General features: G+C 39.9%; 6 protein-coding genes, 1 long non-coding RNA gene, 1 other non-coding gene and 2 pseudogenes across 18 annotated transcripts in view; 6 read left to right on the top strand and 4 right to left on the bottom strand.

Annotated features, from left to right (window-relative positions):
• Positions 1–720: 720 nt before the first annotated feature.
• HECTD3 (HECT domain E3 ubiquitin protein ligase 3) lies at positions 721–10,016 on the bottom strand. 2 transcript variants are annotated; one of them, XM_008516021.2, is made up of 21 exons: positions 9,065–10,016; positions 8,726–8,886; positions 8,368–8,460; positions 8,153–8,288; positions 7,750–7,865; positions 7,551–7,664; positions 7,325–7,407; positions 6,731–6,896; positions 6,424–6,505; positions 5,592–5,774; positions 5,387–5,439; positions 5,142–5,206; positions 4,882–4,985; positions 4,495–4,614; positions 4,290–4,379; positions 3,078–3,284; positions 2,673–2,802; positions 2,504–2,578; positions 2,300–2,381; positions 2,095–2,166; positions 721–1,929 (listed from the first exon to the last, which is right to left on the bottom strand). In XM_008516021.2, the coding sequence occupies exons 1-21, from the start codon at positions 9,584–9,586 to the stop codon at positions 1,845–1,847; spliced, it is 2,739 nt and encodes a 912-aa protein (XP_008514243.2). In that variant the 5' UTR covers positions 9,587–10,016; the 3' UTR covers positions 721–1,844. The 2 variants fall into 2 exon arrangements, with proteins under 2 accessions (XP_008514243.2, XP_070465906.1); XM_070609805.1 differs by having other exon boundaries at positions 721–1,594; positions 9,065–9,601.
• UROD (uroporphyrinogen decarboxylase) lies at positions 9,127–14,898 on the top strand. 2 transcript variants are annotated; one of them, XM_070609806.1, is made up of 11 exons: positions 9,127–9,538; positions 11,190–11,589; positions 12,229–12,341; positions 12,462–12,541; positions 12,618–12,680; positions 12,896–13,093; positions 13,216–13,377; positions 13,753–13,890; positions 14,053–14,153; positions 14,235–14,301; positions 14,660–14,898. In XM_070609806.1, the coding sequence occupies exons 2-11, from the start codon at positions 11,570–11,572 to the stop codon at positions 14,819–14,821; spliced, it is 1,104 nt and encodes a 367-aa protein (XP_070465907.1). In that variant the 5' UTR covers positions 9,127–9,538; positions 11,190–11,569; the 3' UTR covers positions 14,822–14,898. The 2 variants fall into 2 exon arrangements, with proteins under 2 accessions (XP_070465907.1, XP_070465908.1); XM_070609807.1 differs by lacking the exons at positions 9,127–9,538; positions 13,753–13,890.
• Positions 14,899–15,727: 829 nt separating this feature from the next.
• On the bottom strand, positions 15,728–247,389 carry ZSWIM5 (zinc finger SWIM-type containing 5). Of its 2 annotated transcripts, XM_070609804.1 has the most exons (16): positions 187,525–187,564; positions 184,890–184,925; positions 167,450–167,498; positions 79,433–79,789; positions 65,083–65,231; positions 63,064–63,214; positions 52,407–52,586; positions 46,800–46,976; positions 44,091–44,237; positions 43,440–43,577; positions 41,839–42,099; positions 41,491–41,626; positions 40,490–40,647; positions 19,998–20,161; positions 19,437–19,518; positions 15,728–18,697 (listed from the first exon to the last, which is right to left on the bottom strand). In XM_070609804.1, the coding sequence occupies exons 4-16, from the start codon at positions 79,734–79,736 to the stop codon at positions 17,835–17,837; spliced, it is 2,910 nt and encodes a 969-aa protein (XP_070465905.1). In that variant the 5' UTR covers positions 79,737–79,789; positions 167,450–167,498; positions 184,890–184,925; positions 187,525–187,564; the 3' UTR covers positions 15,728–17,834. The 2 variants fall into 2 exon arrangements, with proteins under 2 accessions (XP_070465905.1, XP_070465904.1); XM_070609803.1 differs by lacking the exons at positions 167,450–167,498; positions 184,890–184,925; positions 187,525–187,564 and adding an exon at positions 246,659–247,389.
• On the bottom strand, positions 78,487–78,593 carry LOC139082110 (U6 spliceosomal RNA). Its single transcript, XR_011537840.1, has one exon. It is a non-coding gene; the product is annotated as a U6 spliceosomal RNA (small nuclear RNA).
• A 95-nt stretch (positions 247,390–247,484) lies between the features above and the next one.
• On the top strand, positions 247,485–252,104 carry LOC139081909 (uncharacterized). Its single transcript, XR_011537391.1, has 2 exons — positions 247,485–250,029; positions 250,586–252,104. It is a non-coding gene; the product is annotated as an uncharacterized lncRNA (long non-coding RNA).
• Positions 252,105–295,576: 43,472 nt separating this feature from the next.
• On the top strand, positions 295,577–299,255 carry LOC103563378 (small ribosomal subunit protein uS8-like; annotated as a pseudogene).
• Positions 299,256–339,809: 40,554 nt separating this feature from the next.
• On the top strand, positions 339,810–343,824 carry HPDL (4-hydroxyphenylpyruvate dioxygenase like). Its single transcript, XM_070609802.1, has one exon. It carries the CDS (start codon positions 342,409–342,411, stop codon positions 343,522–343,524), a length of 1,116 nt encoding a protein of 371 aa, XP_070465903.1. The 5' UTR covers positions 339,810–342,408; the 3' UTR covers positions 343,525–343,824.
• A 510-nt stretch (positions 343,825–344,334) lies between these two features.
• Positions 344,335–448,645, bottom strand: part of TESK2 (testis associated actin remodelling kinase 2) — a 163,381-nt gene continuing 59,070 nt past the window's right edge. The window contains exons 3-20 of one of the 7 annotated variants that reach the window (XM_070609796.1): positions 430,768–430,889; positions 401,055–401,103; positions 377,423–377,569; positions 348,437–348,557; positions 347,730–347,878; positions 347,601–347,640; positions 347,405–347,478; positions 347,225–347,266; positions 347,071–347,142; positions 346,880–346,993; positions 346,697–346,794; positions 346,470–346,614; positions 346,326–346,389; positions 345,968–346,159; positions 345,727–345,863; positions 345,489–345,641; positions 345,253–345,294; positions 344,335–344,518 (exon numbers count right to left, since the gene is read on the bottom strand). In XM_070609796.1, the coding sequence (XP_070465897.1) occupies positions 344,396–344,518; positions 345,253–345,294; positions 345,489–345,641; positions 345,727–345,863; positions 345,968–346,159; positions 346,326–346,389; positions 346,470–346,614; positions 346,697–346,794; positions 346,880–346,993; positions 347,071–347,142; positions 347,225–347,266; positions 347,405–347,478; positions 347,601–347,640; positions 347,730–347,878; positions 348,437–348,557; positions 377,423–377,569; positions 401,055–401,103; positions 430,768–430,889 (1,884 nt within the window). In that variant the 3' untranslated portion in view covers positions 344,335–344,395. Of the gene's footprint in view, positions 344,519–345,252; positions 345,295–345,488; positions 345,642–345,726; positions 345,864–345,967; positions 346,160–346,325; positions 346,390–346,469; positions 346,615–346,696; positions 346,827–346,879; positions 346,994–347,070; positions 347,143–347,224; positions 347,267–347,404; positions 347,479–347,600; positions 347,641–347,729; positions 347,879–348,436; positions 348,558–360,457; positions 360,819–364,194; positions 365,847–366,154; positions 366,273–366,985; positions 367,073–367,292; positions 367,377–367,633; positions 367,719–367,943; positions 368,027–377,422; positions 377,570–401,054; positions 401,104–430,767; positions 430,890–448,645 lie in introns of those variants that run through there. The other 6 variants (XM_008538718.2, XM_070609799.1, XM_070609800.1 and 3 more) reach the window with 6 other exon arrangements.
• On the top strand, positions 360,737–364,285 carry TOE1 (target of EGR1, exonuclease). 2 transcript variants are annotated; one of them, XM_008538717.2, is made up of 8 exons: positions 360,737–360,868; positions 361,628–361,770; positions 361,858–361,898; positions 362,092–362,146; positions 362,264–362,422; positions 362,689–362,948; positions 363,146–363,305; positions 363,377–364,285. In XM_008538717.2, exons 1-8 carry the CDS (start codon positions 360,817–360,819, stop codon positions 363,992–363,994), a joined length of 1,488 nt encoding a protein of 495 aa, XP_008536939.1. In that variant the 5' UTR covers positions 360,737–360,816; the 3' UTR covers positions 363,995–364,285. The 2 variants fall into 2 exon arrangements, with proteins under 2 accessions (XP_008536939.1, XP_008536937.1); XM_008538715.2 differs by having other exon boundaries at positions 362,050–362,146.
• On the top strand, positions 428,904–429,485 carry LOC103563374 (ganglioside GM2 activator pseudogene; annotated as a pseudogene).

Below are 448,645 nucleotides of genomic sequence, written 5' to 3'. Positions count from 1 at the left end.
CTGTGGACCACCCAAGGCGCGGGGATTGGGGAGCTGCGAGCGGCTGCCCAGGAGGCTCAGCTGGGGTGGTTGGACTCAGTTAGGGGGAGCTGGGCCTCGGGGCGTGCACGGACGCGGGAGAGGCTCAGCGCCGCCGCCAGGGGCTTCCCAGCCAGGGCAGCGCCAGGGCGCGCCCTAGAGGACGGCGCGAGGAAGAGACGGGAGAGCGCGCCCCCGCGCACGCCCCTTCACTGGGGACAGTGCTCGAGGGTGACTGCCCCTTGTCGGGGGAGTATACCTGCACGAGGTCTCTCACCGGGTACCTCTCGTCAAACACTGCCTGCACCTTAGCTGTGAGGCAGCTCGAGACGGCGTGGGGAGTGGGTGGAAATGCGGTGCCTACTCTTCTGTCAAAATCCTGACCTGGCTGCTTTGTCAGCCATCTGATAGGCTTTGTCCTCTGTGATGTTCAATTCTTCTGCCTATTTGGTTCCTGAAGGTGAAATCCTATCTTCCAAATCACCACACCCATCCCAGAGGATGCCAGGTCAGCCTTTTTTCCTTCTTCTTCCGGGTAGTGGGGTCCTTATTTCTCTCCAGCTCCAGATTTAATGTTTGCCACTGAGAGGGCCTACCACTCCCACTTGACACACATCTCCCTGGCTCTCAGCAGGGCCCTGAAGTCCTGGAAGAGCCTGCTCCAACATCCCTCAGGAGCCCAATAAACACATTCTGAAGGAGTGAATTCATCCATTTATTCAACTTTCCCATGCGCAAGACCTTTGATGGAGTGTCATGGAGGTCCTTAAAGGAGGGAGTGCTGGGGCAGGGACATGCATAAGGCCTAGGAGCAGTTTTATTTATTTATTTATTTGCTGAGGAACATTCACCGTGAGCTAACATCTGTGCCAGTCTTCCTCTATGTTGTACGTGGGTCGCTGACGCAGCATGGCTGCTGGCGAGTGGTATAGGTCCATGCCCAGAAACCGGCCTGGGCTGCCAAAGCGGAGCATGCCAAACTTAACTACTACGCCACTGGGCCAGCCCACTAGGAGCAGTTTTAAAGTCTAAGCTTTAGTTTAGAGTTGGAGGACAGAAGTGGCCTTAACCTGTGCACAGTCTTGGGGGTGAGACAGCAGATGGGGAATCAGGCTGGAGGTGATGCACAAGTGATGAAGATGCTGTGGTGGCAGTGGTAGTAAAGATTTAATGTTGCATAGATGTAGGTTCTGAGCTAGGGAAGGTGGTGGCACTTTGTCACTTGAGACTCAATTGGAAGAAGGACAGAGCTCACACCTTGAGTATGGAGGGAGAGGGGGAAAAGACCAGCATGTGAAGAAGGGGGTACTCAGCTGTTGCTTCATTCTTGGGGCAGGTGACCAAGGAGGATGACTATCACTTCCTATCCATCCTTGGCACCTTGTTTGGGGAGGAGCATCACCACCCACCAAAGTTTTTAGTTTTGAGTCCAGGCAGAAGCCAGAGAAAAACAAGGAGAAAAAAAGGAGGAGCCAAAACCTGAAGCAAAGTCCATGGGGTGGGCAGCTGGAAGACCCCCTTCAAGGAGCTCTGGGCTGGCAGCTTGTGCTGGGCTTGTGGAAGATTCTCTCAGTAACTGGGGAAACAAGCCCAAGCACGTGTAGGGCTTGTGGGGCTGGGTCACCAGTGTCAACCCACCGCTCCCACTCCAACCGCACACTGGGGCGGTGCACGCTGGCTTTTTCTGAGCGAGTCAGCTCACGCCAAGAGTGGAGCGCAGACCCCAACCGGTCCAAAGAAGGTGTCTTTGCCCTGGGCAAGTCCAAGTGGGACCTGTTTAGGCACAGTCCTGCCAGCCTGGCCCGTGGCTGCCCCCTGGCGCCAACTCACTCCTCCCAAGGGCTCATGTCGGTGTCGATGGCCACGCAGTTGTATGCTGCATAGCGGAGCTTCTCCTCACACACCTTGGCGCTGTGGGTGCAAGGGCTTGGTCAGCGCCAGGTGCAGAGGTCCCTTCACCACTAGCAGGGGCGATGGCACTCAGTTTGTGCACTTCACTACTGGAAGTCCTCCTCCATTCTAGGATGCTACCCCTTCCCCCACTCCCCAGTCCTAGGCCCGAGCTTAGGAACCCACCTGGCATAGTGCGGTAGGAAGAGGGTGCTGGAGCAGGTGGAAGACTCAGGCAGCGCGTCTGTGGTCTCGTAGCTGGGGGCGTGGAGGGGCCACAGATCAGGAAGAATTGTAGGGGCACAGGGTAGGGGTCTGACAAATGAGTGTGTGTGTGTGGGGAGGGCAGAAGGCTGGCCACAGCCCCTTCGGACCTCCCCTCCACACCCACCCCAGCTTGTCCGGGTAGACGAAGATCCGTGCCGGCAGACGGCTGCGGCCCGTGACAAAGCGCAGGAAGCGGCTCCGGTCCTCTGGATGGAGAAGAAAATCAGTGTCCACACTGATGGGGGGGAGGTTCTGCAACTTCCACCCTGCCCCTTTATCCCACAAGAGGACTCCAAGCCCAGGCATTACTCTGCCCTCTTCCACTGACCATTGGTGAAGTTGTTCAGCGCCTCCCAGAAATACTGCACGCGTGTGTCAGATGGCTCGAAGTCCTCAAACCGGGCTGGTGGGGATAAGGCCAGAATTCACTCTTAGGTCCCAACCTACCCAGTCCATAAGCCCCATGCCTGCACTGCACTGCCCTGCTCCACACTCACTGAGCTTGCGCAGAGCGTCCACAGTGACCTCTGGATCCCCGCACACCTTCTTCTCCAACTCTTGCCAGGTCAGCAAGTCCAGCACAGCCTGCGGCACCACCTTCAGCAGACCTGCCTGCATAGCTGCCACCTGGGGAGGGGGGAAAACGCCTGGCTGGGGAAGAGGGCACAACTCCCACCTCAGCGTGTGGTGGGGACACTTGGCCTCCACTCATGGAGATAATGGGGGACACGGTCTTTGCTTGGCACTGGGGGTATCTGCACCCCACTGATCAGCATGAATATGGGGCAGAGGAATGGTGGGGGCCAGAGTTCTTGGGAGTGGGTACTGGTGGCCTATCAGGCTGGGCTCTGGTTACTAGGAGCTGTCTAAAGCTCTCCATTCTACTGGCTTCTGGGTAGTACCTGCTCCTTGCTCTCCTCTAGCCGTGCTTTCTGCACCAGTTGGATGAAACGGGAACGGTCCTCATATCCTACCACGATGCCTGCCCCCCCGGGGATCAGCTCCACCACCTGCTGGTCACTCAGTACAGTGGTGAATGTTAGCTCCTTCCCAAATTTGAACTCAAACGTCTCCTTGTCCATTCCTTCCATCACTTCCAGGAGCTTCACCTGGGGGTTGGAGAGAGGCGGGGAGGTCAACTTTTCATTGTGGAGACAGTCCTTGTTTTTCCTCAAGATGCTCACAGGGAGGTAGGAGAGATAGCCACACAAGGCAGTCCCCATGCAGGCGATGAGGGCAGTGAGGGGGTCAGTAACAGGGGCTGTGAAAGCATCAAGATAACACCTAAGCAGCCTTGGAGGCCAGAGAAGGCGGCTTGGAGGAAATGACCTCTAAGCTGAGACCCAGATGATGGCTGGGACTTGGCTGGGCCACAAGGAAGTCAGCAGAGAGAACATCTTGGAAAAAGGTACAAAAAGCAAAAGACCTGAGGAATCTGTTTGGCTGGAGCTTGAACGTGAACCAACTGGCCTTGGTTCACATCCTGTATGTACATACAGGAGCCATGCGAGGCCTTTCCAGTTTCCGCATTTTATCCTAAGCCCAGGGCAGAGTGGTTGAAGGGTTTAAATGAGGAGAGTGAGATAAATTACTCTGGCTGCTGGATCAGATGGGTAAGAATGGAGACAGGGACACCAGCTTTTGCAGTCAGTCAGAAAGGAAAGTGGCCTGAACCAGGGGGATAGTAGTTAGATGGGAGAAGTGGACAGATTCCAGAGGGAGATGTAATAGAATATGGGAGGTGAGGGAAAAAGGAGTGAAGACTCCCTGAGGGTCTTGGCATGGGGAGGGGTGGGTGGTGGTACCATTCTGAGACAGTGCGCCCTAGAGAGCAGTAGACTGGGAAGATGAAGGATGTCCTGAGCCTGAGGTGCCATCTTGGGGCAGATGTTCAGCAGGCAGATGTATACATGGCCCTAGGTCTGGAAGAGAGGCTGGGGCTGGAGGTAAGGATTTAGGGGTCACCAGAACAGAGGCACTAGTTGAAGCCATGGAAGTAGACGGCATTGGAGAAGGAGTGTGTGTGTGTGGTAAGAGAAGGTTCAGGACAGCCTTGGGAAGCAGCACCCTTCAGGGGCTGGGCAGAAGAAACAGTGGCTCCAGGCCCTACTCACTAGCACCGAGTCCACAGCTGGGAAGTCCTTACTCCAGCTCACTTCCTCACCAGAGAGCTGCTTCCAGACGAAACCAGGCAGAGCCAGGACCTGCGGGATAAAGACTCACTACTGTCTTCTCGCCCTGAGCTGCCCAGGTTTGGCTGGCCCATCTTCCTTCCAGGGGCCAGGGCTTATCTGATGGAGTGTAGGTTAGGTTACTCACCAGGAACTCCTTACCCCGAAGGGCAGCCCCCATCAGCTGTCCGATCCACTCATACTTGGCAAAGTCTCGGCAGGAGGGGTTGGGCACATACATGTCCCGGGCCTCACCGGTGCCATTGCCCTGCCCCCAAGACAGAGCTGTCAGCATGGCCTGGGATGGACCCTATTTTGTTACCCCAGACTCCCCAAAGACTTCCCTGAACACTTTCCACTGGGGGCCCTGAATGATCCCTCTAAGTGTACACTGGCTCCTACCTCCCTGTCCGCCCAGAGGCTGCCCTGGGCAATTCAGTCCCTCCTCTGCCCGCTCTCTAGGTCAGCCTGGTACCTGGGAGGTTTACAGAGACAGAATAGCAGAAACAACTTGGGAGGTAGGCATGGAGATTACCTGGTTGGCTGTGCGCACAAAGAAGGGCAGAGGCAGAGGGGTGTCGGCCGAGCTAGGGCACAGCTCTTCTGACATGTCTGCCAGGCTATCCCGGAAACCACCCCCTAAAATGACAGATGCCCTCAGCTGGGGCACTCAAGAGCCCCAGCCCCCATAATAGAGTAGTAAGCAGGTCCCCTATCTTGTTTAGCTGGTGACCCCAGAAGCCTCTACCACTCTAAATAGGGCAGAACCTTTGTTAAGCTCCCTCAGGGCCTCACCTTGGTCAATGATGCCTTCTGCAATGAATTTACACTCCCACCACTGGTCGTAGCGCATGGGCCACCTGTAAGTAGTGGGGGATCTCTGTTATCCTGCTGGGCCAGGGCTCAGACGATTCACCAGCCCAGACACCAGCCAGGAGTAGGGGCTACAGAGGGGTAATGGTGAGGGGTGCCAGAGGCAGTGTGTGAATGTAGATGTGTACACGTGTGCCCTGAGCAAGTCCCTCACCCTAATGCCATACCTGTAGTCCAGGGGCTTTTCATACTTGTCAGAGGGCTTGAGGCCTTCATAAACCTGGGGGCAGGGAAAAGGGAAGGGAGTTGTAGGAAAGGCTGTGTCAAGACCTGGCCCTACTCTTGCCCAAAGACCTTACTCAGGTCCCTCTTGGCCTAGCCCCCTAGGCCCCTTACTGACCCTCCCTTAGTCCAACCCCAGGTGGTCCAGACCTGGGTGAAGACTGCGTTCTTGCAGGCAGGGTCCCTTAAGGGGCAGGCGCGGTGTTCCATGGCAAGGCGCCGGTTGATGTACAGGCGTGGCATGAAGCTGGGCTTGCTGCTCTCTGAGTCTCGCAGGCACTGGGCCACCAGGCCCGGTCTCTGGCGCGACAGGAGCAGTAACTGCTTCACTTGCTGGTGAGGAGAAGTGGTCAGAGCAGAACCAGACGGCAGTCAGCTTCTGTCCAGGCGCTGGAAACTTTCTCTAAGCCTGGACTCAATCCACCACTCCAGTCCAAGCCTTAGTCCATCCCCATCCTTGCTTCTAGTCCCTCCCTTGGTCCAGCCACCAGGGGGAGCTTTCTAAAACAAAACATCTAACTTTGTCCTTACCTTATTTAAAACTTTTCCAGTGGTTACACTGACCTGGGACAAAGTCCCTGTTTCATAGCCTGGCCCAGAGCACCCTCTGCAAGCAGGGCCTGTTTCCTGCCCACCCCTTCCCAGCCTCACCCCCATGTTATACTCACATCTACCTGCACACTTCTCTCAAGTAATCTTGGGCTGCTAGTAACTCCCAATATGCACTTTTTATGCAAGCTGCCGTGTCCGTGCTGTCACCTCTCCTCCCCCAGCTCTTGTGTATCTCACACATTATCTGGGGAATAGCACCCCAAACACTAAATTTTGATTATTTATGTCTGGCTTTCTTCCTGTGTTCCCAGAGCCCAGCAAAGGTCCAGGCCTAGAGTAGGTTTTAAGAACTCTGCTGAAGAGTAAATGACTACATGAGCAGAAAGGGGGAGCCTACTGCCAAGAGCAGCAGTGGGTGGGCCTGGCTCACCTTAATCTCACTGAAGGTGCCCAGCGTGTGGTCCCAGGCAGGTACCAGGCGGTGCAAGACGCTGTCTAGGATCTTTATGAATCTGGGGTGGGTGGGTAAAGATAACTGCAGCTAAAGAGTTTGGCATGGATGTAAGACCCCCTCACTCCCGAACACACAAGGACAGGAGAGGGCAGGGCCCAGGGCCTGCTCTGACCCTTGAAGTGGAACAGCTTACAGTATAAGACCTTGGGGACTCCTCCACACAGACAGACAAGACTCAGGGTGGGGGAAAGGAAGGGCCTGGCAGGCCCAGGACCACAGCCACCTCTGCAGGAGAACAGCTCTGCGGTACAGCACTTCTGGGTCAGTGCCTTCCAGGCGTGGATATCGCACCAGACTGGTTGGCTGGAACAGGTCTGCATTCAACCCTAGTTCCCGCTGTCTAGATGACTTGATCTTGACCCCTCGAAGACGCACATCAATCCCGTCATCTTGGGGAAGAAGTCAGAGTGAGACCATTTGCTGCACCTCAGACTTGAGAATGGCTCCTCAGTGCTCGGCCTTTTGTCACCCTTAGCCCCGAGAAACTTGGGACATTTAGGATCCCCTTCTACTCAACTAATTCTGATTATTATATTCTTTGCTGGTTCCTCTGTTCACCATTATAATGTGGGGATTCCTGAGGGTCCCAACTCAGTTCCTCTTCATGGTGAGCCCAACCACTTCTACGGCTATAAGGCAGGCCTATACGCAGCACCTGCTATCCAGATCAGGGCCCAAAACCTGAAATCCTGGAGTCACTTCAGCTATCACCTTCACCCCAACTCCAAGCCCATCTCCTCCTCTCCACACCCACCGCCAGCTAGCCCCCACCCACCCACTGGAGCTCCCTTTCCCTCCTTAGAGCTGTAAGCCCCACCTCGGCACTCGACGATGCGGATCTCGATGATAGGGAGGTGGACAGTCATGTCCTCCAGGACACAGACATCCCCGATCAGGCTCCTGAGGAGATGGATGTGAGGCACTTTGGATACCCCTTGCCTTCAGGGATCGCTGGGGTCTAACCTAACTTTATATTTTCAAGCTGGGCCAGGCCCCATTGCTAGGATCATGCCCCACCTCCCAACACAGGTCAGCTCGCTCACTCGTCAATGCTCACGTCACTCAGTTTCTTCAGGTTGTCTCCTTCACCCCCGTAGACCACCACCCGCTTAGGCATAAAGTTGTCATCTGTGGTATCCACTGTGAGTAGCAGCTTCCTAGGGGGTCAGAGCACACACATGAGTCTCTGTACACTCACAGGCATGTGGCTCACCTGCCCTGTCCTACTCGGAGCCCACTCACTTGACAATGGTGCCCTTTTTCATGGTAAGCCGTACCCAGTGCTGGCACTGGGACCCATCGCTCTCCCAGTAGGTGTCTGCGTTGCTGTCTGTCAGGCAGGACACATTGAACTCCTCCTGGAGAGGGGCGAGGAAGTAGAGGCAGTGTTTACCCCTACTCCCTGCACTGGGGGTGTGCTTTGGGCCAGGGAGCACAAGAGAGAAAGCACAGTGGAACTGGGTTAAAAGCACAGCTGGTATGGGTGGAGGCGTTCAGGGGTTCCTATAGGACTTCCAAGATGGGGGGCTAAACTGAGCCTGGCTGTGGGGATTCAGGTTTGGCTCTGGCCTAGAGGTGAGGGTTCTGGATCTAGCAAGATGTGTGACTACATCTTGCTTAGGGTGAGAGGAGTCCCAGCACCCACCGTGTAGGAGGAAACGTCTATGCTCTCCACATACTGCTTCACGCTGCCCAGGTTCTCATCCTCCTTGCCCAGGTGGTCGTACAAGAAGTGGATCAGGTCCTCGTCACATTCATAGGTCCACGTCGGGGGCACATAGCTAAGTAACCCCAAGTCCCTAATTAGGTCGGGCCCAGACCTGGAGTTCCTTCCTCCCCATCCCATCCCTGCTCACTCACAGTAGCCTTTGTACAGCTTCCGTATATGCCTCGGCTGGCTGAGGCCTCGATCCGAGGCGATGCGAGTATGTCAGGTCCACCACCTGTTCCCATCTGCAAGCACAGAGTGGGGGTGGCATGGGGTGACATCCGCGGGGGCAGGACACCCCCCTCCAGGCCCTGGAGCCTTCTCCAGAGCTCTATCGCCTCCAAACTACACCCCCAAAAGTCCCACCCGAGCAGCCGTCAGGTCCGGCCCCTTCCGGCTCTTAACCCTGCCTTCGCTCCTTATCCCACTTTCCGGGCGTGCTAGACTAGTTTCCAACCCCTCCGGGGCCTGGCCGGTTGACAGCAAGCCCCGCCCCTCCAAGTGCAGGACCTGAGCACCGGCCGGTAGTCCACGCCGAACAGCTGCTGCTGCCGCTGGAGGTGGTCGGGAGTGTCGATGGGGACGAGGCGGGCCCCGCCCTCTGCTGGGCGGCACACGAGCAGCCAGCCTTCGTCCAGCCCGCAGTCGCCCAGGTGTTCGGCCAGCTGCTCCTGCCGGGACGCACCAGATGGGGACAGCCGTCAGGGAACTGCCCAGGGCCCGCCCTGCCCAGCCCAAGGCAAAGGGCACCGAATGCCATGCCAGCTCAATATGAGGGAGGGGAGGGGGATAGCCAGGGGCTTCCCTGGTCCCGAGGGTCTTTTGTGGGGCCCGCAGGACACGGCGCACCTTGGTCAGCTTCACCCAGAGCCCGTGGCCGTTGCACAGCTCCTCGCCCGTGGTGCGCACGCAGGCGCCGCGCCGGAGCTCGATGCTGTCCCGGGCGGCGCGGAGGGGCCCGGAGCCGGTACCGGCGGCCGCGCCCGCGGCGCCCACACGCAGCCCCAGGCCCTCCGCCTCCCACACCGGCAGCAGCACACGCGACGGTCCCGCTGGGTCCTTGTAAAGCTTGTAGAGCACCTCGCGCGGCACGAAAGCCAGCGCCGCTGGCAGCGGCCGCCCGGCGCGGAGGTTTCGCGCTGCCTCCGCCAGGAAGCGCACGCGGCCCAGCAGCTGCCGCGGAGACTCTAGCGCCACGCCCGGGCTGGCCATAGCGAAGCGGCGGAAGGAAGCCCAGGGGCGATCCAGACCCTGGAGCAGAGGCCGCGAAGGCAGACCGAGCTTCCCACCGCGCTCAGCCCCGCCTTTCGGCCCGCCTTCGCCGTAAGTTCCAGAATAAGAGCACCCCACATTCCAGCCGTATTGCTCCATGTACTCGGATATTCAACCATATTACCTAGCTCGTGCCTCCTACCCAGGCAACAAGATCTAAGTTCAGTACATAGTTTCTACCTGATCGATCTCCCCTCTCCATCCTCACTTCTACTACCATTTTATCCCCACTGCTACTACCCTCATTCAAGCCACCATCCTATCTTGCTTAGATCATTGTAACAGCCATTTTTCTGGTCCTCCGGCCTCCTCTTTTGCCTCCCCGCCCTCAATGAGCCCTACTACAACCAGAGGAATCTTTAAAAAATCTGCTAGACATCCTCTCTGGCTCCCCAGTCTAGGGGGAGTGTGAGTAAAATGTTTGGGAGAATAACCCCCTCCCCAGCCTTGTCACAGACAGGAGTCTTGAGTCATTCAGGCTTGATCTTGGTGGTTACTCCTAATCCCAGGACACTGGTGATCAATATCCAGTGTCTCCCTGAAATTCTAAACTAGATGAGAGGAAAGGCCGACGGCTGAGGTGGGAAGGGAGGAGACAAAAAAAGATGGACAGCAGCTGTTGGTGAAGTACAACCGTGGAAGAAAAGAAAACTTTGTCCCCACATCCCCTTCACTAAAGAAAAACCAAAACAGTTTTATTGAGATATAATTCATATACTGTACAATTCACCTCTTTAAGGTGTACAATTCAATAGATTTTGGTATATTTCATTATTAGTTTTTAAAAAATTGTGATAAAATATAAGTAAATTTTCCATTTTAACCATTTTTTAAAAATGTACAAATATCTTTCCAAAACTTTTTCATTCCCCCAACAGAAACTCTGTACCCAGTAAGCAATAACTCTTCACTGCCCCCTCTCCCTGGTAAACTCTGATCTACTTTCTGCCTCTATGAATCTGCTTATTATAAGTATTTCATATAAATGGAACCATACAGTATTTGTCCTTTTGTGTTTGTCTTATTTCACTCAGCAGAATGTTACAACAACTTGTAGCATATATCAGAACTTAATTTCTTTTCATGGCTGAATAATATTCTATTGTATACGCATACTACATTTTGTTTACCCACTCATCTCTTGATGGACGCTTGGGTGGAAACTTTGTTTTGATATAGTTTTCAACAATTGAATTTATCAAGAAAGATATCCTAAACGAGCCCATGAAATTTTGACAGTTGTCCATTTTTTCTCCCTAGGAAGTTGGGAACACAGTGCCTCTCCTCCCTTGTCTCCAAGCTTTTCGTATGCTATCACACTACTACAGGATAAAGTGAACAAGTGCACCTCACAGGGGCCTACATGACCTGGGCTCTGTAGACATCTCCAGCCTCTTTAATTCCACCAGATTGATCACTTGGTTCCCGTAATAGCCATTTGCTCTGTTGCATCTTCTCTTTGCAGATGCTGTTCCCTCCGCTTGGAACACCCCCACTGCTTTCCCCAATTAAGCTAGGAACCCTTGCTAGTTGCTTCTAGGTTTTTCTCCTTAAAACATTTACCACTGTGATTGCTGATTTCTGTTTTCCCCTCAGTCTCTAGCTCCTTAAGGGGAGGGGCTGACTTGCTCACCGCTGTAACCTCCATACCTACTATAGTGCCCGGTTCTTAGTAGTTAAGATAAATATTTAATGATTTCAGTTCCCTGTACAGCTTGGTTCCATAATCCAGTGGATACCTGGAAAGTGGGAGTGAAAGTGAGACTTGGGCTGAACCTTCAGGGATTCCCAGGCCATCAGAGGAGAGCAAATTCCTCATGCTACGATAAGGTGTAGTTACGGCGAAGTTCTTTTTTGGGGTATTTGTTGCCGCGTCGCTACAGCGCACTTTACGGTGAAGAGAGGTGGGGTCCTACTGGCAGCAACCAGGGCAGCCCGGGAACTGTCACTAGGGTCTAATCATGTGACTTTCAACATGGCGACGGCCTTGACTCACTCCAGGAAGGGGCGGAGCCTGGGCAAGGGGCAGGCTCAGATTCAGATTACAGTGGGGACCGTTCTCGCAGTTACAGACTGCTTATCATGGAGGCGAACGGGTTGGGGTGAGTTCTCTGCACCACGCGGTATGGCCAGCGGGGTTTCTGACTTGTGTCTTCCAACTCAGGAATCTGTCCCTATATCCCCGTCCCCCCGCCTAGAGAGCTCCCAACCCGAACCCCAGTCGTTGGAATCCCGAATTCTCCAACCATGGATTCCTGAGGGACTGCCTCGCTGGACTGCATCCCCCCGTCGTTTACGGGATGCCCCCTAGACTTTCTAATCCTCACCTAGGAGCCCTATTTCGGGACTGTCAACTCTGATTCCTCTTTGGCTATCCTCCAGCCTGGGGATCTCCCAGCCCGGGAACCAGTCTACTGGTAACCCTGTACCTGAGATTTCCTGGTCCAAAGACCTCCAAACTATCCTTACTGGGCTTTCGTCTCCCCTCCCCTCAGCCCCCTCCAGTGGCTTTGAGCTTGGGGAGGCTGGGACTAGGTAGGGTAGAGGCCTCAGTGTGGCCCCTTCTAGTCTCGTGCACCACCTGATAGGCAGAGAGGAGGCAGAATGGGCGGGAAGCCACGGCTTGAGAGCTGGCCTGGAGAAGGCAGATAGTGGTCCCGGATCCGCCTTAAGAACCTGCACCTTCCCCAACCCCCAGCCTAGCTTACTGACACCCACCCCCACCCCCTCCTGATCTCCAGACCCCAGGGTTTTCCGGAGCTGAAGAATGACACATTCCTCCGAGCAGCCTGGGGAGAAGACACAGACTATACTCCCGTTTGGTGCATGCGGCAGGCAGGCCGCTACTTGCCAGGTCAGGATCAGGGCCTGGGGGATTAGGTAAAATTCTGGAGGGTGAAAAGTTTTTGAGGGGTAGGGGAAAGCTCTAGAAGCTCCTCAAGGCTGAGCCCTGCCTTTCCTCTTCTGTCTGTAGAGTTTAGGGAAACTCGGGCTGCCCAGGACTTTTTCAGCACCTGTCGCTCCCCAGAGGCCTGCTGTGAACTGACTCTGCAGGTGAGAGATCCACAAAAGAGGGAGGGATTTATGCCCTCAGCTTGCCACTTACTAACCTGTCTTCTATTCCCTGCAGCCGTTACATCGCTTCCCTCTGGATGCTGCCATCATCTTCTCCGATATTCTTGTTGTACCCCAGGTACCCAAACCTTTTTCTGGACTGGGTAAAAAAGGGAAGAGACAGTCAAGACTCAAGATAAGCACTTATCTTCACTGGACAGAAGGAAAAACAGGCTGGAAGAGATGGAGTTTGGCTGAGTTTTACTCTCCTTTTCCTCCTTCCTACTGTGGGCTGAACAGACCCTGTCCTCCTGGAGTTCAGGTTGGAAATCCAGATGTTTTCTCCCCCTCCAGGCACTGGGCATGGAGGTGACCATGGTGCCTGGCAAAGGGCCCAGCTTCCCAGAGCCATTGAGAGAAGAGTGCGACTTAGAGCGCCTCAAGCATCCAGCAACAGTGGCCTCTGAGCTGGGCTATGTGTTCCAGGCCATCACCCTCACTCGACAACGGCTGGCTGGGCGTGTGCCACTGATCGGCTTTGCTGGTGCCCCGGTAATGGAACAGGGCAGGGACTTGGGCATGGAGAAATCACTCTGGCTGGTCTGGTATAGACAAAGGAAGAAAGTGTCAGTCTGGCTTTTACACTTGTGACATTCTCTTTGTATCCTTTGCAGTGGACTCTAATGACATACATGGTTGAGGGTGGCAGCTCAAGCACCATGGCTCAGGCCAAGCGCTGGCTTTACCAGAGACCACAGGCCAGTCACCGGCTGCTTCGCATCCTCACTGATGCTCTGGTCCCATATCTGGTGGGACAAGTGGCTGCTGGTGCCCAGGTGAGTCCTGAGGGAGAGACAAGTAGGCTGGGGTTTAATCTGTAAGGGCCAGAAGCAACAGAGTTCCCTACACCTGAGAAAGTAGCTGTCTTAATGTCAGGCACAAAAGAAGTTTGGCCTGAAGTGATCTGGTTGGAGCAGCTAAGCCCACCCTCGTACTGGCAGGGGGGCTTAATGCTCAATGTATTCAAAGACCAAAGCTGGCACTGGGATCTGGAGAATGCAAAAGTTTTTGACTGGAATTGGGTTTAGAGGCTTAGGCAGTATCAGGGGTTGAAGTCATGTGGGGAAAATTGAGGCACGTTCTCTGTGTGGGGCCTGAGATACTTCCTTTCTGTGTGTTATGTATTTCTCTGCACTACCCCCTAACCGTAGGCACTGCAGCTCTTTGAGTCTCACGCAGGGCATCTTGGCCCACAGCTCTTCAGTAAGTTTGCACTGCCTTACATCCGTGATGTGGCAAAGCAAGTGAAGGCCCAGCTGCAAGAGGCAGGCCTGGCACCAGTGCCCATGGTAAGGATGGGGATGGAGTGAGTGAAAGTGGGCCTGTGGAACTTGCAGGATAAGTCCTGCATGGAGTGAAGTGACCATAGGAGGGCAGCAGAGGTGCAGTTGATAGCTTAGTGGCCAATAACAAGGCCCTCTGTAGCCTCAGAGTTCTGCCCTTTCCCCTAGATCATCTTTGCAAAGGATGGACATTTTGCCCTGGAGGAGCTGGCCAAGGCTGGCTATGAGGTGGTTGGGCTTGACTGGACAGTGGCTCCAAAGAAAGCCCGGTAAGTAATGGAGGGTGAGGTGGAAGGGGTACAGCTGCCATATGTACAGTCATCAGAATGTGGCACTAACTCTGCTTCCAGGGAGCGTGTGGGGAAGACGGTGACCTTGCAGGGCAACCTGGACCCCTGTGCCCTTTATGCATCTGAGGTAACAACCAGGGTTCCTGTGTCCTAGGTGTGTCTGAGCTTGTGCACTCCCATGGCTGTGGATATGGTTGCGTGTATTATTATGTGTATGTTTTATTATGTCTGTTTGTCCCTTCCCTCTACTCCATGCACATTATGTGAGCTCTAGGAAGGCAGGAATTTCTTTTTATTGTTGTTGTTCATTTGTGTTTTCTTAGTGCCTGGCTCATACTAGGCATTCAATAAATTTGTTTGAATTAATGACTGAATGAACAACACTGAGTAGAAGCATGCCTGCATGTACCTGTGCCACTATTATGTGTAGAGAGCACAGAGACTTGCTGGCACCGCCTGTAGCCAGTGCCCTGTTGGTCCCCCAGGAGGAAATTGGGAGGCTGGTGAAGCAGATGCTGGATGACTTTGGACCACAGCGCTACATTGCCAACCTGGGCCATGGACTTTACCCTGACATGGACCCCAAACATGTGGGTGCCTTTGTGGATGCTGTTCACAAACACTCACGTCTGCTTCGACAGAAATGAGCATACACCTTTTCCCTCAAGTACCACTAACACAGATGTTTGGTTGTTTCAGGAGAATAAAAGTTCCAGAGATGGAATCTGGTATGTGGTTTTGTTTGTGAAAGATCTGTGCCCTTATCTTCAGTTCCTTCATAGCCTCTATTCCTTCCTTGGGGCCTCTTTCTGCATCCTTCCCACAAGTCACTGGAGCTCAGCTATCAGTGAATATGCACTGTAGGATTTAATGTCAGGGTCCTCACCACCTCCTTGCTCTCAGATTTCTAAGCCCCAGAGCTACCTGGGGTTGGGTAGAGCTTCCTAGCAGCTGGAGCTGTGACATTTGCAGAGGTTTCCATAGCATACGAGGCCAAAGTGACAGCGCTTTGTGTCTGGGGAGGGAGGGGGAGGGAGGGGAGGATAGATTAGAGAGGGGCACAGAAATGGCTGGAATACTTCAGAGGCTTATTGAAGAAAATGGAGTCTAGGTGCACAGGGAGAAGTTGAGAGGCCTTCAGCTGTGATGCCAAAAGATGGGGAGGATATAAAAACTCAGAGCTAGGTTGCTTAGGATTAGAGCCTTAGACTGGCCTCACCCTTAGACTGGCTTCACCAAGACGCGAAGGCCTCTGAAGCCCAAAGGCCCTATATACTCAGGGTTGCTCTGCATTCTTTTCTGAGCATACCCTCCAGTTTTTTCAGGATCTTGGTGTTTCTGCCCCTCATGGTGGTACCTACTTCCTGGGACAAGGCTTTGAGGTGCCTGTGAACTCTGGAGAGGGGTCTGGTGTGGCAGGAAATCCCTCATTTGTCATTTCACATCTCCTTAGACCACTGGGAATCCACTATGCTACAGGCCCAACCAGCTCCCTGTCCCAGCCAGGGCAATGCAGAAGAGAGAGAAGGGCCCCATTTATTGAGAGAACACAATTTCTGATTTTAGAAAAACGATCTTTTCTGTGATCCATGATTTATTCATAGAAAAGCACTGTGAGTTCACATACTTGCTAAAAAATGGCAATCGTGATCCAGAAATGGAAGTGGCTTCTTCTTCTTTTTTTTTTTTTTTACCAACCTATTGGGCTGAGAGGTTGTCGGGGCCCGTGGCTGGACAGTAAGACTTCAGTAGCCACAAACAGCAAATACAACGTATTGGTTAGTATGGAACAACAACAAAAAAAGTGACACAAACAGTTTGTCAAAGAAAGGAAAATAAAATAGAGAGGTCCTTAGTTCACACTCTAGTTAACCACCCCTTCCCTATCACACCCCACCCCCTACTCAGGAACTAAAACATGAAACAGTAAACACCAAGACACTGGCATCCAAATGACTCTTCTGAATGCCCTTGCTACCTCCTATAACAATTCCAGGCTGAGCATAGGGGTCAGGAGGGTAGCAGGAACATGATATACTGTGGAGGTCAGCCAGGGCTAAGACAGGTTGCCCACTAGGTCTAGAACCTAGTCAGAAAGGGAAAGGCCAAATGCATTCCAGCCCCAGCCTCCAAATCAGTGACCAATGGGACTGTGACAAAAGCAGGCAGAGGAAGCTTGAGGTAGAAAGGCAGGAGAAGAAAGCGAGTACAGGGCGATAAGAGAACTGTGAAGCTGAAGGAGCCACTCTTAGGGTAGAGGGAGACTAGTGCTTAGAAGCTTGTCTGGTGAGAGAATGGTAAATAGAGGAGGCACAGAGATGGGGAACATATTTAGCTGGTGAGAGAGACTGAGAGGAATGGGGAAGAGAGATCTGGCAGAAAGAGAAGGAGCACATTCGTGCAGATCCTCAAACGGGAATTCACAGATACACCTACATGTTGAAATATACACACTTGCACATATAAAGACAGATCAGCGGAGAACAAGCATACACACAGATACAAACATGTTTATACACATGCACTCGTGTGTGCTCAGATACACACAAACTAGACATGCATCGACAAACATGAACACACACACACACACAGAGATATGTATTCTTTTATGTTCACAAATGTGTATACCCTCACAGAGAAACCCACAGTCCAGCACACAGACTTGTGTTCACACAGACACAGACCTGACATGGATACACATAAATATATATGTGCACATCCAGGCAGGCACAGATATATCTAAGCATACAGACATATGTACTTAGCCATTCAGATATATACACACACATACATAATTAGAGATGAAACCAGACACTCTCTAACACAAAGGTGCCCAGAGTAGATGAATATTATGAGCTCAGTGGCCTCCCAGACCTTCACTTTCTCCCTGCACTTGCTTCTCAGGAGCTCAGGAGGCTCCTAAACAGGCTGCATGAGACAGGAGCAAGAGCTTCAGTGTCCTCCTGGCTTTGTGAGGCACAAGTCCAGACCTGGCCCTGCCCCTCACTCACCACTGGGCTACAGATGCCCTGTCTGCAGGCTGGGGTTTCTGCATAGACTAGACTTGGGATTTATTCTAACTGGCCATTTTTCTCCCTGCCACCCCCACTCTTCCACTGCCAATGGCATATATTCTGCAAGGGAAACCTGAGAAATGGTTGGGAGTCTCCTCAGAAAACAAGCCTATCTTCCCACCCACAGCTACATCAAGTACCCATCAAATTAGAACCAGAATTATAAATAGTTACAATTTTACAATGTAATTGTCAACACATATACTATAGTATTTACAGTACCATAAATGCTTCTGTTTCTCTGGTTAAGCAATCCCTGAGACGGAACAGTGTTCTGTGTTTGCCAAGGGAGAGAGGGCCAATGCCCAGGACACGCAGAATACAGGGGCATGAGGTGGCACGTTGTGGGGTTTCTGATCAATTTGCAGGGCCCAGCTCCTCCAGGAACAGTGGGCTGTTGTGAGAACTTGTCAAGGCAGGCATATTGGCTAGAGGTGGACATTCCCCATGCTTAGCCCTGTGGTCCTTTGGCTTCAGCCACAGGTGCTCAGAGTCCTCTCAGGGTGGACAAATGTTTCGGTGTCCTTGGCCTGACCTGACGGCACCTGGGAGCCCAGGCTGCCCTGGCAGTGAACTGTCTGCTTCCTCAGCCAAAGCGCTCTCGCACCAGCAGCATCAGCTTCTTCTTGCCTTTGTAGATTTGTTTGAGGTTGTCGATGAATTGGGCAAACTGCAGGTGGCCATCCTGGGGTAGCAGGAAGGTCTCCCGAGCCTTGCTCAGAAACTCAATGAACTCTCCATAGTGGCGAGGGCTGATGTGTGTCAGGCGTGAGTGTGTAGTGTTGATATAGGCATTGATGGTGGCATCCAGCAGCTGGCGCAGTGGAGCTTTGTCAGTGGACATGAGCTTTCCAGAGCTGCGGCGGCCTGGGATGCCAGCCAGGCCAGGTGCAGTCACTGTGCAGCGCCGCAGGATGTCCGAAAGCACTGTGGCACAGTGCACGCTCTTCACCACCAGGGGAATGAGGGCTGCCAGCTCATTCTTGCCCAGAGAGTGGCTGAGGGCACACGCCCAGAGCACATCATTGATGGCTGGGTGGGTATCCTGGTTGTAGGCCAAATTGAGATGGCTCATGGCCAGTGAGGCCAGCTTGAAGGCACGTAGCGGGTAGCCACGGAGCTCCATGTAGCGGGCGATGGTGAATAGCTGTGAATGGGTCATGCCACCAGCAGCAGCATCAATGGCGATCTGGTAGGCTGCCTCGAAGGCGATATGGTCTTTCTCACAGAGTGTAAGAGCTGACAGGGCACAGCTCTGTGGATCCTTCATAGCACACTGCAGGGCCAGTGTGCGAGCACAGCTAGCCAGCTCCTCCCGCTGTGGATAGTCAAGACTGAGGCGCAGGATAGTGGTGTGGGATACGGCTGTGGCAGCCACAATGCTTGTAGCCTCGGTGGGGGTGAAGAGTGTGTACCAGCTCTGCAAGATGCTCACCAGGGCCCGCACACCTGTCAGGGAGAGCCTCAGCTCAGCCGTGGCCATCTGGGTCCTCATCCAGGTCTGCCCAGATTACTATTTGGGGTCAGAACTTGGCCTGCAGAGATGAGTTCTCCCTCCTCCTCATCAGCCTTGAGATGATCTGAGGCAAACCAGGGCAAGGGGAGCATCCCGGATGGCCAAAGCCCATGTGGGGTTTCTTCCCATCCCTTCCATCCCCAGGTCAGAGGGTTGAAGGTCTCTGCAGGTGCTCTTAGCCCCTCACAAGGATGGAGCAGCAGAGCCTGTGGTTTGCCTGCCCCAAGGCAGGGTCGCAGATCTGCCTGGGGGTTCTAGCAGAAGTGGGGCCTTTCAGGGTAGAGTCTTGTGCTGGGGCTTTGGGCTCTAGATGGGGTCCTGAGCCTCCAAGTTGTGTGGGGTTTCTCAGAAGCATGGATAGGGACGGGGACCTAACCACTGGGCCAACTACTTCCCAAGGGTACACTTGAGTACTGGTGGCTGAAAATTCATTCCCTCAGACAGGTCTCTGATCAGAGGGTCAAAGTGCTGCTGACATCAGGGTGTGGTCCAAGCAGTGAGGGGAGAGCTTGGGCTGGCTGAACAGAGGTCTTCTTCTCCTACCAGCAGCCCCATCCTTTCCTAGGCCATCAGTAATAGGAAGATGAGAGCTCTAAGGATTCATTGTCCTGTCCCAAGAGTAGGGCCTAGGAACTGTTTTCCCCTGGGGGTAGAGGGAGGTGGAAGACTCACCCACTTCTGTAGCACATGTCACCAACCACCGCACCATCTCCCGGCGCCTCCAGTTAAGGGTTGATAAAGTCATCCTCATCACCTGGGCAAAAAAAGGGCAATACCAGCAGGCTAAGCATAACTGTTATAACCTCCCCCTCTCCTCTTCCACTTGCTATTAATTTATGCAACAAGTATTTATTGGTGCTTTAAACAGCCATCTTTCCCCTGATAAGTACAGATAAGTTTAATTTCTGCCCCACCCCTCCCACTAATCAGATAGAAGGCTTTTCTGATGACTTGTAATGAATAAAGTCCTTATTACTACACCTTGCTTGACTTGGAGGAATAGGAGTGGGGTGGGGAGAAGATGGGGACCCTATGGAGCCTAAAGTTATAATGCTTATCTTCAAAACAGAGCCTAATTTATAGAGTTCTTACCTTGTGTTTAGCCTAGAGATTGTGTTCTGAGGACACAGAAAGAACTAGACTTGGCCCATGCCCATTCCCCCCGGGATCTGATCTTCTACCAGTTGTCACTAGGCCAGAAGCCTAAAGTGGGGATGGCTCATTCCTCCATACCTGTAACCCCAGCTCTAGTGCCACGTTGAGCAGGGTGCTGTCAGTAGTACTGTCTGTGGGAGTAGCAATCTTGAATGCATCTTGGGCCAGTTTGAAGATGAGGGAGGAAGAATGGATGTGCTTCTGTATTGCTTCCAGGATTGTTCGGAGCCTCAGAGTATCCCCTACAGGTGCCGAGAAAAGGGGTAGGGACAGGATCTTCTTTAAAGGTTCCCTGAACAGTCAGCTGATGACAACAGGTACCGGTTGAACTGGCTATCAATGCTGTGAATGCTTCTGAATGCTACCATCCCCTCTTGGTGGTCAAGCTCTGTCTCCACTGAACCCACTAGAGGCTCTTTCCTTCTCCTGGCACCCACATGAATTCACTTCTCTCCACCTTTTCATCTGCCTCTGCTCCTCTCATCCTCTTTTCCTTCAGGCTCCTCAGATGCAAGAAATAATTTTCTTGAACACCTGAATTTTGAGAGCTTTATTCAGGAGACAGGAAGCCAAAAAAGTATGCCAGTCCCACAGTTTACCTCTCACTACATCTCCTTGGAGCAAAAAGGAGCTGGACCACCATGTCCTATTTAGCAGGCAATGATTCTATCCAAAGTTACCAGTGCACAGAGTTAAGGAATACATTTGCAGGAAGGCCATGTAGACCATATGAAGTGAAGGTCACTGTACAAACGTAGTATAGTGTGTGAAAGATTGGTATATCTTAGGAAGGGGTAAAATGTGAAATAAAGATAGAACAAAAAGTAGGTCTTATGTTTTACAAAGAGGTGTAGTGGTTAAGAGTATATAGGATTTGGAGTAAAATACGTTGGGAACTGAACCTAGTTCAGCCATTTACCAGCTCAGTTACTTCATCTGTAAAATGGATATAATAACCTTTTAGGGTTGCTGTGAGAATTATAAACAACTTGTGTATACTTAATATTCTCTGATTTTACTTTTATTAAAAAAAAGATAAGTAGCAGTGCGTGTATAGTATATGTGCCTGCACATATACGAACAGAAAATCTCCAGGGATATTTATAACAATGTTTTAGCAGTAGTTATCTTTGGGTGTCAGGATTATGGGAGAAATTACCCTTTTTCTTCTATTGCCTTTAAAAACAATTTTTAAAATTAATAGCCTTTATGTTTTCAAAGCAGTTTTACGTTTACAAAAAGTTGAGCAGACAGAACAGAGAGTTCCCATATTCCTGCTTTCCCCCCTTCCAGTTTCCCCTATTAACATCTTACATTAGTGTGGTACATTTGATGAATCAACACTGATACATTATTATTAACTAATATCCACAGTTTATGTCGGTTTTGACAAATGTCTAGTATCATGGATCCACCATTACTGTATCATTCAGAATCAATTCATTGCTCTAAAAACCTCCTGTGTTCCACCTATTCTTCCCTCTCCTCATTCCCCCTGAGGAGACTATTGATTTTTTTACTGTCTCGATAGTTTTGCCTTTTCCACAATGTCACAGATTCAGAATCACAGTATGTTACCTTTTCAGACTGGCTTCCTTCACTACACAACATACATTTAAGGTTCCTCCAGGTCTTTTTGTGGCTTGATAGCTCATTTCTTTTTATTGGTAAATAATGTTCCATTGTATGGATATAGCTCAGTTTGTTTACCCATTCATCTACTGAAGGACATCTTCTTGGTTGCTTCTAGTTTTTGGTAATTACAAATAAAGCTGCTATAAACATTTGTGTGCAAGTTTTTGTGTGGACATAGTTTTCAACTCATTTGGGTAAATACCTAAGAGCATGATTGCTGGATCATATGGTAAACTATGTTTAACTTTGTAAAAAACTGCCAAACTATCTTCCAAACTGGCCGGACCTTTTGCATTTCCACTAGCAATGAATGAGAGTTCCTGCTGCTCCACATCCTTGCCAGTGTTTGACGTTGTCAGTGTTTTCAATTTTAACCATTCTAATAGGTATGTAGTGGTATCTCACTTTTGTTTTAATTTGCACTTCCCTAATGACATATCATGCTGAGGATCTTTTTATACGCCTATTTGCCATCTGTATATCTTCTCTGGTGAGGCATCAGTTTAGGTCTTTTGCCCATTTTAAAACTCAGTTGTTTGTTTTCTTATTGTTGAGTTTTGTGTGTGTGGAAGATTGGCCCTGAGCTAACATCTGTTGTCGATCTTCCTCTTTTTGTTTGAGGAAGATTGTCGCTGGGCTAACATCTGTGCCAATCTTTCTCCTTTTTATGTGGGATGGCACCACAACGTGGCTTGATGAGTGGTGCTAGGTCCACACCTGGGATCCAAAGCTGCAAACCCCAGGCCACTGAAGCGGAGTACATGAACTTAACCACTACGCCACAGGGCAGCCCCTCTTATTGTTGTCTTAACAGTGTTTTTCACAGAGCATAAGTTTTAAATTTTTAATGAAATCCTACTTATCAGTTTTTTCTTTCATGGATTGTTTTTGGTGTTGTATTGAAAAAGTTATTGCCAAATCCAAGGTCACCTAAATTTTCCATGTTATCTTCTAGAAGTTTCATAGTTTTGCATTTTACTTTTATGTCTATGATTTTGAGTTAATTTTTGTGAAAGGTGTAAGGTCAGTGTCTATGTTCATTTTTTTGCATGTAGATGTCTAGTAGTTCCAGTACCATTTGTTGAAAAGACTATCCTTTGCTCCTTTGTCAAAGATCAGTTGACAATATTTGTGGGGGTCTATTTCTGAGCTCTCTATTCTGTTCCATTGATCTATTTATCTATCCTTTTCCAATACCACACTGTCTTGATTACTGTAGATTCATATTAAGTCATGGAATCAGGTAAGGTGTTCCCCAACTTTGTTCTTCTTCAGTATTGTGTTGGCTATTATAGGTCTTTTGGTCTTCCACATAAACTTTAGAAGAGTTTGTTAACATCCACAAAATAACTTGCTGGGATTTTGGTTGCGATTGTATTGAATCTGTAGATCGAGTTGGGAAGAACTGACAAAATAATAATATTGAGTCTTCCTATCTATGGAATATCTATTTCAATCTTCTTTGATTTCTTTCCTCAAAGTTTTATAGTTTTCCTCATGTAGATCTGTACATATTTCCTAGATTTATTCCTGAGTACTTTTTTTGGGGTGCTAATATAAAACTGATATTGTGGTTTTAATTTCAAATTTCAACTGTTCATTGCTGGTATATAGAAAAGCAATTGACTTTTATATATTAACCTTGTATTATGCAACCTTGCTATAATCACTTGTTAGTTCCAGTTTTTTTCTGTTGTTGATTCTTTGGAATTTTCTACATAGACAATCATGTCATTTGCAAATAAAGAGTTTTATTTCTTCCTTTCCAATCTGTATACCTTTTATTCCTTTTCTTCTCTTATTGCATTAACTAGGACTTCTAGTAGGATGTTGAATGGTAATGGTGAGAGGGGACATCTTGTCCTATTTCTGATCTTCAGGGAAAAGCATCTACTTTCTCTCCATTAAATAGAATGGTAACTGTAGGTTCCTTGTAGATGTTCTTTATAAAGTTGAGTCAGTTCTCCTCTATTCCTAGTTTCCTGAGAGGGCTTTTTTTTTTAAAAATCACAAATAGGTGTTGGATCTTCTCAAGTGTTTTTCCTGCATCTATTGATATAACCATATGATCTTTCTTCATTAGCCTGTGAATGTGATGGATTACATTAATTGATTTTCAAGTGCTGAACCAGCCTTGCATATCTGGAATAAGTCTCACTTGGTTGTGGTATAAATTCTTTTTATACTTTCTTGGATTCAATTTGCTAATATTTTGTTGAAGAATTTATGCATTTATGTTCATGATATTGGTTTGTAGTTTTCCCTTCTTGTATTGTCTTTATCTGGTTTTGGCATTAGAGTAATGCTGGCCTCATAGGATGAGTTAGGGAGTGTTCTCTATTTTCTGGAAAAAATTGTAGAGAATTGGTATCGTTTTTTCCTTAGATATTAGATAGAACTCAATAGTGAAATCATTTGGGTCAAGTGCTTTCTGTTTGGAAAATTACTGATTCAATTTCCTTAATAGATATAGGCCTATTCAGATTATTTATTTCTCTGCGAATTTTGGTAGATTGCATTTTTCAAGGAACTGGTCCATCTCATCACCAAAGATATCAAATTTGTGGGCATACAGTTCTTCATAATATTCTTTCATTATCTTTTTAATGTCCAGATCAGTAATAGTGGCCTCTCTTTCATTTATGATATTAGTAATTTATGTCTTCTTTTTTTTTGGGTTAGCCTGGCTAGAGGTTTATTTATTTATTTATTTTTTCTTTCTTTCTTTTGAGGAAGATTAGCCCTGAGCTCACATCTGCTGCCAATCCTCCTCTTTTTGCCGAGGAAGACTGGCCCTGAGCTAACATCCGTGCCTATCTTCCTCTACTTTATATGTGGGATACCTACCACAGCATGGCTTGCCAAGTGGTTCTATGTCCACACCTGGGATCCGAACGAGCAAACCGTGGGCCACCGAAGGGGAATGTGCGTACTTAACTGCTGCACCACCGGGCCAGCCCCTAGAGGTTTATTAATTTTATTGATCTTTTCAAATAACTAGCTTTTGCTTTCATTGATTTCCTCTTATGTTTTCCTATTTTCAATTTCATTGGTTTTTGGTCTAATTTTTATTCTCTTTTCTTCTGCTAACTTTAGGTCTACACTGCTCTTTCTCTAGTTTTCTAAGGTAGAATCTTAGGTTATTGATTTTATTTTATCCCCCCCACACACTTTATTAAGATATAACTGACATATAATATTAAGTTTAGGGGCTGGTCCCCTGGCCGAGTGGTTAAGTTCACACGCTCTGCTTCGGCGGCCCAGGGTTTTGCCGGTTCGGATCCTGGGCAAAGACATGGCACAGCTCATCAGGTCACACTGAGGCAGCGTCCCGCATGCCACAACCAGAAGGACCCACAACCAAAATATACAGCTATGTACTGGGAGGATTTGGGGATAAAAATCAGAAAAAAAAATTTTGGCAACACTTGTTAGCTCAGGTGCCAATCTTTAACAAAATAAAATATTAAGTTTAAGGTGTACAATGTGATTTGATATATGTATTGCAAATTATGATGACAACAGCACCAGTTAATGCATCCATCACCTCACATAGTTTCCTTTTTTTGTGTGTAGTGAGAACATTTAAGATCTACTCTCTTAGCCAATTTCAAGTATACAGTATTATTAACTATAGTCACCATGCTGTACATTAGATCCACAGAACGTATTTATCTTATAACTGAAAATTTGTACCCTTGACCAACATCTCCCTTCCCCCCACCCTCCCAGCCCCTGGCAACCACCAATCTACTCTGTTTCTATGAGTTTGGCTTTTTTTAGATTCTAAATATAAGCAAGATAATACAGTATCTGTCTTTCTCCGTCTGACTTATTTCACTTAGCATAATGCCCTCAAGGTTCATCCATGTTATCACAAATGACTGAATTTCCTTATTTTTTATGGTTGAATAATATTCTACTGTGTGTGCATGTGTATGTATGTATATGTATATACACTTTCTTTATCCATTCATCCGCTGATGGACACTTTGGTTGTTTCCAAATCTTGGCTATTGTGATTAATGCTGCAATGCAATGAACATGGGGGTGCAGATACTTCTTTGAGATAGTGATTTCATTTCCTTCAGATAAATATCCAGAAGTGGGATTGCTGGACCATATATGGTAGTTCTATTTTTAATTTTTTGAGGAACCTCCATACTGTTTTCCATAGTGGCTGTACCAATTTATATTACCACCAACAATGCACAAGGGTTCATTTTTCTCCACATCCTCACTAGCATTTGTTATCTCTTGTCTTTGTGAGAATAGCCATTCTAACAGATATTAAGTGACAGATTATTGATTTTATATCTTGCCTCTTTTCTAACATATGCATTTAGTGCTATAAATTTCCCTCCAAGCACTGCTTTTGCTGTGTCCCACACATTTTGATCAGTTTTATTTTAACTTTCATTTCACTCAAAATATTTAAAAATTTCTCTTGAGACTTCACCTCTGACTCGTGTTACTTAGAAGTGTGTTGTTTAAATTCCACATATTTTGGGATTTTCCAGTTATCCTTCTGTTATTAACTTCGTTTAATTCCACTGTGGTCTGAGAGCATACTTTGTATGATTTCTATTCTTTTAATTTTTTGAGATGTGTTTTATGGTCCAGAATGTGGTCTATCTTGGTGAATGTTCCATACAAGCTTGAGAAGAATGTGTATTCTGTTGTTGTTCGATGAAGTATTCTATAAATGTTAATCAGATCCAGTTAATTGATGGTACTGTTCAGTTCAAGTATATCCTTGCTGGTTTTCTGCCTGCTGGATCTGTCAATTACGGATAGAGGTGTACCGAATTCTCCAACTACAATAGTGGATTTGACCATTTCTCTTTGTAGTTCTATCAATTTTTGCCTCACATATTTTGATGCTCTGATGTTAGACACATGCATTACGGATTATTATGTCTTCTTGAAGAAGTGACCCCTTTATCACTAAGTAATGCCCCTCTTCATCCCTGATAATTTTTCATGTATTGAAATCTGCTTTGTCTGAAATTAAAATAGGTACTTCAGCTTTCTTTTGATTTGTGTTAACATGGTATATCTTTCTCCATGCTTTACTTTGTTGTTCTTGAAGAAATCTGACTGTGGTTAAAAAACAATTTTAAAAATGAAAACAAGAAACTGGCTAAACTAGTATGCATGCTTTTCTGGGAAAGCATCTTTTCCAGATTCTTCCTGCTTTCAGTGCAGCTAATTTGAGTCTACAGGGTATGGAAAGTGAGAGCCAGAGTGTTGACAACACCTTCTATGTGTGTGTGTGTTTTAAAACCCCTGGCCTCTGTTTTTAGTACCAAATATTTGGAAAGATAAAGCATGTAAGCTCAGTCACACAAGAGGTAAATATCTGCCTAAAGGTATTGGGATAAAAATGAAGCTGCGTACTGTTCAGTCTTTGTAGTTAGGGTCTATCTATCTACCTAATTAATTGTGGTAAAAATATATATAAAATAAAACGCTATTTTAACCTTTTTTAAGTGCATAGTTGAGTGGCACTAATCACACTGATAATGTTGTGTAAATATCACCACTATCTATTTCCAAAACTTTTTCATCACCCCAAACAGAAAGCAATAACTCTCCATTGCCTCTCCCCTCAGCCCCTGGTAACTTCTAATCTACTTTCTGTCTTTATTAATCTGGCTATTCTAGATATTTCATGTAAGTGGAATCATACAATATTTATCCTTTTGCGTTTGGATTCTTTCACTGGGCATAATGTCTTCAAGGTTCTCCCATGTTGTAGCACGTATTAGAATATCATTTCTTTTTACGACTTAATTATATCCCATCATATGCATATACCACATTTTGTTTGTTCACTCATATGCTGAGGGACACAGGTTGTTTCCAACTTTTGGCTATTGTGAATAATGCCACAAAGAACAGTGGCATATAAAGTATCTTTTTGAGTACCTGTTTTCAGTTATTTGGGGTATATATCTAGGAATGGAATTGCTGGGTTACATAGTAATTCTATTTAAATTTTTCAGGAACTATCAAATTATTTTTCATGGCAGGTGCACCACTTTACATTCCCACAAGCAATGTACAAGGGTTCCAATTTCTCTACATCCTCACCAACACCTGTTATTAATTTTGCTTGTTTTTCTGTAACAGCCATCCTAATAGGTATGAATGATATCTCTTTGTGGTTTGGATTTGCATTCCCCTAATGACTAATGATGTTGAACATCTTTTCATGTGCTTACTAGCCGTATCTTTTTTGGAGTATTGTCTCTTCAAGTCTTTTGCTCATTTTAAAATTGAGTTGTTTGTCTTTTTGTTGTTGAGTTGTAGTTTTTTAATAAATTTGTATATTGAGCTCTTATCAGACAAATGATTTACAAACATTTTCTCCCATCCTGTAGGTTCTCTTTTCACTTTCTTGATAACGTCCTTTGATGAACAAAAGTTTTTAATTTTGATGAGGTCCAATTTTTTTTCTTTTGTTGCTCATGCTTTTGGTGTTCTATCGCTTATAAAGTTTATGGCTTTAGTTCTTTATTTAGGTCATTGATCCCCTCCCTTTACTTTTAATCTATCTGTGCCTTTATATTTAAAGTGGGTTTCTTGTAGACAACATATAGTTAAGTCTTTTTTTCTGTCAGTCTCTGTCTTTTAACTGGTGTATTTAGATCATTTGCATTTAAAGTAATTATTGATATAGCTGGACTAATATCTACCATATTTGTAACTGTTTTCTATTCATTGCACTTACTCTTTGTTTCTTTCTTTTAAAAAACTCAATTTTCTCTTCTCACTTAGCATATCAATTATATTTCTTTTAAATATTATTTTAGTGTTTGTCCTAGAGTTGAAGTATACATTTACAACTAATTTAAGTTCATTTTCAACAACTATATGACTTCAGAAAGTACCTTATAATAGTATTCTCACTTCTTCCCTTTCATCTGTAACATCTTGCTGTCAGTCATTTCATTATTTTTAAGCTATAATCACCAATACATTGCTATTATTTTGAACAAGCAGTTATCTATCAGTTCAATTAAGAATTAAAAGGAGCCCAAGAGTTTTCTTTTGCCTTTATTTATTCCTTCTCTAACACTCTTCCTTTCTTTAGGTGGATCTGAGTTTCAGATCCATATCATTTAGCTCTTCTCTGAAGAACTTGAAAGGCAGGTATACTGATAATAAATACTCTCATTTTTTGTCTGAGAAAGCATTTCCCCTTTACTTTTGAAGGATAATTTATTTGGATCCTGAATTTAGGTTGGTGATTTTTTTCTTGCAACACTTTAAATATTTCATTTCACTCTCCTTTGCTTGCATGGTTTGTGAAATGAAGTTGATATAATTCTTATTCTTGTTTCTCTATAGCTAAGGTGGTTTTGTTCTCTGGCTTCCCTTCAAGATTTTCTCTTGGTCTTTGGTATTCTGCAGCTTTTTTTTTTTTTTTTTTTTTTTAAAGATTTTATGTTTTTTTTTTCTCCCAAAGCCCCCCGGTACATAGTTGTGTATTTTTAGTTGTGGGTCCTTCTGGTTGTGGCATGTGGGACGCTGCCTCAGCATGGCTTGATGAGTGGTGCCATGTCCATGCCCAGGATTCGAAGTGGCAAAACCCTGGGCCACTGAAGCGGAGCGTGCAAACTTCCCCACTCGGCCACTGGGCTGGCCCTGGTTTTCTGCAGTTTTAATAGGATGTGCCTAGGAGAAAATTTCTTGGTATTCACCGTGTTTGGTGTTCTCTGAGCTTCCTGGATCTGTGTTCTGGTGTATGTCACTAATTTTGGAAATTTCTCATTTCTCAGCCATTGTTACTTGAAATATTCTTCTACTCCTTTCTTCTGCTTCTGGTATTGGAGAATACATTGCATATGTTATATATCTTTTGTAATTGTCCCACAGTACTCAGATATTCTGTTCTGGATTTTCTCCTCCTACACCTTTTTTTCCTTTTCCATTTCAACTTGAGAAGTTTCTTTCAATATTTATAATTTAAAATTTGGAAATATTCACATGGTTCAATATTGAAAAGATACAAAAGATAAATAATGAGAAGTATATTCTCCTCCTCACCTCTGAATGTCATTCACTCAATTCTAACCCAAAATGCAACCAATATTTTCAGTTTTTGCATTACCTTCCAGGATATTCTATGCATAATATGGAAATAAATTATCTATTTAATCTCCTTTTACCACTACCCACAGTGGTAACATAGTATACACAGATTTGCAGGTCATTTTTTTTTACATATCAGTATATCTTGGAGATTATTCCACACCAGTACATAAAGAGGTTCTTTTCTTTTAAATGGCTGCATAGTATTCCATTTATGGATGTATAGGTCTGCAACTCCTTATTCAAAACTCTTGGGTTTAAGAATTTTAAAATTTACGTAAACATAATTTGTGCATATATTATATATAGTATTCACAGGGGCCCTGGGGCAGCAGACCATAGTTAAACACGTTATTCTTTGTGTGGTGAATGTATGAATATTCACACTAGGTGGAATAAACAGCAAAATTACTAATGTAGTTTAATGATATAGTAGTAAACTGATAAATTAAATAGTGTGATATCAACAATAAATACTTGATACTCATTATTTCTAAGGAAAATATTCAACAAAACCTCAAACCAAGCTAAATATCTATAGGTATGCATGCAATAAATATTTGCTCCATCTGGTGTCTTGAGGATCTTGGACAAAAGGCTGCATTAGCATTACTATTATTGTCACCAAAGATTAGAGTTAGATATTTAGTGATGGGCCAGGAATGGGATTCTTTAATGATGAAACACCACTACAATAGATGGCCTTTAAAAAGGCGTAGTTCTAGGGTAGTGTGTCTCAATAATATGGATTTCTGTATATCTAAGCAGTCTCTTCAATTAAGTAAGCAGCCATAATCTCTTTTTCATTGATAAATGCATGTTATTCAAGACTGAGTAATTGCTCATACATTTCCCCCATATTGTCTTTGGAGATTTTTTTTTTCCATCTGTGTTACATCTCCTCATTGTCAATAAACACTGTCAATCCAAATGCTTATTTGGGTTAACACCATTTTAGCAATTTTTCTGTCTTGCAAGGAATGTACAACAGGTGTATAACTTAGAATATGCAGTATTTTTCTGCTATCAGCTTGCTCTAATGCCACACTTCTAAAACCTTAGTGAGCATAAAAATCTTCTGGAGAATTTGTTAAAACATAGATTCTTGGGCTACACCAACAGGGATTCTGGTTCAGTAGGTCTGGGAATTTGGATTTCTAACAAGCTTCCAAGCTTGTCCCCTGACCACCCTTTGAGTAGCAAGGCTCTAACTTATTTATTTAGACTTTTAGCCAATAAACTTTTAGTGTAAGTAATGAGACTATGTATCTTCTCATTAGTGACACAAAATTCTTCAAAGTCTTTACTGACAGGTTTTCTTTCAAATATTGTAAGCCACAGTCTCTGTCACATATTTAGCAATCATTCCAAGCATCAGCAACTGTGTACATGGCATCAAGGTATACCTGATTAAGTTTCTGCAATAACTCTTTATTTTTTAATTTTTATTATTATTTTTTTTTGAGGAAGATTAGCCCTGAGCTAACATCTGCTGCCAATCCTTCTCTTTTTGCTGGGGAAGACTGGCCTTGAGCTAACATCCATGCCCATCTTCCTCTACTTTATATGTGGGACGCCTACCACAGCATGGCTTGCCAAGTGGTGCCATGTCCGCACCCAGGATCTGAACCGGCAAACCCCGGGCCGCCAAAGTGGAACGTGCACACTTAACCGCTGCACCACCGGGCCAGCCCCTGCAATAACTCTTTTAGGAAGGCTTGGAAGTTACCTACTGCAAGTATAGAGTATGAAAATAAAAAAATAAATACTTATATTTGCTTTTCTTTGGGAGTAAGATTTCTTGGTCACAAGTTCAGGAGGGACATGTGTGGAACGTGTTCCAGGAAATATAATCATACAGTTTTCTTCCATTCCAGCTTGTGTGCAATGAGTTCATGTCATGGGTACAGATTACTGAGTCAGTCAGAAAATCTCTCTTTGGGGCCAGCCCCATGGCATAATGGTTAAGTTTGGCGCACTCTGCTTTGGTGGCCTGGGTTCACAGGTTTGGATCCCAGGTGCAGACCTACACTGCTTGTCAGTCATGCTGTGGCAGTGACCCAGGTGAATCTACCTCAGCAAAAAAAGAAAAAATCTCTTTGATTACCCATGCTTTTTTGTTTACATACTAACAAATAAACTATGAACAACTTTTGAAACATCTTGGATGTTGGCTTTTTCTAGCTTTACCTGTCTGCTTCATTGGCATATCCCAGAACTTTCAACCTCTCCTTAAGGGTCCTTAAAACCTCTTGTTTGCTCATGAATCATTCTTAATTTTTTTTTTTCTGAGCAAGATTAGCTCTGAGCTAACATCTGTGACAATCTTCCTCCACTTTATATGTTGGTTGCTGCCACAGCATGGCTGACAAGTGGTGTAGGTCTGCACCCAGGATCTGATCCTGTGAACCTGGGCTGCCGAAGTGGAGCATGCCAAACTTAACCACTATGCCACGGGGCTGGCCCCTGTTAATTTTTTTTTTTTTTTAAAAGAATACACGCCAATAAACCAAAGTGACCTCAATAAAAAGAAAATAAATAAAAAAAAATTTAAAAAAAAGAATACAGGCCAGAACAGAGCTATTTCATCAGCACTGTATACCTGTTTGGGACTAAGGTTTTCATTAAAAATTATCTTAACAAATGTGTCAATATAATTTTCATCTACTTCATGATAAGCAGAAGCTTTTTCATCAGAGGTGTCCAGATATTTTATACCATGATGCTTCTTAAATTTCTGCAGTCAATCTTCTGATATTCTATACTCATTTTAAATGTTCAGTTCTTCATGGCATATTCTAGCTTGTTTCATGATCAATAAACTAATCAGTGGCATATTCACATTGCTTCATTGTTGAATCCATTCAATCATGGTCATGTCAACATCTTCATTTTCTTCCCTCTGAAAAATTTTCTGTTCTTCATTAGTTCTGGTCAGTGTTGTCCCTGTAAAACTTCAATACTTTGTCTTTCTATTATTTAAACTCATACGTGGTGTTAATTCCCACACCTTATTCTTTAGTAAGATGCCTCATAGACACACCTGATCAAGCTTCTGCACTAACTCTATTTTCTGCGTTCCTGATAATGACAGATGCTTCCTTTTCTTCTCACACTTACCCACAGGAGTATCTTCAATTCTCTGCACATTTTTATAAGGCAATTAAACTCAAACCGACAAAATAACAACAACATAAACAAAAAAGGCAACACAATATTAGTGAACAGCAGAGATGTCTGTGATTGGCAAGAACGTTGAGAAACAGCTGTCTCGTGTCAGTTGAAGCGTTGCCATCAACTTACAAAAAAGTTTGGATTTTCAAAGCTATTCAGATTTTGGAATTCCATATAAGAGATTTTTGGACCTAAAGTAATGTGTTTAATCAGCCTCCTATTGATGGATGTTTCAAATATTTTGCAATTACAAATAATGTTGGAGTGAGTAACCTTGTACAAACATCATTTCACATCTGTACAGATAACTTTAAGGTAAAATCCTGGAAGTGAAATTGCTGGATCAAAGGATATCTGCGTTGTAATTTTGATCGATATGCCAAATTGCCCTCCACAAAGGATTACCAAACTATACTCCCATTCCACATCTTTGCAAACACAATGTTTTATCAAAATGTTTTATTTTGAAATAATTTCGAACTTATAGAAAAGTTTCAAGGATAGTACAGAGAGATCTTTTCTTACCCCTGAACCATTCCAAAGTAAGTAACTGACCTGATACCCTATCACTCCTGAATACTGTAGTCTGTATTTCTGGCAAACAAGGATACTCTTCTACATACCCACAACATGACCATCAAAATCAGGAAATTAATACTGATATATATTAATACCTTCTACTACTAACCTCACTCAAGTTTCACTGATTGTCCCAATAACATACTTCATAGCAAAAAGATTTTATATAAGATGACATGTAGCATTTAGTTTGTTATGTCTCTTTAGTCTTCATCAATTTGGAGAAATTCCTTTGTCTTTCCTTGACATTCGTGACCTTGACTCTTCTGCAGATTAGCTTATTTATTTTGTAGTATGTCATTCAGTCTGGGTATGCCTGATGTTTCCTCATGACTAGCTGCACGTTTGCGTTTTTGGCTATAACATCACAGACGTGATGCTGACTTCTTATTGCTTCCCATCAGGTAATATATGATTTTGACCTGACTCATTACTGATGGTATTAACGTGATCACTTGATTAAAGTGATGCCTACTAGGTTTCTCTACTGTAAAGTTACACATTTTTCCTTTGTGATTGACAAGTATTTTATGGGGAGATACTTTAAGACTATGTAAATATCCCTCATCAAATGTTCACCCACTAGTTTTAGTATCCATTGATGTTTCTAGGCTGAATTAAGTATTATACAGTTGCCAAACGGAATATTCTCATTTCATCATTCCTTCTACAATCATTATTTGGCATTCTACTCTACTAATTTATTTATTCCTATCAGTACAAAATTCATGGATACCTATTTTATTCAATTGGTTGTAATCAGCGGCTATCATTTATCTGTATATGTATTTACAGCTTTATTGAGGTGTGACATACAATAATCAGCATTTATTTAAAATGTATAATTTGATAAATTTTGACAAATGTATACAAGCAAGAAACCATCACCACAAACAAGATAATGAACATATCCATCACCCTCAAAGTTTCTTTGTGACCCTTGGTAATCCCTTCTTCCCTTCCATCCTAGCCTGCCCCAGCTCCTATTCCCAGGAAGCTGCTTATCTTCTGTCACTATTGTTTGCATTTTCTAGAGTTTTATATAAATGGAATAATACAATATGTACTGTTTTTCCTTTAGCCTGACTTCTTTCACTTAGCACATTTTGAGATTCATCCATGTCGTAGTGTGTATCAATAGTTTATTCCTTTTCATTACAGAGTAGTATTCCGTTAGACGGTTATATCTGTTTATTTATCCATTCACCTACTGATGGATATATAGATTGTTTCCAGTTTTTGGTTATTAAAAACAAAGCTGCTATGAACATTCATGTCCATGTCTTCGTATGGATATATGCTTTCCTTTCTTTTAGGTAATATCTAGGAGTGGAATGCCTGGATCATATGTGTAGGTGTCTATTTAACTTTTTAAGAAACTGTCGAATGCTTTCCCAAAGTGATTGTGCCACTTACATTCCTACCTGCAGTATGACAGTTCCATTTGCTCTACATCCTTGCCAGTCCTTACTACGATCAGTTCTTTGTTTTTAAAATTTTAGCCATTCTCTTACTGTGGTTTTAATTTGCATTTCCCTAAGGACTACAGACACTGAGCATCTTTTCATGTGCTTATTTTCCATCAGAATATCTTCTTTAGTGGAGTATTCTTCAGATCTTTGCCCATTTTAAAAAATGGGTTGTTCATATTCTTAAGTTTTAGTATTTCTTTACATATTCTGGATGCAAGTCCTTTATGAAATATGTGATTTGCAAATATTTCTCCCAGTCTGTACCTTGTCTTTTCATTCTCAGTAGTGACTTGCACAGGGCAGTAGTTCTTAATTTTGATAAGTCCAATTATGAATTTTTCTCTTATGGATTTTAGTGTTATATCTAACAAATCCTTGCCTAACTAAAAATAAAAATGATTTTGTCCTATGTTTTCATCTGAAAGTTTTTTTTTAGCTTTTACATTTAGGTCCTTGATCCATCATAAGTTAATTTTGGTATATGTTGTGCCATTTGTTGAAAGAGTATCCTTTTTCTCAACTGCACTGGCTTTACCTCTTTATTGAAATAAACTGACCACCAATATGTGGGTCTATTTTTGGACTTTATTCTTTTTCATTGATCTATCTGTCTCTCTTTACACCAATAGCCCTGTATTGATTACTATAGCTTTAATATATCTTGAAATCAAGGTAGTGTAGTATTAATTCTCCCATTTTATTTTCTTTCTGCAAAGTTGTTTTTGGCTACCCTAGGTCCTTTGCATTTCTTTACAAGTTTTAGAATCAGATTATCAGTTTCTACCCAAAAAAGCCTGTTGAGACTTTGATTGAGATTGTACTGAATCTATACATCAATTTGTAGCGAATCAGCATCTTAACAATATTGAGTCTTCCTATCCATGAGTGCAGTATGTCTTTCTATTTATTTTGTTCTTCTTTAATTTCTCTCAGCAATGTTTTATAATTTTCATTGTATAGGTCTTGCATATCTTTTGTCAAGTTTTTCTCAAGTATTTCATATTTTCTTGATGCTATTATAATGGCAATTTTAAAAACTTCAATTTCTGATTGTTCATTGATGGTAGATAGAAATATCTTTTTTTTTTTTTTAATTTTATTTTTCCTTTTTCTCCCCAAAGCCCCCTGGTACATAGTTGTGTATTTTTAGTGGTGGATCCTTCTAGTTGTGGCATGTGGGATGCCGCCTCAGCATGGTCTGATGAGCGGTGCCATGTCCGCACCCAGGATTTGAAACGGCGAAACCCTGGGCCGCTAAAGTGGAGCACGCGAACTTAACCACTTGGCCACAGGGCCGGCCCCTAGAAATATTTTTAATTTTTGTATATTGACCTTGTATCCTGGAATCTTGCTAAACTCGTTATTAGTTCCAACAGCTTTTTATAGATTCCGTAGTATTTTCTACATAGGTGATCATGTCATCAGTCTTGCTTCTACCCTTCTAATCCGGATATATTTTAGTTCTTTTTATTGCATTATTACATTGGCTAAAGCCACCAGCATGATGTTGAATAGAATGTTGCCTTGTTCCCGATGTTAGGAAGAAAACATTCAATCTTTTACCATTAAGTATAAGGGGAGCTCTATCATAGATGCCCTTTATCATGTTGAGGAAGTTCCTTTCTATTTCCAGTTTGTCGAGAGTTTTTATTAGGAATAAATGTTGGATTTTATCAAATGCTTTTTCCACATTACTGAGATGATTATATGGGTTTTCTTTTTTACTCTACTAGTATGGTGAAATATAGTGATTGATTTTTGAATGTTAAACCAACCCTGCATTCTTGGGATAAACCCTAAGTGGTCATGATGTTTTATCCTTTTTTATATATTATTGGATTCAATCTGCTAAAATTTTTATTAAGAATTTTTGCTTCTATGATCATGAGATACACTAGTCTCTAGTGTTCTTCTCTTATAATGATTTTTGTCTAGTTTTAGTATCAGGGTAATTTGGTGTCAGGGTAGCTGGCTTCATAGATTGAGTTGGGAAATATTTCCTTTTCTCCAATTTTCTGCAAGAGTTTGTATAGAATTGTTATGTTTTCCTTAAATGTTTGGTAGAATTTACCAGTGATGCCATCCAGGCCTGATTTTCTTCATGGAAAGGTTTTCAACTACAAATTCAATTTCTTTGAAATTCCTTTCTATGTATTCTTTTCTTTTTACTGTGGTAAAATATACATAACATAAAAGTTACCATTTTAACCATTTAAGGGTACAATTTGGTGACACTAAGTACATTCACAATGTTGTGCAAAATCACACTATCCATTTTCAGAACTTTCCCATCATCCCAAATAGAAACACCATACCCATTAAATCATAACTCATTTCTCAAGCCTCTTTGTTCTACTTTGTCTTTATGAATTTCTTCTCTGTTCTACTTTCTGCCTCTATGAATTTATGATATTAACTGTGGCCATTTTATTAAAGTGATGTCTGCCCAGTTTCTCAACTCTATGGTGGAATTATACTTTTTTCCTTTATGATTGCTAGGTATTTTATGGAGAGAAACTTTCGGACTATGTAACTATCTCATTCTTTATCAAATGTTCACCCATTGCCTTAGTATCCATTGATGTTTCTTCGCTGTGGCTATTCTAGGTACCTCATATAAAAATGGAATCAGACAATATTTGTCTTTTGGTCTGGCTTATTTCACCGAGCATAATATTTTCAAGGTTCATCCATGTTGTAGCATGTATCAGAATTTCATTCCTTTTTATGGCTAAATAATATTCCATTGCATGTGTATACCACATTTTGTTTATCCATTCATCTGCTGATGAACACGAGTTATTTCCAACTTTTGGCTACTGTGAATAATGCTGCTATGAACACTGATGTACAAGTATCTGAGTCCACATTTTGAATTCTTTTGGGTATATACCTAGCTCATTTCTATTTATTCTTGAGTGAGCTTTGGTAGTTTGTGTCTTTCAAAGAATCAGTCCTATTCATTTATGCTGTTGAATTTATTGGCATAAAGTTGATCATAATATTCCCTTATTATCATTTTAATGTCTTTAGAATTAGTTGTGAGGTCACTTTTCTCATTCTTTATATTGATAATTTTTGTCTCTTTTCTTGTTCAGTCTGGCCAGAGATTTCAATTTTATTTTTTCAAAGAACCAGCTTTTGGTTTCATAGATTTTCTCTACTGTTTTTCTATATTCTATTTCATTGATTTCTGCTCTGATCTTTATTATATCTTTTCTTTTCCTTGCTTTGCTTCATTTACTCTTCTTTTTTCTGGTTTCTTAAGGTAGAAGCTGAGATCACTGATTTGAAACCTTTCTTCTTTTCAAATATAGACATTTAGTGCTAAAAATTTCCTTCTAAGTAACTCTTTAGCTCCATTCCACAAATTCTGATATGTTATGCTTTCATTTTCATGCAGTGTAAAACATTTCTTAATTTTATCATGCTTTTTTTCTTTGTCCAGTGAGTTATACGGGAGTATGTGGTTTAATTTCCAAAAATTTGCTGGATTTTCCAGATATCTTTTTATTATTGATTTCTAATTCAATTGTGGTTGTCCAAAAAAAGTTTATTATTTTATTTTATTTTAAGATTGGCACCTGAGCTAACAACTGTTGCCAATCTTTTTTTCCTGCTTTTTCTCCCCAAATCCCCTAAGTATATAGTTGTATATTTTAGTTGTGGGTCCTTCTAGTTGTGGCATGTGGGATGCCACCTCAATGTGGCCTGACAAGCGGTGCCATGTCTGCGCCCAGGATCTGAACCAGCGAAACCCTGGGCCGCTGAAGCGGAGCAGGCAAACTTAACCACTCAGCAATGGGGCTGGCCCCTCATCTTTGTTTTTGAAAGATAGTTTCACTGGTATAGAGTTCTAGGTTGACAGTTTTTTAAAAAAGTACTTCAAAGATTTTTCTCCACTGTCTTCTGACTTACACTGCTTCTAATGAGAAATTTATTTTCATACTTATCTTTTGTCCTTTGTGTGTCATGTGTCTTTTGTTCTCTAGTTGTACTTAAGTAAGATTTTCTCTTTGATCACTCATTTTAAGCAATTTGATTATGATGTACCTTGGTATAGTTTTCTTCATGTTTCTTGTGCTTGAGGTTAGTTGAGCATCTCGGATCTGAAGTCATCCTTATCCTGCTCAGAATGTGATACTCCATGCTAGGCCCCTACCATCACCACTCCCCACATGGATGTCTATCACCAAGTTTATTGAGTTTTGCCAGTAAGATTGGTGAAAAATGTTATCTCAGGGTAATTTTAATTTGTGTTTCTCAAATGAGCTCAGGCATTTTAATTATTTAAAAGTAATTTGTATCTTCTTTTCTGTAAACTATCACATCCTTTGTTCAATTTTTATATTGGCTTATTGATTTTTTTGAAGAAGAAGATGATTAGCCCTGAGCTAACACCCTCCGCCAATCATCCTCTTTTTGCTGAGGAAGACTGGCCCTGAGCTAACATCCATGCCCATCTTCCTCTGCTTTATCTGTGGGATGCCTGCTACAGCATGGCTTGATAAGCTGTGTGTAGGTCTGCTCCCAGGATCTGAACCAGCGAACCCCAGGCCACTGAAGTAGAGCACGTGAACTTAACCACTACGCCACCAGGCCGGCTCTATTGATCATTTTTATATTGATTTATCTGTATCTTTTATCTTTTTTACAATGAGCATGAATTTTTAGCAATAAGAAGATACAACATAAGATTTTTTTTCAAAGATTGATTTTTTTTAAGATTGGCCCTGAACTAACATCTGTTGCCAATGTTTTTTTTTCCTTCTTCTCCCCAAAGCTCCCCAGTACATAGTTGTACATATTCTAGTTGTAGTTCCTTCTAGTTCTGTTATGTGGGACGCCACCTCAACATGGCTTGATGAGTGGTTTTAGGTCTGCACTCAGGATCCAAACTGGCAAAACCTGAGCCACCGAAGTGGAGTGCATGAACTTAACCACTCAGCCAGGGCCCCTAAAGTTATTTTTAATTAAAAAATGCTTCAAAAAATCCACGTAGTTTACTGGTATCAGAAAAATACTCACAGTCCATGGTAGCTAGTATTTTAGTATAGCTTCTTGGGGCTTATTTTTACTTTTCTTTGTGGTGAAACCTACTTGGTTAACACAGAGTACAGGAGCTTTTTTTAAAAGCCTGAGAGTCACTCTGGGCTGCCTATATTTTGACCAGGGGTGCTGGAAAAATCACAAACTCTCACATCTGTAAAGAGATTTGCAGCCCCATCTTAGTTATCGCTTCATTGTATCTTTCAATGGCCCTGGAAGGTTGATAGATCATTGACAATGATTCTCATTTTATAGATTTTGAACCTGAGGCTTAGAAAGGTGAAGTGACTTTATCATGTGCAAGATTAGATTTAGAAGTTACCTTAACAATGATTTCATTCTATATACTCAGGATCCTACAAGTAGTAAATAGGGCAAAACTCTGGCTTAGACTCAAGTGCTTATTCTAAGCAACAATCAAACTGAGGATCCCTATCCCTCTAAGTGTCAAGGGAGGATAAACAGCTTCTCTTCTTCAGAGACAACAGGCCAAGCCTTTGACAGGCCATGACCGGGCAGGCAAAGTGGGAGTGCTGAAGCCTAAGGTCTAGCTATGCTCACCTTTGGCAGCAGTTAGCATGGTGGAAGCCAGTTCACACTGCTGTGATTCCAAGTGTCCAAGCGTGAACCAGCGAGGATAACGGCTGGGCACCACAGACACCATATGGTGAGGGTGGGAAGTGTCGCCTGCAGAAGTTGAGTTTTCTAGAACAGGTAACCTAGAAGACCCAGGGAGAGTTATCAGCCACCATCCAGACTCTTGCCATTCTGAGCTACCTTTGAGAAGCTTGTTCTTTGCTGGGGAGGAACTGGACAGGAAAGGGTTAATTAAGAGGTTTGAAAGTTTTAAACCTAGGGTACTGTACTCTATGAGGTGAGTGCCTGGGCACTTGCAGAAATCAGGCTGAATAGTCCTTTCTGCAAATGGATTTGAAAGGCAGTTCAAGAGCGATAAGACTATTTTTAAAATATGCCAAGGAAGCCTCAGCAGTCCTTTTCTGGTTGAGCTGAGGAGTGCTCTCAGCCTTATGGTCTAACTAAAATTCTTCTTCTGTATGGGCTGATACATCCTAGAGGTCCACCTGCCTGAACCAAGGATCCTTTTCTAGTTTGGAAACAAGATGCCCCAAGCTCATTGTTCTCAGGTCTTAGTATACAAAGACTTATTTCTACTTCCCCAGATGTATCTGGTGACCTGTGCCTGGGAACCATGACTCATTTGGGTATGGAAGGGCTCAAACCCCTTCTCAGCCTACAAAACTGGCCCCAGAACAGGGAGACTCAGGTTTCGGGTGCTCCATATCTATTAAAAACTCCTCAAGGGCTTCCTCAGGCAACCTGCCAAGAATACAGCCAAGGAGCCAAGTGGGTCACCAGCAAGGCATCCCAGATAGGAATCCTAGATCCTATGAAAATGTCTGAGCTGTTTTAAGGCAGGCTTGGTGGCAGGCCCAACAGAATAGACAAAGAGGGAAAGAGAAGAAAGTGAGATAAAAAAAGAAAAAGAGCATCAGAGACTTTTGCTTTGGTGGAGGCAATCAGGCTGGGAAAGGGCTACCTACCTTATGGCACGTAAGGCTAATTTATAGGACAGGTCTGGATCATGAGGCAGTAGAGCTGAGAACAAATACTTGGCAAAGGTATGCATGGGAACACTCTCTCGGTGGATGACTTCTCCCAGACCGCTGAAGGGGCCTCCTGCAGGAACAAGATAGGCCAGCCAGTTACTTATCTGTATGCTGCTGTTTGCCAACCTAGACTTGACTCCTAGGATTCCACACATGTTTGCCAGTCATGGGAACATTCACTAGTTTAATGTCAAAAATGTTGCTGTACCTGTGCTCTGTTAGAGAGGGGAACCTGGGGTCATAGGCCAAAGACACTGTAACAACAGTCCCTTCTCTACTTACCTTCCAGTAGTAAGATGCACTGTTTCTGCAGTGTTTGCACTAGCTCATCATCCAGCTGCAGCTCCTGGAGTCGACTCAGGAGTTGCTCCTCATTACGGCACACCTTGTCTTGTGCGTAGAGGCCTTCAGGCATCACCCTCTGTTGACCCATCCCCATCAGAGCAACTTCCAGGGCCAATGACAGATAGGACTCACTGCTGTTTGGGCAGCCTGCAGCCACGGGCACATGCTGGTACACAGGAGGTCTGCTTTCATTCATATCTGAGGGCAATAAGGTACCAGATTCCTTAGGTCAGGCCCTGTAGATTCTTATGCTCCTCTCTCCCTCCCACTTTAGGATACAGCTTGGTCAATAGTTACCACAGGTTCTGAAGCTGAGTCAGAACCCCAGAGCAGTAAGGAAAATGTACTGAAAAAAAGTTACACAGAGCCACAAAGATTCCTAGCTCCTTCCTAATATAAGAACTGGATAGGCCAGTTGGGAAAATACACAATCTTATACTAATCTTTTGCTAGCATATTATATAATACCATAATTATCTGTTTTTATCTCTTTCACTAGTGGGTGAGCACTCTGAAGGGAAGAGACTTTATCTTACTGCCCTAAGTATCTCTAGGGCCTGGTATATGGAAGGAGCTAAGTGTATGTCATTGGTGAATAAATCCTAAGTGCAACCGCAGGTTTTCTATATGTGTCACTGTGCAGATGAAACAGACCAAAGATGATGACTGCCTTTGCAGGGGGTCAGAGGGAAAATAGGGCAGCTCTAGCTTGGATTGGGGCCACCCCTTGGATCTCTACCCAGACAAATCCAAATCCATCTAGTTCAACTATTACTTTTGTAACACCTGCAATTTCTATGTTATTATTTTATATGCTCCACCTTTGTGTTAAAAATTTCAGGAAGAGAGTGCAGGTTTAAAAGAGTCTTGGGAGGTACTGCACTAAGTGCTGGGGTCACAAGGATAAGTAAGTCATAATTTCTGCTTTCAAGGAGCTGACAGTCTAGTAAGAGATACTCACTTGTAAACAAATTGTAATGCACTGTGCTAAATACTATAACAGATGTATGTATACAATACAGTGATGGCATAAAGGAGAGAAAATTCTGTCTGAAGTCCTTGCTACTTTGAGACTCTATTAAATTACTTCCCTTCTATTTCTTATTTGTAAAATAGGTACAAAACCACCACGAGGGATAAAGTTCAGAGGAAACATGAGAGTATTACACAACAGCAAGGGATACACACCTACTTGATGGAAGTTCTTTCCTACTTCCAGACTGCTCTGAGGACTTGGCTTCTGACTCCAGAAATCCCTCTAGCCTTTCTTATTCCCTTTGAATCACACTCTTTAGACATTCATGGTAGAGAAGTGGGAGGAGCAAAGGAAGGCTGGCAAGGTAAAATAGGAGAGTAGGACCGGGCCAGTCTACAGGGTGGGAAAGGAAGGTGGGAAAGAAAGGACGCTCAAGGAAACTTCTCAGGGGAGGTCCAGTTTGGATAAGAGAAAGAAGGCTCCAGGAGGGTAGAACAGAGTCTGGTAGTGGGGAGAGGGCTACCAAGGGCAGTTCTGGCTTGCCTCAGGCTGACCCCTATACCTGACACTTCCAGATAGCCATCATCATTTAGGCGGCAGGCCTCAGTCAAAGTGAGAAATAGGCAGCCAATGGGATCCAGGGGGTGGCCCACCCAGCCTTCCAGGTTTGTAATGGTTGTAGTTCCTCTTTGCAATAGTTCTGGAAACAAGCAGATCAAAGTTTTAGAGAATGATAGAGATACACTGTTCTTGTCCCTGTCTAGTTTCCTTATCAGTCTGTTTTAGGCTTTGACCCTGAGACTCAAGGTAAAACTTCCCTCATTGTGTTGCCTTGGGTTGATAAGACCAATCAGAAGCTCATCAGTCAGCTGTAAGGTCATGTGGTATGCACTTAGGCTACCTGACGGCAGCATACATATGTAAATACAGCTTTACAGTTTAAAAAGGGTCTTCTCATACCAGATCTTGGTAGGCCTTCCAAATGCCCTGTGAGGGAGGCAGGCTGGCTTTATTATTCCCATTTTATAGATAAGAAAAGTGAGATTCAAAGAGGTAAAGTGAAGCATTCCACACAGCAGGTGGAATGACCTGAAATCTCCTAGCCCCTGCCACATCATGAAACTTAATGAAAATTAAGTACTAGGCCTTATACTCCCTAAGGATCCTTATCAGTCTCTGCGTAAGGAGTTAAGATGGTTCCTGATCACTATACCTTTCTTCTGATGCTTGTAGATTTCCAGCTGCCGTTGCTGCTGCAACCTCAGAGTATTGATAATGGCCACTGTGAGTCTGAGGGCCTCTTTTGGATAACCATGGGAACGCAAGGCATCAACCCGAGCACAGGCTGTAGGCACATGCTCTACCAGATGAGAGGAAAATATTTTGGTTGAGTTACATTTTCAAATCAGGAAAATATATGCTTGACAAATGGAGTTTGTGTTAAGCACACTTCCTCAAATTCAACCTGACATCTACTGTGTACAGGAACGGTGTTTTATCTTTTAAGGATATAAAGCTGACTAAGTCACAGGACGTACCTTTAAGGAGCTACCTTGCAGCCTCAGTGTAGTGGCATGGTGCAGAAAGGGACACATAACTAGAACCATAAAATGTTGTACCTCTTTGTGAACATGTACTATGGGAACCCAGTGGAGGTAGCAATTAACTGCCTACAGGGAAAGGCTTCATTCATTTATTAATCCTACATTTAAGAACCTATTATATACCACGTAGTATGCTGGACAAAGATGAATAAGAAATGGTCACTTCCCTCAAAGATCACAAAGGATACATAAACAGATCATTATAAAACAGTTAAAAAGAAATGACATGATAGAAATATATATACAGAGAGAAAGTAATATCTCAGCTGTGTTTTATAGGACAAGCAAGATTTTAAATAGGTAGACAAACAGGGAAAGGCATTCCTGGCCAAGGGAACATATAAGCAAAGGCATACAAGTAAAAGCATTAAAAATATTCTATATAGTATCTAGGAGTAAGGCAAATAGTTCTGTGTACAGTTAGGTTATGTGGTTAGAGATAGCCTGGAAAGGTAAAGTCTTGAATGTAAAGAGCTTTTCTTTCTTTCTTTTTCTTCTTCTTCTTTCTTTTTGCTGAGGAAGATTCACCCTGAGCTAACATCTGTGCCAATCTTCCTCTATTTTGTATGAGGGTTGCTGCCACATAATGACTGCCGATGAGTGATGTAGGTCTGTGCCTGGGAACTGAACCTGGGCCGCCAAAGCAGACTGCTGAACTTAACCACCAGGCCTCGGGGCTGGTCCCTGGAATGTAAAGAGCTTTGAATGCCATCTTAAGCAGTTCAGATTTACTTTAGGGATAATGCAGGACTACTAACGGCTTAAAATGGGCAAATAATATAATGAGATTTATGGTTTATTTTGTGATTTCTTGTAAAGATAACATTAAAACTTATAGAAGTAATTGCAGAAAATTTGAAATACAGATGAGCAAAACATAAAATAAAAATCAGAGGTAACTATATTTCCAGTTTCATGTATATATATCAAGACTTTTATATTCAATTTTAATAAAAATGAGATATTATAATTATTGCTTTATAACTGTTTTTTTCCCACTTAATAACACATTGTAAATATTTTTCCATGTTATTAAATATACTTCTATAACATTAAAAATGAACATAACATTCCACTGAAAATATGTACTATCCATTGAGTCACCCAATCCCCTATTGTTGGATATTTAGATTGTTTCCAATTTTTCTCATCTATCCATTATTTATATCCATGCTCTAATAAACCATCTAGCTTTATGCATATTCTTAATTATAGCTCAGGATAAATTCCTAGATGTAGAATTCCTGGATCAAAAGATATGAATATATTTTAAAGGCTTTTGATAAGTAGTGTTGAAATACCCTTCAGAAAGGCTGTAAGCATTTGCATTCCTACCAGAAGTATATGAGATTACCTATTTCCATGCAACCTCTCTCACACCAAAAACTAATTATCTTTATTTTTAAAATCCCTGACCATTTGACAATCAAAAAATGGTCACTCAGTGTTGTTTTGATTTGCATCTTTATTACTGAGGTATATACTTTTCACATGCTTGTTAGATTGATGTTTTAAGAAGTATTGGATCAGAGAAGAGGAAAGATGATCAAAGGGAACTTTAGGTAGCAACAGGGAGTTTGGCAACGGCTTTCAAGAGAGAGACAGGAACATATCCAGATTCAGCAAGATCTTGTGAAAGACAAGACAAGACATGGAGTGAGGAATGAAGGTAGAGAATTGGGAGAAGATAATAAAAATGTATGTCCTTGTTGTAAGACTCAGAAAATGAATATTTTAGAAAAGTGTCTATTTTGAAATGGGCATCCTGTGATAAAGTCATGAATAGATTGACAGAAGGCCAGAGGAAGGTTTAAACTCACAGTGGAATAGCTCTATTCTGTTATGATGAAGGAAGGAAGTGAAAGTGGGAAGCAGGAAAGGAAGTTAGCTTGGTGACAAAGATAGGGCCCTAGCTACAGGTAATTTAAATTTCAAACATAGTGCATTTTTAGCAAAACATAATTTCAGGATAGATTATAATACTGCTCAGTGACTGTTGACTAAGAGAACCTATGAACTGATACCGAATAGTTTTGTTAGTACTCTTTGAGATTTATTAACTCCTTTCCCCTCCCAAAACTTAGAAACAGAACACAAATTCCTCTATTTGAGGTTATTGTACCTCAGTTGAGTATATACACAAATGACTCAGCCTTCCCATAAATACCCTGAGGCCCAGTCAAGGCCCTAAAAGATCTGTATGAAGACTGCCCAAACTGTAGTTGTGTTGCTGGTACCTATGCAGATGGCTCATTTAGACCTGGCATGTGGTGAGATTGGGCTCTGAAATTCTTAGAGTAGGAGACAGGTACACTTACCAAGCCATAGTGGCTGGCCTTGGGAATTAAAGAGCAGTCTCTCGCTTTCTCGCTGGCAGGCAGGAGCTATATATATATCGCTGCTAATTATTCGCTGTAAGTGGCTGTCCTGCCAATGCAATTCACGGCCCTCGATGGCTCTAGTGAAGACTGTTCGTCTTGGTCTGGATAAGGAGTCTGGGGAAAGAAAGAAATGCAGCAGTTCAATAATGGGTTATCTGAAGCTCTAACTTCTGAGTCTTTAGGGTGAGAGGATGGGCAGAAGAACAGTATATGGTTATGATACCGACCCTGATATCAGTTTCCCCACATTAAACCCAGCATATATGGGCTTAAAACCAAAACACTCATTCCCTGCTTACTCTCTGGCTTCCTGGCTCCAGAATCCACTATCCTCCATGGAGACAGACACCATCAAGGACAAGCACCTGGACTATCTCCTCCCGCAAAGAGATATGGGCTGGTGGGAAAGCTGCTGACCAGCAAGGTCACGGGCTCCCTCCTCTCTGCCAGTGTCTCAAGGCCAAAGACAGGCTGGTGGGAAAGCTCCAACCAGCAAGGCCATATGTTCCCCTTCCCCTACCTAAAACCCCAAATAAAAACCCTTCCTTTTAGCTTTTCGGGGAGTTTGGGATTTGAGCATTAGCTGCCCTCTCTCCTTGCTCAGCGCTGTGCAAAAATAAAATTCCTACTTTCTTCCACCACACCTGGTGTCAGAAATTGGCTTGCTGCGCAATGGGTGAGTGAACTCACTTTACGTTCGGTAACAGTTATTGAGAGCAGGCACTCTGCCGTCTATCTAGGTGTTTGCTGTGTTGTCTCTTTATTGGATAGCTCTTAGTGTGTCTGTGCCCTCTATGGGAAGAACCTTTCTACATAGATCTATGGGTGCCTTTCTACTTCTACAGAAGACCAGTTTCTCCCAGAACCTAGAGCCACATGAAAGAGAGGAGGGACAGCGGTGTTCAGCTGCTCAATTATGAGGATACAAACTGCTTCTATAGAAGTCAGAGGAAGAGAGAAGCAGCCAGGTAATTTCCCTGGCCAATCCATAACCTGTCTCTTTATAGCATGACTCTTATACACCTAAGGACTTCCATGAAATTGATATTAAAGGATGAAAGAGAACTGAAGCCCTATGTATTCTGGTACCTGTATCACACTGATATCTGCAGGCTTACAGCCTTGTTCTCCAGTAAGAAAAACTGATACTGACAAAAGACTAACTTGTTTTCTCTCTAGATTCTTACCATGTCATCTCTCTTCAGGAAAACAGCTGCAGGGAAACCAAAACAGCAGAATAAGTAGGCTCAATTCTTAAGGGTGGTGTATAGGAAGACCAAATGGAAGATACACTGTAATAAATTCATGGAAATGACACTTAAGGAAATTAAGACAAAACATGAAGGATCATTTAACTGTCTCTATGCCAGATTAAGGGCAGCTGAAACTATCTGGGGATCAAGACTGAAGTACTATACAGGTGTCTCCAGAGATGCCCAAATGAGGTGTGCATGTACTGAGCCTGTGCAAAAACACTGGGAGGAAAAGTCAGAGGATTCAGACTGAACATGAAAGAAATGAACACATTCATCCTCTAAGCAAAAGTCCTTGGAATCTGGTCGTCTCTTCAAAATTTGATATATTCCACAGAATATGGGCTCAGAGGATTAAATTAGAAGAGCACTGACAATATTTACTGAAATTGCTTCTCCTTCAAGTTGTCTTTCAGTAGAAGCACAATAACCTTTCTACCGGCTGCAGTCTAAGCCCCTCTCCTGCTGAACTGAGACTCCCCCATGGGTCTGCTCAGCCCACAGTGGGGATTAGGCTCCCATTATGTTTTGCAATTCATTAAGTCAGCAAATAATGAGTGCCTACTACATGGCAGGTACGGTTCTAGGTGCTGAGGATATACAAAGTCCCTGCCTTCACGGACCTTTACATTCAAATAGGGAGAGATAGTTGAATAAAAATATATTGTAACAGATATATCAGATGGTTATGAGTGCTATGGAAAAGCCTACAGCAGAGTTAGGGAGAAAGGCAAACTGGTGTTGGGTGGGGGTTACTGTTTTATATAGAATGGTCTCTAATAATGTAACAACTGAACCGAGACCTGAAGGAACTGAAGAGTAAGCCTTAGACATAACTAAGGGAAGACAATTCTAGGCAGAAGGAATAGCAAGTGCTAAGATCCTGAGGTGGGAACACATTTGAGTGTTTGAGGGCAGTGAGGAGGTCAGTGTACTTAGAATGGAATTAGCAAGCAGGAAAATCATAGGAGATGCATCAGAGAGACACTAAGAAGCCAGAGCATGGGGAGCTTTGTAGGTTAGGAATGAAAGATGAGAAGCCACTGGAGGCTTTTGAGCTGCAGAAGGTGTATGATGTGACTTGCATTTTAAAAGTGTAACTGGCAGCAGTACTGAGAGCAGACTACAAGGTGGAAGGGCAGAAGCAGGAGGAGCAGTTAGGGGGCCACTGCAATAATTTGTGAAAGACGATGGTAACCTAGCCAGAGTAATAAGCAGTGGCGGTGGGATGGGAGTAAATGGATTCTGCATATATTCTGAAGGTAACGGCAATAGAATTTGCTCACAGATTAGGTCTGGGGTGAGAGAGAAAGAGAAGAATCAAGAATGACTCCAAGGTTTTTAAGACAGACTCACGATATATGGAGATAGGAAAGACTACAGGAGTAGCAGGCTTGGGTGGGGCTTGAGGGGTAAGAACCCCTACTGAGATGACTATTAATATCTAAGTGGAGATTTTGAAAAGACAGTTGAACACACAAGTCTGGAGTTGAGAGGAAAAGTCTAGGTAAGAGATATAAATTTGTTAATATATAGATAATTATTAAAACAGTGCAATCACCAAGGGAGTAAGTCTAGAAAAAGAAGTGGTTTGATGACTGAACTCTGGGCACTTGAGTATATTAGGTTGGGAAGTAGGGAGGAGACAGTAAAGGAGACTGAGAAGGGGAAGCCAATGAAGTAAGAGGAGAAACAAGAGTAGCGTTTTAGAAATAAGATGAAAAAGGTGTTTCAAGGAGAGAGTGATCAATTGTCACAAATACTGCTGATAGGTTAAGTAAGATTATGACTGATAATCAACCATCAGATTTAGCAATGGTGAGCATTAGTGACCAATCCAAGAGCTATTTCCATAGTGGAGGGATGAAAGCCTTACTGGAGTGAGTTCAAGGGAGAATAAGAGCAGAAGTAGAGATGGTAAACATATACTATTCTTTTAAATTATTTTTCTTAATTCCACTTATTTCTAATACCTCAGCGAAATAGGGTGGTAGCTAGAGAAGCATGCAGGGTCAACAAGAGTGTTTTTTGTTTTGTATTGTTTTGTTCTAGGATGAGAGATAAAACAATGTGCTTGCATACTCATAGGAATAATCCACAAAAATCTGTAATGCAAGAGAGAGAGGAGATAAGTCCTGGAGTGATGTCCTGGATAAAAGAGAAGGAAGAGGATCTCAAGAATAAGTAGAGGGTTTGGACTTAGATAGAAGCACAAACTAAAACAGGAGAAGAGGCAGAGTAGATGGGCACAAACAGAAGGAGACGTTCTGATTGCTTCTATATTCTCAGTGAAAAGGAAGCAAAGCTATCAACTGAAAGTGAGGAAGGAGAGAAAGTACAGAAAGTTGTAGGAAAAGATGGTATGAAATAGTAATTTAGAAAAGTGAAAGAAGGCATAGACTAGGGAAATGTAGTGGATGTCTGGACAGTACTACAGACCCACTTGAGATCAGTGGTCATAAACTTAAAATAAGACCAGTTATCATGGTTGTGTTTCTTTCCACCATGTTTAGCTGTGCAAGTGTGAGCACTGAGTACTTAGAGAGTTAGACTGGACTCTGAAGGTTAGGGTTTTATTCTATGAGTGTAACAAAGAGAAAGATGGGATTGAGTGTGTATGCAAGGGAGTGATCATAATGACTCACGAAGAATCTAACCTGGATAAGGAGGAAAATGAGAATGAAAAAGCGGAAGGATCAAAATTTCTAGTGGGTCGAAGAATTACTGGAATTGGGATACTGGAGAAAATAAGCTAGTTTAAGACTGGTGAAGGTAATTAGAGCCGCTTGAAATTGAGATTGTGAAGAAGGTGTAGTTATTGGTAATGACAAGGTTTAGGGTATGATCTTGGGATTGCATAGCTAGTTATGGTGGAAGACGAGACAATTAAAAGAGAGGAGGTCAAAGAACTGAGAGGCTAGAATATTGGAAGGATCATCTATGTGGCTACTGACTTCATCAAGAATTATGACAGAATAGTGACAGAGAGTAGTGTTAGTGGGCCAACAGTCAAAAATCTTCAAGGAATGAGGGAGACTGAGCCAGAGGTCAACAAATGACCAAAACCAGGAGGGTAGCAGAGAGTACATTTTGACAGCATAAACTTAAAAGCTAGGGGGGTATTTTAGGAAGGAGGGGTGGACAATGATGTAGAAATGACAATGAAGAATAAGCAGGATGCCTACTGCCCCATCAGGCCCACAGGTAAAGAGATGTGAGAGATAAACCAGCCACAACTTGAGAAGACTGCAGAGGAGGCAACATCCACAAATGAGAACGAGTAACAATGAGTAACCAATATCTTATGACAAGGAAGAAACTGCCAGACTAGTGGCATGTGTTTACATGCACTTGACTCCCTCTATGCCAATCCAAAATCAGTACTAAAAGGATGGCTTCTTGTGTTGTGGAGGTTAGATGAGTGCAATAAAGGGAAGCTTAAAGAAGTGGCAAAACTATAGCCTTTTCACCTCTTGTTACCTTAAATACACTGATAATCAATTATGGTTTAGCAGATGAAGACCAAGCAAGAACAATAATTTAAGTGATTGCCTTCTTGAGATTAAAAATATCAGTAGGTTTATCACTTAAAATAAAAGGGAATACACATAAAATCAATGTCTGATAAAATCTCCTACTAATAAAGGTTCCCAATGGCTAAAGAGCAATCAGTTACCAACAGCAAATAGCTTGAGTCAGATGAACTAAAAGTTTTGTAAATGCTGATGCTCAGTGAAATCTGTGGGCCAGTGGGCTCAAAAGGCAGAGGGTTCAGTATCACTGTACTGGATTTTTCTTAAAATGAGGCAAGAGTCCTAGCAATAACTTGGGAGCATGACCCCTCCTAGCTATGTGTTCTATAAAAATGTGAGGAAAACAGAAAAAAGTAAGAAAGGAAATTGTCAGGACATTTTTTAAAGCTGTTTTTTGCAGGCCTTCTGCAAAAACGTAGGTCTTCTGAGTTAAAACCTACCCCAACTGAGGCCAAGATCCATTAGTCATGAAGAACATGAAAGGCAAAGAGAATTCATGCAGAGGGCTCTAGGAATTTACGCTAGGCACTGTAAGGACACTCTAGATGGGGGAAAGGACAGCATCCTCAATGTCGAAGATAAGCACTTACCCTTATTTAAGGTCTGGCATTTCAAGACAAACAAAAGGACAGGCTTTTATTATTTAGGATGACAATTCTGACAGCTAAAACGTTGTCCAGCCACCTTTGTTCCAGGGCTTTATCCTCTGACCTTTTGGAGTTCCAGGCACAGAGACTCTAAAAGGATATCTGGCTCACCTGGGTTGTGATTGGCATTCTGGGGAAGCGCGTTGGTGATGTTGGGCAGCTCATGCCCATAGTTCCCATCCTCCAGGGGACAGACATCCAGGTCACTCCACTTCTGCAGTTTCTGCAGCCAACAGGATTTTTCCTCCAGTTTGCAATGTGGATTTAAAATGATGCACACCCATAAGGCCCCTGGAAAATAAAGCAACCCATATTCTTGACGTCCCTTCTTGATGTATGCATTAGTCTCAATTTTTCAGTTTACTCTTTTCTTCCATTTTTAGTTGGCAGGAAAAGTTTCCAAAACATCAGCTTTTCTCAATATAAAAAACCAGATCTGCTAAAGTTTTCAGAACTGGTTTATCTTTCCTTCTCAAGGCTTCCTTAAAGCAGAGGGACCATCTTGATACCTGGATGTGTACCTCCAATGATGAACAAGACAGATTTGGGCTTGAATTCTGAGCTCAAATCTGCAGCCCAACAACATTCACTGAGAGCTTTCTATGTTCAAGGTCCTGTACTGGAGAATAAGACACTGTTTCTATCCTTGAGGAACAGTCTAGTGAGGGAGACAGATAAACACGTCATTTGAATATAAGTGTTAAGATATGTTCAGGGTACAGTAGCAGCACAGAGGGAGGGCATTTCATGCAAGGATCAGGGTCAGAAGGGAGGCGCTTAGAAAGGTTTGAATTTTTGGTTAGTTGATCTTAGACTTTCTGAGCTTCAAATCTCTCAACTATAAAACTGAGATCATAAAAACAAGTACTTTGTAGGGATACTGTGAGAATTAAATAACGTTTGTAAAAGGCCTAGTATATTAGTTGGCACAGAGCAGAATTTTAGTATTTCCTTTTTCCAGGGAAAAGGTTTATTTGGATTTGGATTTTGATACTGTTGATCAACTGTGATGCTTAAAACTATCACATTCTTGGATCTTCTCTGTCACTCTAGCAGAGTATCAGATAGTCCATATAATAAATGAGTACTGTTTCTTTGACCACATCACCCTTCTTTTCAAGAAAATCTGCTTCTTCTTTTCAAGGTTGGCTATGTGGCTGTGCCAGACATATTCACAGTCTCAAATTAGCAATAAGCCTGGCTGCAGAGTGTCTGAAGTTAAACATCCTTTGGGATGGAGCTACATCTATGGATGGAGGTAAATTCAGACACTATTTCAAGGTCCCTCAAAGTCAAATGGGAGGCTGGCCTGGTGGCATAGTGGTTAAGTTTGTGCACTCTGCTTCAGTGGCATGGGGTTCACAGGTTTGGATCCTGGGTGTGGACCTAGCACCGCTCATCAAGTCATGCTGTGGTGGTGTCCCACATAAAATAGAGGCAGATTGGTACAGATGTTAGTCCCGCAACAATCTTCCTCAAGCAAAAAGAGGAGGATTGGCAACAGATGTTAGCTCAGGGTCAATCTTCCTCATACACATATACACACATATACAAAAAGTCAAACAAGAATGTTTTAAAAGGTCATTTTAGCCTCAATTTTAGATACTAACTGAAGACGATGAAAATTCATTTCTTTTGGCTCAATTCAATTTAAAAAATCTACCATGAAAAAGAAACTATACTATGTAATATAATAGTAGTATATAATGATGGCTTTCAAGGGGATTATAATTAAGTTACCCAAATAATAATTATAACAAAGCATGGCAAATGCTATTATAGACATATATAAAGTCCTATGAGAATATATATCATTGAGCAATTAATTCTACACATGGGGTCAGGAAAAGTTATAGAAAGGAAATGACATCTGAGTTTGACCTTGAAGAATAAACATGAGTTAATTCTGGGTAAAGATGGCTAACTAAACACATACATTTATCACCACTATCTCCTGAAACCTCACTAAAGTGAAAGTAAAGGGATAAAAACAGGTATAAACTCACATAGACACAGAGAATGGGAAAGATGAAAGAGAATGGCCACAAAATTTTGGAATCTGGAAAGCATGTGGATGAGTTATAACTGATTTAGCAGAACAAAGTTGAAACCTCCATCAGCAGTTAGGAAAGCCCGGAGGCAGACTGATTCATACTGCAGAACCCCACTAAATGTGGGGCTGAAAAGAGAATTAGTTACAAGTTTGTCAGAGGTCTTAGGCTCCCAGGTTTCCATCTCTATTCAAGGTAGCTGAGTGCCTGCTTCTTCACTCTCCTGGAAGAAGACCAGAGTTTTACTCACTGGAAAGGGTTATTCAGAGAGGCTCTGGACTGGGAATACTACACACAACTGAGGGTGGGGTTTCTGAATAAATGGACACCACCTCCGCCCCTTCCAGCCCCAATCCAACTCTCTTTCCCCACTTGGTTCTGAGAAGACTGTGACAGGCTTATAACCCAGAGATAAGAGATTGGAGGATTCATCTCTGGGGAACTAGAGCCCAAGGGGGAAAGACACTGCAGATACTGATAGTTGGGGTTCTTCAATGAAAAAGCCCAGCCGGATCATCCTCAGTTAAGCTGACTGGTTGACAAGGCCACACATACACACAGAGCTTCCTTCTAACTTTCAAGTATCTTACTCTTAAATAGGAGAGGCCAGCTAAGGAACACTAGACATATTAGAAAAGAATCTTAACAGAAAGGATAGATAACAAAGCAAGCAAACAAACGAAAAAACTTGGAGGAAATACAAACAAGGCAGAGAACAGACAAAATTTTTAAAAACTCTGTAACTGATATCCTCAAAGTGAGAAGATATTACATCTATTAAACAAGTGCTGGATGCACTAATAACAAAAAAGGGCTCTTGGAAATTAAAAATATGATGACAAAAAATACGTTAAAAATTAGTAAGACAAAGTTGAGAAAAGTTTCCAGAGATAAAAGACCAAAAAAAAAAAAAAAGAGAGAGAGAGAGAGAGAAAAGATACGGAAACAAGGAGAGAGAAAAAAAAAAAATTAGACGACCAATCTCCATTCAATATGTTCAGTCATACTTAATAATCTATCAATTTTATCTTCTTAGAGATATCCCTTCTGGGATCTTCTATTTTCTTATCCCTGATCTAGACTGTTTGTCCTCTAAGCCTGCTGAATAGTAACCTAGAAGCTAATATCCAAATAACAAGAGCAGTTCCAGACAAAGAGAGAAAATAGGGATGAGGAAATGAAAAAAAATTTTTTAAGAAAATGTCTCAAACTAAAAGACATAAATTTCCCATTTGAGAAGGTCTACTGAGTATTAAGTAAATCAGATTTTTTATAAATTTAAAAGACCAACAGCAAGTGATATCATTGTGAAATTTCAGATTAATGGGGACAAAGAGAAAATATATGGTTCCACAGGGAAAAAACAAGATATTCTCTTGAACCAGAATCATTTGTTACTTCACAACAGCAACCGGAAACTAGTGGACAATGGAGAAATGTCTTCAAAATTCTAAGGGAAAAGGACAAAATTTTCCTAGAATTCTACACCCAACCAAAGTATCAATCAAAAGTAAGGGTGAAATACACACATTCAGCAATGTAAAATTTATCCTGGACTGCGGAAAATTCATTTCCCATGTACCCTATCTTAGGAAGCTACTGCAAGATGTACTCCACCAAAGTGAGAGAGAAATCTCAAAGAGAGTAGGAAGTTGGATTCAGAAAACAGGGGGTCCAACACAAGAAAAAAGAAAATGGAAGTCCTAGAATGACAGTGAAGAGCAGTATCTGCATGGTTACTGTGCAGCAAGTTTAGAGAGCAAACAATCTAAATCAGTGATAGGAAAACAGAGGTTTCCAGAAGGGATATCTCTAAGAAGACAGTACAATTGATAGATTATTTGATGTAACCAAACATATTGAATGAAGACTTTACATTTCTGGCGGACAATTTGAGGGTTAAATTAATGATAATGACAGGAAAATGTGCAACCTCCCTAAAAGCCAAACAACAAACAAATTAATTAATTGGATTAAGTAATTAAGTAATTAAAGTGATTAATTCTTGAAGGGAAAAAAAGTTGTATAAGAATGTAAATGTATATTAGTATTCTTCATGATTGTGCTACAAATAATGCAGTCATGTGTCACTTAACAATGGGGTATGTGCTGAGAAATGTATCATTAGGTGATTTCGTTGTTGTACAATCATAGAGTATACTTACACAAATCTAGATGTTAAAGTCTACTACACGCTTAGGCTCTATGGTACTAATCTTCTGGGACCACTGTCATATATGCAGCCCATTATTGATCAAAACGTCATTATGTGGTGCATGACTGTATTTATATACTCATAATAATGTAAACATTTAATATTGATTTAACCCCAAATCACAATATCACTATTTTGGGAGAATGAGGGAAAGTTAATTGTATGAGCACATGTATGTATCAGGTGCTAAAGATTCAATGAGAATGAGATCTCTCATGAGATCCCTTGTCCCTTCTGCCATGTGAGGTCACAGAGAAAAGGTGGCTGTCTATGAACCAGGAAGTGGGTCCTCACCTGACACCAAATTTGCTGGTCACTTGATCTTGGACTGTCCAGCCTCCAGAAATATAAGAAATAAATTTCTGTTGTTTATAAGTCACCTAGTCTATAGTACTCTGTCATAGCCCAGCCCAATAGTCCAAACAGACTAGGAGAAATTTGTACCAAGAAGTGGGGTGCTATTCAGATAAATACCTAGAAATGTGGAAGCAGCTTTGGAAATGGGTAAAGGGTAGAGGGTGGAACAGTTTTGAGTTGCACGCTAGAAAAAGACTATGCTGCGGTGAACAGACCTTTAAAGATGATTCTGGTGAAGTCCCAGAAAAGAAGACAGCTGTCTCAATCTCCTTAGAGAACACCCGAGTAATCCTAAACAAAATGTTGGTAGAAATATGGACAGTAAAGGCCATTCTGATGAGGTCTCAGATGGAAATGAGGAATATGTTATTGGAAACTGGAGGAAAGATGATCCTTATTATAAAGTGGCAAAGAACTTGGCTGAATTGTGTTCATGTCCTAGTGTTTTGTAGAAGGTAGAACTTGCAAGTGATGAAATTAGCTGAGGAAATATCTAAGCAAAGCATTCAAAGAGCATCCTGGTTCCTGTTGACTGCTGATAGTAAAATGTGAGAAGAGAGAAATGATTTAAAAATGGAACTGTTAATCATAAAGGAAGCCGAACTTAAAGATTTGGAACATTCTCAAGCTATCCACATTGAAAAGAATGAGAAAGCCTGTTTGGAAAGAACACTAAGAGTGTGACACTTAGAGAAGTAAATCCTCATCTTTCATTGTAGGAAAACAAAACATACTATCTAGAATTAAAAAAATCAAGAAAGGACAGTTATTTAGAAATGTGGAGGTATATTAGAAAAAGCAGATAAAAGAATTAAAAATTGCTCTTTCTGAGAAGTGGGAATTGGCAATGTGAAGGAATAGGGCAAGGAAATGCTGTTTTTTATTATAAAGTTTATTTATTATAAAGAACTATTTGACATTTTAACCTGTATACAAGTATTACTTCATTTAAAAAGAAGAACAAGAGATAAGTAGGAGTTCTTTGGGCAGAGAGATGGAGGGAGGGTGTACACCCAAACAGGGGAAAGGACATAAGCTAAGGCAAAGATGCTCTCAGGCGTCATTTTGGTCCGTTTGGATATTTAGTCTATTAGATGTTTTTTCCTTTTGGTGGAAAATTTTTGTAATCCAGGATGTTAGCTTTCAGTCCTTCAGGGGGAGTTCCTACCATATGAACACCAGGTGGCAAGAAATCCTTAATATGCAGGTACAGGAGGTAAAAAACCTGGAACATTGCCACAGTAAGAAAGATGAACAGATATTCAAAGCATAAAAGAATTCCTTTCTCCACTGTCCGGATTTAATAATTCTAAAGGCCTGTATAAACTTCATGGAAAAAATTATTTCTTCACATTGTAGTTCTTCCCTATGGTATCTGTATTACACTGATGGTTCTTCTAAAATTAATGCGCAGAGGGCTGGGGGCCCACCCCCCAACAAACAAAAAGATATGAAAATCTCATCATTTAGGATGAGAGGAAAGGAGTGCTAACAACAGAATTCTGAGGAAACATCAACATCTAAGTGATGAGCAGAGGAGAAGGAGAAACAAGCAAAAGAGAAAGAAAGAAGAGAGATGGAAGAACCGGCAGAAATTGGTGACACACAAACCAATTACAACGTTTCATGTGGCAGAATGTCAATATTAGTAACAAACATTTACTTTACAGTTTAAGAAGTGCTTTTCATTGATAGAGCAGTAAAATATTTTCACATTTGATCTTCAAAAGTAGAATGAGAACCAAAAAGAGGCCATTAGATTTGGCAACCAGATGGACTCTAGTGACCATATAGATGGCAAAATCAATAGGATAATAGGAACAGAAAACAGACTGGGTGAACTGAGAGAGGCTTAAGAAGTAAAAAAACAGGGCGCTAACTCTAGTCGTTAAGCAGTTCCTATTTCCCAGGCATTTAGATATTAAAAAGGGGATTCCTAGAAAGTGAGTATATATACTTTCACCTATAAATTAAAAATGAATTTTGTCTTATTAATTAAGTCCTTATGAATTTGTTTCAAAAACACTCAGAGACCATTACATCTCTAGGAAAGAGCCAAAGCAAAAAATCCTGCAGTTGTCTGCATATAATAGCACTATGGGACTGTGTTACCAGTATCCAAAAGCATATTTTCCAGCAACTTAAAAAAAGTGTCAAAAACTCTAATCAAAAGTAGCTATTAAGGAAGTTAAAAATTTACATAATTATTGTATGTTAAGTATAATAATAAAAAGATAGCTGTAATTTCTTTCTTTTTATGGGCTAGGCATTATATTAAGCACTTTATATACATTATCTCACTCATTCCTCCAACTCTGAGGGTCAGTAGGTCTTGGATTGGGTGTAGGGAAGGTAGAAACAGGGGGCACCAAGGATGATTCTCAGATTTTCTTCTTGCATAACATCTGCTGCTGTGTATTGAGATGGGGACAACAAGGAGAAAATCAGGCTTTGGCAGGAAAATTAGGAGTTTTGTGATGGTTATGTTAGTTTGACATGTTTTTTAGAAGTGGTGGGAAGCTGGACACTAAGTCTAGAGCTCAGGAGCAAGGTCAGGGCTACACACATAAATTTGTGACTTACCTGCATCTGGATGGTATTTAAAGCCATGGGACCGAATATGATCACTTAAGTAGAGAATGTAGAAAGGCAAGTGGGTGCTGTGGAGTACTCAATATTTAGAAGGGCTAAGGAAAGGCAGAGGAGCCTGCAAAGCAAACTGAGAGAAAGTAGCCAGGAATGTAGGAGGAAAACCAGGAGGGTATGGGGTTATGGAAGCCAAGAGAATAAGTTTCAAGAATGGTATGACCAATTTTACTGAAAATTGCTAAGAGGTCAAGTAAGATAACAACTGAGAAGTGACCATTGTGTCTAGCAATATGGAAGGCACTGATGATTTTAACAAGAGCTACTTCAGTAGAGGGGCAGCAATGAGCAAGGAGGCTCAACTGTAGTGGGTTCAAGAGAGAATGGAGGTGAGGAAATGGAAAGAGTGGCTGCAGACAAGTTTTTCCAATAGTGTTGCTTTAAAGGGAAGAAGAGAAATGGGGTGACAACTAAAGGAGGATGGGAACATCAAAGGCACTTTTCTTTTTTTTAGATTAAAGATATTAGAGCGTATTTGTATGCTGATGGAACTGATCCAGTAGAGAGGGAGAAATTAATGATGCCAGAGAAAAGAAATAACTGCAGGAGCAAAATTCTTGAGAAAAGGAGATGGCATAGGACCCAGAGCAAATATGTAAGAATTGGCCTTTGATGGGAGCAGAGATACTTTATAGATTTTTAACAGAAAAGAAAGCAAAGAATGTGTGTATAGACATGGGGAGATGAGAAAACTTCATGTCTGATTGCTTCTATTCTCTTTGGTTCAGGGATAGAAAGTAGTGAGCCCACTCCTCTAAATTCCTGCAAACCGTGCCTAGGCCCTCCCCTGGTAAGCAACTCGTGACCTGCAAGGAGCCCTCATGGTAGTCAGGGGAAGCACGAATGCACTGTGCTATAGTACCTGTCCCAATAAGGCTTCTCTTAGTGCAGTGGTTCTCAAAATGTGGTCTCTGGAACAGCGACATCAGCATCCTCTGAGAATTTGTTAGAAATGCAAATTATCAGGCCCCACTCCAACCTACTGAATCAGAAACTCTGAGGATAGGGCCCAGCAATCTGTTTGAACAAGTATTCCAGGTGATTTTGAGAGGTTTGAGAACTACTGTCTTTGCAGAATGCTGACAGTTTCTTGGAAGATTGATATAGCAATTTCTTAAGATATGAAAATGTCAGAAGCAAGAACTTTCATGATGAACCCAACTATATAACAGGAGATTTAAAAGCACTGGGAGCCAGCTCTGCTTACTTCTTCTCACCTACCTTTGCCCCAAAGTCCAAGCCCAATTCCATAACTGTCACAGAAATTACTCCAAGAGCTTCAGGCCTCAGATAAAATTGACTCTCTGAGAAAGGCTAATTTCAAATTCTTAAGAAATATGCCCTTTGGGGGGAAAAATACATAAGACAGAATTGAGGGAGATGTTGCAGAAGGATGTTTGATTTGGAGTCAGATTGTGGTTCTAGTGTTAGAGCCACCACTTACTAATGTATGACCTTGAACAAAATACTTAACTTTTCTGAGCTCAGTTTTCTCATCTAACAATATGGAGATGCCGATGTCTTACCCTGGAAGGGAGTCCATGCCTACAATCCCTTCTGAGGAAAGAGTCTAGAAGAAGTTTCCAAGTTGCCATGCATTGTGTCATGTGACTCTAGTCACAACTGGTTGGAGCAGTAGCTTTAGACTAATAGTGCAACATTCCTGTACTTCAGAAAGTATGACTGTGCCACGGCAGAGACAGTTTTCTATAATTCTTTACTTTATTCTGTACCCAGAAGTAACCAGAGCTCTCTGATTCTTTGCAATAAACACACAATTACCTCATAGGGTTGTTATGAGAATTAAACGAAGCAATGTGAACACAATCTTTAACACAGAGACTGGCACATAACATTCAATAATGTAGTTATTCATTATTAATGAGAGCTCCAAAGCCACTAGTGCTGTAGGTGATATCAAAAAGCCTCAACACCCAAATCAAAACCCCACACTTAGCAGCCCCAAAGTAACTAAGTACAGTCCCAGAGTCATCAAGCCTCATTCCCCAAAGGTTTTCAGCCCTATGACTATAAAATATATGCTGCAGGGGCATCAGTCCAGAAGAACTCACTGCAATCCCAGCTGCAGTTTTGCTCGTGCGATTTTGTACAAGAGGAAAGTCTGGTGTTGCTCTTTGGGGTGGAGGCAGTATGGAGGAGCTGTGTTAGAGCCTTTAGAATATGCCATGGAGAACCTTTTCAGTATAACCCAAAAGTGAGGCCGTGATTGGATGGTGAGCTCAGGGTATGTAAGATTTTGAAAACAGGAAAAGGAGTTGAGTATTAGCATTGCAAAACTGGCCCTGGAGCAGGGGAATGATAAAGAGAAATGACAACCAAAGAAGATGACCTTGATGAGGAGAATCCAGAACAGAGAGGCCATTCAAGAGGCCACAGGTCTAATTTAATCTACAAATCCCAAGACCCTCAACCAGACCATTGGTGATGGGAAATAAAAAATGGGAATGGGGGACTGGGCCGGTGGTGCAGTGGTTAAGTACACATGCTCCACTTTGGCAGCCCAGGGTTCATGAGTTCAGATCCCAGGTGCGAACCTACACACTGTTCATCAAGCCATGCTGTGGCAGCATCCCACATACAAAATAGAGGGAGACTGGCATGGATGTTAGCTCAGGGACAATCTTCATCAAGCAAAAAAGGTGAAGATTGGCAATGGATGTTAGGTCAAGGCCAATCTTCCTCATCAAAAAAAAAAAAAAAAAAAGTGGGAGTGGACATTAATTGCATTTTGAAGGTTGAGAAATCAAATGAAGTTGGTGACTAGATGTAGGGAATGAAAGAAAAATGAGTGCTTGACAATAAATTTGGTAGAGCAAAGAATAATGGTACCAATGCCCCAGTCAGGGAAACAGTTTTTAGTAGAAGGCCTGAATTCATTTTTTAATTTCTCAAGCTTGAGGTGATCAGGAGATTTTCCAATGGAAATGGTCAAAGGGAAGCTGGAACTGGAACTGGAACTCAGATAATTGGAAAGAAGATGAGGCTGAGATCATCATAGAGGTAACCTCTAAAACCATGATATTTAAAAATAAGTTCTCAAGGGAGTATAGAGAAAGAAGAATAGAAGCCCAAGGCCCAAGTCTTGGAAACTGCCCTATGTCTAAGAGGTATGTCTAGGAGTGATAAAGAAGAGCAGACCCAGGGAAAATGAGAAGAGTGAAGCTGATAAGTATTTGGCAAGCCAGGCTAGAGCCATGGAACAGAAGCCAAGGGAAGAGGTTTTCTCTCAGTAAAGTCTTCTATATGGTAACATCTGGAACAGAATGCTGATGTCAGTAGCAAAGCACAGTGCTGTGGAAGCAACACAAGTGAGTTCAGAATTATTCTGGGTGGCCTCTGTAGAGTCTAAATCTTCTACCAGTTGGACTAGAGCTCACTTAGCAAGATCCATGTAATGACTGATGGCAAGTGTTCACTAAGACTGTTGCCAGAGGGCAAGCTGGTAGGACAGAGCACTTCTCTGAGATATAGGACTTACCTAGCTCATCCCAGAGCTGCCTGCACTTATCTGTCATGCTTGTCCCTTGCTGCCTCCAGAGTGTGAGTCGTGGGTCGGCCATAAACTGCTCAGTTATTAGCGTCAGCATCCTGGCTCCATTGGAATCTCTCATCCGCAGCATCTCTCGAACCTGACACATAAGGAGGGGAAAGGGGGTTGGTGACTGCATGTCATAAAAAAGTAGGAGAGGGGCTGGGCTCATGGCTGAGTGGTTAAGGTTGCGCGCTTCGCTGCAGGCGGCCCAGTGTTTCGTCTGTTCGAATCCCGGGTGCGGACATGGCACTGCTCATCAAACCACACTGAGGCGGCGTCCCATATGCCACAACTAGAAGGACCCACAACGAAGAATATACAACTATGTACCGGGGGGCTTTGGGGAGAAAAAGGAAAAAAATAAAATCTTAAAAAAAAAAAAAGTAGGAGGAGAGGAATGGGAAGAGGGGCAGGATAATATGAAGTATCTAAGCACAACACATCCAAAGAGCCAGAAAGAAGGCCTCATATTCTGTAAACAAGTTCTCTGCATGTATTAAGAAAGCCTGCTGTGCACAACGACATACCATTTCACAACCACTAGGATGGCTAGAATCAAAAAGTCAGATAGGGCCAGCCCTAGTGGTCTAGTGGTTAAGTTTGGCACACTCCACTTGGGGAGCCTGGGTTAATTTCCCAGATGCAGATCTATACCACTTGTCTGTAAGTGGCCATGCTGTGGTGGCCACTCACATATGAAAAGAGGAAGATCAGCAACAGATGTTAGGTCAGGGCAAATCTTCCTCAGCAAAAAAAAAAAAAAATAAATAAATAAATAAAAAATTCAGATAACAACAAATGTTGACGAGGATATAGAGAAATCAGAACCCTAATACACTGTTAGTGGGAATGTAAAATGATGTAGTCATTTTGGAAATCAGTCTAGCACTTCCTCAAATGATTAAACATAGAGTTACCATATAACCTATCAATTCTACTCCTAGAGAGAAATGAAACATATGCGCACAACAGAAACTTGTACAAGAATGTTTATAGCAGTTTTATTTATAATAGCCAGAAGGTGGAAAAATCCAAATGTCCATCATCAGACAAACGGATAAACAAAATGTGGGGTATCCATACAATGGAATATTATTCAGTCATAAAAAGGAATGAAATACTGATCCATGCTACAACATGGATGGCCCTGGAAAATATTAAGCTAAGTGAAAGAAACCAGTCACAAAAGACTACCTACTATATGATTCCATTCCTATGAAAGTCCAGAATAGGGAAATGTATACAGACAGAAGGTAGATTAGTGGTTGCTTAGGGCTGGAGGAGAGGGACATGGGGGATAGGCTAGTGATAGGTAAAGGGTATGGAGTTTCTTTTTAAGGTGATGAAAATGTTCTAAAGTTGACTGTGGTGATGGCTGCACATACCTGTGAATATACTAAAAACCACTGAATTGTACACTTTAAATGGGTGAAGTATATGGTATGAGAATTATGTCTCACTAAAGGTGTTAAGGAGCAAGAAAGAAAGAAGAAAAGAAGGAAGGGAAGGGGAGGAAGGAAGACGAGGAAAGAAAGAAGGGAGGAAAGAGAGTAAAGAAAGAAAGAAGGAGAGGGAGGGAGGGAAGAAGGAAGGAAGGAAGCAAGGAAGAAAGCAAGCAAGCAAGCCAGCCTGCTGTGAGAGCCCCCAGTTCCAAAATGCTAAGTCTCTTCAAGGCCTCATCAGGCAGCCTTGGGGTCAAAGCAGAGGGAAGGCAGCTTCATTACTAAAACACTCAGCAATGCTAACTCATTCGGAGAGTGAAACAGAAGGAAAAGGACTACCAGGGTGAGGTAGTAGGGCTCCCTGGATGCAATCTGCTCAGGTCTGCTCTCATGAGCCCCTCCCACTAGTTTTCAAGCATTCAGTATAGCTAGGTCAAGTGAGCTAGCTACAATGCATGAAGCCAGAAGCGTGGTGAGCCCAGTTTACTAAAGAAAGTAAAAAAAATACCTTTTCATACCTTACCTTGGCAAACATTGAATTGAGCTGCTTTCCAGAACCATAGTAACCACCCTGGGAGAGAAAGAGCTTCACTTGTTCTTTCACCTGTTCTTCATCCAAATGCCAACAGTTCTCATCATCAATGCTGGCTCCAGCTGTGGGGTCAGGGGCACCTGGAAAGGAATGGGAATGGTGAAATGAATCCTATTTCATATGCTACACATTCAACAAGAGGGGCATTCTGTGAGTATACTCAAAAATAGATGGGTATTCTGCCTTAATCTGGGCTTTGTCAACTGGGCGGTCCCACATAAACATAAGAGATCTAATGCTAGTTTCATGTTCACTTAAGTCTCAGTTATATCCTACTCCAAGGTCTACAAATACCATCCTAGGGGAAAAAAGCCCAGACGGAAATACACAAATATGAAAACAGTGATGTATTTTTTTTCCTAGGAAGCTGACATTATTTTTTATTCTTTTTGACTTTCTATGAATAAGCCTCAAAGTACACACATTATTTTAAAATAAAAAATGCTTTCTTACAAAATAAAAAATTCTGTTTTTAAAGTTCACTATAAAATCATAGCTTTTCAAGTGGAATCAACAGCTCTAAATTTCTAGACACTTTCCCCCTAAAGAACAGGGAGAGTTGCATACAGGGTGATATGATTTTATAAATGTATACTCAAAATATCTCTCATATCTGGGCTCACCTCAACACCACCACTTAAAAAAGTTTTAGTTATTTATGCAGCCCTCTCCTGTAGCAGCCTGTTAGCTCCTTGCTCACAGTTGAATCCACAGTTGAATCACCTATAGCACAGTGCTGGTAATATGACAGGCACCTAGGAAATATGTGTGGAATGAAAACTGAATCTCACCTTCTCAAAGACAGAGTCCTGTGATAAGTTTTTAGAAACCTTCCTCCAAGTGACAAAAGACCGTAAGTCAACACCCTATAGGTGTGGTCATGCAACAGGTTACAAATTCATGTCATGTTTAATCAGTCAGTCTACCCTTCTTGTCTCCCTATATCAAAGCCCTGCTTAAATAAAATCCAGGTCTACACAGAAAAGCTGCTCTTCTGCTAAGCTTTTTTCGTACATCTTATTCTCCAGGGAATCAGGAGGGCTCACACATTCATTTACTCTACAAATACTAATTAACACATAAGATCTTACAGTTTATGGTATTTGCTACTTTTCTTCAAATGTATTATTCTAAACACAGTTCTGATCATATCACTCCCTGCTCAGAAGTCGTTAGTGATGCACTAGTCTTACTAAATTGTCCAAATGCCTTAGCTTGGCATGCAAGTCCCTCCATGCTCAGCCCCTATCCTTCATTTCTAGCCTTGCCTTCTCTATACTTATGCTACGTTTCAGCTAGCAACTTAGTGTTCCCAGAAGTCAACCACATTTCCTTATGACTTTACTTATGCTCTTCCTTTTACTTCCCTCCCTCTCCCTGCAACCTGTTCCTTGGCCAAAAAACAATACTTCTCATTGTCAGTATTACCTCAGCTTTAGAGTCAGGGCTGCAGTGAGAAACGGAAACTATAAAATAAGTATACGGAGAGGCTAACACTGCCAAGGTTCATTCACTGCTTAGTCCACCTGTAGGAGGGGCTCTTTTTTGCCCCCTTAGTGAATTGGCCGTATATCCCATTGCCACCTGTCAAAAGTATGTCCATCTTACACATATGTGCACATAAAGTGCTTCTTAGCACTTTATTATTACTTCTCTTGAAGACCTGTTGCATTTTTGTTTTACATTGGAACTGTGCATTTCTCATATATTCCCTAGTAAATTAAAGTTTTTTAGAGTAGGGATTCATTTTTGTACCTCACAGTGCCTGGTTCATTACAGTACTGAATTAGTATTTATATAATGAACAAATATAAGTCTCATTGGCCATCTAAATTTAAGCTCCAGGTGGGAAAATAATATATTCTGCACTTCTTTTCTATCCCCAAAGTGGCAAAGCAAAACAAATATACTCCTTATTCTTAAATATTTGTTATTAACAACCATTTATTGAGTGCTTCCTACATGGCAGAGTCTAAACACTTTTTATACATATTCCACTAGAATGCATGCTCCTGAGGGCATAAATCGTTTGTTTGCTGATATATCTGCAATGGGTGTAACAGTGCCTGGCACATAGTAGGTGCTCAATGAATATTTGTTGAGTAAATTCCAATGAACTCATAACAACTCTATGAGGTGGTATTACTATGCTAATTTTAAAATAAAAAAACTAAAGCTTATACAGGTAAATAAGGTAACAGATGGAAAGTGTATGAGCCAGGATCTATATGTTGGTCTCTCTCCAAAGTCTGTGTTCTTCACTATAAGGACATACTTTGGTCTCAAGCCTCATATTGTTGTGATTCATCAGCTGGTTTCAGGCCCCTGAATGTAAGTTGGATGGTGTGTCCGAAGATAGTCAAATCCTTTCTTGACCTATTCTTCTACACAGAATATAGGATTAGTTAGAATAATGCATTTTCTCCATATTGAGGACAATAGAGTTCTCACCAGTATAGTGATTCTCAAATGTTTAAATATAGAGAATAAATCACTTGGGGTCTGTGTTAAAAATGCAGATTACTGAGTCCCACCTCTAATGATTCTAGTTTTCAGTAGCTCCATAGAGACAGAACTGAGATAAATGAGATAAACTGGGTATAAACCAAGGAATGGGCCTTGGAGTATCTTGTTGCTGAGGATGGAGATGAGGAAAGAACGGCAATGGTGCTACAAAAGCAAGAGGCAGAGACGGTTCGAATACAATTCTGACCCTTGGGTGGTTCAATTAGGATATGAAAAAGCAGGAGCAGGACCCAGTCTCCCAGGGGAGCTGGCCTTAATCAACTGGCAGGAAGTGTGTAGTGAGATCACCTCTAAGGATTTGAAGGGGTATAGAGAAAACTGGAGAATCTTTTTGGCCCAAGTGGAGGTAGTGGCAGCAGCTATGGAAGAAATAAGGCATAGTTTATAAACACCTAGTATGTAGACTATAAAACACTGCTGGAATAGGGCTAGGATAAGGCAAAGCCTTGAGAGTTACCAACAGTGACATTTCATGTAAAACTTCAAAAGGGTTTGTTTATTTGATAGGAAAGGAAGGAAGGTAAACTGTGTAAATGTTTGCAGGTCTACAATGAACCCAGGAGACAAGAAACTGAGCTGCCAAAATGGGTGGCTGCAGAAAAGAAGGGAGTTAAGTCAATATGTGAGGCATCCAGGTAACAAATTTTAAGGACTTGGTGTGACTGCTGAAGGAATCAGAGTTATCTGGGAGAGCACGAATTGGCAAGAGGCCCAAAGAGGATTTTCTAAGACATTTTCATTTATTCAACCAATACTTTCTGAGCATCTACTATGTGCCAGGACCTGTGCCAATACTGGATGTACAGTGGTAAACAAGGCAGATATAGTCCCTGTCCTTGTGGAGCTGATAGGCCAGTTGGGGAAAGGGGTATTAAGCAAATAATCACACGTGTACATATCTGGGTGGAAAGAAAGACGGATCAAAGAAGTTTTCCCTGAGAAAGTGACATTTAAGTGAACACCTGAGGAATGAACAGGAGTTAGGGCTGGCAGAGAGTGGAGGAAATACTGTGTCTATTTTTTGTTCAAAAAAACATGAAGTCATAAGTTATTGTGGTAATTAAATACATCTATAATAAGGGGGAGAGGATAGGAAAAATATTCCAAAGAAAGGGACTATCATGTGAAAACATAAGCAAAAGTCAGCTCATGCAAGGTTTTGTAGGCCACATGAAATTTGGATTTCATCCTGAGAGCAATAAGAGGCCACTGAAGGATTTTAAACAAGAAGAGATATGACAAAATCTGGAGTTATAGAAAAGTTACTTTGGATGGCTGTGTGGAGAATGGAATTGAAGGGAGCAATAGTGGATATGGAAAGATCAGTTAGAAGGCTACAGGACCAACCTAGGTGGGAGATTATAGTGGTTTGATTTAGGGTGATGGCAGTATCAATAGAGAGAAGTGGAAAATGATGAAATATACTTGGGAGGTAAAATTAACAGGTCTTGCAAATGTGAATTACATGAAAAAAGTGTTAGGGATAACTGCAAGGTTTCTATCATGATCTAGTGGCTAGATAGTGATGCTATTTATTGAGCAAGTTTGGGTAAGCAGATAAATTTACATTTGGAGATGTTGAACTTGGGATGTCTCTGTGATACAGAATAGTCACTTGGATATAGGAGGAATAAACCTGTGAATCACAGTTCATAGATGGCATTTAAAGTCAAAGACGTAGTTGAGATTATCTACATTGATCATGTAGAATAATAAGGGAAACTTAAGATTAATCCATAAGAAATGTCAACATTAAAGGTCAGATAGTAAGAGGAGGGTACAGCACTTAGGAATGAATGAACAAGAACAGAGATAATTTTAACGAGATAAACTAGGCCTGAAGTTCACAACCAGCCTCTCCAGCTGTCCACCTCACTAACTCCTAGGCAAAATCTTAAAAGAAAAATCCTTTGGATAAAAAAAAAACATAAAAATGTCCCTATATATGGTTAGAATATTTTAGTCTTTTCATAAAAAGAGATGAGTATGAAACTAATTCCCCTTAGTAGTGGTAAAGTGGACCCAGTCAATGTAAATGACACTTTAATGTTATAGTGTGAAATTTTCCAAAGGACTATAAGAGAAATGGTAACAAGTGAAGATAAAATAGAAAGGATGTTTTATAAATAATAATGAAACAAACCATCACATGGGTTGAGGCTCCAAGTCAGAACTGAGGCTGTAACCAGGAGACCTGTCCAGAGGAAACTATTAAGTCTGTGGAACCAATTTTTCTTTCATTCTTAAACATCCTTTTTTAAATTATAAAAATAATAACATGTTTATTGTGGAAAATATACTAAAGCATAAAGAAAATAAAAACCCACCTATAATGCCACCAGCCGTAGATTACCATTATTAATATTACAGTGTATTTTCTTCCAGTCCTTTTGCCCTATGCATATATGTATGTGTGTACACATATGTGCACATCCACTCACTGCTTTTTAAATTAAATTAAAATTGAAATATAAATTATGAAAAGTGCATAAATCTTAAGTGGATAGCTTGATGAATTATCACATAGTGATTATAACAATGTAACTACCACCAAAGTCAAGAAATAGAATACTACCAGCATCCCAGAAGCCCCTTTGCAAACACTATCTCCTTTCCCCTTCCCTCAAATTAACCACTATCCTGACTTCCAGCACCAGGGATTTGTTTTTGAACTTTACATAAAAGGAATCTTACAAGATTTATTCTTTTGCATCTGGCTTCTTTCATTCAACATCATAAGATTCATCCAAATTTTTGTGTTTAGCAATACTTTATTTTCATTGATGTATAGTATTCCATTATATGAATGTATCAATTTATTTAACCATTCTACTGTTGATGGACATTTGAACTATTTCTATTTCAGGCTATTACAAATTATGTTACTCATTTCCATTGGGTAGACATCTAGAAGAATTTCTGGGTCATGGGGTATGCATATGTTCAACTTTAGTTAGATGATGCCAAACAGTTTCCCAAAGTGACTGTAACAATTTATACTCCCACCTGCAATATATTAGTCCCAGTTGCTCAATATCCTCACCAACACTTGATACCGATAGTTTAAAAAATTTAGCCATTCTGGTGGATATGCAGTAGTATCTCACTGTGGTTTTAATTTGCATTTCCCTGATTACTAATTAGTTAAAGTACCTTTTAATATATTTATTAGCCATTTGGATATCCTTTTATCAAGTGCCTTTTTGTGTCTCTTGTCCATTTTACTATTTGTAGGGGTTCTTTGTATATTTAGGCTATAAACCCTTTGTCAGTTATAGGTATTAAAATATCTCCTCCCACTACTTTCTGCCTTTTTCATCTCTTAATAGTGCCTTTTGATAAACAGAAGTTTAACATTTTTAATGAAGTCCAATTTATCAATCTTTTCCTACTTCAGAAATTTCTTCCTACCTCAAGGACATGAAGATATTTTCTCATTTATCTCCTTTATGCTTTATTATTTCACTTTTTCCATTTATAACTATAACCGATCTCCAATTGATTTTTCTGTATGGTATGAGGTAGGAATCAAGTTGTTCCCCCTACCCCACATGAATATCTAATTGATCCAGCACCATTTATTGACAAGATTCTTCTTTTCCCATTGCTGGGCATTTAGTGGCATCCTTTCACTTTGGAAACTCACGTTTTTGTTCTAGGAAATTTTCTTCAATTACTCCATTGATGAATTCCTTACCTCTGTTTTCTATTTCTGGAACCCCCATTATTCAAACATTGGAATTCCAAGACTCATTCTCTTAATTATGAACATCGTTTTTTCTCCTATTTTTCTTCTTTTTGTCTCTTTGCTCTACTCTATAGGAACTTTTCTTACCTTTATTTTCTACCACTTAGTTTTATAATTTTTTTGCCAGTATATTGGTAATATTCTTTAGTTCTTTCTGATCTGTGAATTTGTTTTCATAGCATGGAGTTTTTATTTCATGGTTGCAATATCTTCTTTTTCCTATGATGATATTATTAATAATTTTTCAAAGTTTTCTTCTCTCTGCATAATCTCTATTTCCCCCAATTGCCCTTCTATGTTTGTTAGTTCTGGTCTGTATCTTCCACAATATTCAATACTGTTGACCATTTGCTTCTTAAATCAATTCTATACTGACTTCGACAATAACTTGCTAGCTTTTTCTCATTTCTCATTCTACTTTGCTAATTCCTACACTGGCTCCTGTTTCATCACCTGTATATGCATGGCTATCTTCATTCAACAAACCTTCATTATTTTCCAGGTATCATGCTTGGTGATGGACATTCATAAATTTCTAATACATGGTTCCTGACCTGACTCCTCAAGTTATGTTACTTTTCTTTTGGTATCTAATCTCTCTTCATGGATAATCAGCAACTGAAGCCCTGCCAGGATGCTGTATGCCAGAGAATCTCAAGGTATAGAGTTACTGGAGCAAATCACAAACAGAGCATGGAGCAGTGGTAGACAGAGAGTTGGAAAGATAGTCCCAATTTTATCACCAATCCAAAGAGGATAAGGCGAAGTCTAGTTAAAACTACACATTGGGACTAATAAAAGAAAAGGTTTCAGGGAAGTAAGGAGCAGAATAATGCCTGGATCCATTCCTGGGATTAACAGAAGGTAGCTAGCAGTTTTAGAAATCTTATTCCTGCTTTTAAGTTTGTTTTGGTGAGGAGTAGGGTTTGAGAGAGAGGAGAAGGAAGATGTTCTAAGTGTTTAAAGATTTAGCAAGAAGAAAGAAACATGACTTCAAATATCATCTCAATGCTAGTAACTCTAAAATTCTGACTTCTGTCCTCAGTTCTAGATCAGTATATCCAAATGCCTATCAGAAATCTTTACCTAAATGTCCTACAAGCACATCAAACTTAAATTGAATTCATCTTCCTCCTAAATTCATTCCTTCTCTTATGTTCCCTAAGTGAATGACAACATTATCATCAAATCCATCAATGCAATCCTAGCTAGGCATTCTGGAATTGTTTTCTCTCATCTTCCTCTTCTTCACTTCCCACTCATCCTACACACCTGGATGTTGAATCCAGTCCGTGTTACTTCTAAGATATCTCCATTTCCACCCACCCCCTCCTATTTTCAGTATCACTGCCATATCAGCATGGTTATTAGAAACAGATTAGGAAAGGCCTTGTGGAATATTAGGGAACCTGGGGTAGAAAGCTAATATTAGTGTGGGATAAACACAGGTACAGAAGTATTAGCTCCTGGGGAAGGTTGAGAATCCTATCTTAAGTACAATGTGGCAATTTAAGCCTAATTTCAGACAAATAATAAGATCCTGAGATGGGAGGTGTAACAAGGGATAAAGGTTGCTTCAGCACAGCGGTAAAGAGGGAAGAGAGCTGTTTTGGTGACAGTAGTGGTGAACAAGACAGATATAATACAGGTCCTCAACCAAGGTGCTCAGTTCAAGAAAAGGCAAGAGAGCTTGGTAATAGGCAAAAATTCTGAGAAAGAGCTAGTGGGAATGCGGTATGAAAGCAGGCCACAGCCCAGCTGTTGGGGTAGAGCTGTATTTCTCTCTGGTGCTACAGACCTGGGGATGGGGCAGAACTCAGCTCCGTTAAAGCTCTAGATTTGAGGAGGCCAGAGAAGTAGAAAAGCCTCCCTGTGTGGGGTAAGAAGAGATATATAAAGCTACTCTTTAACAGTATCACTCAAATAGAGCTCAGTTACTATGTAAACACAACGACTTTGAGTATAAAGCAACAGAAGATTATTTCTGCTAGCTGGCAAGAGTTCCTGGAGGCCTGTCTGTCTTACTATCCTTCCTTCTGAGGAGTGGTGAGATTGTGTGTAGGAACTGATTAGTTCTATTGGACGACGGGGAAAGGCAGGTCCTTTGGCACATGGACTACAGTATTATACAGGCCATCTACCTGGTCTCACTGCCTCTTTTATTACAGTAGTACCAAAATTATCTGAGAAAAATGGAGAGAAAGTATAGAGAAGCATAAAAAACTTGAGTTCTGGGGCCGGCCTGGTGGAGTGGTGGTTAAGTTTGCGTGCTCTGCTTCAGCAGCCCAGGATTTACAGGTTCGGATCCTGGACGCGGGCCTAGCAGTGCTCATCAAACCATGCTGTGATGACATCCCACATAAAACAGAGGAAGACTGGCACAGATATTAGCTCAGAGACAATCTTCCTGAAGCAAAAAGAGGAGGGCCAATCTTCCTCACACACACACACACACACACAAACAAAACTTGAGTTCTGAAGTCAGGTGAGCCTGAGTTATAAATAATTTCCTTATTTATAAAATGGAAATGGTTATAATACCTACCTCACAAAGTAGTTCTGAAAACTAAATGAACTATATATGTTAATATATTAAAGTCCCTTGCATGATGCCTGGAACATAGTAGGACCTAACAAACAAAATGAAAAAATGGCTCATACATCTCCTCTTCTCAAAATTCTTCAATAGTTTCTTGGAATTAACTCTCTACAACCTGGCTTCATTACAAAAGCAAGCATTTATTTCAGATTTTGATGTCTTTTCTAAGATTATAAACTATTCGAAGGCAGGAACCATGTCAGTTTTTTTTTTAAGGGTAAGTTTATTTATTTATTTTAGGTGTTTTTTGTTTTTTTGGTGAGGAGGATTGGCCCTGAGCTAACATCTGTTGCCAATCTTTCTTTTTTTAAAATTGGGGTCATAAAAGTTTATAACATTGTGAAATTTCATTTGTACATCATTATTTGTCAGTCACCATAAGAATGTGCCCCTTCATCCCTTGTGCCTACTCTCTAACCCCCTTCCCTGGTAACCAATAAACTGTTCTCTTTGTCCGTGTGCTTATCTTCCATATCTGAGTGAAATCATATGGTTCTGTCTTTCCCTGTCTGGCTTATTTCGCTTAACATAATACCCTCAAGGTCCATCTACGTTGTTGCAAATGGGACAATTTTGTCTTTTTTTATGCCTGAGTAGTATCCCATTGTATATATATACACCAGATCTTCTTTATCCAGTCATCAGTCGATGGGCACTTGGGTTGTTTCCATGTCTTGGCTATTGTGAATAATGATGCAATGAAGGTATGCATGCAATGAATGAGGTTGCTTTGTATTGTTGGCTTCAAGTTCTTCGGGTAAATATCCAGTAGTGGGATGGCTGGGTCATATGGTATTTCTATTTTTAATTTTTTTGAGAAATCTCCATACTGTTTCCCATAGTGGCTGCACCAGTTTGCATTCCCACCAGCAGTGTATGAGGGTTCCCTTTTCTCCACATCCTCTCCAACATTTATTTTTTGTCTTGGTGATTATAGCTACTCTAACAGGTATGAGGGCATATCTAAGTGTAGTTTTGATTTGCATTTCCCTGATGATGAGTGATGTTGAACATCTTCCCATGTGCCTATTGGCCACCTGTATATCTTCTTTGGAAAAATGTCTTGATTTCCTCTGCTCACTTTGATCAGGTTGTTTGTTTTTTTGTATTCAGTTGTGTGACTTCTTCATACATTTTGGAGATTAACCCCTTGTCAGATACATGATTTGCAAATATTTTCTCTCAGTTGGTGGGTTGTCTTTTTGTTTTGATCCTGGTTTCTTTTGCCTTGCAGAAGCTCTTTAGTCTGATGAAGTCCCACTTGTTTATTTTTCCTTTTGATGCCCTTGTCCAAGTGGACATGGTATTCAAAAAGATCCTTTTAGGACTGATGTCAAAGAGTGTACTGCCTATATTTTCTTTTAGAAGTTTTATGGTTTCAGGGCTTACCTTCAAGTCTTTGTCCATTTTGAGTCTTTTTTTGTGTATGGAAAAAGAAAATGATCTACTTTCATTCTTTTGCATATTGCTGTCCAGTTTTCCCAACACCATTTATTGAAGAGGCTTTCCTTTCTCCATTGTATGTTCTTGGCTCTTCTGTTGAAGATTAGGTGTCTGTAGATGTGTGGTTTTGTTTCTGGGCTTTCAATTCTGTTCCATTGACTTGTGTGTCTGTTTTTGTACCAGTATCATGGTGTTTTGGTTACTAGAGCTTTGTAGTATATTTTGAAGTCAGGGATTGTGATGCCTCCAGCTTTTTTCTTATTTCTCAGTATTGCTTTGGCTATATGAGGTCTTTTGTTGTCCCATATGAATTTTAAGATTCTTCATTCTATTTCCATGAAGCATGTCTTTGGGATTCTGATTGAGATTGCATTGAATCTGTAGATTGCTTTAGGTAGTATGGACATTTTAACTATATTCCAATCCATGTGCATGGAATATCTTTCCATTTCTTTGTGTCATTATTGATTTCTTTCAGTAATGTCTTACAGTTTTTACTGTGTATGTCTTTCACCTCCTTCGTTAAATTTATTCCTAGATATTTTATTCTCTTTGTTGCAATTGTAAACGGGACCGTGTTCTTGAGTTCTTTTTCAGTTAGTTCATCATTCAAGTATAGACATGCCACTGAGTTTTGTAAGTTGACTTTGCACCCTACAATTTTGCTATAGTTGTTGATTATTTTTAATAGTTTTCCAATGGATTTTTTAGGGTTTCCTATATATAAAATCATGTCATTTGCAAACAGCAAGAGTTTCACTTCTTCCTTGCCTATTTGGATTCCCGTATTTCTTTTTCTTGCCTAATTGCTCTGGCCAAAACATCCAGTAATATGCCAAATAAGAGTGGAGAAAGTGGGCACCCTTGTCTTGTTCCTGTTCTCAGCAGGATGGCTTTCAGTTTTTCCCCACTGAGTATGATGTTGGCTGTGGGTGTGTCATATATGGCCTTTATTATGCTGAGGTATTTTCCTTCTATACCCATTTTATTGAGAATTTTTATCATGAATGAAGGTTGGATCTTTTCAAGTGCTTTCTCTGTGTCTATTGAGATGATTGTGTGATTTTTATTCCTCATTTTGTTGATGTGGTGTATCACATTGATTGATTGGCTGATGTCAAACCACCCCTGTGGCCCTGGTATGAATGCCATTTGATCATGGTGTATGATCTTTTTGATGTATTGCTGTATTCAGTTTGCCAATATTTTGTTGAGGATTTTCTCATCTATGTTCGTCAGCGATATTGGCCTGTAATTTTCCTTCTTTGTGTTGTCCTTGTCTGGCTTTTAGATCAGGGTGATGCAGGCCTTGTAGAATGTATTAGGAAGTGTTTTGTCTTCCTCAATTTTTTGGAATAGTTTGAAGATAGGTAATAAATCCTCTTTGAATGTTTGGTAGAATTCTCCAGAGAAGACATCGGGTCCTGGACTTTTATTTTTTGGGAGGTTTTTGATTATTGTTTCACTCTCTTTACTTGTGATTGGTCTACTCAGACTCTCTATTTCTTCTTGATTCAGTTTTGGGAGGCTGTAGGAGTCTAAGAATTCATCCATTTCTTCTAGATGGTCCAATTTGTTGGCATCTAGTTTTTCATAGTATTCTTTTATAATCTTTTGTATTTCTGTGGTATCCATTGTAATTTCTCCTCTTTCATTTCTAATTTTATTTATTTGAGCCATCTTTCTTTTTTTCTTAGTGAGTCTGGCTGAGGGTTTGTCAATTTTGTTTATCTTCTCAAAGAACCAGCTGTTTGTTGCATTGATCCCTTCTACTGTCTTTTTTGTTTCAATTTCATTTATTTCTGCTCTCATTTTTATTATTTCCCTCCTTCTGCTGAGTTTGGGCTTTGTTTCTTCTTTTTCTAATTCTGTTAGGTGTAATTTAAGATTGCTTATTTGAGATTTTTCTTGTTTATTGATGTGGGCCTGTATTGCTATAAATTTTCCTCTTAAGACTGCCTTTGCTGCATCCCATATGAGTTGGTATGGTGTGTTTTCATTTTCATTTGTCTCCAGATATTTTTTGATTTCTCCTTTAATTTCTTCAATGACCCATTGGTTGTTCAGCAGCATGTTGTTTAGTCTCCACATCTTTGTCCCTTTCCCAGCTTTTTTCTTGTAGTTGACTTCTAGTTTCATAGCATTATGGTCAGAAAAGATGCTAGAAATGATTTCAATCTTCTTAAGTTTATTGGGGCTTAGCTTTTTTCCTAGTATATGGTCTATCCTTGAGAATGTTCCATACACAGATGAGAAGAATGTGTATTATGCTGTTTTTGGATGGAGTGTTCTATATAGATCTACAAAGTCCACCTGATCTAGTTTTTTGTTTAATTCCACTATTTCCTTGTTGACTTTTTGTCTAGAAGATGTATCCATTGATGTTAAGTGGGGAGTTGAGGTCCCCTACTATTATTGTGTTGTTGTTAATATCTCCTTTTAGGTTTGTTAATACTTGCTTTATGTACTTTGGTGCTCCTGTGTTGGGTGCATAAATATTTATAATTGTTATGTCTTCTTGGTGGAGTGTCCCTTTGATCCTTATATACTGCCCCTGTTTGTCTCTGTTTACCTGTTTTATCTTGAAGTCTACTTTGTCTGACATAACTATGGCAACACCTACTTTCTTTCATTTGCCATTAGCTTGGAGTACCATCTTCCATCCCTTCACTCTAAGCCTGTGTTTGTCTTTGGAGCTGAGATGTGTTTCCTGGAGGCAGCATATTGGTGGGTCTTGTTTTTTAATCCATCTGCCAGTCTGTGTCTTCTGATAGGAGAATTCAATCCATTTACATTTAGAGTGATTATTGACATACGAGGGCTTAATGCTGCCATCTTATCACTCATTTTCCAGTTCTCCTGCATTTCCTTTGTTTCTTGTCCCATGTTTTTTGGACTACCAATTAGGTTAGGTAGTTTTCTATGATGGTTTTCTTAGTTTTCTCCTTATTTATCACTTATGTCTCTATTCTAGTTATTTGTTTAGTGATTACCATTAGGGTTGTATAAAAAATCCTGTAAAAATATGGAATGCTTCATGAATTTGTGTGTCATCCTTGCACGGGGGCCATGCTAATCTTCTCTGTATCGTTCCAATTTTAGTATATGTGCTGCCAAAACGAGCACAGGAACCATGTCTGTTTTATTTTATTTATTTATCTAGAGGAAGATTAGACTTGAGCTCCCATCCACTGCTAATCTTCCTCTTTTTCCCTGAGGAAGATTGGCCCTGAACTAACATCTGTGCCCATCTTCCTCTATTTTATATGTGGGATACCTGCCACAGCATGGCTTGATAAGTGGTGTGTAGGTCCATGCCCAGGATCCAAACTGGTGAACCCTGGGCTGCCAAAGCACAGCACATGAACTTAACCACTACTCCACCAGGCTGGCCCTGAACTATGTCTGTTTTATGCCCTCAACAATCAGCACTATTGCTTGCTCACAGTAGATACTCAATATATACTTGACTTGTTGAATGAATGAGTGAACATAGTATCTTTCTGCATCCACACACCCTCCCATTACATAGCTGATAAGCACAATGCTAACAAATGCTCTTTAGAATAACCCTGATGCTACGTAGGACCCTGAAATGTTACAGGAATTCTCCTATCCATCTCATTTCTTGATTGACACAAATTATTTTATACTTACTCTCACTTCTTAATATTCCAGGCTCCCAGGGACAGGGATTGTATGGACAAATAAAGTCCATAAACTAGATCAATATATAAGTTTAACATTCTCTGTCCTTTTTTGCCAAAACCTTTGTGAAGTAGACAGTGGACTGCTTTAAGAACAAAGAGTTCAATAGACAGTTGTTTGGATAGAATGAACTGATTAAGGTTAAGTGATTACAACTGCAAAAATATCCCAACCTCTAAACATGCAAAAATACATAAATAAATAAACATGCAATAAAGCCACAAAGATTTTTAGCAACAAAAATGTTGTACGATTACCGTTCACTTGGTTGATTTCTGAGTTGGAGGACAGAATCTCGTCTGCCAGTTTCTGTGCAGTAGGAAGAACTTCAGTGTGGTGTGCCGTGATTAAATATTGAATAAACTTTTGTAGCTGGTCCCTATTCATCTGGAAAAGGGTTTCTGAGATAGGAAGACGTAATTTGACTTGGTCTGGTTTACGGATCCTGTAGAGTGAGAGCGCTACCACATGAGCACAGTAGAATATGTCTTTGTTCCCACAGCCACACGTCACTGAAGTGATTTTGCATCGATCAAAACTGATTGCAACTTTGTAAGTCATTGCTGGTTCAGAAGTAGTAGCCGGCTCAGTTACTGTGCCACTGAGATGGAAGCCTAGGGAAACAAAGAAAGTGTCTTTAGAGATTCTGTAGTAAGAAACTTGAAGGTTTTCAAATATTCTGCATTTCAATTAATCAATTCAGAAACTATTGGCTGAGTATCTCCTATATATGTGGTAGGCTCTGCCACAGACACAAAGCTCAGTGAAACTCAGGTATTGCTTTTAAGGAACACACAATCTAGAAAAAGAGTCCTTATTCTGGAATCCATGAACCTCCTGAACTAATAAGAAAACCTTTTGTTTGTACATATGTTCATTTTTCTGGGGGGATAGTTCATAGCTTTCATCAGTCTCAAAAAGGTTAATAAGGAACCCCAAATAAGTTATGAACCTGTATAGTAGATTCAGAGATCTTTGTGGACAGAGACAAGTCTACATCAGTACAATCTGGAGTAAGGTGAATGCTATAAATGAAAGAGAAACCGAAAGAACTCCACAAGGAAGGACACCAGGAAGAACAAGGAAGATAAAGACAACATTCCTAAAACATACAATTCCAGAGTGTGACCATGTGGAATACTTAAAAGGTAAGAAACCTCATTCGACATGGAAAGTAGAGCTTGCTGCAGTGAGACTGGGCAGTGTTACACCTCTACTCACTAGCACACAGCACCAATAATTTTGAAATGTAGAGAGAATACATTAAGTTACAACTAAATCGAAAAAAGTCACATCAATAGCAAATTGATTCTATAATACTGTTTATTCTTTACTCTAAATATGATTCTTCTCCTTTGACAAAAATGTGTATTCAGCAAATCATTCAGTCATTCAACAAAAGTTTAATGAGACCTTAAGGATCAGACTGCTAGGCGTAGGAATACTAACAAAAAGGAGAGGAATATCAAATATTTGTAAAGCACCTATCATGTAGCAGAACTGTGTTGGTTCCTTTAGTAATTTACTGCAACAACCTTATGCAGTTGGTATTATTTTCCTTATTTTAAAGGTGTGTAAACTGAGGCTCAGAAAGGGTCAGTAATTTGCTTGCTAGCACCTCAGCTAGCAAGTGATAGACCTGGAATTTGGAACCAGATCTGACTGACTCCAAAGTTTCGTTTCTTTTTCTTTCTTTCTTTCTTTTTTTGATGAGGAAGATTGGCCCTGAACTAACATCTGTTGCCAATCTTTCTCTTTTTGCTTGAGAAAGATTGTCCCCAAGCTAACATCTGTGCCTATCCTCCTTCTATTCTGTATGTGGGATGCCACCACAGCATGGCTTGATGAATGGTATATAGGCTCACACTTGGGATCTGAATCTGTGAACCTCAGGCTGCCAAAGGGGAGTAGGCAAACTTAACCACTACGCCACCAGGCTGGCCCCTTTCTTCTATTTACACTACACTACCTCTAAAAGATGCCTTGACAAAGTCCCTATTGTCAAAAATCACAGACACATAAATAAATGATTACAATATGATGTGCCAAATGGTATAGTACAGACAGGAACAAAGGTAAGGCTAATTTCAGAGACTTTCCTACTTAACTGCAATGTGTACACTGTGAATAGGAAAGCAATTTTAAATAATTTTATACTTGTTGGAGAAATATTTATCAAATAATAAAAGGTGCATATATAAGTTTCAGAGCTACCATTGTGACCTGGTAGAATTAAAAAATGCAGAGAAGAAACTTTCCAAAGTTCAAGTTTCAGATAACTGTAGTTAATTAAAATAAGAATAAGACCCAGGGGCTGGGCCGGTGGCGCAGCAGTTAAGTGCACATGTTGCGTTTCAGCCGCCTGGGGTTCGCCGGTTTGGATCCCAGACGCGAACATGGCACTGCTTGGCAAGCCATGCTGTGGTAGGTGTCCCACATATAAAGTAGAGGAAGATGGGCATGGATGTTAGCTCAGGGCCAGTCTTCCTCAGCAAAAAGGAGGATTGGCAGCAGTTAGCTCAGGGCTAATCTTCCTCAAAAAAAAAAAGAATAAGACCCAAATTTACAAGCATACTCATAAAATCTGGCAAAATTAACACCAATATAGGGAGATTTAGGTCCAATTTAAAGAAAGGTGCAGATTACTGAAAAGTTAAGATTAGTTTCCAGAGCAAGAAAAAGATCAAAATTAATTTGTTATCTTCACAGCCTCCAGGTATACTTTTTAAACTTCACATGGGCCTTTTCTCAGTTAAACTTAGCTGCAGATTTAAAAATATTTGTCATTTGTTTAAAGCAAAGTAAAAAAGTTACATTCAAATATGATTAAGTATGGGTAAAACTGCCTTCACTTTAGAACTACGGAAGAGAACTGCAGGGTTGAGAAACAGCTCCTCTCCAGATTTATATCCACCAGACACCGCCAGAAGAGTAACTAGCAGAGAGCACATTACCTTATAAATTAGGCAGCCAGGATCTGCTATTTACTATGTAGTCTCAGGTGACTCACTTCACAACTCTGAGCCTCAGCTTCCTCTTCAGTAAAGTGGGGATAATAACACTTGTTCTGCTTCTCTCTCAAAAGTACTTTGTACAACTGTAAAATCTCCTACATGCTCTTATGCAATTTTTGTTAATGGGCCTCCATGTCAAAGAAACCAGAAACAACTTCCCCAGTGGCCAAGTTTCACAGTGGTTGAAAACCAGGTGCTAAGAAGGTACATTCTTAATTTCCCTTAGGCCACTCAGGAGTATTTGGTACATTCTTGAGAAATAACTTAAGTCCTGATAAAAAGAGACCTCATAGAAGGGCTACTTTAAAATTTCAAATAAGATAGTGATGTCAATGTGGGAAAAGCTTAGGCTCCAAGCCTCTGAATCTAAAAGGTGAGTATAAACATTTCTACTTGATCAGTTCAATGCTTTGGGGTACTTGGCCTGCAACACATCTCTGAACCCAATTCTCTCATTCCTCTCCTGCTTGAAAATGAATAAGAATATCAGTTAGATATGGGATAGAAACAATGGGTATCTTATTAAGCCGTAAGCCCCATGAGAGCAGGGCTGTCTCTGTGTATGGTTTATCACTATAAAAAACCAAAATCACTCTGGCTGTAATATGAAAAAAAGAACTATACCTCAGCTTCCATATTTTTAAGATGAGAGGCTGGTCTAGAAGACCTCCAAGGCTCATTTTAGCATAGACATATTATGATTTTCTAGTGACTATCACTGAATCTATTATTTTTCCTAGAACCAGCGTACTTTTGGGATTTAAAGAGTGCATAATAACAGCTAACCTTTATGAGTACCTCCTATGTGTCAGGCTCTGTTCTAAGTGCTTTACAAGCATTAACTCATTAAATTTTCACAATTCTTACAAAGTTGATAGTAGGTATACTGGTAAGTTTTATGTGTCAATTTGACTAGGCTAGAGAAGCCAGTTATTCAATTAAACACTAATCTAAGGTGTTTGCTGTGGAGGTATTTTGTAGATGCCGCTAACATCTACAATCAGTTGACTTTAACTAAGGAAATTATCCTCAGTAATGTGCGTGGCTCTCATCCAATCAGTTGAAAGGCCTTACGAGCAAAACTGAGGTTTCTCTGAGAAAGGAATTCTGCCTCAAGACTGCAGCATGAGATCCTGCCCAAGAATCTCCAGCCTGCTGGCCCACTCTACAGATTTCAGACTTGTCAACTCCCATAATTGTGTAGGCCAACTCCTTGAAAGAAATTATATATATATGCATATATATGTGCATATATATATATATATATAGCCTACTGATTCTGTTTCTCTGGAAAACTCTGATTATTATTATAATTCCCATTTTATGTATGAGGAAATGTAGGCACAGTAGAAGTTAAGTAACTTGCTCCAGGTCGTTCTGCTACTAATTGGCAAAGTCAAGGTTCACACCCAGGCAGTTTGGCTCAAAAGCCCACACTCTTAATTATTTTACTATACTGCCTCTGTATAACACTGTGTTGTATGGCAGTCAATACCACATTTAACTTTATAAACTATAAAAGAATATAACTAGACACATTATTAGAAAATAACTTTAAGGTTTACTGAAATTCTAAAATTCCAGTTTTTATAGCGTTGGCAATGGTCTGAACCCTCTAGGTTAATCTGGAATTAAAGACCAAACGTCGAGTATCAGTTTAGATTCCAGCTGTCTCCATAGTAGGTCAATACTAAAACTTTCTGCAAAATATTTTTCAAAAGCCATTTAGACATGGCTCCCTAGAGGCTTCGGTTAAGGCCCATGATGCTCTTGGGAACATGTTCATTCGAGCTCAGTAAATCTTTGGGCTCCATTAGCTGTAGTAACACCGGTATAGCTCAGGCCTAGGCCCATATGAAAGGCAGAAGGCTCTGAGTGGCTCTGTGGAAGTTTCCTTGCTAGTTCTTTTTTCCTTTCATATCTCTTGGAATGTAAACTGAAAGTCAGTTTCAAATACTTGTACTTCTTGTCTATTGTAACCTAGTAACATTTTTTTAACATTTAATTACTCCTGAGAATAAAGCTACATAGAATAGGTTCAATGCAGTGTTTCTTTCCCATTGCAAACCTAACTGCCATAAACATTTAAAAAACCTGCTGATTTAAGCAAATATGTAGAAGCCTAATTTTTAAAAATCTCTATTGAATCCAGCATGTATTTATGAAATACCCACTGTATGCTCTGACTTTTTACTTTTTAACCTTTTAGTTGGACATTTTCAAAGTAGTAGAGAGTGTAGTATCATCAGCCCCCATCTATCCATCACTCAGCTTCAACAATTATCAACACAAAGATAAACTTGTTTGAATCTTTACCCTTTCCCAAGTCCTTCCCTGTCCTCCCCAATGGATTATATTGAAGTAAATCCTAGAAATATCATTTTATTGGTAAATACATCTGTATACATTTCTAAAAGAATTTAAAATTAATAATAATTCCTTAATGTCAAATATCTAGTGTTTAGATTTCCACAACTGACTTCAAAAACAAGACATTTGTTCAAATCAGGATACAAACAAGGTCCAGACATTACATTTTGTTGATATGTCCTTTTTTTTCCCCCTTTGGTGAGGAAGACTGGCCCTGAGCCAACGTCTGTCGCCAATCTTCCTCTTTTTGCTTGTGGAAGATTGTCACTGAGCTAACATCTGTGCCAGTCTTCCTCTATTTTGCATGTGGGATGTCCTCACAGCATGGCTTGATGAGCAATGTGTAGGTCCCTGCCTGGACCGCTAAAGCCGAGCACACAATCTTAACCTCTTTGTCACCAGGCTGGCCCCTGTTGACATGTCTTTTAAGCTACAAGTTCCCTCTCCTTTCTTTCTCCCCCAATTATTCACTAAAAATAATAGTTAGCTCTAGAGAGATTTGACGAGATTCAGGTTTTTTGGTAAAATTACTTCACAGGTTGTGCTGCATACTTTCTAATACATCACATCAGAAGACATAATGCCTGATGGTCTTTCTTTTTTGTGCTGTTAGGATTGATCAGTGGGTTCAGGTGGTGTGAGCCTGATCCATCCATTATAAACTTCCTGTAACTTTTCACCTAATAGTTTTTAGTGGTCATTCATGATCATTGCCTCAATCTATTATTTCATTAGGGTGGCTTTATTTTTTTTCTTAAATTTTGACACTCTCACCCTCTTTGACTCTTAACACCCTCATCTGTAAAGTAAGGAAAAAAAACATGTAAAGTGGCCAGCTCAGTGCCTGGAACATGGTGGGCTTTCAACAAAAAAAAGTGACAGAAACAACCACAAAACTGCTTAGAACTCATCAGAAAAACAACTACTTTACAGACAAAGTTTTCCTGAACATCATCTTTGTGATGAACTTTCATTCACATTTTCCTAAAATACAAAAAGAAAACTCATACAGTGTGAAATCATCCTGCTTATCAAATACTCAAATGCCCAAGAACTATAGGCTTTTAAAACAGTCTCTTTTATTAGTTGTAGGTCTTGAAATGATTAAGATGATGGATGGACTTGTGGGAGAGGGAGTAGGCAGGCATACAGGGAAGCAACATATGTTTGCTTTACTAGGGGCTCCAGCAGGCCATAAAGGTCAAACACCCATATTTCCTTCCTTTATACAGCATGTCTTTCTGGTGCAAAATAGTCAGGAATGGTGAATCTGGTGGAGATCTGACTTTTTGAAGAAAATAGTCAATCAAGCAGCTGCTCCCCTTGTGGCCCTATCACTTGATACACAAGGGGAAAAAAAAAACAAACTCAAGTGCTTTACCACTGAGCAAGACCTGCAAAATGAACCAAATGCTTTCAAGGAGTTCCTATTTAGTTTTGCAAGCATTGCACCACCACCCCCAACCCACCCCTAAATCACAAAGCAAACTCTGCCCTGAGAAAAAAAGAGATACTTCATCTCAAGTTTCTGTTCTGTGGCTGAGACAACTTCCCTACCTGGCCTCTACACTGTCCAGAAATTTAAGAATACAATTGTACCACAGCCTCTTCTTCATTACATATCACAAGGGCTCTGCAATCCTCAGCTTCCAGGAAAATCACTGGTCTTCTATAAACACCTGCTATGGGTAAGCCCCTGCCAGCATGTTATCCCATAAGTGTGCCATGTTTTCCTTGCCTTCAATATGCTTCAAGTACCATTTAGGAGCGGGGCAAGATTAAAAAAATGTGCAGAAACGGCCTCATTGGCTCATAACAACCCAGTTCTTTAAAGGTGGTCCTTGCTAGAGCTTGCCACGCTTAAATGTGCAGCAAGGGCTCTGAGAACTTCATGACTGGCAAGAAATTGTTAAAAATCCATGAGTGGCTCATGGCATAAAAGAGTTCTTCTTCTCCTGCCTTCTAAACTGAATGGTGGCATAAGAGGAAATGGAAATGACTGAAATTGTTTACCTAACAATTTTATCTTCCAGCATCAAGGCTGGGCAATCCAGGGTGTGGGCTGGACCCAACCTTGAACTAAACAGAAAGTACCAAGGACCAGTTTTCCATTTGTGCAAAATATAAATAAAATTTCTCTTCCCCAAATAAGGAAATCATATATTCTTCATGGCTTAGTTCAAATACCACCTCTATATGAAACTCTAGCTGATGCCTCAGTTGCTGAACTGAATCATATTAAATTATGAAGCTTTAACATTTGTGCCTATGGAGCTTACAGTCTAGTTCACAAGAGAGATTTTACCCAGAGTCAAATAACAAAGGACCTACGAGTAATCATTTCACAGATGAGCAACAGGCTCAGAGGAGTTATGCAATTTGCCCCAACTTTATTGCATGATTATAGTCATGATAATAGAAATTAAAATTACCATAAGTTCACATTCTGAAACATCTTAGGCTTTCAAAACTAGGAAAAACAAATTTGTAAAGAGTTTCCTTCAAATTAATATAATTCCTGAACACAGCCAAATTGCTTCTTTTGATCTAAAAAGAAAGTAACTTTTAATCATTAATATTTTTTGAGCACTTACCATGTGCTAGACACTAAGTCCTTTTAAAAGTTGTATCATTTAATCCTCACCACAAGATTATGTGTTTAGTACTATTATATCCGATTTTTTGTATGTGACAAAACTAAGGCTTAGAGAAATTAACTTGCCTAAGTTTACACAGCCAGTAAGTGGCAGAGCTAGGATTTGAACCTAGGCAGTCTGGCTTCAGAGTCTAAGCTCCTAACAACCACATTTTATTTCTATTATAATGTTTCCCAAACACCCATCTCATTTTCCTAGCTTAGGAAAATTAGAGTGATGTTTGGTATTGCTGCTTAAAAAATTTTTTTTCAATTAGGACATTGCTAAATCATACTAACTCAACTTTCATCCTTTGTTTACACACAGTCAATGAGTATGAGTATCCTCAAATGATAATTACCAAACTGATACAAAAATGGAATTGTAAAAGGGACAAATGGCAGAGAATATGCAACACGTAGTCTCCATGGTCAGATTCAATTTGGTAACCAAAAAGTTATAGCACGTGTCTTTCCCTTAGAGACTACAAGGAATTCAAAGAACCAAAACACAAAAAGATGTTAATCTTTCTCTCTTTTTAAAAAGTATCTTAAATCAAAGTTAATTCATTCATTCAATTAAACATTATTTAACATATACTATGTGTTAGGTCCCAAGGATACATCCATGAACAGACCAAACGATCCTCGACTTTATGGTATTTATATTCCAGCTGGGGAGACAGCTTTTAAACAACTAAGTCCACAGGTAATTATTTAATTCTAATTGCAATAAGCGCTATGAAGGAGAAGTACAGAATGATAGGATAATATATAATATGGAAGACCTGACCTGGTTTAGGGAAGGGAGGTAAGGGATGAGCTCCTTGAGGAAATAACATTTTGACCAGAATTTTATAGACTAAATAAGAATTAATTAGGTGAAAGGATGGGGAATGGCAGAGTAGTGGTAAAGACTCTAGGTAGAAAATAAAGAGCATATGCAGAGGTGCTGAGGCAGGAGAAAAAAACCTATACAGAGGTGCTAAGGCTGAGAGGAATGTGGAATGTTCAAAGAACAGAAAGACCAGCAACTGGAAAGCCACTACGAAGGGGAAAGTGACATGCAATGAGGCTGGAGAAGCAGGAGGAGCCATGGCTCTGGGATTCATCCTAGCTCCTCCCCCTGCTCCATATCCAAGAGGCTACTAAATCTTGTGAAGTTTGCCTCCCAACTATCCATTCTAGCTCCTCCCCTATAACTCCCCTAACATTGCCTCAGCTCAAGATAATAATAATCTCCTGTCTGGATTAATTAATCTTCCTGCCTCCAAGTCTTATTCCTTCTACCTATCTTCCATGACATGAGCAGAATGATGTTTCTAAAAAACAAACAAAATCATGTCATTCCTAATAAACTGTGATCTATTCATCTTATACTCTTGGTACCTAACTCAGAGTCTGGCATAGAATAAACATTTATAAAAATGTTTGCTTAAAGTGAATTGTTTAAAATCTTTTAAATGGTTCCTCACTGACTACAGGATAAAATTCAAACTTCTTATGATGTAGCATCTTTCTATCTCTTCAGGTTTGCTTCCCATCTCTTTTCAATACACTAAACTACTTGCAGATTCTTGACTATGCTATATTTTCTTAGCCTTTATGCCTTTATATATGAAGTTCCCCATACCAGGTGCGATCTTCTCATCTCCTTCTCATCTTAAACTCTCCATTCAAATGATACCTACTCTGGGAAGTATTCCCTGATCATTTTGGAGACTAAATGCTTCTTCTTGAGCTATCAATTTTCGTCCGTCATATCTCCCTCACAGCACTTGACATCAGTGTAATTAATAGTTTTGTATTTACCTTTTCCCTTTACATTGCGAACTCCTTGAAAGCAGGAGTTATGTCTTTTTTCATCTGTGTATTTTCATCTCAGGCACACTGTGAGGGCTTAACAAATGTTTGTTTATGGATGAATGAATAAATGAACCTTAAACTGAAGCTTTAATTTATCCATTCACATTCACAATTCATAGAGAATTACGGAAGTTTACAAAATTCCTGGTGTTATGATTAAAATAAAATCAGCCAATAATTAAACAATTATACAGTGATGGTGAGCACAGTAACAATAATTTGTACACAAGCTAATAACAGTGAATCACCAAGATTATTTTCCATAGTCATATTTATGCCTCAAATGGAGAGCTGCTAGGCTTCTGCCAATTTTCATCCCACTTTAAAAAATACAAAATATGAGTTTTATTAGCTAACAATTACTGGATACTTACTATGTGTCAGACAGTTTTCTAAGTACTTTCCATGTATTAACTAAGTAAATCCTCACAACAACCCTAAAATATAGGTTTGTTTATTATTCCCCTTTTTCAAATGAGGAAACTGAGGCCCAGAGAGGTAAAGGAAATTGTTTAAGATCACACAGCTTGTAAAAGGTAGAGTCAGAATTTGAACACAGGTAGTCTGGCTCCAGAGCCGTCATTTTTAACTACTACGATATACTGAACATGATTATGCAGTTTATTTTATTTTATTTTAAAGATTTTATTTTTTTCCTTTTTCTCCCCAAAGCCCCCCGGTACACAGCTGTATATTCTTAGTTGTGGGTCCTTCTAGTTGTGGCATGTGGGATGCCGCCTCAGTGTGGTTTGATGAGCAGTGCCATGTCCGTGCCCAGGATTCGAACTGACGAAATACGGGGCCGCCTGCAGCAGAGCGTGCGAACTTAACCACTCAGCCACGGTGCCAGCCCCGACTACGCAGTTTAAATTATGTATATGAAACTTATAAAAGTAATTAGCAAGTGCAATTCCACAAAGACCCACTAATGACAAGTCAGTAAACTGATGTTCGCCTGGTTTCCTGGGCACTGTTCAAGGCAACTGAAACTGACAAGCCCTGTGATGCTCTCACAGTTGGAATGAAGATGGGCTCATAAACTCATCTGTACAAGACAATGTCTCAGCACAGTGAGTGAATCATTTGCTGAGAGTTCCAAAGGAAAGCACTTCTCAGTACAGCCTTCTGACACCATTCAGTCTTTTGTGTTTCTGAGTGCAAGAAAGGCTCTAGCAAAGCTTGGGTAATTAAAACCACTTTGCTCACTGCTCTTTTGATTCACCAGACCCCTGAGCAGGTGCTAATGCATGAAGATGAATGCAGTTTCAGCCAATAGCGGGGAAAAGGAAAGCTGTGGTTTACAAAAAGAATAATTTTTCTTATAGTCAGTTTAAGCGTGTGTGTGTCTACATAGATATATAAACTAAGATATATAAACTAAGTAAATCCTTTGAATAAGAACAATTTCCTCTTGAATAAATTTGGTTTTGATGAAACTGCATAGTGTAAATTAGTCCTCATTTAATTCCTGTCTCCTGGAAGGCCACAGCAGTGTATCAGCAGCCACTTTCTCCTTTCTGTCACCTAACAAAATAGTAGCCACACTAAGGCTTAAAACAGTGAGAGTGACACCCTCAAAATAACTAGTTTCCTTTCCAGAAAGCCTTATTCAAAAGCTGGACAACAACTGCCTAAACAGGAGCACTGGAATGGCTTTGTGGATTCATACAAAGATATAAAGAGCTCAGGAATCATCAGGGTGCTTGAGTTCCAATTCCAGTATCCCTCAATTTCTCTTTGCCTCAGTTTCTTAATTATGCAAAAAGACATAATAATACTTAAATGTCCCTCATTTAATTTGTAAAGAACACATTTCCTAGAGATATCATTCAACAGCAATCCCAACTGGCCAGGGCCAGCGTCTACATAAGTTCACAAGAAGCAGATGGCACCCACACACTGGGTGACAGTGCAAGAGACTGCAAAGTGAGGAGCGGTATTATTATTTGGGAATACAAATGATGCTGCCCCATTACCCTGAGAGCTACTTGGTTTGTTTGTATTAGAGAGGTCACCCTAAGCTTCCCGGAGCAGCTGAGTAAGCTGGAGGGCCCTTCTTGTGGCCATCTGCTCCCCTCCCAGACTCCTCTGGCAAATCAAGAGGTTTTCCTTGCATTAACCTCTGAAGAGCAGCCACAGGCCCTTCTCAGAACCAGCTTCAGCAGGCAGTGGTCTCCGCTTTCCATCTGTGCCAGCAACCACAGTTTAAAAACAATGAGGCTTCCTAAGCCCAGGCATTCACTTACAGAGATATCCTTACATTACCTAGTTTTCTAGTACTCTTTAACTTGGATCTCTATAAGGGGATTAGGTGTATATCTCAAAAGACTGAGTTATTTTTCTTTTGTTATTTTAGAAACATTTTATGTAGAAAAAACAAAGTGGGAAGAATTTATCAGGAAAATTCATTAAAAAATATAACATGCATAAAACATAATCACTTTAAAAAATAGTAATTTCATTTCCCCCCCAACCACTCTGTAGAGTATAATACTTATAGAAAAAGTTGTCCTGAATACTGATGGATAACCAGTCTACTCCAAACCACAGATCAGATGCCTGCTCCTCAGTTCACAGATTTGAGCATAGATGAAAAAAAAATACCACACTCCTTAAGGAGTTCTCTGCAGAAACAGTGTGCACATATACAAGGTATACATGTTGCCAAAATGCATGTTATAGGCTAATAACTACCACCTGGATTACTGATTTGAACAGAGAAAAGGGCATCATATAATTGTAAAGTTATTTCAAAAATCACTCTACTCCATTCTGTAGCCTATATCAGTGGGAGAAAATGAAAACTAAACTGCTTTTCAAAAGGAAAAGGATACACATAGCTATTTTTGATCAAACACAATATTGAGTGATCAAATGTTTATTTTTGAGAGTCTTTAAAATAGTATTCAAATTTATTTGAATTATCCAGCTATCCTTTTCCAAGAGGAAAATGACTTCCTGGCTACTTCTCCAAGACTGTGTACAGTGAATCAAATCATGAGAATATATTGAAATTACACTTAAATGAGTTAGTATATATAGCTCTTAGAATAGTGTCTGGCATACCATAAGTACTCAAAAAATGCTGTTATTAGGTCAGTGTTCCTACTATAATTGTAGCTAGCTCCCTTATTCCAATATCTAAAGATCCCCTCATTTTAAGCACAGCCTAACCTCAGATGAGCTCAAGAAAAATGCCTAAGCATAAATATCATATGAACTGTAATCAAATTCTTATAGCAATCAAAAGACTAATTTTGAGGCGATCTTAATCTTCATCTTTTCTAAACTCCATGACATTTTATTTCCAACATGGCCTTTTTAATATGGAAATGAATGCATATCCCACATAACATTCTTTATTTAAAGGTTTCATACACTACTAAGAACGCCATTCCTAACATTTACAGCATTTTGGTCAAGGCCTCAAATTATCCTCGAGCTTTATTCTTTTGTTCCATCTTGCAACTTGATCTGTGTGGGGCAGCAAGAATGTCAAAACAAATTTAATTAGGACAATGCTTTTCATTTTGTTTAGAAACTGGAGCAAAACCATTTTTCCACATTCTACAGTAAGCTGATTCCATACAAACACCAATCAAATAGAAGACATTCTCATTAAGTCTTCACTCAGGGTTCTAAATGCATTCACATCATCCATTGGATCCAAGGAGCAGTTCTTCATAGGAAAAATCTCTAGTGTCAGCAACTCTTCTGAATCCAAATTACATTCTTACTGTACAATCTCATCAATTGGCCAGCATCTCCTGTGCACACTGTTCTTATATGGCTTTTGACTTCTTTGCTGCTCTAACCCCAAAGGCAGGGAACAAAATTGCTAAATAGAATGTTCTTCCTCATGTATACTGCTTCTTTAGAAAGATTTCCTGAATACCTTTAGAATATCTAAATTGTGAATTATGCATTTATGGGTTCTCATGCTCTGTGATATAAGTTATTTTTCTCTTCTTTAAGCTGAGTTTAAATTTGTTTATAAAACAGTCATGATCTGAGCTAAAGCTCAGTTTACTCTGGCCTGGTCTGAGAATTACAGCAGACTAGAACTCAGAAGGGACAGACATCAAGGAAAAGAAAAGCTTTCTTCTGTGAATCATAAGAAGCAAACTCGCTTACTGAGGAGTTGTGGGAGAAATAAAAAAGCTAGATGAAGCTTTCTCCCATGTAATCAAGGTCTAGATCCAAGAGTTCCTCTCCGGTTCATGTAGGGACTCTCAAGACCAAGAACGCTAGTGAAGAAGAGGGCTGTAGAATGCTTTTGCAGGCACGGAAGTGCAGTCTTGGAAGGTGAATGGAAATACTCTTACCTGAGAGGTACCTACAAGATAAAAATCTAGAAGGTCCGTATAGACAAAGAACAAAAGAAGTTTCTTTGGCTCAAAGGTCTACGACCACACAGTGGAATCCCAGTCTCTGCACCAAAACATTATGCCACGTAAAATATTTGATTTTTTTCCCATGCAAAATTGGATGGAAGAAGTAAAATTATCAGGCTATTATCTAGGGAAATAGTGCTAAAATTTAATGATCATTTGAGAGAACAAATGCTGAAAGGGATAAACCTCAGATCAGCAGGGTTACCATATTCTTGATGGTGGCCACAGTGAGCTCTTTTTCTTATTTTTTGTACTATGATAGAAGAAAAAATTGATTTTCAACATCAGGATGAATATAATATTCTAAGTAATAAAATAATTGAATCATTCATTCATCAAACATAATTTAAGCCCTTATTGTGTGCTGGGTATTAGGCTGGGTACTTAGGATACAAAGATAAGAAGGAATAGTGTCTAGTGGGAGAGACAAACAACTAAACATTTATATTTATAATTGAGGGAGTAAATGTTATGACAAAAATCAGCAAGTGGTATTATAGGAGCACAGAGCAGGAACACTTAGCCCAGGCTGAGAGTCTGGGGTTTGGGAAAGACTTCCAGGCAGTAATGACATTTGAGCTAAATCTTGAAATGTGAGTAGGAGGTGGACAGGAGACTAATCTACATTATTAGACATGCAACATGAGAAGTGCTATAGAGTGAGATGGAAACACAGAAGTGAAACATTGTTTGACATGCAGTATGAGGATGTTACAGAACAAGATGGAAAGACAGAGGTGAACCAACCAATCCGGACTGAAGCCTGGAAAGTGTCTCCAGAAGTGGGGAAAGGAGGCAGGAAGTCACATGCAGAAGCAAAGTAGCAATGTGGGAAGGCCTTGCAGCAAGAGGTACAGTACAGTATGAGATGCAGTATACCAGAGAGATTGCATTAGTTTCCTATTGCTGCTGTAATAAATTACCACAAACTTGGTGGCTTAAAACAACACAAATCTATCTGACAGTTCTGGAAGTCAGAAGTCCAAAATAGGTCTCATTGGGCTAAAATCAGTGTTAGCCAGGCTATATTCCTTTTGGAGTAGGTTCTAGTGGAAAATCCATTTCCTTGCCTTTTCCAACTTCACCTGTATTCCTTGGCTCATGGCCCCTTCCTCCATCTTCAGCATTAGTAATGGCCATATCTCCACCGTTAGCAATCTGATACTGAATCTCCTGCCTCCCTCTTTCACTTATAAGGACCCTTGTGGTTGCACTGGGACCACTTGAATAATCCAGGATAATAACTCCCCATCTCAAGGTCAGCTGATTAGTAAATTTAATTCTCTCTGCAACCTTATCTCCTCCTTGCCTTGTAACACAGACACAGGTTCCAGTGATTAGGATGTGGACATCTCTGGAGAGTATTATTCTGCCTGACACAATGGTTGAGAGTGCACATACTGGAGTCATACTGCCTTGGTTCATGTTCTAGCATCTTCATTAATAGCTGAGTGACCTTTAGAAAGTTACACAACTTATCTTTACCTCAGTTTCCTTATCTGTAAAATGAGCTGATAACAGTAAGTACCTCATTTTGTTGTAGTGAGGAATAAATGGGTTAATATGTGTGTGGGTAAAGGGATAACAAAACTTTCTCTTTCTTCATGAGTCTTTGACCTTTGATTATGTTTTTAGCTACATTCCCCTGAAAACCTGATAAAGGTAGAATGTCAATTACGTTCCTATGCAATATTATGGTTAAAAATGACACCTGAACAGTAAGTACTGGAAGAATGACAAATACTTAGCTGTTGGGCAAATCTTTGGGCTCCCCTGAGTGTGGTGACTCTTGGAACTTGACACGACCCTTACAGGGACCCTGGACATTATGTCTATGGAACTGCTATAAGAGATACTGACTCGGGTAGGACATGGGCCTTTTAAGGAAGGGCAACTCCTAGACCTGTCCAATGTGAATCTCCTTTCTTTATACCTGAGCATCACCTAGGGGAATGTGGGCAAAGAGTAGCTTCTGGACGGCTGTGTAGGCAGCTCTATGAACCGCTACAAGCTCTCACTGAAGAAGAATGCTTGATGCTGTCTTGTTGGCAAGCTTCAGTTCCTGTCCTATATACTTTGTTTTCTTTTTTTATTGTGTTAAAATACACATATAAAATTTACCATCTTAGCCATTTTTAGTGTGCAGTTCAGTGGTATTAAATACATTCACATTGTTGTGCAGCCATCACCACCCTCCATCCCCTGTAATTCGTTTCACCTTGTAAAACTGAAACTCTGTACCTACTAAACAATAACTCCCCACTCTTCCCACCCCCTAGCCCCTGGCAACCACCATTCTACTTTCCAGCTCTATGATTTTAACTACTCTAAGTACCTCATAAAAGTGGAATCAAACTGTATTTGTCTTCTTGTGAACAGCTTATTTCACTCAGCATAATGTCCTCAAGGTTCATCCATGTTGTAGCATACTGCAGAAATTCCTTCTTTTTTAAGACTGAATAATATTCTATTGAATGTATATACCACATTTTACTTATCCATCCATCTATCAATGGACACTTGGGTTGCTTGTATATTTTAGCTATTGTGAATAATGCTGCTGTGAACATGGGTGTACAAATACCTCTTTGAGACTCCACTTTCAATTCTTTTGGGTATATACCCAGAAGTGGAATTGCTGGGTCATATGATAATTCTCTTTTTAATTTTTTGAGGAACTTCTGTCTGTTTTCCACAGTGGCTGTACCATTTTACATTCCCACCAACAGTACACAAGGGTTCCAATTTCTCCACATCCTTGTCCACAGGTTATTTTCTGTTTTTACGATAATAGCCATCCTATTGGGTGTGAGGTGGTATCTCACGATAGTTTTTTATCTTTAATTATTTTATTGAGGTCATATTGCTTACAACATTGTGTAAACTTCAGGTGTACCTCACTACATTTCAGTTTCTGTATACACTGTATCATGTTCACCACCAAAAGTCCCATCTTTATCTGTCACCATACATATGTGCCCCTTTACCCCTTTCATCCTCCCAACCCCCCTTCTCCTCAGATAACCACTAATCTGTTCTCCTTATCTATGTGTTTCTTTGTTTATCGTCTACATATGAGTGAAATCATACAGTATTTGTCTCATTGACTTATTTCACTTAGCATAATACCCTCAAAGTCCATCCGTGTTGTCGCAAAGGGCACGATTTTGTATTATTTTTATGGCTGAGTGGTATTCCATCATATATATATATATATATATATACACACCACATCTTCTTTATCCATTCATCTATTGATGGGTAGTTGGGTTGCTTCCATGTCTTGGCCATTGTGAATAATGCTGTGATGAACATTGGGGTGTATATATCTTCTTGAGTTATTGATTTCATGGTCTTTGGGTAAATAACCAGTAGTGGAATAGCTGGATCATACAGTATTTCTATTTTTAATTTTTTGAGAAATTTCCATACTGTTTCCCATAGTGGCTGCACCACTCTGCATTCTCACCAGCACTGAATGAGGGTTCCCTTTTCTCCACATCCTCTCGAACATTTGTTATTTCTTGTCTTGTTAATTATAGCCATTCTGACGGGGGTGAGGTGATATCTCATTGCAGTTTGGATTTGCATTTCCCTAATGACTAGTGATGTTGAACACCTTTTCATGTGCCTGTTGCCCATCTGCTTATCTTCCCTGGAAAAATGTCTGTTCGTATCCTCTACCTATTTTTTTTTTAAAAGATTTTATTTTTTTCCTTTTTCTCCCCAAAGCCCCCCGGTACATAGTTGTATATTCTTTGTTGTGGGTCCTTCTAGTTGTGGCATGTGGGATGCTGCCTCAGCGTGGTTTGATGAGCAGTGCCATGTCTGCGCCCAGGATCCGAACCAATGAAACACTGGGCCGCCTGCAGCAGAGCGTGCGAACTTAACCACTCGGCCACGGGGCCAGCCCCTCCTCTACCCATTTTTTGATTGGGTTATTCATTTTTTTGTTGTTGAGTTGTATGAGTTCTTTACATATCTTGGAAAGGAACTCCTTGTTGGACATATGATTTGCAAATATTTTCTCCCAGTTGGTGGGTTGTCTTTTCATTTTATTCCTGATTTCCTTTGCCTTACAGAAGCTCTTCAGTCTGATGGAGTCCCATTTGTTTATTTTTTCTTTTGTTTTCTTGCCTGAGTAGACATGGTATTTGAAAAGATGCTGCTAAGATGGATGTCAAAGAATGTACTGCCTATGTTTTCTTATAGGAGTTCTATACTTTCAGGTCTTACCATCAAGTCTTCAATCCATTTTGAGTTAATTTTTGTGTATGGTGAAAGATAATGGTCTACTTTCATTCTTTTGCATGTGGCTGTCCAGTTTCCCTACATGATTTACTGAAGAGACTTTCTTTTCTCCATTGTATGTCCTTAGCTCCTATGTCAAAGATTAGCTGTCCATAGATGTGTGGTTTTATTTCTGGGCTTTCAATTCTGTTCCATTGATGTGTGTGTCTGTTTTTGTACCAGTACCATGCTGTTTTGATTACTACAGCTTTATAGTATATTTTGAAGTCAAGGATTGTGATGCCTCCAGCTTTGTTCTTTATTCTCAGGATTGCTTTCACTATTTGGGGCCTTTTGATGCCCTATATGAATTTTAGGATACTTTGTTCTATTTCCATGAAGAATGTCTTTGGGATTCTGATTGGGACTGTACTGAATCTGTAGACTACTTTAAATAATATAGACATGTTAACAAGGTTTATTCTTCCAATCCATGTGCACCGAATATCTTTCCATTTCTTTATGTCATCATCGATTTCTTTCAATAATGTCTTATGGTTTTCATTGTATAGGTCTTTCACCTCCTTGGTTAACTTTATTCCTAGATATTTTCTTCCTTTTGTTGCGACTGTAAATGGGATTGTATTCTTGAGTTCTCTGTTAGTTCGTATTATGATAAAGAAATGCAACTGATTTTTGTAAGTTGACTTTCAACCCTACTACACTGCTGTAGTTGTTGATTATTTCTAATAGTTTTCTGATGGATTCGTTAGAGGGTTCTATATACAAAATCATGTCACCTGCAAACAGCAACAGCTTCACTTCTTCACTGCCAATTTATGTCTTTGTCTTGCCTAATTGATCTGGCCAAAACATCCAGTAGTACGTGGAATAAGAGTGGGTAGAGTGGGCACCCCTGTCTTGTTCCTGTTCTCAGCGGGATGGCTTTCAGTTTTCCCCCTGTTGAGTATGCTGTTGGCTGTGGGTGTGTCATATATGGCCTTTCTTATGTTGAGGTACTTTCCTTCTATACCCATTTTATTGAGAGTTTTAATCATAAATGGATGTTGGATCTTGTCAAATGCTTTCTCTTCATCTATTGAGATGATCATGTGGTTTTTATTGCTCATTTTGTTGATGTAGTGTATCACATTGATTGATCTGCAGATGTTGAACCACCCCTGTGTCCCTGGTATGAATCCCACTTGATCATGGCGTGATTCTTTTAATGTATTGTTGTATTTAGTTTGCCAATATTTTGTTGAGGATTTTTGCATCTATGCTCATCAGTGATATTGGCCCATAATTTTGCTTTGTGTTGTCCTTGTCTGCCTTTGGGGTCAGGGTGATAGTGGCCTCAGAGAATGTCTTAGGAAGTGTTCCATCTTCTTCCATTTTTTGGAATAGTTTGAGAAGGACAGGTAATAAATCTTCTTTGAATGTTTGGTAGAATTCTCCAGAGAAGACATCTGGTCCTGGACTTTTATTTTTGGGAGGCTTTTGATTACTGTTTCAATCTCTTTACTTGTGATTGGTCTATTCAGATTCTCTGTTTCTTCTTGATTTAGTTTTGGGAGGTTGTAGGAGTCTAAGAATTTATCCATTTCTTCTAGATGGTCCAATTTGTTGGTATCTAGTTTTTCATAGTATTCTCTTATAATCTTTTGTATTTCTGAGGTATCTCTTGTAATTTATCTTCTTTCATTTCCAATTTTATTTATTTGAGCCTTTTCTCTTTTTTCTTAGTGAGTCTGGCTAAGGGTTTGTCAATTTTGTTTATCTTCTCAAAGAACCAGCTCTTAGCTTCATTGATCCTTTCTACTGGTTTTTTTTTTTGTTTCAATTTCATTTATTTCTGCTCTCATTTTTATGATTTCCCTCTTTCTGTTGACTTTGGCTTTGTTCGTTCTTCTTTTCTAGTTCTGTTAGGTGTAGTTTAAGATTGCTTGATATTTTTCTTGTCTGTTAAGGTGGGCCTGTATTGCTGTGAATTTCTCTCTTAGGATCACTTTTGCTGCATCCTATATGAGTTGTATGGTGCATTTTCATTTGTCTCTAGATATTTTTTAATTTCTCCTTTAATTTCTTCAACGATCTATTGGTTATTCAGTAGCATGTTGTTTACTCTCCACATACTGGTACTTTCCCATATTTCTTCTTGTAGTTGATTTCTAGTTTCATGCATTACGGTTGGAAAATATGCTGGATGATTTCAATCTTCTTAAATTTATTGAGGCTTGCCTTGCTTCCCAACCTATGGTCTTTTTTTCTGAGGAAGATTAGCCCTGAGCTAACTACTGCCAATCGTCTTCTTTTTGCTGAGGAAGACTGGCCCTGAGCTAACATCCGTGCCCATCTTCCTCTACTTTATATGTGGGACGCCTACCACAGCATGGCTTTTGCCAAGCGGTGCCATATCTGCACCCGGGATCTGAAGTGGTGAACCCTGGGCCGCCGAGAAGTGGAATGTGTGAACTTAACTGCTGCGCCAGTGGGCCGGCCCCTGGTCTATCTTTGAGAATGTTCCATATGCACTTGAGAAGAATGTGTGTATTCTGCTGCTTTTTGGACGGAGTGTTCCATATATAAAGTCTCTCTGGTCTAGTTTTTTGGTTAATTCCACTACTACTTTGTTGATTTTCTGTCTGGATGATCTATCCCCGATGTAAGCAGGGTGTTGAGGTCTCCTATTATTATTGTGTTGCTGTTAATTTCTCCTTTTAGGTCTGTTAATAGTTGCTTTATGAACTGTGGTGCTCCTGTATTAGGTGCATATAAATTGAGAAGTGTTATCTCCTCTTGGTGAAGAGTCCCTTTATCTTTACATAGTGCCCCTCTTTGTCTCTCATTGCCTTTTTTTATCTTGAAGTCTACCATGTCTGGTATAAGTACGGCAACACCTGCTTTCTTTTGTTTGCCATTACCTTGGAGTATCGTCTTCCATCCCTTCACTGTGAGCCTGTGTTAGTCTTTAGTGCTGAAATTGTTTCCTGGAGGCAGCATATTTTGGCGTCTTGTTTTTTAATTCATCCAGCCCTTTGTGTCTCTTGATTGGATAATTCATTTACATTTAGAGTGATTACTGACATATGACGGCTTAATATTGCTATTTTATCATTTGTTTTCTGGTTGTTCTATTTCCCTTGTTTCTCATCCTGTATATTTCTGACTGCTAATTCAGTGTGGTGGTTCTCTATGACGGCTTTCTGAGTTTTCTCTTTCTTTATCATTTGTGTCTCTGTTCTGATTTTTCTTTAGTGGTTACCATGAGGTAAGTATAAAAGATCTCATAGATGAGATAGTTTTCTGATTGCCTCTTATTTCCTTAGTCTAAGTAGGTTCCATCCCTTTCCTCTTCCCTGTCTAAGTTATTGTTGTCATAACGTATTCCATTTTGTGTTGCAAGTTTGTGGTTAAAATGAAGTGATTACAGTTATTTTTTATGTTTTCCTTTCCTTTATCTTTAATGTTATAATTAATAGTGTTTGCTAACCTGTTCTGATAGCTGTAATTTTCCAATTTTGTCTGTCTATTTATCTCCTTGTTCAAGACTTTGTAAACCTTTTCTTTTTTTTTTTTCCCCAGGTATGAGGACATTCTTGATTGTTTCTTGTGTGTGTGTGTGGGGGGGGGGGGCGTCTTGTGGTGATGAACTCTCTCAGCTTTTGTTTATCTGGGAAAGTTTTTATTTCTCCATCATATCTGAAGGATGTTTTTGCCGGATAGAGTATTCTTGGCTGGAAATTTTTGTCTTTCAGAATTTTGAATATATCATTCCATTCTCTCCTAGACAGGGAGGTTTCTGCTGGGAAATCTGCTGAAAGCCTGATAGGGCATCCTTTGTAGGTTATTTTCGTCTGCATTGCTGCTCTTAATATTTTTCTTTGTCATTTACTTTTGCCAGTTTTACTAATATGTGCCTCAGAGAAGGTCTTTTTACATTGATGTAATTAGGAGTTCTACTAGCTTCACTTACTTGTAATTCCAGGTCCTTCCCAAGGTTTGGGAAGTTCTCAGCTATTGTTTCTTTGAACAAGCGCTCTGCTCCTTTCTCCCTCTCTTCTTCCTCTGGAATACCTATAATCCTTATGTTGCATTTCCTAACTGTGTCAGACAGTTCTCAGAGAATTTCTTCATTTCTTTTTAGTCTTGGTTCTCTCTCTTCCGCCATCTGAAGCATTTCTATATTTCTGTCCTCTAAATTGCTAATTCTGTCCCTCCATAATATCAGCTCTGCTATTTAAGGACTCCAGATTTTTCTTGATCTCATTCATTGTGTTTTTCATCTCCAACATTTCTGATTGTTTCTTTGTTTACAGTTTCATTCTCTTTCATGAAGAATTCCCTGTGTTCATTAATTTTATTCCTGGTTTAATTGAACTGTCTTTCTGAGTTTTCTTGTAACTCATTGACTTTTTTTTATGATAGCTATTTTGAATTTTCTGTCATTTAGATTGTAAATTTCTGTGACTTCAGGATTCATTTCTAGGTACTTGTCATTTTCCTTCTGGTCTGGAGTGTTAATATACCTCTTCACACCATTTGATGGGGTAGATTTGTGCTGTCATGTAGTGCTGGTATCTGGTCGCAGATTCCATCTGCTGCCACTAGGTCTTGGGGAGGAGCTGTGTGTTCTGAGCCCAACACAACCCCTGTCAGCTGTGCCATCCTTTGGAAGCTGTGCTGACAGGGCCCATTTGCATTTGCCTGCTGGCTGCCGCTGCTATACACACACAGGTGAACAGGCACTCTGGTGGGGGGAGGGGGGTCCCTTGCTCTGGGTGACCGGATGAAGTGGTGCAACAGGTGGAGGGAATGGCACTTTCTTTTTGTGCACAAGCCTGAGGGCGCCCTAACTCTGCACTTGCTGTCTGCCCTCCTGGGCTGCTCAGCGTGGTGAAGATGCCCCTCCAACTGCTTAGCTTCCTCTGTGTGGAGCATTCCCATGAGCTGGCAGGCAACTCCGAGAGCAAAGGCATTCCTGTAGAGGGCTGCCCTTTCCCCTCCTCTCCTCTCAGAGCCGCGTATGGTCCTGTGCCTTAGACTGCAGCCATTTGGGGAAGGAGAGGAGATCCCCATACCTTCTTCCACTGCCTCCTGGGAGGTCCAGCACCTCCAAGTTCAGATGTATCACTGCATGGATCTCTTAGACGTCTGTTGTGTTGTGTGAATGTCCTATGTTGGCTTACAAGTGTCCTTTTCGTTGTCTCTTAGGGGGAAGAGTTTAAGGGAAGAGCTTACTCTGCCATGATGCTGACATTACTCTTTGTGGGTTGGCTTTCAACTTTGTGGATAGTGTCTATTGATGTATGAAAAATTTTAATTTTCATGAAATCCAATTTCCTTTTTTATCTGTACCTTTGGTGTTATATCCAAGAAATCACTGCCAAATCCAATGTTGTGGAACTTTTGTCCTATGCTTTCTTCTAGGAGTTTTACTGTTTTAGATCTTACATTTAGGTCCTTGATCCACTTTGAGTTAATTTTTTTTTCTTCTCCCCAAAGCCCCCCAGTACAGTTGTATATTCTAATTGTGAGTGCCTCTGGTTGTGTTATGTGCGATGCCACCTCAGCATGGCTTGATGAGTGGTGCCATGTCTGCACCCAGGATTCAAACCAATGAAACCCTGGGCCACTGAAGTGGAGCACGTAAATTTAACCACTCGACCATGGGGCCGGCCCCTCGAGTTAATTTTGTATGTGATGTAAGGTAAGGGTCCGGCTTCATTCCTTTGTATGTGGATATCCAGTTTTCCTAGTACCAACTATTAAAAAAACTGTCCTCTCTCCATTGAATGGTCTTTGCACGCTTGTCAAAAATCATTTGACCATATATGCCACAGTTTATTTCTGGGCTCTCTATCCTATTCCATTGGTCTATATGTCTATCTTTACCCGAGTACCACACTATTTTGGTTACTGTAGCTTTGTAGTAAGTTTTGAAATGTCCCATATACTATTGAGTATACTGATGTCAAGTGTGGCCTACTTTTTCAGTCTTGTGAGTCTGAAAGTTTAACTGAACCTAAGAAGACACCCCTCCCTGGTGGGTAGGGCAAAGTGTTAAGCTCTTAGTAAGGTGCTGTTACATGGTACATGCTATATTAAGTGTAAGCTATTACTATTATATATAAATTGCTTTGAATAATGACTGGCACAATCCTAAAATTTGTTGACAAAATATTGCTATTAGTAGTAGTATTACCACCACCTGTACTACTAATACTACTATAATGGTGCCCTATGCACGGGACTGCAAGTTGTCCTGTATGGCTGAAGGGTAGAGTGTAAAGAAGAGAATGGCAGAGATGTGCCCAAAGAGGTAGGGAGGGATGAGATTATAAAAGAAGCAGGTAAAGAGTTTTGATTCCTTTCTGAAAAAAGGAAGACCTATTAAAAGATTATTTTGAATAAGGTACTATCACGATGTTTTAGAAAGATCATTCTGGTAGGAATGTGGAGAATAGACTGAGAGAGGCTAGAACAGAAGTGGAGAGATTAGTTAAGAGGCTGTTAAAATTATTTATAGGAGAAAAATAATGGTGAGAACCAGGATAGTTCTAAGTAATTTCAATGATTACTTTCTTTTTCTTTTTTTCTTTTTTTTTAATTAAGATTATGATAGATTACAACCTTGTGAGATTTCAGTTGTACATTATTGTCAGTCATGTTGTGGGTACACCACTTCACCCTTTGTGCCCTCCCCCCTCAATGATTACTTTTTGCTGGTAACACCCAAAAGGATATCTCTAAAAATCATCTAGGCTCCAGACGTATATTTTCAATTACTTGCTGGACATTTCCTAAGGAAGTCACTTAAACTTTACAAGTCCCAAACTGAACTCACCATCTTTCCCCTAAAAATCATGCTTTTCCTGATTTCCTGGACACTGTTAAAGGAAAAACCCTGGTCATTCAGTGCTGAACCGTGGTCTGATGTTCTACAACTTGTTGTTTCCTTGCCTCCCACACACAAAGTGTACAAGTTCTCCAAAAATGGTTTTATAATCTATTCATTCACTCAGCCAAGCAAGGAAAAAAATCAAATAACATCCTTTTGAACAATGTGCTAAAGCGGAACGGTGAAGATATATAAATAAGATATAATCCTTGAGTATATTACAATCTAAAGACAGAGAGACATGTAAACAGATAGTTATGATACATGGTAAAAAGCTCCTATGATAGAACTGAGTAAAAATTAAAGAAAAATAACAAAAGGAATGGCAAAAATACAATTTGCATGCTATTTCCTTTTTCATTCTTACCATCACCACCTTAGTTCAGGCTCTCCTTACTGCTTCCTAGAATACTACCTTCAATGGTCTCTAAGCTAGTGTCTTTTCTCCAAACTAACCAACACTCAGGCACAAGTAGAAGTGGCTATGGTATAACAGAGAGTACACTACACTTTAAATCAAAAGCTATGTGTTTAAGTCTGAGTCCTGCCACTCACTAGGCTGGATTATCCTAGGCAAGCCCTAATCAGAGAGCTACTCCTTCCATCACACCATCCTCATCTTTAATGATACTAATCTATTTACCTCACTGGGTTACAATGAGACTTAAATAAAGTGAAAGGGTAACATGGAGTACATCTGGTTAAAAATAAGCTGCACCGAAGCAACATCCTAGAAGGAGCAGAACTCCAGACACCAAAATCTCAACCACAAGAATCAAAGGCTTCAACCCACCTTAGGTATATACCTATATCAATACCTGGAGGAATAGTTTAAATAAAGATTTTATGAGGAAAACTTAAAAATTAGAATATTAAATATAGAAAATTAAATGCCCAGATAAAACCTCTTGGTTTAGAATAACTAATGATAAAAGTCAATCTATAAACATGATAAAAACTGTTAGCAAACAGGAAGACAGGGAACTTCCTTAATCTGAAAAATGGTATCAATAAAAACTTACAGCAAACATCAAACTAAATGCTGAAAGTTTGTTGTTGCTGTTTTTGATTATTTTTTAAAGATAACTGAACAAGAAAAGAATGCTACTATAATCATTTTTATTTGACTTTGTGTTGGAGGTCCAGATCAGGTCAGAAAGACAAGGAAAAGAAGAGGTATAAGGATTAGAAAGAAAATAAAATTAAACTCTCATTATTTGTAGAGGATACAATTGTGAAGGTGGAAAATCCAAAAGAATCTACAGAAAAATTATTAAAATTAGTGAATTTAGCAAGGTTGCTGGATAACAATTTAATAAACAAAAATCAGGGGTATTTTGATAGGCCAGTAGTTAGAAAATGCAAATTAAAAATGAACCATTTACAACAGCACAAAAGTTTCAAATATTTAGAAATAAATCTAACTAAAGATATATGTGAACCTGACAGAAAAACTATAAAAACATTATTGAGAAAGCAATAACCATTAACGAACTGATAAACTAGACTTCATCATATTTTCTGCTCTTCAAGTCATGAAGAAAATGAATAGGCAAGACACAGGCTAGGAGAAAATATCTGACAAACATATCTGCTAAAGGACTTGCATCCAGAATATATAAAGAACTTCTACAACACAATAAAAAAAAGCCTACACAACCCAATTTTTTTAAATAGGCAAAATATTTGAACAGATACTTCACAAAGAAAGATATACAAATGATTAATGAACACATGAAAAAGTGCTGAAAGTCATTAGTCATTATAGAAACGTAAACTAAATCCATAATGAGATACCACTACACACCTACTAAAATGGCTAAAATTAAAAAGACTGACACCTCTAAATGTTGGCCAAGAAGGAGCAACCAGAACTTTCACATACTGCTAGTGGGAATATACAAAAACAAACTGATGAATTCCAAAATGATATAATCACTTACATATCTGTACACTTTGACCCTACAATTCTACTTATAGGTATTTAGCCAAGAGAAATGAAAAAAATGTCCATGAAGTAGTCACAAAAGCAAAAAATTTGAAAAAACTCCAACATTATTCAAAGAAGAATGGACAAATTGTGGCATATTCATACAATCAAATACTACTCGGCATTAAAAAGGAATGAACTACCAATACACATAATAACATAATGAATCTCACAAATATAATGCCCAACACAAACAGATATATGCTTTATAATCCCATTTATATGACGTTCTAGAACAGGAAAAGTAATCTAAGGTGAAAAATATTAAAACAGTGTTTGCTTCTTGGCAGGTAAGGGGATTGACAAGAAGCCAGGTGAGAGAAATTTCTGGAGACATGAAAATGTTTTTTATCATGGTAACTGTGGATTACACTACAGTATTACTACATTTAACAATATGGATGAATCTCATAAACATAATGTTTATGAGTAAAATAAGTCAGAGTAAATGTTTATGAGTAAAATAAGTTGAGTAAAATAAGTCAGATAAAAACTATACTGCATGATCACATTTATATAAATTTTTTTTAAAACATGCAAATTTAAATTATAGTATTTAAGGATATATAGTTAAGTGGAACAATAAAGAAAAGCAAGAAATTGATTACCATTAAATCAGAGTAGTGGTTATATTTGTGTGGAGGGCGGAGATAATGATTGGGAGGCAGCATGAGAGAGACTTAAAGGGTGCTGGCAATATTCTATTTCTTGTTCTGCAAGTGGTTAAAGGGGTGTTTGCTTTATAATAAAACACTGAGCTATAAAAAATAAACCATGCTAAAATACCATGCTTTAACTAAACAGAGGATAGCAGCTAATTTTTCCAAGTTTCCCTATAGTAATTTCATTTTCAATTTGTAAAATCACAAAATATTATTTGTTTACAAGAAGACTAGTGTGTATATATAAATGTATAATAAATAATAAGTATATAATATAAGCATAAATAATAATAGAAACTCAGGAAAAGTTAACTTTAAAAATAATATGAAGACCATCTTGAAGATAGGAAGAAAAGGTAGTTTAGGACTCTTTTTGTTGAAAGCAACAAACATTCAACTCAAACTACTTAAACAAAAAGGGAATGTCTTAGCTCGTTTAACCAGGAAGTTCAAATGAGTGACTCCAATTTTAGGCATGGCTGGATGCAGTGATTCAAACGATGTTGAGAAAATCTGTCTTGGCTCTGCTTTCATGATGGCAAAGATAGTTCACTCCTACCAACATAAAAACATGATGTAATTTTTCCCATCTTTAAAAACAAAAATCACCTCCTATTGACTCCACTTTCCCTGCTATCCACCATCCCATTTTTTTGCTCCCTTTGGAGCAAGACTAGAGTTGCTTATAGTCTCCAATTCTTTTCCTCCCATTCTTTCTGAATCCATTCCAATCAGGTGTCCCTACCTCTCCGGTGAAAATGATTCCATCTAAGTCACCAATGACCTCCATATGCTGCTAAATTCAATGGGAATTTCTCAGTCCTTTTCTTACTTTTGACACAATTAACAACGCCCTCATCTTTGATACACTTTCTTCATTGACTTCCAGGACACCACGCTGCCTTGGTTTTCCTTTTATCTTATTGGATTCCCCTTTTTAGTTTCCTCTGCTGGTTCCTCCTCTTCTCCCCAACTCTTAAGTTAGAATGTCCCAGGACTCAGTCCTTGGTTCTTTTCTCTAGTTATATTTACTCCCTTGGTTATTTTAATTAGTGCCTTTGCTTTAAATAAGATCTATATACCAATGACTCAAATTTATATCTCAGATAAAGACGTCTCTCCCAAACTCCAGACTCACACACCCAACTCCCTACTTGGAGGTCTACATAAACACTTGGAGGTCTTAATAAATATTTCAAATTTAACAAGTCCAAAACCTGTTTCACTTTTAGCCTTCTCCATCTCAACTGATGGCAAACTTCACCCTTCCAATCGCTCCAGCCAAAAACCTTGGAGTCATCCTTGACTCCACATGCTATATCCAATCCATCAGTAAATCATACTTGTTCTACTTATAAAATATTTGCAAAATCTGACTGTTTCTCAACATTTCCACTACTTCTACTCTGATCCACGCCTGGATTATTTCACTAGCCTTCTAACAGTTCTACCTGCTCTAGCTTTCTACTCCTCCTTCAAATCTATTCTCCACATAGCGGTCAGAGTGACTCTTTAAAAATCTGTGACATCCTGATTTAATCCAGTTCAGCCAGAGCAGGCAACCAGCCCTAGGGACTGGTCCCACCTAACAGCAAGCCCTCAGGCTACTTTTCAGCCTGCACTGACTGGGTGCCTTGATCCTCTACAGGCAGGCAAGGGTATCTGCCTCTGTGGGGCAGGGCCTGTGTGAGGACCAGATGAACTGTGGGGGGCACTGGGGGAGTGGAGGGGGCCTATGCAGTGTGGCGTTGGGGTACGCTCCGGGGGCTGAGAAGTGTGCATGGACCAGGACTGTGTTGACAGTGTATGTGGTCCTGTGGGGGGTGAGGCTCATCAGTGGCAGAAGACTTGTGCTTCACAAATAGCCATAAAAAGGATCAACTCCACCTTCCAAAGCCTGAAACAACTGAGTGCCCTCATGCCAAGGGCTAGCCTCACTCTGCTGCACTCCTAAGAGAACTGACAATAGCCTTGTTGGCCTGAGGCCTATCACAACTGTACACCCCTGAGCCTAGCAACCAGCTACACTGGGTACCAACCCAATTAAGAGACAGCTGCAATAAGAGTGTGCTGATAGACTTTATAGCCAACAGTGCCGAGGCTCCCCAAACCGGATTTACAAACAGCTGGCCAGGGAAGGAAAGATCAGACTCCCTGGGTACCTGCAGTGGGAGCAACCCTGCCACAGCAGAAGGACACAAGTAGCCCACAAAGGGGTGACTCCTGGTTCTTATGGACTGGTGACAAGAGGGAAGCACACTGCTGGGCCTCATAAGGCATCTCATACATAAGGCCACTTCTCCAAGATCAGGAGACATAGCCAACTCACCTAATACAAAGAAAATAGCACAGAGAAAGAGGCATAATGAGGCGGCAAAGGAACAGTACAAAACCCCAGAAAAAGAACTAAGTGAAACAGAAACTAGCGACCTACTCAACAAAGACTTCAAACAAAATATCATGAGGATGCTCACAGATATGCAGAGAAGAATGATGAACACAGTGAGCACATCAGCAAAGAACTGGCAGATATTAAAAACAACCAATCAGAAATGAAGAATACAATACTCAAAATGAGAAATTCACTAGAGGGACTCAATAGCAGAGGAGAGGAAGAAGAACGGATCAGCGAGTTAGAAGAAAGACTAGAGGAAATCACCCAAGCAGAACAGAAAAGAGAAAAAAGAATTAGACAGAATGAGAACAGTGTAAGGGAACTCTGGGACAATATCAAGCATGCTAACATTCGGATTATAGGGGTCCCAGAAGGAGAAGAGAGAGACAAAGGGGCAGAAAATTTATTTGTCGAAATAATAAGGAAAATTTTCCTAACCTGAGGAAGGAAACAGACATCCAAGTTCAGGAAGCACAGAGAGCTCCAAACAAGAGAAGCCCAAAGAGGCCCACACCAAGACATATTATAATCAAAGTGTCCAAAATTAAAGACAAAGAGAAACTCCTAAAAGCAGCAAGAGAAAGGCCACAAGTGACATATAAAGGGAAGCCCATCAGGCTATCAGCGGACTTCTCAGTCCAGACCCTACAGGCGAGAAGAGAATGGCACGACATATTTAAAGTGCTAAAAGGAAAAAACCTACAGCCAAGAATACTCTATCCATCAAGGCTGTCATTCAGAATGGAAGGAGAGATAAAGAGCTTCCCAGGTAAGCAAAAATTAAAGGAGTTTATCACCAAGAAACCAGTTCTGCAAGAAATGCTGAAGGGACTTATTTAAGTGGGAAAGCAATGACCACAAAGAGCGATAAAAAAAAAAAAATTATCAAAAAACCCCAAAACAACAACAACAAGAAAACAGGCAATAAAATCACTCATAAGGTAAAAACATAGTAAAAGCATCAGATGAACTACCTGTGAAGATAATATGAAGGTTAAAAGACAAATGTACTAAAATCACCTATTTCAATGATAAAAGGGTAATGGATAGATACACACTAAATAAAAGACTATATGTGATGTGAAAAACATATAATGTGGGAGGAGGGGAGTGAAAAAGTAGAGCTTTTAGAAAGAGTTCAAGCTAAAGAGTCTATCTACTCAATATAGACTGCTTTATGCATAGTATATTAAATAGGATCCTCATTGTAACCATAAATCAGAAACCTATAAGAAGCAGGAAAAAAAGTAAGACAAAAGAAATCAAACTTATTACTAAAGATAGCCATCAAACCACAAGGGAAGAGAGCAAGAGAAAAAGAAAGGAACAGAGAAGAACTACTAAAACACGCACAAAAAAGAAAAAGTGACAAAATGGCAATAAATACGTATTTATCAACAGCTACTTTAAATGTCAATGGACTAAATGCTCCAATCAAATCCCACAGGGTGGTCAGTTGGATAAAAAAACAAGACCCATATATATGCTGCATACAAGAGACACAATTCAGACCTACAGACACTCACAAACTGAAAGTGAAAGGATGGGAAAAGATATACCATGCAAATAGCAAAGAAAAGAAAGCGGGGGTAGCAATACTTGTATCAGACAAAATAGACTTTAAAACAAAAACTGTAATAAGAGACAAAGATGGGCACTACATAATGATAAAGGGAAAAATCCAACAAGAAAACATAACACTTGTAAATATCTATGCACCCAACATGGGAGCACCAAAATATATACAGCAATTATTAACAGACATAAGAGGAGAAATAGACAGTAACACAATAATAGTAGGGGACTTTAACATTCCACTTACACCAATAGATAGATCATCCAAACAGAAGATCAGTCAGGAAACACTGGCCTTAAAGGACACATTAGACCAGATGGACTTAGTAGATATATACAGAACATTCCATCCAAAAACCACAGAATACAGATTCTTTTCAAATGCCCATGGAACATTCTCCAGGATTGATCACATATTAGACCACAAAACAAGTCTCAATAAATTTAAGAAGATCAAAATAATACCATGCATCTTTTCTGACCACAAGGGTATGAAACTGGAAATAAACTACAGAAAGAGAACCAGAAAAGCCACAAAAATGTGGAGATTGAACAAAATGCTACCAAACAACGATTGGATCAATGGAGAAATCAAAGAAGAAATAAAAAAATTCCTGGAGACAAATGAAAATTAAAACACGACATGCCAAAATCTGTGGGATACAGGAAAAGCGGTTCTAAGAAGGAGGTTTATAGCAATTCAGGCCTACCTCAACAAAGAAGAAAAATCCCAAATGGACAATCTAAAAGTGCACATTAAGGTACTGGGAAAAGAACAGCAAACAAAGCCCCAAATCAGCAGAATGAAGGAAATAATAAAAATCAGAGCAGAAATAAATGAAATAGAGACTAAAAAAACAATAGAAAAAAATTAATGAAACCAAGGGCTTGTTCTTCGAAAACATAAACAAAATTGACAAACCCTTAGCTAGACTCACCAAGAAAAAAAGAGACAAGGCTCAAATAAATAAAATCAGAAATTAAAGAGGAGAGATTACAACGGACACCTCAGAAATACAAAAGATAATAAGAAAATACTATAAAAAGCTATGCGCCAACAAATTGGATAATCTAGAAGAAATGGATAAATTCTTAGAAACATACAACCTTCCAAAACTGGACCAAGACGACGTAGAAAATTTGAACAGACCGATAACCAGTAAGGAGATCAAAACAGCAATCAAAAACCTCCCCAAAAATAAAAGTTCAGGACCAGAAGGCTTCCCTGGTGAATTCTACCAAACATTCAAATACGACTTAATACCTATCCTTCTCAAACTCTTCCAAAAAATTGAAGAGGAGGGGAAGCTTCATAACTCCTTCTACAAAGCCAACATCATCCTGATAGCAAAACCAGATAAGGACAACACAAAAAAAGAAAATTACTGGCCAATATCACTGATGAACATCGATGCAAAAATCCTCAACAAAATACTAGTAAATTGAATACAACAATACATTAAAAAGATCATACATCATGATCAAGTGGGTTTCATTCCAGGGATGTAGGGATGGTTCAACATCCACAAATCTATCAATGTGATACACCCCATTAACAAAATGAAGAATAAAAATCACATGATCATCTCAATAGATGCAGAGAAAGCATTTGAGAAGATACAGCATCCATTTATGATAAAAACTCTAAATAAAATGTGTATAGAAGGAAAATACTTCAACATAATAAACACCATATATGACAAACCCACAGCAAATATCATTCTCAATGGAGAAAAACTGAAAGCTATCCCTCTAAGAACAGGAACCAGACAAGGATGCCCACTGTCACCACTCTTATTTAACATAGTATTGGAAGTCCTAGCCAGAGCAATCAGGCAAGAAAAAGAAATAAAAGGGATCCACATTGGATAAGAAGAAGTGAAACTGTCACTCTTTGCAGACGACATGATTTTATATCTAGAAAACCCTAAAGAGTCCACTAAAAAACTTTCAGAAACAATAAAGCGATACAGTCAAGTTACGGGATACAAAATCAACATACAAAAATCAGCTGCATTTCTATACACTAACAACGAAGTAGCAGAAAGAGAAATTAAGAATACAATCCCACTTACAATTGCAACAAAAAGAATAAAATACCTAGGAATAAACTTAACCAAAGAGGTGAAAGATTTGTACACTGAAAACTGTAAAACACTGTTGAAAGAAATTGAAGAAGACACAAAGAAATGGAAAGATATTCCGTGCTCTTGGATTGGAAGAATTAACATTGTTAAAATGTCCATACTTCCTAAAGCAATCTATAGATTCAACACAATCCCTATCAAAGTTCCAACAACATTTTTTACAGAAATAGAACAAAGAATCCTAAAATTTATATGGAACAACAGAAGACCCTGAATAGCCAAAGGATTTCTGAGAAAAAAGAACAAAGCTGGAGGTATCACACTCCCTGATTTCAAATTATACTACAAAGCCATTGTAACCAAAACAGCATGGTACTGGCACAAAAACAGACACACAGATCAATGGAACAGAATTGAGAGCCCAGAAGTAAACCCACACGTTTATGGACAGCTAATATTTGACAAGGGAGCCAAGAGCATACGATGGAGAAAGGAAAGTTTCTTCAATAAATGGTGCTGGGAAAACTGGACAGCCACATGCAAAAGAATGACAGTAGACCATTCCCTTACACCATGCACAAAAACCAACTCAAAACGGATTAAAGACTTGAATGTAAGATCCAAAACCATGAGACTTCTAGAAGAAAACATAGGCAGTATGCTCTATGACATCGGTCTGAGCAGCATATTTTCAAGTCCCATGTCTGACCGGGCAAGGGAAACAAAAGAAAAAATGAACAAATGGGACCACATCAAACTAAAAAGCTTCTGCACAGCAAAGGAAACCATCAACAAAACAAAAAGACAACCTAACAACTGGGAGAAGATATTTGCAAACCATTTATCAGCTAAGGGGTTAATATCCAAAATATACAAAGAACTCATACAGCTCAACAACAAAAAAACCAACAATCCAATTAGAAAATGGGCAAAAGATCTGAACAGAGATTTCTCCAAAGAAGATATACAGATGACCAACAGGCATATGAAAAGATGTTCAACATCATTAGCTATCAGGGAAATGCAAATCAAAACTACAATGAGATATCACCTCACTCCAGTCAGAATGGCTATAATTAACAAGACAGGAAACAACAAATGTTGGAGAGGGTGTGGAGAGAAGGGAAACCTTGTTCACTGCTGGTGGCAGGGCAAACTGGTGCAAGCACTATGGAAAGCAGTATGGAGTAGCCTCAGAAAATTAAGGATAGATCTACCATATGATCCAGCTATTCCACTGCTGGGTATTTATCCAAAGAACTTGAAAACACAAAGGCATAAAGATACTTGCACCCCTATGTTCACTGCAGCATTATACACAATAGCCAAGACATGGAAGCAACCTAGGTGCCCATCAAGGGACGAATGGATAAAGAAGATATGGTATTTATACACGATGGACTACTACTCAGCCATAAGAAATGACGAAATTCAGCCATTTGTGACAACATGGATGGACCTTGAGGGTATTATGCTGAGTGAAATAAGTCAGAGGGAGAAAGTCAGATACCATATGATCTCGATCATAAGTAGACGATAAAAACAACGACAAAAAAAACACATAGCAATGGAGATTGGACTGGTGGTTACCATTGGGGAAGGGGGGAGGGGGGAGGGCAAAAGGGGTGATTAGGCTCACATGTGAGGGGATGCACTATAATTAGTGTTCGGGTGGTGAACATGATGTAATGTACACAGAATTCGAAATATGTACATCTGAAAAAAAAGTATGAATGAATATCTAAAATAAAACAGGCAACCTGTTAAAAAAAGAAACAAAAAAACAAAAACAAAAAGAAAAAACAAAAATCTGTGACATCCTGACACTCCTCTATTCAGAAACTTCCAATGGTTTTCTGTTTCATTCAAAGCTGAGATTCTTACAATGGCCTACATAGGGTCTCTGTGATCTGGCTACCACTTAATTCTCTGACCTATTTTCTTACTACTTTGCCCCTTAGAGTCCTCGCTGCTCTTCAAACATACTAGGCCCAGTCTTACCATAAAGTCTTTGTTCTAGCTTCTCCCTCCAAATATCTGCTTGGTTAACACCCTTCCATCCTTTAAGTCTCCTCAAATGTTACTTTACTACTGAAATGTTACGACGTCTATCCAGATCACCTCATCAAATACTGAAATTGTCCCATCTCCCCACTGCCATCCCAGCACTCGGAATTCCTTCAAACCATACTCTACCATTCCTTTTTTCCCTACAGCATTTCCTAACCAACTATGTAATTTATTTGCTTATTATCTTGTCTCATTGTCTCCCCCTGCTACAATGTAAGCCACCACAAGAGCAGGGATCTTTGCTTTATTGGTTAATGTATCTCATGTGCCTAGAATGCTTTGCATTCAGTAAATATTTGTTAAATGTGGAATGAATGACCATTGGCTACTTTAGGCTTGTGGAATCCTAATGACTACCAGCACCAGCCAAAAGCACATGAATTTGATTGAATCCTGAATCAGTCACCTAGCTAACAGGTGTGGTATTCAATCAGTCGGGCCTCTCATGTACCCTCATGTGGAATAAGAAGAGAAGTGGTCAACCCTATCCAAATCACCTAGAATGATTTCCTCACAAGAACGAAGGATGGCATTACCAAAAGAAAAGGTAAGGGAAAGCATGCCGGGCGGGCGAAAAAACATACCTGGAGGGAAGTATAGTGTAGTAGCAGTTAAGGGTGGTTAAGGGACAGACTCTGGAATCAGGAAGCCTAAATTGTATTCTTTGCTACTTGCTAGCTGTTGGACCCTGAACAAATTACTTATGCTTCTGTGCCTCAGTTTCTCCATCTATAAAATAGGGATAAAATTAATAACTACCTCATAGAGTTGAAGTATTAGTTTTAATGCATATAGAAACAGAAGAGGGCCTGGCATACAGGAAGCATTATAGAAATGTTAGCCATTGTTATTACTGTTGCTGTTGTTATTATTATTATTAATCAGGACAAAGTAATCCTCATCATAGCAATTGTATCATAGCACTTGAGGCTTGATGAGACACAATGACAAAGTATTAGAACTGCAGGGTAGCTTGCTTAATTAATCATCTTACCAGGGTGACTTGCTTAATCATCTGCACATCCACTAAATGCATACTCTGTGCCTGGCACTTGGCCAGTTCCAGCTTTTAAAGAGGACACAGTCTACTGTGGAAAGACATTTAGCAAATAAAAGCAATCAAGTTTTATGGGTGCTATTTTAGTTCCATTCTTCCTATAATCTCTCATCTTTCTATTCTAAGAACCCAATTTAGATACTAAGCTCTTAGAAATCAGAGACGTTTTCTGCATTATATCATTATTAAGCATTCTCTAAATGTTTAATAATCATCTTAATTCTAGGTCTAGTGGCATCTCTTGACCCTGAGCTTCACTGTCATAGTACAATAAAGTATCTCAAGTTTCTGCGGCAGCAGATGACTAGTTGGCATATTCAGTTTTTGGCTTATGATCAATTGCGACACAGACTGTTCTTATTCAAGCTGTCTCCTACATAACCTGTGAACTTTCCCACGATCAACTCTAGAGTACAAGAAGATGATTGGGAGTCCTGAAGTTGTATGAAGACCAAAGATGAACCTGATAATATTTCACTCGGACACTCATGCATCACTATATCACTATTTGAAATGTCAGACTGAATGAATTAAATATTTGGTTGCCTTTTATTTGACTACCTTGAAAGCTAAAAAGTTCCCTGTCATTGGAGATATCAAAGAAAATATGACTACCTATTTTATTCATTTCAATTATTCATTTGCATGCAAGATCCTATGCTAGGTGTTAACAATATATTGATGAGTAAGGTATAATCTCTGGCATTGATCTCAATGTCTAGTAGTTGAAGGGGATATAGGAAGCTTAGATTATTGTAAAGGAGACTTGTGAATCAGATGATAAGGTTCATTTTTTCACTCATTCATTCATTTCAGTTACATTATTGACCTACTCTGTGCCAGCACTGTGGGAATGTAGTAGTAAAGAAAATACCAACAATTCCTACTCTTATGGAACTTAAAATTTAGTAGCAGCAGTGACGCTGATGGAGTTGATCTCCAGGATTTCTTGATGACCTCCAGGATTTCTTCTAAATACGGGGGTTTTTAATCCCCCTACAAATCAAGGTGTGATATATGACAGTCAAGCTGGAGACTAAACTGATGGCTACTACACACACAACTATAGGTTGGGAAGAGGTTAGGAGGTATAGAGGAAAAGAAAGAGAGGAGAAAAGGCAAGGCAGAAATAAAAGAAGGGAACTAACACAATAAGTACTTGCACTGTTATTTTTCTCTTATCTTACAAATGAAAAAACTGAGGTTTGCAAAGTAATATTAAAGAACCTTCCTGGAGTCACACAGTAAGTGGCAGAGCCAGAATGTGAACTTAAGTCCAGCACTGTTTCCTCTTCATCTTGTACACACAGAAGAAAAAATTTAAAGGAAAAAGAAGGACATTAGGGAAAGCAGGCTAGAGAGCACTCTGGATGATGGATGGCTACTCAGAAGTAGAATAAAACTCAAGCCCTTGCTATAGAACTGGTATGCTGTACTTCAACCATACTCTACCCTGGATCCTAATTAATGCAGCTCTGTTCTTGTTCAGCCAGGCTTAATCTACCTTAAGACCAGCCCCAATTTAGCTTCATCATATCTATGATCAAAATTTACTATACTTTCTCCACATTCAGCCAACAGTTCCTTCGAATAGAATAAAAATAAAAAATATCAGAATACTTAATTTAAGAAAATACGAAGACTACATCCAAGTCCCCAAAATAGGCTGTTTTGCTGAAAACCACTACTCAAATTGAGTTTCAAGAATGTGGTGCTTGTTAAAATGCATACTGCTAGACCTCAATCCTAGATACAGTGGTTGAAAATCTCTTGGCCTGGCAGTCAGAGAAAGACGAACTCTATATGACTCCACTCATAGGTGGAAATTAGTATACTGATAAGGAGATCTGATCGGTGGTTACCAGGGAAAAGGGGGGGTGGGGGGAGGGGACAGAGGGGGAAGTGGTGTACCCACAACATGACTAACAAAAATGTACAACTGAAATCTCACAAGGTTGTAATCTATCATAACATTAATAAAAAAAAAAAAAATCTCTTGGCCTGGGGCCTATAATCTGCATTTTAAATAAGCCTATCAGGTGATTCTGATATAAACTAAAATATGCCAACCACTGAAACTCTAAAGGAAAGATTATAAAACCATGCTATCATCTGATCTATCCAGTATTTTCCCAGGAGGCCACATATCTTAGTGGGACAACACATTCTTATAAGAGGGAAAATGGAGCACTTGATCAGGTAAAAAAAATTAGTAAGAGCTCCCTTACACTGAGTGACCTTTATGAGTGAGATACTAATTATATCTTATTCCTACAACAACCACACAATAATTAGTGTCATCCTTCATATGATTATCTTGAGGTTCAGAGAAGTTAAGTGACTTTCCCAAGTTCACGTAATTGATAAGTAGGAGAGCTTGGATCAAACACAAGGCCACCTTTCAAAATTCTGCACAGGCATCTTTTCTTCCAGAAAGTCCATCGTTTCCCCACTACAACCCTGTGCCTCTAACCAAGTGTACAATAGATGTGGTGGAGTGAACAACAAAAAGACAGAAGGATAGCGGGTAATGGCCAGAAGGCCTGATTATTAAAACTTTAAGATTTCAGAGGAAGACTTTTTTAAGATATGGACATGGAAGTGGGTAGCTGAAGTGGAATGAATTAGAGACAAAAGTAGCTGATGTCTAAGATATCAAAGAAGACCAAATATACGATAGTGATGACTATCATGGTAGGCAAAATAAAGCCCCCCCGCCCATGTCCATTTCCTCATCCCTGGAACCTGCAAATATGCCTTACATGGCATAAGGAACTCTACAAATGTGATTAAGATAAGGACCTGGAAGTGGGGAGATTATACAGATGGGCCCAGCATAACCATAAGAATTCTTAAAAGTAAGGAGTGAAGCAGAAGAGGACAGGGAGGGAGATGTGACTATGCAAGAAAAGTCAGAGAGATGCAACACTGCTGTTTCCAAAGATGAAATCACGGAGCTGTGAGCCAAGGAATACTGGCAGCCTCTACAAGCTGGAGCCAAGGAATGCGAGCAGCCTCTGCAAGCTGGAAAAGGCAAGGAAAAAGACTCTGCCCTAATGCCTTCAGAAAGGAATGCAGCCCTCCTGACACACTGATTTTGGCCAACGAGAACTGTGTTGGGCTTATGACCCATTGAACTGTGAGATAATAAATTTGTGTTGTTTTAAGTTTGTGGTATTAAGTTTGTGGTAATTTGTTACAGCAGCAATAGAAAACTAATACGAATATTAAAAGACATTAATCAGCAAGCAGTATAGGGGAAAGGTATGATGCTAGGCAAGGTATGAGTCCCAGAGAAAGGTTTTACTAAAGGTAGAAGAAATTGTCTAGAAGGTACAATAAGGAAGTGGGAGGATGCCAACTCTTATCTTCCTGCACCTTGTAATCAATCTTGGAAGAATAAACAGCCTTTGCCCACCAAGGGTTACTGTTCTTGAAAAGAATCTGATGTGGGTTGGAAGAGCAGAGGACGTACAGTCAGGGGAATAACTGAAGGCATTAAAAGTGAACAGCATAGTGAGATTAGTTGGTCTACCTCTGATTCTCTGCTCATGCAGCGTGAGAGGCCTGATGACACCAGGAGCCAGTAGCCTGCACACTGACTTGCTTCAGAGGAAGGAATTTTTATAGGGATTAGCCTCTGAAGTAATCACTTAACCAAAAGGCAGCCTAATGTGATATGCAAAGGGTCTTGTATTTTGAACTGAACATACGTCTGAGTTTTAGTTCTGCTTCTGCAACTATAACAATATGGTGCTGACCTAGCCAGTTACCAGTCAGTTACCTCACCTCATCTCTTTCTTTTTTTCAATCCTATTTTATAAACTGGCTTAGTTTTTGCTGAAAGATAGAGTCCAGTCTATAGCTTAGTATTTCAGTCTGTATAGATTTATTTCACTTTAACACATTTTAATAATATTTTAAACAAGCTATTCTCTTTTCCTACCCCAAAGAAATAGTGATTCACAAAACCATTTAAAGATAGAAAACATGCTACATCCTCTGCAAATGTTTCCATATTTAAGAACATGCTCCTGACTCACTAATTAGTCTTCAGCATGCTCTATTAAAAATACAGAACTTCTAAGGGGCTGGCCCCGTGGCCGAGTGGTTGAGTTCGTGCGCTCCGCTGCAGGCGGCCCAGTGTTTCGTTGGTTCGAATCCTGGGCGCGGACGTGGCACTGCTCATCGAACCACGCTGAGGCGGCGTCCCGCATGCCACGACTAGAAGGACCCACAACGAAGAATATACAACTATGTACCGGGTGGCTTTGGGGAGAAAAAAGAAAAAACTAAAATCTTTAAAAAAAAAATACAAAACTACGTATCTTCTGTTTCCACTCAAATTATAACACATATAAGGTGCACTGACTAAACATTCAATCGAGTATTAAACTCCTCCCTTCTAGTTCTCTGACAGACTACAGTCACCATGAAAACTGATTACTTCCACAAACAGAAGGAAACTAGCTTATTTGACTTTAATGCTACAAGTTCACTTTTGAAAAATGAACTTGATATAAAAACCATATCTCTAGTATGACTGGTTTGAACTTAAAATATGATAGACCTATGGTTCCTTTTTCTATAAAATAAGACAAATACTATTTGACAAAGAAAAGGTTTGCTCAAGGAATAGGACTTACATAGATAAGACCAGCTATCAATTAATTACAAATTTTTCCCACAAAGGACTGTTTTTTCTATGTTGGGTGATTTTCGTATTACTAAATATTTGATTTAGTACACTCTTAAAGTGATTTATTTTATTCATTTCCTAAAAATATGTTGGTACACCTTGCAATATATTTTTTCAAGGGTTTCAACATTTTAATTGAGGGAGATTGTCTGAATTCACTTTATTATTAATCTGAAATGATTTTTCAAATATCATGAGTAAAATTCAGGATATCTGACTTCTTGTCCTAGTTTTGCCACTAATTAACTGAATGATCTCAGAAAAGTCACAATTATGTTCCCTCATCAGTGAGAAAGGTCACGACTAAGTTTCAGGATAGTCTATTTAATTTTCTCTCTTTATATTTTCAACTCTGTGGTGGAGGAAAGAGAATTATGCCAACAGGTGGATCCTGGCCAACTATCACTTTTCACTAATCTTTGATTAATTAAAGAACTGTGACTCACCCAGAATTAGTAGGTCAATAAGTATTCACTTAGTAGTTACTACTTTCTCCAAAGTTGTCAAGTTCCACGGGATGTGCTTCAAGAGGTGCCAAGGGAGGTGCAGGAGAGGTCCCTGATTCCACCAGAGCTGATTTTTACATACTGTGGTTCCATATAAAAGGCTATCTTTACAGTTCACTCTTGATGTACCTTCTATGGGTTTTGACAAATGTATAATGACATGTTTCCACTTACGGTATCATACAGAGTAGTTTCACTCTCTTAAAAATCCTCTGTATTCTGCCTATTCATTCCTCCCTTCCCCTAACTCCTGGTCATTTTATTGTCTCCATAAATTTGTCTTTTCCAGAATGTCATACACTTGGAACCATATAATATGTAGCCTTTTCAGATTGGCTTCTTTCACTTAAAATACGCATTCAAGGTTCTTCCATGTATTTTCATGGCTTGGCAGCTCATTTCTTTTTAGCACTAAGTAATATTCCATTGTCTGGTTGTACCACAGTTTATTTATCCATTCATCTGCTGAAGGACATCTTGGTCACTTCCAAGTTTTGGCAGTTATGAATAAAGTTGCTGTAACCACTTGCAAGCCAGTTTTTGTGTGGACATAAAGTTTTCAACTCATTTGAGTAAACACCAAGGAGAGTAACTGCTGGATTGTATGGTAAGACAGTTTAGTTTTATAAGAGACTACCACACTGTCGTCCAAAGTGGCTGGACCATTTTGTATTCCTACCAGCAATGAGTAAGAGTCCCTGTTGCTCCACAACCTCACCAGCATTTGGTATTGTTACCATTTTGGATTTTGGCCATTCTGATAGGTGTGTAGTGGTATCTCACTGTTGGTTTAATTTGCAATTTCCTAATGACATACGATGTTGAGCCTCTGTACATCTTCTTTGGTGAGGTGTCTATTCAGTTCTTTTCCCCATCTTTTAATTGGGTTGTTCATTTTATTATTATCGAGTTTCAAGAGTTCTTTGTATTTTCTGGATAACAGTCCTTAATAAGATATGTTTTGCAAATATTTTCTTCCAGTCTGTGGCTTGTCTTCTCATTCTTTTGATTGCGTCTTTTGCAGAGCAGAAGTTTTTAATTTTAATGAAGTATAACTTATCAATTCTTTCTTTCATGGGTTGTGCCTTTGGTGTGATATCTAAAAAGTCATCATCATACTTGAGGTCACCTAGGTTTTCTCCTATGTTATCTTCTAGGAGTTTTATAGTTTTGAGTTTTACATTTAGGTCTATGATCCATTTTGAGTTAATTTTTGTGAAGGATGTAATATCTGTCTTAAATTCACTCTTTAATTTTTTTTTTTGCATGTGGATGGTAAGCTGTTCCAGCATCATTTGTTGAAAAGACTATCTTTGTTCCAGTGGACTGCCTTTGCTGCTTTGTCAAAACTCAGTTGACTACATTTGTGTGGGTCTATTTCTAGGCTCTCTATGTTGCTACATTGATCTGTCTATTCTTTCACCAATATATACTGTCTTGATATTGTAGCTTTATAAGAAGTGAGGCAGTTGAGTAGTGTCAGTCTTCTGACTTCGTTCTTTCTCATTATCATGTTGACTATTCTAAGTCTTTTGCTTTTCCATATAAACTTTAGAAAGAGTTTGTAAATATCCACAAAATAACTTGCTGAGACTTTGATTAGGATTGTGTTGGATCAACAGATCAAGTTGTAAAGAACTGACATCTTGACAATGTTGATTCTTCCTATCCATGAACATGGATTATCCCTCCACTTATTTAGTTCTTCTCTAATTTCTTCTGTTAGAATTTTGTAGTTTTCCTCATAAAGATCTTGTACATATTTTACTAGATTTAAATCTAAGTATTTCATTTTTGGGGGTGATAATGGAAATACCATGTTTTTAATTCCAACTCCACTTGTTCATTGCTGGTATACAGGACAGTGAGTAACTTTGTATCCTGCAACCACACTGTAACTGCATATTAAAGGAGTTTTTAAAAATCAATTCTTTCAGATTTTCTAAATAGATGATCATGTCATCTGCGAGCAAAGACAGTTTTATTTCTTCCTTCTCAATCAGTGTACCTTTTATTTCCTATTCTTGTCTTATATTAGCTAGGACTTCCAGTGTGATTTTGAAAAGGAGTTATTTAACTTTTCAAGAAACTGCCAAACTGTTTTCCAAACTGGTTGTACTATTTTATATTCTTTTTTTTTTTTTTTTTTTTTTAAAGATTTTATTTTTTCCTTTTTCTCCCCAAGCCCCCCCGGTACATAGTTGTATATTCTTCGTTGTGGGTCCTTCTAGTTGTGGCATGTGGGACGCTGCCTCAGCGTGGTCTGATGAGCAGTGTCATGTCCGCGCCCAGGATCCGAACCAACGAAACACTGGGCCGCCTGCAGCGGAGCGCGCGAACTTAACCACTCGGCCACGGGGCCAGCCCCCTATTTTATATTCTTATCAGCAACATATGAGTCTCAGTTCCTCCATGTCCTTGCCAACAATTGGTATGGTTAGTCTTTTTAATTTTAGTCATTCTAATAAGTGCGCAGTGATATCTAATTGTGATTATAATTTTTATTTCTCTAATAACTTACAAAGTTGAGCATCTTTTGATATGCATATTTGCAATTCATGTCACTTCACTGGTGAAGTGTCTGTTAAAAATGTTGCCTATTTTGGGGGCCGGCCCCATGGCCAAGTGGTTAAGTTTGTGTGCTCTGCTTTGGTGGCCCAGGGTTTTGCCAGTTTGAATCATGGGTGCAGACATGGCACCATTCGTCAAGCTATGCTGAGGCAGCATCCCACATGGCACAATTAGAAGGACCCACAACTAAAAATACACAACTATGTACCCACGGGCTTTGGGATAAAAAGGAAAGGTAAAAAAAAGGTCTTTAAAAAAAATTTGCCTATTTTATAATTGGGTTGTTTGTTTTCTCATTAGTGAGTTTGAGAGCTCTTTCTATTTTCTGGATACAAGTCTTTGATTAGGTATGTGATTTGCAAATATTTTCCCCCAGTCTATGGATTATTTTCATTCTCTTTACCAAGTCTTTCAAAGAGCACAAGTTTTAAATTTTGATAAAGTCCAATTTATCAATATGTCCTTTTACAGATCATGATTTTAGTGTTGTATTGAAGAAATTTTTGCCTAACTCAAGGTCAAAATATTTTTCCTGAGAATGACATCAGTCAGCATCATGGCAGCATAATACATCCCTCCTTTTTGCCCCCTCTTTTAATAACTAAAAATTGGCATCCAACCACAAACAAGGGTACCCCTGAGAGCTGTGGGATCCGACAACATATGCTAAGGGACTGAGAAGGAATCTCACCCACCTGTGCATTGGGTAACAGGCAGACAAACTTCAGCAGGGCTCAGAACTAGCAGGAGCCAGTGAAATCTCCTGGCTGTGGTCCAGAAAATACTGGAGAGTGCTAACTTGGGCTGTCATCCGCAGAGAAGAGAACTTTTGTAGAGCCTAGCTGTCCTGAGAGGAGATTCTAGCACTCCACTGGAGCGAAAACAACAAGAAAAAGAATTTGGATGCACTGGAGAAAGTAAGTGAACCTGGCCAGTGCTGTCCCTCCTCCAAGAAGACATAGCAGGGGAAAGGCAGAATGGTGAGTGAGTGCCTGGCTACCTTAGCTGTGTGGATGATGATGGAGAAACTCATTTCTCTTCAGCAGTACTCAGGATATTGAGGTGGAACCTCCATGTCTGGGGGTAGGAAGGAGATTGACAAAGAGGCAGATAAGAATATCAAAGGGCATTAAAGGGACGTAGTTCCTGCTGACTGTGTTCAGCTCACCTATGAGCTTCTGGGAGAACTTCGCCTGATAATCCCCTCACCTGGCCTATGGGCACCTCCAACACCTAAGTGCTAGACCCACAACTCCCCAACTCTGCAGCTAGCAACTTTTGCACACTCCCAAGTGTGGCAGTGAGAGTGAGCTCCAGTAAATGGAGTGCACTCAGAAAATCAGATCGGGTCTGTGGGCAAGAGAAACCACAAACTTGAGCTGTAGCACCACCTGCTAGAAAAAAAAAGAGTTTTCAGCAATTGGCCTGCTGAGTTGTGAGAACCAGAGATAACATAAAAGCTAAACAATTCTGCCACAAGAAGGAGCAAGAAGTGTGGAGCTGGTGTATCCATACAAGGTTGGAGAAAGCTCCAGATGTAACAGGACCAACAAATAGTATATCCCACCTGAAAGCAACTAGTAAAGATCTGAGGAAATGCCTGCTATTTGAAATAAGAAAAGAGTAACACAAAACTCCAAGGAACATGAAGAATGGAGGAAATATGTCATCACCAACAAGAACAACAATCTTCCAATAATAAAAGTCAAAGACATGGAATTTTGCAATCTAGCTGAGAGGGAATTCAAAATAGCTGTTTTGAGGAAACTCAATGAGCTACAAAAAAACACAGAAGGATAATTCAGTGAAATCAGGAAAAAACATATGAACAAAATGAAAAATTTAACAAAGAGAAAGAAATCATAAAAAAGAAACAAACAGAAATTCTGTAGTTGAGGGATTCAATGAATGAAATGAAAAAATGCAATAGAGAGCATCTACAGAAGAACAAACCAGAAGAAGATACAATATGTGATCTGGAGGATAGAACTTTGAAATAACTCAGTTAGAGGAGAACAAAGGAAAAGAGCAAAGTAAGCTATGTGATCTTTGTGACACCAACAGACATACAATTATCAGAATAATTGGAGTACCAAAAGGAAAAGAGAGGGAGAAGACGGCAGATGTTTATTTAAAAAAATAATAGCTGAGAACTTCCCAAACCTGAGGAGAAATTTGGAAATCTAGGTTCACAAAGCTAACAGATCACCTCATTGCCTCAATGCAAAAACAACCTTCTCCAAGATATACTATAATGAAACTGTCAAAAACCAAAGACAAAGGGAGAATCCTAAAAGCAACAAGGAAACCCCATTAGGCTATCAAAAGATTTCTCAGCAGAAACCTTGAAGGCCAGGAGAGAGTGGAGTGATATACTCAAAGTATTGAAAGAAAAAAAATGACCAGCCAAGAATATTCTATGAGGCAAAGTTATCCTTCAGATATGAAGGAGAGAGAGCCTTTCCCAGACAAACGAAAACTGAGGGACTTCATCACCACTAGATCTGCCTTGCAAGAAATGCTGAAAGGAGTTCTTCAAGCTGAAATGAAAAGATACTAATTAGTAACATGAAAACATACAAAAATGGGGCCGGCCCAGTGGCTCAGCAGTTGAGTGTGAATGTTCCACTTTGGCAGCCCGGGGTTCGCTGGTTCAGATTCTGGGCGCAGACATGGCACTGCTTGGCAAGCCATGCTGTGGTAGGCATCCCACATATAAGGTAGAGGAAGATGGGCACGGATGTTAGCTCAGGGCCAGTCTTCCTCAGCAAAACGATGAGGATTGGCAGCAGATGTTAGCTCAGGGCTAATCTTCCTCAAAAAAAAAAAAAAACCATACAAAAATATACAAACACTGGTAAAGGTAAATATACAGTCAGATTTAGAAAACTAATTCCGTAAGGATGTGTGTTAACCACTTTAGTATAAAGTTTAAAGAAGGGGTTGGCCCGGTGGCACAGTGGTTAAGTGAGCATGTTCCGCTTCGGCAGCCCAGGGTTCGCCGGTTCGAATCCCGGGTGCGAACACGGCACTGCTTGGCAAGCCATGTTGTGGTAGGCGTCCCACATATAAAAAAATAGAGGAAGATAGACACAGATGTTAGCTCAGGGCCAGTCTTCCTCAGCAAAAAGAGGAGGATTGGCAGATGTTAGCTCAGGGTTAGTCTTCCTCAAAAAAATAAAAATAAAAAATAAAGTTTAAAGAAAAAGAGTATTAAAAATAACTATAGGTACTATAATTTATTAATGAATACAAAATATAAAAAGAAGTATATTGTGATACCAAAAATGTAAAAGGATGGAGTATAACGATGGAGCTTTTATATGTGATTGAAGTTAAGTTGCTATAAGCTTACAATGGATGTTATGTTTACTGTAAGCCTCATGGTAACCACAAAGCAAAAACCTGGAGTAGAGTCACAAAAGATTAAAAAAGGGGAATCAGAGCATACCACCACACAAAATCACCAATTTACAAATGTAGGCAGAAACAGAGGAAAAAAGAAACAATGAGACTATAAAACAGCCAGAGAGTAATTACTAAGCTGGTATTATGAAGTCCTTACATATCAATAATTATTATAAATATAATTGAATTCATCAATCAAAAGGCACAGAGAGGCTGGATGAATTAAAAAACAAGACCCAACTTATGCTACCTACAAGAGACTCACTTCAGTTATAAGGACATATATAGGCTCAAAGCAAAGGGATGTAAAAAGATATTCCAGGCAAGTGGAAACCAAAAGAAAGCAGGGATAGCTATACTTATATCAGACAAAATAGACTTTAAACCAAAAATGGTAACACAAGACAAAGAAGGTCACTATATAAGGATAAAGGGATCAATTCAAGAAGATATGACAATCATAAATACATACACATTCAACATTAGAGAACCTAAATATATTAAGCAAATACTAAGAGGTCTGAAGGGAGAAATAGACAACAAGAGAATAATACTAGAGGACTTCAGTACCCTATTTTCAGCAATGAATAGATCTTCTGGACAGAAAATCAACAGAGAAACATTGGACTCGAACAATACTTTAGATCAAATGGACCTAATAGGCATTCATAGAACATTCTACCCTAAAGCAGCAGAATACACATTCTTAAGTGCATATAGAACATTCTCCAGGATAGATCATACAATAGGGCACAAAACAAATTCTTCCTAGTACATTTAAGAAGATTGAAATCATAGCAAGTATTGTTTGTGACCACAATGGTATGAAACTAGAAATCAACAAGAGGAAAGCTAGAAAATTTACAAGTATGTGGAAACTAAACAACATACTCCTGAACCAACCAATCAAAGAGCAAGCGAAAGAGAAATCCAAAATTACCTTGAAACAAATGAAAATGGAAACACATACCAAATTCTCTGGGATGCTGCAAAAGCAGTTCTTAGAGGGAAGTTTATAGTGATAAATGAAATATATATAGTGATATATAGTGAATATAGTGATACTATGAAAATAGAAAGATCTCAGGGGCCAGCAACATGGCCGAGTGGTTAAGTTCATGCACTTTGCTTCGGTGGTCCAGGGTTTCACCACTTCGGATCCTGGGCACAGACCTAGCACCACTCATCAAGCCATGCTGAGGCAGCGTCCCACATAGTGAAACTAGAAGGACCTACAACTAGAATATACAACTATGCACTGGGGGGCTTGGATAGAAGAAGAAGAAGAAGAAAAAATTGGCAACAGATGTTAGCTAAGGGCCAATCTTTAAAAGAAAAAGAAAGAAAACAAGAAAGTGAAAGTTGAGCTGAGATTCAAAGGATGAATGCATATTTTAAAAAGATCTCAAATAAAGAACCTAACTTTACACCTCAAGGAACTAGAAAAAGAACAAACTAAGCCCAAAGTTAGCAGAGGAAAGGAAATAACAAAGATTAGAGTGAAAATAAATGAAGTAGAGGCCAAAAAAACAATAGAAAAGGTCAATAAAACTAAGAGCTGGTTTTATGAAAAGAAACAAAATTGACAAAGCTTTAGCTAGACTAACTAAGAAAATAAGAGAGAAGAGTCAAATAAATAAAATCAGAAATGAAAGAGGAGACATTATAATCCATATCACAGAAATACATAGGATCATAACATACTACTAGGAATGATTATCCATTGGTGTAAGTGGAGTGTTACAGTTCCCTGCTATTATTGTGTTTCTGTCTATTTCTCCTTTTATGTCTGTTAATAAATGTTTTCTATATTTAGGTGCTCCTATGTTGGGTGCGTAGGTATTTACAAGTGCTATATCCTCTTGTTGAACTCTTCCCTTTATCATTATGTAGTGTCCTTCTTTGTGTCTTGTTACAGTCCATATAATCCATATCACAGAAATACATAGGATCATAACATACTACTAGGAATGATTATATGCCAACAAATTGGGTAATCTAGAAGAAATGGATAAATTCCTAGAAACATTCAACCTACGAAGACTGAATCATGAAGAAATAGAAAATCTGAACAGACCAATTATAAGTAAGAAGATTGAATGAGTAATCAAAAACCTCCCAACACAGAAAAGCCCAGGAAAGATGGCTTCATTGGTTAATTCTACCAAATATTTAAAGAATTAACGTCAATCCTTCTCAAACTCTTCCAAAAAATAAAGAGGAAGGAACACTCCCAAACTCACTTTACAAGCCCAGCATTACCCTGATACCAAACCGAGAAAAGACACTACAAGAAAAGAAAACTATAAAGACAAAAGTACTAAAATGACCTATTTAAATGAAAGAGGATAACTGACAGACAGACACAAAATAAGAGATTAGATACAATTTCAAAAACATAAAATGTGGGAGAAGGGGAGTAAAAGAGTAGAGCCTTTAGAAAGGGGTCAAACTAAAGAGACTATCAACTCAATATAGATTGCTATGTATGTAGAATATCATATAGGAACCTCATGGTAATCACAAACCAGAAACCTGTAATAAATAAACAAATAAGTAAGAGAAAGGAAATCAAACATATCACTAAAGAAAGCCATCCAACCACAAGGGAAGAGAGTAAGAGAAGAAGAAAGGAACAGAGAAGAACTACTAAGACACCCAGAAAAAAATTAACAAAATGGCAATAAATATATATTTATCAATATCTACTTTAAATGTCAATAGACTAAATGCTCCAATCAAAAGGCATAGGGTGCCTGACTGGATAAAAAAACAAGACCCATATATATGCTGCATACAAGAGACACAATTCAGACCTAAAGACACTCACAAACTGAAAGTGAAAGGATGGGAAAAGATACTCTATGCAAATAGCAAAGAAAAGAGAGGAGTAGCAATACTTATATCAGACAAAATAGACTTTAAAACAAAAACTGTAACAAGACACAAAGAAGGGCACTACATAATGATAAAGGGAAGAATTCAACAAGAGGATATAACACTTGTAAATACCTACGCACCCAACATAGGAGCACCTAAATATAGAAAACATTTATTAACAGACATAAAAGGAGAAATAGACAGAAACACAATAATAGCAGGGGACTGTAACACTCCACTTACACTAATGGATAGATCATCCAAACAGAAGAAACACTGGCCTTAAATGACACATTAGACTAGATGGACTTAGTAAATATATATAGAACATTCATTCCATCCCCAAACTGTAGAATATACATTCTTGTCAAATGCACTTGGAACATTCTCCAGGATTGATCACATATTAGGCTACAAAACAAGTCTCAATAAATTTAAGACAACCAAAATAATACCAAGCATCTTTTCTGACCACAAAGGTATGAAACTAGAAATCAACTACAGGAAGAAAATCAGAAAAGCCACAAAAATGTGGAGATTAAACAAAACACTACCGGACAACGACTGGGTCAATCAAGAAATCAAAGGAGAAATAAAAAAATACCTGGAGACAAATGAAAATGAAAATATGACATGCCAAAATCTATGGGATACAGCAAAAGCGGTTCTAAGAGGGAGGTTTATAGCAATTCAGGCCTACCTCAACAAACAAGAACAATCCCAAATAAACAATCTAACAGTGTACCTAAAGGAACTGGAAAAAGAAGAAACAAAGCCTAAAATCAGCAAAAGGAAGGAAATAATAAACATCACAGCAGAAATAAAATAGAGACAAAAAGAAAAAAAAATCAATGAAACCAGGAGTGGGTTCTTTTAAAAGATGAAGAAAATTGACAAACCTTAGGTAAACTCACCAAGAAAAAAAGAGAGAAGGCTCAAATAAATAAAATCAGAAATGAAAAAGGAGAAATTACAATGGACACCTGAGAAATACAAAAGATTATGAGAGAATATTATGAAAAGCTATACACCAACAAATTGAATAATCTAGAAAAAATGGATAAATTCTTAGAATCATACAACCTCCCAAAACTGAATCAAGAAGTCGAGAATTTGAACAGACCAATCACTAGTAAGGAGATAGAAACAGTAATCAAAAACCTCCCCCAAAATAAAAATCCAGGACCAGACGCCTTCCCTGGTGAATTCTACCAAACATTCAAAGAAGATTTAATACCTATCATTCTCAAACTCTTCCAAAAAATTGAAGAGGAGGGGAAACTTCCTAACTCATTCTATGAAGCAAATATTATCCTGATACCAAAACCAGACAAGGACAACACAAAAAAAGAAAATTACAGGCCAATATCACTGATGAACATTGATGCAAAAATCTTCAGCAAAATACTAGCAAATCGAATACAACAATACATTAAAAAGATCATACACCATGATCAAATGAGATTTATTCCAGGGATGCAGGGATGGCTCAACATCCGCAAATCAATCAACGTGATACAACACATTAACAAAATGAAGAATAAAAATCACATGATCATCTCAATAGATGCAGAAAAAGCATTTGACAAAATACAGCATGCATTTACAACGAAAACTCTAAATAAAATGGGTATAGAAGGAAAGTACTTCAACATAATAAAGGCCATATATGACAAACCCACAGCTAATATCATTCTCAGTGGAAAAAAACTGAAAGCTCTCCCTCTAAGAACAGGAACCAGACATGGATACCCACTTTCACCACTCTTATTTAACATAGTATTGGAAATCCTAGCCAGAGCAGTCAGGCAAGGAAAAGAAATAAAAGGGATATAAATTGGAAAGGAAGAAGTGAAACTGCCACTACTTGCAGATGACATGATTTTATACAGAGAAAACTCTAAAGAATTCACCATGGGGCCGGCCCCGTGGCCAGGTAGTTAAGTTCGCGCACTCCATTTCGGCAGCCCAGGGTTTCACTGGTTCAGATGCTAGGTGTGGACATGGCACTGCTCATCAAGCCATGCTGAAGTGGCATCCCACATGCCACAACTAGAAGGATCCACAAATAAAAATACATAACTATGTACTGGGGGGCTTTGGGGAGAAATAGGAAAAATAAAATCTTTAAAAAAAACAAAAAGAATCCACCAAAAAGCTTTTAGAAATAATAAATGAATATGGTAAAGTTGCAGGATACAAAAATCAACATACAAAAATCAGTTGCATTTCTACACACTAATAACGAAGTAGAAGAAAGAGAAATTAAGAATATAATCCCATTTACAATTGCAACAAAAAGAATAAAATACCTAGGAATAAATTTAACCAAAGAGGCCAAAGACCTGTACACTGAAAAGTATAAAACATTGTTGAAGAAATTGAAGACGACACAAAGAAATGGAAACATATTCCATGCTCTTGGGTTGGAAGAATTAACATAGTTAAAATGTCCATACTTCCTAAAGCAATCTACAGATTCAATGCAATCCCTATCAAAATTCCAGTGACATTTTTCAGAGAAATAGAACAAAGAATCCTAACATTTATATGGAACAACAAAAGACCCCGAATAGCCAAAGGAATCCTGAGAAAAAAGAACAAAGCTGGAGGTATCACATTCCCTGATTTCAAAATATAGTACAAAGCTACAGTAACCAAAACAGCATGGTACTGCCACAAAAACAGACACACAGATCAACGGAACAGAATCGAGAGCCCAGAAATAAACCTACACATATATGGACAGCTAATTTTTGACAAGGGAGCCAAGAACATACAATGGAGAAAGGAGAGACTCTTCAATAAATGGTGTTAGGAAAAGTGGACAGCCACATGTAAAAGAATGAAGGTAGACCATCATCTTACGCACACACAAAAATTAAGTTAAAATGTATTGAACATTTCAGTGTTTAAGACCTGAAATCATGAAACTTCTAAAAGAAAACACAGGCACTATGCTCTTTGACATCAGTCTTAGCAGCATAGTTTTCAAGTATCATGTCTGACCAGGCAAGGAAAACAACAGAAAAAGTAAATAAATGGGACTACATCAAACTAAAAAGCTTCTGCACAGCAAAGGAAACCATCAACAAGATGAAAAGACAACCTAACACCTGGGAGAAGATATTTGCAAATCATATATCTGATAAGGGGTTAATGTCCAAAATATATAAAGAACTCATACAACTCAACAACAAAAAAACTAACAACACGATTTAAAAATGGGCAAAAAATCTCAACAGACATTTTTCCAAAGAAGATATACAGATGGCCAATAGGCACATGAAAACATGTTCAACATCACTAATTATCAGGGAAACGCAAATTAAAACTACGATGAGATATCACCTCACAACCATCAGAACGGCTATAATTAACAAGACAGGAAATAATTGTTGGAGAGGATGTGGAGAAAAGGAAACTCTCATACACCGCTGGCAGGAGTGCAAACTGGTGCAGCCACTATGGAAAACAGTATGGAGATTCCCCAATAAATTATGAATAGAACTACCATTTGATCCAGCTATTCTACTGCTGGGTATTTATCCAAAGAACATGAAAACAAGAATGTGTAAACATACATGAAGTCCTATGTTCAGTGGAGCATTATTCACAATAGCCAAGACCTGGAAGCAACTTAGGTGCCCATCAAGGGATGAATGGATTAAGATGTGGTATATGAACATAATGGAATACTATTAAGTCATAAAAAATGATATAAAAAATGATATTTGTGACAACATGGATAGACCTGAAGGATATTACACTAAGTGAATAAGTCAGAGGGAGAAAGTCAAATACCATATGATCTCATTCAATAATAGAAGATAAAAACAATAACAATCACATAGAGACAGAGATTTGATTGGTTACCAGAGGGGGAAAGGGGAGGAAGGCAGGCAAAAAGGGCAATTAGGCACATGAGTATGGTGATGGATTGCAATTAGTCTTTGGGTGATGAACACGCTGAGGTAACCCACACCGAAATTGAAATGTAATGATGTACACCTGAAATTTATATAATGTTATAACCAATGTTACAACAATAAAAAAAAGATAAGTGAAATGTAATAAATTAATTCAATGAAATAGTATCCTGCAGTTAAAAGGAATCAAAATGGACTTACCACAAAAGCATAACGTTAACCGAAAAAAGATGTGCTGGACAAGAAGTACAGCAATGTAACATTAATGTAAGTTATTAAACACACATAAAATAACAAACAATTTTAGTCACAGATTTCAATACTCTTTTTTCAATAACTGATAGAACAAGAAGGCATAGTGCTGCCCTATTTTCAACTGATGGCTGGTAAAATGTTGTACACAGCATGTTGGTACTCCACATCTTCTCTTTTTGTAGCCAAATACACTAATCCTGTATCATTCTGTTCAATGAAGTTCGGTATTCTACAGTAGTGAGTTTTACTGCTTCCACGACTTATAAACTGGAAATAAGGAACTAGTTTCAATTCCTCAGATTTTTCGTCAAGAGAGCATAGGAGATTTTAATGAGCACCCAGCACTTGAGCTATCAGTATGGTAATCAGTTTTTTACACAGAGAAATATCCCAAAGAGCTATCTCCTTTTTCCTCCTTACTCTTAAATGCTTCATTAATAACCCAGGTAGAGTCTGACAGCAGACTCTAATGAAAAAAGCAAACAAAACAAATTCACTTTCAGCTCTACTGACAAAGCTTCTCTCCAGTAATGCTAAACTGCAGAAGGAACAAACATCTCCTATGAGGCTGGAGTACAACTCAAGAAACTGAGTTATGGTAGAAAACCCCTGGAAAAAGTTTAACCTCTGAAAACGATAAGCAGTGTCCTTGGGTAATTTAAATAAATACACACATACATACTTGGTTCCAGCTTTGACTATCTAGGACTATATTTTAAAAAAAAAGGATGACACTATTCATTGTGGTCAGCAAGGGTATACTGCTTGGCAACATAAGGAATTTCAAGGGATAAATTAGAAATTTAGGGGGCCGGCTCTGTGGCCGAGTGGTTAAGTTCGTGCGCTCTGCTGCGGTGGCCCAGGGTTCGGATCCTGGGCACGGAAATGGCACCGCTCGTCAGGCCACGTTGAGGCAGCGGCCCACATCCCACAACTAGAATGACATGCAACTAAGATATACAACCGTGTACAGGGGGGGTTTGGGGAGATAAAGCAGGGGAAAAAAAAAGGAAGATTGGCAACAGTTGTTAGCCCAGGTGCCAATCTTTGGGAAAAAAAAAGAAGACTGGCAACAGTTGTCAGCCCAGGTGCCAATCTTTAAAAAAAAAAAAAAGAAAGAAATTTAGGATGCTATGTTACATTTGCTCCTCACTCGGGTTCATACTCCTCTTTGATAGGAGAGTTCAAAGAACATGTACAAAACACAAAAGAACTTTATTCTGAGGAACTATATTTAGTGTAGCTAGACTGTTTACAATTAAATAAGCCAAAGATAACACATTTAATCAAAATATTTGAATCACTGATGAAATTCAAATCATTTTATTACATAGTATTTGGAGATCCACAGCAGGGATCTCTGTCTATGCAGGAGCAGGCTGTGTTTTATTTGCATGAGGGCCACAGGAAGCTCAGAAGACAGAAAAATGATTGGATTTTCATAAGTTTGATCACTAATTCTCATAACTAAGACCCCAATCAGAAGGAGCATGATATAAAAGAATGTGCACGGGGTAGGAGGGTGAAGGTGGTGCAATAATTGAAGTGAGAAATGTAACAAGTGTTTGCACCCAATCTCTGGTTGAGAAAGTCTGTTTCAATTGCCAGAAAAGATCCTCAGCAGATATTTCAGAATATGGTAGAGGGATCAAATCCTATAAAACTTTCCCTGGTTACATAGTTGTCCACTTAAATTCACCTTACAAAAGTATGTTAGGGATCCCATCCTCAAGCATCTCCTACACTAGTTTAAACCAACAGGGGTGAGTTGCATGAGTGCAAACTGGGACAGAGATTGGTTGTTGTAACCGAAGTGGCCTTGTTTAACTTCAGCAAAGATGGCAGAAAATCTTTAGTTGCTTTTATAAAATAAAGTGGTAGGTCAATCTAAACCAATTTGTTTGAAAAAGCAGGGTGAACTATTTAGGACAGACTCTTTGAGTACTGTATCTAAGAATAGGCCAGTGGCTTCGGTAGGAGTCTAGGTGGAAGGTAGAGGAGGGTAACATTCAACCACTGGTTGAAGTAGCATCACCAGAAATGACAAGAAATAGGCAGATGTCTGCAATGGAATTTGAGGCAATGCCACCTATAAAAACAAGTATTTCAAAATGTCTGAGATCACTACAAATGTATTTTAAGGGATGGTTCAGCTCACCAGCTTACCCAACTATATAGTATAGGGTAGGAAGACAATTTCTCTACACTCTAGGTCCTTCTGGCTGGTCTAGGAATTAAATTGGCATGAGATAGAATAACAGGAGAAAATCAAAGTTTTCATAACATGTATCCAAGGGAGAAACCCAGGAAAACTGGGTAACACCCCAGAATGGCCAAAACCACCACCTTAAATACCATTTTCAGCTAAAGACAAAGGAGGATGTTGGGGGTAGTGGTTTAGGACTTCAAAAGGGAGGGAGGCAATTTACATGGAGATGAAAATGCACACATTTGTTAAATAAGCGTTTGCTGGGCCAGCTATAGACAATGTTATCTTGCAGTATTAGTTCCTTCCTGGAACAGGCCTTCTATCTTAAATTTTTTCAGGCAGTTACGGGGAAGGTCAAAGCTTCTTTTAGAGTCTTTTGTTCTTAAAAATAATCAAGCCAAAGAGACACATTTTGAGGTGGCCAATTCTGATCCCACACAATAGTCTCCTAGCATAATAATAATTCATTTGCCTTCACAAACTATGGAACTGAGTTTATATCAAGCATTTTATGTAAATGAGAAGGTGTAGTGTGCTCTACAGTGGACTCCTAGCTATCATCAATTTGTAACTTGCAAATATATGTTGCTTGGCAAAGAAACACTAGTAAGCTATTTGTTCAAATACTCAGGCTGCTATTCCCCTTTGCCTGCAACATTTGTGGCATTAGGTCTCTCCAAATTCTTATTGTAAATCTATAATCATAGGTTTATCTGTTTTAAAGTTTTTAATCAATACCCCTCTCAAGATATTCACATTTGAAGATTTTTTTATACTAAAGGCTTTAAAGTGCAACTAACCCCACAGATATTGCCAGAGCAATCATTAAGAAATAAATTTCAGACCAAGATTATTTTATTCCTCAAAAACAGTAAGCAAAATGATTACATTGCTAAATGTAACAGTAATCTGTAGATGACAAACACAGAAATGAGCATATACTTAAATCTGTCACTTACTTTGATACTAAGATCCTAATTCAGTACTAAGAAAAATTAAAAACTCAGGCAAAATCTTATTGCTTTTCTTGAATGAATTAATTAATCACTTATCAAATATTTACTGAGCACTACCATGTGCTAGGCACTATTTTAGGTACTGAGGATGTAGTAGTAAATAAAACAAATAGGGTCCTGCCCTCAGGAAGCTCATATTATGATAGAGAGGGACAGGCAATAAATGAATAGACAAATGAAATAATTTCCTCCTGTAATAAGTGCTATAAAAGAAATACAAACCGTGTGTTGTATATTCAGGGATATACAGAGTGGAGGAGAGCAGAGTGACCACTTTAGATAGTTGAAGAACAGCCTAAGGAGATGACATTTTAACTGAAACTGGAAGAAAAGTAGCCAAGAGGTTCAACAGAAAGCCACTCAAGAATATTAAACAAGGCAATGACATGATTCTTTAGCATCTATTATGATTGGGGAATATCTTAATCTGGAGTTAAGACCATTTTTTCCACCCATTTTTTTCTCTAAATTCATAGTCCTCCTCCTTAAGTCACTCTACTTTCTCACCAGCACCCTAAACCCTAAATTTCTTATTCCAAATCTTCCTTATAACATTCATTGGGTCACAGTCTCTAACTGAGAAATAACTATATAATCCACCCCTTATGCTCCTGTATTTTAGCACAGAAGCTAAGCACTCAGGCCCATCCCTTCAGTCACTGTACTTTACTCTTTTCTGAGCACTAAAATTCAATTTCAAAAATTCTTTCTTTAAAGATATCTAAAGTGACTGTGCAGCCTCTTTTCAAGTGCTATTATCTTGGGGAGGGTGGTGAGGATAGCCACGTGGTTGAGTTTCCTCAGGCCTTGGAAGTATGCTGAAGAAATATCACCAATTTGTCCTAATATAAATTCATGGTTTCCAATCTCAGTTAGCTCTCCGCTTTTCTTTCATTTACCTTGAAATTCCTCCTTCGCCAATTCTCTTCGACAGCGGTCTCAAATCTTGTTACACTAACCTATAAATTACCCAAGAGTAGGAGCTGTATCTTATTATTATTATTCACCTTCGTATCCCCATCCCTAGTGCAGTTTGGTAGTGATCACTCAGAACCTCAAAACCTCTAATCTTCTTATTTTCAGCTGATAATCTCACCTCCTATTTCCCAGAGAAATTAGAAGCTAATAGTCATTTCTCACTTCTCTAGGCATAAAATTATCTTTATCACATCCACCGGTTTCTATTCATCTCAGCTCTCCTTTGCATGACCATCCTTTCATTTCACCCAACTGATACAACCCCAGCTCTAGATGGATCTAATTGCCTGCCCTTTCTAAGCCCAATCAGAGTTGCTGAATATTGCTGTCAACAATAACATAACTGTGCAAACTGGCACTGAAATATTAATTATAGCTATCAATCTCAAATAGACCCTGATTTCTGCCCGCACATCATTCTATGTTTTCCATATCCAGCTCTCTATCCTACTCCACGAGGACTATTTCAAACACTCTCTACTGTCCTCAAATCTGCAACCCCTCCAAGTCCCATCTCACTTGTACAAATGACATTACCTCACACTTCACAAAGAAACACAAGTCACGAGCTTTCTGCTTCTAAACTTATAAATTTTTCTCCATCCTCAGCCCTCCTTTTCCTTTTTCTTTTTGTTCAAACAGATGTTTCTCTTCCTAGCTAAGGCCAAGCCTTTCACTTCTGATCTGAATCCTATCACCTTTCACCTTAACTCCTTGGATTATTTCCTCTCCTATAGTCAGCTTTCCCTGTTCACTGGCTGCTTCTCAACAGGCTCCTGTGGAGGCTCTTATTCCTCTGCCTATACCTTCACTATTCCTCAGGATTCTGTCCTAAGTCATCTCCACTTATCCTCTCTCTCATAATCCCATGGCTTCATTTACCACGTATCTAGTCCAAACCCATGTCATCAAATTCATCATCATTTGGATTTTCCATAGAGACTTAAACTTACTATGTCTACAAAAACTGAGATCTTCTTTACCCCCAAACTTGTTTATCCATTCAAGTGTTTATAGGTAGGAATCATCTTTATGCCTCTCTTTTCCTTATTTCCATTATCCAATCAGTCACCAAGTCAAATCTCTCTCAAATCTGGCCTCTTTTCTCCATTCTCATTGCCAAAAACCTAGTCCAGGCAGTCATCATTTCTTGCTTGGATTATTGCATGACCCTTCTCTTAATTAGTCTCCTTGCCTCTGGTCTTGCTTCCCTCTATTCTACCAACCTCACTTTCTAAAAGGAAAACCTAAAACAGCCTCTTGCTCAAAGTCTCTTTCCCTCAAATCCATTCTCCACAAAGGCACCCAAGTGATTTACTTAAAACACAAATGTTACCTTTCACCCTCTAGCTTAAAACTCTGAAACATTCCCTACCACCTTCAGAGTAAAATACAAATTCAAGGGACCCGTAATCAAGGACCCTCACTTGCTCTTCAGTCTTTGCATCTTCATTTCTTACTGCTCACTTTAATGTCCCAACAATACCTAACTACTTTCAGTTCCCACATATAACCCATGTTGCTTCTTGTCCTTATGTCTCTGTTCATGCTTTCCCTTTTGCCTAGAATATTCTTTCTCCTTTCTCCACCTTGCTATTTCCTATTCTTTTTCTTTAAGATTCAAATTGGTGTCACCTCTTCCTGGAAGCTTTCCTTGATGTTTACTCCCTCCTCTCACCTACCCGGTGCTCCAAAGATAGCTTGTGCATCTCTAGCTCTACATTTCACATTACTTTAAAATTATCTTGATTGTTTCTATCCTCTCAAATAGACTATGAGCTACTCAACAGCAGGAACTATATTTCATTTATCTTCGTATCTCCAGTGCTTAACACAGTGGCTATTGTATACTAGAAATTCAATAAATGTTACTTTAATGAATAAATAAAGTTTCTTAAAACAGTACTGTGTGTGATGTTAACAATTCCTCACCTCCAATTTACTTTTCAGTCAACTGTAATCTAGTATCTAGTCATCCCACTTCATTGTATTGCGAAAGTCACAAACAATATCTCTTTCTAAACAAAAATGTTATTTTAACAATCCGTACCTTTCTCAATCTGTCTGTGGCATTTGGCACTGTTATCAACTCCTGTTCTTTGCCACTTCTCTTGTTCCTAAACTCCCATGAAACCATTTTCACCTAGTTCTGCTTCTTCATCTCTGACTCTTTTTCTTTTCCTTTGTTTTTCCCCTGGCACCATCATCCTCTATTCACCCTTTAAATACTGGCATTTCTTCAAATTTTGTCCTTGGCAAATTTTTATCTTCTTACTCTACTTCCTCTCTCTAGGTAACCTTAACTAACCCCCATACATGCTGATAACTCAATATAACAGACCTCTTAACTGAGCAACAGAACAATATAGGTAACTATCAAATGGGCTTCTCCTCCTAAATATCCCTTAGGCATTGCACCACACCCATTCTCATCTTCCTTACATCTGAACTTGTTATTACCCTAATAATAGGATGAACTGTATAAAACTTTTAACCTACACAACTGGCAAGTTCATACAGTGTGACATAATAATTTTTACTTTAGTTGGTAACACCACCATTCACTTAGAAACCTGGTAGTCATCCTAATCTCCTTTCTCTCCTTCATCTCAACATCTAACTGGTTACCAAGTCTCCTGATTCTAGCTTCTAAAGTACAGAAGTTCTCAAATCTGTCCTGTCCTTTCCATTCCCATCACTAATACCTTGGTTCAGATTCTCATCCTTTTTTCTGTGAACTATTTCAAGAGCCTCCTATGTGGTCTCCAAGCCCTTAGTCCAGGAATGTGAAAAACATGAAAACTATGTCACCACTCTCCCCTCTTGGTCCAAACATGGCTTCATAATCCGTCTCAACCTAGCACTCCTGGCAGCCCCTGTCATTTTTTGAGAGTTGACACATGAGTTGAAATATCATCTACTTCCGGTCTTTTGCACTAAGATCAAGATGATTATCATGTAACCTCTTTGTTTAAAACCCTTCTGTGGCTCCTCATAGCCATAAGATCAAGCCCAAGCTCACCAGCATGGAATATGGGTCATGACCTGATCCCCACTCACTTCTCTGGCTTTTTTTCCCCCATTGCTCCACATAAGAAGAAAATTGATCTGCTTAGGGTTTCCTCCAAATACATAATGTATTTCATAACCCTCAGGCTTCGTATAAGATATTTCCTCTAACAAGAAGCTTCTACTCCCTCAAAATCTGCTATCCTCTATTAATTCTCCTAAATTCAATTTAGATATCAGCTACTCTCACTTTAGTACTATGTGTGTGTATATGTGTTTTCTTCTTCTTTTTTTAATGTTGAGCATCTGTTCTCGTGTTTATTCATCTGTTTCCTTTTACATTTTTTTTTTGATTGGCACCTGAGCTAACAACTGTTGCCAATCTTTTTTTTCCTGCTTATTCTCCCCAAATCCCTCCAGTACACAGTTGTATATTTTAGTTGTGGGTCCTTCTAGTTGTGGCATGTGGGATGCCACCTCAGCATGGCCTGATGAGCAGTGCCATGTCTGCACCCAGGATCTGAACCAGCGAAACCCTGGGCTGCCAAAGCAGAGTGCATGAACTTAACCACTCAGCCATGGGGCCAGCCCCCTGTATATGAGTTTTGTATGTTACATATGTATATATATACATACACACACACACACACACACACACACATCCATTAAAATCATTGTACTGTAAAGTTTTTTTTGAGTAACAGCAGAGATAACACTTTATTCATCTCTGTATACCCAATCACTGATACAGAACCTGCCCAAAGAAGGTGCTCAGTAAATGTTTATGGACTGAATAAAGGAATAAATGTCAATCACTTCATTGAAAAGGTAAGATTTCAACTGAGTCTTGAAGAAGAGAGAAAGGACATGGGTTGGTAGAAAGTAAGCAGTTAAAAAGGGGGTACAGGAACATTAAGAAAGGATATCAAGCTAAGAACTGGCATCAAGTGTGTGAAAAAGCAGTACTGTAATTCTGCCTAGGGGTGAGGTCGAATGAAGATTGTAGAAAACATCATAAAATAGTTTGTTTTGAGTGGGGCTTTGGGAGGTGATTTTAATTTTATGAGGCACATCAAGTCTTTCTCCTAAATGTTTCTTAATACACCCTCCTGTTACACCCTACTGCTACTAAAGAAGCACAGCTGGTCTTTCTCTCCAATTTATCTCCTAGAGTTTCCATAGAGATTTTTATAAAATACCAATTTGATCACGTTACTTCTCTACTTAAAATTCTTCAATGGGGGCCGGCTCCGTGGCCGAGTGGTTAAGTTCGGGCGCTCTGCTGTGGCGGCCCAGGGTTCAGATCCTGGGCACGGACTTGGCACTGCTCATCAGGCCATGTTGAAGCCGCGTCCCACATCCCACAACTAGAAGGACCTGCAACTAAGATATACAACTATGTACCGGGGCGGGGAGGGGGGCGGTTGGGAAAATAAAGCAGAAAAAAAAAAGGAAGATTGGCAACCGTTGTTAGCCCAGGTGCCAATCTTTAAAAAAATTCTTCAATGGCTTCCCACTGCCAATCTTCAACTCTTCCATCAAAGAAACTTTCAGGTGTGTGAAAGAATGAACCAAAACTCATTGCAGCATAAAACTTTTTGATATTTCAAATTTTATTTTAAAATTAATAGGAATATATTGAATTGCACACTTTAAATGGGAGAACTTTATGTATATAAATTATATCTCAAAGATGTTAAAAATAATAGGAATAATGTACTATATATCTATGTTTTTTAAAAATTAGGTATTAAATTTTTTTACCTGCTAACTTACTAAACATTTTTCTTGCAAATAGTCAAGTAAAACTGATGAAAGCTGTGCCTTGTTTACGCTGTAGCTTTGCATATCCTTCTCATATGCAATACCCAGAGGATTAATACCCTAGAAGTTGAGAAGCAAAGGCTTAGAGGATAAACCCAAATTCCTTACCATGAAAAGAGAAGGCCTTCAGTTCATCATATATTTACTGAATATATACTATGTGCCAAGCACTGTGCTGAGGTATAAAGATGACCAGACATTTCAACTCTTGAGCAGCTCACATCCTTGTCCATCAAGATGTGGCCTCAACCCTTAGTTCTCACTTCCCAGCACTGTCCCATCACCCCCGACTACTCTAACCTCCAGTTATACTTAACTATTTACCATTCCCCTCAAACCCTATGTGCTTTGCAGACATTGCTCTGTGACACTTCCCTGGCGCCTGAGGCAATTATCACTTCTCTGTGTTTCCAACGAACTTTTTCAAAAAGCATTTATCCCATATTTCTTTATGCATCTATCGTCTCCATCAGGAGGCAACCTCAATAACCTGGAATAACCAAGTTTGTATTCCAGGCATCTGGAATGTAGCAATACTCAATAAAGTGTGTGTTGAATTGACAGATAAATGGATAAATGATTGAAAGAAGCACTGAATTGAGAAATGCTTAGTATATACAAGTCACTGAACAGAAGTTTATTAAATGAACTAAGGTTGAACTTCACTAAAGTATATCATCTATTCAAAAGTATTCCTACCCTAAGTATTCCTAAGAAAGGCCTTCTTCATTCCCTTGGTATATTTCACAAAATTCAGCCTTCTTATTATTCTCAAACGCAAAAGCACTTCTATATTTATTCTTGGTTGTGTGACCCTCTTTATTTCCGTTTTGAGTAACATATGTAAAAGTTATTTATAAAATTATAAAGGGCTACCTAAAATGCAAAGAGCTACAATAGTATTTATGTGTACAAATTCCTTTTAAAGCTGACTTACTTGAACCACACAGGCTTGTACACAAGGGTTCCCTTTTGCCCACATCCTCACCAACACCTGTTATTTCTTGTCTTTTTGAAAAGATTCTTCATCAGAGGCTCATTTGCATCATAGAACCTCCTTTCCATTGTCTTGAGCCTTTCGAGTCTGTCACTATAACATCATTTTTTTCTTTTCTATGGTAAGAAAGCATCGTATCTTCCAACTAACCAGACAATCTACAAAACTGCCTCACAACAATATTATTTGTCCTTCTCCTTACCATACGTTTACCCTCAGATTAATCAATTTTCATCATAGTGGGTATTTTTTTTTTATTTTTTTAAAGATTTTTTTTTTATTTTTTCCTTTTTCTCCCCAAAGCCCCCCGGTACATAGTTGTGTATTCTTCGTTGTGGGTTCTTCTAGTTGTGGCATGTGGGACGCTGCCTCAGCGTGGTCTGATGAGCAGTGCCATGTCCGCGCCCAGGATTCGAACTAATGAAACACTGGGCCGCCTGCAGGGGAGCGCGCGAACTCAACCACTCGGCCACGGGGCCAGCCCCCATAGTGGGTATTTTTATATATAGCAGCCCCCTGGTTCCTTCTTTCTTACGTTTCTCTTAAACAAGATCTACTCCTTCACAGACGTATTCTGATCATGAATACAATAGTCAATATCTATTGAGTGCTTATTATAGTGCCAAGCAATTTGTACATATTATCTCATTTAATCCTCATGGCAAGATTGGGAGGAAGGCATTATTATTCTTAGATATGCTGTACTTTATAGATGAGGAAACAGATTTAGAGAGTTAAGGTACTTGCTTGAAGTTACACAAAGCTTTTATTTCTTCTTTTTTTTTTAAAGATTGGCACCTGAACTAACATCTGCTGCCAACCTTCTTTTTTTCTTCTTCTTCTCCTCAAAGCCCCCAGTACACAGTTGTAGGTCCCTCTGGTTGTGCTATGTGGGACACCGCCTCAGCATAGCTTGATGAGCGGTGCCATGCCTGCACCCAGGATCTGAACCAGCAAAACCCTGGGCCGACAAAGGGGAGCGTGTGAACTTAACCACTCGGCCACAGGGCCGGTCCTCATTTTTTATTAAGGTATAATTGACATATAACATTTATTAGTTTCAGTTGTACAACATGATTTGATATTTGTATATACTATGAAATGATCACCACAATAAGTCTAGTTAACATTTGTCACCATACATAGTTACAAACTTTTTTCTCATGATGAGAACTTTTCAGATCTACTCTTAGCAACTTTCAAATATACAATACAGTACTATTTACTGTAGTCACCATGGTGTACATTACTTTCTCATGACTTATTTATCTTATAACTGGAAGTTTGTACCTTTTGACTCCCTTCACCCATTTCATTCACCCCTCACCCCCTGTCTCTGGCAACCACCAATCTGTTCTCTGTATCTATGAGCTCGTTTTTCTCTCTCTGTTTTTAGATCCTACAGATGAGTGAAATCATATGGTATTTGTCTTTCACTTCACTCAGCATAATGCCCTCAAAGTCCACCCATGTTGTCGCAAATGGCAGGACTTCCTTATTTTTTTTCCTGGCTGAATAATATTCCATCGTATATATATAGGCCACATCAATTTTATCCACTCATTCATCAATGGATAGTTAAGTTGTTTCCACATCTCGGCTATTGTGAATAATGCTGCAATGAACAAGGGGGATGGTGCATAAATCCTTTCAAGTTAGTGTTTTCATTTTCTTTGGCTAGATATCCCGAAGTGAAATTGCTGGATCATATGGTAGTTCTATTTTTTAATTTTTTGAGGAATGTCCATACTGTTTTTCATAGTGCCCGCACCAATTTACATTCCTACCAATTGTGCACAAGAGTCCCCTTTTCTCCACATCCTCGCCAGCACTTGTCATTTCTTGTCTTTTCGATAATAGCCAATCTAACAGGTGGAAGTGATATCCCACTGTGGTTTTGATTTGCATTTCCCTGATGACTAGTGGTAGTGAGCACCTTTTCATGTATGTACTTGCTGGCCATCTGTATGTCTTCTTTGGAAAAATGTCTATGCAGATCCATTTTTTAATCTAAGTGTTTTTTTGAGTTGTATGACTTCTTTATATACTTTGGATATTAACTCCTTATCAGATATATGATTTGCAAATATTCTCTCCCATTTCGTAGTTTGTCTTTTCATTTTGTTGATTCTTTCATTTGCTGTCCAGAAGCTTTTTAGTTTGATGTAGACTGACTTGTTTATTTTTGTTTTTGTTGCCTTTGCTTTTGGTATCAAATCCAAAAAATCATCACCAAGACCAACGTCGAGGAGCTTACCACCTATGTTTTCTTCTAGTTTTATGGTTTTAGGTCTTGTGTGTTCAAGTCTTTAATCCATTTCGAGTTAATTTTTATATATGGTGTAAGATTGTGATGCAAGTGGTCAAGTTAAGAAAGGATAGTTATCTTATGAGCATCCTTCTGCTCCTCCTACATACAGATTAGCTCATTTCTATTTTTGCATCTTTGATCATACTAAAATAATCTTTGTCTTCCTCTGTCAATCCAAATTCTATTCATCCCCCTTGACCAGTTCAAATGCCATTAAAACCAAGGTATCTTCCTTGATGATATCAAATTATACTAATTTCTTTTGCTAACTTGTTTTGCATTTATTATCTGTATTACATTCTACTTATTAACTGTACTTAATAGTTTTGTAAATAATATCAGTATATGAGGCTGATGCCCAGAGAGACAGTAGTATCACAAAGTGTTAAAGAAAACAGACTTTGGAATTAGACCTGCATTCAAATGTTTGGTCTGTCACTTACAGCCAACTTGTGTGACAAGTTGTATCACACAAAACTTGTGTGTTTTGAGAAAGCTGCTTGAATTTTCTGCACCTTAGCTTCTTCATCTGTAAAATGGTAATAATAATGCACATTTCATATGGTTGTTTGAAGAGTATATAGGAAAACCTATGTAAAACAATTAGACTAGTGCTTAGCATATAGTAAGCACTCAATGACAAATTATAATAGTTATAACTTATATAGGAGCCACTTGTAACTTCTGTTTTTGGGAAGATGGAATAAATGTACTTTCCCCTATTTTTCCCATGAAGTACAACAGAAAACCCTGGATGTTATATATAAAACAAACACAAAAAGACTCTAAAAGGTGAAGAACAGGAGGCAGACTGCTAGTGACACTGGGATCCAAGGAATGACATGGTGGTGAGTTCATATATCCTAGACTTAGAGCTGAAGAAGCCAGCAATTCAGAAATGCCAATGGATACCAACAAAAAGAGACTGCTCTCTCTGGCCAAAGGATCAGGAAAAGGGCAGCCTAGTAAAACAAAACATGTTTAGACAATAAACTGCTCCACTCCAGACAAATACCACAGAGAAAACTGTGACCCTACCTGCTCCAATGCCAGCAAAGGCTGAGTGGGGAGCCTTCTACACCCATCAGGCTGTAACAAGGTGTTTCCCCCCTGTGTCTTCCTCCCCCTGCTGGGGTGGTATCAGATGAAGCATAAGGAGAGTCAGGACTTTCACCACAATCCAATGTAATGAGACCACTACTCCTCCACCTCTGTTGTTAGCAGAGGCCATGCAGGGAACGGTAATAAGGCACTCTGAATCTTCTAAGCCACCATGGTATCAGTGGAGGCCAAATGGGGAACCTGGACTTCTACTTCCATCTGGCAGTAACGAGGCAGCTCCTTTTCTACCACCACCACAACAGTGTCAAAGGAGGTCAGCTGAAATAGAAGGCTTAAATAAAATCAAGTCTTGTAACATAATATCCCAAATATCCAGGTTTCAACTGAAAATTACTCATCATACCAAGAACCAGGAAAATCTTAACTTGAATGAAAAAATGACAATCAATAGACACCAACACCAAAATGACAGAGATATTAAAATCATCTGACACTCTTAAAGGAGCCAACATAAAAATACTTCAATAAGTAATTATAAACACCCTTGAAGTCAATTTAAAAAATAGAAACTCTCAGCAAAGAAATAGAAGATATAAAGAACAACTGAGTGGAAACTTTAGAACTAGAAAATATAATAGCAAATTAAAAAGTCAATTAATGGACTCAACAGCAGAATGGAGGGGACAGAGAAAATAATCAGTGAACATGAAAACACAATAGCAGAAATTAACCAATCTGAAAAACAGAAAATAAAACAAAACCCCAATACACTAAACAGTCTCAGGGAACTATTGGACTGTAACAAAAGATCTTACATCACTGAAACCCCATGAAGAGACAAGAGAGGGCAGGGCTTGAAGAAATAGTATCTGAAAACTTCCCAAAGTTGGCAAAAGACATAAACCTACAGATTCAAGAAGCTGAGCAATCTCCAAACAATATTATACCCAAAGAAATCCACATCAAGATACATCAGAGTCAACTTTCTGGGAAAAAAAAAAAAGAGCAGTAAGACAAACAATACCTTATCTACCTTAGTGTTTATCTGTATCTGTAGATAAACAATATCTGCATTGAAAACAATTCAAATGACAGCAGATTTCTCATCCAAAACCATGGAGGTCAGAAGGAAGTGTCATGACATTTTCATATGGCTGAAAGGAAACAAGCGTGAATACAGAATTCTATATACAGAAAGAATATCCTTCAGAGATGAAAGGGAAATCAAAACATTCTCAGATTAAGCAAAACTAAGAGAATCTGTTGCTAGCAGACCTACTCTAAAAGAATACATAAAGGAAGTTCTCTAAACAGAAAGGAAATAATAAAAGAAGGAAGCTTGGAACTCCAAGAAGAAAGAAGGCAGCCAGCAAAAATAGTGGTAAACGAGAAAGACTTTCCTTCTTTTGTTGAGTTTTCTAAACTATGTTTGATGTTTGAAGAAAAAATTATAACACTGTCTGATGTGCTTCTAAATGTATGTAGTGGAAATATTTAAGACAAATATGATATAAACAGGAAAGGTAAGAGATGTAAAGAGAAGTAAGGTTTCTACACTTCACTCGGAATGATAAAATGTCAACAACAGTAGACTTTGATAAGTTATGTATATATCAAACACAACCTAGAATAATTACTATAACAAGCTATACAAAGATATACACTCAAAAACACTATAAATAAAAATCGAACTCTAAAAAATATTCAAGTAACCCTCAGAAAAAGAAAGAAAGGCAAAGAAAACAGAGAAATGGAAAACAGTGAGAACAGAAAGCAAAAAATAAAACGAAAGAATTAAATGATAACATACCAATAATTATATTAAATGTAAACAGTCTAAACATACCAACTGAAAGACAGAGACAGGTAAAATAGATTTTTTAAAAGCATGACCCAAGTATATCCTGTGTAGAAGGAACTCATGTACAATACAACAATATAAGTAGATTGACTGTAAAAGGATGGGAAAAGATACATCATGTAAACATTAATCAACAGAAAGCAAGAGAAGCTATATTAATATAAGATAAAGTAGACTTCAGAGCAAAGAAAATTACCAGAAGCAGAGAGGGATATTACCTAATGATAAAGGGATAAATCCATCCATAAGACATAGTAATCCTAAATTTGTATGAACCAAACAACCTGCTGCAAAATATGTGAGGCAAAACCTGACTGAACAGAAAGAACAAACAGACAAATCCACAATTACAGGCAATACCCTTCTCTCAGGAACTGATAGAACAACTAGTCAGAACATCAACAAGGATCCAGAAGAACTCAACAACACCATCAACCAACAAAGTTTAACTGACATTTATAAAATACTCCACACAAAAAAAGCATAATAAGCATTTTTGTCAAGTGCCCATGAAGCATATACCAAAATAGACCATTTCTAGGCTATAAAGCAAACTTCGACAAATTTAAAGGAACTGAAATTATACAGAGTGTGTTCTCTGACTACAATAAAATCAAATTAGAAATCAATAACAGAAAGATAACAGGAAAATCACCAAATACTTGGAAACTAAACAGCAGACTTCTAAATAAACCATGAGTCAAAAAGGAAATCTCAAGGGAAATTTAAAAATACATCAACTGAATAAAAATGAAAATACAACGTATAAAAATCTGTAGAATACTGCTAAAGCAACACTAAAAGGAAAATTTATGGCTTGAAATGTTTACTTTTTATAAAAAAGAGGAAAAGTCTCAAATTAATAACAAGCTCCCACATCAAGAATCTAGAAGTAGAGCAAAATAAACCCAAAGCAAGCAGAAGGAAGGAAATAATAAAGATAAAAGCAGAAATCAATGAAACTGGAATCAGAAAAACAATAGAGAAAAATAAATGAAACAAAAAGCTGGTTCATCGTAAAGATCAATAAAATTGATAAATCTCTAGCACAACTGACAAAGAAAAAATAGAGAAAACACGATACCAATATGAGAAATGAAACAGGGGTTATCACTACAGACCTTGCAAACATCAAAAGGATAATATGAGCAACTCTACACACACGAATTTGACATGCATGAAATAAACCAATTCCTCAAAAAATACAAACTACCACAATTCATCCAATATGAAATAGATAACTGAAATAGTCCTAAAACTGTTAAGGAAATGGGATTTGTAATTTTAAAACCCCCAAAGAGCAATATTTATGCCCAGGTGGTTTTACTGAAGAATTCTATCAAATGTTTAAAAATAAATTAACACCAATTCTACATAATCTCTTATAGAAAATGTATGAGAAGGGAACACCTCAAATCATTTTATTAAGCTGGTATTATCCTGATACCAAAACCAAAGACAGTACCAAAAAAGGAAACTAAAGACCAATATCCCTCATAAATATGACACAAAAATCCTTAACAAAACATGAGCACATAGAATTTGGCAATATATAAGAATTATACAGCATGATCAAATAGAGCTCATTCCAGGGATGCAAAGCTGACTCAATATTTGAAAATGACTCAATATTTGAAAATCAATGTAATCCACCATATTAACAGGCTAGAAAAAAATCATACAATTGTATCAACTGATGTAGAAAACTCATTTGACAAAATTTAAAACACATTCATGTAAAAAACTCTCAGAAAAAGTAAGAATAGAGGGGAAATTTCTCACTGTAATAAAGAGCATCTACAAAAAAACCTACAGCTAACATTATATTTAGTGGTGACAGACTGAATTTTTTTCCCTAACACAGAGAACAAGGCAACAAGGCAAAATGTTGGCTCTCACCACTCTTACTCTACAAAGTAATGGTGAATAAGTGAGTTCAGTGACAGCACATGGCACATGATAAATATGCAAAAATCAACTGTATTTCTGTATACTAATAATGAACAATTAGAAACCAAAATTAGAAATATACTACTACCTATAATCACTAAAAAAAAGAGAAAGAAATACTTGGGTATAAATCTAATAAAATATGTGCAGGACTAGTATGCTGAAAACTACAAAATATTGATAAAAGAAAACACAGAAGATCTAAATAAATGGAGAGAGATTCCATGTTCATGGACTGGAAGACTCAACATAGTGGAGCTGACATAGAATTGACATAGAATGACACAGAATGTCAATTCTCCCCAAATGCAGTTAATGCAATTCCTATCAAAATCCCATTAAGACTTTCTGTGGATATAGACGAGAGTATTCCAAACTTTATATGTAAAGGCAAAGGAACTAGACTAGCTAAAACAATTTTTTTTTTAAAGTATGCTTTTTGGTGAGTGAGACTGGCCCTGAGCTAACATCTGTTGCCAATCTTCCTCTTTTTTTTCCCTCAACAAAGCCCCAGTACACAGTAGTATATCCTAGTTGCAGGTCATTCTAGTTCTTCTATGTGAGATGCCATCACAGCATGGCTTGATGAGTGGTGTGTAGGTTTGCGCCCAGGATTTGAACTGGCGGACCCCAGGCAGAATGGACCAGGAGAACTTAACCACTCGGCTACAGGGCCAGCCCCTGAAACAATTTTTTAAAAGAAGAATAAAACGGGAAGAAACAGTCTACCCTACTTTAAGACTTGTTACATAGCTACAGTAATCAAGACTGTGTAGTACTATAGGGATAGACATGCAGATCAATGAAACAGAATAGAAAACCCAGAAATAGACCCACACAAATACACTCAACTGGTATTTATTTGTTTGTTTTAAAGTTCATAGTTTACATTAGGGTTCACTTTTGGGTTATATAGGTCTATGAGTTTGACAAATGTATAATGACATGTATCTACCATTATAACATCATAAAGAGTAGTTTCACTGCCTTAAATATCTCCTGTGCTCCAATAATTCACCATTCCCCTCCACCATCACTCCCCAAGCCCCTGCGAACCACTAACTTTGTTTACTGTCTCTATAGTTTTGCCTTTTCCGGAATGTCATATACTTGGAATCATACAGTTTATAGCCTTTCCAGACTGGCCCTTTCACTTAACAACAGGCATTTAAGGTTCCTCCATGTCTTTTCATGGTTCAATAGCTCATTTCAATTTTATGCTGAATAACATTCCATTGTATGGATGTACCACAATTTATTTATCCATTTACCTTTTGAAGGACATCTTCTTTGCTTCCAAAATTTGGCAATTATGAAAAAAAAATTGCTGTAAACTTTCCTGTGCTAATTTTTATGTAGACTAAGTTTTCAATTAATTTGAGTAAATACCTAGGAGCACAACTGCTGGATTGTATGGTAAAAACATGTTTTGCTTTGTAAAAGAACTTCGAGACTGTCTTCCAAAGTGGTTGAAAGTGCATTCCTACCAGCAATGAATGACAATTCCCTGTTGCTCCACATCCTCGTCAGCATTTGGTGTTGTCAGTGTTTTGCATCTTAGCCCTTCTAATAGATGTGTAGTGGTATCTCATTGTTATTTTAATTTTCAATTTCCTAATAGCATATGATTTGAGCATCTTTTCATATGCTTATTTACCAGCTGTATGTCTTCTTTGATGAAGTGTCTGTTCAGATCTTTTGCCCATTTTTTAATTGGGTTGTTTGTTTCCTTACCGTTGACTTTTAAGAGTTCTTCATATTTTTTGGATAACAGTCCTTTATCAGATACATCTTTTGAAAATATTTTCTCCAAGTCTGTGGCATGTCTTTTCATAGTCTTAATTGTCTTTCACAGAAGATTTTAATTTAAGGAAGTCCATCTTATCAATCTTTTTCTTTCACAGATTGTACTTTTGGTGTTATATCTAATAACTCATTGCCAAACCTAAGGTCACTTAGATTTTCTCCTAGGTAACTTCTAGAAGTTTTACAGTTTTGCATTTTACATTTAGCTCTATGATCCATTTTGAGTTAATTTTTGTGAAAGGTGTAAGGTCATTGCCTATATCCATTTCTTCCATGTAGATGTCCAGTTTTTCCAGCACCAATTGTTGAAAAGACTATCCTTCCTCCCTTGAATCACCTTTGCTGCTTTGTCAAAGATCAGTTGAGTATATTTGTGAGTCTATTTTGGAGCTCTCTATTCTGTTCCATTGATCCGTTTGTCTATTCTTTTGCCAATTCCAAATTATCTTGATTATTGTAGCTTTATAGTATATCTTAAAGTCAGGTAGCGTCAGTCCTCTGACTTTGTTCTTCTTCAAGAAGATTTTGAATCTTTTGCCTTTTCACATAAACTTAGAATTAGTTTGTCAATATCCACAAAGTAACTTGCTGGGATTTTGACTGGGATTGTACTGAATCTAGAACAAGTTGGGAAGAATTAATATCTTAACAATGAGTCTTCTTATCCACAAACATGAAATAGTTCTCAATTTATTTAGTTCTTCTTTGATTTCCTTCATGAGAGTTTTGTAATTTTCCTCATATAGATCTTGTATATATTTTGATAGATTTATGCCTACAACTTTCTTTCTCTTTTTGTTCTAATGCAAAGTGATTTGTTTTTTTATTTCAAATCCAATTGTTCATTGCCAGTCCAGAGGAAAGCAGCTGACTTTTGTATATTAACCTTGTTTCCTTCAATTTTGCTATAATCTGAACTTATTTTTTACAAAGATGCAAAAGCAATTCAATGGAGGAAACAAAGTCTTTTTAATAAATGATACAATTGGATATCCATAGGCAAATAATGATAAAACACTTCAATTTAAATCTCACACTTTAATCAAAAATTAACTCAAAATGGATCATGGACTTAAATACAAAATGTAAAACTTTTTTAGAAAAAAAGAAAATCTTCAGGATTGAGAACTAGGCAAAGAGTCCTTAGCACAATCCATAAAAGGAAAAATTGTAAATTGGACTTAATCAAAATTATAAATTCTTGCTGTCTGAAAGAACTTGTTAATAGGATGAAAAGAAGAGCCACAGACTAGGAGAAAATATTTACAAACCACATAGCCAACAAAGAACTAGTATTTAGAATATATAAAGAACTCTTAAAACAACCATAAAAAAAAAATCCAATTTGCAAATGGGCAAAAGACATGAAGAGTTATTTCACCAAAAAAGATACACAGATGGAAAATAAGCACATGAAAAGATGTTCAACATCATATGCCATCAGGGAAATGCAAAGTAAAACTACAATGAGATATCACTGTATACCTATCAGACAGGATAAAATAAAAAATAGCAACACCACCAAATGCTGGTGAGAATGTGGAGAAATTGGATCACCCATACGTTGATGGTGGGAATATAAAATGGTACAGCACTCTAGAAAACAGTTTGGCTGTTTCTTTAAAAACTAAACATTTGACTACTTTATTATCCAGCAATTGTACTCCTGGGAATTTATTCCAGGGAAATGAAAGTTATACTCACACAAAAACCTGTACACAAACGTTCAAAGGAGCCTTATTCATAATAGCTAAAAACTGGAAATAATTCAGATGTCCTTCCATGGGTGAATAGTTTAGTATGTACATCCACGCCATGGAATACTACTCAACAATAATTCAAAAAATTATGATATATGCAACAACTTGGATGAATTGCCAGAGTTATGCTGAGTGAAAAGAGACAATCACAAAAAGTTACATATTATGTTATTCCATTTATATAGCATTCTTGAAATAACAAAATTATAGGAATAGAGAAGATCAGTGGTTGCCAAGGGTTAAAAGGATGTTGGTGGGGGCAGGGATATGGGAAGAAGTGGATGTGGCTAAACAAGGACAATATGTGGAATCCTTGTGGTAATGGAAATGTTCTGAATTGTGATTGCAACAATGTCAATATCCTGGTTGTAATACTGTACCATAGTTTAGCAAGGTGTTACTAATGGGGGAAATTAGGTAAAGGGCACATGGCGTCTCTTTGTATCATTTCTTACAAGTGCATGTGAATTTACAATTATCTCAGAATAAAAAGTTTCATTACAAACTTACATAATGTTTATAAAGATGAGTAACATATATTTCTGACCTTGGTGAGTTGATAAGCTCACAGACTAGTAGGGAAGACAAATATTCAAATAAAAAATAACAATTCATTATGATGATAATAATAATAGCTAACAACTACATAGCATTTACTATGTACCAGACACTGTCATAAGCTCTTTACATATATTAACTCATTTTATCCACACAACGACCCTATGAGGTAGGTATTATTATTATTTTATGGATGAACAAACTGAAGTACAGAGATGTTTGGTGACTTGGACAAGGTCACACAAGTTGTAGCTAACTAGTGCTATAAAAGTTATATACAATGTATGGAGAGAACACAGAGACTGGAGTGACTAGCCATATCCAAAGGGACAAGGTTTAACACCAAAAGTTTCACAGAAGAACTGAATCTTGATGAATATTAAGGAGTTCAACTGGAATTCTAAACAAATGGATCAACATAGGCAAATTTCAGTGATGTGAGGTAGGAAGATGCCACTAAGGAGTAGTCATTTAGGTTCTCTGGCTCTCAGTTTCTCTCTCATAAAATAAGTAGTTTGGACTATGTTATCACTAAAGTCCCTTATAGCTCATACAGTCTATGATTCTATGCTGACAGTGTAGAAAGTTAAACAAATTACTGGGGCCCTGTTAGTACAATCCTTGTCTCTATGCAATACTAGAATAATTTATGGCAAATGTGTCACTGTGTCCAAGAAACAAGGGTATAATTATTGTCAATTATAAATGAAATACCAGTGTGACACACATTTAAAAGGCTGTGGAAGTAGCTGGGGAAACCACACCACCATTTACAATATTATTTCTATGGGAAAATAACTTTCAAACTAAATATGGCACATAAAGCAATTGTTTAAAGATTGCGCATGCTCTGTTCAAATGTATTCTAAAATGTCTGTTCAGAAGAAAAGAAAGAGACGGATCCTTTAAAAAAATTAGAATCAGGCTTGAAAGGAGCTGTGGGTCTTACAGAAAAGTTAATGAAGAATCTTTTGTGTATGATGCCAATTAGCTTTTATAACAGTTCTAGCCTTCAAAGGACAGGAAGCGGCAGAGAAGAATTCAAGAGAGAATTTCCATCCAGGCTGGAAAAAGCAGCAGAGGGTAATCCTTAGAAAACAGTGCATATGTAAGCAGAATAATTTCCTTTCTTTTTGGTTTAGATTAGAAAAAAGCAGGATACTGAAAGATGCTGGGAGGCAAGCAAACCTGACCTAGGGCTGCAGAATAGAAGCAGCCTCTAGGGGGACCCAGTAGTAGAAGAGCAACTAAGAGCAGAACCTTCTCTTAGCTTTTCATCCCTATACATGAGAAAAAAAAGTTAGAATTCTTGTAAAGCCAACATTAAATCACAACAGTGGAAGTTTTCTTATGACAAAGTACACAGCATGTTGAGGTGTTTTATTCAATTGTGCTCTGAATTGTGTTTTATACTGAAGCCCCAGATTGTATACTGACTGTTTCAAGATAGTTACTTATATTTATAGTTTAGGACACTTTTCTAAACTTGAAATCCTTATATTCAACTGCCTACTTGATGTGGCCACTTAGATGCCTCACAGGCACATCATACTTAACATACCTGTACTACTGATCTCAACCTGTGCCTTCTCCTTCCCCTACCTACTCCTACTCCTGGCACAGCTTCCCTCCAAATCTGCTCTTCCTCCAATCTTCTCCATCCAAGAAATGGCACCACCATTCACCAAAGTTCCCAACCCAGAAATCTAGGAGTCATCTTTGACTTCTCCTTCTCTCAGATCTTTCACATACAATCTATTATCACATCACAGTTCTACTCCCAAAATACTGCTTCCATTTTCTCCATTGCCATTAGTAGTCCCTGATAATCTATTGCTTAGATTACTGCAAGAGCCTCCTAACTGATTTTCCCACTCCCACTCTTGCTATAGTCTACACTGATCCATTTTCTACTTAGCAGCCAGACTGATCTTAAAATGTAAAGTAAATTAGATCATGTTGGCAATCTATGGAAAGGGAAAAAATATCTGTAAGTCATATATCTGATAAGGGGGTTAATATCCAGAATATATAAGGGACTTCTACAACTCAACAACAACAAAAAACAAATGACTCTATTAAAATATAAGCAAAGTACTTGAATAGACAATTCTCCAAAGATATACAAATAGCCAATAAGCATATAAAAAGATGCTCAACGTCACTAATCATAAGAGAAATGAAAATCAAAACCACAGTGAGATATCACCTCACACTCATTAGAGGAACCATTGTCAAAAGAACAGAAAATAACAGTGTTAGTGAGAACACAGAGAAATTGGAACTCTTGTGCACTGTTGTTGAGAATGTAAAGTGGCACAACCATTAAGGAAAACAATGTGGAGATTCCTCAAAAACTTAAAAATAGAATTACCGTATTATCCAGCAATTCCACTTTTAGGTATATATCCAAAAGAATTCAAAGCAGGATCCTGAAGGGATATTTGCACACTCATGTTCACTGCAGCATCATTCACAATAGCCAAGAGGTGGAAGCAACCCAAATGTTCAGTGAAAAATGAATGGATAAAGAAAATGTGCTATATACAACAATGGAATATTACACAGTCTTAAAAAGGAAGGAAATTCTGACACAAGCTACAACATGGATGAATCTCGAGGATATTATGCTAAGTGAAATAAGCCACTCACAGGAGGACAAATACTGTATGATACCATTCATATGAAGTATCTGTAAGTCAAAATCATAGAAATGGAAAGTAGAAAGGTGTTTCTCAAAGGATGGGAGAAAGAAGGAAGGGGTGTTAATGTTTACTGTGTATAGTTTCAGTTTTGCAAGATGAAAAAGTTCTAGAGATCTGTTGCACAACGTCAACATATTTAATTAACACTACTAAACTGTACATTTAAAAGCAGTTAATATGGTAAAATTAATGTTATGGTTTTTCCTACTATAAAAAAATTAAACCATGTCACTGATATTTTCTAAAGGTTTAGTCTTATAGGAAGAATTGACTGAAATATCTGTCAAATCTTAAGATTTAGTTATCTAGGTTTATGGGATGCCTTAACAGATTGAAGTGTGTAATTTATAGTCCCCATTTATACTATGACATGACTCAATTACTTCTGAAAAACTGTCTTTTGTCTTCAAAGAGATGCATGTCTACTAAGATTTAAGATTAGTTAATTTAATAATCCTGATTTAATAATCCTGAAAAGTGAAAAGAAAAAACTATAAACCACTTTTTCCTTTAACTTTTAATCTTCTATCATCACAACAACCAATTCTTACCGCGCCCTCTCCTTGGATATATGTGCTCCCCCCATTCATCTACATTTTTCATGATTTTATAGTTGTCTAGCTGTCCAACTTGGAGGAACTTCCCATTGTCTTAGTAGCACTTTCTTATTAAACAGGGAAATTTTCTTAAAAATACATAACATTATTTAGAAAACCTTGAAACTGCAGTTCACAAAGGGGTATGAAAAATTAATACTTCCTTCTAGTAATCTTCATTAATCTTAAATTAATAATTTATTTCACATATTAAATGATACATTGAATTCATACTACATGCAATCCAATTTATTATGGTTGCAAATTTTATAGAGAAAATAAAAGCAATGAGAAAATATTTTTTAAGTGAAACGCTAATGCAAAGGGTCAACATGTGAAAAGAAAGATCTACTGCACCAAAAAGTAACCTACTGGAAGTACTCAAAAAAACCTGCAATGATGGGTTATGTCAAAAGGACACAGGAACCAATTGAAAAAGCTTCCAATGGCCAAACTGGAACAATATAAGCAAGAAAATCAAGTAGTATTGGATTACAATCCAAAATATAGAATAAATATTGATTAGTCCATACTGATATAAATAAATGATCGGATAACTAAGTGGGGGAGAATAGATAGTCTTCCTTGCAGAAGGATTCCAAATAATTTATATACTCAACCCACAAAAAGGTGGAACATAACTCCCCACTCCTTAAGCGTGGACTGCGCATAGTAACTTCATTCCAAAGAGTTAGTATGGAAAGCTTCTTTACAGTGGAGAAACCTGACAAACACCATCTCAGCCCAGTGATCAAAGTTAATTAATATCATGTTGATAGTATGTACCCTTGATATGACGTGGTGAGAATGGTGCTTTACTTCTATGGTCTTCCTCCCAAAACCCATAATCCCAGTCTGATCATAAGAAAAACATCAGACAAAACCCAACTGAGAGACATTTTATAAACTATCTGACCAATACTCATCAAAACTGTCAAGGTCATCAAAAACAGGGAAAGTCCAAGAAACTGTCACAGTTCAGGGAGCCTAAGGATACAAGATAATTAAATGTAATGTGGCATCCTGAATGGGATTCTGGAACAGAAAAAGGAAATTAGGTAAAAATTAAGGAAATCTGAAAAAAGTATGTACTTTAGTTCATAATAATGTATCAGTATTGGTTCATTAATTATGACAAATGTATCATACAAATGTAAGATGTTAGTAATAAAGGAAACTGGGTGTGGGGTATATGGGAACTCTCTATACTATCTATAATTTTTCTATAAATCTAAAACTACTCTAAAATAAAAGTTTCTCTTTTTAACCTGCCTGGTTTTAGTTTCTAATTGTTCCTGGAAAAAAAAAATGAATTTACTTGCAATAGAAATATATACCAGCAAACTAAATTAGGTCCGACTATTTTCCAACAATTTAATAAATCACATTCAGTCTATATGTGTAAGTAATCCTTGATTATGCCAACATTTGGAAGACAAACATATACTTCACAAGAAGGTATTATGGGTCTACACAGCCATGCCTTAGATGAATAATATAGAGAGAAGTTTAGTTAGAGTACTTCTTTAAATGCTCTACTGGGATCTCACATCTATAGTAAAGTTGAAACATTCTGTAACAGAAATTCATAAGTAAGCGTTAGCAACTTTAAAGATCCACTTTTAATAAGTTTGAAACTAGCCATGTTTTTAGGAGAGAACATTTTAAGAGATAAAAGTATTAACAAAAGGCAAAATAGATAATCTAGGTACTATAAGTTGTGGCATTGAAGTGGGCGAATCTTCCTGTCTATGACATTAGTGCTATTTTGAGTTTCTCCCTTGATAGGAAGATACTATCAAATAGGTTTATGTGAAACTTCTAGGCAGATGAGAGGTGACTAAGAGAAACCTTTTTAACAATACCTTCAGCTAAAGTAGGACACAGAGAGGGGCTGAAAAGATAAATCAAAATTCCATTATTGGCAATATATAAAAACAGAGCTACTGCATTATTCATGACTGCCTGAGTCCACTCTATTCTTAAGTCAGAACAATATGGCATTGATATTTTCTAACTAGAAAAATGAAGGACATATAAAGAATATCACTGATGTCTTCCTTTAGTAACCTGAAAGTCCAATACCCTCCTTCTATAATAAAAACAATCATTCTTGGCTGGAATGAACATTAAAGTAGCAAATACTGAAAACCACTGGTAATTTTTAAAATCTAATTTTAGTCATTAGTTTAAATATTCTTACTTATGAAATTTCTCAACACAGCTGCTAACCAGAAAAACTGCTATGTAATTTGATTTTCCGCTGATTTCTTTTCCTGCCCAACTTCTTCCAGAGTTGTGAAATAAGCAAAGGGTAAAGAACAGAAGGGAGGTGAAAGGAAGTTAGAAACAAGTTACCTGGATAATACATACACTGAATGATCATTCCATGAATGCATAATTAAGAACTGACTGTGATATATGCTGTCTTTATACTAAAACAGTATCCTCATTACTCTCATTTTTTAATGGATATCTTTTGAGCCAATAATTACTAACTTCTGATATACTAACTTTTTTTGCTAATTTCTGTTGCATTCAGTGCACTACATTTACTTAAAACTAAAAGTTAAAACTTGCCTCACTAGCCTATGATTAAAAATCCCAGGTGGAAACAACTGATTGGCCAAGACTAAGTCACATCCTTTATCCCAGCTGCCAGGAGCTAGAAGGTGGAATTTGAGAGACTGGTATGATTCGGATGACAGAGAAGAAAGGTGAGGAGATTTCTAGCACGAGACTGTGAGAGAATAAAGCAGGAATGAGGATAGTGCATCTTCAGCAAAAAAGGGAAACCAATCTTTCATAATAATTATAATAGTTCTTTTCTGCTCTAACTCCAAAATACATCCCAAATCTGACTTCCCCTTGATCAACATTACTATGATCCCAGTCCAAGCCACAAAAATCAGAAAACAGTCCTGGTTTAATACGCCCTTTACCACAGCCTACACAACCTTTTATGATCATAGAATACTAATATATTTGTGGTTTACCTTTACTCTTAGGGTATAGCTCTTCAGGTTAAAAGCCTGGAGTGTTTAGCAGAGCTTCTCCTCCTTGGCATACCTCCAATTTTTGTCCTTATAGTCCTATGAGACTGCTGAAAGCTCTATTCAGCTTCTCAGCCTCTTGGCCACTAACTTTAGAAAACAGCAATCACCTTGACTGGCTCCAAAAGTTGGGCTCACCTCCCTTGGCTTCTCTCTTCCAGTATATCTTAGCCCCACAAATTCTTATTGCTTTACTACTTTCTGATCCCTTCAAACAGATTTCTAAAAAGTATTTTGTCCTATGTGGGGCTTACTTTTTAGTGAGAAAAGAAAGACAATAAGAATAATAAATCAGTAAATTTCAGTATTTACTGCATAGAAGGTGATAAGTGCTATGGAAAGAAAAAAAAAAAAGAGCAAGGTTGGGGATTAAAAAAATTGGAAGTTAAGCTATAATTTTAAATATGATGGACAGCGTAGGCCTGCCTCATTGAGAAGATAACAATCAAGCAAAGCCTTGAAGAGGGTGAGGGAGTTAGCTGTGTGGACATCTGGGACAAAAATTTTACAAGCAAAGGGAATAGACAATTTATTATAAAGACCCAAAGACAGAAATACGCATGGCATGTTCAAAGAATAGCAAGGTCGTCATTGTGGTTCGGGCAGAATGAGCTGATGCGGCAGTAGTAAGAGAGAAGTCATAGAGGTAATGAGGGGAAGGGGGTGACAGATTAGGTAAGGCCATGTAAATCATTGCATGGGATTTGGCACAGAAAATACTTGGAGTGAAATGAGGAGCCTTTGCAGGGACTTAGGCAGAAGAGTGACATGACATAATCATTCTGGCTGTTGTGTTGTAAATAGACTGTAGTGAGGAAAGGGTAGAGACAGTTATATGGCTACTGTAATAATTCAGATGAGAGATCATGCTGGCTTGGACTAGAGTGGCAATAGTGGAAATAATGAGACACAGTTACTCCAATATTAGCGTTTATTTTATCCCAATCTCATTTCCAGGAAACTCTCGGAACATATACCTCCACAAATATAAAATATGTACAAGGTTATTATTTCAGCATTAATTGTAATAGCAAAAGAATGGAAACATCCCAAATGTCCGGGAATAAGCGTGGTACATTTTTTCAAAATTCCTCCCATGTTTCTTTACAATGTGACTGTGCAACTCTTCCCATCAAGGAGCAGAGTCTTATTTCCTTCCCCTTTGGATCTGGGAAGGCTTGTGACTTGCTTTCACCAACCAAATGCAGCAGAAGTGACATTGGGCCAGTTTTAGGGCTGGCCTTAAGAAGAATTATAGCTTCCACTTTTGCTCTCTTGGAAAGCTGCTCTGACACAGTCATGTAAGGAAGTCAGTAGCCTACTGGAGGATGACAGTCCACATGGAAGAGAATCACAGCAGCCCATATTTAGCCAGCACTAATTTTCAGACACTTGAGTGGAGCCATCTTGGATCTTCCAGCCTAGTAGACGCTCTAAGTGAATTCAGGTGCATGGGTGATTCCAGGTGAAACTAGCAGGGGAATCACCAAGCCAACCCACAGAAACATAAGAAATAATTCTTGTTAAGCCATTGTCAATCCGTTAACTTTTGAAGTAGTTTATTATGCAGCAAAGGGTAACAAACAATAGGAGACTGGTGGGATAAACTATTATGATATAGCCATAGAATGGAATACAATGTAACCATAAAGAAGAATGAGAACTATCATTCCTGACTGACATGGAGCAACTTACTGCTTTTATATTTTATAGCCAAGTGAAAAAAACAAAGAACATAGCGTTTACAGTGTTTAAGTACCATAATACTTACATGTACACTACGTATAAGAAAGAAGGGGAGCTTTAAAAAAAACTGGAAGAATAAACCAGAAATTAATAAAAATGGCTACCTAGTGATACGTTAGTATTGGGCTAGGAGGTATGGTGTAGAGGGGAAAGAGATGTAAGTTAATTGTCTGAGTATACACTTTTATAAAATTTTCGCTTTTGAACAATGTAAATGTTTTACATATTCAAAAATAAAATTCAATTGAAAAGGAAAGAAAACAAACACCAAAACTTAAAACAAAAAACTTATCTACATATCAAATATGTAACATAACAAGTAACTTTTAAACATGAATTCCTATTTATCTTTAGTAGGATATAACCTGAGGAAAAAAAAAACTGCATCGAAACCTTTACTCTTGAACCACACAATAAGTTTTATTGTTGGAAGTAATATTGGTTTTGAAACATAAATACCATTTTATGTGTACTGTAGATAAAGTAAGCAAGAAAAGATATTAATGTTATTAAGAATCAAGTTTTTCTGTGCAAGAGAAAAAGATAAATATAAAATTAGGAAAGTTAAGGGAAAAACCCTGTAATATTAAATATGATTTACAAATATCAATATAAATTCATTATTTAAAAACCTATTTCCTAGCTCACTGAAAAGCCCTAGAAAAAATGATGTCACAGTGGCAACGTGCACATACAGCACCTAGATCTTTGTTTCTAAAAACATTTCTCAGTAAAAGTGACCAGTGCTCCCTGATGAATTCCAGGTCTAGAGGGGAAAGATGTCAATTTTTTCTGAGTCATCTTACAGTGCCTAAAATCAAAGAAGCACTCAAAGACAAATGTACGTTAAAAGAACACAAGAGCCAGCTGGAAAGGACTTCTACTAGCCAAATAAAGGACAACTGAGTACCAAAAAGGAATATGACTATAACTGATTGTGAAATATTATTTCAAAACCTACAAATCCATAGATATACCCAAAAAAGAGAGAGAGAGAGAAGGAGAAAAGAAAAAATTCACTTGCCACCATTGGAGGTAACTACCACATGACGTACCTAGCTAACTTTTTAATTAAAGGGGAAAAATTTAGCATTGACATTGCTTTTTAGTAGGAACTATCCAATCTTATCAGGAAACACTCTCTTTGCAAAGGAATGCCAGCTGATAAATGTAGAACTAATGTCAGAATTATAAAAGTATCTATTCTACAACCCATAATGAAATAATTGATTAAGGCAAAGATCATTAATGAAAGCTAAAACCATGTGGTGAGGAGCTGTTGAAAAGTGGATATTTACATGATGCCAACATATCATCCCATTATTTCTTGCTAACTGCAAAGAGAAAAATAGAAATCTACAGCTGAGACATATGGTGATCACCACCTTAATCAAGTGACCACACTTAGTATCTACAGTAATGGGATAATCTAACATCATGTACCTTTGATATAACACAATATAAAATACATAGCATTAACTTATGAATTATTCTTGACAAAAACATTTAACCTGGATGCAAGCAAGTCTTTAGACAGGAAAGAAATGTCAACATAGAATTCTATATCCAGTAAAAAATGTCAGGGATTATGGAAAGATAAAGAAAACCAAGAAATTTCATAATCATAAGATCTGTTCTTGCTAACAGAAGTTCTTTAGAAAGAAGGGCAATAATACCAGAAGAAAACATGGAACATCAGGAAAAAAAAATTAACAGAGCCTAAGTGAGTTGTGGAATGACTTCAAGCAGCAACTTAAGTACCTAAAGAAGAATGAGAGGGGATACAGAAAAAATATATGATGAAATGATAGCCAATATTTTTCCAAATCTGCTGATCCAAGAAGCTCAATGAAACTCAAACACAAGAAATATGAAGAAAACTACACTAAGGTACAACATAATTAAAAATGGTTAAAAACAGTGATAAAGAGAAAATCTTGACAGGATTCTAGAAGCACCAGCAATCTGTCTCCCCCTAAGACAACAACTGTACTAGCAGATTCTGTCTGATAAAACTATTTTAGAACTCTTGAGTCTACTGAAGGTTTACTACTTCCAGGGGAGGGATTGGACAGGTAAACTTCAGTTAATTTCAGTCAATTTTAGGTCTCAGCACAGTAGTGGCTGCCCATCCCCCAAGCCCAGGCACAGAAAAAGCAGCTCTACAAAGTTCCTGGAGGAGCTTGCACACGGCTTGCGGGAGCCAGGGTGGGCAAAAAAGGCCCTGTGCTCCAAATTTCAAGGATCTCTGCTCTGATCAGTGATTGCTGCTTGTGATCACAGAAGTGCAGACAAAGAGAAGGGTGGCCATTGTTGCTGCACCTCCCCCAGATTGTTGCAAGCCCCTCCCCCTCCAGCTGAAGTGACTCTCATGGGTACCCTTTTGTCTTCCATTCATTTTTCTCTTTTTCCCCTTTTGAGAGCTAGGCATTAAAGACTAGGACATTCAAAAGCAACTACATATATGGGGGAAATTAGAAAGAGATCACACATGCCAAAGGAACAGCATAGGCTCAGAAAAGACCTAAGAAAATCTTACATTTACACCTCAGACGGATCCTTGGCACAAAGACAGCCTACAACAATCAAAAAAACAAAAACAATATAAAAAACAGCAAACTCTGGGAAAGGAGAATCTGATTTCCAGAATTACCACATTATTTGAGCCAAATGTCCAGTTTTCAATAAAAATCACAAGACATACAAAAAATACAGGAAAGTATGGACCATTCAAAGGAAAAAAAAATCAACAGAAACTGTCCTTAAAAACAGCATGATGACAGATCTACTACTCAAAGACTTTAAAATTACTGTCTTAAAGATGCTCAAAGAAATAAAGGAAGATGTGGAGATAGTCAAGAAAACAATGTATAAACAAAAGAGAAATAACAGTTAAGAGATAGAAAACCTAAGAAAAACAGAAAGAAATTTTGGAGCTGAAAAGTACAACAACTGAAAAGAAAATTCAAGAGAGGGATTCAAAGGCAGATTGAGTAGAGAGAATGAATCAATGAACTTGAAGATAGGACAACGAAAATTATCAAGTATTGAAAAAAGTGAAACAGCCTAAGGGTCCTATGGGACACTAACAAGCAGAAGAACATATAAATTGTGGGAGTCCCAGAAGAAGAGAGAGAGAAAGGGGCAGACAGAATATTGCAGAAATAACGGCTGAAAACTCCCCAAATTTGATGAGCAACATGAATACAAACATCCAAGAAGCTCAACTAACTCCAAGTAAGATGAACTCAAAGAGACCCACACCAATACACATGATAATCAAACTTTTGAAAGTCAAAGATAAAAAATCTTGAAAGCAGCAAGAGAGAAGTGACTTACCTACAAGGGATCCTCAATAAGATTATCAGCATATTTCTCATCAGAAACTCTGGAAGCAAAAAGGCAGTGGGTCAATATATTCAAAATGCTAAGAGAAAAAAAACCTGTCAATCAAGATCCTATTTCCAGCAAAACTGTCCTTCAATAGCAAGGGAGAAATTAAGACATTCTCAGATAAACAAAAGCTGACAAATTTGTTACCACTAGACCTTCCCTGAAAGAAATGCTCAAGGGAGTCCTGTAGCATGAAATGAAAGGACACTAGACAATAATTCAAAGCCATATGAAGATGTAAAGATCTGAATAAAAGTAAATAGATAGGCAATTATAAAAGCTAACACTGTCGTAACAATGGTTTCCAACTCCACTTTTTATTTTATACATGATTTAAGAGACTAATATATATTTTTAAATTATTAGCCTAAAAGCTAATAGTATAACTTTGCTTTGTATCTCCACATATTGTTTTCTACATAATTTTAAAGACTAATGCATTTAAAAGAATTATCAGTTTATGCTTTGGGGCACACAATGTATAAACACGTAATTCTGTGACATGAGCAACCAAAAGAAGTGGGAACCAGAGCCAGCGCTGGTGGTCTACTGGTTAAGATTCAGAACTTTCACTTTCACAGCCCAGGTTCACTTCTTGGTCATGGAACCACACCATCTGTCAGTTGTCATACTGTGGTGGTGGCTCACATAGAGAACTAAACTAACAACTAGGATACACAACCATGCACTGAAGCTCAAAAAAAAAAAAAAAAAAAAAGAGAAAAAGAAGTGCAGACAGAGCTGTAAAGCAGCAGAGTTTTTGTATGTTATTGAAGTTATGCCAGTATAAATTCAAGTTAGGGTGTTATAACTTTAGGATGCTAAATGTAATCACTACGGTAACCACAAAGAAAAGTTCTATAGAATATACGCAAAAGGAAATGAGAAAGGAATTTAAACATTTCAACACAAAAAATCAACTAAACAAAAGAGAAAACAGTAAGGTACAAAATGATGGATAAAAGAGCTTTAAGAAGAGAGAAAACAAATTAAAAAGTGAGAGAAATAAATCACTTCTTATGAGTAATTACGTTAAATGTAAATGGATTAAACTCTCCAACCAAAAGACAGAGGTTGGCAGAATGGATAAAAACAGATGAAACAATTAGATGCTGTCTACAAGAGACACACTTTAGATTTAAAGACACAAATAGATTAAAAGTGAAAGGATGGAAAAAGATACTCCATACAAATAGTATAGCCATTCCTGCACTCTTTTGGTTGCTAATATCAGACAAAACAGGCTTTAAATCAAACAAGGTAACAGAAGACAAACAAGGACATTATATATTCATAAAATGTTCAGTACAGAAAGATATAACAATTATAAACATTAACTCACCTAATAATAGGCCAGTAAAATACATGGAGCAGAAACTGACAGAATTGAAGGGAGAAACAGACAGTGCTACAATAAGAGTTGGAGATTTCAATACCCCACTCTCAATAATGGTTAGACCAGTAAGACAGAAGAAAAGCAAGGAAACAGAGGACTTAATAGACAAACTAGCTTTACCAGACATATACAGAACACTAGACCCAACAACAATAGCATACATATTCTTCTCAAGCACACGTGGGACATTTTCCAGGACAGATTGCATATTAGGTCACAATTTAAATCTCAACAGATTTTAAAAGATAGATATCATACAAAGTATCTTCTCTGATCACAATGGGATGAAGTTAGAAATTAATAACATAAATAAAACTGGAAAATTCACAAAACTGTAGAAATTAAATAACATACTCTTCAACAATCAATGGAACAAAGAAGAAATCACAAGAGTAATTACAAAATACTTAGAAATGAAAGAAAATGAAAACACAGCATACCAAAACTTATGGCACACAGCAAAAGCAGTTAAAGGGGAAATTTATACCTATGAATGCTTACATTAACAAGTAAGAAAGATCTCAAATCAACAACCTAACTTTACAACTTAAGGAGCTAGAAAAAGAAGAATGAACTAAACCCAAAGCCATCAGAGGAAATAAATAATAAAGATTAGAACAGCAACAAACAAAACAGAGAACAGAAAAACCATAGAGAAAAATCAATGAAACCAAAAGACGATTCCTTGAAAGGATCAACAAAATTGACAAACTTTTAGCCAACTGAACGAAGAAAAAAAAGAGGAAGAATCAAATTACTAAAACCAGAAACAAAGGTAAGGACATTACTACTCATTCTACAGAAATAAAAAGGATGGTAAGAGAGTATTATGAATAACCATGTCAAAAAATTGGATATCTTAAATAAAATGGACAAATTCCTAGAAACACAAAGCCTACCAAGATTAAATCACAAAGAAATAGACTATCTGAATACACCTATAGCTAGTAAGGAGATTGAATCAGTAATCAAAAATCTTCTGACAAATGAAAGCCCTGGACCTAATGGCTTTACTGGGGAATTCTAAAAAAAAAAACATTAAAAAAAGAATTAATACTAATTCTTCTCAAACTTTTCCCCAAAAAACTGAAGGGAACATTTCCTAACTCATTATATTAGATCAGCATTACCCTGATTCCAAAGCCAGACAAAAACACTACAAGAAAAGAAAACTACAGACAAGTACCCCTTAATGAACACTGATGCAAAAATTCTCAACAAAATACTAGCAAACCAAATTCAGCAGCATACTAAAAAGATTAAACACCATCACCAAATGGGATTTATTCCTGGAATTCAAGGATGGTTCAACATAGAAAAATTGATCAATATAATGGACCAAATTAACAGACTAAAGAGGAAAAAACACACATGATCATCTCAATTGATGCAGAAAAGGCATTTAACAAAATTCAGCACCCCTTCATGATAAAAACAGTAAACAAGCTAGGAATAGAAGGAAACTACCTTAACATCATAAAAGTCAGAAAACTAAAGGCCAACATCTCTGATGAACACAGATGTAAAAATCCTCAACAAAATATTAGCAAACGGAATTCAACAACACATTAAAAGAATGATACACATGATCAAGTGAGATTTATTCCAGGGATGCAAGCATGGTTTAACATCTGAAATCAATCAATGTGATACACCACACATTAATAAAATGAAAGACGAAAATAATTTCAACAGATGCAAGAAAAGCATTTGCCAAAATTCAACATCCATTCATGACAAAAACTCTCAATAAAGTGGATAGTAAGGGAACATACCTCAACATAATAAAGGCCAAATGTGATGACTACAACTAACATCTTTCTCAACAGTGAAAAACTTAAAGCTTTTCCTATAAGATCAAGAACAAGACTCTTATGACTCTTACTCAACATAGTACTGGAAATCCTAGCCAGAGCAATTAGGCTAGAAAAAGAAATAAAAAGACAATCAAATTGGAAAGGAGTACAAATGTCTCTATTTGCAGATGACAGGATATTATATATATGAAACCCTAAAGACCCCACCAAAAAACTGTTAGAACTAATAAGCAAATTTAGTAAAGTCGTAGGATACAAAATCGAATTATAAAAATCAGTTCAGTTTCTACACACTAATAAAGAACTACCAGAAAGAGAAATTAATAAAACAATCCTATTTACAACTGCACCAAAAAGAATAAAATACCTAGTAGTAAATTTAACCAAGGAGGTGAAAGACCTGTACAATGAAAACTGTAAGACACTGATGAAAGCAACTAAAGAAGACACATATAAAGGGAAAGATATCCCAAGTCCAAGTATTGGAAGAATTAATACTATTAAAATGTCCATACCACCTAAAGCAATCTACAGATTCAATGAAATACCCATCAAAATTCCAATGGCATTTTTCACAGAAATAAAACAAACAATCCTAAAATTTGTATGGAACCACAAAAGACCTGAATAGCCAAAACAATCCTGAGAAAGAACAAAGCTGGAGGCATCACACTTCCTGATTTCAAACCATATTACAAAGCTATAGAAATCAAAGGAACTGAACAGAGAGCCCCAAAATAAATTCACATACATATGGCCGATTAATTTATGACAAAGCAGCCAAGAATATACAATGGAGAAAGGACAGTCTCTTCAATAAATGGTGCTGGGAAAACTGGACAGCCACATGCAAAAGAATGAAACTGGACCACTATCTTACACCATACAAAAAAACTAACTCCAAATGGACTGAAGATTTGAATGTAAGACCTGAAGCCATAAAACCCCTAGAAGAAAACATAGGGGAAAGATCCTAAACATTGGAAATTATTTTTTGGATTTGACACCAAAAACAAAGGCAACAAAAGCAAAATAAACAAGTTGGGACTACAAGAAACTTGAAAAGCTTCTATACTGCAAAGGAAACCATCAAGAAAATGAAAAGGCACTCTACACAATGGGAGAAAATATTTGCAAATCATATAATGGATACAGCATTAATATCCAAAATATATAAAGAACTCATACAACTCAATAGCAAAAAAATAAATAATCTGACTAAAAAATGGGCAAAGAATCTGAATAGACATTTTTCCAAAGAAGACATACAAATGGCTAAAAGTTACATAAAAGGTGCTCAACATCATTAATCATCATGGAAACGTAAATCAAAACCACAGCGACATATCACCTCCACCTGTTATAGCGGCTATCATCAAAAAGACAAGAAATAAGTGTTGGCAAGGACGTGGACAAAAGGGAACTCTTGTGCACCATTGCTTGGAATATAAATTGGTGCAGCCACTATGGAAAACAATATGGAGGTTCCTCAAAATATTAAAAACAGAACTACAATATGAACATCCACATCCAGCAATTCCACTTCCGGGTATATATCCAAAGGAAATGAAATCACTATGTCGAAGAGATATCTCCCATGTTCATTGCAGTATTATTCATAAGACCTAGGACATGGAAAAAACTTAAACGTCCAACAATGAATGGATATGCAAGATGCTAAGTGAAATATGTCAGACAGAGAAAGACAAATACTGTACGATCTCATTTATCTAAAAAAACCCAAACTCACAGATACAGAGAACAGACTGGCAGTTGTCAGAGGTGGAGGGGTGGGGGGATGGGTGAAATGGATGAAGGTAGTTAAGGGTAAAAACTTCCAGTTATAAGATAAATAAGTCTTGGGGATGTAATTTACGGCATGGTGACCACAGTTAACAATATTGTATTGTATATTTGAAAGTTGCTAAAAGAGTAAATCTTAAAAGTTCTCAAGAAAAAGAATCGTAACTGTGTAGTAACGGATGTTAACCAAACTTATGTAGTGATCGTTTGGTAATATATACCTATTTCAAATCATTGTGTTTTACATCAAAAAATAATACAATATTATATGTCAACTATATCTCAGATAAAATGAGTTATAGACAGCAAAAAACAACTACTACATATGATCTAGCAATTACACTTCTCTAGGCGATACTTGTCTAGTTAGGTTCATAGCAACATTATTCACAAAAGCTAAAACATGGAAGCAACTCAAGTGCATGTCAACTGATAAATTGATAAGCAAAATTTGGTATACACATCCTGTGGAATATTATTTAGCCTTAAAAAAGAAGGAAAGTCTTCAATATGCTACAATATGGATGAACCTTGAGGACATTATGCTAAGTAAAATAAGCCAGTCACAAAAAGACAAACATTGTATGATTTCAGTTATATGAGGTACTTAGAGTAGTTAAAATCATAGAGACAGAAAGTAGAATTGTGGTTGCCAGGGGCTAGGGAGAGGGATAGAATGGGAGCTTTGTTCAATGGGTAGAGAGTTTCAGCTTTACAAGCTGAAAATATTTATAGACATGTATGGTGGTGATGGGTGCACAACATTATAAATATATTTAATACCACTGAACTGTATACTTAAAAGCAGTTAAGATGGTAAATTTTATGTTATATGTATTCTACCACAATAAAAATTTTTTAATTAAAAAAAAGAAAGGAGAAATTAAGAGAGTCACAGGTGAAAACAGAATTCAATGCCAGCAAATCTGGCCTACAAGACATAGTAAAGGAAGTCCTTCAGACTGAAGTAAAAGGACACTAGACATTAATTCGAATGAACACAAAGAAAAACAGCATCAATAAAGGTAACTATGTAGGTAAATATAAAACAGTATAAATGGATTTTTGCTTGTATCTTGTATTGTTAAGATGGCAATACTACTCAAACTCATCTCCATATTCATCACAATCTCTATCAAAAGCCTACCTGTTTTTTTGGAGAAATTGACAAACTCATCCTAAAATTCACATAGAAATGAAAAGCACCCCCGATAGCCAAAACAATCTTGAAAAGAACATAATTAGAGAACACACACTTCTCAATTTCAAAATTTACTATATAGCTACAGTAATCAAGACAGTGTGACACTGGCATAAAGATAGGCATATATATATAAATGCAATAGAGTTGACAGTATAGAAATAAACCCTTACATTTATGGTAAATTGACTTTCAACAAGGGTGCCAAGACCATTCAATGTGGAAAAAATAGTCTTTTCTACAAGTGGTACTGGGAAAGCTGGATATCCACATGAAAGAACGAAGTTGAATTATGCCCTCATACTATATACAAAAATTAACTCAAAATTGACCATAGACTAAAACGCAAAAGCTAAAACTATAACACTCTTAAAGGAAAACATAGGAGTAAGTCTCTGCAACCTAGAGTTAGGCAATAGTTTCTCAGGCATGACAACAAGAACAAAAGCAACAAGAACAAAAATAGGTAAATGGACTTCATCAAAACTAAAACCTTTTTGGCTTCAAAGGATACCAATAAGCAAGTGAAAAGACAACATACAGAATGGGAGAATTTTCTGTAAATCATATATCTTGTACCCAGAATATAAGAAAAACACTTACAGCATAACAATAAAAAGACCACTCAATGTTAAAAATGGGCCAAAGATCTGAATACACATTTCTCAAAAATAAAAAAGATATACAAATAAGCACATGAAAAGATGCTCAATATCACTGGTCATTGGGAAAATGCAGTCAAAATCACAATAAGGTACCACTTCACACCAACTAGGATGACTAAAATTAAAAGACAGCCAGTAAAAAGTGTTGACAAGGATATGGAAAAATTGGAACTTCATACAGTGCTGATGGAAATGTAAAATGGGACAGCCACTTTTGAAAATAGGCCGTTTCTGAAGATGTTAAACACAGAGTTATTACATTGACCTAGCAATTCCACTCTTAGGTATCGACCCAAGAGAAATGAAAACACATGTCCACACAAAAACTTATATACAAGTGTTCATAACACGATTATTCATAAGAGTCAAGAAATGACCAAATCATTTGGGATGCAGCAAAAGCAGTCCTAAGAGGGAAATTCATCGCAATACAGGCTCACCTCACTAAACAAGAAAAAGCTCACGTAAGCAACCTCAAACGACACCTAACAGAACTAGAAAAAGAAGAACAAACAAAGCCCAGAGTCAGTAGAAGGAGGGAAATAATAAAAATAAGAGCAGAAATAAACGATATTGAAACAAAAAAGACAATAGAAAGGATCAATGAAACAAAGAGTTGGTTCTTCGAAAGAATTAACAAAATTGACAAACCCCTAGCCAGACTCACCAAGAAAAGAAGAGAGAAATCGCAAATTAATAAAATCAGGAATGACAGAGGAGAAATCACAACAGATACCAATGAAATACAAGAGATCATAAGAGAATACTATGAAAAACTATATGCCAACAAACTGAACAACCTGGAAGAAATGGACAAATTCCTAGACTCCTACAATCTCCCCAAACTGAATCAGGAAGAAATGGAGAATCTGAATAGACCAATCACAAGTAAGGAAATAGAAACGGTAATCAAAAACCTCCCCAAAAACAAGAGTCCAGGACCAGACGGCTTCTCTGGAGAATTCTACCAAACATTCAAAGAAGACTTAATACCTATTCTCCTCAAACTGTTCCAGAAAATTGAGAAAGATGGAGAACTCCCTAACACATTCTATGAAGCCAACATCACTCTGATCCCCAAACCTGACAAGGACAACACAAAGGAGAACTACAGGCCGATATCACTGATGAACATAGATGCAAAAATCCTCAACAAAATTTTGGCAAACTGATTACAGCAATACATCAAAAAGATTATACACCATGATCAAGTGGGATTTATACCAGGGACACAGGGATGGTTCAACATCCGCAAGTCAATCAACGTGATACACTACATCAACAAAATGAAAAACAAAAACCACATGATCATCTCAATAGATGCAGAGAAAGCATTCGACAAGATCCAACACCCATTTATGATAAAAACCCTCAGTAAAATGGGTATAGAAGGAAAGTACCCCAACATAATAAAGGCCATATATGATAGACCCACAGCCAACATCATACTCAATGGACAAAAGCTGAAAGCCATCCCTCTGAGGACAGGAACAAGACAAGGGTGCCCACTTTCACCACTCCTATTCAACATAGTACTGGAGGTGCTGGCCAGAGCAATTCGGCAGGAAAAAGAAATAAAAGGAATCCAAATAGGTAACGAAGAAGTAAAACTCTCGTTGTTTGCAGACGACATGATCTTATACATAGAAAACCCCAAAGAATCCACAGAAAAACTATTAGAAATAATCAACAACTACAGCAAAGTAGCAGGGTATAAAATTAACGTGCATAAATCAGTAGCATTTCTATACACTAACAATAAACTAACAGAAAAAGAACTCAAGAACTCTATCCCATTCACAATCACAACGAAAAGAATAAAATACCTTGGGATAAACTTAACCAAGGAAGTGAAGGATCTATACAATGAAAACTACAAGACTTTCTTGAAAGAAATAGGCGATGACATAAAGAAATGGAAAAACATTCCTTGCACATGGATTGGAAGAATAAACATAGTTAAAATGTCCATACTACCTAAAGCAATATACAGATTCAATGCTATCCCAATCAGAATCCCAAGAACATTCTTCACAGAAATTGAACAAACAATCCTAAAATTCATATGGGGGAACAAAAGACCGCGAATTGCTAAAGCAATCCTGAGCAAGAAAAACAAAGCCGGCGGAATCACAGTCCCCGATTTCAAAACATACTACAAAGCTACAGTGATCAAAACAGCATGGTACTGGTACAAAAACAGGTCCACAGATCAATGGAACAGAATTGAAAGCCCAGAGATAAAACCACACATCTATGGACAGCTAATCTTCGACAAAGGAGCAGAGGGCCTACAATGGAGAAAAGAAAGTCTCTTCAACAAATGGTGCTGGGAAAACTGGACAGCCACATGCAAAAGATTGAAAATTGACCATTCTTTTTCACCACACACCAAAATAAACTCAAAATGGATCAAAGACCTAAAGATTAGGCCTGAGACAATAAGTCTTTTGGAAGAGAATATAGGCAGTACACTCTTTGACATCAGTTTCAAAAGAATCTTTTCGGACACTGTAACTCCTCAGTTGAGGGAAACAATAGAAAGAATAAACAAATGGGACTTCATCAGACTAAAGAGCTTCTTCAAGGCAAGGGAAAACAGGATTGAAACAAAAAAACAGCTCACTAATTGGGAAAAAATATTTACAAGCCACTTATCCGACAAAGGGTTAATCTCCATAATATACAAAGAACTCACACGGCTTAACAACAAAAAAACAAACAACCTGATCAAAAAATGGGCAGAGGACATGAACAGACATTTCTCAAAAGAAGATATGAATATGGCCAATAGACACATGAAAAGATGTTCATCATCGCTAATCATCAGGGAAATGCAAATCAAAACTACACTAAGATATCACCTTACCCCCGTTAGATTGGCAAAAACATCCAAAACCAAGAACGACAAATGTTGGAGAGGTTGTGGAGAAAGAGGAACCCTCATACACTGTTGGTGGGAATGCAAACTGGTACAGCCGCTATGGAAAACAGTATGGAGATTTCTCAAAAAGTTAAAAATAGAAATACCCTATGACCCAGCCATCCCATTACTGGGTATCTATCCTAAGAACCTGATATCAGATATCTCAAGAGTCCGTTGCACCCCTATGTTCATCGCAGCATTATTTACAATAGCCAAGACGTGGAACCAGCCTACATGCCCAGAAACCGATGATTGGATAAAGAAGATGTGGTATATATACACAATGGAATACTACTCAGCCATAAAAAAAGACGAAATTGGCCCATTCACAACAACGTGGATGGACCTCGAGGGCATTATGTTAAGCGAAATAAGTCAGTCAGAGAAAGACGAACTCTATATGACTCCACTCATAGGTGGAAATTAGTATATTGAGAAGGAGATCTGATCGGTGGTTACCAGGGAAAAGGGGGGGTGGGGGGAGGGTACGGAGGGGGAAGTGGTGTACCCACAACATGACTAACAAAAATGTACAACTGAAATCTCACAAGGTTGTAATCTATCATAACATTAATAAAAAAAAAAAAAAAAAAGGAATGAGGTAATGCTACAAAACGAATTAACCTTGAAAACGTTGTGCCAACTGAAAGAAGTCACAAAAGACTACATACTGTATCATTCCATATACAAGACATGTTTAGAAAGACAAATCCATAGGGAGATTAGTGGTTGCCTAGCAGGGAGTATTGGGAGTAACTGCTAATGGGCACAAAGTTTCTTTTTTGGGTGTTAAAAATGTTCTAAAATTAGTGGTGATGGTTGCACATTTTTGTAAATATACTAAGAATCACCAAATTATACACTTTAAAAAGGTGAATTTTATGGTATTTGAATTATCTCAATAAAGCTGTTATTTCTAATAAAAAGAGAGCAAAAGAATTGTAACAAGAGCAGACAAAAAAAGAAATATTATATACAGAGGAACTACAAAAATAATGACAGTGGATTTCTTGACAGAAATAACACATGCCAGAAGAGAATGGAGAAACATCTTTAGAGTAGTGAAAGATGAACAACAGGAGTCAACTCAGAATTCTATACCCAACAAAAATATCTTTCAAAAATGAAAGTGAAGTACTTTCTGACTTACAAAAGCTGAAAGAATTCATCAGCAGCAGAAATTTTAAATGAAGTCCTTCAGGTAGAAAGAAAATTATACCAGATGGAAATATGCATTTACATACAAAAAAACAAAGAACACTGGAAACTATAACAATGTAGCTAAATTTAAAAGACTTCATTTTTAATTTAAATCTCCTGAAAATATAACTGCTCAAAGAAAAACAGTTAACAACGTATTGTAAGGTTTATACCATGCATAAAAGTAAAATGTATGAAAACAATAGCACAAAGGCTGGTGGGGGAAAATGGAAGTGTACTGTGGTTAGGGTCTAATACTATAAGCAAAGTCATATAATATTACTTCAAAGGAGATCCTGTTAAATTAAAGGTATAACCAGATGTTGGCAAACCACAGCTTGCAGGTCAAATCTGGTCTGCCACCTGTTTTGGTAAATAAAGTTTTATTGGAAAACACCAACAGTCATTCATTTACATACTGTCTCTGACTGCTTTTGTGCAACAACAGCAGAGTCAAACAGCTGTGAGAAAGACATCACGGTTTGCCAAATCTAAAATATTTACTATCTGGACCTTTATAGAAAAAGTTTGCTGATCCCTGGTATATACTATACACTTTCAAACAAGCACAAAAAGAGTTATAGATAATGTGCCCAAAAACTGAGATAAAATGGAATTATAAAAGATACTTGAGCCAAAAAAGAAAGGAGCAAAATAAGAAAAAGAGTACAAAATACAGATGAGATGGTTAGACAACAAATAGTATTTGGCAGATTTAATCACAACCATATCAATAAATGGTCTAAATATCCCAATAGCAAGGCATAGATTATTAGGTTGGACAAAAAAGCAAGACCCAACCATATGCTGCCTACAATAAATGCACTAAATAAATAAAGACATATATAGGTTAAAACAAAATGATCGGGGTTCTAGAACTGGATGAGACAGAGTAAGCACACTTCACTCTCTCTCTCTTACTGAATGCAGCTTTAAAAACTGGACAGAATGCATGGAATGCTTATTTGAGGACTCTGAAAAGTCATTATTAGCAGGCTGACTGGGGAAGACGAGAATTCAAAGTTATCCTTTTCCCCCCTCTATAGGATACAGTATTCTATAGCCTGAATTCAACATATCAAAAAACCTACCAGTGAGTACTGGGGTACACATAGAGAGAGCTCCAAGAGAAGCCCTCCTGTTCTGGCATGAAGACTGAGAAAGCAAACTCCCTAATGCTCAGAGAGACGTGAAAATCTCCCACTTTTTCTCTTTCTTTTCTCCATTCTCTCACACCCCAACCCCCAGGCAATCCTACAATGATAGCACTGAAGGCAACAGCAGCAGCACCAGGGGTAATGGGAATCATCAGAAGCCAGAAATCTAAAGAGCAGGACCTTCCTCTCTATTTGGTGAAGCTGTGGTTCTAAAAGGGTGAGACCAACTCCCATTGTTTTTCTCCTTTCTCTGTTCTTTCACACTTCTTGGACCTGGATGTGGAAGTGTAGAGCAGAAAGGGCTAATTAACACTCCATTTTTATGCCTGGAGAATACAGAAGGGGAGCCCTAGAGAACCAGAAAATACTAAGAAGAACAGAGAGATGGAAGAACTCAGAAGAGCAACCCCATAAAGTTGTTTATGAACTCATGGGCTCAGCCCAAGCTAAAAATATGTGGACCTGATTCCATTCAGCATACCAAAGACTTTGAGAAGTGAACTAACAAATAGACCACTGCCCAAGTCCCAAGCTGGTCACCAAGTGGCAAATAGACTGACTTTAATAACAGAACTGACAGTGGAATCAGGGTCAGGTGATTCCATAGAATCCCAGTTGGAACTTGAGGACTAAACCTAACTAGGTTAGGCTATCAACATTCCCCATAAGACCTAAACAAGATCCAGCTAACTGTAAGAAACTCACTTCAAATATAATGATAGAAGATTAAAAGTAAAAAATGGAAAATATATATACTATGAAACAGTAATCAAAATAAAGCTGGAATGGCTATAGTAAAATGAGACAAAGGAGACTGGACAAAAAAAACACCACAGATAATGAAGAATATTATGTAATGATGAAAGGGTCAATTCACCAAGAAAACAACAATACTAAATGTGTATTCACCTAACAACAGTGCTTCAAAATACACAAAGTGTAAAATGAAGAGATATTCACACATTCACAATTATAACTGGAGTCTTCCACGCTCTTCTACCAATAATAAATAAAACTTCATTGTTAGTACCTCCGAGTAGATTCCAATTCCAAGGGAAACTGTACAGCACAGCAGAACACTGCAGGCCTTTCTGCACCATCCTCTCACTTTCCTGTGATACATCAGACAGTGTTCTGCTGCTCTTCGCAGGGTTTTCATGCTATTTCATAGGTTTTCCAATTTTTTCACCAGTGGATGGCCAGGTCCTTCTTCATAGACTGTCTTAGTTTGGAAGTTCCACTGAAACCTGTCTACCATGGGTGACCCTGCTGGTACTTGAAATACTGGTCGCATAGCTTTCAGCATCACAGTAACATGCAGCTGCCACAGTATGACAATTGACAAACAGGTGGTGGGGTTCCCTAACCAGGAATGAACCCTGGGACGCTGCAGTGAGAATGCTGAATCTTAACCACTAGATCACCAGGTCTGGCTAGTAAATAGAACTAGTAGAGAGAAAATCACAAAGATATAAACAACTGAACAACACCATCAACCAACTAGATGTAATGGGGATTTACAACACCCAACAACAGCAAAATACACATTCTTTTCAAATGCACATGGAACATTCACAAAGATAATTCACATCCAGAGTCAAAAAATAAACCTTAACAAGTTTAAAAGAATTGAAATTATACAAAGTATGTTTTCAGATCATGATGAAATTAAATTAGAAATCAATAACAGAAAGATAATAGGAAAATCTCCAAACTGTTGGAGAGTTTGAAAAGAGAAAAACAATAGAGAAAAATCAATGAAGCCAAAAGCTGGTTCTCTGGAAGATGAATAAAAAGGATAAACTTTTACCAAGACTGACAAAGAAAAAACAGAGAAGACACAAATTACCAATTTCAGGAATGAAAGAAGGGCTATCACCACAGACCATGCAGACCTTGAAAGGATAATAAAGACGGATTAGGAATAATTCTACATACACAGATCCAGCAAATTTGATTAAATGAATGAGTTTTTAAAAACTCAAACTACCAAAACTCTCCAAAGATTAAATAGGTAATCTGAATAGTCCTATATTAAAGAAATGGAACATGTAGTTAAAAACCTTCTGGGGGCCAGCCCAGTGGCATAGTGGTTAAGTTTGTGCACTCTGCTTCAGTGAAGTGGATTTGCAGGTTCAGATCCCAGGCGTGGACCCACTGCTAATCAAGCAATGCTGTGGCAGCATCCCACATACAAAACAGAAGGAGATTGGCATGGATGTTAGCTCAGGGAACAATCTGTTGAATCTTAACCACTAGATCACCAGGTCTGGCTAGCATCAGTTAAGTTCATGCTCTCCACTTCGGCCGCTCAGGGCTATTGGTTGGGATCCACAGAACAGACCAACACACCGCTCATCAAGATATGCTGTGGCAGCATCCCACATACAAAATAGAGGAAGATGGGCATGGATGTTAGCTCAGGGACAATCTTCCTCACCAAAAAAAAAAAAAAAAAAGGTTAAAATGTACATTTTATTTCATGTGTATTTTACCATAATAAAAGAAAAAACCTTTAATGAAAAACATTTGGTGGCCCTATGGATGAGTTTCTCCTCACCTGTTTTTCAGCTTTTAGGTATTTTTTAAAAATTTTAAGTGGGTGAAATGAGCCTTACCAAACGTTTGGAAAGGACTTGTCTTGCCCTTCCTACCACCCTGGGCTCTCTGTTGCTGCAACAAGTAACAGGGTTTCCAGTGAGGGGCAGATGTGCTCACTTGCATGCTGGGCTTGAAGCATTGCTGTTGTCATTCTTCAGTGGTGTCTTCCCCAAGACCTAATCTTCCCCAAGCTCATTCTGCTTGAGGAAGATTGGCAACAGATGTTAGCTCAGGGACAATCTTCCTCACTTAAAAAAAAAAAGTCTTCTAGGCCAGCCCTGGTAGCCTGGTGGTTAAGTCTGGAGTGCTCTGCTTTGGCGGCCTGGGTTTGGTTCCCGTGTATGAATCTACACTACTCGTCTGTCAGTGGCCATGCTGTGGCAGCGGCTCACATAAAAAGAAAAAAAAGAGGAAGACTGGCAATGGATGTTAGCTCAGGATAAATCTTCCTCAGCAAAAAAAAAAAAACCTTCTGAAAAATGAATCTCCAAGGACAGATGGTTTCACAAGCAAATTCTTCCAAATATTTAAAGAACAAATAACACCAATTTTATACAATTTCTTCCAGAAAATAGAGGAGGAAGGAACACTTCCAAACTCATTTTACGGCCAGCACTGCCTTGGTACTAGAACTAGACAAAATCAGAGGAAAGAAGGAGAGAAGAAAGGAAGGGAGGGAAGAAGGAAGGAAAAGAAGAGGAAGAGAGGAAAGAAGGGAGGAAAAAAAGGAGGGAGTAAGGGAAGACTAATATCCCTCATGCACATAGACACAAATTCTCATCAAAACATCAGCATACGGAATCCAGAATAAGAATACACCACAACAAAATGGGTTTTATCTTGAGAATGCTAGGCTCGTTCAATATTTGAAAATCAATCCCTGTAATCCACCATATTAACAGTCTAGATTTAAAGAAATATGAGCATACCAACTGACACAGAAAAAAGCATTTGACAGAACACAACATCCATTCATAATTTAAAATAAAATAAAATAAAATAAACTCTTAGCAATCTAGGAATAGAAGGAAATTTCCTCAATCTGATAAATGGTATTATCTACAAAAATCCTCCAGCTAACATCATACTAAAGGACGAAAGATTCAATACCTTCCTCCTAAGATCTAGAACAAGGCAAGAATGTATACTCTAACCACTCCTATTCAGTGTCATACTAGAAGTCTTAGCTGGCGCAACATGGCAAGAAAAAGCGACAAAAAGCATCCAGATTGGAAAAGGAGAAATAAAACTATCACCATTCAAAGATGACATGATTGTCTACAAACAAACTCGCAAGGAATTTACAAGAAAACCTCCTAGAACTAATAAGTGCTTTTAGCAAGGACTTGGATAGGTCAACACACAAAAATCAATCATATTTTTTCATACTAGCAATGTACAAATAGAAACTGAAATTTTAAAAAAATAAGCAATTATAACAACTTCAAAAAAGTAAAATATGTAGCTATACATCTAACAAAACATGTACAGGATCTATATGCTAAAAACTACAAAAAAGTGATGAAAGAAATCCAGAAAAACCTAAATAAATAGAGATACCTACTGTGTTCACGGATTGAAGACATAGTAAAGATTTCAGTTTTCCCAAAACTGACATACAGGTTTAATACAATACCAATCAAAATCTCAGCAGAATTTTTTTTTAACATAGACAAGCTGATTCTAAAAGGAACTGGAATAGCTAAAACAATTCTGAAAGACAAGAATAAAGTTAGAAGAATCACACTAACTGATTTTAAGACTTACTATAAAGCTACAGTAATCAAGAGAGTGCGGTAATGGGGAAAGGGACAAACGTAAATCAATGAAACAGAATAGAGAGTCTAGAAATAGATCCATACAGATATAGACAATTGATTTTTCACAAAGATGCAAAAGCAATTCAATGGAGAAAGGATGATCTTTTCAACATATAGGGTTAGACACCACCTATATGCACAAAAAAGGAACCTTGACCTAAACCTCACATTTTGTACAAAAATTAACTCAAATGGATTACAGACTGAATGTAAAATGTAAAGTATAAAATGTTTAGAATAAAATATAGCAGAAAATCTCTGTGACCTATGATTAGGCAAAGAGTTTTAGATATGTCACCAAAAGCACAATCCACAAAAGAAGAAACTGCTAAGTTGGACTTCATTAATATTAAAAACCTTTGCTCTAACAGAGACACTGTTCAAAGGTTGGAAAAACAAGCCACAGACTGGGAGAAATATTTGCAAAACACATTTCCAACAAAGAACTTGATCTAGAATACATAATGAACTCTCAAAATTCAAAACAAGAAAACAAACTACCCAATTTAAAACTAGGCAAATTATTTGGACACCTCTCCAAAGAATATACAAACAGCAAAGTAAGCACTCAAAAAAACGTTCAACAGCATTAGCCCTTAGGGAAATACAAATGAAAACCATGATGAGATACCAGCACATACTTATAAGAATGGATAAAATAAAAAATACTGACAATACCAAGTGCTGGTGAGGATGCCAAACAACTGGGGCTTTCATGCATTGCTGGTGAGAGTGCAAAATGGTACAGGCACTCTGGAAAAGCATTTGGCAGTTTCTTATAAAGTTAAACATATACTTACCATATTACCCAGCAATCCCACTCCAGGGATTTCTCCCTAGAGAAATGAAAATTTATGTCACATTAAAACCTGGTTCTCAATGTTTATAGTAGCTCTGTTCACAATTGCTGAAAGCAAACCAAATGTCCTTTAATAGGTGCATGGATAAACAATTTGTGGTACATCCATACAAAAGATACTACTCAGCAATAAGAAGAAACAAACAATAGATATACATAACAATTTAGAGGAATATTAAAGGCATCGTGGTGAGTAAAAGAAACCAGTCTAGAAAGGTTACATACTGTATAATTCCATTTATATTACATTCTCAAAAGGACAAAACTAGAGTGATGGAGAAAAGTAGTGATTTCCAGGTGACAAAGGTATGACTTTAAAGGGATGACATGAGGGAGATTTTTAGGGTGATAGAATTGTTCTGTATCCTGATTATGGTATTGGTTTATACAAATCTATACACGTGTTAAAATTCATAGAACTATACATCAAAAGAAAAAATGGACATTTTTTTTACTGTGATTTTTTTTTAAATATCCTTTTTTAAGTTAAGAGAAAAAAGAGAAGAGGAAGAAAGAGCAAGAGACTGAGAAGGAGGTACCAATGAGGTAGGAGAAAAACTAAGAGAGTGTAGTATCCTGGAAACCTTGTGAAGAAAACGAATCAAGGAGGAGGGAGTGATCAACTGTATCAAATGCTACCGATAGTTAAGTTAGACAAGGACTGAGAAATGACAATTGGCAATGTAGAGGTCATTGGTGACTTTGATGACAACAGCTTTGGAATAGTATCATCAACATGGCTGAAATGGGTTTAAGAGAAATGAGAGGAGAGAAATTGGCGTTAACAAGTATGGAAACATTTTGAAGTTTTGCTACAGAGGATAGTAAAGAAACAGAAGAGCTGACAGAAGTTAGTTAAGATTTTTTTAAGAGGCAAGAAATAAAAGTATAAAGTGAAAAAAGTATAAAGTAAAAAAAGTAAAAAAGGATTCAACTCTATTGGCCAGCTCTATGATAAATCCACATACTTTCCTATGAACATGAGATACAGCACAAAAGTAACTCCCTGTTTTCTCTGCCCACTCCTCATCCACCACATGACCATCAGTTCCACACCACCAACATTTCTGGATTAAGTATGAATCTAGCTGAGTTCTTCTGAGTTTTCACTGATGTAAAATATAGACCTTTTATTATAAATGTTATTTTAACATTTATTATAAATGCTCTATGGTTTCCTCATATGCCAATGTGCACAAATGACAAGCTCTGGATAACAAATGCTGTCATCTTTAATGAAAAAGGATAACACGATCAACTTCAAAAAGGGCTAAATATTACATCTAAAAACCTAAATTTCGGAAGTGTCAAATCCTAATTCAAAACATGGCTAAACTTCTGTGTAGACACCAGTTTAGATGAAATGGCATATTAATTCAAGAAACAATTTTCCTATAAAAACCCCCTCCAATTACCACCAAAAAATATATATATGTATATATGTGTTGCAACTTGCCAGCTTCACACTAGTAAATGTACAATTACCATCATAGAAAAGGTTTCTGCTTTGCAGAATTCTACTGTGCATTCAAATACAGTTCTAAGAAAGGCCTCTAATCTGTTCCATTGTTAGTCAAGAGGTTTATACATGCAGAAAAAAAGAAAAGAAAATCAGTTAGATGTATATAATATGGGGAAAAAAATGGAGACAGAAGAAATCATCTCAACCAGTCTCACTTTTTCTCCTTTCCAAAAATCCCTTCTTCTTATTACCCCCTTTTCTCATTCTTCCCTCCCAAAAGAAAAAAAAAATCCAGGATCTTTGCCAAACCCCACAAAAACCCTTAGGCCTCTCTCAAGCATGCAAATGTAATTTTCTACCCAGACAACACACTCCCTTTTTAATGAACTCCAAAAACAATCTGTGAATACCCACAGAAGAGAAAAGAGGAAAATTGCAATGAAAGAAAATACAAACAGAGAGATGTGGGGGAGGGTCAAGATGGATATGGCAAGTCCAGGGTTTAAATAGACATAAAAGATAATGAAGGTGAAGGGACTGCAATCAAACAAAATGGTCTGCAGGCTGTCATTTCATACAAATTAGTCAGAGAAATATATGAATATTCACTTGAATAAAAATCATTCATTATAGGAGTGGTCCTTCAAGTAAAAGGATCTCTGTCAAGGCCCAACATGGCTGTCATTCTTTGTTCCATTTTGTAATTTAAAAACAAAAACAAAAAAAATTATGTACAGATGAAAAAGAGAAAAAAATAATTTTACATATGCACCCACCTCTAAAACAGTCAAGAGCAGGAGCAAGTTTCTTCATGATATAACCAAATACTATGTCAAAATTAGATATTCAAAGAATGTTAATAAACGACAAGAGACACTTCAGTCAGTCACATGATTCAGGATCCCTCCAGATGCACATTATGATTCAGATTTGAACAGTAAACAGAGTAGGCCACAGGGTAGGGTGGGAGGACTTAAAGAAAAACCTAATGTAGGAAAGGTCGTCAAAATGAAAACTGTCTTCTTGCTTCACAATTTGAAGAGAAGTTTTACTGAAAAAGAAATAGCTTTAAACTAATTTAGACTGAAATAATTACAACATTTTACAATCTCACCTCTTATTGATGAATAGAATTCTTCTCCCTGCTCAAGGATCAAATTGGTTGGGCTCTGCACTTGTCTGGCACCATGCTGTGGGCTATTTTCTTTAATATATAACCAATCAAAGATGTATTCAGGCTTTTGTGAGATCCAAAGCTTTGATAACTGCATATCCTGGAGCATCATGAAGTTTCTCTAAAAGGAGCAGACAAAGCTATATACAGTGATAGCCTCTCTTGGATAGCTAATGTTCAGTGGCCCCTTGTTTCTCAAAGGTAGACACTGAACCCTTTTATGATACACCAAATGGACACTTTTCTTATAATATTTATGGCACTTGTCCTATAATATTTATACTACTTTTCTCTCCCTTCAATTTGTATCAACACACCACTAGATCACAGCTGCTTAGGGGAGTGACAAAAGGAAACAAAGTCTTCAAAATACGCAATTGTTAACAAACACAATTATCTATAAGTATTAACTGAAAACTAATACTACTTTGTCAGGCTTAATGATAAATGTCATCAACTGAATATACAATTTAGCATAAACCTTTATGGGGTAACTATGCTCCTATAAGACATACATAAACACTATACCATTGTTAAATTTATGATTTATAGGTGAAAGCAATTTTATATATTGGTGCACAAGTTACATAGCAATATCTATATAATTAAGAGACTGAACATATAGCCATTTAAAACCTTCCTAACAAAGTGCATTAAGGTGATCAAGTTAAATCAAGGATTTAAGAATGAAAGAACACACATAATATTATGTGAGTTAAATCTTGCTTTGATTTATTTATAACAGATGCATCACCCAGGCATCCACATGGGAGTACAGAACACAAACAGAGCTAAATATTTGTTTATTTTGAAAAATGACAAGCGTCTTTGCAATAAATCTATTTCAAGCTTATCATATTCTTTACAAAACAATATTTCATTCATTTTTCCCTATAAATCATGTTAAAACACAAAGTAATGACATAATAGCTTTTAGACTACCACAGAAAAGCTGCTATAAAGATGATATACAAATGGCCAACAAGCTCATGAAAAATGTTTAACATCATCGATCATTAAGAAAAGGTAAATCAAAACCACAGTGAGATACCACTTGACATCTACTACGATGGCTACAGTCAAAACAACAGAAAAATAACCGTGTTGACAAGGATGTGGAGAAATAGGAACCCTTGTACATTGCTGGTAGGGATGTAAAATGGTGCAGCCACTGTAGAGAAAATTTGGCAGTTCCTTAAAAAGTCAAACACAGAAATACCGTATGACCCCACAATTCTACTCCTAGGTATACACCCAAGAGAAAACATATGTCAACTCAGAAACTTGTCACAAATATTTATAGCAGCATTATTCAGAACTGCCAAAAAGTGGAAACAACCCAATGTTCACCAACTGATGAATGGATAAACAAACTGTGGTATATCCACACAATGGAATATTATTCAACCATTAAAAGGTACAATGCTACAACTTGGATGAACCTTGAAAACATTAAGAGAAAGAAGTCAGACACAAAAGGTCACATGTCGTATGATTCCATTTGCATAAAATATCCAGAATAAGCAAATCTATAGAGACAGAAAGCAGATTAGAGGTTTCCAGGGGAAGGGAGTGATAACTTAATGGGTACACGGTATTCTTCCAGAGTGATGAAAAAATTTTGAAACAAGAGAAAGGTGATGGTTGCGCAACACTGTGAGTGCATCAAATGCTACTAAATTGTACACTTTAAAATGTTAACTGTATTGTAGGAATAAAAGAAAAGGAAAAGCTTCTATATTTTTAAAAATTAGGACTTAGTATATAAATGCTGCATGTTCTGAGAAGAAAAAGAAAGTGGAAAGTAAAATAAGACCATTAATTATAGTAAAGGTAATAGTGAGACTCAAAGTATACCATTTAAAATCAATAAACCACAAAGTAAAAAGTTAAAAAAAGATGATTGTGGGCATGATAAAAGGTATAAACATAATTACTAGAACAAAAAAAACAGACCTTTCCATATGCCAAAAGAAATCTTAAGAGAGTAACAAAATCATAGGAAAAAACTCCTAGGAAATATAAAACAGTGGTAATTAAAACATAAAATAGTAATACAACAGAGTTGACACCAAACATGTCAGTCACATCAATAAATGGAAATGGGCTTAATTTACTTATTGAAAGAGAAAGATTTTCCACTGGCTCATAAGAAAATCTAAATCTATGCTGTATATAAGAGACTCACCTAAAACACAGAGATTTAGAAATACTAAAAATAAAGGAAGAAGCAAAGATATAATAGGCAAATGGAAACAATAAGAAAGCAATCCTGATATCAGACAAAGTAGAATTGGGCCAAATCATTAAATGAAACAAAGAAGGATATTTTATAATGCTAAAGGCCAAAATTAAAAATGAAAATATAACAGCTCTCTTTATATGCAACAAAAAAGACAAAACCCACCCATATAAAGCAGAAACACCAGGAGAGAAAATAAGAAATTGATAGAAACCACTACTAGTAGAAAGCTTTAACATACCACTTTTAGTAAAAGACAGGTGAAGTAGACAAAAAATAAGAATGGATATAGAAAAATCTAACAATATAATCAATAAGATCTTATGGAGACAGATAATAGACATAAATAAAACACTACACTCTACTAATAGAGACTATACCTTCTTCTCAAGTGCACATGGAATGTTCACGAAAACTGATCAGAAAACATAAGTAAATTCCATAAAGTAGTAATATTAAAACAACACACTCTGATTATAAAACAAAATTAAAGAAACAAAAAGACCCTTTCACCTAAAAATGAAAAACGTCTTCTGTTAACTCTTGAATGAAAGGGAAAATAGAAACAGAAATCACAGGATTCCTGAAAAATAGTAACAAAAACCCTACATATCAGAATCTATGGGATCCATTTAAAGCAGTGATCAAAGGAAAAAATTCATAGCATTAAACACCCATATCCATAAAAATAAAATAATGAAAACTAATGAAATTCCCATCTCAAAAAGCTGGAAAAAGAACAAAAAGTAAACAGAAAAAAAACACAGCAAGCAAGTAATAAAGATGAAAGCAGAAATTAATGAGGTAGAGAAAAGAAATTAGTTGAAGCAATTAATAAATTAAAATCTTGGCTTTTTGAAAAAAGTCAAAAAATAGACAATAAAAGAGAAAAGTCCACTTACAACTGCAACAAAACAGAAAAAATACTCAGAATAAACTTAAGAGATGTTCAAGTCTGTATGAAGAAACCCGTAAAACACTCTGGAGGAAAAGTGCTTGTTCAAAGATGTACCTTGTTCTCAGAGATTTTAATGCTCCCTAAATTAATATAATTTAATGCAACTTAAATAAAACGCCAACAAGTATTTTTTTCTGGAGCTAGACAAGTGGATATAAAAGTTCATATGGAAAAACAGACATAAGAGAATAGCTAAGAAAACACTGAAAAGGGAAAGCTATGAGGAGGAATTACCACCAAATATAAAACACGCGAAGCCTTTAAAAGTAAAACAGCATAGTACTGGCACGTGAGGACACAGAAAGACCAATGGAATAAAACAGCGAGTCCAGAAATTGACTCAATTTGGACATATATGATAAAACCGGTATTTCAAATTAGTAGGGAAAAGACTGACTTTTTAATAGATGGTGTTGGGATAACCGGAAAAAAGATTTTTATCTTTTTAGATCCACTCTTCATACCATATACTAGAAACTTCAAATGGATCAGAGATTTAAATACAAAAGAGTGAAACTATATAAGTATCAGAAGAAAACATGGGTAGTTTTCGCTATAACCTGGATGTAAAGAGAAGCTTTTAACTATAACTCAAAGTCCAGATACATAAAAGAAACGATTGTTAAATTTGACAACCTAAAAATGGAAAAACATTTTTTACATGGGCCCAAACACCATAAAGTCAAAAGACAAATGACAACTTGCTAAAAGACTTGTAAAAATCAAGATGGAAGACAACAAAATCTGAAAGACCTTTTAAAAATTGAGAGAAAAGAAAAAAAAAAACTTCCTAAAATTTGAAGCAAAAAAATCCTCACAAGTTGTGGGGCTGGCCCTGTGGCCGAGTGGTTACGTTTGTGTGCTCCACTGCAGGCGGCCCAGTGTTTCATACGTTCGAATCCTGGGCGTGGACATGGCACTGCTCACCAAACCACACTGAGGCAGCGCCCCACATGCCACAAATAGAAGGACCCACAACGAAGAATATACAACTATGTACCAGGGGGCTTTGGGGAGAAAAAGGAAAAAAATAAAATCTTAAAAAAAACAAAATCCTCACAAGTCCTTTAAAATATTTTAATAAAAATTTTAAATATTTTAAATATTGAGAAAAATGGGGAAAAGACATGAACAATTTACAAAGAAAGATATAAAAATGCATTCAATTTTTAAATGATCTGTAAACATAAGAAAAGATGTTTAACTTCACTCATAATAAGAAAAACACAAATTAAAAATATTCCGACCATTTCTCACCCATTAGACTGGCAAAAATTAAAAAGTATGACATCTCATTTTCTTGGTGAATCCATGTAGAAATAGGCACACATAAATTGCTGCTGGGAATGCAAACTGGTACAACCCTTTTGGAGAATCTGGCAGTATCCAACAAAGCTACACATGCAGTTTTACCCTTTGACCCAGCAATCCCACTTATAAAGAATTTATTCTGTAATAATATCTACATAATCATGCACAAGGTTATTTATTGCAGCCAAATAATGGAAACTACCTAAATACACAAACATAGGAGATTGACTGAATAAACTTTAGTACCATAATACATTAAGGTACTGTGCAGCTGTTTTTTAAAAAAAAATCTCTATTAACTGATACAGAGTGACCTCCAGGATATATTTTTAACTGAAAAAAAAGCAAATTTCAAAAGAATATATAAAGTATTATATTTTTTGTTTAAGAAAGAACTGGGAAATAAAAATACATAAATGTATCAGCTTATTTTTGCAAAAAGAAATAGAGAAAGAATAAACCAGAAACCAGTGAAACTCGTTATCTACAATGGTAGAGAGATGGGGTGGAAGGGATAGAGGAGACAGTACACTCTCTTTGAGAGAATCATTTCATATACATTTTTGTGTATGTTTGTTTTGTTTTAAGGAAGACTAGCCCTGAGCTAACATCTGCTGCCAATCCTCCTCTTTTTGCTGAGGAAGACTGGCCCTGAGCTAACATCCGTACCCATCTTCCTCTACTTTATATGTGGGACGCCTGCCACAGCATGGCTTGATAAGCAGTGGCCCCCATTTTGGATACTTTTGACTACACAAACATGTTAATAATCTTCTACATACTCAAAAAATAAAATTAAATCAACAAAGACAGGGGGTGGGAACTATAAAATTGAATGCAAACAAGAACAAACAACTCCAAAAGTGTTTCAAAGGGATAACATAACCACATCTTGGAAAGTTCCCTCATGCCACTTTCCAGTCAATCTCCACCCTCCCACCTGGTTCACTGACAACCACTATTCTGATTAATTGATTGATTCATTCATTCATTCATTTATTTTGGCCATAGGTTAGCTTTGCCTGTTTTAGAACTTATTATGAATGGAACCATATTGTATGTATTCCTTTCAGTAAAGCTTCTTTTACTTAGCATAATGTTTTTGACATTCACCCATGTTGTTTTATGTATCAGTAGTTTGTTTCTTTTATTGCTAAGTAGTAGTCCATTGTATGAATACACCATAGTTTTAATTATTCTCTCTGATATTTCCAGTTTTGTGCTATTATGAATAAAGCTGCTATTAACATTTGTACACAAGGTTTTTGTGAACATGTTTTCATTTTTCTTGGTAAATATCTGGGAGTGCTGGGTCATAACGAGGTGTATATGTAGTTTTATAAAAATCCTCCAGACCTTTTTCCAAAGTGGTTTGTACCATTTCCAACAACAACGTATGAAAGGAGAGGTCTAGTTGCTCCACATTCTCACATTTGTTGTTGTCATCGCTGTACTGTTTTTACAGCTTTGCTAAACATTTGAAATTATTTCAAAATAAATAGTTAAAATAGCATTTATTTGTATTCACTTTCTGACAATTCCATCCTAATAGACATGAAATAGGTACTACTACCATTCTTGTTTTGCAGCAACTTACCCAAGGTCACACAGAAAACTGTTGGTATTATCCACTGATTGGTCTCTCTACTTGATCCATTGAAAAATTTGATACTGACCTACAATTTTGCATTCTACCAGAAGTCAGAGCAATTAGGCTGGTTGTCTTCAGCAACCATGTGAATAAGCAAATTGAAAACCTGCCTCTAAATTCTTTAACTTTCGTATTTCCAGTGGTCTTATCGTACACCTCATTTCAGCTACATTCTCCTTTGGCCACACTTTAGATTTTATAATCACCCCAAACTGCTCTACCTCTGAAATCACTAAGTCACATACCCCGCTCTCTTCTAACTCCTTTCCTTCTTGGGCATTTCACTCAATTATCTCATTATAGTTGTTCTTCCACCTCACTTGGATTTCCAGTCCACTAACTACTCTATTTATTTTCTCTACCTATTCACTCCTCTCCTAGGTGCCTGGTACATGGTAATCACATAACAAATAATGATAAGTGAAATTATCCTTATCATCCAGCTTACATTCCTTGGTACATTATTTTAATTACTCTCGTCAATATCTTAAAACCTGTTACTCAACTCTCTTTATTTGACAACTAGCTGGTAAAACCTTAATCCTAGAACTATCCACCTTCTCTATACCTGCACCCAGACTGACAGATGCTGTTGAATAAAAATCACACAATTGGGTTGACTGATGCTAGTGAAAATTCAGATTCACCAATTTTATTTGGGCCCACAACCCTGTCAGGCATTATCATGTTTTCATCAGCTTGCTCTCCCATTCTCAACATCAAACCTCTTCCTTTTTCTTCAAAACTCCATTTGCAGTCTACATCTGGATATCTCACAGACATTTCAAATTTAACATGTTGAAGACTGAACTCAACATCTTTCCCACCCAACACTGTCCTCAACCATCCACACACATTCCTTCTCCTTCTCCAGCCCACTTATCTTGGTAATGGCACTACCATAAGGCCAAAAATCTGGCAGTTATCCTTACATCCAACTGTTGCCTTACCAGCAATCCTCTCAATATCTAATCAATCACCAAGACATGTTGACTACTTTCTATGTATGTCTAGAATCTAAGCACGTTTTTCATGGGTTCCACTAGCCTAGATCCACATTATTTTCTAACAGCTATAGTTTTTCAAACCCACTCTCTCTGCCTCCACTCTTACCCTAATTCTCATTCTTTCTCCAAGCTGCAGAGTTAAGCTTTCTAACTGGCTTAAGATTCTTATAAGACTCTCATAAGACTCTTCGACCTGACCCTAGCCAAACTCTCTAACTTTACTAAATTTCTTTCAGTTTCAAATGTGTCACTCTCTCACCTCTAGGACTTCACATACACTATTCTACTTGAGATACTTTCCTTATACCTCTTAATCTGGCTAACACTCAAACTTCAGGTCTCAAATTAAACATCACTTACTCTAGGCACTATGCTATTTCCCAGAATGTTAAAAGCCTGCTGTCATTTTTTTCCACCATATACTATCCCTGCACTCAAGGAATTTACAATCTAACATAAATGAACACAACATAGAATGGTATTTACAATATATAAGAAGGAGTACAAGAAAGGAGTCCTTTTTTTTTCTGCCTGAGACACTCATAGAGGAAGTGACATCTGAATACAGTCTTAAACGATGAGGAAAGGTTTGGCAGAATGAGGAGGATACTATTCCTCCCCACCAAAACACACAGATACACACAGAGGGGAAGGTGTGAGAGGATAGTGTCCCAAAAGATATATGAACATGGGCATGTGAAAGGAATAAGAAGGCTTGAAAGAGGGGAGGAAAGGAAGGAGGTCAGGGACAAGTAATCCTGTATTATAGCGGCATAAAGCAGAAGCCTGTGAGAGAGTCTATTCAGTATTTCCCAAAGGTAGTCTGCAGCCCATTTGCTTTAGAATCACCAGACATTTGTGAAAATATGCTGATTTCTAGGCCTCGTATCAGATCTAATCAAACAGATCTCTGAAGTTGGGGGTCCAGTAATATGTAATCTTAGTAACTCCCCAAGAGATCTCATGTACATCAAAGTTTGAGAACTGGTAGTGATAAATTTTTTTAATGAGAGAAACTAACCTTTGTCCTAAAAATGGTCACTTAAGTAGTTTAATTTTTTATGTAAATATAAAGAAAGTAAGAAGATTGGTTTAGTGATTATAGTTTAGCAAAATACTTTGAAACTCAAGAATAGATACCACACTCTAGATACCTCCATCCCTGGTTACCAGCGAGGATTAACTGGCTTAAACCAAGATTTTTCTTGGGAGGAACACAGCCTTTTGCATTTGGAGGGCAGAAAAGAAAAATTGCTTAATTCTTGAGAGGTTCCCCTAAAGAGACATCAATTGTGGGTTCTGCAACAAGAGGATACCCAACCTCAGCTGGGCATAACTCCTCTGTGCCAGCAGGGCCTTATAAAAGAATGAATTGTGTTGTATGCCTGAAGGGTTTGGGAACTAAAAGTGCACAAAGAGGGACACCCTGGATCAAGTGGAGCTCTGAGAGAGTAAACTTGTCCGTGGAATCATCCTCATTTGAAAAGACCTTACCAGCCTTTGCCAAAAGCTCGGCCAGTGAAATTTTGCTGTGGGGGGACCAGCAGCACCAGACAATGGAGGTAAGTATTTGACACCTGTACCAACTGGCAACAGGGAACAACAGTAATAGCAGACTGAGAGTCACCAAGATTCCTCCCTGCTTAGAAATGGAAATAAGATACACCTGTTCGGAATGAACAAACCCTTTGAAGCTTTCAGACAACACAGGGGAAAGGGAAATGCCTGTATTTCAAACATTACAAGGGAAAGGGTGACACTGATCTTTCTGCTAAATACAGCATACAGGGACTTGGGTTGGTTTTCATTTAAATTGGAGAAATAAGAGATGGACTACATTTTCACTTTGAATTTGTGAAGCAGATCATACCAGTTGCATAATGAACGTAAAACATTTAGCACAGAGTCTGTGGTGGTGATTATTTTAGAGAGAGAGAAAAGCAAAGGTGGTTACAAGGTTTGTAGTCTGAATATTGGGGAGAACGATCACAAGCAAGGAAATTAAGGGAAACATCTGAGTTTGTGGGAAACATTTGGCTTTACGCATGCTAAGTTTGGGGTAGAAGAAAGGCATTTGCTTAAAATACACATCCTACCATTTCTGCTAATTGAAATCTTACCCTTTCTCTAGCAGGTTTCCCCTTCCAGCTCCCTTCCTGCCCCCATATGCTTTGCAATTATTCTCCCCTTCTTTGATCCTTTAGCACATTTACATTTCTATTATTACTCTTATTACATTTTGTTTTATATATAATTATTTTTCTACATGTCTTGTCAACTAGATTGTAAATTTCTTGAGCACATGGAGAGATTAAACCCAGGTAGATTGTTTTTTTGTTTCCCACAGGATCTTGCCAGTGGCTAGTACTTTATAAATCTATCAGCAGCAATCAAGGGAAACACCTAGAGCTCTATTTGCTCTAGATAAAGTCACCTAAACTTCCACATCACCATTTGCAGGATAAACAGAAGGAACTCAGATTCTGTGTGATCCCAGCAAGACTCCAGATCCTCTCCTGCTCAAGACTCACAGCTTCACTAATTGCCTTGAGAATTTTAGGACTAATCTCATAATACCTTTTATGCCCTGCTACTCCAAACAGTCCAGAGCTCCTAGGTCATCCTCTATGCCCAGATTCTAATCCCTCTATGTCTCTATGGGCAATGAGATAAATTCTCTGCATGCCCCAGCACTACTTATTCCCCTCCTCTCCTTTATTTTTCTCCAGAGCATTTACCACCATCTGAATATTTAATTGTCTGTGTCCCGGCTCATAAACATAGGTTCCATGAGTGCAGAGACTTTTTTGTCTGTTTTGTTCACTGCTGTACCTGGAACAGTAACTGGTTCATGGTAGGGTTCAATGGATATTTGTGGAATAAATAAATGGGAACATATTTTATTTGTCAATTCAGTCAACAAATATTTGAGCGCCTATAATATAATCCTAGGACACATTAGTGAACAAGAAAGGCATGGTCTCTATCCTCATGGAGCTTATAACCTAGGGGAAAAGATGACATTAAACAAATATTACATAATTATGTATAATTATGATAAATTCTCTGAAGGAAAATGCAAGATACATAATAGGGAGACCTAATCTAGTGGGATAGGGAGGGGGGCCTCCAAGCTAGATCCTGAGGAAATATATTTAAGCAGATACTAAAGAACAAGTAGGAATGAGATGAGCAAAGAAGAGTAAAAGAAGATTCTGGACATAAAGAATGTGCCAAGACCCTAAAAAGGAACATAGTTGTTTGTTCAGCAGCTTTACTGAGAAAAAATTGACATGCAATAACTTGTACCTATTTAAAGTGTAAAATTGGTTTCATTTTGACATATGTCATTTGACATACTAACAGGAAACCATCATCACAATCAAGATAATGAACATAATCATCTCCATCTTGGCACATAATCTGTATTTATTCAACTAATATTTATTGGTACATACCACATGTCAGGCCCTGAGTATATGTTGGTATATGATCCCTGCCCTTTTGGTACTTAAAGTTCAATAGGAGTCTAGTTCAAGAAAGCTAAAGAAAGCAAGCGTAAGAATGCCTAGGGAGAGAGGTGGGGCCATAACTTACAGGGCCTTGCAGACCATCTTTCTTTCTTTATACAAAGAGCAATGGGAAGTGAGCAGGCAGGGACTCAAGCTATGCTGGGCTTGAACAGGAAGCCATTAGAAGGTTTTAAGTAGAGCAGTGACATGATCACATTTGTCCTTTCAGAAAGAACATGGTGACAGAAAGGTGAAGAATAGATAAGAGAAAGTCAAGAGTAGCTTCTGGGGGAACCAGTTAGGCAAGTGCAATAATCCTGGCAAGAGATGATGGTAATTTGGCCAAGGGTAGTGGCAGCAGAGAGGGATAAATTTCAGACTGACTCAAGAGATTTTTAGGAAGCAGAACCATCAGGACTTAGTGGTGCATTAGATATGATGGGTAAGGAAAATGGAGGAGTCAAGGATGATTCTCAGTTTTCTGGCTGAACAATTAATTGTAATGATGTCATTACAAGACAGAGGACTCTGGAGGAGAAGGACTTTGGTAGAAAAGATGAGTTTAGTCTTGCACATAGTGAGTTTGATGATCTAAAGAGATATGTAAGTGGATATATCCAGAAGGCAGTTAATTATACCAAAATTGGGTAGAGTAGGAACAGACTGCAAAGGTAACTGAGAAACAGCAATTAGGCAAAGAAAAGAAATAAAAGGCATATTAATTGGAAGGGAAGAAGTAAAACTACTATCTCTATTCACAGATGGCGGGAGCTTATACATAGAAAATCCTAAGGAAGCTATAGAAAAACTATTAGAGAGAATAAGTTCAGCAAGGTTACAAGAGCAATACAAAAAAACCAATCATATTTACATGAACTTGCAACGAACAAACCAAAAATGAAATTAAAAAAACAAGCAAGACACAGAAACTTACCATTACCCCAGAAAGTTTTCTTTCTTACCAGTCAATCCCGTCCAGAGGCAACCATGGTTCTAATTTTTTTTTTTTACCATTTATTAGTTTTGTCAGGACTGGCCCTGTAGCCAAGTGGTTAAGTTCATGTGCTCCATCTCTGTGACCCTTGGTTCGCCAGTTCGGATCCTTGGCGTGGACCTACACACACTCATCAAGCCATGCTGTGGAAGCATCCCACATAGAAGAACTAGAATGACCTACAACTACGAGATACAACTATGTACTGGGGCTTTGGGGAGAAGAAAAAAAAAAAAGAGGAAGAACAGCAACACAGGTTAGCTCAGGGCCAATCTTCCTCAAAAAAACCAAACATTTATTAGTTTTGCCTATTCGAGAACTTCCTATAATAAAATGAAACAATATGTACTCTTTTGAGTGAGGCTTTTTTCACTCAGCATAACATTTCTGAGATGTATTCATGTTGCTGCATGCATCAGCAGTTTGCTTTTTATTTGTTTATTTATTTATTTATTTATTTTTGCTGAGGAAGATTCACCCTGAGATAACATCTGTTGCCAATCTTCCTCCTTTTTTTGGCCTGAGGAATATTAGCCCTGAGCTAACATCTGTGCCAGTCTTCCTCTATTTTGTAGGTATGTGGGTCACCACCACAGTATGGTTGATGAGGGGTACAGGTAGACGCCCAGAATCCAAACCCATGAACCTGGGCCACCAAAGCAGAGCACACAGAACTTAACCACTACACCACAGGGCTAGCCCCAGTTTGCTCCTTCTTACTGCTGAGTAGTTGCTCATTGTATGAATATAACTATTTAGCCATTCTCCTGTTCATGTACAACTAGGCTGTTTCCAGTTTGGGGCTATTATGACTAAAGCTGCTATAAACATTCCTGGACCAGGTTTTTCGTTGACATTGTTGAAATGTGCTTTCATTTATCTTGAGTAAATACTTGAGTAGAATTTCTGGATCGTAGGGTAGGCATATGTGTAGACCTTTTCCCAAAGAGGTTGTATCATTTTATACTCCCAATAACAATGTATAAGACTTCTGATTGCTCCATATCCTTGCCAAAATTATCCTCCATATCCTTGGCTTTTTAACTTTAGCCCTTCTGCTGGGAAGGTAGCAGCATCTCACTGTGGTTTTAATTTACACTTCCCTGATGACTAATGATGTTGACTGAGTGCTTTTTTAATGTGTTTATTAGCCATTTGTATATAATTTTGTGTATGTGTTTACATCTTTTGCCCATATTATACTGGGTTGCTTGTCTTGCTATTATTGAGTTGCAAGAGTTCTTTATATATCTTAGACACCAATCTTTTGTCAAACATATGTTTGGCAAATATTATCCCCCAAGGGACAAGTATTTATTGACTGAATTGCTTTAAGTTTTTAAGTAATGTTACAGAACTTCTCTCCTTGAAATCAAATAGACTTGGATTTAAAGCCTGGCTCTACTCATAACTAGCTGAGGAAATCTGAGTGAGGTATTTAACTTTTGGGGTATTTTTTCGCATCTGTAAAATAGAGATAATACTTACCCTTATAGGGTTGCTGTGATGATTTAGACAACAAATTTCATCATATCTGGCATATAACAGGCTTTCATTAAACGTTAGTTCTGTTCTTTTCTGATTTTAGTTCCATAATAACATGGCAGTTGCTGCTTAAATAGCTGAACAGCAATTCTTAAACAAAACTCTATAAAAATTTGAATTTTCACAATGGTAAAAATCATTGCAGTAGCGGAGACCATAAAGAATTAGGGTTCCTAGGAAGAGCGTAATGTATCTTTCTTTTATTCTAGTTCTGTAACGTATTCAAAATAAAGCTGAATCTAAAAGTAGTCAAATCAAATGAAACTCATCTAGAGGTGAAAGAGAGAAAAAGGTGGGAAATTCAACTTGTGTTGTGCTAACAGTCATCTGCTACAGCACATGGAAAATTTAAATGACATTCTATTGTAAATACAATTGTACTGAATCCTGCCTATACCAGAGTTACTTGTATTTCATCTTTTATACAAGTTCACATAAAAAATAGGTTCAACCCAAACGGGATTGAAACAAAAAAACAAACCACTAACTGGGAAGAAATATTTGCAAGTCATACATCTGACAAAGGCTTAACATCCATAATATATAAAGAACTCACACAACTCAACAACAAAAAATCAAACAACCCAACATGAACAGACATTTCTCCAAAGAAGATATATGGATGGCCAATAGGCACATGAAAAGATGTTCATCATCACTGATCATCAGGGAAATGCAAATCAAAACTACACTAAGATATCACCTTTCACCCATTAGAATGACAAAAATATCTAAAACTAATAGTAAGAAATGTTAGAGAGGTTGTGGAGAAAAAGGAACCCTCATACACTGCTGGTAAGAATGCAAACAGGTGCAGCCACTATGGAAAACAGTATGGAGATTCCTCAAAAAATTAAAAATAGAACTACCATATGACCCAGCTACCTCACTACTGGGTATCTATCCAAGGAGCTTGAAGTCAGCAATTCCAAAAGTCCTATGCACCCCAATGTTCACTGCAGCATTATTTACAATAGCCAAGACGTGGAAGCAACTTAAGTGCCCATCAACAGATGATTGGATACAGAAGCTGTGGTATATATAAACAATGGAATACTACTCAGCCTTAAAAAAGAACAAAATCATCCCATTTGCAACAACATGGATGGACCTTGAGGGAATTATGTTAAGTGAAATAAGCCAGATAGAGAAAGACAATCTCTGTATGACTCCACTCATATGAGGAATTTAAAAATGTAGACAAAGAGAACAGATTAGCAGCTACCAGGGGAAAGCTGGGGTGGGGGGTGGGCACAAAGGGTGAAGGGGTGCACCTACAACATGACTGACAAACAATAATGTACACTGAAATTTCACAAGATTGCAACCTATCATTAACTCAATAAAAATCAATTAAAAAAAAATAGGTTCAACCCAAAAGCATTTTTAGGGAATAACTTCACATGTTAATAATACTTTAAGTACAAGTTATACTAATAACTTACTATATATAAGTTAGTGTAAGTTATAGTAATTACTGTAAGAGTTTTATACAGTACAAAGCTTGCTTTATTGTTTTCTGTTCCTATATTTATTTGTTGCTATAAAAAATTTCAGGTTCTGGATCCAAATTCTGGACAGTTGACTAGTCAAGTTAGTTAACTCTTCTAAATCTCATCTCTTTCATTTGTAAAAAGGGATAATAATATTATCTATCTTATATCATTGCTATGAGGATTAAATGAGATAAGCCTACAAAGCCCTTAGCATAGAATACTTTTAGCATATATAGTAAGTAATCAAATATTAGTTATTTATTATTGTTGCTATTAAAGTATGTTAGCCAAGTTTTTTTTTAAATTTCTGTGACTAGTATGGGCTTTATATTTTCCAATTTGGGGAGGTAATTGAGATATGATTATGATTCATTTGTCAAAATGACTGGAAAACAATGACAGATTATATACCTTGCATTCTCAGATCTCAGCTTAAATGTCAATTTCTTGGAGTGATCTACTCTCCCAAACAGGACCTTCATTTAAGTTTTAATTTCTAATATGGTAAATATTGACAGATACGACCCACATAAACAAATGGTCTTTGGGAGTCTTCAGTACTTTTTAACAATGTAAAAGGGTCCTGAGACCAAAATGTTTGAAACTGATATAATGAATTGATTAAAAAATGTGTATTCTTTTTCTTTTTTAAGATTTTATTTTTCCTTTTTCTCCCCAAAGCCCCCCAGTACACAGTTGTATATTTTTAGTTGTGGGTCCTTCTAGTTGTGGCATGTGGGATGCCGCCTCAGCGTGGCTTGATGAGTGGTGCCATGTCTGCACCCAGGATCTGAACCGGCAAAACCCTGGGTCACTGCAGCGGAGCGCACAAACATAACCACTCGGCCACGGGGCCGGCCCCCTGAAAAATGTGTATTCTCTTGGTTCAAGGTACAGTATGGTCTTCCAAGCTTCTGGGTGATTTATTTTCCCTTTTCTGGCTAGATTCAATTTGAGTAGTAACTAAGAATTGTATACACTCACTTTTCCATATTGTAGCTATACTTACAGTAAGGTTGCAAAAGCCAATTACAACTTCAGGGTGTTTTGTTTGTTTTTTACTATGAACTAGAATTGCATCAACTCAATGCAGTATGCACTGGTTACCTTGTGCCTATAAGAACTTAAAATAGACAAGTAAATTTTTATGGTAATATGATTACTAATAAATATAGCTTGCTTGCAAGACATAAATCTTTCCAAACAGTAAATCCACAGTGGTCTGTGAAAGTGAAACTATTGGTAAGTACTGCACTGAAATTACCTCTTCAATTCATCCCCCACTCCTACTTCCAGTCCTTATGCCACTGCCTTAGGTTAGCCACTCCTCTTCTATCACTTTTTTTATTACTACAATAGCCAGTCTACGTTCATTCTTAATTCTCATCAATCCAATCTCCACACTGAGCCAAGAATGATCCATCTCAAAATCAAATCTGGCCATGTCACTACCCTTGTTATTAAAAAGTTTATATGGCCTCCCAGCTATCTATAGCAGAGGCCATAAACTGATAGCCTACGGGTTGAATAAAGAATTAAGATGGAGGGTGCCCCACCACAGGTGTTTTTAAATTAGTTTTGAAAATAGGAAGATCTCACATTAAAAATATGGATATTTGGCTTCACTTTTAAAAAATCAGAAAATCTGGCAACACTGGGCCAAATTTTCCACATAACAAAACGCAGCTAGAGCAGAAAGAGAACACCCAGGTACGAGACGGCATGTGTGATTTGCGATTTCCAGTTTACCACAGTCCTTACCCAGTCCAACTGACTAATTTACCTTACCTGCCTGGCTGCCCATAAACAACAGAACTTGTACTACCTGTTTTATAGGATAAAGCCCACACCTCTTAGAAAGACAGACCCTTGATAATCTGTGTTCAAGCTAAATTTCTACTCTCAACTACCATCTGTCTCTTATGCTTTCCCTTCACACACATGTTCATCATTTCTCAAACACACCACGTTCTTTTACACTTGCAAACTGTACATCTAGTCCGTTCTGTTTGGATGTGTCCTTCCCACATTCATTTCCCCAGCCCTCGAGCATCTGAAGAATTCCTACCCCTCCTTCAAAATTCAACCATACAAGAAGGTGCGGAAACACACAATCTCATATAAATGAAATAATGCTTGTAAACATTTAGCACAGAGCCTGGCATATAGTAACCTCTCATTAAACGTCCTTACCACAATTCTAAGAAGTAGGTATTATGACCCCATATTAGAGACAAGGATGTTGTTGCCTACAGAAGGTAAGTAACTTAATCAAGACCAAGGAGCTAGTAAGTGACACAGCTGGAATTTGAACCTTAATCTCTCTAATTCTAAGCCCCATGCCATTATCACCAGGCTATATTGTTTCTTTTTATTTGACTCAAATGACACAGACCTGCCAGATTAACTTTCCTAATATATTTCATCGTGTCACTATTCTAATCAGGTACCTCCAACAGTGACCTAGCATCAACATCATTCTACCTTTATATCTCTAACTGCCTATCACAGTTCAGCCCACAACACAAGCTTAATATATAGTCTCAACTAATTCAACTCTTTTATTGAACAAATGAATAAATGAATGAGAAAACTTTTTTTTTAAGATTTTATTTTTCCTTTTTCTCCCCAAAGCCACCCGGTAATAGCTGTACATCTTTAGTTGTGGGTCCTTCTAGTTGCGGCATGTGGCATGCTGCCTCAGCATGGCTTGATGAGAGGTGCAATGTCCGCGCCCAGGATGTGAACCGGCGAAACCCTGGGCCACGGAAGTGGAGTGCACAAACTTAACCACTTGGCCACTGGGCCAGCCCCAAGAGAAAACTTCTATTGTCTTTATAATTTGTATTAGATGGTAGGATCTGAATACTTTCTTTAGCATTTCCCATATCACCAATCTTAACGCATAGCGTGCACTGGGAAAAAAAAAAAAAACGCTTAAAAAACCTATAAAAGGGGTCAGCCCAGTGGCATAGTAGTTAAGTTCGTACAATCTGACTCAGTGGCCCAGGTTTCGCTGGTTTGCATCCCGGGCACAGACATGGCACTGCTCGTCAGGCCATGCTGACGTGGCATCCCACACAGCACAGCCAGAAGGATCTACAACTAGAATACACAACTGTGTGCTGGGGGGATTTTGGGGAGAAGAAGGGAAAAAAAATGAAGACGACTGGCAACAGTTGTTAGCTCAGGTGCCAATCTTTAAGGGAAAAAAAGTAATTACATTTATCTCACAATACAGGAGTCATTTTTTTAAAATCATATTTTTCACATCTACTTTAGATGGAATTTCTGAAAAAAGACATATTTAACAGTGCAGAACTAAGAAATTTTAACACAGGATTTATTCAAACAATTAACTGTTTTATCAGTTACTGAAAAACTCTGCCAACAGAACAACTACTCCATGTGGGCTTCCAGAATGGCCCATCTTCCTCCATATACATTTTCAATTCCCTAAAAATCAAGCTTTCTAAAAAAATTAATAAAATGCCAAATACTCTCCTCTACCATCTTTTCAACAATCTCTAAGACTGTATCACAGCAACTCAGATTCAAAAAGTTAATTTTAGGGGGCGCCCCTTGCCCCTATGGCCGAGTAGTTAAGTTAGCGCACTCTGCTTCAGCGGCCCAGGGTTTCACTGGTTCAGATCCTGGGCGTGAACATGGCAACACTCATCAGGCCATGTTAAGGCGGCGTCCCACATAGCACAACCAGAGGGACAATGACTAGACTATACAACTATGTACTGGGGGGCTTTGGGGAGAAGAAGAAAACAAAAAAAAAGATTGGCAACAGATGTTAGCTCAGGTGCCAATCTTTTTTTTTTTTTTTTTTAAAGATTTTTTTTTTTATTTTTTCCTTTTTCTCCCCAAATCCCCCCGGTACATAGTTGTGTATTCTTCGTTGTGGGTTCTTCTAGTTGTGGCATATGGGACGCTGCCTCAGCGTGGTCTGAACAGCAGTGTCATGTCCGCGCCCAGGATTCGAACTAACGAAACACTGGGCCGCCTGCAGCGGAGCGCGCGAACTTAACCACTCGGCCACGGGGCCAGCCCCTCAGGTGCCAATCTTTAAAAAAAATTTTTTTAATTAATTTTATATTAAAAAAAATTAGTATATGGTATTTCTTTGTTCACAGGTCAGAAAAGTAAATTGAGGGGCCGGCCCAGTGGCACAGCAGTTAAGTTCGCACGTTGCACTTTGGCGGCCTGGGGTTCACCAGTTCCAATCCTGGGTAGGGACCTATGCACCGCTTGTCAAGCCATGCTGCGGCAGGTGTCCCACACCTAAAGTAAAGGAAGATGGGCACAGACGTTAGCTCAGGGCCAGGCTTCCTTAGCAAAAAGAGGAGGATTGGTGGCAGATGTTAGCTCAAGGCTAATCTTGCTCAAAAAAAAAAAAAGAAAGAAAAACAAGAAAAGTGAATTGAATTTGAACTGTCTACAATGGGACGTATCTGACAAAGATTAATTTAAATCAGATACTGTCTCTAAAACCAAAGTCCATTAAATAGTTTCAGAGCCTACCAACTGTGGGAAAGCCTCTCTTGCTGCAGCACTGCTGACTGTTACACTTCTAAAAATACCAGTCTATTTTTATACGATAGAAGGTTTTCTTATTATATTTCATTATCCCATAAGAATCACAAAAGCACAAAAGTATAATTATAAAGAAATAAAGCATGATCTAAAGGGCTTTGTGAGAATAAACATTAACCAATACTATCAAGAAAGATGTGGAGAGAATACTGTATGGAACATTGTATCACTGTAACCAATTTTTGTTAATTATGAACAATTCAACAAATACACTTTAGAAGAAATTTAATCAACTAGCCAGCAAATTATTTTAGCGAAATTTTTACACAATTAATTTGGAATTACAATTGTTTCCCTTACATAAAAAAGGTAAAAAATATCTGAGATTTATGAGGCTATTCAAGTAACAGTTTACCTTTTTCACTCACCTGCTGCTTTAAAGAATCATAAACTTCATTATATAAATTTTTCAGCCTAAAAATTCTTTCTAAAATTTCCCCAAATCCATAATATCCAAAATGCAGAGGGAAATCTTTCATATTATAAGAATGCTAGTAGTGTGAACTCAGATGTAATATTCAAAATAAAAGAAAGATAATCCACTCAATGCTGGAGCCAAAATGTAACCCACACATTTGTGAAACCGAACAAACAGGATTCTGTTTGGGGGTGACCCTACACTTTGTTTTGATCATATTTGTTGAGTAAATATTGACAGTTGTACTTCCCTCTCAAAAAACTTAATCTGCCCCAAAAAGGCAATAAAATACCAACTTCAGTTTTAATAAACAGCATATATGTTGACTAAAAGCAACACTGTAATAACTAAAGAATCCAGTGCCAAATTAGTACTACAACTATACTCTTAGTGGAGTGAGCTGAAATGAAGAAAATATGTCCTTAAAAAAATGAAATATTTTACTATGCAGAAAACTTTAAAAAATGCTAATTTACAGTTTTGCAGCAAATTTACTACACATCATCCTAGAAAAGTCACTACTAATATCAATACACTACTTTATACTTTAACAAGCACTTTTGATATATTACCTCCTACAGCTGAACTCTGGGGGAAAATATCCTCCCATAAAAGGAGCTGCAAAGATTGCTGCACACCTTTTCTCCCATAGCATGCCGTTACAATCTTCCCAGGACCTCGAGGATCACAGGGGTCAGAGCAATTAGCAAATGAACCACATATTTAGACTACAACCATCATACAAATCATTCTCAAAATGAGTTTTATAAACTACTCTTCAGTAAAATTACCAAATGTTCTGCCTCTTTTCTTTCTTTGTTAAAACCTACTGCTTTCCAACAAATTCCATAACATAAGGAAAACTGAGAATATCTAAATTGCTATGGGTAAATGATAAAGGCAAATAAAGATAAGGTGAATAAAATCAATAGTATATTCCCCATTTATGAAGTCACCTGTTTGGTTTTTCTATCCATACTGCAAAGTGAATTATTTCCTTGTGTTAAAATTATAACTATCATCAGTTTAAACCATTTCGTACTACTGGAGAAAAAGTTAATCTTATATGAGTAAATAATAGGTCCATGATATATGAATTTAATATATCGGGCTCAATAACAGAGTTATTGTTCTAATACAGCACCAGCTAGATCATTTTTTTTAAAACTCTGTGCATTAAACATGTTATATAATGTAAAAGGCAAGAATGGGTGTTATTAAAGGCAATGAGGATTTTGACACAATATAAACAAAATCTGTGTCTGAATTTTCTTATTTATGAACAGGAAAGGAAACATAATTTCAGTATATAATGTCTTCATTTAACTGATTTTTTTTTTTTTACTTTTCTCAATCATTCTTTTGGACTACGCATAATTAAATATAGCATAATTATTAAGGTCTTAGACACAGGCACCAGATTGTCTAGGTCCTAACCTCAGCTCTCCCACTTAACTAGCTATGTGAACTTAGGCATGTTTCTTATGTGGCCATCATTTCTTCATCTGTAAAATTGGGAGAGTAACAGTACACACTTCAAAACACTGCTGTAAAAATAAGTTAAAACATGTTAAATACTTAGCCCAGTGCTGGCACATAGTAAATGCTCACTATGAATTAGCTATCAATAAGACTGTTGTTGCCATTGTTATGTAAAAGAGTGACGTTACATTAAATGCCAATATTTACCAAGCTTCAAAAATTAGAAGACTGTACATTTACACAACCAAGAAAGACAATTTTTTTAAAAAACTCAAATCTTTAGCTTGTAATCTGAATAAGAAATAATCAAGTATCATTTAAAATGAATGATGAGTTATACATGTTTGTACTTTTGATAATTTAACATTTAAAAGGAACATGAAATAAAACTAAAACACTAAAAAATGATCCTTTTTCAAATAGCTTTAGAGATTTGAAATGTAAGATAAAAAACAAAAATATTCTCTTAAGCAGCTCAAAGTAAATAGGTAATAGGGAAGCACTCACTTTTAAATAAAGTTCATACTTATTATTTTTAATTTTGAAACAATCTCAAACTTACAGAAAAGTTGCAAGTATAGTCCAAAGAATTTTTTTTGGAGGAGGGAATATTTTCTAATTTTTTTCCAAATTCTTTTTTCATGTTTTTTTTTAAATTTCTTTTTTTTATTGCAGTAACACTGGTTTCTAACATTATATAACTTTCAGGTGTACATCGTAATATATTTCAAATTCTGTGTAGATTACATCATGTTCACCACCCAAAGACTAACTACAATCCATCCCCATATATGTGCCTAATCGACACTTTTGCCCTCCTCCCTCTCTGCTTCCCCTCTGGTAACCACCAATCCAGTCTCTGTTGCTAGATGTTTGTTTGTCATTGTTTTTATCTTCTACTTATGAGTGAGGTCATATGGTATTTGATTTTTTCCCTTTGACTTATTTCACTTAGCATAACACCCTCAAGGTCCATCACATTTGTTCTCACAAATGGCTGGACAAATTTGTGACACATTTGTTGTCACAAATGGCCAGATTTCATCATTTCTTATGGCTGAATAGTATTCCATTGTGTATATATACCACATCTTCTTTATCCATTTGTCCCTTGATGGACACCTAGGTTGCTTCCAAGTCTTGGCTACTGTGAATAATGCTGCAATGAACATAGGAGTGCATGTATCTTTATGCATTTGTGTTTTCAAGTTCTTTGGATAAACACCCAGCAGTAGAACAGCTGGATCATAGAGTAGATCTATTCTTAATTTTCTGAGGAAGCTCCATACTGTTTTCCATAGTGGCTGCACCAGTGTGCAGTCCCACCAGCAGTGTGCAACAGTTCCCTCCTCTCTACAACCTCTCCAATACCTATTGCTTCCAGTGTTGTTAATTATAGCCATTCTGACGGGAGTGAGGTTTTTTCCAGCTTTATTAAAGTATGATTGACAAATAAAAGCTGTATATATTTAGGTTGAATAATGTGATTTTTTAAAGTTGTACAATGTGATGATTTAATATACATATAGATTGTAAAATGCTTACCACAATCAAGTTAATTAACATATCCATGACCTCACAGTTACTCTGTGTGTGCTTGTGCGTGTGTGTGTGTGTGTGTGGTGAGAACACTTAAGATCTCTCTTAGCAAATTTCAAGAATACAATACAGTATTATTAACCATGATCACTATGCTGTACATTAGATTCTTAAAACTTATAACTGAACGTTTATACCCTTTGACCAGCATGTCCCCTTTTCCCCTCTGCCCAGCCTCCGGCAACCACCATTCATTCCACTCTCTGGTTCTGAGTCTAACTTTTTTATTTTCCCAAATAATTTTTTAAGGGCCATCTGAAAATAAGTTGCTAGGCTCCAACACTCCCTTTTAGGCTGCTGCCACTTGGTACTGCTACTTTCTCTCCTTCCCTATCTCATTTCCTTTTCTCTCTTGCTTCCCCCCAAATTTGGACTGAATTTTTCAGGACGGGAAGGCAGAACAGAGAAAGGTAAATGGTTGAGGGTTCAGGGATTTGAGAGAAGAGGAAAGAGGAAGAGCAAGTATCATTTTATGGTATCTTACAATTAGCTATTTTGCTGTACTACAATTCCTTATGTTTCCAAAACCTATCCAGAAAATAAAAAATAAACAGTACAGAAAAATAATGGGAAAGAAGAAAAGAATAAGATACTGAAAAAGAAGAAAATCATTTTCTTAAATATATTGAATCTTTGTTCTTACTTATTTTATGCTTCCAACAATTAAGAGCTGTCACAGATTATAACAAGGCTATGAACTACGGCCAATCCCTTTTTCTCATCTTGTAATTGAAAAAACCATACTATACATACAGGCATTTGAAGGTACTTAAGTCTGGAGGCTATGCAGAGTAGCCACAGCAATAGAGCAATTCCTATAATCCTACAATCCCTGCCACCCAAACTGTGAAATCAATAATGGTTAAAATTAGAGAGGGATATGCAAAATATACCTTCAGTAACAAAACATTTCTCAGTTCTGACTCTTGTGAAATGAGAAATGTGAGCCAGAAGGTATCCTCCTTGCCCCTCTATAAAGCAATTCAGGAAGACTGAGCAATCAGTTGCCACTTAATAGCAAACAGTAACCAGCTCTATAACACTTCCTTATATTATCTCTCCCTCCTTCCCTTCTCATTCCCTTTTTTCTCACTCTTGCTCCCCTAGGATTGCATTCCCTAATAACATAATAGCACATTAAAAAACATTTCCAAGTTCAATGAAAAGCAGGAAATCTCCCTTAGTTCAACACATTCTATGACACAAACAACAGTGAGTTTTGTGACTTGCAAAAAATAGAACCACAGGTTCCAGATTGGAAAGGAAGAAGAAAAATCATCTCTCTTGACAGAATTAATAAATGAATTCAACAAGGATAGAAGTACTAGATCAATATACAAAAATGAATTGTATTTAAATATACTAGCAATGAACAATATGAAAATGAAATCAAGAAAACAATTCTATTCATAATACCATGAAAAAGAATAAAATACCTAGGAGGAAATTCAAGCAAAGAAGCACAGGATGTACACTTGGAAAACTACAAAACATTGTTGAAAGAAATTAAGGAGGACTCAAATAAATGGGAAAACATTCCACGTTTATGAATCAGAAGACTAGATCTTGTTAAAATGGTATGCTAGACAGAATAATGCCACCTCTCAACTATGTCCATGTCCTAATCTCCACAAGGCAAAAGGAACTTTGCAGATGTGATTGAGTTAAGGTTCTTGAGATGTGGAGATTATCTGGGTTATATGAATGGGCCCAATGTAATCACAAGGTCCTTGTAAGAGGCAGACAACAGTCTTAAAGTCAGAGTGAGGAAATCTGACAATGAAAGCAGAGGTTAGAGTGATATGCTATGAAAATGGAGGAAAGAGCCATGAGCCAAGGAATACAGGTGGCTTCTAGAAGCTGGAAAAAGGCATAACAGATATTTTTCCCCTAGAGCCTCCAGATGAACACAGCTCTGCCAACAACTTGATTTTGGTCCAGAAAGACCTAGTTCAGACTTCTGACCTCCAGAACTGTAAGATATTAAATTTGTGTTGTTTTAAGCCACTGTTTGTGGTATTTGTTACAGCAGCAATAGGCAACTAATACAAATGACAATATTCATTTGTAAAAATTGATCTAGAGATTCAATGCAATCTCTATCAAAATCTCAGCTGGCTTTTTTGCAAAATTTGACAAGCTGATCCTAAAACTCATATGGAAACTCAAAGGAACCAGAATAGCCAAAATAACCTTGAAAAAGAATAATAACAGTAACCAAAACAGCATGATACTGGCATAAAAACAGACACACAGATCCATGGAACTGAAACAAGCATCCAGAAGTAAATCCATGCATATATGATCAACTAATGTTTGACAAGGGAGCCAAGACTACTCAATGGGGAAAGGACAGTTTCCTTCAATAAATGGTGTTGGGAAAACTGGATATCCACATGCAAAAGAAAAACTGGACCCCTATCTTACACCACTCACAAAAATTAACTCAAAATGGATTAAAGACTTAAACGTAAAACCTGAAACCATAAAACTTCTAGAAGAAATACAGGTAAAAATTTTCTTGACATGGATCTTGGCAATGGTTTTTTGGATATGACACCAAAAGCACAAGCAATAAAAGCAAAAACAAACAAGTGGGACTACATCAAACTAAAAGGCTTTTGCACAGCAAAAGAAATAATCAACAAAATGAAAAGGTAACCTATGAAATGGGAGAAAACACTTGCAAACCATATATTGGATAAAGAGTTAACATCCAAAATGTATAAGGAACTCATACAACTCAATAGCAAAAAAACAAACAATCCAATTAAAAAATGGGCAGAGGACTTGCACATTTTCCAAAGAAGAAATATAAATGGTCAACAAGTACATACATGAAAAGGTGCTCAACATCATCAGGGAAAGGCAAATCAAAACCGAAATGAGAAGGAGAATCCCGGTGCACTTGTTGGTAGGAAGGCAAATTGCTACAACCACTATGGAAACACTATGAATGCTCCTCAAAATACTAAAAATTGAACTATCATATTATCCAGCAATCCTACCTCTAGGTATATATCTAACGGAATGAAATCACTATATTGAAGAAATATCTGTACTCCATGTTCACTGAAGCACTATTTATAATAACCAAGACATGTAGACAACCTAAACATCTATCGAGAGATGAATGGATAAAGATAATATGGTGTGTGTGTATACACACAATGGAATATCATTCAGCCATAAAAAGGAAGGAAATCCTGCCAGTTGTGACAACATGGATGGACCCTGAGGGCATTATGCTAAGTTAAGTAAGTCAGACATTTATTGAATGATCTCACTTATATGTGGAATCTAAAAAATGTGAACTTCGGAGCAGCCCAGTGGCATAGTGGTTAGGTTTATGTGCTCTGCTTCAGTGGCCTGGGATTCCCAGGTTCGGATTCTGGGCACAGACCTACACACCACTCATCAAGCTATGCTGTGGTGGCATCCCACATAGAAGATAGAGGAAAACTGGCACAGATGTTAGCTCAGGGATAATCTTCCTCAAGCAGAAAGAGAAAGATTGGCAACAGATGTTAGCTTGGGGCCAATCTTCCTAACCAAAACAAAAACATTGAACTCATAGAAACAGAGAATACAACAGTGGCTGCCAAGGGCTGAGGGGTAGGAGAAATATTAATCAATGGGTATAGACTTTCAGTTATAAGATGAATAAGTCCAGGAATCTAATGAACAGTATGATGACTATAGTCAACAATACCGTACTGTTTACTTGAAAGTTGCTATGAGAGTAGAGCTTTAATGTTTTTACCATAACAACAAGAAAGGGGTAATTATATGAGGTGAAGGATATGTTAACTAACCTAACCTTATTGTGGTAAACACTTTGCAACATATACGTGTATCAGATCATCACACTGTACACCTTAAATGTTCACAGTGTTATATGTTAATTCTCTCAATAAAACTGGAAAAAGAAAAAGAAAAAGAACAAAGCTGGAAATTTTCACATCAGAGCACCTGCATGTGCATGTGTGACCTGCAAAGCAGCTGCGAGAGCAGGCAAACACAGACGACCCCTATCAGCACAATTTCTAGCAGATGCAGCAGGCTCAGAAAACACAGATCTTACCCACCTCCAGTGATGGCAGGTGGAATCCGTGACCTGATAATACCACTATGAGCCCGCAAATGATCACTTCATCAAACACCATGAAGAACTACATTAACACTCCATAGCAGAAGAAAGTGACAAGTCTCCAGAAACCAATTCTCAAGTCACAGAAACTTACAATCTAAATGACAGAGAATTCAAAATAGTTGTCACAAAGAAACTCAATGAGTTACAAGAAAACTCAGAAAGACAGTTCAATGAACTCAAAAATAAAATTAATGAGCAGGACAAATTCTTCACGAAAGAGACTGAAACTCTAAAAATCACCAAACAGGAATTCTGGAGATTAAGAACACAACGAATAAGATAAAAAACAATCTAGAAACCTTAAAAAACAGAGCTGATGTTATGGAGGCCAGAACTAGTAATTTAGAGGACAGAAATATAGAAATGCTTCAGGTGGAGGAGGAGAGAGAACTAAGACTTAAAAAAAATGAAAAAATTCTTTGAGAAATATCCAAATCAATTAGGAAATGCAACACAAGGAATATAGGTAGTCAAGAGGGAGAAGAGTGGGAGAAAGGAGTAGAGAGCTTGTTCAAAGAAATAATAGCTGAGAACTTCCCAAACCTGGGGAAAGAACTGGACTTAGAAGTACATGAAGCTAATATAACTCCTAATTACATCAATGCAAAAAGACCTTCACCAAGACATATAATAGTAAAACTGGCAAAGGTCCATGACAAAGAAAAAATACTAAGGGCAGAAAGGCAGAAGAGAATAATCTACAAAGGAACCCTTATCAGGCTTTCAGCAGATTTCTCAGCAGAAACCTTACAGGCTAGAAGAGAATGGAATGATATATTCAAAATTTAGAAAGACAAAACTTTCCAGCCAAGAATACTCTATCTAGTGAAACTATCCTTCAGATATGATAGAGAAATAAAAACTTCCCAGATAAACAAAAGCTGAGACAGTTCATTGCCACAAGACCTCCCTCACCAGAAATGCTCATGGATGCCCTAATACCTGAAATAAAAAGGCAAAGGTTTATAGAAAGCCTTGAGCAAGGAGATAGGCAAAATCAAAAACTGAGCTCTCTATAAGATTAGCAAACACTAACTTATAACATAAAAGATAAGGGGAGGAAAGCATCAAAAATAACTATAAAAGAAAATCTCTTCAACAAATGGTGCTGGGAAAACTGGACAGCCACATGTAAAAGAATGAAAATTGACCATTCTTTTTCACCATTCACAAAAATAAACTCAAAATGGATTAAAGACCTAAAGATTAGACCTGAAACCATAAGGCTTCTAGAAGAAAATATAGGCACTACACTCTTTGACATCAGTATCAAAACGATCTTTTCGGACACCATGTCTTCTCAGACAAGGGAAACAATAGAAAGAATAAACAAATAGGACTTCATCAGACTAAAAAGCTTCTTCAAGGCAAGGGAAAACAGGATTGAAACAAAAAAACAACCCACTAATTGGGAAAAAATATTTACAAGTTATATATCTGACAAAGGGTTAATCTCCGACAAATGGTTAGTCTCCATAATATATAAAGAACTCATACAACTCAACAAAAAAAAAATCAAACAACCCGATCAAAAAATGGGCAGGAGACATGAACAGACATTTCTCCAAAGAAGATATATGGATGGCCAATAGACACGTGAAAAGATGCTCATCATCACTAATCACCAGGGAAATGCAAATCAAAACTACACTAAGATATCACCTTACAGCCCTTAGAATGGCAAAAATAACCAAAACAAAAAGTGACAAATGTTGGAGAGATTGTGGAGAAAAAGGAAATCTCATACACTGCTGGTGGGAAAGCAAACTGGTGCAGCCACTACGGAAAACAGTATGGAGATTTCTCTAAAAATTAAAAATAGAAATATCATATGACCCAGCCATCCCACTACTGGGTATCTATCCAAAAAACTTGAAATCAGCAATTCCAAAGCCCCATGCACCCCTATATTAATTGCAGCATTATTTACAATAGCCAAGATGTAAAGGCAACCTAAGTGCCCATCAACTGATGACTGGATAAAGAAGATATGGTATATATATACACACACACAATGGAATAGTACTCAGCCATAAAAAAGGATAAAATCGTCCCATTCACAACAACATGGATGGACCTTGAGGGTATCATGTTAAGTGAAATAAGCCAGACAGAGAAAGATGAACTCTGTATGACTCCAATCATAGGTGGAAGTTAAATGTGTAGACAAAAAGAACTAATTGATGGTTACCAGGGGAGGGGGGTTGGGGGGGTGGGCACAAAGGGTGAATTGGTGCACCTACAACATGACTGACAATAATGTGCAACTGAAATTTCACAAGGTTGTAAACTATCAAAATCTTAATAAAAAGTAAAAAGACATAATTAGAAACACTTCCTTTTAATCACAAACTCACAAAACAAAACAAAATAATTTGTGACAATAACTTAGATGTGGAAAAGGAAAGGCATGGAACCTGCTTAGGCTAATGGAGAGAAGAGGTTATCAAAAAGCGGACTATCCTCGGGCCAGCCCCAGTGGCCTAGTGGTTCAGTTAAGTGTGCGCTTCTTTGGCAGCCTGGGTTTGGTTCCTGAGTGCAGACATATACCTGTTAGTGGCCATGCTGTGGAGGCAACCCACATACAAAATAGAGGAAGACTGGCAACAGATTTAGCTCAGGGCAAATCTTCCTCAGCAAAAAATGAAGAAAGGAAGGAAGGAAAAAAAGAAGGAAGGAGGGAGGAAGGAAGGAAGAAAATGGACTATCTCATCTATGAGATCTTTTATATAAACCTCATGGTAACCACTAAACAAAAAATCAGAGCAGAGACACAAATCAAAAATAAGGAGAAAACTGAGAAAACCACCAAACTGAAATGGCAGTCAGAAATATAAGGGAAGAGAAAGTAGAGAAATATAGAACAACTGTAAAACAAGAGATAAAATGGCAATATTAAGCCCTCATATATCAATAATCACTCTAAATGTAAATGGACTGAATTCTCCAATCAAAAGACACAGAGTGTCTGGATGGATTAAAATACAAGACCCAAGAATATGTTGCCTCCAGGAAACACATCTTGGCTCTAAAGACAAACACAGGCTCAGAGTAAAGGATGGAAGACAATACTCCAATCAAATGGCAAGCAAAAGAAAGCGAATGTTGCCATACTTGTATCAGACACAGCAGCCTTCAAGACAAAAAAGGCAGTGAGGGACAAAGAGGGGAACTATATAATGAAAAGAGACATTCCACCAAGAGGACGTAACACTTATGAATATATATGCACCTAACACAGGAGCAGCAAAGTATATAAAGCAGCTACTAACAAACATAAAGGGAGAAATTAACAGCAACACAACAGGAGACCTCAACACCCCACTTATATCATGGATAGGTCATCCAAACAGAAAGTCAACAAGGAAATAGTGGACTTGAATGAAAAACTAGACCAGATGGACTTAATAGACATATACAGAACATTCCATCCAAAAAAAGCAGAATACACATTCTTTTCAAGTGCAGATAGAACATTCTCAAAGACAGACCATATGTTGGGAAACAAGGCAAGCCTCAATAAATTTAAGAAGAATGAAATCATGTCAAGCATCTTTTCTGACCACAATGATATGAAACTAGAAATCAACAATAAGAAAAAAGATGGGAAGATCTCATCAAGATGGCAGTGTGAGCAGACATGGAACTCGTCTCCTCCCATGAACACAACCAGGTTACAACAATTTTTGGAAGAATTACCCTGGATTGAAAACTGAAAACTGGATAAGACGAACCCCCACGACAAGGGTCAGTCCTGACAAAGGCACAAGAGGTAGTAATTACTGCTGGAGAGGAAAAAAGCCACCTTTGGGGGAGCAGAGCTTCTCAGCTGGCCAGGCGGGAGCCACCCTAAAGTAGGCAGCCCTCCCTGGAGGAGTGAGGTCTGCAGCGGGGGTGATACTGCTATAAGCAACCTTAGGACTCAGCCCAACTGAGACAGGGGTCTTACTGTCTGGCTTTGCGGGCTATTGACTGCAGCGCAGACACCCCCAGAAAAGTTATCAGCTGAAAGCTGAAAAGAGCCGGGTCTTAAAGGGCCCATGCACAAACTCACTCATTGCAGCAACCTAAAATCACCAGAGAGAAGGCTGACAGTCCTTTGGTGAAACGAGACTTACCTGGTGGGCTCTGGTGGCATCTTGGTGAGAGGAGGGGCCTCTCCGGAGACTGAGACATTGATGGAGGCCATTGTTCTGAGCTGGTCCAGGCGTACTGATACGACACTGGTGGGGGCCATTGAGGTTCATCCCTTGGGCTGTTAGCCCAGGGGTCTGCCACGCCCTCTAGAGCACAGATTTAATCCAGTTCAGCCAGGGCAGGCAACCAGCCCTAGGGACTGGTCCCACCTAACAGCAAGCCCTCAGGCTACTTTTCAGCCTGCATTGACTAGGTGCCTTGATCCTCTACAGGCAGGGAAGGGTGTCTGCCTCTGTGTGGCAGGACCTGTGTGAGGACCAGGTGAACCGTGGGGGCACTGGTGGAGAGGTGGGGGCCTACGCAGTGTGGCATCGGGGTACGCTCCAGGGGGTTGAGAAGGGTGCATGAACCAGGACTGTGTTGACAGCGTATGTGGTCCTGTGGGGGGTGAGGCTTAGCAGCAGCAGAAGGCTTGTGCTTCACAAATAGCCATAAAAAGGATCAGCCCCACCTTCCAAAGCCTGAAACAATTGAGTGCCCCCATGCCAAGGGCTAACCCCACTCAGCTGCACTCCTAAGAGAACTGCCAACAGCCTTGTTGGCCTGAGGCCTATCATAACTGTACACCCCTTTTATGCCCCTGAGCCTAGCAACCAGCTACACTGGGTACCAGGCCAATTAAGAGGAAAACTGCAATAAGAGAGTGCTGATAAACTTTGTAGCCAACAGTGCTGAGGCTCCCCAAACTGGACTTACAAACAGCTGGCCAGAGAAGGAAAGATTAGACTCCCTGGGTACCTCCAGTGGGAGCAACCGTACCACAGCAGAAAAACACAAGTAGCCCACAAAGGGGTCACTCCTGGTTATTATAGTATGGTGACGAGAGGGAGCACACTGCTGGGCCTCATAAGGCATCTCATACATAAGGCCACTTCTCCAAGATCAGGAGACTTAGTCAACTCACCTACTACAAAGAAAATAGCAGAGAAAGAGGCATAATGAGGAGGCAAAGGAATACTTTGCAAGCAAGAGAACAATACAAAACCTCAGAAAAAGGACTAAGTGAAACAGAAACTAGCAACCTACTTGACAAAGAGTTCAAACAAAATATCATGAGGATGCTCACAGATATGCAGAGAAAAATGGATGAACACAGTGAGTACATCAGCAAAGAACTGAAGATATAAAAAAAAAACAATCAGAAATGAAGAATACAATACTCAAAATGAGAAATTCACTAGAGGGACTCAATAGCAGAGTAGAGGAAGCAGAAGAACGGATCAGCGAGCTAGATGAAAGACTAGAGGAAATCACCCAAGCAGAACAGAAAAGAGAAAAAAGAATTAGACAGAATGAGAACACTGTAAGGGAACTCTAGGACAACATCAAGCATGCTAACATTCGGATTATAGGGGTCCCAGAAGGAGAAGAAAGAGAGAAAGGGGCAGAAAATTTATTTGTCGAAATAGTAGAGGAAAATTTTCCTAACCAGAGGAAGGAAACAGACATCCAAGTTCAGGAAGCACAGAGAGCTCCAAACAAGAGAAGCCCAAAGAGGCCCACACCAAGACATATTATAATCAAAATGTCCAAAATTAAAGACAAAGAGAGAATCCTAAAAGCAGCAAGAAAAAGGGAAAGGCCACAAGTAACATACAAAGGGAAGCTCATCAGGCTATCAGCGGACTTCTCAGTCCAGACCCTACAGGTGAGAAGAGAATGGCACGACATATTTAAAGTGCTAAAAGGAAAAAACCTACAGCCAAGAATACTCTATCATCAAGGCTGTCATTCAGAATGGAAGGAGAGATAAAGAGCTTCCCAGATAAGCAAAAATTAAAGGAGTTTACCATCAAGAAACCAGTTCTGCAAGAAATGCTGAAGGGACTTATTTAAGTGGGAAAGCAATAACCACAAATAGATATAAAAAAAATTATCAAACAAAAACCAAAACAACAACAAAAAAAACAGGCAATAAAATCACTTGTAAGGTAAAAATATAGTAAAGGCAGCAGATCAACTACCTGTGAAGATAATATGAAAGTTAAAAGATAAACATACTAAAATCACCTATTTCAATGATAAGAGGGTAATGAATAGACACCCACTAAATAAGAGACTACATATGATGTGAAAAACACATACTGTGGGAGGAGGGGAGTGAAAAAGTAGAGCTTTTAGAAAGAGTTCAAGCTAAAGAGTCTATCTACTCAATATAGACTGCTTTGTGCATAGTATATTAAATAGGATCCTCATTGTAACCACAAATCAGAAATCTATAACAAGCAGGAAAAAAAGTAAGACAAAAGAAATCAAACTTATTACTAAAGATAGCCATCAAACCACAAGGGAAGAGAGCAAGAGAAAAAGAAAGGAACAGAGAAGAACTACTAGAACACGCACAAAAAAGAAAATGTGACAAAATGGCAATAAATACGTATTTATCAATAGCTACTTTAAATGTCAATGGACTAAAATGCTCCAATCAAATCCCACAGGGTGGTCAATGGGATAAAAAAACAAGACCCATGTATATGCTGCATACAAGAGACACACTTCAGACCTACAGACACTCACAAACTGAAAGAGAAAGGATGGAAAAAGATATTCCATGCAAATGTCAAAGAAAAGAAGGCGGGGGTAGCAATACTTATATCAGACAAAATAGACTTTAAAACAAAAACTGTAATAAGAGACAAAGATGGGCACTACATAATGATAAAGGGAACAATCCAACAAGAAAATATAACACTTGTAAATATCTATGCACCCAACATAGGAGCACCTAAATATATAAAGCAATTATTAACAGACATAAGAGGAGAAATAGACAGTAACACAATAATAGTAGGGGACTTTAACATTCCACTTACACCAATAGATAGATCATCCAAACACATGCTCAATAAGGAAACACTGGCCTTAAAGGACACATTAGACCAGATAGACTTAGTAGATATATACAGAACATTCCATCCAAAAACCACAGAATACACATTCTTTTCAAATGCCCATGGAACATTCTCCAGGATTGATCACATATTAGACCACAAAACAAGTCTCAGTAAATTTAAGAAGATCAGAATAATACCATGCATCTTTTCTGACCACAAAGGTATGAAACGGGAAATCAGCTACAGAAAGAAAACCAGAAAAGCCACAAAAATGTGGAGATTGAACAAAATGCTACTGAACAACGATTGGATCAATGGAGAAATCAAAGAAGAAATAAAAAAATTCCTGGAGACAAATGGAAACGAAAACACAACATGCCAAAATCTGTGGGATACAGCAAAAGCAGTTCTAGGGGGAAGTTTATAGCAATTCAGGCCTACCTCAACAAAGAAGAAAAATCCCAAATAGACAAGCTAAAAGCGCCTGTAAAGGTACAGAAAAAGAACAACAAACAAAGCCCAAAATCAGCAGAAGGAAGGAAACAATAAAAATTAGAGCAGAAATAAATGAAATAGAGACTAAAAAAAAAATAGAAAAAAATTAATGAAAGCAAGAGCTGGTTCTTCAAAAAGATAAAATTGACAAACCCTTAGCTAGACTCACCAAGAAAAAAAGAGACAAGGCTCAAATAAAATCAGAAATTAAAGAGGAGAGATTACAACGGACACCTCAGAAATACAAAAGATAATAAGAGAATACTATGAAAAGCTATGCGCCAACAAATTGGATAATCTAGAAGAAATGGATAAATTCTTAGAAACTTACGACCTTCCAAAACTGGACCAAGAAAATGTACAAAATTTGAGCAGACTGATCACCACTAAGGAGATCGAAACAGCAATCAAAAACCTCCCAAAAAATAAAACTCCAGGACCAGATGGCTTCCCTGGTGGATTCTACCAAACATTCAAAGATGACTTAATATCTATCCTTCTGAAACTCTTCCAAAAAATTGAAGAGGAGGGGAGGCTTCCTAACTCCTTTTATGAAGCCAACATCATCCTGATACCAAAACCAGATAAGGACAACACAAAAAAAGAAAATTACAGGCCAATATCACTGATGAACATCGATGCAAAAATCCTCAACAAAATACTAGTAAATTGAATACAACAATACATTAAAAAGATCATACATCATGATCAGGTGGGTTTCATTCCAAAGATGCAGGGATCTATTCACATCCACAAATCTATTAACGTGATATACCACATTAACAAAATGAAGAATAAAAATCACATGATCATCTCAATAGATGCAGAGAAAGCATTTGACAAGATACAGCATCCATTTATGATAAAAACTCTAAATAAAATGTGTATAGAAGGAAAATACCTCAACATAATAAAGGCCATATATGACAAACCCACAGCAAATATTATTCTCAATGGAGAAAAACTGAAAGCTATCCCTCTAAGAACAGGAACCAGACAAGGATGCCCACTGTCACCATTCTTATTTAACATAGTATTGCAAGTCCTAGCCAGAGCAATCAGGCAAGAAAAAGAAATAAAAGGGATCCACATTGGAAAAGAAGAAGTGAAACTGTCACTCTTTGCAGACGACATGATTTTATATCTAGAAAACCCTAAAGAGTCCACTAAAAAACTTTTAGAAACCATAAAGGGATACAGTCAAGTTACGGTATACAAAATCAATGTACAAAAATCAGTTGCGTTTCTATACACTAACAACGAAGTAGCCAGAAAGACAAATTAAGAATACAATCCCATTTACAATTGCAACAAAAAGAATAAAATACCTAGGAATAAATCTAACCAAAGAGGTGAAAGATCAGTACACCGAAAACTATAAAACACTGTTGAAAGAAACTGAAGACACAAAGAAATGGAAAGATATTCCGTGCTCTTGGATTGGAAGAATTAACATCGTTAAAATGTCCATACTTCCTAAAGCAATCTATAGATTCAACGCAATCCCTATCAAAGTTCCAACAACATTTTTTACAGAATTAGAACAAAGAATTCTAAAATTTATATGGAACAACAAAAGACCCCGAATAGTCAAAGGATTCCTGAGAAAAAAGAACAAAGCTGGAGGTATCACACTCCCTGATTTCAAATTATACTACAAAGCCATTGTAACCAAAACAGCATGGTACTGGCACAAAAACAGACACACAGATCAATGGAACAGAATTGAGAGCCCAGAAGTAAACCCACACGTTTATGGACAGCTAATATTCGACAAGGGAGCCAAGAGCATATGATGGAGAAAGGAGAGTCTCTTCAATAAATGGTGCTGGGAAAACTGGACAGCCACATGCAAAAGAATGAAAGTAGACCATTCCCTTACACCATGCACAAAAATCAACTCAAAACGGATTAAAGACTTGAATGTAAGACCCGAAACCATGAGACATCTAGAAGAAAACATAGGCAGAAAACATGCTCAGTATGCTCTTTGACATCGGTCTGAGCAGCATATTTTCAAGCCCCATGTCTGACCGGGCAAGGGAAACAAAAGATAAAATGAACAAATGGGACTACATCAAACTAAAAAGCTTCTGCACAGCAAAGGAAACCATCAACAAAACGAAAAGACAACCTAACAATTGGGAGAAGATATTTGCAAACCATAAATCAGATAAGGGGTTAATATCCAAAATATACAAAGAACTCATACAGCTCAACAACAAAAAAACCAACAATCCAATTAGAAAATGGGCAAAAGATCTGAACAGAGATTTCTCCAAAGAAGATATACAGATGGCCAACAGGCACATGAAAAGATGCTCAACATCATTAGCTATCAGCGAAATGCAAATCAAAGCTACAATGAGGTATCGCCTCACTCCAGTCAGAATGGCTATAATTAACAAGACAGGAAACAACAAATGTTGGAGAGGATATAGAAACAAGGGAACCCTTGTTCACTGCTGGTGGGAGTGCAAACTGGTGCAAGCACTATGGAAAGCAGATGGAGTTTCCTCGGAAAATTAAGGATAGATCTACCATATGATTGAGCTATTCCACTGCTGGGTATTTATCCAAAGAACTTGAAAACACAAAGGCATAAAGATACTTGCACCCCTATGTTCACTGCAGCATTATACACAATAGCCAAGACATGGAAGCAACCTAGGTGCCCATCAAGGGACGAATGGATAAAGAAGATGTGGTATTTATACACGATGGACTACTACTCAGACATAAGAAATGACGAAATTCAGCCATTTGTGACAACATGGATGGACCTTGAGGGTATTATGCTGAGTGAAATAAGTCAGAGGGAGAAAGTCAGATACCATATGATCTCAATCATAAGTAGAAGATAAAAACAACGACAAAAAAACACATAGCATTGGAGATTGGACTGGTGTTTACCATAGGGGAAGAGGGGAGGGGGAAGGGCAAAAGGGGTGATTAGGCTCACATGTGAGGGGATGGACTATGATTAGGTTTTGGGTGGTGAACATGATGTTAATGTACACAGAATTTGAAATATGATGTACATCTGAAAATAATAAAGAAAAAAAAAAAAGATGGGAAAGTCACAAAAATGTGGAGACTAAACACCATGCTACTGAACAACCATGGGATCAATGAAGAAATCAAAGGAGAAATCAAAAAATACCTGGACACAAATGAAAACAAAAATACAACATACCAACTCTTATGGGATGCACCAAAGTGGTTCTTAGAAGGAAATTTATAGCAATACAAGCCCACCTCAACAAACTTCAAAAATCTCAAATAAGTAATCTTAAACTACACCTAACAAAACTGGAAAAAGAACAAACAAAGCCCAAAGTCAACAGAAGGAGGGAAATAATAAAAACTAGAGCAGAAATAAATGAAATAGAGAGCAAAACACAGTAGAAGGATCAATGAAACTAAGAGCTAGTTCTTTGAGAAGATAAACAAAATTGACAAACCCTTAGCCAGACTCACTAAGAAAAAAAGAAAGAAGGCTCATAAATAAAATTAGAAATGAAAGAGGAGAAATTACAATGGATGCCAAAGAAATACACAGGGTTATAAGACAATACTATGAAAAACTATATGCCAACAAATTGGATAACCTAGAAGAAATGGACAAATTCTTTGAGTCATACAACCTCCCAAAACTGAATCAAGAAGAAATAGAGAATCTGAATAGACCAATCACAAGTAAAGAGATTGAAACAGTAATCAAAAACCTCCCAAAAAATAAGAGTCCAGGACCAGATAGCTTCTCTGGAGAATTCTACCAAACACTCAAAGATGATTTAGTACCTATCCTTCTCAAACTATTCCCCAAAAAAGTTGAAGAAGACAGAACACTTCCTAACACATTCTATGAGGCCAACATCACCCTGATACCAAAACCAGGCAAGGGCAATACAAAGAAGGAAAATTACAGGCCAATATCACTGATGAAAATAGATGAGAAAATCCTCAACAAAAGATTGGCAAACCAAATACAGCAATACATTAAAAGGATCGTATACCATGATCAAGTGTGATTTATACAAGGAACACAGGGATGGTTCAACATCCACAAATCAAGCACTGTGATACACCCACGTTAACAAAATGAGGAATACAAATCACATGACCATCTCAATAGATGCAGAGAAAACATTTGACAAGATCAAACTTCCATTTATGATTAAAACTCTCAATAAAATGGGTATAGAAGGAATGTACTTCAACATAACAAAGGCCATAGATGACAAACCCACAGTCAACATCATACTCAACAGGGAAAAACTGAAAGCCATCTCTCTCAAAACAGGAACAACACAAGGGTGCCCATTCTTGCCGCTCTTATTCAACATAGTACTAGAGGTTTTGGTCAAAGCAATTAGGCAGGAAAAAGAAATGAAAGGTCTCCAAAGTGGAAAGGGAGAAGTGAAACTCATGCTGTTTGCAGAGGACATAATCCTATATATAGAAAACCCTAAGGAATCCACCAGAAAACTATTAGAAATAATCAACAACTACAGCAAAGTTCTGGGGTACAAAACCAATTTACAAAAATCAATTGCAGGCCAGCCCAGTGGTGTGGTGGTTAAGCTCACGCACTCCACTTCAGCAGCCCAGGGCTCGCAGGTTCAGATCCCAGGCATGGACCTCAAGCAAAAGGCAGAAGACTGGCAACAAATGTTAGCTCAAGGCCAATCTTCCTCACACACACACACACACACAAAAATCAGTTGCATTTCTATACACTAATAACCAACTACAGAAAGAGAAGCCAAGAATTCAATCCCATTTACAATCACAACAAAAAGAATAAAAGATATAGGAACAAATTGAACCAAGGAGGTGAAAGACCTATACAATGAAAACTATAAGACATTATTGAAAGAAATCAAAGACGACATAAATAGAAAGATATTCCATGCTCCTGGATTGGAAAAATAAACATAGTTAAAATGTCCATACTACCTAAAGCAATCTACAGATTCAATGCAATCCCAATCAGAATCCCAATGATATTCTTCATGCAAATACAACAAGGAATCCTAAAATTTACAGGGAACAACAAAAGACCCCAAAGAGCCAAAGCAATCCTGAGAAAAAAGAACAAAGCTGGAGGCATCACAATCCCTGACTTCAAAATATATTACAAAGCTACTGTACTCAAAACAGGATGGTACTGGCACAGAAACAGATCCACAGTTTAATGGAACAGAAGTGAAAGCCCAGAAATAAAACCATATATCTATGGACAGCTAATCTTCAACAAAGGAGCCAAGAATATACAACAGAGAAAGGAAAGTCTCTTCAATAAATCGTGTTGGGAAAACCGGACAGCCACAAGCAAAAAAACGAAAGTATACCATTATCTTTCACCATATACAAAAATTAACTTGAATGTAACATGTAAAACCATAAAGCTCCTAGAAGAAAATACAGGCAGTACATTCTTTGATATCCGTCTTGGCAGCATCTTTTCAAATACCATGTCTACTCAGGCATGGGAAATAAAAGAAAAAATAAACAAATGAGACTACATCAGACTAAAAAGCTTCTGCAAGGCAAAGGAAACTAGGAACAAAATGAAAAGACAACAACTAGGAGAAAATATGTGCAAATCATATATCCGACAAGGGGTTAATTTCCAAAATATATAAAGAACTCATACAACTCAACAATAATAAAGCAAACAACCGAATCAAAAACTGGGCAGAGGATATGAACAGACATTTTTCCAAAGAAGACATACAGACAGCCAACATGCCCATGAAAAGGCATTCAACATCACTAATCATTAGAGAAATGCAAATCAAAACTATAATAAGATATCACCTTACAGCTATTAGAATGGCTATAATTACCAACACAAAAAATAATAAATGTTGGAGAGGATATGGAGAAAAGGGGACCCTCATACACTGCTGGCAGGAATGCAAACTGGGTGCAGCTACTATGGAAAACAGTATGGAGATTTCTCAAAAAATTAAAAATAGAAATACCATACAATCCAGCTATGCCACTACTGGGTATTTATCCAAAGCACTTGAAATCAATAACTCAAAGAGACTTATGCACCCCTATGTTCATGGCAGCATTATTCACAATAGCCAAGATGTAGAAGCAACCCAAGTGCCCACTAACTGATAAAGAAGATGTGGTGTGTGTGTCTATATATATATATATATATATAAGACACACACAATAGAATACTACTCAGCCATAAAAAAAGACAAAATCGTCCTATTTGCAACAACATGGATGGACCTTGAGAGTATTATGTTAAGTGAAATAAGCCAGACAGAGAAAAACAAACATTGCATGATTTTACTCATATATGGAAGATAAACAAACACATGGATAAAGAGAACAGATTAGTGCTTACCAGAGGGGAAGGGAGTAGGAGGCTGGGCAAAAGGGGTAAAGGGGAACATATATATGGTGACAGATAAAAATTAGGCTATTGGAGGTGAGAATGATGCAGTCTATACAGAAACTGATAAATAATAATGTACACTGAAATTACACAATGTTATAAACCCTTATGACCTAAAGAAAATAACTGAAAAGAGTTATCCTACAACCCAACAATTCTATTCCGAAAAGGAATGAAACCATATGTCCATGCAAAAGCTTGTACATAAATGTTCACCGCAGCACTATTCATAACTGAAAGGGAAATAACTCAAAAGTCCAACAACCAATGAATAGATAAAGAAAATGTAGTATATCTATACAATGGAATGTTATTCAGCCATAAAAAGGAATGAGGTACTGACACATGATACAACACAGATGAATCTTGAAAACGTTATGCTAGGTCAAAGAAGTCAGTCACAAAAGACTGCGTATTATATGATGCCATTTATATGAAATGTCCAGAATAGGAATAGAGTCAGAAAGTAGTAGTTCCTTAGGGCCAGGGAGATGGGAGGCTTGGGCAGCGATATTAAAGGGCATAGGGTTTCTCTTGAGATGATAAAAATGGTCTAAAATTGACTGTGGTGATGACTGCCCATATCTGTGAATATACTAAAGACCACTTAATTGTACACTTTAAATGAGTGAATTGTGTGGTATGTGAATTGTATCTAACTAAAAGCGTTAAGAAAAAGAAAGCAAGCAAGCAAGCCTGCTGTGAGAGCCCCCAGTTCCAAAATATTAAGTCTCTTCAGGGACACTGCTGATACTTTCATCTTCAAGGCCTCATCAGACAGCCTTGGACTCAACACAGAGAGAGGGTAACTTCCTTACTAAAACCTCCCAACAACGCTAACTTGTCTTGATGGTTTGCTAAATGACATATTTATCACATGGCTATATAACTGCAGTAACTATTTCTCAATTTTTCAATTCTAATCTCTAAGTGAATAGGTAATGGGGAGTAGGTGCTAGAAAACCATTCACTACTAAAAGTTCCAAATAAAACTACACTAAAATGCTATGGGGCCGGCCCCGTGGCCGAGTGGTTAAGGTCGCGCGCTCCATTTCGGTGGCCCAGGGTTTCACTGGTTCGGATCCCGGGCACAGACATGGCACCACTCATCAGGCCACACTGAGGCAGCGTCCCACATGCCACAACTAGAAGGACCCAAAACTGAAATATACAACTATGTACTGGGGGGACTTCGGGAGAAAAAGCAAAAGAAAAAAAAAGATTGGCAACAGTTGTTAGTTCAGGTGCCAATCTTTAAAAAAAAACCTTTTTAATTAAAAAAAAATTACACTAAAATGCTAGAAATAAAAACAAAATTTTGGTTGAGTGACTTCTTTTGTTACTAATTATGCTGATGACATATTAATAATATTTGCAAGGGACAACACAAGAGATGACAATCTACAAACCTCTACAATTAGCCCCCCCAATAATGTATCAAAGAAACACTAATAAAGCAGATTCAACAATGTTATATTTGATCTTTAAAACCTACATAACAGACTTGATTTTAATATCACATAGTGTGTCCCTTAGCAACAGATGGTGTTTATGAAATAAAGTAGATTCATCAACACAAAGAAAAGTAACATCAGGGAATAGATGACTTTCGACATCCAGGTTATCACTGGGGCATCTCTAGGTACTCCCTTGCCTGATGTTGACAGTAAATGAACAAGTACAGTGGCCAAGGCCTAAAAAGGGCATGGTAACTAGACTCAGATTCTTCAGTCATGACAGTCACCCCATCTGGTGGTGACTAAGCCATCTAGACAAGCAGAGGTTCTGGCCAAGAATCTAGAATGGAGATTAGAGGAGGGAAACAGTGAGTATCAGTTGTGATCTGGAGATCAGCTGTAGTGGCAGAGGTTGTAATTCGCCCACTAATCTTACTCTTGTAAATTCCCCAGTAAAAGCTATCCTCCTCAACAAACTGCCCTCAACCACTATCATGAGTTCAGTTCTCTGAGAGCAGACACTCAGATGGAGTTTGGGATGCAAGACACCTATTAGAAATCAACACCTGTGAAGGAAAGGCAGCAGAAGCAGGACTGAGCAGAGAAACAAATCAAACTGCAATGCAGGCATGACAACCAGTTACAGCTCTCTGGAGCAAGTATTGCCTGTCAAAGACTTCCATGATAGGCTGAAACAGCTGGACCTTTATACCCCCACCTTGCTCAGCCATTTGCAAGCTGCCCCTCGAAGACTGTGACCTCAGGTGAAGCAGCTCCATGTAGCTGAGGCAGACCCTGAACCATCCAACAGTTGGAAGCCATCCACTGAAAGCACTTCCTGCAGCTGGGAAGGGGAACTGTGTGTTCATCTGTATCTCTACCACAGAAAGAAACTGCCCCACCCAAGGCTATGCCCCCAGCCCTTCAGGTCAGCCCACAAGTAATTCCAGACAACTCTGAAGTGTTATCCTAGGTCCAGAGTTTCCAAAAGGATTGACTAAAGTCTCTGTTGCAATTGCATCAGTTCCATCTCTCTGCCCTCCTAATCCTGCTTCCTTCACTCCATTACAAGTGTTGTTCCTCAGTAAACCTTCTGCAAGCAAATCTCCATCTCAGAGTCTATTTCCCAGGGAACATAACCTAAAAAACCCAATTCCATAGGAAGATTCAATAAAGAAGTAGCTATGACCTAGTCTGTTCAGTAACCTCATAGGATATTATTTTATTTCAGCTAGTGCAAATCATTAAAACAGCCGTCTATGGTACAGTGATGTCAGGCCATCATTCTATTGAAACAAAAAAAGCAACTTATTCAGCAGCATTTAGATAAGCAGCAGAACAGGATGAATATATCAGAGATACCAAAACTGAAATATTTAACTAGTAGAAGTAGCAAACAGTAGAGCTGTGCTAACATCTAAGAAAATACAGTAAATATTCTATTCATAACCTGAAAATAGGTAGAATAAAAAAGCTTAATGAATCACATTCCCCCACGTTATATACATCAAGGCTCATAGGTAATAGAGAAATTAATTGCAGAATTTTTATCAAATGAAGCAGATTCATCCGCATAAATTAGTGGTTCCTGAATTTATTTGAGTCATGGATCCCTTTGAGTATTACATGAAAGTTATGGGGGCCGGCCTGGTGGCACAGTGGTTAAGTTCACACGTTCTGCTTCGGCAGCCCAGGGTTCACTGGTTAGGATCCCATGTGCGGACCTATGCATGGCTTGTCAAGCCATGCTGTGGCAAGGCATCCTGCGTATAAAGTAGAGCAAGATGGGCATGGATGTTAGCTCAGGGCCAATCTTCCCAGCAAAAAAGAGTATTGGCGGCAGATGTTAGCTCAGGGTTAATCTTCCCCCAAATAAGTAAATAAATAAATGAAAGTTATGGATTGCCTTCTCTGAAAAAAATGTCCATACGCATTCGTAAAATATGAAAATAATTTCAAGAGTTCACGGATCCCTGAAAGCCATTTACAGATGCCAGGTTAAGAACCCTTGACATAAATCAGGTTGATAATGGTAAGAGGACATCTCTCTAACTCATGTTAATTTAAAAGGCAAAAAATGCCCACCAAAAAATGCAGAATAAACCACACTGTATGTAGCTTATTTTAATTACATTACTATACAAGAAATACGTAAATAGGTTCTCACCATAAAATAATTCAAAGAACACAGAATAAACTAAATTTTCTCTTGATTCCTACCCATTCCCCTTTCTCTTCACAGAGATTGTTTGATGTAAATCCTTTCAGATTTTTTTCAATGCTTTTCCAAAAACTTATGTACCCGTTAAAACATAGAGAATTATTTTGGATAAACTAGGTTAAGAACAAGCATTTAAAAATAACAAAGGATAGATACCACAAATTTTCCTAATATCAGCAAACTGTAGTGTTACTGAGCTTAATGACTTTTTCATATAACTCTTTCCTGAATCTAGTCTATCCATTTAATTCAATTTGACCCCCAAATTTCAAATCTGGTTTGGAACAAGCTAGTGTATAAATCAATTAATAATCAATTCAACCAACATCTACTAAGCACAGTCTATGTAAATCACTGTGGTAAGTGCTACAGAGCAGTGGTTCCCAAACATTTAAATCTGGAGAGTTTGTCAAAAATACAGATTCCGAGCCCCATTCCAATCTCAGTTAACCAGAATTTCCGAGAAGGAAGTCCCAGAATCTGTATTTTACCAAAACTCTTCAAGTGACTTGAGCAAAGTGTAAAGCAGCCAGAGCTGGGAACCACTGTCATGAAAGTCATAGAAACGAACAAGACTGAGAACTCTGTCTTTTTTCTCAATTCATTTCCACAAAGACCTCTTAAAAGTCCATTATGAAAGCTAATAGGTATTGTGCTGGATGCTGAATATATTGTAGGATACAGTTCTTGCCCTGAAAACACTTAGAGACTGAAAGGGAAGACAATACCTGTAACAAACAGTTATAACATAAGCTGAAAGTAGAAAGCGCTGTCTGTCGCCTCACTAAAATGTACGTCCCATGAAAGCAGTAACTTTGTGTTATTCGCTGCCACATCTCCAGTGGCTAGACCAGAGCCTAGCACATAATAGGTGCTCAACAAACAACTGCCAAATAATGCACAGGACTGAAGTAGAAAGAAAGTTTAATTTCAACTAAGTAGATAAGGAAACGGCACTTTTAAGAACAGATGCCTAGACTGTTAAGAGGCAAGAAGGGGGAAAAAATAGAACTAATATTCACAGTACTCCTACAATGTATAAGAAATTCCAAATTGACTTTAAATACATTATCTCATTTAATGATCATACAAATATTCTGAGATAGTACTGTGTCTCCATTTTACAGATGAAGAAACAGAGGCACAGAGAAGTTAAGTAACTTGTCATCCAAGTTTACACAGCTAGAAAGTGGCAGAACTAGGATTTGAACCTAGGTCTCCAAAAATAAGGTTAGCAATTTAGACCTCATTCCCTAAGAAACAGAATGTCTTTGAAAGTTTTCTTTTTCTTTTTTTCTATTTAGGATATTTGCTCTTTCAATAAAGCTTTATTGTGATATAATTGATATATCATTAAATTCATCCTTTTAAAGTGTACAATTCAGTGGTATTTAGTATACTCACAGATTTGTGCAACCATCATCACTATCTAATTTTAGAACATTTTCATCACCCCAAAAGGAAACCCCATACACATTAGTAATTATTTTCCTTACCCCCAGCCCCTGGACACTACTAATCTACTTTCTGTCTCTAGGATTTGCTTATTCTGGACATTTCATATAAATGGAATCATCTAACATGTGGCCTTTTTTTAAACTTTTTTGATTGTCATAAAATATACAGAAGATTTACCATTTAACCAGTTTAAATGTATAGTCAGTGGCACTAAGTACATTCACACTGTTATGCAACCATCACCACTATTTGCCTATTCTAGGCAGTTCATATAAGTGGAATCATATAATTTTTGCCCTTTTTTGCCTGGTTTATTTGACTTAGCATAATATTTTCAATGTTCATCCATGTTGTAGCATGTATCAGGATTTCGTTCCTTTTTAAGGCTGAATAATATGCCATTGTATGAACATATCAGATTTTGTTTATCCATTCATCTGTCAATAGACACTTGGGTTGCTTCCACCTTTGGGCTGTTGTGACTAATGTTGCTATAAACATGGGTGTACAAATACCTGTTCAAATTCCTGCTTTCAATTCTTCTGGTTACATACCCAGAAGTGGAATTACTGGATCATATGGTACTTTTATGTTTAATTTTTTTAGGAAATGCCATATCATTTTCCACAGGAGCTGCACTATTTTACATTCTCACTAGTGATGCACAAGGGTTCCAATTTCTCCATATCCTCACTCACACTTGTTATTTTCTGGTTTTTTGATAATAGCCACCCTAAGGGGTATGAATTGCTGTCCCACTGTGGTTCTGACTTGCATTTCCCTAATGATCAGTGATATCGAGCACCGTTCCATGTGCTTATTGGCTATTTGCATATCTTCTTTGTAGAAGTGTTTATTCAAATCCTTTGCCCATTTTTTAATTGGGTTGTTTCTTTTTTGTTGTTGAGTCATAGGAGTTCTTTATATATTCTGGACATTAATTCCTTATCAGACATGTTGATTTTGAGTGGCTACATGGGTATCCTTTTAAAAATATGTAGCAGGCAAATATACATGATGATCTTGAATTCCAGAGGAAGAAACAACAACGTAGAATTAACAGTCATATTATTTGCACAGTGACGTTTATAAAGTGCTTTCACATATATTAGCTTATTTAGAATCTCACAAAAATCCTGACGCTTTTGAAACTCTCGCTGTTCACAGACAATGTGATCTTATATATAGAAAACCCTAAAGAATCCATTGGAAAACTATTAGAAATAATTAATAACTACAGTAAAGTTGCAGGGTACAAAATCAACTTACAAAAATCAGTCGCATTTTTATACACTAATAACATACTTAGAGAACTCAAGAATACAATTCCATTTACAATTGCAACAAAAAGAATAAAATATCTAGGAATAAATTTAACCAAGGAGGTGAAGGACTGATACAATGAAAACTATAAGACATTATTGAAAGAAATAGATGATGACATAAAGAAACAGAAGGAGATTCCATGCACATGGATTGGAAAAATAAATATAGTTAAAACGTCCATACGACCCAAAGCAATCTACAGATTCAATGCGATCTCAATCAGAATCCCAATGACATTCTTCACAGAAATAAACAAAGAATCATAAAATTCATATGGGGCAACCAAAAACCCTGAATTGCTAAAGCAATATTGGTAAGAAAAAGAACAAAGCTGGAGGCATCACAATCCCTGACTTCAAAATGTACCACAAAGCTATAGTAATCAAAACAGCATGGTACAGGTACAAAAACAGGCACACAGATCAATGGAACAGAAGTGAAAGCCCAGAAATAAAACCACACATCTACGGGCAGCTAATCTTGAACAAACGTGCCAAGAACATACAGTGGAGAAAAGATAGTCTCTTCAATAAATGGTGCTGGGAAATCTGGACAAACACCTGCAAAAGAATGAAAGCAGACCATTATCTCACGCCATACACAAAAATAAACTCAAAATGAATCAAACACTTGAAGGTAAGTCCTTCAAATCATAAAACTCCTGGAAGATAATACAGGTAGTATATTCTTGTCATTGAACTTAAAAGGATCTTTTCAAATACCTTGTCTTCTCAGACAAAGGAAACAAAAGAAAAAATAAACAAGTGGGACTTGATCAGACTGAAGAGCTTCTGCAAGGCAAAAGAAACTAGGATCAAAACAAAAAGACAACCTACCAATTGGGAGAAAATATTTGGAAATCATATATCCAACAAGGGATTAATCTCCATAATATATAAAAAACTCACACAACTTAACAACAAAAAAACAAACAGCCCGAACAAAAAATGGGCAGAGGATATGAACAGACATCCAAAGAAGATATACAGATGGCCAATAAGTACATGAAAAGATGTTCAACATCACTAATCATCAGGGAAATGCAAATCAAAACCACACTAAGATATCACCTAACACCCGTTAAGATGGCTATAATCACTAAGACTAAAAATAACAAACATTGGAGAGGGTGTGGAGAAAAGGGAACCCTCATACACTGCTGGTGGGAACGCAAACTGGTGCAGCCACTATGGAAAACAGTATGGAGACTCCTCAAAAAACTAAAAATAGAAACACCATATGACCCAGCTATCCCACTACTGGGTATCTACCTAAACAACTTGAAATCAACAATCCAAAATAATATATGTACCCCTATGTTCATTGCAGCACTATTCACAACAGCCAAGACATGCAAACAATCCAAATGCCCACTGATCAATAACTGGATAAAGGAGATGTGGTGCATATATATATACAATGGAATACTACTCAGCTATAAAAAAAGACAAAATCGTCCCATTTGCAAAAACGTGGATGGACCTGAAGGGTATTATGCTAAGCGAAATAAGCCAGACTGAGAAAGGCAAACACCATATGATTTCACTCACATGTCGAATATAAACAAACACATGGACAAAAAGCAGTTCAGTGCTTACCAGGGGAAGGGAGGTGGGGGGTGGGCACAGGGGGTAAAGTGGAGCACTTACGTGGTGACGGACAAGAACTACTGTACAAGTGAAATTTCACAATGATGCAAACTATTATGAACTCAATTAAAAAAATGCAAGTAGAAAGTTCCTAGCATCTGGAAAAAAAAAAAATCCTGACATTTTTACAGATGAGAAAACTAAGGCAGATCTCCTAACTTCAAATCCCAAGATTAAGATTATTTGGAAGTGCTTCAGGGCTTCAAAGAGAAGCAGCAGCTAGCCAAGCTGATAAGAGTTCTGGGCCCACCACAAACCCCAAAACAGCTCCAATTTTTCTGTTGCAAAAACTGGAATACCATCTAAGATTTCATTTCAAAATGAACAGAGTTGCTTTAAAAAAATTTTAAACCACTATATTATAAGATGCTATCTTATGTTCATAAAACAGTAATTGAAGCTATAGAAATAAATAAGATTGCTAAATTGGAAAGTTTGGGGCAAGAACGTACATTCTACTTTTGCTGGGTAAGAGAATAAAGAAGGAAGGTAGAAAGAAAACCAGAATGGTGAAGTAAAGCAAAAATCTAAGAAGAAGCATTTCAAGAGGAAGGTGCAGCAGACTACAGAAAATTCTATACAGAGGTCATAAAGGATGAGGACTGGAAAAAGGATACTGTCTTTGGTAACCATGAGGTCACTGGCGACCTTTAAGAGATCAATTTTAATACAGTGAGTGAAAGCCCAAGTCAGATTGAAAAGCCTCTAGAGGTAGGGAGAACGTTGAAAAAGGAAACAAACACAGAACACTCTCAATAATTTTGGTATAATAACAGTGAATATTTACATAGCACATAAGAGTGCTAGGCCTTGTTCCAAATACTTTACATATTAATTAATTTATCTTCAAAACAATCGTTGGTACCATCATTCTGTCCATTTACAGTTGAGGAAACTGAGACATAGTGAGGAGCCAGAATTCTGAGGCTACTAGCTGCACAGTCCCTGCATATACGTGATAATGTACAATATAATCATATTATATAATATATATTACCATATTATATAATATATGTGACAATGTATATTGTAGATCTATGCAAATTTATATAATAGTAAACAGTACAATAATATTGAGCGAAAGAAAAGATTAGCAAGATTATTTTTTCAAAATAGGGAACCATAACATGGGGAAGGATTTTATGTCACTTATATCAACGTACATTGGTGATGCTTTCCAGTCATGTCAGTTTATCAGGTGTTGATAGATTTAAGCAAAATAAAAACAGGCTGACTTTTCCTGAATGTACTATGCTAAAGGTTTCCATTCAATAAAACCAGGAATGAACAGGGAAAAAAATGTAACTATCTCCAAGCCTTGCAAAGACATAGTACATTTTCCTGTTGCTTACAGACCACAAGACAATGAATGAATGGACCAAAATCTATTCCACTGATTAGCTCTATCATATATTTGTACCTAAAAGAAGCAACAATTTTTTTAACAAAGGATTATATAAAGATAAGCTATTCTAAAGACAGAAATCTGTAAAATTTATTCTGAGAAAAAAGGATGAATATCTGGTAATATGTTTGTCATTTTCCTGCCTGATTCAATGCTACCCCTTTGAATCAACTATGCACTAGAGTATTACAGAGCATAGAAATGTCAATACAGAAGGAATTTCATTGGGGCCGGCCTGGTGGCGCAGTGGTTAAGTTTGCATGTTCCGCTCCGGCAGCCCGGGGTTTGCCGGTTTGGATCCTGGGTGCAGACATGGCACTGCTTGGCAAGCCATGCTGTGGCAGGCATCCCACATATAAAGTAGAAGATGGGCACGTATGTTAGCTCAGGGCCAGTCTTCCTCAGCAAAAAGAGGAGGATTGGCGGCAGATGTTAGCTCAGGGCTAATCTTCCTAAAAAAAAAAAAAAAGGAGGAGGAATTTCATGAAGGGTTAATCTAACTTGTAAACAATAGCGTTTTCGATCTTTATGGTAATATTAGACATAACTTTAATGTTTCTTATAATTGGAATTATATTAAAATAGAGCATTATATCCAGTTTCCCCATTTCTCCAGTTAATCACTTCCTCCAATAGTAACTTTGCCTCCATTGTAACTACCTCTATTATTACAAAACATTGTGTTAAATGCTATTTTATGAGTATCATATACTAAGCTGTGTACTCCTTAAATATAGGAATTATGTTCTATTTTGCATAGAACATTAAAAAATGTTAAATATAAGTCTTATAAATGAAGGAGTAAACAAACAAAATTATACACTGGCATTACAATTAGACAAATGTCTTTTGATGGTGACAATGACAAAGAATTTATACGCTTTTGCATAAGACCTTTCCAAAACACAGATACATATTCTTTAAGTGGTAAGAGAACAATTTTCTTTGAGATCCATTAACAAACCTAAAGATATGTAAAACAGAATAGATTGAACTAGAAAAAAGTTGACACGGCCCACAGCATTTGTGTAATAAATATTACACGTTTTGATTGCCTATAGTAAGTTAAAAACACTGATAACATTAATAGAGACCATCATTTTTCTAGAGCAGTGTTTTTTAACCTTATTTGCACATAAAACTACCTAGGAGCTTTCTTAAAATTCTGAAGTTCAGTCCTCATTCTCAACAGATTCTGATTTAATTAATTTGGGGTGAGTCCTGGGCACTGTCTTTTAAAAAAAATCTCCCCAGGTAATTTTAATGTGAAACCAAGACTGGAACCCACTCTTCTCTCCTTTAAAATCAAATTTGTGAAGTATAATTTACATTCAATGAGATTTACCAATTTTAAGCACACAATTCAGTAAGTTTTAACAAATGAATAGCTATGCAACCACGACCATAATCATAACATAGAACATTTTCATTACCCAAAAAAGTCTCCTCACATCCCACCTCCCTCTCCCCTAGCAATCACTGATCTACTTTCACTATAGCTTTGGGCTTTCTAAGATCTCATACACGTGGAATTCTATTTTATGTACTCTTTTTGGTCTGGCTTCTTTAATTCAGCACAACGTTTCTGAGGTTTATCCATGTTGCTAGGCTATCAGTAGTTCTTCTTTACTGCTAAATAGTACTCCATTGTACAGATATACAACAATTTCTTTATTCACTCATGTGATAGACACTTGGGTTGTTTCCAGTTTAGAGCTATTCTGAATAAAGCTGTTCTGAATATTGAAGTACAAGTCTATACGAACATATGTTTTCATTTCTCTAAAGTAAATACCTAGGATGGGGTTGCTGAATCTTATGATTAAGTGTATGATTAACTTTATAAGAAACTGGTTCCCAAAGTGGCTGTATCATTTTGCATTCCCACCAGCAATGTAAGAATTCTAATTGCTCCACATCCTTGCAACCACTTGGTATTTTCAGTCTTTTATTTTTAGCCATTCTAGTGGGTGTGGAATAGTTTCTCCTTGGGTTTTAATTTGCATTTCCCAAAGGCCTAAATGATAATAAGAATACAAACAACTGTTCTCAAAGCAAGAAAACCACTAGAAAGAAGGGTACTTCATCTTTTGATTCAATAGTCTATTTTTAAAGAAGGTAACAATATTATACTGTTCTGCATACTACATTCATTGCTCCATTATAATGAGAAGCAAGCATATGACCAAAAAAATGTATACGTAAAACTTTTCAAAAACAGGTTTCTGAGAACCTCTTAAAGTCAAGTATCCACTCAGTTTATAACCTTCCACTTACATAAAGACAGCAACATAATGTAGTCCTCGGAAGCTTAGGCTTTAGTGTCCAACCTGGGTTTGTATTCTAAGGCAGGAAAATACAAAGTATTTTGAAATGATTACCACCAAAAACAGGTAAACAGTTATTTACTGAGCCTTACACAAAACAAGAGACTAAATGTTCAATGAATGAATCAAGAACTAGTAAATAAGCTTCAAGGCCCTATTTTTTTAATCTATGTAATGCTTTAAAAATCAGAAACATCCAGAAATTACAAAATGCCATTATATCTCCTAGACTCCAGTTACATATAAATCAATGAAGAGAGATGTCTATACTATACAAATATAAAAAAGTTATATAACTATTTACTCATTCATTCAATAAACATTTACTGAGCACCAACTTAGGGCATACATATACATTCTAAGGGGGAGAACAATTTTTCTCAATATTGAGAACCAAAAATTAATCAATTGGCTACACATGATTATGAAAAGTATCAGAGTAATTTAGCATATGATAATATAATGATAAAGCTAATATTAAAATTAGTGTGATTTCTTTAGCATACCAGTTGCCTATATTAGGAAAGAAATAGGCCTATTAATAAACCACAAGGTAGAAAATTCATATAAAAGTAATCTGGAATAGACTGTAGTCTACTTCTAATATCAAACACTAATTCTAAATCATATTAACTTGGGGTTTGGAAACAGGTTAAGACACGGTTCATATGCTTTCAGAGTTACCTATTTCTAAAGATGAGTTATAAATACTTTAAGGGTTACCTATTTCTGAAGACCAGTTTTAAATGGTATGCATGAAAAAAAATCCCACAGTAATCTGTTCATCCATGCATGTATACCCTGAGTGCTGCACTGCACAGTCATCATTTTTATAAAGAATAATGACAGGTTTAACCTTTAAACAACCACTGACTTGTCAAAAAAGTTCCACATGTATTAAAAATATAAAATAATCAATTGTGCAAATCAAATCAATTAAATTGAAATAATGTTTACCTAATAAAATGAATGTGGTGATTTCTAATTTAAACCATATCCAATGCAAAAAAGTTTAAAATTCACATGAAACTCTATTACGCAACAAGAAACAAGTATGAGAAGCTGTTATGAGTTGAATTGTGTACCCCCCAAAATGGTACGTTGAAGTCCTAACCTCCAGTACCTCCGAATGTGACCTTACTTGGAAATAGGGTCATTGCACATGTAATTAGTTAAAATGAGGTCATAGTGGAGTAGGTTGGGCCCCTAATCCAATATGACTGCTGTCCTTATAAAGTAGCTATGTGAAGACATAAACCCATAGGAAGAATGCCATGTGACTACAAAGATGAAGGTAGAGACTGGAGTCACACAGTTGCGTGCCAATGAAGCCCAAAGATTCCCAGTAAACCAATAGAAGCTAGAAAGAGGCAAGGAAGGATTCCCATACAGGTTTCAGAGGGAGCATAGCCCTGCCGATGCCTTGATTTCAGACTGGCCTCCAAAACTGTGAGACAATGAATTTCTGTTGTCTGAAGCCACCCAGTTTGGGGCACTTTGTGGCAGCAGCTATAGGAAACTATTACAGTATTTTCAGTATCTCTTGTACGTTAATTTACTGATACACTAATGTCTTGATTTTTTAAACTTATTTTCTAAATTATAATACAGCAAACTCGACTTTTTGGGGTATAGTTCTATACATTTTAACAAATATATATATATTTACGTAATCATCACCATAATAGGATACTGACAGTTAATGTCTTCACTTTTAAAAGCCATCCCTGAAACAAGAGAAGTGAAACTATTTCACATAAGCATAAATTTCCAGCCCCTTCACATCAAAATTTAGACTTTGTACTCACACTTCAATAATATATTTTTCTAATTCCTAGAGATAACCTCTAAAATAAAATCCACTATCTTCAGTTTATTCACTATCTTTAAAATCTAAAGCTCTACCCTTGAGAAAGTCACCTTCAACAAGAATTCACCTAAAGCTTTCATTTGAAGAAACTGATAAATCACCATTCCTTCCACAAAACAGGTGGTCAAGAGAGAAGATACACATATGTTGTAACACTCACATTACTTAATGTTATCAGTTTATTATATATGTAAGTATGGAGTTTTCCCCCTATCTTCTAATACGATATTCATACTAAAAATTCAGGCTTCTCTCTCTCTTTTTTTTTTCTTTTTTAGTTTTATAACAAACACTGAGACGTCTATTCTTAACAATCACTGTTCAACAAACATTTATTGAATATTAAGATATGTGTGTGATCTTTTAGAGTGGAGGAGGAGGGAGAGAACTCATTGCTTTAAAAAAAAAAGCAATGTGATTTTAAAATTTGGTACGTCTCCATTCTAGAAAATGTTACCGCTTATCCCTTAAAGGTAGGCAGCTGCCTTCTGTGCTGGACTATCTTACATATAAATTAAGTCATTTCTCCCCACATGAAGATTTATTATAATTTCATCTAGACTAACTTTCAAAGCTATAAAGCTTTTTAGGTAAGGATATCTTTTGTTCTCCCAAATAACATAGATCAAAACAAACCATATATAAAAATCAACAACTGTTAATACTTATTACTGCTGTATTTCACAAAAGCTGTTGTATAGGAAAATTTCACAGATGTTTATTGATAATATACAAGTGCTCATAATTATAAACTTACTACTTGATGTTTAAGTTATGGATAACTTCCTGAAATGGACCTTTTTATTACTACTGACTTTGTAATTATACTTCTTCCACATAAGGTAGTACTTAGCATTGTGGTTCTTGATAGTCTTAAGACTGTCCAAGGACAAATTACGTGCTTACTAGAAAATGTGTAGGCCAAAAATATGGGGTTTTGTTGAAGTCAAATGTCAGAATCTATGAAAATTTCTGGATAAATATTTATACAATTAAGATATACCAGCACAGAAGGCCCATACAATTAAGATATACCAGAAAAGGCGACCCCTGCGTGCCTTTACCCAATTTTTAAAAATCTAAATACTCAAATAAATATAGTATTCTGCATTTAAGAGAGAAAAACTGGGGCCGAGTGGTTAAGTTTCCACGCTCCGCTCCGGCAGTCCAGGGTTTTACCAGTTCAGATCCAGGGCGCCAACATGGCATCGCTCATCAGGCCATGCTGAGTTGGCGTCCCACATGCCACAACTAGAAGGACCCACAACTAAAATACACAACTATGTACTGAGGGGATTTGGGGAGAAAAAGCAGAAAAAAAAAAAGAGAAAAACTGTTAGTGCTTCTTTTCCCTCAATCAATTCAGATTTCCCTAAGAAGGCACAAAACTTCTTTAAGTTTTACCAAATACAGAGAAATTAATTTAAACTACAATGAACAGCAAAAAAAAAAAAAGGTCAACATCTTAAAATTATTAGTAAATTATAGCTGTCCCATTCTTATACCCTCTGCAGACTCCTGAATAAGTATTTTCCTAAGGCTTATACTTCCACTATATCCATGGGCTTCTTAAACAGGTTAAACATGCAGATGCTTGAAACATCTGAACTCTATTACCTTCATAATACTGAGAGATCAGATAGTAAGTCTATTCACACAGCTTCAAATTTACAGATGTCCATGAAAAGACTACTTTACAATCTTCCCCTTTTAAAAGGAACAATACTTCTGATTCGGTACTGTTATGTAAAAGAAATGTATTCTTTGAGCATAACAACCTATAGTTCTCCCATTTGTTTACATCAAATTGGAAAAGTTTTAGTTCAGATTCAAAATCTGATACTTTCTACACAGTACATGCTTTCAATCAGTCCAGGAGTTCCCACTACCAGATTCTTTGTGGAAAGTAATTAGAAGTTACTTAATTTAATACGCCTACTTTTTGCACAAGTTTATTGTTATCTAATTTATTTTCCTTCAAAAATTTTTTGTGCTGTGCTATTTTCTTCATTTTAAAAAATTTATTTATTTGTATTTTAACGTCTTGTTGTTTTCTTCATTTAAATCTCCTTATGAATCTTTTCTTTAAAACAATGTTGTTATAGAAATACCCTAACTTCCCTTCCTTTCTAAAGCATCAGCCTTCAGTAACTTCCCAATTCTGAGGTTACAACTACAGCTAGGAAAATGTAAGGAAATATGCAGAATTTTTAATTAGCACCACTTAGTAATTAAATTGAGTTTGAAGTGAAGTTATAAACTGAAGAACATGATTACTATCTTGCTACTTACAAATCACTTTTTCACTCATCTCTTGGCAATACTTTTATAAAACCTATCATCTAGATTAAGTCACATACTAACATTTTAAGTCTAAGAGATGAGAGAGGAGTCTCTAATTTTACATATTAAAGAGGGGTTCATGCCAAGATACAAAACTCAAAATGATACAGAATGGAATACAGTATATCCTTCTCTTCCACATTCATTAGCATGAATTAAGCTCAGAAAAATAAAGATTACCCAGCACATGGTTCTCAAATAGCATTACCTAAAATGATTAGTTCATTCTCTGACCTTCATTTATGAAATCCAAAGTGAAAATCAGAAAATATGCTTATATGTGTCTTTTCTCCAGCCCCTAGAAACTATCATACAAGACCTCATCACCTCAATAAGCATATCAACTATCATATTATAAAAGAAAAATACCTAATTTAAACATGACCTGGATCTCCCACAAAATCTGATTTCATTGGGAACTGGACATTATAATCACTTTCAAAATATATACCTCTTTAAAACTCTTCCTCTCCCTCATTTGCCCCCTCAAGTTTGAAAATTTTTTCAAATCCATCTCTTACTACGAAACAACTTAAACTGATACTTTTTAATCTAAAATATTCTAAACAAGAATCTTAAAAGTTAACTGATCTAAACTCATACAAAGAATAAAGTTTACAGACTAACAGAGAAATGCCTATATTCATTTCATGTTTTCAATATTTCAGTATTAAAGCTGTACACCCTAATTATTCAATTCATTCCTGCAAAAATACACACAAATACACAAAGGACTAGCCTTTTTCAAATAAAACTTTCTCAATCCACTGTCACTATATTCTGTCACAGGATAAATTTAGATAAATCTACATTTCATATTTGCAAAACAAATTGTGATATACTGTTGTTTTAAAAAGAAACACAGGATTCAATGACTTTCAATAACCAGAAGTAGATTGCTTTATATGAAACACCACAATGCACCACTCTTCAAAAGGACAAAAATTTCAAATATGTTAATTTCACCTGGGGAGGAGAGAGCTAGATGTTTGGGGGGGCAGGAGGGGGGGTAGGTGTGTTCCTGTGCTTGCTAAATACTAAAAACAACCTCTCTCCAACTCCTTTCAAAAATCATTATTTTCTCAATAAATCCGGGCATACACTGTACAATAAAATTCACAAAGATAAGTGCGCTTCCAGAATGCTATAATAATCCAAACAGGGAAAAATCAGTTTTCCTTTTCCCCATAGCAAGTCAATGTTAAACAATGTCATTTTTTTCCCTTTCTCCCTAACCATCCCACAGACCAGGACCACTGTATTTGTCTATTTAATAAGATTAACAAACTGACTAGAAGCTCTGGAGGAGTAAAAGAAATCATTTTTCATTTTTCCACAAACAGAAAAATAAAACAAAAGCATATACGAAGACTTCTTAAAGGAGGAGCATTTGAAAAACCCAACGTGACCAGCTTTTGATTTACCCCAGTCTGACAAGGAAGACAGACCCCACCCCCACTCCAGATTGTGTGGCTTTTTTTTTCCTTGGGTGGGGGTGTGGAGGAGAGAAGCTGTCACAGTTCCATCTTCGGTTATTGTTAAGTCCGCAGCCTAGATGCCCAAGTATCAGAGGTCCAGGAGAAAAATATTAAAGCCGATCATTTAAACTGTCTGAAATGCACGATATGTTGCTGATTTTTTTTTCAATTTTAAAGTTCATTATTCCCAGCTTCAAGCTGCTGAGACTATAGATTACCTTTGACAGCCTGTCCCTCAAACATTCCCTATAGGACAGCTTGCTCCAGATTCAGCAACAATTCTCTCCTCTCTAAATTTAAATTAGAAAAACGCATTTCCGAAATTACCACATCAAAAAGGCATTCCTCCCCATCCTTTTTTCCTTTGGCGTGGGCTGTAGAATGAAGAGTGAAAAAGACACCTATTCGCTCTTCAAACAAAAAGAAATAGGAGTAGAGGGCCAGTGGGGGAAACAGCAGAGTGGACCTGAACGAAACGCTGAGAAAAGTTTTTTATGTGACTAGTTTGTCCTTCGGCAGGGGACCCGAGCCGGGGTCTCGGCCCAGGGCTGGTGCAGAGAGAAGGCACCTGCGGAAGAGGAGGCCGGGGACCAGAGAGGAGCCGGGAGAGCACCTACCGACTTGCAGCACGTTCTCCACGGAGCCGCTGTCCAGCAGACGGATGCCGCGGCGGAACGGCAGCCCCTCGCCGCCGCCACCCGCCGCTCCGGCCCCCGCGCCCAGCCCGGGGGACGCCACCGCCGCGGCAGCCCCGGGGGCGGAGCCGGCCGGAACGGCGGCCCCGGGGGGTGGCGGCGGCCCCTCCTCGGCCGGCGAAGCCCCCGTGGCGCCGCCAGCCGCGCCGGCGCCGGGGCCGCCCCGGTACTGGAAGCTGGAGTACATGCAGATCTCCCGCTCATTCCGCGGGAAGGACCAGTAGACGATGCGGCGCTGCACCGGCTCCGGGATCCGCTCGAAGCGCTCCTCCACCCGCTCGTACGCCCACTTTTCCGCCACCGTCTTAGCGGCGCAGTCCAGCAAGGACTCGGGCTGCAGGTGGGGGCGGGCCCCGGGGTGCAGGCAGCTGCCGCCGACGCCCCCCACCCCGCCGCTGGCCGTCCCGGGCGCCCCGCGAGGGTGCTGAGCCTGCGGGCTGGGCCACGAGCACAGGCGCTTGGCCGGAGAGACCGGCGGCGGCGAGAGCAGCTCCTCTCGCTCACCTCCTTCCGCCATTGCTGGGGACTGACTGACTGACTGAGGCGGCGGCGGCAGCGGCACCGGCGGCGGCGGAGACCCCGGCCACGGCCACGCGCCCCGCGCAAGCGCCCAGCTGCGGCGTCGGGGGGGCGGGGCGAGCAAACCCGCGAGCCGGCCGGCCCGAGTGGGGAGCCTCGGCCGGCCCGGGGCGCGCGCCGCGAGGGCCGACGGGGGCGGCCTGCGGACGAGGGTGAGGCGGCGCGCGCTGTCCGGGCCGCCGGGAGCGCGAGAAGGCGCGGGAGCGAGCGCGGGCCGGCGGCGCGCAGAGGGAGCAGACAACCCAGAACGCGCGGCGAGCGCTCGCGCGGGGCCGCCGGCCACCTAGGGGTCAGCCGCGCAGGGCACCCTCGCCAGCCCGCGCGCCTCCAACCCACCTGCCGCCAGACCAGCGAGGGGTGGAATGTGTCGCCAAGTGAAATGGCCGGGCCGCCTCCGTGAAGTTCTAGGCTTGCGGGGCACGGGGAGAGAGAAAATTCGAAATCAGCGTCCTGTGGTATGTTGACGAGACAGGAGACCGTCCCGGCCGAGCGGAGGATCTGGCAGAAAGATGCTGGGAAGACACTGGGGAAAAATGGGAAAGTTCGAGTGATGAAAACTCGCCTCACGCCACAACAGTAATGTCGGCGGTCCCTTCAGAGCCTGGCAAAGTCACGCCAGCCCCTGACTGGACAGTGGGGCGCCAAGATCTCACCGCCACGGCGTGCACCCTCCTAGGCTTTTGGAGAGTTTAGCACCTTGCATCCTAGGAAACAAAACACTTTTTGTGTAGTTTTGGGTAGAATTGTCTGATCCCCTGTCCCGAGTCTCAGTTGAGTCTTTTATGTTTTCCTCTCTTGGCTGAGTCTTCTGCACCTTCATATTACTGACAACAAGTTGTACACATATTTTTACATATTTCTGCACTGTCTGCCTGCCCAATTGACTGTAGACTTCATGAGAGCCAAGATCATGTCTATTTTCTTCACTATAATTTATCTTCTGCCTGGCATATCGTAGGTGCTCAAGAATGGCAACTTCACCGCTAACTTCTTCATAAACAACGCCGAGTTGTAAGCAACGGTCTGTTGCTCAGTCAAGCAAACTCAGGTTATTTCAGATTTGCAAACAAACTAACCTCTACAACTTTAAAATGTTCCAAGAACTATATTAAGAGAGTTCCTTTAGTTGCCGTCTCCCCTTCAAAATGAAGCAGCTCTAGAGTGTAGTGTAAAATAAGAATAAGAAGAGAGTAAATGACTAGAGACAGACTGGAGCCAAAGTAGTCTGGTTTTGCTGTAATCTCAGAATTAAAGAGCATAGGCTATAGAGTTAGAATTGGATGTGAATCACACTTGCTACTTGTGTGATACTCATCATGACTCAGTAAATCATTTGCTAGTAGTAATGCCTCTACAATTAACTGTTATAAGAATTAGAAATAATTCTAATCGAGTGCTTACTCAGTGTGGTAGATAATAAATATCTGTTTATATCTCTAAATAGATTTATATCTGTAAATATATAAGGGGATTATTGTAAAGTAGCATGATCTCTACTCCCCCTTGAATCTGGTACCATAATTATAAACTTTAATGGCACTCATTCTTTTCCGTCCTAGAACTTATCAGAGTTTGTTTTAGAGGTGAGTATTCTTTTAATGCCTTTCTCCCTGACCTGATTATGAGCTTTGTAAGGGCAGAAACCATTTCTATGTAAGGGCCTATCTCTAACACTTGCCATAATGCTTGCACATGGAAAGTGCACACAAAAAAATTTGCTTTCTGAATCAATGAATATGTTACTCTGATTTAATCAACTGCTAGAAAATATGGTTAAGAGAGGTTGGGACATAGCAAAAAATGTTACTTAAACATATTTATTGAGTTAAGTTTGATTCTTATGAGTTTGATTTAACTAGGTGCTTTCTCCTTATTTTGAGGACATTAAATAATATGGAAAAGTACAAAGAAAAGCATAACCTCTACCCACATTCTCACCACTCAGAATTAATAATTATTACTTAATATCATGACTATAGAAGAATGACACAACTTTAACATAGACAATGAAGACATTAAAATTGTTAATGATTTTGTTTACCATGGTTCAGTCATCAATTTAAATGGAAACTGCAGCCAAGAAATCAAGAAAAGACTGAGACTTGGAAGGGCAGCAATGAAAGAATTAGGAAAGATCCTCAAGTGTAGGGAAATATCATTCAAGACTAAGGCCAAGATTAGCTACACTCTCGTATTCGCAATTACCATGTACAGGTGTGAAAGCCGGACAGTGAAGAAAGCTGACAGGAAAAAAATTGATTCATTTGAAATATGGTGTTGGAGGAGAGCCTCACGGACACCCTGGACTGCTGGAAAGACAAAAAAGTGGGTCCTAGAGCAAATTAAGCCTGAACTGCTGCTGGAGGCAAAAATGACAAAACTGAGGCTGTCCTACTTTGGGCACAGCATGAGAAGACAGGATTCTTTGGGAAAAAATGCTGAGGAAAGTAGAAGCCAATAGGAAAAAAGGAAGAGCAAGTAATGAGATGGATTGACTCCATAAAGGAAGCCATGAGTCTACGGAAGCCTAGCAGGGCTGTTGAGGACAGGACATTGTGGACATCGCTCATTCATAGGGTCACCAGGCATTGGAGCTGACTAGACAGCACATAACAACAATTTAACATGTCGAAAGTCCACTTCAACCATCTCCATGTATCATCCCCAGGAGCAAGTACAACCTGAATTTGGAGTCCAATTTTTAAATTATGGGGGTGTGTATAACATTGTTTTGTGTGTGTTATGATTGCGTGTATTATTATTCATGTGTATTATTATTCATGTGTATTATTGTGTGTGTATTTCATTTAATTAAATGGTATCACACTATCTACCATCATACTGGTACCTTTTTTTTCTGTGCATACTGATACACAAAGATCTCACTCATTCCTTTTAAGTGCTATAAAATATTCCACCTTAAGAATGTATCACATTTTCTTTCAACACCTACCTCCACCACTTGTTAGCTATATATAGCTTTAAAAAATGACTTAAGCCTTCTGTGCCTGGGCTTTCTAGTTTATAAAATGGGGATTATAAGAATTCTTACCTAATAAGGTTGTTTTGTAATTAATGTATGTGAATTGCTTGGAATAGTACCTACCACATGGTAAGTACTCAGTAAATGTTAGCTATTATTTATGTATTTATTTATTTCTTTAATGATAGACATTTAGGTTGTTTCCAGTATTTTTTTTTTAAAGATTGGCACCTGAGCTAACAACTGTTGCCAATCTTCTTTTTTTTTTTTTATTCTTCTCCCCACAGCCCCCAGTACATAGCTGTATATTCTAGGTATGAGTGCCCTCTGGTTCTGCTACGTGGGACGCCGCCTCAGCATGGCTTGATGAGCAGTGCCATATCTGCGCCCAGGATCCAAACTGGTGAAACCCTGGACAGCTGAAGCAGAGCACATGAACTTAACCGCTTGGCCACGGGGAAGTCCCCACCAATATTTCTTATTATTGTAAACTGTACTTCAGTGAACATTCAATACTACAATGAACATTGTTGTGTGAACCTCCTTGAATATATATTCTAGAATTTCTGCTTGGGATATAGCCAGAATGAAATTACTCATCACGGGATACAAACACTTTCAATTTTGCTAAATGCCACCAATTTGTGTTCCAGTGTAGCTATACGAATGTATTAGTTATCCATGCTGAGTAACAAATAACTCCAAAACTGAGAGGTTTCAAATAACATTCATCATCTGTTAACTCTCACAGTTTCTATGAGTAAGGAATTTGGGAGCAACTTGGCTATGTGGTTCTGGCTCAGGATCTCTCATGAAGTTGGCATTAGGTATTGGCTGAGGCTGCAATCATCTGAAGACTTGACTGGGACTGGAGGATCTTCTTCTAAAGTGGCTCACTCACATGGCTAGTAAATTGGTGCTGGCTCTTGGCAGGAGGCCTCAGTTCCTCTCCAAGTGGACCTCTCTGATGGGCTGTTTGAATATCCTTATGGCATGGCTGGTTCTCCCCAAAGGAATTGGGGAAGCAAAGTAGAAGCTGCAGTGCTTCTGGTCTCAGAAGTCACACACCATCATTTCTGCTATATTCTATCCTATCTGACCAGCCCTGATTCACTGTCGGAGAAGACAACGCAAAAGCGTGAATCCCAGGAGGAGGCAAGGATCGCTGGAAGCCATGTTGGGTATTGACTGCCACAACCAACTCCCACCAGCACTGAGTAAGAGTACTGTTTCCCTATATCCTCACCAATATGCAATATTGTCAGAACTTATAATTTTTAACAGGCTGGTTAACAAGAAATGTTTTCTCATTATTTTTATTTGGTTACTGGTGAGGTTGAACATCATTTTATATATTTGTGGCCATCATACATCCTCTTCTGTTAATTGCCTAATTACCTCTTTTCTTCTACTTGATTGTTTAACATTTTCTTGATTTCTTGTACTTTATATGTTCTGGATAGTACTCTTTTGTGATATTCATTGCAAATTTCATCCCGTATGTCTCTTGTCTTTTAACCTTAATATGTCTTTTACTATATTTTGCTGTACTAAAGTTTTAAATTTCGATGAAATCAAATTAACTTTTGCACGTATTATATCTTATCTAAGGAAGCCCTCCATATTTTATATTTTCTTCTAGTAGCTTTGGAGTTTTTTTCATTTTTGAGTCTTTTTTCCTATCTGGAATTTATTTACTTTTCTTTCTATTGACGTAATTTTAATTTTTTCTATAGAGAGACCTCTTAATTGCTCTAAAACCATTTGTCAAATAAATCAACCTTTCCTCTGTTGATCTGTGATGTACTGAGTTGTCTGATATGAGTTTGTTTCTGGGCCTTTTTTTCTATTTCACTTACCTTTTTATCTCTTCCTGTTCCAATAATACACTCTTTTAATAAGTAATTAAATTTGGTAATATGTTTGGAATGTTTAGATGACTAGTAGGATGAATCCTCCTTCTTTGTCCTTGTTTTCAAATTTTTCTTAGCTATCCATGCACCTTTTTATCCTTCCATATAAACCTTATAATCAGTTTTTCTATGTTTCCCAAAAAGTCCTGCAGGGATTTTTTGGGGGGGGGGGGGAATTACGCTGAATTTATAGATCAACTTAGGGACAGCTAATACCTTTATAACTGAGTTTTCATAAATATAGTATATCTCTTCATTTATATGGGTCTTCTTTATCAATCTTTTTAAAAGGACTAAATATGTTATTGTTACACTTATGTTTATTTTGTGACCTTAGTGATTGCTAGATCTTTTCCGAAATAACATTAAACAAGAAACAATCTCACCTCTGGTAGCTTAAAATCTAGTTAGCGATAAGATGAAAAGTTAAATAACAAAAAAGTTAAATAAACAAGATATGAAAAGTTAGAAAAGTAATAGCTTCAGAGGATTGGGAAGTGACTTGAAGAAGCAGTAATTACTTTGGGAATCAGAAGAAAGATGACTTTGAGTAGAAATTGTGAGAGGAAGCTCTACTGTAGTCTTATTTCATCTAGATCTTGGAGAGTGAGTAGGATTCAAATAAGCCCAAAGGCTTAGGGAGGGAATTTCAATTGGGTTGAACAATTTCAGCAAAAATTGAAAAGCTGAAAAGCAGAACACATTTTCATGGAACAGTTGAAAATAAATCTATTTGGCTATAAAAGTGGGAAATAAAGATTAGAAAGTCTTTTCAAGCCAAATTATGAATAATCTGAAGTGCCAGGTTAAGGAATTTAAAGTTGGGTATACAGTTTGGGCAATGGGGTACCAAGAGAGTGAAGGTTGTTAGACATCTATATAGCATTATAACACTGAATATAACCTATTTTTTTCACATCTTTTCCCCCATTAGTCTGTGCTTTGTACTTAGCACATAATAAATCCTCAATAAATGTTTCATAAATGAATGACCTGGCTGTGATGTGGAGAATCTATTTGAAGGGGAGAAATGGGAGACATAGAAACCTTATAAGTACCTATTCCAATAATCGGGTCATGAGTTGTTAGTGGCTTCAATTCAGATGACTGTAGGAAAAGAAAAATTTCCCTAAGTAAAGTGCTTCTGCCCTATTGTTCCTAAAAACTGATACAATGAATATTTATTAACATCCATACTGTACCTTAGAGTAGCAGGGTGACTTTTAATTTTTTTTGATAGACCATGAAGCTATATTTTGTGTTTTCTGGTATATTTGCCCCCTTTTTTTTTTTTTGGTGAGGAGGATTAGCCCTAAGCTAACATCTGTTGCCAATCTTACTCTTTTTGCCTGAGAAAGTTTGTCGCTGAGTTAACATCTGTGGCAATCTTCCTCTATTTTATGTGGGATGCTGCCACTGCATGGCTTGAGGAGTGGTTCCAGGTCCACTCCCAGGATCTGAACCTGCAAACCCTGGACCGCCAAAGTGGAGGGCGTGAACTTAACCACTATGCCATGTGGCCGGCCCCTATATTTGCCATTTTTAGACAAATACAAATAAATAAACTACTATTTGTGAGACGTTGTAAGTTAAATATAGTGAAGGATACTAGATTGTTTAAGACAGTCTGGGCATTGAGAATGGAAAAAACCCTATATGGGCCTGAGCTGGGCCTAGGAATTAATACAGAGGAAAATGAGGACATCTAGTAATAATGATACTTGAAATTGATATAATGTTTTACAGTTTTCAGCTGGGATGTAAAGCATTGCTGAAGAAAATTCAGTGAACTGTGCTGATCAAGAATGCTAATTTCATTCGGTCCTCAAATGCTGTGTAGTAACCCTGTTCATCCCTAGTCGACGAGCACCTTTATCCCCATTTTACTTATGAAGAAAGGCTAAGAAAAGTTGTGTCTTAATCAAGATCAGTAACAAGTGAGTGACAGAACCAGAATTGAAATCCATGTTGTTGAATCATGAGTCCAGTGAAATTTTCTTTCTACACCATAATTGTCTCACCCAGGAGCCAAAGGATTTTGTGAGGATATTTGGGGGATCAGAATTGACTACCCCAAAATGTGTCTCATTGCCTTGCCTTGATTTTAAGAATAAAAGACTCTGGAGGCCGGCCCAGTGGTGTAGCAGTTAAGTTCACACGTTCTGCTTCTCGTGGCTCAGGGTTCGCCGGTTCGGATCCCAGGTGCAGAAATGGCACCGCTTGGCAAAAGCCATGCTGTGGTAGGCGTCCCACGTATAAAGTAGAGGAAGATGGGCATGGATGTTAGCTCAGGGCCAGTCTTCCTCAGCAAAAAGAGGAGGATTGGCAGTAGTTAGCTCAGGGCTAATCTTCCTCAAAAAACAAAAAAAGAACAAAAGACTCTGAAAGAAATTTTGACCTTCCCCCTAACTGCCTAAAAGAAATTTAAAATAAAGGCCTGTCGGCCATCACCATAGGTAACTCTGGATATCCAGTAGACTGGGAGGATCCTTGCTAAGCCTACTCTTATTGAAGTTCTATTTACGAAACATTTGCTTTTCCATTTCCATGTGAATTGCCTTCCTCCCCTTTGAAGCCCCAATGCCCCCCCAACATCCTTCTTTTGTCTTTAGCTGAAGATGGTATTTAGGATGAGAACCTCTGCCATTTTGTAGAGTGACTCAGTTTTCCTGAGTGTCTCTCGTGTGTACATGTTATAAAACTTTGTTTGATTTTCTCCTGTTATTCTGCCTCGTGTCAATTTAATTTGTAGCCCAGCCAGAAGGACCCAATGGGTAGAGGAAATGTTCCTGCTCCCCTACAGTTAGAATCAAAGTGACTGTATATTCTCTCTCCTGGACAAGGACTCAAATTTGGCCAGAAAGGGGCTATCAGATGGATTAACTTAGAAGAGAATAAGCAATTAGATTTCTCAGTGAAGCATGAGAACCATTCCATTGGCTCTGGTCAAGTAGTGAAACTTAAGGAAAGAAGAGGGGAAAAAAGAGGAAGGCAAAGGAGAAGAAAGACGAGAAGGAAAAGGACAAGCAGCAGTGATTTGTGGTAGGAAAAAAACCATAGTACACTGGAAATATCAGCAAGTAGAGTAATCACGAGACCTAAAGCAGGCCTTGTTGATGTGTGGCTTGCATGAAGTAAATGCAGAGGTCAACAGTGTTCCTGAGAGCTCTGTGAGGCCATTGCTGACATCTGCCAGCTTTTCAATATTAGCCTAAACATTGATTCAGATTAAAATAATATCAGTTTGTTTATGTTAACATTATTGTTCTAATGCTTTAAATACAAGAGTCATATACAATGTGGAGCTTATAGTCTAGTTTAGGAAACAGACATTAAACAAATAAACATAAATATATAAATACAGATGGTAATAACATGGTATATGAGACTTTGAGGAATAAGTAAAATGTGGCTGGGAATAGCAAGTTGTCCAGATTAATTGGAGCACAAAGATTGTGGTGAGAAGTAGCAGGAAAAGACCATAGGAGACTTGAGAGTCATTGTGAAAAACTTTAAAATGCTTACTTAAGGAATCTGAATTCTCTTAGGTTGGCAGAGGGAAGCTGATAAAGGTGTTTTGAGCAGGAGAGTAACACGATAACAGGCAATGTTTTAGGAAGATTAATCAAACAGAAGTGTGCAGGATCAATGGGGAGGAGAATAAAACCAAGGCTGAGTTAGAAGGCCATGGCAACATGTGAGAAGGAGGTGGTAAAGTTCTGTAGAGGGCATAGGACATTTAGACATAGGAGCAAATATGGGCTGAAATCCAGCCTGCACTCCCTTTGTCCAGCCCTGCATCTAAAGGGTTGCATTTGGGTTCCTTTTTTTAAATTTTCACCAAGGGACCATATGGGCAGTGACTCCAGGCCTGTCTTACTCTGTTTGATCTCTCTCCTCTGGTGAGAGAACTGACCCATTTCAAAGAGACCGTGGGAGTCTAAAGGTACTTCTTTTGCAGCATTGCAATGTCCAGGGTGAAAACACAAATACCAAAATCAATGACCAGGAAGAATACATAACATTTTACGACAGCTCTTTTGATGTCAGGAAAATTTTAAGCCAACCTTAGAAGTAAATATTTAGAATTGCATTTGTGAAACATCCTCAACTCCTCAGGAATGGAACAAAAATCAGTGGTGAGATGGGGGTGAGGGATAGAGTGAGACTCTGCGATGAGGATTTAGGCATCATCTGGCAAGCAAACTATATGCAACCTACAGTCATTTATTTAATAATGGAATTCATTCTGGTTTCCATTGCAAAATGTAGAAGACAGACACCTATGCTTGCTGATAATGCTAACTTTGATTTGGTCTATATTAAATATTGAACAAAATGGGGATAGGGAAAGATATTTGGGAAATGGAAAGGAAAAACATGATCAAAACAATATTAAATTGATTGGACCTATTACCCAACTCTGCCATATTTCCTATAGTACAGAATAGCCATAAAATTAGAGGAAGTTAGGGGCCAGCCCAGTGGCTGAGTGGTTAAGTTTGTGCACTCTACTTCAGCTGCCAAGGATTTCGCCGGTTCGGATCCTGGGGGCAGACCTAGCACCACTTGTCAAGTAATGTTGACGTGGCATCTCACATAGCAGAACTAGAAGGACCTACAACTAGAATATACGACCATGTACTTGGGGGCTTTGGGGAGAAGAAGGAGAAGAAAGAGAGGAAGAAGGGGAAGGGGAAGGAGAAGAAGAAGAAGAAGAAGAAGAAAAAGGTTGGCAACAGATGTTAGCTCAGGGCCAATCTTAAAAAAAAGAAAAGAAAAGAAAAATTAGAGGAAGTTAGCTCCAAGAGTAAGCCTCAACTTGTCTAATTGATTGGAGTAATCCCTTACTCCATTTTAAAGTGATTCATTCAGGGATAGCCAGATGTAAGTCAATCAGTGTATGGTATTTCTCTGGTCATAGGGATTGGTTGAGGAATGGGCACAACCCATTAGGCCAATGAGACATGTGGCTTGCTAGCAACTTCCAGGAAAGAAATGTTCTCACTCTTTTAAGAGAGCTTGGGGAAGCAGTTCTTTTAGCACTCTGACACAGAAAAGGTGATTATTTGTAGCATGTTGTGAATATAAGGGTAAACCAGGCTTGTGTTGAAGCTGACACACCAGAAGGCATATGGGAAAGATAGAAAATAACTAGATTTCTGATGGCATTGTTGAACAGCTGAATCAAACCTACTTGAAGCCCTCTATGCCTATTGACATCCAATTACATAAGCCAATAAATCCCCTTGATTATTTTTTCAGTACTTTATTGAGGTATAATTTACATACATTAAAATGTGCAAATCTTAAGTGTACAGCTTAATGTTTTGTGGGGTTTTTTTGGTGAAGAAGATTGGCCCTGAGCTAACACCTGTTGCCAATCTTCCTCTTCTTTTGCTTGAGGAAAATTGTTCCTGAGCTAACATCTCTGTCAATCTTCCTCTACTTTTACGTGGGACACCACCACAGCATGGCTTGATGAATGGTGTATAGGTCCATACCCGGGATCTGAAACAATGAACCCCAGGCCACTGAAGCAGGGTGCATGAACCTAACCAGTACACCACTGGGCCAGCCCCCCTAATGACTTTTTACATATGTACACACACATGAGGCCACCACACATCAAAATATAGAACATTTCTGTCATTCCAGAAAGCTCCCTTGCACCCCTTTCTGGTCAATATCCATCCCCCCAGAGATACACATTATTCATTTAAGTGGAATCATATAGCATGAGTTCTTTTATGTCTGGATTTTTTTTACTAAGCATGTTTTTAAGAGTCATCTATATTATTCCACATATCAGCAGTTTGTTCTGTTTTAATCCTGAGCAGTATTCCATTATATAAATGTGCCACATGTTGTTTATCCATTCTCCCTTTGATGGACATTTGAGATGTGTGTTAGTCAGGAAAGACTAGATGTGCAAGAGAAATATTAGAGGTTATGCTTGATAGGGAACGTGGAGAGGGAGCTAAGAGCTGGGGAATCCTGTGAGAGCTATCAGACATCAGTGCAGATGAAGGAGAAAGGAAAGGAAGGAAGGTGGAGTGGAATGGTCTTGGACTGCAGAGCAGTTCTGTAAAAGTTAGACAAAACCAAAGTTACCCATCAGAGGAGTCCTGCATCTCCCAGGAACAGGCCTGCCTTAGACTCCTTCGGCACTCGGTCAGAGGAGCAACCTGTGGAAATGACAGTCTGGATGAACGCAGGGAGGGATTTTAGAGCACAGCAGTTAAGATGGTCAATATAGCATGCTCCCCACAGCCAGAGATCCGAGAAGAGCATCTTCATGGCTGCTACAGTCCACACTTGCACCTCACATGTTTACTGCTCCATGCAGGACCAGGGAGCAGGTCCTCCATAGTTCTCTTTCTGAGGAGAAACTCAGAAGAGGAAGGTTGGTGGGGTGAATTACAACCCTCATTGCTACAATTAGTCTTGGGGCCACAACTTGTATTCATCTTCTTCCTCCTCCACTTATCCCTTCTGAATTCCCCTCACCTTCAGCTATCACCTCAGCTGTTCTTAGAGCTTGCTTGGTGGTGTAACCCAAACCCTCAATCCTTAGGGTTCTGGGCCCTTAGTAATCATACCTTTCTCAGGACAAGATTGTTTCAAGTGTCTCCTCACAGTTACAGTGAGGCCAGGGAGTACCAGGAGGGTCTCAAGTAAATCTACGTGCATTCCTCCCTGATCCCATTGTGTAAAAGGAAAACTACCTCCTTCTGCTGAAGTGTCAATGACTCCCAGCACTATTGTGACTCTTCTTCTCACCTGCTAGTCTCTGGGCACAGGGAGTCTCAGATGCCCTGGAAGCAGCTATGATTTGTGGTGTAATGGACAAGGACCTTTAATCCTGCAGAACCTAGTGTTGTGGAGATAGGAAGCACAAAAGCCTCCAAAGGTCATTGGGAATGATGATAAGTGGGGCTACTCCTGCTTCTGTTTCTGGTTTCGAGACCTGTGTCTCCTTCTTATTAGAGACACAGCACTATATAGCGGTCCCTAATTTTATGTATACACAGCATCTTGAAGGATGACACCCAACCCTTCAGAATGTTACTTTGATCTGAGCACAACAAATGTGCCTGTAGAAAGCCTTTCCAGCATTCTGTGAGCCTGGCTGCTTCTGGATCATGTGTTATCTGATATAACCATTGGATTCCATGGTTGTACCAGATGATTCCTACACATCTTTTGCTGTGAAGTGGGTCTTAGGGTTGGGTGCTACTCTGTGTGGGATTCCACACCTGTGGATCAGGTATTCCATAAGTCCCTGAGTACTGGTGCTGGCTGAGGTCTGTGGACAGGAAAGGCAAACCCATATGCAGAGCAGATATCTATCCCTTTGAGAAGAAACCCCTGACCCTTCTGAAATGGAAGGGGCCTGACGTATTTGATCTGCTACCAGAGACCAGTTGGTCTCTGAGGAACGGTGCTCTACCAGGGGCTTAGTTGTTCATCTTGGTTACCAACAGGTTGGACATTCAAGAAGCAACAGCTAGGTCAACCTTGGTAAGTGGACATGTCTGCTGTTGGATCCATATATAGCCTTAACTTCTACCACAATGATCACTCTTTCATGTCCCCATTATGCCAGTTCTGGGTTAACCAACAACAAAGGCTGGCTAACATCAACTGGCCAAGTCATTTTGTCTGCTTGGCGGTTCAGTGTCTCTTTTGTGATAAATGTTTTCTGGTGGGCATTAATGTATAGTACAAAATTCCTTTTCTTCTAAGCACCTGACCAGATGGCCCTGGACTACATTACCTAGGACTCTATATATTTTCACCTCTCTAGCCACTTCTCCCTTCCTCACAAAGCAGATAATCAGATGCACTGCTCCCAGCTTTGCCCATTTGAAAATTTTTCCTCTCCACTGTTTTTCAGGGCCACCGCTGAGTGTAACTATAATGAAATCACTGTCCATTTTTCGCTTGCACTCACATTCCAAACAGACTCATCCATAAACCAAGGTCAAAATTTTCCTTTCTCTTTTAACTCTCATATCAGACCTCCCTCTCCCCAAACAGACAAAGGTACAAGATGAGAGAAGGGCAATGGGGCAACTGTAGTAGGTGATATGACGGTCTGGAGTTCCTGCTCATGCCCTCTGTTCCTCCTCAGGTTCCTAGAATCCAAGATGTACCATTTCCATCTTATGGCATGCTGGGCATATCTGAATTTATGACTTGGCAGGCCCAACAGAACCCAACTCATAATGGAAAGTTCTATACTCGAAGTTACTTTGTATCCCATAGTCAAGTATACACCAGTAATGCACTAAGAGGCTGTTTATCATAGGGAGCATAATCCATTCCTGTGAATAGTATGCCCTTACTCCAGAATCCCAGGGCCTACATTGTGATTCTTCCACTGGGCCTTGCATAAACTCCATACTGTGTCTCTTCCCACTATTGACACCTCCAACTGAGCCTGCTGGGTCATATAGCCCAAGCATCAAGGCTGTTTGCTCTGCAGTTTGAACTTACTTCAGAGCCCCTTTCTGCTTCAGACCCCACTGAAAGCTGGCAGCCTTCTGTGTTACCTCAGTATGTGGGCTAGAACAGCATTCCCAGGGGTGGAATGTGTTACCTTCAGAACCTGATGAGGCCTATCGGGCACTGTACTTCTTTCTATGTGTTAGGGGAAGCAAGATGCAGCAATTCTGTCTTTCACATTAGAGAAGATATCCTGGGATGCCCTGAAACTGAGCACATAAACACTTTACCAAAGTGGCAGGTCCCTGATTCACAGCAAAGTTTATCTCCCACCATTTGGAGCATATGCGTCTTATCAAGACCACCAGCACTTCATTCTAGTATCCTATTGCTCCTTCTGTACAATCAGCATGATGTCATCAATATTATGAACCAATGCGATGTTCTCTGAGATGACCAGGATCATACTGCTTTATGATACTGGGCAGGAAACAACATAATCCCAAGGCAAAACTGTAAATAATAGTGATGATTAATTTTATGTGTCGACTTGACTATGCCACTGAGTGCCCAGATATTTGATCAAACATTATTCTGGATGTTTCTGTGAGGGTATTTTTGGATGAGATGAACATTAAATCAATAGATTGAGTAAAGCAAATTGCCCTCCCTAATGTGGGTGGGACTCGTCCAATCATTTGAAGGCCTGAATAGAACAAAAAGGCTAACCTTCCCCCAAGTGAGACAGTTCTTTCCTGCCTGACTACCTTTGAACTAGGACATTGGCTTTTGTCCTGCCTTTGGACTCCAAATGAAACATCAGCTCTTCCTGGGTCTCAAGACTAGCTACCGTCAGATGAGAACTACCCCATTGGCTCTCCTGGGTTTCTAGTTTGCTGACTCACCCTGCAGATCTTGGGACTTCTCAAAATCCATAATCAAGTGAGCCAATTCCTTACGATAAATCATATATATATATGCATGTATGTTGATACATCCAATCATGTGTATATTATATATATAATAATATATATATATATATATATATGATAATCATTCAGTTTCTTTAGAGAACGCTGACTAGTACAATAACTAGGTTCTATGTGAACATAACTCTTTCTGATCCTCTTTCTTGATTAGGATAGAAAAGAATGCATTTGTTAGTTCAATGGCTACATGTACCTGCGGCCATGTTAATCTAATCTAGCAATGATATCATGTCTGGTATGGCAGCTGCAATTGGGGCTGCTACTTGGTTGAGTGATCTACCAACCAATCTTGGTTTGTGGTTATCTCCAGGCATCCTGTAGAATCCCTGTAGTTTCTGCAGGGGCCACACTGGCAAATTAAATGTAATTACAGTAAAGATCACCACCCCCTGCATCCTTTGCATCCTTTTGAACTTTAAATGTGGCACTAATCTCCTCTATCTACCCCCCTCCCACTCTAAAGATATATGCAGGCTGGGCATTTTCAGAGGCTTCCATTTGGCCTTTCCCACTAGGATAACTCATCCCAAGGTCAAGGACTCAGTGTGCGAGTTACTCCAACTGTCAAGTATATCAATTCCAACAATACATTTGAGGACCAGGGAGATGACTAGAAATGACTGGATGTGTCCATGTCTCCTGTGGACCAACTGTAGTCTAGAACTTGTCCAGGATTCCATTTATTACCTGGCCTCCATGGGTGCTTATTCTAAAATGGGGATCAAGATGACACCTCAGGTCTCTGGGTTTCAATATCAGTTCAAACCCTGTGCCCAAAAGTCCTCAAAATATCTGGATATTCACCTTTCCCCAATATATAGTTATTCGAATAAATGGCCATCGATTTCTTTAAAGAATGGCTTAGGGGAATTATTATCACATATATTTGCTGTGGAAGTGCAAAGTCCTTTTCCCTGGGAACTCAGTCACCTTTCAGTCAATATGTTCCAGGTATGAAAACTGGCTCAGGTCTAAAAATTGGGCAAAAGATCATTACTTTTAATTGAAGTGACTTCAATTTGTTTTTGTACTTAATTTTATGTTCATAATTTTGTGTCCCTTTTCTTAAAGAGAGGCCCCAAGATTGCATAGGCTCCTGGCCACACAAAATTTGGAACTGCTCCTATTTCTGAAAAGTAATAAGGAATAATCACCAGAACCATATACAAAAAGGGATCAAGAACAAGAGTATCTAGACCTGAGTCAATGAGCTCCTAGCCCAGGTCTTCAGATATGTCCATGGCTAGGAACTGAATGGGTCCTAAGATCTGGAACATAGGTGAACTTACAGGTGGATTAAAGGAGCACCCAGTCACATGGATGTGTAGGAAGTGAACCAAGCAGAAAATCACTTTGTTAAAGTCAGATCAGCTACTTTAGCCAAGACTCTGCTACAGGGTTAAAATAATAATAATACTGACTAGCCTTTATTGAGCGCTTTTTATATGTGCTACACAGTAAACTAAGCACTCATTATATTATCTCATTTTTCAACCTTATTAACCCTATGGGTTCAATAACATTTCAGCTATTACGGATGAGGAAACTGAGGTTTGACAAGGCCACCCTGCCCAAGATCACACACAGTCAAGGTGCATTGAAATTCAAAACCACGTCTGACTCCAAGCCTTTGCCTTTAATCACTGTATACTGCCTCCAAAATATGCTGTGAAAAAACTGTTGTAAAATCTCAAAGAGCATAGAAGACTTTTACTAAATTTCCCCTGCTTTGCAGCAACACTTACATCACCTCAACCACACTGTGATTTAAAATTCCACTGCAATTTGAACAGTGATGGATAAGTGACTATTGTTCAGAAGCCAATCCAAGAGGCCTCTAAGATGAGAATCAACACCATTGAAGAAGTGCTATGCCAAGTTTTCACCTATTCATTTCAAGTTCAGTTTTCACAGATTTGTAATGGCATTGCTTCTTCAGAAATCTCCAGTCTGTGTTATAGCGAGGGCTCTGATTGCTGAGAGGGCAGCCTGGGAATGCTGCCCAGCAGGTGAGAACGGAATGCAGGTTAAGGAGGGATCCCAAGGATGAGAGAGAAAGGGAGGAGAGATCACAGCAAAGGGAAAGAAGCCAGAGTTAGTCCTTTATCCAGGAAAAATCAAGAATGCTGGCTTCTTGCTATCTCTTGCCTCTTCTCTTCTGCATAGTATAATTATTAACCAAAGAATGTAGATCTCAAATTTCTTTATTCTTTCTTCTGATCATTCAGCCAAAAGCTCCTGTAGAATATTTAGCTGCATTCTTGCTCTGGACTACCAATGTAACTGTTATCCCTAATCATTTTGCCTTTAAGTTGGTTACTCCTCAAACAGGATCTTGCTTGCAATGAGAGAACAGGAAGAACTATCACTATCGTTACCATAGTCAGTCTTTCTTCTTGAAACATGGCAATGGTGGTATAATCTTTCGTATTTGTGGCATTTGTTTTATACCCCATATGTTAAGAAAGTCTGCACAGATATGTAAGCAGAACTTCTTAACGCTAATTTCTGCTTTAAAGTATTTTTTAACTTGGTCAATTCTCTGACCTACTTCCCACGGTGGCTATTCCAAATCTTCATCAAAACTCTACTTAAAACTCTCAACCTGTCATTCTCATAAGATGAGCTATCTGCCTATTTTACCAAAATCAATAGGCTATCGGGCTGGTCTCCTCCATCTGTCCTCCTTCCTATCTCTAAAGATCAGAGCATTCTGCCTTCCTTTCATCCTGCTTCCTCCCAAGGTTAAGCTCTCTGCCTATGTCCTCAATCCCACCTTCTCTGGGTGCTTTAGATCTTCCTGCCACAATTATTCCCTACCTTTCAGGTGTTAATTTCTCTCTCTCCACTGGGTCTTCCCCCCCCCCACCCCCCACCCCCCACCCCGCTGCCTTCCAAATGTACAATATCTCTTATTCTGAGGGGAAATGAGCCTCCATTTGACTCTTCAGTTATCTCCAACTACTGTTATATTTCACACTCTTTTTTCATTATCACACTTTTTGAATAAATGTGATATACTGAAAGGTCTCTATCTGCCCACTGCTATCTCCTTCATGCCCTGGAGTCCAGGCATTAAGGCAAACTGTCAGCACCAAGTACCTCTGAAACAAAGGATAAAGAAGAGTGACTAAAATGAGAAGGATTGGGTAAGAGCTGTTTGAGAAGTGATTATTTCCCTAGATCTCCTCCCAAATTCCACGTGGCTGCATAACTGTCCCTCCTTTGCCACAACAGAAGTCTGGAAGCTTATTTTCTGGAGAGGATATGATGAGGACCTCTGGATTGGGGGATGCCAGGCATAGTTAAAGGCTTGGGTACCTTACAAAATAGGGCGACCAAATGCTGAGACTAACACTAAATGCTGAGACTCTTCTAGCCCATCCCCCATACTGCTCTCAGAATGTTGGCGGCCACTGGACCTCTACTTCTCAGGCAAGAAGTACAAGACTCTTCTCTGGGGAATCTGACTTTCACAAGAGAAAGACCTAAAGACACTAACATCAGGAGTTTCCCCAACAAATGTCTTGTCCGAGTCTGTTCATGGGGAGTCTCAAAGTCAATAAGCTTCACCTCATGATCAAGTTCCCAATCAGTTGTTCAATTTATAATCATGAGCAGACAACCAAGCACTATCATATCTCTGAAGAAAGCCTTTGACATGAAAGACATAGATCAAAACAACCAAACAACAAACAGAAAAAAATATCTCTGAGAAAATAAAGTCTCTGCATGAAGAAGAAAATTCCTCAGAGAGAAGACAGAATAACATGTCTACAAAGAAAAGGATGTCATTAATAAATGAATTAATAAAAGGAGCATTGGTGGGGGGGAACCTCTTGGGGGTGGAGGGAGTCATAACTTCCAGTTATAAAATAAGTAAGTCATGGGGATGTAACGTACAACATGGCAACTATAGTTAATAATAGAGTATTGCATATTTGAAAGTTGCTGAGAGTAAATCTTAAAAGTTCTTATTACAAGATAAAAAAATTCTGTACCTATGTATGGTGATGGATGTTAACTATACTTATTGTGGTGATCATTTTATAATATATACAAATATCAAATCGTTATGTGTACATCTGAAACTAATATAACGCTTTGTGTCAATTATACCTCAATAAAAAAATCTATCATAAATTAAATATGTGATAGCAGAAATCCAAATATTAGTAGATAAATTTGAAGAAATCTCTTAAAAATAGTATAAAATGAGTTAGAGATGGAAAATAAGAGAGAAAAGATGAAAAAATTAGATGACCAGTCCAAAAAGTTACAACATCAGAATAATAGGCATCCCAGAAAAAGCAGAGGGGAGGAAATCATTAAAGAAATAATTCAGGAAAATTTCCAAGAATTGTGATCCATGAGTTTCTAGAGTGAAAGGGCTATGGGAAAAAAGTTTGAATTGACTGGAGCATGAGGATGTTAGGACTACCTGGTAAAAGACCTTTTATGCCATTCCAAGGGACTTAAATTTTATTCTATAGGCACTTACGAGTCAGCAGAGATTTTTAAGTATGGAATGACCAGACTAAATTGTGTATTAAGGTAGGATGAACAGTGGTGTGGAGAGGAGAGAGAATAATGGCAATGAGAATGGTTCCAAAGCTGTTTAAAATCGTTAGGAAAAGAATGTTGAAATGGATTTAAGAGCTATTTAGGAGATGTACTAGGCAGATTTAAAGCAATGAAGAAAATATGACAGAAAATAAAGAAAGTAGAAAGTGTTTTCCAGGTTTCTAGTTTGGATTATATAGTAAAAGTTAAAGTCAATAACCAAAATAGAAAATTCAGGAGTAGGAGATTTAAAGGAAAGAATGACAAGTTCACTTTGGGACATATGAGGCTTGAGTTGCTTGTGAGACATCCAGGGGTAAATGGAGTGAAGCTCAGGGGAATAACTTAGGAGAAGAGAGAATTTGGTTAGGGTTAGAGTAAGAGTTGGAGTCCTATGGAAGAAATGGGATTACCAGAACAAGTATATAGAATGTGTGTAAGGTGCAGATGGGGGAAACTAGAATGAAACCAAGTGATCACCAACAATTAAGGGGTAGACACACAGGAAGAAGCAAGCAAAGGAGAGTAGAGTCATATAGGAAATAGAGAATAGGATCATACAAGCCAAATGAAGAATGAAAGTTAAGAAGGAAAGGTAAACCAACCAACAAACAAAAAAGCATTGAAGAGGTAAAAGAGGATAAGGGACTAAAAAAAATTGGATTTAACCATTAAGAGAGTCAGTTTCAATATTGTGGTGGGTCATATACCAGATTTCAGTTTTTTAAGGATTGAATGGGAGGGGAAGAAATGAGGACATGTAAACAGAAGTAACTGTAATACAAGGCAGTGTGTGTATAGTATTAGAAGATAAACATAAATTCTTCTACTCTGCTATTGATCTACTGTGCACAGCCTGCTGTCTGCATAGTAGCTGAATTCCTTCAGGCTTCTGGCCTCCAAGCTACCCAGACAACAGTGCCCATGTCCCAACCTCCAGCAGTCCTCCCCATGCCCATTCAGTAGAAGAGCGTATTCTACTTCCTAGGATCAGCATCTCAGTAGAGCTGATGGGCCCCCAATATGAAAGATTTTCTACATTCAGCCCTCCCCTTTCCAGAACACATAGGATCTCCAAAAGGTGTTGGAGAAGGTTGGATTAAATTATGGTTAGCACAGACTTTCCTGCACCTGCAACTACTCTGGTACCACTCTCCAATTCAATCTTGCCCCCATGCCAGACACTTCATTCATGATGTTTTTCTCTCAGAAGCTCTGTGAACTCTCTCTTCAACCCTGTCCTGCAGACAGATATGTATATGCCAGAACTCAAACATAAGCCAAGTTCAAATTCTTTTCCAGGAGATTTCTGGACTTAAAGCAAATCACAGAATTTGGCCAGAAACATTTTTCAATGTCCTCAAATGTCCCATGAGAGATAAGAGGCTGGAGAGCAGTGGGAAATATGAAGAAAAATCATAATAACTAACATAAATTGAGCACCTACTATGCATCAGGCACTGTTCTTTATATGTATTTTACATGTGGGGAAACTGATTCAGAAGTTAAATAACTTGCCCAAAGTAACATGGTTGGTAAATTGCAGAGATATTATTTCAACCTACGCAGTGTTAGTCCAGAGTTCTTGCTAGGTTAAGGACAAAAGATTAAGCACAGAATAAAAAAACAACAACACAAGGACATTGTCTCTACCTCCAGTTGTCCTTTTTGAATTGGAAGTTCAGTTTAACAAAAGGACTAAAAAGGATATGTCAAGGAAGCATAAGAGGCAAATACATAAATCAAGTTACCAAAAATAGAAACATGGGCCAGCCCTGTGGCCTGGTGGTTAATTTCGGCACACTCCACTTTGGCAGCCTGGGTTCAGTTCCCAGGTGTGGACCTACACCACTCAGCGGCGGCCATGCTGTGATTGCGCCACATACTAAAAATACTAAAAAATAGAGGAAGATTGGCACAGATATTAGTTCATGGCAAATCTTCCTCAAGCAAAAAGAGGAAGATTGGCAACAGAGGTTAGCTCAGGGTGAATCTTTCTCAGCAAAAAACAAACAAACAAAAGAAACAAACATCACTTATGATGACAAATGTAAGCAATTTAAAATCTTAATTAAAGGACTAAATAATTCCATTTCAAGCTGCTAATTTGGGCACAAGCATTCAACTTCCTCTATATCAGTCAGAGTCCAGTAAGGAAATAGAAACCATACCAGTAATTAAAATAGGGGAAATTTAATATTTTATTAACTAATAATCTTTTACTAGTTAGTAAAAGCTTCATGACTAAAAGGGTAAAAGAGGACTTAAGGGTGCACAAGTTGCAAGTGCAAAAAGTAGTTACTATCTGTAAGGTTTAGGAAGAATGAACAAGGAAAGAACAAGGACTTAGAAGAGTCCCACTTCTAAGCTAAGACTCTGACCTTTTTGGAGAGGGGGTGGCTGCCAAGGGAACATGAGGCTGCAGGTGGTGAAGGAATTTGCTGAAGGTGGCAGACCAGAGCCTGTTCAGAGGACTGGCCCAATAGGTGGCAGAGAAACTTACCAAACTATGCAATGAGGCTGCATCTGGTCTCTAGGACCAGATCTGGTCCTGCTGCATAGTGCAAAAACTTGCTGTAGAGTACAGGTTGGTTTTAGCTGGCCAGTAGGAGCAGCCTGCTGAGTGGAAGAGAAATATGCTGAGGGATGCAGGTCATAGCTGGTCCATGAGGCCTGTTGAGGTGAAGACTACCAGGTCTCCTTCATGTTGTCAAAAACAGGTTCACTGGAACCAGGAAATGAAGTATCTTTCTCCTATGGCTTTTTAGTGTTCTTCCAGAACTCTGTATTGACAAAGGCTAATATCAAGCCAACCAACAAAGAAGAAACATTTACAGAGTCCAGTATTAAAAACAGGACAAAGAAGAGTGCATTTGGATCTAAGAAGCAATAAGTTAATAACAGGCAGAGTTCATCGCTTTGACTTTCATATACACCCTTCTTCACACATTCAAACTCCCATAAAACAATAAAACAATTCTGTTTGTGTTTATCAGAGAAGAGGAAATTCTCCCTTCTACCCTTCTTCAGTTCTTTTAGCTGGACTAACAATAAAATTGACATAAGGCCAGAAAACAGGAGAAAAACCAATTTAATATGTGTGTACAGGAGATCATAGAAAAGATGCTCAGAGAGTGAACACAGCAGGCAGTTTATATATCTCTTTACACAAAGAAATGATGAATTTGTGAGGAACTGACAGGACAAAGAAATTTAGGTAAGGAATTTGAGCAGAGTTTAGGCTTGAGGTAGTAAATTAGTAAAAGTAACAAGGTTTGTTTATACAGGCTTCTCAGCCCTGAATTCCCTAGCTCTGGTGATAAAAATGTCTCTGTTTCCTGGTGTGAGGAGGGTACCTTTCACATGGGAGATTTACTTCCTGCTTTCAGGGGGACTAGAGAGGGCAGGATGAAAACTTTAAGTGAAACAAGTAACTTTAATTCAAAATAATCAACATGCCATTATGGGATATTTTGGGATGGCCTGTTCTGGGCCCCAACACACCTAACGAGACATGACTATTCTTCATACAAGTGAAAATCTCACCCTGTCTCCAAAATGAGGAGACATGTTGTCTAAATAATCATTATATCCATAATTGGCTATATTAATTACTCCTCAAATTCAGTCACAGTCTCACTGAATATTCTGCTACCTAAAGACACAATTGTAAAGTTAACCTCCAGCAATTTGTATAGAAAATAATAAAGAGAAGGAGAAAGAAGAATAAAATAGTTAAATATACAAATAAATGTACACATAATAAGTGGAGAGAAAATATGCAAAGCTACTACAGCCCTCATTTTGGTAATTGGTCACAAGACCACAGTTGATATCTATGACTTCTTTCTCCCCCTAATCACACTGACCATTCTGGGCTTTTATGTGGTTGGGCGATCTGAACCTTTGTTCCAGAAAGGTCCTCAATAGTCCTGCCTTTTTTGATTGCTATAGTTTTTCATAACCTTTACTTGGGGTGTGGAAGTATTAAGAGTAGCCCCAGGGAATCCCCTGATTCCAGAATCATTCTTTTTTTTTTTTCCATTGTGTAGGAACAACTTGATTTACACATGGTAATCAGGGAGTAATCATCCAGTAGAGCCTGCTGGTTCAGTGACATAAGAAGTCCAAATAGCCAAATGGAGTTTCATCTTCTAATTCAATGGAACCATTGTTGTATTCCACATTAGTAACAAAGATCTCCAAACCAGCAAAGCTCAAAGTAGCCAAATGAGGAAGCAAAAGTCCTTTGAGCGGATTATTAGGTATTAATTGTGAGAGGAGCCACTCCCACCTCCACCCCTTAATTTCCAGTTTCTGGTTATGGAGGAGACAGCACCATAAAATGGTCTCTGATTCAAAGCTTAAGACAGAATCCTATCCTTTCACGGTGTTATCTCCTAACCTGATAATCCACAATCATTCTCTAAGACCTATCCAAGATCTGCAGAGGCTGAACAGGTATGTTAAACACAGATGTGATAGGTATCAGCATCCCAGCACGATTCAAGTCTTTGACCGCGGCGCTAATATCTGAAATTCCTGCAGGGATGCAGTATTGCTTCTGGTTTGCTATTTTGGTAGAGACAATTAGCCTTTCTACCACAATGGCTCTCATAAACATGTTTATTCCAATTATACATTCAGGAATGGGGGAAATAACCATAGGATGTATCTGCGGACCAACTGGTCCCACCTTAACCTAGGCTAAGACTCCGTCTATTACCTACCAACAATAGCCCCCACTGTGAGCCACAGTATCACTTTGGATCCCCAGTAATTAGCATAAACTCAGAGACAGTATCTATTAATACCTGAAAGTTCTGGATATTCTTTTTTTCCCAGTTCACAGCCACTCTGGCAAAAGGGTGAAAGTCCCTTTGGAAAAGGCCTGGAGGAAGATTTATGATAAATTCATGCAGCAATGCTGCAGGATCATTCCTCAAGGGAAAAAAGCCTCCCATTCAATGAAGGGACTCTACATTTGTGAACTGGCTTAAGACTGGAAACTGGGCAAGAGGCCATGACTCACCATTGTGGAAGCTCGAGTCAGGTTTTTGGCCACCAGACACAAACCAGGCTGTTCATCTATTTCACTCTAAGGGACGTCATGATCAATTAGCAACAACCAAAGGTCCCTATGGACCAAAGCATTCTTATTACTGATAATATCCCTGCTGCCCTTTACAGTAAACATACCCATCTTGTCTTTTATGGTTCAGTGCTGCCATTGATCTCTGCTCCTTGGGATCCCATCATTTCTAGTGAAATCAGGGAGTTCATCTCAGTGGCAGCATCTCTCATGGTCATACCTTTTCCCACAAAAGGAAGCAACCACAGAGCTCTCTAATGTATTTCTCACTGCCTTAGCAACAGGAGTGCCTTCTAGGCCTCCTCAGGAGTTACAGTGGGAGGATGAGTGTGCAGTTTGCACATGATAAGCTCACTCCAACCTTCCTATCTCCTTAAGTCTTTGAATTCCCTTATTTCCTTCATGCCAGTGAAGCTCTGGTATCTTATTCTCATTAAACACAGGCCATCAGTGAGTCAAAATTTTAGTCAACCAATCTATTAAGCTGTTAGAGCCACCTCCATCTGCACAAATTAACACATTAAATCTGGAATCTCTAGTAAGCGGCCCTATATTAATGAATTCTCCCTGATCTCATTATATTTTGCCTTCTTTGGTCTGACACCCTTAGAATCTACTCCTACACATGTTCTCAGGTTTCTGCTAACACTGTATATATTAGCTAAACCTTGTAATGATTCATTTGGTGTATTCGCTACTCCTTTCTGGGTCATATTGTATACCAGACTCCCTAGAGCAGACTGAGATTTGAGACAACTTATGGTTCTAGTGGCAACCAAGCATGACTGCGGTGGTTTTTAAAGTCAACGCACACCCCATTGCAAGCCTTCTGTCTCCAGTCAGGTTATTGCCAGGTTTTCAAGAAAACAAGGCTAGTTTCCTCAGAGTCCTGGCTTTTGGAGGTGATGGATATGTTTATGATAAATTGTGGTGATAGTTTCATGGATGTATACTTATCTTCAAACTCATCGAGTTGCAGACATTAAATGTGTGCAGCTTTTTTGTGTGTGTGAGGAAGATTGCTGTTGAGCTAACATCTGTGCCAATCTTCCTCTATTTTTTTTTTTTTATTAATGTTATGATAGATTACAACCTTGTGAGATTTCAGTTGTACATTTTTGTTAGTCATGTTGTGGGTACACCACTTCCCCCTCCGTACCCTCCCCCCACCCCCCCCAATCTTCCTCTATTTTATGTGGGATGCCACCATAGCATGGCTTGACAAATGGTGCTAGGTCCACACCCAGGATCCAAACCTGTGACCCCGGGCCACCAAAACAGAGCACAGGAACTTAACCACCACACCTCCTGGCTGGCCGCAGCATAGCTTTTTTGTATGTTAGTCATTTTTTTAACCCAATAACGTGACTTTAAGAAAAGAAAAATTTGGAGCCAGCCCTGATTGCCCAGTGCTTACAGTTCAGAGCTCTCACCACTTCAGCAGCCCAGGTTCATTTCCCGCTTGCAGAACCGTACCACCTGTCTGTCAGTTGTCATGCTGTGGCAGCAGCACACGTGGAAGAACTAGAAGCACTTACAACTAGGGTATACAGCAAGGCACTGGGGCTTCGGGGAGAAAAAAAAAGAGGAAGATTGGCAACAGATGATAGCTCAGGGCGAATCTTTCCCCGCAAAAAAACAAAGAAAGAGAAATTTAAAATGAAAAAAAAAATTTTCATTGCCTTAGGTTTTCCTCACCTCTCTACCAGAGGAAGAAGGGGACAGCAGGAGGTTTACCACTTCTCAGGAAGTTCTCCCCTCTGGTCCATCCTTCTGGGCTGCTACCACCACCTGAAGCAGGTAAGTGGCACAAAGCAGTCTCTTACTGTCACTAACACATCCTACCCACTCTTGTTAGTTGTCCCTGTGAGTCTTAGGTCACACATCCCCAAGTCAATATGACTTTTTAAAATGCTGAAAATATAAGGAGACATGGAGTTTATTTGAGAAGAGGGAACCTAATAGGTTTTAATTTGTTTCAGTTTCCTCATTTAGGAAAAACACTCAGATTTTGGACTAATGGCTAAAATTTTGGGGAGAGAGGTTTAAAGAAGAGACAACTGTTAAGATTAACTGGCAATCATTCTTAGTTATAAGTAGCAGGTGCTTTAGGTCCAATTAGAAATGGAGAAATGGTGCTATGGGAAAAGCAGCATTAGAAACATAATTCAGTCACATAAATCATGTGAAATTTCTAGGAATGATCATACGTTTACAGTGAGCTGCTTATTCTTCTTGGGCTAAAGCAAGAGGTCTGAAGATGGAAAAATAGACAAGTAATGTATTCATCAAAGAACGTATCAAAAACTTTTGGAATAAAAAATGCATCTGGAATCTGTGAATTTAATATGTTCATACCTTCTTTTTGGCTAATATTACACTCTATGATTTATACATTAGAGCATGCATCTTTTCTGGCCCCTAAACCATGTCATGTTCCTCAGCTTCCTACAACTACATATAACTTAATTATGAATTAGCTATCCTTCTTAAGTTCCAACCATAACTCTCTCCCTTTTACCCATGCAAATATCCTTTCAACATGTTACCCATATGGTGAGTGGAGTGCTGACCATGAGGATATCAGGATTCTTTACTAGAAAATATATAGCCAGCTAATTACTTTGTAGTTATGTCAAATGCACTTGGTTTTTAGGCCACAAATTCTATAAGAATGAATATTTTAAAATATGGATTGAAAACATATTCAGACCTAGAAAAAAAAATTGCTCTCTCTTTCCTCTCAGGAACAAAAGTTAAGAGCAGGTAAAAATCCAGAGTGACTCATCAGCACAGAAGAACAAGCTTAGAGTCTTTCCTCTGCTGCCAGAATGGTGCTGATTTCAGTATAAAGGCATTCTTCAGTTGAGAGGCCCTGCCACTCATCAGTGATGTTCACTTTGGTTAATTAGAAATACCAAAATAACATGGGAATAATTTTGCTAGCCTAAAAGACCATGAATAAATTATACAAAAGCCATGAATAAGCAGAACATTCACATTAGTTTTTCATAATGGTTCCCATCTCAACTTGATAGATTTAAAAAGTCTCCAAAGTTCAATGCGATGGAAAGTCAGAATAATACTTAACTGGGCCCAACTACACTTCAGACATATAATTAGTTCTTGTGCAACAGATGGCATGCTACAGGTGAAAGGAATCAGTTTCCCTGAAATGTATTTCGGCCATACTATCATGTGTACTGAAATAGAATAAGGGGCAAATAAGGGGTAAATTCTTAACCAAGGATGCAGTGTGACCTTAGAATAAATTTTACTTTCCTGCCATGACCCATTTGTTGGTGGTAGTGATGGGAATCAGTAGTGAACTAACCTTCTCTCTGGTCTCAGAAAGATACAGAAAGTAGTGGTTCTTGAATAATGAATAATATCACATGGGAGAGAAGAGAACTCCCCTGATACGCTGTTTCTCCCCTTCTCCAAGGGATATAACCACACCCCTGGTTAGGGCTGTGCCTAGGGAGTTCAGGGTACTGGAAAAAAATTTTTTTACAGCATCCCTATCTATATAAACAATTTACTTCACGCAAAACCACGATGTCAGCACCTTTTTGGTGACCCAATTTCATGCCATCCCATGAGAGAATATCTTCCTGGCTAGGGAGTATTCAATCTTCAGGCCACCTTTATGGAACTGAGACTCATCCATGGGATCCTGGAACAACTCCATAGTATGAATCCCACAGTTCGTCAGAATATCTGATCATCTCCATGCATGAGATAGAAATAAATTAGAAAATGAGATTTAAAATAATTCAATTTTCAATAGCATCAAAAACCATGAAATATTTAGTAAAAATTTAGCAAAATATGTGCAAACCTATACACTGAAAACTACAAAACATTTCTGAGAGAAATTAAAAAAGATCTAAATAAGTGGAGAGTTATATTGTGTCCATGGATCAGAAGACTCAATATTGTTAAGATGCCAGTCCTCTCCAAATTTGACTATAGATTCAATCAATTTAGGCAGGGTTTTTTTTGTTCTTTTTTAGAAATTGACAAGCAGTTTCATAAGTGTTTATGAAAATGCAATGGATCTAGAAAATGAAACAAGCTGGAGGACTCATATGTACTGCCCGACTTCAAGACCCACTATAAAATTACAGTATTAAGACAGTGGTACTGGCATATAGACATATGTGGATATATGTGGATAGAAATATAGATCAGTGTAACTGAATAGAAAACCCATAAATAGACTCATATGTAAATGGTGAGTCAAAGACACCAAAGCAATCCATTAGGAAAAAGAAATCCTTTCAACAAATAGTGCTAGAACAGATGAATATCCATGTAAAGAAAATGAACCTCAACCCCTACCTCACAGCATACACAAAAATTAATTCATGACAGACCTAAATGTAAAACTTAAAACTATAGGGGCGGGCCCCATGGCCTAGTGGTCAAGTTTGCGTGCTCAGCTTCAGCAGCCCAGGGTTTCGCCAGTTCGGATCCTAGATGCGGACATGGCACCACTCATCAAGCCATGCTGAGATGGCATCCCACATGCCACAACTAGAAGGACCCACAACTGAAAAATACAGCTATGCACCAGGTGACTTTGCGGAGAAAGAGGAAAAATAAAAAATCTTAAAAAAAACTATAAAACTTTCAGGAAAAAAGTAGGAGACATGGGAGTAGGCAAATTTTCTTAGACATGATACAGGAAGGAATAATCATAAAAGAAAAAAGTTATAAATTAGACTTAATCAAAATTTAAAACTTCCGTACACCAAAAAATATCATTAAGGAAATAATAAGCAGACTGGAAGAATATATTAATAAAATATATATCTGACAAAGGACTTACATTCAAAATATATAAAGAATTCCTAAAATTAATATTAATAAATAGGCAAAATATTTGAACAGATTCTTCACAAAGGAAGATATATGAAAGGCCAATACGCACATGAAAATGTACTCAACATTATTACACATCAAGAAAATGAAAATTTAAGTCACTATAAAATGCCACTAACTCTTACTACAATGGCTAAAATTTTTTAAAACTGGCATCACCAGATGTTGAAAAGCATATGGAGCAAACATTGCTGGTGGGAAGGGAACACTTTGGGAAAAGGTTTGGCAGTTTCTTATAAAGTCAAACATAAACCTATCCTTTGTCCAGAAATTTCACTCCTAAGCATTTAGCCAAGAGAAATAAAATACATATCCACAAAAAGACTTGCGCAAGAATGTTCATAGCAGCTTTATTTACAATATCATAAAAGTAAACAACTCAAATGTCCTTCAGTGGTTGAATAGATAAACAAGTGGCATATTCTTACAATTAAATAATAACTCAGAAATATGAAGAAACAAACTACCGATACATACACCAACATGGATAAATCTTGTGAACATAATGCTAAGCAAAAGAAACCATACACAAAAGAGTGCATACTGTATGACTCCATTTATAAAAAGTTCTAGAATAGGCAAAACCAATCTGAAGTGAAAATAAGCAGAACAGTGGTTCCCTCCTCAGGGCAGAGGGAGAGACTGATGAAGAAAAGACCCTCAAAAACTCTCTCAAAGTTTCTGTGACCCCATATTCCCTGGCCTGAGTCTCATTTACTAGTACCTTGTCCTCTACTAGAACCTTAGATGCTGGGGTTTCCTAGGTCAACGTCTTCGACCTCCTTCAAAACATCATACCTCTCCTGGGTCCCATTATTATTATTATCTCCATATTTGTCTGTCTCCCATAGACTGTGAGTTCCTCTCAGGGAGTTTCCTAGCACTGGGCATAAAATATGCACTTGATAAATATTTGAGGAATGAGTAAATGACAAATAAAAAACGGAGGTTAGAGTCATGTAGTAAAAATGGGATACCCAAAAGCAACTTTTAAACTATAAATAAAATGTTCTACACTGTAAACAGTGACTTTCAAACTTTTTTGACCATGTCCCACAGTAAGAAATACATTTTCATTGTGAACCAGTACACGCACACACACACATAACTATAAAACAACAGATTCACATACTGACACTTACTGCATGTGAAACATTCGATATTTTATATTCTATTCTATCCTTTTTCAAAAAATATACTGTTTTAATGACCCAATAATGGGTCTTGTGCAGTTTAAGAAACAATGAGTAAAGTGCTATTTTTGCCGCTACCCCTTGACCCACCCTGTCCTCACTCCCCCAGCTCCAATTTGGCCTTGCTAAATTAGCAACAAGTACCCAGTTGTTCTGTGACTTTAATTCTCAAGTCTTGTACATGGTGCTTCCTCTGACTCAAAAAGCCCTTCTCCCCTCCCTTACTTGAGTAATCGCCATTTATTCTACCCTGGCTTGTGGCCTGGGAAGCCTTCCCTCTCCTGGGCTAAGACAGCATAGTGCTCTTCTCTCTGTCACTTTGTATGGAAATTTTATATGTCTGTGTCCTTCAACAGACTGTGAATATTTAGAAGTCAAGGATGGGACAAAATGAGCACTCAAAAAATGCTTATCAAATACTGAATAAAATCTAAAGTGCTGCTGTGCGCTATTTTGAGAAGGGAAATCTGGGTGCTAGAGGGGCAGAGGGAAGGCATGAACTAATGATATAATTACGTTGTTAAAAACACGAATGTTCTGTAAACAGCCCAGAAGCTTCTCATTTTCAGATCCCTCCAAACCCTATGACTCACTAAAACTTTTCACTATTTTAGTTCAAATAGAATGCAGGTTTTTGCTGTATGATTTTCATAGAGCCTAAATAGTTATGAGTTTTAAATATAAATGTTAATAGAGATATTGATTCACTGAGAAGTGATAAAGGCTTTGGTGTTAGAATCAAACCAATTGGGTCAAACTCAAAGATGCAACCTCAAAGTACCCAGGATGTTGGCCATAAATGAGATGGACACAGAGACCTTAGGTGGGGTAGAGTGGCTCTGCTCCTCAGCACACCCAAAAGGCACCTTGGCTAATGTCCACATACAAAGTGAGGAATTGAAATTACAAGGTCTTGTCTTTTCTTCCCTCCTAAGGTTACTTTTGTCAGTTGAATTTATTTATACTGTATTTTGGGGACAGTGTTAACAAAATCCAATAACATTTCAAAGATTTTTGTGTTGCCTTTATAAACTGTTTAGTCTTCGTGAAGACAAAATATTTTTGTCATTTCTTAGTCTCCTCCACTTTAAGCATTTCTACTTAAAGAGACTCTTGACACCTTTCATTCCTCTCTCTGCCCCTAGAGTCTTTCTTCTGTCTTGTAGTCTCCCTCTTCTCTTGAGTAATCAGAAACCAAGAGGATCTTTGAACTGCAGCTCTCTGGCAGCTGAAGGAGGTAAGGGACTACCTTGCATCACACTTCAGAAAAAAGGATGCCAGAGAGTGAGACTCAGCCCTTGACTCCTGAGAGCTGGGATTGGTGTTCAGCAGAGGTGGCAGCCATGCGGGGATCCGAGAGGAAAATGAAGAGACATGGTTACTTATGAGATGTTTGTTGTGAGTCTCATTCTGTTCTTCTAGTGTGCTGACACTGGGTAAAATTGATCAACCCAGATTTAATTTTTACAGTCATAATTTTCTCTGTTAAGATTTGAAAAGTGGCACATGTTAGACCACTGGTAAGCTGTATATTCACCGTACGCACTTGTGAAATGGACTTGCTTCTGTTTTGAGAGCATGTGGTCCAACAGTGTGCCCCCTACTTATTCATGCTTGATACAGAAGAGAAGAGAACTGTCATAATATTTAAAGTGAATGTTATGTTGCAAATATACAACATTTACAATATGGTACCTATTGAGATCTTTTGTCTTTTGAGATTTTTTTCAACATCCAGAAACCCTTTTCATTTATGAGTCATCTAAACAACATTAGTAGAAAGCAAAGAAAGAAAAAAATTACTCTCAGTCCCACCATTGCAACAAATCAAAACTCTTTTCATTTTCCCCTCTTCCCTCCAAGTCTTTGCCTGAATATCTATTAGGTATTGCACTGGTAAACAAAAAAACAAAATGATAAAAGAATTGTTGAGAAATCTAGTTTCAGTTGAGGCTTTACCCAGCAGCTCAAAGTAAATCACCAAGTAACTACCAAGTTTCTTTCATCTACTCTTTTCTGCCTACCACTGTGTTGCTTTATCCTCAGGCTCCACATGTGACCATAGGGAGTTCCAGGCCCTCCCAGTGTGGTAGCAAACAGCTGCAGAAGTTCTAGATTCCACATCATCACACCTCATCAAGCCCTAGCAAATGGGCTTACCTGCCTATCCATGAACCCACCACTATGGCCAGGGAGGTGAAGTTCAGATTGACCTGAATTATCAGGACCCACCCACGTGGCTGAGAACTGGTGAGGAATGGTTTCCTTCAAAACAAAGCATATGCGCTCTTAGGAAAAAAAGAGAGTGGATGCTAAGCAGCGTAAACAATATATACCTGTTAACATGTGCAAACTTGATTTGTTTTATCATTATAATCACAACTTGAATGTGATTTTATATTCCGTTTTTTCATTTATTTATTTTTTTTGCTGATGAAGATTTGCCCTGAGGTAACATCTGTTGCCAGTCTTCCTCTTTTTGCTTGAGGAAGATTCACCCTGAGCTAACATCTATGCCAATCTTCCTCTATTTTGTATGTGGGTTGCCACCACAACATAGCTGCCAACAAGTGGCATAGGTCCATACCCAGGAACTGAACCCAAGCCACTGAAGTGGAGTGCGCCAAACTTAACCACTAGGCCATGGGGCCAGCACCACTTGCTTTTTTTTGGGGGGGGGGGGGCGGAATAGGTATTAGATTTTATTTTTTTCCTTTTCCTCCCCAAAGCCCCCCAGTACATAGCTGTATATTCTTCGTTGTGGGTCCTTCTAGTTGTGGCATGTGGGACGTTGCCTCAGCGTGGCTTAATGAGCAGTGCCATGTCCACACCCAGGATTCGAACCAACGAAACACTGGGCCACCTGCAGCAGAGTACGCAAACTTAACCACTCGGCCACGGGGCCAGCCCCACCACTTGCTTTTTAAATGTAATCTTCTGGAGGGGCTGGCCTGGTGGCACAGTGGTTAAGTGTACACGTTCCACTTCAGCAGCCTGGGTTCTCCAGTTTGGATCCTGGGTGCAGACATGGCACTGCTTGGCAAGCCATGCTGTGTTAGGCATCCCACATATAAAGTAGAGGAAGATGGGCACGGATGTGAGCTCAGGGCCAGTCTTCCTCAGCAAAAAGGAGAATTGGCGGCAGTTAGCTCAGGGCTAATCTTCCTCAAAAAAAAATGTAATCTTCCACAGAATTATATTTCAATGTGTTGGACTGATAGTAAGCATACTTTTAATGCTGTTAAATTTACGTCGTTTTTAGTGATTCTGTCATCATTTAAACTTGCATATGAGATGTTGATACTAATGAAAAATCTAGTGACAAGTTGTTCAGATACTATGAGCATGTAAAATGAATCATCCATGGAAGCTGGTATATCATAACAAAGATCAAGACACATCTCTGGTGTGGTCAGGAATTTAAGGCCAAGACTTTAAGTGAATATTTATTCACTGACTTATTCATTTTTTCAACAGACACTCAAAAAGAGCTCATGTATGCTAGTATGTGCTAGCAGTGGGTAATACAAAGATGAATTGAACCTAGCCCCTGACCTTAAGGAATGCACGGTTTTTGTCAACCTTTTCCCCAAATCTCATACCGGGTTTCATAATCTTGTTTTCTATATATTTCCTTTGATGTAGAAAAATTCAGTACCAACCTCAAGCTTTATATCTCTGATAAGTTTCTTCCCTGGGGCAGCCCGGACATTATTTCAATCTTCTTCAGACTGACTGTGAAGCCACAGGACTAGTGTCTGACTACAGAACAGATCCTTGTGTATCTATTTATGTGCCTCCAGAACTTAGTTATCAGCACATAGTAATTCCTAGAGATACAAAGGAAGATTTGACTAATGGAGACAGGTACCATACTCCTGAGTGTCAGTCCTTCCCCAATTAATATATTGTTAAGTGCAATTCTAATCAATCATCAAATTAATTTTTTAATTGTAACATGATTTAAAGATAATTTGAATACTTTCTGGAAGAATATAAAATAAAAAGTGAGTGAAGATTAGCCCTCACAGAAACTTTAGATGTGTTAAAAACTATAATTAAAACAGTGGTGGGGCTGGCCCCGTGGCCGAGTGGTTGAGTTTGCGCGCTCCGCTGCGGGTGGCCCAGTGTTTCGTTGGTTCGAGTCCTGGGCGCGGACATGGCACTGCTCATTGAGCCACGCTGGGGCAGCGTCCCACATGCCACAACTGGAAGGACCCACAGCGAAGAATATACAACTATGTACTGGGGGGCTTTGGGGAGAAAAAGGAAAAAATTTTTTAAAAATCTAAAAAAAAAAAAACAGTGGTAAATCTCCCTTTCAGAAGAATTCTAAATAATGTATGTAGATACACATGCCACCATTAGGATATGTAGCTTAATTTCTGCCCTCTCTTCTCTGAGGGTGAGCTAACTCTCTATGAAAGGACAAAAAAGGGAAAGGGAAAAATGTAACTTTACAGTGAAGAAACCTGCAAACATGACCTTAAGCAAGTGATAAAATTAACAGCATCAGTGATGTCACATGAGTATCACTTACCCCTGATGGGATGTGGTGAGAAGGGCACTTCGCCTATGTGATATTCTTTCCAAAAACCCATAAGCCCAGCCTAAACATGAGAAAAATAAGACCATCAAGGTCATGAGAAACATATATTCATATGTGTGTATAGAGAGAGAGAGAGAGAGGGAGGGAGAGAGGGAGAGAGAGAGAAATAGCTCCCCTACTGGTTCTGCATTTCTGGAGAACACTGACTGATACAGATTTTGGTATTGGGAAGTGGGGTGCTGCTGTAACAAATACCTAAAATTATAGGAGTGGCTTTAGAATTGGGTAATGGGTAGAGGCTAGAAGAATTTTGAGGGACATGATTGAAAAAGCCTAGACTGCCTTGAAGAGACTGTTTTGGAAATAAGGAGGTTTAAGGACCTCTTGTGAGGTCTCAGATGGAAATGAGGAACATGTTTTTGGACACTGAAAGAAAAGTAATCCTTGTTATAAAGTGGCAAAGAACTTAGATGAATTGTGTTTTACTGTTGAGTGCAAAGTAGAAGTTGTAAGCAATGATCTTGGATATTTAGCTCAAGAGATTTCCAAGAAAAGAGTAGAAGATGTGGCCTGATTTCTGCTTGTTGTTTACAGTAAAATTAAGAGGAAAGAGATAAACTGAGAAAAGAACTATTAAGCAAGAAGGACCAACAATCAATGATTAGGAAAATTCTCAGCCTATCCAGATAGTATGCTCTGGAAACAGAGCCAAGGGCATAGCTGGACAAACTTACACTGGGCAGATTAGATATGTGACTTACGGATCTGGTTAACCTTCTCAGCAGAATCCAGGAACAGACATGAGTTATCCAGGAAGGATCTGTGGAGAACCCTCTTGTGTAATGGTGTGGATCCCCTTGACATACATGGAAGACCAAAAAAGATTTTTGAGAGTGTTGTATCAGCAGAAATACTGCCAGCTTGGACTGAAAGGAACAGAGACAGAATGAAATGAAGGAAGGATGTTGGATTTCAGGGATTCTACAGGCAGGAAATGAGCTACCAGAATTATTCAGCTACAAGTGTGTGCTGTGCTTCAAGTCAAAGGAAGAATGACTCCAAGGGCAATACCATGGACACAGAGTCAGAGGCCAGAGAGATAGGCCCAGAGACAGGGGCTGAAGAGACCTCCTCCAGCCCAGAGGGCGGATACAACCACAGAGAATGATTCTCAGGCCTTGAAACTTAATGGAATCTGCCCTGCTATGTTTTGAACTTGCTTGAGACCAATGACTCTTTTATTCCTTCCATTTTCTCCCTTTTTGAAAGGGAGTGTCTGTCCTATGCCTGTCTCACCACTGTATTTTGGAATCGGATAACTTGTTTTCTGGTCCACAAGTTCACAAACGGAGAGGAATTTTGTCCCAGGGTGGACAATACCCAGAGTCTCACCCATACCTGATTTAGATATGAGATTTGAGAATTTATTAATTGATATTTAGAAGAGATTTGGGACTTAGAGTTGATGCTGGAATGAATTCAGATTTTTGAGCATGTTGGGATGGAATAAATGTATTCTGCACATGGCACAGATGTCAGTCTGGGGGTTCAAAGGGAAAACTGTATTGGATTGAATAGTGTACTTCAAAAATCCATGTCCAAGACGTTTTTCCAAAGAAGATATACAGATGGCCAATAAGTGCATGAAAAGATGTTCAACATCACTAATCATCAGGGAAATGCAAATCAAAACCACACTAAGATACCACCTTACACTCATTAACATGGCCATAATCACTAAGAATAATAAATGTTGGAGAGGGTGTGGAGAAAAGGGAACCCTCATACACTGCTGGTGGGAATGCAAACTGGTGCAGCCACTATGGAAAACAGTATGAAGACTCCTCAAAAAACTAAAAATAGAAATATCACATGACCCAGCTATCCCACTACTGAGTATCTATCCAAACAACTTGAAATCAACAATCCAAAGTAACATATGCCCCTCTATGTTCATTGCAGTGCTATTCACAATAGCCAAGACATGGAAGCAACCCGAGTGCCCATTGACCGATGATTGGATAAAGAAGATGTGGTGTATATAAATACAATGGAATACCACTCAGCCATAAAAAAGACAAAATCATCCCATTTGCAAAAACATGGATGGACCTGGAGGGTATTATGCTAAGCGAAATAAGCCAGACTGAGAAAGACAAACACCATATGATTTCACTCATATGTGGAATATAAACAAACCCATAGACAAAGAAAACAGTTCAGTGGTTAGCAGGGGAAGAGGAGTTGGGGGGAGCTCACAGGGGTTGAAGGGGAGCACTCACATGGTGATGGACAGGAACTAATGTACAAATGAAATTTCAAAGTGATGTAAACTATTATGAACTCAATAAAAAAAAATTTTTTAAGAAAAATAGAAAAAAAAAATCCATGTCCACCAGAACCTCAGGAGGTGATCTTGTTTGGAAATAGGATCTTTGCAGATGTAACCAAATTAAGACAAAGTCACACTAGATTTGGGCTGACCCTAAATATAATGACTGATGTCATAAGAAGCCCATGTTAAGACACAGACAGAAACACAAGGAAGAAGACTATGTGAAGACAGAGGCAGAAATTGGGGTGATACAGCTACAAGCCAAGAGACACTAAGGATTGCTAACCACCACCAGAAGCTAGGAGAGAGGCATGGAACAATTCTCCCTTAAAGCCTCCAAAAGGAACCAGCCCTGCTGACACGTTGATTTTGAACTTTTAGCCTCCGGAACTATGACAGCACAGCCATGTGCTGCATAACGAGGTTTCAGTCAACAACGGACTGCATATATGATGGTGGTCCCATAAGATTAGTACCACAGAGCCTAGCTGTGTTACTGCCTAGGTTTGCGCAAGTACATGCTATGATGTTCACACAACGACGAAATCACCTGACAATGCATCTCTCAGAACGTATCCCCGATGTTAAGCAACACATGACTATATAAATTTCTGTTTTTTGAAGCCACTCAATTTGTGGTAATTTGTTACAGCAGGCCTAGAAAACTAATATAGTCAGCATTTAGGTGTTGATTGATACTTCATAACTATATTCTAAATACATATCTTTTGCTGGATATCTGAGTCACAAATAATTTCTTCTAATTTGCCACTTAGATTTCACTTTGCCTGTGATGCCATTGATGTACATAATTTTTAATGTAAAAGGTATAAACTTTTTCCCTCATGTTTTGTGCTTTTTGTGTCCTGTTTAAGAAATCCTTCTTATCCTGAAACAATGAAGATATTCTCCCATATTTTCTTCTAGAAGTTTTTATGAATGATATGAGATAGGATTGTAAGTTTTTTCAATCAATTGCTCTAGCATCATTTAGTAAACAGTCTCTCTCTTCTCCACTAATATGTAATTCCATCTCCATCGTATATCACATTCCTTATATGCAGGAGTCTATTTTTGGTCTCTCTCTTTTGTTCCGTGGATCTGTCTATCCTTGCACCAACAACACATCAGTTACTATAACTTTATAGTATGGTTCTCAACCAGGGGCAATTTTACCTCCCAGGGGAGATTTGGTAACATCCAGAGACGTTTTTGGCTTCCATAACTAAGGAGGGGAGTGCTACCGGCATCTAGTGGGTGTAAGCTAGAGATGCTGCTAAACATCTTACAATGCACAGGACAGTACCCCCCCCCCAACAAAGAATTATCCCTGTTTTATAGAAGACTTGGTATCTGGTAGGACAGTGCATTATCTCACTGAATCGTCACAATAGCTCTATGGGATAGGTAGTGTTACTATCCTTACTTTACAGATGAGGAAACTGAGGCTCTGAGCTTGAGTGACTTGTCCTAGTTCACACATTTCTCAGTAATTGATGGAACCTGGATACAAACTTGTGTAAAACTCCCTAATATAAGATAGTTCTCCTCATGTCCTAAGACAGGGCTTCCAAATCCCAGCGAGTTTTCCATTGATTGATTGATTTTATCGGAAAACTCACTGTACACACTTTATGTGCTAGCCACTGCTGAGTGGTGGGAACACCCCATAAACAAGCCAAAGCTCCTGCCCTTATGGAGTTCAGAGTCCAGTAGGGAAATAGACAGGAACAGACAAGCTCTCCTAAAATGCTGTTGCAGGAGGGCAACCCTCACTTTAGTGTCCTATCACAAGACGGTGCTTTAAAAGTCTTCCAGGAAACGTGTCATCCTAAGTACTCCTAAATTTTGTTTAAAATATGAATTTTAATCTATGATGTAAGGGGTTTGCTAAGCAAAGTGCAACTTTAACCCAGCCCCTGTTCGAATTATTGCAAATTCCAAATAAACTTATCAAGTGGAATTTTACTGTGTTTAGAGGTATGTAACTGTTTATAAAGGTGTACAAAGATTGGTTGGCAATATTCATGAAGAGACCAGTTAACTTTCTTCTTTTGTTTAGAGAAGATGCGTGTCAATTGTATCTAAATTAATAGCAGGGAATCTGTGATGAAACAGCAGAATGAAAATCTCCCTCCCCACCCACTCCAGCCTTTTGAAAGTTTGGAAGGAAGGCCTGCAGGGTCATTCAATTCTCTCTGTGGTAGCGGGATGGATGCGTTAGTCTCAAACCATCCATAATAGATGGTGTGTCTAGTCTAGTCTTAGAAATCTACTCACATGATGACTGCTCCAGTCTCCCTTGGCAGTTCTTAAGTGTTCTTAGAATTTTAATATTTATTAAATCCAGACCTCATCAACTTATTTGCAAAGCACAGGCAATAGCAGACGAGATCTGCTGTAATCAATTCGTCACCTGTCCTTCCCTTGCCAGGTTCTCATCTTACACGCCAGGCACTTTCCAATGTCAAACTACTTCCTTTCTCTCCTGATTGCCAGGCTTTCTTCTACTTACATCTTACATTATCTCCACTCCTCTCCTCCCATTCGTGTCCCACCTTTCCTTCTCTGGGTGCGTGACTCTCAGTCTTCTTTAGACCTGTGCTTGGAGCATGCCTGATTCCAGCTGCTGGATTTTGCAACTTTTCAGTTACCTGTCTTACTTTTTCTGAATAGTGCTTTAGGCATAGGATTAATACTATCTAATTGAATGTTACTGTAGCTGGCTAAGGGAAATTGATGCCTATTTTGTAATGCTACACTTATGAGAAATAATCCAGCTCTAAAATTTTTCAAGCTGTGATGTTTATGTTATCTCTTTAGCCATTTTTACATCATTTTCAGCTACGTATTTCTTCTGTGCTTGGGTATATTGGGTAATGCATTTCTGACAAAGAAGATCAAACTTCCCTTGGGATGGTTTGGCAAATGTTTTGTTAAAGAGTCTTGAAAAGAATAATTCAGTTTTAAATGTTCCTACTCTGAACATTCATCCAACAAATACTTATTAAGCATCTACTAAATCCACACACTGGGCCTTTAGGATGAGTCAGACTCAGACTACCTTCCTGGAGCTCACCTCCTCAGTGGCATGCCAGGCATTTTGACTAATAATTACGGTAAAATGTAATGACTGCTCTTAGTATCACAGGAACATGGTGGAAATATAGGCTCAGTCACGAACATTTTCAGAACAACTTCAGTCTGATTGGCAGGCACTATGCTGAGCAGGGGCTACAAAGATGAATCATATATGGTCCCTACCCTCAGGAGCTCACAATTTAGTGGGAAGACTGAGTGGGGTAAGACGCCTTGAGGCTTACAGCGAGGAAATGCCTAGGCTGTGACTTGAACAAGACAGTGGGCAGAGGTGAAGGAGAGAACTCTTCCAGGGAGGGTAACAGCCTGAACAAAGACACAGAGGCATAAAACCAGAGGGTATAGCCAAAGAACCACATGCCATTTTGGTATCCGTGGAAGGTAAATGACAGGCTCAGAAGTGGTAAGAGATGAAACCAAAGATGGAAACAGTAGTCTTGAATGAGATTCAATATTATAAGTATGGAGGTGGTGTTACAAACAGGTTTGTATTTTAGAAAGATCACTCAGCCTATGATGTGGAGGGTGGATTTCTGACTTGGACAAATGGGTATATTTGGTGCCATTTACTGAGCTAGAGAACATTGAAGGAGAAAATGCGGGTCGTTCAGGGAGAGAATGTGAAAAGTTCCGTTTGGGGTGTATTGAATTCAAAATGTCTCTGAGACTTCAGAGGGGAAATATTTAGCAGGAGCTTGAGTACATGAAGTGGCAGGTCCAGGGAGAGGTCGCAACTGGGGAAGATTTGTGAATCATTAGCTTATAAGTAGTAGTTAAAACCAGGATAAGTTATAAGATCAAATATACCCAGACATCAAAATATTAATGGATAAAAAGAAATGTTAATCCTTTGTGACAATCTTCTGGTCAGAAAAGTGCATAACCTAAGTTGCAATAATATAATTTTCCCATCATACTTAATGAAACTTCATTTATTTTTTTTTGTTTCATTTGAATTGTAAAAAACCCTTTTTTTAAAAAAACTTTACACAGGGCTGGCTCCATGGCGAGTGGTTAAGTTCACGAGCTCCGCTGCGGCGGCCCGGGGTTCGGATCCTGGGCGTGGACATGGCACCGTTCGTCAGGCTACGCTGAGGCGGCGTCCCACATTCCACAACTAGAAGGACCTGCAACTAAGATATACAACTGTGTACAGCGGGGGTTTGGGGAGATAAAGCAGAAAAAAAAAAAGATTTGCATCAGTTGTTAGCCCAGGTGCCAATCTTAAAAAAACAAACAAAAAAAAACTTTACAGCAAAGAAATCTGTCAAACGCTGACTCTGGTAGGTGATCAAGACTCTATAATCAGTGATGTCATGTAAATAGCATTTAGCCCTGATATGATGTGATGAGAATGGCACTTCACCTCAGTGGTCTTTCTCCCCAAAGCTATGACCTCAGTCTAACTATGAGAAAAACATCAGGCAAACCCAAACTGAGGGACATTCTGCAAGAAAACCTGGTCAGTGCTTCTCAAAATTATCAAGGTCACCAAGAACAAGAAAGTGTGGGAAACTGTCACAAGCCAGAAGAGGCTAAGGAGACTCGATGACTAAATACAACGTGGTATCCTAGATGGGATCCTAGTACAGAAAAAGAGCTGCAGGGGAAAACTGGTGAAATCCTAATAAAACGTTTAGTTAATAGTAATGTACTAATGTCAGTTGCTTAGTTGTGACAAATGTACCACAGTGATATAGGATGTTAACAACAGGGGAACTGGGTAAAGGGTATATGAGAAGTCTTTGTACTGTCTTTGCAACTTTTCTGTAAATCTAAAACTATTCTAAAATAAAAAGTGTACTTTTAAAAATGCAGCCAGCAAACATTTCTGTTTGCCTTGAAGTAGCTTTCAAGGTAGAGTGAGAAAAGCAGTGGGCAGAGAAGGCCCCTGGGGAAAACCCACATTTACATGGCAGTCAGAGAAAGGAAGAAAGACAAGAACCATTACTGAGGTCAGGAGAGTATAATGTTTAGGAAAAGGTCAGCAGGATCCAATGCCAAGAAGTCTAGTAGAATAAGTACTTAAATGTCCACAAGGAAATAGAATAAAAAGCCCAGAGAGAGACCTACATCTCAATGGAAACTTGATATATAGTAAGGTGGCCTTACAAATCAGTGGAGTAAATGATGGACTACTCAATAAATAATTTGGGGGCAACTAGTTACCCATATGGAGGGAAAAATAGATCCCTACCTCACATTATTTATAAAAATCAACTCCAGGGGCTGGCCCGGTGGTGCAGCACTTAAGTGAGCACATTTGGCTTCGGTGGCCTGGGGTTCGTCAGTTCGGATCCAGGATGTGGACATGGCACTGCTTGGCAAGCCATACTGTGGTAGGAATCCCACACATAAAAAGTAGGGGAAGATGGGCATGGATGTTAGCTCAGGGCCAGTCTTCCACAGCAAAAAGAGGCAGATTGGCAGCAGATGTTAGCTCAGGCCTAATTTTTCCTAAAAAAATAATCAACTGCAGGTAGATCAAAGACTTGATATGAAAAAAAGTAAATAAATCTTTTCTTTTTTTAAAAAACGGATTTTATTTTTCCTTTTTCTCTCCAAAGCCCCCCAGTACATAGTTGTATATTTTTAGTGTGGGTCCTTCTAGTTGTGGCACGTGGCATGCTGCCTCAGCATAGCTTGATGAGTGGGGCCCTGTCCGTGCCCAGCATTTGAACCGGCGAAACCCTGGGCCGCCGAGGTGGAGCGTGCAAACTTAACCACTCGGCCACGGGGCTAGACCCAGTAAATAAATCTTTCAGAAGAAAATATGGGAGAATATTTTTGACCTCAGGATGGAGTAGGAGTTCTTAAACAAGACTTCAAAAGTTCTAACCACAAAATAAAACATTAATGAATCTGAAAATTAAAATGCAAATTAAAACACCAGTGAAATATGTTAACATATCATCAAATTGGCTAAAACGGAACAGTATAGCAGTAGCAAGTTTTGGAGAAGATATGGAGAAATTGGAACTCTCATACATTGCTGCAGAGAGTAAAAACTCATAAAACCATCTAGAAGAACAATCTGACAATATCTAGTAAAAATGAAGATATACATACCCTCTGTTCTAGCAACCAAACATTTAGATATATATGCAAAATAAAATTGCATATAAATGTACACGTGTACAAGGAAGTATGAATAAAAGAAGACAAGACTATTCCTCGAAGCATTATTCATGAAAGTAGAAAATTGGAAACGATCTAAATGTCCATCATCAGGAGACTGGATAAATAAATTATATTTATCAAACGTGTGACAGATGTTAAAATTGAACTGTTTTAGTCTCATTCCAAATTGAGATGCAGAATCACTATGCAGGATTTGCAAATGAGATGTTTGAAAACCAGCTTACAATTCTTTACTTCACGCCGCAAAGAGGGTAGCTAAAGGCTTGGGATTTGGAGATGGGAAAGGTATGGAGGTCACTTGAGAATGAGCCTGTGCTCTTAGAGTTGGTCAGGGCAAAGGAAGCACATGTGAGCCACATGCATGAGAGAGAGTTGCTGTGGGATCTTGGTAGATCCTGTTCAAGAGGGACCCCTGGAAAAGTAAAAGAACTCAGGTTCCAGATGCCTTGGGGCTAAAGAAGGCAGGAGTCACTAGAGACCAGCTGGAAAGGTGTTTTCACCCACATCAGAGAAATGCCGGTGAGGGAGCTCCACTATGGGCATGTGAGTCTCCAAAGAACTCACAAGAGCACCCCATGACACACAGTCAGATTCAAATGCCTGCCCAGGCTGTGTTTCGTAACTTAAAGAGACCAGAAGACTTTTTATTACCTAATAGTGATCAGAAAAGTTATGGGGCCTACCCTATATCTTATCTAGGAGCAAGGGAAGAACTAACTCTGAAGAATAAATTTAAGGGGTCAGTGGAAAACAAAATAAAACTGCTTTAAAATGATCTCCCAAATGTTGTACTTGTTCAAAGTACTGGGTACATTTGGAACACTACACAGCAGGTAAAATGGCTAGACTAGAGGAAGGTACCTCAACACGGATAAATCTCAAAACTAGAATGTTGAATGAAAAAAGTAAGTTGCAGAAGGATACAGTATATCATTTACATGAAATTTGAATATATGTAAAACAATATCATATATTATTTTGGTATACTTACATAGTAAGATTATAAAAATATAGATGAGGGGCCAGCCCGGTGGCGCAGCGGTTAAGTTCACATGTTCCGTTTCTCGGTGGCCCGGGTTCACTGGTTCGGATCCCAGGTGCGGACGTGGCACCGCTTGGCACGCCATGCTGTGGTAGGCATCCCACATATAAAGTAGAGGAAGATGGGCATGGATGTTAGCTCAGGGCCAGGCTTCCTCAGCAAAAAGAGGAGGACTGGCAGTAGCTGGCTGAGGGCTAATCTTCCTCAAAAAAAATAAAAATAAAAAAATAAAAATATACATGAGAATATTAAGGACTGAATTCACTGTGGTGGTTAACTCTGGAAAAAGAGCAGGAAGATTGGGGGAAGAAAAGGATGCAAGACGGCTTCATGTATTACAATAATTCCTTTCTTTAACTGGGTCATAGATACCTGGGGGTTCATGATTTTATTTTCTATTCTCTTTTGCATGCAGCAATAGTTCATAATTTTTAAAAGTTGGGGAGAAAAGGCATTTGGAGCAGACTGTTAAACTGGGGTAGGTGGTCTTAGTAAGAGCAGCGTCAGTGGATGGTGGGAACAAAAGCTGAATGCAGCGGTGAGAAGTGAAGGGGAGATACCATTTGAGCTGTCTTTTGTTTTTTGTTTTTGTTTTTTGCTGAGGAAGATTCACCCTGAGCTAACATCTGTGCCAATCTTCCTCTATTTTGTATGTGGGTCACTGCCTCAGCATGGCCGCCAACAAGTGGTGTGGGTCCATGCCCGGGAACCAAACCCGGGCCACTGAAGCAGAGAGTGCCGAACTTAACCACTAGGCCATGGGGCGGCCCTGAGCTGAGCCTTAAAGACTTGTAAAGCCTCAACCTATATTTCCAGTCTCTAGCGAAGTTATCTAGATCACTCTGCCCTAGACATAGGCCACCTGCTCCCCAAACTAAACATTTGCTTACATCACTCCTGCTCCCAGGGATTAAGAGCTGTATCTGCCATCTTGTGACAGCCCGCTACAATCCTGGCCACTCTGTATAGAACACCTACTATGTGCCAGGAACTTTACAGATGCTATTCTATTTAATCCTGAGGATAGACTTGTGAGGTAGATATTGTTATTCACATTTTACAAATAAGAAAACTGAGCTTAAATGCCATGTTCAAGGTCACTCAAGAAACGGTAGAGCTGAGATTTGAATCCATGTTCATCTGAACCCAAAAAATGTCTTTCCGTTACAGCAGCCTGTCCTCCCTTTCCCACTCTGGCTTCACCAGCTCTGGTTCCCTCACCCAGCTCAAATGTGAACTTCTTCATTTTTGATTCATAGTTGCTCATTTGTTCAAACATTTATTAAGAGTGTAACAGAAGGTATTGATGCCCCATCCATATGCCCTTGGCCCAGCCCAGAGGTACCTGCAGCTTCTGAAGACTGTGGATGGCTTATGTTTCAAACACCTGCATCTTGACCTGAAGGCTTTATCAGGCTGCAGGAGGACTGTGGCCCGCACGTGAGGTGGCTGAAGTGCTAGGGAATTCCCACCCTCAGGAGAAATTCTCAACTGATGTGGGGAGGCAGTGGTGGAAAATACTTCAGCTTCCTCATCCTTTTGTGGGACAATTCTGAGATACAGTCTACACGTTTCCTCAGAGGTTACCCGGCAGGATGAGCCCCAGTTGTCCACAGCTGTAACCCTTTCATTAATATACCTTTAATTGGCTTTCTTCCCTTTTCCGTCTCACTTTCCGACTCCCTCTCCATACTTCTAGGGATCACCCTAATAAGCGACTTGTGCTTGTCTCAGAGTCTGCTTAGGGGATCCAAACTAAGACAGAGGGTCGTCCTTGTGCAGCGTCAGCAAAGCCTTCCCTCAGGCCCTAGGCACAATTCATGCTCCCTCCTCTACGCTCCCTCTGCTCCAGCTCCTCCAGCTTTGTCAGACTATCCTGGAGCCTTTCTAATTGCAAGTCTGACTGGCCCATTTTGAACAGCTCAGAGCTGACGCCCTGTTCTTCTTCGTCCTCCTTGCTCCCAACGCACCAGAACTGCTCATTGAATGTCTCCTGAATGGGCTGAACTGTTGAAAGTCCTTCTTACATTTTAACTGATTAATCCTCACCATCTCCCAGGAAACCTTGTGTTACCTTTAGGTTGAGAACTATTTACAGGTGCTAACATCAAGATACAAAAAGGTTGTAACAAAGAATAAATTCTCCCTCAGTTCGAACAAGAAATCAGATGGAAAAACAAATCTAATAATTTCGTAGATTTAGATAGTAATTCTGATAGTTTTCCTTTAAAAAAAAAAGACAGTTTATGTTGGATGCTTTGATTTAGGTTGTGAAGATGAACTGAGGTAATTGTTTATTCATTTCTGCCTATTAATAAAATGCAAATATATTGCTTGACATGAACACAAGCAGGCTAGACCAGGGCCAGAGATATCTAAGAGATACATGTCTTAGACTTTTCAGTGAGGTGCCCTTATGAGACAGCATAGAAAGGTAGATAAGAGCTGGATTTCGAAGTCTGCCTCTGCTTCAATGTTTGCTCCAGCTTTTACAGCCATGTGATCTGGAAAAATTTACCCAACTCTCTGTTTCTTATTTGCCTTAATTATAAATTGGAGATCACAATAGAACCTATCTCGTAAGGTTGCTGTTAATGAGATGGGGATGATAATATTGCTGTTGTTTTGGGCTCACCCCTGTGGGCTCATCACTGCCATCTTCTTCCTCCTGCTCTATCAGAGAACATCCTACTCCATGCCATTCATTCCTTCACTTTCCTCCTCCTTCCTCTAACCAGCCACTTCCTCAACCTCACCCCTCTTCCTGCACTAATTGGGTCCAGCCCAATATCTCTTCCATCATACCCTGTGTCCTGGTCCCCCCACCTCTCACACCTCCATCTCCACACCTCATCTCTCTCCTCCAGTTGAGGATCTAGCTATAGGAGAGGTATATTTGTAGGTCTTGGAATGAAACCTCAAGAGGGTACAATGGAGTGATTGAAGAGCAAGGCAAGGAAGGAAGGCTGGGACAGTTGAGGAGATATATAGAACAGGTAGGAGGGAGAGTCAGAAAGGGAGGGGGTGACCCCAGTGAATGGGATTCACCCTGAGAGTCCCTTGGAGGAAGAAGCATTAACCCTGACCCCTTTTCTCCCTAGGACAGTGCTTTTCTCATCCTACTCTAGGAGCTCAGGTGACTCCCTCATTCCGAGTGTCTGGAAGAAGTAATTGAACCAGAGTCATCTGTCTCTCTCACAGATGAAGGTGGCAGGTCTGTCACTTCTGAAGAGAAGGTCTTAGAGGGAGCTCGGCTCCTCTAGTTTCCAGCCTGCCCCAATCTTGCAGCATCATCTTGGCTGTATCCGGGAAGTGAGAGATAAGAATAATCTGTTTCTTATCTATAAAACACTGTCTCTCTGGCTGTAGACCTAATTTAGATTATAATCTCCTAGAATCATGTCTAGCAGTTCTGCATAGAAAAAAGCATAAACTGGTGTCAGATAGACATAGGTTCGATTTTCAGCTCTGCCACTCACCAGCCGTATGACTGGGAACAAATCATTAACCTCTCTGAGCCTCAGTTTCCCCATGGGGATTAAAGTACTCACCTCACAGGTTATAGGAAGAATTAAATGAGATGAGGTGTGAAAGCTCCACAACACTGTGAGGGCTGAGACTCTGCCAATTTGTTCATCATTTGTAGTCCAGTGCCTGGCACAAAGTACGCCCTCAATAAATATTTGTTATAATTGAATGAACAAGTAGGTGCCTAACAAACCATAGCCAGGTGTCCCTTTGTCCAGGCTGATTGTGGCTGATTAATGATACTCTACCCTGACATAGTCCAAAAGCAATCACTACATCAAATCCAGAGATAATGGCACACTAGTCTAACACGCCTAGGGGGTTGCATCATGTCCCACAGGCTAAAAGGGGCTGTGCGAAACAGAAGTTTCAACATTATTGATTGTGCCCATTGAGAAATTTAATACGGTGCTTCTCAGACCTTAATGTGCCTTCAGATCACTTGGGGATCTTGTTAAAAAGCAGGTTCTGTCCGCCATCTTTCTGTGTGATCACCATGGTCCACACAAATGTCCTGGCTGATGCTCTCAAGAGCACCAACAATGACAAAAAGAGAGGCAAACACTAGATTCTTGTCAGTCCATGCTCCAAAGTCATCATCCAGTTTCTAACTGTGATAATCGAGCTTGGTTGCATTGGCAAGTTTGAAATAATTTATGATCACAGAGCTGGGGAAATTGCTATGAATCTCATGGGCTGGTTAAACAAGTGTGGCGTGATCAGGCCCAGATTTGATGGGCAACTCAAAGATCCAGAAAAATGGCAGAATAACCTCCTCCCATCACATCAGTTTGATTTCATTATTCTGACAACTTCAGCTGGCATCATGGGCCACAAAGAAGCAAGATGAAAACACACAGGAGAGAAAATCCTGGGATTCTTTTTCCAGGGGTGTAATATATACGAGCAAATAAAATGCCTCAATGGAAGAAAAAAAAAAAGCAGGTTCTGATTCAGTAGTTGCAAGTGAAGCCCTGACAAGCTCCCCGGTGATGCTGAGACCGTTGGCTTGCGAACCTTATTTCTGAGCAGCAAGGGTCTAATACGGGAGTCAACAAACTATTTCTGTAAGGGGCCAGATAGTAAATATTGTAGCTTTCTTTGTGAACTGTCTGATCTCTGCTGCAACTGCTCGATTCTGCCAGTGAACAAGAGCAGCCATCGACAACATGCAACCAAATGGGTGTGGTTTTGTTCCAAAAAAACTGTTTGCAAGAACCAGGGGCAGACTGGATTTGGCCTGTGGGCTGGAGTTTGCCTATCCCTGGTCTACTATAGCTATAATCAGCGCACCATTCTTGTAATGAACGTCAGTGTGCTTGTCTCCTGAGCTCCCAATAGTTCCCTCATATACGGGAACTGCCCCTTCCTGCACATCTACCTCCCCCTACCCACGATCTGTGCGGTTCCAGGAGCAGAGCATCCACTGCCACGTTCCCACAATAGGACTCTGACTCCAGACTATTGTTCAGGGTGGTGGCACGACTCCAAAAGGCATCATTCACATTCTCTTCTACAAAATGTTATGCTCCAGAGAGAGGTTCCCTTTGCATAGAAAACAAAGTAAATGTCATCTTCCGGAGTTGTACAACTTGGCCGAACTGGGCACCTGACTGGAATAGTCTCCTTGTAGTTTTTCCTCAAGATTCTGGAGTTGAGTCTAGGAGGTTCCGACTTCAGTCTGTCTGTCTGTTCTCTTAAGTGGAGAATATGTAAGTGGAGATGGAGCCTTTTTTTTCACCTTGTTGATTGGGATGCAGAGAAAGTAGTGAGAAAGACTGAGACAGATACTCAGAGAGAAACAATGGTGAGAAGACGCAAGAGGGCGTCCTGGGTTCTCTATAGCACTGCAATCCTTGGCTCCAGGCTGTTCCTAAGGTCCAGCTGCATCTTTGTCCTTGGGCTCCATGAGAGGACCTGGATCCTTATATAAATTCTTTTTTCTTTATCTTAACTCCTGTAGAATTCTATTGCATGCAAACCATAGTCCTAACAGCATTAGCAAACAACAGAAAAATACTTGAATAGAATTCAAATTTGGTAGGATTTTAAGAAAGAAAAAAAAACAATGTACAGATTGTTGCAAGAGCACACACTCTTATTTGAAACTGGATCTCCCTGACAAGAGTATGTGAAATTTTATAAATATTAAAGTATATCTGTATTTTAATAGTCTAACAGTAATAAATCATTTTGTCAGTTGTACAGTAATTCCCAGCCCCTTGCTTTGCTTAGGGTTCAGTGGTAGGGAAAAAAAAAAAAACTACTCCTTTAGGTAGAAAGGGATTTATTGCAAGGCATTAAATGGCTGACAATATTGTCAGATAGGCTGAGAAACAGAGACCCTCGGCTGATCTTCCAGGAACATCTCTCCAATCCACACTGCAGAACTGGGCTGTGAAGGAGGCTGCTGCTCCTGCCAAGAACAGGAGACTACTAGAGCTGGCCCATTCGCATAGTGGTTAAGTTCATGTGCTCTGCTTTGGCAGCCTGAGGTTCGTGGGTTCAGACCTGGGCATGGACCTACACACCGCTCATCCAGCCATGCTGTGGGGGCATCCCACATATAAAACAGAGGAAGATTGGCACAGACATTAGCTCAGCAACAATCTTCCTCAAGCAAAAAGAGGAAGATTGGCAATAGATGTTAACTAAGGGCCAATCTTCCTCTCCAAAAAAAAAGAACAAGAGACTACCTACTGAATCAGGGAGTAACCACTAGTAGCCACTAGCTCTGGGATCATACCACCTCTTCCACAACAGAAAGCTTACCTGACAAGTTAGGGAGCCATTGAAACCATGCCTGTACCCACAAGGTTGACGTGGGAAACAAAGTAACCGAAGTTTCCAAGCTTGTTTCACAACAGGAAGACCACTGATAAGAGAGCAGCTTGCTGATGTGTGCCCTCCCACCCTCCCCCCACCACTGCTGCCACCTGACTAAACTTGGAGAAGCTAAAATGACTGATGCAGAAACATGAAATACAGTCACACCTGCACAGAAGACTCTTACAACATCAGCCCCCAACACCTTCCTACTCCCTCCCTCCTACTCCTTACTTCCCCAATAAATGTCTTACACAAAAGCTGCTCGGGGAGACAGATTTGAGAGCTTTGTCTCCTGTCTTCTTGCTTGGCTGCCCTGCAATAAAGTCCTTTCTTTCTGCAAAAGACCTTTGCCTCAGTATTTGGCCTTTCCGTTGCACATTGGGCGAACAAACCCGCTTGTGGTCAGTAACACCATCCCCTTCACTTCCAAGTCTGGACCAAACTGCTTCCCTCTAAACCATCAGGACCCAGCAAGATAGATGCCTCATGCTTTCCCTCTCTTTCCCCTTTCAGTTTATTTTCAGGTCCCAGGTGAACACATCTGCTTGAAAGAACCTAAGTCTCATTCAGAACTCTAGCAGCAAAGGAGTCTGAAAAATATGGTTTTAAACTTTTCAGTCTCTGCATTCTAGGAAGACACACTATACTGAGGCTAGAACAGATGTTGAGTGAGCCAGTCCACAGAATCAGCCACACTCCTAATTGACCACACAGTTGTAAAACAAAAATTATTTTTTTTTGTAAAGAAAATGAAAACATGAGCAAACAAACAATAACACACTCGTTCACTGCACTTGTCAGATTCATGCTACATAATTCAGACTTTCCCCCTTTTTGCCAGATAGTGTTGGTTATGTATTCATTCCTACTTAGACAATTGGAACAGCCTTTAACATCTGAATGATTATGATGAGTAAAGAGATGTATTCACTCATTCGTTTATTCAACAAATACTTTTTGAATACCTGTGTGTGCCAGGCACTGTTTCTGTGTTGCAGCTACAACAGGGAACAGGTCGAGATTCCCTGTGAAAATTCCCTCTGTCTTCTGTGAGGCTGAAAGTGTCTCCAGTCAGGGACCCTAACCCGCTTCTCTTGCCCTGCTTAGAAATCACTTCTCTTGCCCTGCTTAAAAATCTGACTTTAATGTGTGACCTAATTCTTTTGTCTTCTTACAAGGTGTAAGTGTTCCTTTATCTAACACCTTGGGGCCTTGAGCTTCTGTGGTTTTCAGCTATGTTCCAGGAAGAAGCTCTAAGCAGCAACCGCTATGGACCCAGCTGTGCTGCGCTGGACCAGGCTGGCCCAACCACAACCACAAGACTGGCACCTGCACAGATAGGCTGAGAGTTACACCAAAGTAACCTGCCCTCGTTAACATGGTAAATTCCCCTCCTCTGGGAGGGGTGAAGCAGCCATTTTTAGATCATGCGATGTATGTAAAAGCATGATTTCAAACTACGCATGTGCAAGCTTATGCCCACGTCTACATGCAGCGATCAAACCTTCCTTTTGAATATTCATCCCCTACCCTGAATCAAGATACCCACCTCCCTGTGCTTGGGGAGACATAGCTTTCTGGAATTATTCCGTATGGTCTCCATTTTCTTTACTGCATGCCGCAAATAAAATTTATGCTCTGTGAGACAACTACTTTTGGTGCAGTTTGAATTAACCCCCAGGAAGGGACCCATGTTCAGTTTGGAACAAAAAAGATCTGGGGAGTTCTGCTGACGTAGGCAGACAAAGCAGTTGCAGTGGTTGATGACTCTTAAATGTTTGGCCTTTAAGCCCAAAAGATGCAAACATTTGGTCAAAGTATGCAATGACATATAAGTCAATTGTTGACTTAAAAACTGGGTAAAAACCCACATTTAAGACTTATTAATTAATTTATTATTTTGTGTGCGCATGAGGAAGATTGGCCCTGAGCTAACATCTGTTGTCAATCTTCCTCTTTTTTGTGTGGGATGCTGCCACAGTGTGGCTTGACGGACGGCGCTACATCCGCGCCCAGGATCCGAATCCACAAACCCTGGGCTGCTGAAACAGAGTGTGCAAATTTAACCACTATGCCACCAGGCCAGCCCCAAGATTTATTTTTTTAAAAGATGTCATTTGCGACGATATGGATGGACCTTGAGGATCTTATGGTAAGTGAAATAGGTCAGAAGGAGAAAGACTATTACAGTATGATTTCACTCATATGTGGAATACTTATTCAAAAGCAAAATAAACAAACAAAACAAAACAAAAACAAGCACATAGATACAGAGAACATATTGGTGATTACCAGAGGGGAAGGAGGGTGGTGGGAACACAAAAGGGCTATAGGGGGGTCAATTGTATGGTGATGGGTGGAAACTAGGTTTTGGTAGTAAGCACCCTGTAGTGTATACAGAAGTCGAATTATAATGTTGTACACCTGAAACTTATATGATGTTTCTCTTGACTAGAATTTCATCATGATTTGATGATTCTTAAGAATTTTGCCTTGTCTACTTTACTTTTATGCCAACTAACCTTTGGTAGTGTGTAGTGAAAGAGAAAATATAATTGATCTTTCCTCATACTGAAATCACTCAGCCTAACACAATCTTTCAAGAGTTAAATATTTTGGCTACCTTGTTTATATTTTTCACTCTAATTCATATGGATGAAAAAGTCTATAAAGTAAAATGCAGAGAAGATGTAAAATAAAGTTTCAGGAAACTGTTAGAATCATTACTGATGTAATTATTGATTGATGCCAAACCAAAAAAAAAGGGTCGTGAATTTGCTGATTCATTAAGTATTTAAAAAACATAGTATATGAGTTATCTATTGCTGCATAACAAATTATCCCAAAATGTAGATGCTTAAAATAAAAATAAGCGTTTATTATCTTTCACAGGAGTGACTTGGTGGGGCGGTTCCAGCTTAGATTCTCTCATGAGGTTACAGTCAGATGTCAACCAGAGCTGCAGCTATGTGAAGGTTTGACTGGGGCTGGAGGACCCACTTTCAAGGTGCCTTCCTCCCATGACTGACAAATTGATGCTGGGTGTTGGAGGGAGGCCTCAGTTCCTGTCCACATGGGCCTTACCACAGGGTTTCTTGAGTGACCTCACAGCATGGCGTAGCTTCCCCTGAGCAAGCGATCCTAAAGTGAGAAAGCACCAGGAGGAAGCTGTATTCTTTCTGTAACCTCAGAAGTTATATCCTATCACTTGTATCACATTCTATTTGCTAGTAGCAAGTCACAAAGTCTGGCCCACATTCAAGAGGAGGAGAATTAGACTTCTGCCTTTGAAAGGAGGAGTGTCAAAGCGTTTGTGGACATATTTTAAAACCACCACACCTACTGTGTGCAAGTACTGGGATAAATGCTGGGAAACCATGTGTATAAAACTGACATGGCCCTTGTGGAACTCACAGGCAAGAGGAGGGGAGAGGCTCTAATTAAATGAGCACACAAATTAATGTAAAATTACAACTGTGATAAGCTCTGTGAATGAAAGGTGCACAGCATGATGAGAGAGAATAATAGGGGGGTGTGGGATGTACCCAAAGAAGTGATGTTTTAGTCAACATCTGAAGGATGAATAAGGGCATTGCAGGCAGTGAGAAGGGCATGTGGAAGCATTCCCTGGGGCAGGGAAGAAGATGAGAGGATGGAGGATCTAAAAGATGGCTGCAGTATCTGGAGCAGAGCATGCAATGAAGTGAGAGGGGCTGGAGAGAGAGGCAAGGATCTACCAAGAGTTGGGCTCTGGATCCGAGTGGCTGTGCCACTTGAACCTGGGGGCAGGTGCCCTGGGCCACCTAACCCCTGCTCTGGATGCTGCACCCCCATGTGAAGCTGCAGGAACCACAGTACTGTATTGTTGCCAAATCATCACAAGAAGGCTCCCAACCATGCTCGACCGGTGTACGTCTTTCACCAAGGAATTCTCAGGACGAATCCCTCCAAAGGAGTCACCCTACCTTTCTAACTCTCTTTCTCACCTCTTCTCCATATCTCCTCAACTGACCCAGATGTCCTTCCTTGTCTTGTTCCCCAATCATTTCTTTTGTATCCTCTTGAACTTCCATTCTGAAACCTACAAATTCCCTTAGATCCCTACATCCCCAAGCTTTTCTCAGACTGGAACCTCCACCTTCTGCCTATGTTGAAGCCTTGTGGTCTCCTGGGAACACCCCATGTCTCCCAAATCTTTCTCTCCAACATATCATCTACTGCATATTGGGAAGTGAGATCACTGTCCTTCTCACCACTGCATACGGCTTCTAGACCTTTACTACCTCTCCCTCTTGTAAAAGAAAAATTACTATGCCTTTGAAGTGAAATTGTCCACCTTCCAGCTTATCCATCCAGCTATACCGCCTTCTCCTCCCCACAAAACTATCATTTTCCAACCACCTGTCATGCTCTGAAGACTTTGAACTGTGACTCAAGGCTTTCTCTCCTTTACAACTCTTATCACCCTTCTGGGTGATACCAGTACCCACATAGCCAAGCCATCTAACATCCTAGGCAATCAGTTTCCTTGACTTCTTCATTGTCAATGACTGTTTTCTTCATTTCATCTCAGCCTCCCATGTCTATGGTCACACATGGACCTTGTCATCATCAGAATCTAAGGACCTCCAAAATAACTTGTTCAAACATCTCATTCTTGAGAGGACAAACATAACAATGCCCTCTCATTCCAGCTCATCTACTTAAGAATCCCCATGGAAGCCATTCTTCACCTATCGGGACCTCCAACTTGTTGGCTTTGCCCATTCTGTTCATCAGCACTCTTTCATGTTCTCTTCTTTCCTTAAACATGGACCATCTTTGTGATCATTCTCTTACAAATACCTGCCACCTCCCTGCCCATCTTTCCTGGCTGGAAAAATAAAACTATCCTCATAGGTTCTGGAACCTGGTTTCTTCCCCTCTTGCCTTCTCAGAAAGCTCACTCTTTCCATTATTCCTTTCCCCCACTCTACCCCATCTCCTGTATCTTTAACTTCTCCCTCTGTAGTGCAGACTGCTAGCCGGTCACCAAACCCATTTCCTCTTCTTCCTGGGCACACAGCTTAACTAAATTTCCCAATCTCCCTGGCAGTTAGGTATGGTCGTGTGACTGATGACATCTGTGCCAATGTTACCTGCACTGAAGGAATATGTACTACTGCCAGGCCAGACCCAAACAAAATCCCATGAATATCACCCATGCTCTTTCCCTTTCATGGCTTGATGCAGACAAGCTTGGAACCATAGAAGCCACATTGAAGATGGGTGAGCCACAAGAGAGAGGAAGTCTAGGTCCTAAATCACCATTTGGAGGAAACCTGATTGCTGTAGACTTTAAGTTATTAAGACACAAACTTCTATCATGTTTGAGCCATTATGTATAATTGGGGTGGTTAATATAGCAGCTAGTGTTACCTTAACTAATACATCCTTTGCTGAATTGTTTCCATCAGCCCTCGAACATAGGCTAGGATCCTCCAATTAAATTAGGAAATCCCTCCCTGGATCCAATATCCTCTTCCAGGTGCTACTCTGTCTCTCTGCTCCCCCCACAGGTAAGTGTTGTCTCATATTTTCTCTATTTCCTCCACTCATTGATCCTCTTCAAAATGGCTTCCACCCCTACCACTGCACCAAAATTTCTCTCACCAAGTTCACTAATAAATTCCACGTTGCCAAGCACAATGGACACTTTTCAGTGTCTGTTGAACATTTTTATTGCACTTCTCTTCTCACTCAGCCTTCTCTCCATAAACAATTTCATCCACACCCATACCTTTAGTAACTAGCTATATATCAATAACTCAAATTTATATCTCCGACCTAGACCTCCCTTCTGAGCTCTGAACACTCCATCTGCTTGATGCATTCTACTTACTCATTTCACGACATTGAAGACAGAACCAAGAGTCCAGGGCCAGAGAAGTGAGAGTGTATGCTGGTGTGTTCAAGTCAAACAGGAGGGATAAACTGGACTGGGAGTAGAGGGGATAAAGAATGTGGAAAATGCACTGTTTTATAGCCCCTGGAGTATACAGCCTGGATGCATCAGTCTACTTTAAAGGACTAATGAAGCAGAGACACAATAACAGGTATTTTGTTTCATCCTTTGCCTATAATGCCCTTCCTCTAGATCAGAGAACCGATTCAGCCAGCAGGTAAGACTTGCAAATTTCCAAGGAATATTTAAATAATAGAGAATGTGTTTTTTAACCAGACATTTGGGAAAAAAAATTAACTATATAAAATTCTTTTTTGTTGGGTTAAGAATGTAAACTTGTATTGTGTATAATTTTGTTTGTTCAAGATTACTATATTTTGTAAATTATGCTTTAAAACATTTTAAATTCAGAACATAAATTATAAAATCACTAATTTAAATTATTTTTAAATATAAAAAATGTAGGCCACAAGCCATGGAAGTTTAAGAGCAAAATGTTGTTTGCCAGTTAGTAAAAGTAGGCAAAATATAGGAAGATGATGTCAACTTAGCAAAACAGACGTAATTTAGCTGTCACTCTGCGTCCTCCAGTCTACTAGGTAACATCCAGATAAAGATTCCTCAAGCCACTGTCCCGTGGAATGCAGACGTTTGTGCCCTCTCTGTGTTTTGTATGTTCCTTGGGAAGGACTCTTGTTCTCCTTGTCACTGATTCTCCTGTTCTCCAGCTCACAATAACTTCTTTATTTTGCTCAAGGTTCTTCCTCGGACCTGGTCTTCCCATTTTTTCATTTCTTCTCCTCACTGTTTCACCCCCTCCAAGTTGCCCAGGCCTGTTCCCCCAGGCTGCCCCGAAACTCCAAATTCCTCTCACTTCCTTTCTTTGGCAGATTCAGTTCTGCTCTCTTGGTCTCATACTCTCCTCTCCCCCTACCCATTCCCCATCCCTCTCAAGAATCACGCATTGTTTTCCTCAACAAAAAGAACCACCTATATGTGCCATGAATACTGTCCCTCTCAGGAAAGTGAAAATAAGCCAGGATTTTTTTTCTGAAGAGCAGTTTTTTCCCACTGAACAGAGAAAGTCATTCCTTTAACATCAGCACCTGCCTCTTCTCTGTGCTCCAGCATAAACTGTTCCCTTTGCCAGGAACACCCACACACTCCTCCCAACCCGCCTCATGGCCCACACATCCTACACGACTTCAAGTCTCACTCAAGCATCACCATCTCCAGCACCTTGTACATGTTTGCTGACTGAACAAATACATTAATTATATCTTCTCAACTCTCAAATACAAACAGCATTCATTTCTGGAAAAGATCTCCAGGAAAAATAAAGCAAAATTGATTCAGATTTAATCTAATGGGTCTCATATTCTGAGCTACCATTACCCTCAGTTTCTGCTTTGGCTGCTTTATTTCGAAATTTTTTTATTGGCTCCTCCAAGTTGAAGGTTAGCCAAGACTGGAACATGCTTCTCTTTCCTTCCTCATGTTCGTTTACTCCTTTAGTTGACGTATTTCCAGGATGGAACATGCTGCTTGTCAGAAACCCAGATGCCTCCCTGTGGTCTGTGTACCGTATTTCAAGACTTTTCTGGCATGGTTGTCATTTGGTTAACATTTGTAGGTTTGCATTTCTGCCTCTGCAAATGGTGTAGCTGCAACAGTGGCTATTCGCTAATCACACAGTTCTCTGGTTTCTTAAAAATTCTTCTCCAGATCGTTTGGAAAAGGGCTGCTTTCACATTGTAAGTAAGAAACAAATTTAGGGAAAGGAATGCACACATTCACTCAGATTCGGTCTTAAGGTGGAGACAGACAACCATGCACTATGGCAGTAATATTTTGATAGTTACTTACTGTGTTGTTGGTTCTAATGCTATTTCCTATAGCATTCTTATGTACATTCCAGGTTAACAAAGCAAATGTTCATCAGCCCCAGTCTTCTGCAAAATGTCGTATCATTAACTGGTAGCATATTGGGTGTTCTGTTGTTTCCCTTTTTAATACTTTATAAAAAACATTTTGAGGTGTTACCACAAAGTTTGTTATTTCTTGTTCCTAAAAATGTCTTATCTTTCCATGCATCAAGACACAGAGACTCATGCATTTTTTTCTCACACGGATTTTATTATCTGGTCATAATTTGACTCTAGAAGAGGTTTGTTCAAATTTGACTGTTGAGCAAATAGGAGAGTAGTGCAAGGTAATGACTACTACCTGGGGTTTGGAATCAACAAACACCTCTACATATTGGCTGTGTGACTTTGGACAAGTCATTTGAATTCTATGAACTCTAGGATGCTATTTTATAAAACGGGAGGAGGGGGCAGTCTGCATAATAACTATTTCAACTAATGACTGTAAGAATTAAATGACATTAGACTTGTGACACAGTCAGCATGGAGCCTAAAACACAGCAAGTTCTTAAACAGGAGTTACTACTCCTACTACTACTATGGTGCTTTTAGTGTCTGGAAAATTCCCACATTCCCCTCAAGATCCCCTGTCAGTTTTGATCAGTGGTGTCCCAAGAAAATGTATAAGCAGGAAATTTCCTATTTTCAAACATGATTTGTTCCTAAATCTTGTATGAAAGTCAAATATGTAAAATTTTAACTTTTTATTTATTAAGAAAGGGAAAGATACTCTCATAAGCAAATATATATGTATGTTTAAATTTATACATATAAATATAGATATAAAATTTCTAATTATATCTCTGATTATCTATTTCCAGCATTTTTTTATCTATTTAAAAAAAATTTTTCCCATTCTGAATCAACACAAAATGAACTGAGTTAACACCAATGGGCATCCAAATGAGAATAGAGTCAGAATTTTCAGCTTAACTGAATAGTAGCCATTTTACCTCAATAAGTTTATAAGACATATACATTTTATCACCACTATCAGCAATTTCATTTTTTCATTTTCCACTTGTTTATATAAAATCCCACTGAAATGCACAAAAATCAAATGGACAAATAGCGCTGTTCTGACAAAGATGGCAAGACCAAACTACTGCTTGGCACAGTGTGGTAGATCAAAATGTTCCCTTATCAGCAGGTGTGCAAACATTCAAAATGTTTTATTTAGAGATATCACAGTGTAATGTACAAAAGTACAGGTTGTAAGTCAGTCAAGAACTACCCCTACTGTTCTTTTGAAAATCTTTTCTAAAGTTGATGGCTCTAATAATTTTTTGCAACAATTATTCACCTGAGAATAAATGGGCAACTTTTTTTTTAATTGAGGTAACATTGGTTTACAATATTGTATAAGTTTCAAGTGTCCATCATTATATTTTGACTTCTATACATACTACATTGTGTTCACTACCAAAAGTCTGGTTTCTATCTGTTATTGTACAAATGTCCCCCTTTACCCCTTTTACCCTCCTCTCATCCTCCTCCCCTCTGGTAATGGCCAATATGTTTGTATCTATGTGTTTGTTGTTGTTTTTTCTATCTTACACATGTGAGTGAAATGATACAGTATTTGTCTTTCTCTGTCTGACTTATTTTATTTAGCATAATACCCTCCAGGTCCATCCATGTTGTCACAAATGGCAGATTTCATCATTTTTATGGCTGAGTAGTATTCTGTTATGCCCCATCTTCTTTATCCATTCATCCATCAGTGGGCACTTAGGTTGTTTCCACGTATTGACTACTGCAAATAATGCTGCAATGAACATAGGGGTGCATATATCTTTTTGAACTAGTGTTTTCATCTTCTTCGGATAAATACCCAGAAGTGGAATAACTGGATCATATGGTAGTTCTATTTTTATTTTTTTTTATTAATGTTATGATAGACTACAACCTTGTGAGATTTCAGTTGTACATTATTGTTAGTCATGTTGTGGGTACACCTCTTCCCCCTTTGTGCCCTCCCCCCACCCCCCCTTTTCCCTGGTAACCACCGATCAGATCTCCTTGTCAATATGTTAACTTCCACCTATGAGTGGAGTCATATAGAGTTCATCTTTCTCTGAGTGGCTTATTTCGCTTAACATAATACCCTCGAGGTCCATCCACGTTGCTGCGAATGGGCCAATTTTGTCTTTTTCTATGGCTGAGTAGTATCCCATTGTGTATATATACCACATCTTCTTTATCCAATCATCAGTTTCTGGGCATGTAGGTTGATTCCACGTCTTGGCTATTGTAAATAATGCTGCGATGAACATAGGGGTGCAAGGGACTCTTGGGATTTCTGATTTCAGGTTCTTAGGATAGATACCCAGTAATGGGATGGCTGGGTCATAGGGTATTTCTATTTTTAACTTTTTGAGAAATCTCCATACTGTTTTCCATAGTGGCTGTACCAGTTTGCATTCCCACCAACAGTGTATGAGGGTTCCTTTTTCTCCACAACCTCTCCAACATTTGTCACTCTTGGTTTTGGATGTTTTTGCCAATCTAACGGGTGTGAGGTGATAGCTTAGTGTAGTTTTGATATGCATTTCCCTGATGATTAGCGATGATGAACATCTTTTCATGTGTCTATTGGCCATATTCATATCTTCTTTTGAGAAATGTCTGTTCATGTCCTCTGCCCATTTTTTGATCGGGTTGTTTGTTTTTTTGTTGTTAAGCCATGTGAGTTCTTTGTATATTATGGAGATTAACCCTTTGTCGGATAAGTGGCTTGTAAATATTTTTTCCCAATTAGTGAGCTGTTTTTTTGTTTCAATCCTGTTTTCCCTTGCCTTAAAGAAGCTCTTTAGTCTGATGAAGTCCCATTTGTTTATTCTTTCTATTGTTTCCCTCAACTGAGGAGTTATAGTGTCTGAAAAGATTCTTTTGAAACTGATGTCAAAGAGTGTACTGCCTATATTCTCTTCTAGACGACTTATTGTTTCAGGCGTAATCTTTAGGTCTTTGATCCATTTTGAGTTTATTTTGGTGTGTGGTGAAAAAGAATGGTCAATTTTCAATCTTTTGCATGTGGCTGTCCAGTTTTCCCAGCACCATTTGTCGAAGAGACTTTCTTTTCTCCATTGTAGGCCCTCTGCTCCTTTGTCGAAGATTCTATTTTTAATTTTTTGAGGAATCTCCATACTGTTTTCCATAGCAGCTGCCCCAACTTACATTCCCACCAGCAGTGTACAAGCATTCCCTTTTCTCCACATCCTCTCCCACACTTGTTATTGCTTGTGTTTTTAATAATAGCCATTCTGACAGGTGTGAAGTGATATCTCATTGTGGTTTTGATCTGCATTTCTCTAATAATTAGTGATAGTAAACATCTTTTCATGTGTCTGTTGGCCATCTGTATGTCTTCTTTGGAAAAATGTCTATTCAGATCCTCTGCCCATTTTTCAGTCAGGTTGTTTGGTTTTTTGTTGTTGAATCATATGAGTTCTTTATATATTTTGGATATTAACCCTCTACCAGATGTATGATTTGCAAAGATCTTCTCCCAATCAGTAGGTTGGCTTTTTGTTTTGTTGATGTTTTTTAGCTTCTTTTGTTGTGCAGAAGCTTTTTAGTTTGATGCAGTCTCATTTGTTCATTTTTCCTTTTGTTTCCCTTACCTGAGGAGACATATACAAAAAAAGATGCTGCTAAGACCAAGGTTAAAGTGTGCACTACCTATGTTTTCTTCTAGGAGTTTTATGGTTTCAGGTCTTACCTTCAAGTCTTTAATCCATTTTGAGTTAATTTTTCTGTATGGTGTAAGATGATGGTCCAGTTTCATTTTTTTGTGTGTGGCTGTCCAGTTTACCCAGCACCATTTAGTGAAGAGACTTCCCTTTCTTCATTGTATTCTATCGGCTCCTTTGTTGAAACTTAGCTGTCCATAGATGTGTGCTTTATTTCTGGGCTCTCAATTCTGTTCCATTGATCTTTGTGTCTGTTTTTCTGCCAATACCATGCTGTTTTGATTACTATAGCTTTGTAGTATACTTTGAAATCTGAGAGTGTGATACCTCCAGCTTTGTTCTTTTTCCTCAGGATTACTTTGGCTATTCGAGGTCTTTTGTTGTTCCATATAAATTTTAGGATTCTTTGTTCTATTTCTGTGAAAAAAGTCTGTGGGATTTTGATAGAGATTTCATCAAATCTGTAGATTGCTTTAGGTAATATGGACATTTTAACTATGTCTATTCTTCCCATCCATGAGCATGGGATATCTTTCCATTTCTTTGGGTTGGACTATCTTTCCATTTCTTTGTGTCATCTTCGATTTCTTTCAACGATGTCTTACAGTTTTCAGTGTCCAGGTCTTTCACTTCCTTGGTTAAATTTATTCCTAGGTATTTTATTCTTTTTTGTTGCAATTGTAAATGGGATTGTTTTCTTGATTTCTCTTTCTGCTAATTTGTTGTTACTGTATAGAAACACAACTGATTTTTGTATGTTGATTTTGCACCCTGCAACTTTACTGTATTTGTTTATTATTTCCCATAGTTTTTTTAATAGATTCTTTAGGGTTTTCTGTATATAAAATTGTGTCATCTGCAAATAGTGACAGTTTTACTTCTTCTTTTCCAATTTGGATACCTTTTTTTTTCCTTGCCTAATTGCTCTGGGTAGGACTTTCAACGCTGGTTAAATAAGAGTGGCAAGAGTGGGCATCCTTTTCTGGTTCCTGTTCTTAGATGGATAGTGCTCAGTTTTTCACTGTTGATTATGATATTAGCTGTGGGTTCATTGTATATGGTCTTTATTATGTAGAGTATTTGCCTCTTGTACCATTTTATTCAGAGTTTTTATCATAAATTATGCTGAATCTTGTCAAATCCTTTATCTGCATCTATTGAAATGATCATATGATTTTTATTCACTTTGTTAATGTGGTGTATCACATTGATTGATTTACAGATGTCGAACCATCCTTGCATCCCTGGAATAAATCTCACTTGATCATGTGTATGATCCTTTTAATGTATTGTTGTATTAAGTTTGCTAATATTTTGTTGAGGATTTTTGCATCTATGTCCATCAGTGATATTGGCCTGTAATTTTCTTTTTTTGTGTTGTCCTTATCTGATTTTGGTATCAGGATAACGTTGGCCTTGTAAAATGAGTTACAAAGCATCCCTTCCTCTGCAATTTTTTAAAAAAGTTTGAACAGGATAGATATTAAATCTTCTTGGAATGTTTGGTAGGATTCACCATAGAAGCTGTCTGGTCCTGGACTTTTGTTTTTTGGGAGGTTTTTGATTACTGTTTCAATCTCCTTACTAGTGAACAGTCTATTCCAATTCTCTATTTTTTATTGACTCAGTTTTAGAAGGTTGTTACAATTCTAAGAATTTATCCATTTCTTCTAAGTTATCCAATTTTTTGGCATATAGCTTTTCATAGTATTCTCTTATAATCCTTTGTGTTTCTGTGGTATCTGTTGTCATTTCTCCTCTTTCATTTTTGATTTTATTTATTTGAGCCTTCCCTCTTTTTGTCTTAGTGTGTCTAGCTAAAGGCTTGTCAATTTTGTTTGTCTTTTCAAAGAACAACTCTTCTTCATAACAGCTTAGTTTCATTGATCTTTTATAGTCTTTTTAGTCTCTATTTCATTTATTTCCACCTTCCTTCTACTGACTTTGGGCTTCATTTGTTCTTCTTTTTCTGGTTCCTTTAGATATAATGCTAGATTGTTTGAGATTTTCTTGTTTGTGGAGGTAGGCCTGTATTGCTATAAACTTCCCTCTTAGTACCACTTTTGCTGCATCCCATAGATTTGGTGTGTTGTGTTTTCATTTTTATTTGTCTCCAGGTATTCTTTTAATTTCTCTTCTGATTTCTTCATTGATCCAATAGTTTTTCAGTAGCCTGTTGTTTAGTCTCTACATATTTGTGACTTTTTCTTGTAGTTGATTTCTAGTTTCATACCATTGTGGTTGGAAAAGATACTTGATATTATTTCAATCTTAAATTTATTTAAATCTGTTTTGTTTCCCAACATATAGTCTATCCTTGAGAATGTTCCATGTGCACTTGAGAAGAATGTGTGTTCTGCTTTTGGATGGAATGTTCCATATATATCTATTAAGCCTATCTGGTCTAATGTTTCATTTAAGGTAGATGTTTCTTTGTCGACTTTCTGCCTGGATGATCTATCCCTTGAAGTAAGTGGAGTATTAAAGTCCCCTAATATTATGTGTTGCTGTCAACTTCTCCCTTTAGGTTTGTTAATAATTGCTTTATATAGTTTGGTGCTCTTATGTTAGGTGCATATATATTAATAAGTGTTATGTCTTCTTGTTGAATTGTCTCCTTTATCATTATATAATGTCCATCTTTATCTCCTGTTGTCTTTTCTGGCTTGAAGTCTACTTTTCTGATATAAGTGTAGCTACATCCACTTTCTTTTGTTTGCCATTTGCTTGGAGTATCATCTTCCACCCCTTCATTTTTAGGCTATGTTTGTCTTTAGAACTGAGATGTGTCTCCTGGAGGTAGCATATTGTTGGGTCTTGTTTTTTAATCCATGCAGCCACTCTCTGTTGATTGGCAAATTCAATCTATTTACATTTAGGGTGATTATTGATATACGAGGACTTAATACTGCCATTTTATCTTTTCTTTTCTGGTTGTTTCATATTTCCATTGTTTCTTTTTCCTTGTGCTTCTGCCTGCCATTTCAGTTTGGTGGTTTCTGTGATGTTTTTTATCAGTTTCCTCTTTTTTTGTTTTGGGTATCTGCTCTGAATTTTTGTTTTATTGTTACTATAAGGTTTGTCTAAAAGGTCTCATAGGTAAGAGAGTCCTTATTCTGCTGATAGTATCTTATTTTCATTTGCCTATGCAAGTTTTGTCCTTTTTCTCTTCTCCTTCTATATTTTTGTTGTCACAAATTATCCCTTTTTGTATAGTGATTTTGTTACCAAATTGATGTGTTTATAGTTATTTTAAATATTTCCTTTCCCTTTAACTTTTATGCTATAATTAAGTGTTTCCTAAATTATTCTGACATAGAGCTGCAATTTTCTGATTCTGTCTGTCTATTTATCACATTGCTCAAAGTTTCATATACCTTTGCCTTTTCATTTCAGGTGGGAGAGCTCCTTTCAACATTTCTTGTAAGGCAAGTCTAGCATCAATGAACTCTCTCAGCTTTTGTTTGTCTAAGAAAGCTTTTATTTCTCCTTCATATCTGAAGGACAACTTTGCTGGATAGAGTATTCTTGGCTGGTATCTTTCTTTTCTTTCAATGTTTTGAATGTATCATTCTACTCTCTCCTGTCCTATAGAGTTTCTGCTGAGAAATCTGCTGATACCACAGTGGGAGTTCCCTTGTAGGTTATTGGGTTTTTTCCTCCCGGCTGCCTTTAATATTCTTTCTTTGTCATTAATTTTTGGCAGTTTTATTATCATGTGTCTTGGAGAATGTCCTTTTGTGTTGAGATAATTGAGTATTCTATTAGCTTCACTGATTTGCATATCCAGTTTCTTCCCCAGGTTTGGGAAGTTCTGAGCTTCTATTTCTTTAAATAAACTCTCTGCTACCTTTTCTCTCTCATCTGTTTCTGGGAAACCCATTTTCCTTATGTTTCCCTTTCTAACAAAGGAAGATAATGCTCATAGAATTTCTACATAAAATAATCTTAATTCTTCTCCTCTTCTACCTATATCATCTCTAGGTTTCCATCTTTGGGCTCGCTAATTCTCTCTTCTATACAGTCTGCTCTATTCCCAATGCTTTCTAATGCATTCTCCATCTCATTTATTGAGTTCCTCCACCCCAGAATATCTGCTTGATTCTTTTTTAGAGTTTCAATCTCTTTGGTAAAGTATTTTGTCTGTTCATTGATCTTTTTCCTGAGTTCACAGAACTGCCTTTCTGAGTTTTCTTGTAGCTCATTGAGTTTATTCATAATAACTATTTTGAATTCTTTATCCATTAGATTACACTCTTCCATGACTTTATGTTTGGTTCCTGGAGAATTGTTATTTTCTTTTTGTGATGCCATGTTGCTGTGATTTTTGTGGTGCTTGATGAGTTGTTCCTCTGCCAGTGCTTTGTCACTTTTCTTATTTAGGTACAGCTTTGTTTTGATTCCAACTATTCAACCAATTGGAGATTAGAGACTTTTCTTCTTTTTTTCAGTAGGTGGTGCTATGTACTAGTTTTTGGTTTCTCTTACCTAAACAGCCTCTAGCTATAGTTTATCTCTATTAGGAGTGTACCCAGTACTCTCACCCTTGCTGCCTGTGCCTTCCAGGGTCACTGATGTCTTGCTGTTGCCAGTCTCACCATGGTCACTGGCTTTGATGCAGTAGATACAGGGATGGCTGATACCTCCTCCACTTCCGGGATGACTTGGTTGGAAACTCCACCACAGAAGTAGGGAAAGAGGGAGGGGGAGGGAGATGGGGAGGTTGGAGAGGGAGCTTTGTTCAATGGGCTCCATCTCTGCTGGTTCCTATTTCCTTGTAGCCCCAGGCACTTCTGTGGTTGGGAAGTCAGAGTTGTGTGTTCCACTACTGCTACCAGGCTCTGAGCCATGGCTGGGTGCTGGGATGGCGGGGCTCTGCCTCCACTGCTGCCCTCCTTCAGTGCCCACAGGTGCTGCCATGGCTGGAGTTACACACTCCCCTCCACTGCTAAGTGGCCAACTCTTTTTAATGATGCTGATGTAAGGGACTAGAGGACACTTCTGGGCAGAGAATGCAAGGAAGAGCAAGAAGATCATGTCCATAGCCATGAAGGATTTTTAATGTGTGCAGGCAGCACTAGTACATGAGATGTGTGGCTATTCTAATGTCAATTGGAAATATATACTTAATGTGCCAGTATTTGCAAATGCCTTGTCTGGGTTAAGGCTTTTTTGTCTCTTTCTTAGAAAAACTTTCAGTTTGGAAATTTTTTATGTCAGAATTTCCACAGGCCTCATCAACCTTTAGGCATAAATGAGGTCACATTAACAGATATAACTCACACTGTGCTTGCACAGGCCCACATGCAAGTCTGTAGGCAGCTAGATTGACAGATGATCTGGAAGACTGGGTTTCCTGTGAACTTGCTGGTTTCTTAGAAGATTACAATGGGAACAAAGGGGTAGAGAAAATCTGAGTGAAATGGCAGAAGCATGGGTACTGCCATATGAGGGGTTAGGGTAAGTTCCAACTTAAGGGATGTTGTAACAATGCAGAAAGGCAATTTCCTACAGCCAGTCTATTTGTGACACCCAGATCCTGATAGTTCAGACAACCCAAACTTTAACAAAGGTTCAGTGTAACCAAACAAAACAAGGAACTACACATTATTCTCCCATTGTACTCCATCTCCTCTCCTCCCTATTCACACAATTCTCAACAACAATAAAAAGTTAAATATTAAGAAACATCATATGAAGAAAAAAACACCGTCATAAACCCAAACCATAATCAGCACCAACTTTAAACCCAATCGAGAAACAATTTACAACAGCTTGGTGCCCATCACTGGCTTGGAATCTTCCCAAACATAAGCATCTGGCACAGGGGATGATGTCCCAACAGCAAGTGCTTCTGGCCTGAGGGAATCTCAAATACATTCAAGTCACCACTACTGCTCCATGAGGCATCATGACCCCTGCTAGCACACGGAGGAACCAGAGCCCTCAAGTGCAGAATCATTTCCCACTTGAGAATAATACCTCCAAACTATCAAAGTTAAAAGTTGACAAGATGGGAGGTAAAAATCCTGTGAGTGAATTCTTGGGTATAAGAGTGAAATGAGCCATTTTACTTGCATACATTGATTCCTGGATTCAGATATTCTGGATATGGGGAAGAAAGTGCCATGTAACTGTCTATGAATCAGAGCATATACTGCATCCTCTAAGACAGGACCCCATTGTTCCAGAGTGTTGTTTCCCAACTGACACCAACAGGAGTCTTCAGTAAGCCATTTCACCTTTTGATTGGGCCAGCTATTTCTAGGTAATGGTATATGCAGTGAGAGTGGTTATTTCTTTAGGCATGAGCCCACTGCTCAAGGAGAGAATACCAAGACAGTGGGAAAGCATTCTGAGAGAGTCTACAAATGAGGGAGCTAGCAGAAGCATTACAGCCAGGGCTAGAAAATCCATATCCATAACACGAGTCTACTCCCCTGAGGATGAATTTATGACCTCCTCCATGATGGAAGAGAGAGAATGTTTTCAGCTTGACACCAAGTGACTGGCTTGTTCCCCTAAGGAATGCTGCTATATGGGGGGGCTCAATGTTGACATCATGTGTTAGCAGATTAGACACTCAAAAGTAGCATTAGTCACGTCAGCTTCCTTAAGGGGAAGTCCACGTTGTTGAGCCCATTTAGAGCTTTTGTCCCAACCACCATAGACATGTTGTTCATGAGTCCATTAAGCAAGCACTGGGTGGCCGGTGAAAGGGCATAGATTTGCTCCAAAATCCTAGAGGTCAATACTGTGATTCTCCTACTGGTGCTTGCCTAAGGTTTTACTCACTATCCTCATTAGATAGAGACCTTTGAGTATCATTGGATCTGCTGGATCATAAGACCAAGTAGAAGAGCATCTTACTCTACAGCCTGGACACGTTGCAGAGTCTTTTCTTGCTCTGTTCTCCATTTGGAACTGGCAGCCTTATGGGTGACTCATTAGGTGGTTCCAACTCAAAACCTGATATATATTGCCTCCAAAATCCAAAAAAAAAAAGCCTACCAAGCATTGTGATTCTTATCATGGTAGATTGTGCATCACCTCTTCTGTTACCTTGGAAAGGCTATCTCAAAATGCTCCAGTCCACTGGATCCCCAGAAACTTCACTGAGGTGGCAGGCCCCTCAGGTTTCTTTCACACTCTGTAGTTCTTATTAATAATTCCAAATTAACTGCTACTTTGTGCTTATCAGATCCAATCAGCATAATGGTAGCAATGTAATAGACAAGAGTTATGTTTTGTGGAATGTCCAGATAACTGAGATCTTTGCTGACTATAATATGACAGAGAACTGGAGAGCTGACATAGCACTGAGACAAGAAAGTGAACACATACTATTGACATTGCCAGGTAAAAGTAAACTGCTTCTGGTAGTCCCTGCAACTTGATATGGAGGAAAAAGCATTAGTCAGATCAACCACTGCATAACAAGTGCTGGGGTTCTGTTGACTTGCTCCAATAAAGTTACTCATTTATAATGGAAGTTGCAATTGAAGTCATACTAGAATATGATTAGTTTATGGAAATCTACAGTCATTCTCCAATATCCATTCTACTTTTTCCCAGGCCAAACAGGTGAATTAAATGGGAATATGATAGATATCATCAATATCTATGTTGCATGTTTCAAGTCTTCAATGTTGCACTAATCTCTGCAGTTCCCCGAGAAATGCAGCATTGCTTCCAGTTTTCTATCTTGGTAGAGAGATGAAGTTCCAGAGGCTTCCACTTAGCTATTAATCATATAATTTTTTATATATAATATAATAATAATATTATATATAATATATATTACATATAACATATAATATTAATAATAATAGCTATTGGCTATTTATAAGATAATGACCCTTGTTCCACAGATTATTAGAGAGCCAATGAAGAAATTTTGCCTCTAGTCCAGTATATCCAATTATTATTTCAGGAACTAGGGAAATACCCATAGGGTAGACTCCATGGGTCCCATACTTTAGTGGGCCATAGTGCCATTTTCAGCTCTCAAGAATTAACATCAAGTCAGAGGTAGTGTCTACTCATCCCCCAAAGGTCTGGATATTTCTTTTTCTCCAGTGCTGTCACGTTAGTAAATGACATCAGATCTCTTTAGAAAAGGCTCAGAGGAAGATTTATGTTGTATACTTGTGGCAATTCTGTCAGGTTCTTCCTCAAAGGGACTCAATCTCCCCTTCAATCAAGGGGGTCTGTGTTTCAGAACTGGTTTAATTCTGGAAACTGGACAAGAAGCCATGATTCTGCACTGTGGTGACTCAAGTTAGAATATTTTTCCTCCAGGCGTAGAGTCCATTATCACAAAGCAGGGCAAAGAAGGGTGAATTTGGAGCTGTGACACTATAAATTAATATTTGGCACCTTCTTCTTCAACATTTTGATTAAGCATCCATCCATCTATCTGTTAAATTTTTCACCCACTATTTATTGAGCAGTGAGTCAAGAACTATGGAATAAAAGGTAGTCCCTGTTCTTACAGCATATGGTCTAATAAGCACCTTATTTCTTAAGGAATTTTTGGATGCTCATAGAGATTTCCACTAAATTCCTGGTCTTCTAGGCTGAGTCAGCTGGTCAAGAGCATGTTTTCTTTGTTAGGAATTGTGGTTGGTAAGTAGTAACAGAGATACAACTAAAGGGGCTTGCATCAATTTATTCTCTCACATAAGAGTATTCCAGAGACAGGCAATCCAGAACTGGTGTGTTCCAGAGAGTCATCATTGAACTAGGCTTCTGTTTGTCTCCTCAGTATCCTTTATGTACCTTCTATCCTCAAGGTCAAAAGATGGCTGCTGGCACTCCAACCATCATGTCAGAGCTCTGGTCAGGGAGAAAAGTAAAGGAATTAAAGTTAAAGGGCTTTCCTGGGAGCCCTCCTGCTTATATCTCATCAGCCACCACCATCTTCAAGAGAGGTTAGGATATAAAGTTTTTCATCTGGACATGATGCCAGTAAAGTTTCCCTTAGTAAGAAGGGAAGAATGGACATTGGGTGGGCAACTAACTGTCTGTAGATCAAAAGAAATAAAACAATATATCTAATAAGGATTTAGTATCCAGAACATATAAAAAACTCTTACAACACAACAACATAAAGACAAACAACTCAATTAAAAAATGGGCAAAGTACGTAAATAGACATTTCTTCAAAGAAGATATACAAATGGCCAAAAAGAATATGAAAAGATGTTCAGCATCATTGGTCACTAAGAAAATGCAAATCAGGGCCTGGCCCTGTGACCGTGTGGTTAAATTCCAGTGAGCGCTCCACTTAGGCAGCCCAGGGTTTTGCCAGCTGGGATCCTGGGTGCAGACATGGCACTGCTCATCAAGCCATGCTGAGGCGGCATCCCACGTGGCAGAGCCAGAAGGATCTACAATTAGAATATACAGCTATGTACTGGGGGGGCTTTGGGGAGAAGAAGAAGAAGAAAAAAAGAAGATTGGCAACAAGTGTTAGCTCAGGTGCTCATCTTTAAAAAAAAAAGAAAAAAGAAAATGCAAATCAAAGCCACAGTGAGATACCATTTCACACCCACTAGGATGGCTATAATTAAAAAAATGGGAAATAAGTGTTGGTGAGGAAGTAGAGAAATAGGAACATTGCTGGAAATTGTGCATTGCTGGTGGAAATATAAAATGGTGCAGCCACTGTGGAAAACAGTTTGGTGATTCTTCAAAAAGTTAAACATAGAATTGCCATAGGATCCAGCAATTCCACTCCTAGGTATATACCCAAAAGTATTGAAAATAGATACTCAAAGAGATAATTGTTCATGAATGTTTATAGCGGCACTATTCACAATAGCCAAAAAAGTGGAAACAACCCAAACGTCCAACAACGGGTGAATGGATAAAAAAATTGTGGTATGTCCATACCATGGAATGTAATTTGGCCATAAAAAGGAACGAAGTACTGACACACGCTACAACTTGGATGAAGCTCAAAAATACGCAAAATGAAGTAAGCCAGACAAATAATGGCACACATTGCATAATTCCTTTTATGTGAAATATCCATAATGGGCAAATCCATAGAGACAGAAAGCAGAGGAGTGATTGCCAGGGGATTGAGGGAGGGAGGAATAGGGAGGAATTGCTTAGGAGTGTCTTCTGGAATGATGAAAAAGTCTTTAGAGAAAAGCGGTTGTTGCACAAAATTATGAATGTACGCCAGAAGCTGGAAACTACATTTCCCAATTTTCCTTGCAGCTAGGGTTCTGGATGAGAATTATTTTCCACTAATTAATGCACTTACATAGAATGGAAGTCAACTTCCAGCTGCTTTCAGCTGTTTTCAGGGTCATGGTAATATGGAGTTTTATCATAGCTCTATTCCACTTTTGACCTCCCTGCGTAGTGGGGGTAAAAAATTAGTAGCAGCAAAGGCAATGGCTGGACTACATGTTCCAATGTCCAGTCATTAACTTGGTGAGAGTTAAGCCCATTGTGGCAACCGCACAGAAGCTTCTTGGTCCCCAGAATGCGTCTACAACCATGTGTTCTTGAACTCAATGGTTGCGGTGACAGCTTCTGATTCCCCACCTACTTTATTGTGGCAGAGTAACTTCCCCGGCAAGTCACTTCTTCAGGATCTGAGAATCATTCCTGGAGGCTTATCCTGGAGTTTTCTCATCACCTCTTTTTTTTTTTTTTTTTTTTTTGAGGAAGATCAGCCCTGAGCTAACATCTGCCACCAATCCTCCTCTTTTTGCTGAGGAAGACTGGCCCTGAGCTAACATCCACACTCATCTTCCTCTACTTTATATATGGGACACCTGTGACAGCATGGCTTGACAAGCAGTGAGTAGGTCTGCACCCGGGATCCAAACTGGCGAACCGCGGGCTGCCAAAGCGGAATGTGCAAACTTTACCGCTGTGCCACCAGGCCGGCCCTTCTCATCACCTCTTTAGGTGCTCTTTTGTAAGCATCTAATTCCCTGTGTTAAATTCCTTTTTGTTTAAAATACCTGAAACGGTTTCTATTTCTTATTCTGAACCTAATTGGGTTTTTTATGAGGATTTAAAGAGATAAAGCATTTAAAGCAATCAGCCCAGGGCCTGGCACATGGAGAGTGGTCAAAAAATGGTAGCAGTTCTTACTACAACACATCTCTCTAGTCCTTTACTATTACTACATGACGTAGAATTTCCCTTGCTTTGTTCCCCAGTCGTGATTGGGCTACAACAGTTTCACTCAAAGAACTGAGGGACCCTGAACTTTTTCTCTGCTTTCATTTAGACTCCTTGTATTAGTCAAGGTTCTCTGGAGAAACAGAACCAATAGGATGTGTGCGTGTGTGTGTGCATGTGTGTGTGTGCATATACACACACATTGGCAAGTCTGAAATTTGTAGGGCTATCCAGCAGTCCGGAAATTCTGGCAGAAGTTGTTGCAGTCCCGAGTCTGAAGACAGGTCTGGAGGTAGAATTCCTTCCTCTTTGAGGGACCTCAGTCTTTTCTCTTAAGACCTTCAGTTGACTGGATGAGGCCCACCCACATCATGGAGGGTAATTTGTTTAACTCAAAGTCTAGTGATTTAAATGGCAATCTCATCTAAAAAATACCCTCAGAACATATAGACTAGTATTTGATCAAACAACTGCATATCACAGACTAGCCAAGTTGACACAAAATTAACCACCACACTCCTCAAACCATTAATCATGTCACGTGATATTTATCTCTCAATGCTAACCCTCAGTGGTTTGGGAAATAGGACACATTTGACTTCACTGTGTACATTCCAAAGGTTCAATGCTCCTGACTTGGCTGTGAGCATTCCAAAAATGCAATCCTCCGAAAACACGGATCTAGACTTGGAAAGCGGTCTCTAGAGTAAATAGGAAGTGAAAAAATACTGAGTCTGGTGATTACAGTTCATTCAGTGAATGTAACGGAGCATTAGAAGATTGCTACCGTGAACACCACGTATAAGCCCAGCTGAAGACAGCTGGCTCCTCTGCTTCAGATTCCCTTTCTGGTTCTTCTTTTCTTTTTTTAATTGAAATATAATTCACATGCATAAAAATTCGCCATTTTAAAATGTACAATTCAGTGGTTTTTAGTCTGCTCCCAGTGTTGTACAAGTGCCACCATTATCTAATTCCAGAACATTTTCGTCATCCCAAAATGAAACCCTGAGCTTGTTGAGCACTCCTTCCCATTCCTCCCTCCCCACAAGCCCTAGGCAACCACTAACCTACTTTCCGTCTATGAGTTTGCCTAATTTGGACATTTCATATAATATATATATATATAATATACATTATATTATACATTATATTATATACATACATATTATATATTTTCACATATATAATCTGTGACCTTTTGTGTCTGGCTTCTTTCCTTTAGCATAATGTTCTCAAGGTTTATCCAAGTTGTAGCATGTATAAGTACTTCATTTCTTTTTATGGCTGAAGAAGATTCCATTATATGGATAATACCAAGTTCTGTTTATTTATTCATCAATTGATGCACATTTGGGTTGCTTCCACTTTTTGCCTACTATGAATGACACTGCTAGGAACATTCGTGTACAGTTTTTGTGTGAATGTATGTCTTCATTTCTCTTGAGTACAAACCTAGGAGTGTAATTGCTGAGTCATATGGTAACTCTGCAGCGGCTGCATCATTTTATATTCCCACCAGCAAGGTAGGAAGGTTCCAATTTCACCACACCCTCACTGACACTTGTTATTTTCCATAAAAAAATTATTATAGCCATCCCAGTGGGTGTAAAGTGGTATCCTATTGTGATTTTGATTTGCATTTCCCTAATGACTAATGATACTGAGCATCTTTGGAGAAATGTCTATTCAAATCCTTTGCCCATTTTTAAAATTGAGTCATTTGTCTTTTTGTTGTTGAGTTGTAAGAGTTCTTTATTTACTCTGGATACTGGACCCTTATCAGATATATTATTTGCAAGTAATTTCTCCATTCCATAGGTTTTCTTCTCACTTTCTTGACAATGTCATTGGAATCACAAAAGCTTTTAATTTTGATGAAGTCCCATTTATCTATTTTTTTTCTTTTGTTGCTTGTGCTTTTGGTGTCATATCCAAGAAACTAGCATCAAGAAGATTTACAACTATGTTTTCTTCTAAGAGTTTTATAATTTTAGTCCATATATTTAGGTCTTTGATCCATTTTGAGTTAACTTATTTATTTTTTTTTTTGAGGAAGATTAGCCCTGAGCTAACATCTGCCGCCAATTCTCCTCTTTTTGCTGAGGAAGACTGGCCCTGAGCTAGCATCTATGCCCATCTTCCTCTACTTTATATGTGGGACACCTACCACAGCATGGCTTGATGATGTCTGCACCCGGTGCCATGTCTGCACCCAGGATCCAAACTGGCAACTCCCAGGCCACCGAAGTGGAACATGCAAACTTAACCACTGCGCCACTAGCTGGCCCTTTGAGTTAATTTTTTAATGTGGTGAGAGTCAGAGGTCCAAATTAATTCTTTTGCATGTTGATGTTCAATTGCCCCAGCATCATTTGTTGAAAAGACTATCCTTTCACCATTGAATGGTCTTGGCACCTTGTCAAAAATCAATCGAATGTAGGTATATGGGTTTATTTCTAGCCTCTCAATTCTATTCCATTGAGCTACATGTCTATCTTATGCCAGCAGTCTTTATTTTCTTACCAGTAGATAATTGTGATTAAGAATGAACTCTAGGGTCAGAATGTCGAATTTGAATCCTGGCTCCAGTATTTACTGGCTATACAACTTTAGGCAATTACTTAACCTCTCATGGCCTCAATTTTCACATCTGTACATGGAGAAAATAATAGTATCTATTACAAGCAGAAGTTGTTAATAATAACTGGGACAATGCACATAAAGGTCTTAGCACTGTATCTGGAATATAGTAAGTACTCAATAAATATTATTACTGTTGTTATTTCACCATACTGTATGTGTCAGGCAGGGGCAGGCAACAGGAGCCACTATATCTCTGGAAACATGTGAAAGGAGCTGTGTAATGGATATGGTACTTCAGCTTGCTCAGATTGAGCGCCTGCCACATGCAATAAACTACAGAAGATGCCCAAATGAGTAAAGTATAGCCTGGCCCTCTTCATGCCTTTGTTGGAATTGTTGACAGCCCGGCATTTGGTCCCTAAAACATGTTCAAAAAGGGAACTCAAAAGCTGCTGCATTTAGGTGAGACGAAATACGGAGATAAGTGCCTCTTACAGAGTCGGTATTTGGGTCAGATCTATAAGGCTGACACTCAAAATGGCCCCAGGCTGCTTACGTATTGGTCAGTCCAGTCATGTGATACGACTGCAGTTCCAGCCACAAGGTGGCCATCTTGCCTGGATTCCCCCAGAAGACGCAGCCTGAGACTGGTGCTCACATTCCTTCGGGAAGGAATCCCAGGGAACGAAGTTGGGGACTTGGGAGAGGGAAACATAGAAGAAGGGAAAGCTAATTCAAGAGTGCACGCTGAGTTGATCACAGCTGTGAATAATGGGGCTTGATCCTGCTGGAACCTTCTGAGGAGCTGTGAAAACCCACCTCAAAATTCTCCACCTGTAGGCCAGAGGAGAGAAGCATTTATCCTACAACTCCCACCTCCTTTTGGTCAAAGGTTGTCTCATGAGGTGTTAACACCCTCACACTTCCAGAAGCACGAGTGGGAGTGCTAGGTGGTTCCTACAAAAGCCCTGAGATAGGGGCTGGCCCTGTGGCCTAGTGGTTAAGTTCACGCGCTCCACTTCAGCAGCCCAGGATTTCGCCTGTTCGAATCCTGGGTGCGGACGTGGCACCACTCATCAAGCCATGCTGAGGTGGCGTCCCACATGCCACAACGAGGAGGACCCACAACTAAAAATACACAGCTATGTACAGGGGGCTTTGGGGAGAAAAAGGAAAAAAAATAAAATAAAATCTTAAAAAAAAAAAAAGAAGCCCTGAGACAGAAAGTGAGATGCATGGAGGAGCAGAGGTGAGGTACTGTCACAAGACACTTGTGTGAAGTTGGTTCCCCAGGAATGATGGTGTCAAAGGAGGGCCAAGAGTATGTGAGGTGAGCACAAGAGACAGCCAATACAGTGAATAAAGCAGCCATTGGCTGGCCTTCAGCAGGGGATTATTTATTGTCTTTTCACGGTGGTTGACATCATCTAGCGGCAGGAGCAAGAAGGAGCTGAGATTCGAGTCCTAGGGGAACAACACATCTCTGTTCTTTATCTCTTGCCAAGCTCTCTCCCCAGAGAACCAAGTACACACCTGCTCTTTTTATAAAGTCTGGCAATTTAAAATAGTGAAGGACAAACAGATGCAGATTCCTAGAGGAGTTGAGACAAACCACAGGTCCTGAATGTAGAAGACAATGTGACAAGTGTCACAGTGAGTGTGCGCTGCAGGGACTGAGAGGAAGAAAAGTATCCATTGGGGAAAATGATGAGAGCTCCAAGCAGAAGGTGGCATTTGGACAGACCTTGGAAGGACAGATGGCCTTGGGTAGGCATGTTCTCGGGCTCAAGGACTCAGCAACATCCCCAAACGGCCCTCTGCCTGGAGGGGAAAGTGGGGCCCAGGAGGACAAAGTCTAGCAGATCTTACACAAAATAGACAACAGTCTAAAGGAATAAAAAGAAACAAAGATCTAAAAGTGAATCTTGCTCTGGCCACTTTTGTGAATTAGATAGCTAGGAGGGGTTATTAGTGTCCCATTGCTGCTGTAACAAATTACCACAAAATTAGTAGCTTAAAATAACACAAATTTGTTATCCTATAGTTCTGGAGGTCAGAATTTTGAAACCGGTCTAAATGTCACGATTATTGGCAGGGCTGTATTTCTCTAGAGGAGAATCCGTTTCCTTGCCTTTTCCAGCTGCCAGAGGCAGCCCAATTCCTTGACGTGTGGCTCCTTTAGATCTTAAGAGCCAGTGATGGTTGAATCACTTCTCAAATAGAATCACTCCAACCTCTGCTTCCATTGTCACATCTCTTTCTCTGACTCTGATCCCTCTTCTGCTTCCATCTTCCACTTTTAAAGACCCTTGTAATTCCACTGGGACCACCTGGATAATCAGTCAGCTGGTTAACAACCTTCATTCCCCTTTGTTATGTGGTATAGTTACAGGTCCCAGAGATTAGGATGTGACAGCCATTATTCTTGCAACAGAGGGGCTAAAGGAAAAAAGCAAACTCTTTCCAGGCCTTTGCATGCTATCCAAATGTCCCAACCTCCATTGTTCAGGAAGTTCTTGGTGTCCACCGGGATTACCTTGGCCGAGGCCATCTGGTTGCACATCCTTCCTGCTGCAGTCTCGCAGAGGGTTTGAGGGCAGTGACACCGTGTGCCTGGACGCCTCCTTTTCCCCAGAGTATCTTCAGTATTCCTCACTGTCCCTCTGTAGCCTTCCCAGGGGGAGGGCTGGCCCTTCTCCAGTTCCTGCCCTTGGGCATCCTCCAAAGAGAGAAGGGAGTCCCTTTCCTCAAGCTGCCTTCTGTGTAAGGGAAACCACTGAATTGTATGCTTTAAAATTGAGAATTTTATAGTATGTGAATTAATATCAATAAAAAATAGTATTACAAAAAAGTCTATGGCAAGATTATTCATCCCTTCATTATTCATTCATTTATTAATATACTGATTGATTCAGCATATGTTTATTGCATGCTTACTAAGTGGGAGTGCTGGCTCTACAGGTGGATACTCTGGTAGCCATCGGATTGATGCCAAATCAGTTAACCAACTGCCTTCGCTGAGAATGCCCTCTCCCCCGTCTACCTACAAGGTTGGGGCCCTGGGGCCCTGGCAGCACGTTTATCTGACTTGATTCTAACCTCTTAACCCCGGCTGATTGGATTCAACCTGGGCCAGTCAGGTTTCCTCTCCAAAGAATCTGGGACTTGATTTTGATCTTCTTTTCTCCATACATGCCACACTATCCCTCAAAGACGACACCCTTCCCCACGGCTTCATCTCTGTTATAATGACTCCCACATCTATATCATCAAGCCAGACCAGTCTCTGGAGCTCCACAGGCGTCCATCCAGCTGGCCCCTGGGCAGCTTCACCTGGATGTCCCATATGTGCGTCAAACTCTGTCTGATTCTTCACTTTGCTCACATCAGAGGCTGCTTTCCACTGCCTTTTCCTGACTGGAGCTAATGTCCCACTCGAAGCCTCTGGGTCCTGAGGCAGGGACCGTGTCCTGGATTTCTTTGTGTCTGCACAGCATCTGGCACAAAAACTCACACTTGGTAAACACTGACTAGTCAGTGGGGTAAGTTTGGGCCACCTTACTCAGATCAGTTATAGGTCCACTTCAACAAAGTCTGCAAGCAGATATCGTCAGGGTTGAATTGCTTTGGTGATTGGCAGGGTAACGTTTTGGCTTTTTTTAGCTAAGTCAATATACCAAAAATAAAATTAACTCCTAGAGTTCCCAATTGCTTTCAGACATGATGTGATTTATCACCATTCCCACCCGAAGGAGCAGAGAGGAAGAGCAAAGTCTTTGCCTCCAGTCCTTAGGAAAGTCAGAGGTGCCAAAAGGCTGAAAGCCATATACTTATCCATGGAGTCCTGGGGCTCTCTGAGTGCACTGCCATTGTCTGCTCTTCCAATGGCAGAGAAAAAGTAGTTAGCAATACTGAGCCCTTGCTGTATGCTCATCACTTGACATATGTCTATGTCCCTGTTACGGGCCGAATTGTGTGCCCCCAAAATTCACACGTTGAAGTCCTAACCCCCAGGACCTCAGAATGTGACTGTATTTGGAGATAGGGCCTTTAAAGAGGTAATTACGGTAAAATGAAGTCACCTGGGTGGGCCCTAATCCAATATTACTGCATCCTTAGAAGAGGAGATTAGGAAAGAGACGCAGAGGAAAGACCATATGAAGACACTGGAGGAAGATGGCCATTGACAAGCCAAGGAGAGAGGCCGTAAAGAAACCAACCCTGCAGAAACCTTGATCTCAGGCTTCTAGCCTCCAGAATTGTGAGAAAATAAATTTATGTTGTTTAAACTACCTAGTCTGTGGTACTTTGTATGGCAGCCCGAGCAAACTAATACAGTTCCATTTAATCTTCCCACCAACTCTGCAAAATAAACTCACTAGCTCCATTTTATAGATAAGGAAACTGAGGCATAGAAAAGTGAAGTGACTTCCCCAGTCCTCCAGCCTATAAGTAACAGGGTGGGGATGGGAGCCCAGGTTTGTCTGACATACAGACCCCATGGCACCAGCATCCTTCATTCTAGGGGCTCCAGGCCATTTGGAGATTTGACAGAAGTGTGTTGTGCTCTAGCTGACCTCCCCTCTCTCCCTGACCTTTCTGCATTCTTTTGATCTCTCTCTCTCTCTGAGCACCCGCAGCCCAACATCAGGCATTGTCAGTGACTCCCTGGCACAGTTACCTCCTCTGTTTCATTCAAGTCATTTAGAAATCTCTGAGTGCCCTCTGTAGATGCTCTTCCTCAAAATCCTCACATTTTTAGGGCCTGTCTCACCCCAACATCCCCAACCAGGGTTGGTGTGCGTGGGGAGATGTCTCTCCACTACTCTCCCCACCTAGAAAGCTGGGCAGAGGGCATGACAAGTGCCCAAGCAGAGACTGCACCAGTCTGACCTCACAGTGGCTCCCATGCATCATTTTATTTGTCTCACAACAAACCTATGAGTTAGGAATCATTATCATCTTCATTTTACAAATGAGAAATCGGAGGCACCAAGCAGTTAAGAAACTTGCTCAATGCCTCAGTGTCACATAGTTAATGACACTTGACCTAGACTAGGGTCAGGGAAGGCTTCCTTGAGAAAGTGCATTCGAGCTAAAGAAGGAGTAGAAAATGGAAGAATAGCGTGTGCAAAGATCCTATGGCAGGAGGGAGCCTTTGCACTGGAGGCACTAGGGGAAGAATACATGGTTGAGGCGCAGAGTAAGAGGAGAGAAGAGCAAGATGAGGCAGGGGCCAGGCTCCGCAGGGCCTCGGAGGCCTTGTGGAAGGTTGGGTCTCTGGCATAAAAGCAATGGAAGCCATCAGCAGATTTTAACCAGGAAGACAATGGGATCAGGTTTGCAGTTTGAAAAGATCCTTCTGGGGACAGTGTAGATAAAAGATTATATGGAGAGTGAGATGCAGGGAAGCCATTAGTGTCCCTGGCAGTAATCCAGGCAAGAGATGCTGGTAACATGGATCAGGACAACAGCAGTGGAGATAGAAACAAATGCTTTTAAGAGCCATTTAAGAGGGAAAACTGACACCATTTCGTGATGGATTGGGCATAGGTTGAGGTCCCAGGTTTCTGGATGATGTAACTAGCTGGGAGTACATAGTTCATTCAGATAGGGGACACTGGACAAAGGAAAGGTGTGAGGCAAACTGTGTGTTAAGCCTCAGATATGTTAAATTTGGGGTTAGACACTCAGTGGAATTATCCAATAAGCACCTCGATGTGAGGGTTTGAAGGTCAAAAAGGAGGTACGGACTGGAGATGGATATTTGGGAGTCGTATCCAGCGCCAGTCTATCTAACAGGCACAATAGGCATGTTTGTGCACCAATACTTTTAGGGATCCACAAAAAATGCTTTAATCTCCTTTAAAGCAGAAGAAAAAAAACAAACTTTTAAGCCAAAGGAGATGTTTTAACATATAACATGAATACATTCATCTTTACACCAACTCAGTCATAAAACATAATTTAAAAAGAAATTGTTCTGTAGGAAGGGGCCCACAAAAGTCATAATGGCACCCTGGTTGTATCAGTAAGGGTACTTTCTGCTATGACTATCAGAAAGCCCACTTTCAATGGCTTCAGCAGGGATGATGTTTAATTTTCCTTGTATGAGGAAATTCAACATTAGGGTGGCCTGCAGTGTTGGCAGAGTGAGTGCCATCAAGAACAAAGACTCTTTCCAGCTCTCCACTCTGCCATCCTTGCTGTTGGCTCCATCTTCAGCCGTTAGCACAATAGCTGCAGCAGTTCCAGGACACATCCAAACCTGGCAACATTCCCAGGAAGAAGAGACACTGTCACTTCCAGTGGCTGTCTCCTAGGAGTGAGGAAACCTTTCCCAGGAGCCCCCCCAGCAAGTGTCCCCTTGGTCTCACCGGGCAGGAGCAGAGCACATCCCCATTCCTAAACCAATTACTGGCAAGGATGGAATTAACATGATGGGCTCAAACTAATTATCTGGGGTGAAATAGAGGTTAGAGAGTCAACCATAATGCTTTGTCTAGGAGTCTTCCTCCAGGAGGTAAGAATTGAAGCCAAAAGAGGGGCTGAGCTCACCCAGGGAGAGTGTTCAGAAGGAAAAGCACAGAGGATGTAGGAGCTTCAACATCTTCAACACCCACTGAGGGGTAAAGGAGTGGAGACTGAATCAGTTATGGTTCCTGCTACAGAGGGGCTTCCTGTCTGTAGTAAACGCATGGAAGAGACGCCATTAAACACAGTTACAAATGGACCGGAACTATAGTTGGGGGCAGCACAAGGCCTATGAGAGCAGACTAGGTTAAAGTCCCAAGTTGTGTACTAATAACCATGTGACTGGGCAGGTTACTTAAGCTCTCTGCCTCAGCTTCCTCTCTGTAAAGTACCCTATACACAGCAAGTATCAAATAAATGCAGCTATTATTGTTTTATTATTGTCCACAGTATTATCACATTTAGGTGGTGAAAAGCCATTGGAAGGGAATTAACAGGCAAGCATCCTGGTCAGATGTGCGTCTTGATTAGATGGCTTGGGCAGGTTGTGCTCTGTCCCTGCTCTGGATTTCCTCTTCACTGGGTCACCAGGAGCAACCCACTGAGTTTCCTTCCAGCTGCCCCCAAGGATGAGCCCCACCAGACCCCTCCAGGCCCCAGCAACATCTCCACAAAACCTCTCTGTCAGTTTTAGCTGCGCTCTTGTGCCTTGGCATCAGGATGAATGACTCTCCCTCCTTTCATCCCTGTCCACTGGCACTGTTGCCACTCAAAGAAATGAATCAGGTCTCCTAAGGATGACCTCTCTTTTGTGAGCCCTGCTCCCGGTCTGCTATCTGTACCTGTCTGCTGCTCTCCTAGCTCAGTTTCAGTCGGAGAGGCCTCAGCCGCCCGTGGTGCTCTGGCAGGGTCAGGGACAGGCGGCGCAGGGCCACATCTTCTGTTGTTTGCAGGGACTGATGCACTGGGCTGGATTGGACAAAGGCAGGATGCTCTGTTGGCTGAGTACAAGGCCCTTTGATGCTTGGCTATGGAAAAAAATAGGAACAGAAAGGATAAATGTTGCATCCAAATACGCTAATAATTAACACTTAGCACCATGGATATAAAAAGCATTTCATGCTAAATTACCATGATCATAATAGCTGTTCGTTATTCAGCCTTCCTCCGTATGGGCTTCCTGGCTTAGTAGTCAAGTACGTGTGAGCTGGAGCCTGACTGTCTAGGTCCAAATCCTGGCTCTGCTCTTCCCCAGCTCTGTGACTTTGGGCAAGTTACTCAAGCTCCTCGAGTCTCAGTTTGGCATCTATAAAGCACAGACAATGAAAGTACACAACTCATAGGGTTATATGAGTTCATACTATGCTCATAAAGCACTTAGACATGGCCTGCCACATAACACACACTCAGTAAATGTCGTATTTTTATATATCAGATTTAAGGCTTTACATACATTGGTTGGCTAATTTAGACCTCAAAACAAAACTGTGACATAGATGTTATTGTTATTATGTCTATTTTTCAGTTGAGGAAATCAAGACTCAGACAGGTTGAGTAACTTTCCCAAGGTCACCCAGCAAGAAAGTAGCAGAACCCAATTCTATCTCACTCTAAAGTCATGTGCTTTCCACTACACCAGGTCACTATTTCCCACGAGCTCCTGGCAAGAGGTCCCCCATCAGTGTGATGGTACACTGTTGGTGACTGTTTCACAAATTCCCCCTCCCTTTCGTTAGAGTTGGAACACGTACGGTATTTTCAGAACAAAGGACAGGAGAGTCCTGTGTATAAGGCAGCTTAATTGATGGTTTCTCTCCTCTCCAGCCCTGCTTTATGCCCAGGCCGCCAACCTGCCCTAGAACGTACAAGGCCCAGTTCTCTGGGGGAAGGTGGAAGGTGGAAGGCCAGCTAGGGAAGAGCAGAGACATGGCCCAGCTCTGGGGAGGACTCGCTCACGCTCCACCCGTCTGATGACTTGGCATCAGAGTGGAGCTACAGGGCAGAACCTGGTCACAGGGCACCAGGCAACACCAGGTCCAGGGGCTGGGCAGATCTGGGGCCGAGCCAGCCCAGGACAGATCTTGCACCCTAAAAGTCTTAAGACAGCACCAAAGAAATAAAGTGAACTGCACAGCTCAAAACACCTTCCTACCTGAGAACTTAAAGTTCTTGAAGGATGTCTGTGTTTTATTTTTTTAATGTAAAGGAGTCCCAGAGTCTGGCTTCTTATACCTCCTATAGAGCAGACATCTGGCTGCCAGACCAGTGAGTGCCCATCAGGGCTCTGACCACTGCCCAGCTCAGTCAGGCCTCTGCCCATACCTCTACACAACCAAAGGCAGGCTTCTGCTCATAATTCTATACAACCAGCTCTTGGTTAGTATTCAAAAGCAGCTCAATTCCTAAACAACCACCTAAACAAAAATAAAATTCAGCTTTACAACATCTCTGAGAAAGAGGTGGCTGGCTATATCATTAATTGCAACATTCACTGAGCCCAAACTTTGGGCAAGACACTGTGCTTAGCATAACCCTTGTCACAGCCCCTACCCATCCCCCCCTCACTTGTCCCTCTAGCTTATGGCTTGCTCCTTATGGCTGCCGCCTTGTGCCTCTCCCATGCCCAACTGTCCATTTTCAATTAGATAAGAGCTGGCTGGGTTCATCCTGAACTGTGGGAAATGCAATCCTGGCTCCTCATTGAGGCCACAGCCTGGTGTCAGGACAATAGCCTGTGAAGGGACCCCTTTGGAGGTCCCCAGGCTATGTCCACACCTATTTCAAGATGGCAGAGCCCACTCGTGTGTACAGGCAAGCTGTCAATGCTACACGGATCCCCCGAGACCCTGACACAGGCCCTCTTCCTCGATCCCTTCCATCTACACCTACCTCTTGCCTTCTACTCACATCCCCGGGACTTCCAAATGAAGACCAGAGCAGGAGGGAAATGGCCAGGCTGCAGATTCAGCAAAAATAGCAGGAGCTCTGTATGTCAAAATCAGACATGAGTTTGAATTTTACCACGTTAGTTAACAGCTGTGTGACTTGGGCTGGTCACTTAACCTCTCTGAGTCTCATTTTTCTTATCTCTGAAAGGGGAATAATCTTCTGTACTCTTAGGGTTTCTGTGAGGATTAGAAACAATATACGTGAGTGTGTTATGCCCAATGGCGCTTAATAAATGATAGCCCTTGTCAGGCATAGGTGGGTCTCTTTATGTTCATTTAAAGCATATATGCTTTCTCTCCCTAAATTCTTCCAACCACCAGGCTACAGGGACAACCCACCAGTGGTGTTGCTGTGAGGGGCTTGGCTGGGTTGAAGCTAAGCTCTCCTGCTGGGTGTACACCTTTTCTGGTGCAGACATGGGGGTTTTGTTCCCTCTGTCCACAGTTGGGTGACCAACCCTCCCAAATTGCCTGGGATTGTCTCAGTTTTAGGACTGAAAGTTTCATAGCCAGGGAGCACTGAGTTCAGTCTTGGGAAAACTGGGATGGTTGGTCACCCCATCAACGCAGCTGGCTCAGAGCAGATGGAGAAGGTGTCAGACCTGGGAGAAGCAGCTGGATTTCCTAACTCTTCTCAGCTTGCTGGATGGATGGGCCATGCTGGGCACCCACTTGGCCCCTCCATCTAGGTTCCCAGCCAAGGCATGGCTAAGTTGAGGCCAAGGGTGACACCTTGAGGTCCTGTGGAAAACTGCAGTCTGGTAATCACCCACCTGGCCCTTGAGGTCTTAAGAGTTGGTTAATTAATAAATACAGTCATGCACAGCATAACTACATTTGGGTCAACAATGGACTGCATATATGACAGTGGTCCCATAAGGTCAGTACCATAGCTTAGGTGCATAGTAGGCTATACCATCTAGGTTTGTGTAAGTACTGTAGGGGAGGAAGAAATTTTCCCCTACTCTTCTAGGTTCTTCCAGCTGGTCTAAGAATTAGATTGACATGAGACAGATTAATAGGAGAAAAACAAACAAAAGTTTAATAAGAAGTATAAATGGGAGAAACCCAGGAAAATCAAGTAACACGCCAAAATGGCCAAAGCCCTGACCTTAAATACCATCCTCAGGTAAAGACAAAAGATGTTGGGGGTGGAGAGAGTCAGGGAGTTCAAAGGGAAGAAAGGTAATTCACAGGTAGGTGAAAAGAAGCAAAGTTTGGAAAACAAGTGTTTGGCCACACAGAAACAGAAGAACACAGAAGGAGCTCAACAAACAGGCGTCTCTAGGTTCTTCCCTGTCTACCACCTAATTCATGTTATGCTAAGGTAACAGCTTGCTTCCTGAGACAGGTTTTTTTAATCTGAATTCTTTAAGGCAGTTACGGGGGGAGGTAATAAGAAAAACTTTCTGAGTCTTTTCTTTCTCAAAAATAATCAGCCTAAAATACTCCTCATGTTAAAGACACACATTTGGGGATGGCAAATTTTGTTCACCTTCAGCACACTTTGTGATGTTTGCACAATGACAAAATTGCCTATCAATGCATTTCTCAGAACGTGTCCCCATTGTTAAGTGACACATGACTATATTTATTGAGCTTTCGCCATGTGCCAACCCTGTGTTAAGCACCAGGCTTAAGTTTCGGGGCTCTTGGATGGTCTCCTCTAGCAAGTTAAATTTATGCAGAGGTCTACTGATTGATGAGGTGACAGCCAGGTCAAAGTCGGAGAGAAAGAAAGAGTATTCCAAGCAGGAGGGAACAGCAAAGATAAAAGCTCTGAGTGGGAAGGAGCATGAAAGTTTCAAGAAACTAATTAAAGTATAGAGGAGTAGGGTAGTGGTGACAAAGAAAGCTGGAAGAGTTGTCAGAGACTAATAAGCCACCAGAAATGATTCTTTTTTAAGTTTTTCAATTTAATTTTATTGTTTATTGCAGTAACATTGGTTTATAACATATAAATTCCCAGGTGTACATCATTATATTTCAATTCCATGTAGATTACACCATGTTCACCACCTGAGGACTAATTACAATCCATCACCATACACATGTGCCTAATCACCCCTTTCACCCTCCTCCCCCCGCCCCCGGTAACCACCAATCCAATCTCTGTCTCTATGTGATTGTTGCTGTTTTTATCTTCTACGAGTGAGATCATATGGTATCTGACTTTCTCTGGAAATTATTTTGTCTTTACCCTAAGTGCAATCAGAACTTAATGAAGGGTTTTAAGTAGGACAGTAATATAATCAGATCTGCATTTCTCAGAGCTAACTGGCTGCAGGGTGGAGACTGGCTTGGAGAGTAGTAAGCCTAAGGCCAGGGAGGTGATAAGAAAGTGTCTAGGTGCAGTGTCTAGGCAGTACAGACAGTAGGGACATGGACTTGGGTGGTGCAGGGGGATGAAGAGAAATGTGATGGTATGAGAAATATTATGGAAATAGAATGGGCAGGGACATGGTGATTGAGAGGAGGTGAGGGTTGAGGGACAGAGAGGTTCAAAAATGACTTGCAGGTTTCTCGCTAGGACCACTGGAGAGCAGTGGGACAGCTGCTGAGATGGGAGCACAAGAAGGAGGACAATGTTGGGTATGTTGAATCTGAGGTGCCTGTAGGTCATCCAAGTCAAGATGGCAAATAAGCAGTTGAATAAAGACAAGGAAGGGGACATAAACGTGGGGGTCATCTGCATATAGATGGCAACTGAAGCCCTTAGCAGCACCAACATTTAAAAGTGGGAAGAGGAGTGATAAATAAATGGCAAGCAATAGGATATATTGGAATATATAAGGAAGCCATTTGGTGTAAAACTAACTTTTTTTCCAAAAAGAGCTGACATGGCCATTGAGCACGCATTGCATATCTTCTTTAAGTATTTACTATGTCCCAAAGACAAGAACAATGTCCTTAAAGATAAGAACATAACTCCCCTACCTTGGCATTTCCTTAAGGATAAGCATCTCTCCCTAAACTAAGGATTGATTGCTGGCCTGCTGTGCTCACCCTGTGACCACCCAGCTCAAGACCACAGACTGGCTACCTGCTGTGTTCATCAATTGCTGTGTGAAATGCTGTGCCAGAAAAGCAATCTCATGACTATTGTAAATGGGACATTCCAACCATATGTGATACATGCTCTCTGATGGTATATAACCACTCTGTGAACCCCCACTTCTTTGGAGCGCTCCATTCCTTTGTGAAAGGACTCTCCCGGGCTACATGGTCCTCAGATCTGGCTCATAATAAACACCCCAATTTTGATTTATAGATTGGATATGGATTATTTGCGTCGACAGGAGAGAGAATGTGGCCAGAGGAAAACCAGGTGAGTATTGTTACTGAGCAAGGGCTCTCTTCACCCACCTGATGCGCACGGAAGCCAGTACTGTGGTACGCTGGTCTTTGTGGGAAGAAGCAGTTTATTACACAATCGACTGGTAAGGAGATAGAAGGAAAGGCTTGGTCTCCTCGATCCAGGGTATGGGGTAAGGTTTAAGGGATTGGTGAGGTCAGGCTGGTATGCAGAAGCACTGGCAGGATGAGTTTCGATTGGCAGACCAAAATTTTCTCTTCTGTGCATGCTCCTGGCTGCCTCGCCACTCCTGAAAAATAGCCTTAGCATTCTGTTGTTAAGATGAGGTCAGCACAGTAAACAAGGGTAAAGTTGTCACGTAGATTTAAGTCACTGCTTCTCTACTGATAAGAATTTCTAGAGATTTAGTCATCCTCTCCTTCCTGGCACAGAGAGCAAGGCAACCCTTACAAATGGAGATTTTTCTTATAAACGTAAATTTCCCTTACAAATGGGTAACTTCTACTAGGTTTTCAGAGCTTTCCCTGTGTCTGCTGTTTCTTAAAAGTAATTGGCCCAGGGAGCCGGCCCGTGGTCCAGTGGTTAAGTTCACTTGCTCTGTTTCCGCGGCCTAGGGTTTCACCAGTTTAGATCCTGGGCGTGGACATGGCACCGCTCATCAGGCCATGCTGAGGCGGCGTCCCATGTACCACAACTAGAAGGACCCACAACTAAAATATATATACAACTATGTACTGGGGCGGGGGGGGGGGGGGGGTGGCCTTTGGGGAGAAAAAAGAAAAATAAAATCTTTAAAAAAAAAATAATTGGCCCAAAATAATTCTTATACCAAAGAGGCATATTTTGGGGTGGCAAATTCTGTTTCCGGTCCTGTAGTTACAGTATGGCCTTATGAAAGCCAGGGCAAGTGTGTTTCAGAAAGGAGAGAGTGGTTAACTGTATAAAACATTTCTGAGAGGCAGTGAGATGAGACCTGAAAACTGTCCAATGGACAACCTGAAGATCATTGGTGACCTTAGATCCATTTAAGGTGGAGTCATAGAGTGAAGCCAAATAAGTAAGCAGGAGGTGAAGCAGTGGAGAAAGCAAGAGTAGACAATTCTGTGAATAAATTTGGCTAAACTATCACAAGTCACCAGTGAGAGTGAAATTAGGTACAACTTTTTTGAATGGCAATTAGGCAGAATTTATGAAAATTAAAAGTACACATAGCCTTTACCCCAACAATTCTATTTCCAAGAAGTTAGCCTACAAACATACTTCACGCATACATAAAGACCTATGGAGAGGATGTTTACCGTGGCATTTTATAAACAGCTAAAGTGGACTACCACTTGCCTACTCATCAATAGAGGGCTGCTTAAATTAACTATAACACATCCACACAACGGGATATCATGTAACCATGGAAAGGACTATGTTACGGGGCCAGCCCAGCGGCACAGTGCTTAAGTTCCAACATTCTGCTTCGGTGGCCCGGGGTTCACCGGTTCAGATCCCAAGCGCAGACATGGTACCACTTGTCAAGCCATGCTGAGGCAGGCGTCCCACATATACAGTAGAGGAAGGTGGGCATGGACGTTAGCTCAGGGCTAATCTTCCAAAAAAAAAAAAAAAAAAGGAATATGTTAGATTTACTATGTATTGAAATGGAAATATATCCAAGACTGGATGTATAGAGAAGAAAGGATAGCCATATATGTGCTTATACAAATGCATAGAAAATGCTAAGTATAGGATACCCGAGAAACTCTTCATAGTGATTACCCTTGCAAGGTGGTCATGGTAAGGAGAATTTTACTTTTCATTTTATGTTTTTCGTATTTTGGATTTTTATTGTGAGCATGTACAGTGAACTTTTACGTAATTTATATATCTTTAAAAACTAATTTTTAGAAGTTTGGCTATGAAGGGGAGAATGATACACAAGCAGTTTAGGGGTAAGCAGCCTAGAGGGAGGGATTTTTTTTTTAGCTGAGAGACACCTAAGAATCTCTCTTAAAAGAGAGAGACTGAAGATACAGGAGAGAGGAAAGTCAGGGCACCAGCAAAGGGAGCTCACTGACAACGAAGTGTTGGTGGGACGCAGAGCCCAGTCCGGTTGTCCCCAGGAGGCTTTCTTCCTTCACAGTGACAGAAGAGGAGAGGGCGCCACCAGCAGGTCTTTAGATTTGGTGGCAGTAACTTGAAGTAAATACCAAGCGATGGTTTCACTCCCCTCTACATCGAGCAAGGGCCCCCAGAGCACCACCCTAGGGCTCTGGAAATGAAAAGCCACCTCTTCCCCAAGAAGCTCCCAATCTAGGGAAGGATTTAATTACTGACAATTGCCAGTCAAGTACACTTGCTCTCACCTCCAGGCCATTGTATAAACTGTGCCCTCCACCCTCCACACTTCACTCCACTGCCGTCCTCCAACACATAAAGGTGCCCTTCACCTTGTCAATTCTTACTCAACTTTCTGGTCTCAATTTAAAAGTCCCTTCCCCTGGGAAGCCTTCCCTGGTCCTCTAGACAACGTTAGAAGCAACAGCCTCCTCACTGGCCTCCCTATTCTGCCCTTGCTCCGCACCAGTCTGGTATCAACGCAGCAGGTGGAGTGGTTCGCAGAAATGTGGAGTCCAATCACGTCACCCCTGACCTCAAAACCCTCCAGGGGCTTCCTATTTCAGAGTAAAAGCCCAAGTCCTAAGATGCTACAAAATTGCCTTATGGCTACTCCTCTACCCCCCTGTGTCTTCTTCCAGAGGCACTGGCCTTTTGATATAACACATCAGCCCCATTCCTACCTCAGGGCCTTTACACTTGTTCCTCTTGCTCCCTCACTTCCTTCAGGAATTAACTCAAAAGTCACCTTCTTAATACTCTGACATACGCTACAAAATGGATGAACCGTGAAGGCATTATGCTAAGTGAAATAAGCCAGTCACAAAAAGACAAATACTGCTTGATTCCACTTACATGAGGTACCTAGAGTAGTCAAGATCATGGAGACAGAAAGTAGAAAGGTGGCTGCCAGAGGCTAGGGGGCGGGGAAAGTGGGAGGTTATATTTTAAAGGGTCAAGAGTTCCGGCTGGGGAAGATGAAAAGTGTTCTGTAGATGGATGATGGTGATGGTTGCATAACAACATGAACGGACTTAATACCACTGAACTGTACATTTATAAATGGTTAACATGGTAAATACTGTTATATGTATTCTATCACAATAAAAAATAAAGTCAACTTCTCTGTAAGGTCTTCCAAGCCACCCCTTGTAAAATGTGAAGCCCTCCATAACCAGGGAGAGGGACTGAGTCAGGGGACACACGGCAACAACAGAGCCAAAACTCCCGAGCTCTGGAGAAAGGGCCTCCGGGAGAAGGAAAGGAAAGAGGCCGAGACGGGGCGGGGCCAGAAAAGAGAGAACTTCCGGGGGCCGCCTCCACAACAAGGGAAAGGGGAGGGAGCTTGGGATGGGCGAGGCCAGAAAAAGAGGGAACTTCCGGGGCGGGGCCAGAAAAGAGGGAGCTTCCGGGGACCGCCTCCGCGAAAAGGAAACGGGAGTTCGGGAGGGGCGGGGCCAGGAAGGCGGGAGTTCGCGGGCAGCCTTACCCGCCGGGAGAGAGGGGAGATGGCGCTGGCTGGGTCAGGACGTCGGGGGAGGGGCAGTGCGCCTCCACTAGCCGCCGGGCCTAGGCTAAGATCTGCAGGAGGGATGTGGCTCCACAAGTTCGGGTCCTCGGCCTTCTACAGCCCCCGCCTCCACCTGTGCTGACCCGGCGGCTATAGAAGGCAGGCTTGGCAGGAGGCCTCCAGCAGCGCCCCCGCCTCGCCCATCGGACTCGCGCGCCCTCCAGTGGCGTCGTCCGGTTCGCTTCAGTCTCGACCTGAGCGCCCACCTTCCGCATCCGTAGCCCCAGCAGGAAGGCCATCTCGGCCAGGCTCGGAGCACCCATCGTTTGAAAGTTCCGCAGGGTCCTGACCCCAAGGGGACAGGAGTCCTACGTTGGTCACGGCCCGGACGCCAGCAGGGCTGCAGGAAGTGAAGTATGGCCCAGAGGGAGACCAACATTCATGACCACCTCTACCCTCAGCTGGCCTCTTTAGAGCCCGATCTGTGCCCTGGGTCAAGGTCAAGCACAGTGCCTTTGCAGGGCAACGAGCCTTTGCAGTACAGCCAAAAACACCCTTTTCTTTCAGGCAGCCCCCACTTAGCCTCCAGAGATCCACCCTCCCCCTCAGGAGCAGGTGGGAAGTAATGGGTCAGAGGTTCTGTTTCTGCTCCCTTTGTCCATACCTAGGGCCCTGGAGTGGAACCCCCTTCCACTGGATCAAAGGCCTGGAGATACTAGCTGCTCACTTGGTGCCCTGACCCTGATAACCTATTCTATCTGGGGCCCTGACCCTGGTAGCCGGTTCCAGCTTGGGGCCCTGACCTTGGTAGCCTGTTCTGTCTGGGGCCCTGACCCTGGTAGCCTGTTCTGTCTGGGGCCCTGAACCTGGTAGCCCATTCTAGCTTGGGGCCCTGACCCTGGTAGCCTGTTCTAGCTTGGGGCCCTGACCCTGGTAGCCTATGTTATCTTGGGGCCCTGACCATGACAGCTGGGGCAGGATAGCCTATTCTGTTGTAGCCCTCAGAGCACTATTCCCAGGGCCCCTTCCCCCAGAATCCATCACCAAAGCCAGGGCCTTCCCAGTGCTCAGGCGTGGGGAGGAGTAGCCTTACTGTGCCTGTTATTCAGGTCCTGCTGCAACTCCCTTTCTTGTGACCCCACCCCTCCTCTTTGTATGCTCTGACCCCACACAGCCAGGCTCAGGTTCACAGGCCAAAATCTGGACCCCTCTTCAGGCTGAAGCATGTACTTTCTCATTTAATCATGACAACCCTATGAAGTACTATTACTTACTATTACTATTCCCATTTTTACAGATGAGGAAACTGCAGGTCAGAGAAGTTAAGTAACTTGACCAGTCATACAGCTAGTACGCATTGGTAGGTGGATTTCAAACCCAGATCTGTCTGGCGTTTGGAACCCATGTTCTCAAATTCAGTGGTCTGCAGAGAAGCAACAACTGCCTTTTACCACCACTGACCAGCTCCGGGGTACTGCCCTCCTGGCCACAGGTCTGAACACCCAGCCAGACTTCCTTTTCCAAGCCCATCACATCCTTCTCCCACTTGCCAATGAAACTCAACTGTAAGTCACCACATCAGGCTGCCTGACAAACGAATCTCTTTTGCAATGCCTTGGACCATGGCATCCATCCCAAATGCCTCCCCAACCTCATGCTCCATTGCTCTTCTGAGGGTTTGGTTCACATTCCTCACTGACCTTTTGCTTATGCTCTTTGCCCTTCTTAGAATCCCTTCCCAAACCCTTCGAGAGCCACCCGTTGAAGTCCCAGAAGACTCCTAATTTCCTCAATCCAATGATCTCACACAATTCTGCATCTCAAGGCCAGAAACAGCCTCAGAAAGCTCCTCTGACCCAATATGCAGTCAGGAAGCTGCAAAGAGCAAGGAGGGCTTGAGTTCCAGTCCGACTAGCATTGGAAGGAGGAGAAAGGACACCAGTGAAGCTGTTTCTTTGAAGTCCTATGTCACCAGTTTTTTCTCCAAATCTTGCTTAGGGACAAGGGGGTAAAAGATGTTGAGAGAGAAGTGGGGTTGGAGAAAGAGACAGGTGCAGCTGAGAGATTGCTAGAGAGAAAGGAGAGAGTGTGGGAGCCATATACGTAGATGGCTTATCTTCCTATAACATCAATTTCTCTGGACTATTTTGGGTAGGGAATGAAAATCTGTAACTTAAAACATTTTAATATTTTTAAAAGATTTTAGGGAACATTAAGACCTAAAAGTAAAATTCTCCAGAATTTTAAGCTAAAACATGAAATTGTTAAGAAATTCCGTGCCCGTAGCGGGGAGAATTAGGGCTCCTTCCCCAACTGGGGGTGATTCCCTTTGTTCTGAGGTTGGGGGATAAGTGAGAGCCCAGCGCCTGGCGGGAAGTGAAGGCAGCTATTGTGATCTTCGGGGGCCGGGGAAGGGAGGCTCAGTGCCCAAGAGTATGACCTAGCCAGAGGCTCTGGGAAGGAGCACCCCTGCGTCCCCTCTGCGCCCTTGGCGACAGGGTCTGGGCAGGAGGCGGAGAATGTCAGCCGCGGAGTCAGTGGCTCCGCCCACTCTCTCCCGAACCGCCCCAGCATTGACTCCACGTGGTTTTCACCACTCGCAGCGCAGAGCCGGTGGTCCCGCGGCAGCTCCAGCTCCAGGAGTGGCGCGGCGGCGAGAACCGCGAGCCCCCAAGGGATCAGTCTGTGACTTCTCCCCTGAAAAGAGCGAGGAACGCGCCCTTCCGATAAAACTGGACTCCAACCAGCTTCCGACGACAAGCTTGGGACGGAGAATCCCAGAGTCCCGAAGGACAAGTCAGCGGCCCCAGGGGAAGGACGGCCGAGGTCACCATCCAGACCGCCATGGCCGCACCCGCCCGCAGTCTATGCCACATCGCCTTCCACGTGCCCGCGGGGCAGCCCCTCGCCCAGGATCTGCAGCGCATCTTCGGCTTCCAGCCCTTGGCAGCGCGGGAGGCAGACGGCTGGCGGCAGCTGGCCCTGCGCAGCGGCGATGCAGTCTTTTTAGTGAACGAGGGCGGGGGGCGCGGGGAGCCGCTGTACGGCCTGGATCCGCGTCATGCCGTGCCTAGTGCCACCAACCTGTGCTTCGACGTAGCGGACGTTAGCGCCGCTGCCCGAGCGCTGGCCTCGAGAGGCTGCAGCGTCCCAGTGGCCCCTGTTAGCGTGCGGGATGCGCAGGGCACCGCCACCTACGCCGTCGTCAGCTCGCCGGCAGGCAACCTCAGCCTGACGCTGCTGGAGCGCGCTGGCTTCCGCGGACCCTTTCTGCCCGGCTTTGGACACGTACCCTCCGCAACCGGCCCAGGCTGGGTCAGCCACGTGGACCACCTGACTCTGGCCTGCACCCCCGGCAGCTCCCCAACACTGATGCGCTGGTTCCACGACTGTCTAGGCTTTCGCCACCTGCCACTGAGCCCAGGTGAGGATCCAGAGCTGGGCCTCGAGGTGGAAGCGGGGTCTGGACGCGGGGGGCTGAGGCTTACCGCCCTGCAAACCCCGCCAGGCAGCGCTGTCCCCACCCTTCTGCTGGCCGAGTCCCTGCTAGGGGCCACCGACGGACAGGACCAGATAGAGCAGTTTCTGGCCCAGCACAGGGGACCGGGCCTGCAGCATGTGGGGCTGTACACCCCGAACATCATGAAAGCCACTGAGCGGGTGGCAGTGGCTGGAGGCCAGCTCCTGACTCCTCCTTCCGCCTACTACCTGCAGCCGGGAAAGGAAAGACAAATCCTAGCTGCAGGGCACGAGCCTAGCCTGCTGGCCCAACAGGGCATCCTGCTAGATGGCGATAAAGGCAAGTTTTTACTTCAGGTCTTCACCAAGTCCCTCTTTGCAGAGGACACCTTCTTCCTGGAGCTGATTCAGAGGCAGGGGGCCACAGGCTTCGGCCAGGGCAACATCCGGGCGCTGTGGCAGTCGGTGCAGGAGCAAGCTGCCAGGGGTCAGGAAGCCTGAGGGCCAGAACCGGCTGCTGTCACCTGTCCTGGAGCTCCGGGGAGTCCAGCACAGGGCCTGCAGGAACCAGGAAACACCTAGAAGCCTGGAGTGAAAGACTTTGTCCCTAGGGGCCAGGTGTGGCCTCTATCTTAACAGTACCTGCTAGAAGTTGACTCCCTCACTGGGGTCCAAAGAGGTGGGATTTTTTTTTTTAACTATGAAAGATTTCTTACATAGTCTATATTTAATATATATTAAAGATACAAAGAATAAAGGAATTACACAATTAGGAAATAGAACATAACCAATACTTTTGAAGCTTCCTTGTGTCCTTCTCTGATTTCTCTCCACCCTACCCACAATTTTATGATTACCCCTTGCTTTACTGTATTGTTTTACTGCATATGTAATATATCCCTAAATAAGTGATTTAGTATTTGAGGTAGGAATTTTAAGAGAACAAATCCTCCCCTGTGCTTCCGCTCTCCCTAGGGAGCAGCCGCTGCAGGTGGGAGGGGCTGGGTCAGGGCTGAGCCAGCCACCTGCTCTAGGGCCATACCACTGCTCCAATCAGAGCTGAGCAGAGACCTGGACTGAGGGTGTTGGGTGTCAGCCACTGGCAGGGGCTCCCTGCAGCTGCCTTCTCCCTCTCCTGGGGGCTGGGAGAGGACAGAGAACTCTGGACAGAACATGCCTTTCCAGCTGCCCAGGGCTGGCTGGGAGCTCAGCCAGTGGAAATCAGAACTAAGTAGGACTTACCACTTTCTGGGTCCCTCAGAGGTGAGGAGTGAGAGGGCTAGGGAGAGGGTGGAAAGTCTCCAAAACAACTACAAAAGTAAGCACTTTATTAAAAAACAGGATTCTCAGGGGGCAGGGTCTTCCAGAGGCGTCACTGGGCTGCAATCTTGAGGCTGGGTGTATCAGTGCGGATGTGGGGCCGAAACAAACTATCCAGGACTTGCTGGCCTGGGCTGGGCTTTTTCCGGCTAGACGGGGTGGCTCTTCTGGAACCCTGTGCAGAAGCAGAAGGAAGCAGGCATTGAGGGGGCAGCAAGGAATCCCCTCCTTCCACCCTCCCCTCCCCACACTGATCTAGTTCACTTTCCAGCCTGAATGTTGTAAAGCTTCCAGCCTGTCTCCAGTAACTACCTCTGTGATCAGTTCCAAAAGGCAGCCCAAGATAATCTTCCTAAGATGCAAATCTGACTCCTCTCCACCTAAAATGCTTCAGCGGCCTGGTGTTCACGGCCCTGACTGGCCTGGGCAGGCCCTGCTGGCTGCTCCAGCCAAACCAAAGGTTCACGGCAACCTGAGCATCGTGCTTTGCAGACTGCATCGTGCCGACCTTTGCTCACACTACTTGGGGCTGAAAGAACGTCCTTCCTGCTGACTCCTCTCCCCAACCTGGACACAATGATTTGTTTCTAGGGCCCAGATTACCACCCACTCCCCAGCAGCCTTTTCTGATCCTTGCCTCCCAGAGAGAACGGACAGTTCTCTACGTCACCCACAAAACCTGGTACAAACATTTCACACACTTGGGACACAACTGTCTCTATCATTTGTTCTTGTCCCTTCTCCACGCTGGACCCCAGACTGTAAATTCTCCGGGTCAAGAACTATTCCTCTCCCCCTAGTGAGGCCTGGAGTGGATGGTGTTCACCCAAAAGTGTGTCATTTAACTCACTGAAAACCCATGGATCCGGGCCTGGGGAGAGATGGCAGGGTGAGGGCCAAGAGACTCACCTTACAGGTCCCTGGCTGCTGGCCCTCGTATACGCGGAACACCTAGCCAAGGAATGAGGGGGAAGTTCAGGGCTGGGTCTTCCCCCAAAGAGCCAGACCCCTGTGTTCCGTCCTCAACTTCATGCCCCAGCACTTTTCTTTAGAATATGCCTTTTTTTTTCTGTTTACGTAGTAATAGGTTCACGTAAAACATGCAGGAAACAAGAAAAGTACAATGAAGACAACAAAGGTAGTGCCTTTTTCATGGCCGTGGAGACAGCTGCGGTGTGAAACTCCTCCCGGGTCAGCCAGCGAGCGCCAGGTGGTGTGTCGGTCACCGGGGTCTGTCCTTCCAGGGCCAGACCATATACTTGATATATCAGCTTGATGTGAGAGAAGATGTGGACCACCTGGGGGAAGGGCCAAGGGGCTGAAACAGGCCTGTGGATGTGGCCAAAAAAGCCATCATTCCTGGCCCCTCCACCACTCACTCACCTGCCCCAGGTGCTGGAGGCGGGTGGCTGGGAGTGGCCCAGCCCAATTCTGCAGTTCCTGCAGCAAGGCCTTGCGCTGACACTGCTCTGAGGGCTCCATGGTCACGGATGGGAACTCCCACAGTCCTGCCAGCAGACCTGAGAGGGAGGGCAGCCAGGCGTGGGTTAGGCCTTAGCTGCTGACTCCTCCATTTCTCCTTTCTTGCTTATGCCACTGCCCTCCACTCCTGGGATCCAGGTACCTGAGTTTGGCCTCTGTACCAGCAGAATTCGGGCACCCCCAAGGGCCCTGGGCTGCTCCAGAACACAGGTGGCAGAGCACTCCTCCCTGAGGGACTTGCGGCTGGCCTTTCTGGGAAAGTTGGCCACGCCCAGGCTCTGGTCCCAGGGCTCTGTGGGAGGCGTGCACAGCTGGCACTGTCCAGTGATGGGAGCTGGGAACAGAGATCCCCGAGCCCCACTCAGGCCAGGTGGCTTAGGTGCCCAGCACAGAGAGCAGGCCTTGGCCCAGCTGTGCAGAAACTTCCTCAGGTTGTAGAGGAACTGTTTCTACAGGGTCCTTGAGTGCAGGCAAGGGCTGGGGCTGGGGCTGGCACTCACCACACTCCTCCACATCAGCACTGCCTGGCAGGCTCTGTGAGGCTGACAGCTGCTCCCGCTCCACCTGAGAGGCATAGAGCAGGATGTCACGGGGCAGGGGTCACTCCCTAGGACCCCTGACCACCCCTTCCCCAGATGGCTCACTCTCTGGCGTGCCCGGCACAGGCTCTGCAGTGGGCACTGGCTGCAGAGTGGGCGCTGTGGGGTGCACACTGTGGCCCCCAGATCCATGGCTGCTTGGTTAAAGTCCCCTGGCCGGGTCGGGTCTACCAGCTGCTGGGCTAGGCTCCTACAAGAACGGGACACTGCTGTGAGCCAAAGACTCTTTGGAGACACCCTTCTCAATCTCCCTCATTACCCCAATATCCTACCAGAGCTGCTGGGAGACAAGGGTGCTGCTGGGATCAGCACCAATGGCTCGGACACGGCAGAGCACCCGTACTACATTTCCATCCACCACACCGGTTGCCTGGCACAGAGGAGTCCAGGAGTCAGCCTGGTCTGGAGAGAAGGGAGGCAGGTACGCACAAAGTGGGCGTGGGGTGTGGGCTTACCTGGCCAAAGGCAATGGAAGCAATGGCTCCGGCTGTGTACCGCCCCACACCAGGCAGGAGCTGCTGGAGGGTCTCTGCTGTACGTGGCATGTGGCCCCCTAGCTCCTCTACCACCTGATTGGGGTGGGAAGGTTTAAGGTTATGAGATACTGGAGGCCCTGGGGCCCCCACCCTCCCTGTCACCCCTTTACCTTCCGGGCTCCCTGCAGCAGCCGCCGGCCTCGAGAATAGTAGCCCAGGCCAGCCCAGAGCTGGTTCACCTCCTGTGGGTAGGGTCAGAGGTCAGAGAGATCAGTGGTCAGTCCTCAGTTGTCCCCATTCCCCCCATCCCAGGGTGACTCTCACCTCCAGTGAAGCACTGGCCAGGTCCTGCAGTGTTGGCCACTTCTACAGCCCAAAGGCAAGCAAAAAGAGATGAGGTCAAGGGTAAGGGAGGTGGAGGAAGGCTTCATTACCCCCACCCCAAAGGACAGGCTGTCATCTGGGAACTGGCCCATGACCCACCCCTTCCTTCCCTGAAGTCACCTGCATCCATCGGGTATAATAGTTGATCACCGTGGCAACCTGGGTCTGCTGCAGCATGACCTCTGAGACCCACACTAGGGGAGAGGGGTTGGCATGAGGGCACTGCTGACCCGCCCTTCTCCTAGCTCATAGCCTCTAGACCTCAAACCAGAGGGTGTCCAGGTAAAGGATCCCTGCTCTCAGGAGAAGCACTCACCAGCATATGCCCGCCTGTCCGGGTCCACTTCACCCTCTGCCTGCCAATGCAATCCCCGATGGGGAGTTAGTGCGGAGGGGGCTGGCTGCCAGCCTCCCACCCCAGAGGCCCTCTCCATCGTCTGCCTACCTGCCTTCTCCAGGGTAGGTCCCGCTTCTCTCGGTCGTACCAGCTCAGCAGACTCTCCCGGAAGACTGTGACCTCAGCTGTGTCTCTGAATAGATGGTACGGGGAGACGGAGGCCTGCAATTCCACCTCCTCCTGCCGCCTGGCCAGGCCTGCTGGGGCCTCAGGAAACTCAGGGATTGTCCCCACACAGGCTGTGCACCACGGGCCGGGGCACTGCAGCCTGGTTGCAGTCTGCTCTCACTTAGGGCTTCCTCCATCCCCATCCCCTTGCTTAAGCTTAGGAGTTGGAGTCAGACCAGAGTTCTCTAGCTGTGTCAAGCCAAGTTTCTGGCCTTAATTTTCCCAGGGAGGTACTACTGGCTCCTTGTGTCTTTGGGTGATAATGAAGCCAACAGTTTCAGCCAAGCATAATGTATACCTGTGCAGGGCTTTCCCATTTACAAGACACTTTCAGGCTGATAAAATCATTTGACTCCATGAAAGCCATGTGAAGGAGGAAATGCATAGACTACTGCTCCATTTCACTGGTAAGGAAGCAGCCATTCAGAGGAATTATCCCAAAGTCACATAGCAAAGTCAGAATTAGATCCTTAATTAGTCCCTTAATGCCTTGATACGTACCATGTTCCCTTCCCAGTCTGAATCTGTCCCCTTTCATGGCCAATAAAACCAGCCTCTGAGTCTTTGATTAAGACCAAGCTCCTCACCATTTGGGGCAGAAGGCTTGGCCTGGGTGCTGCTGCGGGCACATTTCTCCCTTCCCTCCTGGCTGGATGCCCGTTTCCTGCAACGGCTTCCCACAGCTGCTCGTGGTTTCTTCATGATGGCCTAGAAGAGAAAGGCCCAGTCAAAGCAGTCAGTCACAGTGAGGCTGAACCTTGGGGCCCTGCAGCGGGAATAGCCACCTCCCCACCTACACCATTCATATAGAGTGTCTAGCTTTCCTCAAGTACTCTCCAGATGCTCATGGGTTTGCTCTTGGCTGGCTGTGGCACTGAGGTGTGACCAGTGGGGCTGAGCCTCTGCAAGCAGCCTGAGAGGAACTAGCATCAGTGTAGTCCTGGAGACATACACAAAATAAGAGGCCAGGGCTGGCCTGGGTCAGGGACCAAAGCCTCCTGTTTGGGAGCACCTGGGTATCCGTGATGCTTATCGCGACTGTGTGTGTGGACGGGAGCGTGCGGGTGGGTAGGACGTTTATCTGCTTAGAGATGTAGCCCGTTTACACTGAAACGCTCTTTAGTAGTCATCCAGTTCAAACCCTCATCCTACAGAAAGGAGAAACCAAGGATTAGAGAGGGAAAAACATTTGCCTGAGAGCAGATGGCAAGTCAGGGGCGGAAGAGAGAGGAGCTATTTTTATTCCTAATCTTTTCCTGATCTAGTAAATCACAGCGGGCTGGCCATGAGTGATGCAGCTAGTGGATCTGCACTGCTCCCTTACTGTTCCTCTGGCTGCCTCTTCTCTAATAGCTAAAAGTAGCCAACAGTTAGTGAGTGCTCACTGTACACCAGACCCTATGCTAAGTGCTTTCCCAGATTCCCCACTCAATCTCCTGATGACTCTATGAGGCACATTCTCGTACAGTCATGCATCACCTAATGATGGGGATACATTCGAAGAAATGCATCATTAGCTGATTTCATTGTTGTGCGAACATCATAGAGTGTACTTACACAAACCGAGGTGGTATGTAGCCTACGACACACCGAGGCTGGGCTATATAGTACTAATCTTATGGGACCACCATTGTATATGAGGTCCGTCATTGACCGAAATAGCTTTACGTGGCACGTGACTTTATCACCTCCATTTTAGTGATGAGGAAACTGAGGCTTGTATAGATAAGCAACTTGCCCATTCACACCCACAGTGTCTGCCTCCAGAGCCTGCACTCTTAGGCTCTGCTATACCACAGTCCCTGCTGAGCCTCTGGATCAAACTGTCTTCTCAAACTTTTGACTTCACCTCATCTTCATCAAAAGTTTGCTTCCTCCTTCAGAGAAAAAAATGAATGTACAAACTCACCTCCATCTGCACTTTCCTTCTCCTTTCCCCTATTATATGAAGGAATGGTCCCTCCTCATAAATTGTCCGAGCTCAGGGTCCTACTCCTCCAAACCCTTCCACAAGATTCACTCTCTTCCTCTTGGCCAAACTTCCTTCACCGAACTCACTTCCATAATTCATTCTACATTTTGTTCTCCAAAGAGTAAGGCAATCTTTTAAGACATGATCGTGTCATTTTCTTACTTAAAACTTTCAATGACTTCTCACTAAATTGTTGAGCAAATATTTATGGAGTGCCTACTATGTGTCAAGCAGTTTTAGGTACTTGAAATACTTAAGTAAGTAAAACATTAAAGTTCCCTGCCTTCATGGGACTTTTATATTCTAATGGGGGCAGACAATAAATAATGCACACAATAAGTGAATTATATTGGATGTTAGGTGATAAATGCCAGCATTAAGAGGAAAAATAGAGTAGGTGAAGGGGTTAAGGAGTGTGGGTCGGGGGTGGATTGTTGCCATTTTAAAGAGCATGGTCAGGGTGGGCCTTATTAAAATATTTGACCAATGACTTAAAGCTGTTGAAGGAGTTAGCCATGTGGATACCTGTGGGAAAGGCATCCTAAGAAGGAGCTAGTGCAAAGGGCCTAAGGAGGGTGCCTGGTATGTCTGTAGAACAAGGAAGCCAGAATGGTTAGAAAGGAATGAGGAGGGTATGAATAGTAGGAGATGAGGCCAGATAGGTCAAGACGGTGGGGGACTATAGGATCACAAAGTACTTTGGAGGCCACTGGAGGACTTTGGCTATCACACCCATTACTCTAGGATAGAAGCATCCTCCTATATAGCCTTGTAGCCTCCAAAGGCCCGCTTGCCTCATCCCCTTGTTCACTATGCTCCAGCCATGTGATGGGGTTCAGGGCAGGCCGCCTCAAGATGCCCCACTTTGGCATGCGGATTATTTTGAGCTGAAGACAGTACAGGCTCAGAAGACTCAGGAAGAACATTTGACCTTCCCCTAAACTGCCCAAAAGAATTTAACATAGAAGGCCTGTTCCAGGAAGGAGCTAACACCATAAGATAGTTATAGTTCAACATAAAATAGGTGTGATAGACAGGCACCAACAAGCCCATTTTTGGCCCAGCAAAACTTGTTTAACAAACATTTGTATTTCCATCTCCATGTAAATTGTCTTCCTCCCCTCTGAAAGCCCAAACCACTGTCCCCAACATCCTCCTTTGCCTTTAGCTGAAGATAATATTTAAGCTGGCAGCTTGGCCATTTTGTGGAGTTACTCAGCTTTCCTGGGTCTCTCCTATGTACGCATGTCATAAAGCTTTGTTTGATTTTCTGCTGTTATTCTGTCTCATGTCAATTTAATTCATAGCCCAGCCAGAAGGACCTAGAGTGGGTAGAGGATTTGTCTTCCTCCCCAACGGTTTGGCGATGAAGATGGGAAAAAATTTCACTGGCTGGACACTGCTCACTCCTGGACTACTGCAGCTGAGAGATCCTGGACCCCTGACAAGAGCTGACAGGAGGTAAGAGTTCTTACCACGTCAGTCTCCCGGATCTCTGCCTGCAGGCTCCAATAGAAGTGAGAGTGGTGAGTTTTCTTTCCTTTTCTAAATTTAGATTAGCAGGAGAAAATACTAGTGAATCTAGCTTCTTGAACTCAGCAACTCTAGGAAATATGGTTGAGTACTCATTGGTTAATTGATCCCTTTCCTCCCAGAGATAGTCACTATTTTTCCTTGTCTCTGTCTTTTTTCATCGTTTCTCCTAAGACACAGGCATCTCTATGAGCCTGTTGTCTGGGAATATGTTCATGAGGTCAAAGCTCTTGCTAAAGGCATCTTGGAAGCCAAAAAGGCTGCAAATTAGGTGGGTGGGTGTTGAGCAATTAAGAGCCATTAGGGTGCTCGCCACCTCAAGAAGTCTCCCGTGAAAGGACAACTTGGTCATGCAACGGGGTAGATGACACAGGTCCCCTGCCAACTTCACGGAAATGTCCGTGCAATGACGAGGTACTCCATAAAGCATACACGATCCCCAACCCCACAGCACTCTCTCCTGGGTATTATTCTGGCTCCAAGAGACCCAAGGCTTAGCTAAAGGTGTTAATGTGCATATCAGATGAGGTTTTTCTTTTGTCTTGTTCTGTGTCTTGAAAGCCTGGCTTTGTGACCTTTCTGGTCTCTGCCATCCCGAGGATGCACGTACCAGCACATCTTGGCAGTCAGTTGAGTAGACTGGGGTTCTCGGATGCACTCTCTTTGTCCAGATGTGTCAGCTTTCAGGGGAGTTTGTCATACGGGGCCCCAATTGCTTTCATTAGGGGCCTTTGTCCTCTCAGTGTTTGTTGCTTGTTGGGCAACAATGGCCTTTGCTTTCTTAGACTATTTTTGGGAGTGAACTTTCTGGATCTCTTTTGAGGACGCTTCTTGCGTCCATGGTTAAGCTTACTGGTTCAAGTCACTGTTAAGGTCCTACTTGTCAATGTGGCCAGACGAGGGATCGTTTAAATTGGAAAAAAAAAATTTTTTTTTGAGAGCTCTCATCATAATTGTTTTATTGGTACCTATAAAAAAGCTAAATTAGGGGCTAGCCCAGTGGCACAGCAGTTAAGTGCACATGTTCCACTACTTAGCGGCCTGGGGTTCGCCAGTTTGGATCCCAGGTGCAGACATGGCACCGCTTGGCAAAAGCCATTCTGTGGTAGGCGTCCCACGTATAAATAGAGGAAGATGGGCAGAGATGTTAGCCCAGAGCCAGTCTTCCTCAGCAAAAAGAGGGGGATTGGAGGCAGATGTTAGCTCTGGGCTAATCTTCCTCAAAAAAAAAAAAGCTAAATTAAAAAAGGAAATACAAAAAAATACTAACTAGCCTCAAGACTGACTAACGTTACAATTAAATTGAGGAAAAGGAAAAGGATAAATGCTGATAAGATTATAAAGGTTGGAAAATTTGAGCTAATTTTATATAAAGAGGTTACATCAACTTTGCCTGACTGTGTTTTAAAATGTCTGGCTGCGAATGCTTCCCCTATCCAAAATTATACGACCAAGACCTATTGATTAAGTCCAAATGAAAGCTATGATTAGAAGTATAAGAGTTGATGGAATTCAGACGAAAGCTCGTAGAATAATGGATATATTTACAGGCTTTATGTGAAGTGATTGTATCTTTCTGCCTGACTGTATTAGAGATTGTACTGTGGGGATAGACATGTGTCTCACTGGGGAAAGGGAACATTTCCCATGCCTGACTGTAAGATAGCACAGAAATCTGCCCTCCAGACACTGTTCACTAAACTTACAAAAGGGAAGTCAATAGGGTTGCCCCAGCCCACACAGTATGAGATGAAAGCTAGAGGCTAATATCAGGTGCTAATAAAAAAGATAATAAAAGCCTCCCCCTCAAAGGTAAATTGGTCTAGGGTTAAATTGTATATCTGGGAAAAAAGGGCCTGGGGCCAGCCAGTGGCATAGTGGTTAGTTCACATGCTCTGCTTCAGCAGCCTGGGGTTCACAGGTTCGGATGCCAGGTGTGGACCTACACACCACTTATGAAGCCATGCTGTGGCAGTGTCCCACAGACAAAATAGAGGAAAATTGGCATAGATGTTAGCTCAGCAACAACCTTATGCAAAAAGAGGAAGGTTGCCAATGGATGTTAGCTCAGGGTGAATCTTCCTCATCAAAAAGAAAAAAATTGAAGAAACAACCAAATTTAAAACAAAAAGAAAAAAAGGGCCTTTATTAAATGCTTTCTGCAGATTTTTAAAGGTGTGGTACATTGTCCTGAAGTTTTAGAACATAAAAATCTTCTGATTCACCTCTTAAGTTAATAATTTCCCTGATAAAGACATTAGAAACTGATAAGGCAAATATCCGGAAACTCCATCTTGAAGAAAACTCGACTGCTTTCTCTGTGGCTTTATGATGTAGATTTTCTGCTCCCATCTTCTCTAGAACCTGAGAGACATTCTTTGAAATACAAATGTTTCTTAGAAACTAGTGAGTTTTGTATTGCACCGATTCATAACAAAAATTTAACGTTTTTGTGTCTACCTGTGTGTTCATGTGTGTCTATGTGTGTGTTATATATGTGATATTTTACTTCCAGACGGTACGGCCAAAATTAAGAGCTCTGTTTAATTGGCTTAAAGTAAACACTTAATGTGAGTTATTTCTAAATATAATAGAAACTAACCCAAATGTCTTTCAAGTTAATGTAATATGAAATTATCTTTGGTAAATGAAAAACTTGTTTAAGTTTGTTGGTTTGATTAACATAAACAGTTCCTCAGAGTTATCAGCATCAGGTATGATGCAGACCTGCAGCCTGGGTTTGCTAGTCAAATAAGCTGATGTTGTCTCTATTACAAAACTGGTCAACAAAAATAACTTAAAATGATAGCTGATTTTGTTTGATGTCTCAAAGTCATTATACGCAATCTAAATAATTATTGGAAACAGGTAAACTAAGTAGATGTGGAAAAGGTAAGAGTGTTGAGTGAGCTTTTTAACAATAATTATGTATTATGACGTGTATTTAAGATAACTTCGGAAAACTCTCTGATAACTTGAAACTTTGAAGTTTGCTAGGTTAATTTAAAGGATGAAAATTCATTGAGTATCTAGATCATTTCCAAATCAGATAAAATATTAGACACTAATTATTAAATATAGGTTTACCTACTTTTGGATTCTTATAAAAAGAAATTAAAAGGTGTTTGGGTCTATTGGTAAACATGTCTTGTGTTTTATTAAAAGAGTGTACTATATTGGTACGAAAACAGGCACACAGATCAATGGAACAGAACTGAAAGCCCAGAAATAAAACCACACATCTACGGACAGCTAATCATCAACAAAGAAGCCAAGAACATACAATGGAGAAAAGACAGTCTCTTCAATAAATGGTGTTGGGAAAACTGGACAGCCACATGCAAAAGAATGAATGTAGACCATTATCTCATGTCATACACAAAAATAAACTCAAAATGGATCAAAGACTGGAAGATAAGTCCTGAAACCATAAAACTCCTGGAAGATAATATAGGTAATATACTTTTTGACATGGAACTTAAAAGGATCTTTTCGAACACCATGTCTTCTCAGACAAGGGAAACAAAAGAAAAAATAAACAAGCGGGAGTTCATCAGACTAAAGAGCTTCTGTGAGGCAAAAGAAACTAGGATCAAAACAAAGAGACAACGCACCAAGTGGGAGAAAATATTTGCAAATCATATATCTGACAAGGAGTTAATCTCCATAACATATAAGGAACTCACACAACTGAACAATAAAAAAACAAACAACCTGATCAAAAAATGGGCAGAGGATATGAACAGACATCTTTCCAAAGAAGATATACAGATGGCCAATAAACATATGAAAAGATGTTCAACATCACTAATCATCAGGGAAATGCAAATTAAAACTACACTAAGATACCACCTTACGACTATTAAAATGGCTATAATCACTAAGACTAAAAATAACAAATGTTGGGGGCCAGCCCTGTGGCCAGGTGGTTGGGTTCGCGCACTCTGCTTTGGCAGCCCAGGGTTTTGCTGGTTTGGATCCTGGGTGCAGACATGGTGCCACTCATCGGGCCATGCTGGGGTGGCATCCCACATGCCACAGCTGGAAGGACTCATAACTAAAAATATATAACTCTGTACCGGGGGGCTTTGGGAAGAAAAAGGAAAAATAAAATCTTCAAAAAAAACCCCAACAAATGTTGGCGAGGGCGTGGAGAAAAGGGAACCCTTATATACTGCTGGTGGGAATGTAAACTGGTGCAGCCACTATGGAAAACAGTATAGAGGTTCCTCAAAAACCTAAAAATAGAACTACCATACGACCCAGCTATCCCACTACTGGGTATGTACCTAAACAACTTGAAATCAACAATCCAGGGGCCGGCCCAGTGGTGCAGTGGTTAAGTGCGCACGTTCTGCTTCAGCGGCCCAGGGTTTGCCAGTTCAAATCCCAAGTGCAGACATGGCACTGCTTGGCAAGCCATGCTGTGATAGGCATCCCACATATAAAGTAGAGGAAGATGGGCATGAATGTTAGCTCAGGGCTGGTCTTCCTTAGCATAAAGAGGAGGATTGCCAGCAGTTAGCTCAGGGCTAATCTTCCTCAAAAAAAAACAAAAAAAAGAAAGAAATCAACAATCCAAAGTAACATATGCACTCCTGTGTTCATTGCAGCACTATTCACAATAGCTAAGACATGGAAACAATCCAAGTGCCCATTGACTGATAATTGGATAAAGAAGATGTGGTATGTACACACAATGGAATACTACTCAGCCATAAAAAATGACAAAATCATCCCATTGCAACAACATGGAAGGACCTGGAGAGACTTATGCTAAGCAAAACAAGCCAGACTGAGAAAGACAAACACGAGTGATGATGATGAGTGATGATTTTACTCATATGTGGAATATGAACAAACACATGGACAAAGAAAACAGTTCAGTGGTTACCAGGGGAAGCAGGGTGGGGAGTGGGCACAGGGAGTGAAGGGGAGCACTTGTGGTGACAGACAAGAAATAATGTACAACTGAAATTTCATATTGATGTAAACAATTATGAACTTAATTTTAAAAAAAGATTGTATTGTAAAGTAATGTGTTTCTAAAAATTATGAAGTGTTTATAAATTTGTCAAGCCTCAGAAAGCTAACGCAAAAGAAAGTTTACAATTGCTTGCTTAGTTTTTTCTTAGAAATTAAGGTTGCTAAGAGTTAAAAATTCTAATATATGATTAAAGCTACTAAAAATTAAAAAATATATATATTTGTAGTCAAGGAAAGTAAGATGTAAAATGTATGTTTTCAGTAAAGAAAGCATAAAGAATGGAAACATTTTTGTTTGGTTAAGAAAGATAAATTTGTCCTAAAGTACTAGAAGGAAAAAAAAAGAAGGATTAGGACAAATTTTAAATGTAAAAAGAAAGTTATAGAAAGATTGTGGAGGAGGAACCCTGAGAAAAGAGTTGTGCATGGTCAAGTTTGCCAAAATTAAAATGAAATTTTTTTAAGTAAATGAGTTTTAATATCAAAAGTAAGCTAGTGCAAAATTAAAATTTGCTTTTTTCCTTCTCTTAAAAGGATAATTTTCTTAAACTTTAGTCTACTCTTGATAAAGACATTATAAAAAAGTTTTTTCTTTGAGTAGTCTACCAGAAGAGTAGGAATTTTACGTTTTATCAAAATAAATTTCCTGTATTGTTTTTATCAAGTCTTTAATCACAGGTGCTAAGGTTTTTCTTACAGCTATTTAATTTTCTGCATTTGCCTGAAAATCTTTAATTGTCACTATGGTTAAGTGGATAACTAAGCATTGTTTCATAGGGACCTATGATAATTGTGTGGGTAAATGTGGGTAAAACTGATATGTTTTAAAAATTATATAACATTCCTAAAATTCTGATCTGTCCTGGTTATCGGCCATAATTCTAGCTATTATCTTGAAGAGTATGTCACAGAAATAGCCAAGTTTCTTTGTCAATTGCCATTTTGAAGTCTTTTGCCATTTACAACCAGTTATTGTTTTACTCTGATGCTTTTACAAATGTTTTCATCTTCACAAAGATTCATGGACAGAACTCTGACATTTGCTTTGGAATGCAGGTTTCTGATAAACTTTCAAATCATAAAATTGAACTGGGTAAGAAGTTACAGAACTGATGACTTCATGAAACTGCTAACAAAGATCAAGATCAAGGGTTGATTATATGGGACTGAATGAACTGATGAGGATGATTTTAATTTTTATGACTTCTCATTTAAAATATTGCTGATTTTTAAAAATGTTTTTTCAGATTTAAGAAAATCTTTTTCTCTTTTCTCTTAAGCTAACTATGACTTATAGCAATTTGGTAAATTATACTTTTGTAAGCAAAATTGAACATTTATCTTTTTCTCCCTACCTGACCTCTCCAGAATTTGGAAAATCTTAGTGAGTGAGTATTGTTATTTTCATGGCAATATAGTTATTTGCATAAGTTCAATAAGAATCTGTTCTCTTTATAACGGGGCACAATTGGAAACATTTGTTACATTTCCAAAGCTTTGACTGGAATGTCACATTTGAGAGAAACATGCATAGACTCAGCTATGACGAGACAGCTTATGAGAAACAAAGACTGGACTTTATGAAATAAAGCCACTTGGAAATATTGGCCTGGTACCTTTTTTACCAAGGTTCCCAGCAACCTTACTGGGTAAGTAAAGAATGTCAACTTATCTGGCAGGTGCAAGGAACCTCAATATTTTGGGGAACCTCAAAAGAAGAGAGGAATTCACCCAAATCTATAGGTATTGCAGGCAAGGTCTGATGACAAGGTCCTTGGCTTGACTTTCCTGGCCTTGAGAGGAATTTAAAGTTCAATCTGAGATTCTTTATAGAAAGTTCCAGTAAAGCAGTTTTAAAAGAGCCTACATGATCAATTGCTATTCTTGCTGTATTTATGTAAATAATTGGGCCAAATTTATGGAAACTAGACTTATTTTACAAACTAATTAGTCTTAATTTGGCTACCTTTGGTAAAAATGAGGGTAATTTTAGAAAATTATATTTCAGTAAAAACTATAGTACACATTTGTGGATATTAGATCTAGTTCTGTTAATTGTCTTTGAGGCTTTTGTTTTCTACCTGTAAACTGGACTGGATCCTGAATTCTTCTAGTCTTCTGAAATATCTGGCCACAAATCTCCAAACTAGCATTTTCAATTTTTTCATCACCTTTATTTGAAATCATTGAGAACTGAAACCACCCTTGGGCCTGAAGCCATGCAAACTGAAGCTGGATAACTTGATATAAACTTGGTAAAGATCACCATGATAGCAGGTGTGTTGCTAAATAAGCCACTCAAAAGGATACCTGAACACTCAACGACATCATCAGAAACATTTCAAGCTGCAAAAGATGCTTCAACCCTGACATCTAAAAGTCTTCTTGACTGGCTGTCCCTTGGGCTCAGAAACTGGTTTATAATTTGCTTTAACCATTAACTTTGTTTTTCTTTTTGTTTCCATAGAAATGCTTCTATATTAAATGCCTGATTGCTTGCTTCCACAATACAGGCCTAACTTTGAGTGCCCACCTGCATCACTGCCTTCTGAAATGAATTTAACTGAAGTGATCTATTATCAGGACTGAGAAATGTGTTCACTGAGATGGAACAATCTACCAGCTCAGCTTTTAAAATGTGAAACTTCCGGGGAAGTTTCAGAGGAGAGAACTGATGGGGTTCAGGGCAGGCCATCCTAAGATGCACCACTCTGGCATGTGGATTATTTTGAGCTGAAGACAATACAGGCTCAGAAGACTCAGGAAGAACATTTGACCCTCCCCTAAACTGCCCAAAAGAATTTAACATAGAAGGCCTGTTCCAGGAAGGAGCCAATACCATGAGATAGTTATAGTACAATGTAAAATAAGTGTGACAGAAAGGCACAAACAAGCCCATTTTTGGCCCAGCAAAACTTGTTTAACAAACATTTGCATTTCCATCTCCATGTAAATTGTCTTCCTCCCCTCTGAAAACCCAAGCCACTACCCCCAACATCCTCCTTTGCCTTTAGCTGAAGATAATATTTAAGCTGGCAGCTAGGCCATTTTGTTGAGTTACTCAGCTTTCCTGGGTCTCTCCTACATATACATGTTATAAAGCTTTGTTTGATTTTCCGCTGTTATTCTGTCTCATGTCAATTTAATTCATAGCCCAGCCAGAAGGACCTAGAGTGGGTGGAGGATTTGTCTTCCTCCCCTACAAGTTTGCCTGAAATAGCTGCTTCAATCCCCAAGTGTCTGTCCACCTTGAGGCCTCACCTAATCCATCTCCTCTGCTTGGACAGCTCTTCTCCTATGCCTTACCTAACATCTACTCATTCTTCAGGTCTTGACTTAAATGTCCAGATCAGGTCCCCCTAGTCTTACCCTCTTGTGTACTTCTCCATTGTTGCTCTTATACCAATAGTAATTTCACGTTTATTTGTGATTCTTTGATCACTGTCAGCCTCCCTCACTTGACCACAAAACTCCACAAGGGCAAGGGCTGGGTCTCTTTTGCTGACTGTTGTGTCCCCAGAGCTGAGCACAGTGCCAGGTAAATTATATACAATAAATACTTGTTAAATTAATTAATGGATTGAGGGATAGTAAAAGGAAGTTTTCCCTTTTTTAGAATGGGAGAAATCCAAACAATTCTGAATAATGATGAAAAAGACTCAGTAGACAGAGAAAGGTTGAAGATGAACTAGAAGCAGTGAATAGACAAGAAAGGGTTGAGAGCCCTTGGTGAGCCGAGAGGATAGGAACCGGAGCACTTGGAAAAGCAACGCTTTCTGGTAGGGACACCTCTCTGAATCACCCTCTAGGTCAACTATACCCCCTGATTGCTTCCAGTTTGTCCTTTCCTCGCCGTTCCTACTGCCGAGCCTTAATTCAAGTCCTTATATCACTTGCCTGGATTATTTCAAAAGCTTCCCTGCCAGTCGGTAGCTCTAACCCCTTTGCAGCCTCGTCTCGCGTCCCTTTCCCCCGCCTCTTTCGCTCTCCATTCCCCCGGGGAACTTGCCCAATCTCAGCATATCCTTCTTTCCCCCACACTGCCCCGTCTTTGCTTAACTCCTCTGCGTACTTTAAGCTTAGCTCAGGCAGCGCCACCCGCTCTGAGCACCCCTACCCTACGCCAGGGCTGTGCAGATGGAGACGGCGTAAAGCACGGACCCGGGTACCCGCCAGCACGCACGCGAAGACGTTACCTCCCGCGCGGTCTCCCGCACCCAGCTCCCGGACGCACTCCAGGGGGCGTGGCTCCGGCCAATCCAGGCGGTGATCCGAACCGCGCCAGCCAATAGGCTTCCAGCGCGCGCCGAACCGACTCCTCCGCGCCAGACCCGGGAGGTCTGAACGGAAGTCCGACCCGTCGGCGACTCCGAGGGCGACGGCCCGCCCCCATCCCCGACTGCGGGAGTCGCGCCAGCAGACGAAGCGGAAGTCCCGCGTACCCACAGGCTACTCAGGCGAGGGACGCGCGGTATCATGGCCGCCGACAGTGACGATGGCGCAGCTTCAGCTCCAGCGGTCTCTGACAGTGAGTGGCTTCCCAGGGGCCGCCTTAAAAGCCTGTGCGCTTCGGAGGAGGAGAAGGCCTCGGGCTCATACTTCTAGAAACCGACCTCAAGTTGCAGAGGACTAGCTCCTTCCTTTTGAACCAGCCATGAGGAGACTACAAGTCCCTGTGTGCACCGCGGCCCGGGCTGCAAAAGCCTGGAGTGTTGGGAGCATTGTCAGGGCACATCGGGAGATGTAGTCTGAAGCTCATGGCTTTGTTAAGTTGGGCAGGTTGGGAGTTGTAGTTCAAAGGAAGTGAGAAGCATTGGGAGCTCTGGTGTAGGGCATTATTTATCAGGCTCCAGGCCATACTGGCTACTGCCGCTTGTGGCTGCTGCGGCACCATGGGAACAGTAGTATGGAGTTGTGGGATATTAAACAAGCTGAACTCCTCTAGCCCTGCAAAATATTTCCTACAGGATGTAGGAAAGAGGAACCTCACAGGTCATCTAGTCCAACCTTTCTCTTCTACGGATTGTGATGCTGAGGGGGAAGTAACTTTCCCAAAGTCTCACATGAGCCATTGGAAGACCCAGGCTTCCTGTCCCCAAATTCAGGGCACTGTTCCAAGACCTGTGTGTAGAGCATGTGTCATACAAAGGCCTGAGGGGAAAGCAGCCATTTCTTGCCTTAATGGACACTGACCCCCCCCACCCTGCCCCAGCCATGGCCTAGCTTGGTATCTCTTCCCCTTGCCCCTTGCCTGAGCATTAACATCCATCACCCTCCTTACCCCCAGGTGGTGTCAGCAAAAGCACAAAATCTGGGGAGGAGCTAGTAGTCCAGGTTCCTGTCGTGGATGTGCAAAGTGACAACTTCAAGGAGATGTGGCCATCCCTTCTGCTGGCCATAAAAACAGCTAGCTTCGTGGCTGTGGACACGGTGAGGATTGGGCAACGGGGAGGGTAGGCGATTGTGAAAAGGCTGGTGTTGGGGACCTCATACAACTCTCCCTTTATCCACCCATAGGAACTGAGTGGGCTTGGGGACAGGAAGAGTTTACTGAATCAGTAAGTATAAGCCCTGATCTCTTTAGTCCCAGCCTTGGCCTTGGCAGGAGGGGCAGACCTCAACCCTGGAGTGGAGGTCACAGGCCTGGGTGGTTTGGGTGCTTCCTGAGGCTAACTCCCAGCCACAGCCACCCCCAAACCCAACCCCAAGGTGCATCGAGGAACGTTACAAGGCCGTGTGTCATGCTGCCAGGACCCGTTCTATCCTCTCCCTGGGCCTCGCCTGCTTTAAGCAGCAGCCAGACAAGGTATGAGCTGATCTCACCCCCATCCCAGGTCTGTGGCTGGGGAGAGGAGGGTTGAGATCCTGGGGAACATCAGGTGTGAGGTTTTCTCCTTCCAAGTCTTGATGTGTTCTCCCCCAGAGTGGACACTCCTACCTGGCCCAGGTGTTCAATCTGACCCTGTTGTGCATGGAGGAGTACGTCATAGAACCAAAATCTGTGCAGTTCCTGGTGCAGCATGGCTTCAACTTCAACCGGCAGTACGCCCAGGGTATCCCCTACCACAAGGGCAACGACAAGGTGGGCCTCCAGCCTTGACACTGCCCCTTCTGGGACTTCATTTGTTCCTACCCTAGGCTGGGTGCACGGGGAGGATCTGCTTCTTAGGGAATATGGGGAAGCCATAGTGACAGGGCTGGGAAAACAAGACTGATACATGGGTGAATAGCATTTGGTTAGGCAGGGAGGGGGAGCTTTCCAGGTAGGGGAGCCTGAGATAAGTGTCCTGTAAAAGAGGCTCCCTAGGGGACTCTGTCCTTCCCGATGACCCCTTTCTTTCTACCCAGGGTGATGAGAGCCAGAGCCAGTCAGTGAGGACACTGTTCCTGGAGCTAATCCGGGCCCGCCGGCCCCTGGTACTACACAATGGTCTTATAGACTTGGTGTTCCTATACCAGAACTTCTATGCACACCTGCCCGAGAGCTTGGGAACCTTCACTGCTGACCTATGTGAAATGTTCCCAGCCGGCATTTATGACACCAAATATGCTGCTGAATTTCATGTCCGCTTCGTGGCCTCCTACCTAGAATATGTCTTCCGGAAATGGTGAGGGACTAGTTGAGGGAAAGGGGTGGGGCGTGGTATAAGCCTGACTATTTCATTCACTTAAGATTATTTATTGAGTGCCTACCATGTGCTGGGCACATGGTGCTGAGGATTCAGCAGTGAACAAAACAGACAAAAAACCCTGCTCTCATGGAGCTTATATGCTAGTGGACCAATACCCTCTTGTGCCTTTGCAGTGAGCGGGAAAATGGGAAGCGGCGGGCAGCTGGTAGTCCACATCTTACCCTGGAGTTCTGCAGCTATCCTTCTAGCATGAGGGCCCATATTGACTACCGCTGCTGCATGCCCCCTGCAACCCACCGCCCTCATTCCACCAGCGTCTGTGACAGCTTCGCGGTGAGAACACCCACCTGGGGGAGGGGAGTTCTGATACCTGGAACTCCTCTAAGCCTCTTTCCTATCTCTAGGCCTATGGCTGGTGCCCTCTGGGATCACAGTGTCCTCGGTCCCATGATATTGACCTTATCATTGACACTGATGAGGCTGTGGTGGAAGACAAGCGGCGACGGCGACGACGTAGGGAAAAACGACGGAGGACTTTGTTGGGCCTGCCTAGGAAACAAATCTCTGGGGAAGCTGAGGATGGTCCTCCCATGAAGCAGGTCTGTGAAGATGGCCTCAAGGCTGAGGAAATTGAGCAGGAGATGACTGAGGATGAGACTAGGAACCAGCCTGGCTCTGAGCAAAGTCACAAAAATGACTTAGAGGTGGGGCTTAAAACAAGGCCTGAAACAGCTGACATGGCTACTTTAGAAGCGCCAGGGAGTCAAGTCAGTCCTAACCCAGTGCCTGGGGATGGACTGCATCGGGCTGGTTTCGATGCCTTTATGACAGGTTATGTGATGGCCTATGTGGGAGTGAGCCAAGGACCCCAGCCCTGTAGTTCTGGATCCTGGCTACCTGAATGCCACAACAAGGTATACCTGAGTGGCAAAGCTGTACCCCTCACTGTGGCCAAGAGCCAGTTCTCCCGTTCCTCCAAAGCCCACAACCAGAAGATGAAACTGGCTTGGGGCAGCAGCTGACCCAACTTCTACCTAGCACTCAGGGCCCAGAAAGAGAAGCTGAGGGTGGGACAGGGGAGTCGGGGGTCCCTCTAGCCTCTGAAGGTCCTACCCAGAGTTGGGGGTGGTCCTGGCAGAGATAGATACTGCTGCATCACTCCTGGACCTTCTCCTTTACCCCAGGGGCGAAGGAACAAGGTACAAGTAAGAAGGCAGACCAGCACCTGTAACACCAACTTTATTTTTTAAATCTGAAAGTGTCTTGGGAAAGTTTTACAAAAAAAGTCAACAGAAACAAGTTATGAAAATATTTGACTAGCTTCATCTTTGGTTATTTCTTATTGCGGCTCTGTAAGGACAGACTGTTCCCATAGCTCCAGCAGGAAGGGAAGAAAATCAGTCCATGTACAAACCATTTAACCAACTGGGTGTATCACATGTTGACAAATACAGAGAGCAGGCCCTAGGCCTACAAAACCAGCCCCACTCCCAACCAGAAGGTTGAAAGTCTTTTAGGGCAGAACATTAAGACTCCTTCATAAATATGAAAATAGATTAATCAACTGGAAAAGATCTTTGAATAGGTTAGCTAAGAGCCATGACCACCATGCTGCCTTGCCCTCCCCTTGCATAGAAATGTAGTGACGTGGTCTGACCGTGGAGTAAGTGCAAACAGCAATTATTCAAGTGTCTTAGACATACTGGCAAGAAGCACCCCAGTCTTCAGGTCTGAGAAATAGCCATGCCCAATGGCTTCCTGGCCAGCTCCAGGTTCCATCCAGTAGCTTATGTGCCCCAGGGAAAGGGCAAGGGACAGACCGGGGGTGAGAGAAGAACCTGGGGTAACAGCTGCCTGCCCACTCAAAGTAGAACTAGGAGTCCTCTGGTCTTGTCTGGGGAAGTACACTCGGGGGTCAGGTGGGAGCCAGAGCTTCTTGCTGGGTTTCAGAGGCTTGGTATCAGCTGTTGACCCTAACTAGGAAAGCCTGTCACTGCTGCCTCCCCTCATCCACAGCCATTGGGCACTGGGAGCCCCAAAGTTGAGCCTGGCTTGGCCTAACCTGCCTGCTCTGGGAAGAGTCAAGGCTGTGCACCAAGGGGGCCCTATGGCTTCAGCTGAAGGTCCATCCCAAAGGTGAGGCAGGAGTTAACCCCCCTCACCCATCCTGCTCTCCCTGGGTTTTCAGGCCTATGCCTGAGACAGAGAAGGGAACTGGAGCCAAGCTTCTTGGTCTTTCTTCTTCTACCTCCATTTCCTCAGAGGTACCTGCGAGGCATGGACTGGCCCCCTGGGGCCTGGGCCCAAAACCATTTTCTTCCTGGAGACTGGAGCAGTCCATGGCCTCATGGGCTGGAGCAGCTGGTAGGGCAGATGCTCGGAATGGCGGGATCTCTCTTACTCTGTACTTGAGACTACTGAGGCGTGGTGGGGGCCCATCAGATAGTGATTCTTCTCGGCCCACAAATGGACAGGCTTCTTGATGCAAGAATTCTGGTGAACCAGGCAAAGAACGCCACCGGCGAGCAGGTGGGGCCAGGGGCTCCTGCCAGTCAGCCACAGGCATAGTTCCAGGCCCTGGTGCATCCAGGTCAAATACCAGGGAGATGACAGACTTGCTGGGAAGGTCAAAGAACTTGATCTTGCCACCCTTGAGGTCCTGGCGAGCACTGAAAGGGTTGATTTTGGGGGTGCGGGCAGCATCACCTTGTTGTGGCCGGTAGTAGGGGTCCAAGACATTCACTGGCTTACGGGAGAAGATGTCTGACTGGCTCCGAGACAGCCAGATATTACGTCTTGGGCGTGGGGACTTAGGAGGGATCTTGTCATCCAGTGAACTCAGTCGCTTCACCCCAGGCCCTTTCTCCAAGAGTCCTGAAGAAGAGTGAGTCAAGTCAGGGTTACTCTCACTTGTCATACAAATAGAAGTAACACTTTGTACCACAAAGTGTTTTCCTTCAGGAAAGCAAAGTAGGTACTGTTGTCCACATTTCACCAATGAGACTCAAAGGGGGGCAATATGCCAAGTCACAACTCTGAGTTCAGCACTTTTTCCATTATCCCCTGCCCCTCCCCCTTTCTTCTGGACATGGGATCCTACAATCAGAGCCCTAGAAGGGAAGGCCCCACATCCTAATTTCCTCCCTTGGGGTCAGGTTGGATACTCTGGTTTAATCTCTTACCCTTGTGGGGGGTCTGCAGCTTCCTGTCCCTCTCCACCTCTTCCTCCTGTAGGCGGCTCAGAATTTCCTCCAAAGTCTTCTCAATCTCCACAAAGGATGGGCGCAGTTTGGGATCCATCTGTAGTCATCCACACCAGCCATTAGCCCTGCCCTCCTATCTTCCACCCCAAGGATGGCATTTGAGTCTGTTTCTGGCATCTTTTAAGATTCAGATGTGCAGCTAAGAGATCTTTTCTGAAGGCCCAGACCATGAGAGTGATTCCCAGAGCTAAGGTCAGGAATTGTCTAATAAGCTATTGTCTAATACCCTCCCGTGTCTCAGCACCCTTTCTGTGTGTGTCTTATCCCTTGTTTGGCATAGAACCCTCCAAAAGGGTATGCTCACACTGGTTTGTTCTGTTCTTCCTTGAGTTCTGCTGTTAACATGTTTCTTGGAGCTACCTGGACAAAGCCCAGCTACCCCTTGGTCGTAATGGGTAGGTCCAGCCCCAGAGCTTGCAAAGTAATGGCTAACAAGAGCCTTTCCCATGAACCTTTGGACCAGCTGGACCCACAGCCCAACTAAAACCTGACCAGAGCTCCATCAACATCCAAGGCAAGGGGTGGTGGGTCTACCCTGCAGGCTGAGGATTGGATAATAGAAAGCAATTCTCTTTTCGTTGGTCCAGAGCTCTGGAGAGTCTGGCAGGCTTGGAGGAGGGGACATGGGGACTGTCACTCATCAGTGAAAATAAGGCACCTCATGAGGCTAATAGCCTCTCCCTACAGTCCTAACTGGGTAAAAAGGGTTCAGCCAGCCCCTGACCAAAGCCAGGGGGGAAAGACACTCACGTTACAGCAGTTGAAGGTGAGCTGCAGAAAGTCGGGAGGACAGTCTCCCACCATATGCTGGAAAGCGTCATAGTCCAGCCCGAAGTTCTGTGGATGGATATGGTGGAGAGGGAACAGGGCACGTGGGCAGACAGGTCATTAATCCCTCCACCCATCCTGGCCTGCTCAGAAGGAGAGGCTGGGAACTGCCCCTGAGAAGCAGCCACACAGATGAAGTTCCAGCAACTCCACCCCAAGAACAAAGCAGTTCCATAGCCTCAAAAGCAGCCCCATCCCAGTGGCACTGATCCCCAGGCCTGCAGCTCACCTCTGTACGGGGAAGATAGTCCGGATCAGCCTGGATGCGGGCGATGATCTCACAGAGGATGATACCATAAGAGAACACGTCCGCCTAGTGGGTAGTGAGACCTCAGTTTCCCTCTCAGTGGGGTGAGAGGTGGGGTTTCTGCCCCTCATGTCAACCAGCCCAAGTCTGGGCCCTAATGCCCATATTTCATTCAATTTGTTCACTGGACAGCTGCCAGATACCAGCCCTGCTCTTGGCAGGAAGGATGTAGATCTTTACCCTGAACATAAAGCTTAATCCTTGACACTTTCTGCTAAGAGTGGATTCTAAGGAGAACTAAGCCTTGGGATCCCCAGACTCACCTTCTCATTGTAGGGCTCATCTCGGAGAACCTCAGGTGCCATCCAGAAGGGTGAGCCCACCACAGCCAGCTTCTCACTCCCCTTGCTGTGGGTGAGATTATATGGGAAATGAGCTTGCCACTGGCTGGTGCAATGGGACATCTGACCATTAGGAATTCCTCTTCCCCAAGAATGAGCACAGACTAGGACTGACCAAATTTAGGGAGCTAAAATTGAGCTGTGACCAAGTCTTGGCCTCTGGGGAGGAAGCTGAAGTTTTCCCTTTGCCTCAGTCCCTTCTGTGATCCCAGCACCCATTAGGGCTACCCACCTGACATCAGGGATCTTCTCAGCCAGGCCAAAGTCAGCCACCACTGCAGAGTAACCATTCTCATCCCTCTTTATCAGGCAGTTCTAGGATTCCCAAAGAAGAAGACACTGTGGCTCAGAAGTGGGAACCAGCCAGACACAGAGTTACCACTACCCCTCCCTGCCATAGGGCACCTTGTCCTCTGCTCCTTGGTGAAACCACACTCTTAGGCTGACCCTAGTGGTCAAACCTAGGGGCTCTGACAGCCATGTAAGATGAGTTAGGCCTGGATCTTGGGTGGCTGCCCTAGAATTCATATCATGCTCCAAAACAAATATTTATCTTTGCTTTCTATGTGCTAGCTATGATTCTAAGTGCCAGAGATAATTCAATGGACAGAAACCCTTGTCCTCTTGGAGCTTACAATCTAGTGGAGGAAGACGGACTGTTAGGCCCCTGGCCTCCCTTCCTCAGAATGCACAGACCCAAAAACCAGGCGTGACCTTGCCAAGTAATGTCAGCATAGGACAAGTGCCCAAGCCTACAGTAACTTTCACTGCCCACAGGATCACAACCAACGTCCTCTCTGGCATTATGATCTAGGAGCTGGCCTGGTGGCGTAGTGGTTAAGTTTGTGCACTCTGCTTTGGTGGCCCAGGGTTCGGGGGATTTGGATCCTGGGCACGGACCTATACACCACTCAAGCCATGCTGTGTCGGTGTCCCACATACAAAAAATAGAGGAAGACTGGCACGGATGTTAGCCCAGCAACAGTCTTCCTCAAGCAAAAAGAGGAAGATTGGCAACAGATGTTAGCTCAGGGCCAATATTCCTGACCAAAAACAAAAACATAAAAATGTCTATGATCTAGCTCTAACCAACTGCCCCTTCCCCACTGCCCTTGGTGCCCCTATGCACACATCTTCATCCAAACTTGTCACAGACAAGCTTGACTTGTAAAGCCTGAACAGGACCTTCAAGCCTTTGCCTTTGCTTATACTGTTCCCTTTCATTTGGAATGTTCTCCCTATTCTCGTTTTCACCTCAGAAAATTTTGTGTTTTAAGGTAAGCTACATTTCCAGGCCTGTCTCCTCCAGCTCTCACCTTCATCTCTCATCTCAGTTCCTTGAACTCCTCCTCTATGCCACTTCCTCCTACAGTCTAGCAGAGAGCCTGTCAGCAACTCAGGAGCAAGTTCTGGTTTGGGCCTTCCTCACAGTATTCAATTCATGAGAGAGGCTCAGGACATGCTCAGTGAACAAATCCTGCTCTCTCCAGAGAAAGGATGAACCCAAACAACTTGTAAATAAACACAAAGCAACAACAAGCTCTCCCCAAATAGTTGCATTCAAATAGCCCTACACTACTCTGGCTTAGGAGGACCTCACTCCACTCCACTCCCTCCAGAGGCAGCAGAGAATAGGGATCCTTGGCTCACAGGGACATTTCTGGGGCCAGCAAGGCCCTATCTGACCCACACCAGCCCTCCCTCCTCCTCACCAGCCTTGGCATCCAGTTTCCTAGGCATTGCCAAGTAACATTCTGCTTACTCCACATCAGATACCAATTGGTCCCTTACTCTGATCTTGACGTGATCACACTATTCTTTTGCCCTGAGCTGATTTCATCACATCCTCTCCTACCCTGGATCCTAGGTAGACATGCACCATCTCTGGCTTCCAAGCAGGACTGTCCTTGTGCTTGTCCTGGCTTTGGCCCTCCCATCAGTCCTACTGGCTCAGCATCCCCCAGCTCCCTGACTTTGATTATCTGTGAGAAGATAGGCCTAAGCCATCTTGCCTGTTACACAGCTGTAGCCCAGGCTATAGGGCACCAGCCTATGAGGCAGTGGCGGCTCAGATCTGTCACTTATTTTGTGCCCCTCCTCCTATTTCACAAACAGCTCATGCTCCTGTGTCCAAGGCCCAGTCTAAAGTCCTATCTACTATTTACTTTATAGCCCTCACAAGCAATCCTGTTAAATTCAGCATGGGAGCAGCAAGTAAGGAACAGAACATGGCCACAGCACACCGCCCTTGTCAGAGTGGTTTAGTTTCTGCCCCATCTTCACATTCATGAAGACCTGCTGTTCACTCACTGCAAACCACCTATCCAGGAGTAAGTGACTTCACAGCAGCTTCTCTGAGCAGCTGAGAAATAGCTAAGGCAGGGATGAGCAAGGCTTCAAAACATGGGGTAAGGCAGCCTTGCCGAGTCTGCCTCTGGTCTGGAGTGTGACCAGTGCCCCTCTTAAAGCTTCTCCACAGCCAACAGCTGGGCACTGGAGCCAAAGACAAAGATGGGCTACTGCAAACCAAAAGAGCTAAAGTGTGGGGTGAAAAGGCAAATGGGGAGGAGCCCTGACCAGGATTAGCCCCTATGGGGTTTTCCAAAAAGCTCCTGAGCCTGCCCTTAATGCGGTCTAGGCCAGTGAGGCTTGGCTATAATACTGGCTGTTTTTACTTCCTTATCTCCTGCTCATTCTTCACTGGCTTCTGCTGGAAGTATTCTCACTGAGGATCCCAGTGAGTTCCATGGCATTAAGCTCAACAGACAAAATTAGTTCTTATGTTACTTGATCTTTCTGCTGTTGACATACCTTATTACTTCTTCAGCATTTTTACACATGATTCAGGAATAGTGCTAGATGTGCAGAGAATAAGCAGTCATGGTCCTGGAGCTAACGGACTAGCTATTAGAGGTTAGTTAGAGGCTATTCTTGTTCCTTTTTGATTCTTCTCTTCTGGCTTCTAAGACACTACAGTTCTGGATTTCCTTCTCTACGCTGCAGCCAAAGGCTCTTCTTCGCATCCATCAGGGTGATGCTCTAAGGGTTCTATCTTGGGCCTACAGCTCTTGTGCTCTATTGTGGAGGCTACTCCACATTTCTTCTCTAATTACCACCTCTGTGCTGATGACTCCCAAATGTGTATCCTCAGCCCTGACCTTTATCCTCAAGCTTCAGATTTGCACATCCCATCTATTTCTGGACATCTCCTCCTGGATTACTCAGATTGAACTCCATACAAGCACACCTGGACTCATTTTTTCCCTCAAAAAGCTAAAACTCTAGCTTTATTTTTAGGTCAGCTGGTACTGCCACTTTTCCACCCAGTCTGCTAAACTAGAAACCTGGGATTCCTCCTACTTTTTTTTTTTTTTTTTTTTGAGGGAGATTAGCCCTGAGCTAACTGCTGCCAATCCTCCTCTTTTTGCTGAGGAAGACTGGCCCTGAGCTAACATCCATGCCTATCTTCCTCTGCTTTATATATGGGACGCCTACCACAGCATGGCTTTTGCCAAGCGGTGCCATGTCCACACCTGGGATCCAAACCGGTGAACCCCAGGCCACTGAGAAGCGGAACATGCAAACTTAACCACTGTGCCACCAGGCCTACCCCACCCTATATTTTTTAAATCTTACTCCAACTAATTTTAGCTTCTAACTGTTTTTCAAATTGGTTCTTCCCTCTTCACCCTCACTACTATTGCCCTAGTTCAGGTGCTCATCATTCCTCCCCTAAATATTGCAATACTCTTCTAACTGGTCTCTGTGGCTTGGTCCAGGCTTGATCAACATAATCCACCTTCCTCATTCCTGCCAGTACGATCTTCATAAAATGTAAATCCAACTGTGTTCCTGCCCTATTTAAAAGCCAGCAATGACATATTGTATGATTCCACTTATATGAAACATCCAGAATAAGCAAATCCATAGAAACTGAAAACAGATTAGTAGTTGCCAAGGGAGAGGGGAATAGGCTATGGGATTTTCTTTTTGGAGTGATGAAAAGTTCTGAAATTAGATAGTGGTGATGGTTGAATGTACTAAAAATCACTGAAATGTATACTTTGAAAGGGTGAATTTTATTTTAAGTAACTATATCCCAAAAAAACCTGTTACTTTAAAAAGAAAAGCCGACAATGGTTCTTCATTTCCTATCTATAAGATAAAGTCCAAGTTAGATAGTAGGATATGATCAGACTCCTCTTTTCAATGCTTATCCCCTACCACTCCAGCCTCACAGTCTGCACATCATACTGTTTGTGCCTCTATGCCTTTGTGTATGCAATTCCCTTTTTCTGGTCAGTCTGGACTATTACGCCTCCAACACAGGCACAATACTTACTAAGTAGAATTCAATTTTCAAGATTCAGCTCAGGTATCATCTCTTCCAAGAAGCCTTCTCCATAACCTCAGGTTGAGTTAAATATCCATTTTCAAAGCATTCTATGCATTCTCCTCTAACCTTAGCATGTGCCATATTATAATAAAAGTATCTGTTTCTATAGCCCCTCCTATAACTATAGACTATAAGCTTTAGGAAAGCAGGAATGTCTCAAGAGGCCAGTGGCCTAGAGAATACTTCCTAGCACCCTGGGTAAGATAAAGATTGCCTACTTCTGTCTGTGTGGTACCCTGGGAATTATAAAACATTTTTCACAAACACAATCGCAATGGTTCTTCAAAACAACATTGTCAGGTGGGCATATCTGAGATTTTTACATTTAAGATGAGAAAAGTGAAGCTTACAACTATAAGTGATATAAAGACCCAGGTCTCCAGATTCTAAAGGGTTCCCATCTAATGCTTTTGGCCTTTCCAGAGGAACAGGCTGAAAAGCTTTCCACTGGCAACAGCAAGGCCATGGCAGGAACAATGTAGTCTTAAGAAAGCAGCAGGGGCCAGGGCCCATGGAGAAGGCAGCGCTGTTTGTGCAGGCAATACAATAAGACCCCTTCATTTGGGACACTAGCCCCTACCTCCAATGTTGGTTCATCTGAGGGCATCTAGTGTAATGTTTGCATTTCTCACCCAATTTGGACATGGCCGCAGAACAGACTATGTGGCTACAGAGTACAAAATATGAAGCTCAGACCACTGTGGGGTTCTGAAGAAGCCAGACCAATTTTCAGGCTGTGTGAGATGCAAAGTCTATTACATAGAGGGTGAAGAATGCTTTATTCAAAAGTATTCTTGCATAGAGTAAGCAGCAGACATAAGAGAAGCCCAGTCAGACTTCCCTGAGGCGAGAGGTGACCTTTTCAGGTTCAAAAAGGAGCCCAGGCACTGCTGCTGCCTGGCTCCCATTCCTCTTTGTCCTCACCCCGATTATAATACATCATCCTGCAGCAGAGAGACTTACATGTTTGCCTCTTCACAGGCAGGGAATGACCCCATTCATCTCTGTGTCTCTAACCTAGCACAGACACACACAAAGAGCTGACCAAAAGTTTGTTATATGAAAGTCTGGACGGATGACTGAAGCAACAGGGCTGCTTTCAAAAGCAAGCATCAAAGGCTTACACTGATCATACAGTGGAATCTCCATAGTGTGGACTGAGCTGACGAGAATCAAAGGGGGGTGCCATGAATGCATTTCTGAAAGCCAATACAAATCCTTCAGAACTGGGCCAGAGGCAGATGCTTGAGAGCAGTTCCTGAGGTCTCCTAGAACAGCTGCACAGTCAGTACTTGCATTGAATAAAACCACCTGAGCAGAGAAGTGCCAAGTCCTGTTATTAGTGTTAACTCTAAACTAAAGCTCTTTCTGCAGCAACAAAAAAATGGCCTTCAATGTGCCATCACCTCTTTTCCCTCAACCTCAACAAATTCACTCCATAAACCTAGTTAGGATCCATGAGGAAAGTACTGATTCTACATCTCAAGAAAGATTAAGTGGTTCTTTTCGCAGCACAGGGAGGTCAGAGGCTGAATTGCCCTCCTAAATGCCAGAGACTGCTATAGTCCAAGTCTCTTGAAGATTGTCTGGTTTACTGTAATGTGTTCCATCCCTTGCCCTCCATCCCACCAAGTGACCCCCATATCTTTACCACAGCTCTTGTGTAATAATCTGCTCACATATGTGTCTCCCCAACTAGACTAAGAGCCTATGGATGGTACAGATTGAGTTACAGTAATTTCTGTGTCCCCAATACTATACCCTCTAATAGCACAGTATAAATGGTTCCCAAAAGCTGTTGATGGTTCTCGTTATAAAAGACAACCACAGGGTGCCCTCACAGACACGCTCTACATCCATCCAGCGTTCAGCTTTGTTCCTAATTCATGCTCTCTTCAGTCTCTGAAAGTTGGCATTTTCTGTTCCTCATTGTGTGGTACAGCCTAAGACTATATAGCTGGATAGGCTTTTGACTCTGGTAGAATCACCACGGTGGCTTCTTTACAGTCAATGAAAAGAACACAAACAAAAACCCAACAACCAAGAATAGAGGTACGATTCGTAATTCATATTTCTAGGGGTAACCAAAGAAGACCAGGGATGCTTGCCTCATCCCAGGAAGTAATGGTATTAAGCAGAAAGAAACCACTGTCTCAGCTGCCCCTAAGAGCCAAGCCTCATGTACAGTTGTACTAGTTACTCCTAGAGCTACTGGTAAAAGCCTGTGTGTGGTTATTGCCATTTCTTGATGGAGCTCACAAACTGAATATTTTTAAAGCCACGCTACCTCCCACTTCCTTCCAAGTAAACTGTCAGCATCACCACTGCACATATCTGTATCAGGGTGTTTCTTAGAAGTAATTACAAAATTAGATTGAACAGCTCTGACAGACTTCTCACTCTTGAAAGCAGTATTGTAGAAACCACTGCCGTGTGAGTCCTACAAAGGCAGTACTGCTTTCAGGAGGCATCTGATCAGAAACTAGGGATCCTCTTGGCCTCTACCACAGGCTCAGGATCTTTTGGAAAAAGGCATCTGCTTCTCTCTGCTCTGGTTTGCCCACCTGGAACATGTTCCTACTCCTTTAAATCCCTCTTGTTAGCTCCGAAGCCCAGACTGATTGTTGCTATGACGTGAAGGGCAGAATCTCTTCTACAGGCTGGGAACACTGAAGTCCCCAAGGTCACTGAAGTCTTTTGGAGAGGTGGGACAAAATTGGGTCTGGGACTCAAAATCTCAGTTCTTGAGCAGATGCTTTGGCCTCTGTGCTATCAAGTGCATCCTCTAGGTGCCATGAATAAAAAGGTGATTAAGAGGAGCATTTGAGAAACCTGGATGCTGGTGGGAGACACAGCACAACAGAACAATCAAATAATATCAAGTGTACACTACGAAAATATAAGTAAACCATATTTTATTGTCCTTAAAGAAATCAAACTCAGACCCAAGGCTGGAAATGAGATAATTTGGAAACCTCAAAGCCCTACTCCGTCCCTTTAGCTTTATTTCTCCCTCGGGGCTTCTCATTCTTATGGTCACTGTCACCAGTACATAGGTCTCCTGGGTGGGGCTGCTTTGGCCTAGGTGTGGACATACAACCCTCTCCCTAATCCCTGCAACACAGTTACAACAAGGCTGAAACATTCAGACAAAACTTTACCAAAAGCTCAGAGATGATAAAAGGGCAATGAACACAGACAATCTCTCAAATTGAATTCTAAAATCCACTTGTTTTTTTTCAACTTGAGATTCCCTACAGTGCACTTTTCAGCCTATCTCCAGGTTGCAGAGTCCTTTGTTCTCACCACCTGGAAGTATCCTCAATACCTCCTTAAAGTTCAGACCCAAGAAAGCAGAGCCCAGAGACACAGGGTTCTTTCTCTTAAGTTCCTGGTTGCTCATCTTGAACCAACCAACACTGAGAATATCCACTCCCTATTGGGAAAACCAAAGGATGATGGTCTTACCCTATCGGTTCCAAAAAGGCAAGTAATTTTTATAATGCAACATGACAAGCCCCAACAGAACCACCCTTGGATACTAGCACAATAGGATAAAGTGTTCTGGGGGCACAGAAGGGAAGATGATGAACTCGTTGCAAGAGCTCTCCTCCAGAAAGCCTAGCTACCCTAGCCTAGTGATCTTTCCTTTCTCTGAAAACTTATAGTCTATAGCTGAACACTCAACTATAAAATGCCATGGACTGTTCTTTAGTTTTTTTTCCCAACAAGACTGTAAGTACCTCTAGGTCAGAAACTGTCCTTTATTAACATTCTTTCATCGATGGTGCCAGACACAGGAGACACTGATGCAGGTGTAGAGGAAATAACTGTGTGACTGATAGATAACTTCTCATGATCTCCCCTCCACCTTGGAAGAAATGGTGTTCTCTGAGTAGGAAGAAAAGATTTGATTTTGGCTGAATGCCTGAGGTAAGAGTAGGCTATCAACTGAAGGCAGTGTCCACCTATTTGCCTGGAACAAGTGCAGTTTTCTTAGTCTTGACTTTCTAAAACATTCAAGGGGAGGAGAAAAGGCTGATGAAAGGATAAGATACCACCTTCCAGGTCCCAACTGTCCAACTGTCCAGTCCTTGCAGGCACCAATGAAGATAAAGGATTCCTCATAACTAGGCCTCAGCTGGTCACCAGATTCTACTGCCAGCTAAACTTCACTAACAATGCAGCTAACTACAAATGGCCCTGCCACACCCAAAGGCCCTACAATCACTTCCCCAAAGCTATTTTCTATGGCGTAGTTTATAAACCAATGGCCAGGGTCCCTCAGGGACAGCACTGATGTTTGGAACACCAGAAACATTCTAATGTGAGGTAGCCAGGGACTCACTGCTCTAGGCCTTACTGGCTCTGAGAGCACAGCCTGCTTTTGTTCCCTTTGCAAACTTCTTACAACAGGTTCCCTACCCCTCATCCATGACAGAAGGCGTATGGGAATATGTGCATGCATGTGTGTGTGTGTGCATATGTATGTTCGAGGGTGAGGAATGAAATGACAGCTATTCTTGGGCAGGTACAAAACTCCTGTATACCTCCCTAGAAGACTTTAGATCAGCTCCTGGACAGAAGTCATATTAGATGATTTATAGTTCCCACATAAATGATCAAACAGTGCTATTTACATAAGCCTTGTCATGGTAGTGTCCTGGGTCACTTGGCCCTGAGGTGCCTGCCGTGTAGCATGGCCAATGTTCTCTAAAAGCAACTCTTTTCTAACCTGGTCACACAGCAATTTGGACAGCAAGAGAATACTACAGAGACCAGCTGACGCCAAAGAGGAACTGGCAGGATGGCAGAAATTCAATCACACAGACAGAAGATGGGTCAGTACGTTATGGCCCTCAAAACCTGCACTGAAGTGACTAAAAATCACTGAACTCATGTTCTTAGTTAAGAGCTACTTCCTGGAGGCCATGAGAGAGAACACTGAGAGAGAGGCTACCATATTGCCTTGACTCCTATATTGCCTTGTGTCACTCCTATAAGGCAAGAATCTCTTAACCCTCTTCATGCCATCTGCTCTTGCAACACACATTCAAGAGAGAGAAATCAAGCGTAAAGGTTCTCAGGACATATGTGTTGCCTGGCTCAATACTGAAAGGTACCTGCTGTGAGCCAAGATTGGCTTTCTAAGGACTAGCTATACAGAGTAATAAGTTGTATCCTCTGTGATTAAATGTTAAATCTATAAGAGATCTCCATCATTTCAAACCTCATTAATGATTGGTTTCTTAACACAGCTTTCTTGGTAATGGAGGATGATGTCTCGAAGAGTTGTGCGAGTAAAGCCTTCATACCTTAGACGTGAGGTCCCGATGGAAAATGCCTTTGAAGTGAAGGTAGCGGAGACCCACTGCTATATCATAGGCCAGTTTCACCCTCACAGTCCAGGGCAAATGCAGGTTACTGTCTAGCAACTGTTCCAGGTTTCCAGAGTTGATATACTGCAAAACAGAAGGAAAACCCAGCTACCATTTGTCAGGAACGTTAGGACTGGTGGTAAAACCACTAAAGAGTAAACACCTAGAAGATAGAAACTGTTTATTTTTTTAAACTTACTGAGGGTTTATTCTGCATCCAGGCACTATGGTAGGTACTGCACACAAAGATACCTTCCTTTGAGGAGATCACAATCTCTTAAGGGATACAGACAAATAACATCATGTGGTAAGTGCTAAAATACAGCGTCGTACAGGTACGACAGCACTATGCAGCGCAGAGGACAAAGTTACTAACTCAATCTGGGCATGTCAGAGAAAGCTGCACAGAGGAAATAAGGAGTTTAAAAGATGACCTAGGGGAGCAGGAAAGAAACACAGTCCACACAGAGGGCACAATGTATGTAAAGTTATAGGTTAAGTGCCTGGTGCATTCAGTAAACTAACTTACTCAATATGGCCAGAGTGCATGAATAGGAGAGGTAGGTGAGGCTGCTATGCTTTGCTAAGATATGTGGACTTTATCCTGTCTATACGGAACAAAATAAGTCTTTTAAGCAGAAGAGCAACATGTTCTATTTGCTTTTTACAGAAAAGATTATCTTAGCAATGGTATAATAGATGGATTTGAGTGGAGAATATGGAGAAGGGAAAATAGGTTAGGAGATTATTGCAATAATCCTGGTGAAAGAAGGGTGCCTAAGTTACAGCAATAGTGGAGGCATTGAAATAGAGCAAGATTCAAGATGTGTTTAGATGGCAGAGTCAGAAAAACCTGATGACTGCCTGGATGGGGGGATGAGAGCAGTGAAAAGCTCTAGGCTGATCCCAGGCTATTGGCCCCTGGATGCCATTATTAAATATCCAAAATATAGGGAGAGAAGCAGATGTTTAGAAGAAGCAGCAATGTTAAAAGATAGTGAGTTCAGCTACAATATGTTGAGTTTAAAGGCTTGTGGGACAGCCAAGGTGTGAGATGTTCTATAGAAAGTCGGTTTAAAGTTTAGGAACAAAGTCTAGGCTAAAGACTAACATTTAGAGGTAATAACGTTGAGCTGAAGAAGTCACTGATGCCAAGGAGTATATGAAATTGTCCAGGGGATAACATGTAAGGTGGGAAATTAACAGAATCCCAAGGAATGGTAACATTTAAAGGAGCAGGGAGAAGAAGAACCAAGCAAGAATGTCATCATAGAAGCCAAAGAAGGAGAACATTCCAAAGAGGAAATGACCAAAAGTATCAAATGCTACAGATCAAGAAAGATGAGCATGAAAAGTGTCCACTGAATTGCAAGTAGGAAGTCACCGGCAACCATGGCCAGAGCAGTTTCAGTAAAGTGGTTAAGACCAAAGTGAACTGAGGGGTGAGTAGGAGATAAGGCTATGGAGAAACTATGTGAGGATGTACTCTTGCAAGAAATTTGTCTGTGTATCATTCCTACATACCCATGAAGGGCTGCTTTGCTTTTTTTTTTTTTTTTTGAAGAGAAAATAAACATATTTATACAGAGATGATGATGTTAATAATAATGACAACAGCTAATAATTATTTATATAGTGCTTACTTTGTGCCAAGCACTATTTTAAAAACTTTACATTAATTATTTCATTTAATCTACACATAACCCTATGAGGTAAGTATACTATTATTCTCATTCCACAAAAGACATTTAGAGGTTAAGCAGCTTGCTCAAGGTTACCCAATTATTAAGCAACAGAACCAGGGTTCAAACCCAGGCAGTCTAGCTCCAGTGTCCATGCTCTTTATCACTACATTATATTGGAGAGTTAGAGGCCACAGCATCTGAGTCAGAGAGCCTCATGCAGAAGAGGAACTCAAAAATTTTGCCAATTAGGTTGATGAATTTATTCAAACTTTACATGATGTATTATCTCCCTCTTCCTTCCAAGGGAGAAAAAGGGGCAAATTTATCTAAGCCTAAAATTAAGCTCTTAATACCTATTTTTGGAGGGATATTGAATTTACAAAAGACTAGGGAACCTAATGGGATAGGAGGCAGGAGATCTGAATTTTAGTCCAAATCTGCCTTTAAATAGCCATTTAACTTTGGACAAATCAACTAATAAGGCTATCCTTCAGTTTTCTCACCAAAGTATGATAACCCTTGATCCATATAACTCACAACGTTATTCTGAGCCTCTAATACAAATATATAAAAGTGCTGAGAATATAAAACTGCTTAGAAAAATTTAAGTGTCATATACTCTGAGATTTTCTGATGTAGTACCATAAACACCAAAAAGAACCAGCTGGGGGCAGCATGATGCAGCACTTCAGATCGCTGGATGAGGCAGAGCAGGTTTGGCAAGGCAGAGAGAATGGCTAAAAATATACCTAACTTCTCAAAAGGGAAACCTGTCGATCTGCTTCATCCTGCTTGATAATCCATCTTTGGCAATCTCAAAATGAGGCATAATGACGGCATTAGCACAGTGCCTTCGTCTCCTCACTCTAGTTGGATCTGTCTACGGTTCACATTGAGGTTCCCATTTGCTAAAAAAGAAACTGAACTTGCAAGGTTGGAAGCTACATGGGGGCAATGAAGCTGGCATCTAATCATGCAGACCAATTTCTTGAGCTCTAAGAGCAAAAAAGTCTGAAGAGGGGGAAGTTACTTCTTTGGCATGGTGACAGTGTGACACGGAAGGCCTGACTTAGGTTTCCCAATTGAGGGCCAGGCAGAAAAGACTATGACGAAAAAGGCTGTGTGTGCACTCTCCGTGGGCCAGGCTAAGCCAGGACTCTTGACTCTGGTTCAGAGAAACACATGTTTACTCTGTTCAGCCATGTCTCTGAAGTCCTAAGAAATCCACAGACTAAGCTAGAGGGTGGAGAGCAGAGGAGAAAGGTGAGACAAGGAGAGGAATCACACTGGCTAGTAGGTTCTGGCTTTTCCAGGCAAGACAGAAAAAGCACAAACCAAGACGAGAGAGGGAAACCAAATGGAGTTTATTGTTACAACCCACGTCTCTTGCCTGCCTCTGGTGAATTCTTTGGTGGGTTGATAAGCCTCTGGGCCCTCAGAAACCACAACTTCTCCGTGTCTTAAGAGCTTTGCACGAATGAGGAAAGGAAGTTTGAGGTCTGCCAACAAGGAAGATTTGTAAGTCGCTACAAGCTCTGTGTGCCCATTAGTTAGGACACTCACTTCCCCATAAGCAACTTCTGGAGCAGACTCAGCTGGTGTGTCCTTTGACTAAATCCCTCTGTGGGGAGCAGAAGCAAGAGCAACTGCACGAGCACATTCAGCTTTCCGGGCTGGGGATAACAGCTGCTTTGCTTTCGTTTTCTTCCACACCACTCCCTCGGGCAGCCCTACAAAACAACCTAAGGCATTGACAATGCATTTAAATAACCTACTAGAGAGAGAAATTTTTACGTTTCGCTGTCGTTCTTTTAAACTTTCCAGTTCAGAAAACCATAATATCAGCCAATCAAAGGAGTTATAGGTACTTCAACACCTCTCAGTGACAGTGACCTCAACTTTACCTATACTGAAACCTGCCTCTCCTCCTCATGGTCTAATAAAATACGATAACAGAGTTTCTGCCATTTCATTTGTGTTTGATACTTGATTTCGTTACAGACCCCTTTCCTAGAAGGCACTCAATAAATGTGTGTTGGTGACTAAACAATATTATGTAAGCGAGAAATCAAATGCCAATACCCTAAAAAAAATCATGAAGGGACAGGTAAGTGGACACTCAGTTCTCCCCTCAGGAATATCAACTCAGGTTATTTCTACAAATGTTTACTGAGCACTCCTCCCCTTCTTGCCACCTCCATATGAGAATAAGGACCTGTCCATTTACATCAGCATTAAATCCCCCAGTGATTAGAAGAGTGTCTGGCACATAGAAAATGTGGGCATATAAAGATGAATAACACTCAGTTTATACCTTAAAGAAGTCCAGGGAAAGACACACAGGTAAGTAAATGATACCAATAACCCTTTAGCAGAGGTAAATACTTGGGTTATGAAAGTAGAAACTGACTCTGCCTGTGGAGTTTAGAAAGTTTCTGAGAGGAAGTAACATCTGAACTGGATCCTAAAAGAATCGCTTCTCGGCCTTTTGGCTAAGATCAAGTGAAGTGGATCCTAAAAGATAGGAGTTGTCTAGGCTGAGAGTATGGTTCTTTGCATATATCCTCTACAGGCTCTGATGGTACTGGCTCAGGCACTGACAGACACATAAACATGCTGCCAGTGAATATTCTGGAGCAGTACTAGGCAATATTTACCTCTCCATGAGGTGACACTAACTACACCCAAGACTCCTATTCCCAATTCTTTCTTTTTTTTTTAATGAGGAAGACTGGCCCTGAGCTAACAGCTGTTGTCAATCTTCCTCTTTTTTTTTTTGCTTGAGGAATATTGTTGCTGAGCTAACATCTGCACCAATCTTCCTCTATTTTATGTGGGATGCCACCACACTATGGCTTGCCGAGTGGTGCAAGGTCTGCGCCCGGGATCTGAACCTGTGAACCCTGGTCCGCCAAAGCGGAGCACGCGCACCTAACCACTATGCAACCGGGCCAGCCCCTCTTCCCAATTCTTGCTGATTCTAGTCAGCTGCAGTAGCCTCACCCAATCATAACCAGTCAGAAGAATAAAACAAAATGGTTGCTTTTTTTTACTTTGAATTATCAATGTACTGATATCTGCAACTAAACAAGCTTATCTCTGAATAGTGGTTCAAAGGCATACCCAGAGATGCTCTGAAGAAAATATCAGCTATAAGAATTATTATTCTTTTTTGAAATATCTACCCATCTACCCAACAGGGCACTTACCCAAGGCAGATAAATGTGCTGCCATCCAACTAACAGATCGTTTGCTGCCACCTGATTAGCAGGGTTGTCCTGAGGAAATCTATCCATCTCTCCAACCATCCACCTACATAAACACTGAAAACCTACTATGTGATAACACAAAGATAAGTGGGCCCAGTCTCTGCTCTTAACTCACAGTCTAGTCTAGTCTAGTTCACAGGCTAGTACTGATGACATATAATCAAATAACAACTTTTTTTCACACAGAACAATAACGTGATCAGACATGCTACACAGAAATATCATTCTAACAGTAATGTGAAAACTGTATGGAAAAGTCAGGAATTGAGGCTAGGAGAACAGTTGGGAGTCTTCTGGAATCATCCAGGTGGGAAGTAACAAAGGCCTGAATAAGACAATGGTAGCAAGAATGGAAAGGAGGTTAATATCTGGAGACATCTCAGAGGTAGAACCTATAGGATTTGGTGTTTAATCAAGGCAGGGAGTCTTTAAAAGAGATAAGATATACAAAGTATGTCCAGCACAGTGCTTAGCTCATAGTATACAACTCATTGTCCCCAATGCCAATGTCTTATCATCATCATCCCTCCCCTGGGTTACTCCATTAGCTTTCTAACTAGTCTTCTTGTCCCCTTCTTACATGCCAACACGAAGCCACTCCCCTATTAAAATTATCCAGTGATGCCCTATTACTCTTGGGATAAACCCCACAATCCTTAGTACGGCATACAAAGCCTTTCACTCCTGCTTATAAAGGTCTGACCCATGGTTACGCACACATTTGTACACAATGCTGGTCCCTTTACCTGGAATACCCTTCCTCCACCTAGGCATGGCTAATCATTCATTGTTGAGGAGTCAGTTCCATTTTATGGAAGCCCATATGTAGGGCTGAGAGTGAGAAAGACATTCTATGCAAAAGGAACACAAAGATAAAGTGCAGAGATCAGTAGTTATTCCTTTTATTTCCTGCATAAAGTATAAATAGAAGAGAAGGGATAAAGCTAAAAAATTAAGATGGGCAGTACAGTATAGGATGAAGTCCACATACCGGATAGTTAGACTGCCTAGGATTAAATCTCACCTCTGACTAGCTGTGTGACCCTAGGTTGGTCACTCAATTTCTTTAACACTCATCTATAAAATGGAAATAATAATAGTACCTAACCCACAGAATTATGAAGATCCAATCAGTTGATGTGTAAAATGCTTAGAACAATGTCAAAGAAAGTTCTCAAGGGCCCGGCCCCGTGGCCAAGTGGTTAAAGTTCTGCGTGCTCCACTTCGGCAGCTTGGGTTTGTGGTTCAGATCCCAGAAACAGACCAGCCATGCTGTGGAGCTGTCCCACATACAAAAAAATAGAGGAGGACTGGCAGCAGATGTTAGCTCAGGGCAAATCTTTCTCAGCAAAAAAAAAAAAAAAAAAAAAAAGTTCTCAATATATGTCAAGCGTTATTATTGCTATTATTATTATATTTATTATTACTGTAGAAGTTCTGGAACACCAAGATGAAACAGCTATTGTTAATTTGGCAGACCATAGGGAACACTAAAGGTTTCTAGGTAAAGGTATAACATGATCTGTTGTTTGTTGAATTATATCTCTCAAAAAGATATGCTCAAGTCCTAACCCCTGGTACCTGTGAATGTGACCTTATTTGGAAGTAGGGTCTTTGCAGATGGAATCAAGTAAAGATGAGGTCATACTGGAGCAGTGTAGGCCCTTAATCCAATATGACTGCCTGGTATCTTTACAAAAACAAGAGTAGAGACACAAACACACAGGGAGAATGTCATGTAATGAAGGAAGCAGAGATGTGAGTGACACTTCTACAAGCCAAGGAACAGTACCAGAAGTTAGAAAGAGGCAAGGAAGGATCTTCCCCTGGAGCCTTCAGAGAGAGCACAGCCCTGTAACACTCTGATTTTGGACTTCTAGCCTTCAGAACTGTGAGAGAATAAATTTCTGTTGTTATGAGCCACCCACATTGTGGGGCTTTGTTATGGCAGCCCTAAGAAACTAATATATGACCAAAACTACATTTTAGAAAGATCATGCTGGTAGCAGGATAGAGGAGGAACTAGAGGAAGATTTGGAGGGTGCTGCAACAGTCCAGATGACAGGTGACCAAACGCCTGACTTAGTGTACTACTATAGGCGTGAAAAAGTGGGCTAGAGTTAGAAGACGCGGAGGCAGAATCTAAAGGATTTAGCAACCGAGTGGTCAATAAGAGAACTGAATAAAAAGAGTCAAAGGCAACTTGGAGATTCCAAATTGAGGTGTTCAGAGAAGCAATGAGAAGAAATTCTATAATCTTATGTGCCTTCAGTACATCAGAAACCCATCAGAAATCAGCATTAATGCCAAATAGCCAACTCAGTGGCCTCCGTTCTTTGGAAGGGCCCTCTGCAGAGGAGGGCCTGGGCCCCGACCTAGTTTTCACTGAAGCCCAACAATGCCATTGTGCTAGCCACTGGATGTTTGTTGGTCGGCTCCAAACACAAAGGCTAGCAGACATCCCATCCTGCTAGTTTGGTTTAAAGAAGAAAAGAAAGCTTTGTTACTGCCCTGGGTAATTCCAGGACAGGCATCCCAAGAGTGCCCTGTGGGAGGCTTGTGCTCCAAAGGAGCCTCCTGTTCTCAGCTCGAGGTTCCACAGCCACTACAAGTGTACATCCGTACATCTGCCAAGGCCTAAGTTTGCCACGGTTCAGCCTCTACTGCAGGAGGTCTACCAGGGCCTGCCTGACTAAACAGTCGGTGGTAATGAACTGATTCAAAGAGAAAGGGAACCCAAAGTTTGTTTCAGAATATTTAAATGCTTCATTCTCTCTACTTTGATATATGCTTACCTACTGCACAGAATGCTCTTCTTCCCCTTCATAGCTTTGCTAATTCTCACTCATCCTTCCAAGTCCAGCTCGAGCCTCTTATTTTGGAAAGCATTTCCTGTGCCCTATCCCATACTTTGTGCTACTTTAGCCCCCTGTATGTATTTCCACTATTGCTTATCACATTGTAGTCTAACCTTGATGGCAGGGACCAGGTCTTTCTCAACTTTGTAAGTCCACTATCCAGTGAAGTGAACAATAAATTGTTGAATGAACAAATGATCAAGTACATTTAAATAAATGGAGGCAGGCTGTAAGTTCCTTGTTTTATTGGAAGCCCTCCCAATTCAGTCATTAATATAATTTAAGATCAAAAAGAGAAACAAGCTTTTAGAGGAATCTTCTGATAAATACCATGCAAAACAAACACCTTAAAAATGCCTACTATATGGCAGATACTATGGTAGCATTGGATATAAAGTGAAATACAAAACAGTCTGTTTAACCATTCAGTAATATGAAATTCTGAGGATCCTTTTACCACCCTAACAGCAGACTCTTTAAAGTGGCCAGAATCACATGGACTAAAAAATATAACAGATCTCCTTTTGGAAATTACAGAAGATATTTCTTTTATCAGCAGCTGAAAGCCAAGTAGAAGAACCCATGAAGCTATCTCCCCTGCTTCCCTCACACTTCCCACAGACACTCGGTATGAACCCATTCACCACTTTAAGAACATAACTTTGTTTAATGTACCTGAAGTAGTATGAGTGTTTTTCTATGCATGTAAGGTATTATAAACATCAACATGACTTTACCCACAAGATTCAAAAAAAGTATGATTAAGCTTTCCCCACAGATTTTTAACTCTTACATCAAACATCTCATAATCAAAATCAAATTTGTTTAAACAAAGTAAACATTAAAAGATAAATCTTTAGAATAAATCTTCTCAAAGAAATAAACTAAGATAATACTAAGACTGTTCCCTTTACCCTATGAAGCTTTAATAGCAATCAGTGGTCTCAGCAAGGATTTAAGGTCAGGCCAGCGCTCCTGACCACCTCATGCAGTCTGCTTCCCTATCCCCAAATACATACTAACTCTACCAGCGACATGGCTACTGGGGTCACGTTTAAGAGAGTTCTTCCCTCCAGCTTGCTACCCTACGTCTATTACAACCCCACACTCTCCTGATTCAGACAAAAATCTATGACATTCACCTGGTAATTGGGCTCAGAGTGAACAAAGCAATCCATTAAGGAAGACAAAGCACCTTCTCTGCCCAAAAGATCTGAGGAGGAGGGGCCTGACAGTGGACAAAATGAAACTAGAAACCAAAATAGGTTAAGTTTCTAATTAAGGTGATTTATATCAAAGGAGACTCTGTCCTCAAATGAACCAATCATTTCTTCTACTTCCTTTGCCTATATCAGCACACTACTTGGCGTCTGTATAAGGAAGAACTCAAGCAGAAGTTCAAGGAGGTAAACTACAAGCTCAAATGGTATCTTCTAGTGGCAAATGGTAGGGAGGCAGGTCAAAAGAGAGGAAAGGTTTCCAATTTGCTGTGTGGAAGACAGCTTCCCAGCCCAATAGTCACTTCAAGTGCAGGCAGAAATCTCCCCTGAAAGCTAAGGGTCAGACAGGTAACTAAATACCCTTAAGTTCACAGAAATTCATAGACTACTTGGAGTTATCAAAAGAAGGGGGAGGGAGGGGCTGGCCCCGTGGCCGAGTGGTTAAGTTCGCGCACTCCGCAGCAGGCGGCCCAGTGTTTCGTTAGTTCGAATCCTGGGCGCGGACATGGCACTGCTCATCAGACCACGCTGAGGCAGCGTCCCACATGCCACAACTAGATGAACCCACAACGAAGAATACACAACTATGTACCGGGGGGCTTTGGGGAGAAAAAGGAAAAAAAAATAAAATCTTTAAAAAAAAAAAAAAAAAGAAGGGGGAGGGAAAGAAGATCCAGCCAGTTCTGGTTCTACTGCAGAGAAAACAACTTTGAGGTCTAGTGTACACATAAATATCTACATCCTCAAGGAAAAAGGGAGAGCCTTTTCTTTTCCTTGGTTTCAGACAATCTCAAGCGTCAGAAGGATGCGCCCTCTTTAATGAGAGAGTAAATAAGAAAAATCAGATGGTTAATCTTGAGTGAAGTCAGTCTAGATTTATTTTACCAACTTGTTCAAAATTATCTTTCCTCTGTCAGCCACTGGGACTCTCTAGGAAGCAGCTAAGGGTGGTCTCAGACCAACTCTCAATTCAAGCAAAGCAGCAGATCTGGATATGATGTCATTCCGAAGGGTTTTGCAGGTTCTAAATTGTAAAAATTTCCCCTAAATGACTAGAAGCATAGAATGACCATAGCACTGAATTCTGAAATACTTTCCAAATAAATTCAGAAAGTCCAAACTTCACTTCAAGAGTTCATTGAGCAAAGTTCAATGCTGTGCCTAGATCAGTGTCTGGAAGAGTAGGCCCCAACAAATACTTGTTGAATGAACTAATGAATGAATTCCGTAAAGTGTCCCTAATCATCTATCTACATATAAGGATCACTTCTCCACTCCCCATGAGTCAGTTTTCATCGGCTACTTCAGTCTTCAGAGCTTAGACAAGGGAGGTCTTGTCCAAGGAAGAGCCTTAAGATACAACAGTGTGCTGTCCTTAAAAGGCTCAGACAAAGATTGAGTCTGGTCTTCTATAGTGAAGACACTATGCCAATTACAGTATTATGTTCAAAAAAATATTTCTCAGGTACCACACACACAGCTGAGGGAGGCCAGGTAGTCCAGCTGCACTCTCCAAGTTTTCCACATCTCAGTAAATGGGACCACCACCTACACCTATACCTAGAAACTGGGCATCATTTGATTCCTTACTCTCCTTCTTATCAAAGTCACTACCAAGACCTTGTGCTTCCATTTCTAAAACAGATCTTTAAACATCTTCACAGATACCACCCCAGTTCAAGCTACCCACATGTCTCATATAATGTCTAATGTAAGTTTCTCCTTACTTGTCTCCTTGCCTCTACTTTTGTCCCTCTACAATCTATTCTTCACAGAGCAGCTGAAGTGCTATTTTTAAAATACAAATTGTATCATATTACTCTTCTGTCTAAAATCCTTCAATGGCTTCCTGCTGTATTTAAAATAAAATTCAAAATCCTTACCATGGCCTGCAAGGTCTAGCCTCTATCTATCTCTCAAAATTTTAATCTTCTTCTATCTGATCTTCATGAATATCTCCTTACCTTTTAGGTACTCTCAGAAAAGTATTTCTGCGACCCTATGTACAGCATAAGTTAGTCGGTACCAAAAAATATATACATTAGATTGTCCTTGTTTATTTCACTTGCCATAGATAGATAAATTTTTTCAAAGGTACATGTTCACGGGGAAAACAATGCTCAAGGATATGGAATAACAATATAATATGATGGAATAGACCTGAAAGGCAATCCAGTCTAAGCCCCATATCATACAGTTTCCTTCTATAGCATCCTTGCCAAATGGCCAAAGTGATTCATGGTAGCTTTATCAAGAGAAACAAGTTAGTGAAGAGAATAAGAATCACACTAGGGGCCAGCCCGGTGGCATGGCAGTTAAGTGCGCACGTTCTGCTTTGGTAGCCCGGGGTTCGCTGGTTTGGATCCTGGGTGTGGACACGGTACTGCTTGGCAAGCCATGCTGTGGTAGGTGTCCCACATAGAAAGTAGAGGCAGATGGGCACGGATGTTAGCTCAGGGCCAGTCTTCCTCAGCAAAAAGAGGAGGATTGGCAGCCGATGTTAGCTCAGGGCTAATCTTCCTCAAAAAAAAAAAAAAAAAAAAGAATCACACTAAACACAACTGTCCTCCTTAACTGTGGCACCCTCTAGCTAACTCTCCAGTCTCCCAATATCTAAGAACTTGGTCTTTAGTTTCCTTAGCTTGATGGAAAAACAGTGTCTGAAGGAGCCTGACTACTTTCTCCACCCAACCCCTACCTCTTCAATGACCTGCTTTCTATTTGTTAGTGGTAAACAAAACAGTAGATGAGAGACATATAAACCAATGGAATAGAATAGAAAACCCAGAAATAAACCCTCATGTATCAATGGGAAAAAGACAGTCTCTGCAACAAATAAGAAACGCAAATCAAACCACAATGAGACATCACCTCACACCCACTAGGACAGCTACTATCAAAAAAAAAAAAAAAAAAACCCACAGAAAATAACAAGTGTTGACAAGGATGTGGAGAAATTGGAACCCTTATGCACTATTGGTGGGACTGTAAAATGGTGCAACTACTGTGAAAAACAGTATGGAGGTTGCTCAAAAAATTAAAACTAGACCTACCATATCATCCAGAAACTCCACTACTGGGTATATATCCAAATATATGTATGCACAGCTATGTTCATAGCAGCATTATCAAAATAGCCAAAAGTTGGAAGCAATCCAAATGTGCATTGACGGATGAATGAGTAAGTAAAATGTGGTATATACTTATAATAGAACATTATTCAGTCTTAAAAGAGGAAGGAAATCCTGTCACATGTTACACTGTGGATGAATCTTTAGGACATCATGCTAAGTGAAATAAGCCAGTAATAAAAAGACAAATACTGTATGATTCCACTTCTCTGAGGTACCTAAAGCAGTCAAAATCACAGAAACAGAAAGTAGAAAGTGGTTACCAGGGCCCTGGAGGGAGAGACGGAAAGCTGTTTATTGGTACAGGGTTTCAATTTTTCAAGATGAAAAAGATTTGCACATCAATGTAAACATATTTAATACTATTGAACTATACACTTAAAAATGGCTAAGATGGTTTAAAAAATAGATTTGTATTTTCAAAGGACCACTCTGGCTGGCAATATAGACAATATGGATTTAAGGTGAGGAAGAAGACTGATAGGGAGACTAGATAGAAGGTTTTGGCAAGAGGTGCTGATAGCAGAAGAAACTGGTGTAAGATGAATGAATTCAAGATAGCAAGGAGGTGAAATGGACAGGAAAAGATGATTGATAAGATATAGGAAATGGAAGAGGTCAGGGATGAAGGAAGAGAACTATCATTTGTAGAAAAGGTAAGCACTATACTAATACTTTTACGAGTTATTAATTACTTTAACAAACATTTACTAAGCAGCTGCTTGTGCCAAGTACTATAGAAGGCTTTAGACAATTGTTCTGCCACTTTCATAGAACAGTTTCTCTTTCTTGAAGTTCACCTAAACTGGCCCTTGACACAGCATCTGCTTAATAATTATTTGTTGAGTAGGAAACAGACACAAGCAATTACTATAGGAAGGTGAAATGTGCTAAAACGAGCATGTTAAGGAAAGAAATGCTTATGATTGTCTTTGGAAATCACTGATTTAAGAATTTTCTATCTAAGCAAACAATGGTGATTGTGATAACAAGAAAAGACCCACATAAAGAGCAAGCAAACACAGAAAGTGCAGACAGCGATTATGGATCAGGTGTGCGAATGCTGAAATGTCCTTGAGTAGTAAGAATATGTGAGAGGCATATTGAGAGACCACCCTCCTCTCATTGTCCTACTTGCTACAGAATCCAAAGTAGGAACAGCTCTCAAGAGCCAACACAGATCTAATTCCTGTGTATGAAACCACTTAGGAAGTTAAGAAAACATACTAGGGGCCAGCCCTGTGGCCGAGTGGTTAAGTTCGCACACTCTGCTTCTGAGGCCCAGGGTTTCACAGGTTCGGATCCTGGGCACGGACCTAGCACTGCCCACCAGGCCATGCTGAGGCGGCGTCCCACATAGCTCAACCAGAAGCACCTACAACTAGAATATACAACTATGTACTGGGGGGCTTTGGGGAGAAGGAAAAAAAAAAGATTGGCAACAGATATTAGCTCAGGTGCCAATCTTAAAAAAGAAAAAGAAAAAAAATCCCATTACTGCCATTTAACAAAAACAACAACAAAGGAAACACACTAGTCAAAACTTCTATTAGAATCAGTTTTAGCTTAAACTCAAAAAGAGCTCTATGAATCCAATTGCTACACTAGTTTCAAAATCATGGAGAGGATTAGGAGAAAGATTAGCTAGAAATCCCCTAAAGCATTTTCTAAATCCTTCTGCTGTCCTATCACTACCAACACTATGAAAAGATTCATCAAGTGGATGGCCAAAAGGACCTGGAAAGAGCCAGATGTTTTTGTGGCTAACAGTTTAATTGCTAGAAGCTCAAATGTTGGGAAGCAGTATTCATTCATTCATCCATTTATCCATTCACCCAACTAATATTTATTGCATGCTTTTATGAGCCAGTTACTGAAGATTCAGAAGTGAACAAAACAGCCAAGCCCAAGATGTTTAAAGTTTAGTAAACGCAAGTTTATAGTCAGCCAGAACTTGATTCAAATTCCAGCTCCACTACTTAGTTCAGAGACCTTAGGTAAATTAATTTCTTTCTGAGCCTCAGATTTCTCATCTGTAAAATGGGGAAAATACTACCTATTTCATGCGATTGTGTGATAATGAAACAATATGTAGAGAGAGAGATGATAAAAAAGCTTAGCAGGCCCTGGCACATAGAAAGCATTTAGTAAAAAATAAAAAAAAAGACTTAACTAATGATTTTTCATTATTATTACTCAGGAAGTAATACAACAGTTGAAAAATGCCTCCTTCCAAATCAATGAAATGTTTTCTGATGAAACATTTCATCAGAAAAGGCTGATAAACAGGTTCTGAACAAGGAAGGTATCACTCAGAGTACTCCTTGGAATTCTGATGTTCCATAAAGTTATCTCCACTTGGATGTCCAATAAATATCTCAAACTCAACCTGTTCAAAGCAGAACTCTTGATCATCTCCCATCTTGTACCTCCTATAGTCTTCTCCATCTCCAATAACAGCAACTCTATCCTTCAAGTGTTCAGGCCAAAATATCTCAGAGTTATCTTTGATTTCTTTCATCTTCTCACATCCCATACCCAATGCATCAGGAAAGCCTGTTTTCTCTACTTTCAAAATAGATGCAGATACACCAGCTCCACTGCTACCACTCTGCTCCAAGTTATCATCATCTCTCATCTTTTTTGCACAGTCTTTATTTATTGCACAGACTTCTGCAACAGCATCTTAACTAGTCTTCCTGCTTTCACTCTTGCCTCCTTTGCAGTCTATTCACCACACAGTAGCCAGAGTGATCCTGTTAAAATATGTCACATGATGTCATACCTCTACTCAAAAACCCCCCAAAGACTTCACAATTCGTCCTGAGTAAAAGCTGAAGTTCTTACAATGATCTCTAAGTTTCTGTGTGATCTGGCCCATGTTTCCTCTCTGACCCCATGTACAACTGCTCTTTTTACTCTCTCTGCTGCAGCCACATCACCCTCCTTGGAGTTCTTCAACCACACCAGGCACATTTCTGCTTCCATTTCTTTGCAGTTGGTGTTCCCACTGCCTAGAATACTCTTTCTGCAGATATTCACACAGCTGGTTCCCTTACCTCCTTAATTTTTGCCTCTTTTGTGAGACCTTTCCTGTCCACATATTTGAAATTGTAAACCCCATAGCACTTGACAGCATACATATTACAACTTGTTTTCTTGTTTAGTCTAACTCCTCTGCCCACCCGCTGCTGATTACAATGTAAATTTCATGAGGGCAGAAATTATCATTTGTTCATTATTATATCCCCAGTACCTGGAATAGTGCTGGACACATAGCAGGAGCCCAATAAATATTTTGGAATGAATAAATGAGCCAGAAGCAAGTGAGCAAGTCAGGGGAAAACTGCTTTGAGAATAAAGTAAACTAAATGAACTCTTCTATTATTTGTGGGTTAGACTGCCAAACTCAAATTCTTGTTTCTCAAATGTCATAGAGAGTTACTAAAAATAAGGGCAGAAAACACTTACCACATTTAGAGATTTTTTATTACTAAATGACCAAACCAAAGAATTAAATAAAAGCTACCTTTTTGAAAAGTAAAGAGGATACCAACATGTATTTATAGGAACACTTTTAGCTATTTTTATAAGCATAAATGAAATAAATAAAATTCTAATTGTGAAAGAACTTGAGATGTAACATTTCACACTTTGTTTTTTTTAATGTGTGTGAGGAAGACTGGCCCTGAGCTAACATCTGTTGCCACTCTTCCTCTTTTTGCTTGAGGAAAATTGGTGCTGAGCTAACATCTGTGCCAATTTTCCTCTATTTTACATGGGATACCACCACAGCATGGCTTGTCAAGTGGTGCTATGTCCGTGTCCAGGATCTGAATCTGCAAACCTTGGGCTGCCAAAGTGGAGCACATGAACTTAACCACTAAGCCACCGGGCCAGCCCCATTTCAAATTATTTTTTACTTCTGGCTCTTTCCATTGGAGCTAAGTCAGCATTCTTAGAGCTGGTTCTACACTAAACAATCAACTATGAACACACCCTAAACATATATTATGGGCCCAGCCACACAGGGCATTTTTATGGGACCTATTTAAAAGACTACACTCCATTAGAGAACCTGGGATTTGACATGAGTTGGAAAGTGGGAGGGAGAAGAGAAGGGCATTCCAGGTCCTGGAAGGCACATCTAAGGCCAGCATGTGTAGAAGACAGCAAAAAGACCCACGTAACTAAAGGGAGAGATTCTATTCTGAAATCAGAGTAGAGAGAGTCTCGAATGCTAAACAGAAGTTTTTAAACAGAAGCCTCACATTATCAAAGTATGCCTAATGAGGATTATTGGAGTAGTAGTTTATCAAATTGAAGCAAAGAAAGACTAGAGACGGGAAAACCAGCCACAAAGTATTTGTAGGAAGCCAGCCATGGAAGAAGATCATGGCAGGGAAAGAAGAATCAGAAAGAGATCACCAAGAAAATAGGATAGGAATGGGAACTGATTAAATTTAAGAGATGAGAAAAAGTCAAAACTAACTCCATATTTTTTATTTGGAAGAACGAGGATTCTAACAATAGAAAATGATAAGACTGAAAATGGTGACAACTAACTGATCTAAGTTGTATTTGAAATACTAGCAAAATAATTGAATGGAAAATAGGAAATGACAGAAAAAAGGAATATGAATTATAATGAATAACAACTATTACTATATGGAGATCTGAGAGTTAACAGCTTGGAGTAACAACTGGATGTTAAAAAATGGTTTCTAGGGCCAGCCTGGCGGCGCAGCAGTTAAGTTCGCACATTCTGCTTTGGCGGCCCATGATTCGCTGGTTTGGATCACAGATGCGGACTTGCACACCGCTTGTCAAGCCATGTTGTGGCAGGTGTCCCACATATAAAGTAGAGGCAGATGGGCATGGATGTTAGCTCAGGGCCAGTCTTCCTCAGCAAAAAGAGGAGAATTGGCAGCAGATGTTAGCTCAGGACTAATCTTCCTCAAAAAAAAAAAAAAAAGGTGAAAAATAGTTTCTAAGTAAGGGCATAGTAAGAAATTTCTCACTTCCCAGTCACTAAATACTGAGTTCATGAAAGACACTACAGTGGAATAAAAATGGTCATTGAGATACAGAAACTAATAATTCCTCTCCCCTTGAACCAGAACTGACCAACAGTATGCAGCTTAAGTGACATTCTGGAACTTCCAAAGCTAGGTTGTAAGAAGTCTTGCAGCTTCCACTCGGACGGCTTGTACTTCTCACCAGTCACCAGGTAAAAAGTCTAACTATCCTAAGATCACCAAGCTCAAGCCATACAGAGACGACCTAGAGAGTGAGACACCATGTAGTGAAAAAGAGGAGCCCAGGAGCACCATGGCACAAGGCATGTGAATGAAGCAGCCATCTTGGAAGTGGGTCCTCCAGCTCAGCTACCCCAACTGACACAGGTGGATCAGAGACCCAGCAAAGCCCTTCCAAATTCCTGACCTACAAAATCACAAGCAAAGTAACACAGGTGCTTTAAGTCATTAAGTTTCAGAGTAGTTTGTTATGCACCAACAAACAGGGGAACAGGCTTCTTTGTTATCCTGATAAGTAGCCTACAGTAGATTCACTCAAAGTGGTACAAATAAAGTGAATCTCTTTCTTCCCTTGCAGATGCTAATACACATTTTTGCCATTTCCCCTACCCTCATCATTCTTTTAGGAAGCCCTGAATTAGAGAAGCAATCGTTGGTATCTTTGGCGTGTCCTCTTAACTACCATGAAGTATTAACCTCCCTAAAGCTACTCTATGCTTGAAAGATAGGTATGGCCATGCTGCCAAAGTTAACCCATGCCAGGCACCAGACAATTTCACCTCTGGCTCAAGGTAAATAAGGTGAAAATGCTCTGTACTGGGCCACACAAAAACAAGAAAAAAAGCAGGCACAACTAATGGCAATATAACAGCACATCAAGAAACTGGAATCAGGGTCTGGCTGCTCATTTTTATAAATAATGCATGAGTTTGGTCACTGAACCCACAGTTTCCTTTCACTGTAAGCTCTCTGACTATATAAGGCTTCTTATAAGTCTGACAGAAACCAACTCAGAAACAACACATTTCAACCCACATAAACAAGGAATTTCCAAAGTAACTATCCTCCAATAAAGAAAGAAGGTGTGGAGTGGGAATGGAAAAGGTGAGTGAGCAGAGGATGAGGGCTATCTGAGTAAAAAATTATCTTCAGCTGCCTGCAGGGCTGACCCATGCCCTCGTGAGCGAAGAGCATTTCTTTCAGTACCAAGTATCTGCCTGACTGAGGTGACTTTGCTGTCAAGAGACTGAGTCACCTCACCAGGCCAAGCAACTGCTGTGTTCATAACTGAGTGGTCTCATTGCCATAGTGGAAAAAAAGAATAGTTTCTCCATTGCAGAAAAGGCAAGAGAGACCCCAAGATATCCTACCTGGCAAGCAACTCTTTTGCTGACTCCTTTGACCAGAGAGTCACTTGAACCTCTGCCCCACAACCTTATACCTTACTCATTCCCCCAATTCCCAATCTTCTAGGAGCTGAGAGGTTCCCCAAACTATTTGATTATGAGGATATTTTCCTCTTCGTGCCTTTCTTAACAAGCTTAAAAAGAAAAGCGTTATGAGATGATGCATAATCTGTCCAGCAGCATCTCTCTCCTCTCTTTCTTTGACTCCCCCCACCTCCATCTTGGATATGGAAGAGAAAACATATAGTATGTAAGTTGGTGGCAACTACTTTTTGATTATAAATGATAGCAAACCTTAGGATGAAGCTGACAATGTAAAGATAAAGAGATGGATGGGGGCTGGCCCCGTGGCCGAGTGGTTAAGCTCATGAGCTCCGCTGCAGGCGGCTCAGTGTTTCGTTGGTTCAAATCCTGGGTGCGGACATGGCACTGCTCGTCAAACCACGCTGAGGCAGCGTCCCACATGCCACAACTAGAAGGAACCACAACGAAGAATATACAACTATGTACCGGGGGGGCTTTGGGGAGAAAAAGGAAAAAGTAAAATCTTTAAAAAAACAAAAAAAGAGATGGAAAGATATGGGATCTCTGGATAACATCTATTTAGCTGCTGATTAAACCAACCCTTAAGCTAATAAACTGGTGGAATTCCAGTTATATGAGCCCTTTTGTTGTTTAAGGCCATTTAACTATTTTCTGTTACTTGTACTCAAACACATTCTAAAATACCCAATAACTAGGAAATCTCTTTTCAAATAACCCAAAATATATAAATAGTTAGTCAGAATTGAACTCCACAAATACTACACATGCTACACATACAAGAACCTATGCTGGGGCTGGCCCGGTGGTGCAGCGGTTAAGTTCACATGTTCTGCTTCTCGGCGGCCCAGGGTTCACCGGTGCAGATCCCGGGTGCAGACATGGCACCGCTTGGCAAAGCCATGCTGTGGTAGGCATCCCACGTATAAAGTAGAGGAAGATGGGCACGGATGTTAGCTCAGGGTCAGTCTTCCTCGGCAAAAAGAGGAGGATTGGCAACAGATGTTAGCTCAGGGCTAATCTTCCTCAAAAAAAAAAAATAATAATAATAATAACTGGTAGTTATGATTTTTAAAATGAGAGAAAAATCTTTACCCTCAGTAAAGTAAGCAGGGTAGAAAAGACAAATAATTCTTCTTTTGTTTTTTTTTTTTTTTTGAGGAAGATTAGCCCTGAGCTAACATCTGCTGCCAATCCTCCTCTTTTTGCTGAGGAAGACTGGCCCTGAGTTAACATCCGTGCCCATCTTCCTCTACTTTATATGTGGGACGTCTGCCACAGCATGGCTTACCAAGCAGTACCATGTTCACACCCGGGATCCAAACCAGCAAACCCCGGGCCACCGAAGCAGAACATGCACACTTAACCACTGCGCCACCGGGCCAGCTCAAGACAAATAATTCTGATCTGCTGATTGGAATATTTACAGAGCATGGGAGACTACAACAATGGTTCCAATTCTCTACCCCTTACTGAATCCATGCCCTTTGACGTGTAACTTTGTAGTATGCTCCCAATGTGGACTCAGGTATGTCACTTGCTTTGTCCAATGGGATACTGGCCAAGCAAACTTGAACATAAGTGGAATCATGAAAAGTGCTTGTGCAAATGGACTAGCATACTCTTGTTATTTTGGTATCATTTTTAAAAGGACATATCCAAGCTAGCCCACTGGTTCCAGAAGGAGGATGAGAAACAGCTGAAGCAAGGCTGCCGCAGCAAGGCCCAACCTAGAGCAGACCATCAGCTGACCTGCAGATACATGAGTGAGCCCAAGAGAGGCCAGCAGAACTGCCCACTGGGCCCAGCTCAGCTCAGCTGAATGCTGCAGACATATGAGAAATAAATGTTTATGCATGCTTTTGAGGTTTTGTGGTTGGATACTATATAGCAATAGTTAACTGACACATAGGGTTATATTTTCTGTCTTTAAAAACCAAAGATTTCCACTTCCTTGATACTCATGACTAAATGAAAGACAAGGTTAGGTCTTCTGGGTCAAAGACATACTGTAGGACTATTCCTACTCAATACAATATGGATTCTTAACTCAACTCATTAAACTTAAAAGGTTCTGTCTACCCTTTTATAAAACTGCTTTCTCTTTAACAAGTCATTTGCTTAAAAACTCAGAAGTCTAATCTTACTACAGGCAGTTTTTAAAAAAACACATCTAAGCGTCTGACTATTCCAAGTTAAATTAATGTCTACAATTATAATGAAGACTTGTGGAAATAGTTCAAGCCAAGAAAAGTCCAGATCACTACTGTATATGAGAAATATTCTTCCTAATAATAGCAATACTTTACAGACATTAACAAGAGCTATGCTTGTCTACTGTAATTATTGACAAACTATTTTAAGAGAAAGAATGATGCTCACATTATTGTAGAGGGCAGGCATTCCATCAATCAAGAAATATTTACTAAATGCCATCCCACTTCCAAGTCCTGTGCTAGATGTTATTAGTAATTTATTTTTATGATCCTCAGTGAAACCAATAGCTGTGCTGCCAAGTCAGACTATAAGGTAATTAAATGTAGGAATCCCCAGAGAGCTATGCCATGATGGCCTTTGCTGATTCCCTTCTGAAAACAACCAAGAACATCTGGATATTTGGGCTTCATGACCATCAGCCTATGAACATCATAATATAAATTATTAATATGATAAGCTATGTCAATATCTCATTAATGGTACTGGAAATACTCTTTCACAAAGCACACACTATATGTTGTATATTGCTATAAACAAGCTAACAAGCAACAGAAAACATTATTTAAGTGGAACATGGTCAAGAGAACGTTGCATTATGATCATTCATTTCTGCCATTTCCACTACACTCCATTTCTAAATTTGCAACATGATCACAGATTTTAAAGCAGGTTCCTCTTTGTCAGCAAAACCAACACACAAGCCCTTCCAATAAACTCACATTTCAGAGAACAATGATATAAACATGGAGTGCACAAACATTTTTACAACTATTAGTGTCAGAGCTCTGGCAGATATAGATAACTTGAGAAAAGGAGAGAATTTTGTCTCTGAAGAATTTACAGACTCACTTCTGAGATAAGAAATACACAGAAAATGTTTCTTGATCTGGGATGTTGGTTATGAGTGTGTTCAATTGCAGAAATCAAGTGAGCTGTACACTTTTTGTATGTGTACTTTTTCTGCTATACTTCAATAAAAGGGGTCTTTTTAAATTTAATGATACTAACAGCAGTATAGATCTAAGTACCAAATGAAACACATTGACAATTCAAGGAGTTCAGGAGGGACTAATCACTGTTAATAATAAAAGCTGTAATAGTTAAAATGTATGAAGCAACGACTATATGCCAGACACTGCTAAATAAGCATTTTACATTTCATCCTCACAACATTCCTGTGAGGTGATCATCTTAGCAGCAGCATTTGCCACAATTAATTACTCCTTCCTCCTTGAAACTCCTTCTTTCCATTCCAGGCCAACATGCTCTCCTGGTTTTCTTCCTACCTCACTCCTTCTAAATCTGCCCTTCTGAGACTTCTAAAATTAAAATACTCTAGGGCTCAGCCACTAGTCCTCTTCTCTATCTAGTCTCCCTGGGGCAGGTACTATTATTATTATTATTCCCATTTTACAGATGAAAACATTGAGGCACAGAGAGATTCAAACCAAGGCAATCAAGACTTGAGAAGCCATGCTCTTAACCACCTCACCATTCCACCTTCTTTGGCCTTCCATATAAGAGGCAAGCCAGGGGCTGGCCCCGTGGCCAAGTGGTTAAGATCACGCACTCTGCTTTGGTGGTCCAGGATTTCGCCAGTTTGGATCCTGGGCATGGACATGACACCGCTCATCAGGCCATGCTGAGGCAGCATCCCACAGAGCACAACTAGAATATACCACTATGTGCTGGGGGGCTTTGGGGTGAAGAAGAAAAAAGAAAAGACTGGCAACAGATGTCAGCTCAGGTGCCAACCTTTCAAAAAAAAAAAGAGGCAAGCCATAGCTAAAAACATCCAACACTCTGGTGCCCTCAGTAATTGAGAAAAGAGACAGAGAGTGGGGCACATGGGACGTGCCTTCATAAGATATTAAGGACTAATACCAGGCACTAAGCCAGCAGGAAACCAATACCCCTGGCCAATTCTCTTAAACAATTTTCCTTCCTAAGTTTCTTCACTTTGTATTTTGGTACTTACTTTTCAAGGAGGAATGTGAAAACATTCTAAAACTTAGATTCTCAAATCTAGAGGTTCATTAGAATAATCTGGGGAGCATTTAAGAATACATATGTGCCCTATGCAGACCTACTAAACCTAGAAAATTCCAGGAATCTGTGTTTCTAAGAAGCACTAAAGCAAATTCTGAAGTTGGTAACTCAGTATCTGAGTTTGGGAAGCTTTTATTCGAGAGAAGATTCTCTCGTCCTCAGAAGCTGAGTAATGACTATTACATATTTATCTGCCTAGAAGAGGCTGAAAATGAAATGAGAATAGAGATGTAAACTGATTCCAAGGAGTAATAAGACCAATCAGGAAATTAGAGCAGCGACAGTGGAATTCTAGATCAGGACACCAAACGTTTCTGTGTAGTCTGGGAATTTACTGCCATGATAGAGTCTGTAGCCAAGTGATGCCATCCCTTAGCTTACGAGGTAGTCAACTGGGCAGCAAGAATCAACATAATATTTGAACACTCCTATTCTCAGAGTACTCAGCAAGTATTATGAGGGAATCCAAGAGTATTAAGAGATATGGCCGTTGTACCCAGGCAACAAAAGAAAGCATTGTTAACACTTTCATTTTTGCATAAACATAAATGCATATACATTTTGCTTATATATGCAAGTAACAATTACTATGGAACCATAAATACTGAAACTAAAGCAAAGTAGTCACTTCAACACACTTACTGAAGTCTTACCTCTGTAAGTGCATGCAATTGTCCTTGATGTACACACACACCCATGAACCTACAAAACAAAACAAAATTTTGTTAAACAAATGAAAAGGTCATGAATATAACTGCCATACAGAGAAATTAGTTTAGTTACCCAGGCATTAGAAACAATCCAATCCTGTACAACCCAGGAGACTCTCAAACTTTGACACCAGGCTGGTAAATGTCTAAGTTTACCATGAAACATCTGGTTGTGACAAGATCGAGTGGTAAAAAAGCAATGGTGGAAGAGTGAGGAGAGTAAGCCTTAAAAATAGCACAGTATAATGGGAAAAGTACCCAACTGGAAGTAAGGAAGCTTGATGCTGGTTTCAGCTCTGCCATTATCTGACTACATGCTTACCAGGAAAAAAAAAAGTCATTAACCCTATTTGGGACTCAGTTTCCTAATGTAGAAAGTAAGTAGGGGGCCAGCCTGGTGGTGCAGCGGTTAAGTCCGCACTTTCCGCTTCTCAGCGGCCCAGGGTTCGCTGGTTCGGATCCCAGGTGCGGACATGGTGCCACTTGGCAAAAGCCATACTGTGGTAGGTGTCCCACGTATAAAGTAGAGGAAGATGGGCATGGATGTTAGCTCAGGGCCAGTCTTCCTCAGCGAAAAGAGGAGGATTGGTGGCAGATGTTAGCTCAGGGCTAATCTTCCTCAAAAAAAAAAAGAAAGAAAGAAAGTAAGTAGGTTGGACTACCCAATCTGAAAGTCTGTAAATTATAAACAACAAACTGGGGTGGAGGGAGCCCACATTTGCTGGATGACAAAAGACTGACTTCCTTAATATAAAAAGAACTTTTCCAAATACGTGACAAAAAAAAGAACCCGATAGAAAAATAAGCAAAAGATACGTACATAATCCACAGAAGAACAAGGATAAATGGCTAATAAAAATATCAAAATGTGCTCTAATTCATTCACAATTAAAGATATGTACATTAAAACAAGGAGATACTGCTTTTTAAATCTATCAAACGAATAAAGATTAAGATTGATAATGCTCAGTCTTGTCCAGAAGGTGAGGAAACACTATTGAGTACTTGGCACAACTTTTTCGAAGGGTAATTGATCATATCTAGTAAAAGTTTCATCTGCTCCAACAATTCCACTTCTTGGAATTTATCTTACAAATATACTCAATTTGGGCAAGCAAAAATACATGTAAAAGGACATCTATGTCAGCAGTTTATATGAATCTAAACACCCATAAAAGACTGGTCAGGGGACAGCCCCGTGGCCGAGTGAAGTTTGTGTGCTCTGCTGCGGCAGCCCAGGGCTTCGCTGGTTCGGATCCTGGGCACAGACATGGCACCACCCATCAGGCCACGCTGAGGTGGCATCCACATGCCACAACTAGAAGGACCCACAACTAGAATATACAACTATGTACTGGGGGGATTTGGGAAGAAAAAGCAGAAAGAAAAAACAGAAAAAAAAAAAAAAAACGACTGGTCAAATATTTATGGTATGTTTATAGATTTGGAATACTATATAGCCATTGAAAAGAATGAAGTAGGGCTGGCCCCGTGGCCGAGTGGTTAAGTTTGCGCGCTCCGCTGCAGGCGGCCCAGTGTTTCGTTGGTTCGAATCCTGGGTGCGGACATGGCACTGCTCATCAAGTCACGCTGAGGTGGTGTCCCACATGCCACAACTAGAAGGACCCACAACGAAGAATATACAACTGTGTTACCGGGGGGCTTTGGGGAGAAAAAGGAAAAAAATAAAATCTTTAAAAAAAAAAAAAGAAAATGCATTTAAAAAAAAAAAAAGAAAAGCAAAGAATGAAGTAGATCTTTATGCACTGATATGGGAAGATATCCAAAATATATTGTTAAATGAAAACACTGAGCTACAAATTCTCTTTGTGTAAAAAACTGTATATTAATAGAAAATGTCTAGAAGCACTAATAATAAATGGTACTGAGGCGGTAAAGAGTGATTTTTATTCTTTAGTGTACACACTTACATTATATTTCAAGTTTTTTTCAACCAACAGCTTATATTTATATGTAAAAATAATTTTTAAATAAAACCCAAAAATCAGTGGTCATGATTGATGATGATCATAACGTGGGAGAAGATAAATGTCATAAAGCCAGTGACAATTGGGGTTTGGGTTGCCAAGAAGAAGTCTCATTAACAATACCCAAGTCTCAAGTAAGTTCTAGTTTAGAAGAGCACAGAAATGGGCAAAGACTGACTACAAGTCAAAGTGAAGGCACAGCAGTGCCTGTGCTGAAAAGGACCATAAAGTTCCCTGAAGGCAGAGTCCAGGTCATTTTCTTCCTTCTGTTCACAGCTCCTAACAGTGCCTAGTAAATAGTATGCACACTCAGTAAATGATTGTTGAGTGAAAAGAAACTGAGTGAGGGAGATTGCCTGGTTGGCTATAATATAACAGCAAAGTTTTAAAGACGTGCTGCTTCAACCAAAATTACTAATGTGGAAATTTCAGAGTTTCTCCAAGAGGTGGTTTCTGGACCACTGGTTTTCTCTAAGTACATCCAGAGACTTAACGGCAACTTGAGAAAGGAAAGAACTTAAGGAAAGATCTAAGCAGTAATGAAAATAGGATGCAGGCTCCAACGACTAGTTGAAATTTACCTCTGGCTTGGGAAGAAATGGGAAGTGAGATAGTAGAGTAGTTAAAAGGGCTCTGAAGTTAGAGGGTACGGGTTCAGATCCCACCCCCACTCTTTACTAGGCAAGCATTAGTTTCCCTCTCTGTAATAGATTGTGTCCAATACATATGATTGTTGGAAAGACTGAACGAAATAATGAATGTAATGTCCACAGCACAGTGAACATAGTTAAGTACATAGTACATACTTAAGAGTTCAAAAATATATACGCAATTATCATAATTATACCTTAGAATCAAAGAATCAAATTTGGTCATGGGTGGCTGGGCAGAAAAGCTGGTTTCTATTAGGCTACTCTCCTCTCCACTCTCCAACCCTTGTCCCTACCTCCACTCCCTGCTTTGTAAAAGTGGGACATTTAACTTCATTCATGTCAGTTTCTTTACTATGAAACTCACTACCTAAAACAGAGAGTGAGTGGGAGGAACGTGGGGCAGGTAAAGTCTAAAGAATCATGAACATAAGTAACACAGAGTGCTAAAGACAGAATCTGGAACGCTGAATGTTTCTGGCCAGCACGGCACAGTGTCTATATGCTATGCAGACAGAGCACTGAGAGTTTCAGCTAACATCAGAAACTAGGTGATTAAAAGAGAGTAAGCTGCACTGGAGCAGAAGAAATCTGGGAAAGATGAATGAGAAGACAACCCATTTAGGCAAGCTGCAGCTGCACAGGCATCTTTAAAATAGGTCACTCTTCTCTAAGTGTTTATACAACTTCCCAATCATTGGAATTATGAGAGTCAGTATGCCACTCATTTACTAAACAATTATTTATTGAGTGGCTACTATGTGCAAGGCATTAGGGACAGGACAGTGAATAAAACAAAGTCCCTGATCTCACAGAACTGTCATTCTAAGGGTCATACTGTTGGAACGCAATTGGAATAAAAAGTTAAGTGGGTATTTTGCAGAATGTGGTTAAATTGTATGCAAAAATAACTGTTTCTAGTGAGCCTCTTACAGAAAGGATGCTTCTTTGAGATTAAATGGTATCCCTACCTAAGAATTCTTCCCTGTGCTCACAGCTCCTAACAGTCTGTAGCAAATAGTATGCACACTCAGTAAATGATTGTTCAGTGAAAAGAAACTGAGTGAGGTAGAATGCCTCTAGAGAATGAGTCTATTCCCACTACCCCACCATAGCAAAAAGAGGTAAAGTAAAACACGATAAGCTACATTTCTTCCTCCATTACGGCTTTCCAAACTATAATGGGCACTAGCAGGGGTTAGCTAACTATGGCCCACTCCTTATTTTTATCACTTTTCACTAGGACACAGCCATGGTACTACCGATGGCTGCTCTTGTGCTACAACAGTAGAGTTGAATAGCTGTGACAGAGACTGTATGGCTTGCAGAGACTAAAACATTTACTATCCAGTCCTTTACAGAAACAGTTTGCTGACGCTAGCAGTAGAACATAGGGATCTATCCATTTCCACCTAGGAAACTTTGGGTGAGTTAGTTAATCTTTATAAATCTCAATTTCCTCATCTGCAAAAATGGACCTGGAAATAACACTACCTTAAAGAGCTGTTAGAAGGATTCAATGGGATATTTCGGGTACAGTGTTTAGCAATCTCTAGCCCATGCTCAAATAAAGGTTAGTGACTTTTATTTTTTCATTATTAATGATCCTAGATTATGCCATCCCATACATGGCTATTAGGGTTACCTTTTCAAAATACAAAATATGTCATTCCCTTCTTCATAAACCTTCAGTGCTCCCTTCTGCCTATAGAATAATGTCAAAATTCTTTACCACAGCATTTAAAACTTTCCTTGTTCTGCTCCAACTTATCTTTGGAACCTTACATTTTCCCATGAGCCTTATTCATCACCCATCTCTCCCTCTCCTCTAGTGCCATCCTACAAAGATACTCAAATTTCCCCCATCTTAAAAAAAAAATGCTTCCCTTGCTCCTCTCCCTAAAGTATGATCCTAATTCACTCTTTTCATTTGTTACCAAACTTAAAGAGTAGACTAAATTCACTATCCACATTTCTTTAATCTTCATTCATTCCTAAACTCATTCTAATCTGTCTTCTGCCCACATCAGTCTTTTATAACTTTCCTTACTGTGGAAGATCCAGAGTTTTGTTTATCTCTGCATTTCTAGTACCTAGATACTATCTGGCACACAGTAAGCAAGTTCTCAGTAAAGATTTGTTGAATGGCATGAATGGTTTTTATGACCTGGAAACGTTAAGTTCAAGCTCCTCCCTGAGTTGGAAGACTACTTACTGAAAATCATCCTTCCAGGATCAGCTAAAATCTCATCTCCCCTATAATGATCTCCTAGACGCCCTCAGTTAGCATTAATCCTCTCCCTCCACCTCCTTCCCGCTCCCTCCCTCCCTCCCTCCTGTCCTCTCTTTCCCTCTACATCCCTACTCCCCCAGTACTGCTAGCATTTTTCACCCTCCTTTGAAAGACAGCTCATAAGCAGAAGTGAAGTGGTCCAGCGTCTGGAGTCAGACGGCTTGGATTTGAATCCTGGCTCTGCCATTTACTGATGACTTCTCTGTTTTTCAGTTTATCACATGCAAAATGGGAATATTAATATTACCTAACTTATATGGTTATTGAATTACTGTGAAGATGAAATGAGATAACTCAGGCTCATGAAACATAATAAGCACTAGAAAATGTTAGCTATTCTTCTTTTAACATTGCTGACTCCTGTTCCAGACTCTAATATAAGAAAGGTTTTTAAGAGTACAGATCTTTTCTCCTTTGTTTCTATATATAGTGCCTGACATATAATGCTTTGCACATAAGATGCTAAACAAGCAATACTTGAATGAAAAAGCAATTATCACCAAATTAACTTCACAATGTAAATTCATTTTATATGACAAAAATATTTAGGGCCAGCTTAATGGCAGTGTGGTTAGTTCATGTGCTCTGCTTTAGCGGCCTAGGGTTCGTGGGTTCAGATCCCAGGCGCGGACCCACACACCACTCATCAAGCCATGCTGTGGTGAGATGCCACATACAAAATAGAGGAAGATGGGCACAGATGTTAGCTCAGGGCCAATCTTCTTCAAGCAAAAAGAGGAAGATTGGCAACAGAGTTAGCTCAGGGTCACTCTTCCTCACCAAGAGAAAAAAAAACATCTCGAGGTAGGTACAAGGCTGGAAAGCTAAGAGGTATTTATTTTCTTTAATCAAATATTTATACAGGGGCCGGCCCGGTGGCACAGTGGTTAAGTGCAGATGTTCCGCTTCAGCGGCCTGAGGTTCACTGGTTCGGCAAGCCATGCTGTGGTAGGTGTCCCACATATAAAGTAGAGGAAGATGGGCACGGATGTTAGGTCAGTCTTCCTCGGCAAAAAGAGGAAGATTGGCAGCAGATGTCAGCTCAGGGCTAATCTTCCTCAAAAAAAAATTTTTTTATATAGAAGCTAAGCAATAGTATTCCAGCAGCAAAACAATGGCTACATTCTAAAGTCATGGGTTTCCAAGAAGCTGAAAAGCCCTGCTGTGGGTGTGATACACCCTAACTTCCCTTCCCTCTAAACCCACCATCACTATGACCACATCATCCACAGAAGTGTCACAGATAGCACACTCAGGCAGGCATTGGCTTCACGAGACAGTTTTCCATCTGCCTTCTTCCCCACCCCCTACTCACATCACCACATCACAGTGGTGTCACACATCTCTCCTTCTATGTGAGACTTTTCTGCCTGACCTCCTCGACCTCATCTCCTTTCCACCACTACCACATCCAAAATGGTGTCACAGAGCTGGCAAGCTGAGACAGGCATTAGCTTTTTATTGGAAGAAGAGCTTGAGCAGAGTTAATCACTCCAGTTGCTATAAACAATATACTTTAAAAGGGAAATATTATTCATCCTTAATAGGGAAGTGATATATGCAGAGGAAAGCATTTAATATCAATAATAAGTTTTCACTGACATTTTTATTGCTGATTATATCAAAATCTAACTTGTGGATGAAGCCTCAAATCTTTTTTGGTATGAGACAGGAGCTAAAAAACATTTCCTTCTAAATAATTCTTATTCCTCACTACCACCACCCAAAATCACGCCAGCTAGAATTACTTAGCTCAGGAAGGAAGGACTTTCTTAATGTATGTGCTTGAGAGTGAGTAATTACTCAACTTTATTTTTAGTTTCATATTACACACATATTCATGTTGAGAAGTAGGGAGGGTTACTTTTGTTTTTCAGACCAGAGCTTCCTAAATTTTAATGTTGAAACAAATCACCTAGGAATCATGTGAATTGCAGACTGTGATTCAATAGGTCAGAAGGGTCCTAAGAGTCTGAATTTCTAATAAGCTCCCAGGTGATGCTGATGCTACTTGGTCCATGGACCATACATTGACTAGCAAGGCTCAGTCTAGACAAAGACAGCTGATCACTACTCTAAAGTTAGTAAGACTAAGACTATGAAAGGAAACTCCCAACTCTGATACTACAGGTAAACTAGACTTTGACCAGAGACTTAATTTGTCTCAGTCCTCCCTGTAGCATGATTTACCATTCCCCATAAAGTGTCATAATCATGCTTTTCCACACCTTTCCCTTTTCTCAGGCTGTTCCCACTACTTAGAATGCCCCTCCCTTCATTTCCACATAATTAGATTCTACTCATCCTCAAAAGCCCAACCCAAATACTTGCTTTCCCACAAAACAAATTTGGCTCTCTCTAAGTAGAAGTATTTCTGAACTAGCCTGCTTCTGTACTACCAAGGCATTCCCTCTATACCACTCTCCTATAGCATCATCATTTCCTACTTTTAACTATGTTTTATAACATGCCTTATATGTCCTCTACTATACCATAAGCTCCTTAAAGCATTTTCTTGCCTGGCATATGACAGTATATAAATACTTGCTGGGTAAATTTAAAACACATCTCTGACCACTCAAAAAAAAATTGAGTGTCTACTATGTGCCAGGCCGTGGTAATGTTTACGATAACAACTAATTTTTTTTTTCCTCTTTTTTTTTTTGGTGAGTAAGATTGGCCCTGACCTGACAACTGTTGCCAATCCTCCTCTTTTTGCTTGAGGAAGATTGTTGCTGAGCTAACATCTGTGCCAATCTTCCACTATTTTATGTGGGATGCTGCCACAGTGTGGCTTGACAAGCGGTGCTAGGCCCATGCCTGGGATCTGAACATGAAAACCCTGGGCCACCCAAGCCGAGCATGTGAACTTAACCACTATGCCACCGGACCAGCCCCTGATAAAAACTAATTCTTAAAAAGCACTTCTTATGCAGGCATTGTTCTAAGCGCTTTACATTATACTCATTTAATTCATTTAATCCTCACAATAATCCAATGAAGTAGTACTTTTATTATCCTAATCATATTGATAAAGAAACCGAGGTCAGAGAAATTAAGCAACTTGCCCAAAATCATACAGCTAATAAGTGGCAAAGCCAGGAGAGTCAAACCTAAACAGTGGGTTCCAGAGTCTATGCTCTTAACCACAACGTCATGTTACCTCTCCATGTAGTTATAGAAAAATACATAAAAATGAACGAGACATAATCGTTTCCCTTAAGAATCTACTAGCTACTCAAAAAGTTTTTGTGGCAGCTCACAGCCCCTCTCAAGGTTCAAATTCCTTAGCGTGTTATTCAGGAGTCTGAATGATCTAACTCAAACCTCTCTTACTTTATCTCCTATTACATCCACCTGCATTCTCTATGTTTTAGTCATATAACTTGCCACTCCTAAATGTGTCCTGAATTCTCCCACTTTCCTACTGTTGCTAGAATGAGTCCGTCAGGAACTCATTTTTCAAAGCTCTACCAATCCTTAAAAACTCAATTCAAGAACATCTCCAAATAATAACAACAACAACAACAACAACAGCACCAAACATTTACATATCATTTAGTGTGCCAGGCACTGCTACATATTAAATCATTTAGTTCTTAAAATAGCCTTTAAGGGTGGTTATAATAATTCCTAACTCAGAGACATAATTTCAAATATTTCCTTAATCTTTCTAATCAAAATTAATCTTTCTCTTCTCCATACATTCATATCACTCTATTTAACCCTCTATTGTAGCATTTATGAGGCCTGCCTTCTACATGAAGTTTTATCTATGCCTCTTCCACTAAAGTAGAGGGTTCTTGAGGGCGAGGATCTTATGTGAAGGAAGAGAATGGTTCCTTGTTCACTAAACTGCTTCCCTTTTCCTCCTGAAGCAGACTATATTTCCCAGTGTCTATGACATGGAGTTCTGGTCAGTGGTATAGGGGCAGAAGTGATTATGTCATTTCTAGGCCTGTCCCATAAAAACCTCAACACCATCCTCCACACTTTCTCCCGTCATCCACCAGCAGATGCAGAAAACCCAGTGAAAGAATCTGAGGCCCTGTCCTAGGTGAAAAAGAGCTCCCCTTCTACCTCCACCCAACATGCACTGGACTGGAATAAGAAACAAGTTAGGCCAATACAATTTTAAGATGTTTACTACAGTAGTTAGCCCACCTGGACTAAACACACCATGTAGTTTTGTGTCTCTATGATACCTAAAACACTGCCTTGTTCATAGTTAGAGCTCAAGAAATATTTACTAAATTCAATTAAAAGTTAAAGTTCTTATTCCAAGGCAGAACCTTTCCTAGACCCTACTATCAGCCAGTCTCCAAAATGGGGAATGAGCAAGATTATCCATTAAAGTGTGGGAAGAAAACCAGAATTTTTACTTATATTATTTTTATATAAAAAAGAGAAATTGAGTTTTACTAATATTTAATATGGGTTAACAGTAGCACCTGAGGACATGCTCAAAAATGTCTTCCTAATGGGATACTAGGGTAGGCAAATGTCCAAAGAAATCCACGTCCTATTTTCCCAAACCTATAAATATATTATGTTATATGCAAGGGAAATGAATGAAAGTTGTAGATGAAATGAAGGTTGCTGAAGAGCTGACTTTAAAATAGGGAGATTATCCTGGATTATCAAGGTGGGTCTAATGTCATCACAATGGGTCCTCAAAGATGGAAGAGGGAGGCAGAAGAGTTAGTATCAGAGGGACACAGCGTGCAAAAGACTCAACCAGTCATTGCTGGCTTTGAAGATGGAAGGAGGCTACAAGCAGCCGCTAGAAGCTGAAAAAAGTAAGGAAATAGTGGGGCTGGCCCCATGGCCGAGTGGTTAAGTTCGCGCGCTCCGCTGCAGGCGGCCCAGTGTTTCGTTGGTTCGAATCATGGGCGTGGACATGGCACTGCTCATCACACCACGCTGAGGCAGCGTCCCACATACCACAACGAAGAATATACAACTATGTACCGGGGGGCTTTGGGGAGAAAAAGGAAAAAAATAAAATCTTTAAAAAAAAAAAATGCTCATTCCATTTAAAAAAAAAAAAATAGTAAGGAAATAGATTCTACTTTAGAGCCTCCAGAAAGGAACACAGCCCTCCCAGTACCTTGATTTTAGCCCAGTTAGACCCATGTCAGACTTCTGATCTAGACTTCTGAGCTAGAACTGTAAGTAACAAATTTGTGTTGTAATTTTAAGCCCCTAGATTTGTGGTAATTTGCTATGGCAGGCATAGAAAACTAATAACAGATACATACTCAAAAAAAATTCATGCTCACTTTCCTAAGTTATAATGTTCGCAGATTGAGGACAGACTTGGGGCTTTGACTCTTTCTAAACAAGCATAAGGAAAATAACATTATTATGTTCCTCAGTGGCATTTATATCCAGACCGTCAAATATCTCCTGAGCTCACAGTTCTGTATAAAGCTCAGAGTTAAACACTAAAGTTTAAATGCTGTCCCTCCTCAAAAGTTTACTACCTAAACAGAAGAGTGAGGGAGAGGTGTGACAGCAGTCTAAAACACATCCAGCTGTCCTCATTCTGAGAAAAAACACTGACACTACTGTTACAGCTGGGCCTCCTCAATACTGCGTAACAGGACCTAGTAAGAGTTCTGTGGCCATTATATCAAAGCTGTCCAAAAAAATTTCTACTTATTGCTCACCTACAATATACCTGGAAACTGTGCTAGGTATTTTATATATATCACCCGAGATGAAATTACCCTCATTTTATCATCTAGGAAAATGAGGTTGAGAGCATTTAAGTTACTTGACAAAGGCTGGAGAAGGTACTGGAATCTGGATCTGTTTGGTTTCAAAGGCTATGTTTTGTTCTGTGACAATGGGTATGGAAGAAAAAAGGCCAGTTGTTCAATAATAACTTCATTTTTGATTCAGAAAAAAGAACTGCTTATCTGTAAACCAGTGAAAATCTAGCTGGTTTGCTTTACAAGCCTTTCTACCGCCAACTTTGAGCAATAAGCAGCATCCATACTGTAGGATTTCTTCTGACTTGTCCTGGTCTTTCTAGAAAAATGTCTCACTCCAAAGTTACAGTAAAAACAATTAAGAGGCCTGAAATAAACCTATACCAGAATACTAAAATGTGGCATGATTTTTATATTAATTAGCTTTCTAAAAGGTCTATATCTGAAACCTACTCAGATTGGTTTACTTTTTTAAAAAAAGTTTTTCCAGAAGTTTTGATGTATTTTTATCTGATTTCCTCCCATAATTTTAGGAGAGACCCTACAACATACTCCACCAGATTCCACTAAGCTTTAACATGTGCCACTAAAATGAACTGCTTTGCATTTTACTCCCAAATAAAACAAACATACCATCACTCTCTTGGCCTAGAAATAACCAATAACCAAAAAGGAGAAGAGAGAGCAATGGCTCAGATCTCAAGTCCCCAAAGAGCTACGAATCTAGACCCATAAAAAAAGCAGTAACATCCTTGGGAAAAGCTTGCTGCAGGTCAAACGTGTTTTAGAGGTATTACATCATGGAAAACTGGTTGTGCTGGGTCCTAGATCTGAGAACTCATAAGGAAAACTCAGCTGAACAGACATTAACCACCAGAGCCTCTATCAGGTGACACTAAACAGAGCTGGTTCAGTCTGGCTTTCTCTTTTCTGTCCATGGTTTCTGTCCAATTTTAACATAACTAAAGGGAAAATAAACATTGCTCAGCAATCACTAGATCATGTCAATAGCACTACATATAAAATAACAAGAGGACCAATCAAGTTCATGGTCTAATTTTACTTTTTTTTAGTGAAACTATATAAAAATCTAAAAAGTTGAAATTAGATCTGCTGGCTTATAAATATTAAACCAATTTCATGAAAAACATCCTAGATTTCTGAGAGAAAAACAAATATCCTCTATCTTGAATAACTGATTCTCAATAAACTGAAACTAAGAATGAATTTATTCTGTAAGTATTTTCTTTATTTCACAGAAAATTTTTAAATCACATTGTTCAAAACTGCCATGCAAGCAGCAAATACCAAGTCTCCTGACAATGGCAGAACTATTAATATATAAACATGCGGTGACTTTAAATGTTTCCAAAATGCTTTTTTTAAAAAAAATCGAGGAAGGGGGCTGGCCCCGTGGCCGAGTGGTTGAGTTCACGCACTCTGCTGCAGGCGGCCCAGTGTTTCGTCAGTTTGAATCCTGGGCGCGGACATGGCACTGCTCATCAAACCACGCTGAGGCAGCGTCCCACATGCCACAACTAGAAGGATCCATAACTAAAATATACAACTATGTACCGGGGGGCTTTGGGGAGAAAAAGGAAAAGAAAATAAAATCTTAAAAAAAAAAAAATCGAGGAAGTTCAGAAGAGAACGAATATCCACAAATCCAAGTATCTACATTGTCTCTCTAAGCACTGAAAAAGCTTCTTCCGCCTTCCTAAATTTATCCTTTATTCCAAGATGACTCATAAACTCACACCAAAATAGCAAAATATAAACACAAACTTCAATTTATGTGAGCACACTTCTGAAACAACACTCTTACAATGATTTATTTCTTCTCCCTCTCCCAAAGTGGAAGAAACGTATAGAGGAAAGAGAACAATTCAATCTAACAATGTATCAAGAAATTACTATGTGCAAGATTTGTGCTCTCCATAGATAAACAGAACACTTAAAACTTTTACTGCCTGTCACAAAATACTAAACACAGTGCCAAGCAAAAGGGGATTAAGAAGGGACTATAGAAATAAACATGATGTCCCCTTCTTCAAGGAGTTCACAGACAAATAACAATAATGATGGATAATATTTATCGAGCACTTACGATGTGTCAGACACTGTTCTAAGTACTTTACAGGGATTACCTCATTTAATTATTATGAAAACATTATGTGATAGGTACTATTATTATCTCCATTTTACAAATAAGAACACTGAAGAGAGATTAAGTGGCTTGCCCAAGGTCACACAACTAGCAAATGCCAGAGTCAGGACTGAATTCTTAACTCTTAAGCTTTAAAATTCTATACAGCCTCAATATATGATGCTTCAGATGATTATGATAATAACAGTAATAAAAATGATAATAGTAGGGGCTGGCCCCGTGGTCGAGTGGTTAAGTTCGCAACCTCCACTGCAGCAGCCCAGGGTTTTGCCAGTTCGGATCCTGGGCTTGGACATGGCACCGCTCGTCAGGCCACATTGAGGCTGTGTCCCACATGCCACAACGAGAAGGACCTGCAACTAAGATATACAACTATGTGCAGGGGGTTTGGGGAGATAAAGCAGAAAAAAAATGATAATAGTTAAGATTTAGTGCCTTGTACTGTGATAAGTTCTTTATGTACATTATCTAATTTAATTCTCCCATCAACCTGGTACAGTACTACTATTGTTACTCTCTATTTCACAGATGAGAAAACCGAGGATACAGAGGTTACATAATTTGCCTACGGTCCCCTAAGAAAGACAACCATCCTAAACCTCTCTTCTGAATTTCAGACTTGTTATCCAACTGCCAATTTGGAATCTCCCAATCTCCCCTCCCCTAAATGTGTCCCCCATGCAGTCTTCTCCAGTTTACTGACAATTCTAGAACCCAGTTGCTCAAGTCAAAAATCCAAGTAAGAGTCATCCTTGACTCCTCCTTCCCTTGTGCTAATATCTCACACTCAATCCATTAGGAAATCCCATTGCCTTTACTTTCAAAAATATCCAGAATCCCACTACTTCTCTCCACCTTCACTGCTACCACACAGACTGAGCCACCATCAGCTCTCTCTAGATTACCACAACAGCTTCCCAACTTAATTTTCATCAGTTATACACTCACATAGCTTCAAATAGGTAAAAAAATAACAGTCCCCTGGCCTACCCATACCGCCACTGAATCCTATTCCCAGGAGGGAACCACTTTCAACTCTTTTAGCTGTTTCTTCTATTTATCATCATAGCTCTAGCTAACATACTACTATTTCTGACCTTCTACTGCCTTTCCAGTGTGGAAGCTGAGGATCTAGCCCTCTTAAATTACTTCCCTTCCAATATTGTTATAAGACAATTTTTGGTAAAACCAATTTTCAGGAGAAACAAATCAAGATTCAGCATTTACATTATCATGACTAATTATAATCATTATTAGGCCAACTAGTGTATTATGATCACATTTTATTTCTTGCACAATTTTTGTGTGTTTTGCCTAATTTCTAATTTGCTTAGTTATTACATGCCTACGACTAATTCTTCCCAAAGCCTCCAACAGAAGGGTAAAATTTTTCTGAATATGAATTTCCGCCCTGCCAAACACATCTGGAAATCCCTAAATTCTTCCCTCAAACATCTCTCCTGGAGCTCTTGATTCTTCCACTCCAGTTTGAAGTGCTTATTCTCTAGATTATTGCCTAGCAGTCACCCTGGGATTTGCTATCATCTTTCTACCCATTTCTTTTTCTTTCTTTTTTTTTTTTGAGGAAGATTAGCCCTGAGCTAACTACTGTCAGTACTCCTCTTTTTGCTGAGGAAGCCTGACCCTGAGCTAACATCGTGTCCATCTTCCTCTACTCTATATGTGGGATGCCTACCACAGCATGGCTTGCCAAGCAGTGCCATGTCCGCACCTGGGAGCCGAACCGGTGAACCCCGGGCCGCTGAGAAGTGGAACGTGTGCACTTAACCGCTGCGCCACTGGGCTGGCCCCTACCCATTTCTTTCTAGATCTTATGCCTTCCGTTTTATTTTTATTTTGCTGTTTTGTTTACCCCCTTGTTTTGATGGGACACATCCTCCAGCAGCTTCCTAAGAAAGGGCACGAGAGGCAAATTTTCAAAATCTTGCATGTCTGAAAATGTCTTTATTCCACCCTCATGCTTGACTGACAGTTTGGCTGGATATAGAATTTAAAGTAGGAAATAATTTTCTCTCAGAAAGCACTGTTCTGTTGGTCTAGCTTCCAGAGCTAGTGTTGAGAAGTCTAATACCATTTTAATTTTTAATCCTTTGTATAGGATCTGTTTTGTTTTATTTTTTCCTCTGTGGAAGTGTTTAGAGTCTTATTTTTATTACCTATATTCTAAAGTTTCATAATGATATTCTCTGGGGTGCGTCCTTTTTCATTAATTCTGCTGGGCACTTAGTAGGCCCTTTCAGTCTAGAAGTTCATGCCCTTCAGTTCTAGAAAATGTTCTTGTATTAGTCAAAAATAGACTTCTTGGATTGATCCTTTAATTTTCTTATCTTTTCTTTCTTATTTTCCATCTTTGATTTTTCTCTATTAATAGATGATTTCCTCAACTTTATCTACTTGACTTTCTATTCAAATGGTTTTATTTATCATATTTTTCAATTTTTAGGAATCTGTGTGGTTCTCTAATTATATCCATTTTATTGTATACTATTCTTGTGCCATGAATAGTATACAATACTTCTCTAACCTCCTAAAAGATAATAACTACAAGGTTTTTTGATGATTACTTTTTAAAGCTTTCTTCTTTTACTTGGAGCTATGCAATTTCTCCAAATCCACCAATTTCCTGGCAGGTGGTGGGGGTGAGAGTGGGATGGAGATGTTTCCCGCCTGCCTGAGAGCCAAGTGATAGAAGAGGACTAGAAGTCTCAAGAGCCTCACCATTCAGTATGCAGGCACTATCCCTTCACCTCCCTCTTTCTCACTATGGCATTCCTTCTCTATCTTCTGTCATGTTAGATGCTTACCCCCAGTTTGAAGCATCCCTGGTTCATTTTTCTTCAAAAATAAAACTGATCTCTTGTCGAGGTGGGTGAGAGTTAACTGATTAGCTGAAATGAATGAGGATGGTGACCTGCAGGTCCAGTTTACACCCCTTAAAAGGCTTACATTAATCCTGTTTTCAGCCCAAGCCTGAGACCCACCTTCAGTTCCTGAGCTTTTGTAGGTTTCTGTGATGCAAACTGGCTTGCTTCTAATTGGTATCTGCTTCTATAGATACTGTTCTATAGGCATTGGTAATACAATGGTGAACAAGATAAAGTTGCAGCTGCAGGGAGCTCACCCTATACTAGAGGCTACAAACAATAAGTAAACAAATAAATGAACACGATATTTTTAAAAATGGTAGGAGTTATGAAGACAAAGCAGAATGAGGGCATAAATAGTGACATGGAGGGCTATATTAGACAGGCTAGTCAACAAAGGTCTCTTCGAAGAGGGGATATCTCATCAGAAGCATACCATATGATTCTGGGATAAAGACATTATAGGAAAAAGGAAAAGTAAGTACAAAGATCCTGAAGTGGGAAAGAAGTTGGTGTATTTGAGAAACAAAAGGCCAATGAGGGTGGAGAGAATGGTATAAGATAAAGGACTATGATCAGAAATAAGATCAGAGAGGCAGGTAGGTCAAATCACTTAAGGTCTTGTACTACATCTAAGCCCAGAGTTTGGATTTTATTTAAAGGGTAACGAAAAGTCACAGAAAGAAATTAAGCAGGGCAGATAGTGATATCTGATTTACCTTTTTAAAGTTCAATCTGGCTGTTGTAGGGGCTAGAAGGTAGTGGCACAATATATTTAAAGTGCTGAAAGGAAAAAATCTACAGCCAAGAATACTCTACCTGGCAAGGTTCTCATTCAGAATGGAAGGAGAGATAAAGAGTTTTCCACACAAGCAAAAACTAAAGGACTTTATCACCAATAAACCAGCCCTACAAGAAATGCTAAAGGGACTTATTTAAGTGGAACAGAAAAGATCATAAATAGGAATAAGAAAATTATCAAAAATAATAATAAAATCACTGATAAAGGCACATATACAGTAAAGGTAGCAGATCAACCACCTATGAAGCTAATATGAAGATCAAAAGACAAAAGTACTAAAATTATCTATTTCCAAGATAAGAGGTTAACAGATACACACACAAAAAAGAGGTTATATATGATATCAAAAACATAAAATGTGGGAGGAGGGGAGTAAAAGAGTAGAGCTTTGGGGCTGGCCCCATGGCCAAGTGGTTAAGTTCATGTGCTCTGCTTTGGTGGCCCAGGGTTTCACTGTTTCAGATCCTGGTCACGGACATGGCACTGCTCATCAAGCCATGCTGAGGCAGTGTCCCACATGCCAGAACTAGAAGGACCCACAACTAAAAATATACAACTATGTGCCAGAGGGCTTTGGGGAGAAAAAGGAAAAATAAAATCTTTTAAAAAATTTTTAAAAAAAGAGTAGAGCTTTTAGCAAGAGGTCAAACTTAAGACATCATCAACTTAATACAGGTTGCTGTTTACAAAGGTTATTACATATGAACCTCATGGTAAGCACAAACCAGAAAGCTATAATAAATATACAAAAAATTAAGAGAAAGGAGCCCAAATATAATAGTAAAGGCAGCCATCAAACCACAAGGGAAGAGAGCAAGAGAAGAAAGGAACAGAAAAGAACTACTAAAACACTGAGAAAAGAAAGTAACAAAATGACAATAAGTACATACTTATCAATAGCTATTATAAATGTCAATGGACTAAATGGTCCAATCAAAAGACACAGGGTGGCCGATTGGATAAAAAAACAAGACCCACATATATGCTGCATACAAGAGACACACTTCAGAACTAAAGACACTCATAAACTGAAAGTGAAGGGATGGAAAAAAGAAATTCCATGCAAATGGCACTGAAAAGAAAGTTGGGGTAACAATACTTATATCAGACAAAATAGACTTTAAAATAAAAACTGTAATAAGAGACAAAGAAGGGCACTAGATAATGACAAAGGGAATGATCCAACAAGAGGATATAACACTTGTAAATACCTATGCACCCAACATAGGAGCGCCTAAATATATAAAGCAATTATTAACAGACATAAAAGGAGAAATAGACAGCAACACAATAATAGTAGGGGACTTTAACACTCCACTTACACCAACGGATAGATCATCAAAACAGAGGATCAATAAGGAAACACTGGCCTTAAATGACACATTAGATCAGATGGACTTAGTAAATATATATATTTAAAAACCGCAGAATACACATTCTTTTCAAATGTAGGTGGAACATTCTCCAGGATAGATCACATATTAGGCCACAAAACAAGTCTCAATAAATTTAAGAAGGCTGAAATAATACCAACCATCTTTTCTGACCAGAGCATTATGAAACTAGAAATCAAGTACAGGAAGAAAACTGGAAAAGCCACGAACATGTGGAGATTCAAAAAAATGCTACTGAACAACTATTAGGTCAAAGGAGAAATCAAAATATACCTGGAGATAAATGAAAATGAAAATATGACATGCCAAAATTAGTGGGATACAGCAAAAATGGTTCTAAGAGGGAAGTTTATAGCAATTCAGGCCTACCTCACAAGAAAAATCCCAAATAAACAAACAGTGCATCTGAAGGAACTAGAAAAAGAAAAACAAACAAAGCCCAAAATCAGTAGAAGGAAGGAAATAATAAAAATCACAGCAGAATTAAATGAAACAGAGACTTAAAAAACAATAGGAAAAAAATCAATGGAACCAAGAGCTGCTTCTTTGAAAAGATAAACAAATGGACAAACCTTTATTTAGCTAGACTCACCAAGAAAAAAAGAGAGAAGGCTCAAATAAATAAAATCAGAAATGAAAGAGGAGCAATTACACGGACACCTCAGAAATACAAAAGATTGTAAGAGAATACTATGAAAAGTGATACACCAACAAATTGGATAATCTAGAGAAATTAATAAATTCTCAGAATCATATAATCTTCCAAAACCGAATCAAGAAGAAATAGAGAAATAGAGAATAGAAGAATAGATCAATCACCAGTAGCAAGACTGAAACAATAATCAAAAACCTCCCCCCAAAAGTCTAGGACCAGATGGCTTCCCTGGTGAATGCTACCAAACTTTTTCTTTTTTTGATGAGGAAGCTTGGCCCTGAGCTAACATCCATTGCCAATCTTCCTCTTTTTGCTGAAGAAGATTAGCCCTGAGCTACCATCAGTGCCCATTTTCCTCTATTTTATATATGGGATGCCACCACAGCATGGTTTGATGAGCGGTACGTAGGTCCACACCCAGGATCCTAACCTGCAAACCCCAGGCTGCTGTTGCAGAGCACATGAACTTAACCACTATGCCACTGGGCTGGCCCCTCTACCAAACATTCAAAGAAGACTTAATACCCATCCTTCTCAAATTCTTCAAAAAAACTGAAGAGGAGGGGAAGCATCCTAAATCATTCTACGAGGCAAACATTATCCTGATACCAAAAACAGACAAGGAAAACACAAAAAAATAAAATTACAGGCCAATATCACTGATGAACATCAATGCAAAAATCCTCAACAAAATTCTAGCAAATTAAACACAACAATACATTAAAAAGATCATACACCATGAACAGGTGGGATTTATTCTAAAGATGCAGGGACAAACCAGCAGCTAACATTGTACTCAACGGAGAAAAACTGAAAGCTATCCCTTTAAGAACAGAAACCAGACAGGGATGCCCACTTTCACCACTTTTATTTAACATAGTATTGGAAGTTACAGCCAGAGCAATTGGGCAAGAAAAAGAAATAGAAAGGATCCAAATTGGAAAAGAAGAAGTGAAACTGTCACTATTTGCAGATGACACGATTGTATATATAGAAAACCCTAAAGAATACACCAAAAAAACTTTTAAAAATAATAAATGAATATCGTGAAGTTGCAGGATACAAAATCAACATACAAAAATCAGTTGCATCTCTATACACTAACAACAAAGTAGCAGAAAGAGAAAGTAAGACTACAACCCCATTTACAACTGCAACAAAAAGAATAAAATACTTAGGAATATATTTAACCAAAGAGGTGAATGAGCTCTACGCTGAAAACTATAAAACACTATTGAGGGGTCAACCCCATGGCCGAGTGGTTAAGTTCATGCGCTCCACTTTGGCGGCCCAGGGTTTCGCCGGTTCGGATCCTGGGTGCGGACATGGCACCACTCATCAGGCCACGCTGAGACAGCATCCCACATGCCACAGCTAGAAGGACCCACAAGTAAAATATATAACTATGTACTGGGGGGATTCGGGGAGAAACAGTAGGAAAAAAAACACTATTGAAAGAAATTGAAGACGACACAAAGAAATGGAAAGATATTCTGTGCTCTTGGATTGGAAGAATTAACATAGCTAAAATGTCCATACTTCCTAAAGCAAACTACAGACTCAATGCAATCCCTATCAAAGTTCCAATGATATTTTTCATAGAAATAGAACAAAGAATTCTAAAATTTATATGGAACAACAAAAGACCACAAATAGCTAAAGGAATCTTGAGAAAAAAAGAACAAAGATGGAGGTATCACACTCCCTGATTTCAAAATATACTACAAAGCTATAGTAATCAAAACAGCATGGTACTAGCACAAAAACAGATGCGCAGATCAATGGAACAGAATCAAGAGCCCAGAAATAAACCCACACATCTATGGACAACTAATCTTCAACAAGGGTGCCAAGAACATACAATAGAGAAAGGAAAGTCTCTTCAATAAATGGTGTTGGTAAAACTTGACAGCACATGCAAAAGAATGAAAGTAGACTATTATCTTATATCATAAACAAAAATTAACTCAAAATGGATTTAAGACTTGAAAGTAAGACCTGAAACCATAAAACTTCTAGAAGAAAACATAGGTAGAACATTCTTCAACATCAGTCTTAGCAGCATACTTTCAAATACCATGTCTGACCAGGCAAGGGAAACAAAAGAAAAAAATAAACAAATGGGACTACGTCAAACTAAAAAGCTTCTGCACAGCAAAGGAAACCATCGACAAAATGAAAAGACAACCTAATCACTGTGAGAAGATATTTGCAAACCATATTTCTGAAAAAAGGTTAATACCAAAATATATAAAGAACTCGTACACCTCAACAACAAAAAAACTGACAACGCAATTTAAAAATGGGCAAAAAGGGGCTGGCCCCATGGTCGAGTGGTTAAGTTCACACACTCTGCTTTGGAGGCCCAGGGTTTCGCTGGTTGGGATCCTTAGCATGGACCTAGCACCGCTCATCAAGCCATGCTGAGGCAGTGTCACACATAGCAGAACTGGAAGGGTCTACAACTAGAATATACACTATGTACTGTGGGGCTTTGGGAAGAAGAAGCAAAAAAAAAAGACTGGCAACAGATGTTAGCTGAGGGCCAATCTTAAAAAAAAAAGCCAAAAAATCTGAACATTTTCCCAAAAAAGGCATAGAGATGGACAACAGGCATATGAAAAGATGTTCAACAATACTAATTATTAGGAAATGCAAATCAAAACTACAATGAGGGGGCTGGCCCCATGGCCGAGTGGTTAAGTTTGTGCGCTCCACTGAGGCTTAGATCCTGAGCACGGGCATGGCACCACTTGTCAGGCCATGCCGAGGTAGCATCCCACATGCCACAACTAGAAGGACCCACAACTAAAATATACAACTATGTACTGGGGGTATGTGGGGAGAAAAAGCAAGAAAAAAAAACTACAATGAGATATCACCTCATGGCCATCAGAATGGTATAATTAACAAGTCAAGAAATAACAAGTGTTGGAGAGGATGTGGAGAAAAGGGAACTCTCATACACCACTGATGGGAATGCAAACTGGTGCAGCCCCTATGGAAAACAGTATGTAGATTCCTCAAAAAATTAAGAATACAACTACCATATGATCCAACTATTCTACTGCTTGGTATTTATCCAAAGAAAATGAAAAAATGAATGCGTAAAGATATATGCACCCCTATGTTCCTCATAGCTTTATTCACAATAGTCAAGACTTGGAAACAACCTAAGTGCCCATCAAGGGACGAATGGATGAAGAAGATGTGGTATATAAACACAATGGAATACTAGTCAGCTGTAAAAAAAAAAAAAAAAGATGAAATCTTGCCATTTACAACAGCATGGATGGACCCTGAGGGTATTATGCTAAGTGAAATAAGTCAGACAGACAAAGTCAAATACTGTATGATCTCACTCATAAATAGAAGATAACAACAACAACAAAGAAACAAATACATAGATACAGAGATTAGATTGGTGGTTACCAGAGGGAAGGGGGGGAGGGAGAAGGGCAAAAGGGGTGACTAGGCACATGTGTATGGTGATGGATGGTAATTAGTCTTTATGTGGTGAACATGATGTAGTCTACACAGAAATCAAAATATAATGATGTATACCTGAAATTTACATAATGTTATAAATTTATATAATGTTATAAACCAATGTTACCTCAATTAAAAATAAAAAGCAGGGGAAAAAAAGTTCAATCTGGCTTTTGTGGGGCAAGGGAGATCAATTAGAAGGGTTGGGCTGGGATGGTGCCTGTGGAGGTGGTAATAAGCAGTCAGACTCAGGACATATTTTAAAGATAATGCTGAACCACTTGATGGCTGGAAATAGGGTGTGAAGGAAAGAGATTAAAAACGACTCCTAGGTTTTGGCCTAAGTAATGGATGAATGTCAGTTCCATTTGTTGAGATGGAGTGGTCTAGAAAGGAAAAAATGGGGGGGGGCGGTAGGAAAATGATCGACAGTGGTCCATAATAGGTACTCAATAAATGGTAGTCATTGACTATATTAAAAACCACCTTCCATTATATGTCAACCATATTTCAATAAAAATCATCTTCTTTCTGGGGTTTTACTACTTCACTACCCCCCAGATAATGACATAAATATCACTGAAGCTTATGCCATATTTTATTTTACAAAATTTTTCTGGTTACATGAAATTAGAACTTGGACTCAAGTCCTAAGTCATTAGATGTTCTACTTTGGCACAGAGAAGAGAAAAAAATGTTAAGACCTCCTTAGCAACATGCCAGTGTTACAAAATTTGCTTTGAGGGTTACACAGACTGTTTCATCTAGTTACTCACTAGGATTACAATGACAAAATCAGAAAGATCTACTGTAAGCCATAATTTTTAAACGCTTCCCATTTATTCTGGAATACACACACACATCCCTGAGATAACATATTTTTTAAACTTGATCATTTAAAAATGATTTAACATTAATTAAGGTGGTTTTAATTGATTAGTTAATGTTATTTCTAACCACTGATCTGGTCCATTCCCCTCATTTAACAAAGGAGAAACTAAAGCCTAGAGGTCAAATAACTTGTCCAAGAGAACACAATTAAGAACTCATGGAGTTGTGTTAAGTGCTTAAGAGGAATAATGGAAGATAAGGCTGCAAAAACATATCAGACCTTAACTGTCAGTCTACAGGATTTTTGACTCAATTCTGAAAACAATGGGAGCCACACAAGATTTTTAAGAAATAAGTTATACAATTAGAGCTGTGTATCAGGAAGAGTAAAAAGGGGGGCAAAGAGATAGTGAAAATAATTCACTCCAGGCAAAAGTGAAGACGGCTGAACTAACAGATGTAGAAGGGCAGGAACAGATGCAAAAGTCTTTGAAGATTTAAAATCAAGAGCTTAGCTTCTGATTAGAAGCAAGGAATAATTAAAGATGACTTTGGGATTTTCAGAATGGGTAACTGGAAAGATAGCTATCTCAATAACTCAGACTGGGAAAATATCCTGCCATATCCTCATAGCCTTAACTGAGACTAGCCTGTTTCCTATACGCACAGTTTGCTTCCTAAGGAGACAGTGTAGGAGACAGCAGCCCTCTACTTCTCTTGTGTCCACCATGATATCACTTGGCTGGACTGAGCAGTTCCAGTTAAATATTTGGTGAATTGAAAGCATATTCTATTTTAACAAAATGGCAATCATATTGTTGCAAACGGATTTTGAAGGGGAGCTAAAACAATTCTGAACAAAAATTAATAGATAGGAAAATAAATTCAGAATGTGGCCTGAAAAGAAAGCAAGCACGACAATGTGAATGAGGAGCCTAAAAGAATATTACATTTCCCATGGCATGAAGAATAACAAAGAGGTATGAGAACAAGCCTTGGTACAGGTCCTCAGAAAGGCCATTGGGGAGTGGAAGTGAGCAGGGCATGGATTTGGGTTACAGATCTTGAGCACAAGACTTCCTGGCATAAACAACCTTATTCACAAGAGGCCCAAATAATCAGTCCCTGAATTCAACACAGTACTTTATTGTTCCTTTTTTTAACTGATAACTCAGAACAACTGATGATAAAACAAACAATCTTAACTGTATCCATGTATTAAAAAAATACATACACACAAAATATACACATCTACTGCCTCTATGACTTACCAGGCCCACTCTTTTCCTTGCAACTAGAAATCTTAGGAAGGGGAAAGATAAAAGGAAAGGAGGAAGTAGGGAGGTTGGGCTCAAGAAAAAGAGTGAAATAAAACTGCAAAAGTTCAGCTCACTCACTCCTGCTGGGCATAAAACAGCTGTGCCAGCAGAGGACCAAAGCATGCCCAGAAGATTAGATGCCTACCATCTGGCAGGTCATGCAGATAGCCTTCCCTCCCAAATAGACTTTCCAAATCACTAATGCAGTAATTTTCAACTTTTTCATTGTTTTTAAGCAGGAGACTCTTCAAAACCCTTATACAGAAGTTCAATATACAACAGATAAAAACTGGAGCTTCACTGGCTGGATGAAGCAGACGGGAACTGAAAGCCTCATCTCTCAGCAACCTTCCCTCCTGGGGTCAGCCCCTGAGGAGGCATGTCTGTAAAAATCCTGGGGTTCCGAGGGATGGATTCTTCCCAATTGAAATCTAATAATCTCAATTTGAAAGAAAACTTTGGTTCATACTTCTACCTCAGGTTTGCACCTATAAAAGAGAGCTTATATTATTTATAGCTTGAAAACAGACTAAGCACCACACTAACAGATAGTAACAAAAAATTTAAATTATAAAAAATACAAGACAACTAAAAAAGCATTTAGCAAATAAAAATTCTAAGAATTTTGAGAATGGAACATACACATGCTTAGTTTGATATTTAAGGCATCCAAGGGAAGTATAATAAACGTTTCTATTGCTATAGCACTCCTCTGGGTGACAAAGCCAAGAGGACTCCACTTGCTCTAGGCCACTGGTAGGGTAAGTTCCTTTTGTCATATTCAAAATATACAATGAAAGTGAAGACACAAAAACATGAAAGATACAAAAAATTAGAAGCTTCTTTTAAAAAGTAATCCACTCCAGGCTTTTAATCACAGTATATTTGAGACAGATGGCTTATGCAGAACAAAAATGCACCATAAGAGTGCAAATCCACCATGGTTAACAATAATTACAATAATTATCATGCATTATATACTTACTATGGATTATAACAGATCCCCAGGCTTTGTATACATTATCTCATTTGCTGCCTTAGCGCAAAGACCAAGTTAACACTACCTTTTGTACATTAGAAAACTTAGCTGAGAGCAAAGAATATTATTGTTTGTAAGTTAAAAGGGAGGGGTGTGTCATTCTTGAGCAACGGAACCAAAAAGAGATAGGCTAAGAAAACAGGTCAAGACATCAGAATAGGAATGGTATCACTGGTTTCATCACACCACCATGTTTCTAGGCTGGAACACACATACATTTGGCAAAACAAGAGCAAAGACGTAGGTAGACCCCAGCCTACTGTTGTCGAATACAGTAGCTACTAGCTTCATGTGTAATTTGAATTTACATTTAAGTCAAATAAAACTAAAAATTCAGTTCCTTGTTCACACTAGCCACATTTCAGTGCTCATTAGCCACATGTGGGTACTGGACAGCAAAGATAAGGAACATTTACATCATTGCAGAAAGTTCTATCCAACAGCATTACTCTAGCAGAAAACCCTTGAATGCATTAAAAACAGCAGTAGATACTCTACAAATGTTTGGTGAGTGAATGAGTAAAAGACAGACAGGTTTCAATGGACCATTTAAAGAAATAGCTAGAGGAAAAGAAACCAATAATAATAGTTTCTGGGCACTTAACACAAACGAGGTACTATCCTAGATGCTTTCTATATACTAATTTGATTAATCCTCAATAATAACTCCAGGGGCCAGCGAGTGGCACAGCGGTTAAGTTCGCATGTTCTGTTTCAGTGGCCCGGGGTTCACTGGTTCGGATCCCAGGTGCGGACATGGCAGCACTTGGCAAGCCATGCTGTGGTAGGCATCCCACATATAGAGGAAGATGGGCACGGATGTTAGCTCAGGGCCAGCCTTCCTCAGCAAAAAGTGGAGGATTGGCAGCAGCTAGCTCAGGGCTAATCTTCCTCAAAAAAAAAAATAATAATATTAACTCCATCTTTACTGTCAATATCCTCATTTTATTGACAGGAAAACTAAGACTCGGAGAGGTAAACTTTCCCAAGATCCAGGATTTGAATCCAGGCAGCTTGATCTAGAATATAGAACTTTCCTTTTTAATCATTATACTATATTATACTACTTGTATCATATAACAACTATATTTTAAAATTTTGCTGTGATAGAATAAAATTTATTTAATCTTCCCATGCATTCATCAGTCAAGTTCATGGTGAAAAAAAATGAGAAAAAAAGTGGTGAAATAAAAATATTGGCAGGAAATATTCCACATGTTAATACTAGTTTGATCCCTAGGTACTGAGATATAGGGCAACTTTTATTTTCTTGTTTTTGCTAACTCTATTTTCTAAATGTTCCATAGGGACAGTGTATCACTTCTGTAATAATAACAAAAACAATAAAAATAATATTTTTTAAGCAAGATGAAAATATGATTAGAGTAAAAATTCCTAAGCAGAATATCACATCAAGACTCATCCATCTTACTCTTAAACATCATAGAGGGCCCTTAACTGATCTCTTGGCCACCAGTCTCCCCAACACTAAACCATTCTATGTTTGCCATCTGCGTTACCCTCTCTCATGCTAGTCCCTGCTCAGAATATAATACACAGGGCATAAACTATAATCTTCTTGGCTTTATGCAAAGCATTTCTGAATAATTTGGCACAGTTCTACCTTTCCACCTTTATCTACCAATACCATCCTATCAAATCCTCACTTCTTCCAGGAGAAGCATGGTAGAAAGAGCCTAGGCCTCAGAGTCACAGATCTTGGCCAACACCTAATCTCTAGCCTCAGTTCATTCAATGGAGAACAGCTGTGATAAAATCTTTAACTAAGTAAAGCATCCAGCACACAACAGCCTTCAATAAATGGTAGTTTTCTCATTATTGTTATTATTAGCCAAATGGATTTTTATTCACTGACTCCTCAAAAAACTTTGTACTTTCACCTCTTGGCTTTAAATCACTATTTTGCTCCTTTCTGAGTTCCTTCCCTATCTTCTAAAATCCTATTAAAATTCAAGTTCCAGCCTGACTCAGTCTCCTCCAGGAAAGCTTCCCTGACTCTGCCAAGTTAATATGATTTCTCACTCTTTTGAACTTCTATAGCACCTAGAATTTATTCTACCCAAGTAGTGGTGTCCTCGCTGATTTTATTAGTTCTCTTTTCATGTATTGTAAGTCCTAATCCTCAATTAGAGCGTAAATTCCTTGCCAGCAGACATTCCTTTTTATATATACTTTTATACCTTTCTGAAGTCTGACACATCATCAGGCATATACTAGATGCTCAAAAAATGTGTTAATCTGACTTATGGATTGGAAAGAAAGTCATCATAACAAAAATACTGGCCAAACATTATTGTAGTGGACTAGAAAGCCAATAGTTCTATATAAAGGTAGAAAGTTTCAAGTGAGCAGTTTAATCTAATTCCTTAATTTACCACCACTGACCAAACATGTTAAGTCATACTTAAGCTGCATGATTTCGATCTAGTCCAATATATATATTAGCAACAAACGACTCTAAGTAAATAGCACTTTTAACTTTTTAAGTCATCTTACAGGTAGTTAACCAGGAGTGGACCCACCCTTTGCAACGAGACCCTCGATGCAGGCTCCATTCCTGATCGCCGTGGGCTTGCTTCTTGCTGGCCCTGCGGCTCCTGTAAGCATCCTCCTAGACAGCTCAGTAGATTTTCCTGGGTAACTGTGATGAGGGGAAGGATCCTGTGGTGATCAAAACCCTGACTGTGGAACCTGACCCCATTGCTGTTCCTGGAAACGTGACTGTCAGTGCCGAGGTAAAGACCACTGTCCCCTTCATTGCTCCTCAGAAGGTGGAAATAACTCTGGATAAGGAAGTGGCCAGTGTATGGGTCAAAATCCCGTGTATGGAACAAATCGGTAGCTGTACATTTGACAATGCCTATGATATGCTTGACACTTAAGACTCCCCCTGGGCAATCCTGCCCAGAGCCCCTGCACACCTATGGGCTTCCTTGTCGCTGTCCCTTCAAAGAAGCCACCTACTCATTGCCCAAGAGTACTTTCCCCTCCCCAACCTGGAGCTGCCCAGCTGGCTCAACAACAGGAACTACCGCATCCAGAGCGTCCTGAGCGGCAGTGGGACTCGTCTGGGCTGTATCAAGATCTCCACCTCTCTAAAGGGCAAATAATGTGGCACCAACCACAGCAGAATGACGGAGTCTGAGGAAGTCGTCCCTCATCCCCTGTCTTGCATTTGCTAAGGCCAAATTCCAACTCTCTGTCCACCTTTAAGCTCCTTTCTACAATGATGCCGTCCCCCTCGCTGAAAGCCATTTTGTACCACCTACATGTTAGGCGTGGGCAAGTAGCCCTAACCTCACAGAGGATGAGCTTGGTGGTTCTTGATAGCCCAGGACATCTCTTGGGCTGGCCACATCATTTCCTCCTCATTCCTTTGGCTTTCTCTCCAAGAGCTTAACTCATTTTCTAAACAGTCAGAAGGAATGGAACCAACATGTTCTGTGACCCCAAGTTCAAACTGACCCAACCTTGGCCCCCTGAAGTACCTTTATGATTTTCTTATTAAAATTTTGTCACTTACTTAAAAGTAAAAAATAAAATAAAGTATCTTACACATAAGCCCTACTTAAATATATATTGACTGAAATTGTCTTATTTGCTTTCACTTGGAAACATGCTCATCTCACTAAAAAATCAAGATAAAGTGAGAAAGATTCAGATACTGATCACTAGAAAGTGATGATTGCATAACCTTATTACACATATAAAATAATTTTCCTTTAAAAAGGTAAACTATGTCTCCTCACTTGAAAGCTAAAAGCTAAGAGTAGATAGTCTGGGGGCATAATTCACTTTTATTTTCATTCATTGATTTAATTATGATTCTTTATAAGGCAATTAAGAAAAATAACTACATAGAGAATAAAATCATTTGTCTCTGACAAATTACTAACTCAGCAATAGGAAATAACTGTTCTAATGAGCTGCTACTAGAGTAAAGCAATTTGGAGGCTGGCCTGGTGGCCGAGTGGTTAAGTTCACGTGCTCTGCTTCAGTGGCCCATGGTTTCTCTAGTGCAGATCCTGGGCGCGGACATGGCACCATTCATTAAGCCATGCTGAGGCGGCATCCCACATGCCACAACTAGAAGCACCTACAACTAAAAATACACAACTATGTACTGGAGGGCTTTGGGGAGAAAAAGGAAAACTAAAATCTTTTAAAAAAAAAAAAAAGAGTAAAGCAATTTGAGAGACAGAGGAAGTTACATTATTAAATGCAGTTAATTACCAGAAAATTAGGTTTCAATAGCTAGAAAAAGACCTGCAGCACAACTAAACCCCAGCAAGATAGATTCAGCATGAAATCCTGAACCCCTCCTTTGAGCTGTTAACGCTATTCTAACAAGGCTCCAATAAGGTTTCAGCTTTCTCAGATCTCCAGAAGGAAGAAAAAGCCATTACCTAAGGATATTGGGATGGGAGAGTCTATTCATGAGCTGCACTTCTTTCAGCATGTTCGCCCGGTTACTGTTCAACGTGTTCATCTTAAGAGCCATCACCTGACCAGAAGCTCGGTGGCGCACCTAGAAAATAAAATAGAACAAGAAAAGAGGCTCAAGGGCACAGCAGCTATATATGAGGTCAAAGTCTCCACGTGTAGAACGTGCCAAGATGGTTTAGTGCCAGTTTAGATAAAACAGATATGGTAGGGCATGTTTTTCTGTAAACTCTGATTACATTAGGGTATCACTTCTACTAAGGAAGATGAATTTATTCCTCCAAGACCAAAACTGTTTCATATTAAGCTGGTCAGAAAAACACTGTTAATAAGAAGTCATGTCTTTTTTTAATAGCTTAGAAAAAAATTAGGGAAATTTATTAGGCTGGTTCCTTATGACCAGCATTGCTGAGTCTTAAGACACTAACAGGAGGGGCTGGCCCCGTGGCCGAGTGGTTAAGTTCGCGCGCTCCGCTGCAGGCGGCCCAGTGTTTCGTTAGTTCGAATCCTGGGCGCGGACATGGCACTGCTCATCAGACCACGCTGAGGCAGCGTCCCACATGCCACAACTAGAAGAACCCACAACGAAGAATACACAACTATGTACCAGGGGGCTTTGGGGAGAAAAAGGAAAAAATAAAATCTTTAAAAAAAAAAAAAAAGACACTAACAGGAAAAAGTTCCTTTTGTGGAATTGTAAGTGCACAGAAAAGATACATGCATAAGTCTTATAACATCTAATGAACTATATAAAACTATCTTTATAGGTCACTAAAGCCACATCCTCGAAATCTCCCCCAACCACCATAAAATATATAAGAAAAAAAGCATCACATGTTAAATATAGAAAGAAGTCAGTAAACCTTTTAGAGTTAATATGGTAGTAACCCAATCAAAGTACCTTAGAATCATTTAAACACACTCAAGTCAGATAAAAAAAACATGGGCCACGCCACTCACACTATTATGCATATGTACAGAGGTAAGTCTATTTCTAAAACAATCATCCTCTATAGAATTCAATCTATTTTACATGTAAAAATATTATCTTGTAATTTCAATGCACATTCAACAGGTTTAAAAACCCACAACACTTTACTTGCAAGAAAATTATGTTCTCACCTTCTAAATGTGGTCTCAGCAGCAGCAAAATGAGACTACTAGAGAAAATATTTTGTCTCACCCAAAAGAAACTCAATTATTCACTGAGATGTGTTTCATACTGAGAAATTATGAATTAAGCAGTAGAAAAATTATGAAGTACCAAGGACCTCATTCCTTTCTGATTTAAAAAAAAATTCATTTCAGGGGCCGGCCTGGTGGCGCAGTGGTTGGGTTTGCGAGTTGCACTTTGGCGGCCTGGGGTTCACCGGTTGGGATTCCGGATGTGGACATGGCACCGCTTGGCACGCCATGCTGTGGTAGGCATCTCACGTATAGAGTGGAGGAAGATGGGTGCGATGTTGGCTCGGGGCCAGGCTTCCTCAGCAAAAGAGAGGAGGACTGGCAGTAGTTGGCTCAGGGCTAATCTTCCTCAAAAAATAAAATGTAAAAAAAAAAAATTCATTTCAGATCTTGCACAACAAAGACTTGCTATGCAAAAATGTCATCATCTTTTGGACTTTAAGACTGTTATTTCAGTATGTTATATTTGACCAAGTGGAAATTCCAATAGAAAACATGACAATCTACTTAACTCTTCCATCTCCAGAAATTCCTTGAAATGATAATAGCCCCAGAAGTTTAGCATATCTATTAACACCAGACAGACATCACAGCTTATCTTCAAATTCAACAAAACAATGTTTCAGAGTGGCCAGACAGAAGAAGGGGAAGAGGAAGCAAAACACTCAGAGCCACGGGAACCCTGATCAGAAAAACTGAGGCAGCGCTCTGGCTGTCTCTCCCCTCTTCTAGATCACTTAGAGAGATTTGGAACCCAACTCTCTTCCTAGTGCATCAATGATTCTCTTGTCATGTACCTCGTGATGGATGAAAGAGAAGTGGCTTTCCTTTTCAGATCCTGCATGGATAAGTTAAAAGAGAGATTTATATACAAAGAACACACTGACAGTATTTTTCCAACTCTGTTTACAGAAGACATCTGTGTTTTAATAAGGGCTCTCCATTCTGAAAGTCACTCTTCTTCTTTTTCTTTTCATCATCTGAAAGCTATACTCTGAGTTTTCACAAAATGTCTGCTTCTAAGGAAGTCTGATATTAAAACAACATGTGAAATTCAGGGGTAAACACTCTGTGTTTCAAACTAAACAGAAAAAAATTTACTTCCTTAAACAAGTGAACAAGATGATGAACATGTTCATAATTCATTGTATTTTGTCTTTTATCTGCATAAAATATTCTCCTTTCTTCTAGCCCCTCAATTTCTACTTATCTTTCAAGGCCACCTTCAGATATCTCCTCCTCTCTAAGCCTTCCTTGACTCTGTGTGGGAACTACTGTGGTTTCCTTCTTTAGACGCTCTCAGAACAACACTCATAACACCAGTATACCACTCATCACATAGTTCTCTACATAAATATCTCCTCACCAGGCTATAAAACATCTTGACACCAGGATCTATATTGTATCATCTGTATCTTTCAGTGCCTAGAAAGCCTGGCACATCCAAGGGTACAATGAAAACAACGGCAACAACAGTTAAATGATACTTCTAATATACTTTCTAATGGCCAGCGAATCATTTAGTTATCCAGGTGATTTCCCTGATGGGGTGAGAGTGCTTTTCTTCTTTTTCTTTTTTTGGTGGCAGAGGTTGAGGGGAGGATGTAAACAAAAAGGTAGTACCTATAAGATTTGGTCAAAATTTTCTGAAGTTTACCATCCAGAAAGGGACAGACATAAGCTATTTGGCTAGTCAGATAAGAAAGAGAATGAAGAATCAAATACAGCACAAGAGATATTCATATAAATGATGGAATGAGGACTTAGGGGAAAACTCTGTGGGACTTCTGTGAAACCTCAAAGGATTAATAGATTTGGATAGATTCCTTTCTTTTCTTTTCTTTTTAAGTACAGAACAGACTACAAGTGATAAAGGAAGAAAAAAGTACCATCAAATACAGAGGTCCACAAAATATGGGGAACTTGCCTAAATGCATGAAGATTTTTATTCCAAGTTGTCACAAGCACAAAAATTAATTAGTCCTCAAATCTACTTAGATTTTCAGAGTAAAAGGAAGGTCTATTTCTACTTAAGTTTGTCCTCTACACATAGATCATTGTTACTACTACTGAGAGGATTCCTAAGAGATTAATATCTTTAAAAATAAAGGTAAGGGGCCGGTCCTGTGGCCAAGTGGTTAAGTTCATGCACTCCGCTTCGGCAGCCCAGGGTTTCACCAGTTAGGATCCTGGGTGTGGACATGGCACCACTCATCAGGCCATGCTGAGGTGGCGTCCCACATGCCACAACTAGAAGGACCTACAACTAAAATATACAACTATGGACTGGCAGGATTTGGGGAGAAAAAGCAGAAAAAAAAAGAAGATTGGCAACAGTTGTTAGCTCAGGTGCCAATCTTTAAATAAATAAATGAATAAAGGTAAGAGTTCAAAAAATTAAAAATAGAACTGCCATATGATCCAGCAATTCTACTTCTGGATATATACCCAAAAGAATTGAAAGCAGGGTCTCGAAAAAATATTTGTACACTCATGTTCATAGCAGTATTACTCACAATAGCCAAAAAGTGAAAGCAACCCAAGTGTCTATCAACATATGAATGGATAAACAAAATGTGGTATATACACACAATGGACTATTATTCAGTCTTAAGAAGGAAGAAAATTCTGACACATGCTACAATATGGATAAACCTTGAAGATACTATGCTAAGTGAAATAAGCCAGTCACAAAAAGACAGATACTATATGATCCCACTTATATGAGGTACCTAGCATAGCCAAATTCCTACAGACAGAACAAAGAATGGTGGTCGCCAGGGGCTGTGGGGAGGAGACGAATTTGGAGATGTTTAATGAGTACAGAGATTCAGCTTTGCAAGCTGAAAAGAGTTCCAGAGACTGGTAGCACAACAATATGAACTGAATTGTACACTTAAAAATGGTTAAGATGGTAAATTTTATGCTATGTGTAATTTACCATAATTATAAATAAAGGAAGGAAGGAAAGGAGGGCAGAAAGAAAAGAAAGAAGAGAGAAAAAAGAGAGAAAAGAAAAGAAAGGAAAAGAAAATCACCAAGGTAAGAAAATTACCACCTCTCCTTCACTTTTAAACTCATCAGATGCTACCACAGGATCTCCAAATCCACTTTCTAAAGAACAGCATAGAGAGTGGTGAAGTGCTTGAACTATGGAGATGAGCACACTGAATCCAAGTTTGTTTGTTTGTTTTTTATACATTGTTTTTTAAGATTGGCACCTGAGCTAACAACGTTCCCAATCTTTTTTTTTTTTCCTGCTTTTTCTCCCCAAATACCCCCAGTACATAGTTGTATATTTTATTTAGTTGTGAGTCCGTCTATTTGTGGCACGTGGGACACCGCCTCAACATGGCCTGATGAGTGGTGCCATGTCCGCGCCCAGGATCCAAACCAGTGAAACCCTGGGCCACCGAAGCAGAGGGCACGAACTTAATCACTTGTCCACAGGGCCGGCCCCTGAATCCAAGTTTTAACATTTAAATGATTAGTGTGACTTCTCTTTGAAGTCATCTGCTGTAAAATGAAAAGAATAACAGCCTCTATCTCATAGAACTGTTATGGAGGATAAAATAACGTTATGCTAGGTAAATGAGATACAGTGCTTGGCACACAGTAAGTATTCAATAAAATACATATTGTTTTTAATAAAAATAAGAAACTATATGGGGGCCAGCCCCATGGCCGAGTGGTTAAGTTCGCGGGCTCCACTTCAGCGGCCCAGGGTTTCACTGGTTTGGATCCTGGGCGCGGACATGGCACCACTCATTATGCCATGTTGAGGCAGCGTCCCACATGCCACAACTAGAAGGACCCACAACTAAAATATACAACTATGTACTTGGGGCATCTGGGGAGAAAAAGAAATTAAAAAAAAAAAGAACTATATGCTCACAAGACTTTAGCATATCAGGTGAGTCTGAGATGACAGAGAAAATGCACACTGTAATTTTAAATGAAAATAGCAATATTCAAATTTGTATATACCCTCAAGTTTACTTATTTATTACAAAGAAAAAAACGAACCTTTACAATGGAGAGATCTGGTGGCTAGTATCTTAACCAAGGAATCATACTTAGCGTTACCAAAGTGAGACACCCGACATTATCAGCCTTCTGATGTGATGCAACATACTCGCTGAAAGGTTTAACTCGGATCTAATCATAAGAAAACAATTAGACATATCCAGAATATCTAAAAGACAACTGGACAGTACTCTTCAAACAAAATGTAGGGGAATATCCTAGATTAAAAGAGATTAACAGACATAACCACTGAAATGAAATGTATGAAACTTTGATTGGACTCTGGGTCACAAAAAGCTGTAAAAGACTTTTTGGAGGTAAACAGGGAAAATTTTAATAGGGACTATATATGAAATGATTTTACTGAATGCAGGTTAACTGTCTAAGGTATAAATAATAACATTATGGCTCTGTAGGAGAATGTATTCTTAGAAGACACATACTAAAGTATATAAGAGTAGACTGTCACAATGTCTGCAATTTGCTTTCAAGCAGTTTATAAAAAAAATACAGATAAAGACATGTAGCAAAATATTAATAATTGATGAATCTAGGTGAAAGGACTACAGGGGTTTATTGCACCATTCTTTCAATTTTCTGTAGATTTAAAAAGTTTCCAAAACTTAAGAGAAACAAGTAAAAAAACGTATTTTATTTTCTCCCATAAATTTAGCATTAGGAAATAAAGAACAGTTTCTTAAGTGTGGGGAGAAAAAATCCTGCATATGGCATGTGCCAAGCCTATGTTAAAACAGAAGAAAGTGGAAGTAAGTTTATCACATGTTAATAGTGGTTGTCATTGGTGACAGAACTATCAATGATTTTTTCCCTTCCTTTTATTTTTCTTAATTTTCCATTCTTCCACAATTATTGACTTACTTTTCTTTCTTTCCTTTTTTTTTTTGCTAAGGGAGATTCACCCTGAGCTAACATCTACTGCCAATCTTCCTCTTTTTGCTGAGAAAGATTCGCCCTGAGCAAACATATGTTGCCAATCTCCCTCTTTTTTTGTACGTGTGCTACCATGATAGCATGGCCACTGACAGACAAGTGGTGTAGGTCCAGGCCCAGAAACCAAACCTGGGTCGCCAAAGCAAAGTACACCAAACTTAACCAGTAGGCCACAGGGGCTGGCCGTTGACTTACTTTTCTAACAAAAATATAGCTTTTCGACTTCAATTTATATTCATTTTTTAACTAAATAAGAAATACACGCCTACATTCTCTCTGTAACACATTAAAATGCTATAAATAAGAAATAAGTCAGGGGCCAGCCTGGTGGCGCATCAGTTAAATGCACATGTTCTGCTTTGGCAGCCTGGGGTTCGCTGGTTCGGATCCCAGGTACGGACATGGCACCGCTTGAAAGGCCATGCTGTGGCAGGCGTCCCACATATAAAGTAGAGGAAAATGGACACGGATGTTAGCTCAGGGCCAGTCTTCCTCAGCAAAAAGAGGAGGGTTGGCAGCAGTTAGCTCAGGGCTAATCTTCCTCAAATTTAAAAAAAAAAAGAAAGAAAGAAGTCACTTTTTACTATTGGATCCATTAATCCCAATAGTCTGTGCCCATTCCCAGAAATAGTTATTGTCCCAAGCTTGATGAGTACTCGTCCAGGCCTTTTAAAAAACACATTGACAAAAAAACACTGAGAAGATAGATAGATTGATTATTTATTTATTTCCCTTTAGGAAACAGAGCATGGCGTCCAACCTCAGAGAAAACTAAAGTTCTACAGAACAGAGGATTCTATCCAAACATGCTCAGAAGTCCAAGGACCCTGCAGGTTCTAAGGATGTTTCAGCAGTATACCAAAACAAACAAAAAACCACAAATATCATCAAATAACAATACTGTCACTAGAAAAGTGTGGGTACACAAAAATTTCTCTACCACCATGGTAGTATTCTAATGATTATCCCCTATCATCCCACAATTCCTCTGGACAAAGTATGAACAAACAAAGGGAAGATAAAAGGAAGAGGCCAACTAGAAGAAAGAGAATTATATAAAGGATGACCAGAAGAATTGAGAATTGCTACTTAAAGTGATCACAGAAATCAAGAAAACATACAGTGGCGTTAGGTAGGCAACAATCAAGAACAGAGTTTCTCCTCTTTTTTTGCTGAGGAAGATTTGCCCTGAGCTAACATCTGCTGCCAATCTTCCTCTTTTTGTATGTGAGGTGCCACCACAGCACGGCCACTGACAGATGAGTGGTGTAGGTCCACACCCAGGAACCAAACCCGGGCCACGAAAGCAGAGCATACTAACTTAACCACTAGGCCACTGGGGCTGGCTCAGAGCTTCTCTTGATCAAGGACTCAGAACAGATCCCAAAACTAAAATCAGAGTTAAAGAAAACTTCAAGATTCATAAACAAGAGCTACAAACCACAAATTAAAGGCCAGTCAAGTGTGTGCATGCAGCCTGGAAGTGAATCTTTCATTAGTCTTTTCAGGTACATTCAAATAGTAGCAAATATTATCATACTGTATATACAAGACACTGTGGTAGATGCTGAGAAGGATACAGATCAACATGAGACATCAGCTTGTCAGATCTTCCAGCAACATGTGCCCCCACATTACAAAGTTATCTTGTTGCTCTCCATCTTAAAATTCTTCAATGGCTTACCACCACCTGAGGAATAAAGTCCAAACTCCCTAGCAAAACTAACTGAATCTACTGCTCCCTACCTATCCCTACCCTGACTCCTCCCCTTACCTTTAGCTGTTACATACTATTGGTAATTCTTTCCAAATGTATCACGCTCTCTCACACTTCCTTGCCTTGACACATGCTATTCTCCTTGCCTTGATACAATCCTCAATCCCCGAGTCCCAACCCAATCTCCCTACTAAATTCCTTTCAATTATTCAAGATACAGGAAACATGGCTTTCCCTGGGAAAATCTCACTTTATTTCAAGAAAAGCTGGATGGCTCCACTCTGTGTTTTCTTAGTACTCTGTCCTTATTTATCTCTATTATAGCACTCGCACATTATATCCTGTTAATTTACCTGTTTATTTATCTCCTATATGCCTAAGGGCAGTTCCAGTTCAAGATGGCAATATTAGGAAGATCCTGAACTCACTTCCTCCCATGAACACACAGAATCTACAACTACATATGGAACAATTTCCTATATGCCTAAGGGCAAGGACTGCTTTATTCATTTCTTTATCCCCAGAATAGTAATTCAGCTTTCCTCCACAGCCTCACCACCACACACACACACACACCTTCTGACATGCAGAATTTATTCTCATATGGTCAAATCTAGATTTTTGTCAAAAATCTTAAAAAGGTAAACAGGAAAGAAAAGCATGGCAATAATTATGTATCAATAGATGTTAGTAGATTGCTCACTCTGGAATAGAAAAAATAAATTACAGTTTATGCACAATCCCATTGCCATTAGCTCTTACTCTACCCTATTTCTATTCCATTCGAGTATGCATATTCACATGCATATAAGAGTGACAGTTAATACAGAGGTGTCTCTAATTCAGCTCTAATTTATATTTTTTTAAATTAAATTATTTGCATATGTTGGTACTTTAACCTTTTTGAATAACAAACCACATGAATAAATAACTTCACCTTTAGCAGTGTGGTATGAATCTCTTCTCTGGCACAATGCCTAGCATTTAGTAGTTGACGGCTCAAAAAATGTTTACTGAATTTAAATGGTTAACTTGAGTCAGGAAGCTTATATTCTAGAGGGGGAGAAAAGCATAAACCTCTGACTAGCTCAGAGAAATAGTAAGGAGAGAATTCATAACAATAAGGATAACAACATAAGAACTGTCACAACACAATTAACCATAAAGTTAACTATTATGAGTGCTTAGGTTTTCTAGTCAAGAAGTCACAGTGAGCGTACAATAAGTATACAGTAAGCTGGTATAGCAGCATTAATATTAGGCAAACAGAGTTTAAAGCAGTAGTTCTCAAGGAGGCTATAACAGCTCACTTTGGAGGTGTTTTTAAGTTTTCATGCAAAGTGCTTTGGTTATAACAACGATTAGGGGCAGGGAGTGTTGCCAGCCAGAGATGCTAGACATCTTGCAAGGTTCAGGATAGTACTGCACGAAGACATATTTTTCCATGTGCTGTATGAAATTCAAATGTCTTGCCATTCATGTAAATAAAGAACATATTTATTACTACCTGAATTTGGATTGTAATTCCATTTTACATAACAACAAAGTCATCTTGCATGGTTTTAATATATACTGAATTTTCTAGGAATGCAACTACCTTGTTAATTGAGGAAAAATTATCTTTTTATTTTGTTCAGAACATCATTACGAATTGGTCAACATTTCACTTGAGGGTATTATGCTAAGCAAAATAAGTCAGATGGAGAAAGACAAATACCTTATAATTTCACTCATGTGGAAGATAAACAAACAAACACATAGATACAGAGAACAGATTGGTGGTTACCAAAGGGGAAGACCAGTAGGGGAAGGGCAAAATGGGTAAAGGGACACATTTGGATGGTGACGAACAGCAACCAGACTTTTGGTGGTGAGCATGATGTAGTCAAGACAGAAGTCAAAATACATGCTGTACACCTGAAATTTATATAATGTTACAAACCAATGTAACCTCAATAAAAATAATTCATTCATTTAAAAATTAAAAAAAAACTGATCAACATTCCAGAAAATCAGACAACCAATGGCAACACTTCTGATAGCTGAACCCCAATACAACACATCTGTATCAGAATCCTTTGTAGTTTTTATATTCATGGTGATTTATTCAGCCTTTATCTCAAAATATCAAATATAAATAAAAAGTATATTTTTGTTTTGTCCATAGATGAAGTTACCAATGTGCCTACTCTGCCAACTTTTTCCCTTAATGAAACATTCAAGATTAACATTTTACAAAGAAACACTCTGATAAAGTTGGCAAAGATATAGCCTACTTCCTTGTTTTCTCTCCTTCATCAAGCTGTAATTTGTCTTGGCAAGCTATTCCTATTTCAACTGAGGTTACTTTTCTTTTTCCCTTATCACCTACGAATAAGTCTGGTCTGTTATTACACTTTTATTCTTATATCCACTGGCATCTCTGCTCTTCAATTTTTCTTCTTGCATGGAGCGGCTTCTGATTGTCTTCTCTTAAATCAAAAACTCGTCATTTATAAGGGTGTAAAAGCATCTGACCTCTTCATTATGTCTTCTAGAATAGTCAGGGCCCGAAATTTTCATATTGAAATCTATTATTTTTACTAATTTTCTTTTCCTTTTCTTCATTTATCAAAGATGTAGTGTATCATGTGGATTTTTTATAATTATGAGCAATAGTAACCTAAATTACCTATCAATTTCACTTAGGATAGTTAAGATTTATATTTTTTAAAATTTTTGATAACAGCAATAATATAGCTAGCATTTATAGCATTTGCTATGTGCTAGGTTCTGTTGTGTAATAGCTTTATATATATAACTCATTTAATCCTCAAAATAATCCTGTGAGGTACATATCCCCCATTTTACAGCTATGGAAACTGAAGTACAGAGAGATTAAACGACTTTCTCAAGATCATACATCCAGTAAATGGCAGAGGCAGAATCTGAACCCAGACAATGCAAAGACATTGGGCCTGACAGAGTTGAGGATAACTGATCTAAGGAAAAACACGTGTGCACACTACATAATAATTATCCTGTCAAGAGATAATAATTATGATCTTGTATGTATCTAACAACATAGCCTTTGTGAAAATTAATAAAGGGAAATCTCATTTAATATAGGCTCAGGAGGCCAGAAGGAGTCCTCCAATGCAGTACCACTTGAGATCAATTACAAAAAGACAGTCAATTACAGACCTCAAAAGAAAGACGTCATCAACAGGAAGATAGTTAATTGCAGACCCCCACAGAAGTCCTCAACAGAAAAGAATCAATTACAGAAAGAAACGCATATGTATCCCAAACAGAAATCGACTACCCCAGCAACTCAGCCAATGAGAAACCACCACCACCCTGAATTCTTGCTTTTCTCCAATGGACTTTCATTCAAAACAACTCCTCCCAATTTCCTCCTTTTTCCCTATAAAATAACATTTCTCGGGGCCAGCCCGGTGGCACAGTGGTTAAGTGCGCACGTTCTGCTTTGGCAGTCCAGGGTTCACCGGTTTGGATCCTGGGTGCGGACATGGCACCACCTGGCAAGCCATGCTGTGGTAGGTGTCCCACATATAAAGTAGAGGAAGATGGGCATGGATGTTAGCTCAGGGCCAGTCTTCCTCAGCAAAAAGAGGAGGATTGGCAGCAGATGTTAGGGCTAATCTTCCTCAAAAAAATAATAAAGTAACGTTACTCTTCTTTGATTGCTGGATTTGCCTATGGTCTGCCACAACATATACATCTCAAATTACAATTCTTTGGCTATTCCCAAATAAATTTGTTTTGCTGGTAAATAACTGGCTTTTTTTTTTTTTTTTGGGGGGGGGAAGGTTAGCCCTGAGCTAACATCTGTGCCAACTTTCTTCTATTTTGTAGGTGGGCTGTCACCACAGTATGGCCACCAACAAGTGTTGTAGGTCTGCGCCTGGGAACCAAACCCTGGCCACCAAAGTGGAATGCACTGAACTTAACCACTAGGCCACAGTGCCAGCCCCAATATACTTTTCTTTCACTGCTATCTCTTACTTTGTTTTCTCCCTCCTTTCTATGGAAGGACAATGTTCTTGTCCACATTTCTCAATCCCTTGCAAAAGATGGGAAACTCTCTAATGGCTACATTTGCCATCAGAAACCTGATCTGTTCAGGACAATAACAACCCCTTAGTTCATCCTATAAGTAATTTCACTGAAATTCTGGATGCCATTGTATGTGTAAATTATTCTGCACGCCAATTTTATAAAGTGAGGGCGCTAAGCCTGTCTTATTTCATTCTTTGCTTTAATTTAATTCAACCTTGGGAGGGAAAGACAATCTTATGAATATTTGTATGATAAATTCTGTAGGATGGTCAACGTAAATCAGATCATTTGTACACTTGTTGATCTACCCATGTTGATACGTAAGAACACAATGTCTGAGCCTTGGTTAAATGGTGGTAATGACTCTATGCCAGTGAATGAGTCCATATTGTTACTTATGCAGGAGCCGTATGTACACCATCAGGTTACATTTTTTTTTATTTGAGGTCATGTTGGTTTATAACATTGTGTAATTTCAGGCATACATTATTATATATCAGTTTCTGTATAGACTGAATTGTGCTCACCACCAACAGTCTAGTTTTTATCCATCACCATACCTATGTACCCCTTTACCCCTGTTACCCACCCCCTTCCCCTCTGGTAACCACTAATCTGTTCTCCTTATCCATGTGTTTGTTTATCTTCCACATAATAGTGAAATCATATGGTGTTTGTTTTTCTCTGTCTAGCTTACTCGCTTAACATAATACTCTTGAGGTCCATCCATGTTGTTGCAAATGGGACGATTTTGTCTTTTTTATGGCTGAGTATTCCATTATATATATACCACATCTTCTTTATCCATTCATCAGTTGATAGGCAGTTGGGTTGCTTCCACGTCTTGGCTATTGTGAATAATGCTGCAGTGAACAAAGGGGCGCATAGATCTCTTTGAATTGCTGATTTCATGTTCTTTGGATAAATACCCAGCAGTGGAATAGCTGGATTGTATGGTATTTCTATTTAATTTTTTGAGAAATCTCCATACTGTTTTCCATAGTGGCCACACCAGTTTGCACTCCTATCAGCAGTGTATGAAGGTTCCCTTTTCTCCACATCCTTTCCAACACTTACTATTTCTCATCTTGTTAATTATATTCATTCTCACAGGTGTGAGGTGATATCTCATCTTGTCAAATGCTTTCTCTGCCTCTATTGAGATGATCATGTGGTTTTTATTCATTCTGTTAACGTGGTGTATCACACTGATGGATTCGCATATGTTGAAATATCCCTGTGTCCCTGTTTATAAGTACCACTTGATCATGGTGCATGATCCTTTTAATATATTGCTGTACTTGATTTGCCAATATTTTGTTGAGGATTTCTGCATCTATGCTCATCAGCGATACTGGCCTGTAATTTTCCTTCTTTGTGTTGTCCTTGTCTGGTTTAGAATCAGGGTGATGTTGGTCTCATAGAATGAGTTAGGAAGTGTTCCATCTTCTTCAATTTTTTTGGAATAGTTTGAGAAGGATAGGTATTAGATCATCTTTAAATGTTTGGTAGAATCCTGCAGAGAAGCCATCTGGTCCTGGACTTTTGTTTTTTGGGAGGTTTTTGATTACCGTTTCAATCTCTTTACTTGTGATTGGTCTATTCAGATTCTCTATTTCTTCTTTTTTCTTTTTTTAAAGATTGGCACCTGGGCTAACAACTGTTGCCAATCTTTTTTTTTTTTTTCTGCTTTTTATTTCTCCAAATTCCCCCTGTACACAGTTGTATATCTTAGTTGCAGGTCCTTCTAGTTGTGGGATATGGGACGCCGCCTCAACATGGCCTGATGAGCAGTGCCATGTCCGTGCCCAGGATCCGAACCCTGGGCTGCTGCAGCGGAGCACGCGAACTTAACCACTCGGCCACAGAGCCGGCCCCTCTCTATTTCTTCTTGATTCATTTTTGGGAAGTTGTAGGAGTCTAAGAATTTATCCATTTCTTCTAGGTTTTCCAATTTGTTGGCATATAGTTTTCATAGTATTCTCTTATACTCCTTTGTATTTCTGTGGTAGCCATTGTAATTTCCCCTCTTTCACTTCTAATTTTACTTATTTGAGCCTTCTCTCTTTTTTTCTTAGTGAGTCTAGCTAGGTGTTTGTCAATTTTGTTTATCTTCTCAAAGAACCAGCTCTTAGTTTCATTGATCCTTTCTGTCGTTTTTTCAGTCACTATTTCACTTATTCCTGCTCTGATTTTTATTATTTCCTTCCTTCTGCTGACTTTAGACTTTGTTTATTCTTCTTTTTCTACTTCTGTTAGGTGTAGTTTAAGATTACTTATTTAAGATTCTTCTTCTTTGTTGAGGTAGGCCTGTATTGCTATAAATTTCCCTTTTAGGACTGCTTTTGCTGTATCCCATAAGAATTGGTATGTTGTATTTTCATTTTCATTTGTCTCTAGGCATTTTTTTATTTCTCCTTTGATTTCTTCATTGATCCTATGGCTGTTCAGTAGCATGTTGTTTAGTCTCCACATATTCGTGACCTTCTTAGCCTTTTTCTTACAGTTGATTTCTAGTTTCACAGCACTGTGGTCAGAAAAGATGCTAGATATGATTTCAATCTTCTTAAATGTATTGAGGCTTGCCTTGTTTCCCAATGTATGGTCTATCTTTGAGAATGTTACATGTGCACTTGAGAAGAATGTATATTCTGCTGTTTTTGGATGGAATGTTCTCTCTCTCTATCTTCTAAGTCCATCTGGTCTAGTATTTCATTTAAGTCCACTGTTTCCTTGTTGATTTTCTGTCTGGATGATCTATCCATTGATGTAAGTGGAGTACTGAGGTCCCCTACTATTATTGTGTTGCTGTCAATTTCTCCCTTTAGGTCTATTAATAGTTGCTTTATATACTTTGGTGCTCCTGTGTTAGGTCCATATATATTCATAACTATTATGTCCTCTTGGTGGAATGTCCCTTTTATCATTATATATTGCCCCCTTTGTCTCTCATTGTCTTTTTTATCTTAAAGTTTGCTTTTTCTGATAAAAGTATGGCAAAACCTGCTTTCTTTTACTTGCCATTTGTTTCGAGTATCATCTTCCATCCCTTCATTCTAAGTCTATGTTTGTCTTTAGAGCTGAGATGTATTTCCTGGAGGCAGCATATTGTTGGGTCTTGTTTTTTAATCCATCCAGCCACTCTGTGTCCTGTGATTGGAGAATTCAATCCATTTACATTTAGAGTGATTACTGAAATATGAGGGCTTAGTACTGCCATTTTATCTCGTTTTCAGGTTATTCTATATTTCCATTGTTTCTTTTCCCTTGTATTTCTGACTGCAATTTCAGTTTGGTGGTTTTCTGTGATCATTTTCTCAGTTTTCTCTTTACTTATGATTTGCAGCTCTGCTCTCATTTTTTGTTTTGTGGTTACCATGAGGATTGCATAAAAGATCTCATAGATGAGATAGCCCATTTTCTGATAGCTTCTTATCTCCATTAGCCTAAGCAGATTTCATCCCTTTCCTCTTCCCCAGGTTTTTGTTGTCACAAATTATTCTTTGCTGTGTTGTGAGTTTGAAACATTAAATTGAAGTGGTTATAGTTATTTTTGATGCTTCTGTTCCCTTTGTCTTGTATAATTTTTTACTGACCTATTCTGATACAGACGTGCAATTTTCTGATTCTATCTGTCTATTTATCTCCTTACTCAAAGTTTTTGTAAACCTTTGCTTTTTAGTTTCAGATGGGAGGGGTCCTTTCAACATTTCTTGTAGGGCAGGCCTAATGGTGATAAACTCCCTCAGCTTTTGTTTATCTGAGAAAGCTTTTATTTCTCCATCATATCTGAAGGATAGTCTTACTGGATAGAGTATTTGGTTGAAAGCTTTTGTCTTTAAGTATTCTGAATATATCATTCCATTCTCTCCTAGCCTCTAAGGTCTCTGCTGAGACATCTGCCAAAAGCCTGATAGAGGTTCCTTTGTAGGTTATTTTCTTCTGCCTTGCTGCCTTTAATATTTTTTCTTTGTCATTGACTTTTGCCAGTTTTAATAGTATATGCCTTGGAGAAGGTCTTTTTGCATTGATGTAATTAGGAGTTCTACTGGCTTCATGTACTTGTAAGTCTAGTTTCTTCCCCAGGTTTGGGAAGTTCTCAGCTATTATTTCTTTGAACAAGCTCTCTGCTCCTTTCTCCCTCTCCTCTCTTCTCCCTCTGTAATACCTACAGTCCTTATGTTGCTTTTCCTAATTGTTTGATATTTCTTGAAGAAATTCTTCATTTGTTTAAAATCTTAGTTCTCTCTCCTCTTCCACCTGAAGCATGTCTATATTTCTATTCTCTAAGTCACTAATTCTCTCCTCTATAACATCAGCTCTATCTTTTATGGAGTCTAGATTATTTTTTCTCATTAACTGTATTCTTCATATCCAGAATTTGTGGGGTTTTTTAGAGTTTCAATCTCTTTGGTGAAGTATTCGTTCTGCTCATAAATTTTACTTCTGAGCTCAATGAACTGTATTTCTGAGGTTTCTTGTAACTTGTTGAGTTTCCTTATGGCAACTATTTTGAATTCTCTGTCATTTAGATTGTAAATTTCTGTGCCTTCAGGATTGGTTTCTCGAGACTTGTCATTTTCCTTCTGCTCTGAAATATTAATGTAGTTCTTCATGGTGTTTGATGAAGTGATCCTTTGCCAGCATATTTGTGGTAGTATCAGGTCACAGATTCTACCTGCCACCACTGAGGGCCAGGCAGGAGCTGTGTTTTCTGATCTTGCCCCATCTGCTAGAAGTTGTGCAGGTAGGGCTGCTGTGTGTTCACCTGGGCTGCCCGCATCCATTCTGCAGGTTGCACTCACATGAGCAGAGCCTCTGTGCTGGGCAGGCAGGTCGGGCACCATAGGCAGGGCCTCTGTGCTCAGCAGGGGATCAGCTGAGCTGCTGCACACTAGGTGGGAGGGGTTGCCTTCTGAGTGGGTGGGGTGCCTTTTGCCTGCACTGCACTAAGAGTAGGGAGTGCCCACGCAGAGGCTGTGGCGACTCAGTGGATCCTTCAGGCTGCTATGATCCACAGGTGGGGATACCTTCTGAGCTGGCAGGGTGCCTTCTCACCTGTGCTGTGCTAGGGAAGGGGCACCTATGCAGGGGCTGAGCCACCACCACTTGATGTAGAGAATTTCCATGGGCAGGGCTGCCATGGCACACTGGGTGGTCCTGTGGGCCTGGCTGCAAGGCTGAAAGTGTTCATGCAGGCCAGGCTGCCCCCACCTCCTCTTACAGTCATGCGTGGCTGCTGTGTGAGGGTCCATGAACTTGCTCACTGTTGCCAGAGAGGAGGAGGGGGTAGGGGTGCACTTACTTAGTTCCACTGCTTCCAAGGGATCCAGTCCACCCACCTTCAGACATATAGCTGCATAGATCTCTCAGAAGTCCTGTTGTGCTGTGCAAGGAATTCTCTGCTGGTTACTCAATGTCCATTCAGTTGTAACTTAAAGGGGAAATACTAGGGGAACAACTCACTCTGCCATGATGCTGACATCACTGTCTGGTTACATTTTGATATGTGAAGGTTCCTACAACAGCTTTTGCTTGGGGATCTCATTGTCTTGACAGCTAAAGAGTACCTTTACCATATTCACCAGCCTGTTCTCCCTGCATAACCAGTCAGAAGCCTCTCATTGGTCAGTTCCACCAAATTCCTATAATTGCCTCAAACAAGAACTTCCAGGAGGCATGCATGACTCTGGGTTTGCCTCTGCCTTCTTTCCATGGATAGGAGTAAGTGCCAACAAACAAATGATAAGGAATCTTTCCCTAACGCTAGAAGAGTTGGCCAATTCCATGGCCAAAGCACTTGCAACCCAACAATGGTCACTTAACTCATTGGCCAGGGTAGTTTCAGATAACCATATAGCTCTTGATTACCTACTTGCTGAGCAGGGAGGTGTCTGTGC

This window comes from Equus przewalskii, chromosome 2 (assembly GCF_037783145.1).
Source record: "Equus przewalskii isolate Varuska chromosome 2, EquPr2, whole genome shotgun sequence".
NCBI lineage: Eukaryota > Metazoa > Chordata > Mammalia > Perissodactyla > Equidae > Equus > Equus przewalskii.
Note: the sequence above shows the minus strand (reverse complement) of the source record. Positions and strands in the feature narration are given on the sequence as shown.

What these genes read in the sequence shown, in the direction of transcription:
- HECTD3 (XM_008516021.2), bottom strand. Translation starts at nt 9,586, where the DNA reads ATGGAGCAATACGGCTGGAATGTGGGGTGCTCTTATTCTGGAACTTAC. An exon ending in GACTACCGGCCGGTGCTCAG is followed by an intron (nt 8,461 to 8,725) that starts GTCCTGCACTTG and finishes CTGTGCTTGCAG; the next exon opens with ATGGGAACAGGTGGTGGACC. An exon ending in CAGCTGTGGACTCGGTGCTA is followed by an intron (nt 3,285 to 4,289) that starts GTGAGTAGGGCC and finishes TCCAACCCCCAG; the next exon opens with GTGAAGCTCCTGGAAGTGAT.
- UROD (XM_070609806.1), top strand. Translation starts at nt 11,570, where the DNA reads ATGGAGGCGAACGGGTTGGG. An exon ending in ATATTCTTGTTGTACCCCAG is followed by an intron (nt 12,681 to 12,895) that starts GTACCCAAACCT and finishes CTCCCCCTCCAG; the next exon opens with GCACTGGGCATGGAGGTGAC. An exon ending in GCCTGGCACCAGTGCCCATG is followed by an intron (nt 13,891 to 14,052) that starts GTAAGGATGGGG and finishes CCTTTCCCCTAG; the next exon opens with ATCATCTTTGCAAAGGATGG.
- ZSWIM5 (XM_070609803.1), bottom strand. Translation starts at nt 247,253, where the DNA reads ATGGCGGAAGGAGGTGAGCGAGAGGAGCTGCTCTCGCCGCCGCCGGTC. An exon ending in TTAGCCTTACGTGCCATAAG is followed by an intron (nt 40,648 to 41,490) that starts GTAGGTAGCCCT and finishes TGGGTCTTCTAG; the next exon opens with GTTACCTGTTCTAGAAAACT. An exon ending in GACATGTGCTACAGAAGTGG is followed by an intron (nt 18,698 to 19,436) that starts GTGAGTCTTCCA and finishes TCTCCCTGACAG; the next exon opens with GTGTGCGGGCCCTGGTGAGC.
- HPDL (XM_070609802.1), top strand. Translation starts at nt 342,409, where the DNA reads ATGGCCGCACCCGCCCGCAGTCTATGCCACATCGCCTTCCACGTGCCC.
- TOE1 (XM_008538715.2), top strand. Translation starts at nt 360,817, where the DNA reads ATGGCCGCCGACAGTGACGATGGCGCAGCTTCAGCTCCAGCGGTCTCT. An exon ending in ACCACAAGGGCAACGACAAG is followed by an intron (nt 362,423 to 362,688) that starts GTGGGCCTCCAG and finishes CTTTCTACCCAG; the next exon opens with GGTGATGAGAGCCAGAGCCA. An exon ending in GCGTCTGTGACAGCTTCGCG is followed by an intron (nt 363,306 to 363,376) that starts GTGAGAACACCC and finishes TCCTATCTCTAG; the next exon opens with GCCTATGGCTGGTGCCCTCT.